The 526,702-nt window shown below is 36.6% G+C and overlaps 9 protein-coding genes across 16 annotated transcripts; 4 read left to right on the plus strand and 5 right to left on the minus strand.

The window, feature by feature from the left end:
• The first annotated feature begins 3,544 nt into the window (after positions 1-3,544).
• On the plus strand, positions 3,545-299,072 carry LOC102228210 (protocadherin-15-like). Of its 3 annotated transcripts, none has more exons than XM_023340889.1 (45): positions 3,545-3,606; positions 10,590-10,715; positions 10,865-16,310; positions 16,513-16,575; positions 16,670-16,769; positions 18,429-18,583; positions 100,784-100,934; positions 122,465-122,479; positions 123,010-123,075; positions 141,221-141,381; positions 143,418-143,573; positions 150,867-150,986; positions 153,093-153,203; positions 156,202-156,372; positions 170,116-170,224; positions 173,724-173,836; positions 178,136-178,342; positions 181,810-181,944; positions 186,862-187,011; positions 187,103-187,194; positions 188,454-188,555; positions 199,543-199,675; positions 201,469-201,548; positions 203,469-203,562; positions 207,985-208,113; positions 218,932-219,051; positions 219,181-219,366; positions 221,155-221,391; positions 225,354-225,470; positions 227,772-227,912; positions 228,887-228,999; positions 248,093-248,202; positions 249,083-249,223; positions 253,449-253,576; positions 259,620-259,850; positions 260,114-260,202; positions 262,452-262,628; positions 263,578-263,796; positions 264,692-264,700; positions 266,786-266,896; positions 281,619-281,640; positions 283,592-283,633; positions 283,764-283,837; positions 290,878-291,007; positions 297,721-299,072. In XM_023340889.1, exons 7-45 carry the CDS (start codon positions 100,802-100,804, stop codon positions 298,477-298,479), a joined length of 5,433 nt encoding a protein of 1,810 aa, XP_023196657.1. In that variant the 5' UTR covers positions 3,545-3,606; positions 10,590-10,715; positions 10,865-16,310; positions 16,513-16,575; positions 16,670-16,769; positions 18,429-18,583; positions 100,784-100,801; the 3' UTR covers positions 298,480-299,072. The 3 variants fall into 3 exon arrangements, with proteins under 3 accessions (XP_023196657.1, XP_023196658.1, XP_023196659.1); XM_023340890.1 differs by having other exon boundaries at positions 283,592-283,630; XM_023340891.1 differs by lacking the exons at positions 248,093-248,202; positions 249,083-249,223; positions 253,449-253,576; ... (9 more) ...; positions 290,878-291,007; positions 297,721-299,072 and adding an exon at positions 229,700-230,121.
• Positions 52,334-55,681, plus strand: LOC102223561 (leucine-rich repeat-containing protein 51-like). The gene is made up of 4 exons (XM_005804383.2): positions 52,334-52,487; positions 53,226-53,431; positions 53,670-53,818; positions 55,522-55,681. Exons 1-4 carry the CDS (start codon positions 52,436-52,438, stop codon positions 55,664-55,666), a joined length of 552 nt encoding a protein of 183 aa, XP_005804440.1. The 5' UTR covers positions 52,334-52,435; the 3' UTR covers positions 55,667-55,681.
• Positions 299,073-303,534: 4,462 nt separating the features above from the next.
• plce1 (phospholipase C epsilon 1) lies at positions 303,535-387,575 on the minus strand. Of its 5 annotated transcripts, none has more exons than XM_023340965.1 (45): positions 387,457-387,575; positions 377,284-377,416; positions 375,256-375,859; positions 374,776-375,147; positions 373,703-373,906; positions 351,648-351,835; positions 350,271-350,413; positions 337,560-337,714; positions 335,946-336,113; positions 328,893-329,038; positions 328,645-328,792; positions 328,443-328,553; positions 328,241-328,350; positions 328,043-328,159; positions 325,525-325,653; positions 325,310-325,446; positions 324,918-325,024; positions 324,693-324,817; positions 324,445-324,589; positions 323,811-323,975; positions 323,475-323,589; positions 323,199-323,358; positions 322,973-323,095; positions 321,763-321,899; positions 321,445-321,683; positions 321,287-321,348; positions 320,734-320,899; positions 320,542-320,649; positions 320,058-320,174; positions 318,738-318,896; positions 318,308-318,443; positions 318,007-318,048; positions 314,858-314,976; positions 314,522-314,639; positions 312,785-312,922; positions 312,247-312,537; positions 311,142-311,305; positions 310,392-310,653; positions 310,024-310,142; positions 309,600-309,728; positions 309,324-309,512; positions 308,168-308,365; positions 307,846-308,058; positions 307,062-307,173; positions 303,535-305,017 (listed from the first exon to the last, which is right to left on the minus strand). In XM_023340965.1, exons 3-45 carry the CDS (start codon positions 375,823-375,825, stop codon positions 304,818-304,820), a joined length of 7,056 nt encoding a protein of 2,351 aa, XP_023196733.1. In that variant the 5' UTR covers positions 375,826-375,859; positions 377,284-377,416; positions 387,457-387,575; the 3' UTR covers positions 303,535-304,817. The 5 variants fall into 5 exon arrangements, with proteins under 5 accessions (XP_023196733.1, XP_023196734.1, XP_023196736.1 ...); XM_023340967.1 differs by having other exon boundaries at positions 304,930-305,017; positions 306,965-307,173; XM_023340966.1 differs by lacking the exon at positions 318,007-318,048.
• Positions 387,576-393,326: 5,751 nt separating this feature from the next.
• On the minus strand, positions 393,327-402,573 carry slc35g1 (solute carrier family 35 member G1). Its single transcript, XM_005804384.2, has 5 exons — positions 402,093-402,573; positions 399,577-399,751; positions 398,066-398,200; positions 397,739-397,935; positions 393,327-396,941 (listed from the first exon to the last, which is right to left on the minus strand). The coding sequence occupies exons 1-5, from the start codon at positions 402,424-402,426 to the stop codon at positions 396,529-396,531; spliced, it is 1,254 nt and encodes a 417-aa protein (XP_005804441.1). The 5' UTR covers positions 402,427-402,573; the 3' UTR covers positions 393,327-396,528.
• A 1,104-nt stretch (positions 402,574-403,677) lies between these two features.
• Positions 403,678-416,492, minus strand: lgi1 (leucine rich glioma inactivated 1). Its single transcript, XM_005804386.2, has 10 exons — positions 415,902-416,492; positions 414,814-414,885; positions 413,812-413,883; positions 412,927-412,998; positions 410,770-410,841; positions 409,052-409,221; positions 408,711-408,875; positions 407,516-407,736; positions 406,896-407,142; positions 403,678-405,993 (listed from the first exon to the last, which is right to left on the minus strand). Exons 1-10 carry the CDS (start codon positions 416,222-416,224, stop codon positions 405,644-405,646), a joined length of 1,764 nt encoding a protein of 587 aa, XP_005804443.1. The 5' UTR covers positions 416,225-416,492; the 3' UTR covers positions 403,678-405,643.
• Positions 416,493-417,850: 1,358 nt separating this feature from the next.
• Positions 417,851-445,980, plus strand: LOC102224074 (protein FRA10AC1). 2 transcript variants are annotated; one of them, XR_002753381.1, is made up of 15 exons: positions 417,851-417,941; positions 420,967-421,046; positions 421,237-421,329; positions 421,798-421,843; positions 423,177-423,253; positions 423,455-423,538; positions 423,710-423,794; positions 424,601-424,646; positions 434,154-434,267; positions 437,033-437,075; positions 437,412-437,542; positions 437,679-437,732; positions 438,743-438,827; positions 439,217-439,323; positions 445,895-445,980. XR_002753381.1 is itself a non-coding variant. In XM_005804385.3 (14 exons), the coding sequence occupies exons 1-14, from the start codon at positions 417,924-417,926 to the stop codon at positions 439,257-439,259; spliced, it is 999 nt and encodes a 332-aa protein (XP_005804442.1). In that variant the 5' UTR covers positions 417,851-417,923; the 3' UTR covers positions 439,260-439,377. The 2 variants fall into 2 exon arrangements, 1 of the variants encoding a protein (XP_005804442.1); XM_005804385.3 differs by lacking the exon at positions 445,895-445,980 and having other exon boundaries at positions 439,217-439,377.
• pde6c (phosphodiesterase 6C) lies at positions 443,038-457,708 on the minus strand. Its single transcript, XM_023340758.1, has 22 exons — positions 457,074-457,708; positions 454,827-454,979; positions 454,006-454,095; positions 453,726-453,866; positions 453,564-453,638; positions 453,378-453,442; positions 452,827-452,893; positions 452,063-452,110; positions 451,790-451,939; positions 451,566-451,709; positions 451,147-451,212; positions 450,530-450,685; positions 448,942-449,049; positions 448,744-448,853; positions 448,573-448,660; positions 448,383-448,483; positions 447,792-447,899; positions 447,572-447,635; positions 447,258-447,332; positions 447,047-447,130; positions 445,870-446,023; positions 443,038-445,776 (listed from the first exon to the last, which is right to left on the minus strand). The coding sequence occupies exons 1-22, from the start codon at positions 457,539-457,541 to the stop codon at positions 445,730-445,732; spliced, it is 2,562 nt and encodes an 853-aa protein (XP_023196526.1). The 5' UTR covers positions 457,542-457,708; the 3' UTR covers positions 443,038-445,729.
• A 6,761-nt stretch (positions 457,709-464,469) lies between these two features.
• Positions 464,470-466,607, plus strand: rbp4 (retinol binding protein 4). Its single transcript, XM_005804388.2, has 6 exons — positions 464,470-464,576; positions 464,786-464,888; positions 464,973-465,109; positions 465,204-465,310; positions 465,546-465,758; positions 466,080-466,607. Exons 1-6 carry the CDS (start codon positions 464,527-464,529, stop codon positions 466,118-466,120), a joined length of 651 nt encoding a protein of 216 aa, XP_005804445.2. The 5' UTR covers positions 464,470-464,526; the 3' UTR covers positions 466,121-466,607.
• A 1,773-nt stretch (positions 466,608-468,380) lies between these two features.
• On the minus strand, positions 468,381-481,279 carry cep55 (centrosomal protein 55). The gene is made up of 12 exons (XM_023340568.1): positions 481,211-481,279; positions 479,391-479,619; positions 479,205-479,312; positions 478,212-478,367; positions 474,528-474,581; positions 473,654-473,801; positions 473,192-473,337; positions 472,562-472,755; positions 472,271-472,394; positions 470,759-470,830; positions 470,475-470,600; positions 468,381-470,302 (listed from the first exon to the last, which is right to left on the minus strand). Exons 2-12 carry the CDS (start codon positions 479,577-479,579, stop codon positions 470,093-470,095), a joined length of 1,527 nt encoding a protein of 508 aa, XP_023196336.1. The 5' UTR covers positions 479,580-479,619; positions 481,211-481,279; the 3' UTR covers positions 468,381-470,092.
• Positions 481,280-526,702: the final 45,423 nt, after the last annotated feature.

Consider the following 526,702-nt stretch of genomic DNA (forward strand, 5'->3'; position numbering starts at 1 on the left):
GCTTCCTTTCGCTTTAAGCCATATTCATGCAAATGAACACAAACACTTGAAATATATCACTGTGTGTATTTCAGCTACATAAAACATAATTTTTTTAAATGAACTGACTTACTGACGAACATCAACTTTTCAACGACGTTATTAGTTACCGATAGGCACCTGTGGAGTGGGCCGGCTTTTTCCTCAAGCTCGCTTAGGTTTTTAGCACAATCTCTGGACAACAAATACTGCATGTGTCTGCATATTATCGTTGTATATGGGATAATATACCCTTGTGCATATACAACTGTCCTTAGAATCTTTTAGTTTTTATCATTAGATAGTTTTAACTCAAGCTTTTTTTGTTGTTGTTTCTTACTATTAGCTACAGGCACCTAAACTAATCTATTATAAAATTATCTGTGTTTGTTGTGATACATTTTATTAAAATCTAAAACCTTTTTCATAACATCTGAGATGGTAAATACTCATAGAGCATGACTAACACTAAACTCTGGCTCAGTCCCCTGTATGTATGGAACTAAACTTGGGTTTCTTTTAGCAGCCTAATAAAAACATGTCTTCCAGTCAAACACAGGTTGCAGGAGCCATGAAGTCATGTGCTGCACACGAGCGTTGCCTGAAGTAAGTTCTGTTTCCATTACAAAGCAGATGGGAAGACCTTGACTGGACTCACCTACCATATTATCACAAGTATAACTCTTTGACTATGAACATTCACACAATTTCAAGACGCTAAAATAAGTATAAAACATTTGGAATTAAGCCTTAAATATTAGAGTAACATAGGATGTTCTTGTTGCACATCTACTGTATGTTTGCTGTTTTTTGGGGGATGATACTCCTTCGTAAACTCCTTCAGTTTGAATGAGGATTCTACCTGCAGAACAAAACTGCAAAAATCCAGAGTCATGAGAAAAATAAATTCCAATTTTTCAAACTGGAGGGAATTTCTGTGAGCTGTTTGGAGCTGATGCTAATTCAGCCTCCTAATTGGTTGCATAGGCTGTTTCCTGAAATCTGAATTGTAGATTGTACAGTCGGAGCCACAAGTGTTTTCAAAAGGGGCTGCACAAAAGCTCTTATGAACAAACAGGGTCGCTTTTAGGTTCGTCGTCCTGCTGGAACGTGAACCTCTACCCCCCCACTTCCAACTGTTTTTTTGGCGTCCAGGTTTGCCTTTTGGTTTTCTCCCTGGATCTCCATGCATTTGTCTTCCCACTCTTCCTAGAAGCAGATTTTCTAGAGTCCACAATTAATTGTTTCCCTGTCAACAGATTCTTCAACTTGAGCTGTGGATCTCTGAAGTACATCCAGTGTTATTTATTGGCCTCTTGGCTGCTTTTCTGATTAATGCTCTTTTTATTCTGTCAGTTTGGTGGAAAGCAAGGTCTTGGTAGGTTTGTAGACGTGATATACTCTCTCAGTTTTCAGATGATGGATTGAACAGTGGTCTGTAATAAATAGCACATGTTGTGTAACCTAACTGTGCTTCAATGTTTTCTGCAACCTTACCTGTACTTTGTTTCTTAGCCTTCCTGATGCTCTTTTTTCCATTGACGTTCTGTAGCAAACCTTTAGAAACAGCTGTGCTGATATTAGATTATACATTAGAGAGTCTTTTATATTTATGTGACTTTTGAAAGATTGATTCCACTAGATTTTATTTCAAGGCATCAGAGTAAAGAGGAGCTAGCTTAGTGTTTTTTTTACAACTTTTGAAAGCTATATTATATTTTATGTTTGCAGCTTTAACACAGACAAACATAGAGAAGATACAAAATAAATGACCCACTGAAAAACACATTGAGCATTAGATTGTATCTCACTAAAAAAATATGGGACAATTCATGTCCATCCTCATGGATAAAGAGCGGACCCTTTTAATCATTGAGCATGAGAGCCGGCTGACGGCTTTCAGCATCAAGTCAAACACTCAACATTATCTCTGAAAAGCCCCTCGGCTCCATTAGCAGCAACACCCCTCTGTGCATCTCTGAATTGCTTCAAAAGCTGTTGCTCACAAACAGAACTGTCACAGAAAATTACAGCTCCTATTGTGAAAGTATGGAAATACTTTGACAAGACCAATATTATATTGACAAATAAATGCCAGATGTAGATGCAGAATCAGACACTTATTGCACCTGAATGTACAGGCCTCTTCTGTTAAAATAGTCTGTAAAACAGCTGACGTACTTATAAGAATCAGCTACTGAGGACATTGGGGATTTAGCTGTGGCATGTAGAGTGGCGTGAAAACATATTTGCCGCCTTCCTGGTTTCCTTTTTTTAAAATGTTTATCACACTTCCGTGTTAAAGAATATAAAACTAATTTAAATATTAGTCAAAGATGACACAAGTAAACAATAAAATAAAGTTTTAAACGAAGGTGTTTACTATCAAGGGAGAAAGAAATGCAAGCCTACATAGCTCTGTGTGAAAAAGTGACTGCCCTCTAAACCTAGTAAATGCTTGGGCCGCCCTTAGCAGCAACAACTGCAATCAAGTGTTTGCAATAACTTTCAATGATCTTCTACACTGCTGTGGAGAAATTTTGACCAACTCGTCTTTGCAGAATTGTTGGAGCGTTTTCAAGCAAATATTGATTTTTTAAGGTCATAATAGACCTTCAATAAACAACAGTATTTTGTGTTTGCATGTATTGTTTTCCACTAATATTTAAATTGTTTGATGTTCTCAAATACTTAGGTGTGACAAACATCCAAAAATAAGGGAAATCAGGAAGGGGGAAAACACTTTTTCACACCTCTGTTAGTCTGTAAGTGTGCTTGCTTATTTTTCTTTCTGTTGGCATGTACTTCCTTTGTCATTCTGGTTAGTGGGTGAAAAACTCTTTAATTTATGTCATTATGCTGCTTTTGCCTCCAAATTTCTCCGAAGGCAAAGCTACCGAAAATGCAGGCAGACACACATTCTCTGCTGTGATCATTTCTTATATTCAAACAAACTCTCTCTCCTAGTTTCTCTCTTCCTCAAGTAAACAAACTCCCTCTAACTTACGAATTCACATCAAGAGGAAAGCATAATTTCGGATTTGCCAAACATCATTTACTTCCATTTGCCTTGGGGATAACTTTTTCTTGCATCATGCGCCGTACTGATGGTTGATAAACACACAAGCCTGCATGGATTGAGTTCATATATACCCGGCACTCAGGAATATTTAGCATATTGGTAAAAGTCAGACGTTATTTTTTAATTTTTAATTTTGATGATGTCCTATTACTGATGCTTTGGTATCATTCATGCTTCTGTGGTGTTAAAGATTTTGACAGTATTATAGCCAGAACATTCATTAGTTTCTTTCTGTATATTCATGCCCTTTAAGCTTTTCACATTTTGTTATGTGACACACTAATATATATAATCACATAAATATTCGTATTGGTAAATTAGAGAAAACGTCACTTTGGGGATGACTATATTTTAGTTGTAGTTACACCTCCATGCCAGAAGAGGCGGCGCATTGTTCTGTGAGACAGAAAAACGAGGTCATATAGGCCTCCCTCTCCAATATGGCAGAAATCAGCATTGAAAAACTGCGCCAGTTGTCTTCCTCATCATTTCCTTGTGTTTTACAGGTTAGTTTCGGATAAAAACATAATGAAAGGGATTGTAGAGCTCTTATAAGAAACACAGCTAAATGTGGATGCATAACTCTGCTGGTAAACAATATGTTTTGTTAGGTTTTGAACTATGTGAAAAAACTGAAAATGCTGAAGTGAAGGGTGATGCCGCGGGCGCCATTTTGATTTTGTTTTATACTGTTATCAAGTTACTTTTTAGTTAAACAAGCTTCATTTGTATCCTGACATTGAGTAATTGTGTTATTGTGCTGTTGGCAATGAGCAACATGTGCTAACTGGTTCTAAAGATGTATGTTGCAAATGTTAAAAGCTAAGGCTAAGCCCCTTAGCATATTAGTCCCATTAAATTTGTGAGTTGTTAAACAGGTGTATGTTAAAAACGGCACAGCTGTGAGTATTATAAGGATATCTTGGCTAAAAGTGGAATGAAAATGTGTCTTGGTTAAAAGCAAAATAAATAGATTAAAGGTATTATTTTTTTCATGTAAAATTACAATTTTACATGAAAATTATCATTGGTTTATAGATCATTGCACAGTTCCAATGTGTTTGTTGGTAGTGGCATCCGTTGTTAGTTTTACACTGAATATTTCATGTAGATCAGAAGAATAGGTTTTACTCTCTTCTGAGCAGAGCACGTTCTTCCATTTGTTTGCCATCTCTCCCACATAGCAAACTCCAAATTAAACTTCTAATTGTTTTTCTTCTTCAAAGGCCAGCATTCTACCACCTGAGTTGTGGATCTTTACAATCCTTTCAGAGCTACCATAGGGAACATATCTGAGTAATCCTCTTCTTTCTTGGTCTATCAATTTAGATGGACAGCCATGTCTTTGTAGATTTGCATTTCTGCCATATGTTTATCATTTTCAGATGATGAGATACTCTAGACTTTGGATAGAAAACATCTGAGCCCTTCACAGAACATCTGTATTTGTACTGAGATTAAATTATGCACAAGTAGACACTACTTGCTAAGTTGTTTTCTTCTGCAGGCAGAAGTCACCTGATTAGTAGTTTTGTTTCAGTTCACAACTATTGTGGACACTTTGTTCATATATCACATAAAGAACCCCCCAAAATACATTACAGTTTGTGGTTGCAACATGAAAAATTATAAGTGTTTCAGTGGTATAAATGCATTTGCAAACCTCAGTAAAATATCCAAATCTCACTTCTGCAATATCCCTATCTGTAAGAATTTTGCAAACTTTATTCATGTGGTCCTCCCATGTCAGTGAAAACAGTTTGTGATTTTGCTGTCTGATTAAAGTTCTGTTGGACTAGCTCATTTAAACTCATCTGCCTGCAAGCCACTTTAATTATCTTTCTGCAGAACAGTAATTGTAGCACTGCTGCAGTGACAGGCCTGTCAAGCTATGACTATTTCCACAGGCTTAAGTGGGGGTTTGTAGTTTTGACCATCAATACAACAAAATGAAAGAACAGCCTCAGATGTCACACAATCATGTACACCTAAGCTTGACAGAAAATATTCCTTTAGATTTTTTTCTTAGTTTGTATACTGCATAATGGGATGTTAAATTTAAACTGCTGTTTTGGGGCGGGGGTTTCTTTTCACAATTTAGGAACGCTACACAGTTGCAACTGTTTGATAGATGATATTTAAATCAGATCTTCACTTAATGTGTGTTCATATGCAATTTTAAAAAATTTCAGAAATATTTAAGCGGGCATACCCAAACTGTCCCAGAGAGTCAGGAGTATGCTAAAGGTATTAGCATGCTGATGTATTCGGAGATCATTTAACTAGAACTAAAGGGCAGAGTACAACTCTTGGAAAAATAGTCCCACACCATAATCCTCCCTACGCTCCAACATCTTCGCTTGACATAATACCAGGAAGCAAAGGTCGCTTTCCTGGCAAATATATACCAAACTGACTTATCCAGTGGGTTGCCATACAGTGAGAAATAATGCGTCACTCTTGAGCACTGCTCTAGATACAGGCGGTGGCTTTATCTACTACACTGCTTCCAACTCTGCGTTACACTTGGTGATTTAAGACTGGAAATCCATTACACAAAGCTCGTTATGCACTGCTCTTGAGCCAAGCTGAAGGCCACATGCAGACTCTGGTGAAAGTTGGTGACCTCTTTGCACTCTCTCCGAGTTGCTGTTGTTTTTAATCGCATCCACGTATTGTAATAATGGTTGACTGTGAAATATTTAAAAGCAAGAAAATTTCCACAGGTGACATCTGACTTTGCTTGAATTCACTGAACTCCTGAGACTGACTCATTCTTTCACAAATGTTACTGAATCAGTCTTCATGTGTGGGTACTGGATTTTATACACTTGTGGCTATGGCAGCGATTGGTATATGTAATTTTTTTTCTTGCTGTATAGTGTGTATACACCATGCCGTTAAGAATACAAAATAAGAAAATGGAAGACCTAAAAAAAACCTCATTTTGTTTCTATTCATTTAGTTCAAAGATCATGCACAAAGCAGTTAGTAGTTAAAGTGGCTTTTTGGAGCTTCATAAGCAAAAGTTGATATTGGACACTGTCATTATTAATACACTTGCCTTCCTATTTATCGTTGGTCTCTTTTTAGCTTTTTTTTATTCCCCGTTTTCCTATCCTTTCTGTTTGACTAACTCTGCACTTGTGAAAGTGTGTTTTGGCAAGGTGCTCCTGCTCCCTTGGCACTGGAGATTGCATCAGGCTGCTCACTTGCCACGCTTGAGCTAATCATGACACTTCTGCTAGTCCCAGGGAGTCCTTCTTGTACAGTTGACATTTGTTTATACCCTTTTTTCCTCCTACTTCCATCGAAGCAAACTTCTTCTGCTTCACCTCACTTCTAATGTGGCATCTCCTCCATTGACTCGCATGCTCAGTGCAGGAGAAATAATACGAACAGCAGCAGCATTTTTTCCAGAGTACATAAACTTCATAAATACTTTTTAAATTAAGGTTGTACCTATACAGTTTGATGCTTTGGGAACTCATTATCTGCTTAATTTTTAAAGGTTAATTGATATTTTACAATCAACAACTGCATCTCAGTGAGTTTAAAGGATGTGGAAGGTCATCTCAGAAGTCTTTTGGAACTGGCTTGAAATTAAAGTTGGGATGGGGCTGCATCTCAGGTAAATGACCTAACAAATCCCCCCACTCCTAACAGTTGGCACCTTGGGCAAAAGTTAAGTAAATGGTAGGAATGGTTGTAATGAAGACTGGTAGAAGGTAGGAGGATCCAAAATCCTAGATGAGGTTCAAGGCACAAAAGTAGATCTGCTTTTCTACTTAGGTTCTACAAACCTAAGTAAAAGCAGATTTACTTAGGTTTAAAATAAACCTAATTCAGAATTGGGTTTATTTTAAATTAAATAAACCGAAAGAAGTAGAATACACGTGACTTCATATTAATGTGAATGTAATATACATAATTACTGGATTTCTTAAGGAGTTGACCTAAGAATTTCACCTGCCGATTTCTGTTGGAGGCAAAACCAAAAGAGTTTCACCCACTTTATCTTGTCACATTTTTTTGAACATTGTTTTCTGACCTCAGCTACACTATTGAAAATTTTTGAAAAGGAGATTTTTTCCTTAATTGAAAATATGCCCAGATGCCAGCAGAAAAACTAACACAAACTGAGCAAGCATGAATGCCTGTCAGTTGTTGAAAAGTCAAAAAACCAAGGACCATTCAGAGCATTTTGCGCATCATGTGAAAAGAAAGGTGACAGACCAAGACAACATTGTAATGGACTTGGAATGCCAGGTTTTAAACATTTTAAAGTATTTTTTTTTACATTTAATAGAATTTATATTCTGTAGAATTACATTGAACATCAAACAAATCTGCTAGTGTGGAATTTAAAAAAATAAAAAGTGATTGCAACCTGATTGCATATGCTTGCATTCAATTTGAGCTCCTTTAGTTGTAATCCATCAGCATCCCACATCTTGACTTGGAAATATCTCTCAGCCTTGCTCTCAGCTCTATTGATGAGACGATGGATTTTCTGTCAAATTTGGATGTTCTAAGATCTAGACTTGGATGTAGCTCGGTCATGTTGCTTTTACAGTTGCTGCTCTTACTCATCACCTCCGCATATTAGATCTGCACAAAGTTTGGAGAACTTTGAAGACTAACTTCAACTCAATCATACAAGAGTATGAACTAGAGTCTGACAGTGGAGTTTATGCATACCACTATTGGGTTTCATGGGATGATTTTTTCTTTTTTCTTACTATTATCATCATTAAAGGATGGAATTTAGCTATTGTGCTACTTCCTGAATATTTACACTGCCATGTTGATTAATTTGCAGTGTCATTATCAAATGAATATATCACTTGATTTGTCTATTTTGTTGTATAGTACATCAGTGTACCTCCTGTTGTTTTTAAAGCATTTTATCATAACTCTTCAATTGGTGCTCTCCCTAATGTCACTGCTTCAGTCTTGTGTTTTTGCTACTTTGTGTGCATTCTCTGCTACTTTTAGTTGAATTATGTACTCACCACCAACTTTATACGATTCACCCTGCTAGTACTGACTCTGACATCTTTTTGCCTTTAGAACTACCTACAAAGTTGGTGGCATATACTCAAGAAGGTTTCAAAGCATTCTGCAGAGATTTTGAGCTATATTGACGTGACGGAATAGCGTAGTTGCTCCAGAATAAGGAATGCCACATCTATGATGTGAATGTCCTGTTCCACCAAATTTCACAGGTGCTCTCTGAAATTTTGATCTAACTCTGGTGTGTCACTGGTGACTGTGTAGACCGCTGTTTGTGTGACAACGGCCTGGCTCATTGTCATCATTTGGTTGAGCTGGTGCAAAATGTAGCCAGGCGTCACTGTTTCAGACAAGAGAGACACCAGCGACAGTTGTTGTGGTCTTATGCTGGCGTACATGCTGTGCGTTCAAAGGCATTATTTCGCTTATCTTGGTTAATCACAAGTCGTCATCATCAACGAAAAGCAGAGAGTTTCTGTCATTTGATTGGCTGGTGCCTTGTTTGTTCTTTTGAACACAACAAAGCTAGTGTGCATAATTTCTCCCTTTTGTGATTGTTTATGAATTCCTCATCAGTGACAATTTGGATGTAGCAGAAAGGAGAAATTTTGGATTATAGTGTGCATGATGCTTTCATCTTGTATTTTTGTTGTCCAATGATGACAGTCTAATCAATGATTCTTAATGTCAAAAGAATGTGCAACTAAAATTGTTTGAAACTTAATTTCTTATTAATAATCATAGCAGTTATCTTATAAGCACAAGCCACTTTCTATTTGTTTATCTATATTCAGATGTCAAATTACTCCTTCTGGTTTGAAAAGGTTGTAGAAGATGTTCCAGCCTTCTGCATCAACATCCTCCTAATGACCTCAACTGTTGATTTGTTTGTTTGATGAGTTCTAATTTCTATTCCAAGTCAGACATATTATCCACGCACTGATTAGATGATTACTAAATCTAATGAGCTCATTAATTGCTCTGGTGCATCTTAATGAAGGACCCGAGAGAACTCAAGCACTTGATAGAGACAATCCAGACACGCGAAATATTTCATTATTTTCATCATATCCGGTAATTAGTTTTCAATTGGTGGTTGGCGAGTGAAGTTGATCGGAAACAACTAATCAGAGACTTATATTAATATTTTATCATAATCATTCTCCTTAATACAGGCACTTCCATGTACATGAAAATAACCCCAGTTGTTGCTCAATTATATGTTTATATAATAAACATATTATTTTCATGAGTTTTCATTTGCAATCTAATTTAAAATGACTCCTCTTCATTATTTTAACTTGTGAAATTAAAATCTGTCCGATGTTTTAAAAGTAATGAATTCATTTAATAGTTTAGTTTTGCACTTAAGTCTTAATTTTGATTGCACCTCACTTTAATGCTTTGTTTTAATTTAATTTTTTTCCCCCCTGCACTTCACGATGCTGCTTGAATTATCCATTTATGATCAAGATTATCATCACAGCTGCCACGCTGGTAATGACCTCAACAACTGATGAATGGCAAAATCAATAAATACGTACCTTCCCTCATAATTGGACAGTGCCTCTCATTTACAACAATAAGTTCATTAGAGGAAGACAACTCATGTAATTATAACAGTAATGTATATTTATAAGGTGTGATTTTGTATGTTAGTGGGCATATAGTTGTGGAAGGGAGAAAAGGTTGGACTTCATTGAAGACAAAATAGAGGTTAAATTAAAACATATTTCTTCAAACTGGGTAAGCTCAAGCTGTGGTCTCCAGGTGGTGTTGTTAAAGTTTTTAAAGGCGCTGCTCACTATAATCGGTGGTCTCTGCTTCCCTTCCAAGCAGTGTTTCCCAATTTCCCCCCTCTTGTCACTAATTCTCCACTTAAAATTAATTATTCATCTGAATAAGAGTGGGATCAAGATGATTTTTTAAATTATGTTTTTTATTTGCTTATAGTAGATGAAAATACAGATGTGAATGGAGCCAGCAACAACAACAAAAAAAAGGACAAAGGATTATTTGCTACCTTGGGGCAATTTTTGATCTTTAAACATTTCAAAATATAATAACTTTGTGATGCTAAAATTAATATTGTAATATTGTTGTTTACTATTGCCCTACCTTTAAGTTATTACACCAAATTGTGATCCTATCATCTGAGTCTTGCAGTGAAAATCGAGGCTCATCGTTCTTCCAATCTGTGCACATTTTTCAGTTTCTTGCTTCCAGCTAGCGGCATACTGTATGGTCTTTTGCTGTTGTTTATCTGCTACAAGGTGTGACTTATGTGTTTAAATATGGTGTTCCATATGTCTTTGCTGTAATTTGCAGTTATTTGAGCTACTGTTACTGCAATTTTGCACCAGTCTACTTTTTCGTTTGACCTCTAATACTAAGCAAGACATTTCATCTTGAGTAGTATGAGAAGAGCCTCAAGTTTCACTGACCTGTGACATGTCCTCTTCCCTTTCTTTAGCGTGTGAGAAGACATCAAAGCACACAAAGAAAGAAGAAAGAAGCAGATAAAACACCAGAAGAGGCATCCAGTGCACCCCGGAATTATGTAACCATGCCATTAGAGGAGCGGATCCAAGATAATAAAGTGAACTAACAGAGATAATTGAATTTTGTATTGTCCCCAATTACAATTTCACCTTGACTTGCGTAATTTGGAATTGCCCCCAGGCCTAGGTATGAATTTAATGATTTGTCATTCTTTGTAAGATGCTCAATCTCCTTTTCTCCCTGCAGTGATCCGGTCTCCTCCATTTGTCCTCTCTGTCTCGGTTAAGGTAAATGGTTCTTCACCACACTTCTTGTCTGCACACCTTAATAGCAAAGTGAATACAATCATTCTCTTTGCTAAACATCAAGATACAAAAGGACACATTCATAAATATGTTTCATACACTAAAAAAGATTTAGGTTTACCTTTCACTTAATATTGTACTAATTTATCTTTACAAACTGAACAGCCTTAGTTTATAAAGAGAAACTTTTGACGCAGAGCCAGAAATACCAGCAATATTACAGAAGACACAGCAGTTTATAGTATCAAAAGTTGTCCTGATATACAGTAGCATCAGCAGAAGACAAATGTCTCCAATTGTTGATATGGACCAACCAGAGATCTATGTACAAGACATACATACAGCATGATTAACCATTGATTAAAAGCTGCAGTATATCAATCTTATTGACATACTGCACTAAAATATGTAGTGTTTTAACATATTTGTTGAAACACTACGTTGTGGCAGTAGTAGATGGATAGTCTGTGAAAAAAATTGAGCTCCTTTGCCATCTTAATTATCCTGCTGAAATTTGCAGAAATACATCATCCCATCAGAAAGAACCAATTTGAGCCAGGAGGACGGTTTTAGTGCTGTGCTGTCAATCACTCATGTACATGCTGCTCAAACAATCTACCTATCTCTCTGCTACACTGTTGCTGGTTCACCATAACATAGCCTGCCATGAATAAATAAGGCTAGTTAGTTGTTTCTCTGCCATTACCACAATGAGCAGAGTGTACATTAGGTTGATTGACAGCACTAAGACCCTCCTCCTGGCTCCTGATTGGTTGTCTTCCGGAGAGTGGCGCATTTCTTAAGACACCAATAATATCACTGGAAGGAGATAGAGGAGCTTGTACATTATCTGCCTCATACGATTTTGTCACAATATGGTGACAATTTAAATAAATATAGCATGTTTTTGTAAAAGTTACACATTGTAGCTTTAATAGAACTCAGTGGAACATTTCATGCCTCTTCTTGGCACTAGTGGTGTTTATTCATTAGTGGCTCGACAGGAAGAAGGGCAGAGAAAGGGGAGGACATGCAGTAAATGGCTTGGGGTCAGGACGCTAACCTAGGACAGCTGGATCAAGGACTGTGTATGGTACGCTTGCAGCACCACATGGTTCCCTGTCTGAGCTGTAATTTTAAGAAAAATCTTTCCAATTTTACTATTTGCTGCAATACACTAAAACTATTTACCATGTTGTTTTTTGAAATCTTATGAAGAGCTGCACTTGTATTAGACTGTGGTTTGAAAATGGAATATTGAAAGATGAAAGCCAAGCTACTGAAAAGAAGTATGCATGCAAACATTTCAAAGCAACACCATTAGCTGTTTGACTGTAAAAGAGCTGGCAGCTTTCAGACCGGTTTCCAGGAAGAACATTGATTGTTATAGTTATAGATTTTTGCTACTAATTAAACTCTCAATTCCATCAACTATCCAAAGTAACTGATTTCTATGGTTTCAATCCATGCTTTAGTAAATGATGAATAATATTAATATATATGTAATTTTTTTGCAGAAATAATTAGCTGGAACCACATCTACTAATTCATTTTTCAAAGTCGCTCTCTGTTGAGGCTATTATCTCATCAGAGTCTTCAACCTTTTTTAATAATCCGGTATTTCAAATGTTTCTTTCAGCAGTTTGTGTCAATTATCGACATTAGAAAAAACAGAAAATTTTATATTATAGAACATTTCAAAGCTGCCTTCACATTATTGTTTCTAAACATAAAGTCTCCTTATGTGGAACTAAACATGAATTTATACAGTTCATAATATCATATCTGAAGTGAGTCTGAGTGTGTCTGTTTTTTTTATTAAGTATAGTCTTAAAACAATAATCTGTTTGCAGCATAGATGGTGTCTCAGCAAAACATGTTTAGATTGGTAATCAGTTCATACTACCCAATGACATCCAAATTCAGTTTTAAAAATCCAAACATCTTTGACTGCTACAAAGGTCAGGCAAGTCTGTTTTCTCTCACACCCTTGCAAACTTCCATCTTTACCTACACCCACACTAACACGTTTCTGTACCAAATCTTCATGCTGACTGTCCTCCTAACTACTGCAGCCTGATGCAAACCTTTCCCAACTGGGAATCATCAAAGGAGTCGGGCAAAACAACGTGCAGCATGTCCCAGGGTAGTGGGTGTTTTCTACAGCTTTTGTTTAGAATTTATTTATGTTTTATAGCTGCACTGCATTTGTGCGATATATGTGCAAAGTTGCAAAACTTATGCCACTTCAGAAATAATAAATAAATAAAATAGTGGCATACCGACTCAGCTGAAGATTAGTTTGTGTTTGCTACTGTATCAGATACATAGTAAGAAAAGTTCTCCACTTAAAGGCATTCCATGATGTAGAAATGCTAGTTCAACTATGCTACTGAACTTTGATAGTGGCATAATGCTCTCTTAGCTTGTGTTTTAAAGCTCAAATACAAACAGGTGCACCCAAAAACCCCTGTTAACAAATCCTCTTTAGATTTACTCTTCTGCACTATTGCTTTGCCCCATCTGTCACAGTAACCATAAAAGGTTTCCTTTTTTTCATAAATCACTGGACCACTTTGCCTAATCTTTGCAGGTCATTAGACTGCAGTGGAAATCACAAACAACCATCACCTGAAGAAGCATTTTCATTCAGACTAAAGTGCCAGCTATTTTGGTTCAGGTCCAGCTTTGATTTCTTCCATTCCACTTTAAGACATTTAGACCTGTGTGACCTCTTGCTGCCGCTGTGATTGCAAAATGTTCTGAACTAATCCCAGGCACTTCAGGTGTTCTTGGGTTTTGCCTCATTCTGCTTGTGACCTTTAATTATCATCATTTCTGCCCTTTTTGTTGTTCCTACCCAGTCATATCATTTTTTTATTTCTTCAACAGATGACCCTCTCTTCTGCCCAATTGCCTGTTTTGAAAATCCTTCTACCCTGCATTTATCACCAGAATTTCTCAAAATATCATTTTCTTTGTTGTTTATTTCAACACTCAGCCAGTTGACATTTACCAACTGAGTCAGTGAAAGATGCAAAGAAATATTGAGATGGCGGATGTTTGAGCAGAACTAAAGTGCAGACAAAACATCCGGAACAATATGGTGAGATTAATATTAAGTGATAACAAAACTTGCAGCTGCACATGAGGTGAGCAAGACATGAAACCATGTGAGGATGCAATCAAACAAACCTGCTAGAAAAATTGAAAACCAGGCACAGGTTGATATGGATACTCCTAGTAAATTCATGCAACTACTCTTTTCACATATTAAAAAATATACCAGTTAAAGCAATGAAATCATTTTGAAAAGCATCTTTAATGCTTTTAAAAAGGATGTGTTGTGTTCACATACAGCACTGTAGGTGCAGATAATTTCATACCAAAAAACTTACAAAAAATTGTCTTGACTTCTGACATTATCAACTATTCTACAAGCATTTTTTCCTGTTTCCTCTTTGCTTTATATATTGTACATTTTTGTGGGCTTTCCCGTCATCCTGTTTTTCTGCTTTAATTGACACTTGGTAAGCTGTTTTTTTTTTCCGGTCCTTTCCAAAAAGGCCCCATGAGTTCCCTATTAAGTACCACATAGATCCCATCAAGATTTAGGGGCACCCAGGAGATGGTGCTTAATTACTGAAATGGCAAACAATGATGTAAATTTGCTATCCTAAAAGGCTAGCGCTTTACACTGAGCCATGTACCTCATACTAGAACCCATTTAAATCTTAAGATATTTAATTTATGTACTCCCAATGCAAAGATTAGTTTCATGTTTCTTTTTTTAAGCTATGTAATATTGTCAAAAAGCATTCATGTGGTACTTATTAAATGTACACCAGGCAGGAAAGTTATTTATTTTCAAACACTATGATGTTATTGCACATTGTCATATATTGCATGTAAGTTTAAATTAAAAAACAAAACAAAAAAATACATGCTACATTTGCTTGTTCTTAGTTAAGCCTATTGTGTATCTAAAATGATGTGTCAGTGTTTGGACATTGGAAAACACCCCATCACTTAAATTAAAATACTGAACTGGGAAGTACAACATGGAGTGGTGGCGATTGAGACAAGAGATGGGGAAGAAAGAATGATGTTTGAGAGAGAAATGAAAAAAGGAGTGGAAGACAATGAGAGAACCAAGAGGATAAAGGGAGGCGGCAGCAATGAAATAGTGGATTAACAAGAACAGAGGTGGGCAAAAAGGTGTAAGAACAAGAAAAGCTTAGAGAAACATTACAAGATAGAAAGGGGAAAATTAAGTTTCCACAAGCCAGTTAGACCTTTTCATTACAGCCTTTTGTTGAAGTCTATTGGATGAAACTTCCCAATGAGATCAATGAATTCTTGCAGAATTACTGTATCAGTAATCTGTCGAAGAAAGGCTGTTTCCTCTTTAAAAACCCCTCAATAAATGTTCATTGCATCACTCTTATCAGGACATTGTTTAGCGGAGGCGATCAAATATGTTCTATCACTTCTGACCGTCTTTGTGAAAAGAAATTAAAAAGTGATCCCTGATGTCCATTACTTACTGTCTGCTCACATAATAAACATGTGACCTTTACTGTAAGCAATATAGTAGCGCCCACCTGTGCCCTTTTCCACTGAAAGGTTTCTACGTCAGAGGTGAACTCTTTTTGTTCTGAGTTAAGCTATTCCAACAACAATAAATAATTCTAAAGGGATTGTTTACTTGGTAGAGCTTCTAAGGTTAAATGCATAATTAGTATATTAAAGGGTATCTTTTTGGAGCTTGTGTTTTCTCAATAGCAGTGTAATTTTACATTTACACTGGCAATAAGTGAATCTGGATTTGGATGTGTTGAATCCATCCAACCTACCCTTTCTTAAGGAATTTTTTTGGCACTACTGGCCTTTATTTGAAAGTGAAATGACAGGAAAGTAGGTTGTGAGAGAGGAGGAAGACATGCAACAAAGGTCAATGGGCCGGTACTCGAAAACGTGACAGCTGCGTTGAGGACTGAGGCCTCTTTACATGGGTTGCGTGCCTTACTTCTGAGCTACTGCCACACCCATCCATCCTTCCCTTCCTTTGCAATTTTAGGTCAAGGAAGCCATTGGGCCTAGGAGGGACACCTGGGTATTCTATTCCCTGTGATACTATCCGGCCTGTCACCAAGTGAAGATCCCGTGACCAGAGGCATACCCTTCAGGTGTCACACCCTGTGCCTCTGGTCGCAGGATGTGACATCTGGTCACACCTAAAGGGAGGTGACCAGAGGCATCTTGACTAGAGCCTGATTGAAGAAGCAGATTTTTGATGATACTTTTCAATTATCTTTTTCCTTTTCATGTTTCACATTTCATGGAGATGGTGGGAAAGCAAACACTGTACTTGAGAGCAAGTCCAAGTAGGTTTTAGTGTTTGTTTTTTTTAAAGTATCTATTCATTTCCGTCTATTCCTGTTTATCATTTATTCTGCTTTTAGTCAGTTTGTATTGATATCTTTGTGTGAACCTACTGGCTTTGATTGCTAGTCACTTTGCTGTTGTTGCACCAGAAATTCTCCTCTGTGGAACAATAAAAAGAATTTCTATTCTTTTCAACAACAGCAGAGTCTGAAATATGCTCCAGTCCCTGTGGTCCCTAATCTCTTCTAGTCACCAAGGCCACTGGTAAACAACACCACAAAGCCATGCCACTCTCCAATGATATATCTGATAATGATTTATAGTTCCCATTGATGAAGCACTACAAAAATGTTTGCAGACTGATGAAAGGGGATAGAAGGTTTTCCTGCTTATGGACCAAGTTGACAAAGGAAACAAAAATGGAGACTGCCTCCTCTGGAGTAAATTCAACCAGTTCAGTAAGTATGTACTTTACATCTATTTAATGCAATGGTATCATGTTTTGTCTTTTTGGAATTTGTCAAATCGTTAGTTTAAAAAGTAAAACTTTAAGGATCTGAAAAGTTGTGCTGGGTCTAATGGCAAAGTTAGCCAACTAGCTATCATTTATCATTTGGGTTCTAAAATACAATTTTATTAGTGTTGGGTTTTCTGTAATTGTCTCATTTGTCCAAAGTTTGTGGTAGAGTTAAAACTTAAATTATTTATGGTTGAAGTTTTACTATATCAATCATTACTTCAGACAATGTCTACCACACAGGCTTTGTTACTCAGTTCTGTGGAAACTGGAATACTTTTATTTTATCCTGACTTAAACCCCTTTTACTTTGTCTTGCAAGTATTTGTACAAGTTCAATCTATAAAAGTTGTCCAGGTTTTTGTTACTGAGATCAGGCTGAAGAAATCTATATTGGATTTTTGTGTAAGCCTTTTGAAAGACTGAAATACTAGTAAATGTACAACATAGAGCAACAAATAAGTTTCACCTAGCAGGAGTACCTTATTGAATATGATGCTCATTACTAAGTTTTAGAAGCACTCAGAGATTACTCAAGTAGAAGTCATTATGTTCCTAAATAATGACTTCTATTTGACTATTTTGACTTCCAAGTCAAATGACTTCTAATAATGACTTCTAAGTGTGCACTCCCGTTTTGCTGTTTGAGTAGCTTTTTGCAAGTGTTTTGTGGACTTCAGATCCTGCTGGCATGCAATATACAGCAGGTATTATACAAAGGCAGGCACTTCACACTTTCAACTTTTCATGCTACAAAACAATGGCACAATGTTTTCTACACCCAAGACAAAAGGCTGTGAGATTTACTAGCCTCTCAGGCTTACATCCCATTACTCAAAAACCAAAAAGGTCATTTTGTGGTGATAGTACAAATGGGCATCCTGATGAATCATAATCAAAGAAGAGTATGAAGGGGAAAAAAATCTGTATAATGTTATCCAAATTTAGTTTGTCTTGTATACAATTTATTTTTCATAATGGTGTTGAAATAAAAAGTCAACAAAAGTGAATATTAAGGATGTTTTTTTCTATTGTCTACATGAAAATGTTCTAATTGTATTATTTTGTGTATCCTCTCATTTCTCATTTGATGACCCAAAGTCTGTCCAAGTCCTTGTAAAAAAAAACAAAAAACAAAACAAAGCACTAAACAAATCATTCCTGATTCAGGTACTAATAATCTGATTGAAAATTCAGCAATCTGGTTGGGTTCTGGACAGGATATTAATCGATATTTCTGACTTTATGGAATATATTGATGTTAAGACCAATCTGCAAATTAAGGACGTTGACAGATTCCATGTTATTTCTGCCAACTGGATGGCCCTTGTTGAAGCTTCTCATGAGAAGATAAATCAAAACCAGATGTCTGTTGAGTTGGACAAGATTTGTTTTGTATTGTTCTCATGTTCATTTCAAATCTGAGTTGAATGTTTAATAAGTAACCAGTTTACAAAGGGAATCATTCTCATCACTATTTAAAGTTTATTAACTTAACCACCAACTTCATTCACTTTTTCTTAATAATTTGTAGATTGCTTCAGATTATTGTGCTGACATTGAACATACTGCAGCAATAACTATGATGTATCTTCCACAGGCCCATTTTATTAGGGAAGAGGACAATTGGCCAGTACTCATGAAGAAAATACCACAGATTCTTGAAGAATATGAAACCACAAGTGTCCTGTCAATGCAGTCAAGAGAACTTCTTGTGAAAACATGCATAGAAGACCTTGTTCTCAGATGTGGCTTGTAAGTATTGTTGTTTGTTAAATCTTAATATAAGTAAACTAGTTTATACTTCTCTCTACCTCCTTTTCAAATAATTATCCAAATATGTATCGTGGCACCCCAGACCCCAACTTTATATTACAAAAGAATAGTTTTACTTCAAATTGGTGTGTACAGAATAGTACAATACTTTGCATCTGGTTCTCACTTTTATGGCTGTGCACCTCCTTGACAAGACTCACCCCTCATTTATCCACTCTCATCCACCCATCTATCAAGAACTACCATCTGCAATTGAAGTTAAGAAAAAAATATGAAAAACTTAATTCAAATCTTTTATTTTCTTTGTTTTGTTGTGTCAAAAACTATGGCATGGTTTTAAACGTCTGGATTTTTTCTCTTCACATAAAGAAGCAGACAAAAAAATTCGTTTTTTAAAATTTATTTACACTGCTAAATCAGCCATGTAAAATGGAGTTAAAACATCTTGTGTGTTTCAGGGACCATAACATTAAAACAAATAAATCAAAACTTGTAAAACCTATTTTCCTTGAAAAATGACTACATATGATACATTTTCATTATATATTTTAAAATCTTACTATTACAAGGTTACAATGTTCAGTGTTGTTTTCCAGTATAAGGGGCTTCTTTCATTGAACTTCCTCATGGTTAGGTCCACACCCTCCAAAACTTATGAACAGCCACTCATTCCTCTTAGCAACACCTTTTAGCACTGTCCATTTTGTTTTTGCCCATTTCTCATATTGAGAGGAAATGACTGGCAGTGACACATTTTTGGCTGCTTCCAGATGACAAGAGGCTCAAAATAACAGTACATCTCTGCTTCAAACTCACAAGGTTGCAGTGGGTTGTCTTGTGTTGCCTGTTAAGCAAACATGGAGATCGGACAGAGCGCATCATCAAAATGATGTCCAGACATGAGAAAGAAGTGCATTTGCTTGTCCATTGCTCTCATGGGCCAAACAGTGAACCTAGGTTTTATGCAGAATTCTTGTTTCTGCACAGAGAACAAACAGGCCATGTTTTGGGTTGTTATTTTTTTTCAGCAATAGCAAAAGTTTTCTTGCTCAAAAGTCATGTAAATCCTCCAACTCTTCGTTGTGTGGGTTTGTCTTTGAGTTAGGTAGTTTTGGTATCATTTTCTTACTTTATATTTGTAGTATTGTGTGGAACTTTCCTGTTTAGTTCATACACATTTGAAAGTATACTGCAAAGACCAGAGTACGTCTTTTAAACTGATGACACATTTTTTCTATCACAGTTGCTCACACTCCAATACTCAGTTGTGTTCTTGCTATGCTAAAAGTGTGTATTCATACCAGGAATACACACTTGGTCTGGCCCAAAAGCGGAATTCTTTCGTTCTGTTCCGTTGGCTTGTGAAGTCCAAACAGTGATACCTTTCCAGTAGTTGGTTTGGATTGTTGGTAGCGAGTTTGTTTGGAAGCTGACTGGGAACAGCTCACAAAGTGGGCCTTGGTTATTTGAGTAAGTTAATGAACATTTAATTGCAGCGCTAATGACCATATAATACTGATGAGTTTAATCCGGTATTGTACTTTATATACATGACATTGATTTCACTATCAGGTATCAGACTGGCACTTGATGTGTGCAAATGGACGTTAAGTGACTCAGATGAGTATTGAGACATCAATTCCAGTATTCTTTTATTTGATGCGTTGCTGTCACCAGCATGATGCCACCAGGAGCCAATGAATCTGTTTTCCCTGAGCCAAGCAAAGAACTTAGGTTTAAAAGTAACAAAAACATGGCTAAAAGTTGTACATTCTCTCATCAACAGTGGTAGTCAGATCCGTTGTCTAAAAACAAACTTTACACCACATTAACAAATTACATTTACTTCTTTAGTCTAGCCACCTTGCCTCAATTTTCTTGTATTGCAAAATATTGCTTGTATTTTGCTCTCTGGTCCGTCATGAAATGCAAAACCATTCTGTTTGAACACAGGGGAAAGGATCCTGCCTGACTCTTTCTTGTCCTTGCTATCTGATGTGTTTCCACATTTCCACCATCTGACGGACAGCCCCGTGTCTCTATGGAGGTTGCTGAGCCTCCAACAGGATTGGCAGCTGCTAACTGTTCCACTTTCTGTTGTGCTGTGCAATAATCTTCGCAGCATCAGACAGCCAGGAAAGCTTTTGCTGCTGAAATGTTTTCTGAGGACAGCATGTCAGTTTGAGAAAGGGTGTTACTTTATCTAATCTTTATTACAGCATGAAGAGTTAGAGGGTCAAACGTGTAGGCGTGAGCGGGACATATACAGAGTTTGAGGACAGTGAGACAAGGTGAGGTGTGTGATAGGAGTGACTGCAGTGGTGATGGACAGGCTGCTGAATTAGATCAGGCAAGAATCTAAGAGGACCTTAGTTTCCTCAGATGACATTGTGAGCTGTGAGCAAGGAGAGAGTTTGGAGCATGGAGAGGTGAACGCATGCAATGACAGAAAATGCAAGAAAGTGACGACAACATGTACATGGAGTCCTAAAGGTGGTTGAGTTTAAATACTTGACGTCAACTTTTGAAAACGACAGTGCTTGCGGGTGGAAGGTAAAGAAAAGAGTTCAGTCAATGTGGAGTGGGTGGAGAAAAATGTCAAGACTGATTTGCAGTAGAAAGATATCAGCAAGAGTGAAAGGGAAGGCTTTAAAAACAATAGGGAGATATGCAATGGCACTGATGAAAGGACAAGAGGCATCAAAATTAAAGATGCCCAGATTTGGTATGGGAGTGATAAGATGGGTTTGGAATATGTACATGGGAGACATGATTTATTTCATACAGTTTGAGGTCAAAGTTAAATAAAGTTACTGAGTTGGTCTGGACATCTGTGGAGGCTGGACAAGCTGGAAGAAAAGTTATAAAGATGCATCTGCCAGGCACAAGCAAAAGAAACCCAAAGGGCAGAAGTTTGGTTGGTGTCAGAAAAAGACCATACTAAGAAAAAGCAGCCATCAAATAATAAACAGTAAATAAACTCAGTAAAATTAATACATGTTCCACAATTTATGATAATAGGTAATGTGTTTATATTTGAAGGACATCTGTGGGGAGAAATTGTGTCATAACCTTTTGACATCTTTTAGGAGGAATTTTAAACCTTGTTTTTAAATTGAAGGTTGCATAAACATCAACATTTGAAAATGTTAGAATTTGTAATGTTTCAAAAATCAGGTGGAGGAAAAATAAATCTTAGAACATTTTGCAGCAAGTCATATTTATGCATATTACAAAGGAAGAAACATTTATGTTGGAGAACTTGGCTCTTCTCAGAATTACAGCAAGTCTAAGATGCTAAATCTTAAAATTTGATCACTACACAGAAGAGAGTAAAAAGTTAGTTTTTAATCAAAAAAGTGTTATATAAAAAAATAAAATAAAAAAATAAAATAAAAATACATTACATAATTCTCTTTCACTTCAGATTTTTGTATGTGTAAGCATAAAAGTGTTACATGGTGGGAAAAAAAAGTTGGGGAAAATCCCCACAATAACAAAAATTGTTGTAATATGATCAAGTATGGAAAAGTTCAGGGAATACGAATACAGTTGTAAGTTACTGCATTATTTGACAATTTAAATTATGTTTTTGCCACTAACTGTATTACACAAATATGTTTGAGCTTTACAAAATAGACTTGGCCCACTTTTCTCCTAATTACCCGAAAGAACACTATGCACTTAAGCCGATGCCACTTTTGGGTCTACTTTGTATGGTTGGCTGTGCTCAACCACTTTACCAAGTTTCCCCTTGTTTTTCTTTTTTTTCTCCCATTCATCTTTCATTTTAAAAACACAGTCTTTCCGTCTCCTCTGCAGGCGTGTAACCCTCAACAAACTGCAAAAACATAGCTTCGTGCTTAAACTGTTGTTCTTGTGAATGTTGTGCACACTGTGACAGCCACACTAAACTGCTGAAAAGCCTTTATGTAATAGTACTCTGGACAATCCACATACACAGCACAGAAGAGAAGATTCCTCTGGAGGAAAACAGTGTGAGAAAACACAGGTGTGTGCAGGAGTTGTTCCTTGATCAATGTGCAAATTCAACAAATTCAATCAGGGCACAAACAAAAAAGAATAGCGGAAGCTGGCCTCCTGCTGAAATGATCCTCAATCAGCCTGGTTATAATTATGCTCTTAAATAAACAATCAGCTCTTCTGCTGTGACAGAGTAGATCCATGTAAGAGCCTGTGAGTACTGTGTAATTATGTACTTCTTTCAAATACATCAAAGCTTAATGTTTCAATATTTAGATTGCAAATAGGTCTTATGTGATTTTTTTTTTCCAAACGTCTAGATATTTAATCACAAGCACAACTGCTGTGATAGTGATTGTCTCGTTTTAGATGACCACATAAAATCATCACTTTAACTAAACCAAATCTTGGCTTATTAAAAAAAGGGATTGCATTGTGGTACAGTTGACACCACTTCTATAGTTCAGTAAGAAGGTTTGTTATTAGTGAATGTTTTTGTCGTCTGTGGTGCCCAGCTTACACTGGCAAACTGTCCAATGTGTGTCTTGCCGCTCGCTCAATGACTGCTGGAGAAAGTTACCAACCCTCCCTTGAACCTGAAAAGGCATATATGGACAAAAAATGGGTGTTGTAAAAAGAAATAACTAGCAGTGTTTGTGAACTCTGAAAAAATGAAGCTTAACACCGTGTTTGCTACATGACTTATTAATACCCCCTGGAGATATTAAAGGGCCAGCTATGTTTAAAAACTAAGACTCTCCTTCATAAGCTGGCCAGTCTGGCAAAGCTTGAAGTTGGTGTTTAGAAAAAATCTGCCTATTAGTACCAGTCAGACGAAGCAGAAAGAACATTGCTAAGCAAGAACTTGCAAAAGATCTTGCAATTGAAGATGATTTGTGAACAGTTTAACAGCACTGGCAATGTTAATGATAAGTCTGGTTGTCTTACTGCATCAGAGTATATTTCTTCAACAAGTTGAAAAATGGATATTTCCCTGGTTGAAAACTAGATTTTAGTCATTTAAGGACACATTAAACCACACCTGCTTTGGGCAGCAGCAATGTCAGTTGAGGAAAAATAACTTGTTAAATTTTCAAGCCTACTTAGCAGAATATGTTGACCAAAAATGAATTAAAAATAAACAAGATAGTGTAGCAATTCTGTCTTTGCTCCTGCGGAGCCCACATCTCTTATTATAATTTATTTTACTTTACTCTGTAGCCTTAAGGTGTTTCCAGTAAGCGTTTAACTTTTTCAGTCATCGATAGTTTGTCATCGATTGTTTGTGTACAAACATAACAGTTTTTATTCTTTTCTCAGTTTTATGCTCTCAATAATACAAATTTCAGCATTCTTGTGTACACTTTTATTTATCCCAGCCAGGAGCCATTTACAGTTGATAACGTAATAATGGCAATAAAAACATCTGACAGTTGCAAAAACACTGCAAGGTTGTGCGTAAATAAGATGCATGCATGATTTGTGGTGTTGTTTTTTTCAGTGCAACTTTATAATAAGGCTCCCCTTAGACATGCTAAACTTTTCTATAACATGTAGGTTATGCATTAATTAAGGCTTAGAGTAAAAACCATTTTCTTGACAAATAATGAGCCAAATCTGTTCAACTATATATTTTACCTAGAATTGAAATGTTAAACATGTCAGACTAAGGTACTACCTTGAAAGCATAATGAGAATATGTAAACATATTTTTTTAGCAGACAATATTGTACTTTTTCACTGCATTATAAATACCCATAACTATGAAAGGGAGCCTTATTGTAAAATATAAAACATGTCACTACTTTATTGCCAAGACATACAGTACAGACCAAAAGTTTGGACACACCTTCTAATTCAATGGGTTTTCTTTATTTTCATGACTATTTATAAGGCAAGAAATCCCACTTATTAACCTGACAGGGCACACCTATGAAGTGAAAACCATTTCAGGTGACGACCTCTTGAAGCTCATCAAGAAAATGCAGAGTGTGTGCAAAGCAGTAATCACAGCAAAAGGTTGCTACTTTGAAGAAACTAGAATATAAGGAGTATTTTCAGTTGTTTTACACTTTTTTGTTTAGTGCATCTTTCCACATGTGTTATTCATAGTTTTGATGCCTTCAGTGTGAATCTACAATGTCAGTAGTAAATAAAAAAATAAAGGAAACTCATTGAATTAAAAGGTGTGTCCAAACTTTTGGTCTGTACCGTATGCATAAATAAAAAAAGGGAGCCTCAGTTTACAGTAAATGCTTGAAATTTTTACAAAAATGTAACTACTCTCAAAAATGGTAGTGTAAAACTAACACATATCATTAAATGTTTTTAATAAAAGTACCAAAAGGCTCTAGCCCAGTAAAAACCAGCAACTTTCTTCACTTCACACAAAGAGTCTAGACTCTCGTCTGCTGAGAAACGATTGCTTGCTGGAAGTGTGGGCTTTGTTTGAAACTTTACCCAATCGCTAAGGTTTGCGTGTGACTTATGCGCCAGTTCAATGCTATGAAACTTAAAGAAAATTGCCGTAGACAACATTCTCCACTTCAAAGACACTAGTGCCGAGCCGAAGGGCTTCGTTCACTTCCACCGCTGCTACATGCGGTAGTACATGCTACTACTAGAATCAGAAAAACAGAGGAGGAAAATTAATGTCATCGATCGCAAGTTCTCCTTGTGTTTGACTGACTCTGTTGAAATTCTACTGGAGAAATCCATTTCAGTGGGAGAAAACCCAGACAGAGCGATGAAAGGAGATAAGAATCAAGCAGAATTTGGTAAAAAGGCAATGTCCAGGCCAAAAGCATCCATGTGCAAACTGAAAATAAATAATAAAATACACAGAATACTTGCAAGGTAATGTATTACAAAAAGCTGGTTGATTTGTTTTATTAAAGTAAATTGGATTTTAGCTTCAATGCATAACAACATGGCCATGATGTTGGTTGAATGTCAGTTTTTTTGAAACCTAATTTCCTTCGTGATTTAAAAGTGTGCTTTCCTGGAATTTGAATTAAATTTAATTCTGATTCAGATGGCAAAACCAATGAAACAGGACAAAGTTATGTTTTAGAAAATCTGTAATTAGTGCAGAATATTTCAGTCCAGTTTGAATAGTCAGTGTATTTCATTTTACTTGCTTGCATCAGTTGGAGGTGCTTATTATTCTAAATTAGCCTTTTTATGTTTTGTGTGTCCATGATTTTATTCATGATAATGTAAATTATGTATAGCCAAACCACACAATAGTTTTATTATTATTATTCAAGCAATAGGAAACCTGAACACAGCAACATGAATATTTTCTCTGTGTTATTGCTCATGTATGGGGTCTCAGTCATTGACAGGCCATCCCTCTGGTGATGACTGACTATTTTGGGAACTTCAAAAAGATGTTTGCTGGGTCTTTGCTTTCAGATCAGCTTAGTTTAGGAAACTCACCCACAGAACGTAGGACAGCAATAAAGTTTGTGACTTGCAACCAAACACTTAGTCTCAGATATAAGCCCTGCCCCGACATTGAACAAGACACATCCTAAAACGTGTGCAAATAATATGCAAATGTCCAGATCCTACACACATTATTGACACATCTTTCATGCAAATCTTTTTCATTCGTAGATTGCACATAATCCCACATTCTTTCTCACACACACACTCTACTACTCTACTGCTCTATTTCTGTTTCCCTTCAAAATATTACACAGCCGCACTGACAAACACACATCGGAGCTGCCACACTGACTAATGAGATTTTCTGACAGCGCTGGCAGTAAGTGAGACAGAGAGGAAGTGAAATCGAAGGACATCTGAATTTGTTATTGAGATACCGAAGGGCTTCAGGGTTCGTTTCTTTGGAGCTCCTCCTTCCTGACCAGTGGCTGACATACATTTGGAAGTTATAGATGTGACCTCTCTCTATTTTATATTCTTTTCAGCTCATCCAGTTCCCATTTTTTCACATCTGTCTGTGTCTTAATTTGACTCTTCCTCTCTTGTTGCCTGTTTCACTAGCTTGCCTTCTGTAATCTCAATCACTCTCCGCCCCCCTCTCCCCATTTGGTATTCATTTAGTTTCTCTTCACCATCACTCACACTTTGTTTGCCTCAATGCCGCCTCTGTGTCCCTACTCTATTATTATCTATTCGGCCATTTTTATTCCTATTTCCCCTACTCATCTCTCCCTTTCTTTTTAACCATGCTCTCATATTTCTTGTCTATCTCTTTCTCTGTGTATATTTCTTTCTTCTTCTCTCATAGGTGGCTGACAGATTAGTGGTTAGTGAGACCATCCCATTATTGTAAGGTTACAAATTCAATCTCAGAGCATAAACAGCAATGTGTCCTGTTGGGATTTGTCCTTGAGTAAGATGCTGTGTGCATACCACTATTGTCATTTTAGGTCATTTTTGATAAAAGCTGACGGGGAAAAAATGCCAAACTTTGCTTTTATTGCTCTGATCCTATCAGAAAAATATTTATTCACTTTCTGCACCACAATACCGTAAGCAAATATGTCCTACACTGGATACAGGTGCAGATAGATTAAGATAAAGTCTCTAAAAGCTGATTGAAATGTTTTGTTTGTGCTTTTTTCTAAAAAAAAAAAAAAGCAGATTATGCTTTTAATTTATGATGTATTAAAAGCATAAAAATATCTGCTTACTGCTCCAGGCTTAATAGAGTACTTTCATCCAAACTAGCAACCTAAACCATAAAGCCCCCTGTTCAGACTTTCATTAAGCACAATTTGACATTTGTTGAATAAATGCACATTATGTACATATATACAAAAAGTGATTTACTCTGCTTGTTAGAGACATACTTCCTGTTATTATGCATACAATTGTGCGTGGGTGTGTGTGTGTTTGTTTTGCTCTCCCAAGTCGATACTTCAAGCTATTCTGGGCTTATGTCAAATTCTTACTGGTCAATATCAACCATTACCAGAACAGTATAAAATGTCAATATGTGACATTTTCAGAGGTCAAACAAAAATTTTGTTTCTGCAGGAACAAGATCAATGCGAGCTTCCTGAGGATGTTGCATACTAAAAGCAAATTGATGAGTTATGATTTAAAAATGAATGATTTTAAAATTCAATCATATCTAAAGACTCACCTGGTCAATCATGTTGTTACTATAGGTAATGGGATCCTGGATGACGTACACTTTCAGTAAAACTAAGATTCCTTTTGTCTGAAAAATCAGTTTTACTGTCACGCTTCATGTTTTAAACTAAATGAGGCAAAATTAGAAGCTATATTTTGCATTGAAACGGAACCTTAGCAACATTTAAATAAAAAAACTGATGACAACATGGAGGTTTTCAAGAAAACCTCACACCAGAAGATTACTGAATATTTATGTTCGAGTGAGTTCATGCTAAATGTCACTGGGCTTTCTCATGTTAAGGCCAATTGAGTATGTTCTTTGAAAATGTCACATTATGTTTTCTTATGTTCGCTATTTTCCATCTTTTTTTTGTTTTAAGGACAAATACCCATTTACTGTAAAGTTGCACTGTTTAACAGAAAATATGGGGATTTTGTAACTTAAGGCAAATAGCCTACGACAGTACAGCTCCTGTTTCCATTTTTGGGATGCTCTGTATTTACCACAATGTATAATACTTTTACAGTGGCATACATCAACCTAAGAATGGCCAGCTTCCTTTTGCTCTTTGCTGCTTTTGATCCTCAGTTTACCAATCAGAGCAGACAGACCCTTTCAGAAAGGGCTTCGAGAGAGCCAGGAAATCAAATGGAGCGTGTCTGCCAAATGTAGATAGAAGGTGCTGTACAAATATGTGAGCACGCTTCAAAATTAAATAATGAGCCACAAATTAGATTATATTCTTTTAATATACCACTCCATTTGTGGTAAGGGCTACAACCTCTGCCTTTCGTCCTGTTCACTCATCTTCTATCTCCCCTTGAAATTGCTTTGTATTTTGTATAATGAATTATATATATGCTAAGTTATAGCCTCATACTGGAACGTGCTCTGAATACAGTGAGTTTTTCTTAAAATAAAATAGACTTTTCATATTTTTTTGTTAAAATATACTTTCAGAGTAATAAAAAATAAATCCCAAAACACATTTGATGTTTTATTATTATTATTGTAGTATGCTGTGAGGCTACCACTGTTTCTTCTAATCTGTGTATGTGAACAGTAGATGTGTGAGTTTCTGGGCCCCTGACAAACCCTTGCATCTTTCATGCAGTGCTGCACTGACATCTTTGGCTTCTGAGTCAAAGCAAAAGAATTGTCAAAGTATTTGGGTGAAAAAGTAATTGAACTGTACAAAACAGGAAACGGATATAAAATGATATCCAAGGAACTGAGAAATCCAATCAGCAGTGTTGAAATTCTAACTTAAAAGTGGACAATGAAGGATTTGAAACCAAACTGCAGTCAGGTAGACTAACATTCATCTCTGCAACAACTGGCAGGAAAATTGCTGGCAATGCAAAGAAAAAAATCCACAAATAACTTCAGCTGAAATACAAAAGTCAAAAAGAAATTGCTATTTCAAGAGGCAACATAAAGGAGGCACTTTCAGGAAAATGGGTTGTATGGTTGAGTTGCCAGAAGAAAGTCATTGCTACACTAATGCCACAAAGTAGCCTGCTTACAATATGCCAAACAGCACAGAGTTTCAAAATTTTGGGAAAAAAAAGTCTTTTGCAGTGGTGAGACCAAAATGTAACTGTTTGGCCTCAACCACAAATGTCACATTTGGAGAAGAGTCAACAAGAACTAAGATGAAAGTTACATCATTCCTACTGTGAAACACAGTTGTGGATCACTGATGTTTTGGGGATGTGTGACTACAAAGGTACAGGAAACTGATGGCAGGATCAATGCAGCATGTTTTCAGAAAATACTGGAGGAAAATTTGCTTTCATCAGCCCAGAAACTGTACAGTGGATGTACTTGGACGCTCCAACATGACAATGATCCAAAACACAAGACCAAGTCAACCTGTCATTGGCTACAGCAGAACAAAGTGAAGGTTATGGAGTGGCCACCGAAGCCTCCTGACCTCACTATCATTGATCAGGAAAATTCAAACATGCAGTTCATGCAGACAGCCCAGAATCGTACAGGAACTGGAATATTTTTGTCAAGAAGAATGTGCAGCTTTACCATCAGAGAAAATCAAGAGCCTCATGTAAAATTTTCACAAAAGACTCTGAGCTGTGATGGATGTTAAGGGGAGCAATATACAGAATTAAGAACTGGGGTATATAAACTTTTGATCAAGTCGTTCCTGTGAATATGATTTCAAAATAGCAAATACAGTTGTTTGACCAAAAATGGCTTCATGCAACCACTAACCATGAGTGAGAATTTTTTAAATCATTTATATTGTTTGTCAATTAACAAAAGATAAAATATGCCAGTGTATGTAAACTTGTGAGCACAACTGTATCATGAATTGCTGCCACCAAACGATGAACAGCATTATTCCCATTGATACACAGCTTTCTGCCACTAGCTGGTAAAATGCAATTTTTTTTCACCTTTATATTATTTCACCTATTTCATATGCTCTATCTCCCCTGTCTCTTCTAAGTGTGTTTTTTACTAGCCATATATTTTAACATTTATACCACCGATAGAACCCAAAGAAACACTGCTTTGTTTTGTTGTCTGCTCACCGGTGAACCATGAGATTGATTTGATTTCCATTATTGATTTGTTTTTGCTCATACTTGTACCTGGACATATAACTGTTTACACATGATCGGGAGTGGAAGGTTGGTAATGCTGATTTTAACTTTAATTGTTCTTTTCAGTTTTATTTTCGCACTTAGATGGTGACTCCACTTTTACATTTTTGATGTCTGATCAGAACCAGTTAAATGGAAAAGAAAAAAAAACACATCTAAGTGTATTTTAGATGAAAACTGTGACAGTACTGTGAAAGTAGAATATTATTAAATTGAAGTTACCCTTGCGACAGAGAGTTGCAACTCTCATAAATAAAAACCTACAACCTCTACTGCAGTGGCAGTGTGTAGGATTAAGTGGCAGACTTCCATGACGCACATTTATAGTACATGCAGTGTTTATTGATATTCTTGTAAGTCTTTCTCTATTTTCTTATTAATGTATTTGTATTGTAACTTTCCTTTCTGGCCATTGCCCTCTCATCTCCTGCACTTCCAGGTTTACAATGGCTTATTCTCCAGTTGCTTACCTTCGTCCACTATCCAATTACCTTCCTAGGTATACATGCAGCCCTCTGGGCTCCTCTGCCTGCTTTCTCAGATCCTCTTGTTGCTGCCAGTTCTCGTCTTGCTGTCAAGTCACACTTTGACTTCCTTTGAATACCTGTTTAAAGAGGTTTTGAAGTTCTTTGTGGAAAACTCATCCTGCCCGCTGTGTCCCTTGTATTTGGGCCTTTCTACCAGTTGCCCATGACAAAACCCTGCTTAACTGTGGCAAAAATATAAAAGTGGTGCGTAATAAAGTCGTAGTGCCTGTGACAGAGTCAGATGCTGTAGCAGAGCCACGCAATAGCTCTGCATAGCTCAAAATTGCTGGAATTTCAGTCATGAAAATTAAGAGGGATTTGATGAACTGCTTTGGTCAGAGCTGCAATGAGCTGTTGAATCCCTGAGTTATAAATTGTAAAGTTTTTAAACATCATCCTATTTGTAACTCACCTTTAGTACATATGGTGTCCTACCTGTAATGCTTTGCAGAAATATTCATGTCCACATTTGGCATGATGCAGCTGCAAATGCCAATGTTTCTTTTTAAGATTTCAGATGATATGCAAAATTTTTGCAAATGATCATTTTGAAAAGGTAGTACACATTTGTGTCCATCTTAACTCAGGCAACTTTTTTGTTGCAATTATTGTTGCAAGTCATTTTTGGCATAATATCTTCACCATTTTTTTTATTCTGAGACTAACACTGTGTAGACATGATGGACAGTGTCTGCCCAAATAAATTAATATTTCTCAGATTCCCAATTCTATTAAGGGATGGACTTTGTGCTATTTTAACACATGTAATGTCTTTTGATCTAAACAATCCCCTTTTTGTTTTGGATGTGTTTAGGCTTGTTGTTCTGCCAAAAGTTATGGATTTCTTCCAAAAATGCTACACTTCCATTAACCAAGACTTGTGTATTGCACAATGAATTATCCTGTCAATCAATCAATCAATCAATCAATCAAATTTTATTTGTATAGCACATTTCAGCAGCAAGACATTTCAAAGTGCTTTACATCATTACAAACACAGAATTACAATGCAATATAGAATCAATCATTAAGTCAAGTTACATCAATAAATTTGTAATTGATTACATTTCAAATGCAATTCTAAACAGGTGGGTTTTCAGTTGAGATTTAAAAGAAGTCAGTGTTTCAGCTGTTTTACAGTTTTTTGGAGGTTTGTTCCAAATTTGTGGTGCATAGATGCTGAAAGCTGCCTCTCCTCGTTTGGTTCTGGTTCTGGGGATGCAGAGCAGAACCAGAACCAGAAGACCTGAGAGGTTCTGGAAGGTTGATACAATAAAAGCAGATCTTTAATGTATTGTGGTGCTAAGCCGTTCAGTGATTTATAAACTAACAACAGTATTTTAAAGTCTATTCTTTGAGCTACAGGGATCCAGTGGAGGGACTTTAAAACTGGTGTTATGTGCTCTATCTTCCTGGTTTTAGTGAGAACGCGAGCAGCAGCATTCTGGATCAGCTGCAGCTGTTTGATTGATTTGTTGGACAGACCTGTGTTGAGGAAAAATGATTATTTTTAGTGTTTAATACAGTTAATCTTACGGCATGTGTAAACGGTATATTGAACATTCTTATTTTGAAGAAATTTGTTAATTTTGAACAGGTTTGTGTTAAGGATTTAAAACTAAACTATTGATGGGCAAGTATTCAAACTACAGAAACCAAATGCAGATCAAAAGGGGATCTCTAAATGGAGCTCCTGCTGTGTTGTCAGAGCACAGGAGGCTGTAAAATTAGCATCTCCTCCAGGGCATTATCATTTGAACCTGGAGGAGAGAAGTCTGCTTGGGTCACAGAAGATCAAAAGTCTTCCAGAACTAACATCTGGGATGGTGTAAAACTGAATACAACATAGAATATTGAAACCACTAACATTTAATTTCTAAGACATTTTTCTAAGTATTAATAGCATGTTTTAATAAATATTGTATTATCCAATTGTAGGACTACTAATCTAGTAAATGATGAATGTATTTGAAAATTGTACTATCTGTGACAATATCAGAATCAAATGGAAATTGTTTAAATGAAAATGTTTTGTTTAGTATTAGAAAATGGATCAGGATTTATGCTAAATGGGGTATACTTAGGATTGAATATTATGTTTCACAGGTTAGAAAAGGAATTATACCTCATTTTGTTCTGTTGATTTTATGTGTTATTTTTGGCAAGACTTAGTCTTTTGAGGTGCTGGTTGCAGAGGAGCAAAACTGGGTTTTTGTGAAGATAACCTTTCCTTGAACCAAAATTACTGGATTTAAGTTTCTCCTGAGAATTTATGTAAGGAGAGATAATGGGAGAGACTCCGGATTCCACAGGTATCTGTGAAATCTTATCTCATGTTTTTCTTTACCCAAAATGACCATAGAACCCAGGAGGCCAGGACGCAGCTGTTGGCTCTTTTGTTTTACCAGAGAGCAAATGGCCTTTGATCTTTGGCGTAAATTAGGGGGAGTTCTAAGTTTCTCTGAGTGTCCAAGGTAGCTTCCAGTTGGTCAACCAGAGGTACGCCTTAATTGAATATATTAAAAAGGAAAGACACACCTTGAGTATAAGACTTCGTGCACAGGAGTAATAATTCAGAAAGCTGCCACTATTTTGCTTTTTTTGCATCAGCTCTCTCCAAAGACGCGTCTTTGTTTGTCTGTCTTGTCTGTCTTTGTCTGTATAAGGTAATGAATATATATCTCTGTTCCTCTGCAGTTTTGTTGTTAATTCATACGTTGCTTTGTATGGGATTAAACTCTGTAACTCTGTGACGTTAACACGCATTGTTGTTTTTCCTTGTGGCCGCACGTCGCCCGCTGAGAGGACCTGGAGTTTGAGGAAGAGAGAGAGCCAAACTTTTTTCCAAAGTTAATTTATAAATTATTCTTCCTTAACACCTGTGAAGACGCTGTTGCAATAATCAATACGACTGAAGATGAACGCATGGATGAGTTTCTCTAGATTTTGCTGAGACATTAGTCCTTTAATCCTGGAAATGTTCTTCAGGTGATAGAAGGCCGACTTTGTAACTGTCTTTATGTGGCTCTGGAGGTTCAGGTCAGAGTCCATCACTACTCCCAGGTTTCGGGCCTGATCGCTGGTTTTCAGTTGTAATAACTGAAGCTGTGCATTGACTCTAGATCGTTCCTCTTTAGGTCCAAAAATAATAACTTCAGTTTTGTTTCTGTTCAGCTGGAGAAAGTTTTGGCACATCCACACATTTATCTGTTCTAAGCATCTGTTCAGTGATTGGATGGGCTCTGAGTCACCTGGTGACATCGTAATGTAGAGATGTCCTGTAAACATATTCTGCCATCTAAACTCTGGATCTCTTCTGTTCATCTAGTACTACCATGAACCTCTAGAGCATTTCTTCCAATGATGTTGTTCTTGCACATTTTAAGTGGACACCCAGGCCTTTTTTGATTTTCAGTGGTGCTTTTCCATTTTGAGGTTGATTGGTAAAACACTGTGCAAGTTATTCAGCAGTTTGTTGCTAGGTAACCAAAGAGCGAGCGAGTTAGTTGATGCCACCCACCTTGTTTTTCTGAGATTAAGTTACAGATGGCCACACTCTGTTCACTAATTGCAGAACTTCTGAAAGCAGTTCTTTGATCACAAAATTTGAATAAAATACCTTAAAGTTTGTGCCTGTAATATGACAAAGTGTAGAAAAGTTCAAGGAGTATGACTATTTTGTTTTGCAAATGTACACCATCAAATCGTGAGAATGGAGGAAATGCTGGAAATCTGCCAAGAAAATTCCAAAAATATGCATTCATGCATGTCTCTTCTCTCTGAAGGATTGTGCTGTAGTTCTTTGTGGTGGTAATCTTCCTTTAATGTTTTCCTCTCTAAAACCAGATCAAATTCTGCTCATCGGGTGGTCCAGCGTAATTTCAGTTGTTTACAGAGACGCTGAGTGAACAGTGGTTTAAATCTCAGTGTGTTGGCATTATCTCATTATCTATTTTACATCCTCCAGGCAAACCAGTAAAGTAAAAAGGGATCGTAGTTATTGTACACGAAGCCCTTTTAGTCAATCCTTTGAGACAAGTGTAAATGATGTGTGGAGTGAAATTACTACTCTGGTATGAAGGTCACCATTTAGCATATTTTATTGTGCTGTCTGAAACTGTCGCAGAATTCAGATGAATGAATAATACATTCAGATATAAACTTGTCATGTTTGATGCTGTTTAGCTGGAGTGCATCTTTTTTTTTCCCGTGGATGTGATTGACAGATGATAATGACAAGTGGTATCATGGATTGACTGTTTGATGTCACAAATGCCTTTGATGTGCAGCTAAAATAAGAAAGCTCCTCCAAACAAGCACTGATGGAACCAAACTGCGTGATCGCACCCAAGGTTTTATTTTTTTACTTTCTTTTTTTTTTCAACAGTTGAGTTTTTGAAGTCTGTTTAAAGGGAAGCATTACTGCCGCTGGTGTTATGTTTGGTCAGACAGACATGTATATTGATTTAAACAAGCAAAGGCATTTCTCCCCCTGATAGAACTGAGTTCCATCTTTCCATCTGGTGTGTTTTCCTTCTCAATGACAGAAAACAAGCACCTCACCTGAGGCAGCTGTTTAGCAGCTTTAAAGTAACTGGTCCACTTGTAAGAAGTGTTTTTGCTTACCAGACAAGTGTGTGAGCAAAAAGCATGCTCAACAGACTATCTGGATGAGTTCAAAATCATCTCAAGCATTTCAGTTTAGCCACAATTTAATTCAGACGTGGATAACAGTTTCTGCATGTGCATGTTCACTCTTCAAAGTTCCAATTTAAAAAAAAAAACTCAAGTTTTTTGTGTGAGGGTTTTTTTGGCTTTATCGAAGTAGATGTATTTCATCAAACTGCAATGGAAATATTTTTTCCGCATCACACAAGTAACATGATCAACAGCAGGATGTCGCTACTGATGAAAACGATGAAGACAACAGGAAGTAGTAGGAGAATGATGGGTTTTTTTTTTGCCACAGCTCACAGTAAATGCAGTTCATAAAAACTTGTCATTCGAATGTCTTGAATTCTTAGCTCTTCTGTAAAATCACTGACAATTTCCTCAAAATGCCGCATACATAGTTACTCCCAAATATAAGGGACTTGTCACTCCAATGACTGAATAAGATCCTGAAGTCTCCTGATTTAATTTCGTATTCAGTGGAAACACCACAATCGTGAAATTGTTTTTTCTACATTAGCAGACCAGTGACAAAAATTTGCACACATTTGCAATGAAACCGCAGCTAGTTATGCGTACAAAGTCAAAGGCTCTTCTAAATGCGTTCAAAAATTGTTTTCTCCGTTTCCCTGTGTTTGGAGGGGAACAAATCCCAAGTCACATGAATCAACTTCAAAATAATGCTGCATTTACTATGTGGGAAATAGAGTAAACAGATTATTGCTGGAATTTTGTTACCAACAAAATATCCTGAGGTTTGTTTACATAACATTTTCTTTTTTATCTGGGAAGTCTGGAATGTTGTACAAACATGCAGAGGGAAATAGTTGCTCAGTGTTGAAAATATTACAATCGTACTTTAGAAGAAGTAGATAAAACATTTAATTTCACCAATAACTTTACTTACGAATACATTTTTTGTGTAAAAAGTACATTTCATCAAAAGGATAGCATCTAAAAATGGCCCTGGAGTAAAATATTCTGGCTACTTTTAAAGTGTAACTTTTTAATAGCTTGGTCCAACCACAGCAGGGATGCAAAGCAATTTCTCTGTTTTCGCTCTTTTTGTCACTCATTTTGTCTCGGCATCTCTTTATCAACTACCCCACTTGCTGTTTGACGCCCCACCGTTGCCCTATTGTGAGTTCCATGAATTTTTCCCTTGCCCTCCCCCACAAGGAGAGATGTATTGTGGAGTTGTCAACATGACTTCTTATTATGGGGCTAAGTAAGTGTAAAATTGACTTTCGGCCAGAATGTGACAACTCACTGAAACCAATTGAGGTTCGAGTCTGCAGGGTTTTCGTTTCATTGCATGGGTGCATGTGTGTGTGTGAGAGGGAGTCATAGAGAGCACAAATCTTGTATAAATTTTCAACATGCCTGCTTTGAACGACATGAGATTGAGGCTGGAAATCAGTAACAGATTTCAAGCTGAAGATCCAAAGGGCAGAGGAGAATACAATTACCTGTCATGACCAGACCTTATTAGAAAAAGCTGCATTTTTTGTGCCTATTTTTACAAACTTAATTGTTATATATATATACATGAACACAATTGTTTGTATCTTGCTGTTTATAGCCAATGTCTGCTTTTCAATTGAAAGGTGAAACTATTAGGTAAAAATAATGATAATCATATGTGCTAATGTAACAAAAGTTGTTGACATTAATGAAAACATGATTTTAAATGATGACTGTGTTGAGTCCAATCCAAAAGATTCAATACCAGCTTGCTCCTGCCTGAGCGAGACACTTAACCTACCCTGCCCTTTATTTTTATATGAATGTGTGTGGGGGTGTGTTGGCGTGTGCATTTTGTAGCTCAAGTGTAAACCACAGTGACTGCTCAGTATGAACGACATAAATTCAGTCCATTTATATTCTTTTTTGATGTTCCTTTGTGTGTATTCAAAATAGCTGAATATATCTCCTGAACAAAGAACATGAAATGCAGTTCATCAACTGATTGCATCTGTTATGCACAACAATTCCCTTCCATTATTTACCAGTAGACTATCTAAAAAATGTCAGATCATGTAAACTTTTTAAAATGTTCTGCTCAGCCAAAAATACAGCTTGGTGTAGATTATTTTCTTTTTTTTTATTTTTCCATACGAGAACCACAACCCAAGTATCTGAGAATCCGTTTTTAGTCTTAAAGGAAAGCTCGTACTGGGCTCAAAGGAATAAATAAGTATAGAGAGCAGGGATAACTGATGAAATGGGAAAATGGAAATGCAAAAGATGGAGCAGTCTCACCAAAAAAATATATAAAGTATAACATGGGTAGACTGAAATGTTCCATTTTTAATAGTATAACTAAGTGAATGAAAAGGAGAGACAGAGAAGAGCCAAGATTGCAGATGTCATCTTGATTGATGAGCTGACATTTCCACCAGGCCCAGCTAATGCCGTCTCACTGCTGACACTGCTGCTGCTCATGCAAAAATGCACATAAATTCACCGACTGTCTTTACTGGTTTATTTTTTGCCCTCTGTACATTTACACACCTGCGATCTTCTCTCCTCAGCTGTTCACTCATACTTATGCTTAAGCTGTTTTTTGATCACCGTTTTGGTTTTTCACACTGTGTAAACAGGTCAGCACTCTTAATGGTAATTTCTTAGTGACAGCAACATTCAGGATTTATCCAAGAGGATGGTTCTGCATAAATCACACTGGATTTCTTGTTTTTCTTTTTTAGTTAAATGTTTCAGATTGTCAAACAAATTTCAGCAAAAAAACTGATATATGATCTTATACTTATAAAATACTTATATATGATCTCCGTTATGCCCTTCCCCCTCTCCTGTTGCCATTTGGGTCCTTATCAACAACCTCCAAATATGGCATTTATGGCTGGTAAGGTCAGTGTTCCTAATACAACAATAAAATATAGACTGGGCAAAAATGGCAGCCATCGCTGCTAAAGGAGGAAAAAACAGCCCTGATTGAGATTCAACAAAAACTGATATTTATGATTCTTCAATCTCATAGCAAAATATTTTGTGCACTGACTAAATAAAAATGTAAATTTATATAATTTGACTGTCTCTTCTAATGTAAAATTAGAATCATTTTAAAACAAAAATCATGAAACACGAATTAAATGCTTGTTTCCCACAAAGGAAATGATCATGCAGGAAGAAACTGGATGTCCTTGACAGAGGTGACGTCTTTTCCTGCATGTCAGTGTACTTTCTCTGTCCTTATTTATATTCCCAAATAATTTGGTAAATTAAAGCCACTGCAGCCCATTAAAAACCTTTATTGTTCAACATATGCTCACTGTCCTAGGTGGCACCTTCAGTGGAACCTGGACTCCAGCCAACTAAAATGTTTAATGTGAACAATCTGGTTTAACAAAACAGCTTTTTTAAAATTTATTTTATTTTTGTGTGTTTTTCAAAATAAAATCATTCTTAATCCCACTTGCACAGTTCTAATTTAAATTGGGTGAATCCGAAAACACACATCAAACACACCGAAATGGTGAAAAGTCATGTCGAACTCAGCATAGAGGCAACTTAATGAAGCATTAATCATGAGGTCCTAACAGTTCAGAGTGATTTAGTACTATCTTACGATCAAGAACCCAAAACATCCTTCACTGGATTAGTTTTCGCAGAAAGGTAATGCAGGTAGGATTTATATACTTCTGAAAATGTTCCATTAAGTGCAAAATGAAGTTCTCTTTTTGTGTCTTTGAAGTTTTGTGGGCTATGATCAAAGGCAGGGCTCTGAGCCTTTTTGCTGCCATCATGGAGAATCCTCTCGACTCCAAACATTTGTATGTGTGTGCGCGTGTTGGGGTGTGTGTGTGTATGCTTCAGCTGCATCAATAGCAGAAAAACTTTCTGCTCTTCTGAAAATGTTATGGCCTTGGAGCATGCAAAAGTTATTTTAACATAATTTTAAACACATACACACACAGCTGTCAGTCTAAGAATATAATTATGTTTACGCTGTAGTGTTACAAGGTTTTCACCTGACCCTGCAGTTGATTTTATTGCATTCCAATAAAAACTGACATGTGCTTAATAATCCACCATGCTCAAACTGCAAAGTGCTAAAACCAATTCATTTAAAACCCCGCACTGAATAGTATTGAATGTTATATTTTTATTATTTTGTTTGAGAGCATCAAGGCAAACAAATGAGGCAGAATCTTTCCCGAGGGCCATACCATTGGAGGACGCTAAATCCTTGTTGTCTTAATTAAAACTCGGTGAACAGACGCAAATCATCATGGCCCCCAAAGCCCGGGAACGAAACAGCACTGGGGAAAATAGTTTTCAAGCTAATAATTAGGTTGATTGTGCTTTTCAAAGTCTACAAACCTTTCTGGGAGCGCAAAGCAAAACGGATGATTACAGCTCCATTCAGGAAAAAAAACCCAACCCTTGATGGATACATCAGTTACTCATGAATTAGAGATCACGGAAATAAAAGAGTAATTTATCTAAAGAAAGATAAGAGATGAGGGCAAATGGATCTGGATGGTTAAACCCTCCTCTTCCGTATCCAAACCTGGATTGGAAGGATATTTGAGGGATTTTGTTTGATTAAATCACAAAGGAACATTTATTGAATCTTTGACAAGAAGAACTAAGACGACTTTTAAGGGAAAAGCTCTTCTAACACTGGAATACCTATTAAAGTGAATGGTGAGTCTAAGCTGTCATTTTTGTAGTAAATACTGTCTGCCTATAAGATTTTGCCACTGAAAGTAAAGAAATTGAAAGATGGCAAGAAGATTTTCCCTCCTCCCACATTCTTCCCAATCATGGTGTCTTTCCAAAAATATCTATTTCTGGAACTGACTTTTTTATGTATGAAATCTAATTTGTTGTGAGATTTTTGCCAGACTGAACTGCCTAAATCAGTTTGCATGCCTCCGTACTTAAACCTTGCCCAGATAAGGTCGGAACACAGAACAAATTACTCCAATTTCAGCTCAACTTCAGTGGCCCTGTGCGGCAGTTTCAGATTCATTTTAAAACGTCATTGATCATTTTTAAGTGAGTTTGGACAACTGCCCAGCCAAAGCTCTCAGTGCAAAACTCATTCAGTCATTTTGCATTTAAAGCTCAAGAATGACCCCTACACTACAGCTGCTGATAGCCAAAACAGTTTTACTATAGTTGGGGATCATTGAGTTCCTTATTTTGAAGCAAAAAGCCCAAAAAGTCTCATACTTTTGGTCGCTGCTCAGAACTTGTGGCCATAGATGAAAGTAGGAAGATAGATGCACCAACTCAGCTCTTACTTCACCATGGCAGACCACTACCACTTTTGCATCACTACAGATGAGGCATCAGATTCTTAAACTCCTCCAACCTCACTCAAAGATGGCATTCTACCATTTTTCAGTTCAAGACAAAAAGCAAACTTAATAGCCTAAAAACAGTTCAGTTCTTACATGGCATTGCTCCCATGATGTTTTATGAGAAGCCCAAATTGCAAAAGCTACCCACCAGACAAAACGTAATCAAATCCTATTGGTTAGAATTGTCCAATGTCATTGATACCAAATAAAGACTGAATGCTAGGCCATAAATAAGATGCTCTCAGATGCTATTATACACAATGTCACAGTGACATGCATGTAGACAGACAAGGCAATTAACTTCCAAATACATAAAATACTAACACACTTTACTGTGATATAATTTCCACACATTTGCCTATTAAATCTTGAAAAAGAGACGGGGGAGATCAAATCTTATGCCAAGGATTTTTTTTCCCCTGCTGCACTTAAGCTTGAATGTTGTTCCATTGTGGCTAACTTTGAAGTAAAGCATCTGCTAAATAAGTGAATGCAAATTTAACCTTTTGGTACATGCGAATGTCGCACTGGGTTTTAAAACATACATGAGGATTTTATATTCCTCTGAGACATTCAGAAACATTTCAACGCTGGCTGAATTATGTATTCTTTTTTTTTCCTTTAGCTGTTGGGTGACAAGTAATTATACTCTTCGGAAACATCCTCAGCTCCTGCTCTTCAGAAAGACATTAGTCACTCTTATCTTCACAGAAAGCAAACTAAATACATGCACTTAGATACACATACACACGTGCACATTTACTGTATGCACTCACAAACACATACTAAGCTTTTCTATATTTTCAAGGACTTCTGTTCATTTTCCATTCCTTTCTAAAGCCTAACCCTGACCCGCACCATAAACTGTAATCACGCGTTAGTCCTACGTTTAATCCCTAACCTGACAATAGCACTTCTTCTTCTTGGGGTTAGGCTTTGGGCCCCATAAGGACCAGTCCATCTTCACAAATTAGTAGGGAATATCAATAAGGACAGAGAAAGTGGACGTTACAATGTGAGAAATGGTAAAACACACTCAGACACTAAATGATGTTTCCAAAGCTAGAAAAGATACTACTCTTCACTTAACCTTAATTGCTGCTTTCCTAAACTTTAATTAAAACATTCTCCCTCTGTTCTGCATTCTTTCAACAACAAATTTAATTTACATTCCAATGTCATGCTTTGTTTTTTCAGTTACTGTATGCTGTCACAAGTGTTGGCATGAAGAAAGTTGTATATCAAGCCAACATCTCCAAAACAAATAAACAGACCAACATATTCACATGGATCCTTCGAAGGAGACAGATAATGCCATCCACACTTTTTTATCAGTTCTGATAAAGAGGACTCAAAAGCCTTGAAACAAATTCATTTTTTGTTGCAGTAGTGTAATCTGACACTGTAAAACTTTTAGGAGTCCGATCATTTATTGTAGAATATTTATTCACTGTGAAAAAACAATCTACATTGAATCATATATATTAATTATAAAAATCCAACTTATTGGCACTACTAACAAGTTGTTTTTTTTTTATCTTTGTTTTCATTCAAATTGTTGAGGAACATATAATTGGTAATCTATGCAAATCAATGTTCCTCAAATGTGACAGAAAAATATTCTAGTTCATTAACAGGAGCTAATTCCCAATGCTCATTGTTAGAGATGAAGGACTACACCATGGTAGTCACAAAGTCTCTGCGACATTTCAGCATGTAGGTGCCATCTAGATGCTGATATGTCTTGAGGAGTTCCTGGAAAAACGACCTCTGTTCTACACACATCTAAAAATGTGTTTTGTGAGTTCATGAAAAGCTATTTAAATTTTGTATGAAATGGTCAGGTGAAATTTATCTTTTCGACAACAAACACCATATGTCCTGCATGAAACAAAGAAGGTACATTTGCAAAAGCACCATATGCCACCATCTGAGTAAAAGAGTGTATAATGCTAAGGTCCTTTTCCCTTCCAAAGGCTTTGAGTGTTTTGTTAAAGCGATACGCAGGGACCACTGGCAGAAAAATGAAAATATAAAGTTAACAGAAATGGTTAACTACACAGAAAAATTTGTCTTTTCCCATAGACCACAGGTGTCAAACTCCAGTCCTCAAGGGCCCGTGTCCTGCAGTTTTTAGATATGCCACAGGTGCAAAACGCTGGAATGAAATGGCTTAATTACCTCCTCCTTGTGTAGATCAGTTCTCCAGAGCCTTGCTAATGACCTAATTATTCTATTCAGGTGTGGTGCAGCAGAGGCACATCTAAAAGTTGCAGGACAGCGGCCCTTGAGGACTGGAGTTTGACACCCCTGTTAATGGGTCCAACTTTTAATGAAGTTAAAAGCCCAAAGACCTTTTAACTTCATAAAATCTTTAAAGTGAGCTGAAGAGAAGAGGGAGCCGAAAACTCTTCACATTCTGGAGAGATGTCCAAAAGAAATGGTCTCTGTTTTGTGCTCCAATGCTGTTGGCAAAATTGGGCTTTACAAGGTAACAAGAAAAGCCCCAATATAAGTGAAAACAAGTGTCGCTTCGTATGTGTCCAAAGATTGGACTTTTATGCAATTTCCAAAGGGAGATTATGCAACTGCAATAAAAGATTAATTTATTCTAAGGTTTTACCACGGGTGCCAATAAAACGGGATAAGGCTTTCAAATGTCTTTTTTTCTCTCTTCTTTGGTATCAATAAGCTTCTCTTTGTCCTCAGAAAACATTTAACCTCATTCCAGTTACGACTAATAAAACACTCATGCACACAGTCGTTAATCATCTCCTTCTCCACACATGTAGGCATGCGCATTTTCTCTCAATCACCTATTTTTCTGAAGCTAAGAGGTCACAGTCTGTGTGTGGTAGATAACAATGAATTATGGTTTTACACACATAGACAGTCACTTTTTGAAGCCCATTTCAATGACTTTGTCTTTGATTGTCGGGGTGTGTGTGTGTGTGTGTAATCTGCTGATGTCAAGTGTTCATTTGAAAGGCCATAAAGATAGATATCTTCCCATTGCCGCCTTAATCACATGACCTTTAAAAAGTCAGTCAAATGGGATTTTATTTTCCAAGGCCTTTGATATGGTGACGGTCTCGTAAGTTTAGAGGCAATTTTAATATTGAATATGCATTTCAAATATTTGTTGTGTAAAAAAAAAAAAAGTTATTCCATCTAAAGTTTTAACAGCCATCCTGTTCCCTCATGGTTTTCTTTTGAACATTGCATGCATTTGGAGTCTTTTACAGCAGCTTGAAATATGGTAATTTGAAAGAATGTAAGTTTTTCAAGTTTAGGCCTAATTATCTCATGTTTTTGTCACTTGGAGGTAAAAATGGTGGAAATTGTAGCTCTCTTGAAGACATAACCTTGGTTCTTTTGGTACACTTAATGTATTGATTTGAACCGACACAAGATATTATCTCAACCCTTTAGTTTTGTGAACTAAAGTTGTTTGAACAATTTTTCCATTCCCTCCAATTATGTCAGGCCCTTGAATTTGTTCTAATTTCCTAAAAGGACCTTATTATTGCAAAGCTGAAGTATTAGACGACTGTTCAAAAGCTTTTCGAAAGACATCATCTTTCTATCCTTCTATTTTCAATACCCGCTTAAGCCTTGGGGGACTGGTACCCCTCTTCAGTGGTAAATGGACTGAACTCGTATAGCAATTTTCTAGTCATGCCAAACAATCAAAGCGCCTCTTCACTCAAGCCACGTTTAACCACCCACACTCAAAGGCGCACACACATTTATATACCAGTACACATATCAGCAGACAACTTCAAGTTAAGTGCAATGTAGTTCTACACTTTATCTCTCTGTCCGTCTGTCTGTCCTTGTCTGACTTCTGACATATCAAACTAAACAAAAAGACAAGCCGTGGGTGGAGCTTCAAGACATGCAGCCAATTATACATTGAAAAATTGGGTTATTTAAGGAAGAGCTGAAGTCTTAAACAAGACTACTACATTTGTTCTAGTGGCTCTGAGGGACTTGATGAATTTCGGCGGGTTGTGGAAGGTTAAGGCTTGGGTCTGAATGGTAATCTGCTCAGTGCTACAGCAACATTTATTGTATTTCAAGTGTTTTCACAGTTCTCTATATCTGGTGGTAATGATTTTGTTTTTACTGAAATTATATTTAAATTGTCATCATCTCTGGCCTAAAAGTGTGGCTCACAAAATTTCAATTTGGTGAAAAGATTTAATCCTTTGTATACTAATTTTTCCCATTGACTGCCGTTTCCCTTTGGATGAGCCAAAGGTGCTGTCTGTAAAAATTTCTCTCTCCATCCACAAACCTTTTCACTGTTTCCTCTGACAGATGCACCTAGCCCTGTTTTTTTCTAGCAAGAGCTACACTGGACCTCTCCCTGAATCACTTTTGTGTAATTGAATAAAATTTGTGGTGATGATATTGAATAAAGTGTCTCCAGGGAACTTTGGCTAACGATGGTTTTTTTGTTAGCAGTAATATGTCACAGAGTAGTAGAGCCATTGCAGATAGAAAAAAAAAAGAGTAAATTGGCAAGAAAAAAAGAAATTTTTAGATTAATCTCATAAATTTTCTAGGAAAATCTTGAAAATTCTCTGAGTTTCAGAAGTCAATTCTTCTGCTTTTGGAGCTCCAAGATTAATCTCAAAATTTATGAAATTTTTGGCAGATATTTGTAAGCAGTGGTAGTAATCAATCTCAACTAAGTGATACAATACACAATTTTAAGTGGTCAACGTATATAGATTCTTAACAGCACTGAACAATGGCCGCTCTAATCATAGAATACTGCCCTTCAAAAAGAGCGGAAGCCAGTGAGAAAGGCAAGGAAAGTTTATATGTGTGACACGATTCATGAACCAGAAAACCCAAAGTTCTTTACATTACACCAAAGGAAAGAATAAAGAAATACAAAAATAGTTTCTGGAGAATACTGCACCCAGGTACACATCAAATGAAAAACTCTGCTAGCTTGTCTCAAAATAAACCTCTGAAACTGTGACAATAACTCAGCCTTACCGAATGCTGTCTCTGTCAGTCCTCTTGATATCAGTCATAATGAACAGGATGTTTAAACCAGTACACAAACTATACGTTCAGAATCCAAATACATACAACAACGTGCACATAGCATTGAGCCACATATTTAGTCTTTGTGAGGGAGCCATGATATAAACTGAACTTTTCTTACTTTGAAAATGAAGTCCAATCATTACGCCCCGTTGCGAGTTGATGCCTCATTTTCTGATTAAGCTCTTTGATCATTGGTTTTCTTAAGGCTACACAACCATCGAAATCCCTTGAATTTCCTTCACATTGGACATGTGAAAAGACTTTTAACCTTCATTCAAACATAGCTGCGTGTTCTGCTGTTTTTATTCCCATTTTTATTTCCCTGAAGTGATTTTTGATAAGCATTAGAGATTTTATTTCCAACCAAATCTATTCCACAAAGCCCGTGTTTCCACACTAAATGCAGCTTCAGACATGTTGACATTACCCTGAAATGTTTTCTTCACTTGATGCATCGTAGCAATTTAATAAATATAGTGATTTACGTGCTGTCATATTCACTGACAGTAAATATGGTGAAAGGCGGCTGACCATCAGACAAAGCAGCTGAATGAGCCACTGACTCCCTGTTGAGGCTATGTAACTGAGGCTAAAATTGGCTGACTGAATGTAAAGACAGGGGGCAGACTGCTAATTGTTCATAAATCAAAATAGAAAGCTCTGTATGTATGTCGAGGAATCTTTTGTAACAATCAACTTTCTTGAATGTTGGGCTGAACTGAAATAAGCGATTGCAGTCATGTTCTGACTCCTGTTGGGATGAGCCGTTCTTGAGAAGAATTGAAAACAGAAACAGCTGGTGCCACGCTCACCCTTTTCAAGAAAACTTTGATCTTTTTCTGACCAAGTAAAAAAAAAAATGCTTACAACAGTGCCTTATCTGGCTTCTGAAAATACCTTAAGGCTTGCAGTAATTGACTACACAACCTCTGAGAGACTTTTTAAAAAATATATATCTGAAGTGTCTGAGTGAAGCATTCATTCCATTAATATTTTCTTCAGTGTCAATTTCAGCTAAGCAGAAAGCAGCAACAAAAACTACACTCCTGCACACGTTCATCATCTTGTTCGCCTTGTTTTAGCTCATTAGTTCACAAAACATGTCGGTGAAAAGGTGTCGCAGAAGATTCTACTCTTAATTCCAATTCTGTACTTTGCAGCAGGTTTTTAGGATATTCTGAAGAAATGGCATACAAATAATTGAGATGAACTTTACTTGGCCTGACATATGAATATACATGAAAATAACAATGCAATGACTACCTGTTTAATATTAGTGACAGAGTTGTTTCCTTTCAGTGATGCAGTCTGACTGAAAAATACTTAACATTTTAATCTATTTTCATTTATCTATCATTAACTCTTTTTTTTTTTACCTGGGACAATAATTTGATTGATTAGAAATGTAATAGATATCTGTACATTTAGGCAATATGTGTTTCTTGTCAAAGTTAATACCAAATACTCCTTTGAAATGTTAAAAACTGGGTAAGAGCTTAATTTAAGTGATGTTAGCAAGCTTCAGTGAAGAGGTTGTGTTGGTGCTTGACTGCAGGCACGTCTTAAAATGTTCACTTTTAGAGGTAAACATTTTAAGAGCTTATAACTGGCCTTTTAACAAGTAGTTGTTGCCTTTAAAACTAACGAGGAAAAAGCTATTAAACTCTGTTGTTACGTATTGTGGCCTGAGTTTCTCATGATACAATAAGCTTATATAAAAATACTTCAACTGTATTGTAGTTTGTCATTTAATAATTCAATTTAATCATTTTAAATTTCCTTTCATATTAAAAGAAGATTCTTATTTTTGCAAGTTTGTTCTAGGAAAAAAAAAAAGAGTAGAAAATATTTTTTAACAACTTGTAAAACTAATGTTCTGTTTAAAACCAGCCGTTTGTTTCTTTTGTGTATATAAGTATTTCTATTTACACTCGGTGGCTGATTTTACTGTTTTTTGTTGGCCAAAACTAGTTTGCATTTATATTTTATACAAGCAAATTAAAACTAAACAGGAAATCACGAGTCATAAATTTATTATAGCCAGTCTTTTCATAAACATTTCCCCATCCCCAACCCAAAAAGGTTTCCCCTGAAAAACACAATATATTGTATAATACATATATAATATTATCATCCTAAAATTGAATCCTATTTTATTTACAGCAGTGGTTACATAAGTTCAGGTGCAGAAATTGCTTTAATAAAGGTGGCTTCTTCTGATGCTACCATCAGAACAAGAATCAATAAAGTGCCAGATGGCTCTGGAAGAGTACTCTGAGGACCTGTTCTCACTGGCGTCAGGTGTGCCATAGACAGGCATTAAAACAGAGGTTTGAGCTGACTTTTTTATGTGTAGCTGGCACTAAGGAATGTGATAGGACTCCAGAGTCATTTCATCAGAAAACCTTAAAAGAAAAGCTCTCCCGGAAGGTACGGAAGCAGCGTGCATAGCCCTGCCTGGACTGCACAATTTAAGAGAAACACTTCTTTTCTCTTCTGTATAAGTTGATTTTCTTCACTGTGATTTAAAACAGCAGTAGAAGCCTGTGAGATGATTTGGAGAAGCATTTTTTTAAGAATGTAAAATCACAGTCACAAGAAACACCACAGCAACTATATCAAATTCAATCAAAAAGCTAATAGTAATCTCCATTTAAATTATTTCTTTGCTCGACTATAATGTGCCAATGATTTAACCATGGAAATGAAACATTATAAATGATAACCTTGACGCCACGTCTTCTCAACCTCTCACCAATTTCTGAAGTGTTGCAGAACTGTTTGGGATACGCTTTTGTCAAAATAGATGAGGATCACGGTAACAAAGCCCTTCTATACAACCTTTCCTTTTAAAGATTCTTTCTTTGCAACTAATTCAAGAAAAGAGACACTTTGATCCCTGCCTTCACATTCTGCTGACACGTATATGGATGTACACATCCAGGATTTTTTTTTTCATCCTGAGCCCTTGAAGAAATGCTTATTTAACTTAAAAGTTTACAGCAGTGGAGTGCTGTGGTGGTTCAGAGGACAGCAGGGGGCGCTGGCGGAAATTTTTACAAAAGAGGGGCGCTGAAATTCCTTTGGGGGGCATTTGCTCGAAGGTAAACTTTTCACCTTAAATGGACAACAATACCAGTTTAGACTTTGAGCAACTTGTTAAAATTGTATTGTGTAACATTAAAACATGCCTGGCTGCAACTGTATCGACGGTAGCTCTCCTTCTCTTCCGTGTTTGTTAGCTTCTCCTGCTACTGGTATCTTCACCGCTTCAGTTCAGCGTCACACCGGCTGATGACGGTGCTGTTATTCACTTGTCTAGTGTCTCATTTTCAAATATTTTATGTTTTATTGAGGATTTTTGTACATATGTTTTGGCAGTGCTGTGATCATGTCAAAGCAGCAAAGATTACTGGTGGTGAGCGTCAATAAACGATGAAAGAAACTAAAGAGAACATAACAATAAACCAAGAGAGGATAATACTAATCAAAGAAAACTAAATGAAATGAAAGAAGAACAAAATGCAAGAATAAACTAAGAAACTAAAGTAAATGCAGAGGAGTTGGTAGGTAAGTTGGTATGGCAAGACCTTAAGAGCAATAAGTAATACAGATGACTGTATGGCAAGAATAAACAAACAAACATAAAAGATTTAATCCATGTTCCTGTCTCCTATTTGTATGGCATTAAAATGATCTGGAACTTTTGTTTTTCCACTGAAAGTTCTGTTACATAGTTATGCCATGTGGGTGACATTTTATGGATGATAAAAATGGATGTCCGTTCTCCTGAATGCAGCACAGAGCTCCTCCACCAGAAACTCACAGAAACACTGAAGAGAAGAAGAGTTATGATTAATATAGTTGCAGTTGTATCCATGTTTTCATGTTGCAGAGCACTGTCGTTTTGCAGATAGATCAAAGTTTAAACTTGTATTGTTCTTCTTTTATCTGGTCATTTTGTGCAAGATTTAGCAACTATCATCAGAAAGTGGCTCAGAATAAGGATATTTTTTCCACTCTGATTGGCTGCTGTTAGGCCTACCGATTTTATGAATATCCATTGCATTTTTCACAGATGCCTGTAAAAATAATTTTTATTCACATTGCTTTTTTGTTCTCTGGGAAATTACTTTTGATGATAAATACAAAAACAAGCATAAAAATCAAAACATCAACAATAGTGTTAGTAATATTAATAATAAAATAATATTCAATGCAAAGTAGCCTAGAATTTCTTTGGTGGGGGGCGGTGAAGTACCAGGATAATGGATGGGGGGGCCCAAAAAAGGTTGAGTAACACTGAGTTAGGCAATAGCATGGCCTCAAGACTGAATGCAATAAAAGGAAGAGGTCAGGATGAGGGAGATGGACAGAAGTAAAAACGCAATAGACTTGAAGTAAATATTAACAAAAATATGCTGTCATTTCTGATTCTTTTATGCATAACAGTTATTCATTAACAGCAGGACTATTCATTTGAGTTTTTCAGTTTGAATTATATAAAAAGAAGAAGTCATGATAGAAACAAATTCTCAAAACAGTAACTCTGAAAGTAGTTCCATTTATTCATACCTCAAGAATTATATAAATTATAATTTTATAAACTTAAATTTACATTCTTTGGGAGGCAGAACAGAAGGTTGTTTTTTTGGCCAGTTATCTTCACTGCCCAGTAATTTTAGGAATTTAAAAATTCCTAAAACTACTGTTTGGAAAGCGTCCCCTGAAACAGCGCCACTTTGGTGCCCGAGTATTAAACCAATCATTCAACCAGATGATGGTCACAAAGGGAGCACACACTGCCATTTATTTAGAAGCCCAGGTCCTCCCTTCTCCCCTCATGGTCTCCTGATTGCTGTTTTATTCAACAAAAGTGACCCTTTTTCTTGATCTGTGGTCTTAATAAATTCAAAGCGCCTTCTGCTCACCCCCCCCCCCCCCCCCCCCACACACACACACCATGCATGTCCCCAATGCCGTTTGCCACAATCTACTGACTGTCCAAATATTTTACACTTCTATTTAATTTGTTCACACCGATCCTGATTCCCGTCAGTGTCCTCATCTCATTCTGTCCTTGAGTCTGGCTCTTTTTTTCTTCATATGCCCTTGCTCCTTGAATGAGATGCTAATGTGCTGCCAGCAAAGCAAACACGCATACATATATTTCGAGTGTGCGAATAGCTGAAGTAAAAACTGAAGTTGCTGATTGACGTTTTTCACTGTTATCTTCTGACTTGTCCTGTGTCAGCTGTTCTACTCGTAATTGTCCAGCAGTTTGCCCTGTAAAGCATACATTATCTGCATTTATTTTCCATTCAGCCGACTTGTATTCAGTATTTTACCTACCTACTTGCATTTCATATTCATGGCTGCTTAATACTGTCACCTTGTTAAAGTCATTTCTTGCCAAAAGTGTTTTTGTTTTGTTTTTTTTGCCTAAATCATCTTTTGGCAGAAAAGAGGTGGTGATATTTTTTTCCAAAATCACTTTTGACAAAAAATGACTTGGGTCATTGTTTTAGGAAGGTGAAGTTATGTAGATTCAGCTTGAAGTTTATTTATTTTGATGTTATAATTGCATTAACAGCAAATAAGCTTGCTGGCCGTTCAAGCAAATTACTATGGTCATTAATCCATGTAATGCTACTAGTAGTGTTGGCAGGGGACAAGTCTTGCTAGTAAATGAAATCTAGATCTACATAAAGATTGTCGGAAGAAGAAAGCAAGACGTTCCAGGACAAATATGATGGACATTATGTGATTATATAGGAACAAAAATAAACAAATATGCTAAATGGCTAAACATGCGTCTAAAATAAAAAGAAAATATTAAAATAGATATAAACTAACTGACTAATGGACTTTGCACACCCTTTTATTTATATACAAAATTCCCAATACTTTTAATTTAGCAACAATTCAAAATGAAAGGAAATTTCATCAAGCATCACCTCTCAAGACAAACCTTTTAATATTTATATATTTCAAGAATCAATCAGAACTGCTCTCATCAAGAAGGATAATTATAACCACATGAAAATTTTAGTAGCAGTTTATAGTAGTTCATCTCTGGTAAGATGTCTCTGTTCTGGGACCTTCCTGCCCTTCCATCTGCAGCAGTGGAATGCCTGAGGCATCGGTGACCCCAGAGTACAGAACAGAGCCGTGTCATTGACAGCAGACATGACACTGATGAAGTCAGACACAGTTTATAAAGCAGGTGGAGGTGAGCTGCAACATGGTATCGGCAAAAAATAGACAGGCCATCCACTGCAAAAAAAAAAAAAAAAAATCCCTTCATCATTTAGTTCTTTGTAGATTTGATAGACCATAGCTAGGATATTGTCAATGTTGATGGGAGATCTTTTTTTCTCTCTCACTCTGTCTCTCTTGGAAACAGATTTTTAATTGATATATTTACTTTTGAATGTTGAGAATTCTTTGCCAGTTTGTTTATCTCAAACTTCATGCTAAGCACTTGAGAACATTCAGGACTTAACATGTATGGTCCTCCAATAGATCTGTCTTTCAAAGACCTCAACAATGTCACAGGTATATTTCTCTACTTTTTCTTTACCTTGAGAAACTTTAATGGTCTGTTTGCTTTAAAGGGGCAGTATCATGTGTTTTCCAGCCACTTAGTAGTGTGCTTAGGAGCACAATCACATAACTATGTCACATTCAGTTGTTATAAAAATGACGTATATATGTATCCGACTTAAAATAAATGTTATTTCGTAATTTTATAATTGGGCTTCTGTCTCTTTAAGAAAATGTTGTTCTTTCTGACACTGACACTCTGCCTGCAGGAAGTTTTCACAACAAAGCTCCTCTATTAACCTTAAACAGTATTTTTTTACCAGCGTTTCACTGAGAAGTAGCTCGTAAGCTTAGCTCAGCAAATGCTCAGTTTCACCAGATGTTTGCTAATTGCTGCTGGCTAGTCTGAAGGAGCTGAGTGGGGAAGTTGCGGGGGAGGGGTGCTCTGTAATGCAGAAGCTTAGAAACTGCAGCTCCATGAAGGAGCTTCGCTGCCAAAGGCTCTGTTCGATCCCCCAAAGCGTTTTACACAGCTGGATGGTTGCTATGGGAGATTCAAAGAGTTCTCAAAAACAAATCATGTTGTAAAGCTCAAAGAGGTTGACTATACATAATACTGCCCGTTTATTGATTTGAATGTATTAGTCATATTCTTGAAATCTCGTAAAGGAACTTACAAATACGTTTTAGAAGAATAAATATAATTAAAAAACTATTCCTGGATCGCTTAACTGACTGACTGTGGTTTAGATGCTCTGGCGGAGATTCCCCGCCGTCCCCTGCGACCTTTAAAGATCGACTTGAACAACAAGTACCTGAGCCAGTCGATGCGTCTGAACAACAACAACATCACAAATCTCGTTGGCCTTGAATTCATTTTGAATCATTTTCTGGCTCAGCCATCATCGCTTGGCTGGCTGGATCTCTCCTGCAACAAAATAACAAGCATTGAACATGTAAGGTGTAGTTGTAATACTTTTCATTATATACTTATTTGCTAGGCCAAATTGTCAGTTTTGCAGGTTAAATCATTGTACCTCGTTTGACTGAACCTATTCCTTGTCTGTCTTTATGCGTTATATTTTTTATACATAATTCAGTCTACACGCATTTAATAAAACAATTCTTTTTTGTGTTTCTTCATTTTAAATGTAATAATTCTCATTTTGAACAGTGTATCTTTGTGCATTCCAGGTTCTATGTGAGCTAAAGGAGCTGCGTGTTTTGTATCTGCATGGCAATGACATCTGGAGCCTGACTGAAATAAGCAAATTAGGAGAGTTGAATTATCTGCACACCATCACGCTTCATGGAAATGGGATCGAAAACGTAAAGGGCTACAGGTGATTTGCTTTAACTATCAACTAGTTTCTTAATAACTACCACAGCAATATAATTTGATCCGTTTTACCATGCAATTATAACTGTAACAGTGTAAATACCAACCCATTCCACAATGGTTACTTCAGCATCCAGAGGTTGATAAAGCTATGGTAGTTTCACCATACCGTCTCAATTGAGTTTTATGAATATGTAGTTCTTTCTTGTAGGTATATTTAGGTTTACAGTAATACTTTCATTTTACAAGCATATAACACCTGAAGATGAGGTAGATATTAAGACGACCTTCCAACCTCTGTAACGTGGAGCTCAACACTAAACATAAATGATCAAAATACCAGTAGAAACATGGAAAAAGCTAGTTGGCAATTATAAGAAGGGTTGAATTGCTGTGACACAATTTTTTCCATTGATTGCTGAGAATGGTAAAAAAAAATAAAAAATTCCAACCTGACATTTCTTTAATTAAAATGTAAATGAGAACAAAGATTGTTTTGGCCTTTTTTCCCAAAATTTCCGCTCCTTGCTTGCTTTAAGCTATTTTATTCTCTTTTGGGAAATGCCTGTCCAATTTCCCTTTGACAAAAGACTTCTTGGAGTAAATAAAATAATTTCAGTTAAATTAGTCCGGCTTTATTATTTAGCACAGTAAAATACATAAACACTAAGAGACAGAGGAATAACAATAAAACAAAAATTAGCAGAAAAATATACTGAGTTCCCAATATATACCGCACTTGTGGGGATTAAGGTCCACAACCACCTGCAAATAGCTAAAATCTGTGAATAGTTGAAGTTTACTCTCAACAGAAGAATTCATGACTGGGTGAATATGAAACTATAAATTGGCTGGGGTGCACTGTATACAACGAAATCATCCATCTATAGAAATTCACATTCGAAAATATATCTGCAGACATACATCAATTTTTATACAAAAAAGAAAAAAACGAGAACTGTAAGCAATTGTGTCATAAAAAGGTTACAGCAAAGCAATTATATACGCTTTCAAACATTTCTGTAACCCTTAGTGCAGGAACGTTTTTCAACTAAGAAAATATATGTGATAATTTATCATCCTTTTAGTATATCTGAAAGGATTGTGATTAATTATATATTTAACCAGATATAGTTTCTTCATTGAGCTGTTGGTCTCCTGTGTGGTGCCTGAACCACTTCAGCAGACTTTTATTTTTTCATATAAACAAATTAATGTGAGAAAAGAAGAATAAAATAAAGAATCTTATCTCAAAGTGCAGCTGCACAGTGGCACAGTTGGTAGCCTTGCAGAACCTGGGTTCGTTTCCCAGCCCGGGGTCTCTCTGCACGGAGTTTGCATATTCTCCCTGTGCATGTGTGGGTTCTCTCCGGGTACTCCGGCATCCTCCCACAGTCCAAAAAACATGACTGTTAGGTTAATTGGTCTCTCTAAAATTCTCCCTAGTGTGTGTGTGTGTGTGTGTGTGCGTGGTTGTTTGTCCTGGCTGTCTCTGTGTTGCCCTGCGACAGACTGGCGACCTGTCCAGAGTGTACCTCCGCTTCTTGCCCGAAACGTTCTCTGGACATAGTGAGCACCCCTCCCGACCCCACTAGGGACAAGGGTGTACAGAAAATGAATGGATGGATCTCAGTGCATTCATTGAGTTGAAATGACATATAAATTATTTCAAATAATCTAATGTATGTGCCTTCTACTGTGTTTGAGGAATTACGTTATTTCGATGTTGCCTCACCTGAAGAGGATGGACTTCAGTGCTGTGACTCGCCAGGAGAAGGTCTTGGCTTCTATTTGGCCTACGAACATCAAACGTCCCAGAACAAGACCCCAAGATGCGTCAGAAGATGATTAAACAGTCATTCAAGTAGTTCAGATTTTTTATATTTTTTTACCAGTAAAAATGATTTATAAATGCCTTTACAAATGACTGAATAATTGGTTTGTGTCTCTTAAAAATGTGAATTCAGGAAATTTGGACAAATAGAATGAATTAGTTTCACCACAATACATTCAGCATTTTCACTTGCAAGAATTTACAGTTAGTAGGTATGAATAATTTCTTTCCCTTTAACTTCTTAAACTGTTTTAGATTTATGTTCCTACTGACTGGGCTTGTTAAGCAGAAGATACTCAGATGAGCCTTGAAAGTGACAGCTTCACTCTTATGAGTTTCACCCTGAAAAATCCTTAATTGCGTTGATTTAAATGTCCCTGAATCAACATGTGGTAAGGGCTTATCTGGCCACTGAAGCCAAGACAAAAATAGAAATCTTTTGAAAGTTAATTTAGATTCTGTGGATCAGAATATTGACATTGATATCTGTGTGAGATGTAGCAATGACTCAGTCGTCTTTGGCAGCTTCCAGATTCCTGATAAAAACATTTAGCCCATGTCCCAAACTGCGCTGTAAAGAAAGTCTCGATGAATATCTTTTAGTCAGGATGGCAGTTGCTCTCAGCGGGATGGCAGACGGTGCTCCAGGAAATACTTTGCGCTTTGGAGAGTTTTGACTTAAGACTAGCTACTGTACATGAACATTACTTTTTTATCTTGATGCAAAAGGCTTGTCGTAAAATAAAATGCATGAATCAGGATCTTATGTGTCAGATTTATTCATGGTTCCGCTGGAACCGCTGGCACAAACTACCACTGGATTTCATCAAAAGGTTAAGAGAAATGTATGAAAATTTGAGAATTTTGAAACTGGTCTTGCTGCATTCAGGCATGATGAGAAAGATTGTATTAATCAGAATTTTTTCTTTTTTTTTTTTTAGAACTTTTTTGGTTTTCAATTTTTTTTATTTGATGGGTTCTTAATAGAATACTGTTCTTAATACACTGTGAAGTGAAAGCATGTTTGAAGTATTAACTTGACTCACACATTAATTATAAAACATTTTATGTTGTGACAGCTGACATACAACTATTGTCCCGTAACGGTTGGCTGCTGTTTAATCCACAAGCTCAACCTCTTTGGTTCTGATTCCTGCATTCTTTGATTTCTCCATAAAGTTCTGGAAAAGGACGTTGGATCCTTTTCCAAAACAATCCACCAAGTCATTTAGGATATTGGGGAAGCTTAAAAATACAATTGTACCTTCAAGAATTCTTTCCAAAAGTTGAATTGTTCTTCTCTGTTCCTCTGTTACGTGTGTATTTTTGTCTTCTGTTGTATTTAATGTTACAAAATGTGACTAGAGGGATATGAAAGCTTTAAAAAATGTTAAAAAGCAAACTGTGGTTTGAAAGTTTATTACAATAAAGAGGACATAAAACTACTTGCAAAGTTGTTGAAAACTAAAAAGGAGTTACAAGACTGAAACGCAGATTAAGTGTTCAAAAACTCTAGAAGTTCAACTCGGCTCCAGAGAGAGTTGTCCAAGCCATTTCGAAAGCCTCACACTCTGCCAGAAGGCAGATCATGGTTGGAATTTACTACAAAGCAGGGAACTAGTCATTCTCATGAATTATGTTCAGGAAATAAGCATACATACTCATTATACTTACTCTGAGGGCAGAGCCCTAGACTTTGCCCACTCCCTGATGTCCACTGCTCTGCTTCTGCTCCTTTCTCTGCAGCAGTTCCTCTGCCACCGGCCCTGCTCCCTTCTGTTCGGTGCCTTTTTTCTGCCTCTGCTGCTTGTCATTCAGCTCTGAGAAGGGGGTCTTTTTCCCCCTTACCTGTGTCTTTCCACCCACATCTGCCTCCTGATTGGTGGGTCAGCACACAGGTGTAGACACGCAGTCAGCAGGGTGGAACAACACTGCATAAAAGCATTTTTCTCCCATATTATAAGTTTTAATATGGAAAAAATGTCTTGTTCCACTAGCAGATTATTTCATTATTAGCTCGTACTTTTGCATCAATATTAAGGAATTATTGACATAAAACAAGGTCCTCTTTCTTGCTGAAAAGTTACTTGTAAGTTAGCTGTGTCTTATTTCAAGTGTGTGGGAATATTTGGACGAGAAACTAGACCAAAGACACTTGGGAAGATTTTGTATGTTTGCCCTGCAATCAATCAAACACTGAAAAGTTACATTAAAATCATGCTGAACACAATTAAAGCATGCTAAAAGTCCCTCCAAAGCATCATTAGAGTCCTTTACAGTCAGCTGCTTGGTTCTTGTTAAGGTTGTTAGAACCGGTAGGGTTGTCTATTTATTTGAATGTATGGCTTTGTGTTGATTTTGGCCCAAAATGATCACAAAAACAAGGTACAGACTGATGTATGCATCCATCCCTTTCAAATGCTGAACCCTTATCAGTTGCATCAAAAGCAAAGACCAAGGAAAGAAAAGACGGGAGGGTACGAGTTGACGCATGGCTGATAAGACTCTTCCTGCAAGAGTTGGACAAGGAGAAAAACCTCAATTTTAAAGTTCTGAAATGCTGAAGGTGCAAAACGACCAGCCACCATGTGTGGGAGGTAATGGAGAGTGTATAGGAAGAGTCTCATCCAGAGCAATATTTATGCAAGAATTGCTGGAGCGCACTAGTTCATCACTGACACACCCTTACAGAGGCTCTGCTTTCAGACATTCTGTTGTTTGATGTCCCTCAGGCAACATGACATCTCTTCAGGACACAGAGAGATGGTGTGTGTGTGTCTGTGAGGCATTCTGTTTTTGAAGACCTAAGATGGTTGTTTTTCTGGTTCTATGGAAAGAATCAAGATCCCAAGTCATAAAAGAAGGAATCCAGGGATGGGATATTTTATTGGCCCAGATGTGTTTAATAAATAATTTTCCCTCAGACCTAATTAAACACTTACTGCCTAGCACTACTAAGCTATTAACATCTGCTCCACTGAATGAACTAGAAGGAGCTCCAGCTCTGGATGGGTTTAACAGTGGCAGGCAGGATAAATATAATGTTCTCTTTCATGTTTTTTGCCATTCCTCATCTTCTCGTTCCTTTCTGTGTTTCTCTCTCTGTGTGTAATTATCTCAGCAGCTGCTGCTTTGCTTTACATTTTCTTTTTTGCTATACTTAGAAAAAAAAAAGAGGATCCTCCTATCGAAGATGATAAGCTATAAGAGCTATGAAGGATTTGACTTCTGCTGGGCATCTCACAGATTATGAACAAAGGTGACAGTGTGCATCCAGTCACCGATATTGAAATGCTGCAGAATCCCATAAATTGGTTCTGGAGAAGGTCTAATTACATCAAAAAAATAGAAAGAGAAAGGAGAGGAGTCTGACTGTGGATAACACTCACTTGGTTTTCACTGTATCCAGTGTGAAATAGGACAGAAAAGACATATTGTTTATTTTACCACATGAAAGAAAACAGAAATTAGTCGGATATTATCCAAGGTCTGTGTTTAAAATACCAATGTTTTGAACGTGCAACTCTCTGTCTGCTGTAAGTAGGAGCAGCTGTTCTGGGAAATTGTTTGAGATGATAATTGTTTCCTACTTGCTCGTCTCAAAAACAAAGTAGCACATTTTACATGCTGGTGAAATTCTCTGTGACATATGCCTTCAAATGTGAATCCACTTGGATAAAAAAAAAACACCTGGAACATTTTTGCTCCACATTTTTGGCCATACAAGCTTGTTAATAGTTTTTTTCACCTGCATCAGAAAGATGTCATCTCACAATGAGCTTATAAAAAAGTGAAGACGTTTTCAGCTGGGCATGATTGATTCCTTTAAAAATCTACTTTTAGATGAGATTTTTATGACTTTATGCATATTCTTTTCCTGCATGTGTTGTGTTCATTATTGATTACTGTAAAGGGGTTTATAGTTAATGTCTATGAAAGGTTTTACTGACAAACACTCCAGAATCAGAGGTCATCATACTGTGATTCTTTTTGACATATGACATTTGCAAAGTAGTTTATTCCTGGACTCCATGTCATTCAGGCTTTTAGCCTGGAGACAAAAGCCAGATTTTAGTGTAAGATTTTTTTCAGTTCTTTGTTCAGTATAAAACAAGTACTACTTTCAGAAATATCTCCTCATCAATAATCCTCAAGGGTTTACTAGTCAATGCAGCCCAAAGGCAAACCTGAATTATGAGCTAATTAACATGCTTTGCTTCCTAGTAGGTATAGCATAACAACAGTCAGAATATGAGACAGTGTGCATGCATCCCATGTTCACTAGAGAAAGAAGTTCAAATTTACACTCTTGTTCAGTCACTCCATGACATTTTTTAGCCTGAAGCCCTTTCTGTTTTCTCCTGCTGCAATGCTCCAGGTAGTTGTCTTGTTAAAATGTAAGCCTTTATCATTCAGTCTGAGATCCAGTTTTTATCGCTTTCTCTGTAATTTTCTGTGTGCTCTTTTTCTCTATAGATCATAACCTGGAAAACTTTCTCTATTGTATCTGCTATATGTTTACTTTTATTTTTCACATATTTATCATATTTTACAGTGCACCTGTGCTTGTAACCTGTATTCACACTGTACGAAAAGGCACATAATCTTATTTTATCTTTGAAAATGAATCAGAGTGCATTTTTCTGTTTTCTGATACATTTTCTTTGAATTTAGAGATTTGCAAACAGTTTCTTAGCATTTTTTTTATAATTGCATATAAACTTTATAACTTATTTTAAATATTTTGAATATCCTCCCACAAGTTTCTCGGAATAGTTTTCTAGAATTCTGGCTCATCCTGATAAAGGTGGGGGAACTGGTGGTGATATGCCTAGTAAATGAAAATTTGGAAAACAGATTTTTCCCTAATCTTTTTTTTTTCATTCCCTTGAAATGTTGCTTCAGTATTTCTACATACAGCAATGCTTTTTGCTCCTAATGAATTGATTTTATGAAGTGAATCAGTCTGTTCTGCTGCTGCCTACGTACAGTTGACATGCTGCTTTGAGGCTTGACATTTTCCACCTGGTCCATCCAAACATACCAGTTGTCGTACTGGCCAAACGTGCCAATATTGGTTTCTTCCAATCTCAGCATCTCTAGACAAATAAGTTCTTTGTCCCTGAGTGCTATTGTAAGTTGAAATTGAAATCGTTTGGATTAATAGCATCTTTTTATCTAAAATGTCCTTTCAGCCTCTGCTGGTTCAGGACTTGTTTCATTGTGGATGTCGACACTCCTTTAACGGTTGTCCCCAGCATCTTTCACATGCTGTTTATTTTTAATTGCTCTCACTGAAAAAGAGAAACATGCCACTTTTAGGAGTCAGAGTATTGTTTTCAAGGATGAACCAGATGTGGAGACAGAGTTCTCTTTTTGTGTCACAGTATGGCTGCCGTTATTCTCATTCCTCTTTTGTAGAATAGATAATTACTTCCTTAGTTGTTTTACATCCTAATTCTGCTTTAATCTGTCCTTCGATTATAACTTAACTGTGTTTATTGGCCTTCATGTTGCTGTTTGTTCCCTGATGTATTATTATTAAAACCTCTGAGACCGTCAGAGAATTGTTGTACTCATACTGAAATTAAATTACACGCGAGGAGGCCCTATTTACTAGTTATGTGACATTAAAAACAATTACAATTGGTGGTAATGTTCAAGGGATATTAAGGCACTGTAAGTGATCCAACTGTGCTGAGTTTCATGCTCTGCCATAAAAATATATCCACCAAATTATGCTTTTGTTATGTACAGTAGCTGTATACAAATATTAAGTTATATTTTAAAAGAAGTTTTAAATATAAAAGCTACATTTCACAGATCGGGTGGAAAATTTGTTTTCTCATGAAATCCTAATCTTTGCAGAAAAACATACAAGCTAAATTATTTTCTTATTTCGTAAAACATCTACAGTAACTAGACCTGTGTCTATGGGGTTTGTTATTGCACTTGCACAGGTAGTGCTGCTCTTACTTTCCGTTGCTTTAAGCTGATTGAAAGTTTGACGATAAATACATTTAGCACAAATTTGATCATCGTGTCAATACTGAGAGTTAAGAGGGAGCAGCACAAACAGTAGCTGATTATGCAACAGGGGAATGTTGTACATTTTGCTAAAGCAATAGAAATGGCAGAAGTTTTACCTCATTGAGAGGATTTAACTGAAATAGATTTTTTTGTCTCTTTTTTCCAATATAAGCTTCTTATCAGTAGTACATCAGATGAAACATATCCAAACGTAATTTATAGTCTTATTACTTTGATTCAGTTTAGTCATAAAATACCCAGAAGAAAACAGATGGAGGAACTGGATTATTAGCCGAAATAAAGAAATCTTTGTAAATATGCAGGTTGAGGAATAAAACTGCTTTTTGTTGAAAGCAAAATCCTTCTGAATGTTCATTAAATCCCATCTCTCTGTGAGCCTTTGTACTGGAGCTCTGCAGCAGCGTCTTCAGATATCTCCAAACGAAAAAGAGAATTTTCACTTTTATCGGATTGGCGCTGTCTCGTTAACATGATAGCATCTTTGAGCACCACATTCGCCTCACTTGCAGATGTAGCGGCTTGACGGGACACTTTTGACGTCTGATCATTACATAGCATCAAATGAGTGCGTTGTAATTTCAGAGCTATGATTCCTTTTCAACCACCTTGGACTTTGCTGGTGAAGACAAACTTAGCGTGCACTGATGGCTTGTCATGATTGGCTCAGACCTTCTGATCTTGGCTGTCGGCCACTGAGCTCAATAGGATTTCGTGTAATCCCACAGAGCAGTACAGAGCAGATGGACACGCAGGTAAGATCACAGTGGTAGAGCAGCTATAATTGGCCTGGCTCTCTGCCTGCAAACCCTTTTGACTTGTAGTAGTTTGAGTTTTTGATGATCTAATCAGATATCAAGAATATCAGGGAGTCCATTTCTGTGTCCATTAAACTTTTATTCCATATCAAACAGATAGTCGTTGAAGTTTTGCTTGTTTGCAGGCCCTATCATACATGAAGTTGCGTTGCTGCAGTCCTGCAGAGCAGATGGAGCCACACTGCAAGCTACTGAGCTCCATTTATCCAACGTTTATGAAACTATGTCTACAATTAAAAATAAAGTAATAAATACACAGTAACACAACCAAGCAGATGGTGGGCTTCCAGCTATCACTCTTGCTATCACACGTTTTATTAGCAAATTATAAAAAACATGAATCACAACAGTAATGATTGAGCTAAACTGTAATAGCAACAGTAGCCCGCTCTGTGCCTGCTGCAAAATGGCCTGAGTTTGTGTTATCATTCTGAAAATTTTGTGATGGAATTTTTTTATTATTTCACATTTTTTCCTCTTTTTAATAAAACAGAGACACAAAAATGGATGATTCCTCATAAGACATGTTCAAAGAACTTGGTTTAAGATTAAAAACAACAATAAAAAAATCCATGCATTATATAAGATAAGTCATGACGCTTTCGAGATTGCCAATAAAGCAAATTTTAAGTATAGAAGTTTAATAATAAATATTATTTGTTAGCACATTTCAAAGACGCTGTCACTGGAATGGTACTTCTATAGCAGAATCCTAAAACAACTAAATAAATACCGGTCTTGTTTTTATTTATTTTATTTAGCCTTTCTATTTAAGCAGATTTTAGTTTTTGTGTTCAACAGATGCCCTCGCATTTGATTCTAGAATCATTTGGATCATTTCAACTGACAAACAAAAATCAAAGTGATTGTTTTTCTATTTGTTTTTGAATTGGATCCAAAACTGAAAAATGTTTTGTTTTTCATATTTTCAATTTCAGTTTTGGATCCAAAAATGCCAAGTGGAAAAACGGGCCGTAGGCTTGAATTTGAATTGAATATTTCATTGCTTTGGTTTGCTTGACCTGGGAATTGTTCTGCATGCAATCATGGCAGCACTGGAACTACACACAAATTTGATTTAGGATTCATTCAACACTGGCATAACCCACACACACACACCCCCACACACACACGCAAATGTTGTGCACGATTCAGCAGATGAACATCCTACCGTGCTTGGAAATGAGCATCGAAATATTCCATGCTCGACATGATCTGAAGAGGAAAGGCAAGGCAATTTTATTTGCGTAGCACATTTTCAGCAACAAAGCAATTCAATGTGCTTTACATGGTTAGGAAGAAAATAACACAACAAACAAGAAAAATACATTACACTGCACTGGCAAAGTAAGGCGAAACGATGACAGGTTGAAAAACACTTTGACGTTCCCATTGTTACAAATCAAAAACAACTGTAAACAACTGGAGTTTTTAGCCTTGATTTAAAGCTGCAGAAAAAAACCTTTTATAAAAAAGTTGTTGTTTTTTTTACATGTTTTAAGTATAACATGAGACAGATAATCTGTTAGAAATATTTCTGCAGATGACTGTAGGACCACAGGGAAGAGACAGAGGAGCTCATGTTTTTCACAGACTGTCTCATGTTATATTTAGTAATTAGTTTTAATATATGTATAAAAATATATTGTTTGTAAAAGTTCCATCTTGGAGCTGCAAAGGAACACTGTGTTTCAGCAGTTCTGAAATTTTCTGGAAGTTTGTTCCTGATTAGAGGAGCATAAAAACTGAACGCTGCTTCTCCATGGTTGGTTCTGGTTCTGGTTCTGGAGCTGCAAAGTAAACTTGAACCAGAAGACCCAAGTGGTCTGGAAGGTTGATGCGACAACAGATCTTTAATGTATTTGGTGCTAAGCCATTCATTAACTTATGAACCAAGAAAATTATTCGAAAGTGTATTTTATGAGCTATATGCCAGTGTAAGGTAGTTTGTAACTGTGGTGATGCCCTAGCTTTGGTGAAGACACAACATTGAAGAGTGGGTTTTGGCTGTATCGACATGCATAGTAAGTTTATATTCAGATTTCAACAATGCCATTAAATGTGTGATTTTTGTCAGACGGGATCATTGTGGCCCAAAGTTCATGACTGGAAATCTGAGTTTGCTGTGAAAACACAAAGACCCCGGACTCTCTGATGTACTGACCACACACACTCTGGCAATAAAACTGCTTAAGATACCATTATGCTTAATAAATATAATTTAAATTGCTCCTTAATTGTTTTTAATCTGAGCTGTGCTCTAAGTTATTTAAAGCAATTTTGCCTATTAAAATTATTATGCAAAAGTTGTGGTGGTTGCTTTAATTTTTAACTAGTGTATCAATGCTGTAAGAGTCAAAGTAACTTATATTTCCACAGTTACACGTTGAATGTGTTCAACATAAAAACTAGTGTCTCTAAATTCCAGCAATAAAATATTAAAATCAGATCCGGTCCTGTGACCCATTTGTTCATTCGAAAAATTTTATTTGAGACTAAAATTCAAAATTTGGAAAAGAAAAAAAAAATCACATTATGTTTTTTTGTAATACAATTTAAAAAATTAAATGAAACCAATTACTTTTTCACATTTTGATCTTTGGTTGTCAATAGAAAATAGAAAGGATGAATGATACACAGATTCACTTTGGTATTCAGAAGAGTTTATGACCGACTCCATCGATACCGGGTCTCCAAGTCCTGGAGCTGCACAAGCCCAAATAATCTCAACACAATCATTGTTATTGACTTAGCATGCTTGTGCACATTTGCTGTTTGATTTTTGTAAAACATTGCGCTTTGTATTACAAAAAAAAAAACATTTTTGCTTTGGCATAACCTGGTAGCGGACTCTGCTCCAGACGTGCCTTATTATTCTCCAGTCAACACCTTTAAACAAAGCAATCATTTTCAGATGATACTGCCCTGAACTTATCATAACTGTAAAGTCAGACGGTGACCTCTTGGTTTTTAAAATTTCATTGAGCATACTACAGGTTTACATTGGGGTGAATTTACTGGGGCATCCACAGTGATAGCTATCAAACCATTAGATAGATTCTAATTGGTTAGAAATTTCTCAAAAACCCAGAGACTTCTCTCATGTCATCACTTATGTTTTTTTTCTCTCTCTCTGACTTTGTGTTAAGCTGAAGGTTGTTTTTCTGGACTATGTACAAGTTAAAAAGAAGAGATGCATTTCACCAGATTTAATCCATGGATAGTTTTCATCTATGTGTTTTAAGGCAGGTAAAACATTCAATTTTTCTCAACATCCAAGTAAGAAATTACTGAATCATTTAATAAAACATCCAGAATATGTGTTATCTGCACACATATGATCATAAATGGAACATCAACGGATGAGTATATATTTTCAGAACCATTGTAACTTTATACAAATTTTATCTCATGTTCAAATTCAACTGATCAATATTATTGGTGAAGTTGTGGTTTAGCACAGAACAAAAATGCGAAACGAAAATGCCTGAGCAGCTGCACTGCTGCACAGCCCAAATGCACATTGGAGGGCTGCTGTGAAGACATCATCCCTAACAGCCAGTGGTTAAACCGGCTGCACCTGTTTTTCTTTGTTTGTTTTTTTTGCTAGTTTAACTCTGATTTCAGATAGATCCATCAACCCCAGATGAGCCTTTCAGTCCTCTGTAAACAGAATGCCTCTGTTTAAACATGCATAAAGTTTGGAAAACCCTAGGCTTATCATTTCCCCATGGAAACGTTGGCAGTTATTTACAATAAGAGCAATCAGTATAAATAGTGGGCAACGTTAAAAGGTGTCGCATTAAAGATAATCTGTTAGAACATACTGAATCTTTTTTTTTTTTACAATGTTTTCAATTCACATTAATTAAAGCTCCGGTTTGAACAAAGAATTGCATGTGGAGGACTTGGAATTGAACAATTCTTTTCACAGGGACTCTAAAGCTCATTCCTTAGAGTCCCTGATGATTAATCTCATCTAATACACTAGTGCAGTGGTTCTCAAACTTTTTTCAGTGATGTACCCCCTTAAAAATATAATTTTAGTCAAGTACCCCCTGACACGGGCAAAACATTTTTGGAATAAAAAAGAGATACAGTGCTGTAAATACCCTGTAAATACTGAATATAAAATTCAGTGTATGAACACACATTTATATTTTATCGAACTTTTTACAAAATAATTTTTCCCAAGACTTATTATGAGGAGCCTACTGATTTTTTTAAAGATATTTTGAAAAGCTTCACGTACCCCCTGCTGTACCTCCACGTACCCCCAGGGGTACGCATACCCCCATTTGAGAACCACTGCACTAGTGTATAACCAAAGTGTCTGAATCTGCTAAGCATCAAGCCCCGAGTTTGTACCTCTAGCATTCTGATGTCAAGAAAAATTGCTTTGGCACTCAAAGGCACGTACAGTTAATAACGTGTTGGATGACAAACTCTACAGCTTTCTCTGTAAGTACGTCATGAATAGAATATCATGTATAGACTATGCAAAGATAGTATAGTATATTTGCACAAGACTAGACTAAATACATATTTTACTTAACATTTTGAGAGCATTCTTTGATGAAACTGGCTATAAAGCTAAACCTCAAACTTTGAAAAGGTGATAGTTATTCTAAAAATGAGTATATCTTACTGTAACTGTGTCCATCTGATATTCACACCTGGAATAGGCAACAATCCAAAACCTGTTTAGAAAAAAAATTGTGATAGAATACCTGAATATAATAAAGGTTCCATGAACTCATATCTAATATAACTCTTGACAAAAATGTTGCATCTTATACCAAAACAAGCTAAGTAAAAACTGACTTCTAAGCTTTCTCAACAACAGGATTACAACCTACATAAAAGGATTGCTATAGCTGTCAAGGGTAAGTGGATCAAAGAAGCCAAATACAGTGAGGAAGAAAGATAGATTTGGGGTTCTAGTACCTTTTAATAATTAAGCTGATATTCAATAATTCCACAACAAGGTATAAACAGTGAGCCTGGGAAGGTAAACAGAGAATCAGACAATTAGATTTGGAAAATGAGGAATATAAGACCTGGAGAGGATGAATGAGAAAAGGTGTAAAACAGAAAGACTAATTACTGATTAAGAAAATTACCAAAGAGTAGCTTTCTCAAAATATTATAACCAACACAAAATTTCCAAAACCATAAGACTTATGGATCCTTTCAGTGAGATTAACCAAATAAGAACATGAAAATGTAGTAACTTTACAGGCAGCCCAATAAAAGGCCAGTCTTACTGCTGGGTTCTTTGAGCTGGAAAAGTTACGTCTCAAAGTTGTGGAAGTTTAAAATCCCACGTTGTGGAGGTTTAATAATTGTGCTTATGGCTATTTGTCAATTAATCTCAACAGAAACCAAGCTGGCCAAAACAGCTCGAAACTATTTAGGTAGTATAAGTTGAAAATAATTACACTACCTCATTAAATTTAAGTTAAATTCAACTATTTTGTAGGAAATGTTCACAGACTGACCTTCAATCTTCCTGTTTAGTTAAAAAAAAAAACTTGTTTTACTCCTTCAGCAAAAGATAAATCATATCATATCTGAGGAAAAACTTAGGATGCTGTACTCTCCAAAGGCTAGTGTCATCCGCTTTGGTTGAAAGAACTATGACACTTTCTGTGGTTAATGAATCTCTTACATCATTCTAAAGAAAGTTTGCTCCATTGACACATTCAGCTGTAAGATGTTAGAGGGGTTTCTTGGTTGGACAGTCTGCTTTATGTCATCCCACAGCATTAACACAGGAGCCACATCTCAGCCCAGGGCTTATGCTTTAATTCTCAACCAGTCCTTAATGGACTTGCAGGTATGTTTTAAGACATTGTCATGTTGCAGGATTCAGTTTTGATTTTTTTTTCCCCTCACGTGTTTCTCAAGCACCCTGTGCTACATGGCGGAATTCACAGCTGATCATTCTAAACATCCCTTTGGTTCTAGACTTCAAATAACTAAAATTCAGAGTCCAAACTGGATGTACAATACAGTTTTGTTGAATTGTATTGTACATGCAGTGTTTATTCATATGATACCTTGGTTCTTTTTTTAGATAAAGTTGAAATTAAACATTAAAGTTTATTGAAAACGGATGAAATCCTGAAATAAATCATTGTCGCAATTTAATCCAAATATTAATCATGCGTTTGCATTGTGCGTCTTTCTGCTCCTGAATGGAACACCGTGCACTGTACAGCAAATGTCTTGGCAACACAATAAAGACTAATAATAATAATAATAATAATAATAATAATAATAATAATAAACTAAACATCATTTCCACAATGTATATTTATCCATCACTGTTAGTCATTAATTTTTTTGCTCAGACAAGATGCATTTAAATCCAGGGCAGTTGCGTGAGGAGCAGGAATTCGGTAACACAGCGAACGCACACGCACACACACACGCGCGCGCACACACACACACACACGCACACGCACACACACACACACACACACTTCCTTCTCTGCGCAAAGAAGCGAAGCGGTGAAGAGAGAAGCGGACACCGGCTAATCCGTTCGCCTTTTGCTGTTGGACGTTATTAGATTACGGCGCAACGTTCGTCATCTGTGCAGCTGGCTGCTCCTGAGATGAACGCATGACGGCTTTTACACGTATATATACTGTATATATATATATTTAAATACACATTCTCTCTCTTCATTCAGCTGATGTCGCCGCTGTTCGCCAACTCTTTGCGCCTCCCCCCGCCCCTTCCCTCTCTGTCTCACTCCGCGGTTGGGAAAGCGGAGGGGGAACACTAGAGACTGTTGCTCTGTCTCCCTCCCACAGCGCTCTAAGTCCCGCAGCGGAGACTTAAACTAAAGAACACTTGAAGAGAGACGGACTTTATTAGAGCACCAAACGTTGCTGCCATCTATTTTTATTTTATTTTTTACTTCTATGTAAGACACCGGTTTCTTCGTCTTGAACGCACCGTCATCGGAATATTTACCCGCTTCCCAAGAAAAAAAATTTAAAATTAAAAAAATATATATATATAGATAAAGTAAGTAGGGTGAGCGTTCAACCAAGCGAGCAGGTTGGTTGGATTAGTTGTGCTGGATGTTATTTCCTGGATTTCCTCTTTCCTGCGGCCGACGGGGAAAACAGCAACAGTGTGTGGAAAAGTAGATTTGAATGTTAAACATATGGCTTCGACGAGGATAACGCGGTAAGTCCTGCGCTGTATCCCTCTTAAACCCATATTCCCTAATGGGAAAGCTCTCTGTTTGCTCAGTATTGACTTTAGAAAGCGCGAGCTGCAATTTCTAAGTAATGGGCAGGTTATCTCGCTGCTGCTTTCATTGTTTTTAGCTGATCAAAAGCCTGGATATCTAACGCTGCTCTGTGTTAGATCTATGCTTGTTTTGTTGTTGTTTTTTTTGAAGAATTTGCACTTGTGTGTGAGAGAAGGGAGCTGCTCATGAGACTCATACTGTCATACTGAGGAAAAGACGCATTATTGTGAGACTAGGCGTAGAAAAGTGTGGCGGCTGAAAGCATGTTTTTAGGTAAATGTGAGGATTCGCTGTCCGTGGTGCTGAAGCCTTCTGACCGCATTTCTCTCTCCTGCTTTGGACGCTTCAAATGACATCCACTAGAGTCAATTCAACGCGAGTATGCAATGCTCGTCTTAAATGTCACCTCTTAACCTATCAATTAACACTGACTTCCATGAGCTCATGGCGCACCGGACGTAGCCTGGTTGTATGTCCTGTTTTTTCTCAAATAGAACGAGCTTCTGTGCAGAATTTGACATTTTCTTTTCTTTTACCCTAAAAAAAAATTCCCGATTGCCTCCCCAACATGTGCAGCATCATTTTGCCAGTGCGTCTTCAACTCCCGCAGCAGTCCCGTCAAAATCAGCCTACGCCAGCCTTTGGGTCTTGGATTATGAAGAGTGAGAGAATCATCCGATTAGTTTAAATTACGACAAGCTGTCGCCTGCTCGGTGCAGGTCAGATAAAGAGGGCAGAAAGTTAAAGTTGACTCCAGGTTGGTGGTTACTTCAGGTGTAGGCTCTCCTTCACAGATGCTGCCTTTTTGCTCTTATGCTCCTGCCCTCACTCTGAACCTTTAATAATGTGTAATTATGTGGTTTGTGTAAACAGGATTAGCCATATATTGATCAGTAATGACAAACCCATGAGTCCACAATGCTTCTGTTTGTGTCCCAGTGAAGCAGAGTCAGTGTGTCTTGGTGAGTTTACCCTGTGGATTATGTGACACTGCCGTCTACCTGTGCGTGAGAGTGTGATGCCAAACAGGATTGTGTGTGCGGGCTCAGTGTGTGTGTGTGTGTGTGTGTGTGCGTAGGGGGGTGTTTGTAAATGCGCGTGGAGAAGGGGGGTCAGGCAGACAGAATGTGCTTTGTGAACTTGGGAGCCGTCAACTCCTCACTGTGTCAAATCCAGTTAGTCACGCTGGATGAGAGAGGAACCAGCACTTCGATCCAAATAACTGGCTATCTACACTTCTGTGACTCAATGTGATGTGATATTTCACTTTGGTTGAATGTTTTTAATTTGGGAGTGCAGAAGAATTTCTCTTTCCCAATTTTTCCATGAAACAACCCTTTCCTTCACTTGTGCATTACAAACATTTGAACAGCTAGAGAACTCCTGCTGTAAATGTATTTCGTTGAGATTTTGTGTGGTAGATAACACAAAGTAGCACTTAAATGTAGAGTGGATGAAAAAGGGAACAAGTAAAAGTCTGAAAAATGTGCCAAGCATTTCCATTAACAAACCTATCAGTAGTTTGTAGAATCTCCTTTCACTTCACGTACAGCCACAAGTGTCTTTGGTTGTATCTCTACCAGCTTTGCATATCCAAAGATTCAATTATTTCTCCTTTTTGGAAAATAACTCATAGTGTGTTTGTGAACGTACTTTTTCTAGTCTGCTATTCATATTCAAATACATTTAGATCTGGACTTTGACTGGGCCATTCTAACATCTGAATCTGCTTCTGTAGACTAATCCAACATAGATCTGGTTGCATAGTTAGAATTATTGTCCTGCCTTTAATTTTAAGTATTTCTAGAATAAAAAAAATCAACTGAATAGTTCTTGTTTAAAGGAATAAATATGACTGGGGGGAGAGTTTGAACACTGGTGTATTAGTTTCAAATCAACATAAAAGTTCATATCCAAGTTTTACAGTATTTTAAAAAAGAACTATTTTTACTGTGGGTTCAGGAATGTTTTAACAATTTTTCTTTTGAAAATGACAACTTCTAATTATGAGCAGAGTGTTGGTTTAGTTCTATTTTAGCTCATGTCAGTGCAGCAGATCTTAATCATGATCCCTGAGCCTGAGAAATGTTCCGCTGTGAAGGGCAGCCTTGGCTTTTCTGGGTCCCAAGGTTCACAATTAGGGAGCGGTGCTTCATAACGTGATCCCTGAAGATTAACTTCTGCATTAATGGGAGGGTTTTTTGATTTGATCAATGGGATTGAGATGTATTTAATTCCTTTCTACTGGGTTAAGTTTTTCACTGTTTTTTTTTTGTTTTTAAAGATGAGTAGTGATCATAGTTGTTAGCATAAGCGAGAGTTTGTCTCACTGTTTTTTTTCTAATAATCACATTCTTACTGTCATTGATTGAACGATAGATAAAGAAAATGAGTCTTGTTTTGTAGCAAAACAACATTTAAGTATTCTCCAGAAAAAAACAAAACAATGAAAGTATTGGGTGATGCATTTATTATTAGTGAAGGATTTTTGATTCTGTAAATGCTGTTTGGTTGTAACATCTCCCTTTTATATGGGTGGCAGAGACATTCTTCCAAAAAGTTTTGTCAAATTATTGGACTTTATTGTACTAAGCTACAGCCTATATCGTATCAATCGGATGTTACATTCTGGCAAAGACTCAACAATTAAAGAAAAGTCAGCAAAGTATTTGGAATTAGGGATTAGTTTTGTACCGTAAAGCCTTACTCAGGTTTCTTTACCGTCACCTTGATCTGAGCCTTACTGACAGAGCGGATAACCTGATACACTGAGGACAGACACACACACAAACGCCACGCAGTCTGGATTGCCTGAAATTCACACCTGCGCTGTAGCTGAGGGCAAAAGTTCCCAATGAGTCAATAAAAGCTTCACCACAGAAACACCGTGATCCCACAGCACCCAGTGACATGCACATAGTAATTACACGGGATATGAGCTGTCACATTCTGCTGGGAAAGGGGATCTGAGGGCAACACTCTCCTTCACCTTGCCAATTAGATAAGATTTCTGTCGGCAGTAAGGTTCTTTAAACTCTGTCTCAAGTTGGATTTGCTTTAAAGATGAGATGATGTAACAAATACATAACACATCTCAATGTTGTAGTCAAGACCACCTAACCTCAAGACCGAGACTTTGAGTCAGGCAAGACGGAAGCCAATGAGAGACCAGCTGCAGCCGGATATACTTCAATGTTTCTGTGTTTGCTTTAGATTCTTTTGTTTTGGCTTTATTACAAAACTAAGCATCACAAAATCATCATTTCTTGTAGATGCAAACTAAAGAATAAAATATTGTTTAATTTCTCTGGATCATATTAAATTGAGTTTTTCTTTACATGTGTCCTCCGTTATGCATTTAGTCTCCATGTTACTTTCTCTTACTTTTGATACATCGGGTCTTAACCCACCACTTTGTTAAATGAACAAAAGAACACTAGCTTCCCACCCACTAATGCTTCCAGTTGGATTGAGACATCCTGCTATAGAGACAATCAAGAAATAAAAACACAGCAGTTTCTGTGAACCGTTCTGTCATTCAATGAACCCAAAAATAGTCTGGTTGTTTGCTTCAGCCTCCATCTCTCACCACACCGCAGTCTGTGCTTTCAGCTTGACCAAAACTGCCAGCTGGGCAGTCCTCTTAGCAGCTGGACATGCAGCTACTCCTTTATAACAAATCTTCCACCATCCTTCATACGTCGTTGGAGGATATTGATAGAAAGAAAAAGAAAAGAAACTCGATTGCAGTGCATGAAGCCAAAAATAAATCTAGTTTTCCTGGAGCAAAAGAGGCAGCAGTGAGCCTTTATCTAACTGCATACCTGGTATGGATGCCATCTGACTGTCCTGGAGTTTTGTGGTTGGGCACAAAGTTTTGCTATTGCTGTTGGGAATTAGCGTTGTAGGTATGGTGTGTTCACTGACCACACAAATCTCAGATTTGTCAGGGGCTAATCAGCTGCTTTCCAGTCCAGTCAAGCGGCCAATGAGGAGACCAGCTGGTTCTGGTCTGCAGCCAGTGGATTGCTGCATTGTTACTTTGTACTTATTGCAGGAATTAGGCCTTTTAAGTAAGAAAGCTGCTTTCTGTATCTCTCTGATCAAAAATGCCAATTACTGCTGGGACTTAATAAATTGGCACAGGTGTAGTAGTTTTTTTTGTTGTTTTTTTTTCTATCCCTAAGCAGATTATTTTAGGTCACTCCTGTTTGTTTGATGCTAATTTGCAGTGTTTGTGTAAAAGTCTGCTGGGGTTCTTTTTTTAAACAAATAATTTTAATGACAAAAACAAGCTACACCTGCTCACTGAAAATAAATGCCCTTTTTAAAGCTTTTTTTTTTATTTTTTTTTTACATTTATTGTGTTGCACCTGTGATATCTCCTTTTGGTCTCATCCCCCTCCAGACAACCTATTAGAAAGGTGTCAGAGTGAGTTAGGCTCACTTGTAGAATCAGGCTGAGATCTTTAGTTTTAGGCTAAGCATAAAGGAATCTGCTGTCCTCAGAGGGAGAAGGCAATTCCCTCTGCACACCAAAAGCATATGTTCTCTATCTGTTCATTTTATGCTGTTGGAGATTTATTCTGCTTACCCTAACACCTCTCTCTTTACCCAATGGTAGCAGTTTCTTTTTAATGTATGTGAAGTGTTGAGTTTTTTTATGCCCTTGCATAAATACACCCCCTGATGAGAAGAGCTTTTTACTCAAGTGCTTCTTTTAAGCTTCACCAGACAGTTGTTGTTGTTGCAGCTCTGCTGGGATATATATTTGTCCTAATGCTCACAACAAGCTTGTACAGATGCGTCTTATTGAGTTAGTCAGGCTTCTGTGAACACCAGCTGCATCTTAACTAAAGGCATATTCTTTGGATTTATGAACTTTTAAGTGTTCCCGTCAGATGAAAGAGCATGTGGTGAAAGCCAAACATCATTTCCCAGCTTGTGTCAGCCAACCTTTCACCGCACATACAATGGGATCTTTATGGGAAATATCTATCTAAGATCGCTTTTCAGCCTTTTTTAGAAATTCAGTCAGATCCGAGGGGCGTATTAGACGCCTTTCTTTGCTGTGATTGTTTTATTTTCTTGCAAATAAAAGTCAAGATGGAAGTGAGGGAGAACTTTAATATTTGCTTCATTTTTAAGTACACAGTTCAAACCGGCTCAGGTTTCTTTAACTGTATTCCTTGAACCTCTGCATTTGGATCCTAATGACATTTTGTCAACAGACTCTTGAGCGAGGCGCTGGTCTGAATTTATATCAGGAAGGGAAATGAATACAAATTCAGCAAAACATTCAAGGCATTTGTGGTTTTTACAAGATTATATTCCTGCTGGCCAAAATACAGACTGCAATCTGCATATCTGGCAACCCAGGCAGGGAAATTCAAAGGAGACAAAATAGCAAAAGCTGCCTTGCTCGTTTTTCTTTGTGACCAATTATTTATTGTGTTTATTCCTCATGAAGGGCACTATAAATTGTCATACAATTTCCAGTAATGAGTAAATAAGAAAGAAAAATGGATTGTAAAACCAAACCAAAGACCAAAAGGATGAAGGAACTGGCAACAAGATGCTAATTTACTGCCCTATCCAAGATTTTATTAGAGCACCAGTTTCCATACTGGACGTAAATGGGATTATTATTTTTTTCTCTGGTTTTTAATTGTAAGTGGTGGGATATGTGGGATATGCTATATAAGAACATCCTTACTGGTGAGACAGAGTCCCGTGGTAAGATTAATTTAAGTCAGTTTTAATCCTGTGTGGTAAAAGTTCTGACAGCTCTCTGCCCCAACTTAATACCCAAAGAAGCTTTCTATCTGATCAGAGGCTCCTAAACCTCCTCAGTGCCAGACTCAAATGAAAAGTAGTCTGTGAGTGATAACTATACACTAATTTAACACAGTTCTGTGTTTTCTGCAGATAGTCACTGATTTCCTCTTCTGAAACTCAATAATTACACTCTGTTATTGACCAACACAAAGAAGCAAAAGCTGTGAGGTAGAAGAGCAGCTTTTACTTTTATTCACACAATAAAACTGAAGCCTCCATTCCCCCAGAGTCAGTACTTTGTAAAATCACCCTTCTCTACAATTATAACAGCAAGTCTTTTGGGTTGTATCTTTTCCAGCTTTCCACGGCCAAACGCTAACATTTTTTTTTTTTTTTGCACAGTCTTCCTTTGCAACAGCTGAAGCACAGTAAAACAAAAAAGAAAGCATGTGCTTAAGGACCCCTGAATTCAAATTCAAATTTAAATTCAAAAATACTTTATTGATCCCAAAGGGAAATTAAATATGTCTGCCAGCAAAGATTCAAGGATTCCTCAAACAGGCATTAAAGAATCAAAGCAACACTCCAGATATATTTTGGTGAGGACATAACATTAAACATTGCATAAAGCTCAAAAAAGTTGATTTTTACATAAAACCTCCCTTTTAACCTGAAGTTATTTTTCAGGCTTTAATGGGTTTCCCTCACTTACTGTTCTGCTTACAGCTCCATTTATCTTTACCATCAACTCTGCTCATCTTTGTGGTCCCTTCTGAAGAAAAGCATCTGAACCAGAACTTGATGCTGCCGCTACCAGGTTTGTCGGTACACGGCGTGTTCAGGGGATATGCAGTGTTTCACCCCACCTAGTATTCAACATATGAGCCTGAAAGTTATACTTTGGTTTCATATTACCACTACAGATTTTTTCACTAGATTCCTTTGCCCCTGTCAAGTACAAATGGTGTTTCTTCTGGCTTTGTTTCAACAGCTAATTTTTTCTTACTTATCGTCCATTTAATTATGGAGCGCACAATTAATTGACAGCGATCTTACTATTCGAGTGTTCTACCTGAGACGCAAATCTTTGCAGCTTCCCCAGAGTTAATATGAGCTTTTCAGCTTAGGAGGCTTGCCACGTATTGATGATTTTGTATAATGGTATTGAAGTAAACGTTTTTGCACAGTGCTCCTGCAATTTTTAACAACTGGGAGAAGTATGCTTATAAAATTGCTTCCTTTTACCTCACAGTACTTCTAGGTTAAAAGAATGTAAATTGTTCATTTGTTTAATAAATAGCTTAAAGGATGAAGGGAGACTGCTGTCCTCTGCCAAAGCTGTTATCTATTATCTGTTATCCATCACAATACCAAGCTGCACAAGCCTTTTATGCCCTCATATTTTTGCTGAACTCTCCACCTATTCTCATCATTTGATGAAATGTGTGCCAGCATATCTCTGTAGCATTTCTAACAGAGAACAGCGGAATCAAAAAGTACCTTTAGAGAAAATGCAAGGAAATTATGTGGCTGAACATCGGGAAAAAACGCATTCACAAAAGTAAACATATGTTGTATAGGGAAGAATCAAAGCTATCGACATCCGTTAAGCTCAGTAGCTTTCATATCACCACACTAAGCAGGGGACATAACAACTGGATATAAAGCCTATGTGTAAATTAGGAGCAGTGGTGGAAGGAAAATCATTAGAGAGGCTTAGGATACTGTGTTTTTACTGATAATGCATATGTGGAACAGACATGTGCACAACTTTGATCAAAACTGGTGCAAAACGCCTTCATTATGTTTTTTTCCCCACAGATTTTGCCAAAGTTGGTCACGTTATGTGTGACAACTGTTGAAGATGAAGTTTTAAGTTATGAGCTGATTCATAATTTATTGTTTAAAGGTACATAGCAGTTTTTACATTTTCTCCTATAGCAATCTATTGAAAAGGTGGCAGAGAAAGTTCCAGAGTGACTCGAGTCACTGTTCCTTTTGCTGTTTTGACACACTACTACTGCCCCTCGAAACCCTACTACAAGACAAACCCTCGTTTCTCTTGCAGTTGTAACTGCACTGCAATTGCAGTGCCCTGCAATCCCCTACCTTGACTTTTTATTTCCAAAGGTGTGAACATTATTTTTCATGAAATGTTTCAGGTTTTTGGAAAGCTTCCCTTACTCAGATTACCTCTGAATCTAACTGCTAATTTAAAAACGTTTAGAGACCTTTGGTGTGTAGGAGTTAATTTAGCTGGACGTGAGAAACAAGATCATGTTTAGGCTTTTGTATTTAACTTCATCACCTGCCATCTGTTAAATCATAGATATGTTTGACAAACATTTCCTTATCTACCTTTAGGTTGTTTAGTCAAATGACCCTCTTTACCACTATGTTGTGATTACTATATAGGAAAATGTTGTGGAGCAGGTGTTTTTGCATTTTAAGCACTGCTTGTGTAATTCAATTGTGCAGTTAATTTGTGAATGTTTATTTTTCCGCTGGAGTACATAGTGTAGTCCATACTTTCAGTATAAGACTGTAAATCTTTTACAGACTTTTGTAGAAGATTGTAAATTGATAATTAGTTGAAATTAAATTACTTTATCATAGTTTCTAACAAAAAAGACTTGATTTTGGTGTTCAGAGGAATGAGGAAATCATTTTCTGTTAGGTATTGCTATGGTATGTCATTGCCTGCTGTGGTATACAGTCTCTGCACAGTATTACAAGTAACCACCACTAGTATCTGATGTACTTGTACCGCTCGTCTCACCTTTTAGCCGCTGTAGACAGGCACCACTGAGCCCGTGGTCCAGAACAAGATTAGGGGGCAGCTCCGATAGAGAGTGATATGCACTGTGCTCTCTGCTGGAATAACATACGGAGGTGGGAAGAAGAACCCCCGACTCAAAATAAAGTCCCAGCTTGGCTGTGCTATGTCAGAGCTACAAACTGATCACAGCGTGTATCTGTCAGGCTGTCATGCAGAAACTCTGGTGCCTAAATTAACCGATTGATTCAATTTTTGCTGTTTGATATAAATTTATTGAACACATAGCGCTTGTTAGTATTTTTGTGCTCCATTGTACAAAACACTCATCCCGGTCACAAAAATAGCATTTGTCCCAAACTAAAGTAAAAAAATAAATAAATAATCCAAAGGTTTTTTTCTTCAATAATATTAAAGATGATTGGTTTTGTTTGAACACTTTGGTTCTTCATGGTTTAATTTTGGACCTTACACAGAAATAACAAACAGACATTTTTTGTCACAGTTATGTGTAATACATCCTGTATCACCTCCTCCTGACAACAAACCCCAGTATATTCTTTCACCACCAGTTCATGAAAATCTGCCTCATTTACATTTTCTTTTCAGCAACATTTCAAGTTTCATGACAGTTTCATGGAAATAAGCTAATATCTCTTCTGCCTACCTATCTAAAATATAACAAAAAGAGTAGTTGGTTGTGACTCTCTTTCAAACCTGATCTAGATGCTCTCTGTTGCTGCTGGGGAGGAAAAAAAAAACCCATAAATCCTTCAAAAAATGAGCCCAAGTGTTTTTGGAAGTGTCTTAAAATAAGGCTACCAAAAATGAGTGAGAGAACTGGACAGAATCATTGCATAAAAAGAAATAATCTTTACTGAATGTACAACTAGGTTGTGTTTTTTGTTTTGTTTTAGATTCTGTTAAATTTGCAGTTTTATTATGAGGCCACATGGATTTCTACATTCAGTTCTGAGAGGAAAGAGAGAAATTACGTGAAGACCTTCCAGATAGCTGAAATGATGTCATTTATCTGTAAATTGCAAATCAGCATTTAAATAAGACATATTTTATAGATGTCATTCAGCTATGAATTGTCTTTATTGCCCTTGTTGCCCAAGGGACATTTCCCATGGTAGCATATGCTGTCACATATGATCAGATTTTACAAAACCAGGAAAAACAGAAAAACAAAACAAAATCGGCAAGAAAATTCCATTGAATGTTGAACAGATAAAACCAGAACCAGAGGAGGATTTTTTAGGATTTGTGTTTGAGGTTTTGGTTTGTCTTTGTATGTCTCAGACAAAGGCTTTCATATATAGATAATGAGTATGTTGGCATGTGTGGGTGCCTGTCTGTATTAGCAGCCACATGCTTAGCCAGAAGAAGGTTACGAATGTTAAGTCTTGCTTCTAGCTTAGCGGTGTGTGTGTATGTGTGCGAGAGTCTGTGAGAGATATAGGGAGTGAGATTACTGTGGCTATTGCCAACTTCAAAGTCTCTTCAGGTGTTGTGCCAGGTCAGCATGTTTACACAGGAGAATTGGTGTTGGGACACACACACATTGAATCACACACCGTCCAGGTCCTACATGTGCGTAGACACAACCATTGCTTTCTGGGTAGGGAACACATGCTGATCCACACACCGCCCAGAGTGCATTGGTCTTATCAGTGGTCCCTGTGAGTTAGGGGAGGCATTTAATCAGGGTTTCTGTGCAGCTCTTGGCATCAAACTGATTCCACCATCTCCCCTCTCCCCATGTCTCTCATTCACTCTCCCTTCACACTGACAAGTCGAGTTGGCTAAATATTGCCCAGCCATAAAATGTAGTCCCAAAAAAGTTAAAACTGGATCACTGGAGGCTTAAAATAGTTCCACAGTCATTTACTAACTTTTCCAAGTGCTTTTGGGAAAGATCCGACAAGTGAAGGCCCTCCCGCAACGAGCTGAAGTCACCGATTTGAGCCCTTATATGTTAAATGATAAGTGGTTTCAGCAACACTTTAATCAGAAGTTTGACATTTTGGGAAATTGGGAACTCCTGAAATCCTCCGTCATCTCATTTTTCATGCTCACGTTTAAGATGAGGTTCTTTTTCCTACTCAGTGTCAGAGAGTATTTTAAATGTTAAAATCCAGTAACTGTTGAGACATTTATCTTAAGTTTTTCTGTCTCCTGAGACCAACAGGGAATAAGTGAGGATAGATTTGTCCCTTGTTTTCAGAAAATAATTAATCTTGGCATGTGGTCTAGCTGTGTTTCCTGGAGAGTTTTACATAGTTAAGTTGGCTAAAATAAATTAAAATGATAGAAATCAAGGAGCTAGCTGATGATATCTCTGTTGTGTTTTTCATATGCAAAACAGTAACAATCTGTCATGTGTGTTCATAATTTGGACATTAGAGCAACTTGTTTACAATTTCTAAGACCTGATAGATGAGACATTTAATTAAAAAAAATACACATGGGGCGTGCCGTGGTGGCGTAGGGGATAGCGCGACCCATATTTGGAGGCCTTCAGTCCTCGACGCGGCCGTCGCGGGTTCGACTCCCGGACCCGACGACATTTGGCGCATGTCTTCCCCCCTCTCCTTCCCTGTTTCCTGTCAGCCCACTGTCATATAAGGGACACTAGAGCCCACAAAAGACCCCCTGGAGGGGTTAAAAAAAAACAAAAACACATACAGCTTATGTCTTTGGAACGTTCTACTGATTTAGTCTAATGCTGAAGATGTGTTCATGAATACATGTGCACAGGTATTTGAGCCCTTATTGTGCTTAGCAAAAGTATTGGTATGGATATACTTTTGGTATGTATATGGTTTCCTGTCAACAGTAACTCCTGGCTCTTCTCAGTGACCAGATTTGTGGAGTTCTTTGCTGATATTCAGTTGCACATAACTTATAGACACTTTTTTTTAGAACTGCACAGTATTTATGTCAAATTTTTGCCCTTACCATACAGCATTTTGTATTCTGTTTTTATATAGTGTATATTTCTGTCTTTGTGAGAATCTACTTGCTTTGATTGTCTGTCACTTTGCTGCTGTTGCACAGAAATGTCCCCATTGTGGGATAAAAAGGATATTTATTTCTACTCTAATTACCCATTCTTTTTGGAAAACAAGTAAATGCAATGGGCAAACACACGCCTGCACATCAAAACGATTTCTTAGAATCAATATGCATATTTAGTATCTAATTAAATACACATTTGCAGTCGTATCAATACCAATAGTGCTGCCTTCGTGTCCTGCAGTTGATGCCCTGCTTCACAAAGTAGCTCTAAAACATTTCTCTGTTTTTACTGCCAGCGCTGAACTCATGATCACTTTTTGAACATGGATCTGGTTCTGTTGAAAGCATAAAAGTAACTCATTGTTATTAACTTATTCATTGTTTTAATCTACATCAAGACACCAGGCTGTATCCAATTAGTTGCATTTTGTTACTATTTTAGAGAAAATTTTTACAATGCACAGCAGTGCGACTTGGAAATATACTGATGCTTTTTTGTCCTCCCCCTTTTTTTGTTTTGTCCCAATTTCCTTTGCTTAATGCCAAGAGGGAGCACAAATATGTTTGTTCATTTGTTTTGTGTAAAATATAATGACACGAAAAACTTTATAAGAGCTGTGAAAGTAGAGTGCTCAAAACCACAGCATGTGTCCGGGTGTTTGAGTGTCTCAGCAGCTTACTGCTGCTATTGTTTTTCAAAAGAAATGAACAAACATGTAACTGTTGGCACAGACTCTAACAGTTGAATGCTTTTTAAATAGTTCACAAACTCACAAAAATGTCTTTCCTTGTACTTTTGCTGTCATTTTTGGTTAATACATTTATTTTTCTTCCTGCAATAGTGGACAAAAACAGTTATCTCAGAGAATATTAAAGAACCACATTGTGCCTGTTAATTTATTAAGTTCCATCCAATTATAGCCGGCTAAAATTGCTGTTTTAACTTTAAGGGCATGAATTATTGATTTTACATATTTTTCTTCAATTGTGCTCAGGCTAATTGCTCGTATTGGTTATGTTTACTTCCATGTCTGAAATTAAAATGGGAAAAAGTATGAGAGACAAAAAATTCAGAACAGTGATAAACTTTGCATAAAAGTTATTGCCTCAACTTTAGAATGAATAATTGACATATTAATGCAGACGACAATAAACACCCCAGGCAAAAATCATGAGACAAGCCTTCAGTTGGAATTTTAGTTAACTAAATGAATATTTCTATGAAGATTTCTCTACTTGGCAGTCACAAGATCTCATGTTGTGTAGCAGTTTAGAAACTAAACGAACCAGCACTTATCCAGGGATTTAAAAGTTCTTTTGGTTGAGATTACCCATTCTGCCTTTTGTAACCAGGATGATAATTTTTCTATATCTGATTTAGTTTATTTTATTTTCCATTTTGTTAGATTTAATTTTATTTATTTTTATTTAAAGGTTTAATTAAAATCCTCCTTTCCATAATCTATTCAACACCAACCAGGCGAGAACAACATTGTTCTCGCGCGGGTTTGACCTCATGTGACAGCTGCACGTCAGCGTCCTAAATTGACAGCTACGGCTTAAATGGCTGCTAATTGCACGCTGTAGGAAACGCTGTGGGACCCTGACGTACAGGTAGGCTTCTGGTCTGTTCCCCAAAGCGGTTTTCAGATATCTATTGTATATCCTTCAATCGTGTACCTCTGTTAACTTGCAGACGGGCGATTAATCAACCGAACGTTGTAAAGATCACGGTTGGTCAAGAGGGAACTGGTGAGTGTTTGCTCGGGAGCTAGCATGCTAGCACTAGTCTCCCCAGCCTGTTGTAATTATACATCGATCTAAAGCACATTCAAATTGAAATGCTTACCGAAACTATTGTTGCGTAAAAATACTGTTTTGCATAAGTTGCATTTAATTATTATGTAAACTCCTGCAATTCTCCTGCAACTCCTGCAATTATAAGAAAATACATGTACATGTAAATTGATTATTTAGGCCTGTTTACACAGGCCAGGTGTATTGCAGATCCCCCGCTCAAGGAGTGGCTGAAGGGTCTGGAATACAGCAAGGATTGTCTGGCTTCATGCTGACCAGACTGGCGAGCTAACCGTTTAAGCGGATCCGGAAATACCACACCTATTATCTGAGGAAACTCTTCCGAACTGGTTGGAGATTCAGCCCAACAAGTCTTCACTGAAGGAACTGGATTATTATTATTATTTTGTTTTTTCCCTTTCATCATCAACAAAGACTGGTTGACTTCCTTGGTATAAGGAACTCTTTTGGACTTTAAATTGTGGACTAACTTGTATATATTGTAAATATTAATACAACTCACCAATTTTTGCACCACCTAGCCGTCTCTGTGTTTTTACAAATTGCCACCTCCTCCAGCAGACGAACCTAGTTTGTAAGGGATCACTTGGATTGATTTTAATTTGGATTATTTCAAATCCTACCAATCCTAGAATGCAACACGGGTTACACTTTAATACCACATTGGTGAAAGAACATCCATTCACCCATTTTCTAACACCTTTGTCCCTGAGTGGTTAGGAGGGCTGCTGGTTCCTATCACCATCTAACATTCCGGGCAAGAGGCGGGGTCACTCTGGACAGGTCGCCAGTCTGTGACAGGAAAACACAGAGACAGACAAGACAAACAACCATGCAGACACACACTCCCACCTAGGGAGAATTTAGAGAGACCAATTAACCTAATAGTCATGTTTTTGGACTGTGGGAGGAAGCCGGAGTACCCGGAGAGAACCCACACATGCACAGGGAGAACATGCAAACTCCATGCAGAAAGACCCTGGGCCGGGAATCAAACCCAGGACCTTCTTGCTACAAGACAGCAGTTGGTGAAAGAACAGTTGTGACAAAAACTCTAATTCCAAACACTAACATTCTGGCATCACACTGATAAATGTAATTTCTGCTCCAGTTCTGACCAGCATCATTACTCTGTCCAAAATATCATACTTTATTTTAGCAAAGGCTGCGGTTTGTGCAAATCTGACCTTTCTCCACATTATCAGTTCATGCCTTAGTTGTGAATGTTTAACTGCACTAGAGTAATATAGCTGTCAAAACATTATTCTGAGAACACAGTCTGTCATGGTTATACTGACAGGTTATACAAAAAAGAAGCAATTTATTACCTGATAGCTTTACGCCTCTGGGTCTGGTTTCTGTTTCTTTGCTTGAGCTAGCTGATGAATTAATTGCCTGAACTCTGACCTAACCGCTAAGATTTGAGTTGTTCCCTGCCTTAATATGACTTGAAATTCAGCGGAAAGATTAATTATGATTTGATTCATACATTCAAGTTTTGTAGATTTTCTAGTTCTAAAATTTGGTGAAATTTGATCTGTAATTCTTTCATTGTATACATTTTCCATAACTTTTACTCATAGCCTAAAGTTAAACCCCCATCTTTCAAGCATGCTATTTTTTTTCTACCCAATTATATGATTTTTATGCAAACCACCTTTCATGATAATACATTGTACTTCAGCGCTATATTTTGTAAAGTGACCAAAACAACATGACCTAAACTCTCCTGAGCATAAGTCTGCATGAAACGGCGGTACACTGAAAAGTAAGAGGAGCCTGTCAGTCTGCGGAGGAGCTCAGTTGGTAATGGTGTAGATTTCCATGCATGTATTGAGGTTGAGGATTTTTGAGGCGCAGTGAGCAACCTTGAGGGAAAAAGATTAAGCTTAGAGTGCCCTGATGAGATTTATTCTATTCTTACTAGAAATGTCCACATTAAAAAACAGCTTTGGTGGCTTTAGAATTTACCTTTCCCTTTAAAAAAACATTTTCTCCATTCAAATGATTTTACTAAAGAATTTACTCAGCTTCAGTCTCTTCTCTTTCTGTGTTAGATGTTATAGTTATTAATGTCTGAATGCTCTGAACAGAAAGCATGTCAAAGAAAGATCCTCCAGTTGTTTTGTATGTTTTTGCAGATATATATATATATAAAAAATCAGCTTGAACACACACTCTGGGATTCTAATTAAAAATGCTATAATGGCATCGACATAAAGTTAAATGTGATTAAGTGCTATTTAAGAAAAAAGTTATATTTTTGTTTATATCTGCAACTTTTATTCAAGCTGCAATATGAGAGCAACACTTTAGGAAGACTGTCATGAAGTTTGCTGGATGTGGAAAAGTTGACAAGATTTTAGGAATCCCAAAGTTAAGATGATGAAAGAGATTTTCTTTGAAATACACTCAAAGACAGCCCTAGTAATTCTAGCTATGGCAACATTGCTGATTGTGGGTAAAAGATGCTAAATTCCATAATTATTTTATTTTAGATTCCAAATGTTTCTAAAATATGCTTGCGCAGGAGCTGCTCTCCCACTTAGACAGTGTAAGTCACTCTGGAGTCGCATCAGTCAAAAAATGCTTCATGAAGAAAAGGAAAACATATTGATTGTAGCTGTCAAACAATGCAGTCAAGGTCAGTTTATTATTCAAATTGGTTTAAAAAAATCATTCTGTCTATGGAGATTCAGTCAGTCACTGACTTGCAGCATTTACATTATCTGGATTAACTTGTAGCGACAGTTGACAATCTATGTCATTGACTTTGCAGCAATCCCTCATAATAAGCCTGCATGTAGCGACAGTGGAGAGGAAAACTCCCCTTTAACAGAAAAGAACTTGGCTCACTGTGAACAGCCATCTGCCCCAACCAACTGATTTTTAGAACACAGAGCATACATAGAAAAACAAAAAACGGCACTGATCCAGGAGTATTTTCTATGTTAAAGAAAAGTAACACGTTAATGGCAGTAGTAGCTCCTTTAGTGGGTTCAAATAGGCGAGAAACACAGCAAAGCAGACAAGCTCTGGATTGGTCAAAACTTTAAAGACAAAAGGTTGAAAGTGTGCAAGCACAGTTAGCTGCAACAAAAGCTCAGCCCAAAGCTTTGTAGGGGGGAGAGACAAGGTTAAACAATGAAAGACCAGGCCAAGTGCATCATCTATAGAAGGAGAACGTTAAATTGTTGGCAGCAGCAGCAGGAGCTTAGTTGATGCCTCCCTCCGGGGAAGGAGTCACATCTGAACAGAATGCCAGACCAGGTGTAGCTTCTGTAAGGAGAAAAATGGAGAGAACATGCAGCTAAAAGCTGACAAAATAGCAAATAATGAAAACTGGAGAGAAGGAGGAGAATGTAGCAGAGTGATTAGAAGTGGTCAGTTTGTGCTCCAGAGATCAGCGATCGCTCAGCACAACCTAAACTGGTGTAACTATGAGCTTTATGAAAAATGAACATTTTAAGCCTTAAAAGTAGACAGGGTGTCTGTCTCATGGACTAAGACTTACAACAGGTTCGACGGGAGAGGATCTCTAAATGATCGACCTTCAGTACTTTTAGAAATTCTAGGATCCACTAGTAAACCTGCAGTGAGAGCAATGTACTCTGTTATGAACAAATGGAACAATTGTCGGGACTTTACACAATGAATCAGAGTACGTCTCATAGCAACAATTTGCCTTGAGAAAAATACACAATAAAAATGAACTGGTTGACTGATGTACTTTTCTGTATTCTTGTTCTTTGGCCATTTGATTATGACATCAGTCTTTATGCATTGTGTGCTGGTACAGATTTCCATTTGGTTGATCATTGTCTCAGCCTCATCACCTCTTCAACAGAGTCAAAGGAGACCAAGTCGCTTTTGTTAGTGTCTCTTTTGCATGATTTCTTTTCATTTGAGTGGCTCCTCAAATTAGATTCACTTTGGTAGTAAAGTCTCTCCGAGTGTTCAAAATGAGCTATTCTACTAATTTGTATTGAACACCAAACAATGGTGTTCAATACAAATTAAGGCAAATTTAACTAATTAAATAAAAAAAGGAAAAGTTATTAGCTCATGAGATGTTTTATTCATAAAAGACCAATGGAATAATCTTATATTTAGAAGTTATTAGTTAGCCCTATGATTTTTTTGTCTCCCCATCACCACCTCCTCAATATTTTTTGTGTAGTTCGCCTCATATTTTTCCATGTTCTTAATTTACGGCACAAAACTGAAAACTTTTCTGCCAGTTATTTCTACTGCTTCACCCTCGTGTTTTCTCTCTCTTCATTCTTTTTCGACCCAGTGTCGTTAATCTTTGAGAAAGATCAGTTTTGATGGATTTTCTCTTTAATCACATTAAGTAAAGCTCTGTGATCAAGTCTTGTAATGCTAATCAATTCAAAAATGGGGGTAGCACTTTGCATAAATTGAATCGACGAACGTTTTTGGAGACAATAATTATTCAGCAATTGTTTAAATGCTTGTCTACGCAGCTGATTTAAATCCTTACCTAATGGATAAATGAAATACATTTTAATTTGTTTTAAAGTGTAACATTTTTATCCTGCTTATGAAATGTTTAATTAATTATTCAGTAGTTTGGAAACGGAAAAAATGAATGAATCCTTTAAGAGGCACTCTAGTTACAGCTCCTCTGTGTGTGGAGTTAGTGCACTACGGATCTCTGGATCAGCAGCTTTGCAGCCACAATAACGTGACAGCATTTAATTTGGCAGCTGAGAGCAGTGTGCAAGCCCGACTGCCTGTTCCAGGGCAGTATGTCAGGCCTGCATACTGTGCCGTGGAATTAGTTCACTGTGCTGGCAAAGGCAGGTGTTAGCACGGTGACATTTTAAGGAGAGAACTACCTGGAAACCAGGCTAGTGGTTGAAATCAGTGGCGGTAACACATCCCCGAGAGTGTTTGACAGATATCTAGAAAAGAAAAAAGAAGTTTTTATAAATGTGTCAATCTTTAAACACCTGCATTCACCTTATTTGAAAAAAAAAAAAAAATCTCAGAGTGACTGTTTAGAAATTGCAGAGAATGTGACAGAAAGGAATTGCTCTTCATATTTCTGGTTGGACAAGCGCACACGCTGCAGGATTTATTTTGGTTTCTTGACAGTTTTCAAGTTTAAAAAAAAAAAGTTTTGTGGGCTCTTTGGGGATGTCAATTTTCACATTTGCTTTTTTTTTGTTGTTGCTAAAATTGGTGTGTGAATATTTTCCAGGCACACAGGTGCAAACTTTTGCTTATTAAATATATGTACAACCTAGTCTCCAGTTTACTGACTAATTAGGCTAAAAATGTTTTTGTTCAAAACAAAGTTTTTACTCCTGAATATTTTTGCTAAATCTGCTGAGATGCAGTCTAGGAGGATAAATCTTCATTTAAAACACTAAGAATTGAAGATAAATTTCTAGATATTTTGATTACTAATACCTTAGGTAAACAATCCTGCAGATTCTACTGCAAAAGACTCTTAAATGTTTTAAATTTCTTGTTGGCTCTACTTTCTCCAATGTGACTGCAGATGAACATGCTAGAGCAAACAACTGGACAAAACAAGTACAGTATTTCAACCACAGACTCATTGTTGTCTGGAGAAGAAAAACATGCATTTGATGCATTCAAATTGTAGCATCCATGATATTAGCAGAGAAATCAGCCGCCTGAAATAAGACGTGAGATTTATTGCCGCCTGTAGGCTCATGTGGCTGTGAAATAATTGAGGAGCGGAGAGGTGAAGGCTATCTGACTGATCAGCCGTGGTCACTGGTGGCAGCACAATCTGTCATGGTTAACATCTACTAACACCATGTTAAGTGCCAGAAATGCCTCATTATTCATCTCTTTGCATGTGAAAAGGTACATGTGGGTAAATCAACTCAACTGCTCTTCAGCAACACAGACACTGAGACAAAAACTGTGGATTTCAGGGAAATGGAGAGTGCCCCACTGTTTAGTTTTTTTTTTAATTAACTAAAAGGTCAAAGCCTGTATTGGTTTTGATCCTGGTGTGTTTGTGTCTTGATTTCATTTATACTAATTAAGTCTTGCCATATTTTGTTCATTCCTTTCCATTTATGAGTTTATTTATTATTACGTTATGTTCTTTCTCCATATTGGGTTTTGTTCTGTTAGATCAGCATTGTTCTTTTCCGCCCTTGTTTTGTACTTGTGCTAATTATTCACCAGGCCTGGCAGCTTGGTCCCTCTCACAGCTGTTCCCGATCACCTGATCTCCTCACCTGCATCTAATGTTGTTCTCCATTTCTCCATCAGCATTTAATCTCACTGGTTTTTATTGTCCATTTCTGTTTTTTCCCATTATTGTCTCAGTTTCTCTAATGTTTCATGTCCTGATCGCCCTGTTGTTTACTAATATGTTCTCAGTTTACCAGCACTTTGGTCTGTTTCTAACTGCAACATGATGGTATTGGATCGGTTTGTTAACTACAAAGTAAGGTAAATCAAAACTAATTGCATATTTGTATTTAGGTTGGTGTTTTTGAACACATGAGCTCCCAGTGAATTTCAGCAAGTAGGAAGAGTACTAAAGCTAATGATTATGTTCAATGATAATGATATGGAGTGAATGGGGAAAATATGTTTTTAGGTACATTTGCTGCACTTTTGCTCCAATATTTATGAAAAATTATGTCACCTTACACCAGGAATGGTCACAGATGAAGACCTTTAGATGTTAAGTTTAAGCTGAAAAAGTTAAAGACTGAGAGGAACTGGTAAGCAGTGACAATTAGAAGAGACTGTAATTATTTAGATTTATTTGTATTTTTATTCTTATTTTTTTAGAATTTGTCAGCCTAGCAGTCTTCTTTTGAATTTTGATTCTGTTTATGTCAACATGATCACCTCCCACTGGCAAGGAATACATTGATTATTTTTGGAAAAAAACAACAGGGAGGAAAAAATCAGTTGTGTAACCAATGTCTAAAAGGTAGTTTATTTTTACTCAATTTAGAACTTGGCTGTATAAATAAAGCACAACTACCATCAATGCGGAAATTAGGCTATATGTGAAATTAGGCTGAGCAGCAGCTTGCCTCCCAATTATATTTTCTTCTCCTGGAGCCTGAAACCTGATGTACTCAAACCCTTTCAACCTGCACCGGTTGGTGAGGTTCAGTGTGGCACCTGCTGAGCAGCAGAAACAAAGAAAACACACAACCACAATAGGATAACAGCATAGAGCACAGTGTTTCATAAAACTCAGCACCCATGATGCACTTGCCTGATTTTTAATTGCTTGCTATAAGAAAGGGTTAAAAAAAAATGCCTGGCAAAAAGAGCGTGACCTAAACCTGCAACTGAGGATCAACTCATCACCCATCCAGAAGCTAGGGATGTTTGTAGAGAGTGTAGGCCTGCCGGAAGAGTTTACAACAAAATGAAGGCATATTGCAACCTTGTTTTTTACTGAGCCCAGATGGTGAGCCCTGCTGAAATGAGGTTAATTACAGCAGGGAGCACAGAAAAACAGCAAAGGCTTAAACTCCAAACTTTGCAGTGTACTTTTTGCCTCTGTTCACATTTTCTCATATTTATATCGGACTAGAGAGGGACACCGTGCCTTCTCTCTCTCCCCCCCTTTCTCTTCTCACTCAAATTTCAGTCCTTGTCAGCTGTCATGTTTCTGCTTGTTAATTTCGCTGCTCACCGCTCAGACTCTGGTCGAGTAGTCAGCTGGAGCATCTACTTGGTCAAATTAGCTGCTGCTAAAGTTGGAACACGTTCAGATTGTGATCATTAGTGCAGTGCTCTGGTATGAAGTCTTCTCCAGTGGACTTAAATAGGAGAGAGAGTGTTACAGAGTTGCTTTGAAAGTTTTTACTTGGGGAAAATATGGAAGTGGGGAAAAGTACAGGAAAAAGGACTCCACAAATCACGAGCACTGCATCTTTTAACAATTGTATGGTCTAAAAAGAACATTTCTTCATATTATCTTGCATTAGTGTGTCTGTGTATTAAGAACTGGAGTGTGTGTTTCAAAGAGAAAAGTAGATTGCTGCATTTACTAAGGTAGAATCCAGGAGGCATTGAAAGGCCACCATTATGCCTCCTAAATCCTGAATATCATTTCTTTTCTTCACATTTTTCCACATCAGCCTTTATAAACAGCCTACAGGAGAAGAGAAAAACAAAAAATAGAGATAGAAAAACTTAACATTTTTTGACAAGAAAATGACTTTCTGGGGATATTAAGATTAAACCTTTTTCTTTAAATAAAAAACACAAAGCAAAACTAAACAAAAGCATTCTGAACAGGAGACCTGGTCCAGATGCAAAGTATAAAAATTGATTAGGTGTTAGTTTCATCGCCACTTAATTTGGTCCTTTCATTTAAATTTCTTTTCATAGTTTGTCAAGCTTCTCTGGTCACATAGAAAATACTGTAACATTCACCCTCCCACACCTGTTGCTGCAAGCATTCTCTAAGATGTTAGATGGCAAAACGAATAAAATTCTCCGACATCTTCCACTTTGAAATGATCTTGTTTGGTATTGTTGCCACTAAACTAGCAAATTGCATGAACCTTTTTTAAGATGACCCTTAAAAGACCTAAGAGACTTGTGTACAATCTGCATCTTCTTGCTGTAAAGACCGAAAGACGCAGGAGCTTCAGGAAAATGTCTAGATTCTGATGAGGGTCTGATTCTGGTACCTGGATTTCTGAGTGCATCTCTAATCTCTATTGCCCTTCTGGTTATGTGTTTAGTTGTTCTACAGTATTATTTAAGAGCCAATGCGTTGGAAAAAAAGAACTTAGGTAAAGTTTGTGGAGCATAAATTCAAAAGGTTTTGCACAAACGTTTTGGGTTCCCCTGATTGTCATTAGAACACATGACATGCCTCTGCAACAAAAAGGCATCATATATATATATATATTTTTAAGATTTACTACTCGGATCGTGTAAAAGAACAACTTTTGTTGTTAAAAAGTGGCAGGCTGGCAAACTTGTAATTAGGCTTGAAACTTTGACATTTCCAATGTGTGTAAAACAAAACAAACCTTCACATATGTAAAACTCCCACACAATTTTTCAAATTCCATAACTTTTGTTCAACCAAAAATAAAAATTGCAAGCACAGCAGTAATGGGTGCACTGCAAGGTTTTTACACCCCACAAAGGAAAATAATAAATACCGTGTTTGGTTTGTGGCGATACCTGTAAACAGAGCGATGATTTAATAGGAGTCATTTCTCCTGAGCTGCAGCATTGAGAGATAGCTGCCAAGGCCACTTATTATAACGTGGAAGGCTGCATTTTCTCAAATGTGCTTTACAGTTTTCATGGCGAGAAAATGAGAGGCTAAAGCTCACTCTGCAACCCTTCACAGCTTGTCGACAAAAAACATTCATAAATATTACAACACTCAGAGTCAGAGAGGACCCAAGGACAGAGCAAAGCCCAAATATAATTTTAAACCTTCTCAATCCAGGCGTGCCAACATGACCGACTTATCAAAAGAATCTTGCTGAAAGATATGGTGACCTGATTTCTTATACCTGCACTTCCTCGATCGGCCCTGCTTTTCCTGTCTCCCATGGTGATGAGAGTAAAGCATATAGAAATTTAGTTCCAGTGCAAACTTTCATTTATTTTGTCTACCTGCAAACTGATCCTTCTACAGAATAATGAAACAATAAGGGTTCATTTAATAACTAAATAAGAACCTTTGTAAAACCATGAGAGGGGAAAAAAGAGATTATATAAGAATCAATCGCTTCATTTTTGTCATCTTTATTTTTTTCTTTGGTAGTTTCACTAGTTTATGTTCCACTGCTTTCCTTCTATATCATTCATTTTGCTCCTGCAATGGCCCAGCGAATCAATACATATGTTTCTGAAGCTGAAGTTTTATCTTATTGTGCCCTCAGTAAGCTCAGCTGCACCGGAGTGATTACTTTCAGAAAGCGAACGTCCTTGGAGGCAGTTGGGAACAAATTTCACAAATTGCTTCATTCATTTTGGTGGCACTTCAGGTCATGCAACAATGCCAGTTCTGTTGACATCAATGCACTAATTTTTTTCCGCTGTGGTACTGAGTTCAAGTGCAGATGAAAATACCAACATTTCAACTTGAGTGAAATCAAATGACCCCGCAGAGAAGACACCGACATCACTGAGATATGGCAGGCAGAAGTGAGATGTCTTTATGTAACTTTGTAAAAAGTTGTAGATCTAAACGTAAGACACAATGACTATCTTACACTTACACTGTCTTCAATCCTTCATTTACTTCACTTTTAATGCAGTAGTTTGCCCTTTGTCCACCTTGAAGTGACTTAGAAAATAAATAAAACAGCCTTTGGCCACTATAATGTAATAAAAACATCAAAGTTTATGATCCAAAGCAGTTTAAACACACCTTTATGGACTAATCAATAAATTATCTTTTGGTTTTCTGCCACACTATTTCCCTTGAGTACACAGCAACATTTTACAGGAATGCTGAAGTATTAAGGAAGAAAATGCTGAACTACAAGCAAGGCTTTTATTTGTCATTCAGGAGACAAACTTTAGATATACATTTTGAAATGTTATGTTTTTCTTTTTCTTTTCATAGGAACACTTGAATTAAATCTACTTAGGAGGTATATACTTTTCTTCCTTGTATTGTGTGTGTGGGCGTGGAGGGGTGTGCAGGTGTGTGTGTGTGTATGTTTTTTTTTTACGTGGTTCTCTCTCTGTAGCACTTGGGGACAATCAGGAAAATTGTGGTGTTTTGGATGCTGGTTCTTCAGACTCACAGGTGCTGACTGTCACTTTGACACTCAGTGAGATTGGCGGGACAAGATGGGCAAAGTGCCCGGCCATTAGCTTATTGGACAGCCTGGTCAACACAACTGCATGTGTCAAGAATGTGAATCCCTCTACTTTGCTCCCACTGATGCTGCAAAGTGGTGGGGATTTGGTGAGAATTGCTTTTGATACAAAACATGCAAATTCCACTGTATGTTTATTTGCAAACATTGTTTGCGCCATACAAATGAGTTAATTCATGTTGACAGCACAGCACTGCAAGCGGTTTTACACACAAACTCAATTCAGAATGTGTAACTAAGCATTTGCTGAGCTGTGCTGGAACAAATACCTTATGTTGTCTACTTACCTTTGGCCATCATTTCCATGAAATAAAAGTTCCCGAATATAAATGCCCGGATTTTATTTCTCAAAATATTTGATCGAACATATGTTGCAAAATAGAAGAGATTATTGTAAAGCTTCAAGAGAACTCTGCTTCCTAATTTAGAAGGAGTGAATGACTAAGATTGATAATAAATGTCAATATTAGTAATGTAACTCCCAGATGCATAGTTTACAGAATACTGAATCATAAATTTCCATAAGCTTTCTGCTGTAGAAAGGAGGTCTGAAGTGGAAAGTACCAGTACACCATGCTAAAAAATAGATTTTTGTGCAGATATTAAACGTTTGAGCTGTATTTAAAATTCTGTTTGTCCAGAGAGTGCTTTGACGTTGGGCCTGTTATTTGTGTTGGAGTAGAGGCTGTGATCTCAGTTTTTTTTTTCCCCCATAATGCTTTACTTTCTAAATTTTCATTTCCTGCAAGAGTTGTAAAGAACTTTGAAGAAGCCAAAGATTCTCAGACATCCAACAATAAGGAAATTGTCCTTCTATGTTGGGAAAGAATGTTTGTGCAAGTCAATTAACCTCTCATAGTAAGCCGTATCAGATAAAGCTTTTGGCGAAAAAAGGAATGTCGGAAATAAAAGAATGGAAAAGAGAAATTTTGACATCAGAGAACCTGACAAACCTGACAGACATTGGTGAACAGTACTGGCAAACATGTAGACGGACTGACAGATGGGGAAATTTCAGCTCTGGGACTTCAAGGAAAATATTGCAATTTGTCTTTTTCAGCAAAAGCACTCAGAATTTCAGTACCAAGGTCTTATCTGTCATTTGGATTGACAGAAATTTGATCACAAAGTTTATGACCTTACACAAGATACAAAAATCTACTCCTTTCCCTCAAGGCTGCTGAGTCTGTATTACCATTTTTAGCTCTCACAAAGTTTATCTTTGTCTTTTCTAGTATTTTTTTCTCTGTTTCTTCTGGATTTCCATCTATCTTGTTGCTTCTGTTTCAGTACCGACATTCTATTTCACACATACCTCACATTATCTGTGCTCTCTTATAATTTGTGCATCTTCGCTGTGATCACTCCTGATTCAAAGGTTGTTCATGTTTAGTAAAACCAGTGCAGGTCACAAACTCTGCCTTGGTGATTCTTTTTTCGTCTCACTGCTTAGTTTGGATTCCTTTTTTGTATCGCAGTCTCTTGTTGTTGCTTGTCACTCCTTTTGTTTAAACCTTCCCTGCCGTCTCTTTTCTCGTTGTCTGATCGGCCCCCATCTCTCCGGTTCCATCGAATTTCCATGTTTCGTTTTCTTTGAGTATGCCTGCCTCTCTGTGGGGTGTATTTCCGCTCCTCTCTGGAGGAATCAAACTTTTTGAAGTTCTAGCAGTAGAGAAGTGCCTTCAGCCCTAATACACTTTATCCTGGTTTCTGACGCTTACAGCATGGTCTGCAATTGTTTGCAACAGAGCTGTCAATAGAAGACAAGAGAATTAAACATGAGCCAGCTATTCTTCCTGGCTCTGACATTGTCTGAGTGTTGTTATCCTGAACTGATCCTGACTGGGACTGTTCTGCAGTGATAACAATTGGTGAGTCATGAAGAAAGATAATTTATTCATTATCCTCAGTTTTCTTAGAAGCTGTGCAGGTGCTTGCCAGCATTAAACAGGATTAGAATCAAACGCTTAACTGTTTGATCTTTATTATGCTTTTTAGAAGCAATGATACGGTGGTTTGGCTTCTTGCTGCTGGTATTAATTGTAGAGATTTGTTTATAAAAGTGTTGATTGATTCACTAGTACTGATTTAATCTACTTCGGCTGTCTTCCACTACGTCAGTGCGCGTATTACTGCAAGCACTAACAAGGACCACAGATGAATGTTGATTTGAGTGTATTTGAGCAACAATTATTCAATAAACAAGCAATTACATTTTAAAAACATTGGGCTTTCTACAACTGGGTAGAAATCGTCTTCAATAAATATCGTTTTTTGAACTGTGATCCTGGAGTCTAGTGAATAGTTTTATAACTTTTCAAATAAGATTTTAAAATGTTGTATTCTATGAGGGTTGACTTTTATGTATCTTTGCCTAGTTGTTGCAACAAAAGACATTTTCTTTTTTTTTTAAAAATTGTAAATTAAAATCAACTTCAAGCTTTTAAAAAAGTGATTCATTTATTTTATTTTATTTTTTTATTTGGATGTATGCAGCGGCCTAAGGATGTATTAATACCAGCCCTGTTTAGTCTCTTCAGTCAAAATCTAGTTTGTTAGCCTAGAAGGTTTAATTTGTTTGGGGATGTGTGATTGTGTAATTGAACTCTGTTGCAGACCCTAAAAGTAAACTCTGGTCTGCATAAAAACCTCGATTTTGGTTTGCTCTGACACGGTTCAAATGTATATGTGAACGCCAATAGGACAGGAGACCGCTCCAAAAGCTGAAGCAGACTGTAGATCAGGGCATTCTGGGTAAATCCAACCAAAACAAACACACAAATCTAGCACTGCAGGGAGAAATGGCCGGTGGCCTAAGAAAAAGGAGAAACCCTACACCTGCTAAAATCTGACAATACTCCATCTCTGTTTACATTTTGGGAAGGAAGTTGCACTCAGGATCTTCTGAGTGCAACCCAACTGAGTGCCTTTTTATTACACACATAAAACTGGAAAAAAAAACTGAAGAATGAGCGACGTCATTGCTGTCAGTGATGGATAATAATGTCACAGTGAACAAATATAGATGTCTGTTTTGTCTTGTTTTTGTTAACTATCTTTTGACTAATTGTGAGATGATGTTCCTTTTATTACACTTCTCTCCAGTTGTTTTTGCATTCCGTGTAGTGGAACAGTATTTTTTCAATTTGGGTCAAAGGATTGCAAGTTAAGTTTTAATAGGTCGCTGTGCACCTATTAAAACCATTATAAATGGTTATAATGGTAATAATAATAGATTATTAAAACCATTACAAATGGTTTTAATAATCTATTATAATGGATATAACTGTAAATCCTTTGTAGGGTGTAACTCTGAAGTGAAAGTGTCTGACCAAGAGATGTGCACGTTTTCACAGAAGGCAGGGAGTTATGGATAAACTTACTTCACATACAATAATAAACAAATGAACTGAACTTCACCTTCACCAAAATACAGCAACATAAATCAACTGAGGTGCGACGGTACGCTTTGGATAGTTCTATCAAACGCAAAAATGACAAAATTCTATAATATTTCACATTTTTAGATGTCAGATTTGCCTTTTCTCCACTGGTCCAGATTGATGTGCTGTTCAGACCTCACCCGGATCAGAGTTCAAGTTTCAAGAGACCTGAGCTGGGTGGCCTGCCTGTAATGAGACAATGTTTATTTATCTTACTGCTATACTTGAGTTGAACTTAGCATAGTACATAGAGTAGCCTTTTCCCATTTGATGTCATGGCATCATTCATGGAAACACATTGTCAGGCTGTAATAAGGACCATTAAATGTAAAATTACCATAAAGCAACTAAACCTGCTGCAGTAAGACACTTTTTCAACTATATTTATCATCATTGTAACAAATGGGGAGCACTCTCCAAAATATAATACTGAAATCATTTAGAAATACCATTTAGGGAAATATAGTTCATCATATGAAACTGTTTTGGTTGTTCTGTTTGATATAAATTAGCTGATAAAAGATGAGTTCCTCAGTGAGAAGGACTTAGGCCAATCCAAACATGAGGGGGAAAAGAGATAATATATCAACACAGCTTACACTGCTTTTCTTCTTATCTTACAATTGATTAATATTGGCCAAAGAAGGAAAAACTGTTTGATTTTTTTCTCTCCCTCAAACAAATGTCTGATATTCATCTTTAGAAAGTCCTTGTGGTGCAGGATCATTGCATTATCACTTAATCTTGGTGCAGATTGAAATGATTTCACAATTTTCTGTACCTGCTGAGATCTGTTCAGGTCGTGGAGTTCGTCTTTCTTTCTTGTAGGACATAACCGTTTAATCAGTGAGGAAACTTCATGCTAACCCAGTTAACATATTAAACGGCATGAACAAATGGAATAATTAAACTTCAGCGCTTTTTAGACAACATAGGACATTGAACTGAAAGAAATCTGAAGTAGCCATAAAAAAAATCTCAGAGAAAACAAGCAGCAAACTCCACACTGACCTTCCCTCTCTGAGGCAATTGCATATTGTGATTTCTCTGACTTTTAGACTTTAATTGAGCTGGCTGACAATAAGACTGCATGATCGTTAAAGAAGCACACACCACATTTGGATACATTTTGTGGCATCATGTTGAGTAGATAGTTGGGGAAAAAATGGATTGAAAGATTGTAAAATGGACAAATTAAATTTTGAAAACATGATATCAAACAAGAACAGGATATTTTGACATTGATCTGTTGCAGAACTGTTTCTAACCACTACCTCACTTTGCAGCCCAGTAGTGAATCACTTCTCATATATTTATGAAGTCAAAAGACATTTAAAGATTAGATTGTGCACAATGACTGGAAGTATCTAGTTGGATTTTATCTTTTGTCACAGTTAACTAAGAGAAATAAAATATGACAGCAATGCAGATGAAATGTTTTGTTCAAATGCATTCTTGCCATTGTTTTTCTCGTTTGACAGATTGCAACATATTTTTTTATATCTGATATGATTTTAAATCTTCTGAAAGCATCGCAAATGGAAGGGGTGCAAACGGAGTCTCGTGTGTCATGTCTTCTTCAATTGCCCTGTGGCTCAGTCTTTTGAAAATAACTGAGTTATTTATAAAACTCCTATGCAGGTCTGACATTACATTAGGGATGCATAAACATCTCACATACTGGGATCTATAAAAAACAGCTACTGAGGGGATTTTCTGTTCAAGACTGAATATCTTCACAATGTCAGATGTCATCCGTTCCCTCCACAGACGTTCTCCGGCACTTTATCCAGCACATCCGCTTACACTCCCAAATGGATAGATGAAAACGGCAGAACTGAGAGCATGCCCACATTATGTGTCTGAAGTGTCATCCTCGAACAAAGTTAGCGGTTTAAGTCAGCTAGATTTCACCTCTGGGGCTTCGTAGAATATCCCAATTACATTTTCATTGTCAACCAACTCAATCTCCATTGAGAGAATAGGGGCAACAGTAATCTGACTCTGCCACAGTAATGTCTGCCATGGGAGCTTCATGAATCACTTCTAATTAAACCGGTAACTCTTTTTGTTCCTCAAAGGGAAGAACTTAATAGCTCTTTCTGAAAGGACATTGTTTAGCATGTTTTGGGTAAAGGTGTTACTCATGCAAGTCCTGTGTGTAAAATAAAAAGTTTTTAGTTGCATATTTTTGTCATTGGTTCTCTTGTCGGTGTCTGCTCAACGTGCAGTGAGGTGATAATGCAAGTGTTTCAGTTTTTTTGTTTGTGTTACACATTTTTTCTCTATTCATTTACTCGAACACTCAAAATGAAATTAAACCATCTGGACTGTTTGTGCTGAGAACCCAAGGATGCTTTCTGTTCCACTCAAATATATTTATGCAAATGAATAAACATTCAGTCAAGATGCTTGATGACTTTGAGTTGAAACCAATCCATTATAAATCTGTAGGGAAGCCCAGTAAAGTACATTTAGAACATAAACATTTGTTGAACTCCTCTGGACTTTTTTCCTCTTTCTGTAATGCATAATTATTCTAATCCTAACCTGCTTGAACAACAACAAAAAAAGCTGCACTTGCATAAATACATAAGCATATGTCAAACCAATGTATTTTTTCCTGCTTGCTTCTCCATGTAGCGTTTCAAATGTGGCCGATTTCCCACAGCAAGATTTGAAATGTATCTGACACCTCTGGCATTTTCTCCAACACTAAATTGCCTTCCTCACCATCATTTCCCTTTCTCTGTCTCCTTTTCTTTAATGCTTGCCATCCTAAAAAAAATCTGCAATTTACTTTCATGTGTTAACACAAAGACCAATTAAAGATTTTCGATTGTAGTGTGCTTCTCGTTCTTCAAAATAAATATTAAATGGTATCTTGGCTTTAGATTTTTTAGATCTTTATCTTAGGGATGCAACACAGGAAACTGTCAACGTGAAAACCTTTAAAGAAAACATTTTCTTTAAAGCCTATGTCTGTAGGGAAAAGAGTGCATACAGTTAAGATACGTCAAATCTTTTATTTTTTTCCTTAGTGCAAGTAGTTTCTGTAGAAGACAAAGGATGATTCCCATTAGCTTAATCTGAACCCACCCTGATCGGACCTCCCCACCTCCCCACTGCAACCCACTGAAATGGAAACAGCCCAAACAACCCAAAGTTTGACATGCGTTTCCTTTCATTTTTGAGCAAGAAAGCCACAGGTCACTGGATGTTCTTTTTCTCTCCCACAGCTGGAGATGTGGCTAATGATTGGAGCCAACCTACATTAATGTCTTCCTGTCTCCTCCCCTTTCTACGCAGCTGGATGCTTGTTGAAGCATGGTGGTGAGGATGGTTAGAACACGATTAATGGGGCCGCCGTCACGAGGCCGGGTCAGATGGATGAATGTAATGAGAACTGGAGTCCTTCATCTCCTGCTGCTATCAGCCTGCCTCGGCCAAGACACAGAAGGTAAAGAGTGTCTTTCTTTGCAAGTCCTCCTCCCTGTCCCATTCGTCTCATTGTCTTGTCTTTTTATCTTTCGAATCAATTCTGTCTGACTGTTCTTACCGGTAACAAGTCATGCATAGCATTAACGTATGATATATTTACTATAATTCCGTTGTTGTCTTTAGTACTTTCCTGTTTTTTCTGTTTACAAGTCTTCATTTGCCTTTCAAAATTAAAATCATTAGCTTATTCATACTTTCACAAAAGGAGCATTCAACAGTTTTTAGTTCATCTGTACGGTGAGACTGGTGGTCTGTCCCACCAAATGGGTTACAGATTGTGCTTAACCCTCCTGTTATGTTCGTTTCTGAGGTACAGCAATAATATCCGTGGGTCAATTTGACCCCATTGAGTGTTTAATCATGCAATAGTGTCAGAAACCAAAAAATTCCTCCAAAACATTTTTGTATCTGATTATTAACTCCAATACTAACCATTTCAATCAATATTTGTGCAATGATGTTTTTTTATTTCTCACAAAATAAAGGATCAGTGACAACAACTTACTCATTTACTCATTTGGACATAAAAAATGGAATTTACATTTTTTTATGTCCACTAAAAAACAACCTACACACAAAAAAACTATAATTTCCTTGAAATTGATCTTTGGTAAAAAAAAATTATATTACACTTTTTTTTTTTCAATGGGTGATCTTTATAACTGAACTTGAGACATGTATACTGTTCAGGGTCAAATTGACCCGCTGATTAAAATCAAGACAAATGAGTCATGCAGAGAGTATTTATGTTTCCCTCCACTTCTGCTGAGTGTCCACTCAGCATGGGTGGAGTTTGTCCACAGGAACAGAAAAGGTTCCCATCAAAAGTTGTATGAACACCTGCTTTCTTGCTGTTTCCTAGTGAAGTAAAGAGAGTAGTGAGAAAGTGGGCTTGCGTGTGTCGGCGTGTGCACCCCTGTGTGTGGTGGGGTGTGTTTGTGTGTATGTGATGAAATACGGTTCATAGCTGCAAGGAAACATAGAGAAATGGACATTTTTGTATCTTTTTTGCCTTTCAACTTCACTGCCGGGTCAAATTGACCCGAACAATATCTATGTAAAAAGTAGAAGCAGGGGGGGTTGCAAATGTGTAAAATGAATACATTTTCAATTTATAAGTAGAGTGCACCTATTAAGACAAATAGAACAAGTTTCATGCAAAAAAAAATACTTTCAATTTGTCCCACAACATAACAGGAGGGTTAATTGCATCAAGTTATTTCAATTTTTTGGTTTTACCACACATGTGACGCTCTGTGACAACGCAGCCAAAAAAATGTTTTTATCATTTCATTAATTTTTTGCTGAGTCAGAGGAAAGACCCACTTTGATTAGTGTTCAGAGACAGTTTTATGTGGCACTGGCAAGAACCATAGATAGAACATCTGCCGCTTGATTTTTACATCGCCTAGAAAAACCATAACTCTTTTCAAATTAGATTAAACCAAATTCACATGTTTCTGAAAATCAAAGAATACAGGAAATTATAAATGGCTTACACAAAATGATGAGCTGTTTGTAGTCAGTATAGAACAGGGGTCTCAAACTCCAGTCCTCGAGGGCCGCAGTCCTGCAACTTTTAGATGTGCCTCTGCTGCACCACACCTGAATAGAATAATTAAGTCATTAAGGCTCTGGAAAACTTATCTACACAAGGAGGAGGTCATTAAGACATTTCATTCCAGTGTTTTGTACATCAGCCTGACACCTGACGAGATGTGGCACATCTAAAAACTGTAGGTCTGCGGCCCTCGAGGACTGGAGTTTGAGACCCCTGGTATAGAAATATCCTGGATTCTTCTAAGACACAGGTGTCAAACTCCAGTCCTCAAGCGCTACTGTCCTGCAGGTTTTAGATGTGCCACAGGTACAAAACAATGGAATGAAATGGCTTAATTACCTCCTCCTTGGGTAGATCAGTTCTCCAGAGCCTTGCTAATGACCTAATTATTCCATTAAGGTGTGGTGCAGCAGAGGCACATCTAAAAGTTGTAGAACACCGGCCCTTGAGGACTGGAGTTTGAGACCCCTGTTCTAAGAAGAAAAACGTTTTTTTTTTTTTAAATGTCACATTTAGTACCGTACAAAAATCCTTGGTTTTTAAATTGATTTTCTGCTTCACAAACAAATGTTCCAGTTTTTCTTCTTTAAAGATGTTTGGCTCTCTATTGTGCAGATTCAAGATTTTATTTTATTTTTTTTACATAATTCCAGTTTTATACTCATAATTGCATCGTGTATGAAAATGCCGGCCGGTCTTCTTTGAGCAGTGATAGGTTGGAACATCGGTACATTTGTTCCTATGGGGCCATGTTAGGTGACTACTCTTATTTATGTTTTCTCCCATTCATAAAGTCATCAGGAGCTATAACTTTCAATCAGACAAGTTATGAGTTTCATATATCAAAAGTTCTTTGGTGAAGTGTCCTTATTAAACTAGGATGTCTGAATTTTTTTCATCAGCAGTCATTCAGTGCCTCAGTGGCCCGGTAATGAGCCATTCATTTGATTCATGTTATGTAGAAGAAGAGATGCATCTGGAGGACTGGACTTTATCATCTCTACTTGAGGCTTCAGATTAATTTGAAATTTAAGAAATAATATTTGTTGTCATGAATGTGCATCTATTTATATTATTTTAATGAAATTGCTATTTTTTATTAATCTACTTTATGTTGTGTCTTGGCCAGGTCTCCCTCACAGAAAAGATTTTTGATCTTAAGGGGGTTTAAAATAAAGGGTAAATACTCCACTGTTCACTTGCCTTTACATGTTCTTATAGGGTGAAGTGTCTTTTTCAAAACATTTTATTCAAATCTATTCAGCAAAACCAATGCAGGTTTTTTTTTTCCAATTAGTTAAGATCTGCCAATTAAATTCACATATGGCTGCAACATAAAAGCTGTTGTTCACTGAGTTCTACTACAGGCATTTTTTTGTGCTCCCGTACATCAGCCTGACACCTGACGAGATAAAACCAGTAAAAGGTGTCAGACCATACAAACTTTTCATGGCTGCTGCTCCGTTTGCCGAGCCAGCAGTGAGGGAACATCAATGAAACAGTCAAAAGAGATGAGAGCAACAGAGTGACAGCCAGCAGAAAGACATGGCACTCGTAGCCGCAGTGGCATAATAGGGCTAATCATAATGACAGGCCTTGTATAGTTTCTTCACTTTGGCCAAAGTTTGAGGGAATATTTTTATTGTCTTCTTGGTTTAATGGGCTGATTGCAATCATTTTTTAGTCTTAAATGTAATACAAATGGTGCATTTGCAAGCTTCTATGAAGCAGGTTTGGGCAAAGCGTTTCCTCCTCCGTTAACTGTGTGTTCGAGTTGATCCTATTTTTTATGTATCCCCTTACAAACCTGATGAAGTTTAGATCACTACTCTGCAGGGGCCTCACCATCTGGTGCAGGACTCCTCCTCGTCTCCGTAGATGGTTCTCTATGGCTCTGGCTGCATTTTTGGAACAAAATAACGAATGTGCGACTGAACAGACCCATCCCTTATGGTTGTTAGTGATGGATACGATTGTAAAACTTCCTAACGTATTACAGCACTGTGCCCAAGGGCAGTATCACAAACCTGGCTGAAATGCTACAGGCCCGACTTGTTACCCAGTCGTGGCGGTCTGGAGGGATGGAAACGTAGCCATTTGTTATCACTGTCCTGCTGCGACCCATTAAAAGAAAAAAGTTTGGAGTTTGTGAAGTTGTGAAAGTCATCAAGTTTAACATCTGCTGCCTGCACATCAGGTTTAACGTCAGAAAGAAGTTTGGATTGGATTGGTTTTGAAGTGATATTTCTTCGGTGTAAAGATATTACAATGCTTCTACATTGGACTTAGATTCAAATGACAAAAACACTAAAACTTTGGCATCTGCTGACAATCTTGCACTAGGAGGTGTAAACGCAGGAGGAAATTTAAATTGACCAAAATCTCTACATTGGTGCAAGTAGGCCTGCCATAATCAACAAAAAATCAATTAATCACATAATAAATTAAAATTAATTAATAAATTAGTTTTTCTCACTTCTTTTCTTTTTTCTCTTTCTCTCTTTCTACCAAAAACCAGATGATTAAAGTCTTAGTCTGGTGCTTTGGCTTTATTTGAATTAAGTTTGTTTTGTTTAGACAGACTTCATAATTCATTTATTGTTGTTTCTTTTGTTTTTGTTTATTTAAAAAATTAAATGTCTTGCAGTCTCATGGTTAAATATTTATTTGATTTTAAAGTTTATTGATATTTTAGAATCTGTTTTTGCTTTGTTATGCCATTACTTTTGTATTACTTGAAAATGGTCTCAGAAACAAAAGATTTAATCATTTATCGCAGTAACTTCTGGGATAATTTACCCTCTGGCTAAATTTGTTATTGTGACAGGTTTAGTTGCAAGATTGCTTTGTTTATATGTTTACCCCAATTTTCAAAATAAAAAAAAAGTTAAATCATAATGAGAGACACAGCAATTACAAGTGAATTTAGTTCAAAAATTCAATTAAAAGTGAAACTCACACAGTTTAGTTCTGAATTTGTTGTGCACCTTTTTCAACCACAATTGTTTTTCCTTCCACTTAACTTTCTAATAATATACTTGGACATGGCACTCTGTAAACAGCCAGCTTCTATCTACTGACCTTTTGTGACGCATTCTCCCTGTGGAGGATGTCGGCACCTGTCTGCTGAACACCTGCCAAGTTAGCTGTCTTCCTGATGATTATTACGTCATAACATTACACTCCCTTTTCATTGGTTTCATATGAAACTCTATTTTGTGTTTTCAGCTCAAACCCCCAATGTATCCAGAGTGTTTATATAAAATTTGACTTTCTCTTTTTGCATTGAGTTACAGAAATAGATTTAGTTTTTGATTATATTCTAATTTATTGAGATGCACCTCTGGTATTTCTCTTCTCTGCTATAAGGTATATGTCATTTTCCTGCCAGTGGGAATGACTAATAGGAAGAAAATAGGAGCGAATATTATGAGGTTGAAAAACCAGCCACGTTTCGTTTCCCTTGAACTAAGGGCAAAGCGGAGCAGCTTAAAACCTAAATTAAGTCATCACTGATGGGATAGATCAGCATAATGCACTCTTGACTTTCTGCTCAATTTATCAGAATATTAATTTTCCATTCCACCCTGGGGTTTTGAGATTTATCTGCTTGGCATTTAGCTGAGGGGGCTGTAGCCAAAGGTGAACATCTGCAACTTTTCTTTGGCGGGATAGAAGCGGATTATATTTGCATCAAGAGTGTTTGGAGAAATTGTACATGTGTTTGAAACCAAAGAATTCTGACACTAAACTCCCAATAGAGCACATACTGTGCAACTGGTTTATTTACTGACAGCTGTAAACCCAATCACAGGTCTCAGAAACAGAGTGGCGGTCAAAATGGTGGCATTTCTGCTCATGACATTAGTATTTATCCTAATGAAGATTAAACATTTACTTCTAGAGAAGTAAATGTTGTTTTAGTCAGTTTTGGTCTCATGATATGGATCATTGAAAATGTGTTTTTAATGAGCATGAGTCCAAAGACAAACAATGGTCTTAGCTGGTTGAATGCCATGCTATAAGTCCACTGTATTTTAATTGGCTGAAGCATCGAGATACAAGCCATATGTTTGGTTTCCAAGGTGAGAAGAGCACCATTAGATTTTTAATGAATCTTAATCCCACAAAAGGAGACCACATAATGTTTAAAGCTGGGCAGTTTGAGAGCTCTAGACCTTTTTTATTTATTTCCGGGAACCTATTTTTAAACGTCTGATTACATTATCAGGTTTTACTTGTCCTTACTTAAGGCAGTTTGACAAAAACATTTCTCATTCAAGACAGAAATGCAAGCCAACATCCTTTTATAACTGCTGTACCTGAGCTGATTATGAGTTAATTTAGAACAATTCAAGTGTGTGAATTGTTCTTTACCTTTACCTAATTAAATATGACTTCTCACATATTTCATGACAAAAACCGGCTCTAACAATATTTTATTAACTTGTCTTGTGTTGTGAGAAATATGCTTGCATTTGTATTGAGTTTTTCTTTCATACCAAAAACTCTTTATGTAATATTCTGAAGTTAGTCAAAATGAAAGCCCCACCACCACAAACTTTATCATCCTAATAGACTGACAAATTTGTTTGACTCCATTTTTGCCAATGAACAGCTTTTAGTTTTTCCTTTCATTTAACGGCAGGAGAATGCTACAAAAGTAGCAAAAAGTGAGAGGAATTTGCTATTGCAGATCATCCTCAGTCCTGGGTCGCCTCTTTTGCTCACCACAGGTTTTTTTTTAAACAAAATTTATTTCTGAGCGCTGAAATGTAAATTGGTTTATTTTGAGTCTGGTGAACCATTTTTATGTTTAATTGGCTCAATATTTTATCATTGTCTAACCTATACAGCCAGTGGTGACCCATTTTCCCTTCAGTATCAGAGTTTCATTTGGAATGTCCAGGTACATTAAATAAAAGTATTTAAGTGTAATATTTAGAACATTATGAACTTATACTTAGTCAGTTTTACAAACAAGGAAATACTAAATCTTTTTCAAAATATTATCAGTTCCGGATACTAAAATGATTGTGCAAACTACTGTGTGTATTTCGAAGAAAGAACAACACAGATCTGACGAGCTGGTCATGTCAGATCTTGATAATGCTAACAAAGCTTTGATCTCATTCATACTTTTTTCTCATAATTTTATGACTTTTTTCTGATAATATAGTATCTTTTTTCCCCGTTATGGTTACAACTCTGATGTAACCATGACGTGGTCAGATGTCCACGGAAGACAGACACGAGCCCCTGGTTGTAAACCTGCAAGGATAAGAATGTTTAGATAATGGATGGATTCTGACTTTATTTTCATATAATTATCACTTTATTATTCTAATTTTTAAAAAAGTCTTAGTTTAACCCTAATACTCCATCGTAGACAATTGAATGTTTGCTTTTTGCTTGCATAGTGTTGTTTCTGTTTAAAGATTCATGACTAAAAATGGGCAGTTTGTGTAAAGGCAAAAAGAGGAAAGAAAATCTAAAATATTTAAATAGAGCAATTTAAAATTATATAAAATTGATCAACTTTTCTTTAAAGGGGCATACATTCTGTTTGTTGCACTTCTTCTGCTCTTTGAAAAAGTAGAAACCTTAACAAGTATTCTCTTATAAATGCCTTTATGGATGAGATCTGACTGCAGATGAAAGGTGTGTTTTTTTGAAGAAACCAGCAAAAAAATACTATGCATCTTCTATTTAAGTCCTTTTGATCTCACAGATGGGACAATCATTTGGTGTTGCTTATTAAGGCTTGTAAACCCAGCCAAACCGCAACACTTCAAAGAATAATAATTCACCACTGGAGATTAGGAGATGTTTGAAAAATATTTACTTTTTGTAATGCTGCTTCAGAAGAGTAAGCGCCACTTTTCTTACCAGAAACATCTCTCATTAAACCTCTTAAAAGTCAAAATAGCAAAACAATATATATGTTGAACCCTGTTTGAATAGCTTAAGATAATACTACACTGAATCAAGAGGAGGTCATGGTCGTCACAAATTATTATGATGATGTTGGAACAGTTTGGATGCACTGTGACCAATGCATTCTGGTGTGACAGCATCACTCTGAATAAAATCAATGATACTGCTTTGGATTCACGGTTTATATTAGGAATAGCAATATCTACAGGATAAATACACGCAGGAGAAAATGAAAAATGATCCAAAGCTGTTGACTCTGTTTTTAAAACCAACAAAAAAGAAACAATTTTAAAACCCATTTGAATAAACATATTAACTTGACAGCTCTTATTCTATATTCATGTTGATTTATTTTTTTTCTCCGTTAAACATGTCAGAGGTTCATTGTTTTTCCCACAAAGATATCAAAAGGCTGGGTTCTGGAATCAAACCACTCCTTTTATTGAAAGCTTTACAGCTAAAAAAATATCACATTTAAGATGTTATTTGGCAGAAAGCACTTTTTTAAAACTCACCATCCACTTTATTAGGTGCTGCTGCTCAATGGCTTGTTAACACAGGTATCAAATCAAACAGATACGTTGCAGAAACTCTGTGTATTTAGACATCCTGTCATGGTGAAGATGACTTACTGAAGTTAAAATCCAACATCTGAGTGGGAAATAAATGGGATATAAATGACTTTGCAGTGTGCTACTTTTCACTCACAACCCTTTATAAGGTTAACAGAGAATAGCAAGAAAGAGAGAACATGTCTAGTGTGCAGCGAATGTGTGGACAGAAATAGCATTTTGATGTTGGAGGTCAGAGTAGAATGGGCACATCAATCCAACATAACACAAAGGCAAAAGTAGCTCAAAGAGTTACTTGTTACATCCAAGATTTGCAGATTATAGTCTGACTCTATGTCAGACTATAACGCACAATGCACAACATTCATGTTGTGTGAATGCTCAACATGTTGAATCACAAAACAGATGGACGTCAGCAGTGGAGAACCTCAACAGATGCATTTGTTGTTTGGCATGAACAACAAAGGGTGAATCCATTCTGCTTTGTGTCAATGACTCAGGCCGGTGGTGGCAGTATCATGGAGTGGGAATGTTTTCTTGGCACACTGTGAGCCACTAGGTATGAGGTGAGAATATCATGTTCATTACTTTGTGAACAAAGCATACCTATCTGTTAATAGGAGCAGGGCAACATGACGCCAAACTCAAACTGGTTGTTTGAACAAGAAAATTATTTTGCTGTGACTTGGTGACCTCCACATTCACAAATTTGCAGTGACTATGTGATCCTATCATTTCTATATGGACTTATAAATGAAATGTTGACATCTTCTTGATTCCAAGTCAAACTTAACTCAGTCCTCAAGGTAACGGGATGTCCAACACAGCACTAGCCATTGTGCATTTTAAATGTATCCAGTGACCAAAACTTGTGTGTGATTTGATGGACAGTGTTGTCATTGGAAAACTGTACTTTGAATTTGATTAAGTTATCGTTGTCTGATATTACAATTTGTTTGATCTGAAAAGCAAGAGACATAGAAGCAAAAACAGGAGATGTCACCGCAGCAAATACTTTTAAAACAGTAAGGTAATAAGCCCATTTTAATATCAGATTTGTTTTTGTTTTCTTTTATAGTTTGATGTCTCTTTCATCTGTCATCACATCAGGAAGCTGCCTCTTTCTCCTGCATTTCCCTTTATCTAAATCTTTCTTCTGTCAAGCATTTCTTCCCATAAGCACTCGTGATTTCCCTCCTGTGCATGTACCTCCTCTCTAACGTTGACTGCTACTTCTTTAGATTGGCTTCCCACAACCTCTTCCCTCTGCTCTCAGTTTTCCCTCAGTTTGTATCGCCCTTTTCCTCTACTTTCATCACTGTCAAACTTTTGTTCATCCAATAATAAATTCTATTTGCTAAAAGAGGCAAAATTCCAAAAAGTCCAAAGTTTGTGTCCTTGCACGATAGTTCCACTTCTCGCACATCCACTCTTTGTAATTTATCACCATGGATAACATGTTGGGGGAGGTTTTAACAAAGGTGTTCCATTGTTTGCGCATTTATATTCATAATTAAGTTCTATAATTACGAAAACACACAAATGGCGTTGCCTTTTTACACATTTTCTTATCCCACCATGAATAACAATCTGCTCTGTTCATTTTTTGAAGTTGACTTTACTTATAGGTGCTTAGTTGCAGTTTGCTGCTGTTACAGATGGGCTTCTCTTCCTAATGTGTCAGAAATCCACCTTAACAGGTACCTGATTTTTTTAAAAATCAGGTAGATAATCTAACTGATTATGACAGTGTCATAATCAATCTGCTCTTTAAGAAGCCTGTGTTTTGAAGCAGGCTGGATATTGAAAATTGGCCTGTGGTAGGAATAACAACTCAAAATACAAATTACTTTTACTATTAGTAATATAGCCCTTGGAAAGATGGGATAAAAATGTTTGACATAACCTGACATAACAGAAAAAGTGCATCACATATTTTTTTAGTGCTCTGTATAAGTAGATACATTATGCTGTATCCTGTGCTACAGCTAGCTATTGACACTGAAAATTTAATTGCAGCTTTAAATTAAAGGACTAAGTCAATGTTTTTAATGAATATGGACTGCACTATACCTCAAAGTCTAGGAAATTTGTGACAATTAAAAATTATGTTCTTGAATTAAATTTCAAATTTGTAATTCTGGCACTCAGTTTAATTAGTCAATTTAGTTAGTTTATTAAGTTAGTAAAAAGTTATTGTTTGTCAAAGAATATGCTCTGTGTTTACCTTCATTTGATTCCCTGCACATATTTTCCATCAAGTTAAAGACATTTTTTAACTTAACATCGTACCGCTTACCTTCCACCACGTCTTACATTCTTATGAGACTGTTGCCTTTTTAGATGACCAGAAGCTCATTGTAGGTTATTGGCGTCTGGGTGCTAAGCCCAGCTTCGTCTGATTAGTGCCGTCACAGTCGTCAGCTGTGTTCAGTCATGTTCTCACTCAGAATTGATCTGATACCCTGAGAAAGAGACAGAAAGTGAAGGCGAGAGAGAGCAGGAGTTGGACTAATGAATGAGCTGGTGCGATGACAGACTGGTGATTCCCTTCAGCAGGGAACTTGTGTGTGGGTGTGGGGTGTGTGTGTGCGTGTGTTTTTATGTGTAAGCACTTTAGCAATTCATTTTCTCTTGAGAGACATCAATCTAAAACAAGGTCACTCTGCATTTCTTCCACAATCCTTTCCTTTTATTGGCCTACTGTTGTTCTACCACCCTCCCATCACAAATCTCCACACTGGCCCCTTTTTAGTCTGTTGTTTCAGTCTTTCTCTACAAATTCTCCTCAGTCTTCCTGTTAAACAGTGGCTCGACAAAAAATCATTTTCCCTTTCCTCTCCTCTGTACCCTCTCTGTCCTCCATGGATGAATGGAGAGATGAACAGGTGATGGATGAATGGCCGGCTGGTCGGATAGAGCAGAAAAGACAGAGAGGAATCTGACTCCAGGGAGGTTTGTAGATTGGTATACCTGCTGATGGAAGCTTAAAAAGGACATGACATGAGAATTTTTGGAGGAAATAACACCCCTTTTCTAGTCTGTCTGCGTTGGTATTTTTAGCTTTTACGAATTTAGCTTTTTAGTTCTGTTGGATCTGCATTTTTTGGACTGCAAAGTGAAAGACACACTGGAGCATTAAATAAAATACAGAAAATATGGAAAACCTACAAAATTCTTTAACATTTTTGTTTACTCGGTTTAAAAAGTATGCTTTTCATAAACAATTTATCTTTAAAGTGCACCTTGCATATTTATCAAGACCAAAAAGGCTAACATGTGAACACCCAAATATAATGCTGTGCTAAGTATGCATTCTTTATTTTATAAGGTAACTTATTCCTATTATATAAACTTGCAACCACCATCAAAAAACAACATATCTTGTATTGATTAGGGAATTTAAAAAAAAAAACAAAGATTCCATTGATGATCACTTTATAATTTAGTTTTGTTCAAATACATAGAACAAATGTTATGTGTTGACTCCTAGCCCCATTTACAGTCCAGGGTCTTGATATCCTTTTAACTTTTTCAAATGTTGTCACAATGCAACTAGAAACTTCAGTATGTTACATTTGAGTTCTTTGCAACAGAGCAAAACAAAGTAGTGCATAATTGTGATCTGGAGGAAAAAAGATATCTGTTTTTCCACTTCCAGCTGTGAAAAATGTGCCATATATTGTAATCTGTCTCCCTGAATCAAGACTTTATCAAACCCACTGAATCTCCTTTTTCCCTCTACTTCCCAATTACATTTCCAATTAAGGCCCAGTAAAACGCACTGAAGATGGTTGTTTACTGATGTGACAAAATATGAAACATCTTGGAATTAAAGATTTCCTTTTTAGTTTTTCTTCTTTAGGGATATTTTCAGTAATCCATCAACATCCGCACAAACATCTCTGGGAATAACTCCTCATAACTGCCGGTATTAATGTCTTTTTTCACGGTGTGTTCATAATATCATATCTCCATTTTTTTCAACCATCCTGAGATGTTTTTATTCTTGGTCTCCATTCAAAGTAAGCCAAGCAAACACATAACAGATGGTAACAAGTAGAATTCAGTCAAGTAAAACTTACTCAAATTAGCACAATTTTTTTCACAATATGGTATGATTTAGGAAACTGATTAAAAAAGACTTTGGAAAGCATTTCAAATGAACAAAGAAAGTGCTAAATCAGAAAGTTAACTTTTCTCTGTAATTAATTTCTCCATTCATCAAATGGAGGATTTACATCTGGTGAGTAAATCAGATGTAGCTACTCATCAGATGCAACTAAAGCTGAACTTAGAGCTTGTAGGAAGAGTCTTAACATTTGTGCTATATTTAGTAAAAAAATTGAATGTGGGTTTGCTGATTGATGAACATAACTGAAATTGAGTTTTTATTTTTTTTGTTTCAGGAAAGATCACTTAAAGAATCAGAATCATAGTGATTACAAACGAGTATTTCAATATTTTCAATGGAACTGCAAAGTTTTTAACCCTATAGTAATATCATCACTAAAGTCCCAGAATCAGCAGAAAGCAGGTTTTCTTGTTGCTGATATTACATTTGCATTAGGCCCAACAACAATTTATATCTGTTTAACAAAGTTACGAATGCAGGAAAGAAACATTGCTACTGAGAACATTTTTAGCACTTCAATTAGTGTTGTAGTACTCGAGACCACTTTTTGATGGTCTCGTTTCAGACTTGACCGCATTTTGTCTCGGTCTTGTCTCGGTTTCGGGCGTTGAGGACTCGGGATTTTATTTCAAGGCACAATTGTAAAGTTATCACTAAATTGCCAGCATATTGTCCAGTTAATCTTGCAGATCAATTTAAGAAGCAATTTTGATCATATTTCACATTTTCTTGTGTCATGTAGCGCAGGGCGCCGTTCTCGGTCTTGACTCGGTCACAACTTCGCTCGATCTTGGTCTCGACTTGTTCTCGGACTCTAAAAGTCTTGGTCTTGTCTTAGTCTTGATGCACTCTGGTCTTGATCTTGATTTGGTCTTGGGTTAGGTGTGGGGCAACAACCATCTTTAGACCCTTCTTTGACACTAAGTAGAATTGAAAATAACATTTAGAGATGGCTACCTAATACATTAAACTGGGATCAACCTCTATTGCACAGATCCAGTGTGAGAGATGTGATAAAGTGAGTATTGTTGCAATTCAAGTATATCATGGTGATGTCTAAAATGATCCTAAATCCTTGGGGTTTTATTTACTGTCAGGTGACAAGAAGCCTTCTTTGGCTTTTCAAGTATTTGTCGTTCATGTTATCTCACATCGCCCTATGCAGATATCCTGTAGATTCACATTCCTATATTTATGTAGCTTTTCTACACTTTTCTTTGTTTTCTCTACATTGTACTGTTTTCTGTTTATTTTTGCTACTCTTGTTTCTGCCACGATAGCTTAAATTCCCCACTTGTGGGACTAAAAAAGAATTACCTTATCTTATTTTATAACTCTACGCTGTTATAGTGTTAATTCTTCCTCAGATTATACTAATGTACAGTTTGTTATACATAGTAAGGCAAAAATTAGATGACGGCGACGCATACATACACAAAACAGTTTTACAAATATTTGGAAAACAAAGACAAACTAATTCGCCAGTTGACATTTTAAGCTATCATTAGGATCTTACGTTAGCATTTATCAGCTCAGCAGCAACTGCAAACAGCCATGTCCATGTGTAGTCTCTGCAGAATGTGGACCCTTAACTCGGATTTTGAAAGGCTGCCAACATTTCCAAATCCAGCATAATCCTTGACAGACAAAGGTTGAAAGCTTAAAAGGATAAAACAAAGCAGCTTTCCTGTAATACAGTATGTTCAGCCTTCCTGTTAGCTGCCAAAATCTCTCTCCCTGTTTCAAAGCATCAACCTGAGTAAATGTTCATGGAAATAATTTCTTTGACCTTTTTAGATTATTGTATTTCTTCAGATTTATCTTTAAATACCAAACTGAGACTTTACTTCTTCCTTCAGTAAGAACCGTCCCATCTGGTTTCCAGTCAGTTTGGTTATGCCTGAAGTCTGCTAATTACCATTATACCAGTTAATCAGAGCAAGGCTAATTCTTTATACTGTCATATAAAGTCATATTGTATTACTGGTCATACTTGGCATAACAAACTTATGAAGAAATGTTTCTACAGTATGTAACAGGTATACAGGTTTAGTTTCCTTCAACAAAAGGGTAACAACAATGAACCAAATCTAAATATTTGTAACAATTTTTTATTAGATTCTTGCAGATCAGCTTAACCTTCCCTCCTTGGTGTTTTTCTCCTCTGAAGAATATATTAAATATCATTTAACAAACATTGATACTTCTTCTATCTAGTGAACGTTTGATCAGCACACAGCCACACGTGAACACGCCGACACACACAGTTAGCACTGTCCAGGTGCGACGCTGAGTCACAACCTCAGCATGTATATTTAATGGTAACCCTAGCATGTGTGAGCAATGCTGAAAGGCATATGGGCTCATTCGTGTGAACTGTATAGTGATGTGAATAGACTGTGTGTTTTGTATGTGTGTGTATCTTGGATACAGTTGCTAAGCTGTATGTTTGTGAGGGCTGAGACAACATGGCTTGTACTCAGCTAGCCACAGAATGATCGGACTCTAGTGACTGCTTGTAGTCAAGTTACTTGTCTTCTTTCCCAGACAGACTTTGTTTGCTGTGGCCTTTGGTGCCCCTCTAACCTGCTTCTTGTGTCTGCAAAACAATATGGGCCTTATTTGAATTGTAAATATTAATAAACACAACGTTTTTTAAAAAATGGGTTTGATGGAATGTGAATTTGGTTTTTTTTCATTGACAGGAGTATTGTCTGAATGCAGAGGTGGTTGTCAAAAGTTTTAGGTTAATTTTCATGAACTTGGTACCTTGAATAATTCGCCCTACAAAAATTGCCTCTCATTGAGCTTTTTATCAGCTCAGCAGAAAACAGGCTCAGTCACTTTGACCTTTTTCTTTTTGACAGAAACATTACAGTTAAAAAAACGAGGGAAAAGCATAATAATCGCAAAAGAAAAGGTACAGGCACATTTTCATACACTTAAAGGGCATTAGTGCCTGCATGCAGGAGTACTAACTATGACAGCACATTGAATTTGAAGGTATGCCTGCCACAGTGTCAAAGAGAAGAAAATTTGCATTTCATTGCCGTTAACCCTTAATCTTGAATTGCTTGCTGACACAGCTGAGAGAAGCAGAAGCACTGTAGCAACCAATTTAAGTGCTAATTGTACTCAGGCAAAATATATTGAAATTTTAAATTTAAAAAGCTGTCTGTTAAAATGTATAGAGAGCTAGATTTCAAATTGCTTCAGCGTGTCTTCACCATATGAAACATTTATCTCCCTTTGTGATCTATTCGTCTTCATATGCTGCTTAGTTACAAACCAGTTTCCTGTTATCATTTCTTGTATTTTTTTATGGAAAATGGGCAGACAAGTAGAAATACGATGGGGGCTGTAAAGATATGGTATAGGAAAGGAGATTAAGCTAGCATGAGAAACTGAGAGAGGCAGGGAGCGCTGCCCCATAGAGAATAAATGGCTGGTTAGTAAAATATGAGGGGCATCAGCTTACACTGAAGGATAAAAAGGCAGTCAAGCACAGGATACACATCTGTCATCTGTGCCTACACACACTGGCCAGCTGGTGGAGTGTGATATAACTAGTGACTGTTGTTCGATGGCTTATATAGCTTTCCTGGTTGCTGACCTGAAATGAACCTTTAGGAAAGCCTCAAAAGACCGATGGCAAAATCCTGATCCATAACCAGTTCTGCAATGTAGGCAAGAATTTTCTCAAAGTTCAACTCGGGGCAGAGTTCTTGTCTTGTCTTCTTTTACTACACTGTATATTGCACACTGTGAATCACCCCTCATTACTCTGCTTTCTTCTAAAGTCACTTTCACACCAGGATAGTCAGGGGTGACTTGGTCTGATTCAATGGAGAATGCCAAAAATTATGTCTTCATTTGATTTGGTTGTATCCCAACATTGATTTTTGAATGCACACTAAACTGTCTGGACAACGCAGTGAAATTACTACAAGTGCTTCTTCAAGATGATGCTGCCTGAAACAAAGATTGATCAGGTAGAAGAGCAGCATACAGAAGAAAGAAACACCTAATCAATGGTCAATAATCCTTCCCCTTAGCATGGCTTGTTCGCAATGAAAACAGTGGAGTAGCACTAAATTAGTCCAGACTTTGAGTATCTGTTTTTTCTTTGGATTTTTAACCTAAATGCTTTTTTGCAAGAAGAATGGCTAGTAAGATCAATTGCTGAGATAGCAGCCTATGCAGCATATTTCTCTTTGATGTTTTGAATGCTGCAGGTTTATCATCTTCTTGATGATAAAGTGAACTAACATTTTCAGATAGACTGGTTTCACACAAACCAGTTTCACACCAACCCCAAACAAAACAGACAGAGGGGAATTACCTGGTCCATATAAAATATATTAAGGTAACATCTGTTATGGTTACACCCCAAGAAATAAAAAACCTTCTTGGAGTCTTTTAAGGCCGATCATGTTCACCTGGTTCCCTGCTGCTTTTTTACTTTTTTCCTGTCTAATTCTGTTTCCAGTGAAATGTTTTTTTCTTCTAGTGTAGCTACTCAAATGTGTCCCTTGATACATTCAGGAACTGACATTTAGTCTTCTGAATTTCTAAATTCAGCTAATGATCCTTTATTTTGTAAATTCCTAACAGAAAATTATTTTAAGCTGAAGGGAACTTTTGTAAGAACATCTTATCACACTGTAAGTGACTACCTATTTATTTAACTTCATTTATTAATTCTGCTAAAGAGTTTTATGGACTTAAAATAAAATATATAACATAGCAGCCCCAATACGGTGTTTGGAAAAAAAAATAAGCTCAAGCGTGGTATTTTGTAGATACGAGGTGACCATATCTGGCTTTTCAGAGCTGCCATCCTGCAGCGTTTAGATGCATCCTTTCCCCAACACACCTGAATCAAGCGGCTCATTACCTGGTCTGTACCGAGCCGAATGGCATGCTGATGGTGGAACGCAGCCATTTGATTCAGGTGTGTTAGAGCTGGGATGCAGCAATTGATGATCAATATGCAGCATCCACCTACGGTGTATGGGTATGAACATGGTGCGGGATTTCCTTAGGGAACTGTGCTGCAGATTTTATGCTGACTGAGGAAATGCATTTTACCTCTTTCAGTATAATCAGAATTGTTGTGAACAATTCTCAACATATCACCTGCATTTGATATGGGTGTCTTAGTGTCACTCAGGGTGAATTAGTGGCATATTATTGGTGGGTCGACTTTAATCTGCCTATTTCATCAATAGATTTTTGAGGCAAACAAAATATTTGTTGATCTCAGAAGAGGGAGTGATCATCTGTCGCTATCCTATGTCTCAGCCTTTGAGCGGCCAGGTATGCTTCTTCCACTTCGTGTACCTGGATATCGATCATAAACTCACAGATTTTGGATTTGTTCTGAATCATTGCCCCTCTTTGTTGCTGACCTGAACTCAGAACTGTCTCAGCAGGTCTGAGTCTTCAAAGAAGGGAGCCTGAGAAAACACCTCTTAAACAATTACTTGTTGTTTGAACTTTCCTCCCTGGTTGTGTCGCCAGTCACTCATCATCATGACTCTTTGGCAGCGTCTGACCTGAAAGCCGCTCCCAAGAAGCAGCTAGCTCTGTTCTCTGCACATTTAAACTTTTGTTTGTAAAATCTGCTTTACCAAACATCTTGGGTCGAAAATATATAAAGAAATTTACAGAAACAGACTTTTTTTTGTAGCAACAAAATTCCCTATCATTTGTGTAACCTGAACTTTAAAAAGGTTTTATTAGATATTTGTGTAGGCAAGGCAACTTCCTATATACAAAAAGAAAATATGAAATCTTCCTGCCCAAAACATTGCATCCTTCACATTGCAGTCACATGTTAAAGTAATTTTTCTAAATGTACATGATTGTTTTAAATTTGATTGTTGTTCATTTTGAAACATACAGTTTTAGAAAATGTATACAAACTTTTGAGGTTCCACTTGGATTATTTTATCTGGTAAACAATATTTAAAGCAGCAATCACTCTGAAGTACATTTAGAGCTTTGTGGACCACAGAAAACTGTATTAACCATCTTGCAAACATGAATAAGATCGCAAGTGGCGTGGTTGAAATTAAGTTTCACAATCACGAAAACCCAGATGCTTCTCATACATCATTAACCACCATATCAAATATTCTGACCACTCTTACTTAAAAAGATTTGGAAGTTGTTTACTATCCACCAAAATTTCACTTCAAAGTGACTGCATTACCTCTGATCCATGCTCTCAACCTCAGCTTTCCGACAGGTCTATTAGAAATTGATACAACCAGGTCCTATCACTACTGGCTTCATTCCACTTCAAACAGTAAACTAATTTTCCAAGCTTATCACCAGCTATTCAATAATTTCTGCTACTTTCAACAAAACTAAGATGTGAATTTCAACAAACTCACATCCAGGTTTGCAAAAATCATCAAAGGCTAGTTTACGTAATGCAAGAACTCTTTCAGTAACACTAGAAGCAGTCGTTTTAATCGCCAGATCTTCAGAATGTACTTTTATAGCTTGACTCTATATGACTGCATAATTTTTAAACTGTAACATATGCTCATGATGATAAGAAATGCAGAAAAAGTTAAGAGCACCTCATTATTAAATAACTAGAGGTAGCTTTACAAGCAACAAAAATGATTTTAATGTGATCTTGTGGTGAAGAGACATATAATCTAAAAAATACATATACTTTGGTCCAGTTTATTTAGGTGATTATTTGTTTAATATTCTTTTATATTTTCCTTTTTCATTTGTATTGTGGATTTGTCAATGACCTTTTAAAATAATTTTCTTTTCTCTTACACAGACGTTTTCATGTCATAGTTACTGGCACTTCTAGTAAAGATGTGCGAGGCATGCAATTAATTTATTTCTATAGAATGACAGTCTTCCTTTGAATGAAAAAAAGTCTGTTTTTAATTTGAGTACAGTTATATATCGGGAGCGAAGGAATCTGCTGACAAAACAGATATTCTTTTATCTGGAATTTTGTTTTCCATAATTGACACCCCATGCTGTGAAAACTTTGGACAGTGATGGCACTGCAGCATCGCTTTGTCTTTCCCTATAATATTTCACAATACAATGCAATCATCTCTTTTTGATTTTGCATTTTCTTGGCAACAATTTATTCTTGGCAGACATTTAAATGATTTACATTTAGCGTCAGGGCATTGTAGGTAGATGCAGTGATGTGAAAAAATTACACCCCAATTAATATTCAGCTCACTAATAGGAAATGCTCACATATTGACGTCCAGTTTCATTTGTTTTATTCTAAACCACTCACAAAATTTGTGATGCTTCTTGATATTTGTGTCATAGTTGGTAAAACATTATTTTCCTAAAATGCTGAATTTGGTTTTTGATTAAAATGTTCTCCCTCTGTGGGGAAAACATGGAAGCTGGTGGTGAATTTACCCAGAGGCAGACCCACCACATTGACACCGGTGTAGTGGGTCAACTATGTCAGTTCCTCCGAGGAACTGATATTTAGATAGTGGACACTTAAAATCACCTGGGATTTCACCTGGAGATTAAACTGAACTGAAGTCACAACACTCATGGTTTTTACAAGAAGGGTTAAATTGGACTCTCCCTGATAATTCCCCTTTTCCACTGGCTCGAGTGGCTTGGCACGGCTCTAATCCGCTCATCCTCGTTCTTCTCTGCACAGAGCCTGTTGTGTTTGCATTGAGAAACAGCTGAATTTCAGGCTTGACCTTAAAGTCCACGCAGTTTTTCATTTACGTTTAACTTGCTGCTGGTACACCTGAATTTATCCACTGTGCGGAAAATAAGATATATTTCTATTCTATCCTTTCTACTATTCTCAATTAAAATTTTGGACTCTTATGACAATCCAACATGTTCCGGGCGACGCTGGGAGTTCTTTTGAATGTCCTTCGCTTGTGGACTTTTTAAATACTCACTCAAATACATAAACTGCTCTGATCTGCTTTCTGAAGACCTGATTTTAGTTTTTCCGGAAACTTTTTCTACTTTTCTCAAATGACTGTTAACTCATGCTTGTTTTGACGTACAGGACGTTGTACTGTAATTCGCTCTGATTTGTTATAAGAACACTTTTCAGTTCTAACTTTTTCAAAACTTAGCAGTGTGAAAGTTGACAAAGATCTATAAGAGTGTGAATTCCCTGTTAACCATTCTGCTTTGAATTTTGATATGTTATCTAACCCACTGAGGATCACCTCATCTTATAGAGAAGATCAATCGAAGAGCCTATCTGGAGTCCATTGCACAGAGCAGAAAGACTCTGTATTTTTTAAACAAGTTACAGGTTGATGTTTTTAACTTTTTAAATGAAAATAAACTTGTATCTTGTTTCCATGCTATATTACTCAGTTTTAGTTACTAATTTGGGTTTGAAATGTGTTTTTAATCACAAAATATTTTGCATTTTAGTTTTCTTCCTCTTAAAATACAAATTTATGCTATTTATATTATTGAAGGCTGTGAGTATTTTATTTCTTGTGGTGTTTTTACTCATGTTTTCAGCTGAGATATGGAGATATTTTCCCCACTTCCCTGCAAAATTTTCTATGAAATGAAGGGTGTAAGTAATTTCAATACTCTTGCTGGGTAATCCTAAGCTTTTTGAAACATCTTTGTTTTCTAATGCTCATAGGTGTCTATTATAGGTTCTTTTTTTTTTAAACCATAATCTTTACTCATTTTTTCTCTGCTGCTCTTAAAAACAATAAACTGTACAGATGATTGTTGAAATCATCTGTGTCACACGGTAATGTGTTATAATGTAGGAAACGAGGTAGAGCGGCCCAGTGAGAGGAAGAGAGAGTGTGATCATTGTTCCATGAAGTCTATTTTCTCGGTGAGCAGATATCCATCTTCCAGGTTTCCTCTGGGATTTTCCCGACCATCCTGTGTAGCTGTAGTGTGACGTTGGGATGTCGCTTAATGCAGGTGGCTTATTTTCATGTATCCTGGCAAGGACAGAATGTGTGGAGGAACAACTGAGTGTTGGCAGCCATTTTACTGCAAATGTGACAATTTTTTGCCTCCAGCTGAGGTTAATGATGTTTTCCCCTTGTATTAATAGGTCGTAATAAGTGAGGGAAGTCTGATACATTGACTTGTGTCCACACATCTGTATTTGACTTTTTCTTAAAATCTTTACACCTCTTTTTACCCTGCTTTTGTTTTCTAATATTTATCTTCTGATCTTTCCTTCTTCCAATACCTCCCTGACTTCTGTCCTTCTTCCCTCCTTCCTGGTGTGGTGTGGCTGTAACTATCTACAGACTGGCAATATGAGGGTAAGACTGATCTCCCTTTTTCATCCTCCGTTAAACATGTTCTGCTGCTTAATTTATCCTGCTGACCCAGCGGAGATGGTTATAGTGGATTAGGCCCGTCTCTTAAAAAAACGCTACTTTAATCTGTTTTTATTGTCAGTTCCTGCTTCTCTTAGCTCACCTTGTTTTACACTACATTACATCTAAGTTATAAAATTCTTGTGTGTTTTTTTTTCTTACGGTCTATGCTTTCTCACTGAACAGAGAACAATGAGGTTAATAAACTATAGACTATATGTGCACAGCTCATGCTTTATTTATCTTTGAGTTTATTGCTGTTGTTCTTGCAGCATTTTGTACACACTTCAGGGCCTTTTTCAAATCATTTTTCTCAGAAATACTAAGTGTTTATCAAATAAACCCACCCACAGGATTCCCAATAAAGTTTTATATTGCCTTTTTTTTAACATAGTAGATGTGAAGAAGAATAAAAAGAAACACCCATGGAGGTATTGGTGTAATGATATCTTGACTGTTTTTTATCCTTTCAGAATGTAAACTCTCCCGTTCTGGTCCTCCTGCTACCATCGTGGCCATTGATGAAGAAAGCCCCAATGGTAAAGTCTTCTGTGTTCTATCATTTCATACTTTAGATTAAAAAAAAAACAACTTGTGGAGATTGTTATGAATTCAATGAACAATTAGGAAATATTTTTTTGATTTTATTATCCTTTTCTCCATAATGCACAGCTTTCAAAAGTGAAAAATGCAGGATCGCATATGTAAATACACCTGTGTCTGCTGTAACATGTCACAGGAATTTGCATCTTGATCACATGTTTTTGTCTGAATCAAAAAGCTTGTGGTATTTCAGGTCTGGATATTTGACTATTGTCTTTTAGAATTGGAAAATCCTTAGAAGTCTGTTGGTTTCCTAGCATGGATGTTTTTCAGCATTACTGATGAAGCATTAATATTTGATTGCAAATTCTAGATTCCTCTATTCCGGAATCAATTTTGTTATGTTAAAGATCATTGTCTAGTTGGAACTCCCAATTAACTCCATCCCCTTACTTTTAGTCTACTCATCAATAACTTTTCTCTAATTTTATAGGAGTGATTTTTTTCCCCCTTAATACTGTAATGGTAGCCAGAAATATTGGATACCAGTGAATGGACCTTCCAAACACAGGGGTCAATCACTTGAAACACAGTTACTGCAGTCAGGTGATCTCCATTTCACTCACTATGAGAGTACTATCACCATTTGGCTGGACCTCTGATGCATTTGGTCAGTCATTTTAAAAGGGCTTAATATTTATGAAATCACTTGTTTTATGTTAAATATTTTTATCTAATTTTGTTTATTTGTAGAAATCAATTTTCACTTTGATGTTGAAAAAAAAAAAAAAAAATATATATATATATATATATGCATAATATCAAATATTATATCAAATTCATCAAATGAAGTCAAATTTTGTTTATTATAACTGATTTATAAATAGTAATGAAGTGGAATTAAAAGGGCAAAACATCCAAGGGGTGAGTATGTCTTACAGGGATTGTATAGTATAAACTCATTATCTGTTAGGACTTTTTAAACTCATTTTAACCTACAGTCCTTATGTTAAATTTAAGATTTTTCATAACAATCCTAATTTATACATACTATACAATATACAAGAACTTGACTGTTAATAAAATTTGTCTTTCATATTGTTTTTTGCTCAAATTAAATAATTTTTTTTTTAAAATATATAAATATAATTTGTAATTCTAAGAGAGAAATTTGTAATACTTTAAAATCCAAGGAAGGTATGTTAGCACTCCTTAAAATGTAATAAAACTAATTTCAGCCCGGGAGACTGAAGTCTATTCATGTCTGTTCTTTACCTATTCAAACACACGTCTTTATTCGACCGTTTAACAAAGATCTCAGTCTGCGTATCACATCCTTGCCTTGTCTGCAGGTTGTGTGAAGCACCAGATGATGCTTGGCATGCAGCCTGAACTCATTAATTCATTAGGCATGTACCAACAGTATCACTTAAATCCAATCTGTGTTGCAGAGGAAATGACCTAAATCATTGTGTGACCAGTGCACCCAAAAGATATAATTAACTCTTTATTACCGAGCCTCTGACTTGCTGATGGTTAAATTTTATTACCTTTAATGGCTTCTTCACTGTTTTTGGATGCAGCTGTTGCCGACTGTTGCACCACACCAAACAGGTACACTGTAAGGCAGAATATACGTATGTTCTTGTCTCAGTCAAACTATTTCCTAAAATATCAGACTTTAAATATGAACTTTGAGGAGTTGAGATGAATTTGACAGTAAAATTATAACTTTATAATTATAAAGAGGAAGGATTGTGTTTATTCTGCAATATCCTTTCCCCCTGGAATATGGGTAAATTAAAAGTTTGTTTTCCACATGGTCAGATTTACTTGCCGTTCATCTTGTTTGTTCTTTTTAATTAAAAATTTTCTCTTCTTTTTTTTTTTTTTTTGCATTTTCTGGAACTCCTTCCTTTCTGGTCAAAAAAAATGTATGTCAAGTAAAGTTGTGCTGAGGCATTTTACCTTCCCAAGCTGCATTTTCTTCTACCATTTTAGATATGCTTTATGAAAAAATCTGCAAATAGGTGGATTTTCTTTGAATTATTTTGAGTCCCATTCCGCAAATAAAAAAATCACAACAAGGACAGTGGTCCACTGTAAGCCCTTGCTTGGTAATGTTATTATTTTACATTGCCTAAGGACATGTTGAATCCTTCTAAATAACGCCCATAGTAAATGATGCGTGTGTTTCTGTGTAATGCATTTCAATTATGTCATAATGGTGACTATTTTTTGACAATATTAAATATTTTACTTTATTCAACAACCAGTAAATACATGACCTCATTGCCTTTATGTAACATAGCTGTTCAGCCAGCTAGCAGCTTGCCAAATGCAGTTTTAAAACTGTTAACAGTGTTTATGTTTATTGAGCTCCCCGTTAGCATCAGCAGCATGCTGCATCAGCTGCTCTTCCTGGGGCCAGTTTACTGGATTTCAAACCTTTATTCTCTAAGTTTTATGTGACCTGAAAAACATTTCCACACAGGCAAATTGGTCTTCAGTATCGTTCTTTAAACCATCTTACTGTCAGTGCAGAGCAACACGCTGGGCAGGGAAGGTGCTGCAAAACTTAATGTTTTAAACAACCAGAGAAAACTTAATCTGGCACCATGGCATAGGGAACAGTACAGGGGAGAATTCTTGTTGTTTATCGCTAAATCATTTAATACAAGAAAAGTTTCATTACGAGAAAAAGAGGTGGGGAATAATTTTTTAAAATAATGTATGTAAACATCTGGTATCAGATGCTAGAAGCCAAACTTTAACACCTACTGCTTATTCTCTGTTTGATTACACTTACCAATGACAAGTCTTATAAAACTATTGGAATATGTGTCTTCTCAAATCTAGACTTTACCATGCACATGAAGCAGTATTAAATGACTGCAGAATATTTTGGTCTAAATTGCCTCATCATATCAAAAATCATTCTCTTAATTGCGCGGGAGTATAATTCTTTTGCAGATTTGAGGAGAAAGCTGAATAATTAAAATTCCTTTCAACCGGGCTTATTGCTTTGCATCACCGAGCGTGTAGTTTTGTCGGAACATAAAAACCATCTCATCACTTTGTTAGACAAGACTAAAAATCATAGGACGAATGAAGGCCACAAGAGCCTTTCTCCAAAAATAAATAACAGAGAAAAAGCAATTAATGAACAAACATACAGTACAAGTGTTATACTACACTACATGTCTGACTCAACTACACACTACATTTTTTATTACTATATTAATTGTTTCTAGAAACCTTGTTTTGTCTCAGGAAATGACAAACAAGAGCTGATCACAACAATCCACACCGACATTACCGGAGATTAGCATGGAAACATCAGACATACGTTTCCTTTTATCCCCACAGCTTGCTGGTATCTGTTGATTGCTTAGTGCTGTTGATTGCTCATTACTGTGGAGAAATTCATGCAATTTCTATCCACCCTTTTTATTATTTTCAACAGTTCTTCTATATACAGTATATGTTACTGGAAGGGAAGGCTGCATGCAGGGATTAGCTTTTTTTCTACCCTACCATTCTGATATTCAATGGTGAGAACAAAAACATCTAATAGGTCTTTGTAGTGTTTTTCAGTATAAAGCAAAAGTGAACTAAAATAAGCGATAACATTGATATTCTGGGACTTCTCACATAAATAACGTGGAAAACCTAAGTGAAGATACAAACACAATTTTATATAGACTGGTTATTGTTTTGTTTTGGCAGTATGAATGCAGCACATATGTGGTTTATATATAATAAAAGCCCATTTATTTTTATTGTAGAAATATTACCTAGTAAATTGTTCTACTAAAATAATTATTCTTGTAATGTCGTATAACAGATGCAGTACAGTTCAGAATATCCTGCAGTATGGAGATCCGGTCTGGTTTCGGAGCTGCTGTTTAACCAAAGACCAGAATAATGAGGCTATTTACAATTTGTTCTACAGTAGTGAGCCAACCTCTGCAGATATTCTTCCTTAACAACTCTTCTAAAGACACCCTGAGGCTGAGAATCCCCATCATGGAATATCAGCTTTTACTCTATACAGGAGGAACACATACACATTCACTTCTTTTTTACTTATCTAGCTACTCAGCTGACACTGCAAGGCAATTTTCTGTACAACGTGACAATAAAGGCATGTCTTCTAGTGCTTTGGAAAAGTATTGGTACCCCTTAATCTTTTCTTCATTTTGTCGTGCAAAACGATAATGTAGGAGTTTTCTGTAATAGACCTAGATTAATGCATAAACGTGAGAGTAATGGAAAAGAATACCTGGTTTTTAACATGATATACGTTTATTTCTTCTGCCTTTCCATCAACACATTAGTAAATGATCCAACCCTTGCATATTTTACTCCAAGTACAAGTATGAGTGCTTTGTGAGGGCCTCAAAAGTTTTTGAGAACATTATTAAACCAAACTCTTGATGAAGTCCAAAGAAGACACCTGACAGTTTGCATATAAGGGGAGAATTTTAAAATGGACTTGGGTAACAAAACTGTATTCCATGTTTTGAACACCTCTTAAACCACTGCCTGACCAGTTAACCTTGAATGCAAACACAATAAAACAGTTTTTTTTTTAACCCCTCCAGGGGGTCTTTTGTGGGCTCTCATGTCCCTTATATGAAAGTAGGCTGACAGGAAAGGGGGAAGGCGAGGGGGGAAGACATGCGACAAATATCATTGGATCCGGAAGTCGAACCCACAACGGCCTCGTCGAGGACTTAAGGCCTCCAAACATGGGTTGCGCTATCCCCTACGCCACCACGACACGCCCGAAACAGCTTTAAAGAAATGTTTTAGAAGTTACTCTGGTGGGATTAGACCAAAATCAAACTTTTGGGGAAGCTGGATTGAGCTAAATACAGGGCAATCCTGGAAGAAAACTTGTTAGTCTGCAATAGACTTGAGGCAGGTTCATCTTACAGCACCTCTAAACAAAAAGTGACAGCTTGGGCTGGAATATATTGAATCATATTCATTTATTGGAATGGCCAGGATCTACATCTAATTGATACCGTTTGGCAACACTTGAAAATCGATGTTCCTATACTTTTGCAAAGTCTGCATATCTGTAAAACTACTAAACATCCCCTAAAAAGATTACCAGCTGCATCTTCAGCAAAATCTGGTTCTGTACAATATTAAACCAGGAGGCTAAATGCCTATCCTTTCTATAACTGTTCAGATGTTTTTAAATCTTTGAAAAATAGGGATCCTTTTCTTCCAATTTCACAGTTATGCACCACTTTGCATATGTCTACCACGTAATAGTCCGATAATGTACATTAAAAGTAGTGCCTATAAGGTGTCAGAGTATAAAGAAATGGAGGGGATATATATATATATATATATATATATATATATATATACAAGTGCTTCATCTCATCTCTTCTTATGTCAGTTCATCTTCCTTAAGGAATACTGGAAACTGGTCAGTAACTAAATCTGGCTCCACATCTTTTCTCTTGTGAGAATAATGATTCTGTACATGGTCCTGAATAAGTAAACCCAACACAGCCTTGTTTTAGGTGCAATAGGATCAGTATGTGAATTTATTTCTCTGCAGAGACAAATCTCTTACTTCATGTTGGCTTTGTTCATTCTTACAGTGCTGTTTTCAGTCTGGACATGCTCCAGGTGTTACAGACCTCAAAAGGCAGTTCCTTTGATGGAAATTAGAGAATAAGGTCCAATAGTAATTTCTGCGATAATAAAAACATGTTTAATCATTTATTGATTACATTTACTTTCCATCCGTTACTATATATGTCCTTATGTCTGTCAAAGCTATTTTAAGAGAAAGTTTGATCAAACTCTTTTGCTGAAAATGAAAATGTTAAGTTCTAGGGTCTCCTGAGCAAACTGCTGATAAACAGATGGTTCGTTTCATAATCTGCCAAAAACTTTTTTAAAAACTCTGCTATTTTCTTATCAGCTACAGTAGGTCTGCATATCAAACCATCTGGTGTGTCAAGTTATCTCTGGTTATGGAAAAAAAAAATATTCTAAGGCTAATGCATGAGAAAATTGTTTATAAAAAAAACACAATCTGCATCTTAAGAGTTCTTGAAATTAGGTAAAAATAACTTGAGATGAACAACACATGGACGATCGAAATGCATCACCTCATTTAAGTCTATTTTTACTACGTCAGGAATTCAAGCCCAGTCTGACATGGACATTTTGCAAAAAATAATTTTTTTCTTCTCGATTTCCATCTCTACTCCACATTTAAATTTAGTTTTTTATGAGAAACTTGGGCAGTGACTCCCGAAGTAATCCCTGTCTATTCCACATTTTGTACATGTATTACAGGGCTGTCTTCTGTATTCCAACACTGTATTTACATTGCAGATTTCACTAATTACACTTAGATGCAAACAAAATTCAACAGATTTGAGCAATTTAAACATATTTCTTGCTTTATTGTTGCACCAGGTTTTTCTTTCTGTAGTTTAATAATCGTCAGGACACACAAAATGGGGAAAAATTTCAGCTCAAATGAATAATATAAATGTCTCAAAACTGCATTTTGTATTCTGTTTGATGTTGAAATTTGTTTTGTCTGAACACATAATGGTGTCATAAAATCAAGAACAGATACATTTTACAAAACTCTACATACATTAATTTATTAATTGGTTAACTAACCAATTAATAATTTGGTTAATGTTTTAATAGAATTTGCAGAGAAACCAGACCCTTCTGTAGTAATCACAATGCTTCTAGCATCATTTTGGCAGGATATACTTCCTAACAGAATTGGAGGGCCATGTTTAAATTACGGTAGTTGTACTCGTAGCACTGACTCAGTATAGAAATAAAATCTGCATTTTTTTTATGGCATTGAAGTAAAAGGCAATTTCAGCTTAATGTTAGCAATGTTCATCTATTATAAAATCAGTTCTGACCTGTGTAAGGGATTGTTGTCTTTCAGTCAAGCCTAAATTATCGATTTTTGGAACAGGAGCCTGTTTTTTGCACTGTAAGCTTTTTTTATATACTGTGGAATGATATTGTGTAATTTTTCATCGGGACCTTTGAAAATGCTATCAGTTTCAGTGCTGTAGTTCATCAGCATAGTGCATAAGGTATGGGGGTTGTGACAGATTTATGTTTAAAGTTTGTAGCCAGCAAACTTTTTTGTAAGCAAATTTAAATGGAGAGCAGTTTTCTCCCAAAAGGAGAGCATCTTCACCAAATAAAGTTCTTAGAGACAAACATTAAGTAGTGTCAGAAATGTAAACTGAAACATGTGAAGAAGCAGCTTTCCAGAACTCAAGATGTAGAATGGTGAATGATGATATGGACGAGCTCTTTGGTCAGTCTGCTGCCTTCAGAATGTTCTATCTCGGCAATTACTGCAGATTAAACCCTCATTTATGGAGCTAATTAAAATGAGCTATGTATCATAACACTGTTATATTCAGACTGTCTGTCAGTTTAACAACCAACTTACAGCACACTCTGTTCTGAGTTACTGGTGCAGTGAAATATATATTTTTTCCAACAAAGTATTTCCAAAGAATTGCATGATGTATTTATTAAAATGTGTTCTTATTTATTTTATCTGATAGATGTTAAAGTACATTTTTCCCTCTTGGAAAAATGTTATGTAACAGCCTAATTTAAAGCAACATGCTTTTTAAACACTTCCCTTTAGCTCTCAATTGATACCTGGAACCCTAAGAAAGTTGGTCTGCTGCTCCAACATAGGAGGCTTTCTACTTATTATCCTGAAGGACATTTCACACCCTTTTCCACATGTTTGCTTTCTCTCCCATATTTATTGTGATAAAACCAGAAAAAAAGTTGAAGGTGCATGAATACTTTTACAAGTTTTTTTGTTTTTTTTACCCTACCCTTTAAATTCCTAGATTTGAAGAAAAATGTTAATGGAAGAAGGATGCAAAATGGATAATCACATTAACAGCCATGAAGCCCAGTATCGATATGGACACAGACACTGAGCAGCCTCTAGGTCAGTTGTGTCCCTGAACACTAATTTCCTCCTAATTGATTAATCCTGGAAAAGCTTGGAAGAGAATACAGAAATTATACCGTTTTCAATTACGACTGACAGTTTAACAAAATGCAAAATGTAGAGGGGCTTAACCACTGCCAGATACTTGACCACAAGTATCCATCAGATCTTTCCCCATTATCGTACTTGTTTGAAAAAATGATAATTAGACAGAGCTAATGAAATATTGAGGGGAATTTAATTAGTGATTTGAGTTGCCCTCTATATGTATCTATTGAGAGTTGCATAAGAATTGTGGCTGATGAGGACAATTAACTATGCTAATTTTCTAATTAGAATGCCTCTGTAATTGGTGACGTGAAACAAAATGAAATGTATGAGAGGCCCACACATTTAGTATTTACTATCTTTTTATTAATTTATTAATTATTGCACTGCATGAACTGATGTTTTTACATTTTAATCACACTCTGGTCAGTTTTAAGACATTTTTATTTTACATTCCAGCATGTGCTATTTTGGAGAAAGTACTATTTATTGGTTGTGCAACTGTGGGTTTTGGTCAAAACACTGCTTGTAATACCATAGCTCGACAGTGATCTTTTTACTATAAAGATTTTGTGGATTGCAATTAAAAAAGACCTCTCTGGATAGAATATATTATGATGAAATGATAAAATAATCTTATCGTAAAACTAAAGCACCCAGAGAAAACCCAGCTATGCCTGGGGACAACTTAAAAGCTCTGTGTAAAATGGCCCCCTCTCTGGTAAATTCTTAATTGTGATTAATTAATAGTGGTTCTGGTTCAGGATCGCCACCCAAACTCAATTCTGATTACAGCAAGACATGTAAAAGAAAGAATTAACTTGAATAAAATCTGTGTAACATGAAGTAGGTTAAACAATCTTAAAAATAACATGCCCCCAATTTAAAAACTATACCAGATAAGAAACAGTCATTTACATCTATCTGTCAGGCGGCAGCCCCAAAGCCATAGAAATGCATTTGTACGTCTCTCCAACCACAATCAGAGCCATTATCCACAAAAGGAAAAGTCATGGAACAGTGGTAAATCTTGCCAGCAATGGCCAGCCTACCAAATCATCTTCATCTAAGAGTTTTCTGACAAAATAAGGACAGAACATGACCCAGAACAATATCTAAATCACAGTAAGTCTGACCAGTCTTGATAAAGGTCAGTGCTCACGATTCAACAGTAAGACACATAATGGGCAAAAATGGAATCCATTGGAGAATTTCATGGCAAAAATCAAAAAATGGCAAACCGCAAAAGTCTATCTCAAATTTCCAGCTGATGATCCATCTAGTGAAGATGTACTATGGACTGTGAAGTGTAATTTTCTGTAAGATGAGCATTCCATTACATCTGTAATGTACAATGTTACATATTGTAACATTACATTTATTTCAAAGTCTTTGAAAGTATTCAAATACTTTGAATACTTATTTAAGGGAGGTAGATCACATTTTCTATCTGGGCTAAGCTAGAATGGGGTAGAGGAACTAATGTAAACAATTATGCTAAGTCTATCCAACAACTACACATTTTTAAAATTCACTTTCTCTATAAAATATGAGGGATTTAATTTGTTTGTACATATGGCTGGATTTTTATGAATATCCAAAAATCACACATCTTTATCCCACCGCTTGTTTGTCTCATAATAAATTCTGGATTATATGAGGGCCACTCCAACAATCACATTTTATTACTCTTTTTATTTGTTTGTTTTTCAGCTCATCTTGGCTTAGGCACATGGACAATAAGAGTTTTCAGTATATATTTTCTCTTAAGTATATTTTATTTTTAAGAATAAAAATACACAAGATTTCAAATAAATTCCACTCTACTCCCACTTTCTTTGGGAATTACATCCATGTTTTGATATATTGGGCTTTCATCTGCAAATAAGTCATTCATTAAGTATTGAAAGGTTTAGAATGCTAAATACTGGATAGGATATCTGGAATGCTAAAGACATACTTTGTGTTGTTCAGTGTTTTACAGCAGAGCAATATTACACTAAGATAATGTCAGTGTGTGGGCATACATGACAAATATGAGCATAGACATACATAGGATAGTATTTCCCTTTTGTTGTTCAACAAGACTCATTTGGGTATAAATAGAGACATTTTCAATATTTTCATATACTGTGTATTTGTGTGTATTCATCTAGTAATCTTGTTAAAAGGGTTGCTAAAGTATAATTCATTGCAAGATTTGTCTATATGAATGAATCCATATGTTACTGGCTATAAAACAATGTCCCGGACTCAATAGAGATTTAAGCTTCAGGGTGGTTATATCAAAAAAGTGTCAGGAATTACAGTCACAATGGTAAACATAAATTGAAAAGCCAGAAGACAGAGGATTAAGAATTAAGGGTTTCTGCATATTTGTCTGTGGGGGGGGAAGCTGGAGTACCTGGAGGGAATCTACACTTGCATGGGGAGAACATTCATGAAAAGCAATTTTCCACTAATTATAATAACTTGTTGGGGTACTCTTGACAGGAAGTGTTTGTCAGAAATGCCAACTGGTTTCTACCTTGCTGTGGAGGAATTTCTAGTCGCTATTTTTCTGCAATTATTTTAATTCAGTCACCCGGAGACGTTCTTAAATATGAACAGTCTGTTTAATAAGGTCAAGCCACACCAACTCAATTTCTATACGTTTGTTTCTAAGCCATCTTGAGGTGGTGGTTTCAGATCATTGTCCTGCTTCCTCATATTAGTGTTCTTGAGCTTAAGATCATTAATGGATGAATATTTTTATTCAGGACTTTTGGTAAAAAGCTGAATTGAGGGTTCTGTTGATTACAGGGTTCCACTGATTAGAGCAAGACACTCGGATAGCTCAAATCATTGTCTCCTTTCACTTTTAAAATCTCAGTACCTGACCCAAGGCATCTACATTGGAATATTTCAAACCTCTTCCAGATAATCAGTTGTTACTTCAACAACTGGTTATCTCAAGCCATTTCTACAACTTACTCATAGTAAAATTGAAGCAAATCAGATTGTGGTCAACTCCAATAAATAATTTCAACCAGCAGGATAATCCTCAAAGCTATTTTGCTTAGTCTCTGGCTCCCATTTTGTCACACTTAATTAGATACACGTGGCCAAGAATAACAACTGATATACGAGCATAAATAATATTATGATCACCCACAGGAGAAGTAACACCAACTGTCTGTCTCCTCATTGGTGTTTGAGTGTGGTATACATTGGGCAGTAAATTTAAATTGTACTTATTGTGGGATGTTCCCAGTCTACAGGAGTTGATTTCCATAAAAGTGTTCCAAGGAGGAAACAATGGTGGACTAGAGACAAAGTCATTTATACATGTGAAAAACAAAGACTGGTTTATGTGAATTCATCCAACAGTGATGAGTTTAAATTACTTTGATGTGCACCCATCTCCAGGGTTAAACAAAAATGACATTGACTGGTGCTTTTGGCTCAGTTCAGCAGGATAAAGTGCCCTGTGTCAAAGCAAAAGGGTTCAGCAATAGATTGAAAAGCACAACAGTGAGCTTTCGATGTTAACTTGGCCTCCAAATTCCCAATATTTCAATCCAGTCGAGCATCTGTGGGATGTGCTGGATATTGAGGTTCCAATACTTACAGGTCCTGATAGTAAGATCTTGGTGACAGATAACACAGATCAGCTTCAGGGGTTTAGTAGAGTCCATGTCTTGAGGGGTCAGGGCTCCACCATATTATTAGGCAGGATGTGAATGCTAAATAGTTTGTTTAAAGGTATGAAATGGAAAATGGTTAATGCAATGGGGCAAAGAGGTGAATTGACCCTGATCCATTTCAGCTCAAAAAATGTGACGGAGCCACAAGGCCCACTGTTAGTTCGTATGTACAATCTAAATCAAAATAGAGGACAAAGTTTCAAGATTTTTTGTATTTCAATTAAAGCTGTTATTTGTAATCATCCTATGGCATATCTTTAATAAGAGAATCTGCTCTCACCTGCTTTGTTTTTTATTTTTCTTGACTTCCTCCACCCCTCCTACATTACTTTTCAGGCAGTGGCTTATATCTGCATGACAAACCTGCCCCGTGTCAATGTTCAGTTTAGCTAATGTTCTGTAAAATAACTATTAATCCACAAAAGCAAAGTTCATTCTCTCTTTCTTTCGCATTATGTTGTCATTTAATCGCTCTTTGTGCTCATTCTAACACATTGCTTTTATTCTTCTCTCTATATTGTTACTCCCACATTCTCTATTCAGCCTCTGTGCTTTAACTTATATGCCAATTTATACAAAACTGCTCAGAATTCAGTCTCGTTCTTTGCAGCAAGATTTCTGCTTAGAAAGCCTATTTATATTTTATCCTGTACACTGTTCAATTAGACACAGTAACACACATTGTTGGTTTCTTATTTTCCTGTTCAATGTGTGTATCTGGGTGATTTTTCTTCCGTTTAAAATCCCCAAAGGGACCTAGACTTAGGGGAGCAGCTAGACGGTAAAAATCAAATCTCTTTAATGAGTTGATTTTATATCCCATCTCCTATGTACAGAAACCAATTTAATAAAATTTCCCTATTTATTTAAAATCAACAAATCACAGCAGAGTATTTGAAGTGGTTTCCATGGCAGCACAGAAGGCCATGACCCAATTTTATATCTGCCAGATCAGATATGAAATTGTTCAGTGCATGTGTGTATGTGTTGTGCGCAGATGGTTTTATGTACATGGACCAAAAATATTATGTTTTTTGTTTTTTCCCCCTTGTCGACTCATACACAGAAGCAAACAATCCTGCTTGGCATTCAACTTTTTCTTGCCAATGTAAATCTCTGTTCTTGTCTTTGATATTGTCTTTCATCTCCAACCTAAAATAGCCTACAAACACTGGTCTTTATTGTTCTTCATTGGTGACACTACAGAGGACAAGTTACAAATTGTTTTTTAGGGTTCCTTTACCAATATTTCTGTCTGTGTCTAATAATATCCTGATTTATTTATTTTTTTATCTTTTTTGCTTGCATCAGTAAAAATTAAAATACCAAGTTCTTTTTTTATCCTTCCCTCTGTTTGTTGTGCACAACAACCAGAAAAAAAATCATGGACACACTGAGAGAAAATTAAGTTTGTAGTCTAAAAACTTCCACTCTGTGATAATGCGCTGAAGGATAGGATGCAGTGGGATGACTGATTAATAATGCATGGTGTAAGGCCTGGTAATTGGTCTCCTGTGTGTTAAGTGATACAGAGTCAAACACATAAAGTTTTTACAAATTAACATACTTTTTTATGTACCTCTTTATTATACTTTAAGTATTCGACAATGCCTTTTATGTATAATGGCTCTTTTTTAAACCAACATTAGCATGCAACCTTCAAGATATAAGCATACAGTTTACGTTACTTGATTTGCTTGTCAAGGCCACATTGCCCAAGGATTGTGGTAATTTAGTTTTCAATGTCATCTGTCTTGGAATTCCAGGCAAGACAGGACACCGACTGTTCTATGGAGACAAAAAAGTTGGTTGTTAACATGTGTAAAAGCAAAAAACATACTGCTGTAAAATATACCACTGGAAATTTTTAAAGTTGCATTTCTAAACTTATGGGTTCTTAGCTAGTATCAAAGGAATCTGGACATACAAAGAACAACATTTCATCATAAAACAGCAATAGCCCGGTGGCCCAACAACATTTCAACAAGGGAACAATCAGACGGAGTCAACAAGGACTTGCAGAAAATAGCAGGTGCAGTTTTTTCAATGAAAACAATCAGTAATGACATTTTCATTGTTTCCTCTGTGTACACTTATCGTGCAAGAGTCCACAGCTAAGGAAATAGTTTAAATTTTGATGCAGATTTGGAGTACTCCTAAAACACAACACCTTACAAAGTAATTTGGGTCTAGCTTTTAGTGTAAATATCTTGGTATATTTTGAATGAAACAAAACTAACTTGCAAGTAAATTTTCAGCAAGCATTGGGAATCTGTTTTAAGTAAATCATTCCTTAATATTGATTAAAAAGTACTCGATCCATTGGAAGATTATTTCACTTATAACAAAACATTTTTCCCAAGCTATTTATGAAATAATCCACTAGTGGAACTAGTACTTTTTCATCAATATTAAGGAATTATTGACTCAAAACAAGGTCTTTTGCTGAAAAGGTGCTTATAAGTTAGTTTTGTCTTGTTTTAAGTGTACTAAGATATTTTCACAAGGAACTAGACAAAAATGTTTTTTCAGTGAGACTTCAGTGTATTTCAGGCCAAACCTGACATTTTTGAGTGACACTGCATATACTATAATTGGAGGCAAAATGATCCTGCCAAACTCCACAAATTCATCCTGTCAAAACTTAAGTTTGCAGGTTTAAATAGCATGAATGAAGGATGCATTGAGAAAAGAAAGAAACAAGTGTAGATTCTCAAGCAAGATAATAGTGCCGGACACTATTATCTTAAGAAACTCCTAATTGATGTCGGCGAAAGAAAGTAAAGCTAGTAGAATGGCCCAGTCTATTGCCTGACTCATATGCAGCTAAAAATATATGTAAAAGCTAAAAATCAGACTGCATCAAAGGACTCTGAGAACACTCGAGAACACACAGCATGAAAGAATCGGTGAAAATCACACCTCAACAATGATGTGAAATGTTTCTTTAGACAAGAGATGTCTTTGAACCAGCATTGAACAAATTACTTAATTACTTAAATTTGTGTCATTCTCATTTGTTTAGCTGTGACTTCATTTTTTATCTACTTTAAGAAAAATACATATAAATCATGTATGTTGTTACCAGCTTCTGCTGTAAATGTTTTCAATGCCCACGTCACAATGTACAGTGAGGTAAACAGTTCAAGTGGATACTTATTTTACCTAGAAGAGTAATTGTGTCATCTTTCAAATAACATTTCAGTATAGCTTCCAAATAAATTCACATAATGATCACATCCATCATAGTCAAGTACTTGTGTTTTATCTCATTCAGCTCTCCTGTTCCATTGGATTAAACATTTTCTGGTGATTATGTTAATTATGGTGTATTTTTAGGAATGCATACAAGTCTAAGTTAGCTTAGACGAAGAAATGTGTAAGAAACGGCGTGTGTTTATTTCATCATTGAAGGTTCAGTTATGCTTTTCCTTATCATGCCACATTTGCTGGAGTATCTAAAATATACCTTAATGGGTCGAAAAGAGAAAAAAACTGGATACGTTTTGTGAAGCATCAAGTCTTGTTACATCTTATGTGAGTATGTGTGTATTGGGATGAAAGAACAAGTCTGCTACTACATCAGGAAGTTTCTTTTTGCAGTAACATCACCAGATACGTAATGTTCAGATGATGATTTGATGATGACATTTCCATCCGCCCATCCATCTGCTTATTCAAAAGGGGTTGTGTGGATAACAAGTCCCAGAGGGAACACCCTCTAGCTCATTCTGAGGGACCCTGAAGCATTCGCAAGCCATGAAAAATCACCAAAAGTAGGCACCTAGAAAACATCCCGATCAGAAACCCAAACTGCTTAAACCAAATGCTTTTGACACAGAGAAGCAGCAGCTCCACTTTGAGCTCCCCATAGATGAAAGGCTTCTGCTGAATCTGACCACCCTATGGAGGAAGCTAATTTTGGCTGCTTGTATCCCAGATACAAGTGGCTTTTATCTGGGATACAGACGGCCAAATGCTCTACAATATGTATAAGTGCCTCCAAAGTGTTGAAATAATTATTAGCAGAATTAATCATAAAGTAGGTCAGTCTGCAATCATGTTTTGGACCACTTCAAGCCTTTGGCATGCGGAGTATCTGCAGAGTAGCATGGCATCAAGTAATGCTATTATCAAATCATTGCTGAAGTTTTTGATTTGCACTTGAATAAATTTAGCTGCATTGTTGCATGTCTGCAGTTAGTTTGATGCCTCAAGTTGAGTTGTAATTTTTAGACATGTCTAGAAATGGTCTTGAATCTCGTATTTTAGTGTCAGATGCTTAAAAACTGTGATGCTGAGATATTTAGCAACATGTTTTCCTATGCCATAGATTCAAAGAGGGGTACCATAATGCTTTTTAATGCAATTTAAGTTGTAATGGAGAATTTAAAGCTGAATGTTTAGTATAAATCAATAATGTAATTAAAGAAAATTACAAATTATAAATAAGGTGTCTATGTAATTTACCATTTACTAATTTGGAAAAATCAATTTAAAGATGTCAATTCATAAAAATTGTGTTATGGTAAAATAGATGGGTTAATCAAGCCTGAGTTTCAATGTCTTTAATGCCAAATATAGAAAAAAGTAAAAATAAATATATATATTCCACAGTTGAGAAAGTTGTGTTTTTCAATGTATGATTAAGATCATAACTGGCTCACCTAAAACAACTATGAAAAATTATTCATAGATGCCAACTATTTTCAGGGTGTTCTGTTATTATGGTGTGTCCTGATTTCCAGTCTTATAAAAATTTAGGCCATCATAATTTAACAAACCCAAACACTAACTAATGAAACTAACTCTGTTTTATCCCTTGCGGCATCACATGATTTGCTCAGAGTGAAGTAAAGCAGGCCTTATATTGTATACTGTCATTGTAGTGGTTACTGATATTTAAAATTCTTTCTTTTGGCTGTGATATGTTTATCCTCAATAAGATAAACTATCTCTGAGATACTCAAGAATAACAAGCAATGTGTGATTCTGTTGATGCAAGAAGAGGAATAGGCTGGCAAATGGGATAATGGATTCATCCCTCGACCTGACCAAGGATGGAGAAGGTTAAATAGAAAACCTATAGAGTTACAAATGGTTGTAAACTAACCAGTCGGCCTTGTTAAAGTAGATTCATCAATCTTACAGTCAGTCAAATGAACTCTAGCAGTACATTTAGTCACATCCCTGGCCTGGGCTGGAGTTCTACTAATGCCAAATTCCAATAAGGATGTTCAGTTATTATTGACAGCATCATTTTCAGCTCCATCGAGGTATGCTCAGATGTCCTGTTTTTGCTTGTATTAAACTAACTCTGTTTTATCCCTTGTTTTCTATTTCTTATCTAATTGTTTTTCCTATTTCTCTGGATGAAAGATGAAAATGAATATAGAATTCATAAGACTTGTCTCCCAGCTTCTATTTTTCTCAAAGCATCTTGCAAGATTTAATTATACTCCATAACTGACTGTGTGCAGTCAAAAGTTCTTTCATCTGTGCCATCTGCTTTATTAAAAAAAGATTTAGCTTCCAATTATGTTAAGTGGTTTTTTTTTCTAAATTGGTCTATCTTCTAGTCTAGACCTTTTTCTAATATACGTATGTTTTCTTCTGCTGTTCTAAAATGGTTTCCAAAGTGTTTTAGAGAAAACAAAACAGAAAATCATCACATATATAAATGAAATAAACATCACAGAAAATGTGAATATCTAAAAAGTTTGAAAGTGATATTTTCTGTTACTCACCTCAAAGGTGAAACACAGATATTATATAGATTCAATACACTAACTCAGAAAGGTGGCCAAGAGGGAGAAAATAAACTTCCACATTCAAGCCAGGCATGAATTAGTGAAATTGCAAAACTTTGCTTCTTCTGACGTATGAGAAGACTGGAAAAGTACTATATAAGTTCAGTCCATTTATTTTACTTTAATCTGAAAAAAAGCGAGGCATCATAGCGAGGATCATAGCTTTTCTCACAGTTCCAATTCAGTTGCACAGGAAAGATTGAATCTAAAGCATGTTTCATGTTTTGTCACTAATTCTCAATTACATTTAGGTCTTCACTATGACTGGGCCATTTTAACTCATGAATATGCTTTGATACAAACCAGTCAATTGTAGTTCTGGCTATATGTTTAGTTTCATGCTGGAAAGTGAACCTCTAACCTTCTCTCAAACAGATTTTCTACCAACATTGTGTATAGCTCTATCCAACTTCCCACGAGCTAAGAAGAAATAATACATGTGAGATAATTCAAGAAGAAAACGAGCTGAAGATGTTTAAGTTTTGTTTTCTCAAATCTATGATCTTTTTTGCCATTTAAAAAATCATCTAGATTTCTTCAAATTCTAAGCTTGTGTGAGGACTAAAAACATTTATATATGTTTTTTGTGTTTCAGGAACATTATTGGTGGAGAACATGCAGATCAATGGTGTGGCAGAGGGTCCACTTCGTACAATCTCTTTGTCTCTAAGAGACAACCACGACTACTGGGTGATTCTTGATCCTGCCAGGCAGTCTCTTTACCTGAACAGCACTGGACGAGTTCTTGATAGAGATGTAAGAAAGTTCAAGATTTCTATGTTTAATGTGCCTATGTGGCTGCTGTTTTCTTATTTTATTCAGTTTAACCAATTTTTTTCACAGGTTTTTGTCGACAGAATGTTTTCAAACCAGTGTTTTCTGGGGTTCAAATATTGGAGATTTTGCATGCTCTGAACCCTCAATTTTCTTCTGCAGATTGGATGCACCTGGTAAAAAATGGCTTCTGCTCTTTTTAAAAAAATCTTTTTTTGAGGGGGTAGAGCATATTTATAATCAGACAAAACTTTTTGAGTGCAAGAGCAGAGTTTGAAGCAAGAGCAGTAACACATCCAATACAAGAGGGGAATTCTAATCTTAGGCTGTCGAAGAAAATAACACCATAGCTTCTGCGGCTTTGTTTTGGAGCTGCTTTACTTCATCTGACACAGGGCACCGATAATCTGTGTATTGCTTAGTGAAGTTTCAAGACCACCAATGCACCCATGAGTGAATATACAGGCAAAACTCTAAATCTCAGATGGCTTTCAAAAAACACCACCCAAAACATATAGCAAAAAGCATTTGGAAATAATTTAAAAAAGCATGATAAAATTTTGAAAATTACTTTTTTTAATTGCTCCTTCAAGAGCCAAGATTCTAATCCCACTGTATAACAAAGAAAAGATAAAAAAAATTGCAGAGTGGAATTGCTGCCTAAGCAGTTTTTTTTTTTCAGAAATATGGGATCATAGTATCCATTGTCAAAAGCAGATGTGTCGTTGTGAAGGACAGAGATTACTTGGAGGCGGTAATATCTGCACAACATGCTGCCACCAGATATGAACTATCTGGTAGCAACATGTTTAAAGGCAAAATCTTGGTAAACATGTTTAGTTATATTCTACATTCAACGGAATATATGCATAGTAGCAAAGTCAGAATTTTTACCAACATTGAAGAAACCTTAAGGGAAGAAATTAGTGCTTGGTCAGTTATGTTTTTGGTCATGTTATTTCAAAGAGATATTTCACATATGTGTCTAATTCTGTAACAACCACAGCAGCAAGAAGTTAACTAGTGCTTCACTTATATAAGTAGACATTTCCTAGTTATTAATAAGTAGTTTTAGTCATTTCTAACTATGTGATTGTTCTCATGCCCATACAATTTCCACTTTGTCACCTACTTGATTAAGCATCAAAATGAAGTTAAGCAATTTATTGTCAGTTTGTAACTGGAAAGATTTCCACCCACTGTAGCTGCAAAGCTAACATAACTTTAAAAATATGCAGCTTTGCACACTGTTTTGTAGTTTTGACTCATCTCACAAGGAAATCAGTCCAGAACCTTTTTAGTTTGTTAGCCTCATCTCCTTAAACCTCCAATTTGCCGACATGTTCTCTTTAAGTTCTGAAAGGTTTAAAATCCTGTGAAACAAGTGATAGTTTTACTTTATTTTTGGCCTGTTCTTCTGTTAGAGAAATGACATAAATATGCTGCTTTTCATATAACTTGAGACTAATTCAGAAAAAAACACTTTTCAAATGAAACCTTGCTATTGAAAAAGAACTTTAACTCTTTTTTTTTACTTTTTTGTAAAATTTACAAACAATAGATTGTTGTTGGTTGACCGAAGGAGAAGTGAACATACAGTAGCTCAAATGTCTCTGAATGGAAGGTATAGAGAAAAAACTTAAAGGGTCTGAAAACTTTTTGTCTACAGTTGATCTTTGTGGCAGTGACACAAATTGAAATCATTCCAACTATTCAGCCTCTAACAATTTCACAGTAAATTGGCACCAGTACATTTATTGTATATCCTATAAAGAGAAATTTTGAAATGCATTTTTATGGCTGTCTTACTAACAACCAGTTTCCAATCTGACAAACTCAAACCTTTAGCTCCATCTTCTCTGAGAAGACATCCAATCTTCTGCCGCTTCTCCCTTATATTTATCAGCTGTATGAAAGTGCGACTGTGACTTGGCACAAATGAGAAACTTCTTGGCAAATAATTTTGATTCTCCACTTTGCAATAGTGTGTTATCTATATTTCTCCTTCTCCCTTTCAGCCACCGTCGTTTATTCACTCCATCGTGGTTCAGGTTCAGTGCACCAACGAGCTGATTGGAACAGTGATTTTACACGAGGTCCGCATTGTTGTCCGAGACCGCAATGACAACGCTCCACATTTCCAGCAGCCTCGATACTATGTCGCCATCAGTGAGGTAAAACTCGTTTGCAGGTTTTGCACACACAGATGACTTTTATATTTCTCAGATGTAGATTGTTTAAATTTAGCTTGGAGAAAACGCAGAAGGCTCTTCAAAACAAGGGACCTCAAAGTGTATTTTCCTTTACCTTTTCAACATTCATCTGTCAAGTCAGCAGTTTTCCAAATAAATGTGTAAATCACAACAAATATAAAGTTTTTTGTCCCAAGAAACTTTTTCAGAGATACTCAATTTTAGGTTTTTCTTTTCAATAAGAAAATACTCATTAAAATTACAATAAATGAAGGGTGGAAATACTTCACTCTATGTAATGAATCTATATAATACACAAGGTCACTTTCTGAAAAGTGGGCTTGCAGATGTGTTGTCCTCTTTTCATGTTTTTTTCAATTCAAATTTATTTCACACAATAAAGAATAAACAACAGCACAATAAACAATGTTACATGTTGCAAACAAAGCAACCATTGTTTTGTATGTAGGTTTTTTAGCTAAAAGTAATTGTTCATAATAGATGTCACATAAAGACATTAAAGAGACCTGGATAAATGAGTAATTTCCTACTTTTACAAGGAAAAAAAAGTATAATTTCTTTACTTATTACCATTATACACTACTCGTTGACTTATAATGTAAAATCCACCTATAACACAAAATTAGACAAAATGTTTAATTCCTTCTAATTCCTAATTCCATCTTCCTTTAAGACCAATATTTATAACATTTTGAAATGAAAGAAATCAGTGGTAGGAAATGCTGGCTTTTGGTTTGGTCTTTGACTTTCTATACCAAACTTTTTTTGTCAATTTCCTCCAAAGTTTTTGAGTCAATATTAAAGAAATTACATGATTTCGCTGCAACACATTTTAAGCACAAAAAGCTTTAAGCTTTTCTTTCCTCTTTTTTCTTTGTTTGCACTACTTGACGGAGAATAGAAACGTTTTAGACAGATGGAAAGAAATTGGTTTTTTTTGTGGCTTTCAGAATAATCTTCAACATGACAGTTTGTCCTCTAGCGTCATGGGAAGAGGAATTCAGCAAGAGGAAGTGTAAAGTTAAACTGGACGTGGATGCATGTAGGTTGCTGCCAGCACGATCCTAGGCGAACTAAGGCAAATATATCGTTATAAAGTCTTCCTCCGCCTGTCAAACTCAGTCTGTTCCCTCCACTTTTTTTCCCACATTCTCTGCTCCTTTTGCAGCATTCCTCTCCCTGCTATGCATCCTCCCTCATCACTCCTGCCTTCTCAGTGTTGCCCTTTTACTAACCTCTCCACCTTTTTTGAAAATGATTTTGAGGGCTATTATTTCTTCTCTCCGCCCACACCCCATCATACGCTTCCGAAAATTCCTATTACTGTTTTTAAAATTATTTCCTCCAATTTAGGAGCTGCATGGTCAGAATAATTGTTCCTGTGTTTAGCCCAGGTCATTTCAGACATTTTGATAGCAATAATTTTCCAAAAGTGGCTACTTTGATTTAAATATTAGCAGTAATGTAATAACCGGAGCACTTACTTATTTTTGACTCAGTGAGTGGTTGAATTAGTCCGACAGTCATAGCTTTGTTTGTTTCACTTTCACTACTGCCAGAACTAAAACTGCATAATAAAATTAAATCTAAGCTTATTTTTATCCAGCTAGTTTCTTTGCTCGGGTGTAGTAGAATTGAATGTAAATGTAACAATCATTTTGTCATATTTTATCACAAACGTTTCTTTTATTTTTATTCTTGATAAGGCAATCTAATTTTAGACAAGTTGAAGCTGGTAAGAAATCTGGTAATATAGTGAAACAAACACATACCATATCAATAACATGGATATAATGTTATAAAACTATAATACGAGTGAAAGGGTTAACTTAGATAACCAATAAAAGTGGGCTGAGATTTTTATTTTTTAGTTAGTCATTTACTGTTTATTTACTCAGACTTATGATTGCCAAATGTCACTAAGTGGTTCTATTCTGCCAATTAAATTTTGTACCAGTTTAGCACTGTACCAGACAGTTGCACCCAGTTTCCAATTTAATTATTCATACTGATTAATAGCTTGAGTTCAGTGGGGCTGTTGTGGATGATCAATCTGGACTCAAGCCTGGCCTGGAAACCCGTTAGGAGGTTAAACCAGCAAGGCGAAGAGAAGGAAAAACGGGTCTCAAAGGAAGGTAAATGGATAAATCTGTTCCTGATGAGCGAAAAACAGACTGAAGCTTGATTCTTGCCAGAAACGACTGATGATCGGAACCCCAGCAGGTGATTATATAATTGGAGTCAGGTGTAACGGCCCCAACAGGTTTGCCACGCCCTGCAGCAGAGACCTCCTGGTCAGGAGGGAAGTCTCACAAACACGCACACAACCTCCACAAGCCAGAATCCTGACAATATCATCTAAATCTAAGAAGAAAACTAAACACACCTGGACTCCATTTACCTTTAAATCACAATTAATTGCAATGTATGTTCTTTATTGTTATTCCCCTGGGCTCGGTACTTAACCCCAAGTTATCTACCAATCTGTGAACTTGTATACATGTGTGCGAATGGGTCAAAGTGGCCTCAGCGTAAAGTACTTTGAGTAATTCCTATGATTAGGAAAGCGCAAAATAAATTCAGTTCATTTTGCAACAATCTCGAGGACACAGTTTAAGTTTAATCTGAAAGGCTTCCTTCTTATCTTATCCTGGTGGTTAATGTCATAAGAAGGCAGTGGAACCAGGATTTAAAGTTGCTTCATTATTTAAAGGCTGCAAAGTGACGCTACGAGAACCACTGTTAAATCAGGGAGAAGAGATAACTTAACAATCTAGAGCCTTTTTTTTTCCTGGTTAACATGTTCTGTAAAAGTAAAATATATGAATACACATAAATGTTCAGTAGAAATGTTCCAAATCATTCTTTTATTTCAATATGATGAACCCCTACTACCTACTAATATTAAGCAATATTTGCTTTTCCTAAAAAGATAGCTAGTTTTCTAAACATTTTTTTTTTTTACTAAGATCACTCAATAACTGTTAATTAATTAATTAATTTATTTTTTTTACCCCTCCAGTGGGTCTTTTTGTGGGCTCTAGTGTCCCTTAAATGATAGTGGGCTAACAGGAAACGGGGAAGACATGCGGCAAATGTCGTTGGGTCCAGGAGTCGAACCCGCGACGGCCGCGTCGAGGACTCAAGGCCTCCGAATACGGGTCGCGCTAACCGCTACGCCACCACGGCACGCCCCAATAACTGTTAATTTAATAAGGATTTCTTACATTAACTAATTAAAAGTAAAGTACTTTTGGTGGGAAAGCTCCTCTGAGTCCTGAGAGGAGCTTTCCCACCATACCATCTCTTTGTGAAACAGCCAAGAATATATGATGGTATCATTTTTAAACAGTTTGGCATCTTTAGATTAGCACTACTATGGTTAATACTATTGATTTAACAGTAACTGTAGTAGTTACTTTTATTGTAAGATGTCTACCAATCATCAAAATCGTCCAGCTGGTTGAAAATATTTCAAAAACGTACATCTTGTTTTGAAGATAGAAGTAAAAAGCAGAACCAAGTTAGCCTTCTGGTGGTCGTCTAAAGCTCTAAATTGTTTTAATCCTTTAATATAGGAAAAGAATAAATCTGTACATCTGTTTTGAACATCAAAGCAGATGTTCAGCTTAATCTGTTTGGTTGTAATTTGAACACTGAATATAGCATTCTTGATTCCAAGAAACACAAAAAGCATGGGGACATCAAAAGTGACAGACATACTACAAACAGCTTATTGAACAATATATTTAATGAAATCTGCTTCATTTTCTCATACTGAAATCTGTGTAACCCACGACTACCAGTACCAGGCAGAATAAGAAACATGTGAAACCTGCTTTAGTTACTATTAAATGTTGCCACAACTGATGTCTATTTAGATAATCTGGATACCTTGATAGATTTGTCTGTGACAATTGAACCTAGTGAAATATTTTTTTACATAAATGCCGTCTACATGCCCAAAATCTCTTATGTGAGTTGATGACGTACAAATTGTCCTACCAAATCATTTCCAGATAGTCTATGTTTCTCTCAAGCATTCATTTTGGAAGTAAAGTTTGTTCTGCAATCGATAGAGACATGCATGCTAACTAGAATTAAATAATTCAAGCATTTAGCTGGTGGTTTTACTAGTGATAAAGCTGAATGTCAGTAGTTATAAAGCTGAATGTCAGTCATTGATTCGACTGAAAGAAAGAAGATGAATGTAATTTCATTTGAAATAAATCTCTTTTAAATTTATGACCTGAGATCAACTTTGTTGTGATTAGGCTCTACAAATCTGAATCTGATAGAAATATGTTGTCACAAATGTTTGCACATACAGAAATCTGTTTTGGCATCTGGTGTCAACACAGAAATACACTAGACAAAATATGAATTTACAACAGACATTTTGGAGACTGTATCTTTATGTCCAACCAGAGGCCAAACAAATCCCTGTATGCAAAAGCATATGTAGCAGTAAATTTCCTCCTGATCTGAGAATACAAGAAGAAACATTTCCAGGTCTTTATGCAGATATAGGCCATGGGAATGAAAGGATAACTAAGGTAATCTTCCCCACTCTTCCCACCAAAAAAGTAGAAAAGACCCTCGCAATACATATATCAGTTCACCTCAATACCATCTGCACTACTGGAATATTGTTTTTAATTGCAGAACATATTTAAGGGTGCATATCTGTACAGCCAAGTGTTCTCTGAGTTTAAATGTCTTTAAGTAGTGCTGAACTGGAAAAAATAAAAATAAAGTGAATGGATGTCCTAAATGTTGATGAGTTTGGACAAAGGTTCCTAGCACAGTAAAAAGTATTGAGGGGTTGGCATTTTTTGCACTACCATTCTCAAAAATACATGTGTTTCTTTGTATAATGATTTATTTTTGCTGAAAATATGCCCAAAAAGCTGTCTAGCTGTGTTTTGTGGGAACATAAAAAGAATAATGTTAATATGCACAAAACAATCTGGTTCTGTAACAATTTCTGATGCCGAAGCAGCACAGCTCTGCTTCTAATGTTGATTTCTGCTTTAGCTCAGAGATGTGCCTCACTTGCACGTTAAGCAGTCGAGCTGTGAGCATACTTGCAGGCATGAACAATCCATCCTGTTATCCTTTAAAACAAACATTAAGTAGAAAGGACAAAGACTTGAGTTGACTCAGAGCTGCTCTGACAGGAAAAGGCAGTGTTGTGTGCCTAACTGACTGGCTAATGGCTAATTTCCAGTAATTGTGCTTAAAATCACTTCATTAAATCCTTTTTTATGAACAATAAAGGACAATGATGATTTTTAACCCTTTGCTGTTAGATTTCTAGCTATAGTTTTGGAGCATGATTTACGTACTACCATGGCAGACAGCGATGCAGTCTAGTTACAATAGCATGTGTCAATAAAACATAATGAATTAAAAATACAAAAATATACCACAAAACATTATTTTTTCTTATTAAAAGCTGACAATTTTTAACCTTATCTCACATATTAACCCAAATTAACACTAATTACAAAATACAGTTTGAGTCGCCTGGAGTTTGCTGCTCACTTTGCTCAGTAAGTTCAGTTTCGCTGTTTGGTGTTTCATGCACCCTATCACGTGTCCCGAGGAGAGCAAAAACATCATGTTAATTACTCGTGGTCTGTTTCCAAAAATGTAAAAAAATAATTTCCAGTATCCTTGGTGTCATTCTCTTCTTTACTTTCTATTTAGCCAAACTCTATTCGGTGCCGTGTGTGAAGCTGAGTTATCTTCCTCTTACGAATCCCCCATTGTTGGCCGTAGGCATGTGTTCAGCTATTTTGTGTTCCCAGTCATATGTTTATTTATTTTTCTTTAATAAATAAAGAAAAATAATGCACTAGCTATTTAGCTACTGTCTAAGTCTTTTTATGTCCAACATATACAAGCTATAGTGGGTTAGGTAAGGACATTAAGAAGTTTCAGCATTCCACTCAACACGTTACCATTAAGACATTTAAAAATTCATTTTACAATACAAAACTTCAAAATTTGACAAACAATACTAATAGATCAAACTATTCGTACTGTTTGAAGATGCTTAAAATCAGCTGTCAGTGTAAACTAAATGGACCATTGAATATGTACACTCATAGGTTTGCATTTGGGAAGGCTGCAAAAAGCAGAATTTCACTCTCAGTACTCTCTCCTGTTGTGACTAAATTATTTAACAGAACAAACAAACTGCTTATGATAGTCAACACTTCAAGGTGAAGAAAAGTATAGATTGAAATTTACAATGAGAGCCTGAATAAACCTGCCTTTTTGTTTACGGTCATCGATACTTGTGTTTAGCGAGTGCTGGTTGTGCAAACATTATTTTTACTGTGGCTGTTCATTGATCATGCTACATGCTTAGGTCATCCTAAATCAATGGATGATAGTTTGCAGATGAGCTATGAACAACAAAAAATTATTTTTAAATATATCAGTCAATGCATTATTATTTTTTTAAAATGTGTCCTGAAGTTGATATTTATTATTAGTAACTCTCAGTTATAAGTCTCTCCTGAGAGTTTTCACTGTGTACCAAAGTGGATTTCTGTGTTCATGGATGCACTCCTGTTTCTCAATTATTTTGGTGTTAATGTGTTTACACATTTAAAAGTCTTAAAAGCTTCACCCACAACAAGGTTGACTGTATTTACAGCAAACCAGCATCATATTTTTCTCTAAATTGTGCTGAATTATTTGTTCATTAATTTTTCAAAATTCTACTCCATGAAAAGGCTCAATTTAATAAGCTGTGACCTCTGTCAGCACTTCATTTATCTTAGCAGTAATTAGTTTTAACAGTGACACAGTAAAACATTTGGATCTCAAATGTTCTCTTTTATCAGAGGGGGGCAGTGAAACCTTTCATTTGTTCACATTAGTGAGAGACTGCTGATGCTATGCATAGAAGGAACATTTTGAACACTTCCTGTGTTTCACTTATTTCAAGTGCAACTGAAAGAGACACAAATGACTCCCAACTGATCCTCCTTTTCAAGTCCGATTTATGCGTAATGAAAATAAAAATGCAAAGCACTTTCTCTTTGTTCTGTAGAAAACAGTGGGGGATTAACATCCCTTGTGGCCAAATGCTGGTGAATCTTATTTTGCTCTTCTTTCATCTGTGCCACATGAAAACAATAGATGTTTGTATGACACTGTCAGAAATGATTTAATCACTGTGATTTGAAAGTTTTGACATCATATGGAAACACTGCTGCTGCTGTTTTTTTTTTTCAGCTAACCCCTGTAGGAACAACAATCTTCTCTGGTTTCTCTGGGAATAATGGTGCAACAGACATTGACGACGGACCCAACGGGCAGATAGAGTACACCATCCAGTACAACCCAAAAGATCCGGTGAGTTCTGATCTTTTGCTGTCAACATCTATGCAATCAAATTCTAAACATGTTTTGTTGGCTGGTTTAAGAATATTTGATTTTCATACAAATGTAATCATGTTAGCAAAGACTGGAAAACAGTTTCACTAAAAGGGTCAAAAGTTCACGTAGTCTTACAAGCTGTAATGTTTCAGTTTTTATGTTTGTAATTTGCGTTCATTGAAATGGAAATTTTGCTGAATGAAAATTCAAAAAGAATATTTTATTCACAAAAGCCTCAGTGGCATTATGTGTTAGCCCTGCCTCAAAATGTTAATGACTCTATTTCAGCGGATATAAATAACGCTGTCATTCTTATTGATTTAGACGTGAAAATGTTTGTCGTACCTGAGAACAAAATCATTGCTTTTGTTGTTTTTTTAAACTATGTGTAACGCCAAATAAATACTTTCAGAACAATTTCACAGTCAATGATATTGCTTCTAGTAACACTGCAGCTAAATTGGGTATCAAGTGTCTCAGAGAGCACAAAACATCCCAGAAGTACTTGTAGAATCCCCTAAACAGGCTCCAACCAAAGGATCAAGTTGCCATCAGTGCAAAACTTGTTCAGGTATGACAGCGCAGGGAGGTCTTGACTTTAAAACAGTGGCTTAGGTCTAAGAAGTCACTTCTTATGAGGAAAATTCTCCAGAGAATACAAGGACTACCAGCAAACTGGTCTAGAGAGAACTGGGGGGTATTCCCTGAAGTTCTCTTTGGGTTGCTTGGAACATCTAAAAAAAGAACTGTCTTTGTAAGAAGAAATGGATGCTGGCATGAGTCCTGAGACATGCTGAGAGTGAAACATCTTGACTCCATTCATGTTTGGGGTTCTTTCTCAACCTTAAGAGCGGGCTCATTCAAGTTTTACCTGAAAACACTGGAATGTATAAAAAGGAAATCCAAACATACCCCAGGAACAACAATCCAAGAGTAATCCTGTGTGGAACAAAGTCTTTTCCAGTAAGACAGGGCAGCGTGTCAAAGGGTTAGAGTGATGACAGAATGACTCGGTGAACAAAATATTTGAATTTCACGTCATGGCCAACTTCTCAGATCTTGTTCCCTTTGATAGATTATTCTATTGACTCTTTATGCACTCTTAATGTATTTTCCATTAATATCACTAGAAACATATAAAATATTTGTAGAACAATTGAGCTTAAGTAAATTATAAAATAACAAGAGATATGTGTTTCTCAGAACTTATCTATTTAACTGTACTTTGTTTAAAATGCAATGTTTTTGATAGTTCATCCAAGTCCTTCATGTCTGTAATGTCCTCCTGGATACTATAAATCTCTCAAGATGTGTTTACATCATTGTTGCTTTTGTTTTTTTGTTTTAATGTTGCTATTTACTCTGCCATGGACCAGTGAACTGCCCATAGTGTGCTGCTCAGTGTTTAAATACAATCCAGTGTACCTGTAAGCCCTTACAGGTGTGGATTATGGAAAACTGAGTTTAGTGGTCTGTTTTACCAAAAACCATAAACAATGTTCTGAATGAGTTTGATGTGGTTCTGTGCATTAATGTGTTTTAGGTTTCTTAATGTGTTCTGATTTAAAAAGTTGATATTACTGCAGTTTATCTGGTGTGTTGTTATGAAATACTAAATAATTGCATTTGAAGTAGTTGTTCACCCAGGAAAGCAAAACTTTTACTTGAATTCAGAATACAATTGAAGCTGCATTTATTGTTTTAATTCCCCCCCCCCTCGTATTAATGACCATATTCACGAAATTAGATTTTAAGCCCATTCTCTCTTTTTATTCTACATCAGATTTGTGCTTCTCTATGCAATCGAAACAGCTTTAACTGAAGATTCCATTTGATTTATTGTTGTTATATTTCTCTTTTTGCTCTGCTGGTTCTGAACCCACATAAATTATTCCTTCTTCCGCTGAACAACTCATTTGCATTGTATTGAAATCATAAAATACGCCTTGCTGTTACACTTGTGTAACTATCTTCCACGTGTATTACATGTCTTAGCTTGTCTTTATTTTGTTAAATCTTAAGAGTAGACTTTGTGTGTGACTCATTGAGTTTGCTTTTGCCTCATGTCTGTATGTTCTCCAGACTGCCAACAGAACCTTTGACATCCCCCTGACTTTGTTTGGCTCCGTAGTTCTAAGGGAACGGCTCAACTACGAGGAGATAACACGATACTTGGTCATTATACAGGCAAATGTAAGTGGTTGTTTCTTTATTTGAATTTGTTGTTAATTTCATGAGTTTTCATGCTGAAATATTTTTAGACGTCTTTTAATGAAACAAAAAGATTATTTAAAAAAAAGCTGTTACTCAGTATTTCCTTTATAGAAAATATCTGGAGAAAAAAAACATTGTATATGAGAAAAAAAACATGTTTTTTTTCTCATATACAATGTATATGACTTTGCAAACTATTATATTTCTGATATTAATGTTCCACAGCCTTTGTAGTGGTTAGTCAGCCTAAGGGAATCTGCAAGAGCATCCCTAATTATCACTAATGTATTTGCCAATCTAATTGTTCGCCTTTTATTTCCCTGCACTCTTATGTTTTATTAATTAGCTCACTATAATATATTTATTTTGTCAGACCAGTAAGCACATTGTCTATAGAAGTTAAAGTGATCTAAGCTGAACCATGGCTGAAATGATTCTCATCAGCTGCAGTCAGGGTTTTGTTGTAATGTGAGAACCATGCTCATAAAAGACTTCTCAGAGTTACTTCATGTATTCATGTCCCAGATCCCAGTTACCACAAAAGCATTATTAAAAGTCAACAGTACACTGAAATATTAATGTGTTTCTGACTTCTGGAAAGGCTGACACATTCAGTGTTTATCTGAAGAGGATATTAGGAGGTCTAGAGAAGCTGAAAATTGGTGGATTATACATTCTTAGCAGGCCATGGAGACTGCATGAAGCTAGGCAAAACCTATTAAACAAGGCTGACCTTTTCAGCTGAACACTGATAGAACCAGTCTATAATTAGACTTACTGTGTTGATGACTGGCAATCTTATCTTTCCATATTACTTCGACATTATACTGAAGACATTGTGATTTTATCCACCTAATGTTATACAGCACTTTGCAGAGTTAATGAGAGCCCTGAACCTTCTTGATGTTTTGTCACAGTACAATGATAAGTTTCTCTGTATTTTATTGGGATTTTAGACTGACTTGAAGATGATCAATCACCACAAAGGGGCACCTAGATGTGAAGAAATAAAGACAATTTAAATAGTCCACTTATACGTACAATCGTATCTCAGTATAAATCCAGATCTTTTATGAAGGTGTCAAAGGTTTTCTAGAGAAAATTGGAGAACAAAAAACCTCAGGAAGGTCAAGGAGTACAGCAAAACAAGGAAGCTCGAAGAAAATATCCCAATCTCTAAACATTTCAATGAGTTCTGTATGACACAGAATCAGCGAGTAGGGCCAACCTGGGCCATACTGCATTAAACAGTCACCATTTTACTCAATAAAATAAATAAACCATAAACATCTTCAAAGTTTGAGACAATATTGACTATTTTAAAGGTAGCACTAATCATGGATTAATTTGAAGCTTTCTGAACTGTTGGCAAAATGAGATAATTTATATTCTTATATGCAATTACAGAAAGATCTTGTGTCGGCCTCTTAAGAGTACACTTGTAAAGGTCATGTTAAGGATTTCAGTACTCCACCTACGTAGAAGTGGTAGTTGTTAATTGATCCAAAAGCTCTATCAAGGGAATTTTAGGAAGCTCTGATAACAGGAACTTGTTTCTAAAGGTCAATTTGTATGTGTTGATGTGCAATACACAAAGCATGTTTTACCTCCAAACAGTGACCAAGTTGCCAAGATTCAAGTTAAATCTTTGTCTTATTCGAGATGCTGTGGTGTAGTACAAGTTTCGCATACGTTTCCTCATTATTACTATAAAAGCACATTGCAAGTTGTTGTGGAACATGGATTCAGTAGAAAGACGATGAGATCTGTGTTTCTTGACAACGACCTTGTATTCCTTCCAAACTGGCTGCATATTTCATGAGGACCTCACAAAAATCCTCCTATTTTAGCCTAAAGTCTCCTTAAGGTCACCTCTGAGGAAAAACTAATACAGTGAGAGAAGATTCATTCTTTATTTTTGGTGTAGCAGTTGCACATTTTTCACACCTTTGTACAATCCTATTTTTATTGAATATGTGATGTACTGCCATGTTCGCTTGTTTTTCTTTCAGTTCCTTGACAAACCAAACCTTTAGAGTAAGATGGTTTTTCTGGATCAAGACAAGCATATTGGAAATATAAATAATTAATCAACTGAAAACTGTTTTCAGTTCTGTTCTTGGTGTAGGAAACATGATAGTTGCAAGCAGGAAAAAGCTCCTCAGGGGTTTGGTATGTCTGAAAAAAAATTAAGCTGTGTTTGAAAATCATTAAAGTATTAAACTGATTTAATATTTTTAGATCCCTGAAAATTGGATTTAAATTTCGGTCTTTTCCAGCAAATATGTTATAATAAAAAAAATAACATCAGGGTGTGCAACTTACAATTTTATCAGAAGAAATGTGAGATTTTGTTGAATTTTAGCTGTGTCGTTGTTGTTGTTGTTTTCACAGTGGCTGGTTGTAATAAACATTTTACACGGTGCATGAAATAAAAATTGGGATTTAGGCAAAATCTGGTCCTTTATTTATAAACAAAATATTTCTGATTTCCTATTCAATGGGATGTGACTATTAAAAGGGTGGTAACATTAGTATACAGTACTAGGGCAAAATAAATTTGAATTCCACATTGCTTATCTTTTGAAGAGGAATGCTTTTTCCACTTAATGCACGTCAGCTTATGCATTTAATGCACAGAGACACGTCAGAGAGATCGAATAGATTTCTGGATGCTGGCCTTGGATGTTTTTGTTAGAAGTGTTGAACCTCCTGAGTAGAATAAGTTTGATAGATAGTTTGTCTTGGAGCGTAAGCCGCTGATCAGACTCTGCCAGTTCTTGTTGTTTGATATATTATTAATAGGGTGCTGCTCTCTGACCCCAGTTTAATGCAGCTGATGTGCTTTGCCCTTAATTTGATTGGGTTATTCTTTATCTAAATCATTTAACCTGCTGCTTGAGTGTTTCTTAGTCCTGGTTGCTACTATTCCATAACATTTGCTTCAGATTTCATAAACTGTCTCATTTCTATGCAGGACCGGGCACCTTCACCAAGTGACCGTCGAACTGCCACCACCACACTGACCGTGGATGTGCTGGATGGAGATGACTTGGGTCCCATGTTCCTACCTTGTACACTTGTGGGAAACACTCGTGACTGTAGTCCCATCACGTATTTGGCCAGTGTTCTGGAGCTGACAGAGCCTGTAAGTGTTATGCACATACATTATTCACTGAATTTTGCTGTTGTTGTTGCGCAACACCCCCCCCCTCCTTTCTGTCTCTACTCTCACACTCTCTGCTTCCTCTTCTGAGAGGGGAGATGTGCTACCAGCTCTCCTTCTAACGGGTTAATTGAGTTTCCTAAATCTGCTGGGATTTACCCTGTCCAGAACTGAAGTAAACTCTGTTTAAGCTGGTTTCGAGAAACGATTCGCCTGGTTTCTGACGGCCAACATCCAGGTGTCCCACCCTTCTTCCCCCTGTGAATTAGCCAGACTGAGCTGCCTACAGCCAACTAGTTTCACAGAGCACACCTGTTAACGGTCGCTCGTTCTCTATTTTACAACTTGCATTTGTTATTGAACCAGGTAGGTTTTAGTGACTCGGGCGAGTCCCAAGGATGACGTTTTAAATTTGGGCTACCAGCAACCTAAAAACATTTTAAACTTTTTCCTCTCCAGAATCAAACATCAGAGCTATTTTACAACCATCAAAGAACTTTAAGGTGACTCATTAACTGAATGTCCACAACATCTTTTAGATTTTCTTTATGCTAAATATTTTATTAGTAAGGCAGTTTTGCAAGGGTCAGTACAGCTTAATTCAGTAGCAGAAATAATCAAATAAGTAAAATCAATCATCTAGTCTATCTTTCCCTACTGCTGACACTGAGAACTAAAAAAGGAACCTTTGAGAGAGACGGACGGAGCCTGGCGCCTCGAACCCCAGACCTGGCACGACGACGAAGAAGGTGCTGCAGCAGGAGGAAGACGCCGATCGATGAAGGCCAGGATCTCCGCAGGTCTGATGATGAAGAAGGTGTTGCAGCAGGAGGAAGACGCCGATCGATGAAGGCCAGGATCTCCGCAGGTCTGATGATGAAGAAGGTGTTGCAGCAGGAGGAAGATGTTGATCGGCGAAGGCAGGAATCTCTGTAGGTCTGATGAGCTTCTTCTCCGCATGGATGGTGAGGTCACACAGGACTTGGTGCTGGCAGGAAGAAAGGCACCAGTTCTTCTTCTTTGTCTTTGTCTTTGCCTTTGTCTTCATCTTTGTCTTTGGGGTCTGAACCCAGCCGATGAGAGAAGTGCGATTTGAAGCCACAGGTTGTGGGGCTGACGGGTTGGTCCCCATGGCCGGACAGTCTTCGCCTCCGTGGCCCCGGCTCTTCTTCAGCTGCAGAGTTCTTTGTCCATCTCTTGGCTCGAAGCTGCCCGGAGGATCCAACGAACGGTTCCTCTTTTGCACTCACCTTTTATAGGGTTTCTTTGGCTAGCACTGTTGCTGGGCTTGTTTCATTGGCTGACTGCTCAGACAGATGATCTCATATCCATCACTGTCTTACAGACATTATGTCCTGATGTCTGTGCTAATGTCTCAGAGTTGCTCAACCTCCTGTCCATTGCCTGCACAACCTTTCACCTACTCTCTAAATAAGGCGTTGATCATCTCTGCTCTCCTGTTAGTTCCTTGCCTTTCACCTTTCACCTACTCTCTACCTCCAACATATCAGTGATGTTTAATTGCAGTTACACCTTCTACACCATTTCAAGTTCAATGTCAAAATCACATTTATATCACATTTATTTTCTTTAGCTTCTCTGATTTAGCATTCATTTATAATTTTATAACCATAACTTATATCACATTTATTTTCTTCAGCTTCTCTGATTTATCATTCATTTATGATTTTATAACCATAACTTATTAATTATACTTATTATAATCCTAATGTGAGTTATTACAGATGTTTTTCTGAAAAGAAACCAAGAATAATACATGATTCTAATTATTTGATGCCAAAGTTACAGTTACTTGTTTTTCTTGTAAGTGTTCCCACAAATGTTCGTGTAAATATTATTACAAGTAAACCAATATTAATATAAGTATTTTACTTTGAATCTTATCAAATTACTCAAAATGTTTTAGATTTCATTCTTTAAAACTTTCATGCTTTAAAATAAGGAATAGTCTCAGCTATTTTTATAAATCTGCAGGCTGGAACTTACTTCCTCTTTTTCCAGGAAACCTGCTTTTCTTGCTTCATGACTCTCTCTGACTGACTATGATTTCTTATGATTAAATAGAGAAAAGTAGAATTAAAGCAAAGTTTGCATGAGACAAAAACAACACACACAACCAGATTTATTTTATTGACACTTAAGTCTACGGTTGGGCCTAGATATCACTTGAGTGATTCATTTTAAAGATAACTTTATTTATTATTACTGTTAAACTAACTTTATTGACACTTAAGTCTACTGTTGGGCCTTGATGTCACTTGAGTGATTCATTTTAAAGATAACTTTATTTATTATTACTGTTAAACTAAAATCTCCAGCATGGGGAAGTGGGATGAGCTCGGATTTTCTTGACAGTGTGGACAGCGTGTAACCAGGGTCACTGCTGCCGTGCCCACTGCATTCACTGGACAATATTTTTGAGTTGCATTTAACAGGCTTGTTTGCACTTCTTCTAGTTATTGAATATTAATAGGCAACTTTTGAAGTCATGCCTATTGATTTTATTCACAGTATCTCTGGGCCTCTCTATAATAATAATATGGTGCACACATTTACTGAGCATGTGACTGGAGTTGCCTGATTATCAGCTTAAATTAAATGTCTTTAAAATGTGCTCATCCTGTTAAAAAAAAGACAAAAATTGAGTAAAAGTCTTTTTTTTTCATTTAAATCTTACATTACATTTGTCAAGTTACCTGAAGGATTATCTTTCAGATTTACAGGGGTACGATGCTAGATTTAAATGTTATATCATCGTATTATGCAATTTGTCTTTTAAAATGATTTTAGAATAACATTTTTTAGGGCGTCATGGTGTTGGGGGCCAATAAGACAGAAACATTTCATTTTCTACTATCCCCAGATCGAGGTAATTAACTACAAATTGAGTGTAAAGTTATCCAGCTCTATTTCTATAATCCAGACACTATCACCTCTGATATCTGCTTTTGAAATCTCTGTGGGCTTAATCCAGCTCAAACATTTGCTTTAAGTCTGTCAGGAAGAGTAAAGTGTAAAACCTTTGTTTACTCACTTTGACATTTAAGTGAAGTATAATACCACTATTGGCAGCAGCATAATGAGAAAATGTGTTTTCCATTTAGACTTGAATTAAACGGACCTCTTTTCCAGCAAAATGTAACAGTTTTATTTTTTTTTAGTTGAAAGTAGCAGTATGTGAGGCCCTCTTTTGTAGCCACATAAAAAATTATAATAATTATTATTCATAAAAACAGAATTTGTTAGTGCATTTGGGTGAAGTCTCCTTTCAGTATGAAACCTCCGGCTTACAATTATTCCAGATATTGCAGCTTTATACTTGACAGGTGTGGAGTAATGCATCCCTTTTTCTGATGAGGCAAGTTTTTAAAAAATTCTTTAAGAAATATTAAGAATTGTCTTGTTTTTTTTTTTTTGACAAATAGACTTAAGGCTCACAGCTCATACACTAACACCTTAGCTACATTATTTCTCCAGACATGTAGTATTATTAATTTTTACTTTTGCTTAAATTAAAAAATCAACATGGCCTGGGATTCCGAGCAAAAACATTGTAGCAGCTGTTGTCACTTAGCATAAATTGATTTCACAATCAAATATTTTTACTGTCTAATTATCAGTTTGGCAATTCATTCATCAATCTGCAATAAATCATTTATCTTTGCATGGAACAATCAATTGTACATGTGTAACAGACCAGAGGTTCATGTTGCTTCTCAGTGCTGTGATGTTTTGTATTTTCCATCATCCATAGCCATTATTTATCAATAACCTCACTAATGCATGTACTTGTTTACTTGAACAATGAGGAATAAACAACAGAAATAAACATAAAGTTAATGATGGAGAAGGATCCACTGCTGATGAAACAATAAAGGAAAGTTCATCAATCTGAATGTTCAATGGATGTTTTATCAGCCTTCATTAGACTTTTGCGAACATTTTTATCAGCAGAGTTGCACCTATTATTTAGGTTTTTGTGTTAACAAAGACAGGTTGGAAGTTTTTTCTTTGACATTCATGCTCGTTCAAATCCAGATCAGGAAAGTAACCCAGAATCCTCCTTCCTCATGTACATGGAAAGGTCACTTGCTTTCTGGGTCCCAGCAACAAACAGGACAGCAGTCCAGCTTTTTATCCTTTTCTCTCTGTCAAAGGAGTTTTGACCTGCAGTTCTTATGACATGCCTGATTTGTTCTGAGCAATGAGAGGAGGCAACAGTTGTTTCTCCAGCAGACCAGGATATTAGGTTGGAAATTAATCTTTTGGATTACGGTCAGGATACTGCCTCAATATGACGTCTACTGGATTAATATGTTACTTTCATGAACACAGTTTCTTTGTAGATTCTAAGATGGTGGGTGTTCTGCAGACAAGAAACCAGAAGCCTCATGTATAAAAGAGTGCGCAGTTTTTACACTAGAACATGGCGTATGGACAAATTTAGAAAAGTTCGGCGCACAAAAAAATTTGGATGTATAAAGCCATACGTATGTACATACCTGCACATCTTTCTTTTATACATTCCAATTTGCGGAAAATAGAGTGCAGCTGGCATACATTTTCACGGAAGTTAAAAGTTTGCACAACTTTCATGCCACGTTCATTTTTGTACATGTCGACTTGTGCGTAAAATATGGCGCCTCACATTTTTTGTGTTTATGCACGTTTTATAAATAAGGCCCCAGATATTATTAAAAAAGTTAAAAAAAAAATCATTTACATGAACAGCTGATCAGAGAAGGGATTTAACGTGTTAATTAAAGCACTGCTTCACACATAAAACATGTCCTGTGTTCTAATTGTTCAGATGTGGCATTAAAGTATCTGGCTTTTAAAGCCTAGAACTTCCTGCCACATTTGAGGTTTTGTATGAATTAAGAATGGGCAGAAGTTGTAGCGTCGAACCAGGAGGCCTTGAAGATGGTTCTGGGAAAGTATGTTCAATCCTTGAATGACCAGAAAGGGATATGTTCTCAAAAAATCCTCCAAGGTTATTGAACTAATCAAAACAAAACCTCACAATACCAAGAACTGAACTAAATACCATTTGAAAGGCAAAAATGGGATGCCTACTTCAGCGTCCTTAGCCACCTGCTCTGAAAGGTTCAACATTATTTCATCTTTCACTCCACACCTTCAAGGCTAATTTATTGAAAGTAATGCACACTGGAACATGATAGTGCTTCTTGAGTCTCACTTCCACTACACCACCAATCTTGTAAAAATTTAATATCATGATATTTTGTGGCACGAAATCTTGTTACACCCCTACATAGGAGAAAAGATTTCGAGAAACATTTTTTTGGACAAACTGCCAAAATGTATCTCTGTGATTTCTAACAGATGGCAGCGTAAGTCCCTTGTGTAATAACAAGTGTTACAAGACTGAGTCTGGCACTCTGTGTTTTTTATTTATGCTTACACAGCTATGTGTGCAGTGCTTTTGTATCTCTGTCTCTGACATTTAGCTGATGCTGTTATCCAGAGCAACTAGCAGTACCACTTTATAAATGAAACAAAGTTGCTGCAGGGAAAAATCCTCAACTCTGACAAGTCAGCAGAGCATTCATCCCTTACTACACACACTCACCCACGCCTACACAAGCATGATTGTGGTGAGCCAGCAGTGCATTCATGCCTTAACACCCCATTCCACCTACACAGAGGGACAAAATTGTGTCGAGCCACTAAGAAGGGAGGCCTAACTGAAGGTTGTCCACATCATCTCTTTATTTTTGGCAAGATCTTTGCCACACATCCACACACACACATATGCGTAATATCGCTCCAAGACATACTGGAGAACTACTTCCATGCTTTTTTTTTTGTGGTGTTGTTGTTGATCAGTATATTAACTCAGCCAGTCATATTCCTACATCAAGTCATTTAACACTTGCGATCAAGAAGTAAACATGCACAAACATAGACCAATTTGAAGATGTTAGAGGTCAAAAAGGGATAAAATCAAAGTTGTAAGCCATCACATAAAAACTAAGCAGCAAATATGTCTCTCTATCTAAGACTGTGGTGGGTTACAGTTTAAATAACCCCAAATACAGTAGTGACCCAAAATGTTTTATATACATAAAGATGTGCAAACGTATGCAGCCAGGATATTTTCTCCAACAAACATGATTGCTCTTCTGTTGAATTGTTTAGAATATACTTTACTTTTGGTGGAAAAAGTCTGAATAATTTATCAGGTTCTTTATGTGTCTCATATGTACACAGCACAGTTGTGTACACTTTTGAGATCCAATAATACCCACCAATAAAGAGGCTGCAACCATATTACTTTTGCTTGATAGCAACACTAAGAAAAGTCAATGTCTTACTTTACCACTGAATGAGTTATGGGTCAGCAAACTCTACTTTTATTTTTTCTGCTAACAGCTAAAATCTTTACTTAACCCTCATGTGTGTTTTATAGTTGCCAAAGAGACTGAAAGTAAAACAAGAAAGTTCTTATTTTGCTCTAGTCGGTTCTTTTATACTTTAAATTATCTATCAGAAAATATCTATATCATATTGGCCCCTTATGATTAAATTATCCTTTCGTGTCTGCTGTAGAAAATCATCATTTTCTTTTGGCTTGTTAATAAAATTAAACACTCTTCACTCTGTCAAACATTTACATGGCCAGACATTAAGTTTCTGCAAAATGTAAATTTAATGATGATTTGAAACTTTGATGTATCTCAGAAATTAATTTAACTAGCTTTAAATGTCTAAAAGCAGAAAAATACTTTTGTGTGTGTTCATGGTCTCAAAACTAGCAATGTGCTTTATCATTATCAACTGCTTACAAAAAACAAACGACTTTAGTTTCTACTTAGTTTTTGTTTGAACAAATTGACATTTCCTAGATATGGACATAGTTTTATTCAAGAAGAACCAATGACTAAAATTAACATATTTTCCATTGCTTGCCTGGTAAAAACTGTAGAGTTTAAATATTTTTCTTGTTCTAAAATATAATTCTGATATATTCAGTCTCTATGTCATCCAACAGCATGCGCTTTAACACACTTTTCTTAATTTATTCTAAAAAGAATCTTAGAAATGTGTTTCAAAGTATAAATGGCAGTAACATCATATTTCTTAGTTTTTCTGTTGGATTCAAAACTGCTACTACATAGTCAAGAAACCTGTGTCATTTCTGTTATGTTTTTAGTCTGTAAGGTAAAGAAAAATCTACAACTGAATTGACAGGTCAGACCTAAGGATAGGCAAAGTCTGGACAAAGTCAAAGTCTGGACAAAGTCTCTTTGATTCATCTCTAATTTTAAATGTTTCAAATGTTCATTGAAACTTGATCAGATTTAGAAAACTCCCCAGTCCTGTGCAGAAGTTTGTAATATAAATGTAAAATTTGTATTTTTTATCTTTCAAAAAGAAACAAGCATGTTTCATAAGATTCACAAAAACATTCAAACTCTCCAATACTTTTTTCCCCAAGTCATTGTGATATGACAAACATTACATTTGTACCTGAATCCTGAATTTGCTTAAAGGCTGAAAAGTTATATCCACCTCAACATTTGCTTCTACATCTTTGCTTTGTCTCTTAAAAGGCTTGTGGAAGTTTTCAGCCAGACTCCCACAATCCTTTTCTTCTGGGCACTTTTCCATAATAGCCATTTTTAAGATACACAACTAATAGTTGTTAAACCAGCACCAAAGTTGGGAATATTTGCAGCTCACTCAGAATGCTCATCTTGCATTTTTGGCTAGAACCTAAATGTTCTAAACCATGTTTTCCAGTCCAAGCCTTGCCTTTTTTGTGTCTTTTGTTGCTATTAGAACTGTTTCTCTTCAAAGTCATTTAGCTGGCACCTTTTACTGAGCAAACGGAGAGTCCAATGAATCAGAAAAGTATATTATTTAGGTCACAGGAACACAGAGACAGGGTGCCCACTATTTCCCATAGTAAAAGAAAGATAGGAGCGGTGAAGTGAGGAAAGTAATGAGAGGAGGGAGAGTCAAGGAACTGTGAAACTTTGAGTACCAATCAGGCTGATAAGAAGTGACAACCTCAGAGCCTCTGAGCTAAGATAACTGCAGTATGCTCTCTGTGTCTTTCCCTATCACAGCCATACACGCGCACTCATATACACAACAAGATGTTGGCCCTTTGTGTCAAAGAGCCCACTGTCAGTGGGTGTTGCGCATGCGCTTCCAAAACACTGCTGCCTTTGCAGCTCAGAAAAGTGCAATCTGTCAGGAAAGTAAAAAAAAAAACAACAAACATTTGTTTGATCGGTACTGTAAACAGCTAATCCAAGACCAATTATTTAATTTGTCATGACATCATCCCAGCAATTGATTGGTTTGAAATTGAACAAAGCAGAGCAATGACTTCAGCACTGCATTTTAACTTCAGTTTGAAGCTATTTCTTATACACTGCTGCACTACTGCAGTGTACGGCCTCATGTAAATGCCCATCTGTTATTCTATTATGTGGATTGGAAGATGGTTCATCTTTGTCCCACTACTCATGCTGCGAGGTATTACTTGGTTCCTGACAGAAGACCTTATCTGACCACTAAAAGCCAGAAAGGTTTGTTCCCTCCTTCTATTGATCTCCTGACTTTTCGCAGGTTCAGCCACCCTTGTCCCCCAGGCATCACTGTTTATGAAAAAATAAAAATAAATAAAAAAAAGCAGTCCTGCTTAGTGGTAATGTCATTCATGCCGGCCTAATACTTGTTGCTGTTAGTCTTCCTGCTGATTCCGAGTGTTTGCTTACTTGATTCTGTCAGCATGTCTCTGGCAGAAAGCTTTGGAATCGCAGCGTGTTTGGAGCTTTACAGCATTACCCTCCCAGCTTGCTGTTTCTACCTGCTTTGGATCTACATTTTCATCTCTTTGTCCTGTGATTTCAGATATATCGGGCTGTGATTGAATGGTATTGTGCTGCAGCATGATGCCACAACCGCCTGCTGCTCTCTGTCTCCCTGTCTCTGGCAGAAAAGCCCCATGACTGTATCGTAATAGCATGAAAGTTGTAAAAATAGCCTTATCTCAAACATCTCGAACGTAAGCAATCAAAATCTTGACATGTTATTGTAGCCTCACAGAATGATTAATATGTCAAGTGTTCTTTTAAATATTTTTGTAAAATATGCAAAAACACACATGCACTCAGTGCATGTTGTTGATCACTGTAGCGCTAATCTTTTTGGACTCTATGTGCAGAGCTGAAAATGATTTGTCTTTGATTTGCGCTCAAAACTGTGAAAACCTTCAAATCACAATTGCACCTCATTTTGTTGCAAGTCAACACAATGTAGAGCATGAACAACATTTTTACTGCACTACATGTTGGTGACAGCATCACTTTGTACAAGATCTTTTCTTCAGTATAAACAGGGAAGCTGGTTGAAGCTGATTGGAAAATAAATTGGGTTAAATACATGACAATCCTGGGAGAGTTTCAACAGAAGCCCCAGTCAAAGTCCAGACCTAAATCCAACCGAGACTGACTTAATTTCTAAAGAACAGTGGGCAACATGTTAGGCTCAAGATAGATATTGCAGAAGGTGCCACAGTAACAGCAAATACAAGGTCAAATACAAACACAGAACACTGTTATATTTGTTTATACTTTAGTACATTTTGAAAATCATGTTTGTTTTATTTCTATTCACAATTATGCAACACTTTGTGTTGGTCTGTCACTTTAAAATCTCAATACACAAAACATGAAAAAGATCTGTGGATGTGAACATTTTTGCAAGGTTGTGAGCTTCTCCCACAAACTACTTCCTCATATACCTATAACATTTAAGATATTGAAAAATGCATAGCTGCACCTTTTTAATGTTTCACACTAACACCTAAATCTCTGGTTGTCTTAAAATGCAGAAACAGCAAAAACTTTGATCAACAAATAACTTTGTAATCTAACTTACTCAGCAATACAGCTGCATTGACTACTGATAACAAAGCTGCACTTTTTCTCCAGGAACATCCACAGTTTAATGAGTCTTCTCACACCTCCTAAAGTAGCAGCTTCTGTATATCTAGGCTCAACATAACAACTGCCTAAATGCGTGCATGGGAATGGAGTCTTTTGTAAACTTGTTGGATGAGGGCCCTATTTAGTCAACCCTGACTCACATAGTTCAGTCCTTTTTTATTGTGGAACCGATATGTTAATCATCTACAAAAAAACAACATATTTTTTTCCAGTTGGAGACTTGATAGTTCCTTATGAGGTTAACTAACCCGCAGCCTCCCAAAACACATTGGTAACACATTATTCTACTGTTTTTCCTCCAAACAGTGTATAGTACATGCACCAATTTTTGTAATCAAAACAATGTGTCATGGGTACAACCAGTTTGCCTGCTAGCTATGTTAATTTTCACACTGTCCAACATGATGTATTTTGAAAACAAAATGTTAGCATGCAATTTTGCAAATAGTGTTCTGACAAAATTTAAGTAATTGCTTGAATAAAGCTCTTCAAATATATGTATTAGCAGTGATTCCGTTTTGAATTTTTTAATTTTGCATATCTCTTTGAATCTGAGGCTCATTCTGCAATGCAAATCTGATAAAAAGGCTTTGAAACAGCTTTAAGGGTGTAAAGGTCTACTGTTTTATGCTGCACACCCACATGCAAAATGAGACATTATGATAAAGTGATGAAAACTACTGTTACTGTGCATTTTGTGTTCAGCGTAAAGATTCCCTGACAGAACAACACTATTTTTTTCCTAGAAGTAAAGTGCTGTCAAAAGCAGTCAAAAGCCCTATTTTTAACACAGTCCTACTCAAAGTAAAGTGTTTTGCTTTTAGTGGCACCTGACAAAGAAAGGTTCAGCTTTCAGTGGAGATGCAAAGTGTAAAACAGATTCGTTTCTGTTGTTTTTTCAGCTTTTTGAAGGAGAGGACAAATTTACAGTGTGCTTAGTAATCAAGACATTTCATGATTAAATTAAATTTCTGATTTCTGCGTTTGTGAAAAAGATGCCATGTTAGATAAATCATGTCTAAAAGAGTCTTTAACGTGTTACGAATTCTAAAAAGACCAGTAATGTTTATTTTAAACTCATAATGGTGTCAATAAGCAGTCACAAGCAGCTTTGGGATGACTGACGTTTTTGCCTTTGTAGCTCTACGTTTGTTGACTGTCAGTTTCTTTCTTTATGCATTGTGAGGAGGAGTGTAAAATGCTGTCAGAAATATAAATTGTAATGATAGCACCTGTGTTGTCAGTGATCTATCTTTGCCAGATTCCCTCTTTCTTCTTCCCCACATTTACATGCCTCTCTGCACCCTGTTTACCCTCAACTCCTGGCGGATTATACTCCCTTCAATATATTTACATACATTTTATTTTTTCTTTCGAGTTCATTACTCATCATGAGTTCATCTTTGCTGGATCCTCTCGCCTGTTTTTGCTCGCTGACTGGCAGCAGCAGAAGATGCTCAGTAATGGCTGTTAGATTTTAAGTGCTGCATGACAGGCGCATTGCATTGTGTGATAGGAAGTGTAGAATCGAGCTGTTGTGCACAGTGTACATTGCTGAAAAAAAGTGTATCCCCCATTACAGATTTCTGCAGTTTTTTTAATTGTAAAACTTGAATATTTCATATTATCCAGCATTTTTAAATATTGTATAAATCATTAGCAAATAAAGAAAACAATTTTCCATCCGTGGAAGCAACCAGGCAAGATTTTAAAATCACTGTGGAGAAAGTTTTATTTAGCTCAATTAAAGGCATTTTAAGCATTATTTGGTTGTTTAGGATCATAAAATAGGTCACTGCATTTCAATTGAATTTAATTTGGGCTTTGACTAGGCTACATTAAAGCGCTTTTGAAGTAATTCTGGTAGAGTGGCAACTTTTAGGAAGATTAACCACTGTGCCATGCTTTTGCCATTTATGGATAATCACAGTGTTTACAGAAAACCCAAAGCCTTAGAAGTAACTTTGTCAATCCTTTCCAGACATGAGAATCATTCTTCTCATCTGTTGATTAATTTCTTTAGATACAATATTGTTTAATCTAATTTTTAGGCTGCTTTATGTAAGCAGAGAGCTTCTATTTAAGCTTTTAGAGATCAGGTAATAATCTGGCTATGGCATGGTCAGTGGAATTGATCTAAATTCTCTAAAGAATGTGGTTTATATTGTTTAGTTAAATATTTTTATTTAACTGGTGATGGTCAATGGTTGAGAACTTTTCACACAGAGCCAGTATGATTTCAGAAGAAAAATGGCTTTTGCTTTTACTGTCATTTTTTTTTCTCCTTTGGTTTTAAACGTTTTTTGATCTGAAACGTTTGAGTGTGACAAAACAGAAGGAATGTGTAAGGGAAAAAACACTTTTTCACAGAACTGTATATGCACTTGTATTTGAAGAGCCTTGGTGGGAATTTCTTTATATTGGATCTCTTTAGGGATTGTTGTTCTTACCTAGTAAAAAATGTATTTCTTTTATCGAGTCGTCCCCATTACCTACCGTATCATATTGCACCAGTGTAAATCAGAATTATAGCCTGACCACAAACAGACACCGATGGAGCTTGTGGGCAGATCAAGAAAACATACATACAGAGAAGTAGAAAAAGTGGCAAATATTGATTTTTAAAGTGTGCAATGATTTTTTGACTTTGTTATGATTCCTTTTTATCTGTGAGAAATGAAGAGCTATTACGCTGTACGTTGCTGCAGGGCAGAAATTTCCCAGGTACTTTTGAACAAATTAGATGGCCATAGCTCCAGAAATATTACACATCCTTCTTTATTTTTTCTCATTTTGTCCCTTTACAACCAAAAACTTGCATGTACTTTATTGGTAGTACATGTGGTAACTCAACGCAGGTACCGTAATTGTGAGGTGAAAGGAAAATGTCGGTTATTATTTTTCAATACTTTCAGTAAATCTCTTAAAAAATAAATATTTTACAATCAGTTTGCAGTAATCAGTAAAAAACGAATTTGATTATTTTCATGTGTATAATTCTAACCTGCAAGGAGTGCATGGATAAAATCATTGCGCAAAATATACTGCTCAAAAAAATAAAGGGAACACTTTAAGTGTTAAACATCTGTTTAAGTGTTCCCTTTATTTTTTTGAGCAGTGTAGTTCAATTGTCATTGCACAAAGCTCTGCAGTGAAAACCTTTTCCCTTACTACTGCTCCCAAGCTGACTAAATTACTGAAAGTAAGACTTTGAGTGACGGCAGAGCTGTAGAAACGCCCCTTAATTATACATGTTATTTGTATAGGGAAAATTTTGTGGAGAGTTTGTGGAAATTGTGCAAATTTGGTGAGACCTTTGTGACAAGATTAGTCATGAAAGCAGCATGTGTCCTGCACTAAGATCTTACTGAAGAAACAAAATGATAAAATGAAAACAGGAGAATATGTGCATGAGCATTCACAATGTTTTAGAAGAATTGTGTGCAAACAGTGGTTTTTTTGGTGCTCGCTACTTCAACCCATCTTGTGGGCATGTATGCCAACCAAAGTACTGTAGAGGTCGATTTTCTTCCATTTTCAATGTTACATTACATTACTTGAACCTGCACCTGTATCACCTAAATAAGTTATGCTCTATATAAATACGCAGACACATTTTTTTCTAAATTTCAAATTACCTTCTCTGTAGTAGCTGATGTATTGATGTAGTAAACACTAGATCTGTAAACCTTAATGTTCTGCTTTGTTTCATTACCAGAATAAGACAAATCCCCTCAATGTGACCCCACCTATCCAAGCTGTGGACCAGGACAGAAACATTCAACCTCCATCGGACAGACCTGGGATCCTGTACTCCGTCCTTATTGGTAGGTTGAACCTTTGTGAGCTCAGATTTGTTCCACGAGGGGTTTCTCTTTTTTGTTTACAGTACTTTCAACAGGCAAGTCTAATAACATAATAGAATTGTTGGCTTAATGAAAAGTAGGTTTAATACCTGCTTTCAAGTTATTTCCAAAATGCACTGTTAGCTTCATTTGAACACACATTCTAAAATGTAGAATATAAATGTATTTCATATAAAACAAATGTTGCACAAGAACATTTGTTGATTAAGAAATCAATTCTTTTGAATTTTATCTTTGTGTTTTGTCCATATTCCCTGGAGAATAACAGGGAATGATCAGATCTTTGACTCCATTGTCTCTCTTCCTGGGTTTCTTGATTTCAAGAGGTGTGGCAAAGCAAAGGAGGTGGATTAGCAGTGCTTACAAACTGGCCACCAGAGATCCTTCCTGCCCACAGCATCATCATCCACAACTCTTTGAAATACTTGAATGATATGAGTAACAACAATATTTAATATTCCTTTGGAATTGATGTGATATATATTTTTAATCAATTTAAATAGAGTCTTTGGCGCAGTCATTTAACTGTTACAGTCAATGCGTATCTATAATGGAAATAAATTGCAAGTTTCTTGAGATGGTAAACAGTAGTTCACGTTAAGGCTAGAGAGAGAATGTTTTGGTTAATGTGTTAGGATTAGAAAATAAATGTAACTGCAATATGAAGAATCTCAGACTTTCTAACAGACTTTGAAAAAAGTCAAAATAAATCAGCTTCTACTTTGTAATGCCTACAATTTATAATTCAAAAGATCATTTATTTTTCTGGTCAATTGCAAAACCTCTAATATTTAAATTAAAAGTTGCTTTAGTTCCATCACAACACACTCAAGCGTGAGAATAAAATGCTCTTTGGACTGAAAAACTAACACTTGAGATACTATATAAACCTGATGGTAATATTACATAACATTTAGATCCCATTAAACCCATTTTGTGTGTTGACTGTACATATTGATTTTTGCTGCATGTCTCACTTCTTCCTTTGCTGAATTTAAGAGAAAACGTAAAGTATGTATGATTTTTTATCATTATGAAAACAAGGAGTCAGTCATAGTGAAATATGTAAGTATGATAACCTTAAATAATTTCTAAATACTGTCCATATCACTGTTACTGTTATGACTGTAGACTTATTGTAAATATAAAAATGGTTTTGCACTACACCCTCCACAATACCTACCCACACAAACTGCCTCCAGCTCCATAATAAAGCTGTGAACAACAACCTTAAAATTACCTTAAAAATGGTTATACAGTGAGCTTTGGGTTTTGCTGTTGTTGTTTTTACCTTACCCAGCCTCCTCCTCACTCGTCATGGTGACAGGATGATCTTTGATTCTTTCATTGGCTGCTGATGTTTTCATGTTAAGAGAAGTTTTTTCAGTTGCCATTTTTTGACCTTTCAAGATCATCACGCAACTGCATTGCTTGAAAGGCAAGTTGTCTTTTCATTCCCATTTTGAAAACTGGATGGGTTAGATGGGCCTCTGTGCCAGGTCATATTTAAATCTCAAGGAAAACAGTGAGGTCTGCAATACAAATGGAAAGTTTAAAGGTATTCTCATAACCTAAATGTACTGAAATATTAATGTAAAAACAACAACAAAAAATCACTTTCTAAAGAAGAGGCTCAATTCAGTTCAATTGAAGAATACTTTATTAATCCTAAAGGGAAATTAAATGTTGTATCCCATGTCATCCAAGTTTCATCTTCTGAAGCGGTCGGCTTTACTGTAGATCTGAAAGCACACAGTTGCTTGAAGAGGATGCTCAGGGTTTTCCATAATGTTCTTTATTTTATGAAAAATCTTTTTTCACACAATCATCTCCAGAGGTTGCATTTTTCACCTTAATCCTGATCCCACATAAGAAGGCAACAGCTCAGACATCAATATCTGTCTGGGCAATATCAGCCCAGATCTGCAACATTCAGAATTAATTCAATAATTCTGTAGGAGTCATTTGAAGAGATATTGAAGTGATATAAAATCTGGCAGATTTGGAGAAATATGATATGGCATAGAGGGGAAATACTGCTAAGTTAAGATGTGTCATACTGCTGACCTTCTACAATAAAAAAACGGATGCCTAAATTAAATCATGGGGTGTTTTAACAAAGTATTGGTTTAACAATGTACACATTTTTGCAACTCTTAATGTCCTGCATTTATCTCCTAAGAAATTAGCTCTTTTTTTTCTATTTTACCATATGGTGAAAATGTCACTTAAAAAGTGGAAAAGGTTTTGCAATAAATTCTCATCAACTATTTTTTTAGATCACACAAGGCTGGTTTATTTAACAGGCTGTTTACACTTTTGAGATCTGCTTTTATTACAATTTATCTGCTGCTTAGTTTGCGAACAAACACTTGGAGGCTGATAAGTTTTGTTAGATAATCCGCCTTATCTGCTCTGGAAGACCTTGCAATGGAATCTTCTCAGGATATTTGTTGTAAATATATAATTAATTGATTTAAGACAAAAAAAATACAAGAATTAAAACACTTACTGTAGAGAATGTACTTACTCAGGCTGAAGTACAAAAGCTCCAAGCCAACATAATTTTAATATTTTTAATTAGTGCAATACATTACTTTTACCAAAAGCCTCAAACTGTCAAGAAGTGCGGGTGTTGATGGTGAGGCAGACGCTTGACACCCAGGTACGATGATAGGAGGTGGTTTAATGATAAATAATAATCCAAAAATAGTCCACAAAACACAGGCAGCACGGCTGAGCGGACGCCAGGGCTCAACGCCGGTAGCAACTGGTTAACGAATGGACTCGGAAACATCAGACGCGTAGACAGCTAAGACAAGGACCCGACGAGGAACAAAGGACACAGGTGGGGTTAAATACACAGAGGGTAATCACGGATACGAGAAACACCTGGGAACAATCAAGGGGAGACAGGACAACACGGAGACTCAGACACAGAAACTCGAAATAAATACACAGAAAAACACGGGACATGACACAATCGATAAATCTTTGACTTCACCTGAAATGGTTAGGATTAGATTTGTGTTCTACATTTCTTTTACCAAAACAGTAACTAAGGCAAGGAAAACAGCATTCATCTTAGAACCCCCGCCGCCCAAATCAATGTGTGCTAAAAAAAGAAGTAACACACATTCATAGAGATGCACAGGAGGCATATAATTGTGCACATGTGGCTGTGTTGGTTCTCTTCTTATGTGAACTTGATTTCCCCACAGAACAATGCCGCATTCAAAGCGTCATATATGAATGTGAGCTATGCGGGCTCATCCCCTCCCATCGAAGGCCGAGATGAGAGAACGGGGAGGATTAGTCATGCCACTCTCCCTCCCTCACTCACTCCTTCCTTCACTTTCCCCATGACACTCCAAACATACATATATTTTCTCCACCTCTCCCTTTCTCGCTCACTGATGTTTTCCTACGTTCTAATTTTTGTTTGCTCTTTTTTTCCCAGGCAAACCAGCATCCTATACAGAATATTTCAGCTTAAACAGAACCACAGCAGAACTCATGCTGCTTAAACCCATTGACAGGGAGCTCTACCGCAGATTTGATCTGGTTATCAAGGTAAGAAAAACACCAATGCCATAGATTGCCTTTCTAAAGTTTTCCTTTTCCTTCCAGAAACACCAAACATCCTTGGCCTCAGCATTCATATTCTAATACTTTTCAGTCCCAAAATATGCTCAACCTTTTAAGAAACAACTATTACTCAGCTTATATTAATACTATAATTTTCTCATTAGATTATTTGTCTGACAAGAAGTAGACTAGCATGAACATTTTAATTTGCAGAATGTTTATCATCAAATTTATTCCGATTTGACAAGTTTGATTATAATTTTTTTGTTTGCTGAGCCTGTGATGGAAATACACCACAAAATATTTATGGATTTCTCATCTGTTAAAGCTTCAAATAAAGTTTGTATTCAGTAATATTCTTTTGCTGGAATAAAATTTCAAACAAAGTCTGTTGGGATAACACCCTAACTAATGTCTGAAAGGAACAGAAAAAATAAGTGGTTCCAGAAGGAATTCAAACATCCCTACTTTTTACCCTCTTTATAGTCTTACTAAATGATTTCAAGCTGAGGAAATAAAAAAAATTTCAATATGCGCTTAGCAGAGGGCATTTAAAATTGTATTACATTTTGTATTTCTTAATTGACTTCTGCAGTCTCAGTATGTCTTACTAAACTCAGGATGAAGATACGTAATTTTTCTCTGTAAGCATTAATTGTACAGTAATAAATGACTTCCTTTACTGGTTGAAGTTATCAGTGAATACAGAGCACAAGATGTGATGAAAAATATAAAATATCCTTATAACTAATTTCTCATTAATCAGTTTAGTTCTTTACAGGCTGGAAGACCATGTGTTACATGGGTTCCAATATATTATTTGTGAATTACTGGTTCTTTTAAGTTAGTTTTTCTGTATCTTAATTAATGTATTTCTTGTCTTTGTGGCGTTATGAAAGAGTACAAAGTGTCTGTGCAGTGTAATATCTCTGTACTAGACAGATTTCTTCCAAGTGAGACAAATAGAGAGTTTGAATTTGAAACTCAACAAGTGTGTCAAATGCATCCTGTTCACTTTATGGATGACTGAATTGTTTTTCAGTGTTCTTAAATTAAATTACACGTTGTTTTGTAATACTCAGTGATATGCTTAAAAATCTTAGAATTAATGAAATAGATCAAAGTAAGCTGGAATGCTAATAATTTGATACGAAACCTTCTATATCCTGTCTTCCTATAACAGAGATGCTCCAAATTTTGTACTGCCTTGACCTGTCAGTAACCCTTTAGAAGTTAATTAAAATGTTTTAATATTCGGATTAGACACAATGTTAACTTGTCTAATTAAGAGTATTCATCAGTATTAAAATTGGTTTCACATTTTAACACAAGAAAATGAGAACCAAGTCTGTTCTGTCTGGAAAACAAATCCACATGAACTGCAGTTTCCATATGTATCGCTGAAAGAAAATTTATCCTTAACTTTAAAATTTCCAGGAGTCTTCCAGCATGTTAGAGCTCAAACATAATTGCAGTCTTAATATTTTCCATACACGTCTCAATCTGTTCTGGGTTTTTCAAACAGCTTTTAACATTACTGTGTCACTGATTTTGAAAATGATGTTCTTCCTTCATTCACGACTTCCACTCTAAAGAGTATTGTTCTTAGACGTGTAAGTAGTTGACTGAGGAGTATATATTTTCACAACTAGCTGATAGTTCACCAATCCATCACAGAGTTATGTTTGATATAAAAAGCAATTTTTATAACAACAAAGGTAACAAAATTACCTTATTATGTTATGAAATGGCACTATGTACTTGGAAAATATACAATACCGTCCCTTTAGCAAAAGTTGTCTTGTTTAATGGCGACCTTAAAATAAAAAGGGAAATGACAGTCCTGCTGGGATTTGCATTAGGATTCCAATTTTACATGGAAAATGTTTGTTTTTGCCTCCTAGAGTCCACATACATCGCTCTATAAATATGACTCCCACAAAACACAAATCTTAAAATGGTTATTGCATTTACTATTAGTAAATGTTAGTTGGTACCAAGGGCAAAGGATACACTTGGAAAGGATTAACAGCTTAATTCATAAATTGATCCAATTTACTAAATTGCAGAATACAAACAAAAAGGGGGCTATAAATATTCTATCTGCTAAAGGCAACTTAATAGTGTCTTTAATCCAGACACTGCATATAGTATTTGTAAAAATATATATTTGTTATGTCTTTCTGAAGTTCTAGAGGAGCTTTGCACAGCCACAAGACTCTGTGCAGAAGTTCAAGCACTGGAAAATAGTCTAGCTGTGCCAATTATTAGAGCTGTAGAGCAAAAATCAGCCAGGCTTGTTTAAATGTCTTTAATCAAATAACAGTTATCTGGTGGCCATTGAACCCAGGGTGGCGTGAAAGTGCTTCTGTTGAATAAAGTCAGGATGGGAATCTTGTGTAGGCTGAACAGCACAGGATGCTTACCAATTTGTTCTAAATCACTCCATCTGTTCCTAGTTACAAATAAAATGGGCTAAACTAGTTTAATAATAAAAAGAAATTCTTGAAAGTTGCCAATTGCAGTAAATAGGTAGCTAAGTTCTGAGGGTGTTTTTATTTTTGTTCTGGCAGAAACAAAGAATTATAGAAACTTTTACTCTGACAGTAGAAGGGGAGTCTGCTAAGAAAAGTGTGCTGCTAGCTAACAGTATGACATAAAACCTAGCTTTCCAGCTATGTTTAGTCATGGAAATATCTATATTTTTACATTAAGAATCATCAAAGTAATTATGATTGATTAAAACTGTTGTTGTTGTCATTACAAAGGATATAACATTGTGTTATATTGTAACTATGAACAGTTTGTGGTATTTGCAGGATTAAAAATCACACTGAATAACTGTAAACAGAAAACATAAAAGCAGTTTTCTGCTCGGGGGTGAGATCAGAGTATATTATGTTATTTTCACATCTGCTAAAATGCCAATTTTTGTGATGTAAAAAAGAGATAAAGATACATAAGTTGTGGAATGTCAAGCTTGATGAATAAGTTCCTTTTTATCTTCAGCTTTCTAGCAAAAGTCTCATTTCATAGTTTTCTGCCAGTGTTTGCTGGTGTTTGGGATATTTCATAATTTCCTCCACTTTGACTGAAATCCCAGTTTCCTAATGCTCCCACCAACATCATTTCATGCATGTGTGTTTTTTACATTAAGGCTTTTGAGTATCTCCTTGACCAGTTAATGCACATTTGTTTTTCAAATTTAGAGCGACGAACATTTCTCGAAAATGTCACAGTTGAAACTTTTTTTTTTTACTTTATAAGGTGTCATTGTGTTACATTATCTTTTTAGTTTGTTTTTCATTTGTGTTGCATAGGTAATATGCCACTTAAAGCAGCAACAAGTTCTGAAATAATGAACTGTTTACATCACAAAGCCATTTATTTGAACCAGTCTGTGAACAATATTTATATCCACTCTGTCACACAAATTTATGACTCCTTAACATTACCTTGCTTTGCATTTTTGCTTCAGTTATAATTGCTGTACCAGTAAAAGCACTGCAACTTCCTTCACCAACACATCAGATTGATATAAAAAAACAACATTGGCCCTGAAAATATAATTTCCATCTGAACATCAGAGAAAACATTTCAAGTTTGAAATGCTTTCTAATATCACAGAGAGTACCCATAGTACTCATCTTATAAATATTTCAGCTTTGACTGAAAGGATTCAAACAGATACCAATTCAGACAGAAGGTTTGATGATCTCCTGTTTTCCTGCTGTGTTGATGTTAGCCTTTTTAGATTGGCTTTAATCTATCTAGGGGATGCAAATTGCATCAGGAGACCAAAGAACTCAAAAAAGACAGCATTTTCAGATTTGTTTTTGCAGTAATAGGGTCGGATATTCATGGGCAGACTGAGGAAAAAGTTCAGTTTTAATGAGACTAACAGCTCCAAAGTAAAAAAGTAAGTTTTACCTTTAATACATTCTGTTCAAACTTCTCTCTTTGTATTAGCTTTAAAAGAAAACTCCAAACCAATTAATTTGCATACTCTCTTACCACTGATCATCTACAGGAATGTGGACATGTTTTTGCTTATAAAATGACAATGACACGAGTATCTACTCAACTTTAAAAAAAGTTGTGATTTTATATGACTTCCTCCTTCTTACTTCCTTATTAAAGGACATCCCAGGTTAATGTATTCTTACCACTAAGATATTAAAATTGTGCAGTCGTGATGGGTTGGACTGCATTTGGGTTCCCTAGTTGGTCGGTGACAGGAAGTCTGCACCAAAACAAAACCGTTCCATTCTGCCCTGTCTCTAGGCGGAGCAGGACAATGGTCACCCCCTGCCAGCGTTCGCCAACCTTCAAATCGAAGTTCTGGATGAAAACAACCAAGCACCATACTTTTTGGAGTCTGGTTACCATGGATACATCAGTGAGGCTTCACCAGTCGGAACCACCGTCGCTACCAACGCAACTCTATCGACTCCCCTCACTATAATAGCTTTGGATAATGATGTGGAGGAGGTAAGCATATTCTTTAGTTTTGCGAACCTTTAACACATTCAGTATTATAACAATACATTATTTATGGTTATGGAGCAGTCTTCACAGCTGTTGAATTTTCATACATTTTGGTATAACAATAAACATTTTTCATTTTGAAGTTTATGATCATGCCCTTCGATGTACAGCTGTTTTTATATTGAGATTAAAGTGTGCACAGGGGATCTCTCTCTGTTGATAAGTGACTTCAGAAGACAATTGCTTGTACTGCATTTTATTTAGGGGAGTCAGTAAAGGAGGCTCAATGGATGCTACACTGAAGATTTTGTTTTTAATATGATTAAATGTTAAAAAGCTGCAGTTTACAATACATTGCACTATATATTTTTCTGGAGAGTTAATTGTACAGTTTGTTTTGTATGCTTTTGTTGTAGCTGAAACCCAATCAGAAGCCTGTAGGTATCACCTGAGTTGTGTGTTGACTCTATTTCATTTCTCTTAATTTTCAACTAGAAATGCAGACAAGGAGAGCAAACATTTATGTAAAATGTTAATATTTATTAAACCATGTTTATGGTGTTTTACTGTACATATGGTGTGATTCTGGAGATCATTTTCTATTGGTCACCTGACTGAAACCTGTGCAGTGAGATCTATCAGATCCTTTGTAACTTCTCTGCAAGCTAAAAAGAATCCTAATTTGAAATAGTGAGAAAATTATAAGTAGGATAATAAAACTGTTTCTTGTTAGTTCAATACAGTCTAAGTCAGAATATGTATGCATTAAATTACGGCATGAGTTACTAAATGGACGAATCAACCATTAATCAGTTTTAACAAGACAGATAAGGACAAGTAAAGACATTTCTTCATGTTATAGAACAATAAAGGAAGTGTATAACTTTCTGCCGTTGAGGTTTACTCTACAGTCAGAATTAGAATTTCGCTGTTCTGGTTTTAAAAGGCCCTTTGGCTCTTTGCTTCCTTTATGGCTCAAAACTAAATTACTCCCTTGGGCAATGATATATAATAACATAAGCATATATAATAACATGTTGAAAGCATTCCCATGCAGGCATGAGAATGACTCTAACATATTTAAGTGCCCACCTCTTTCCTGCTTTTCTCCCCACTGAATATCAGCTTTGTGCTTTGCTTGCAGTGTTTGAAGTGCCCTATCTAAAGTGCCAGTGAATCTGACAGTAAAACCGTTTGGCGCTTTAAATTACCTCCCAGTAATAATTGAGATTTTACAGTGCCGCAATATTGTTATCGCCGACGCATCCCCGACAGCTGAGTTTGTTTAAGGTGTAGTGAAGACATTTTGACAAAAACAAGCTGTGGTTCATTGCTATCTAAAGGTCTCCCCCCAACAGGGATTGGTGTTTAGGAAGGATAATGTGTCGGGGTGGGATTTTTAGTTTGAGGCAATTGATAAACAACTGGTTATTTTTAGTATTCCCAACTCTGGTCTTTCCCTCTGCAACAGGCACCAACAATGATGATTCGTCCTAATAGCTTTTATGCACTGTCTATCACTTTTATTTATGTTCTTGCATGCTAATGTAAGTACGTTCCTGTGTGTTACTGTTTAAATGTGTGTAGGCGTGTGTGTGTTCATGCTTATTTATGGCTCAATATCCACAACTTCAACATCAACAAGATTATCAGGCCCCCTACCCTGCTGAGCCAGCCTTATCTGGAATGAGAAGAGCTCTCTATCTCTCTCTCTGTCTCTCTTGCTTGCTCTCACCCTCTCTCTCTCTCTAACACAGAAACACACACACACTCTTAAATAAACACACAAACAAGAGATGGTTGTTTGGAAATGCCAGAGCAGGCCATAGATGAGAATTGCCTCTTCATCATTGAGTGTGGTGTGCATTTGCAGACATTTACAATTTGCTGTTAGGAAAGTTTTAATGTCTGAAAATCAATTGAGATTTTTTTCTATTCAGAATTTTCTGTCAAAGCCAAACACCTTTTTTTGTTTTACTCTTAGTTATTCCTCCTGCAGATGTTCTTGTGCTTAGGTAGGGCATAGGTAGGACATTGACCTTTGTTCTGAAAGACTTTCATTAGCACGATATGGAACACCTGGTGGTTCTTTAAGTTATTGAAAGCTTGACTTCCAGCAAACTTGCCTCTGCTCCCTCCGCAGGTATGCTGTTATGTTTCGTTTCATAATTAGATTTAGAAGAAGCCACTGTGTGCATCAAAAGCACATACTGTAAAGGCTTTAGAAAAGTCTCACCTATTATCAGCTTGCCAATTTCACACAGCAGGACACCTAAACAACCTAAACAAATATTGTGGGTGTTCTCCTAGAAATTTAGGCAGTAACCTTAAATTAAGGCATTATTTATTAAAGACCCATAGTTGTTATGAATTTGCTCAAAGGCTCCAACATAAAGTACCATATCACATGTAAAAGTTCTAAATGAATCATTCATTAGAGTTTCAAACTGTGAGACCTGGAAAACATAACACAACTAAACATTTGACACAAAATTCAGAAATTTAACCCATCTACAGTATTACTATACATATGAGTTTTGTTACATTCCTATGTTCTGGACAGGTCACAAGTCTGTTACAAGGGAATATAGAAACAGAGAAGGGCAAGCTACTGTGCTTACATAAACTTCTACAAGAGCAATTTGTAATAGTCATACTTTTGGACTGTGGGAGGAAACCAGAGTACCTGGAGAGAACTCTTGTTTGTACAGAGAGAGTACAGACTGGGATTTAAACCCGTGACTGTCTTTTTGCAAGGCTAGTGCAACTAACTGCACCACTGTGCAGCTTATGAAAAGGTTCCAATGCCAAAAGCACTGAAAATACCATAGTTTGCAGGATTTCATGTCCAGAGTGACCAGATTAGATTTAACCAGTCCGAGGTTTTCAGATTTTTAACCAGGGGTGATCAGTTACATTTCAGACTATGAAAAAACATGAAATAACCCTTTAGTTTAGGGCCATTCTAAAAATTTGAAGTAAATGACTTTAGCAATGGTAAACCATCAAAATTATTTACACATTGTCAGGCTGGTTTTTTTTTTCTACAGAGTAGCAAATATTCTGCCAGATAAATTATTTAAAAGAAACAGCTTCCTCAGTGTCAACCTGTTAAGCAGTTTTTATTACCTAATTATACCAACCCAACATAACTCAAGAACTACTTCTTCCTTCAAAATTAGTTATAGACATAGATACAGAAAAGTGTTTAGCCTTAAACACTCACCCTCTTCTCAAGGACACATTATTTTAGTTTAAATTTGCTTTACCAGGCAGTGAAACACTCCCAGCCACTTGATATCTACAGACCTCACTTTAACAAGATCTTGTGGTAAAATCTCATACATCAAAATTTTGCATGTTTTTCTAAACTTCTGTCAAGGATCTATCAAGTTTAAATAAGTCTCTACGAGTTCCTTGTTGTGTGATAAACCTTCATTGTGTAAAATACTTCTTTTTGTCTTTTACAGGCCCGGGATCCACAGCTGCACTTTTCTCTGGACAGTTATTCTCATGTTTTTTCTATATCAACTACTGGGATAAGAAGATATCTCATGCTGTTGCAGCCTGTAGACAGAGAAGCACAAGACTCCTATACATTCACGGTAATACACAGGCTCAATATCTGTGTGTGTGTTATTGTAAACAGGAAAACTACTTGCATCAGGGGAAAGAAGGGAGAGAAAACTTGCAGTGTTGAAAAGGCAGTTTTATCTGAAAGAATATTAGAACTGGAAGCGAAATTAGGAGGGAGTTGTGCAAGATTGCAGAGCAATGGCAAAAAAAAGAATGTGGGTAGACAAAGAGGATAAGCATTTTACAAACCATTAAAGACAGAGTTGCAGAAAAGCATGATGTGGAAAAAAATTATTAAGATTCAAGTGTTGTGAAGGAGGAGGTTGCACAGAACACAAGCAATACATTTAACATAAAAGGAGGAGTGAGAGAAGAACAAGAAGGACAAAAAGAAAAATGAAAAATTCCCCGCCTATGCTTTTTGTGTCCATCTTAGCAAATAAGTTGACATTAATATGTTTTAGTTTGTTTATCACTTGCTTATGAATTCAACAGCAAAAACAAAAACTTCTGCAGCTGGATCGACCTTAACAATGAGTTTGAATTACAACTACATTCTCTTTGTGACTGGATGGCAGTCGAAAACAAACCTAAAAAAACAAAAAACATACTTTGTAGCATACATTTTTTTTTTAAGCTTTGGATGGGTCCAGATATGACCCAGATTTCACACAGATAAACCAAGTCCAGGTCTAAAATTTTAGAATTTTTTGTAAAGACCCAAAACATGAGGTTGGACAAATTTATCTAAATACACTATAAAATACATCTGGTTTAAGGAATCGGTAAGTTTTTACCATCGGCTGTCCAATTTAGACAAAAGTAATTGGGTATGTCTCAAATCAAATGTGAAATAATTTGAGGGTTATCTCACGGGATTTATTTTGTGGAGTCCAACGACAAGTTCAGAGTTTTTTGAGATAATATTCTGTTGAAAGGTTTTAACCTCAATATCTTATCTCTCATGAGTAATGTCTTCAGTTTGATGACATGGAGTGTACTTTACCAGCAAAGAACTTATCAGCATGGAATGAGCAGTCCATTTCCAACGGTAGAGATGGTAATTAAAGAATTTGTTTTTTATTTACCCAAAAATCTAAAAGATTTGAATTTAGGCTGACCACTTTGAAAAGAGGTCAGCCAAAAATAACTAGACTCAAAGTAAGTAAAGAAATCTCCTTTAACTCAAAGTGGTGTTTGGGTTTAGGCTCAAGTTGGTGAGGACTACAGTCAACCACCAACCAGGTGGTTACCATGGAGACTTTGGATGCTTGCATTGTGGTGGAGTTATCCATGTTCCCCTGTGGCTGAGGCATCAAGAGATTGCATTGCTGCTCTACTCCAGTACTGTTTCATCTCTCAGACTCTAAAGGAAGATGTCATCCACATGATTTCATTATAGAGGCCTTTAGTCATTTACAGCGATATCCAATGTAGTCTGCAACATACAATAAGGAGAGAATACATTCATCCCATTTCCATTTGAAGTATATTTTTCATGTTGGAAGATCATTGCACTATACTATGACCATATTGCTGGTCAAGAAAATATGGGTCTTTAATAGAAGGGAAATTGCTGCAAGATCTGCTGTGGGACCAATATTGAGGGGTCATAAACCATCAACAGAACTCAATTTCAAATAATCAACACTCTCTCCCTTTAAGCATAGAATACAATGATTATACTCTTGTTGAAACAGCATTGCAGCACCTTCTTGCTGGGTTGTATGCCTGTAAGTTAACTCTTCTATTACTCTATGACAAGACAGACCCTGCATAATACTTTTTTATTGTGTATACTTATCTTCATTAGTTTCTCACTGCCTTCCCCTCCTATTGTCTTTTGTTTTCCTCCATTCATTGTATCTGTTAAGTGCATTCAACTTCAATGTGATTTTATTGGCCTAGCACCAAGAGGCTGCCTTTTGCCAAGCAAAACATCTTAATATGAGGGCATCATCTTATGCAGTAAAACGCTGATTCTTCATCTAGCTGTAATCTGCTAATTCCACTCTGACAACAGAGACAGTGTGTGTTTTTGTGTGAAGTTGTGAAACTAAATACATGACTTTTATGTGCCCTTGAGTGTGCATACAGCAATTTGGAAGTTAAAGATGGAAAAGCAGAAGGTCTGGAGTATTGATTGAAAGTCAGAGGTATACTGTAATCATTATGAAAGCCTTGGAGAAGAAATTAAACTCTGACTGGAAGAAAGAGAGTGCCATGAGACACGGAGAGCCATATTCATCAGAAAGGAGTCAATCAGCTTCTTGGCAGATGAGTCTGTGAAGAAGATTGGTATCAGTAAAGACCATTATTTTTTTGTTGATACTTGCAGATAGAGATTCATAAAACATAGGGAAAATAATATATATGGCAATTAGGATGAGACAGTAAATACAATGGATTAGGGGTTCTAAACATTGTGATAGAGATGTTAACTTACCTCATCAGCAAAATGTGCAGCATGAATCCTTTACAAGAATTAAGCCACTAGTTGATTTTACAGATAAGCAATTTTTGGCACATTGTTTCTTGTTTATTTTTGAGTGCTTCAGTTTTGACAAAATATTAAGGTTTACAGGTGTCAAAAACTTGTTTGAATTCAGTAAATTGAATTGATAAATGGTTTTGTTTGGCAAGATGAAAAAACACAAAATACAGTTTAAGGAGGATAGAGATTTATGTATTCAAAGAAACAGAATGGGGGAATCTGATTAAATGAAGATCAAATATACATTCATCTATCGCTTTCAGTCAAATGAGGCAGGTTTTTCAGACAGGTGTCGTTGCACAAGGAAAAACAAAACGTATCTGAATGACTCAATAAATCCAATTTAGAGCTGCTAGTTTAGCAAAAGCAAGCAAGTCTAAACAACTTCTGAAATAATCTAAGTGGTGTTAGCATTAGCACACTACAATACAAGAGATATAGTACATATTTTAGTGACTTAATAAATAAACTTAGCAGTTGATTGTGTACATTGCTTCTTTTTTCTGCTCTTCAAGAAAAAAAACTAGTTTACAGGCCTAAATCATGAAATATTTTAACTCAAAGAATATGAGTTTAAGCAAAGATTATTTTTCCTAAGTCTATTCTCTAGAAGCAAAACATGAATAGAGCCACTTCTCTCAGTGAAGGCATATATATATATATATATAGTCTGCAAGAACCAAAAAAATGTTTTCAGTTACAGTGGCAACAGCAAAAACAAAATCTTTTTTCGCTGTGGACAAGACATTTCATATTTCACAAGAACTCAAGTGCACGCAAGTCCTGGGAAATCCTCAACTGCATCATTTGTCAGTGTCATAAATTTCTCCCCTTAGAAGTATTGGACCAATCAACACTGCACATAAAAACTTCTTCTTTGTTTATGTGCCAATAACAAGTGGCCATAACTATTGGGAGAACAAGGCTAAGAAACCAGAATCTTGTCATTTTATAAACAAGAACAAATTTCCTTTTTCCTGCAGAGTATGTGTAGCTGGAGTATGCAAATGTATAGGCAGAATGATGCCTGCTTGGTCTTTTTAAAATCTCATCTGGGGAAATAAAATCATTTCTGGTACTCTCTTTTGATGTCAGATGAAACAAAATTGAATTGTTAGTCTAAAACGATGCAGCCTTCATCCACCGTAACAAAACAATCAATCAACCCCAAGAAAACAGCCTATCGGTCAATTATAGGTTTGGGAACCTAATGCTTTATGGTTGGTTTACTGCCAATGGAACAGACACCTTAATCATGGTAAATGGCATCATAAAAAATAACTTAGTATGTCAAGATACTCAACAGCAATATTAGGCAGTCTGCAGAGAAACAAAGTATTTGGCTATGTTGGAAGATTCAATATAACATTGAAACCTAAAGAGTAGAAGTTTTTAGCCAATGAAAAACATAAATGCTTTCTAGCAGTCCAGCCAACTTGAATGTTCCAACTTTAATGTAATAGAAAATCTGCGAAGTGAGCTAGGCTATAACTTTGAAATGCTCTCAGAGAACTGGAGAATATTTCATTAAAAAAATGTTAAAAGTTAACATGCAGACATGCTAAATGTGTATTTATGTATCATTGTAGCATGTATTTGATATACCTATTTAGAAGTATCTATAATTGTTTGGTTGCTTTAATAAGCTTTTTCATTTATTGAGAAGGAGATGTACTGAACAGTAACGTTTTTTGGGAAAAACATTACTTTTGTTCTAATGTAAATAAAAAAACCCAGGAGTTATGTATTCCCAAAACCATATAACTTGTACTTTCGTATTAGCTTTTGTGAGATGCCTGTTCTTTAACCAAAGAGAAAAAAAAATCTAATTCTGCCAGGGCTTTACTGTGTGGTTTACATAAATCAATGACTAAGAGAACACAATACAACTGTCACCACTTTAGTATAAATAGCCATTTTTACTGTAGCCAAGCAACAGGAAATATATTTTTCCTGCTTTTGACTTCAGGCATAAGTTTGTGAAACAGAAGTGGGCCATTCTGGCAACCATCTAGTGTGTGAGAGTCCAAAAAAACACGGTGAATGACCATCCTCTTCATGCGTAAAATGACCCAGGGAGACAAACACATACATCAAATAGCTGCGTAAATAATGGAAGCCCAACGCGGCTTCACCAGATAAACTCCTTCCTCACTTGCCTCGCTGCACCACACACTTGCAGACCTATAATGAGCAGACCTTGACCCTAATATTCAGTTAAACATGCAGAGAGAATTCATGGTCCATGTTTTTGTAAGCTGGTTTCTAAGTAAAACAAAAACTTCTCGAAGGAAACTACACACAATACAATTTCAAGAACATGTTCAGAGCACAAGCCCGCTACATTCCCAACAGCCCAAATTCTGAATATCATAGGTTTTTTTCCTATCAGGAACCTTGTGTTTGTTTTTGCATTGATCTGTTGCTTTTTCTTGTGTTTTTGCCTCCACAGCTGTTGGCATCAGATGGTGTTCAGCAAAGTGCTCCTGTTATTGTGACCATAACAGTGCTGGATGCCAATGACAATACTCCAACTTTTTCCAATGTCTCCTATAGCGTAAACCTGTTCACAGATATGTTGCCTGGAGAAACTGTCATACAGGTATGTGTGAGTTATTAATGCAGCTGTTAAAACGTGAACATTTTGATCCATGGGGACCATATATGAATTTGTGATTCTGTTGTCTTTGTAGATGTCAGCAGTTGATTCTGATGCAGGTGAAAATGGCCAAATCAGTTATCGCATCTTGGCTGGTGGCCAGGGAAAGTTTCTAATAAACAGCAGGTAAACCGATCAGAGATAATTCAATAATGTTGGTATGTTCTATATTTTACTGTTAGATCATATGTTTTAACATTTTATGTGACTTTTACTGACGTTACTTTTACTGTTTATTTGGTCATCAGACATCAGGCTTATATATGAAAACAAAAGAATAAATTATCTGATCTGAATCCAAAATAAAATAGCAATACATGACTTGCATGTCAATATTTGTACTTGCACTAAACCCGAATCAAGTTTTTTTTTTGATGAAGAAAACTTATTTTATTCAATCATACGGTTTAAAACAATTTCAAGAAGTTAAGATATCAAGGAGGTAAAACAATGATTTGTGCTAACCAGCATCTTGTGAAGTGTCCTAAGGACTTTTTTAAACATTTTTTTCCAGCAGGTTTAATCACCAGTGATAATCATTTTAGACAACAGACATTTTGTCATATGCCAGTGGGTTTTCATTGTTGTTAGATCTCGCCATGCTCACACAAAAGGCAAAACCAAACGACAAAATCCTTAATAAGGCAACTGAGAATCTATTGTCTTCAGTTTTCATCCCAAAAAACAATTGATGGGATGCTGGAAAAGGTTATTGGTGAAAAACTCTGGTAACAGCATGATTTAAGATCGCTTTAGTTAGATCTAAGTAAAGAATGAGTCTTAAAAGAAAGATATACCAAAGCTAATAGTGGTTTGATGAGAATAAATTACAATTTTTGCTTCAATAAGGTGATTGTCAACATTTTTACAACAACTGAAGGTAACACAATTATGTGATTGTGCTATAAAATGGGATATGTGCCTGGGAAATGCATAATACTGTCTCTCAAATATTCATGAAGAGCCACAGGCTGAAGGCTTAAGGAACCTACAAAAGTACTGAGTACATATATTGCACCGTATATAGAATAGACATACTTTTTAATAGAGCAAGAAATCTGTAAACAGTGTAGATAAAGACATGAAATAAATCCCTCTTTGTGTAATGAATCTATTGAAAATACATGCTTTGCTTTTTTAAACAAGTCACTGAAATAAATTAACTTTTCAATGACATTCTTATTAATTGAGAAACAAAAGTATATCACTGTGAACTTAATAAAACTCCACTTATGAGAACTGATTTCCACAGGCTAAACGACTGCTAATGGGAAAGCAGGTGGTAAATGGTAAACTATAGGAGAAGTCACTGAATGCATGTATAAAGTAATGTGAAAGCATGCGGCGTGTTAATAATCGCATACATTTAATCATTGTTTTCACAGCACTGGGGTAATTACAGTGGCACCAGGTGCTGAGCTGACTGTTGGCCGAAGCTACGCTCTGACTGTGGAAGCTGCAGACAATGGGCCTGCGCCTCACAGACGGTAGGGGGTTTCTCTCGTTCTGCTTCGTTGCTCTTTTCCTGCCTGTGTGAAACTATGCCATGAAAGGTCAGGTCTTTACAGCTTTCAAATTTATTTTCTGACCCTTTTCAACACCACCTACGGCTCCTTATTATTACTTTATCATCGTCTGTCTTCTCATGTAATCCCAATTATTAGCTGGAAAATTACAGGAGTAATTTATAATATTAGATTTTTTTTAAATTTGAAAATTGAGTAAAAGTGCAATATTTCTTGTCATTCATCTCAGAAAGTGGACCTCATATTACCTAGAATCCTCACAAATATATTCCAAGTGTTTGATTCTAGTAATTTTGATAATTATGACTTGCAGGTAAAGAAAGCCCAAAATTCAGTGTCTCGGAAGATTAGAATTGTCATAAGGTCATTGTTGGAAACTCATAGTGTCACACCCTAACCGGCTAATTAATTCAAAACATAGGTATGCATAGGTTTCCTGAGCCTTTAAATGTTCTCACGCTGATTCAGCAGACTACACAATCATAGGGACTTGACAGGTGTTCAGACGACAGTCATCCACACCCTAAGTCACAGAGTAAGTAACAATATGTCATTGCTGAAGAAGCTGATTGTTCAGAGTTCTGTATCCAAGCATATTAACGGAACATTGAGTGGAAGGAAGAAGCATGGTTGAAAAAGGTTCACCAGCAAAAGCAAGAACTACAGCCTTCAGAGGATTGCTAAGCGAAATCCATTCCAGACACATAGACGAATACTAGAGATGCATACAAATGTTGCATTCCCCATGTAAAGCCAGTTTTGAACCGCAGATAACATCAGTCATTCACTGATGTTGAGCCACTGGGTTTACTGAAGTCCATAGTCAAGCAGCCACCTAAAAGGAATTACTAGAGCACCTCCTGCTTCTCTGCTGACAAGCCGTATGGAGATGCTAAATTTATATTTCTGCAGGACCTGGAACCTGCCCACACTGACTGCCAAACATACCAAAAGTTGGTTCAAGGTATTCCTATTCTTAACCGACCAGCTAACTCTTCCGATCTGAACCCTATAGAAAATCTTCTGCTTGTTGTCAAGAGGAAGATGAGAGACAAGCCAACAAGGTAGATGACCTGAAGGCAGCTATCAAATCAGTCTCTACTCAGCGCCACAGGCTGATCACCTTGATGCCACGGTGCCTCGATGCTTTATTTCATATGAGTGGAGACTCAACCAAGTACTGAGTGAATAGAAATGTACATATTTTTAAGAAGGCTGACATTTATGCTTGAAACATCCGTTTTTCATTTTTCCAATGTGGCATTCTAATTTTTTGAGACGGACTAATGGGGTTTTCATACCTGTAAGCCATAACCATTAAAACTGCAAAAAATAAAAGTTTGAAATATTTTACTCTGTGTCATGGATCTCTATAAACTCACCATTTCATTTTTTGAGATAACTGGCAAGGAATATTGCATTTTTAAACAATATTCATTTCTTTTAGGTCAAGTAGTATTTCTACAGAATAAAATGCTCTGGGAGTGAAATGATATTGTAAGTTTTAGAATTAAAAAAAGAATTAGGGCCTGGGAAGGTGTGACTCAAATACCAGCGTACTCTCTTCTTTTTATTTCCCAAAAGGGAAAATGTCAACTAATGCAGAAAATGCATTCAAAAAAATTTCATTCCTTTCTTCAAGGGCTAAATCAATAAATAATAGTGGCTTTCACAAAGTTCCTAATGGAAGACTTTCCACAAACTTTTTCCAATCGTCCAGGAAAAAGCGTCAACTTCAAATCTTCTGTAAAGTGGAGCTGTATTGATTTGATTGCAAAAAGTCTGGCAGAGAACAGTTCAATTGTGATTTTCTTAGTTTTAGCAATTACTAAGCAATATTTCTGAACTGGAGTAAATCACAACATTGAACAGTTCATCCAATAGAATCCAGTCAAGCTGCACAGAACCACAAAATGATGCAGCTGTTGTTTTGGCAGAGACTTTGATTACCAGAGTGTTTTATGCAGCACAGGAAATATTACAGAACAGAGACTCTCAATGAAGCATATGCTGGGCATTCTCTCTCCCTCTCTCTCTGCCAATTGAAAAAGTAAAACACTTTATAGAGATTAATGGCACAACGACTGATGTTTCCAAGCCTGTATTTCTTTTGATTATGAATTTTGTTTTTCAAAATATGGGCTTAATGGAAAGTATGTTTAATATATGCTTAGTGATGGTTATTTTTAAGAAATACCTTTTAATCTGATAAACTGTCCTCATTTTATATAACCATTTGAAGCATATAAATTACAGCATACATCAGTTAATAAAACTGTCAGCAATGTTGGCTTTTGATGCCTGAAGCATGGATTAAATTATAGTGTTTTTCTTGGGGAATAGCTGAACAAAAGGGTAAATTATTACCACACTGTCCTTGAGATGGGACAAACAAGCGAAGTCCTTCCAGTGGAAAAAAGCACAGAACAAAAGCAGTAATCAGTTAAAACACAGGGGAAAAGTTAATCAAGATTGTATTTCTTTCTTTAGTGAAATTGTTTGAAGAAAACTTTTTATTGAACCTTTGTGTCACACAAACATCATTGAAGAGCCCACAGACTGCTGATTAGAAGTGTCTATTTTGAATTTGACTTCGGTGATTTATCACACATTTAGGGTGCTAAATGATGATTCGCACCGTTTTATTTTTAGCATTCACACCAAGGAGTACGAGCATTTGAATTGCTTTAGGGACATATGGGTGAGGTCAAAATGCTGGGGCTTTATTGGCTTCCTGAATATGTGTCCCATTCCATGTTGGAATATGTTTAACGCTGTCGTTTCTGACTTTGATGCATCACTTTACGTGTAATTCTAAGGCCTTTGTTGTTTTGATAAATTTGCTACTTTTTGGAGTATAGGACATTTTTTGGAATGGCTACAGGTAGGAATAGGGATGTTTCAGATTCTCACAACATATACTAAAAACAGCAATACTTCACTGTATTGATGTATTAACACAGAATTTTAAAGTTTTAAAGTTAAACAAATTGCATTAATTTAATAAATAGCTAATTTATTAATTTGAGAAAACAGCACTTATTTCATTACTTCTCCTGTAATAATATATTTATTATTACAGTTATAATTTTGGTGATAATATGTAGTTATTGATAGTTTGATACATAGTGAAGGTTATCCTGCAATAGTCAGCCCCGCCCACTCCTCACTATGTCCCAGGGCTGCCTACTGACCAGTTCTCTGTCTAACAGGTCCGGAAAATCTCTGAGACCTGGGTATTACCCTAAAAGTACTCTATAAGATATAATCTATTTAAACTGGTGGCGAAAGTGATTCGTCTAGCTCTAACTACCTCCAATCCAGAAGTTATGACCCTTTACAGTTAAGAAACAATCAGCTGAGTAGCCCTCACAGCTGCATAATTCCAATAACCACTTCTGTTAACGGTAGCCCACTTTCTAAATCATAACTTGCACTTGGAACCGGCTAGATTATGTTTAGTGACTTAGATGTAAGTCCCAGGGTCATTATTTATTCTCACCAAAGGAAATTATGAAGCCTCCTATTTACTGGAATCATGTACATTAGTTTTACCTTAATTAAAAGAACTGAACAAAGACTAAATGACTCTATTAATTCCAATGTCCACCAACCTCATTAGAATTTTATGGTATAAATTTATTAAGCAAGCTTAAGCAAGGATATGCGACATACAAATCAATAATCAATCGTATATAATTCGAAAACAGTGTAATAAAATTTACATGTACAATCCCACTACCCTGTCTCCTTTCCCTAACTTTAAGTCGCACGTTCTGTAATGGAATTTCAATGAGCAAATTCAACTCATACCCAGACGATGGTGGATCTTTTGGCAACAGGAATTTCTAGCATCCTTGGTTGAGGTCTTTGCCTTGTGTGGAAAAATCCTCCTTAGAAAGGAAACAAAGCAGAACGGGTCCGAATCCTTTTGCAAAACCCAGTTCCTCATCCCTGAGGGACCTTTGTCCTTCCTCCAAGTCTTGTTGCAGAATTGAAATTGCTGGGTTGAGATGAGACCGACGGTCGAATGAAGAACTAGAGATGGGGCGATGGGACCCAGTCCTTTCTTGGCGGTGTGAAGTCCGAGCTCCCCCGTAGTTCTGAAGTGCGGTCCGTAGCTCAATCTGCTCCTGCAGGTTGTCTCTTCTTCTGCGCCGCCGGACTGGGAACAGTCGGTTCCTCTTTGCAGCCCCTTTTTATACATTTCTCCACCATGTATGTGTATGGGGAGGTTTGGTCTACGTGACTTTCTCCACATCTGCTGTGTCTCATGAAAAAGTCCCCACATTTCCCAACCTGTTTTTGCTGACCGTAGTGGAAAGTTCCGTACTTCCCCTTTCTTCGTTGCCCCAGCTAAACTCACCGCACCACCCATCCTGTGCGTCCTGGCCATCTGTTCAGAACTGCTTGCGACATTTCCTGTTATCAGGGCTGTACTGCATTCCTCTCTTTTCTATAACTCACTATCATTTATTATAACTCATTAAACACATTCAACCTGTTAAACCTGTTTGAATTAATTTCAAATGATTTCAACTTCATATTCATTGACAATAAATCATTAAACATAATCATTACATAGTTAAATCATTACAGATCCTTAATCAGAGATTCTTTGCAGAAAGTTATTGAGTGATTACTTATACTCATATTATTCAGACATATTCAACTTAATTAACTTTTAATCAAACCACAAGATTACTTTATTTCTTCCAAGCCATTATGCACCTTTTTCTGCGTGTGCCTGGAAAGATCTCATACCCTTATGCCAGTTTTCTTGACAATAGACACACATATGAAGACTGAGAGCAGAGTGACTGTGTTTTCAACCATTGTTTTGTATCCCCATAGCAATTATTTCCCAAAATTTGATATTTTTGTGTATTGTAAAATGTCAAAAAATTATGTGATAATCTAACAATATTGATATTTAGATATTTTTTCAAAAAGTATTAAATAAATACATATGTTATACTATTTTCTATGTGCCATTCCTTCTAGCAGCCTTTATCTGGTTGCTAGAAGGAATGCAACCTTCTAGCATTCTAGCAAATTAATAAGGATTAATTCATCCTTACTAATCCTAGAGTTAGGATTTCCTATCCTAACTCTAGGAAATTAAAGTCTTGCTTGATTTACACATTTTATACTGTTATTTAATTTTTTATTTGATATCTAGTGTCTTTTTATCTTTTAAAGACTTGTTTTCTTAAGAACCTACTTTTTAAGAAGTGACTTTGAAGCACTATTGACATGTCATTTATGATAATATTAAGCCTAAAAAACAAACAAATTCGGTACCAGTGGAGCATTTCAGACAGCTAATAAGCAGTGTCTTTTGCAAACAAGAATAAATCAGTTTCCCTTTTGCAATCATCTGTATGGATATAAAGCTATTTAAGCATTTGGGAGAAGGTAAAACCCCCAAAGCTGCGTCCTACTCATTTCCCAGAGGAAATAACAATACACAGATGAAACTGAATGTTAGCATATTCACTGATGGAATCTCAGTTACGGTAAAAAATGCAACATTGTCAAGTCTTTAAACTGTAAAACTTTCAAATTATGGGATAAAATGAGCTCTTCTGCTCTTACACCTGTGTACTAAGTAGTCAGCTGATTATTAGGTTCTTATAACCCTGGTAGTGGTTCTGAATTCAACAACACTGAATCCACCTGATTCACCATATAAAATCCCTTAGTTTAGCTGAACTCATGTCTGGAGTGTTAAGGGATTAAATTAATTAACATCTGTTAATTATCTTTTAACATCTCTGCATTTTTCATCTGAATGTGCAAGACAACATAAAAATTAATATCCTGTGGTATTTGCAGAAGATAAACAGATGCCTCTCTTCTTTGGGACTTGGTATGACAAATATAGCTATCAAATCAATAAAATGTGAAGCACTGCAGATTGAGGTGGTTCCAGTGATTGGCTCAGAGATTGTCACCAGATTTCCCCAGACCCACTGTTTATCTCAGCAGAAAACATAACCAGAAATCAATCTCTCTCTCTCCCTTGGCAATGTTATTGAAACTATGGGTCAAGATCCAAATGAGCTATGTCCTCTTCTTGTTAGGCATCGTCAAGACAAGAGTCACTGCATTTCTTTAGGTCTGAAACTCACTTTCCCAGAAGTATAAGAGATTTTGTGTCTGGTCTCACACATTGCTAACAGTAAATTATTCGGAAGGGCTTTCATACTTTCATCATAAAAGTAAAAAACAGCAGCAACATGCAGAATAGATAAAGTTGTTAGATTAAAAAGGCAGACTGGCAAAAAGAGGTCATGCTGCAACATTGTCCTACATTGCTGGAAATGGCTGTAAAATTGCAACAGTAATAACAAAGCAGTAACAAGATATGTTTTAAAAAGTAAAACTAAAGAAGTTCTAAAAACAGTCATTGGGTCTGTGACATAATGGTACCTTGATATTCATTTAATTATTAAACACCAGCAAACAGAAATGAAAAGTTGACCAAGCACAAGTGGTGACATTGCACATCCCTAATTGTGTTTTGTTATGTTAGCTTTCCTGAATATAGGAGTATTTCTCTTTTAGAGTGATACATGTATTGGCATGTTTTAATTCTACAATTAAGAATTGAGTTAAAATTGATTTGTTCACCTCATTCACATATACACTTTTAAATGTCGGATAGAATTTAATGCAAAGGTGTTGCTAGCTTGTTCCAGCAGTGGCCATGACTTGCATGGTGTGCTGCATTTCATACATTAATCCATCTTTACAAAAGTTTTGGAAGCCACGAAGTTCTAAATTGTACATTCATTCACCCCTCCCTTAAGAGCAAAGTCATGATATAGTTTGGGAGTATGATCAGCATGCATTAAAAATTCATCAAGGTCACTCTCCCCTACAAGTTCAAAATAATCCTGGACAAAGTTTACAGCCCTCAAAGTAAGTACGGACAACTTGTCATGTCAACATCTTTCTCAGTTTAATCATTTCTAATGATTAAACTGAGACCCCCATTGACCTAATGACCCCCATGACCTAATGGGGGTCATTGAAAGAAAATTCACACCTGAAGTCGACAACAGCTTAAGTAATGCACGCATACAAACTAAATTACTCCACAAATAAAGTTCCATGTAACAAAGTGAACTAGTACTGTCATGGGTTTTGGTATATTTCTGACTCACATGCACAAACACTCTCAGGAGACTGAATAGAAATTTTAAAAGGTTATGATAACAATGAGTAATGACCTGGGCAATGGGATCACTCTGAGGAGATGGAGAAGTAAGTAACAGAATGTAAAAGTTGAAATGCAATGATGGTGAGCAACTGAGGATTTATTGATGAAGAGGATGATGTACCCCAGGGAGAAATGAGTAGAATTGCGGTTGTTGGCTGAGTGGTGAATGTCAGACAGGAAGGAGAGTTTTGGAGCTGTGAGTCTTGAAACTGTGAGAACCAAGAGGGCCAAGGACGCTGGAGACTTGGAATGAGGAATGGAGAGGAAAGCTAGAGACGTGAGCAGGAGCAGAAATACAAAATGTAACACTGGAGGGTGGACAGGTGATTTGCAGGATGATGAAGATGATGAGGAGAAGGGTAGAGAATGCTAGAGGTGAGATGAGTCCAATTGATATTACAGGTGTGAATCTTTGACCGAGAAAGTCCAGATGATCTTGCATAGAGGATACAGATTCACAGGAGGAATTAAGGGGAAGCAAACAAAGAAGAAGTCGGAACTAGTAATCAGGCACAGGGACAAAATAAACATGGAGGGCTAGGGTTACCTTGTAGGTAACGAACGGTGTCTTCATCTAGCTCTTTCTATCCTTTTGAACGGTCTTAACGAGAAAGGACCGTTCTTATGTGTGGTACCAGCAGATCTAGGTCTCCTGAGCCCTCTGGGAAAACTACAACTCCAGAAGGAGAAAACAAAACACCACATTAGGTAAACTATGTTCTAAAAGACATGAAAACGCAAGAAACCAGCTGGAATCTGTCAGTATTTAAAAGGAATCCTGCTGCTATGTACTAAACAAACTCAGCAGGGTTGCTGTTAACTTATTATCAGTGAAAGGTGTCTGACTAAAGTATGACATGTTTTTTAAACAACAAATAATGCACTAGATGCAATGGCCTCTATACATGCTCATTCTGCAAATCAACAGCTGTAGCATTTGCTGCAGAAGATTTGGACAACCAGTTGGGCAATATAGTCTGGCCAGACGAGGCCAAAGCTGAAATCACTGGATATTGATGCACACACCATGTTTGGAGGAAAAGTGGCTCTGCACATCATCCCAGAAATACCATGCCAAAAAATGAGAAATGCAGGTGTGCACATTATGATGGAGTCTATCCTACAGAATACAATATACATGCAGACCCCATGTGCTTGTAGAAAGGATCAAAGGAGAAATGTAACATATTTTTGATTTGAGTCTGAAGATGAAAGGAATGTTTATTTCCAAACAACCCCCAAACACACAGTCAAGGAAACGCTAGACTGACACAGTCAAAGACCTGACTTGTATCTAACTGCATATCTACAGAATTGATGATCAGTGTGCATAGAGCGTCCCCCCTTACCCTGCCAGAACCATTGAGATCTATTGCCAGCTTGTGTGAAGGAATTGGTCAAACTTGCACCTTAGTAACATATGAAACTAGTCTCCCAATACACAAAGTAGCTTGAAAATGTTATTACTAAGATATGTTATATATTTCTCTGTATGTATTCAGTGCTTATTACCCGTGTCACTGCAGTTTTCTCTCTAAGTTTCATTTGTGAAGAATCTGATTTTATTTCTTTGTGGACCAATTAGAATGTATCAGTTCTTTACAAAAGAAAACCATTAGGCACAAAATAAGACATTATGTTTTGGGGAAAAAGTAGTGAAGGAAAATGTTTGTGAATGGAGCATATTGAACTGTTCGAGTTGTTTCTCAGAGGGGAAAGTAAATATTATGCAATTAAGTCTTTATTTACCAAAGTGAAATGATCATCTGTCAAGTTCTCAACCAATTGCTTTTTCTCCCGATGCTTTTTGAAATAGAAAATCAATATGATTTCCTTTTTCCCTTCCACTAATTTTCTTTTGCAAATCCAATAACACTAAAACACATTATTAACACCTTATTAAGACACTGTCTGTATACTACTTTATCAAATTGAACAGCATGAAGTGTTAATGAATACTCCTATTTCTTCCAATCCTGTTGAGGCTAGCAATAAGTTGAAACATAAACTTTTAACATTACATAAGGAAAATAAGTATTCAACACATCAATGTCTTTCTCAGTGAATAAATTTTTAATGAAGCTGTTGAGCTCTCTTTGCGTAATCATGGTTCTTAGGCAACCTTGCTGATTATAGGTTTTACTCCTCTGTTAGAAATCACCAGGTCATGGCTGGTTCATTTTCTTTCTACTCTAGCGGAGGAAAAATGCGATTCTATTTCAATATGGCTAAAGCTAAAAGTGCAACACCTTAATTTTTAATGAATTGTTCAAATAAATGTGTGAAGGTAAAAAAGTGAAAGGGACCAATTAGTTACAGTTTTTGTAGCACCGGGACCAGTTCAACAGGGGCACTGGTCAGTCACATAGTCATTGAGTCACAACACACAAATCTTCACCTTCTGTAACATTCTTCGTATGTGATACGTTGGCCATGAGACACTGTCTATAGTCCATATAATAGTAATAAATCCTTTTATAATAACTTGGACTGACATGGAAGGATTTCCTTTTAAATACTAAAACTTTTAAACTAGGTTTTTGACCTAAAATTACTTTTTGGGGCTTCGTTTCTGTGTGATACCCATTCTACCTGTCATTCCACTTTGATAGCCATAAGTTGATTTCAGGACTAATTTGTTCTATTTCTTCGTGCGGAGTATTTGGATTGTAACTGACATGTGGTGTGAATTTCCTGTTAATATTTATTTTAAAAATAAACGTGGCACACAATTATTGATTGTACTTCTATTCATTTCATTTATATAGTGCCACTTGACAACAAATGTCATCTCAAAGCACTTTACAAAATGTTTTTTTTAATTCAATCACACATGCATTCCAATTAAAGTTATCAAACAGTACAGTATGCTGAGTTCATTATTCAAAGTAGATTCAACAGTTTCTATCTAAGTAATCCAAGCTGATCTCATTGAGTTTATGACTTGCAGCATTCACTTCTCCTGGACAGCAGAAAATTGCTGACATTGTTGCTGACTTTTCAGCAATCCCTCTGTTACTAAGGTTACTACGAATGAATCGCAATATTTTGACAAAAAAAAAGAGGTTCACATATGTGTCTCTGATTCCATATCTACAAAACTTTGTTGTGATGTAAGTGTAAAGTTTTTGTGTGCATCTGCAAAATTTTAAGAAGCTAAAACAAAAGTGTTAGCTGAATTAACGAAGCGGCCCCAAAGGGCAAACAATTTCCACCTACATTCACTCAGCAGGATTACATCAAAATGTTCTTTCACTAAAAGGTCACCACCCTTTGGGAAACTGAGTTACTGTAACACCAGAGGAAGTTTGCAAGACTGCTCAATAGATGGCTCAAGATCCACAGAAAAAATACTTTTGTAAAGCCCAGCAGCAATACTTCTTTTTAAACTCTTTGTCACTTACACTGTTGTTGACATAAGGTTTTTATTGATTAGACACAGTAACAGCCAGAAAACAAATTGTGCAACCATTTTTATCTTAAATCATGGGTCGTTCAGTCTCCCCTTGCCTGTTTCACTGTCCCTTATATGCTTTGTTACATTTCTATTTTGCTTTTTCTTTTCCACCTTTTCCCCTCTAGTATTCCTCTAGGGCTGTTGTTAATTTAGCAGACACTCTGTAGCTGGCACTCTGTCTATGTGTGTAAGTGTTCTCCTTATCTGTTCCATTTGCTATACCTCATAGTCTTTTGTCTTTCACCTTTTCTCACTCTGTTCAGGTCTTCCATTACAACAGTATATATTGAAGTTTTGCCCCCAAACAACCAGAGCCCTCCTCGCTTTCCTCGCCAACAATACAACCTTGAGATCAGTGAAGCTATGAGGACTGGTGCTACACTTCTTAATCTGCAGGTTGACACACACACACACACACACACACGCACACACACACACACACACACCCACACACACACACACACGCACACACACACACATACCCCCCCCACACACACCCCACACACAATGTGAAGAGCATCAAAAAGAGTTTGATCAAATCTTTGCTGCATTGGCTGAAACATTGCAGTACCTGCTTGTTTAGATTAATATACAGTACAGACCAAAAGTTTGGACACACCTTTCTAATTCAATGGGTTTTCTTTATTTTCATGACTATTTATAAGGCAAGAAATCCCACTTATTAACCTGACAGGGCACACCTATGAAGTGAAAACCATTTCAGGTGACGACCTCTTGAAGCTCATCAAGAAAATGCAGAGTGTGTGCAAAGCAGTAATCACAGCAAAAGGTTGCTACTTTGAAGAAACTAGAATATAAGGGGTATTTTCAGTTGTTTTGCACTTTTTTGTTTAGTGTATATTTCCACATGTGTTATTCATAGTTTTGATGCCTTCAGTGTGAGTCTACAATGTCAATAGTCATGAAAATAAATGAAACTCATTGAATTAAAAGGTGTGTCCAAACTTTTGGTCTGTACTGTATATATATATATATATATATATATATATATATATATATATATATATATAACTTTTTTTCATTTTTTTAGCCTTTTCAATCATTAATGCATTGCCTTAGGGATAACCACATGAAAGTTTTATTCATTAAGTATGTTAATCTTCTAAACTCTTACAATAATTAAATGTCATTTTTGTTTTCCCTTTTTAATTAACTTAGCTGCTCATTGCTTTTACCCCTTGGTAACCACATACGTGCTTGCCAAGGTAGGAGTAACACTGTCAGCAAACCAACACCAGCTGATGGAACGGTAGTAATTGCTGATTGTGTCCTCCAGCATCTTGGCTCAAATGAATAATAATCCCCAACTGTTCAAAGAACAAATTTTCAACATTATGTTACTGCTTAATTCAGGTGTCATGGCCATTGTTCATGGAAGTACAATGGCCATAACATAAAACCACATTTTACTTATGATAAAATCTAAATTAGCTGTAAAAATCTGATTAAAATGATTAAAACCACAATATGTCTTACGCTTAATTTAAAAATACAATTTACCTCAATCAAAAATCATAGTAAATTACAGAGAAATTGGATATAGTACGATATAGTATATATCCACTTATTGAACATTATTCATGATGCCAAGCTGACATTTTTCTTCGTATCTCTGTACTTCAAGGTTAAATAGACAATAAGAAACAATACAAGTTCAAATTATTATATTTATTAAAATTATTATTATAATATAAATTATTATAGTATTTTAAATACTATAGATATTACTTTGATATTAAGCATTCTCCAGATGAATTTACTCTTTAACTTTTTATCTAAAAATAACATGTTACATAGATAGATATAAACATTTAAGCAAATGATGCCTGTATTCTGTCTTTCACTGTCTGAATGTTTACAGAGTGGCAGCCAAGCCTTAATTACCTCAAGAAATGAATCTAAGACATACATTTTTGGGCAATAAATGATGCTGCAATCAGCACCAACTTGCACTGCACGCAGTTTACTATAAGTCTGCATGATTTATTTTATCATTTTGTTCTCCCCTACATTTTCTGCAACTTAAGGGGGAAAGTACCATAAAATGCACAGATTCTGCCCCAAAGACCTTCCTCTTGCACCACTCAGGTGTTACTATTCAAAATTACAAGTGCAAAAACATTGTAAGTCTGCCTTTATACGTGTTTAACTGTCTGCTTCTTTTGAAGGCGGTGGATCGAGAGAAGGATCCAATAACCTACAAAATCCACAGTGGAGATATTAATGGAAATTTTGCACTGCAGCAGAAGTAAGTCACGAAATGTGATCAAGATGTAGTTTTATTTAGGTGCTTATATCTGAAACATGGCTGTGTGCTTTCAGAAAAATATGGATATAGTGTATAAATGCTAAAAGAAAGGAGAGCAAATAGTAACAGGCTGTCAATTTTGTAGAAGGGAGGAGCGAGAAAATTATCCGTATCTAAGTAATGGAAAGAGAGAGGGTGGGACAGGTAAACAGCTGGGTACAAAATTACATTTTGAGAGTAAATGTAGGAAAGAGGCATGAATGAACATTTAATAAACATAAGAAGGGCAGAATCCCATAATCGTGGAGGGTAAATTTTACTCATCATCCTTCATTTTGTTTTTAGATTTTTAGAACATTTAGCTAGATGTCTGTGAAACTAGACAATATTCCAATACAAGCCCAAATGTTGCAGTATCTCAGCTGTGTTTTCTACACAGTGGCACAATGAGTACAAACTTGTATTATAAGATACAGTACATCCCTGTCTATTATAGAGACAGCACCCAGGAGGGTGTTTTTGTTGGAGAAAGGAAAGGCATGAGCTGCCATCTGGATTACTAAATTACCCATAATTAGAGTAAAAACACACCTCCTGCTGGAGAGGCTTTTGTCCAGTGCAGCCTCCCAATGCAGTTTCCATTTACATACAGTGCCTTCCAAAATAAAAGACTCGTACCCATTTCTTCTTCTTTTCCTTTTGTCACATTGCAACCATAATTTCAATGTATTGTATTGGAGTTTCTTAATGATACACCAACACAAAGCAGTTCATGACTGTAATGTTGAAGGAAGGATGCATAGTCTCCAGTATGTTTTTTTTTTATTAAAGTAAAACATGTGGCCTCCCCTGTTCATTTATATGCTCATTTATGAGATTTTTATATATATATATAATCTCTTCATTTGCTCTAAAAAGTTTAAATACTATAGATTCTTCCCATCTATTAATTTCAATACAAATGAAGTTGTTTCGGTTAAGGCCTCAAAGGCTTGTCAGCATCATGAAGAGTTTTGTTAGTTAAACTAGGGTTAGGTTTTAAAACAACATCCCAGATTATGGTCAACATGCAAAATTCTGTGTGGAGGAAAAGTAACACTACACATCAATCAGAATATCAGTGGGGAACTTGATAGAAACACTTTTCTTTAGCAGAGACTGTGAAGCTGCTCACAGACTACTGGAGGATGGATGTAGCTAAATACATTTCAGCCCCAGAGGAAACCGGTTTTATGATGCAGAAAAAACTGGGAATATAGGGAAAGTTGACATTCGAGCATGGCCGTAGCTGTATATCAGAATGGACCAGTCAAAGTCTACGACCAATTTCAAGTAAAAATCCATGGCAAGTTTTGAAAAGATGTCAACAGATGTCCTTGCAGCTGCGATTGGAGCAAAGATTTTGAGATTGCAGGGGCCAAATAAAATGTTTACTACATTCTTCAATTTTTTTCTCAGTGAAGAAGTTTGAAAACCATGTAGCATTTCATTCATTTTATAATTACGGGTTGCTTAGTGTTATTCAAAAACATAAAACTCCTCCTAAAATACATTAGAATTTGTGTTATCAAAGTTCAGTGTGTATGAATTACTTTGCAAGGCACTGGGAAAAAAAACTCTAAGCAGTTTTCAACTCATTTCGATCTTGTATTTGCATACAAACAAATCTGGCAAATGCATGAAATTAGAAGGAGTGCTGCACATGATTAGCAATCAGTGACTTTTGAACAGAAACTTCTTGTCAAATTAAACTCAGTATTTTACACCATGGTATCTTGATTTGCCCTGCTTTGTCTTTTGCCTGTTTTTTTTTTTTTACTGATGACTTCTATTGTTTAGTGTCTTTTATATTCATGCTCTGATCTCTTTCGAAACATTTACCTTCAACGTCAATCCGATCTGTTTGTCGTCTCTCTCCAGTTCAGGGTATTTAATTCTGGACAAGCCTTTGGACAGGGAGTCTCTGGATCATTATATCCTGATTGTCACCGCCTCAGACGGACGCCCAGATGGAGTAAGAAACTCGGCTATGCCGCACCAATATTAACTGTCTCTCCTTACTTGCGTTGTTTTACAGCCGTTGAGCAAAATCAAATCAAGCAACTGTTGGAAGCAAATTGCTGCGAACGACACCTTTTGTATTATGTAGAAAGAGGGTCATTAAAGGCAGTTTTGGAAATACTTGACATTTATGAAAATAGTAAATTATAGAAAAAAATGTTGAAAAGAACTTAGGAGAAAATATTTAGAATGACTTTTATTTCAGATACTGCTGGTTTTCATCGTACAGAGGAGTCTCAACCCTCCTCCTTTTGTCTGCTTTGTTCTGCCCCCTGACATCCCCCTGGAGGTTTTTTCCAAATACTTTAATTCAACAAGTCTCAGTTGTGAATCTTTCCTTTCTTTTTGCTTAAATCTTTCTCTCTCATCCACCTTTTTCTTATGTCACCTTTCTGCTGTAATCCCTGCAAAACTTATCCAAAGTTTTTTCCCCTAACCAGCTCATTCCTGTCTCACAAATACCTTCCCTTCCAGCCATCTGCTTCCACAATATCCTGTACAAACCGGTATGTCTACTGAGACCCTTGTCTTGACTCATTCATCGGCTTTTTCATCAACTCTACAAATGAGCGATGTCTCTGAGCAATCCTTTGGCCAAATCCTATCTTCCTCTAGACACCATGTGTTGCTACATCATACCTCACCACTGTGTGTGAGTACACTGCCTGTGTTTATCAGTGTTGCTCATTAGCTTCCTAATGTGACATCGTCATTGTCTCCCTAGAATTCTAACACACTAAACAGATTTGAAATTACAACTTCTGGCGAAGTGGAAAACAGACCATATTTCTCTCTTTGTTACATCTGTTAGTGAGTGATACTTATCAGGCAGGAAACAAAACTTTTCCTTAAGATTTATCTGCTTGTAGCAGCAGATAATCTGCTGCTACAAGCAGATACACCTACTAGATTTACAAGTTCACAATAAGTTTGACCCTACTTTGACCAGTCAAAGTACAAATGCTGTTAAAGAACCAACTGTGGGCATTTGATCAACAGAAACAGACCAGGTAGCAATGAAGGATGGTGGCGTGGTCTGATGAGTCAAGTTTGATTTAACATCTTGTGAATGGCCGAATGTGTGTCCATTGTTTACCTGGAAAAAATCACCAAGATTCACTATGGTAAAAAGGCGAGACAGCAGAGATAATATGATGGTTTATGTAATGTTCTGTTGGTCCACATTGGGATCTGCCATGCATGATGTCACCTTGACAAGTAAGATCTACTTTTGAGAGTTATAAACAGGGCATGTAATCTTTAAAAAGTTTCACCTCTAATCTAAAAGGATTTTTCAGTTTTGAAACTTAGGTTGGAAATATCAGACTTCTAATCGGTTAACGTCAACCAAAGAACTTTCTGAATATCATTATTCATAAATCTAAAAGCTATACTGATGATGTGCTGCATAAAACCTTCAGATCTTTTGTGTTGCAGAAGGTAACTGTTCCCTAAAATATGAATTATTCAAGCTACTTTCACAGAGCCTTGGTTTAGGCAGCACTAAGTATGTGCCAGTCTAGACTGCTGTGTATTTTAACCATCTTTTGCTTTACCTCAGTAAATTATGTTGATGCTGGTGTTTTGTTGTACCTTAAGGCATTTATTTAGTTTTTTCTTGTGTGTGAAGAAATTAAACCTATCCATCAAAGCATAAAAAGTTATTAGTTCATAAAGTTTAAGATCTTTTTTTAAACAAATTAAAGTCCTCATTATGCTTTGCTGCCAAGAACCATGATATCTTCAGGTCACAACAGCAATTGTAGACATATGTGACATGTAAGTTCTAAGCAAATTCATGAAGAGGATTTACTTGTTGCTTGTCATCTTGGACCTTTGACCTCATCTAGAAATGCTTTGACTCTGAACATAGTTTAAATATTCTGTTTTCTCTTTAAAGAGTTTTCACAGTTGTTGGGTATTTCATCATGCTGTGTATAATTTAAAATCTTAAGAAAAGTGTGTATTACTACAATTGTGTGTTTGTTGACTATAAAGTGTGGATATCAGTGGCAGTGAATTACTTTCCAATATTTTGTTATAATTCTCATTGCATCTCTGCCAACATATCTTTCAGATGTTTCTATGCCTCCTGTGGAAGGCAAACTGCAGGAAATACTTTTCTAGTTTGGTTCCAATTTCATACCCCCTGTGGTCACTGTGCACTGGCTGTTTTTTTGCATTTCCTTATTCACCATCTCTTTACCATCTAAACACTGCGTCTCATTTTCATCTCTCGTTTTCCTGCTAAAACCCCCTTTATATGTCTCAACTCTTTGGGGTACATGACTTCAAGGATCTCAGATCTCACTTTTTTCTCCCCTTTCTGATGGAGCAAACGCTTTTTTTGAACCGATATTACAATCCTGCCAAGATGCAAGTGGATGCTGGAGAGCAGGGCATCCATTTTATGCCACTTATAAATCACTTAAACTGTCAGTGACTTATCATATATTTTACTATTTTACTACTTTTCTTTTTTTTTTGCTTTTATCAAAGAGTACATTAAAGAGTCATAAATAATTTTCCATATTTTTAAAAAAATACATTTGTACCTTGCATTGATCCATGCAGATGTTGGGTGGTTACTGCGTTGCTTCTATTAATTATACTGCTTTTCTCCTCCTTTCTCCATCTACCTGTTAATCAGGCATCGAAATAATTAATTCACTGAAAGTCAAATGATGTATTCTTAAAAACAATGATGAGGACTGTTTTGTTTTTCATTGCAACTCTACAGTTATGAATTTTGGTTAGGGAAAAAGATGCTGAATTTTGAACTGTTCTTACCTTTTAAAACCAACTGCTTCTCTATACCACCATCTTTTTAAGATGATCATAGTGACTGATGCTCTTCACAGGTGGTGTGCGATTTTCTTTTATCCAGCTGATCACAGATCACCCGAGGCTTTTCCTCCATCTCACTCTGTGTTGTTAACTTAAGTGCAACCAATCTGCTGCTCTCTTTTTTTCCCTGCTTATTTTACTTTGTTAGTAAAATACCATTACCTTTTGGTTTCTCTTCCCTTCATAGTAAATCTGTTAGACAGGCATCAAAACGTTTATCTTCTTCATTAAATAAAATCTCCTCATATGTGTGTCAGTGAATACATGTGGTGATTTTAATGGGATAAAATTCATAATAATGTTCCTGACCTTGTATCATAGACATCCATGCAAAACTGAGTTAAATGGATGGGAGGAAAAGAGAGAAAGATTTCAGAGGTGTTCAAAAACCCCCTATGGTTTTCTGCTTTCCTATAAATAGGTCTTGAAACACATGCAATGTCTCAACCAGTCTCTAGAGCTTCATGATGAGTGCATTATCCTTGAGTCCCAAATGACTTGAAGTTTTAAAAAATGGGTGAAGGAAGTTTAAACATTTTTCTGCTGGGGACCGCATTATATATTGCGTATGAGACAGAGTAGAGTTTGGGAAAGAGAAGAATGGTTTGAACAGGGCAGAGACAGAAGACCATTCAGAGAAAAAAAAAACTAGAAAAAGAAGAGCAGAAGACTGGAGCGTAGATGCATTACACTAGTCCATTAATCAGTATCACCCAAAAGGCCTTGGGTTGTCTGTACTTGTTCACACACATACACACCTGTTTGTCTCTCATATTATTAAATGTCCTGTAGGGAGAGTGTCAGACTACAAAGTGCCTAATTGGCTGTTTGGCCTGTGAATCCATCATACTGCCACAGGATGAGAACTATACAAGTTGGTGCATTGAGCCTATTCTACTGTAAAGATGCTGTTTGCTAGATTCAATTTGAACTTTATTGTACAACAGCTTGATGTAGGTAAATGCTTCTCTTGTGAACTTTCCAGACTGTGAATCAATCAGCTTTAACCTTTTGCTATTCTAAGGACTCCAAAAATATTCCTAAAAATGATGCCAGTTTCACATTTAAAAACATTTGGGCATGATCAGCAAAAGCAATGTGACTTTTAGCAGAGATGCAAACAGCTACTGGCAGGTTTCAGAGCCTCCTTGGATAATTAAAAATACTTGTTTTACAGTATTTACACTAAAGTATATTAAAGGATATAATTACTTTGCAAACAAGTAGAAATTTTTTTCATGTAATCATTCCATGAAAATGATTTTTTATATCTACAGTATATACATAAAAAAATTAGTTGTTTTTTTTGTTATTTTCACCCAAAGTCATTAAGAGCCATTGTGGAAGATCCAAGGGGTCACTGAAGGTTCAGTCCTTGCAGTCCTTAGGAAGGATATAAAAGAGGATGCACTACGGTGTTTTATTATTAGGTTTAAAAATATTTTCTTTCATCTTCTGGAGTTGAAGAGCTCTTCAATGAATAAAACAGACAATATTTTTAAATGTGTGTGTTTGTGTCATTTTGTAGACCTCCACTGCTGTGGTGAACGTGGTGGTGACTGATGTGAATGACAACGATCCGGTGTTCAACTCTTCACTGCCAGTGAATCTCTCTGTCACCGAGGAGCAGAATAACGCCTTCGTTGGACAGATCATGGTAAGGAGATCCTCCATTGCATACTTTCACAAGATAAATCCTGGAAGCTAAAAACAACACAATTGCTTCTTTATTGAGGTCCCCGTGTGAAAACAAAGGACATCGATGTGTTGATTGTGTTTTCCCGCAAGGCTGTGTACTTGTTTAAGCTTTTTAATGAGCAATAATTTGTTCGTTTAATAATGACACTTGAACAAAAACATGATAATTAAGAAAAATTAATCTGACTGTTTCAACAAGTCCCTGATTGCACAATTTAAAAGCCTAGCAGGGGAGCGAGTCAATGACAGGTTACTTTTGTCTGTATCATTTCTCAAATGACACAGTCCAGCTCGTTTTACAGTGGAAATGGCACAAATCATGTTCTTGGAGTTTTAACCATCTGTTTGGTTTTGATACATTGCTATTAGGACTGATAGGCATAATGTTTGTAGAATGTTGCCTTCTACACGCACTCTCATTCTGAGCACATATTTACAAATCTGTGACCATCATTTCAAAGCATTACTCACATAGATTTACAAAGTATTTCAATCTTTAGTAGTGATGGAAGTAAATAAATGCTGTCAAAATAGAAAGTTTACTCAAAATAACTTATGCCAAAAATACTTTGTGCACAATTAGCTTACGAACAATATCTTACTGCTAAGCAACGTGGGAATTTTGAGCAACTATGGTTAAACACACACAGCTATTTAAAGTTTATGCATAGATTAGTAATTTCTCCTAATTTGTCTTCCTGATTTGTACAAGAAAAAGCGTTATATTTGTAGCTCCTGTAGGAATTAACATTTGTCTGTTTTTAACCTACATTAAAGCAAGGTTATGCTAATTTGTTGCATTAATTAGACTGCTAATTCTCCTCAGTGTATCTCCTTCATCATATCTAAAGGAATGAAATAAGCAGGTGCACACACTTCACACAAATAGTTACAGTGACTTTAATTAAACCCTCCTGTTACATTCATTTGCTGCGACGACCAAAGATCAATTTTACATAAGTTTGTTTGAGTGTTTGGGTGGAAAGTTTTGCAACTCCATGTATTTTGGAAATAAGCCCTGGTCGTCATTCGCAGGTTTTACACAAAGCTCTGATTGGTCTGCTTGTGACTCTATTGTTGGGGATGGAAAGCTGGGGGCAAGGCACACCACACCTTTCAGATTTTGATTTGTAAAAAAATTTGCAATGAATTCATCCGTTTCCTTTCACTGGACAATTATTTGCAACTTTTTGTTTATTCATGACATAAAACTGAAGTTGAGGTGACGAAGGTGTGGCAACATTTTAAATCTTTTTAAATATCAAGTGAATATATAAAATAAATTGCCATTATTCAAAATCATTGCATAAACTGTTTACAAAACATCACTTTCTAGACCTTAAGACTGACTGGCCTATTTTCCATAAGAGACTCCTGGGTGAACCGTACACTTTGATCAGCTCTGATCTTTTAAAGACACTTTATCAGATGTGTGCTTACTTGGATTTACTTCTAGCTTAATATATAGGCTTTGTACTTTGGTGTCAAGGGTTCTTTGATCCATCTGACTCTTTGCCCGTTTCTAAATGTTAATCAGCAGTTCAACACTTGGACTATTCCTGTTTTAAATGTTTGCCCCTTGTACACCCTTGTATAGGATTTTGAACAAGTTGAGTATTAAGTTCCAAATTTAAAAGTTAAATTTCTTTCCTTTATTTTTGAGCACAAGCTTTGTAAATTCAGAAAATGCTTAATATCTTCCAGGCACTGTAAATTTTTACTTTCACTCCACTTTTTGGTCTTGGGCCAAATGCAACATCCAAAAGCCACGCCTGATCTGAACAGAGGGCACTTGAAATCATTCCAGTTCTGAACTTCCTGCCTTTCAAGGAACCTTGGACTGATTCCAAAGCAAAACAGACGGCGTTATCCCTCAGCAGGCTGAGAAAGGCACGACTCTGGGCATCAGTCCAAACCAGGGCTCGTACCTGGAGGTATTAACTGTATTTCTGAATGAATTTACAGACGTTACTTTACTTTGGAGATCAACATATGGTAAAGCAGGACAGAATGATGTACAAGGCATTGGAAAGTCTTTGAGTGCCTGAGAAAAAAAATAAAACAAAATAGAGCAATCCAATGGAGATGAAATACACCTGCAGAAGGATGAGGATGATTCCTGACAATTCTTGGAGTAGCAATATGTGTTGCTGTAAAAATGAAAACGTATTCTACTACTACATGAAGTATCTAACCAATGGAATACTATGAAGAAAATGTAACAAGGCAATTTTTTATTAAATTCACCATAATTTGTAAACTAAAGCTGTGAATTTGCTTTCATAAATAAAGGTCTACAAACCGAACTGGTTAGGCTAGCAACAGCTGTGCTACAGTGTTCAATACTTTGGTAAACCCAAAGTTAAGTTCTGGATTCCCATGGTGTTAGCAAAAGAAAAAAAAATCTGCTGGTGGACTAGCAATAAAAGACAGAGCAAAGAAAAAAGGGAATACCTGACAGGAAATAACATACAGCAGATGTAGACAAGTTCCACGTAAGTGTGAGGAAGAGACAGCTTTCTCAAGTTCAAAAGAAGAGGAAAGCTTATCTCTGCTGCACAGACAGTTCCTCCGCTCTCTTCCAGAGATTTTCAAAAAATAACAAAGTACTTCTTTATAGTCTGAAAACTTGTCCGGCGATAAAAGCACCTTAAACCAAATTTTAATCATTAATCTATCCAAAGCCTTATTTTACAGGGGAATACATTACTTTAATTTCAATAATTGAATCCTTTTCATATAAAGGAAAAAAAGAGAAAATACCATTAATTTGAATATGCTGATGATTGCGCAAGGTTAGTCTGTCCTCCACTTTTATATGTATAGAGCGGAAAGGGTTTAGTCTTCTCAAACTAAGTGCGGTTATAAAAATTTTAAATGCTGTAGCCAAAATATCCATTTTGTTTTTCTTTAAAAAAATGTGCTATATACCATATTCATATTAATTCTTTAATGAGTTCACATGTACTTCAAAATGCTTTCATGTCCTTCGAACCAGTTTTTTTGTACATTCCAGTCTCAAACTTCATTGTATTTTTTTGGGACTTTATGTATTAGACACACAAAGTAGTGTGTAACTATGGGGAGAAAATAAAACCAGAAAATGTGGGGTGAATTTATGTTTAAGACCCTTTACGTTAAAAACATAAACAAAAACAGCATAGTCAATTACTTTCAGGAGTTACTTAATGGGTAAATAGTCCACATACAATGTTAGGTAACCAAGAACTGTAACTTTGACCTGAAAACATTTCCTGTGGTGGCTGCATCATGCTGTGGGGATGCTTTGCTGCAGGATGGACAGAGAAGCCTGCAAGAATGTAACTTGATCAATAGAATTAAAGGTTTGGATTATTAATCTTTTCATAAGGGCTGCTCACTTTATAAATATTTTTGGGCAGATCTGTTAAAAGCAATGAGCATGAAAAAATTAGTTCCTTATCGCTATTCTGATTATTTTCAAACAACTTTTATCTTAAACTAATTTAAATAAAAAGGCAAATCAAAGCTAATTTTTTGCCATCAATAATTGTTTGAATTCATGTAGAGAAACAATCACATGAACTAACTGCATATAAAATCGATTGCCATGTCTTCCTTGTGTGTGTAGTTAATGTCGACATGCAAACCTGTTGAAAATCTTTATAGTTCAATTGGTGGAACACATTTGTGTTTAATGACATCAGGGAAAACTTTGTAATTCAGAACTGTGTATAGGTCTTGCAGTTTTCTCTGTATATTAAATTAAAGTCACAGATGCCAACAAAATGTGAAAAAAAGAAATGAGGTTGAACTTAAAGAAAAAGTGCATTATCACTTGAATGCAGCAGGCATTGTAATTATTGTATAGATAGCAGAAACGTCAGACTTCTAGATTATTTTTTTTTGTCACTGTGTTGAAAAGCAACAGACATAAGGCCGATTAGACATTATTTTCATTATGTTCTAGGCTTTTAACTGTCTGGTGTTATAATTATACTTCTGAAACTGTGAAAAACATGGTGAAGGAGAGATGAAAGATGAAGGGTTTATTTAAAAGGAGCACACATCATTAGATGCACAGCCAAGAAACTCAAATCACACTGAAGTACTTGACAAGAGGTGAATAATCCAATCTTTGATTCATGTAACTTACTTTAGAAAATATAACGTTATAAAAATCTGGCACTGGAGAAAAGCCCTATGTTGCCTTTTCTGTAGTTTAATATCTGGTGTCATTTTATTTGTCTATTAGGAAAGCAGGAAAAATATTTTCCCTTTATTTTTAGAGATTCTAATTTGTCAAGTAGAGTTAAGCCAACATTCAGAAAAACATTTCTATGATAAAACATTGATAGCATGTTTTCCATGTGCCTTTAAAGCTATAGAAATGTATGTGAAATTTTAAAAGCAGTCAGTATTACATAAATTATAGATTGACTTGTTTTTCTGCGTGATGCAGGCAAACAGGAGTCACATTAATGATCAAAAATAAAATGGTTCAATAAACAGGCAAGAGTTGATCACAGGAGATGGGGTTTACAGTGGGGATGTTACAATCAGGATGTTTTATTCCCTTGTATCCTTTCTGAGTCATGTTGGAGTCAGCAATTGGAGATTAGTTCATTCATTCATTCATTCGTTCATTCATTCATTCATTCATTTTGTAAATTAATTCAGAGATCATACTGAAAATGTTGTACAGCAAATCCAAAAAACAAGTAATGACCTATTAAAAGCTAGACAATACTGTTTAAATAAACTTTTTTTTTCATTATTTTGTTCAATTGGCAGATCTCACAAATTGTGACTTTTTTAGAGTGTTGGTGCTGTAAATGACAATATATATTATTTTCATTTTCAGTCTGTATTTGGGGACTTATAAAAGTTGACTTAAAGATATGAAAGCTCAAAAAATCTAATTCAAAAAATGAATGTCACATAAATGCATGGGTAATGATTAAATGCAATAAAATAGTAAAATATTTTATGGAAATGCATACTTTTCCACCCTACCTATCTCAGTCAGTATTGACCCACTGGGTGTTGCATCACTTATCTTCCTTGATAATGACAGATATTTGATCTCCACTTGAGTTTTTGAGGAAAGGGATTTTATTTCTAAACGATTGACAGAGAAAGTTACAGTGTTCAGTAAACTCCGATTTTGCTTCTGCTAACTGGACAAAATGTACAGAAAAAAGTTATCCTGCTTTATAAACTTATTCATGAAGTCCTCTAAAAGAAAATCAAAGTTAAGCTGGAAGAAAGCACTTCAGAGAAAACAAAGACACAAAATATATCAAAAACACCATTGTAAACATCTACAAAATATGCATTATAAAACATCCTAAGTGCCAGCCTTCAAATTTCTTGCTGCTTTTTACCACATGGATATGTATAAAAATAAAATTGTATGTAGTGGCTGTCGCTCAAAAAAGAGTCGTCCTTTAATCAGACACTTCCAAATTCATCCTCAACACCTCAATTTTGGATTCCAAAACTCTTTGTGTTACCTGTTTTTAATGCAAATCTGCATGTGGTACTTTACACCAAGTAAAAACTGCAAGCGGCTTTTAAATCAGCCTCCAGCTTCTCTCCTGATTTACTTTCTGCCTCTATGACTGTCCGCATGTCAATTATCTCCCTTTTCCAAACAACCCATGATAATCACACAAAAGCTGGATGCCCCATTAAATTTCTAACACAGTTTCCCCCCCGGATGGCAATGAGTCACTGAATACAAATCAAATGGAGAGGACTCCTCATTCAGAGCACTGCCAAGACAGTGTCTAATTTCCACTAATTCAAATAATTGCTTCGTGAGATGGATTAAAAGTTTAATGAATGAAAATTGAGGAAATGTACAAAACGGGTCACCGCAAAAGCAAGTTGCTGCATTAAAGCAGAGTAAGTGGATTGTAAATATGAATGGATATGATGATGGGGTTGCTTTTTTCATGAATTTCTAACCATCAGGTAGATTTTCTTGGGCAGTTTTTGTGTTTGGTACCAAATCTGAATAAACATCTTCTACTGCAAACACCAGGAGTAAATGACTTTGTTTTCAATTAATCAAAAGTACAATTATGCAGTAGTTTGATTATCATTTTGCTTTGTATTCCCTCTTTTAAAAAAGTATTAAGCATTTCTGCCTACGCTTACGTTCAGTGGACCCCTGGTATTTGTGGGAATTTGGAACAGCAGGCTCACAAAAATAGGCAAAATCTGTGAATATTTGGGAGCTCTTTTTAAAATGCTTATACCTGCCAAATTTATTAGTTCAAAAACCAACCATATCCTACAGTATTATGCATAAATACATCTACAGTCTCCTGTACTCTTGGAGCTAACGCCAATCAGCATCAAGACCAATAAATGGCAACTCTGGATTGGCTGCTTTGCAAACGGCAGCCAATAGCGAGTCAAGTAGCATTCAGCTTAGGTATCTTAGCTTCTTCTTTGTATTATTCTAAATTTGTGCTACAAAAATAAATCTCTGGTTAGGTGGGCTTTCCAGATATATAAATAACGATGCAGTGATTTAGCTGATAACATTTCAACTACTTTTCTCACCTGCATGTTTATCCTTTTTTAGTTTATTTTTTAGTAAAAGTGTGCCCTTCCTGTTTGTCCCTGCTCCTTTGCCATAGGGTCCCCTATGAATCAGATGCAATGCAGAGCTTGCTTTGATTACTGTTTGATGATGAAATGTGGCCGTCTCCATTATATTTTTTTCTCGTTTGTCTTAAATTTCATAACCCTGCTCCACCAACTTTAAATACAGCTTGTCCTTATTTTCGTCATCGGTGGACACTATGTGCTTGTTAATTTCATTTTGCTTTCAACGTATTATGAACAATATTGGCCAGCATTTTTACTGACAATAGAATTACCAACCCCTAAAACCACATCTGAAGCATCAAAGAGCCTTTTCAATTAGTGTCAGACTGCAAGGATCAACAAGGGCTACAACTTGAATAGGTCCTCACAAAGATACACATTTATGTATTTAGTGTAGTACATAGTGTTTGTAACTTAAAAGCAAGTAAAGCAATTATTTTTTAACTCTTCTTGCTTTTGGTGTGAGCAATACCTGATTCAGCCCCGCACACAAGACCGCGCTAATGTGTCTTTTGCTCTGGTCTCATCCATTTTAATGTTGTCAGAGTGCTGATTGCACAGGATGAACATTCAGAGAGGTGGAGAGGAATACCAGCCAGCAATTTGTCACTTTCTTTCTACCTTATTTTACTAGTTGAAAAAGACTATGTGCAGAGGAAATCAGAGTGTGACTGCAGAACAGTTACAGAAGGATAGCCAGATTAAAAAAGTATAGCAAAACGGAGAGGAGGACATTGCACTACATTTTTTATCAAGTTAAAACTGAAAGTACTGCCTCATTAACTTTGTGGAAGTTTAGTTTTTGCTTCAAAATACCTCCAGAATCTCTGGGGGGAAAAGTACAAGGATGGAAGGATAGAGAGCACACATACCAATGTGCTGTCTGATTGAAGCTTGCAATTTGTGTTAGCAGGAAATTACATTAAGAAGATGCTACACAGATTGCACAGTATTGGTAATAAACTTATGTAGTGTGCAATCTGTATAAGTCCCGAATATATTTGGTCTCATTGCTGGCTGCAGATGTATGATGCTACGTCGAAACCTATAAAATGTTTTATTCATTCAAAAAGGGCGAGTGCCAATGCAGCTGTCATACAAAAATTTGATTAAAAAAATAGACTATCAATGAGTCAAATATAGTACAGTTTGCTTTATTGTTGGACAATATGGTATTTGCTGGTCATTATGTGTGTTAGTTTACAGGTGGTCTGAATTGGAGTTTGTAAAGTTAAAACTGTAACACAATTAGTCTTAAGAATAATTAGAGTAATCTTAAGGAACAGAAAATAAAAATGACAGCTTTTGCTGGTTGCATGACCTTGCCCTACTCCCCTCCAGGCTAGATCAGTGGAGCTTAGTGTGTTCTGCATGAGTAAACAGAAGCAGAAAGGTTGAGAATATGCACTTTGCACAATTATTAGGTAAGTGAGTATTCTGACCATATCGTCATTTTTAGGAATATTAGTTTATAGGAAAGTTTTAAATTGTTTGTTTATTATTCTCTCTTAAACAGATGAAAGTATAAAAAGTGAGATAGATTAGATATTTCTGCTCAATAAAAATTTCTCTCTTATTGTACCCATATAGATATTCTCCTAAGGAAGTCAAAACATCACTTTTAGTACCTTAGGTTAGGCTTTTATTAACATTTTGGATTAACAGAGCACTTTAGTGATTAGTAAAAAATAATCCTCAAAAATAAGACTTCCCTAATAATTGTGCACACAGTGTAATGATTGCACTCCTGCAGACACACCACAACCCGTGTAGGACCTCCACCAGCTGCATTCTGCACCCCTTCTTTTTCTGTGGTTGAATGATTTTAACCAACTTGACTCTCCAATTAAATCAAACTTTAATCACATATTTGTTTGTCTTTAAGAAGTTTCTGGCCTAAATTTATCTGGATACTTGACCACCCTTTCTGGCAGAAGTGGTGCAGTCCATTTAAATTATCAAGCTTCCTGGCACACACTCAGCTTTTAAACATTATCTATGAGTTTTCAATAGAGTCAAGGTCAGAGCCACTCCACAAGCTTCCTCTTGGCCTACTTGTCTAGTAAAACTCTAGTTTGATGTGTGTTTAGTATTATTAGATTGTCGGAACACTAAGTTTCAACCATCTGTTTGAAACTGTCATTGTCGGATGAATGGGAAATGGGTGGGATCTTTCTTATCATAAACTTGCAGATAAACTTGAACATCTTTGGCCACAGTTAAGCAAGTGAAACATTAACACAGACAGAGTAGTTCTCTACCAACACTTGTTCCTCCTTTAGCTTGACTGAAATTTGCCTGCTTGGATAAACCAAATGTGTCTTTGTGAAAGGTTTTTCACTAAGAAGGGACAAGATTGAGCTATTTGGCAATAATTACTTGAAAAGTGTTGAAGCTGGTAAAGGTGAGGCTTCTAAAACCTTGCAGGTCCAATGACCCAACAGTCAGGTACGGCAGTGGTCACATCATAGTGAGAAAGGATTTTGCCACTATTGCAACACCTAGTGCATCAGATAATAAAGGAAGAAATATGTCTCCAAATAATTTTATTTCATTCCTTTGTGGAGTATCTTTACAAAATCACCTTAACTTTGTCCTCTCATAATCCAGCCATGATACCTGTTGATTCAGGTCTATGTACAATAAGAATTGAATGGTGCTGCCATTAAGTGGTCTGAGCAAGTGACATTCCACTGTGATTATACAGTATAAAGCTGTATTTATAATTCTGTAATTTTAGTATATTTTACAGAAATATATGAAGTAATTACATTTCAAAGACCTGTAAAGCAATTGCAGCATTGGTAATATAATCTACTTACTTATTGTTTCCAATTATGCCTAATGTTCTGAATCTGCATCAACATTTGATCAATTATGTGTTGTATCCAAAAAAATCTCTTAACTTCGAATTTTCCAGACTGCAAAAAAAATACTTATTTCTTTTATACAATAAAACAAAATGAAACAATTTTAGTCGAGGATGTATTTTAGATTGCATGGACAGTCATGCCAAAAATCCCCAATAAATTCAAATTTGTGAACCCATTTTTTAAACTTGTTTGTTGCATAACTGTCCAAATTGTCCAAAGAAATCCAGAAAAGCTCAAAATAAATGACTCCACTGACTATATCATGGCCCATTATTACGCTTGAATGATTGGCCAAAAAAATGCATGAACACCTTTGACCAACACTGTGTTTATTTTTTTTGAGTATTTGAGTATAAACTGGAAAACATATGACGCAAAATCCAAAAACATTTTACCACCTTAGTTAGGTGATAGAATAATCTAATAATTGGTAAAAAAAAAAAAAAAAAAAGATCTTGCAAAACACATATGAGCTAGGGGATGACTTTTACCAAGATTTCAGATTGGCAGTACCAAGTTTGCAAATCCAAGTCTTACAAATTTGCAAAACTTTAAACCTTCTGACTTAAACTCATGCCAAGAATTAACAGGAATAGTCTCTTCTTGTCAGCTGTACAGCTCTCTAAAGACGTAAATAATTTATTCACTTTGAGCAAGAAGGCAATGTGAAAAGAAAGCAAAATATTTTTAGAAAGCTGTTTTCTTTTTTTGTAGAGTAATAAGGAAAAGGCGAGTTTAAGCCTGACAAAGCATTGAAGCTTTATTGTTAGAACTGCAGAACCTCCCCTGATGGCTGTAACTGACACTAAAGTGGAAGTATCATATTTTGAATGTTAAGCATTAAAAATATGATACATTAAGAATCGCAAAGAATCATAAAAATAGAACCTCTCATTTATAATTACCGTGAAGAAGCTATAGGTTTTTTGCTACAATGTTTGAAAAACATAGTTACAGAATTTCAATAAGAAAGCAGCTGGAACTTTTGGTTTGATCAATCATTCTTTGGGCTTGTTTTGCGGCCAGTGGCACAGAAAAGTGGTGAATAAAAGAATCTGGTAGAGGAATGACTTGATTTAATTAAATTCCTGGAAATTATTTTCCATTGGCTTTTTTTTATTTCAGTTACAATCTGTTTAATTTTTACTTTGTAGAATTAACTAAAGAAACATCACATTGTTGTATTAAAGGTTTAATTTTATGTCCTGACCAAGTAAAAGACTGAGTGCTTCAAAACTGCTGATTCACTTGTGTTTTTAGCAGTTTTTTTTTTTTTTTTTTCTGGCTGTGACTTGCATTAGGCAACAGATCTGGATCTGGGAGCAAACGGTCAGGTTCATTACAGGCTTGTCAACCACCAGACGCTGTTTTCCATCAATGCCTCTGGAGCCATCAGGACTGCAGTCCCACTGGACAGAGAGGTCAGAGAAAGTCACAGATTTAGTGAACTTTAATGACTATTGGATTCAAAACAACTGAAAGATGTCACCACTTATTTTTTTTTAGCTGCAGTCTTAATTTTTTTTTTCCATGACTCTGTAACCTCGAAGGTGAAAGGTCACTATTTCCTGGTTGTTGAAGCCTCGGATGGTGCAGTGGACCCTCGGCGATCCAGGCTCACCCTCTCTGTGACTGTTTTGGATGTGGACGACAACAGCCCGATATTCTCCCAACAGTCCTACAACGTCAATCTACCTGAGAACAGCCCAAAGGACACTGTCATTTTACAGTTAAAGGTGAGTCTCTGGCTTGGCTGGAAAAATAAATTATGTCTAAGTTCATCTGAATAAATTAGAATATGACTGAAATCTTTATATATTTCAGTATTTCAATTCAAAAGCGAAAGCTTTCATATAACGTATATATACTAAATGCAGTGTGATATACAGTACTTCATGTGTTTGTTACCTTTGGATATAATTACTGACAGTTAAGGAAATATAAATTTAAACTACTTTAAAAATGTTAATCTTATATAAAATCAGTAAAAGGTTTTTAATACAGAAATGTCAGCCTCTAAAGCAGGGGTGGGCACTCCTGGTCCTCGAGGGCCGGTGTCCTGCAACTCTTAGATGTCTCCCTGGTCCAACACACCTGAATCCAACAGCTGAATCTCCTCCTAAGTGCAGTCAAGTTCTCCAGAGTCCTGTTAACGACCTCATTATTTGACTCAGGTGTGTTGAAGTAGAGATGCATCTAAAAGTTGCAGGACACCGGCCCTCGAGGACCAGGAGTGCCCACCCCTGCTCTAAAGGTTTGTCCATTTATTGTCCTAATTACTGCATCAGTGCTGCGTGGCCGTTAGGCAATCAGTTTTTGGCACTGCTCAGTAAGCGCCGGTTGTTTTACTAATGGCTTTTAGCGCATCTGGATTCTTGGAGCCGTTTTTTTCTTCTCTTCTTCTTGGAAAAATTCCTTGGATTCTTTATGGGGTTTAGGCCAGGTAACTTGTGCAATCTATCTAGAGTAGTTCACAATTTTGGGAGATGAATGAGCCTCTTGACTACTACAACAGTAAAGAGTCCTTATGAAAAGTATTCACGCTCTCTATGTTTTACCCTTTGAATTATCAATCAATCAAATACATTTCTATCTTATAATATATATATATATATATATAATAACTTTAGATTTTGACATTCAAAGGATGCCTATTAGGTGATTTTTTTGGAGGAGGGGAATTTTTTTGGCAAAAATGCCAGAAGTTTTTGATCATAATTTATTTATAAAAGCAATAAAATGGCAAATGATGCAGGTGGGGGAAGATAACTTCCATAAAGGCTGTATTATTGAGAAAAACAACTTCTAAAAATTACTGGCCCCTGACAGATTTAAAAATCAGTTTTTCAACTAATCTGAAGGTGACATTAATGAATTCTTCTTTCTGTAAATTATTCTGTGATTCTTTGATATGGAATAGCATAAACATATATTTGATTTAGCTATAGTTTTTTTTAGAATCAAGTCGTTATCCTAGAAGTGTTGAAACGATTTGTGACCCGTTTAAATTTTAGTACTATTTTTACTTTGACTAAAAGCTGCTCTAAATAATCCAACAAACTTTTTCAGCTTCATGATATTCAAAGTAAACTGACTGAAGATTAATGCCTTCATAAATCTAGTTCATAGGACTCAAAATAATGTTGCTTCAAATCAGTCTCTTAAATTTTCTATGAAATCACCAAAGTACTTACATTTCATATGCCAGGCAGCACTGGATATGTCGTAAAAGTCAAAGTTTCTGTGAGAGTTGTTGAATGATGGAAAATTGAAAAGGGCAGGGTTCCCTAAAGCAGCCCAATTTAAATACCTGCAAAAAAAAAGAGAGAAATTCGACATGGACCACCAGTGGAACACAAGAACATTAAAGGTTACTGCCACAGGCTCTTTGAATACACCACTAAAATAAAGAGTTTAATGAAAGCACTGTTTTAAAAATTAACCTGCCAAAAAATAAAAAAATAAATAAAAAAAATACCGTCACATAGCAGTGATTCAACCTTCTTTATTTTGTTTTTCTGAAGGCAACAGATGCTGACCTCATCTCCAACCTCACATATCGAATCAGAGCTGAAGGCCTGGATCCTGAGATAACACGGCTTTTCCGCATTGACCCCGTGACAGGGGAGCTGTCAGTTCTTAAGGTTCTGGACTTTGAAGCTCTGGCTGCCTCTGAACCCATGTACACTTTCACCGTAGAGGCTGTCGACGTGGAGGGAACAATGCCTCCTGGGCTCGCCTCGGTTACTGTCAGAATACTGGTGAGTACAGGAGTGTGTTCTCATATTTTTTCTCTGTCCAAGCAAAGCCCAAGAAGCAAGTAAGATTGAAAGACAGGAAAATGTAAAGAAATCAAGAACATACAAGGCCTCAGACCCCTTGAACTATTAGATATTTTGTCATATTGCAACCAAAAACTTCTAAATATTTCAGCAGGATTTTGCTTTTCTATTCTTTTTTACATGGCATCTCAGTGTGTCGGTGTCAACAGGATAAATTATAAGCTGTGCAATCCAGAAATCTGAAATGAAAAAAAAAAAGAAAGGCCTTTTGCATAACAGTCATAAGAAGTTCAGTTTGCAGTTTTAGAGATATGTGGTGGGGATAGCAAACGTGTCTGAAGGTGCTCAGATCAAACTAAAGATTAACTTTTTATTCTAGATGCGAAACTCTTTTTGGCAAAAAGTAAACACTGGAGGTTCCTTGAACACACCGTCCTCATGATGAAATATGCTAAGGAGATGCTTTGATGAGAAGATTAATGGATCTTAGCAGAGGGCAATCCTGAAAGAAACCCTGATAGAGGGTGCACACGATTTGAGACTGGTGGAGTTTACCTTCCAGAAGGATAACAAACTGAAACCTGTAGACAGAGCAACAAAACTGGCTAGATCAAAGTCCAGACTTAAATTCAGCTGGGAATCTGAAGTCAGGCTTGAAAATATCTTAAAATAACTTCCTATCCGACTGAGCGTCAGCTATTTTGCTAAGATGAATTGGCCATCTTTTCTGTTTCTGGGTGTGCGAAGCATTCAGAGACGTAAATCATAACGCATCTGTAACTGATGATCCTACCATGTATTTAGGGGGGCTGAATACAACTGGATGTCAATATTTTTTATCTTAGGTAAAGGTTTTAAAAACAAGGTAAGTTTCTGTCGTCTTCGCAGTTAAACACTATTTTGTCTTCATCATATAAAATCTCTAATATATTAAAGTTGAGCCCTGTAATGTGACAAGTGAAGAATTTCAAAGTATACTTTAGCAAGACAGTTGAGTATAATCAGCAAATGGTAGTTCTGAGAAAATCTTTTATTCATAGATTATAGATTAAGTATTCTAAAAATGGTTATTTCATTTTATCAAACATATTTTCTGGGGATTTTACATAAAATTAACAGGGACACTTTCATTACAGACAAATTCAGTGTCATTTTCTGTCCAAAAAGTCCAAGAAGTGCCTATTTAAACTTGTTCCGAAAATATTTTAACTCTGGCAAAATTAATTAAAAAATTGATCTCAGAACTCTAGCAGATTGCATTTAATCTTGGCTTCACTGCTTTCCCACACGGGTTAAAGTAGACAGTGTATCTGTTTTGCTAATTAAAACCTGGAGGCTGGTTCTACAAGAGATGAGTTTGACAACTGAAAGCTCTGCTTCCACTTCTGTTTTTAAATACTCCTGAAATAAAAAATAACCCAGACATCTGAGAACAAAGTACATTAATGGGAAAATATAATACTGTGTTTTTTTCATAAAGCTGAGATTGGTTGACTTTAAATAAGCTAAAATGTGTATATTTGTTCTCACTGCTACATTTTAGCATTTAGGCTTTTCAAGGTAAGGGGCATCCTGATGATACAGAACTGTTTTGGGAGGGATTTCTTTGACAAGTTAAGCAACATATTTTGATTACATTAAAGCATTACTCTCACTGGTACTGAAAACCCCCAAAATTTCAAATGATTTCACATTAAATGAATAATGTGAAAAGCATGTCAATAGACATAATCAATAACAAAGTAACGTATTTGCTTGAGAAAGAGAATAATCTTGTGTGCGGCCATTGGTCCAGTCTCCTCAGTGGTGCCAATCTCCTCCCAGTGCTCTGTTTCATTATGCCTCAGTCTAAAGTTTGGCAGACACTTGCGTCTGCACCTTATAAGATGAAACGTCCAGAAGCACTAGAAGTGCTGGTAGCCAAATAGGCCAAACCACTTCTAATTTGAAGGGGAATCACTTCAGAGATCTAAAAATAGATAATTCCCAAAGGTCCACAAAGATATTCAGACAAGTTAGAATTACACATGACATAAAAATCATGAAAAACATCAATATTATAAAATCAAATTAAAATCGTAGCTACAAAGCTGGATCACTCACAGAAACTCATTCATGCCTGTGGAATATACAGTAGTTTCTTCAAATCAAATATCCAGAATGCCTCTTTCTTTCTCCTGATAAAATCAATATTTTGGACTGGACTTAATGGCCTCAATGCTTATAAAGAGTAAAGGTGAGCTGCAGTGCTTTTCATTAATGTGTCTTGCAAGAGAACTGGTTAAATCATCTTGATAGAACTTCCATGGCCATTAATGCGTTCTTGCAGAGGACGGGATGGTTCTCCTATATGTATTTTATTGCATGGTTCCATCTTTATTCCATATAGACACTGAAGCCATTAAGTCCAATCAAAGAGCATCTGAGAATTTCTTTTTCTTCTCAAATCCCCCAACTGTGTGAGCTTTTCACCTTGCGTACAGTCCAAGAGGGGGTTCAGCCCCCCCACCCCCACCACCACCTTCATGAGGTGTCCCCAAGAGAACTGATCCCACGTGTGTTTTGATGTTTTTGGGAGTTTTTTGTAGTGTCAGCAACTGATCAAAAACGCCCATTTTTTTCCCTGTCGTACGACTGTGGCTGACTTTTTACCAGGAGACAAATGGTGCATAGAACTCTGCTGCATCCTGAAACGAGATAGACTAAACTGTGGGTCAGAAGTGCCACCAGTATATTTGTTGCTAATGTGACAACCACAGCTGATCTATCTCAGACTACTGAGTGCTGATTTGAATTTGTTTAAAAGGTCTGACTGACAATGCCTCACATTTTCTGTCAAAAGAAGCACGTCCCCTCAGACGAAACAAGTGTCATACACTGATATCAATCCGCTCCAGCTTCAAGCTGTCCCTCTTTGTTTCCTTCCTTTGGATGTTGCAAGGCAGCAGAGGTAGTACTCTGTATTTCTGATTGTATCTTGTATTCTGTCAATCAATATGCCTACATTTTGTTATACAGTTTGTGATGTCAGTCCTGTTTGGGAGGTCACTGTTTAAGACTGCACAGTTATAGAGAAATAAGTAATCTTTTGCCAAGAATCAGTGCATATTTTTATTGCTGCCATTTTGGTTTGGACAATAAAAATGATTAAAACCACTTTTAAAGCCCAGATGCATAGAAAATTTAAAAATATTGCAAATATATTCATACCCCTCAAATGTTTTATGCACCAAAATGTCCAAAAAATTACATTTATTTTTCTGGGATTTTTATGTGACTGATCGATACTAAGTAGGACAAAGTTTTATAGTGGAAGTAAAATAATAATTTTTTAAGTGTTTTGCAAATCAATCTGAAAAACGGTATTGAGCCCTACTCCAACCCTCTGGGTCAATACCATTCAAGAACATTAAAATGACAGATGCCAGTCTTTTGGAATCTGTAGAACAAGGTCTTTCACATTACATATAAAGTGTCTGTGAACAAAAGAATGAGTGGATGAATGAATGAAAATCCCAAGACATGACAAACATAACTGTGTAGTTATCAGTCTTGTGAGGGGAATGACAAACAAATTCCAGTCCTTTGAATTTAAAAACAAGGATCCCCACAGCATGATGTGCCACAACCTTGTTTTATAGAGAGGGTGTTTTTTTGTCAGGGTGAAGTAGAGAGTTGTTAATTAATTAAATCTGACCAGAACATCTCCGTCCTCGTAATTGGTAATAATTGTAAGATTTTTTTCAACATTGTGTGATACTGCCTTGATTTGTTCAAGTCAATGAACGGTTCACCACAGAGAAGCACTTCGGAACATGTCGGACATTTGGTAACTCAGTTAACAAAAACTTACTAAAGTTCAAGTTCACATCGTTCCCTTGTAAAGTTTCATTCACAGTTTTCTCACAGATCTGTTTTGCTTTTCTTGAATCTCTTTCCAGGATATGAATGACTTTGCTCCCTCATTCAGACAACCCGTCTACAGAGGCATGGTTGCTCCTAATGCTGTCAAGGGAACCATTGTAACCACGGTGATGGCCAACGATTCTGACCCTGCGGTGAGTGTTTGCAGCTGCTCATATTTAATCAAACTATTTTCCTTCTCTTGCTCTTAAAATTGTGCATTGGAATGGAATGATACGGGATAATGATGCTCAGCTTCAGTCCATAAAAGTGTGTTTTGAATCTGTATCCTTTTCCCTTTTGGAGCCTTACTCTCTTTTCCCCCCCGTCTGCTCAGCAGTGGTTCTGTTAACCAAGTTTTTTTTGTTTGTTTGTTTATTTTGTTTTTTAATCCGAAGCATCCATTATAAAACTTATTTGGCTTGTAAAATAAAGAACCAGCTTACTTTAGAGTGTTTATTTAGAGTAATTTGAAATTTGGCGCAGATCGGACAAGCTGCAACAAGAGTTTGATCATTTGAAATTAGTTTTTCTGATGTACAGAATAATTAGTTAAAATGCAGATCTGTGTTATGCAATGCGCTGTGAAAAAAAACCAACCTAATTTTCATAGAATCCTGAAAGCAGCCGCTGGGTGAGTTTTAAAATCACCTATTGAATAAATGTTTATGAAAAAAGGCCAGACTCAAACACAAAGTTTCCTTACTTTGCATTTCTAAGTCTCTGAACTTATTTTTTTTATTTTCACATCTGTAAGCAAAATCTTCTCCCGCAATGTTTCGCCATGTGCCTCTTTAAAAGCTTCACTTCCTTTGAATTATATGCTTGCTGTCCTCTTTCATCAGCTGAATTGATTCAGAGTGCAGGTAGAAGCATCAAAGTAAATTCTCTTGAGCCAAAAAACATCATTATACTCTCCAGGTTTTACAGTTTAAAGTACTCCCTCAGGCCCAAACTAAGTTCTAATAGCATTTTTTTACTATATATATACTGTATGTCTTGATGCAAATGTCTTTTGTTCATTGCAGATTCAAAATTTACCTCAGAAGAATAAATGCTTTCAAGAAATTGTCTGTTGGGATCACAAAAATTGTACATTGTGTCACTTCAAGCGTTCATTAACTACATGAGTTTTTAGTGTATTTTATTAATAAAATTGCTACCCTGAATCATTTAATATGATTGAATGACATGTTGCGTGTAACCCCTAGTTACACGGGATAAAGATGTTTTAGTAGACACCACAGTGCTGCAGTTAATAGTTAAAAGTTTTACAAAACCAAGTTGAATCTTTGACTGGACGTTTTCCTTAATCATCTTGAACTTGGGGAAAAATGAGGAAATTAAAAAAACATATTCAATAGCACCACTAACATTCTTCAACATCGTTTTAAAGACACACACACACCCACACACATCATGCACATATCATGCAGACACCCACATAAACACACATAGTATGTCTTTCTATTTGCACAAGGACTTTCTATTGACTTTCATTCACTGTTCATTCATTTCTATAGACAGAATGTTTCAAATGTGTGCAGTTGCTAAAATGTGTCAAAAATATATTTTTTCAGCGTAGAGTTGTTTGTTTTGCACAGTCATTGAAATAAAGCTGTATGACATTATTATTCATTCCTGTGGACCTTTAATATGGAAGTGAACATTTTACACTTTATTTAAAGCTGACTCTATGATATAGCTGATATTTCTAAAACACCTTTCACATGCCTAAAAAGCTCCCCGATGTAGTTATTGGTAAAATGTGTAAGTCTTTGTGTAAATCTAGCTTTTATTGCTGTAGCAAATTCTCACACTGAATTATTTGCAGAAATAATTTTAGTTTACTGAATATTATTTAACTGAACATTGATGTTTTTTTTTTTTTTTATCATGTTCGTCTGAATTTTTGTCCAGAAGTGCCAATGAGAATTTTGCTATTCTCATCCGCAAAATAAGAGTAATACGCTCAATCAGTTTAGCGTGTCTGCTTTGATTTTGCCTTACTCGGTTTGCATTTTCAAACACTTTCAATTTTTTTTTTCCAACAATTTCTACACTCTTTTTTAATCTGCCTCACAAAATAAATATTAGCAGAACTGCGTGTGTTGAAACTTCGGCATAGAAATAGATGTAAAATGTTTTTCTATTTGCCACCATTCTGTGTAAAATTACTCATGCTGCTTATTATCTTTAACACTTTGGAGGTTAATTTATGACTATTAAATCTTGAACCCCAGGTGTCCAGAATGGTACTGGGTGTGTTTATTTTCAATCATTAGTATTTATATTTAGGGACAGCGTGACATTTAGCACCACTGCAAAAGCCATTTCTCTTCCAATGCTAAATTATGGTTCAAGAAATATTTGTCCGGCTAAGCATAAAAGAGGCAGTTAATCATCTACTGCAGAACCCATCGACATTACATGTGCTCTGATTTTCCTTTTTGCAGGGAACCCCTGCAGGTCTAATTCGCTACAAGGTGGACCAGGAGGCCTATCCTTACTCTGCCAGTATATTTGATGTAGATAAAGAGAAAGGTCATGTGGTTACCAGAGTAAATCTTAACGAGGAACCCAACTTAAAGTTCCGAGTGAGTACATACACCGTCTCTTTTGTAAAAAACAAAATGTTTAAAGTGATGTGCTTTTTAGAACTGAACTAAATTTGTCCATATGGTGTTTTTTTCTCATTACGCTTGTACAGGAAGGAACATTGAGGTTGTCAGTTGCAAATGGGAAACACTTAAATTCGCCCTTACTTTTCAATTAATTTCTTCGTGATTCAAATCTGTTTTAAAGTGCAGCAATAATATTTTGTAGCAAATAAAAATGACTTGCAAAAGTATTCACAAGCTTGAATTTTACATTTTGCCCCACTACAATCAGAAACTTCAGAGGTATTTTTCTTTATAAAATCTCATTGTCCATAAATAGTTAACTTGTATTTAATTAGTATTGCAATTGTAAACCTGCTAAGATGTGGTTATCCACCTGAATTTGGTTGGCCTTTGATTGAAGTAGAAATACGGTTTCCTCTGAAGACGTCCTTAAGACGAGTCATTTTACTTTGTTTGTACCTCTGTGTTTACATTCTGGATCGTGACTGAGGAAAAAGAAAATTGTTGCAGAGCTGTGACTAAATCTCATTTAACAGCATATAAACTAATTAGCTAATGGTGTCTCAGTTTTGGGTTTCTTTGAGCACTTCTGCACCGTGCAAGAGCAAACTGTGTAATATAATATACATATACAACTAACTTAAATCAGCTGAGACCTAGCAAAGCTTTTAACTGCCACATAAGCCAAGTGCATGTATCTTCAAAATGTTATGAGTTAGGAACGTTATATAGAAATGTAAAAACTTCAATAGGAAAGTAAGCCTTTTCTGAGTTGAGTACTGATTGAGTCAGGGCTTCTCCTTTGGGTCTTGTTAACATTAGTTACCACCAATTAAATGAAAACAAAGAAAGTCTATGCGAGCAGAAAAATGGTTATGCCAGAGGGAAACATATGGGATTATATAGTCATAACCCACTCTGTCTTCATCTGCATGCATCTCTGACAGCTGGTGGTGGTGGCCTATGATCATGGCGAGCCTGTGAAAGAGAACACGACTCTGGTGGAAATCACAGTGCTTCAGCCCTCTGTTATCCCCGTGTTCACTCGAGAAGAATACAGGTACGCTCTCACACACGCAAACACACATCGAGTGTTTTCTTGTCATCTGAATGTTTTATGCGGCAGCTGCTTGGTTGTTTTGCGAGAAGCACTTCAGTGGAAAGAGAAGAACATAAATCTCAATTACACAAAGTTAACACATTTGAGCAGTTTTGAATGGTGCACAGTTCACTTACAAAGAACGTGTTCTTCTCATTAAATATGGTTAAACTGAATTTATAAAGATGTGACTGACAATCACAGACATTCACTTGTTAGAAGCGACTTGAAAAACTTTATTTTTAACTTTCCTCTTAAGGATCAAAAGCAAACAGGATTGCCTCATCTAAATATCTTGCATTGCAATTTTCCACATTGTCACAACAATAAACTTCAATTTAAATGGGACAAAAGTTGAAAACTCTTGATGATATATATTTCTGACTTGATAAGCCAGACAACTCACTTTTGCCTGCACACCTTCCAAGTCATACCTGTTGGTGAGGGGATAATGCAATATAATGTAAATAAACTGCCTTTGTTAACACCTTAAGGTTTGGGGACAGCTTGTTTGTAGAGTGCCAACATTCAGATGACTATATCTTCCTCTTCATTTTGTTCTGTTTTGTTTACATCATTAGTAGGCTTGGAATCCATAATTTTAGAATCTGTAAATAACTGAAAACATAAAGTTAATGGAGATGTATGGAACTAAACACAGGAAAACCCTGAAAGAAAACCTGCTAGAGGCTGCGGAAGACTTGAGGATTAAGTGGAGGTTCACTTTCCAGCAGGACAGAAACTCCACACACACAACCAGCGCTAGAATGGACGGCCATAGATCAAATCATATCCATTATGTTTGAATGGCCCAGTCAACATCCAGTTCTACTGTGCTTGAGCAAAAAGAAGCATTCAGTTGCAGTTGCAGTGAAATTAGCCTACAATGAATTCGGTGGTTTAAATGCAAATGCACAGTGCAAGTTTCTGATTTTTATTTGTAAGCAAAAAAGTAACTTTTCCGGAGTTGAGGAAAGTTTGTAAGGAATGTCTTGTTAAAATAAAAAGCAGGAATAAACCTGGGATCATGCTTAACATTTAGTTAGTTTAGTTGTTTAATTCAGTTGTGATTTACTCATTGTATATCTGACACAAATGAGTTTCTTAAAAAATGAATACTTTGACTTTTTCATGTTTTGAAGCATGAACTAAGTTAACAAAAATGGTCAAAAATCATTTTGCACAGATGTAAAAAAAAAGATACGTTTTTGTTTGATCTAAGTGAAAACGCCTTAATCACTCTTCTGTCAACAATCCATTCAATCTTTGTTTTTGCACTGTCAACAGCCTCAGCAATTACATGTCACAGACACAGTAACTATTAATTTATGACACTCTAAGCCAATGTGGCAAAACAAACATAAGCTCCCTCCCTCCCAGTCTTAATTCACACTCTTTCAGTTAGCTATTGGATTCAGGAGGGATCAGCTCGGGTTTTCTTGTGTGTGTTTAGATGCAGATGTAAAAATGGGCTATAATCTCGTGCTATTATCTCCTTTTATCTGTCTATCTGTCTGCTTTCTTTAGTTTTCACAGAATGAAATTGGTCTGAGTTATTGTTCTTGTTATCAGTGTGTTAATTCTCTTTTGTAGTGCCTGTTTCAATTTACATTGCCCGTCAGACAGTACATACACTTTCACTTCTTATGTCTTTCTCCACCATGTCTCATATATGAATTTGTTGTGGCTTCTACTCACTTTAAGCAACATGTCGTCTGAATCAGATGAAAAGGGCTTCTCTGTTGTTTATCATAATAGTGTATCTAAAAATTGTTCAGCCATTCAAATTGCTAAGCAGGTGTTTATATAAATCTAATGAGCTTGTTTGTTAAATCCAAACGTCTTAAGAGCAATGTGTTTAGCACAAGGCAGCATTAAAATCTTCCTGGCTTCAAGAACAACAAAGAAGTGTCACAAAGATGCTGCATTTATTAATGTGAAACATAGCTTTAAGCCATGGAAAAGTGTGTGGGCATATTTGTGTGGAGTTCAGTATGTATTACCTTCATGTTTTATTTCTCTCCTTTTGATCATTTCTCATAACCCAATAAAGACACATTCTCAGTTCAAAAGCATAACAAATGTGTTTTTATATTATTATTTGATGCTTGTGAATTGCAAATATCTCTTTCTGGGGGTGGTGTTTCTTTTGTATGTTTTTTTGTATCTCTCATTGTGTATTTTTGGCCTTCTCCTGTGATATGTGTTTGGTTGCATTTTAATGTTCTTGCACTTCACTCTGCATTCATGCAGAATGTTTTGGCTTTGGTTTAATTTCTTTATGGTTTTCGAGTAATTATTAACACTTTTAAAACTAGAACCACTATTAGCACAGGAAGTTTGTTTCAGAAGCGTTACGAAAGCAACAGCAATGGAAATTACACTTTGTATGACTCCAAGAAAAGCTCATGCAGGCAAAAAAAAATAATAATAAAATGCTATTTGCTGTACCACTATCACAAGGGATAAAAATAAAAGTTAATACACCTTAGACTAAGTTTTAAATTGTTTTTCAAATAAACAAGACAACTTTAGTATTGCAGCATTGCTAGGCATTACAAGAAGTAACAGTTTAAACTTTTGAAGGCCTTTTCTTTAACAAAGCTTGGGATTGCTAATGATCCAGTTATTGCAAAAATCTTGCTACTGATAATCACTTTATTAATCAAAGTAATTCATGCTAGTATTCTGTAATAACACATTTTTGAAACAGCAGATTTTGATTAAGCAGCTGTTTAATTGAGCTCAGTTATCTTATATTTTTACCCCCCAAAATGGAAAATGTACAGCTTTACCAAGAGTGAATGTAAAAATGTTCACATCCAAGGTAAAGTTTTATGTGACATAAAAATCAATTTTCATGATTATTATGACTTGCATTGTATATAATTCAATAAAGAAACAAATCTGTTTTACTGAAAATCACACACACAAAAAAGAATATTGCATTAATCTGGTTGCTTATAGGTGTGCACCTTACACTTAACCAACCTTAAACTGGTTGTTACCAAGCAACAACATAGTTTAGAAATCAGGAGAAAGGTATAAAGATCAGAGTAAATATAGTTATCAACACGTTGGAGAAAATGGAGACACAGTGCTACAACTTTATGTTTCTCTGTTTTGGATCAAATGAAAAGGCAGAAAATTATATAGGGAGGTTCCTAATAATCCAAAAGAGTAACAAATAAAAGCAACACAGAAATCACCAAAAGTACACAATGCCCACAGTAAATTTAGCTGAAAACAGCACTGAACCACAACTTTTGGAAGTTAGATAGGAAATTACACCTTAAAGATTGTATTAATATTTCTCATATCACCCCATTCCTAAAAAAATGACCTAAACTGATTTTGGCAACAACAAAAGAATAAAATCACTGCCATCTTTTTCCCAAAAGATAATTTAGGCAAAAAAAAAAAAAAACTTTGGCAAATAATGACTTAGGCCATTATTTTAGGAAGATGACGATATGTAGTATATAGGGCAAGCCGTGCAGATGGAGAATATAAATATGTGCAGCTTCTCATAGATTTTATTTTATAACACCAGATAATAGTCAGCACTAATGGCCGGCGCAAAACAATGGGGAGAATATTTTGGCTATTATATTTTTTATGTGCAATTATACATATAAAAAATAAAATTTTAAAAGGAGAGTATTTTATTGCAATTTCTAGCTTTGCTGTTTATTCCATACCCAATACAGACTTCACTTCAAGCACTATCAACATATATGTTTCTACTACTGCCAAAGCGTTTTTCAGGATCAGACATGCTTTATGTGACTGGGATGGAGTTCAAAAGATTTGTGGATGCAGCTGCATTGATGCACCAGTGATACAGCCAATTCTCTCTGCTGAACACAGAGACTAAGCACCAGTCAGCCGTAGCTTTGGCTCTATTTGCTGTTTGTGCATTTTCAGTCTGTGGGTTGCTCATATAGTGAAAAAGCTAATAAGCCGTGAAAGATGTTGTGTTAAATCATTGCTGCAACTGTGTTTAGCCTGAGCTCCCTTTTCTCCTCTCACTGTAAAGGGCTTGTTGCACCTGCAGAATCAGTATGCAGGCAGCGTCGCAGATGCATGCATAATTATGAGCAACCATAGGAAATGATCAACAGGAGGTTAAGTGAACAGTAAGGAAATACTGAAATATCATTGAAAGCCCTTTTCTTTTTTTTTCCATGTATGCATACATTAAAAATGTGTGGATTTTTTTTTCCTTTATTCAAGTGTTTGCACACAGCCACAGGTCCTCCCTGTCATCAAACATCTTGTAACTGCACACTTTAATTAATCTAATTAGAAAGTGTGATGAGGGCCCAAAATGTTTCAGACATTCAACGCCTTGTTTTATTCTTTTTTAGCAAGAAGTAATATGATCAAACATGGAAATACATTGCTGTGGCTTACATCATTGCACAAAGAGATAACAAAGCAGATTATCACGAGAGATTAAGAAAAAATTGTTATTAATCCAGCTTCTGAGCATGGATACACTATATGCACCAAGTACATCGATAACAGTCATGTTTGGCTGCCATCAGAGTAAATAAAGTATTAGAAAATGTAGGATTGGAATGCATGCATGCATTACAGTAACTATTGGTTATTTGTTTCTTTGCTGGAGCACCAAAATTGAAATAAAGACTAAATCTTTAATCTTGGTCTGGGAACAGACAGAATAATTTTGTCAACTTCTGCTTTGCATTATTACAAAAGTAAATGAAGATGACTGAAATATTCAGATCCAGGCTCTTCATTGCTTTGCTTTGCACAGTTCATGATCAATTTTTTTATTTCAGGGTTTTAGGAAGCAAAAATGACTCAACGTTTGTTTTTGTTGCCAGTTTGATGCAACAAAAAATGCTTTTCTTGTGACTGAAACAGCAGATCCATCCTATGCAGTTACAGGTTGCTTTGAGGTATAATCTTTAATGATGTAGTTATCTTAAGATTTTTTTGTCCTTCCTATATGTACAGTCTTTAGAAAATGTGGAATCAAAGCACGAGGCAGACATGCAGCTATAATTACAAGGTCAAGTATACATTGGGACCAGATCCATTGCAACACCAGGAACATAATATACTCATTTTGTTGAATATGTTCACACACACACACACAAAATAGTTCAAAAAGCTGTAGAATTTTACTGTTTTCAAGTATTTGTTTTTTTTCTGCACTTTATTAACAAAGTAGATTGAACCAAACACATGCAGAAACAAACAAGCCTATCAACCCAGCAGGTGGAAGCAACTTGGAGCAGGTTTTTTTTTGCATCACATTAGTTAATATTTTACTATAGAAGTTAAAAGACTATATGGATAGCATTGAAGGTCTACATGTGATGCTGCAGATTGTGAAAGAGTAAAATAATCTCCCTGATTCATTCCGATAAAAGCATCTGTTAAAGTCAGATAATAAAATCATTACATGTAATCTACAGAAACATATTATGTCTATAAAAAGCATCAAATACAACTTAGTAAAGACTTTGAAGAGGTCATAAAGTTCTGCAGAATAGGTGTCACCAACTCAATGACTGTATTATCTCACAAGCGTCTACTGAAAAGGAATTTGCATGCTGTATTAATTAACCCATTGATAACGTTTTTAATTGCGTCCTTAATCATACAGATACCCTGTCTGCACTTATGAATATTCACATATTTTGTTATCTTCAATGCTTTCCATTGTTCCAGCTGACAATTGTCAATTTGTTTATTAATCAGGCTAATACTTATTTGATCACTTGTAGACACTCACAGACTAAGCTTTTCTTAAGATTAATATTAATTTAAATATTAATATTAATAAGATTAAGATTTACCCATCTTAAATTCATGGCGATTTAAGAAAGTGTTAAATGATGTAGCTTTAAGAGCTATTGATATAGCTGTCATACTTAGGATATCAAGCAAATAATTGTAAGCAAAGTCGTGCGTGAAGCAGGTGGTGTAACAGCTCCTTCACAGAGTGTACAACCTTAGAAATTAATGACAAAAAACAGCATCGTTTAGCAGCAATTTTATGTATTAAGTTTTATTATTTTTCAAGCTCTAGAGGAGCATCTTTGCCTGTTGTCATTTGACCATCTGTGACAAATACATTCAGGAATTTGAAGTTTCAGTGCCTTCAGCACATCAAGGATGGTCACCAGAGAAAGATCCACTAATAGAACCGGGAATCAGAGTTTCTTTAACATTAACGTTAGTCAGACACATGACAATATTTTTAAGTTATCTCTCATGTCAGATCTCCAGTTTCATCAACCGTTATGCTGCTGGGAAAAGAGAGACGTGGTCAAATGGAGAACTCCTGCTGGATGAAGAAAAACAAAAAAATTGGGGGCAGTAACAGATGTCCAGAAATCGGAAACATGCCAATTTTTTTTTTGCCCTCAGTTTCCTCTCACCATCTCCTAGCCGACATTTTACACTGATGTTACTCCCTCCAACCTGTTTCCTTTCATCATTCAACCTTCCCACACATCCCATTTCCACTTTATCCATGGAGAGCAATTCCTGTTTTCCACATCTGCCGTACCACAAGGTCTTTCTGAGTTTAATTTCATCATCTTCACCAGTTTTAGAGGATGTTCGAGATATTCTCTCTGTGGCTAATCGCTGAGTTTGTGACTGAGCAGACCACATACAATCGGTTTCCACATGCAGACGCAGCAGGTTTCAGCAGCTTTCTCACTTTTAACTAAAACTCCCCTTACACTCCTTCTGTTCCTGCAATCCTGTATTTATTTGCATATGCACAATACTCTCTAACACCCACTTTGATTGGAATCCAAGACACAGATGAATAAAAAGTTTTCAAATTATTTCTTTTTTTTGATGTGGCATAAACACATTTTCAGTGGAGGAAAAAAAAAATCTCGTTAATAAATAATAATTTTAACAAAATTACTGAAGTCTGCTATCAATTATTTTTTCCTAGATCTTTCTACCTTGACAGCCTTTTGTCTTTTCTAATAATGTTTAACAAGGTTGGAACGTACAGAGAACAGAACCTTTGACTATTCTCCTTTGAACAGTCTCTCTATGTCCTCCAGATGCCTTGATCCTCTCTGATGCTCTATTCTCATGAGTGACAATTGGTCATAATACTCTGATAATTATCCTGCTAAAAGATCAGTACTGTGTCAGTTCATCCTTGACAGGAACTTGTTCTAAATTAAGTTAATTCACATTAAAGCCATTTCATTTGTTACTGTTCCAACTAGAAATAGTTTTCTTTCGCCTGTCGCAAATTGTCTGAAATAAAATGATAGAAGTTAGAACCTTAACGCATTCATTTTGATTAATTGAGCACAGAAAAATAAGCCATCCAAGAAATTTATCCATCTAATCACACTGTGGAACATTAAACCCGTATGCCAACTGAATTAGCGTTTAAATTAGTACATATGAGATGTCCCACTTTACAGAAATTAAGCATACAATCTGCAAACTGTATAGGGCTTTTCTCTGTTATGCGTCTGACTGGTGGGTGGTGGGAGCACAGAATGCTGCGCTGTTTAAATGAGAGTGTAATGTAATGAAACAGTGCTGAATAACGAGTAAAAGAAGGTTAAACACTGCTTTTCAGAGTAAACGTCACAAATTTTTTGCCACAGAACCCCAACATTTAAAATCTAAAACCAGAGGATATCTGCATTGCATTGAGACCTACTGATGAGCTGCAGAAAAAAAGGTAAACATATGTCATTGTTGCTATGCCAGCAGGCTTTCAATCAAGCAAGGTTTGTGTTTTTACTGCATTGCCGTTGGGCTAATTATGCTGTGTTCAAACTGAGAGTTGAGGCATTTATCAAAATATATTAATTTTGAGGATTTAAGTCACAATTACAAGCAACTTATAAATGTTGTTTGTAAATGCAACATTTACAAGCAACAGTTATATGCAGTTAATATGAAAAAAAAACAACTTCAAGCTACGTAGCTCATAGGAAGCTCATATGTGGGGTTCTGTCAGATGAGCGGAGTGAGTTAAGAAATAGGATGCAGGCAAAGAGAGAAGTGCATTGGGGGCGCAGAGAAGTACAAAACAATCTTTTTCTTTCAAACACATAAGAAATGCATCATTCCTCATTTTAGATTATGATAGGCAGAGTAAAAAAGTGTGCACAAATTATTTTGAATTTGTTACAATAGCACAACACTTGGCAACAAACTGTTTACAAGATCAATCTCAGATCAGAAGCAAGTGAAGAAAGGATGAGGCACAAAGTTCTGCAATATCAGAGGTTGATGGAGGACGCTGGAAAGAATTGTTTGACATGTAGTGCTAGTAAAGGAGGGAAATAGGGGAAAGGAAAGAACTGCAATATAGAAGTTTGAAGGGGAAAAAAGAAGTGGCATCACTGTCAGCATAGAGCATTTCAAAAACACATTAAAGTTGACAGGCAGATAGGCAGACGCACACAGACAGATCAACATACTGCATGATAAGTCTTTAAAATGGCAGATGAGCTGACAGGCTGACAGATTGAAGTAGATTAAGCAAACAAGCAGACAAGTAGGTGAAATTTTGAATAGAGAACTGTGCTGATGCAGATGGACAGGAAGATTTACAAAAACTGAAATTGACAGGCAGAGGTAGACTGACACTCTAAACATGACAAGCACCGCCCGGAGTCAGTGCTGAGGCAGGCATCTGTGCAGTCACACATGAAGACATCTTTCACAAGTTTTGATTTCCTGTTTGTCAGCTTTCAGTTGGATGAGGACTTCCTGTTTTTCAAACAATGTGGAGCAACCTCAAGAATGTAATAAAAGTCCAGTGGAAATACAAAATGACATTGGGCAAAACTGCTGCAGGTGAACAACACTCTCGCTCTACCAGATCAAACAACTTGCATGCTTCTAAAATATATTAGGCCTCCAATGTGAATGCCTCAAAGCTTGCAAAATAGCAAGTGTGGCATGAATGCATAAATCTCCATTCCTGCAGCTTTTTGTGACCTTAAACCAAACTTGGTGAAAAGAAAGGCGTGAGAAGGGTGATTCATACTCCTCCATCTTTTTCGTTTGAATAGGTGGTTGTTGAGCGTGCTTCCGTTTTTTTCACTGGCCTGTGACCGACGCACTGGCATATTTCTTGCCTTTGATCCTAAAATTATCAAACTAACAGATCAAAGGAAAACTCTGAATGGGCTTCTTAAAAATGCGTAAGGTTCTTGTAATGACAGATTCCTTCATGACATGACTAGACTGCATATCTTCACTACATTAAATTGTCAGTGTCAAGTTTTGTGTTCTTGGACTTAACTTGTTGCAGTGACTGAAGTTTAGTTCCAGTAAAGAGCAAAGATTAGCATGTAAAATGTTTAGCAATATTTGAAGTTTGCACAGAAACAAAGCCTGGTAAGTAGAGCAATTATTCATTGGATTTAATAATAAAATGTGTTGTTTGCTTCATAAAAACGTGCATGTAATGTGACAACAATCATGTTTCTAAATACCCAAAAAACTAAATTTTAGGATTCCGGTAATTTAACCATCTTTTTCATACTTAATGGAAATATAACTGTTAAGACCCATTCTTAAAGTTGGGTAAACTCTCTCCCTTCTACTTATTTCCTGGAACATTGCATTAAAAATGCATGTATTGTAAATATAATGAATACTTCATTATGACGGTTGTGAATTTAAACCCAAAGGGTCTGGCATATGCACCAATATAAACATAGTGTTGCTTGATTATACCAATTACATTGAGTAGACTAAGTAGACTGCTAGACAGAATTTAGTGCTTGTGATCTGCAACATTTTTAAAAATTTAAACACTGGATTTGATGCTTTCAGGAAAGTGATCATTAAAAAAACAACAGCATACGATAAACAACAATGCAACCAATCCACACAGTCTACTGGAGCAATCTTCATTGTATGTATGTGGTTTATAGTGACCAAAATATGTTTTTACTTTGTGTTCATGAATCACATTTCAGAATACCTGTTAAATTTGTAACATTTAAAGGAATTGCACTTGTGTTGTTTGGAATTATACAACGTCTAATGTGAGGTTCTATTTCTCTTGAGTGAACTCTAAAAGAATATTTGTTACATACTCCTCTTGACCCACAAAAAGAAAAATATTTGACTAGAAAGAGAAAAAAAAATCAAGATGGAGGCATTCCACCAAACCTCTGTCCAGATCTTTTTCTTTAGCTTATGTACGAGATTCTAAAAATTGACCTTTGGTATGACTTCCCTGTCAACTGCAACAACTGTTTATACCATCCATTCAAAAGAGATTCAATACGGAAAGGCACGCAGACACGGCATGTGGCTTGTTAAGTTAGTTGCTGTTAAATTAGACGCCTTTTCCTTCTTGAAAGAATCAATGAGGAGCTGCTTGAAGAAAACTTAATTGACTACTGAGTCATGAGTTCACAGCTAATCCAACATTGTTGTTAAATTACTTCCAAATGAGCCCCACCTTCGACTCATTACCTGATTCAAAGGATTGTTACCAGGAGAAGATCCTCAATCTTTTTTGTCCAGTCGTACTTGTCATTGATGCTCTAAAATATTTCAAAACAAAGAAAAACGGAAGTCGGTAATGAGAAATTGTACCAAGACTGAGAGCAGACAAGAACAAAAGACTTAACAATAGCAAAACGATCATATTTTAATGCATTTTCAGATCTTTCGTCTCCTAAGCATGAAAGGAAAACAAATAAAGATACTCTGTAATAATTCATACAGAAAGATAAATAATTTAGTACACTTGGAACCAAAAAAAAAGAATAAAAAGGATGATTTATGTTCTAAAAACAACTCAGTCTTTAAATGCATAGTAGCAACAAAGAGAATAACAGTTGTGGATATGAGAGGTAGTCATTAATTTTCTTGTATGCCCAAATTTAAAGGAATGTCAAAGAAAAATTTTAATAACAAAATATATGCTGTTTCAACACCAAAATAAATATTTGTCCTGTTAAGTTCAGCCTATAATGCAACTATGATCTTTTCTTTTTTTCATCCCAAAATAAATGTCTTTCACTAAACTCATTAGTGTCACATAAATAAAGCATCAAGGGAAATATGAAAATGTTAGAAATATTATTATTGATACTAACGGAATCTCCAGGTACGTGTATACCTTCTGATTTCAGACCTTTGGTTAACAGTTACAGCAGTACTATGCTGAGAAGTTAGGAAGATAAGACATAAAAAACCTACATTAAAATTAAAATCAGGTTTGGGGATAAAAAAAAAATTAAGAAAGTAAATAAGTGCATTTTAATGAATTAGCATAAGATCAGAAGCTCTTTCTTTTGGATTTTGAGATGCTTCTGGCGATTTAGTGGCAGCGAAAGATGGTACACTTGCTCCTCTACAGAACTGCAGCACCTCAAAGAAAGGTAATTTATTTCACTAATTCAACTCCGAATGTAAAACTCGTTATATAAATTCATTACACACGGAGTGATATATTTCAAGTGGTGTTTCATTTTATTTTTTTGATGATACCGACATACTGCTAATGAAGGACACTCTCAAGCAGCTTGGATTCTGCGCCTCTCCACTCTTTCTACAGACTCTGGATTCTTAAGTATATAAATAAAAAGCTAACTTAGCTTTCATTGGAACAAGACTTTGTAGCTTTGAGCAAGAGAGCTGGAACGTTCTTTTTCTGCTTTGACCAGGTGAAATAATTTTGAAACATTGATTCTACATTCAGAACACACCTTCTGAATCTCCCACAAATACTTGAATGGACTTTGCTTCACAGTCAAATATCTCTGTTGTTTGTGTAACTCTTTCTTCCACATTTTTACATAACGTTCAAATTTTCAGTAATATGCTTTATGCATATTGATGAACAGCCAGCTTCTTTAGTGATAACCTTTTATGTCTTGCACTCCTTGTAGGAGGTTTCAGAGACCTTTCTGCTGGACAACAGTAATAGGAAGGAGGATTAACATAGAGAGGTCACAATGGGTTGTGTAAAAGAGACACGGTGCTGTGAAAGAAATATTTACTAAAAATAAATCTTTTAAGTCACTGTGGAGGAGCTGGATCTCAATCGGGCTTGAGTCCAAACTTTGACTACATCACACCAAAGCCTTTACTGTCTTTTTTTCTGAGCCATTAAGAAATGCAGTTGATGGTGTGTAAATGTTGTGCTGCATATCCCAAATGTGCTTGAATTTAAGGTCACAAGGACAAATTCCTTCAGGATTTTATGATAGAGAGCAGTATTTGGAGTTCCTTTAAAAACAGCAAGTTGTCCATGTTCTGAAATATCTGAATTTCCCCAGAACATCACACTACTTGTGTTTCATTTAATGAAACATTTAGGTTTGACATAAAAGATCTGAATTTATCATTGAGTAGCAAAAATGTTTTCATGTTCCCGTGTGCAATTTTTGGCGTGTGTAAGCACAAGTTGCTGCACCACAGTACTCTGAAGTACACAGTTTACACTCCAGCTTAACATGTAGCAATAACATGCAAATAAGTCAACTGCATAAAAAAGTTCAGGTGATTAAAAAAAAAAGATCATCTCATTTTGATGTCTAATTGATCCATATTTCCTCAAATATGGATCTTGCTATGGATTTAAGGTTGGTGGACTGTTGAATGGACAGAGTTTCATGGATTTGGCCTGTAAAGGATAAAAATTGTAAGTAGTGAAGAAGTTTTTCTGTGCTGTTTAGGTAATGATATGCAGAAGAACAAAAAATCTGAAAATCTCTTTGTAGTGACAAGAATTCTCCAGCTGCACTCGTGCTGTACCTACAGGTCTTAAATACAACTTTTCACTAAAGAAAACCATTATATCTCTCTAACCTCTCTTAAAATTGTTGTCGCATATGTATTGAACCATGAAACTTTAAATTACAGACAGAAAGGAAGCGGTTCAAACAGCCTGAGACAATCTTTAAAGGTTGTTATTGCAGAGAGCTGAGACTACTGGCTCAGCAGACTCCTAATGGAAATCCTGCGGTCAATTAGCAAACGTCTAGAAAAGAGAAGAGTCTACAGATAAACTGACAGATGAGGTAGCAGCGAGAGAGCGCACCAAATTGTTTCTGAAAGCTGTAGTTTGTATACCTGAATCTTCTGCTTTCCTCTGCTCACGAGACATATAACAACACTGTATGAACTGATTATATTTACTGTTTAACACATAGTATTATTGCCTAACTTTATGCTTTGATGTAAATAAATCTTTGGAGTAAATGTATTTACTAGAAAATACTTGAGCACGATTTTACACATGCTGTGGTGTGTAACGTTATACGGTACTTTGCGAAAGAATTCACACCCCTTGAAGTTCTAAATTTTATTTCATTGGCTTTTAATATGTCAGATCAACAAATCAATGCAAACAAATAATACATGGCTCTAATTTTTTATAGAAATATTACAAACAGTGAGGAATATATTTATTTTTATCCCCTTATAGTTAATATTTTGTAAAATGGCTTTGGCTTGGCTTTGTACTTTACTTTTTGCAAATATGTACTAAGTGTAATTTCTTCCTAAAGCTTCATTCATATCTCGGCGCTCATTAGACATAACATTATCAGAGAAAGTGCCTTCCTTCTTTGCATGTTATTTGCAAAAACGTTTCTATAATTTATAGGACATATATAGATTTATCTTATATGTACATCATATATAAAAGATTATTGGCAGAGGAAAAAATACAATGAAGTTGTAAGGTTTGCCTGAGCTCACAATAGGCAAAATAATGCCTCTTTACTGACTAAAGAAACTCCTGAGTAGGCTGTTTCTTGCACTCTTCTGTTTCTCTCATATACCTCAATTTGGAAGGTGATTTTGCAGGAGAGTACATCTACTTAGAAATGGCTTTAGTCTGAAGACAGTTTTTTGATTGTGAACAATCCTTTTTGGGACTTTTATGCAATGTGGCACAATCGATTCAATCTCTCCGAAGAATAGAGAAAAAGCCACTTTGCACCTTTGACACAGAGACCATCATTATTGCTCTTTTCCTCAGGAACAAGGCTGTTTCTAGGCTGAAAGGTAGAAATGTGGCTCTTTCTCCAGAGCCCAGCGAACCAAAGAGGTTTAAGGCTGCAGAGAAACATCCATCCATGGTAGCGATCTGTCTGTGTGAAAGCAGCCAGGACTTCAAGCAGGACCGATCAACAGTCTAAGTGTGAATTGGATAACTATTTTAGTGGGTTTTGCACCATTTATCACTCAGTTCACGATGTTTTAAAATTTTCAACCAATTTTTCTTGCTTCACACTGATTTCTTTGTTCACTTTCTAACCATTTTTGTATATTTTGTTTTCAGTCATCATTAGGCACTGAAATAGTTTTGCGTTTAAAAAAAATATAGATATTAAAATATGTAAACTATAAAACAGATTATTATATGTACTGAATGAAAACTATAACGTTCTAAATGTATATTGCCAGTAAAATAACAAGACAAAACCTTCTTACCTTTTTATAATATTGTTCATTGAAGTAGAAAAATGGACCACGACTCTATATGTTCCTATTCTGTTGATCCCTCAGTCATCTTTTTGTTTTCTACTCTAGACCCTTCCCATTGAACTTTGTCGCATTTTTACTATATTTGAACAAAACAAATACTGGGAATAAAACCTGTTATAGCATAAAAGGACAGGACATATATTGCCAAAGTGTTTGGATTTTCTGGTTGATTATCGGCCATGTCTTCAGCTGACAGTATATGGAGTGACACCCTGTTGTATGCACGCAAACAACTTTTGAATGGCTGTTCACTGTACAGACCAGTACTTATGATAGACTAACTTTTTCTAGTTTTACGTAAAATTGCCAATCATGACGCAGCGTTTTCTTCAACGCTGCGTCAACAAATAGAGAGATGCATATTGCCATCTCTCTATTGTGGAAAGTACAGCTCGCACTCCTGTTAGAGGTCATATTAAGGTGGCAACCAAGAAATAATCTATTCGAAATGATGGAAGCCGAATTCTCAGCAGAAAAAAAACAATGATTGAGACAAATAAATGCCAGTGGCAATGAGGGAAAGACCCTCAAACAGAGACTGCCACAACTGATCACTGTTCTCATTATTGTGTTCCCCTCTTCACTGCAGGAAGCGTATGAGAAGAGTTCTGTTAGGCTATCCATGACTTATATTTAGTCAGAATGTGTTCTTCAGGTATGTGAGTGCATTTATTTGACAGCTAACTCCCCCGTGAATGAATAAAAGGTACTGTAGTGCCTCTATAACCACAGCAGCACAAATTTGACCGTGTTTCATTATGGGTGTTCCAGGTGTATAATAAAATGCGATACGGTTATAACAATCATTCTCACAATTTGTCTGAAAGAATTTTATCTCGTGGTCAAAGAATACATTTGGAGCATGATTTATTTTTTAAGCTTTTTCTTTAGGGATCTCTATTGCAGACTAAACAGACTCCTGTTTGCTGAATTTCTCAATATCGCCAGGCAGGTATGATATACACTGACGGGGGTACACTTCAATTAAAATGGAAAGATTAAATATTTAAAAAAATGACATGAAGTGGAAATTAATGTCATTTTCTGTACAGACAAATCCAAACCTATATGCCTGGTAAAATATTTAGCAATTTGTAAGGTGATATCTGATGTGTTCATGTGCACTACATTAGCCCAACTCAGAATACTGATCAGAGTGAGGGAATGTGATTGCATAATCAGCTGTGTTCGACTTTTAACGTGTACTTTACTGTGTGATTTGTTGTGACTTTGTTGTAAATGGAATCCAGTGTGTTTTTGTGTTCTGTCAGTTTATGGATGTACAGGCTTTCTGTCAAGTTGCTCTTTCAGCCTTATCTGGTCACCTCTTTGGAGAGGATAGAACTAGAGGATATTAAAGGTAGCTGAGGTCTGCTAAGATGTCAATTGAAATATGGAGCTGAGGGAAATAAAAACAGGAAGGTGCAGAGAAGAAAATGCAGAGGGTGATGTGTATGAACAGGGTAGAAGTGGAAAATGTAGGTTTCTATGGAGAAGACATGACGAAAGTCAAGATGGTGTGTACTATGAAACAAGAAGTTCAACAGAGAACTATACCAGCAAAGGGAGGCTTTTACAACAGCACTAAAAAGCCTATATTACTTCATAATATAGGTTTTCATTTGTGCTGCTGCTGTACCAACTAAATTGAATAAACTGAGCTCTAAACTTTTTGGTTTTGAGTGAATTATGCAAATGTCTAAAATAACTCAGTCATTTTCATGTGGAATGAGTTTAGGCAGCTTTGCACCCATCTGTACTTCTATAAGTGTGACTGCAAATGAGAATATTTTTTATTTTTATGAGTAATAGCTTCTGCTTTACTGTCTAATATGGTACGTGTAATTGCATGTGGGAAAGGCTCAGTTTTGCACACCATGGCACAATGCTTACCCACTATTAAATCTCTGGTTAATAGATTTATTTTTTGGAAGCAATTTAGATGCATTCATTTTTTAATTATTTGCATCAGGGAAATCTGATCTATTCAGATGAAATATGATACTTTTGTTTAAGACGTTTTACGATGTTATTAATCTCAGCAGCCACTCCTACTGTTTCAGAAGAAAAACTGGAGCAATTATGTGAAAATATATACCGAACAGATTTTAGGACTGCAATAGGACTGTTTAGGACTCATCAGTCCATTCCTGTTACCTTCACCTTGATCACACAAATCACCTGATATTCTTTAGATAACATCTTTCAAGCCTTAGCACCTTAGCGACAAGAACCACACGTCAAATCAGGTACTTGAATTTACAGTCTACTGAGATGTTTACAAAAACCAGTAGAACATTTATTTATTTTTCTGTCAAACCTAAATTTAAAGTTCCTCCATAGAAACATAGCTAAGTAAAACTAGTAAAATGCTGGCTTTTGGTCTTGGTGTATTACCTCAAAATTTTTATCAGCCCATCTGGCAACCACTTGTAAACGTTTCTGGAGGCGAGCCTAAGGAGGCATTAACATCAGTCCTATTTGGTCCGCTTTCATCAAATTCATCCCTGGTGCAATTCGAGTGCATATGTGAATACCATGCAGACTGGAGATTGCTCCAAAAGCAGGAAACGAACGATGACACAGGGCATTCTGGGTAAATACAACCAAAACAATCAAAGGTTATCACTAAACAAGTCTGGCGCTAGCAGGAGGAATGGGTCATGGTCTTATACCAAAGACAAAAGAGAACTCCTAAATCTGTCGGATGATGAGGTGTGAAAACAAGTCAGTAGTACCAACGATTGTAAGAAACACACTGTTCTGCTGAGAAAATAGCAGCAAAGTTCATAATGGTGTGCTGTGAATTTTCTTATATGCTCTTGAGGTTTTGCTGAATAACTGAAGAGCAGCTCTTTGCAATGTGATTTAGTGGATTTTTTTTTTCAAAAGACATTTTGTCCTAGAACATTAATAAGAGCCCAAATATAAATAATTAAAATATTAAATGATGACATTCTAATTTGAATTTCATGCTACTCCTCAGAAAAAACTGACATCTACATGTATTTTGGTAAAAGTTCAAATAAACCAAGTGACCTTATGGTTCAATGGTTGTGTAGTCTGTAAGGTGTATGCTTGTGTGTCAGTAGCCGGCTGTCTGCAGTTTCCCTACACACCACATTTCTTCAATAGACTTCTGTTTTATATTTATTTACTCAAGTAGAGCAGGTGGTTCACTAAGCAATTGACTTGGCCAGAAGTGAACAAACACACTCAACACACATAATTTATCACTTCGTGATGACTTGATGACCTGGCCAGTTGGTTGCCCCTGCTGTAAAGCTTAGCCAGCTGTGACGCTTGGCCTAATGACTGGAGTGGGCTTTCTTAATGGAACAAAAACCTGCTGGAAATTTGAGGTTTGGCAGGTTCAAAAAGAAAATCAGTCAAAAATGCAAGCACAGAAAACTGCCCACCACCTGCACCGGGAGGCGGATTGATCCAATAAAGCTCATGTTTGTTGTTTAATTGAACAAAATGAGCATTGTTATAAAAATGAAGCATATGCTTAAATCCATAGTATAGGAAAAAATGATTGTCCTGGGGTTGTATATCTTAACCCAGGAAAGTCATGGAATGATACTACGGTTGGTATTGTTACTGCACAGTCATCTGGTGTAGTCTGCATGCTCTCTACCTGCCATTAGGATTTTTTCCCCCTCAGTTTCCACCTACGGTCCAAACGTATGAAAAGCCAGAAAACATGAAATACTGTAGGCATAAAATGAAAATTCTTGTATTTATGCAGTTCAGCAGCCAGCATGACTGGCTGATCTGTATATGTGTCTTTTGTTGATAGGTCTGCAACTCAACACATTTTACTGGCAAACATTATTTGACACTGTGGAAAGATAATGACTGTCTTCTCCATAAAGGCTAGATTTGTGGTGTTCAGAACTAATAGTTGTTTCATAAACGGATTTTCCCTCCTGATCTTTGGATCCCTGCTGCTCCTCCAGTTAGATTGGCCGTCTTGACTGCATCTCAGATTGATGATCTGTTCGCTTAGGTTACAGTTGTTCCAAGCTCATTCCATGTTAAGATGCGTAATTTATCAGATATTCTCTCGTAATCTGAACTTGCTTTAAACCTGGCAATGTTAATTGAGGTATAATATACTGTCGAACTGTGGCTCAGATAATAAGCCATAAATTGCTACTTCAAGATTTTTTGAAAACTAACTTATGGATGTTTTAACTTCTGTGCTTATTTTTTGAATGGCATCAAGGATGTATAGGTTTGTGTAATAGCTGTTTTTAAAAGGGTAATTACTGAGGACCAAGCTCTCCGTTTATCTCAGAATACTTTTAAAGATTGACATCCTGCCCTATTGCCATCCAGTTTTTAATCTGTGAACACAGCGTGTGATTTTCTCTCTGCCAAGAGAAAAAAAAAATATATATATATTGGATATTTCATATTTAATTCACAGCCTTTTCTACCTTGCCAGATCTCAGTTACGCCTTGAGGAAAAGTAGGCCAACAGTCGACACACGAATATTTAGTTTTCCAATCTATTAATATTGATTGACTGATCTTTTTCCAGATTTCCACCAGTGAGTGAGGAGGCTGCTGTTGGAACCCCAGTGGGAATCATCATGGCAGCAGCTGTCAATCAAACTATCGTGTATTCCATCGTCGAAGGCAATGAGGGAGGTGAGTGCATTCAGAGTTTTCCTATCAGAGCCTCATCGCTGCTCCAGCTTTTGGCATTAAAGCTTCTTCCTGGTCAAACATCTCTTACAGCTCAGACCGCCCTGCACAACTTCCTCTTCACTGTATGCTACAACAGTGGTCCCCGACCCCCGGTCCGCGGACCGGTACCGGTCCGCGGACCAATTGGTACCGGGCCGCGCAAGAAATAATTAAATATTTCCGTTTTATGTATTATTTGAGTCTGGAGGATCTTTTATTTTGCAAATCCTTTAACCGGATTCTCTTGGTTACTTCTTGCGCGCCGACATTGAGTCCACAAGCAGCAAAATGAGTAAGAAACAGATCAGATGTCTTTGGGAAGTTTCTTTGCGAAGGGGAAAAGGCCCAGAGAAGAGACAGGAGAATGGATTTATCCTGGTAGGTGATTCCCACATTCCAAGCCCGCTCTGCATGTTATAGTGACTGGCTGTCTAATGAGGCAATGAACACATCAACAGGCTGCGTTCTCGCTCCCAGTCAGGGAAAACCCCACAGCCTGTGATAATTGGGCCAAGACAATGTTGATATGCCCAATTTTAGATCGGGCATATGCAACACACCACCATGTAACACACCGCACACTGCAGGACGTTGTAAGATTGTCGTAAAGGGAAAATCGGGAAAAAAAAACAACAACCACAACAACAAAAGGCTTATCTGTCAGTTCCTCTTCCCCCTCCCCGGGCCGCAGCAAATTTGCCAAGTGCCAAGTCTTGACTGGTCCGCGGTAATAAAAAGGTTGGGAACCACTGCGCTACAAGACTCCTCACTCATTCCCTCTGTGCAATAGCACTTTTTTACTACCTTGTTTTAAAACGTTTTGTTGTTCTGTTCTCCCCAGGTGTGTTTTTGTTAAACAAAACAACTGGGGAGATTTCCACAGCCAAGCCCCTTGACTATGAAACCAATTCCAGCTATGTTCTGAAGGTGGAAGCAGACTCCATGAAGGTGGTCTCATCAAATCTCAGAGCTCCATCAAAGTGTAAGTGGAACTACAGGTGGAAATGCTGCACACTTGTAATCATGAATTAAAGTACAACATTTTTTTTTGTCTTTGTATTTCTGGTCAGAGATCTTAGCAAGCTATTATGACAAGCATATGGAAGGATTTCCAAGATATAAGACCCAAATCAGACAGATTAAAAAGCAACACTAATCCAAATACAAAGGAAATGTATTAAAAATTTGGAATTTGAACATTTTGAAAATAAAATGCAAAAAAAACTTAACCATTTTAGTATCTAATACACCAGAAAAAAAAAATATTAAGATTGAATGTGAAACATTAACAGATTAGATCTGTCACTCTGTCAATAAGGTTACTGACTAGTGAGTGTATGCTAGAGTACACAATGACTCTCAAAATGGTTTGTAAAATAATTTTCAAAAACGGTTCCCCTAATCCACAGTCTTATGTCTGGTAGTTTTTTTGTTTTTCTCTTTTCTGATGACAAGAAGTCTCATGTGTGACAGGTCGGACTTCTATCTAATTATTTAGAATCCATTCTGGTTCAGATTTAGTTCCAATAAATCAACCTGTATGCAATAGAGAATAATCATGGAGCCAGATTCACATCCATTTAAATACAGTCTGACTGAGACCTTATGTCAATATAGAACTGTTGATCATGTATTATCAGTTGGTATATTTCTGCCTAAGACAGGCCATTGACTTTTACAGCTTTCCTTTCTCAGCAAGTATTTGGCATCGTCTTTTATAGATGAGATGCTTGTTGGTTTTACTGGGGGGTTTTTTCTGTAAAGCTTGTCTTCTCCTCTTGCTGCGAACTTTGTGTCATGGCATTTGTACACCAGCATTTTATTTTTAACTTGTAAAGATGCTTGTAGCATCCTAAAGCTCCATGTACCTTGTTTTGGTGTTTGGACATCGATGATTGTATCTGCTAAGGCTTTGCTTTCTTCTGTTCGGCTCAACATCAAACTTGTTGTGGTCTCACATACCCCTTCATTTGCATTTAAAAGAAAAATAACAACAACTCGTCCTTTCATTTATAATTAGAGCTGAAGTAAAAATGGATCTAATTAGTCTCAAATTCTTTCTCCTCTTTTTTTTCCTACTGGTCTCCTCTTTTATGTCCTTTTTCTTTTTTTACTTCTTTTCACTTCATATCTGTGTTCTTCTTAATTGAAGCTCAGCTCCAGAGCCTTCGTTTATCTTCTTTAATTATGGTGTTTACCACATGCTGTTCTCATTTCATTAAAGCGATTTGAATTCAAGAATTCTGCTGGGATTAAAGCAGCAAATCACTGTGTCATTTGCAGATCTCCAGTTCTTTCCTGCACACATCAAACAAAAAAATCGATCGGACTCCAAGTTAATACAGCTTCTTCACATGAAGGTTTCAGCGTTGCATCTGGAGGATGTTGCAGATTTGTGTGCTTGTGTTCTCTTCATTTTAGTGTTTGTGTTGTGATTTTTTAAATTATTATTATTGTTGTATCAATATTCCTTTTCTGTAGCATCAGGATAACTGTCTCATTTCAAATTTAATGGATTTGTGATTTTATTCTTTCTTTTTTTTAAATTTGCTGTTGGGTGGATTATAAAGCAGATTTATACAGGTGTCATTCAGAATTTCCGAGTTCCAAAGCAAGTCATCTCAAGTTTCATCACTGATTCATTAGCTAATGTTTTTCTTGAAATGAATTTGGCAGAACCACAATTACATTTAATTGTGCTGATAAATAATGTTTTCCATGTATAAAAATCATCTAACATATTGATTGAGATAATAACTTACATTTACAGAGTTTGGTACAGAGAAATAATCAAATCTGCAGGATTGACAGAATTCAGTATGAGTAAAGCATTTTTCTCAGATGTCTATGGCATCACATACCTGCCAAAACCCTGAGGAGTGTATTAAACAATCACAGCAGCGCACATATCAATCAAGAGAGCACATAGCTCTAATTGAGGCTACACTTATTTAGAAGCCCATGAACCCAGAATGCCAAGTGGTAAAACAGGCTCCTGCCACCCAGCTGTACACTCTTGCCAGAAAATTGTGCTCGCTCTCTGTTTAGTGGGCATATTTGTCAGTTGGACGCGGTACCTCTTATAAGTAATCTGATTAGCTGGATTTTCCGCTGAAAGTCCAGTGACAGCCTGCACAGAACTTGGTCTAGGAGAAGCAGAAGAAAATGCGGAGGATGAATAAAAAGATAAGGAAAAGAAAAATATTTCCTTTTCCTTACCGTCTTCATCATCATTATCATCATCATCATCATCATCATCATCATCATCATTTTCCACCTCTTCTTCTTTTTCGGTTTGAATTTAGATTATGCCATCCACTCTTCTCCTGTTAGGTCCCTTACTGACAATAATAATGTGATTACTTAATTCTTAATTAGTTTTTGGCGGGAATGTGATGCCATATGTGACTCATCACCATGGCATTAACATGTTTACACTTCTTTGTGTTTCTTACAACAAGCTTTCAAATTGTGAAAATTCGTGGTAATCCTTGAAAGGCTTCTTCAGATTTGAACAAGTCTTTAAAGTTGAGTTTTGAACTGAAAAATGAATTGGAAAGTACTAGAGAATTAATGAGTTCATATTTCACCAACAGATCTTATATTATTGAATAACGTATTGACTCATTCATTCGAACATGTTTATAGTGTTGAGGAAGTGTGAAAAGCGTTAGACTTCTAATGGATCTTTTGCTACTAATTAATGAAATGTTAACCCTTTCATGTTCCTTGAACATTAAATCACAACGTTTAATGTGTTTTCTAGAAATTTTATGTGATAGACCTACACAGCAAAGTGTACAACTGTAAATTGAAATGAAATGTATTTGAAAAAAAAAAAAAATTTCTCTGAAATTGTAGCTACAAGTCTTTTGGGGTGTGTCATGTAGTGACTGGAGTTTTCGCTGATTCTATTGTACAAAATTACACAACCTCTTTCAGATTGGATGTAGAGTGTATGTAAACCTCAATGCTTAAATCCAGCAACAGATTTATAATCTACTTTGTATCTGTACTTTGGGAAATTCTAACACGTGACTGTGCTTTGACCTAAAACATTTGACTTTAGTATTGGTTTGTAGCTTTGACTATGTTCACTTTTACTGGGACTACTTGAGGAAAGCACATACATTCATGGTACTTTCAACACTGCTCCTCAAAATATAGATGGTGTGTTCAGGGTTATATGCAGTCAGTTTTTTTCACCACCCATTTACTTGCAGCCCAAAAAGTTTAATTGAAGTTTTGTGTTACTAGAGCAACTTCATCCCCACAATTTGTGAACTGCAAATGTAACATCTTAGGGATTCCTTTCAACAATGACTTTCTTCTTGCTACTCTTTCAGACTGCCCAGACTTTTAAAGTGCCTGACTAATAGCAGTCTTGTCGACAGATTGCCACACTTGAACTGTGAATCTGTACAGCTCCTTCAGAGTTACATTGGCCTCCTGTCTGCCTCTCTGATTTATGCTTACAGCAGTCAGTTAAGTTTTGCAGCAATGTCTTGGTGGGTGTGCAGTTGTACCATACTGCTTCTGTTTTCAGATTTTGGAGGAAAAGAGCTTCTACTTGATTAATTAGGTGGAAGCATTCAGTTTCATGGGATTTCTGTATGTGTCTACCGGAATAAAAGCAGTTTTGTGCCACACTTTTCAGAATTTTGCATCCCTTTTTCTTAGTTGAATGGGACTTTTTATTATTAGTTTTATATATTATTTTACAATTATTTTATTTATTTATATATTATTTTATACTATATTTTCACATTAGTTTTATAGATTCTTGAATATAAATGAAAAAAATGGCAGATCTTTTCACTTACAATGGGAAAAATGTCTTACAAATTAAAAAAAAACATTTGTAAATGGAACTTGTGCTTTATAAGAAATCTACATTCAATAATTACTAAGTTAAAATAAGCTACAATATGTTGCAGAGAAGTTACTTTTTTTACTTTTCAGTTAGTTTTGCCTTATTTCAAGATATTTACTCAAGAAACAAGACAAAAATGCTTGGTAAGATTTTATGTTTTTGCAGTGTGCTTGTGATATTTCCATTTCAAAGCTGCCATTGTTCTTGTTCAGATTTGGCCCAGTCTGAATTCGTGCAGGAACTGTACTTGTAGTCAGTCAACTAGGTTGACTTTTCCTTAGATCCGGAGAACATGTGTATCATATTGTGTTTTTGGTGTGTTTGTGTGTTTTAGCTAACACAGCCCGGGTGCTGATTGATGTCCAGGATGAGAACGACCACCCACCAGTTTTCACCAGATCTCTTTACATTGGAGGAGTTGGAGAGGATGCCAAAACTTTCACCTCGGTCTTGCAAGTACAGGTAAATAAAAAAGTCTAAAAGTGGTAATAATTTCTGTCTGCTTGCCGGGTCTTTTGCTTGTGTTTGAAGTTTTTAGAAGCACGGTATGTAACAAGATTGCCTGATAACATCAACATTTGTTTCTCTTTATCTACTGCTTGAAAAACCTCCCTTTTGCCTATCTGCAAGGTATTTCATATCGTAATGAACAGTTTGAGTGATCCAGTCTCATTAAAATATCTTTCAGCATCCAAAATAAATCACAAGGCTGTTCCTTTCAAGTTCTACCTTTAAAAAAATATGCAATATGTCTTAATGAAGCTGGATTCCACAAAAGACTCAAACAAGTTCACTTGCATAAAAGTCTGGCCTTTGGTGTTTAATTATCTTTAAGATCATCCCTGCTTTATTACATCTTACATGATGACTCTGACATAACAGACTGAACCCAGATTAAAGTGATAGTTTTGTGAGGAAGGGGAGTGTGCTAGCACTTGTTGCAAACACAAAAGATTATTTTCGTACAAAAGAGAAAAAAAAAAAGATTAAATAAATATTAGCCCTCTTCTGTTAAACATGTTTACTACAGAAAATTGGCTGTATATTCAATTTCATGCTTATTTACTGAAGCATAATTTTGGACATGAATGTAGGAAACACTCAAATGTCACAAAAGATCTCAGAGCAAGAATGCAAGTTTATGATGCAGCAGGGAAAATCGAGCTGTGTCGGAAACTACCAGTTCTCACCAGCCCAAAATGGTCCTAAGCGAGGGAAATTTTTACAGGATTTGTTTATTAGTTATATTTCATTCTCAAATTTTTCCTCTATCAACTTATTTTGATGATTAAATTGGCTGCTTTCATAAACCAGCCATTGGCTGCAGAAAAAAAAATTACATCAATGCAATAGACTAAATATTATGGAAGACTTGAGGGGAAAGGAACACAATTTTACGATTTGGATGGAAGTCGCTGAAAAAAATGGATTTCTCAGGAAGACTGATGTACTCAAAATAACATTACTGAATGAGGCTGGACTCCGTCCACCATGGATTATGACCATCATCCAAGAAGTTTTTAACAGTCTGCAAACTTGGATCTCTTGTGTCAAATTGTGCTTGTGAGGAAGAGATTTTTGCATCACAAAGTTGTTGTTTTTTTAAATACAGAGTTATGCCATGATCTAAAAATGCGATTAAAGGATGGAAAGCCATAACGGTGATTTTGGATTCTGGATTATTTTAGGAGGAGATTGAGAAATGACACATGGGCCACCATAGAAAACTACTTTAGGGGAAATTGAAAGCTGTACATGCTTGAGAAAGTGTGAGACATCATTTTTGGATGTCCAGTTCTGTACAGTGTTGCTCTGGACATTTGCATGAACAATTGATCAAAGTTTTACTTCCTTTAGTAGAGACACGACTTTAACCAGTTCTTCTTACACGTGAATGTTAAACGACGTTAGGATAACAAATATTACGCTACATGTGCAAACATTTTGTTTGTGTACTGAACAATGTTTAAAGTTTTGTTTGTGTTTATTAGCCTGTCTTTAATCATTTGCTGCGATGCCAACCTTTAAAACATTGTCAAACATGTCATTTTTACCTCCTTTAATTCGTCTATGTTGGAACTTCTGTTGCTGTGGTCAAAAACTGTCTGAAGCTGAGATAAGCCACCAGGTTCATGGTTTTCATAAATACCCATGAAAGTTGCAAGGAAGTTTTTTTTTCTTAATATAGAATGGTGGTGATCAAGGCTGACAATTTTGCAGTTAACCTTCTCTCTGTGGGGACAAGAAAACACTTCATAACAACTTTGGGCACATTATGCATACTCATGTCTTCTTGTGAGAAACATGGGGAAGGACGACTTGTCTGAGCAATAATCCCTTCAGTCATCACACATCTACTAATATCCTTCGTATGTAGTTTTCCAAATGCTGCTCCTGATGGCAGCCTTATCACACCTCACCATGCTCAGCCACAAAAAAACAGTCACTGCTCTGTTTTACATTACATTCCACAGCAATGCCTGACCTCCTCAGTTATTAAAACTGCAAAATCAATTTGAGTTTTCAATCTTTTTGTGAAGTTTTTCAGGTTTCCTTTTTTATTATCCGTGCAAATATCATCAGAGCAGACTGTCGTGCCTTTCTGCTGTTCATGTTTAAGTGTTCCTTCAGCTGCCTCTCTGTCCTCTCATAAATCCTTCCAAGATGCTTTTGGAGCTTATCCTATAAAACCAGTAAAAACATACAGCTCTGGAGTGGCACGTCTCTATGTCTTTTTTATCATTTTTCAATAATACAGTTTTACATAAATGTCTGAAACTTTGTTGCTTCAAAGCAGAGGAAAGTGTTAATAAGAGTGGTTTTATTGTTTAGATTCTAGTAGTAAATCACTAAGCTTCTGATTTCAACATTCCCACAAAGCTAATGTTGCTGTAGGTCTAAAACCATCACTGAAAACCAGTTGAAGCAGTCTTGTCAAAAATGCTTTTGGATAGCATTTAGATGCTCACAGAACATTGTTTTATTTCGATTCTTGCACTTCTGGTTTCTAGAGAAACAGGCCAAGATGGGATGGGTTTTCAGACTATTCTCAAGCCTTTATTTTGTGCCTCCTCTCTTTTGTCCTCCCTCCTGCTGTCAAGGAACAAGTAATCCATTTTAGCACACTGATAGCTTCATTTTTTAAGTACACCTAGACTAGAGGAAACTGGAGAGATATGGCTTGATGGAGGAGCTGTGATTGAGAAGACACATTTTAATCCTTTTGATTTATTGTATGTATCCCATTTTTTTTAATCTCTGCTGTTTGTTATGTTATGAAAGACACTTGGCAAACGTTTCGAAAGTAAAAATAGGAGTTTTAATCATAACTGCTCGTCTTGCAGTACTAAATGAAACAGAATAGCATATCTAAATAGGTTGATGATGCAGCTGCATGAGTTTAAAAAAGCATGTTTGGTGCTGAGATGATACATTTTTATTACCTTATTTTTGTTTTCTATCCCCTTTGTGTTTCATTATAGCCATCCACTTTTGAGGATTAAGACAGTGAGAGGAGGCAGGAGATGAACTACGGATTTAGAAACGAAGGAAAGAGAAAGGCTTAAAGCTTCCCCGGGTTCCAGACAGGTTTTAAAAATTTTTGTGGAGCAGACACAACTAAGACTGAATGTTGCCAAGTACAGCACTTTTAGGACTCCCTGTTCACACATTAGTGCTGTAATTAAAATTGATGTAGCAGCCACAGTGCTTACTGTTTCATCAAAACTTGTTTCCAGTTGAGGGCATTCGGTGCAGGTACATTAGTATCACTTGCACTTATATAAGCCTGTTATTTACTGTCTAATTCAAAGACTTGTAAAAGGTGGTAAATTGACACTCCTTTCTGGTGAATTGTCTAAAGTGTCAGCTTTAGAGTTGTAAAAGCGTAATGTTGGGGTGTTTTATTTGTCAGGTGGATTTTATACTACATAATCTATTGTTGGATGACTCAAAGTAGTTTGTTTTCTTTGATCTGTCAAAAGCTTAAAGTAAAGACCTTTTTCTTCGTATTCCTAAAAGATGAGCTAGTTTTCACAATCAGAGCAGAAACATACAGCAATTACATTGATGTCAATACTTGATGGGTGCAAAGAGGAACAAGTCAGAACAAGAGGAACACAAAACCAAAAACAATTTCCTCCCCATGTTACAAATGCACTATATGGCAACGCTACTGTGGCCAATAGCTACAGCTGGACAGCTGTGTTCCAGTTTGTTGGGATACATATCTAAAAAGTCATTAATGAATTCACATAAAAAGTTGACCAGAGGTTGAGCGAGGTCCGGCTGAGAGGCAATTAAGTTTTCATGTTGATCTGGATTTGAAGCTATGAAATTTTCATTCTGACCTGGCAGAGGGAACGTTGTGTCTGGCCGGCTCTTGTTTACCTTTTTGGGATAATTGGCACCAGCCAATTATCACAGCTTCCATGGTTGATTATTTTCCAAAGCTGGTAAACACATCGGCAGAGGAGCATTGTTTGTGAGGCTTGACTGTAAAAATAAGGCAATTTAACTTTACTTTACACGTTTTTAAGTGAAAGTCAGTATGTTTTGGATTGTAGAACATGAACAGATTAACTGGAAGGGTGATCATTATCATGCCATCATTTCCACATTTTGTCTTCTTCAACTGTGATCAGACATGTAAATAAAAACTGTTGTACTATGATCAGCATAAAGAAATATACAAAAAGTTTAAGAGAAATATATTAAAAAGTGTAAAGTGTATCAATATTTACCATCACACATTTGAGGGTTATGACTGTGTGATTACTTAAAAAATTCTAATTAGGCATTTTTTGGTATTATTATTGCTACTTAGAGGAGACACTTTTCAACTCTTTTCATTAAGCACACTTTAAAAATACTTCACAATTTTGCTTCTTGTTTTTCTATGTCAGTTCCTTCATAATTATTTTTACTCAGGGATTTTATAAAAGGAGTATGACAGCAAAAGTTGTATTAGCACAAAGATGTTAAACAGTATTTTCTTTAAAAGCAGGGATACATAAAATCCAGAGTTTTTTCTTTGGAAAATGAATGATTCTGGAACATAAATGGACCTATCTGGGAGCATCTCACAGGGAGCAAAAATAATCAACCCTCATGTCAATTATTTTGAATCTTATCAACCAGTTTTATTGCCATGAAACTGAATTGAGACCTCTTGGACTGAAACTCTCAGAGAAGAGACTATGAAGGTTGTGGGAGGGGAAAAAAAGAAACACCCTTAAGCCATTTTTAGCAAGATTTCTAAAATGTGCGTTTTACCTAATGTCAAAACGATTATTTCTAAGGCACAAGAGAGCTTCATAATACCACAGTGTGGTATTACGAAGAATAATTCAGTATGGCATACTGTAAAGCTACAGCATAGAATAGTGTATTATATTATAGTGTAGTATAGAGCAGTGGTTCTCAAACTTTTTTCAGTGATGTACCCCCTTAAAAATATATTTTTAGTCAAGTACCCCCTGACAAAACATTTTTGGAATAAAAAAGAGGTACAGTGCTGTAAAATCACTGTCTGATTTATTAAAGCCAAACAACTTATATCAGTGAACCTGACAAATACATCCATATTGCAAACATTGCTTGGTTAAACAAAAAAGAAAAACAGAAGACGGTGACCACCAGGAAGGTATAAAACCAGTCAAAACTGAAATATGCAAAACGCTGCTAATTTATATTGGTCTCTGTAATGGTACAAAATTAAATATATACATAAATAATAATTCAGTGCATGAACACACATTTATATTTTATCGAACTTTTTACAAACTAATTTTTCCCAAGACTTATTATGAGGAGCCTACTGATTTTTTAAAGATATTTCGAAAAGCTTCACGTACCCCCTGCAGTACCTCCACGTACCCCCAGGGGTACGCGTACCCCCATTTGAGAACCACTGGTATAGAGGATATTTCCTTAGCGCCAGTCTGTGTTGGACTGTTTTACATTGACTTTAAGTTTTCTAAATAGCTTAATTTCCCTTGTCCCATATATATATATATATATATATATATATATATATATATATATATATATATATATATATATATATATATATATATATATATATATATATATCATTACATTACCTCTGATGTACTGGGTGTGTGAGAGCTTTGTATGCAGTATGCATTTCTGTGTTGTAACATCTTGCTATAAGTCATTGTCTGTCTGGGCAGGAGCTGATAGCCACAATGACAGAATAGATTAATGGATTTGCACATGGCTAGACGAATCAGTTTACCCCCTACTGCTTATTCATAGTAAAACAAGTGTAAGAGCAAGCTTCATTACATCCTGAAAACTTTCAAGAGATTATATTATAAGAAATGTTTTTGTTCTGAATTAGTTCATAATAATACAATATTATGAGGATTGCAGATAATGGACTAGATAATATATAGAGAAACTACTTGACTGTATTGGTTATTGTATTTTGTAAATGATGACATTGTAAGTAATATTGCCAATATTTTTGCTCATTTTCCAGGCTGTGGACAAAGACACTGGGAACTACAGCTCCATGGTCTACAAGCTCATCATCCCCCCTCCCACAGGAAAAGAAACTAAAGACAGCAAAGATGGATTTGTCATTGAACCGTACACCGGTGTGGTGAAGACAGCAATCATGTATCGCAACATGAGGAGGTCATATTTCAAATTTGAGGTGGCTGCAACAGACAACTACGGTCAAGGACACAGCAGCAGAGCAGAGATAGTGGTGCGTGTGTGTTTTATTTTTCACTCTGATTCACGAGAACCTTTTCAGCTGAGTTGTATTTAAAGTTTTCTGCACAAAGTAATTAAACATAAATGGCAGAAATTAACTCAGATTATTGGGGACTTTCAACTATAAGTGAATGGGGGTTATCTCTTTATTTATTTATTTATTACGTATTTGTCATTATGTTGGTTAAGATCTCATTTATCCCAGGTTTCTATTAAAATGTATTTCATCTAAAGTGTTTTTTTTCTAACATCTAGGTGTCTGTTGTGAACCAGCTGGACATGCAAGTGGTCGTATTAAATGTCCCTCCAACGTATGTTGAAAAAAATAAAGATCAACTGCTCAGGTAACAATGATGTTTTTATCCTTAAATATCTTTTGCATATTTGTTTAGTATTCAAATTGTTTTTATCAGCTACAACGAGGTAGCTGATACAACGAGGTATACCAGCCAGCATACCTCAATGTAGAAAAGCAGACAAATTAGCTTTTCAAAATAAAACCAACAAGCATGTATAGTATCCTCACTGGCATGAAGACATTTTTCATTCTCAAAAATAGATGCAAAGTTAGGCAAATGTCAAATAGGTAAGCACAACAATTAATATTTGTTGTTTATTCACTGTATTCTACACTCCATCGTGATTTGCTTGACATTGATTTATGCATAATTACTGTTCAGTTTTTCCCAGGATAGGTCAGGTATGGATAGGGCTAAATGAAGACATCTAAATATCTCCAATTGAAGAAAGAAATCATACCATGATGAAGCATTCACTTGTTTTTTTCTGATTTAGAGCCATAAATCATCTTATCTTATCCACCTTACAGTCCATTTCACTTTCTTTTACTTTTGTTCAGCCCAATTAAATCTAATTTAGTTTCATGCAGTCATGTTCAATATGCTAGTAAGTATAAGATGTCAGTTTTCGAAAAGCTATCTGAATAATAGATTACACAAAGTCAGTAATATGACTCACGGTATAATGACCAAGAATGGAAAGAAGAACTATGATGAAGTCTGAAGGCAGCAAAAACAGTACAAAGACACACAAGTGGAATTGTAACTATGATTCATAATAAGACCAGATATCAGTATTTTTTCAAGGGCTCCCTTTTCTTTAAAATAAATTTACAATTTTTAACTGAGAGGCACTGGCCTAAAACAGATAATTTATTTTTTGAGGAAACGTTCAGCATGATGATTTTTGCTCAATTATCTGTTGTTGTGTATGCTGCCTGTTGTTTTAGCTTAATCCCTTCTCATGTGCTCTCTTGTGAAACTTTTCCTCATTATCTGAAATTTTCAGAAACATTTTCCACGCCGCAAAGCAGCTAAAATATTTGATACCTTATTTTGCTCCAGTGTGATTTGTATCTTCTCAGGCTCTGGCTTAATTCATGTAGAATTATCTCTGTCCACAGTCTGGAAAACACATTTTTACTCATATCTGGAAAGCAAAAACAGCATTTAGCACTAACCATCCCATGTATTATTCATAATGTGTCATGATGTGCATATGCATTCCTACGTTTGTGCTTTTTTTGTGACAATGCACCCCAGCTGCACGGTCAGCTCCTGCTTTGTTTTGGCTTCCATATATAATCTTAATTTATGTGCTATTACCTTTACAAGCTTTTCCCTTTCACACAGTCACAACACAGCAGGGGACCTCCTGCTGTGAGCAGATGTTTCTGAGGGAGGGGGAAAAAAAATCAACATTTAGCAGCACAAGCCTTCATAGCCAGCAGGAATAAATAAATGCGTTTGCAGTGGGGCTGGAGTCTGTCGGCTTTGTTTGCACTCAGAAGTTCACACTCATTATTGGCATTAACTTTGTTTTATATTTATGCTTTTTAATGATGCATTTGAACAGTTCCTTTTTTGGGAGGTGGAATTATACAAGCGCTTCAGTGAATGTTAAAACCAACAAGCCAATCATATTTATTGTGGATAATCAGGTTCAAACGTATACAGTACATACACTCCCACTAAAAAAAATGGTTAATTCTCCTTTAGCATGCAGCAGAGGTACAACATTTATGTTGTGTATCTTAAGCCAAGAGCATCAACAAACGTTTGGCTTAAGTTTTGTCTAGATATTTGACCACTGAGTCAGTTAGATGCCTGGCGTGAACAGAGCTTTTGAACAAAAGCCATTTTTTACTACATAGATGTATAGTAATAAGATTTGCTGAATCTTATTATATTTCATAACATGTTTGATATATAAGATTTTTGCCTTGTTCAAACACCGAGTTGTGCTGATTCTTCTTTTGTCCCAAAGAAGTTCACAAGACTAACAGATTTAATTTGTATAATGGTACAATTTTTTCTTCTTCATTAAATTACACCATAGCAATGAAACTGGCTCTCAGGATGATGCCGTCATCACCATGTGTGACAGTTTGTGTTACGAGATCTAAAGGTTCACCTACACCTCAAAGATTTTTCTTGTCATTCTGGGAAAAGAAATGCTTGACATTCTTCACTTATCACAAAACTTTCTACAAAACACATTTTGCTCGTCTAATCACAAAAAACGAGGTGTTTTCAAAAATCAAATATTTCAATCAAGTATTTTCCATTCTCAGCATTTTGGAACGCTACGTTCAGGAGCAGGTGGTCGGCGCAAAGGTTGTCGTGGAAACCATCGGGCCCCACCGGGATGGCGAAGCGATGGAGCTTGAAGATTACACTAAGTCAGATCTCATGATTTATGCCATCGATCCACTGACAAACAGAGCCATATCTAGACAGGAGCTCTTCAAGTAAGCACTTTACCTACTACTCAGTAATGAGCAAATGTACTTTATTTCCCCATTAAGTTATTGGCAAAGAACATTGAGCAAAGGTATTTGTTTTGTGCTATATTGCAAAAAAGAAGTACCTTCAAGTAAGCTGTTGGACCAGTTGTCTTTTAGGGATCTTAGACTGGAGTATTTTGGTGACTTTGAACAGCAAAATGACTAGAAATACTATTCTATTGACTTTGCCCCAATAGATGTAATTTGGGTTGGACCCTGAAGTCCTTTACTGTACATGTTAGTTATTCAAGATTTAGGTCTTGTGGAGGATTCATTTTGTAAGATAACTGTTCTAGATATAATTTACAATTCAGCTCAATTCCAGTGTTCATACTCCTGGTGTATTGAACTTTTCAGATCCAGACACTCTATTATTTTTTGTAAAATAGCTCAGTCTCAGTCTCATTGAATAGAAATTGTATGTGAATATCAATTACATTGATATACAAATTATAGGTGAAAGAAGCGTAAAGTAATAATGCATAGAAATACTTTTGCAAGACACTGTAATCAATACAGAAATACAATTTCACATAGTTACATGTTTTGTACTCTGTTGAAGTGAGTTTTTGTCAAATTTACAGGTCTATCAGTCCAAGCGAGGTATTATGTGATATATTTTGATTATTTTATAAGACAAATATTCAATGTAAAGTTTGCCTTCAGATTCAAATATACAATAGTTTTAATTTCAGACATATTTCTGGTATTAGTGTGGTCTATATTCACACTATTCATGAGGAGAGAAAAAAATAGGCCATGTTTTTTTAATAAAAAATAATTCAAGGAGGCTCACCCATCGAGCTTATGATCAGGCTGTAGTTAGCAGTACTAGTCTTGCCATCACTTTTGCTGTTAAATAACCAGATTTAAATGCAAACAGTGACAATCGCAACGTGTTTCTCGTTCCAAGGTTTCTTGATGGGAAACTATTGGATATCAATAAAGAGTTCCAGCCTTTTCTCCCTCCTGGTGGCCGGATTCTGGAAATCAGAACCCCCGAAGTGGTGGCCAGCGTAAAGAAAGCTGTGCACAGCGTTGGCTACACAGAGGGGGCACTCTTGGCTCTCGCCGTTATCATCATCATCTGCTGTGTTCCCGCTATTTTAATTGTCATTATCACATACAGGCAGTAAGTATCATTTATTTGTGCGTATTTGCAGTAAACTGACACTGTAATCTTAAACAATTTACACAGAAAGACACATCTGCAAATTCTAATTGGTTCATGTATTAGCAAATCCCCATGAATAAACCTGAACTAACAGTAATCTGATCCTAACGGTCAGTACCTGGGAGATTAGTGCTGTAAGATATAGCTAATGGTAATATGCAATTTGGCTTTGCTGTTGTATCTTCTGATAGGGTTCATTCATCATGGTGAACACAGACACTGCAGTTTATTTGGAATTAGTCCAAGAGTCACCATCCTCCTGAATGTATTGATCCACAGCTAAAAATACTCTTTTGAAATATGCCTCACTTTTTAGGTACAAACAACTTGACAGTGGTTTGAGGCCCAGACTGAGAATGTAATATTTGGAATTAAAATGAAGTTGCTGTAATTACTGAAGGCTGTGTTTGCTCTGAGTCTTTGGGCAGACACATCGTCAGTTGGGCAAGTCACTGCCCCAGATGATTCAGCATGGCAGCCTGCTCCATAAAGCCAGTTGTAATAGTTTGTTTAGCTAACCACCCTGAAAGCTATTAAATTCCCTAAAATGCATATAAACAGCTGTGCATACACAAATAAATTGGATATGGTCTTCTCCTGCTGAGAAACACACAAATAACCGGCAGAGGAGTGGAGATCTGTGGAGGGGAGGGAAAAAACAGCGATAATCATTATCATGATAATCGCTATTATCTGTTGCTAAATGACTTTAATGAAGAGCAATTGCACGACTTTGCTCATAAATTACGATAAGTAAATTTGGCTAACAAAAGATGCCGTGTGATTTATGCTCCAAATAATCCCGATCTTTCTCTCTCCGTCTCTCATCTGCTGCGTCATCTGCCGCTTCCAGATTCAAAGAGTGAGTACCCCCTTTTGTATTTCCCTGATAATATTAATGTCATAGCCGTCCCAGACACTTTTCACTGTGATTAATCAGCTGAGTTTCATTGGACTATGAAATGGATGAGTTTAGAAGTGGCTGTGAAACGAGGGGGACAGCAGGCAATCAAAGAAATGAACCCTGAAGAACACTGAGATTGATTCAGGGTTTCCGTCTGAGACAGTCTGGAAAAAGAATCGGACTTTGAAAAGAAAAAAAATAAAGAGTGAAAAAATTGTTGAATATGTATTTCCAGAATGTTCTTCCTTGTTCAGTTGTTGACTATTTGTTTCCATCTGTCAGTCCATCCAAACATTTGAATGAGATTTCACAGCTCTAGAATCCAGTGGCACTTTTTAAAATGGGCTTTGGCACCTCCTCCATATTGCTAACTTTAGGGAGACTATTTTACATATTCACTTTGTGTGGAACTGCACTGCATTTAATTCAGTTTGTAGATTTTGATGATATCCTCCATTTTAACTGGTTTGGGGGAGCAACAAAAATGATCAGCCAATGTATCATCAATGCCAGAGCTGCCATTGTATTCGGCTATATCTGGTATAATCAGTGTATTACAGTAGTTAATGCTACATTTTAAATCAACTATATTCTACAGATAATTACATTATGATCTCAGTCTGGTAAACTTGTTAGTAATTAACATTTCCGCTTTTATGTAAACTATTTCATCAATCTGCGACTGGATGTTTGTAATCCAACTCCTCGAGTGATGCCAGGCAATTCCCTCTGTGTCCAGATAGTCGCAATAAATCACAGTTTCTGTTTAGCACTTTAGATAGACAGATCTAATCATTCAAAATTTCACTGACAGACAAATTACTAAACAGACCTGCTGGGCACAAGAGCCCTGACACAGGGAGTCCTGGGGTCCTGGTTTTCAATTAGAAATATATCACAGCAACAGACATGGAACAACCAAAGTGAGACTCGGCTCAGGTCAGGGAAAACACAGGATGGATGCTAAAACAAATGCTAAAACCTGACTAAACAGCTGCATGTAAATGGAAGCAGACAGTAACATAAAACGATCTGAGATTCCAGAAGCAAATCAAAGAATAAAAATGATATGAAATATGAATAAAACATTTTTTTTCTAAATTTAGGAGTGATGGAAAGCTATAACCATTATAGCAGTAAAATGACTTGGATATACATTTTCTCAGATGGCTGGGCAAAACAAGGAACTGTAATATAACATAAAATGGATATGTAAGCATATCTTTGCTTTTAGAAAATAAGATGAGAAACCACCTGCAAGATGTTTGAAGAGCTAAAACTGATGCTTATGATGCTGACATGCTGGTCTTTTCGATTCTTAGCATTTAAGCAATAAAAGTCTGTCTGTGTGGTTTGTGGTTAGCTTTATAGATTGACTTTGAATAGACAGATAGCAGGGGGAGCATCAATGAAAATCAATTGTCATTGATGCTAATTGACTTAGGTCTGGACTTTGACTGGGTTATTCTTTCACCTAATATGATTTGCTCTGGAAATCATGACATTGTAGGCTGTGAGCTTAGGATCTGCTGGAAGAAAACCTCAAATAGTTTAAGTAGTAGCATCAGGTTTTGTTCCAGTATTTGGCACAGCGTGATGTCACCATCACCGTCACTGTCAGGATGGTGATGATATTCAAGGTGTTTTGCAGTTACTTTTCCACCGTGCATAACATTTTTCTTGGAGGTCAAAAAGTTTAGTGCTTGTCTCATTTGACCACAGAAGCCTCTTTTATATTTTTGCTGTGCCCTTATGTGGTTAGAGGTTTAAATGGAATTTCTTATGGCCGTACATCAACATTGTTATCCTTATCAATGATCCATGTATCAGTTTCATTCCAGGCTTTGTGTTGTAGCACAATAAACATTTGAAAATGTTAAACGTTATTACAATTAATGGAAGAAGTATTCTTTACTACCTGTGATGAGCTGAACGACCATGAACGATTGTTCCAACATTACTCCACTTTGTGGAGTCATGGTTTTCCTCTAGACTCTTAGTGTTTTTTCATAGTCGGTGTTTTGTATTTGCTTCTGTGACCAGGAGACAAGCAGAGTGTGCCAAAACAGCCCGCATCCAGATGGCACTGCCAACAGGCAAACCCGGGGGAGGCACTGCCAACAACCTGTACGAGGAGCTCGGTGACAACGCCATGTAAGTGAAGTGTGAAAGTGGCATTTACATTAATGAGTCAAAGCAGAGGCATTAGCTCACACTTTCAAGGCCATTACGCTTCAGAGGTTGGCAGTGTGACAGCTTCCATTGCTTTGTAGTGTCTCCATGCGCAGTTCCACATTTCCTGCATTTTTTTAAGTGACTAGGAAAGATGCTCCCACAGTCATAACTGCAGGCCTCATTTTTCTTATAAGCAAGTGATTCTTCACAAAACCAAAGTTGGAAGCAAGCCACATATTTGCGCAGAAGTTGTACATTTAGAGAGAGAGAGAGAAATGTGTCTTCTGTTAAATAGTGCCTTCCAAATGCTGACTGTTTAGCATTATGTTTCTCTATAATCAAAGTTCAAGATTTTTTATTGGAATTTTATGTGACAGACCAACAAAAAGCTGTGCATCATTGTAAAGTGAACGCATCAGTGATCTTGGTTTTCAAAAACTCCTTAAAAATGGAATGTTGAAAAACCAATCTGAGTCAATACTTTGTATCCACTCCTTTCTCTTTTTATCTTTGACAAAACTATATACCCTCTTTACGTTTTTATTCAACTTGCTACATGTGGAGAGCGTTTAATAATACTTATGGTCTGTTCTTCTGTAAAGATCTTTCAAAAAAAGATGTTTTTCTTGGCATAGGAACACCTTAGATCATGCTCAAGGCCCCCAAGCAAAATGCCTTTTTTTTAATTGTTGAAACTCAACTCATGTGGATAAAATGTTAACAAATTTTCCTAAACCTACTTTTCCCTTTTTTGCATTCTTATCCAGACCTGGAACATGATAAAACCAAATTCCATTGTTTTCAAGGCTGTGTAGGGACCGTGTGCATAGCCCCACAGAAACAGCAGGCAGTGCTGGGATAGTTTATTTATAATTCTTCTCAGATGCTGAGGAGAAGTTGAGAGGAATTCTTATCAGCATTACATGCATCGCTAGTTTCCTGTCTGTCCTTGATATGCCTCCACATTCCTATTAACATGAGAGCAATTCATATGCAAGATGGTGAAAACTATCTCCAAATGACAAGCGGGTGTGTGTTTGTGTCTGCTCATGTGAAATGACTAAAGCCTATGTGATCCTATAAAAAATGTGTGCGGAATGGAACTTGGATATAAGATAATTGATATAAATGCGGCTTGTAATTTATAAAGACCACCTTGGGCAAAAATTAATTTTGCTGATAAGCTGCACGGCGTATTTAATTGTGGTGGGATGCTGTTTTACTGCAAGCCGGTGTGTTTGCAGAGAAGGGAGTTTGGGGATTCTGTGAAATACTTGTGTGCTCTGTGGTATTGCCATCCGTTAGGGACTGAATTTCTAAAATGTATTAAAGCTGGCAAAATGCTAATTATAGCACATTTACAACTGAGTCTATAACAAAGATCTTGAATAGGTTAAAGCCTTTCTTTTAACTTCTTTTGGTTCTTCTCTTTGAAAGGTAATATTCCAGTGTCAGTATTTAAATTTACACAGAGGAAATAATGTATTCCATCAGCTTCTATTAGCTGCATTATAAATGAGTTATAGGTTTTTATGTAAAGTCCAAACATATACAAAAATTCATTAAAAGGGAGGATTATCAAAAAATTTAAAAATCATAGTTTGCAAACCATGACTGCTGAACAACTAAACGGAGCTCCACTGTACGTAAAAACTCAGAAGGGAGCAAATTTATATCCCTTCATATTGAGGTCACTGAGAAAAGTGTATTTTTTTGTTTTTTTTTTGTAGTTCTCGATATCTTCCCACATTTTTTGGGGAGTATCCAAAGCCATTTTTTTTCATAGGTTTCATTAAGAAAGTAAACACATTTTGTGAAACATTCACTTTGCCTCATCTGTTAAGTAAAAGTGCAGCTTATGATGCGTGCCTCTTACATCCTTTGCATGACTATTGGGAGGACAGGTGTAAAACTCACAGTGTGCTACCACAGATGAATGGAGTAAGGTACCTGTGACATGACACTGCTGTCTGGGTTTTTGTGGGGGCGGGGGGAGTTGTGTTCATGCTTAATTAGCACCTGACCATCTGGAGGTCAACCTTCAATGCATTATAAACAGCCTGGCTGCCCCAAGTGTTTAGATAATTATTAGCTGGACTTTGTGTACATTTTGTAGCAGAGGAACATATCTGCAATTACCTATAATCTCTCTCTGATGTTGCAAAATTCTGAGTTTTTCAACGTGTTCAATATATACATCACAGGCAGACTAAGGTGGAGATCAAATTGGGTTTGCTACTGGATCAGATGCATAAAATTGTGCTTCTAGAGTGTTATTTACTTAATGCTTCAACTCTGTGATGGAATATTGCATAGACATCCCTTTCAAAGTGATTTTAAGTAAACTGGATGTGTGTTTCCAGTTTAACATTACCTATCAATCTTCTACAGCAGCTACGACAGCAGCGATTCATAAAGTAAATTCCTACTTAGCATATCTATAAAGGTCTGCTTTGCTAAATCTATTTCCGAACACTGCAGCTATATTTTATAAGCAACTGACATTATGCAAAAAACTAATATTTGTCTCACGTAAATTAAACCGTTTGCCCTTTATTATCAACAGATAATAGAATTATCAGGTATTATGGGAAAAAAATTATATATATATAAATATATATATATATATATATATATATATATATATATATATATATATATATATATATATATATATATATATATATATATATAAATAATTAATTATCAACTACACCTCCCCAGTATAGAAACACAATAAGAGTCAAGTGAGACAGCAACAAAGCATATTGGTACTGGGTTTTTATTTTGTCTTGCTGTGAAATTAAATGATATGCCTAATGCTAACTGTAGAATAATCATGATTCATTATATATTTTTTTTTACCATGCTGTTCTTATGTCATCATTTGTTTTGCTCTGGTGCTCTAATTATGTGATAAAGCAAAGTCAGTTGTTTAAAGCTCTTTTACAACTTGCCATGTTGTAAACATTTCTCAGTTACATATATGTACGTAGATTTCAACCTATTCTCAGCTGCCATGTGTTTAAGAAAGGTGTCATCCAGGAGAAGTTTGGCTTTATTCTGAATTACTGTCTGTTTTCTGAAGTTTCTGAGAACTTTCTTTGTCTTTTCTTTTTCTTAACACTGTTCTTTATCAACTGCTCACTTTCTTTTTTCCTTTTCTCTTTTCTGTTTCCACTGTTATACATTTATTCATGGCTGAAAGACAAAAGTAAGATGTCAATGTTGTTTTGCTTCTGTGGCTAGTTTCAGAGTGTGAAATTCTTGCTGTAGCTAGTTTTGCGTCCATGCTCGTTAAGTGACTTTTGTTAGCAGAAAAGTAGAAAGATGTTAGATCATAGAGTAAAGTTTGCTTCTCTTTTACCAAGTTACCGATTGCAACCCCTTTTGAAGTGCTGTTCTGTTGCTTACATATAAGAGAAGCCAGTTATGTGTCATGACATATGCAGAATTCACCGCTGTAGGCAAATGTCTTATCTTAAATTAACAGGTCGCAGTGCCCAGTGGAGAACATGATCAGCTTTTGTTGTTGCAAAATTTGCATACAGTGCCTTGCAAAAGTATTCTTACTTTTTGAACAGTTCCATGATTCATAGCATCACAAAGACCAAGGAACACAGTAGGCAGTTATGCATAAACTTTAAACAAAAGGATTAGGTTATTAAAAAATGTCCCCAGACTTTGAATATCTCATGTGAGCAAGGGACAGTATTATGTATTTTCCAGGCACATAGGGCAATTTATAGCACAATCAAGCAACTACACTGGCTTCAGTTGTTATAAAACTGCTGTATATGTCAAACATGACTTAAAAGAAATTCGACTTTGTAATTTGACACCTTAAAATTTAAGTAAATATATGGGCGATGACATTTGGTCCGATGAGAAACAAAAAGCACTTACCACCCTATGCACACCCTTCCCTGTGGTACAACATGGTGGTAAGGACATTAAGCCGTGGGGATACTTTAATTTGTCAGGCACAAGTAAAGTGGTCAGACAATGTGGGAAAGTAAATGGCAATCCTAGATGGCAATCCTAGAAGAAAACCTATTAGAGGCTGCAGAAGACTTGAGATTGTCCTGGAGGTTCACTTTTAAACAGGACAAGGACCCTAAAGTTAAAGCCAGAGTTAACACAGAATGGTTTAAATCAAAGCATATTTATATGTATGTTAGAGTGGCCCAATCCAAGTTCAGATGTAAATGCAACTGAGAACTTCTGGCAAGATTCATGAAAATGGATCTTCCCTGTGTCCATCCTTGAGGGCTTTAATAAAACAATGAATGAAAACAAAAACATTTTCTTGAAAATGTCAGTTCACAATGTGTTCGTCTATTTAATAAAATCCAAATAAAATATCTAAATTCTTCTGAATTTAAAATCTAATGCATATTTGAGGGTTGAGGGTTATAGACCCTTTTACAAGGCACTGTACTTTTGCCCCTCACTAGTAGATGTGTCATTGTTCATAGTTGGTTCATAGTTGATGGTAGCACAGTAAGATATGCCTACTCTCCCTCATATTAAGTCCTTTGTGATTCAGATCTATTTTTTTGGTTTTCCACCTCTTGTCTTTTTGGTAATTAAAAGAGAGGGATGAAACTTGTCATTACTGATTTTTTAAATCTGTTGCCAGCACAAGCATATACTCACACATAAGCATACAGTCTCATGGTAGTCTGCTGATCAACAAATTTAATTTTGTGATTTGCATTACCGCTCCTTTTTCAGAAATGTCCTTGTCTTTTTCTGCTATATCCTTTGATTTTATTTGTATACTGTCATCATTCCTGTTCATTAAGTCCCGCCTACATTTTTTAAATTCTTTGTTCCTCTCTGCATTTCATCTTCTGTCTCATTTTTTCTCCTTGCATCCATCTATCAGCCTTTCAAACCACGGTGGTGGTCGCAGCAGCATTGGCAGCTTAGACGAAAGTGACCGCCAGCGCCTGATCTCGGACTTTGCCACACGAGCCATCGCTGCCCATCGCCAGTGTCTTGCAAATGGAGGGGTGCTCAACAAACTCCCCAAATCTGAGTCCAACATCACTTTTCTGTCAGATGAAAACCCCCTGACTACCAAGAATCCCATCTACCATGAGGATGGAACCTTAAGTAGCCCTGAAAACATTGGAAGCAACCAGAGAAGGAGAGACCTTCTTGGGAATTTTTCCCCTTCTAGGAGAGGGCTTCGCGAGGCCTGGTTGAGGCTCAGCTCACCCGCATGTGACTTGCGATTTGGGGGATACAATGGCACTGACAGTGGATGGGGATCAGGAAGTGGACACAGCTGGACTCTCCCATCAAGGTTACATCGAAAGGAGATGTATGATGCTTTGAGACGCCAGGTGGTGATGGATCCTGTGCAGTGGGAACACGAGCTTCTGAAGGCTGAATTCAAGGAGAGCAAAGACGCTGGTCTGGATTCAGGCTTTGAACATGGATTGGATTCAGATGTGATGGGAAGCCCTAGTCTTGAGCCAAAGCTGACAGTGAAGGAACAGGCCAGACAGTTTGAGCAACAAGCACTCCAAGAAATGAAACAACGGCAAAGCAGAGATTCCAGAGGCTCACTGTCTTCTGACATCCTGCTTTCTGCAATCACAGATACTCCCCAGCATCAGAAGTATAGCCCTTCCCACAATGCTCCAGCTCCTCAGATTATGGAAGGTCCTCCGAGTATCATTGTAACTCAAAGTGATGGAGGCACCCCTCCGCCGAGTCACAAGCCGACGCCTCCTGTACTAAGGCGCTTTGGTGCAAGTTTAACTGGAAATCACATTGCAGAGGAAAGACTTCAGGTACATTTGGAGGTGATACCAGATCCACCTTCAACCCCTCCACCACCACCTCCACCACCTCCATCACCACCACCACCACCTCCCAGCTCTGCTCCTCCTCCCCCTCCCTCATCTCCACCTCTAAGTAACACTTCCATTCCTCCTGCCTCTCCAGCTCCATCTAACTCCACCCCTAATGGTGCTTCTACTCCTCCGCCTCCTCCACCTCCTCCCCCACCACTTCCACCTCCACCTTTACCACCCCCTGTATCTCCCTCGCTTCTGCGTCCGTCCATGTTTGTCCTCCCCACTCTCTCAGAGGTGCCCGTGCTGCGGCCCGTGTCTCTTCGGGCGCCACCGCTGCCCGTTCACACGGAGCCCGATCCTCCCCGGAAAGAGCTGAAGGGAATCTTAAAGAACATCCAAAACATAGCAGACATTGAGAAGTCTGTGGCCAACATGTTCAGCCAGATAGACCAGAAACAGATGCCACTCAAAAAGGTAATGAAGAGCCGGGCTTCTGTGGACTCTCTGGATTCTCTTGACTCTTTGGACATGTTGGCGGTAGGGGGAGAGCCAGAACAGAAAGGAGGAAGAGGAGAAGGAGGAGAAGGAGGAGGAGGAGGTGAGGGAGAGAATAACTCCCCTATTCGACACATTCCAAACCCGAACATGAACTCTATTGTTGAGGAGCTTGAGAAGCGCTTTCCCTCTAAGTCTACTATGCTCTAGCCTTTACATTTTTGTGAAGGGAGTAGTTACATAAACTTTTAAGCAAACTAAAATAAAATTCCTCTCTTCCTATTTGACGCAAGACAATATAAACTGAAAATGAGGGGAGAAGAGTTTAGATGTCTTTTAGCTCAAGGTAACCTGTTCTCATCAACATTTTATATACTGTGTACATAAATTGCATCCCTGTTGATATAAATCCATGTTCTAGTCAATGTTTTTCTTATCAAAATCTGTAAGGGAGACATGGGATTCTGTGAAAAGTTGAACAGAGGTTTGAGTTGCTTTTAACACTGAATTAAGCTTATGAACAAGTCCAGTTATGGCGAAATGAATGTGAAGAAATCGGCCAGGAACATACCAAGACAGCTATGCTTTAATATTTTAGTCTGTTTTAATATAATCTTTACTTTAGTCCTTCTACAGGGCAGAGAAGGTGACACAAGTGTCAATTACTCTACTCTATTGGAACTTGCAAAAGAAAAACTTTAACAGTAAAGACTCAAGACTTAACTTGTACTCATGGTCTGAGACTTGAATTTCATGAACAGACATTTTTTCTCACGTAATCATGTGTGCAAGCAGGCTTGCTTTAAGCCACACCCTGCAGTTTTGACACTTTACATCCATATTCTGTGAAAAGAGCTAAAAGTTTGGTTCATTAGCCAGTAATGCTGTGAAATATTGGTTATTAATGGTTCACATTGCACTCTGTTGACGCTTGCTCTAGCTTTATAGTTGCAACCAAATAGATTTATGTCAACCAAAACAACATCATAATATTTTGATTTTAAAAAAACTAAAAAACTTAAACCCTCAGTAGGCAAAACAATTCGAGTTTTTCAAAATAAAATTGTCGACATTCTCTCTGACTCACTACATTGTGCCTCTGTTTATATTTTGTAAATTATAACATACTTTTGAACATCTTTATTGTTTATATGTAACAACAAACATTAAAGATGCAGATTTATGGCATGTTTCACATTATTTATCCTGCAAAAAGGAATAAAGATTGGTAAAGGAGAGGACATTTTGAGCACAGGGATACACTTATGTCATTTATGTCATTATAAATACTTCCAGTTCTTTAAAATGAAAAATAAAAAACACGTAGTATAGATTAATTCAGAAAACCAACAATAACTGGCGTTAATTTCTTTCAACATAAATGCCTTCTTTTGAATTTACTAAATAACATACTGTACCATACAATTTGCTATACATTCTAAAATTTTTAAACACTGTTAAATATGACATTTTCATAAAGATAATCATTAAAATGTCATGTTTTAAATAAGAGTGTATACATTTTACGTATATCACGATATTAAAGTTAACCCTAAAATGTTAATTTATGTATCTTCAGCCTGGTGATAAATATTTTATTTCATTACTCAAGAATTTGGCAAACTTCTGATTCAAAATGAAATAACGCAGAAAAACAAAAATGTATCTGTTTGGAACCCCAGATATCAGTAAACACTGTATGAGTCGATCTCTGCTTTCTTCTATTCAGATATTTTGATGTTGATATTTCTGCTTTCAGTCTTATTTCACTGTATATTTTTACATTTTCATTAACACTTGTCTTCTTTCATCTAGTACTCCTCATACCTTCCCATTTCTATTTTATTTATGTTTTTGTTATTGCCATTGCTACATAGTTATTGAGTGTCCACAGCAATCTTTTTGTTTCTGCTTTTTTAAGTTCTTATTTATTTTCTGTTCCTTGTATTTTTAGTTTTTTTGTTGCTGTTTAATTTGTATTTTAGTCACTTTTTGTTCTCAACAATTTGAGTTATTTATCCAGCATCTGTTGATCTGCATTGGTTAAAAATCTGTAGGTTTTTTTTTTGTTTGTTTGTTTTAAGAGTAAGAGCTGCTTATATGTCGCAGAAAAAACAAAGAATATTTGCAGACTGAGTTTTTTATTACTACTGGTTGCAATGCATTTTTACACAATGTTCTGTAGGGAGTTTTATTTAGTTTTGGTTTAAATAAAACCACCCTATTTTTGAGTACTTACTGTGATGATATGGAATTTTTTCAATGACATATGTTGAGCTGAACTACAACTAATGTATTTGCAAGAAAAACTAAGTGTATCTATATCTGGTACAAAGACAAAAGCTGAAATAGTGTTCTTTTGTGTTGTTGCATAAAACCATCGCTCTTCCCACTTTAGAAAACAGCCTCAGGGTGGAGCGGAGCAGCCATGGGCAAGGAAAAGAAATATGCTTAGATTAAATGAAAGCCCATGTGTTGTTTTAGGTTGATGGCAATTTGCAGAAACCTCTTCATGGGTAACAAGGTGCAAAATGTCCTTCATTCCTGCATGATAACATGGTAACAGGGTAATTCATAACCTTATAGTAATAAAACACATTTAAAATCAAAAGATGTTTCCTTTACATGTAAGGAATGTAGACCTTCATCATTTTTCTCAGAAAAAAGGTAAATATGCATAAGTTACAACATACTTCTTTACTTTTTGAAGTCTGACTAACTTTAGTTAAATAAAATGCCAGAGTTGGTTATTTTCATGCAGATACATTTGAAACATGGCTGTGTGTTTGTAATGCAAGTAAGCTGTTATGCTTCACTAATAAACCTATGTAATAATAACACATATTCCTAAATATAAACAGTTCTAAAAGGTAATTACAAAGTACAACCAGAATATTTTCAGGGACTGCTGGGATGTTCATCATCTAAAGGTGGTTGTAAATTCCCCTAGGTCCAATAGGTTGTATGGGAATCTGTAGCGTTTGCATAAAGTCTACATCATAGTCTATATTAAGCCTATGATGTAGCCGTGGGTTCGTTCTGCAGCAAGGTTTAAATGTGTAATCTTTACAGAAACGGCATCTAAAGAAATGTCAAGGCGGTTTTGTAGAACGTTTTCTACAGAGATGTCACTTGTGACTGCCTGCCTGAGAAACCTGATGACTGCTCACTTTACTTTCATGAGAATCAGACGTGGTAAATTTGCCTCTAATTGGAAGTTACAAAATGTGATGGTTGAAGTATTCTGTCTTGAAATGGACATCACTTCAAGAAACTGATGAAGCGCAAAGTATTCAGTGGTTAATCAGTATCCCTGGCTACCATTACAGAACGAAGACAAAAGAACTCCAAGCGAATCAGGAAAAAGGTTATTGAAAAGTTTGAGTCAGGGGATGAAAACTAAGAAATAACTAAGGTACAGAACACTCCCTAGAGTTCAGCTAAATTCATCTTCAAGAAATGGAAATAATATGTCAGGTGTAAATCTGTCTCCATTATCCCATTCTCACAGAGTGAGCGTGCTAAAAAATTGAGGATACCTGCTGACGATACCCTGCTGAAGGAGTTCTGCCTCAGCAGCAGAGAGGGGAGAGACTCTATTTTATAGGCTCATTTCAAAATATCTTATGAACCAGAAGACTTACTGTATTTATTAACTAAAATATGAAAGAATGTATAGAATCACTCACTAATTTACATCGCAGTGCCTGGCAGAGGGCATCATCCCATCTGCTCTCTTCAATCTCACTTTTTAAGCAATACCCTGATATGGAAATAAACTGCGTCATCTAAAAGTTCGTTTTTACTTCCTGATATTGATCCAAATGATGAGATGCTTGTTTTTTTGGGGGGGGGGGGGGTTGTAGCAAATTCAGTAGCAATTGACTTCCACGCGTTGCTGCATCTGTTTCACAAGACTAGCACTGTTGATCATGTCACTGTAATTGTATCCAATCATGGTGTGCAGCCAAATAAAACCCACTGTGATGCTGACACCCTTGGCATTATAAGACGATTTCTGCTGTCAGATATCCCACTGGACGGTTTCCTCGTGTAATTTTACAACGCAGTGAGCTGGGATGTTTTTCAAATGCTCAGCGGCGTGCTTCCATCAACGCAAAGTCATCATCCAACTATAGACTCTGTGTTGTCATGATGCGATTTCTATCAAGGGCTCTGCGTGCTCAAAACAATACCAGCATCACACATTCAGATGAGTGGCTCGGCATAAGCAGCAGCGTGAATATGCAAACACACAGTGGCACCGAACAGGTTGCACTGCGTCTGTTTCACATGACTGGGCTGAAAATGTTTTATGTCGAGATTAGCTTTCAACCTCAGTCTGCTGCATCTTATTACACAGCCGCACACTCGTACACGCACTGGATCTTCTTTGCCACGCTGAGAGATTGTTCTTTATACTATTTCAGTTGTTCTTGTAAAACAGAGCGTGGATACATAACCGCATCTTTGAAAATATGTTTGTTTTATCCATTGCATGGCACCTTGAACTGAGAAACACAAGAATAGGACAAAGCAAATATGTTTATGGGAGGCCACCGAAGCAGCAAGCATCTGCTGCATACAGCACATAACATAATACAGGGTCGGTGTTTATATGTAATGCTTGACTTAATATTAATGCTGTTTACAATAAATATTTTACCCAGCTTTTTTTGCATGTTGGCAAGGTTTAGACACCATTTCTTCTTCGCTAAGCCTAGCCAATGACTGTCTGATTAGTTTCAACTATAAAACGTATTTGTAAAATTTTTTGAAATTAAATTTTTTATCTATCTTATGTATAACTTCATCATATATATATATATATATATATATATAGCATAATAACATTTGATTTTAAAAGACATCTGTTGTAAAAGTGTGTCACAATATCCGGAATAAAATCTTATTTTTTTGATTGTGGTAGCACGTTCTCACACTTGAAAAACTTTAGGAAAATGCATATATTTAACGGAGGGAAGAAAAAGTTAAAAGAATGAAAGGATGGCAAAAAGTTGTGCAAACTACAGAGTATAAAGCGTGATACTCAGCACATTTTTAATCAGTTGTTGGGGGATTTGAGCTTTCATGCAGACCTTAACAAAACCAGATTTTTCCTCGAGGTCAACTAAGAGTGAGAAGAGAAAATATAACCAGTTTTTGGTACTTCAGATGATGCTTTGCCAGCAGAAAGAAAATAATTGATGCCCCAAAAAAAGTTAAGCCCAAAGCCCAGTCAAAGTTGTGACTTTGATCTGATAGAGAATCTGTGGAGGGAGCTTAACATTAGGGTGATGGCGAGGAGGCCTTCCAATATCAAAGAATTGACGCTCACCACCAAAAATAAATTCCAGTGAAAACACTCAAAAAGAAGCATTTGGTTGCTTAAACTTTCAGTAAGCCATTTTTTTTTTTCAAAAATGAGTCTTATTTTACATTTTGCTGTATTTTTTTGGATGAATGTCTCATTGACTCTCTGAAACAAAATTTGTGTTTGAATGAAAATATGAATTAAATCAAAATCTACAAGGGTTGTGAATAATTTCGGGAATAACTGCGAGCATTGGATCTGGTTTTTGGGGAGGGGGTCAACTCACACAGTCCCAGACTATATGACTGGGGAGTCTTTGTAAACATCTTACACATCCATGGGAAGAAGATGAAAGCAAAGAAGTTACTGAAAGACTCCTGGATTCAAACCAGAGACCTTCTAGTCATCATAAAACATAACATTCTACACTTTTCCCCCCAATTTGGAAATTAATTTGGTAGTGAATTGCTAATATAAGGAGATACATTTGTTTCCTTCAAAAATAGGCATATTTCAACATACTATTTAGTTTGTGATACAGAGTCTGTCACATAAGCAACATTGGAATTCCACCCACTGATATTAAGCCAGATTCCTTTTCAGTATGACAGCAAAATACCTTTACACAAGTATTTTCAGACAATGTACAAAATAGCTTTGAGGAATTCTTTTTTGTTACCTTTTTATGTTGGTTTGACACCCTTCAAAAGCAGTTCTAATTAATTTACAAATGGAAAAAAGTGGAACAAAGACAGAAAGAGATCTCATTGCAGAGGGAAGAGCTGAGGTAGGCACAGGCTGTGAAACAGATGGAGGAGAATGAAATGGGTAAATGTACACAAACACAGAGCTTCTCTGTAAGGGAACTAAGTGATAAAATGCGGACAAAAAGAAGTATGAGACCATTAGCCGGTTGTTATGGTCTGTTCCTAAGACCTAATAATATTTCCCCTCTCCTATTTCTGCAAAGCACTGCAGGACAAGGTGGAGAGGACAGAAAGAGTCGGTCATGTCGGATCTGCTCCTGTTTGTGCGCTCGGTGGAGATTAGATGGCTGTTTGTGTCTCGAAGGGACCTCATAATGCGTCTGCGGAGCAACAAGGGCACAAAGATAGAGACTTATCTTCACACACTGACTGCACTGCACACACTACCAGGCACTAAATGATAGCTGGAAACACAAATGCACACTTTGGTTTTGTTGTTTTATTTTAACTCATAAAGATCCTCTTGAACCACCCTGTTTGTCTCAGCCGTCGGTCTTTTCCTTTCCTCAACTATTTAGCCTGTCACTTAAGCCACTCATGTCCATCAGTGTAAAGTTGTTTACCTTTTTCATAGCCCTGTATCTGCTCTGTTTGGTCTGACTTTCACTTTAAGGTGAATTTTGATACGGAACAAAGACCTATAATTTCTCCCTGGTGTGTGAATTGTTTATGGAAGTGACAGAGTTGTGTCCTCATTTGAATTTCTGAAAGAAATCAATGAAATGCTCAAGTGCCTGAATAATTTGTATGGGCCTGAGAGAGTGAATCCGACGTGTCCTCTAAAAGTCTGCATTTGTTGTCCCGTGATACATCTTCATTTTACCAGCTCATTACTTCTGTTACACCCCACACTGCTTCCTGTATTCCCCGGGTTCTGACACACTGACAAAGAGGCTCGTGACTATTTCTTCTTTCTCTTGCAGTCTTATGTTGAGTTGTTCCACTTACATCGGCCCTTGTTATGTTTAATTTATGATTTTGCTGTTTCAGGCTTTTCTTTGGTCACATCAGAAATCATTCCACACGTTGGGAAACAGTGTCAAGCTTTCGTACAAATGCTGCGTCAGTTGTAGTCCGAACTGTGGTCAAATCAGCAAAAGGACTATGAAAAGGATACTTTTTCCCTTTCTATTAAAGCCGTAATGGCTGCCACACAATGTCAGTTAAATAAAATAAAATAAAAGTCAATATATGGAGGAAAAAGCTTGAGAACTGAGAAAATGGTCTAAATTTATGCATTAAAAAAGCCATTTTAAAATAATCTTTAAACTCAAGATAAAAGTTACAAACATTTTTCTTTATCTCTACAATTTTCACAACCTTTTCACTTCATTTTTAAAATTAGATTTTGACTTTAACATTAACTTCTCTAACTTTATTCTCAAATAGGAATATTACAATGAAAATATTATTTTTTTTCCTTCAAAGCAATCCTAACATTCTGTTTAATGTAGCAACTCCTGAGATTCTGACACTCTTTTTGTGGGAACTCAAACAAATGAATAACAATAAGTTGCTGGCAAAGACCAAAGTTGTTAAATGGCTTAATTATATAGAGCAACATTGCACTTTTATGCGCTTGATGTTGATATTGACTGAAATAAATCTTTTCTGGCCACATGTTACCATAAAAAAGCTTCTTTTTTTTAGAGCATTGTAAAAAATGTAGGTGCATTTTTCTGAAACATCAAATATGGAAAACTATTTAAAATATATGTTTTTCCAATTAATTTTAAAATTACATTTTTATGGACTGCAAACTAATATTGCAAACTGCAGATTCTTAGCCCTTCAGTATTCTTCTCCACAGCCAAATGTGAATGTCTTACCTACAATTTTAATAGACAGTGCACTAGTTAGGCCTCTGTCTTATTGTATTTTCCCTGTTTTCCCTTGACATACAATCATGATATAAAAAAAGGCAATGGCTCTTCTATCAATTTTAGGCTTTCAAAGCATGAATGACCAACTTTTGAAATGATGTGTCTCTCCTGAATTTTTGAAAGCACACAAAACACATTACACAATGTTCATGTCTTAAGAAAAGACAAATTGAAAGACTTGTGAAAAATTAAGCAAACTCCAAACTTTTCATTATAAAAGAGATGTGCTTTCAACTTATAATGGCTGTTTGTGTAAATCTTGTGTACCAAAGCACAATGCTGCAACCCATACAAACGATTCTCATCGTCTCTGCATTTAGAAACAGCATTGAAAAAAATCTGTATCATGTCAAAAGCTATATGTTTAAGGTTTAAGGTTTTCTGGTAATGTTTAGCTTATTTCTTCTACTTTTCTCTTTAATCTTCTAGGCGTGGATATGGGCAACATGAGGTAAGAGTCTTTCTTTTGTTGCTCGCGATAATTGGATATCTTCATGTATTATTTTCTTTTAGTATCATTCATTTGATGTTTAGTTATCACCCTCTTTGTTCTCTTCAGTTCTTTGTTCTTCTTTTTTGATGCAATAAAGATGAAGTTGCATGTATTTGTGACTCAATAACTGAGTTTTTCATACTTTCCTTTCAATCTGAGTTCAAACTGGCTTTGAAAGGGATATTTCTATTGTTTGAGGAAAAAAAAGGTAGTAAAGTTATGCCATCAACTACTGGCTTGAATGAAATGGCAAGCAGTCTTCTGAAAATGTTCTGACTTCCCTGATCAAACTGTTCATGTGATTTTAAAAAATAAATAGATGAGCAAAGGCAAAAAAATGTAATTTTATATTTTACATTCAAAGCATAATTTGTATCTGTAGATACGCAGTCTCATGGTGAGAAAGCAGTATAAAGATGTTTGATATCAGTGAGAATAGCGCTAAGATCTGAAAGAAAAAACTGATCTTAAGAAATGTTTAGCTGAATTGTTAGTCAGGAAACAAATACTCTGTTACGTTGCAAATTAAAATCTTTAGATTTGCCAGACAGGGTGTTTAAAATGTTTTACACAGGTTAAACAGCAACAAATATGCTATTGAAAGATATTTTAGAGACAGCTGCAAAGTGTTTGTTAATTCAACAAATACTCAGATTAACCGTCAGATTAACAATAAATGTATATTTTCATTAATGATGTTGTGGATGAAGCAGTCTCTCCTGTTTTGGCAGACATTTATCTGTCTCGATGCACAAAGCTTCAATCCTCAGTACACAGGCAACCTGCTCCTGCTGATGTTTTAATCCAAAGCAGTTTGCTGATGCACAAAGCTAAAGCTAGTGTGTTCACTCTGTATTCTTGACTCGTTCCTAATTCAACTTGAAACATAAATTCAGTGTGTGCAGGCAGCAGAAAGTGCTGTTTTCAATCAATCAATCAAATTTTATTTGTATAGCACATTTCAGCAGCAAGGCATTTCAAAGTGCTTTACATCATTACAAACACAGAAACACAATGCAGCATAGAATCAACAATCAAAACACAGCATTAAGTCAAGTTCCATCAATAAATGTGTGATTGATTACATTTCAAATACAATTCTAAACAGGTGGGTTTTTAGTCGAGATTTAAAAGAGGTCAGTGTTTCAGCTGTTTTACAGTTTTCTGGAAGTTTGTTCCAAATTTGTGGTGAATAGATGCTGAATGCTGCTTCTCGTCGTTTGGTTCTGGTTCAGGGGATGCAGAGCAGACCAGAACCGGAAAACTCTCTGTTTTCTTGCTTAATAAAATTTGATTTTCGCATAATAATTCTTAGTTTACTGCTAAGTTGTTTAGTTTCGCTCTAAGCAAATTTACTAACAAAGATGATGATCTGGGAAGTGTACAGAGCTGATGGCAGGGAGTTGCAGCAGTCAGTAAAGTCTCTCTTCCAGTGTGCCATCACTATAAAGGATACAGATCTATAAAGATTTGTAGGAATTACTGAGATTGGTACAATAAATGAAATATCAAAATGTCATCAAGGGACTAGTGTTACAAAATGAAAAACAAAGTGGTTTTAATATTTTCTTTGGAAAAAAAAAGTCTTCCAGTTAGATTTGAAAATTTTGTCACATGACTATATATGAAAACCTAAGCACTTCTGATAAATGTTAAAACTGATGGTTATCATAAAGTGTCATCCATTTTGCTCACTAATATTCTCGTGCCAGATAATATATTATTTATTTTGCACTTAGCTATTTTTTATAATATTATTCTAGAGCAGGAGTGCCAAAGCTCTTTTGGACCTGGAGCAATGTTCAGTGCAGATTCTTAACATTGCAAAACTGAAATCAGGCATAAAGTTATGAGCATTTCTGTCGTCTTTCTTATCATGCTCTACTCTTTCTTTCTTTCCTTCTGAAAGACACAGCAGCTACTACGACCTTCTCTGCTCAGGCCAGAGGTATTCTGTATTTTCTTCATTTTTCCTGCTTGATACTTTAAACTACTTGCTTGTGTTTTCCTCTTAGCGTGTTCTGTCTCTCAGGAGCATGTAAGTGTGATTTGTTGCTAATAACTGGCTTTACATTCAACAGGAGTTATCCATGGAGTCTGGCATCGACCCCGGCCAGGACTACTACACACAAGATTATTACAACTATGACCATGGGTTAGTATATTTTTATTTACTATGCTGTAAAAATGTTTTTGTAGATGGAAACTGCGTGTTCGAACATCTGTCCTTCTTTTTTGTAGTTTACTTCAAATTCAAAAAATGTGCTAGTAACTAACTCATGAGTTAATGTAGATGTGCATGTATATTCAGTACATTTGTAACTTTCATCTATATTTGAGCTCATAAACAATTGTAATGCCTTGATGTCACAAAAAGGACATCTACTAAGTAATGCTTAAGAGTAAGAAATATGGATAAGTAAGGGACCTTTTAATACAGCTGAATATGTTGAGGTATACCTGAAGGGAAGTATGTAAAAAGAAATCGGCTTTTATTTGTCATCCCATTAAATATATTACAAAATTATGTTCAAGACTCAGGCATAGTATAACTATTTAATTATATCCTTATCCTTATCATTATCACTTACCACACACTGGGGTTTCATAGTTTCTAGTTCAGTTTATAGAAAGAACAGCCATAAATTGATGGTGAACTTTTATATTTTCTACCTTAAAGTAACTGTGGAAATTGGAGTCTAGACAATAAAAAATTCTTAAACAAAAAATGTGTTTTGAACTCTCTGTTAATATTAAGACTTCTAGCACACGACCTTAGACTCTTTAAATCACACCTTTTATTACTGTTGCTGCTTTTGTCCCTTCCCATGCAAGCACATATTTCAGAAACAAAGTTACTTCTATTGCAAAGGAAAACTTTTTCCAACTTTAGGACTTTTTTTTTGGAAACTCTTTTTCAGTATGCCAGTTTGTACTTAAGCAGAGACTTTGTGAAACAATAACAGTGAAACTTACAAGGGTTTTTTTGTTGTTGTTGTTGACTGAGGCTTTGCTAAAAACCAGCACTTTGTTGCTGCCATACTGAAGTTGGGTACTAGAAAGTGTAACCTAAAAGAAACATAAACCATGGCTTAGCTCACAATAGTTGCATTATTTTCTATATCCAGAATTGTAACATGTTTAGCAACATGTTATGAGGAGTTATAAAGCCCTGAAAGAAAAAATGAGCACAAGAGTATCAACACTGTAGCTGAAAGTTTCTAAACAGTGATGATTTTTAGTTTGGAACACCATACTTATGTCTCAGTGTGTAACACAGTGTCCACCTAAAACAACAGTAGTGGGAAATTAATAAACTGATGTTGTATATAGCAATTCATCCAGTAAAGAGAAGCCAAGAGATTGGAGACCTAATAAACCAGCACCCCACCCAGATATTTCGAAAGTTGACTGTTGTGAGCTCAGTCTACCTATAATTCATCACAGTTGAGTATGACAATTTAAGATATTTTCTATGTGACATTCTGACAGAATTTATGTAAATGTTGTGATTTCTACTCCAGTTCTGACCAGCATTGTCATTCTAGGGTTCAAATGCGTCAGTACATAATTTTCCCAAAAGATGTCATCAGAATATTCAACTTTTCTTCTAGCAAGCCATGCAGCGGTTGTGAATTACCAACAGGTTTATCTACAATCATATTCAACAAATAAAATAATGCTGGTTTGTCATATTAAAATTACCTTAAAACAGACCTTAAAGCTCCTTTTAATCAAGACAGAATTGCTGTATACATTTTTATTGGTCTTTTGTAAAATTCTAATCTTAAATGTCATGTTTTCATTAGCTGTAATCTAACGATCAACAGAAATAAAGGCTCAAAAACATCTGTTCAGTGTTGACTCTTAGGCTATTGGTTTGTTTATATTTGGTAACTGTTTGAACAGATTCACATATCCCTATTAGATATAAAGAAATCGTACCCAAAGATGAACCAGACTTGTCAATAATTTTCTTCTTGATTTCTTCTCTATTTTTTTTCTGTTTTTTTGATCATTTCACACAATTTGTTGTAAGTTATTCTCTTGGAAGCTTACAAAGTTATGACATTATCATCTTTGATTTCCCAAACAGTTTTAAAATATCTTCTGTTGTTCTGGCATTGATTTAAAAAAAAATGGTGATCCTAATTGATCTATACTTCACTATACAAGAAATGTCTTGTCTGGTTTTCTTAGACAATAGCAAAAAAAGAAAAAAATGAACGTGGGAAGAAGACCATGCTGTTTTTCCATTCTTTTCAAGGTGACTGCAGAAGGTGATGAATGTAGATGTTTTTATTGGATGTTTGTCTTTATATTTGTCAGTATTTCTCATCAAAATTAAAAAGCAGAATTTATTGAAACTTGGTTGGATAGTCAGCAGGCAAGAAAGCTATACATCTTTTCTGTTTCTGTTGATTGTGATACCCTTTATTAAATCAGCCAAATTGGTCAGTTGCCATGCCAGAGGAAGATGCGCTCTGATTATCATAATACTGCCTTGCAAAAATATCCATAGACCTTGAACATTTCCACATTTTTGTCAGATTTCCTACAAACTCAGGTGCAGCCGCAGGGAAAGGTGCAGGTACTGACACAGAAGCCCTGATTACAAATGCACACCATATTTTTTCAAATTTTGTTTTTGCAAAATGTTGGCAGCGTTGTATCCTTTTTCTTCACAGTCAAGGAGAAAAATTGAATATCTCACTGTTTGCAGTGAGACTTTGAAAAAGTTCGTAAACTGTAATGGAGAATGGATAGTTTTTCTAGACGTGTACTTGTTTTGTTTTGATAAGGTCAAAAAAACATAGCAGTGTTCTATATAGTGTGTTCACCTGTGCTACACACTGGATAAGATTGTTATGAGAAAAGAATACATACCAACTCATCATTGATCCAAATCTGACCTTTGGCCAGGACCAGTGACAGCCGAGCATCAGGAGTTCAATGTCTAACCATTATGCAGCTGAGTTTCATGTCGGTCATGCAGACTCCATTTTGACATCAAGCTGATTGCATCAGCCATACACTGTTGGATACTGCCAGTCTTGACACCTGCAAACTGCCTCATGACAGGCTCATAGCATTGTGAGCCAAAGAAAGTCGATCAATATCATTGTGTGTGTGTGTGCGCGTGCGGGGTGTGCTTGCTTGTGTTTGTGTATATACAGGGTCTTTGATGTTAAAGGAAACAGGAAATACAGTACAGATGTTTCAGTACGATCTCCACGCCGATTTGATCAAAGTGTTTATGACCAAGTCCAAAGGAGTCTGGCTGCATCCCTCCAAAATGCGTGCTTGATTCTTCCGCCTGCCTGCCATCTGCGACGCATTCTATCTTTTTCAGCTTCAGACTCCCAGGAACTTGATTTCATGCACTCTAACACACACCTGTGACACACAAGCACTCAAAAATACACAACAGAAGACATTCACACACATAACTTCCCCTGTGGCAAACATGTTAATTCACTCATACAATCATTCAGAGGCACTTTCCTGCCTCAACTTTCACAAAAATGCTTGCTCTCTTGCTCTTGCTCTCTCTCTCTCACACACACACACACTTTCACGCACACAAAGAGCTAATTCTCTCCACCCAAATTTGCAGCACCGTAGCAGCTAATCAGGCAGCCAGCCGTGGAAGCAGACAATGGGCCAGATGCTGGTGGCTTAGAGCAACATCCACAAACTCATGTCTGACTCTACATGCATACAAGATCAGTACACAACATCAGACTGTGTAAAAATGACACCTAATTAGTTTATCTGTTTCTGTGAATAAACGGCTCAGGTAGAACATCCTGCCGAGTATTAAACTGGCTCTCTAGGTAAACAAAACTCTTCTCGTTCACATTACAAATATATTTACGGTTCCTCTGGAGGCAAGTGAATCTATTTGGAAACATGATCTTACATCCTGATTCAAAATCTTTTGTCCTCTATGTTCATCTGCTCCCAAAAAGATGCAACCTGAATGGGATTTTATACGAGTTATACCAGTAGCCCAATTCAGCTTGGATTCGAGGAGAAAATAGCATGAATCATTTATTGCAAATATCTCCAGTTTTAATAATATTTATTCAAAAAACGAAACAACTTCATCTTACTCTCCACATACAAATAAAATACTCCAAATTATTAGTCAGCAGACCAAACAATATTTTTTTAAGTTCTACAGATCTTAAAAAGATCTGTCTATAATTTTTTTTTTAATGTATGACACAGTACACTGACTGTTATTTTGCCATGACATCAGTTTTATTTTTTATCATCAATACTAATTGAATTCCCAACCATGAGTGAATTTCCATTAGTGGCGACAAAGCGTCTGCATAGAGTAGTATTAGATCATTGGTAATGGTTATGTCGGGTCATCACTGCAACATTTAAGCACCACTTACATAATTTCTGGAATTTGGCACCTACGCAGTATTTGCATCATCTTAATGTTGTAACACTTAAATCGATGAACGTTTCATTTTGACAAAAGTAGTTTGTGGAAAGATTATGTATTGTACACTTGCATAGATAGGAAGGCAATGCTGGAGTGTTTATCTACCTAAAGAAGCACATATTTTTTTAAAAATTGACAGAGTGCAGTATTGTGTCAATGCTGGATTACTGAGCTGCATGGTCCAACCTGATGGACAATATGTTCTAGAGATAATTGGTAAAAGGGTTAAAACAAACAAAAGAAAAAAAGCTTGCACTCAGTTATGTGCAATATACTGTATTGCAAGTTATATTGGACTTCTGTGGCTTGAACCATAAAAAACATTATCTCTCTTCTGGCTCCAGCTTCATATTAAATGAGAAATTATGAGGCTGGGGCATCATGTTTGTGTAGCTCAAGGGAAAACAGGAAATTTCTCTACTGCTTCTAGAGCTTCCATTTAGTTCTCCCATCTCTGCTTTAACAGTAAATCTAATTAACAGTGGTCAGAGCGATCTCAGTCAGTGTATGACTGAGTAGGTTCATGCACTGAATCTGCTCAGATGAGTAGGTTTGCCTTCCCTCTCAGTCAACTGATAAAGGTTGTTGAAGAAACTGATGGCCGATGCAAACTTACTGGTTTTAAAATCCAAAGCTTTGAACATCTAAAAGGGACTTCTCTAGTCCGGCCTTTGAGGATCTTTGACCTAAGGGCAATTTAGAGTAAGAGGCATGTTTTTAAACTGGTGCTTGAGTATCCAGAGAGAACATGAAGAAAGACTCACAGGACAAGTTTCAAACCATGAGTTATTTGATGCAAGACAAGAGGGCTAACAACTGTACCACTGCAGTCCATTCTCAAATCCAGCTGAACATTGAGCTGCTCAAATTATTCAACATTTACAGTTTGACTGTAGAAGAAGTAAGGTAAAGCTACAAACCTACCAAGAAGTTGTTTTTCATCTACATTTACGGGTGAGGCAAAGGAAAGCATTTATCGGTAGGAGTCGCCAGCAGGTGGAAGAAGCTTTTGCCCCAACAACTACAGTATGTGTTGTGCACTCCACAATGCTACACTCTGTGAACAAGTGCAAGAAAAAACTGTAAGAAATCCCCATTTTCAGTTTCCTACAAGCGACATAGGAGAAGTAGTAAAGTTGTGGTCGGACGACAGAAAACTTAAACTTTTTAGTCTAAATGTAAAACGATATGTGTGGAAGAAAATACATATCGTTCACATCATGAAACACAGTGATGGCCACATCATGTTGTGGTCATGCTTTTCTTCATCAGGGACCAGGAAACCCTCATTGTTCTGCTTCAGAAAAAAGAAATCGATCAATTTCGATTAAATTGATTTCAGTCAAATATAACAAAAAGCAAAGCACAGGTGATTCGTTTCAGGTCAACTCCATGAAATGACACGTGGATATGAAATTAACAAGGAAACTGCAAGCCCACTCCAACTTAGTGTATAGATTCCCTGTTCGTAAGATATAACACCAAAATTATGTTTTTTTGGGGAGAATTATAAACATTTTAAAATAATAAAAAAAAAACATAGTTTGAATAGCTTTTTTAAGAATTATCTCCTAAAAATTTTAAATGCTCTGGTCTAATTATTTAACATTCACAGGAATGTTATGTTAAGCAGGCTGGAAGTGTTTCACAAATGAAAAAATCACCAATAGTGATCCTCGTTCCTTTGACATAGCTGAATGTCATGGTAATGTTACTACTGCCCTCTAGTGGTGACATAGAGTGGAGAGGAGGAATAGAAACAGGTAAAATGTGAAATACAGCAGATCTCTACCAAAGCCTATCAATAATTTTGTTTTCGCTGCACTTTAGATTTAGTTTGCAAACTCGTAATCGGAGATTAGTGACCAACTAAGACTCACTACATTAGCCTGAAGAAGTACAACTGTCCGCTTTATGAATGTGACATTTATATATTACCTGGTCTTTCTGCTTAAACTCCTTCATTTTTCACTCTTTCCTTTGTTCCTCTCCTCTTTGTGTCTTTTTCCCCCTTGACCTTCCTTTCCTCTCACCTGCATCCACGTCCCCCTTCCATTTGTTTATTACTTGGCTGCCCAATGTAATACCAGGGCAACTTCTCCCACAGACTGACTGTAAGCTTAGTAATTACACAACACAACTTCTCCGTTCAACTCCAGTAATGGACTCACAGCAAATTTGTTCAGTTAATCACACTGCGACATATTGTTTTCAGGAAACCATTTAGTAGAATACTTTTTTCTTTGTTTTGACCCACCGGCTGTCTGAGTTGCTGGCTACAGGGCATGGAGCCCAAGTTGTGATACAGAACAGCTTTCTTGGCCGGGAACGTCGGGCAGTGCTCCCAGCAACAGGCAACAAAGAGAGGCACAAAGGGTGGGGGAGAATCGATTCCTGCGTTTTCCACAAACAGAATGGCCCCTGGCAACAAAATGCTCCTCCTGTGATTAAGGCAGCTTTGTTTAGGCAAGTCATTAGAGACTGCTTATCATTGTGCTGAGCCACATTGTTGCACTATGTGTCACTTCTTGGATAAGTGACTTCGGATAGAGAAGTGTGCGGTTTTCTTTCAAGCTTCTTTCACTCCTGTCTCAGCTTCTGATTGGCTGATGTGGCTCAACATAAAGACAGAGAAGTATAAAAATATAAGGGCTCTCTGGTTGTTTTGGGGTTTTTTTCTCTTCTTCTTCTTATCTGTAATACCTTGTTAAATTCCTGCTCTGTTTGTGCAGGTACGAGCTTCCTCAGTACGGCAGTCGCAGGAAGCTGATCTCACCCTCCGGTCTTTACGATGAGTATGGAGAGGTTGTGGTTGATGACGATGGCAGCTACTACTACAGCCCACAGGAGTCAGACGGAGAGGTAAGACTGAAGTGAAGTGGTGAAACTTTCTTGCTGCGAGATTTACTTTATTTTGAATAATTCGTTGTCAAATTAGGTGCAAATTAAAACATCATGAATAATAAAAATCCCGCAGCGAAAGAAACAATTTCATATCCACAAAAGTCAGGTAAGAAATGACAGAAATTTAGTTAAACAAAGGTGAGAGGGAAAAATGAAGAGCAGCCAAGATGTTAAAATGGCTCCAAAGATTTGAGTAATTTCAGCTTCTGTTTTTTTTTTAGACACCAGCAGGAGAGTTTCCCAGACGATATTAAATGTTTCCATTTGTAACATGTTTACCAAACCTTGTGATTTTCTTTTGCATTACCTCAAATTGCTTGCAACTTGCACTAAAAAGTATTCATTTGTCAGTAGCCTTATTGTGTATGAGACTATAGGTACTCTTGGTTGCCATCTACTGTCCTGGAGGGACAACAGCAGCTGATTAGTTTGCTAATGCTACAAGCCAGCTCTGTGAAACAATGCATGTAATTTATAACATATAGTTAAAACGTGTTGACAATACAAATTGATTTTCTTTTAAAGAGAGAGCCAATATAGAAAAAAAAGAACATTTATGCACATTTAGACATTTAGTCAGACCAGCTGATCCCACGTCAGTTCCAAACAAAATAAAATGAATCATTTCTGTAATGTAATGTTTTAAAAATTAGACTGGTGAAACTCTTTTTAGACCTCTCCTGTAAATGTATGAAAGAATGAAATAAAGCAAGCTAGAACTTTTCCAAAATATTTTTTTACAGAGGCATGGCAATAAAACTAGAGATTATATATGTATTTTTTTAATATGTATTCTTATGTTTTAATATGTATTGCTGGATCCATAAATGTTACCTCTGCCAAGATATCTACCAAAATATTTGAAAAAAAATCTAAGTGGTTTTATAATCAGAAATCAGTAAATTATAAAACCCAAACTGTGAAGAGCTGGAAGGGAAAGTTTTTTTTTTTTATCTCTGTGAATTTGAAAACACATAAGCTTCGGTAATAAAGTGTTTCATGGTTTTTTTTTTAACTGGCTGACAAGATAAGACGCCAAGACATTAGACTATATGGATATGTTACATAAACAGTAAAAATATAAATTAGAGACATACATTTAACAAATGCACACATATAATTTTAAAAATAGACATAAAACAGGTGTAATAGAATAATCTCATGACATTGGCTACCATTCTGCAAGTGTGTGTGTGGGTGTGGGTGTGTGCCTCAGTCGGTACCACACACAGTCAGCCTACAATTGTAAAGGTGTAATTTGGAACATATTGAAAGCAACAGTGTGAACATAAAGTCCAGGGCTTTTTGTTAAGTTGTCCCTTTTTAATATTCTTCACACGTTCTCTACTGAGGACAGGTCAGGACTCCAGGCAGACTCCGTCAAAGCACGCTGCCTCTGCAATCATGCATTCGTAATGTGTGCAGAATGTGGCTTTGCATTGTGTTGTTGACAAGGTTAGACGAGGTGCAGACAAAGCATCCTTTCTGCAACTTTTAATTGGAACTTGTGGATGTAGCTCAGTCTTGTTGTGCTTCACAAAGGATTCCCATAGTAATTCCTTGCCCACTAGGTTAAATCAGATATTGCCAAAAGGCTGCTGATGATGCATCAAAGGACTTGAGATACAATTTTGATGACGTTTTCATGCTTTTTGTTCACAAAGCCTAAATTATCTGCCTTCCTGGTGCCTATACTGGGGGTTGGGAGGGGGGGGGGCTGACGATTATCTATGTTTACCCTTGTGTACTTCTGCGGTTTTTGTTGCATCATGCCTGAATTTTTGACTACCTACATGGTTTGGGTTCTGATATCGGATGTTTTGTGCCACCCACTCGTGAGTCAGTTTATGGCTAAAACCTTTTGTACCCGCTTTGACAACCAACCAATTAAAGTAATTTTCTACGTAGCCTTTTGTGATGAAAATGGCATTTGTATGACCTCGATAAATTAACCTATCAGTAAGATGCCCAAAGATATATTTTGGTTTGATGAGAGGTCATAATCTGTCATATTTCACAAGAATCCACTGGCCCGAACGGGAACCTTTAACCATAATCTATGGTTAATTTAATTTAAACCTTTAACCATAATCTATGGTTAAAGGTTTAATTTGAATCTAATGAAAGGATTGTGTTTAAAATAATAGCAGCATGGAGTTTAATCAGTTAGGTCATTCATTCTGTGAAAAAAAAGATAGTGTCATAGCGATATAAAAGGATGAAGGCACCAAATGGTGTCCATGCTGGTTGTAATACATTTATATCCAAGAATCTGAGTTCAGTTACTGTTAACTTATGGATTAAATTGCTAACTGAAAAGGAATGAGAACATATAAGAAATACAGAATTTCATAGGTGCATCACTAAAGCGACCTAAAACTTTTTAAAATGTAAGTCAAACTACAATCATTCCAATGCATTTAAGGAATATCTAAAATGGCCGGGAGTCAGTCAACGAACAGCTCTGAGGGTATCAAAGAATTTCTACTGCTACCTGGAAGTTGTGACAACTTGCAGCAGAGCACAGTGACTGGTCTAAGGAAAATAGTGCGACATTTTAAGGGCTGATGAAATATAGATGGTTAATAGAGGTTGCAGTTTTTCAGAGAACCATCAAACACTGAATTAAAGACATAGTACACTGTGAAGCATGGTTAAAGCATCATGCTAGTGGGACGTTTCTTTTACTTGATGCTATTTACTATAACACAAATTTCAAAATACTTTTAAAAGTCATATGCTGGAGAGGTAATTTCCTTGAAATTGATGTTTCTGTGAGAAAACAACCTGTAATTGAGCAGCAGTTATGGAGCACATCAACCCAATCCACAGAAATGAGGTTCATAATTTTGAAATTTGATACATTTTTCCTCGTATTTTGTTCTGGAACTGATTGTGCAGAGCTTCTAATGTGCTTGCATTTTCAAAAATAGAAGCTTTTATTAGGATTCTAGGCTTTTGATTAAACATACTGCTATTATTTGAACAGAACCATTCCAAAATGGAAGTTTATAGTGATAAAATGACAACTGCTTGCTAGAAAATGGTGGTAAAATTTGCGAAAGGTTGAACTGATCTGGATTTATATTAGGCAGTGCTTTTGAAACAAACCAGGATTACGAACACCAGTTTAAAATACAATCATTGCAATGATTACTGAAGTTACTTACTTGCTCCATTTTGCTCACATCCCAATTCTACTGAAATGTTCTGCAAGCCTGAAGTGGAGGAGTGAATGCATACTATTAAAGTCCCACTAAAGCAGTCAGTGGAGGGACGTTTAAAAGGCTGAAATAAGACAGCAGAGAGGAGATATCATCATCAGGCTCATCATCCAGACAGGTTAAATTGTCTAGAAGAACCTTTTGAGTTCCTGGGATCAAAAGCAGAGGATTAAAGTTGACAGGATCTGAATCAGCAGAGCACTGCTATTTTGGGAGGAAACATCCATAGCAAAGCATTTTGGAAGAGCAAAAAGCCGATAGGAAAACTTTGCATTTAGACAAGTACGGTTGAAAGGTTGAGCACAAACTAAAAGTTTGTAAAAACTGTCATACTGAGGCGTTTCCACAGCATCCTGAGCAAAGAGATCAGTTTAAAATCCACTCGCTTTCTTGTTCTGGATGTAGCGGTGAACAATGTTATTTTATTCGTGTTTGCAGCACCAACAATGAACCTGGATTTTCTTCAAATATGTTAATATTTGAAGATTAAAGCCAAAAATGTGTCTATTAGATTGTGCTTGTTTTTGTCTCTGAAAAAAGTTTTGTCTTTGATCTTGCTTTTAATTAAATTAAGTTTTTTGTAAAAATAAAAAGCTTTAATCCACATATGTATCATCACAATGACAGGTGAGGAGACAGTTTCAAGGCAACAGATTAGACACTCAGACTGGCCACCAAAATCCCCATCCTCCACCTGTTCAACCTCTGACAAAGACCCCAGGAGCCCCAGAGGCTGAGGGTGACAAAAAACAACAAGACGGTGGTAAGCTGAAAGGCTCAAGCACAGCTGCCAGGTTGAAGGCCGTGATGGGAATGAACACATCTGCTGAACCTCCGGCCATCCACTTACCATGGAACAAAGCCAGAGTGGGGCCCATGGAAGACGGAAAGGATGGAGAAGATGTCCGCCTCGGGAATCGGGAGGCAGGGAAGTCGGAAAATAAAAAAGGAAGAAAGAATGAGGCGGTGGAAAGCAGTTTGAAAAAAGAGCAGAGAGGAGAGCTGGGAATTTGGGGAAGAGACAGCAGACACAGCATGACTAACGGTCGGATGAAAAATTCAGCAGTGCAAGGAGGAGGCAACCGGCCAGAGCATGGGAGAGAGCTCCCTGGCTTGGTAGGGCTGGACGGAAGCTTGGTCATCGATGGGAGTTACTTCCAGATGTTCACCGGAGCAAGTATGCCTGCACCAGCAAAACAAAAGCTGAACGAGGCCTTTGGTCTTATCTCCTTAGCCAGAAGGATGCAAGAGCCCACCAGGGTTGGTGATGAACACTGGAGCGACAGGAAAAGCAGGGAGAGAGGAGGCGACAGCAGGGAGATGTACGGCTCTATAGGAGATATGAGCGTTTCAGCAGCTGTGTCTGCCAGAAGACGCACGGCGAGGCGGTGGGAGGGAGAGACGGGGAGCAGGGACAGCATGACCGAGCAAAGTGACTCGGAAACAGGCAGCGGCAGCCGAGAGTCTCCATCTGAATTCAGCCTGTCTGACAGGAGCAGCCCAACCTCATCGGCAACAACGGAGACCGAAATCAACGAGTCGGACTTGGAAATGGAGAGCGACGATGAAGGTCGGGGCGAGGACGAGGAGATATCCGATTCTTACGAGGAGTCAGGAACTGAAAGTGAAGACGAGGAGGAAGAATCAAGCAGGGAAAGGTCAAAAGGTCAAAGATATGCTTCAAAAAGTAGCAAACACAGAAACAGCAGCACTGACTCTAAAAGGTATTCAAGTTCCACAGCGCCAAGCCCCAACATGTTGAGGGACTCTGGTTCTTATAAAAGGTCTGGGAAAGAGAGCGAAGACAACAGTGAGGAAGGGAGGGGAGGGAATGTCAGACTGAGAAAGTCCGCAGCCAGCAGGCGAAGTTCAATCCACGTCGGCTCAGGTGTGATGGACACCTCGGACGATTTGTCGCCCATTATGGAAGACACAGAAGACGAAGAGAAAAGCAGCAGCCAAAGTGGAGGAAGACACAAAGAGGAGGATGAAGTTTGGGGAAATGAATCAGCTGCTTGAAATGCCAATCAGGCCTGAGCCCCCCTCCTGAGATGAAAAGCTCCGCCACTAAGTAAGGACCCAGTGAGAAGGCCTGCTGTGGGTGTGCAGTTATTACCTGAGTGGAATCTGCTGCTGTAATCTGTCCTCCACGCCTGCTGTGATTTATGCTCACAGTAGCTTTAATTTCTAGCATGTCCTCTGCTGCACTGCCGACTGCCTCTTATCTGCTGTTCTCTATCTTTTATTTCCTCTTAACTTTAAACCCCCTTTCTCCAATCACCATTTTTTTCTTTATACAAAAAAAATCTGTGTCAGGTTAACATCCGTATTTGACAACCTGTCGTTCTGGTACAAAAAGCTCTGCTGCTATCCGAACGAGCCTCGGCGGTAGCTGCTGCAGCTCATACATTGTTATTCACTGATCTCTCTTTGTAGCAGAGTTTTTCTCATTCGTCATCTCTCCTTCTGCGTGCGTCATTCTCCCGGGATCAGTCCGCTCTCCCCACATCTGTTATCTGCAGGGCGAAAAGATGCTGCCACTGTAGAGAGAAACAGAACATATTCCTTCTCGCATGCTATCAAGGTTAAGTGGAAAAACTGTGAGGGGTTACACACTGTGAAAGCAGATTGGATTTATTTTTCACAAGTCTTTTTCATCCTGCACAGTGTTTGGCGTCATGTGTGTGTGTGTGTGCAAAGAGCAGCAGTGCTGACTCTAAGCTTCAACAGCAAGGAGGATAAAATGTAAAATCTTTTATGTGCCATATTCTCAAAATGATTATGTCTGTGCTTTATTATAATTAAAACTTAAGCAGCAGATTAATGAAAGGCTGCTTTAAAATGCTCAAAATCACTTTATGATCCGCAGTGAAAGAAATTCTGCTTTTGGAGAATGGAAATACTTCAATTACCAGATATTGACATATCCATTCAGCCACTTGTTGCAGCAAGTCCCTTAGTGGGAGATTTAATTTAAAAATGAAAGAAAAATAAAACTCACTATCTGGTGTCGGCTAATCAACCTGTTATTGCTTGCACTGTTTATACAAAATACTTCTAGTGCTGCAGTTATAACTAGCTCTCCTTTTAGGTGCAATCTATCAGTTTGACTGTTCTGCTTGTATATGTTCCAAAAGAAAAACATAATTTTGTTGTAAAATGTCACAAAAAGTAATCAAATTAAAAGCAGAAAGAGTTACACTGTACATCAGTGTAACAAACAGAACATTAACCATTTGAAGTTACAATTTCAATGGACTTATTTCCTGGCTATAATAACACAAAGGAGCCCATATCAAGACGGATGCACCAAGTAGATTGTTTCTTTGCCCAAACACCATTCCTCAAAGAAGCAAACAAAAAAAATCATGCCATCTTCATCAATGAGCCATTTGACTCAACATATTTTTGATTTTTATTTAAAAGTTATTTGTGTATTCTCTTCAGCCTGGCGGTAGAAAGCGGCGGATCAAGTTGATGGTTGACCGAGAGTACGAGACCAGCTCCACCGGTGAGGAGAGCATGCCAGAGACCCAACGCAGCCGTTTATCCACCACGCACAACAGCCACGTTAACGTCAACGGCGGGATCTATGTGGCTCAGAACGGCTCCATCGTGCGCACCCGACGATCAGTCAACGCTTCAGGTCCTTCCCAGAGCGCCAGCTCCACAAAGAACAATCTAAAACCAAGCTCTCCCATCTTCAGCTCACGGCTGGCCAAGCACTTTAAAAAACTGGACAAAATGGCTGCCACGTTGGAGGAGAGAGTGCCCCTGAACACCACCAAGACGCAAGCAGGAGAGGGGCGCAACACACTGAGCACTTTTCAGAGCTGCAGACGGGCCGCCTCAGCAACGGCCACCTCCTCTTCCTCCAACACTAACAAAATGCTGAATGTGTTAAACACTCGACAATCCAGCGTGTCCTTGGGGTCAACCAGCACCAGCAACACAGGCCCTGAAAGCGTAATGTCCAAACCCGACGTGCTCCCGGCAGCACTGGCTGTCACAGAGCAGCCCGAGAGCGCGTCAGAGCAAGACGGGCCAGCAGAGGGTGAGCTCGAGTCAAAGGTGGACGGAAACGGCGGCGTTGAGGCCGTTTCCAGGGAACCTCTGGAGTGCCCGAGTGACAGAACACAATCGGATGAGGAAGAGTTGTGGATGGGCCCCTGGAACAACCTTCACATACCCATGACCAAACTCTGACTGAGTCCAGCGCCACTGTGCTCGTTCTTTATTGCCAAGTTCATTTAATGTTTTCAGTATATTTTCTTTTCGTTCTCTGTGAAACTAATGGAGATGCTCCAGTACAGCAAAGATATATATCAATTGATTTATACTAGCTAAAAGTGACTTGGCATTCAAATCACTGGTATCACATAAAACAAATAATTTTTCTTTTAATTTATGTTCAGTGAGATGGGGTTTAATTTGCCATCTGCAATTTCAGCAGCAAATTCTCTGTTTTGTAATTTCTGTGTTTCAATCTGTGCATCTCCTCAGCCTTGCTGACCTGAGAGCTGCAGCACCTTCAGAAAACTGGACCTACAGTGGTAACACGTATTACTTTAAGAGTGAGGGGATGAAAACTTGACTCTTTTTAATGGCCCTTTAAGCGACTGGTGTCTGTATGGAACTGTGCTTGTTTCATTCAGGTTTATGGCCAATGGTGCAACTCGACGTAAATTTGCCTGATGCATTTCATTGACACATGCAGTCTTGTATTGTTCACACTTGCCTTTTTATTCTTGTCAAGCTGCTTGGCAGACTCGATCCAAATAAAGTTTCAATCTGTTGAAAAATGAATTTGTTGGCTGCTGCGGTGCTGCACAAATGTGTGTTCTGCAGAAGACATAACAGCTAATGCCCACCACTAAAAGAACTTTAACTGCCTGAAGAAAAATAAAACAGATACTATTTTTAATAAGTAAAAAAAATTAATGATGTCTTCTACATGATGTTGATTATGTACAATTAAAGTGGAAATTATTTTGAGATCAATGAGATGCTGGCAGTTCAACCTCTCATGCAGTAAAGCAAACAAACACATACAAATTGCAGTAAGTTATAACTTTAATGTGGATATATCATGTTTTTAAATTCTTTTCACATTTACATAATTCAACTGTGGTCTATATAAAGTGGAACTACAGTGCCTTGGTCTTAAATCCTTGACATTGTAGCTCCACAGGTTCTACTGTGGACCTATAATATCTAAGAGCAACTAATTTTGGTGCTGTCTCTTTAAATGCAAATGAAGCGCGTTACTACCTGCAGGTCGCAAAGTGTTCCACTTCGCCTATTCAGCCATTTTTGTAATTTGATTGCACAGATATGATTATCTCTAAATGCTCCCTCCCAAATTGATTAAAAATGTTAATTAAAAAACAAAAATCTGTCAGATACATTTAGAAATATATATGCTACTAAAATATGAGTGAACATGGCTTGTAAACGAGGCCTCAGCTAGCACTACTGCCAAATGTCACTGAATGCATTTGGGTCGTTGTTATCCCAAAAACCTGTAGCTTCAGCATCCCTGCAATTGTAAGAAATTTAAATGACCGATTCCATGACCTTGTTTGACGGTCTTCTGGCAAATACTGTGACAAAATACAGAATCTGAAGAAGATTGAAGAATACACACTCCGAGAAACTTCAAGTACTCAGCAAGACTTATTTAAAAGTTAATTTTGCTTTATCTATTTCCTTTAATGTGCTAAACTTTCGGTACATTGCAAATAAAAATCAGCTAATGTTTTCTATATATTTTTCACAGCTGACTGTTTTTAGTGAGATCTAAGCCCATCCTGAGTGCAGGAAGGGGTTCGGTTTAATTTCCTGTGGGATCCACTTAACAGAACACATCTCCCTTGTCAAGGCTCCTTATGATATAGGTGGCCTAACTTTTTAATTGCGAAGCACATTAAAGTGAATTGTTTCATCTGAAGTCTCAAAGAGGAAGGATCATTAACCTGCAGAATTACCAGGTTTTAAAACTGGTAATTTAATTTGATGACTGCATAATTTTGCATTAAGGGACTCGAAAGACTGAGCTGTACTGGTGCTGGTATTTGACACAGAGCGCTCCTTATTAAATGGAAATAGCTGACTGAGCCACAGAGTTATATTTCAAACATTTTCTGGAAGGCTGGGCACGTCTGAGCAACTGTTATGGATTCAACCAAATGACCTGATTATGTCACTGAAAGCCGTGTCCACTGTGGCACACTGAAGAAGATGGCAAACTAAGCTTGGCTCATTAGGCTACAAGCTGGGATAATAGTAAAATGATGTTTAACTCAAAACTAAAGTTGAACAATAATATTTGTTTTTCTAAATGGAACATTTTGTTCAAAACAACATGGGAGTAAGGCATACAGGCACAAACAAATTGACAAGTATGTCCAAACTGTGACCTGTGCTGAATTTACGTCTTTTTGAATGCTTTTGTGTGAACCAACCTAAGATTGGTACAAATTTGCCAGCATCTTGTTTTTAAAGTAGCATTTTGTCAGACAAGTAAAATCCTTAAAATGGAAAATGTTAGGTACAATAAAAGGTGCGTAGGCTAGGATGCTATTATCCATATAATTTCTTTGATTTTCTTTTCAAGTGGAAAAGAAATATCCTGTGCTACTCCACAACAGACTTTGGAGCTTCCACTCCTAAAGTTTAGCTAAGTACAGCTCGTTTGTTTTCAAAGATTGATCGCTGTCCCTTTGCTGTAGCTTGTCCTTTCAATATTTCAAACAAACAGATCGATTTTGTGAAATAGTCTTATTGCATGTTCAGTCGGGGTTAAAAAAAAACCACTCTTGTTGCATTTAAAGTATATATATATATATATATATATATATATATATATATATATATATATATATATATATATATATATATATATATGTCATATGCATATATACATATGCATACCTGCATATGTATATTCAGTATTGCCTGAGTTTGGAACAGGAGAACACAGAGCCACTGGTAAGTATAGTTTTACATAGTTTCCATGTTACACTGAGTACATATAGATTAGTGTAAATAGTAGCAATTCTATATTAAAATAATATTTAAAAATCTGTCATGAAAACTTTTCTAATTCTCCAAACCAAAATGGCTCAGAAGGCTGTCAATTGCAGGTGAGATAAAAATCCATAACTTCTCCAACCAACCCCAATTCAAAAATCCAGGAATATCTTTAAATAGGCATACTTCTGTAGTTATCATTCTAAAGTGAAACTGATTTGTTATTCACCGACGTTGTGCTTACATAAAACACCCTAACATGCAACATCATTAAATATTTGAATTTTATTCAGATTTTGCTATGTGACAAAGCCATCAATAACTATCCATTCAGGAATTCAAGTAAATAGATATGTGCTTATGACAGGTTTTAACGCAGATCGTGGGTGGTAGATGATATACTGAATGTTATATGGAGATAGTGCTAAAGATGCAACACAGCCGACAACAAGCAAAGACATGTCAAGTTCAGTGGATATAAAGAATACATCAAAATGTAAATAATCTTTTCTTTCCACATTAAAGAAAAATATGACAATAACATACACTACTGCGTAACTGCAGGATAATATGCCACGAGGATGACTACTGCACAAAACTTTACATAAAAATATTTACATGGCTAAATAAGTTTGAGTCAAGTTAAAGGAGAAGGATGTACCTCTTCTTTAACAAAAATAAATAAAAAATAAAAACTACTTACAGGGACTTGTACAGAAACAACATAACTGCCAACCAGGGCTTCACATTAAAATAAATAACAAACAGTTCTCTCAGGTTGTAAAAAAAACAACAACATCACATTCAGAAATGAGGTCTACAGGTTAGGAAGAAGGAAAGCAAGATGTGAATGTGTGAAAACCCAGATTGCTCACAGAGTTTTACAGCCTAACAGAAACACTTCCTACCTGCACTGACATCACTTTCATCCAGGCCAGGGAGGCTGCAGGTAATGGTCGCTTGATAAAATATTATCTTTTGCCTGCCATAATGGCTTTTCTTTGTGTTTAATTTCAAATCTGTAGCTGTCTGATTGGATACAAGGATTAAAGCTTCATTATCACTGACATGAAGTTGAGGTTTCTGGGCTCAGTGTTTCATCTACCTTAATTACCAGAAGCCTCTGGGACCAGACCTCCCCACTGTCAGATGATAATCATTGTGTGTAAATGAAATCAATTCTGACCAATTACAATAATTCAAGGCCAACAGTTAAATATATAAAATTAGAGAGAGAGAGTGAAGAAACTGTTTCAATATTGCACTAAAATTCTAACTAATTTACTTGGCACTCTGCTAGCTCCAGATAACATGAAGACTAAAGGAGAAAGAGGTTTTTTGAAATTTAAACGCTAATAAGTCAGTACACGATCGGTCAGTAAAACGTTGGAATGCGAGTTAAAAATCTTAGTAAGGGACTTACCAAAACTATTACCAGGAATTTAACCAAAAAACTTATGAGAGGAGATAACGAATGATTTGTCCCACGAAAGCTTTGACGATTTAGTGGTTTGTAAATTCAACTCCATATCTACTTGTGGCCATTTAGGGTTGGTATGCATGTTTTGGTAAATCGGTGTTCCTCTCACCAGAAATCACCACCCAGACAAAACAACTAAAGATTTTTTGCTTTTGAAGAACAAAATATTCAACTGAAACGCAAGCAATTTTTGTTGGTTAAAAAAAAAAAAATACAATGAAAGCAAATCTCAGTTTGTCGATCAAATTAAATAACAGCTTTTTAACCACATTAGTAGAAATTGTCATGTGTATGTTTTTTGTATTTTTACTTTTTATCCATATTTACATCTTCTTTTTTCAACTTTTCCAACAATGTTTTGCTCGGGGAAAATGATGGAGTAAATATTGTTTCCATCTCCAGACTTAATTTTACCAACAAAAGAAAAAAAAGTTACATCATGAGGCACTCTTTAGGTTGGATCAGAAATATGTGAGGGAGACCTGACATATCTACAAATCAGATGTCAAACATACATTTACATTTACAGTTCTAAGTAAAATAAATAGTAATAAAAGCTTACTGATGAAAATGGGAAAAATTGGCCAAAGGGGATTGTAGTTATCAGTTATTTGTTTACAAAAATATGTCCAACAACTTTAAAATTTAAGCTCAGATGATACATTGATATGAACAACTCAAATAAAATTAATCTCACATTTTCTTCTGTTTTAAATAAAAAAAAAACTTAGTTCACAATAAAAGCAACACAAAATGGTCAAAATAAAGAAAACAAAACACAATATGATCATCTAACACAAATAAAAGAAATAAAATGTGCAAAATGCTGTTAGGAGAATAATCACAAAAAATTATGAGCTGAACTCATAATTCAGCTGCATGAACTTAACATGAACTTATAGGAACCATTTGACTGCGGCTCCACTTAAAATCTTGTTACACATTAGATTGAGAAACTGGGAAATGAAAATTTGCACAGATTTTAGATGTACAGTGGCCTCTCAATAGTACTGCAAAATATATATTTTCCTAAAGGTATTGCGTTAGTTGCCAAAATGGTAAGTAGCAAGAGATGTGAGCTCTTAAATTTTCTGTGCCACAGCTTCAAATCCTCCTTAAAAACATCTTCAAACAGAAGTTTGAGGCAGTTTTGCAGCATTCTTCAGCCATATTAAAGTTAAGCAACAAAAGGTCCCACAATTGCTCCTAAACAGAAACCAATATTGCACAGTGCACACCTACGCTGTTCTAGGATGCTGCCATGTGTACTGTTGCTTTTAGTGCAGGTATTTTAGTGTTCGACAAATTGCCTGGAGCCTCGCAGCTTCTATTAGTGAATGACTAAGTAAAGTGGAAAAGTTTACTTCACTGCCTCAAACTGTGCTCTTACAGCACAACAGAATTGAAAAAGTGAGAAGAAGAACCAAACAAGCCCGCTTGTCTGCCTCTGTTGTAATGTCTTTACCCAAGAGAGGAAGAATAAAATCTCCTTACTTACAATATCCTTCATTTTAATTAAGATCTTCCTCCATCTGTCACTACTTGAGTATCAGTTTACATCAAATCAGTTGCCTCCTTTGAACCATCTTAACCACAAAATAATTTGTGTCTAATAAGAAACATTTATCCATTGAGCAGCTCATTTAGCAGTTTAAACTCACACTTATTTGTCAATTAACTGTCCCTCTGGGATTTTTTCCTCCTGCTCATCAGAAACAGGAGGAATATTTTAGTGCTATTTACAGTCCCTGAAGACTGCAATTAAAAACAGCTGCCCATGATACTCTGGACCATCTCTGGAGTCGAAACAATCACTATAAACAAAGAGGAATGGGAACAGACACTTGGGAGAATCCCAAACTCCTGTCCATCATTCCACCAACTGAGGAAACAAGCTTATTATGCATTCTTCACCTTAAGAAGAATATACCTCAAAATCTACAATTCCTCATGGAAACACTTCAGAAATTGTGGGAAAACAGAAAATTCCTCCAAGTTTATGAGTAGTCAGTGCAAGTTTTCCTCCTGGATCTCATTTGTGGATCTTCCAGTTCCTAAGGAGGTGAAGCTTCAAAACTCGGAGGGTCAGCGAGCAGCTGGGAGGGTGGAAGAGTTGGAGTTCTCTATTAAAGGAGGAGGAAGAGGAGAAAGAGGAACCCTGGATGAACCTTCCAGCCGCCACCCTACCCTCAGTCACCCACGCCTTCAGACCTGCAGCTGCAGACAGATACCCTGCAGAGAACATAGTTTGCCTTTTATTTTTATATTTAGAATGGAAAATCTATGTATTTATTCGATACAACCACAGAGGTCTAACACGGATATGCACTGTAATCAAAACCACACAGCAAATAAAAACAATCATGAGAAATGGATTATCGCTAGAAAGTGAAACTGAAATACTGTTGGTGATTAGTGTACTACTGTTAGAAAAATTATCCTCCTGTTCATTTACTTATGAGTTTATTTTACAAGTTATGTTTTCATATTATTCTTTTCATATTATTTTTTCATATTATTCTTTTTATATTATTACTCTCATAGTATTCTTCTTTTTATATTTACTTAACTTCTCTTTCTTTTGTAGTACTTTATTAATCTTTTGTAGTATATTATTAACTTTGTTAAGGATGTTTGCCTGGAAGCTAAAAACATTAAAACATTCATGTGTTATTAGTTCCATATGTAACTGATTAGTTGTGGTCAGTCACATGCCCTTGTAAGGGCACGTCCATAGGAGGTTCCAGAATGTAAAGACGGTTGGTCAATTCTCTGTGTGACTGTGTGAAGAAGCCCAACCTCCTTTTTCTATACAATAAAGAGAAATGCAAAGAAAGATCTGGCAGAATTGAGTCCAGACAGTGTTTGACAGCGATTCGTCGCGTCTGTTCTCAATTCTCCTATTCTGCAGAAAAGAAATGAAAAGAAACCTAATCTCTGTCTCTGGGTGATTCTTTGCAGGTTAGGACAAAATAAACGTATCAACTACATTTGATTTTCAGTTGGTGGAATGAAGTTTTGTTTCATTCAACATGTCTGACTCAGAACAAAACACTCAAACAATCTGAAGAGTGAGTCCAGAAATAAACCTCTTTCAGACCAAAAATCACAACATGATTTACACGTTTCATGCTCTTTTGGTAATTCAGTAACAAAGTAACAGAACATATGGAACACTTTGCACCTATTGCCACTCCTTGCAAAAATGTGTGAAAAGCAGTAGAATAAACTAACTTAGAGCTGCAGGTAATGGTTATTTTGGTAGAGTATTGATTATTCTGACAATTAATGGAGATTTTTAATTTAACCATTTAAGACTTCTTCTCATCAGGTCAACCCACAAGTTTTCCACAAGATGCATGTGTGAAGACTGAGATGGTTATGGAAAGAAGATGATTCTGTCTGGTGAACTATTTCTATGTTGATTTAGCCATATCTCAATGATAATGAAAGACTCAATAAGAACTCTTGAATTTTTCTGGAAAAAATGTAACCAGAATTTATACCATAACAAGGCTCCTCCTAAAGCCTAAAAAAAGACTCTCCACCTTGTAGAGTAGACACTATTGCCAGACAGTGAGGAAATTCAACCTTCACTTCATACCAAACATACATAAAGGCTGCTTTAGGTATGTTTGGGAGGACACTCAGTGACCCTTACATGCAAAGGTTTACTACATTTCTCTAACAGTGAGCGTTGGAGAACATTTTGCCCCATTTACTGTCATGATCACTGAAAAATCTTGGCTTCTTATTGACTGGAAAAACTTGTGTCCTCATCAAGCCAGAGGCTGAGAAAAAAATAACCTGTGTTGCATGCTATTTATACCCCAGGGAAATGGGATGTAATTGATTGCTCAATACAACTTTGAAACTCTGCTCAAATTATAAATAAAACATTTTTTTCAATTGCTTTTAATTTGAAAGAGCTTTTAGAGAGGGCAATAAGTAAGGAAATTGTGTTTTGAATAATAAAAATAGAGGTATACTTAAATTTATGTACCGATTTAAAATATTTTTTGGTTTCAAATTTGTGATTTATTAATTCTTAAGGCTTTTTGCACATCGTTCTCACTGGTGTCAGTACCTATGAAAGCTGCAAGTATAAGAACCCCTCGAAATGTCTCTGCCAGCACTCAGTTCTATGTAATGTTAGAGGTTATAGACAGCATACAGTACCTCTGTTGCCTCTCCATGCACAGACACCAGGCAAATTGTGAGCCTCACTCCTGGAGCTCTGTCAGAGCCACACAGCATGCAGCTCGCTCATCCTTACTCTGCGTGGGGCCGTCCGCTGCCATGCCTGTCGTCATGCTGCGGCTGCGACTGGTTAACTTTTTCAGCTCACTGGCAAAGGAAATCACTTTCTTTTTGTCCTCCCGCACCAACTGGAAGAAGAAGGGGTTTGGTGTTAAAGGAACAAAATAAGAAATGTCCCAAATGGTTATTTCAATCTCCTCGATATAAAGGCAGAATCCAGGTTTCCTCTCATTTTCCCCTCTTTTTGGTAACCTGATTTATTTGCTGTTTTACATATGTATTATTTGTGAATGAAAGCACACTAAACGGAACTTAAAAATGTACTTTAAGCTTTATTTAGCGAGCTTTATTTCCAGTTTCACAGCAAAATGTGTCAGATGCAAAAATAATGATAAATAAATAAATTGCAGAGAGAAAAAGCTGTTTACAAGCTCATTAAAAATGCATAATAAATCACAAAAAACATGGAAAGGAAGCCGAACACAAACACAAAACCAAACGCAGCAGCAGCAGGTACACTAAAGCAATTATGATTGTTAAAAAAGTAACACACAGCTTGAACAGCACGTTAGAACATGAGAAACAGTTTGCTTTATGTGTAATGCTGCAAGAACAAGTAGAAGCACAAGGATGAAGAACACATGTAGCAGCCACACATTGTTTCTGCCCATAAAACAATAATACCGGGAAAACACAATTGAGACAAAAACATCACCTGAAAACAAAGCATGAAACACTGAAAGCTAAAAAACTAAAAAAAGCGTCTTGTTCTGGAAATATCTTTCTGTGTTTCGAGCTACCTGCTCTTTGAGTTTAAGAATGAATTTTCCAGCGCCTCGCCAGCGGTTCTGAGCTTGGTAGACGCACTCGTGATCCAGCAGCACCCGCTGAAGGGGCTTGGCGGCAGAGGACTTCTTAGAAACGGCCTCCTTGCCGACCTCCTCCACCAACACATAGTCACAGGGATTGGGATTGCACAGAATACTGTAGGAATACTTTGCCTTTGACAGTGTCTACTCAAAAAAAAACAAAAAAAAACAGACAACAGAGAAAAAAAATATGATATAGAAATCATAAAGCTGGAATTGTGTGATGTGCTTTAATAATTTCTTAGGGACCCACCTGCTGGATGATGTCCTGAGCCGTGCTGTACCGCGGGGCTTTGATCACAGTGTGAGGCTGTTCTGGTGAAACTTCATGGACCTGAACCAAGAACATCTCATCCTCTCCTCCACTGCCGCCACCACCTCCTGCTGCGTCTTTCCCTGCCACTGTCGGCTCCTCCTCTCTCTCAAGGACAGTGATTTTGTCAGTAAGGTTCTGAATTAATGAAACCAACAAGAAACAAACTTCAAGAAAAGTACAAAGTACAGGTGCATTTTAATTAAATTACAATATGATCAAAACGTTTATTTATTTTGGAAATCGAAAGGAAGAAAAGACATTATATATTTTTATTACACACAGAGTGACACATCTGAAGTGTTTATTTCTGTTAATTTTGATCATTATGGCTTACAGCTATAAAACACACCAAAACTTAGTTTTTTTTTGAAAACTTGAATATAAAAATAAAAACAAAAAAAAGTATTTCCAATAAAGAAATGTCAGCCGACTGAAAACGACATTCATGTATTGCACTGTTTATGCAGACAATACCGCCTGGGGCTGTTTGGGGCTCTTTAGGTTACTTTATTTATACATGTAGATAGATTTCTTTCAACACACACACACACGCGCACACACAGAATAAAAAAAGAAAGAAGTCATAACCAGAATCATTCGGATATAACGGTGCTGAAAGTGCTTGAGGCTCCACAAATGTGATCGCAGCAGGACACAGAAGTGAAGAGTAAGACTCAAAAATAGAAAAAAAAAAGAAATCTATAGATACTATCAGTGTCATTTCAGCTGCATCAATACAGAATGGTATAAAGCGCATGTAGCTCTAATAGCTGCCTTCAGCTTGTCTGCGATGTTTGATCTGCTGTACCAACTTGACAATATTCCGTAGATTCTCCATATGTTTTAGATCAGGCATACCATGATCAATAAACCAGATATTGGTTTATTGATCACAAATCCATCTGTGCACAATGATTTTACATAATTTATTTTGTTCTTGAACAGAATCATTGAAATACATAAAATTTTTGAACATTAGAATCTCAATCTCTCTGAAATGCATTTTCAAGAGATAACCAGAAGAGGGCACTAGAGTCTACATTACACCATGTAGATGAAGTAAAGCACAGGATGCTGCTCAGTTTGTTTGTACCTCCTCTCTTGTTTTGATGCAGATCCTCCCCACATATCCATCGTCTGTGTCCCAGCTGCTGACGAGCCTGACCACCTCCTCCTCGGGGGCCAGGGGCCGATACTGAGCGCAGCGCTTCACCTCGCTGCGCTCCTTCAGCAGGGGCACTTTCTCCTCACACAAGAAAGGGTTTTCTCCAGATGTCACAACCTGAACACATATAAATGACAAACGTGTGTTTATTTCTTTCACTCCTGCCTCAGTCGCTTTTTTATTTTTAATTTCTGTCGCACATACCATGTCCAGCAGCTGTTTAGCCGTGGTCTGCACCGTTACAGAGAAGACTTTGAAGGGTTCTGGACCAGGAGCCCCATGTACTGTCACCCTGTGCTGCTCTGAAACACGCTTCTCCTCTGAACTAAACAGCTGTAGAGAGAGCAGGCCACGCACAGCACGGCAGGTTATGAAACTTCCTGACATGACATTTCTGCTTTAGTCGACACTCTCCTCAGAGCGAGAAAGTCAAACCGAAGCGAGTTTTGATGTTGCTGACTGGGCCAGCAGGAGTTGCTTTGAACATTCCTGGGTTGCAGTCTATCACTTGTTAAACTTTAATGAGGATGTGTCATTATGAAGGCTTTGAAGTTTTACAAGTGCACTTAAGCGATCAAATCTTGTTTGAACCGCTGCAATCTCAGCACCAGACCTGAGCAAGTCTTACCAAAGATGAGGGAGTGGCGCCCCCTTTGGGACCTTCCTCTGTTCTGTGGCTGTAGATGAATAAGCTGGAGACTTCGAGATGTTCATTATGCTGCGTTCTCAACTGAACATGCCTGTAACCTAAAACACAAAAAAAACAATAACTATACTCTGACTGGATATATATGCTTTTTTAAAATTATGTCTTGAAAATGACAGTGAAAGACTGGATCTAACATTTTCTATATGTATAATGGCTTACAAAAATGTTAAGGCCCCTAAAAAATTTTCACATGCGATGAGGATTAACACAAATATATAATATTTATTATTTTATTTATTTATTTTTATTTACTATGACTTATTTGTTCTCAGCTGTGTGACTCCAACCTGGTTTGAGGGCTTTCAGAGGCAGAGTTCTCTGAGCCGTGATCTGGGAGCTGTTGTTCTCCACCACCGCAAATCGCAGGAAACACATCTCCTCGAAATGCACCGTGAACTGAAAGCGCTCGCTCCACATCGGGTTGAGAGTGTTGCGGTGGATGGGTTTGGTGCGGAAATGGTAGGTGTCGACCGACATTCCCAGGACGTCTACCTCGATGCAGGGGCTGCCGGAGCTGTTACCCGGACAGACGTTCTGTCCAGAAACAAGCTGAGAGGAAAGCATGATGTGAGATGCTGTCATTTCTTTCTAAATATATCATTCGGCACTAAAGAACAGGTGGGTCTGAGAGCACTGCATTCACAGTCACCCTGACCTGCAAAATAGGGATTTACTTTCTTTTAGACCTCCACACAGGAACACAGTGTGATTTTTGTGTTGAGTCACTCCAGTTTATACTCTTTGTTCTGGTACATCAGTTTACGACTAGATTAAAAGCGTTCCGGCGAATAATACTTTATTAACATCAACAACAACTTTAAAAAAGGTCAACCCGATCAACTTCCATCCAAAAAAGGCAATACAGCCATGGGTTTTGTGTGTATTTTATTTTTAAGATCCTAAACTAACATTTGATGTACATATGGGAAGTTCTTTTTTACATTTATGTAAATAACAAGAAAATGTGTCATCTTAAAATTTAAACATGTAGGAACAATTGTAAAAGTTTAGTCATTCTGAGTGATGTTTAAACTCACAGTGAGGGAATAGACTGCTGGGCTCATTTTCTCCAGATCTCTTTCCATCGGACAGAACTGCTGGTAAAGTGGACAGCTACGGTCCCAGAGCACAGCAGGCTTCAGAACATAGCCACAGCCACCATTAGCCTCAAACAACGCTGTGTTTAACTGCATCGGCAGATCTGAGGAGGAAAAAAAAAATCTAAACTTTTAACACAACAGAACAAGCAGGACTTTTGCACAAAATAGAACAGTGTAGAAGGAACTGACTTCTGTTGTAACAGTTTGTGGGAAAAGGCAGCAGTGTGGGCTCACATTGGCGAGTTGAGGGATTTTCTCACAAAAACCGAATGTGGTCGGCATGTAAACTGCTCTTAAGAGACAATAAAATTGCCTCCCCATGTTTAACACTGCCATTCTTTCAAACTGCATCCGAGAGAGCCTTTCTAAAAAGCAAATACTTAATGTGATTGTGAGCATCCTCGTCACATTTTTCACTTTTATGCGTGAGTTTATGTTTTAAAGATGATGTAGTCATGATTGAGTAGGAAATATTTAAAAGATAGGAACAGACACTGCAATCCTCTAAAAAAACAACACTTCTGCCTTACAGATCTCCTCTGCTTTTGCTTTCTTTGACACACCTAAATTAAAGGGTAATTTCCTTGTTGCTAAATTATGACTTCATTATTAAATTATTTTTGAGGAAGCTAAATTCAGTATGTCTTGCCACACCCAGGCCTGACTACTCTGTTGAGCAAGATTTACTTAAAAAGAATCTGTCTGACAACAGGCTAAATGATCTCAAAAAAGCAACACATTGTGACTCGAAAAACTAATTTATTATAACCTATTGGTCTGAAAAGGCCTACAACTACTTATTAGGTTTGTCGAGAAAGCCTTTTTCCATTAACAAATGAAATAATTTAAATGCATCTTTTATATTTACTTCCTGCACTGGCAGATCTGCACCTAAAGGCTCCAAGGCAATTCAAAGATGCTATAGACTTATGTAGAAACTCGAAACACATGTTGCATTTTATCAAGTAGACATAATCTGCCTTTTATCCCGCTTCATACCTTGACTGACATGTACCTAAGCAGGTCAGCACATTGTTCTCACCGTCTGTCTGATAGTTGAGGGCCACCAGCTGAATTCCATGCAGCCAGAAGAGCAGAGGGTTGGGATTCGTGGAGTCGATCCTGGTAGCTGCTGGATATGTCCGGAGCAGCTGGCACTCCGTGTGTTGGATCAGCTTCTGAGAGTACCGCCGACACAGTCGCTTGGCTGCGTTCTCGTTGACGGATGAGATGTGGTAACATTTGGGTGTGCGGATGATTGCGCTGAGCGAAGTGGAAGGGTTGAGGACAGGGGATGTCTGCTGTTCCTCCCAGCTGAGCCGTTCAGAGCCACCTGCAGAAACAGCAAGGAAAACTTTTGAAATCAGTATTTTTAGTCTTCTAAAATGTGGCAAAATAATAGAAATTATCAAGAAAAAAAATCTGAATTAGCTTTCTGTTAGTTTATAAAGACTAATAGTTAATTATTAATACCCTTAACTATACTAATCCAATCCATCTTAAATGTTTTTTAATTAACAAATGATAGGTTGGTCTGTTTATTTTCTGTTAAATCAGGAGCAGCTCTAGGCCCTACATACCTTTTCCAGGGGCGCGGCTTTGGGTCGTGACCTCCCCTGTTGCGCCACAGCGAGAAGGAGCTGTTCCAAATATGGACTTCCTGCTTTTTCCTCTGTCCTTTCCTCTACCAGAGCCAGATGGAGACAAGGTAGACAGACCTGCAGGGAGATAGAAGGCACATTTTTAAAGATTACAGTGAACTATATGTTGCCATTCATAGTCCCTTTTAACTCTGGTTAATATCAACCAATAGAGTCCAAGATGCAATTAAACCTAATTTAATTAGATAAATAAAATAAGTGTGGGAGATTTCTACAACTTCACTATCAGTTTCAGTCTTACTGTAGAGGACAAAATATCAAAAATGTAATCAGAATGAGGCATTTTATAAATTTTGTAAAGAAGTGAAGAAAACCGTCACCCATTTTGATCAATAATTTTAATCTCATGCTGTACTCTGTGCGGCATATGACAAATCACTAAGAACAGTCATAAGGCATAAAACCAAAAACACTTTTCAACCAAAGATTAATCTGAGTTGATGACACAGAGGCTCTGGAGCCTGAAGTAGCTGTAAAAACTCCCAACTCTGTTGCCAAGCAATCTGCCTATATGTGTATCTTGGAAGAGCATGCACTCCTCAGTTTGGAGAAAGCACAGAAAGCATGTTTTTTTTAACAATATTAAGCAGGGTGCCATAATTTCTTTTTCTTCTCTTTAAGAATGTCAATTGCTCATTTTATCTGCTTGGCAAGGTCCATTATTGGTCTTACTTTGACGTGAAGAAAGCTTTAGTCAATGTTTATTTAGGAAAATTATATTTTTTATAAGCTCATCCTTTCCCCACACAGAATTTTCTCAAAGTGGATTTATTTATGCAAAATAAAGCCTATATGCATTTACTTGAAATATGAGGAAAAGCAAAAAATGAAGGATAAAAATAAGCGTGTTACTAAAACCAATCGCATCAAACATTTTTGCTTTTAATAAAAATTGAAAATGTAAATATTTGCACACAGCTTTTTATGGGGTATTGTGGCCAGTCAGGAGAGCACATTTATAGTTCCAGGCCTCCTGCCTTTGTGAAATGAGCCAATCCTCCCTCTTCCTTTCTCACATCCTTGTCTCTGGAAACTGTAAACAAATAAAATACTAGTGGAAACACTGGCGGGTTTATAAGGGCATATGTCATTTAACGAGAAGACGATATTTTAGACATGGAAGAGATGATGAGGTTTTGTATTTAAAGCGCAAAGAGAAGTATTTGAGATAAATCGCAGTGAGGAATGAAGACAGAGTCCTCTGAAGACGATACAGGCAACATCATGAGTGCATAAAGAAAACGAAGTCAAGTGTTCTGATCTGAAGAACTGAGGATGTACTCAAGTTAAACTCTGAAGTCTAAAAGGCAGAGCAAGTGAAGAGTCTTAGATTCCAGTTTACTCCAGGAGATAAGGATATTCCCAAAACATTTTCTTACAACACGGTAAAACTAACTATGGTTTTATCAACTTCTGCAGAAAACTGAAGCATAATAAAGTGGCCACAATTTCCCAAAGGGGTAGGAGGAGTCATGAGCTTAGTGGGTGTTCTGTATGGGATAGCAAAAGAGTTGCAAAAATGACTGCCATTTATTTCTTGAAAAGACAGCATTAAAAGCAAAAACAAAAATGAAATCATCTTAAGTATCTAGATAAATACAGTGAGCGTTTAATGTCCATCAGTGGGAAAATGCAACACTAAAAGTAAAACCATACCAGGGAATTTTACAGCCTGGCAGTAGATGATGAGGTCAGAGAGCTCCTGTGCGATCTGACGGCTCTCCTTCTTGTTCTGAGGAAGGTAAAACTCCTCACCCAGTTCCATGTCGAACACCTGCAGGTCCGGACATTAGGAATCAACAGAAACTGGATTTCACATAAGCAGCAGATAAAAACAGGTTAATACTGAAATGCAATTAGCTCATATTGACTTATTTTTTTATGTCACACTGTGTCCCAAAATAATGAAGAAAAATAAACATGAAAAAAGAATAAATTTGTAAAAGTATAAATCAAAGGAATGAAGTTGGTTTATGACTTTAGGTTCCTAACCTTTCCTTTGCTCTGCATCATGTTGTCGGCCTTCTTCATCCTCTTTGGTATTTCGTCAACAGTTTGCTCCTCCTTGTCAGCCGGGCTCTTAGCATCGGGCTTGTCATCCAGGATGTTGTCTGTACAATAAAACGGGATAGTAGAGAAAGGAAACCTAATCAAAAACTGCATTTTTAAAAATTTGGCAACTCTTCTGTAAAATCCTGAACCCTGTTTGTCATCAGAAAATCCAGAAAATGTATCAATTCAAGATCGTCTTGGCTTGTATAGAGAACACCACCAAAAGATTCACCTTAGAATGATTCAAAAACTAAATAAAAGTTTTGGAATGGCCTAGTCAAATCCTAGACTGCTGTGGCATAAGATATTTTATTCTTAACTGATATTTTCTCCGCAGCAAAGTTAAGGCAAATAGCTAGTTATCCACCTTTTGTGATGGCATTTATCAGATTTAGGGGACAATTATTATTACTCTTTGTTATCTATATTTTAGTATGAAATTCTAAAATGTGTTTAGTGATCTGAAACATTTAAGTATGAGGAAAAAAGTCTAAGCATTGCAACAATGCTTTGCTACAGAGATACTGGATGTGTTGATACTAAAGTAAAAACAGTAATTCCAAATTTTGTTCAGCTCTAATGTTCATCAACGAGAAATAATTTGAAATATATTAAGCAGCTAACAAGCATATTCTTTCCCATTGGGGGAACTTATAAGCCTTTCTGAAGCAAAAGCTCACAAAGATTCCAGCTTGAAAAGAAATATTCAAAGCACTATCTCTCAACTGTAAACAGAAGCAACTGCAGGAGTTTGTTTGTATGCTCCCTTTTCCTCCTACACAGAAATAAAAGCCAAAAACAGTAAGAAAAAAAACATACATCATTTTAAAAGCTTGGAGACTTTTTGTTTGGAAAATCTTAATTCCTAACATTTGGAATGTTTTTAAAAAGCGGTTTCACAATCAAGCTGAGGTTTAACGTTGGGCTAAAGACAGCAGCTGAAGAGGTGGGCCAAAGTGTGACAGGAGGGAGCTACTGTTTAACCAGAAAGGGTTGGGACTTGCCAAATTAGAACTGAAGTGTTTGTATTTGAAGGGCAAGCTGAAGTTAGTGCTAAAGCTCATAACATAAAACAAACAAGGTGGAGGCTTACTTGATTACGTTGCATTTGATATGTTTATTGGTTAATATTTCTGAGCAAGTATTGGGGGAAAAAAGAGATAAACTGGCCTTCTAAAGGTCTATTAACAGTGAATTTGTCAAACAGGGACAAACAGGGAATAGCAAATTTAAGGGCAGGGCTGTGGCTGAGACCATGGCAGGGTAGTTTCCCCTGGTTTGTTGTGCAGCACAGGGGCAATGTAGGGCCTGAGAAACCAGATGGCTTTGTTTTGCTTCCCTGATGAGTCTGCCCAGCCGCTGGCGAGGTCACAGACAAATACAGTATGGAGGAAAAGAGGAAGGGGGATCTTATCTCTGTGAGACAAAGAGCAACTCTACAGACAGCATTATACTTTGACAATACGTGTTAAGTTTTATCAATAGGAATCCAATTTTAATAGCAAGGCTTCAAGGCTAACGAGTACAAATGTGCACAAGTTCCCTGACGGCATTGCGTTTATACAGCTGTTATTATGCAGGAAGATGAGCCCATTTCACGTTAGCAGTCCAAACAAAAAAAAAAAAAAACAACAAAAAGACTTCAACATGAAGAAAGCTCAGGTCAAAGTTTGGTGAACGTGTTGAGACAGAAAACAGTCTCAGATTTCTCTAAACTAAACGTTCACAAATTTTTGATCTGAGAGAGCAGCGGCCTGTAATCATAAACACTGCTGATGTCACTGAATGAACTACAAAAACAAACAGTTGTCCCTAAGCTGAGGTGTAAAATTTGAAAATACTGTGTTGCAAATGTGCTGCAGGAGAGGCTGACAGTTCAACCTGTTTGCGTCACTTTTATTTTATTTTCTTACTGTCAAGCATCAAAGATTATAAATAAATATTTCACTGCGAAACAGATTGAAATGCTAGTTCTCATGCCAGAAAGCAACACAGAGCAGAGCAGGACCTTTGATCCACACAAGCAGCACACAGACAGCAGCAACAGCAGTGATCACTAACGCACTTCTTGATCCCGGTGTTTCATCTGTAAAGATTATGCAGTGGTATAAAAGCACCAAATAATCACAGTATCCTGTGAAAAGACACTAGAGTTTTAGCATCAATATCTAAACAACGTATTGTATGCAGTTATTGTTCTTTTAAGTATTCACACCCCTTTGACCTTTTCCAAATTTGCCACATAACAACCACAAATCTCAATGTATTTTATGTGACAGACCAACACAAAGTGGCGCAAGTGTGACTTGCTTTTGTATTCAGCCTCTGCTACTCTTTATTATTATCCGACGCTACCAGTTGCCTTTTGAAGTCACTTAATTAGTAAACAGAGTCTTCCTTGGCGTAATTTATTACAAGTATAAGTATGGTGCTTTTAAAGCCCTCAGAGGTTTACAGGCTCTTTTGCACCCAAGTCAATACTGTCTACTACCACTTTTTATTGCAATAACACCTGAAAGTCTAGTGGGGTATGTCTCCATCAGCAGCGATGTTCTAACACATAAATATGCTTTAATATAAACTATTATAGCTCTTACTGTATGTTTAGAGTTGTTAACCTGCTGGAAGGTGAACCTCACAGCCCTCTGAAGCTAATCCAGAATTACAATTGAACTCTTGGCCCTCTACAAAAGCTTGTTAGTTTAGCTGGATTATACATTTACATTTTCAGATGATGGATTTAACAGTGCCCAAATATGCTCAAAACTACATTGTATTATTTGTCTTATTGGTGTTGTTTGTTTACTGATGTTCTCTAATAAACCTCTGAGGTTCTCACAGACAACTTAACAATTACAGACTGCCTTGTTTTGTTGTATAATATACAATACTGACAAACTTCATATTTGCGATTGTACTGTGACAAAATATGACAGCGTTCAAGGGATATAAATAATTTAGCAAGCATCTTCATTTCACAAAGATTAAAGTTTTTTTTTTCACAAACCTCCTGAAAGAACACCAGCTTCCACTGCACAACAATTACAGAGAAAACACGGAAGCTTAAAGAGACACATCAGGGGATTTACCTTCTAGGCCATATGAGGCAGTAGAGGCTGTGAGGACATCAGCTAAGTGGAAAACAGGCATGAAAAGGGGAAAATGAAAGGAAAAAGAATAAAGTGTCAACAAAACACAATCAGCTGTTAAAAATAGGAAAGACAGAATAGAGTAGTGAACAGGAAGTGAACGAAAGGAGACAACATAAAAACTTTAAGTGGGGGCATATTCAAGTTTGTTTTGAGTTCACTGAAATCCCATTGGGTCTCTTTAATTGAGTGCAGCTTTGGAGTTACTTTTCCCCCCATTTCAAAGCATAGTTATCCTCACCATCTGACAGAGACTCATAATCATAGTCATATTCATCTTCTTCTTCTTCTTCGTCTTCATTAGCGTGGTTGTTAGGGGAAGATACTCCTGATGATCCGTTGCTCGCCTGGGCTTGCATGTGTGCCAGCTGGTGAGCCTGTGAATGAGTGTACGTAGATATTATCAGAAGGACGATCTATATCGCTCGTAATTTTAAACATAAAAGCTGTTCTCCATAGAGAATGCACAATCGAAATCCTTGTTTTCGCTAAATAGTATAGTGCATACATTTCAGCACATTTACATCTATTATTTATGTCTCAGGGTACTCTAAATGAGCACCGGTGCTTAATATATAATAAACTGAAGCAACCTGGAGGTTCCTTAACAGAATCACTTTGAGGAAATATAAATTATGCAAACATGTGGATGGGAGCCGTTTTATCCCAACCTTCTGTTTGAGGATGTCCACCGGTGCCTGATGGGCTTTCAGCTTCTTGTTCTTGAGGAGGATCTTCCCACGCAGCTGCAGTGGGGATGGCAGGTGAGGGTCATCGCTGAAGTCACTCTCAAAAAGGAAACGAGTCACAAGACGTTCCCCACACACAGTCTAACGGAAAAAACATTTAAATATGATGGATGACATCAGCACGACTTTTTTATGTGAGAAGATGTGTCATGTCGAAAGGATGAAAGAGGAAAAAAAAAAAAGGATATCTGAGGCTCAAGTAAAAAATTGAAGTGTCTTTATCAACTCAAGACACTGCAAAAGACAACAAAAAACAAACATGACCAGGGTGATGTAAACTGTCAAGGGGCACAGAGCTGTTTGAACTTTAAAGACTTTAATTTATCAAGATGGCCAGAAGTGGGTCTCCAAGGAAGAGGAAATGATGTGAAGTTTTCTTGGATGAAAGCATGATGACATTGCATGATTTAGCCGTCTTTCCCTGAACCTGACCTGGCATGACCTCGAGTTTACGATATAACTTAAAAAAGCAAAAAGAAACAAACAGTTATCTGAAGATTGTCTGTTTAAATCGTCAAAGCAGCTGAAAAAAAAATGCAGTGATTGAAAACATATGTGAAGTCTTGGAACCTGTGAATGCATATTTCGTTAAGGGTTATAACTGTGGCTATATAGTGTTTTGGGCAGAAATGTGGATACACAATTCAGTTCAATTTAGTTTATGTATATAACACTGATGGTTTTAATTTTGCATTTGATCCATTCTTTTTTCAGGATAGTTGGGTGATTCGAAAGGACAATGATGCCAAACATACATTTAGATTGTTTGGAATAGATAAAGCAGGATAACAATAAGTTTAAAATAGCCCTAAATTGTATTGCTAAAAAACTGGCTCCATGCAATAAAGCTAACAAATTAAATCAGATCTACTAATGCTTATTGACATCTAACTACATATCAATACGGGTGTTTGGATTTGAGCTAGTATGAATAATCTGGTCTAGTGTGTAAGAGAAAAATTCCAACAAAAAATCTTCAGAAAATAACTCTTTCATAATTCTTTGAGCGTATTTATTGCATAATCACCCCAGTCCTGTCTAAAAAATGGCTAAAAAGCATTGTTAAAGCCCAATATTAATATAAATTTCATGCCAATGATGACCGTATTTCAACTTCTGACTGGCACTGTATTCCATTAATGGAAAAAAAAAACATTTATGTTTTTATATTTGGCTGCTACTCAGGCATCAACAAAACCCAAAACAAATTATTCACAAATGTCTCAAAGCGTCCCATCATACCTTGAATATTTCAGCCATCTTACGCTGCTGCAGAAGTGAGCAGTGGTTCTCTATGGACAATATGACTGGCATGTCAGAGTTGACAAATGCGGACCGATTTACGGCTTCCACCACATCCTGGGGGATCAGGGGAACAAGGAGAACGTCTTACCAGCAGTCCAAACAAAACTAAATCAGAATTTATTAAAACATTCCTCTGAGTTACAGTTCAACAAAAATGTCTGTAAAGCATGTTACACAAGATAGATAATAAATGATGCTCAGTGCAGACCAGTTGGTAAACGTTCATGTTTTAAAATTTTTTATTTATCAACAGGAACTCAATATTCATAAAATAGTTCAATCTGATTTAAAGTCAAACTTTTATCACATGATGTGATAAAATCAAAGACTAATTTGTATGTATATTTATAATATAAATAATTATAAAAATTATAAAAATATAATTATATATATTACAAAAATATAAATGGTCATATCTGACCTTAAAGGGGATTTTGGTGGTTAGTGTGTGTCCGTGGTAAATGACTGGCATGCCGTCATCTCCATCCCAGCAGTCCAACTCCACGCTCCTACAGCCTTGAAGCAGAACCTGAAAATCAGAGAATTTACAGAAAAAAAATTGAAAATCTTGACATTCTGGTTGAAAATTATACCATTTAACAGTGTAACTTACATGGCTATAAAGCTCAACAGAGGACTCTCCTTTGAGCTGATGACCAGTCAGGTAGGTGTTGTGAGAAGACTCAACATAGTAATATGACAGAGGGTACTGCAGCTCCTCTGGATTCATCTGAGATTCCTCATTGTTAGAAGCAAAGTTGTCTTTGTCCATCAGAAACCTAATCCAGACATAGAGAAACTATTCAAAGAGATTTAACAAAGTTTTTGCTGTGTCTTCCACATACAGTTTGGAATTTGCCACTTTGCATTGGCAAACTGCAGAAATTGGGTTTTTTAAAAACTTAGAGTGCATTGGGATTTATTTATGAGTTTCAGAGTAAGGTGGATCAATTTATACATACACTAATTGTTTTAGATATTTATAAAAAAAAGTTTTACAAACTGTTTAGGGATGACTATGTGTTTGTCTGTCACATATAAGGGTAATAAAAACATGAATCTTTGCAGCTGTACCAAGATAAAATGTAGAAAAGTTAAAGAGGAAATTTCTTAAAGGACTACATTTTTTCACCAGGTTGAAGTTTAATGAGTACTTTGTGATCTACCTTGCAAAACCTTCAAAGGACATAAAACCCATTTGTCTCATGGTTGATGAAGGCTCAAACCTCTGCAAGAGAAATAAATAGAAGACACACAGTGTTCCATTTCTTTTCATTACTGAGGTATAATCTGTGTTGTTGTCCACCTTGCTCCAGATGTGTACCTGTATGATGCTGAGGATCTCATCATAGCTCAGGTGCTCTCTCTGACAGTTCACTAAAAAGTCATTGAGTTGTGGTATAGCCAATCCCAAAACGCCCAGCGATGCGTTCTCCACCCCTGTGCCATTTGTCACGATGCTGGCTGCCGCGATCGCATCTGAGATCTGCTTCTGGTTGTCTGACATTAGCTGCCTCGTCCGGATAAAAAGGCCAAGATCAGATCCATTCCGGGTGAGTAGGTCTAAACAGTCGACAAACCAATTAGAAGCTGGGATAGAAAGAGGGTAATTGAGCATGAATTTGAATTTTTGTGTTGTTACCCAGGTCTGGCTGTAGTCCTGTATCTTTGTCGTCTATCCTGAGGTTGGTGTAGAGAGGGGAGGATTCTGGACATGAGCGACTGCAGGGCACAGCAAAGGTGTCAAACAGTTCTTTCAGGTCCTTCCTGCTTCGGATGCTGTGGAGAAAACAAATAGATGAACTTAGTCCAATTCATGCAAACAGTCAATTCATGCAATTAGTAAAACTAACTAATCTGACTGTGAAAACATTTCGAGTTTCCATTAGGATAAATAAAAAAGTCAAAGCAATGTGTAGGTTTTAGCAAGTCAAATTTATGACTTTTAAGACCCTTTTAACAAAATTTAAAACCATAAAAACTATAAATATTGGGGATGGTTTGGCCATCCTGCTGTACTACAATCAAGCGTAGCAAAAACTGTGAAATTTCTAGGGTCTATTTGTGAGGCTTGGCAGAAGCTTTGTGCTTCTCACACTGCATATGACTAACCCTTGTAGTGCCAAAATTTCTTCTTTTTTCTTTTTACATTGGTTTAAGCTGGACTATCAACAAATTCAGACAAAAGACATTGAAGTTTGTGGCTGCAATGTGGATAAAATGGGTGAAAGTTTAAGGTGTATAAACACTGACCAATTTACTGTATATCAACAGACCTTCCAAGAAAGCCCTAGATGTCAAAAGATGTTTTACTTAAACTCTTTCTACATCCCGTCTGTTTGTTTCTTTTTTATGACCCTGATCCATGAAAGCAATAAAATTGTTCTATGTGGTTATTATTATAGAAAGCACAATTTAAAAGGCTAGCCAGAAGATGGAAGAATCTAAGAAATGTAGGAGGATCGTTACAAGAAATGCTTATCAAGGCACAGCTTTTCTTTCTATTCATCGGACAAGGAAAAATGTAGACAAGCCAAATAAATCGAAGAGCAGAATCCTTTCAAAACTCCCTAAACATGATAACTATGAGTGGCATTTATTGTAGCATTTTGCCTTTATGAAAATTTGTTAAGAACGTAAGAGCATGGAGTTGGGCACTTCTGTCTATATTCAGACAGTGTATAAATTCAGAAATAGAACAGAACAACATTTAAAGCTGGTTTATGCTTTATACCATGTTTAAACCACTGAAGAGGCAAAAAAAAAAACAGACTTTAGGCCAGAATTAAAAGTCCTAATTGAGGCGACAAATGTAATTTATTTCTCTTAGTAGTAATCCATATCAGAAATACCTGAATGACTTGAAGAGTTCAACAAATTCAATGAAGCTCATGGTGCTGTCAGAAATCATGAGATTCTGGAAGCCCCTGAAGCAGGCTTTACCTCGGCCGTGCCACGATCTGCTGCTCCACGCCCTGCAGAGAAACAAAAAAGGGAAAGAAAATATCATGACCAAAATCAAAAGAATAAGGTCTACATCCAAGCGAGGCTGTAAGTGTTTTTTTTTTTTTTATTTACCCTGGCTGTGACTTGGACGTCCCTGACAGGATTGGAGATGACTGTGGACGGGAGTGGTTGGACCCGGCCATGCTGGAGGAAGAAGACGATGACGAGGAAGAGGCTAGCAACCCAGAGCTCTTATTGGATGATATGGAGAATGGTCCTGGGAAGCTGTCATCTGCAGAGGTGATGAATACATCTTATACCGAGTTTTTGCAATATTCATATTTTCTTATTAACGATTCCCAGAATCTACTTTAGCTTCACTGAATTTATGAGTCCTAAAGATCTCACCTAGATCTTCTTGGTCGATGCTGTCAGATTCAGGACCATTTCGATATAAACCTTCCTTACAGCTCCGCGTCTTCCTGGAAACCATCTCATCATCGGTGGCATCCCCACTGTCTCCCTGAAATACATGAAGGCAATATTATGCTTCTGTAGGCCTTTAACTTCCTTTGTCTCTAATTTTTCAAACCATTTATATGACATAATATTTAGTATTATTAGAATCAGACATTTAAATGTGTTTTGGGCCTTCAAAGCTTAAATTACTATGAATCTGAGTTATACGAGTTGTTAAAGATACACTGGAAAAAGGCAAAACCCAGAAATCATACATGTACTGACCCTTACAAGAACCTTCTTTTTCTTCTTGGACTTGTCATTGATGCTCAGCGGGCTGTTTTTCTGGTTACTTTGTTTCTCTACAGCACCTGTGCCCATGTTCCACCTCCTCCCACCAAACAGCTCAATGGCCTGAGCTAATGTGGGACCCTCGTACCTGCCTTCCTCCTAAATATGCAGTAACACAGAATTAGACCAAAAGATTTATATGTTAAAATAGCACTGATAATAGTACCAACACTCCTTGAACTTCTTCACATTTCATCAAAGTTCAGTCTTTTTATTCCGATTTTATGCCATTGATTGATGCAAAGTAGTGCAAAATTATGACGTTGAATGAAAATGTCAATTTTGAAACTACAAAATAAATGGTTTAGATCAAAGCAAATGCATGTGTTAGAATGGCCCTGTCAAAGTCCCAAGCTACTGTCTATTTACTAAGTAGGTGTCTTCTGAAGGTGAATGCTTGAACCGGATTTTATCCAAATAAATAACAAGGTTGTTTGTGGTTGCAACACGATAAAATGTGGAAAAGCTTAAGACGAATTCTTCTGTAAGGTATTGTATTATATGTCATCCACATCACGTAGCTGGGTTAGTAAAATTATTAGTGATACAATTCCAGTTCATAATTTACCTGATATAAGCTAACATACTGCCTCCTCAGCCACTGAAGTCTTTGGTCTGGGAACTTCTTTAGTTTCCTGGTTGCATTCACCAGCTCTGTCAGGCCCTTGTGGAGCATTTGTGCGGTGTGATTGGGTGCCACAAAGTGTAGAAGTCTGACAGCACAAGTTAGCAAATTGGTTCAAGTTTCAAAATCACAGCAAAGTGTTTTGGCAGCAAATCAGTGTTGCAGCCTGCTGATAGTAAACACACACCAACCTGTTGTCAGTGGTACTGAGACCGTAGAGCAGAGTCAGACCGTTCTCCTCCACCGTCATTTGGCTCAGCTTGTTTTGCAAACACACAACGTGAACATCAACCCCCTGGTGGCCCAAAAACACTGCCTGCAGATTCACATAAACACCATGAGTCTAAATCACCACCGTGATATGTAATTTAAGCACAAAGCACGTTCCTAAGAGACTTTGAATTTTTTCAACAAACCTTCACCACTCCAATGTCCAAGAGGCCTTCGGCTAACCCAGGCACCACGCTCTGTCCTAACCCGGGTGGCTGTTCCATGGGGGAAGCTCCTCCGCTTTGAGGCTTACCTGCCAAATATTTACAAAATGTTGGAGATGTAGTCAAGGACATGGATTTAACGATGCTCTGCATGGATGAGATCATTTACAAACAAGTTAAATGGCTTATGTGGCAAATAAAAAGACACTTGGCAAACAAAATGTAAGTAAATGTAAGTACAGGGTTGGTTTACAACATTACCGTAAATTACAGGAAATTATATTTTTTAAGGTATAAGGCTCTGTTTTAAATTTGTTTAAAGAACAATAAGGTGAGAGGAAATGGAGAGACATAAATGTTTTGAGGATATCTACCCCAGATGAGCGTCGTGTTGTCAGGCTGAAGCCGCAGCAGACAGCGAGCTGTGAGGTGGCTGTCCTGGTCGTAATGAATGACTGTAGCTCCCTGCAGCAAAAACTGGTGAACATCTGGCTGTAGTGACAATACATACCTAGAAAAAGAAAAAAAACAAATAAATTAACATCTGTTCATGCCAAACAAGGGCCATATTTGTGTATTTATTTCTTACCAGGGAATGAGCTCCGTGCCGTGACTGAAAGCTCTGTGCGTCTCCTCGGTACCCTGAAACTCCACCTCTTTCAGTTTTGGTTCAACGGACAGGTCACCGTCCGAGTCCGACAAGTCTCCAACTGTGAATCTGTAGATACAATTCATTTGTATTATGGTTGGTGCGTATATTTAACCTCATTGTTTTAAATTTGTTGAAGTTATTCAGGTGCAATCACGTAAGACATTAAAAGCATTAAAAACCCAATAAATACACACTTGATTTAGTAGGTGGTGATTATACATCAGCATGCAACTATCCACGAAGGGCAAATATAATCATATTCTAGCATTAAAACATCACAATTTTGCAAGTACAACATAAAAATAAATCACAGTTTGATATTACACTGTTTTTCAAAGCAAATCTGATACAAAGACAGGCTGCAGCGCAAGATGTCTTTAAAACAAAATGTGCACTTCCATACATGGAGGATGAGATATTGTGTGAAACACTAGAACATGACAGCCTCATGTTGTAAATAGAAAAGAGGTTGTTTCTTGATCTGGCTTTTAGGTGAAGTTTATTGGTAACTTTTGGTAATTTGTCATTAACCATTTTAGAAAGTTACCCATTTACATTTTTATCATACTAATGTCTATATCTTGACAGTTTTGGCAAGTGTTAAATAGTTCTAAAATATTATTAGCAATATTTAAAATTTCATTGCAAATCCACTTGACGTTTGTAGATTTTTATAATGTTTTTAGCATTTGTGAAGCACTTTGTGACACTTGCCTCTATAAATAAAGTTTAACCCTCCAGTATTTGGTGTTTCATACATCACATCATCTCACTTTGGCAACTTCAAGCTGCGTTCTGCTTTTTCCTGGCTTTCTTTCTTTTGAACCTTTTTACATATTTCCCAAATTCAAATATAGAAATAAGTATGAACATAGTGAGCACAACTGAAAAAAATGATGGTACATGCCCTTTAAGTACCTGGCTTGAAGCTCAAACTGCAACTTAACTTGTGTAAATGTGAACACACACTGTTCAAACTCCTGCAGTTGGTATTCAACAACAATAGCAACAACTTAAAACACTGGCTTTGTTTCTGGCATTGTCCTAAATCAGCGTTTCCCAACCCTGGTCCTCAAGGCACACTGCATGTTTTAGATATTTCCTTGCTTCAGTCCAGCTGATTTCAATTGATGACTGATTAACAGGTGTTTGTTGAACCGCAATCAGTTGAATCAGGTGCATTAAAGCAGGGAAACCTCTAAAACATGTAGGACTGTGTGCCTTGAGGAGGGTTGGGAAACACTGTCCTAAATGAATGGCAACTAAAGAAGGGGGGGAAAGTAGGAGAGGAAGAGTGAGAAGGAAAAATGGGGACAGAGGAAGTTTCTGTCAGTTGCCTCAGGTAAAAGAGTGAAAGAGATCCAGACCACAGGAAAAGAAGCAATAAACCGCTGTCATATTGTAGTCCAAACAGAGGAAAACCATAAGGCTAACCAAAAAAAGTGGTGTTCTTATCTTTACCTGCAAGATATAGTCAAAGACAGAGAAAACAACTAAATGAAAATTAATAATTTATGTCAAAACTTTGATTAAATCTGCTTCTTTCACTTTCTAAATTCCAGTTTGAGTTATAAGCTACCTGCCACCAGTGGCCTGAGAACTACCAGAGCCCTGTTCCTTCCTGTCCTGACAGGAAGCAAGCCTGTTATCTTTTTTCTTTGTGACACAGTGTTTTATGTGAGCTCGGTTTCATCTCAATAACAATCTGCAAATGTGTTCCTTTGCAAACCCATTATCTTGTACCGCTATTTATGTTCAAAAAATGAAAAAAATCAACCAGAATCAGAGGCTGGAGAACATTTAGTTCAATCCAGTCTTGAAGGATGTCAACAAAAGGCTGAACTGTTTAGCATAGAAACATTTTTTTAGTCTTTATATTTTACTTTAAATCTAAACTTTCAAAAAATGTTAATGACTCACAAAAATGTTGCAACTGCGCATGCAGGGATTCCACAGTGTTTTTACTGCCAAGCCAATCATTCTCTGTATTCATAGCTTTGATGTAAATCTGAATGCAATATTTTTTCACCTTGCCTATGAGTCATTGTCTGTGAATGAATAGGAAAGGAGAAAACTAAATTTTGGAAACAGAACTTTGGCACAAAGGATTAACATTTCCAAGCAACACAATCGACAGCCACTTAAAGCTGAAAAAGAAAAAACTATTCCCTTCTGCCTTTGCAAGTGCATCAGAAAGAATTTTTGCAAGTACATCAAAACTTTACTAAAAATTAATTTAATACCAGTAAATAAACAAGTTTCACTTTTGAATTGATTTAAAGAAATAAAATAACTTTTAAAAGGAAGTTCATGGAGACCCGTCTTTATGCTTTGGAAGAACGTGTTTGCAGAAACATTCAATATTCTAATAAATTCTTAAGCAAAATAATAATATGCATTTTATTTAATAACTTAAAAAATAGCTTTATAAAAAAATTGGAAGAAAACAACTAACTGATTGCGGCAGCGGTCCCGTAAAGAGTTGCATCTGTATGTGAGGGATGGACCAGTTGACAAGGGACTGGTAGATGTTTCATCGGATTCTTCAGACTCCAAACTACGATTGCACGATCTGAGGATCAGGGAGAGGAAAGTAAGACAAAAAGACAATGGTTCTTCTTTCTGGAAGCATAGTGGACCATTTCCAGCTCACCTAATAATCTGCAGGATGTTGCTGACGGTGGCTTCTTTGTCTGGGATGTGCAGCCCATCAGACCCGGACCGAGACATAAAATTGTGCTGCCCGCTGTAGTCGGACACAAACTGGAGACAAACAGAGCAACAGCTGTGATATTTTCTGCAGCTACATGTTGAAATTACTGGAATATATCCACACATGAGACAGTTGGTTGTACCTCTATTGAGTCATCTGTGTTATCTGGAGATTGTTTGAGGCTGATGATGCTTGCTGTGCTGTTCAGTGCATCACTCAGCTCTTTTAGGAAAACCCCACAGAATGGCACCACCTGCAGAAGAAATGTGAAGGAAAATAAATTACAGAACATTCAAAAATAAATAACTTGTTATTTAATAAACATCATCTGCACAGACACAGACCTTGCAGCCTGGGATATTGAGCGCTCGGGTCACAACTTTCTTGTAATCAGAAGAAGATTCATGCTGAGCCATGGCATCCTTCAAACTTCTCATGGTCTCGATGTCCGTCTGGTCCATAAACTGCCACATCTTCAACACTTTACGGGATCTGTGGGGAGGGACGGTGGGAAATCCTAATTAAATACTAGCACAACAAAACAGTGATAAATATGTGAGGGCATTAAAATAGCTTGTATGTCTCACTGCACCTTAGTCCAGCCAGGAACTCCATGACACCATTGTAGTTTCCCATATTCCAACAGCATCTGGCGACGTGGACAAGATAGGAAAAAACTTCTCTCTTCTCCTCCATGGACCCAGCCGTCAGAACCAGCCACGTCACCCATGAACTCACCTGCATGTTCAAAACAAACACACTTAAAACATAATAACATTTACATAATAACAAGTTACATAAACAGTAACTTGCAATAGTAATAATTTATCTTCCACCTTTTCAAACCTTGAAAAGGTGGAAGTTACAACCACAAACATCAATTTATTGAGACTTTCTGTGATTCACCAACATTCTTTAACATAAATATCTGAAGAAAGGAGGAATCATTTGTATTCAATCATTTAATCAATTCCCTGAAGAAAAAACAAAAATCTCAGAGGCTCTGTAAAGGTCTCAGAAAAACTAAGACTCCTTAAACCACAGTTGAAGTCAATTCAATTCAATTCAGTAATCCTTTATTCTTCCCAAAGGTAAGTTAAATGTTTTTTTTGTTATTATTATTCATATTATCTTGGATTTTCTTCAGAGTTGTTATATACGCTGGCTACGGACAGCATCTATAGCTGTAGATACAGCAGCAGCCTGTATAACAGCATATCGGAAGAAGCCTCTGACTGAAGGCACTTTGCATAATAATCTCCAGAGGTTCCACAATACAGAACAGAATTGGCATTCTATATTAGCTTCTTCAGGGGTTCTTTGTCAGTAACTGACGCTCATACTACATGATGGCAGAAGAGATTGCACTTCCTAACAGATTTATAGAAGTTATGCAGCCTCTTACTCCAAGCACTGAAGGACCCAAGCTTCCACACAAAGTACAGTCTGTTCTATCCATTCTTGTAAACTGATTCACTGTTGCGTCTGTTGTCCAAGTGAACAGTGAGGTATTTAAACTCTTCCATCAACTTCACTTTTTCTCCCATGATGGAAATAATGTTCTGCACCACCAAGTTTTCCACAACGAAACATGGCGGCAGCAGCTTTATCCTCCAGAAAAGGACAGATGAGATTATCAGAGTGGATAAAAAGGTAGGTGGAGTTAAATATAAGACAATCCTTTAAAAATAAACATGTTAGAGGCTACAATAGACTTCAAAATGGGATGGAGGTTCACCTTTGAGCTTTTGAACATCTTTTTGTAAAGAAGATAAGCTAAATTTTTACTTTTTACATATATTGAGCTAACAGAGACATACACCCAAAAGCCTCGCAACCATAATTGCAGCGACAGGCAGTCCAACAAAGTATTGATTAAGTGGAGACTAAACACAAATGAGCGCCACACCAGCTAATCGGGAGATTTGATTTATAGAAGTATTGAAATACTGAAAGCTGAGTACAAGTGGATCCTGCAGTTTTGAGATTTTTATTTGTAAAATATTTTGAAATTATGTATCATTTACTTATTGCTAACTAATTATGCAATACTTAATGATTGCATTTTCCATAAAATCCCATTAAAATACATTGAACTTAGAGGCTAAGAAGGTAAGGCATTGTAAATTGCAACAAAATGAGTGAATAAGTTTGAAAGGCCTTTATTATCAAAATGACCATTAAATCAAATATATTTATGCAATACTTTAACATGAAACAACAGCTTTAACAATGGTGTGAAGTGCTGCTCATCTGGAATTTATAATGTTTCATTTGCAAATACTCCTCATTTAGATAAGTTCATGACATAATGCGCCATATCTCTGGTTGCCTTGTTTTTGTTGTGACTATATTGTTACTAGGTCCATTGCAACTCGGTGACATAAAACAAATCCTGACACTTTTTATTGTGTGTGGTCTCGATGATGCTCATGAATTCTTGTTTGGAGATCTGTGACTAAACTGGCAGTATATGTACAAGATCATGTCCCTCCCATACACACCCACACACACACACACACACACACACAGAAAAGACATGGGGAGATCGGATGACCATCAGCTGTGCATGTGCAAACACATGATGGTCGAACCAGATACGGATCAGGGTCACATTCTTTGGGCTGGACACACAGCCTCATCCGTAAAGCTTCCTGCTCTCTTGTGTCATTGTCTCCAAGCATTAGAGCCTCATTAATGTAGTTGCACACACACATGAAACACACACAGTGAAACTCACTAACCCTATTGCGGGTGGTAAAAACATCCCCTGGCCTAAAGATCTATTACTGGCTTATGTAAGGATGTGTACAGCTAACCACAGTCAAACTTCACAAGGACTAAATAAAGCCACCAAATATATATACACATGCAAACACACACACACAAAAAGGCCTACAAAATACTGTAAAATCCATAGTTTTAAATACACAACAATTTTGACATATTTCTTTGTCCTGTAAGAAAATAATCAAATAGGTTTTTATCAATATGCAAGATATAAATGTGGTTCCCTGCTTATTTTGTTCAGTTGTAAATAACTGGTTTCTTATATTAGTTTAGTTTTATTTAATGCAGACACAAAATATCAACCAAAAGTACAAAAAATGCATTAAATAAAAGTTATTGATAGGTATGAATGTCATTGATGCCTTATCAGTAGCTTGGAAGGAACATTAGAGGAACTACAATAAATAAATAAGAAACTCAAGGATTTTCAGAATAAAAATGCCTGTGTTTTCAGAACCACTTTAATTTGCATTGTGTTCACCGCACAGCAATGATTTTGTACAGTGTTGAACAAAGCACAATAACCAGCTCGGCATTTCTCCACCAAGCTTGCTCCAGTCAATTTTTAAATTTTTTTTTTTTTTCCATTTTTTTCTCCGAAGAGTTTTTGCGGCGCTAGTGGCTCGTATTTTTTCTACAGTAGGCAGACAGGAAGGAGGGTGAGGAGAGGGGGGAAGACATGCGGCAAAGGTCGTCGGAACCGGGAGTCGAACCCGCGACGTCCGCGTCGAGGACTAAGGCCTCGAGGTAGGGTTAGCACGTGGGGCGTGCTAACCCCCTGCGCCACCACAGCACGCCTCTCAATTTTTAATTTTTATTTAATGTTTAATTTTGAATGCTGAGCCACTAGCTGTTGGATTTCCATGAATTGCTTCTGAGTGAGCAGAAGGTAACCAGTAAATGTAGAACCAGAACTCCAATGCAATCCCTACACTGCTCTTTTTCTCATAAGGTCTCATCAAGATATTATCTATCTCATTGTTCTTATACTTCTGTTTCACAACAACTGGATTAAGTGTTTTGTGTTGGTTTTTCCACAAACATTATTACATGTTCAGCAATAGCACTACAGCTTTGGATGTAAAACATACCCTTTATCTGTTTATTATTTTCAAAACTTTTCTGGGGATTAATTAAAAGGCTAAGAAACTCAATCCTATTGCTTACAATTTGTGATATAATATTAAACAACAGAGCATCATGGTTTTACTTGTGGTTCCAACTCATTATTATAATGCCATGCATATTTTGTCTTCATTTCTGCCATCTCTACCTTCTAGAGCAGTGGTTCTCAAATGGGGGTACGCGTACCCCTGGGGGTACGTGGAAGTACTGTAGGGGGTACGTGAAGCTTTTCAAAATATTTTTAAAAAATCAGTAGGCTCCTCATAATAAGTCTTGGGAAAAATTATTTTGTAAAAAGTTCGATAAAATATAAATGTGTGTTCATGCACTGAATTTTATATTCAGTATTTAGTTTCAATATCCTTTAAAATAAATAAAATAAATAAAAATGTTACATACTGTTCAAATCAAATGTACAATGCAAAGTGATTAAAGTGCAATCTTCTTTTTTTTGATCCTAAAAGAGGTAACATTTTTTTTTTGTGAGCAAATCTTTATTTATTAAGTTAATTTATTTTGTAAACAAAATATAATTTATTTATAATTAAGTTATAGATTTATTTCTGTGAACACATTTTAGTTATTTATGTATATATTTAATTTTGTACCATTACAGAGACCAATATAAATTAGCAACGTTTTGCATATTTCAGGTTTGACTGGTTTTATACCTTCCTGGTGGTCATCGTCTTCTGTTTTTCTTTTTTGCTTAACCATGCAATGTTTGCAATATGGATGTATTTGTCAGGTTCACTGATATAAGTTGTTTGGCTTTAATAAATCAGACAGTGATTTTACAGCACTGTACCTCTTTTTTATTCCAAAAATGTTTTGCCCGTGTCAGGGGGTACTTGACTAAAAATATATTTTTAAGGGGGTACATCACTGAAAAAAGTTTGAGAACCACTGTTCTAGAGGATTTTATTTTTCTGCAGTCAGAATATTTTCTAGCCTTACCGGTGTGAAACTGATCACACCAGTGATAAAGTTCACATAGATACAAGACCTGAGATGCAGGCAATCTATCCTGGAGCTTTCTAAAGCTGCAGGGCTGTAGCAATATCAGTGGTTTAGAGGCTTGTTCTAGATTCTACTATACATGGCTTACTGACAAACTACTGTCCTACACTCTTATCTGTTACACCTCTGTGTTCTAGGTGAGGCAGAAACTGCGTGCCATACATGAAAATCTTTTATCAGTCACTTTCAGCAGCATGACATAGTGTATCACCATGTCAGCAAAGAGGTTTAAATTACAGTCGCCATCCTAACCATCCTGACCATCTGCAAAGTGGCGTTCTGAGCCGCCACAGATCAAGGGAGCGCATGGACCTGGCAACTCTTCTGATATTCCAGATAGCAAAAGTGTTGCACAGGACAAATAGCAGACAGGAAATGAGAAGATATTAGATACAGTAAGATTGGTAAAAGCCGATATAAGATTATGCAAGAGACTGTCTTAAAACAATAACCATCTTGTACACACACCAGAGCGAGCAATTTTTTTTTGTTTTCTTTTCTTTCTTTATTTTAAATTGGCAGCACGACACACACATACACACCCCTAGACACACATGCCAAACTGGAGTCGGGTACAATTCGATCCTTTGATGTTTGTATGTGTCCATCTGCCTGTCTGTCCTTCAGCCTGCCTGTCTCCATCTGTTATTAGCTGAACTTTGAGAGTCGTTCTCTCCTTGATACAAGACTTATGTAACGGAGGTTGACAGAGAGCTATTACAGACTTAACACAGCACATACTGGTTCTGTCAAAGCTCCCGAGACAGACACGCAAAGAGGCCCGAAATTCTCACCATTCCCTGTCTAGCTGATTTTGCCTTGGAAAGTAATTTCATATCCATACATGGCCTGAAAATGAACTGGATCACAATCAATACAAAACTAGAGAAAGCAGGTTAAAACTTTCTGACTGGGAAAAACAATCCTACAACCCCATAATTATCTAGACTCCAACTAAAAAGTTCTTGTGCAGGATTAGATTTACTATCATGCACATCCGAACAGTTTTTCACTCAACTTAATAAAACAGAGCCTAAACTTTTCAGCTTACAGACCTTTAAAATATGAAATTTAATAGAAAAGCAAAATATTTTTCACCCATATTTTTAAAAAACTAACAAGTACAACTTTTAAGTTTGATACATTCAAAATGCAACCAAGCTTGACCAGCCCAGGCTGATGATTGGTGAGACAAAAACTCTAAAGTTTGATCTTCTCTATAGTCTGAGAACAATTTCAGACTATATTTCTTTAAATGTTGAGACATGTCAGCGGGAAAATGTGAAAGAACGAGACTTCCAGCTGATAACAGGAAGAGTAAGTGGAACATGCTGGAATTTGAAATCTCATAACTGAATTCTTTGGGGAATGTTTGGAGAAGCTGTTTCAGAAATGTTGGCCTCAGAATTTTCCTAATCGTTACATTAATACGATAAGAGTTCAAATTGTCCCATCTGTGTTCATTTTGTGTTTGTTTTAAATGACTGTTTCACAGCAATTGCTTTCTAGCACATGTGAGGCAATATAAAAAAGATAGTTCATCTTTCACCCCTAATGGCAGAAATATTAGATTTTAACATTTAATGTCTTACATAATCTTGTATGGGTTTGCAAAAACCAGAAATTGTAAGACTCTGATCAGTGGATCCCCCCATTATTACATACATTACAGTTGAAAATGTCTTGCTTATTTTTACCCATTTCTGTATTGCTGCTCAATTCAAAATCCAAACGCAACACCTCTGGTTTTTAAGACAGAAATAAGACAAATACATCTAAAAAGGAATTCCAATAATGGCAAAATACAACCCTAAACCCCGAAATGAATATAGATGTATGATTTGTAAAATTATAAATCTACGACAGTAGATGATTACAATCCAAAATACTGTACACTTCCACTCAGAAAATATGTCTTACTAAATCCAAGTCAAAAGTTCAGAGTCACTTCAGGGATTCATCACTGTCTTGAAGGGAGAATCACTGCTGTCATTTGACTCTCATTCCACTCTGCCCATACATGGTCACGCTGCACATTTGGAGAACTATTTTATGTCTCCCCTCTTGCAGACTTAAATGAAAACCAGCTGATAGAGCAGGCATGCAACCTACAGATGACTTCATCATTCCCTATCAATCTCAGCTCTTCGAACACTTGTTCTTTCTCAGCATTTTTATAACAGTTTACAGTTGAATTCACCAAAAGAAACAAGGCACGACAGTAGAAGTTTAGCCAACTTAAAAAATGTGCTTATAAACACACATCCTGTGTTACAATGATAGACTTACATGGTTATCCACTAGGGAGGATCCAGCTTGAGGAAATTGTACATCAATATCAAATACGAGATGCATAGTGTCACCATGTTTACAAGGTTCTTAGCAAATCTTTTTTTTAATAAAAAGCAACCTATTTAGTTGATTCTGTTATTAATATTTTTCCTGTGTAACAACATAAAAAAATGTTTAGAGGTTTCGATAATCTAATCCACACTGACATCATGTTGTAGAGTCTTAAAGATAAACACCAGCGCTGCCAAGTTGTTTTAGTGACTTCATGTGGCTATTAAAACCGAAACACAGAACACGCACAGTTCAGATATGTGCATCATAAAGGAAATACTTCTTGTAAATCTACATCAATGCAAGCAATGAGCCAAAATAAAAAACTCTCAACCAGATATCTGGTTTTCTCAAGTGGTCGCCTCACCTCATTGAACCGCGCCACTAGGTCCTCCACAGCATTGCTGCGCTGAGCATTCTGCGTGGGCATGGCCGGCACCGACAGCGAGGCCTTGAGGTTTGGGTGGCGTCTGGTCTGACACTCGGGACTGCCAAGATCTCGTGTGAGGAAGCAGAGGTAATCTAAAGGAAAGACCTGCAGAAAGACAGACAGTTGGTGAAGTACATTTTCTCACATTTTAACTTCAATGTATTTTTAAGACTCAACGCAAAGTAGAGATTACTTGGGATGGAAGGGAACTGATGCATGATTTAAAAGTGTTTTCCAATTAAAAATCAGACATGTCATGCCGTTACATTTAGGCCTAAATAAAAATAAAAATAAAGCTCAACTGACTGTCAGCAGAGGTAGATTAAAAACCATATTTCAGACTTTGAACATGTCATGAAGCATAAATGAATCCATCTTCTGAGCATGGTACAATAGCAAATGTGCCAAAGACGGGGCCGTGCAGCTAAACTCAAAAGGTGGGTCAAGGAGAGAACAAATGGAGTTGAGAAGCCCTTGGTATCTCTGGAGGAGCTGCAGAGATCCACGGTTCAAGTGGGAGAATTAGGTGAACTATTTATCATGGACTGTACTAATGTGGCTTTTATGGATGAGGAGGAAGAAACAAATAAAAGTTGAAAAATATCATACAAAATCTTACATGAAGTTTACCGCAAGCCATGTAAAGCAAACAGCAGACCTGTGGATGAAGGTGATCTGATCAGATAAGACCAATATTGTCCCCTTAAGATGACTGAAAAATGGTGAGTGGTCAAAAATTATCACTGCACATCCACCCATGCTCAACATAAACCATGGTAGTGGCAGAACCATGCTTTGGGGATGCTCTTTCTTCACCAGAAACATCAAAGCTGGTCATAGTTGATAGGAGGCGGCATCAGTACTGTAAGAGATTTTTGGTTTAGATTTGTAGATTTGTGGTACCTTTTTTAAATTTCTACATACAGTACATTAAGTATTTAATTACAGTGTTTTGTTTCTTCATTTCTCTCTTTTCCTTATCCTTTAAGATTCTTATGCATTTCTCCTTTTTGTTTACTTTGAGGAGTATTTTTATGTCTGTTTTAGCTACTATGTAGGATTTTGTGTAACATTTATCTGTTTGGAAAGTGAACTACAAATCAAGACTGCAAAAGACTTGAGGCAGGAGTGGAGGCTCACCTTCCTACATGACAAAGACTAAACACAGAGACAGAACTATGATGAAGTGGTTAGATCAAAGATAAATAATGATAGAATGGCCAAATCAAAGTGCAGACAGAGACCCAATTAAGAATGTGTGGCAAGCCTTGAAAATTAAAGCTCCATCCAAAGCTCCATCCAAAATAAATGTTTAAAATCATGAATCATTTCACTTTGACTTCACAATTTTGCACTGAAACACACAAACACAATTTGTGGTTGTATTGGGACCAAATGGAAATAATTTCAAAGTGGTATAGATTCTATTGAAGTGTGTTGTGTTTAAACAAAAGAAACTTATTTGTTCTTTTTGAAATTATTTTTATTTATTTATGAATTTAAAAAATCATAGTTTGCATCAGAATCCTCACCCCTATCTGCATATTTTACCTGTTGATAAAGCTGCTGCTCCTGCTCTGTGAGGATGCAGGCGATCTCCTCTGGGAACTGAACGAGGTGGCGCAGCTCTGCCAGCTCCTTGCTGATCCCGCTCACACTGGGAGGAAGAGAGCTGCTGCTGGTCATACTGTTGGCCAGCTGACGCTCTGAATGAGGAGACAGAGAGGATTGGAGACATGTAAAGACAAAGCATAAGTTTTGCATTATGTGCTTAGGTCATATCAACATCTATAACTTCTTAAGGAAGAGTAAGTAGAAAGGATACAGAGGGGTGAAGAGGACAAGGTGGGAATGGAAAGCAGAAACTACTCATGGACATGGCAGTACATTAAAAAGGACATAAAGCAGGAACAAGCAAAAGCTGATGTTTCCCATTCAACCTTATAAGTTTAAAGCTTCACTGAAATGTGTTTTTTCATTTTATCCTGAATATTTAAAGTTTGCAGACACATAAAGTCCCTGTGTACCATGTAGTCGTCATCAGTCAACAACAGCAAGCCCACTTTTTCCTTTAGAAGTAAAGAGCATAGATCACCTGCAAGTTCCTGTGTTTGGATTTCAGTCAGGCCCATTAGTCTGTCTGTTTACACATACACACGCACATTCGCACAAATGCAAACCTGTCCCGATCTCTGCTAACAAAGGACTAATGAACAGTTTCTACACTGGTTCAGGGGCTGCCAGGTGGACATTCTGTACATTGTTGGGATGAATGCCGCATAAACAAACTTTTCCAGGAATCATTTAAAGGGGACTCTTTCAAAAGTTTTATATTGCAACCATCAGGACATGATGCCTATTTTAAAAAAGCTTGAACTTCTACAACAATCCATTAGGATGAGGTCTGTATGGGTTGGTGATTAGTCAGACCAAAGCTATGACAACACATCTAATCAGAAAAAAAGAAGATGTCCTTTGGATCAGCAATACCACTACATAAACATAATCTGTTATTATCTGTTACAAAGATGTTTGAGTTAAGTGTCTTGCAAGACACTTAACTTAAACAGTTAAGTTTAAGTTGCTGAAAGTGGCTTTACATAGACCCCTTTCAGCTTATTGCTGTGTTGAGATTATGAGTTGCATAATGTTGATAGTAAAAGCAAGACGATGTACATCCACAAACACCAACATCAGGACCTAGAGTCTCTCTGGTCATTGTCAACTGTCATATGAAGAAGCCTATTTACTCTTTCTGCAACCACGCAGACACAAAACTCTGTGCGCAAACGTATCCAGACACTTACTCAAAAGGCCGACCATGGTAACCCATAAGATTGGCAACAGGTAGGCATGGATACAGCAGTGAGTGCTCTGCGGGAGCAAAACTTGCTTATTTACACAGTTTGATTTGTGGATCCGGCCTCACAGCTTCTATAATGGACTCTCAGCATGAGTGCACACGAGCGTGCAGGATAAAAGCGAGGACAGAGTATGTGTAAGAATTACACTGAGTGGATTTTACAATCGGCTTTGGATAATAACAGTTTATATAAGCTTTTTATACGCCTTGTAAAAAGGAGTAATATCCTTTAAAATACATGTTGAAAACTTCTTAAAAATGAATTATGAGTAACATTTTTAAATGCTGTAAATGGAAGTAAGTGTTGCTTTTTGTTTTAACTATAAGAAATTAACTATTTTTATTTTGTGTAAATATTATGATATATGTTTTTTTTTTTAACTGAAATATAACATTAAAAACATCTCAGTTCTATAAAAGAAGCAGGTTAAAAATGTTCTGAATCAATTGTAATGGACAAATAGGTAGAAAAGAAAATCTTACTTCTTACATATTTTTAAAAAGTAGGCTTTAATGTTAATGAAAATATATTTTTAATATGTATTGCTTGATGTGAACCCTATTTCTTACAAGAATTATTTGCTACATTGCCACTCCTGTGAAGTGGAAATTAAGACAAGCTCAAATTATTCATCTCCATTTGATGACTGTGCAGCAGCCCTTCATGCTCATTCATTTATTCATCCTCTGAACAAATGCAGTCAAGCACAGTTGTTAGCCAAGACAGTGACAAAGAGGTCTTAAAGATATTGAAAGAAAAAATGTAAATGCTAATGTAAACCAACACTATGAGGGAGAACATAGCCAGTAAACAGAAAGTAATCAGTGCATATTGTCAAGTTTTTCAAATTCTTTCACTTACTTTACTTATGAAGCTTAAACTGCCTTTCTTTATGGAAAAAAAAGTCAAATAATCACAAATCGCAGTGAGAAGTGGACAGTATTTCTAACCTATAAGTTTACCTGATGCACTAGATACACACGATGATAAATATTTTTAAGAATTCGGCCCTCTTCCTTTAAGACTGATAAAATATGAGCCAGGAGTAATTGAAAATGATGTCGTTGTGATTATGCATGGATTTACTCATCTATAATGCATGATGAATACAAAAGGCCTACGTGCATGTTTTTGTTTTGCGTGTGTGCTTTAATACAAGCACTTCTGAATGCAGTAGCGGATGATGCAGATTAGCTGAACATCCTTTTTAACAATTGTACATTGACTATTTGTGTTCTGACAACAGAAAACAGCTGTTTTGATTACGTTTATATGTCAGAGGTGAATCATTTGAGGACTGCAGCGTTTAATATGGTTTACCATACACCCATTTTAACTTATTCTTTTAAAATGATGGACCTTATCTATGGCTATTCAACATGGGTAAACGCCATGCTACAGAATAATTATTGTTGATTATAAGGTCTACACACCTCTGCTGAAATGCAGGGCTGATGTGATGTAAAATAAACCACGAGAAAGACACTTTTATGGTGTAAAGTTCTCCAAAGGTTCGTCAAGTTACATTCATCCTGTAAAATTCAACTTTAAACACTATAAGACCGGGAACAAATCTATTAAAGCACAGATGATGCCACAAAGTGGTTGGATAAGCATGCACAGCTCACTTCAGCACTTTTTGATTTAGTACTGGCATTCAGTAAAGCTGCGCAATATATTGCCTCAAAATTGTCATGACAGTTTTGATGAAAACTTAGGTGTATTAATATTTCAAGGGCAAAACATTCACACATTTGGGCAACTCGAATTGTACTCTCTTTAATCTTCAAGCCTGATATAGATTTTAGTGACAGATTTACTGGAGCTCAAATAAAAAATGAGAACATCTTGATAATGACAAAAAATGCAAGAGGAAATGATAATGTGGATTAAACGCAATATCGACATTCAACAAAAATATCGTAAATGCATGTTTTCATAAAACTCTGAAGTTCCATTAACTCAGATTGAGAAGACATGTTGTCTTCCTGACCTTCTTCAGACAACAGCCAAAGTTGTTTTTTAAGATTTTGATTTGGAATTTCGCTAGATCATTTCAAAAGGCTATTTCTCGTCTGCTGAAGCAATTCTTTTATTGACTTTGATGCAGCGTTGGACTTTCAGTAATGCTTAAAAGAAAATCACCAGTCATTTCTACCTAGAACAAGATTTACAAGACTGTTTTAGCTATATTTAACCAGAATGCCCTGTTCTAGCCAGCTTCGTGCTTTCGGAGTGGTCTCTGGTCTGCTTTGAATTCACATGCAGACTTGAACAAGAACAAGATTTCAACTGAACAGAGACCTAGGTTTTTAGATGGACCAGAGAAAGCTGCATGTAAATAAACACAATTACTAATTAGAATGAAATAAATGAGAGAAAGAGAGACATATTGAGCTTATGAATCAATAAAACAAATGATCTAACAAAAAAAACTCCTGGGCAATTTGAAATACCATTAATCATCCAAATACTACCAAATAAAACAATGATCTTAAGGGATTACCCAGGATCAATTGAGACTCGTATACATTTTTAACTTGTTTCTTTGGTAAATCAAAGGGATTTAAACCAACCATAGAAAAGAAACCTTGAACGTAGATCTTTTTAATCTCTCTGGCAGACAGTGGCACACATTTGAACACTGTTTTCATGAGCATGTCAAGAACTGATAACTTCCTCTCTGGAGAATATAGAATACTTTAACAGGTGCAGCACAAACAGCTCCAGTGAAATGACTCCAAACAAATCACTGCTTTGAATTTATAAATGTTTGTGATTTTATTTTTTTGTCTTTTCAGGATGGCACCCAATAGAGATCTTCAATAAAATATAAGATTTGATAAAAACCAAGCCCTAATAAACATAACAGATGTGTAAATAATAGTTTGAACACTTAAGGTTCTTGTTCAAAGTGAATACACCTCAGGATAAACATCACTTAGACACTTAAACACAGCAAGCACAAATGATCAAAAACTGTGTAATGATTCATAATACATAAATACACTCAGGCAGATATTATACTGCTGTAGAAGCAATAAACAATATGTGAAACTGCTAACATGTCTTGCATATCAGAGAGTTTCCTTTCTGATCAGATAAACTAACTCTTTCAAAGAAAAGGACTAGCTGCAGGCATCTAACGTTGAATTTGCTTCTGATTTTTTTTTTTTTTTTTGGTGGAGATGAAGCCAGTGACAGAAACCAGAGAAAAGACGTTTGGACAAATCCAATAAACAGTTCTGTGTTATGAAACCAAGGACGATCAAAAACATCTGTACAAGTACTGAAGGATTTATAATGTTTGAGGAAAATGGAGTTTAAACTCTCATCCCATGGAAAGTCATTTATACTTCACAGTAACTTAAACTAATCAGACTGAAGTATAACAGAGGATTCTGGACTCTTAGACAGTTCTAATGATGATTTTGTGTAAAGGAATCACAGTGTGCAATTTTTTTCATTTATCCTGTATTCAATTACAGCAACCTCCACAATTTTAAATAGGTGGAATAATGAGTGTTCAATAAAACGGGGACTTGGTGACAGGGATTCTGAACTCCTGGATATTTCTAATGATGGCTTTATCTAACGGAATCACAATGTGAAGATGTTTTCATTTACCCTCCACAGTTTTAGTGACACAAAGTCATATTCAATAAACTAGAAAATGTGTTCTGATGAGGAATGTTTGTTAGATTAAAAGTACCTTTTGAAAATAACCTTGAGGAAGGTATTGAACATACTTTTCTATAGTTAGACTTCTCTATAGCATATAAATGTATTAAAATTGTTTTTATTGGTGTGATGTTTTTATGATTTTTATCTGTGTAATTAATCTGCGTGTTTCACTCATTGAACTGAGGTACTGAAATGACACGTTTAAATCATATTCTAAAATTACTTTTCAAAATTACTATATAAATGTATGAGAAAAATTAATCCACTCATGACTAAACTTTTCCAGATACAGTGACTTACCTCAAATTGAGTTCTACTTTTATATTTGTTTGGGTTCCACTTAATTATGTATTGAAAATATGTATAACGTTTTTTTTCCCCAGCCAATGAAATTAAGTTACTGATTACTAAATAAACAATTATATAATTCTTTACATCAAAACAAAAATTAATTTTAAGGCTTTTACCACATCTTTGGCAGGAGAGTCAAATTTATAAAGAAGCTTGCTTTTTCTAACTACAGCAAATTAGTGCTAAAGCACTGTAAAATGAGACTCTAATTCATGAATCAAAATAAAGACAGTCATTTGAAATTATTGATGGTTTGTGAAGTACAGTATGAGTCAATTTAAATAAATAAATGATGATCGTTCATCATTTATCACTCTGCAGAAACACATAGAAACATGCATAAACCACTCCCTTAAAGTTGTGGTTTGTGTATTCTCTCAAATGCTCAATTTGAGCAAAGACACATCATTGTCTAATCTAAAATTTTAAACAATTGAAATTAAATTTAACCTTTCCTAAACAATATCCATTGTAAAATGCCCTTCACTTTAATCGGATTTACTAATTAACATGTACTCCAACACATCAATAGACGTCTGGATATCTCATCTGCATAACAACTGAAAGGTGACCACAACAGACTAGGGCAGCTGCAGCTAAGGTCCTAGAACAATTTCTTCACTAATGAAAGCAGAGTTTAGAATGTGCCCACATGCCTTTTTGTCCTTATAGCAAACGTATTCACCCCACACTAAATACAAGCAAACTTATATGCAGATCAATTCTCCATATTTTCACCATTAGATCACTGGCAAGCTTTTTAAAGTTACAATTTCCCTGCACTGCAGAGCGAGGAAACCTGCAGTCTCGCTGTACTTCATTTTTCCCCTACTCACTGATCAGCTTGAAGTCCGTTTGGTGAGAGTGCTTCATGGCTGTTGGACACAGCTGACTGCTCAGCCTCCGTTCTGACAGCTCAGCGCCAGGGTGACCACGATACACTTGTCCACATTTGAGTTGACAGTCCCGTCTCTCCCACAGCTGTTCCCTCTCTCTCTTTGCTCTACTTCTCCCTCCCTAAGTCCATTTCCAACTTGTACTCTGTAACTTGTACTATCTGCTCTGTCACTCACCTGCTCGGTGTTCTTGTAAGTAACAGCAAAGGTTTCTCTATCTCTTCACCACATTCATTACTTCTCTGTCTCTCTCTCTAATACGCTCTCTCTCGCTCGCTTTCTGACACAACCTCATAAGTCTCCCGCCCACTCCCTACTGACACTACACATAGTTCACAGCCCTGTGCTACTCCACATAAAAACACTGTGTCAGAATTCATACAACCACACCAAAATTCAGGAAGCAATGAGTTACAACTAGCAATCAAAATAAACTAATCTTTTCAGCCTCTTTTCCTCCCTGATGTTGTCCCAGTTTTACCAACAGTGAATGAAAACAGGTAGATATATTTTGTTTACTCATGTATCTTTGCAAGCAGAGTTCCAGTCCTTTCTGCATTTTAATATCGCTGCAGTATAAGCAATCATTTAAAGACATGTTATTTTATCTGTTCACTTTGAACCTCTACTGCAGTTATGTCCAGAGTGTGGCCTTCAGGATGATTTTGCATGGTTCAATCACAGTTCAAGAATGATACAAATTTGGCCTGCCATTACAGGTGGTGAAGCAGGTGGATAGTTTTTAAAGTTTTTAAATCTTTCATCCATTCACAGTCTATACACACACTTGTAAAATCATTTCCTGTGAACACCAGGGTTAAGTTACAAATACAGTGAATTAGGTTTGGGAAAATGGTAATGAATGGGCATGGAGAGGTGTTAAGAGTTACAACAGGTGCTGGTAATTTTGCTCCCTTGCTGTTTCATACCTTTAAAATTTTTGTTTATTAGTACTATTAGCCGCTGAAGCAAATTATATCACTGCAACATTTGATGAACCGAGAAGTAAATGCTATGTTCTGCAGTCTGCGTGTCTCCTAGCTTAAAAGCACCTTTCTGCCACCCCTATCTGACTTTGTGGCATCGGATGCTGCGTCACTGTTTGCTCTATATCCTGGCAATTTCTGTTCATTGTTTGGAAAGGGAGTTAAGCTCAAAGACCTAAACACACACAGGTTTTCCATCAATGTCAGGTTATCTAGAAGTAAGCATAGTTATAAATCATGTATTAAGTAACTTAGCAGTCCATTTTATCTACCCCCAATTTATCTACCGTCAGGTTGGCTGAAAATATAAACAGAAAAACTAACAGATTTTACACTTTGTCTCTGCGTGCTTTAGAGTTATAAATTTGACAGTTTTGTTATTTGGTTACATAAGCTTTTTGAAAAGGAGATAGTTTGTCATGTGGAGTCACGTGCTAGGTGCTAGAGAATTTCCAAGCAGAGACTTTAAAACTAAAGAAAGAGCCTAAGTGCAGCAAAGTGTGTTTATTTTTACTTTTTTTTTGCGGCACTGTATCAGATAAAAAAACATTAACTTTTACATAAACTCTGATGCAATCTCGTGTTTTTAGGCAACAAACAGAGTCAGTCCAGAAACAAATGGAAAGCTGTCCTTTCCCTCTGAGATACAGGCTATGCCATGTCAAAATGATGACAACGGTTTGATGGAGCCAATAAGCTGTGAAATAAAATTAACGTTGACCTTAATGCATGGATGCACTGATAAATTGGCAACAGTTTCTTTAATTCTGGGTGGTCGGCCAACACTCATGTGAAACCGATCTTATTTACCGCCACAAAGGTCTGAAAATCAGCCACTGCCACTTTTTGCACTGCTGAGAGAGAGGGACTCGCCCACTAAATTATATCTGCATATGCACAGTTAACAATAGTCAAACAAATGATGCCAACTCACCAACTTTGTAGCTATATCTAGCCACTTTTCAGACTAAAAAGACCCCCAGCATCGACCAAAATCAGAATCGGCAGGGCAGGCTTTCTAAAGAACGGTGATTGGCCAGAAAATTGCAAACGATGCACCTATAAAGACGCCTGAAGACTGTACTTTACAGATGAAAGTTTTTGTCTTCAAGCTTTTGAAAACTGTCCCAAGTGATACAATGACTTCAGGCTACCTAACAATTTTTCCCTTTTGCACCCCTACGTCCCGCCCGCTATGCTTCAGCTTGTTTAATGACATAAATATCAAAATATAATTAGCTCTCTCACTCATATTTTTTAAATCAAAATACAATCTATTTTTCTATGTACTCCACATTTTCATGCAAGAATACTAACTAACTAACTTATGTTTAACTAACAGAAAATTCTCAGTCATCTTAGTGTATTTTTTCAGTAAAAAGTTAAAAGTTCATGATGAATTAAGGTCCACTTTTGCGTGGTCACGTTTGACTGAACAACCAACACAGCATGAACACTAATATTGACAAACAGAAGGATGAAAAGATGAACAGACTGAAAGATGAATGGATGTACGAACAGATGGAATATAATTTGTAAATACAAATTTTTCCATGCCTTTAAATTATTGAAATCAAATTATCCTTTTTCTCCAGTTTTGTGTACTGTAAAAAACTTAAAAAAAAGAAACGAGGAAAAAAAAAAGATCCCAAAGGTGTGTGCAGATTAATAATAAGAGATTTAGTTGGGTTTTTTGTAATTAATTACTGCTTGTTATTTAAAATTTACAACTCTGAGACATGGTTAGTTTGGCATGGGGTAATTGAAATATATATCCATTAGTTATGAGCATTTAAATGCTGGACATGAAAACTGTAACCAATGAATGACAGTTATGAAGCGTATTATGAGATTATAAAACAAATCTCATAATTTAAATCCTTTGACCAAAGGAAAACCCACCAATGTCTACAATCTCTCCATAAAGAATGTTTGTTTTATTGAGTATATTTAGAAATATTAACCGTTTAAACAATATGTAATCTTAAATCTTTGAGACTTCCCTTTGCTTTTACTCCCCACAATATTTGCTGTCAGTGAGTCCTAAATACTGGAATGCCACACAATGTAATGTGATGACTGAGCAAAAGAGAAACAAAAAAAAAGACGGAAACAAAAAGAAACACCAAACACCAGCTTGCAAGGATTGTAGCTTGAAACTAAGTCATGCACTTCCTTTTCAGCAGTACGACACAATAAAATATGTTATACAGGAAATGATCTCAAGACATGTCTGAAATAGCCTTTTGCAGATGATATTATTATTACCAAATCCCAAAAGTCCTTTCTTAGATTGTATGTAACATGCATGAGAAAACATGCAGTAAAAACACTTGCATGAATAATAAGCAAGGTTAAAACAAACTAACTTCTTTTCCTGTGACAGTCAAATAAATTTGGAATCTTAACACATGGCAAAGAAAGAGAAACACTAAAAATGTTTTTCATTAGAAATGACTCAGAAAATCTGACATTATTCAACAGACAGCGTCTCCCCGACAGAGACATTTCATCATTATGTTTGTGTACGAAACTCTTCAACAACTTGTTCAGAAACCCAACTACGAATAAGTGCATAATACATCTTCATCCAAATGGACAGAAAATGTTCTGGATGCCAACAACAGTTCTTACAATAAATACTTAAACTAGTCTCTTCGGAGGAAATAAAAATCTTCAGTTTTTCCTTTCTCCCCTAGAAAGCATGTTTATTATCTGCTGAATTGCATAAAAAAGATCAAGGGTGAAAGAAGCAGCATTTTTCTGTAGGCCTTAAAGATTAGAACCAGGTTATTGTGCTGATACACTGACAAGAAAACCGATACCAAAAATGGAAAGCAAACCACACCAGCACTGTCCAAGAATTAAACTCTATCAGAATGCCAAGTTTTAAAATAATTAAAACTTCATAAATGGAAGCAGATAACTTCCTCGACCTTATACACAATAAATCAACTTTCCAATGCCACTGAACAATTCAGTACTTCACTTAAGCAAGAAAGTGCATCTGAATATACAAAACTATGCCTAAAATATTTGAATATATAAAACATCTGAATGTGATAAAGTACAAAAAAACCAAATATTTTTAAGGGGGTAAAGACTTTTTTACTACCTTATGAACAAAAAAAACATTAGTAGACTGAACTGACGTATGTCAGGTGGTTTCCCTGAATCTGTCACATTAAAAATGTGACTTTGCATTGAGTCTCTGATTCTTGATGTGTCTCAAATCATTTCCCTTCTACATGTGCACCACACCAGTTCTGTTTTGTTTGCTCCAACATCCACTCGATCAGAACACAATGTTATGCTGAAGATATTCACTCTGTATGTGTCCAACTGCCTGCCTCTAAATGTGCTAATAAAAAGTTAGCACAACATGAAAAAAAAAGTTATTAACATGACTGATAACACTGCCTGTCAGATAAAAACAAATACAGAGATTAATCATTTTCGGTGCTTACGCGAGCACCACAGTGCATGTCTCCATGATCTTGCCAGAGACAGCCAGTCCCCTGGCTCTGTGCCAGTGGAAATTAATGTTAGGATCAGCTTACATTTAAGTCATACGTAATGTCATTGTTGAGAAGGTGGACAACCCAGCAACAACCCGACTGCCTTGATAGTGAAGTCATGTCGAGTGAAAAAGAGACAGTAAGAAAACGAGTATGATGGTGGTGAGGAAAAAAAAGACATTTGGATGACTTTCTTGAAGTTTTTCCATTTTGTGTGACAGTCTAACACGTATACAACATAATAGTGTGGTGAAAAAATGGTAAAAACAAATTGTTTTGCAAATAAAACTCTGAAAAAGTCTGTCATTAATACATATAAAGTTACACTTTAGTTAAACTAACATCCTGAACAGATCCATCAAACTGTAAAATAGGGCTGTAAAAACAAAAGCACAGCACACTTTTCAAACTTTTATACTTTAAACAAAGATAAAATGACATCACAAACAGCATCAACAGATTACCAATCTATTTGTAAGCACTATTTTTTCTGGAGTACCATTTCTGGCTTAAATGGGTTACTGTGATCAGTTTTATTTAGCTTGTTTTCTAAAGAAGAACTCAAGAACCCAGTTATTGATTTGTGACCCCAAAAGGTGTCACAATCCTAAATTTGAGAACCATTAGTCTAACACAGCATAAAAAAATATCAATAGAAATGATGTGATTTTTGTTTCGCAACTGCGGTGATTTAATATGGCGATAATACATCTAGAACAAAGGGAATGAAGTATGGGTATCACTAAAGAGCAAATAAGCTCTTTCCACTTTCGTCCATATCCCACCACAAAATCTTTAAGAATAAAAAAAGAGAGAGGATGTCATGGAAAGTGAAAAGAGGGTATAATGAGGAAAAAGGACAACAAGGGAATTACGTGAAAGGAAAGAAAGGAAAAGGGCAAGCAAAGGAATCAGCTGCAGATTCCAAACAAACCAGATCCTCCTGTGGATGTATCATGTGGGAAAAGGGCAGAAAGTAGAGCAGGAGACCACAAGGGAATACTGAGAACCAAAGACATCCCTCAGTCACTTCTGGTCCAATGTAACCTCTTCTTTTCAACAAATGCAACAGCTGATTATTATTAACCCTGTTAAATGTGAGTTACTATAGCACACCTGACAACAATTATGGCATTATAAGGAATAAAGCTATAATAAAGAACTTTTTGCATTCAATTTATCTATCTGGTACCAGATAAATCCAAATGTTATCTCAAAAGATTTTCCAAAACAAACGACAAGCCCAAGTCATATCCAATAATATGGAATCTGGTGTGGTCCAAATTTCATTTAAATTAATCTGACTGATTACAATAAAATCCAATCAAAAACTCAGTATCGGGTTCAATTACATACAATCAAAATACATTGCCCCACCGGTTAAGGATCATAGTTCTCTGCAAAAAGTTATTATGTTTGAGTCTCCATCTAACGCAAACTTCCTATTTTAATAGCATCAAACACCAAGTACACCTTAATATGCAGTAATTTGCACAGTGGAAACTGTCTTAACACTACTACAGTCTGCAGTCTCACTTATCTCTGCTCTCAGAAGTACAACCAATTAACACCAAAAAGAAAAAAGAAGGCAATTCTGGATTTGCTGCTTTGCAAGCACCAGCCCATAGCATGTCAAGTAATATCGCGCCAAGGTATTTCAGCTTCCCAAATGTACTTTCTCTTTGCAATGTATTAGATATGCGCTACAAAAAAATTGGTAACAGCAGTAATAACACATAAAAATTCTGTTATTAAACTTCCAATTAGTAAAAGTGTTTGCAAGGACTTGCGCAAGTTTCTACATTCGTCAAAAATATACACCTTGACTAATTGGGAGAACTATTTATATTGAAAATTTGTATGCTTATCTGACGTTATCTCCAAATAATGCTTACACAGGTTTCGCTCCTTTTTCACAGCAATGTGAATGTTTGTACCCATATGATACCATATAAAGACTCACCTTTTAGCACAGCGTGGCCGTTAGAGCACTGGGGTAATGAGAAGGGAAGAGATGCCCGTGCCCCAAGAGAAACCGTGGCCTCGAGGAATGCTCCAGTGAGCAGGGAACACAGCAACGTCTTCTGGTCACAAGCACGATACAATCTGGAAATAAGAAGGTGGTATTTTGTATTTTAGTATAAACAGTGAAATTAATATCTACAAGAAATTATGTTATCCTCATTACAGCATCCATATGATCATACAACTTTATCAGCACTAAACTTTGTGAGATATGGATGTACACTAATGCGACATGACAAAGGGAAAAGTTATATTTGAAGCAAATTTTAGAGATACAATCACAAGCACAGCTAGAATATGTCTTTAGTGGTAAAATATATCAGACTTCTACCATATTACAAATTTGCTACAACACATCACATGGTTTTGTGTGTGACAATACTACAGGTGATTGCAGCATTGGGAATAATTCAAGTTTAGGTTTGCTCACATCCAAAAAACAGATCATCATCTTCCTGATCAAAATAGAAAGTAATCTATGTAAATTAATGTTATACTCAACAGAATGTAAGCTGTTAACTGAAAACAGTTGCAGTGTGATGATGTCTGAGTTGCTGAAAACCATGTTAGAGGTTATAATCAAATAGTTTGTATTGGGCAGTGAATGTAATGATTCATTTGAAGCCAGAAGATGAAAAAGTAAACTAATTAATGATTTAATGCAACAACACGAGCGTGCCAGCTGCAAACTGAATCACACATAATTTAATGTGCATAATCTATCCAGTTATTACACTGAAGTTTTGCATAGTGTTTCTTAAGGTGTTCATACAATGCTAATGATTTTATGCTAACCAATACGAATACAACTGGAGCAAGATGATCCAAGAGGGAAAAACCTTTAACCATTATTTAAACATTGGATTCTTCTGAGGAGCTTTTAACTGGGATACAAATGCTGAAGTTCAAAGCAAGCTTTTTCTTGCTTCTTCTCTGTTTTGATATGACTTGTTGATAATTTGGCTCATAATATGTCTTAATTGAAGTTTCAACAGGTCATGTTTATGCAAAACTTACAGAAAGAATTGTTCCATTGCTTCTTAAATCAACTACTTTGGTTTTCACTTTGCAATGATTAATAAATATGTTTGGTTTGGGTCCAGCTGACTGGGTCATATCAAACAGAGAGGGTGCAACAGTGACCTCTAGCGGCTGTCTTTTACCACCATTTTACAGTGATCATAAGTGACTTGACCTTTCAAATCTGTTATTTGAAAGGTCACTATTATTTCATACTTTTACATGTCTTTGAGAAATGCTGCTTTAGAAATTGAACAGGCTGATGATTAAAGCAGAAATGAAAATGTTAACAAACCTATGCGTATGAAAAGGTTGGTAACACCAGGGATTAAAGCAGGTTTTCAAGTCCGGTCCCACTGGTGTGGTAAGGTGGAGTGGGCTTAGAGGCTCCCTGAGACAGGCACATCCAGGCTGAGACAACAGAAGCTTTCTGGAAGGATGAATTAGATTGATTTCTTCTCTGTCCTGCAAACAGCTGGTGACCTGTCAAGGAAATAATTGAAAGATGGATAACTTACTGGTAACTCACAGATAAATGTCACCCATTCATTCTGTAAAAGTTGCTTCTCTAAACTGCAACAAGATCCAATACACAAAAAGCAGCACACAATTATAGTTTTCAACATCAAATTCCTATAAATAAAACAGAACTATGGCATGAATCAAAAAGGAATCAAAGGAAGGGAGAAGTTCAAATCATCTCTTCCATTGATCAAAATGGGAAAGAATCATATCCCTAACTCAAATGTCTCTCTGCCAAGCTTTCTAACCATATGGCCAGATAGAGATTCACAGACAAACAGCAAAATCAAATGAGGTGGATTAGCAGTACTTGCCAATAGCTGAAGATATGGTCCAGGACATATTTAATGTGGAATATCATCTTTGATGCCTAGAAATTGAGCTGTTAGCATCTAATGACAGTTATGAGACTATACTACAGCAACAGTCTTCCATCAGAGGTCTCTTCAGATTAGTTGCAAGACAGGCTGCTACCAGAGATTCCTTCCTGCCTACAGTATCACCATCCACAATGACTATCTGAAGATACTTGGATGGCATAGTAACAACAACATTAAAATTTCCTTATGGAATAAAAAAGTATTTTTGAATAAATTGAAATTGATTTTTTAAAGGATTATGGTGAACTTTTATAATCAAAAATAAAGAAACCACAGACGATTAATGGGTTAATTGTTCCTTTTTTTTAACATGACCATGCATGTAACTTAATGTGCTTTCACTGCCACTTCCAGAACTTTCAACTAACAGGAAAACCTTTAAATCAGAAGGCATTGTTAGGTGGGCTCATGTGGTAATCCTCAGAAGCAATTTCCTTTAGGAAGAACGAAAGTCAATGTGTGAAGAGAAAAAATTAACAGAGAAACATAACTGTGGCACAAAACAGATGGAAGGTGGGGTGTAAAAAGCATCCACACAGAGAGGCAGACAGATATGTACAGTGAAAACAGATTGAAACAGGCCTGAGATAAAAGAAAAATCCCCATAGACCTTTGACAGAATTAAGATTTTGACAGAATTGATCTCCAGGATAACATCTCCTACAGTTCACCTTTTGATCATTCACTTCTTGGAACAACATCCATGTAACAAAAGGAAACAGTTATTGAAAACGATTGTCTTGTTCTTTGTCCTTGAGTAAAGCTGCAGACGGTCTCTCCTGGTACAAATTTCAGAGAAATGCCATTAAGACAACACTTTGTGGCACGCTAAATGGGCATTTATGCCTCCGGTGGGAACTGATATTTCAAAAATTGGACCAAATCAATGTTGGTGAGCAAAAGGGAGATGAGAGCAATAAAAGTTTAATGAGAAGATACAGTTCCAATGTTACCACCAGTGAAAGTGTGCCTCTGTGCTGCTCTTCATATTAGTGCTGACAAAAAAAGGAGTGAGGATAATAAATTTAACTTCACATTTTATCCTCAATACAATCACTGACTCAGAATGAAGAAATGTCAGATAGACATTAACACACATGGTGCAGATGTGGGACCTTGCAAAATATTCAAACTTATTGAACTTTTTTTTTTATTTACTTTTTTTTTTACAGCTCACCGGATTAACAAAACCAAAATCAAACATTTCAGCCTGCAAGCAAAACGTTATGTGTGGCTTAAAACAAATACTGCATATAACTCTGAAAACACCAATTCTACCGTGAAGCATAGTGGCGGCATAACGATGTAAGAAGGTTCTTCTTCAGGAACAGGGACGCCGGTCTAAGCTAAAAGGAAAATGGCTAAAAACAGGGCAATTCTGGAAGAAAAGCTGTTAAAGGCTTCAAATGACTTGGGGCCAGGGTGGAGGTTCCATAAATACAGACCCATTCAGTGAATTAGAAAATTACTGAAATTATTATCACCATTATAATTCTTGTTCTATAGCATAAAAATCACTAAAACCATAGAAGTTTCTGGTTGAAATGTGAGAAAATGTGAAAAGGTTCAATAGGTATGAATACTTTTCCAAGCCACTGTAGTTTTTGGCTAACTTGCTGTCTCAGCGGGATGGGTTTCCTGCATGGGTGTAGGCCTAGCTGTTGTCAGATCTGAGCCATCCCTGGAGAAAAGAGACATACCAGCCTGCCAGCACGTTTATGAAGGGAGAAGGAAGGAGGGGCTGAATATGAGAAACAAACACCTACATACATGAATCACTTCTACAAAAAGTTCTGCTTCAAATATATGTTGGGTAACATGTATGGCTATTTTCCCATATTCAGCATTGTTTAGTTCATATCTCTACCAAAAGCATTTTTTAATCTGATAAATTAAAGACTTAACAAGTTAATATTAAAGTGACAAACAACTGAGGAATGTTCTTTTACTGCACAGTGAAAATTGGCTAAAACTATATGGGGATTAATTATTTTTATTTTATTTCTTCACTTCAATCCACTTAAAGTTTTTTCTCCTATTATCATTTCTCTGTCTCAACCAAAACAAGCAGTAACACAGAAGCCTCCAGTTTGACTGAGATGAGTAATGAACCAAGAAAAACTGCAGGTCAAAGTGTTTATGTAAAAATGAGCCTGACTCCAAAGGACATGGTTGGGAATGCGGTGCTGCTTTTGATCGACGCAGAGCAGCTGGCTTCACAACAAACAAACAAAACACTTACAAGTAAGTCGGTGTGATCACAGACTAGAAATGTAAATAAGTAAGTCGATTTGATTTTTTGTAATTGCTTTTGACTTTCTGTGGACACATTTTGATAATGCAGCAATAAATAAAAAAAACTGGAATGTGTTTATTTTTAGTACAGTAAATATAAACGTAAATGAAAAACAAAATACACCCATTCTCTAAGGTTCCCTAAGGTTTTTAGCTGAGGTCATAATAGAAGTCACTTTTTTAACACTTTCTAAGATTATTTAGATCCAACCAGAGGTGCAAAACAGTTGCTATGAGATCTTTATGCTGATTCGGTGTGGTTGGAGGACTTGTGGTTTATCCAGATGTTGTTATGGTCTTTTAAAAGAGAAAACGTTTTATTCTGGCACCCTTTCCAAACAAACCCCACTAACCTTCCCAGGAGTGGATGTCTGAAAAGTGCTTGGAGAAATTGCAAAATAAAATATAATTTAAACAAATGAGCTCAATCTCCAGCTCTACAGGCCTCAGTTAGCATGGTAAATGGCAATATTCATGACTGCACAATCAGAAAAACGCTAAACAAACTAAATGTCCGTCATGAACTTTGACATTTTTGATGAAAAGGTTTTTGGGTTTTTCTCAAAATTTCTTTTACCACAAATGTGGGAAGATTGGCTACTGCGCTAACTGTTTCCCTTTTTGGGATAATTGTTCTGTAGAATGAGAGTTCGAATTGTTTGGAAATTAACTTAAAGCAGTCATGATCTGCAACAATTGCTTCTCTCTGGTCATTGCTAATGTCGTTCCTGCTTGGCATTGGTCTAATATACTTGTCCTCCCCAGATGCCTGCTCTTACAAAGCTCAATTATGGCCAGGTAATCAAATGCAGATTATTTAATTTCATAACCTATTAAAGCTTAAACCATCATGAAGCATAAAAGCCTAGAATTAAAAGAGGGAATGTTTTCTTCTTCTCCTGACTGCATAAGCAGCCAGGAAGCACCCTGATTTTCTATGTAGCCACAGTCACAAGAGACACTAGGACAATAATTGTGTTTAAGCTCTATTACATAAGTGGTGTGCAGGTCATCCAACATCAATACATCCGGCATGTCCTTTTTCATCTTAGATTACATTACCAGTGATCTTGCATTTCAGCTAGTTAATAGAACTCAAGTTGTATTAAGACAGTTGCTGCCAATAGAGGATTGTAGTTCATATTGCAGTGTGTGTACAGAAAACACTAATGGCTTAAGCTCTGTATAGGAACATTAAAACTGTGAGGGGCAGCTGTACAAATTTAGTTCAATCCTCTTTTTGTGCTGAAACTAAATTGAACACCTGACAGTGTGTATATACTGTATATATATAATAGCAACTGGTGCATGCAACAGTAGCAAAATTTCAGTTTCTTTCCTTTTCTTTGGAAGAGTTTGTTTGAATACCGGGAGAAAACTGTCACTCACTCCACAGTCACCACTGAGTCCCATTAGGCAATTTCTCTGCCTGGCAACAGCCGTTCTGGGAGAGGATTAGCATGGGGAGACTGAGAACCACGACACAGACTCCTGAACTTTGAGCTGGAATGCACAGGCACAGACACACTCATAGATCTACAGTATGCACATGCTAGAAAGCAGATATGCAAACACTTTGTGACTTATGCTGTTATGCATATCATAGCAGATGGGTTCAGCATGTATGAATACACAGGACACATGAGAAGCTGAAGCCATCCGCCTGAAATCCAATCACTCACATCTTAAATGTATTTAGTTTTAGCTCTGTAAATAGTTGTAGACAAATTCACTTAACAACCCTCTCTGTGTCAAATATGTGTGTTTTTTTTATCAAACACACATCAATTTACAGTCTTCTAGTCTTTATTATTTAATAGTTATCTATTGGTATAGAAGCTATAATACAATACACCTGAGCTACAACAGTGAAGCTTTCCTTCCATTTCTTTTTTTAGCTGTACATGAAAGAAGTTGCAGAAGGCCACAACATTTTATCTGGTAATTATATCATTAAATTAAACAGAAGTGCTTACATGGGATTAGACAAATCACATTAGCACAAATCTGCCCTCAGACACTCTCTCCCACAGGGCTATTACTCAAAGGATAGAAGTAAATTGTTTTGTTAGAAAACCGCTTTTGGAAGTGCCCCACAGAGCAGAAGTTGGCACAAGTTGCCCAGAATAATTAGGTGACTAAAGCAAAGAAAACACAGCTTATTTTCTTGCTTTGAGTTGGATTTTGGCAAAGTATTAGAAGGTTTTTGGTTTGATAATAAAGCTTGTAGAGATGCACCCAGAAATCCTCTAGTGACCAGAGTCGACCAGAATCAACTTGAACGTTGGAAAGTGAAAACCGAAACACTTATTTTTTTCTGGTCTGTGAACACAGATAGATGAGTGGCCAGTTCATGGAAGTCAAAACACTTTGAAAACATAAAAAAATTATATATATATATATATATATATATATATATATATATATATATATATATATATATATATATATATATATATATATATATATATATATATATGTTTACCAGAGATAGTTCTTTCTCTGCATAAGGTGGGATAGCAGGAAGTCTAAATGCAGTAAAGCAAAGTTCCTTAGATTTGTCTTTTGAAGCTTTTAACCTTTGCTAAAGGTCTACATTTTCTTGGGAAGATGGATCTTTAGAGTTAGCAATAATAATAATGCCAATAGTTCTAAATGCTAACATGAGATGCAAAGCCCAATTTGAAATGTCACCTATTAAATCATGTCCTTTATGACTTATATTAGTAATGCATTGTTTAGCTGCAGAGCTGTGTAACCATGACTGCTCTCTCACACTGACAGTGTAATATTGTCCCTACACCCAATTTATATAAATAACTGTTGACTGCAGGAATAATTCTCTGTAGTTACAATAAATTAACAATTTGATCAAACACAGTCATACTGTTTCTTTTGCAAACATTAAATTAAAATTTGGAGTTAATCCTTTTGTATGATCTTGGAAAAAAATGCATGCCTATATACCATGTCACATTTTTTATTTTATATAAATACAAATGTTACAGATTTACAATCGGTCCTTTAAAGGAAAATTTTTTGTAACTCTTATTAATTTGTTCAGCTATCTCCAACTCATTACCTGGAAAATTTTACTGTAGTAAGTTTAATTCATAGCAAAACTACTCCTTTGGCTTTAATGGAGAAAATTATATCTTTTTATTTTATTTTATTTATAAAGATGTTATTCCTAACATAGTTCAACTTTCAATTTAACCAGAAAATGCCTAAATAAGTTCAACAGTATATTTTAAAAGGAAAAATATAAATATTGAAAATGGTATTGAAGGTAAAATTTTGATCAGTGCATTTAATAAGTAATTATTAAAATATGGCTGCTTTTACTATAGACTTACTAACAGGAGTAGTGGAAAAAAGAACAGCTTTTAATTAACTAACCTTTTGAGTTCAACCTCAAGAGACAAGACAATGAAGCCCCTGGTCCATGTCAGCTATACTAGATAGTCCTTAGGACAAAACAGTTTTTAAAAATGTCATGCTCCTTCAGTGCTTCACAGCTTTTTAGTGTCTCTGCTTAGCCCCTAAAGCTATGCTCACAAATCATTTTGAACTAATTATGAGGTTCAGCTGAATAAATCAAGCACCTTTTTCCAGGAAAAAAAAAATCTCTAAATCACTTTAAGATTTAGGTCTGAGGCAGACCTTATTCCAAAACCTTCAAACCTTAGCTCCATGTGCTGTATTTCTCTTCAGTGAAGTGCAAGCAGAGCACAAAAATCTGTCTTATAGAATGAAGAAAATATGTAATCTGCCAGCCCAACGGGACAAGGATGTTTAAAACAGCTGGACCTAGTGCCGGAGCCAGGTATGTTCGGCAGCTCTGGTATCCAAGCAACCTAACACTGTAACCAAACCCATACTAAAGAGAGTCAACCAAATCAAAAGACAAGACAAGCACACCCAAACATGCCAAGCAGACATCCTCACTTGGGTTAAACTGGGACTGGGTGCTTAGGATGTGCTTCAGAGTTTTGCAATCACCGCTTCTGATTTATAAGCATGTGCCGAGAACATAACTTCCCCTCAAATAGAAACTATTAATCCTGCTTTCCGTGACCAAAGAGGAGACAAAGAGGAGACAACCTCTCTCCTGTATCCTGTTCTGATCTAACCTATTCTTCCATTCCTGCCTTCACAAGGTAATGTTTTCTCTCCAGCACCCTCTACCTGTGCAGTCTCACGACTGCTTGAGATATTTTCTCTTTTGAGTCTATCCAAGTTGTGCATAGTTACTATGAGAAGTATTTAGTTGCTTATTTTTCATTTACAACAAATTGCTCTAATGCAAGAGCAATTTGCAAGCATTCCAAAGCATTTACTTAGTGGGCACAGTTTTAGAGTCTGCTTCTTCTCACTGTCTTGGTTTAGAGGACAAACTGGACTGTGTTTTTATCTACAGAGTATTATTCAATGTCCATGTTACTTCCTCCTTACCACCAACAGTAGGGCTGTAAAACTAATCAAATCTGCCCTTCAATTTCAATTTATGCTCCACAATGACTAAGGGATTAAAACAAAAACTAGACTGATATTGCATAATTAATATATGTATGCAGAGGTAATCAGGGTATTTCCTAACAAAGAAAGTTTTTCATCTAATCCAATGCTGCAAAAAGTGTTCAATCACTTATAGATTACTTCTATTTTTGCTTTGTGTATCTCATGTAATTGTTTCAGTAGTTAATTATACATACAAATAAATAAATATAACCAACCTGGCCAAAGTCCATAGCCAGTTATCACCCTGCCTGGGTAAATAATGATTAAAAAAATAATGACCAAAATGTAACTCTAATTATGGTATTGTAAATTTTCAAGCAACTCGGACAGTAAAAAAAAAAGCTAAAGCACACTAATCTTTTTCTAAAAACAAGCCTCTGCAATCATTAAATCCAAGTTATTGTTTTATTTTTATGCACTCTATGTTTCTTTTTTAACAAAGTGAACATTAAATTCAAACAATTGAAAATGAGTCGTTTCTGGTATTTCTAAAGGATACAACCAAATCCAGCTGTACATCAAAATGTGCAATATCAATCTGGAATAGCAACAACATCCGCTGACGACTTAAAGTTTTAAAGGACTGGATATAAAAATGACAGCAAAGCAGGAAACACAGAAAAGACATGCAGAGAGAAAAACACAGGGAGCATAATAAAGGAAATGGAGAGAGAAGCCAGGGGTGACTTGAATTACAATCCCCTGTTGAATTTCACAAGAAACCAGTTCACTACATATCAAGGAACTGATCCCACCTCCCAAGCACTGGCTCACACCTTTAACAAGCTTAGGGTATTATAACATTGCACCCAGTTGTGAGCTGCAAAATTTCTGGGTCAGTGGCGATTACTACAGAGAGGTTCATTCTGCTAATTAGGAACTCAAACTGAACCAGAGTGAACTTGAGCTGGAAAGGCCATCAAACACTCAATAAAACATTGAAAACACACAAAGCAGTAAACATGTGTCAATATGAGACTATTGTTATAACATTCTTAAATAAAAACACCAAGTTTTCACAGTATTGCATACAGTCAGAGAAAACTACACTCTGACATGCATCTACTTAGAAAGACTTGAAACCATGGAAACGTAATGAGAAAATCTGACCCTTTCTAAGAAGGTAATATTTTTGCAACCTTGGCAGAACTTAAAAACCAGTAGCTGCCCCAGCTTAACATACACTTCTCCAATTTATGAGTTAATGTCTTTTTTGCTTAACTTAACTGTTTTGTAAAAGCAAATACAGCCAAAGAAACATCAACCTGAGCAACAAACAAAAATGTAGCACTGAAGATATTGTTATGCTAGTGAAGTACCTTGTGGAAATGTAGGAAAAAATAACATTTCAAATGAGTTGTGTTTAGTTAAACTTGGAGAACCACCGATTTCCAACCACTGCTTTGACCTGTAAATGTCAATGTTAACTGACTCTAAATTGATTCTTAAGAACTATAAGACGCAGACAACATTTTAAAATATTCCTTTAGTCTTCCCGCTGTGAGTGGTCCATTATTTATGCTTAGAGCAAGAGCAACACCACACAGTACGTGATCAGTCAATGTAATACACAACCTCATGATTTTAAAGAACGTTTAAAAGAGCTAGTTAGAATTTAAACAGCAGCCATGTAGTGTACATTAACACACGAATACAAGTTATTAACTCTGAGGTCAGCTCTGCTCAAATTACTCTAAAAGATATTTTAAAACAATTCTATTTTTATAAAAAATAATTATAGAAGCATATTTAAGTTTAAATATGCTGTTAAAAGGAACTTTGTTTTTAGGTTCAGATCAGCTGTAATAATAGAACCTTTACAGGAGGCCCAAAATGGCAAACATTTAGGGTGATACAGTTCACTACAAGAAAAAGAAGTCAGAAATGACAGAGTGGTTGAATGACGTGTACAAATAAAAGAAGCGGGGTATCCAGTAACCCATTAGCCCAAACCCGCATAGGGACCCCTGAACTCCCCCAGTTACAGTTCTCATGATGTCATACTACTGCGAGCCACAACGCTCTCCTACATAACGTCGGACAGCTCTGCTCAGACAGCTGGAGATAAGCCTAATGATGAATGTTTTTCTCTTTCGAAAGTTTGGGGCATAAATTATTCCAGTCTTAGTACTAAAAGCACAGATGTGGCTTTTTTGTGTGTGTGGTTTTTTTTTTTTTACTTTCTTTAGATTACGTTTGAACCAGGATTCTGGAACTCAGACACAAAACTTAACTGATTCATTCTAACGTTTTATCAAGAAAAAAAAGTGTTTTTTGTGGCATGACTTGGTTTGTCTCTATTTTGTTATGTCAGCAACCACTGAAAAGCAGATAAGTTTTTTAATAAAGAAGATAAGTTCAACCGTACGTGACATTTCCACCCTAAAAACTTTCCTCGTGTTAAACGCAGGAGAACAAACTCATCTTAACCAGCCAGAAAACATGTATTTACAGCAAAAACTTAAGTCACACAACATGACGGAAAGTTATTATCCAAGTATAAAAAAAACTGTTTACTTACTGAAGCAAAACAGGAGCTGATAAGCTGAAGAAAAAGGAAGAAAACCCATCAAGCTCCAGTCCCTCTCAGACTGTGTGTACACTTAGAGAAGTATATAAAGGCTTGAGTGTATGAGAGCACAAGAGCCGGAGGAAGAGAGGGAGTGTAAGAGGTCTGTGCACGGCTCAAACGAGTAGAGAAAGAATAATCAGAGGCAGGGAATAAAAATGGGAGGAAGAAAAAAAAGAAAAGGCGGAAAGAAGACAGGGATTCAATGATGGCTCCATGACACAGAAGGGACCCCCATATTAGGTTATGAGGCAACAAGCCCATCACCACCCAGCGACATGAGGGGAGATCTTATCAGAGAGAACACTCTAAACACAGAAAGACGGAGGAGACGGTGTTCTACGAGGTTTCAATCGATCCTTCTCTTGGACCTGCTTCGATGTGTAAGCATTGTCAGACAAAGCTCAAATAAGACCACCGTGCATTTATCTGGGGACAACGCAACAGAAGCTAAAAAATGGCTTTTTACAAACACACAGATAAGACACAAAGACTGAACATATTATGAAACATTTCAACTGCAGGTGACACATTTTATTAAAAAAGGATAGGAAGACATTATTTATCTTCCTAAATAAAGATAAATAATATCTAATATTATTTATAATATAATAAAATAAATAATATCTATTATCTTTATTATTTAGCAGGAATACTCCTTCCTGCTGGTCAACAAATAGTTGTGCTGCAGAACAATTTATTTTCAGGGCTTTGCAAAAATAATCACATCTTGAACTTTTAATATTTTGTCACATTACAGATATCTGTGTATTTTATTAGGCTTGTTAGATTTTTGATATACAAAACTCATATTTAAGCTACTGATCTCTGGAGCTTCCTGAGCCTTACTATGGGCATTTTGGCGGCTTCTTGCAGTGGTGGTCTTTTTGCATGCTCTGCCAAATTAGGTAGATTGCTAACTCTGCTTTAAACCTTTATTCATAAGCTCTTCTGATGCTGTTTTGTTCACCAAAGTACCAGAACAAACCACCGAGGGCTCACAGAACAGTTGTATTTATATCCAAGATGAAATGTCACATAGTTTGGTCTCTGCTGACTAATTAGGTAATTAGATTGTATTGCATTTTATTTAGGGGAGTTATGGTAAAAGGGGCAAAGCACAGATGAACATCACACATCTTCATCTGTGTTTTTCAAACATATGTAGTTAACTTCTTCGTCACAATTATGCAGCTCTAAACATGTTAGTTTATTAGATAAAATCCCAGTAAAATATATTGAAGTTTGTGACTGTGATGTGACAAGTCTGGAGAGGTTCCAGAGGCAGGAATACTTTTTCCACACACTGTAGGTGCTTCTGTGCAAACGATAAGACAATGATGCTCCATTTAAGTGCACTTTTGAATAAAACATGGTTTTACTGTGCCCAAATCACTTACAGAGCATCAAGGTTGCTGAAACATTTTTTGGATGCTAGCTTAGCACTTCAGGTAACATTAAACTGTCAAATCAATCGTGATTAAGATGCAGCCTCTTAGGCCTGGCAACTCAATCCACAACCGTTTCTGAGGCAACCTAAGACCAATGTCAAAACTTTTCTGTTAAAGACTGTTCTTCTGTATTAGCTCTCTGGCCTTTGTTGGTATATTAGAAATAAAGTGGAGACAGATCATCCATACGGTTGTGACCACCCACCTGTCACAGCAAGGACTTCCCTAGAGCTATGAAGCTTATACTGGGTTCAGTGGCAAAAAGACAGGAATACACCCTTCTATCCAGAGAGGACTTGAATGTAGACAGCACCTGACAAAAAGTCTTTCCATATACGGTTGTTTTTGGTCATCAACAATGTTTATTTAGTTAGGTGATCTCAAGGTAACATCAATGCGAATGTTAGGGCCCACGGTCTCCCAGCAGAACATTGCCTCAAGCATAACTCCACCTTGGACGTTTAACTGCCTTATCTTTATAAATTACAAACTGTAATTCAGTTTGTTGTGACATTTTCTATCAAAGCAAACATTCTTTTTAGCACTTCTTTCTTTATCGGATCAGGCAACACAGGCCAGCTTTTACTCCCCAAGTGCATTGATAGGGCTTGACGGCCAAAAACTTTGACTTATCACCACTTTTATTTCCCTGGAGCCATTTCTGTAGGTTCTGACCATAGCAGCCCAAAACAAATTCAAAGAAAACACATTTAACTAACGTATAACTCAAGAGAGAATTACATTTTTAAGGCAAAGAGATAAAAAAGTAAGACATGTCATTTAAGTGCTTTCTTTAGAAATGGAAACCCACTACAATCACAGCAGACAGTCACTGGGTTACTAAATAGGAACAGCTTGTCTTATTGGCTCTGCCAGCTTAAGTGGAAAAATTAAGCGTTTGCCCAGTTGACATCAAAGTGGTCACAGAACAAAGCAAGCAGCTGGCCTGTCCCCACTTTGCATTTCTTTGATCGATACTTAGCTAATTAGACTGCTCAGTTGAGCCTATAATAAGGGATTAGATTCATGTATATTAGTGTATTTGTTACATTTAGGGTCTTGGAGGACCCAAGACTCTAATCAATACTAATGAATGAATAAAGAAATGTAGTTTAGCACAGATTAGTTAAACTCTAATAAAGATAATAGCCAACTTTCTCTTTCTTTCTGTTAACATATAAAAGTTGTTTTTTTTAAAACAGCTGATATGAGAACCCAGTTTGTGCTAATAATTTTTTAAAACAATTCAGTTAATAAAAAAAAATCATGCTGCCCTCTAGTGGAGATCAGCAAAATTAACTAACAAAAAGAAAAGAAAAACTGAAGCACTGAGAATCAATGAGGTGTTGTGTTACGACACTAGACTAATGACACACTCCATATCTTATGGAATTTTCATTTATCCATTATTTAATATAAATATTTGTATGCAAATTCTGGACTATTCTTTAATAGCTCCCAGGTTGTGTGACAACAAGATTTAAAATCAATGCTGGATTGTGTTGCTGAACTGGTCTGATGAAATTTCTATTCATATTAACCATTCCTTCTTTATGTTACATTTCTAAGAAGAAATAATTTATCATATGTTTCCAATAGCATCAATGTGGTCAAATTACAATGCTGTCAAATATCCAACTTAACTGCAAGAGCAAAGCCACTATGGGAGTAAAACCAGACATTTTGAGTGAAGCAGAAGGATTATCCAATCAAAACGGTTTGAGAATTGCATTGGATCGCCAACCTCACCCCGTTCTGCTGCCAGCAGCTGGGAGTACTTGAAAAATTGGATCTCTTGCAAGGTAGAAAAATAAAGAATAACCTCAGTAATCTGCTACTCATCTAATTGTCTTTAAATTGTTAACACAAGCAGTATGTAAACACAGATTTTGAGCTAGAGTAAATTGTGTATGACATTTCTAATAAATTCCAGACAAAGTAAGGACTTGATCCCAGTTGTAAATAGATTTATAAATGGTTTAAGATACATAAGATAAGATAAGATAAGATAAATCTTTATTGTCATTGTCACAAGAACAACGAAATTCAAAAGGTGCCATCAGTCAGTGCACATGCCCAAAAACAAAAAATAACTGTCTCACAATTCACACACAACGCAAGAATCAACAAACTGGCAAAAAAAAAAAAAAAAAAAAAGTATTTAATATGCAAGTCCTATAAGTTTGTGTAGGCTGATTCAAGAAGAGACCGTAATTTTCAGCAGCATACACTGGTTACCAGCCACTGTAAACACAAAATGCAGGTCTCTTACAACACTAATGGAAGGAAACATTTTGAAAAATGTAAAATTTTGCTTCCTTACTACATTTTAAACGCAATCTAAGTGCTCATTATATTTTACTTATGCAATTCCTTAATAATCTTTGCATAAACACAACTTTTAATCCCTATTTTTTGATGTATATTGTTTTTGTCTATAGAGCATTTTTAATTGCTTTATTGAAAAGTGCCGAATAATTAAACTGATTCACTTAAAATAAAATAAAATACTGTTAAAAATATATAACAGTTTCAAGAGTTTGATGTCTGTAAGGTGATTTGAATGTCAAGAATTTCCACTCCAGAATTTCTTTCATTGTTTCTGCAGTCAGATTTGAGTGCATATTCATTTTGTTATGCAGAGTATTTTTCTTACACCACTAGATGGCAGCAAAGACTAACTTACATGCCAACGATGACAATTCCAATCAAAATGGAATTGCATTTTTTTCTGTAATAATAATCCATAAATTTAAAACTAGATCTTAACCCCCTCAAAAAATAAAAGCTACAATACAAAACTTTGATTAAAGTTAAAAAATTAGATATGCATGGATTCCATGTGTACAGCAGTCCGAAAGTGTACAGCAGGAAAAACCAAATATACTTTCATAATAGATTATAAGACTTAGGGCTCACTGTGCTTTCATTTACAATTAGTAGACGAGTGAAAGCCTAATTAAATCCATTCGCCTCCATCTACCTGCAAGCCTAATTTTAGCCAAATCATTTCTGGTGCTCTAAATCTGAACTCTCAAATTATGAGCCAAACAAAAGAGTTAGAAAAGAAATCCAGTGGGTTATTTTTATATCAACTGTGCAATTATTTGAGTGCATTAACAAAAGCAAGCTCTGAATTATCCTCCCACTTGAAATATTTTCATATATTTACGTAACATATTGCTGGTTCACATCAATGCAAATGCTCTTGTGGCGAAGACCATTTGTTCCAATAAATGTTTCCAGTGAAATGTTCCATATCATGGGATTACATCACTTGAAGGATATGAAAATTGTATGACACATACAGTATATCTGTAATGAGGGCAGATTACAGAGAATTTTCATACCATAAAGCTGAAAGTTAATCGTGACAGGTTTTCCATTTATCAGACTTCATTTATCACTCCCATGTGCATTTAGGTAACACTACATATTAAAAAAACATGTACATAAAGGTTTTTCTAACAATCAGAAAACATTACTTAGAAAGAAACTACTTGCTTTGTCCACTGTTTTTGTTTTGGACTGTTTGGTCTCAAAATCAAATTAACAAAAAGTAAAAAATGTTTTCACAACCTCCAGTGTTCAGCACAGACACACTGCTAGATGTCAATGAGCACAATTTTCCACAGTGTCACCTAGATGTAGCTTGCGCTAACAACTAACACATCCACTTGATTTAACCCACTAAACACATCCACAAGTGCAGGTTTGACACCCCCCTACCGCCCTGTAATTCCACAAAAACAAGAGGATGAAATCTGTTTCAATAAAAACAAATGCCACACAAATATATTTGCTCCAGCAGAGTCAAAACAAACCAAAAGCTGACGATGAACTCTGAACAAGTTTTTAGAGCAGAGGAGCCACATTGTTGGAGATGCTGTTGTCACTTTCAAAAACAGTACTCCTCACAAAGGTATGCAAGTTATTTACCATCCTGTCCGTTTTCCCTAAAGGCAATTATCCAAATACACAAGACACACATGCACACGCACACACAAGTACATACACTGTAATCTCTAGCTAAGCCGTAATACCCAGCTGGGCATGAAAGTGGCCTGCTCAACACATTCCGCTGTAGAGGTACAAACACACACGGCGAGACATAACAGCATCAGAAAAAAAGACTAAATGAGTTTGACATATGAGAAGGTTAGGGATGTGTGTGTTCCTGTGGGCAGCACAATCAAAGCCGCTCATTAGATTGTCTTTACAGAACATTTAAGGATATTAAATTTGACTTAGAAGAAATTATAAACCAAGACATGCAAGATTAAAACCATATTGAGTATTTTGCTTCTTTTTTAAACCAACTTCAAGCTTTTTTTTTTCTTAATTCATGTTGCCATCTCATTGTTTGTCTGCCTGACATCTGCTCACAGCAGTCTAAGCTATTTCTTTGGGCTTTGGGTATAAAGGTGTCCTTTAAGCTCAACACTTTGTTGTTTCTGTTTAAAACACTTTATTTACAGTAGGACAGGAAGGAACTCTAGAGTAGTCCTTGTTTTACAGACGAAGCCTCTCATACAACTGCTTAGCAAGGATAATACCACAGCTCACTAACCACAGGTTGCTAACAAGGCTAAAGTTAGCGTGTTGAATTCAATTCAAAAGTACTTTTTTATCCCAAGGGGAAAAGAAATTTTCTTGCTAATCCACCTCACTTACGTTTGGTTCTTCTTTTTAAATTTCTGTCTGGCAGAAGACGTTCAAGTGAGGGATAAAGTCTCCTTTAAACGATGATGGTATTTTAAGTATTTTATGAGCTTTTGAGATGGCTTAATAGAGAAAAAGATTTACGGTAGTTGTGCTGACTAAAAAAAAAAATTTTTTGTCAAGCTCACTGACAAAGCATGGACGTTAGCTTCTTCTTACCATAACAATCAAAGACTGAACTATTTGTACTCTGACACTGTGATTGTTCTCATTTCTTAACCAAGTAAAAATTGGTTAAGAAAATGACTGCTGTAACTAAAATAAAAATCACAGGTGTCAACTGATACTTGGGTATATTTGACACAATTATCTTGCATTGTGAAATCCTTTGAGTATACATTTTGTTCAGAAGTGGGAAATTTACAGTAAGTGTTTTGTAATAGCTACAATGGTTACTCATACACATCCACCTTTCAAAATTGTTCTGGTCATGCTCAGACAAGTTTAACTTTTTTTTTTTTTAACTAATGTCACGATCGGTTTTCGGTTGGTACACCCAAACAGAAGCACAGGGTGTGACTGGATGAAAGATCAAACAAAAAATCTAAGAGGAATTTAATGACAAAAATAGAGATTTCATGAGGAGAAGATGTAAATATAATTACAGTGTTCATATCAGCATGTCTAACTGGTCCATTCAATATGTCTGGATGAAAATGTAGTTGTCTAGAACTTGAATGAAGGTTGTTGTTCATATCTAAATGTCACATAATGCAAATATACAATTAAAGTAAAACCATCCAAGTGACAACTGACTGCCTGTTGACCTAAGAAATTAAATTAAGTCCATTTAATGTAGCAAGCACCTGGAAAACCAATCAGTAAACATCATTGTATGCCAATATGTGGTATCATTATAGCATTTTAAAACCGGACATTTACTTGACGGCTTATCTTGCAACACCAACTACCAATAAACATTTAGTTATGTTTACATGATGTATAATTTGAGCTCATAAACTGTATTTAATATAAATACCCTTTATATGAAGTAAATGTTAAACTAGCAAACAGTTCAGGGGAACATAGCATTCACGAGAGCAAACAGAAGGTTTAACAGCACTTGGCATTCAGGAAAGATGGCATTAATATTATTATTAATAAAAACAACAACATTTAGTGACTACTAACTTGAAACCAAGTTAGTAATTTTCATACAAATATTTAGTAAAAATGGTACAGGAAACAGCAGAACCCATACAAGAGATTCCTCAGAATTTGCATGAGTAAAAAAACTTTTAAGGTTGTTAGAAACACAGACAGCCTTGGGGGCAAAAAGCAATACCTAATTCCTTAATTAAAAAGAAAATCTGACAGCTATGAAACAACTTAAAGAAAGCAAAACCAAAATTCAAAACTTCCAAAGAACAGTTCAGTAACCAGGCTTTATGTTTGTTGTGTGCAAAAACAACCACAGCTCTGTCTTAGCGCTTAAATTCCCATAGGATTTAAGATGTTTTATAAATAAAGGGAGGTAGTGCGTGACCGACAGCACGAGACATTTTTATATGTTTTCCATCGTAGATAATCTTAGACCTGAACTGCAAACATTCTGGCAGTTAAATGACTTATGACATGAAATTCTGAGAGAAACAGGAAAGCGAAACTCATCACTTGAGAGAAGAATGCATCATTGATTCTAGAAACTGCTTGTGAACTCTCTAAGAGAGCATGCAACAACTTAAAACCTACCAATACATGCATGTTTATCTAAGCTGACAAGCTGGGAAAGAATAGTATTTATCTGTTGGAGCTGATTCTTCCAGCTCAGGTGGAAGAATCTGTTGACGAAACAACTACTAGTTGATCATTCAGCAAATCTGGTCTTTTCTGAAAGAGTGACAGAAGAAGTCACAAGCTATGTCTCCATCCAACCATCATGTGAAATTTAAGATAACTTTGGAAATGTTGCAAAAAAAGAAAAGTTAAATGCTAATCAGATGTGATTCCATCTACTGGATTGGAGCAAATCAACCAGGCTGCGCAGAGTGAAATTCAGTCAGATGTTGATGCTATGCTGGCTGTAATAAACAAGATATAAAGGTTTCAAACTAGTACGAACCACACATCTCAAAATAAAGAGTCCCAGCACTCCCATCCTATCCTGGAGGGCTCTCGTCAGCCACTCTAGGCTACAATCCTCCTCTCCATGATGGAAGTTTGGACCTTGGAATTTTTCAGAGTTTTGTGCCTCTACTAGGGAAAAGACCCAACAGTGGATGGTTAAGTTTGCTACATCAGAACTTATTTGGCAAATGTGTTTCCATCCCCCATTTTGTGAATTAGGTATTTTTTGGGACAGAACAAAAACTACTTCATGCGAGCATAAAAACGTTTTTTGGAGAAATTGAGGAATTCATTTTGAATTTTGTCATTTTCTTCAACCACTCAAAAGGTGACTAAATAACAATGATAGAAACATGGTTACTGTTGAAAGAACAAACCTAAGAAGCCCTACAGAGAAACTTAGTGGTGGCAGAATCATGCCACCATACAGGGGCAAGGAAGTTGATTAGAGTTGGTAGTTACAACTTCCTCCTACATTACAGAGCTAATTAAAAGAACTCAGCATGATTGCAATTGGCAGTTTCCACATGGTCAAACAAAAAACTCCTTACACTACAAACTGTTTGAGCTCTTCACTAGGTGTGTATATGTGAATGTTTCACTGTTAAACCAGTGTAGAGTAATAAAACCCTTCTCTATTCTGTGTTAAATGTCTCTTCCACATAGTTATGCCTCATTTCAAACAGAATGTAGATGTACGATTACATTGTGCCGGTGCACAAAAAGAACACCGGCAATTTATTCTGGAATTGTACTGTTAAATGCAGATTATATGCTTTGGGATAAATTATACTGTTAAAGGACAAATGATGGCATAAAGAGAATTTTGGGAGAGTTCCTAAAGCAACTGATGAAAGGTCCCACAAGATTAAGCGGAATGAGTTAAGTATTATTGCATCTGTTCTAGAGTTAAAAGCGTAGCATTTAACCAACAAGCCTAAAAGTCATTTGCAACCCAGAGAAATAATTATGTCACATTTTTACCACTTTGCAATACGTGTGGAGATAATACAATGGATTATATGATGGATTTGAGCCACCGTTTGCAAGGAGCGCAGAAGCAAAAACACTCTGTATTTAGGGTAGTGTTGACTGTTATCAGGCATTTTTAATTCATCATCAATGTTCTTTTTTTTTGTTTCTTCTCTTTAGAAGCTCCAGCCACCCTCCCCCAATACATCTCTCTCCAAATGTTTTTTTTTCTTTTTTCACTTTTTCCTCTCTTAAAATCCCATTCCCCCTCTGTGGCGCTAACACCCTGCTTCAAATTATCGTGAGTTATTTGACTTATTTTACTACCTCGAGCAATAAACAAGATGTCTCCCAAAAACTCAAGGTGAATCTAGACATAAATACCGTAAACAGGCTCCAATGTAAAAAATGCATCCTGCTTCAACTCTCTTTTAGATTTGCATGTCATTACATGCATTCTCTGGTTGTTATGGCACCATCTGTTACCAATAGTCAAAATAAAGAGCAAGCATTGTGTTTCTTCCAGCTGTGTATCCACCAATGCTACTTTTAATTGTCTGAACATGGATAGCTTCTCTTTTCTTTCCAAAATATTTTCACAGTCTTGTTAAATATTCTTCAAGATCTAGTTCAGCGAATGTTCAGCTGTACCTCGGAGTTGTTTCTCTGGTGACCCCTTTATCGAAGCAGCTTCGGGTTTGTTTTGACAAGAGAAAAACAGGCAACTCCACCACTTTCAATAGGCTCATTATTAGAGCAACGTTCCCTGAACTTTCCTCAGCCTGCATTTCTACGACCACAACGGGGTTCATAAAAACAGCATGGCAAAGTCAGAAAACCGCAGCGTGGCATGCACGAGTGTTAACCTTCTGTTTTTATAGTGAGTGTGCAAGCCCCCTCCACACACCGGAGGCTTTACACAGTGCTATGCTGTGTTGTGGCCTATGCAAGGCTTAAACCCATAGAGTCCCATGCAATAGTTTCCTACCCCTTTTTTATTGTCTCATACTGTCTCAACAGGTTTTATTGGGATTTTAAGTGATAGACCGGGGCTTATCAAAGTGTGGGGTGTGCAATCCCTGGGGAGAGCCAGAGGTTATCGTGACATGAGAAAAAAAAATCCACCCAAAAAAGTCACTGCAAACACTTAGCAAACTTTACCAAACCTATTTCCAAAGATAAAATGGAAATAGGCTTGGCAGTTCCTAAAACTCTGTTAAGGAGACAGAGTCTTGGCCAAGCAAAGCAATAAAAAAGAAGAAAGTATGACCATGATTATTTAATATTTGGAGTTTAATGGGCTGGATCAGAAGATTTAAATCAGCGCTAGTTCAAGTACTATCTTGAGGATAGTCACATTACAAAAATGAATGTGGTTTTTGATGGCAGCAACACCCTGTCAAGACTGTTTTTTTACACTACCTAAAATACCCAAATCTATTGTCAGCTGTGAATTTAAAGAGAGCTGTGCAGATTGGCTGTATGCCCAACAGTGGAAGTAAGGAACACTGTCAATGTTAGCTTCTGCGGTAATGCTAAGACACTTTCCACTGTGTATATTAATGCATAATGTATGTTGTGGTGGTGTTGTGGTGAACTATGAAAATCGGCAGTTATTGGAATTTTTAGAGGGGGAATTTTAGTTATTTATGGGGGAGCTTTGATCCCTAATCCCTGTGAATACCACATATCCATTTTATATAAATATAAATACTTGTGCAAAACATTGTACATGCGCTTAACTAATTCCAAATAAAAATAGTTGTTTAGTTTACCGGCTTATTACATAATATTAGCTTCTTACTGTTTTTCCAAATTTTCTCTCAGGCTGCATTACAACAAAAAACAGACAAAGTGTAATTATTACCTCAGCACAACCTTGAATAATTCAGAGTTTTAATTTATTCTTGAGCTTTAGTTCTCCTTGTGCTCTGAGTTTTTACAGGAAGAGGCGGAATAAGATAACATAAAACAACATGAGAGCATCCTGTGTGATGCTGCTGATCGGCAACCCATGAATAATGTTTCCTCCTCAAGGACCGAACAGCATGGCTTATCATTTATTGTGTTCTGCTGAAAGGTGGGGAAAAGCAGTCTGGCCTCCAAATGCTTGTTGCCAAAGTGAAACAGCTCCAGTGAGAGGTTTTCATGTTGACGAAACACTTTTCGTTTCGAAACTTGATAATAGCCCGCTAGCGTCCTGAGTCTCCATCTTCCATCTCTGTACAATGTCTGTGGCTGTAAATCTAACACAGATGCCAACTCAGCTCAGTCCATTTACACATACACACAAACAGAGAGAGAGGGCTCAGTCATTCAGACTGTCAGTAATACGGGTAGCAGAACTAACAGAATAAATCATTTTCCACAGCAGGGGCCTCGCTTGAACAAAGAGCCTGTGTGTTGGGATGTGTGTATGTGTGTGAGTGCATGCTCTATTAATGTATTCCTTGTGCAAATTATTCATCTTCCATGCATTAGAGGCACAACATTTCAACAAAAACAGAGGCGAGCGATAGCAGGGAACCATTTTTCTCCCCTGAATCAGGAATTTTCTGCAGATTTATCTTGCTTTATGAGAGCATAGAAAAGAGTGGGGAAAAACTTTTTCACCAAGAGATGAGAAGGACTGCACATCCATTCAATTCCCTAAAACCTTCCCTCTATGAGCTTCGATAATTTATCAGAGACCAGTAGGTTTCGAAATAGAAACAAGTGCTAAAATAAAACAAAATAATAACACTGAGTATAAAACAATTTTGGGAAAGTTTCACTATTAGATGAATCAATACCCAATACTGTTATCATGACATGTTTCCAGCTTAGACTCTATGCCATCTGCTGCTCTTACCAGGTGTGGGCTCACTCTGACAGAACGAAGCATCTCCCTGCAGACTCTGAAATGTTCTTCACGTGTCAAGATTGGCCTCAAATCTTCTTTGCGAGGACGCCAGAGTTTGTAGTCAATAACAATTCCACAGGCATCCTCTGAGATGCAACCTGATGGCAGTTCTTTGACAATTGCGCTGGTTCCTGCACACACTGACTTGATCACCTAATGGAAAGAAATGAGGAAACATTTGAAAATAATTGTTAAAAATCTATTAATTAAAGACACACAAACAGATAATTAGAGACATAATCAAACTTGCTTTATCTTGAGCGCTTTTGTTAGTACACAAACAAAAATATCAATGTATTTTATTGAGATGTTATGTGGTACACCAACACAAAGTAACAGGGAGTTTTTAGTCGGAAGGAAATGATTGCGTTGTTTTTAATTTTCTACCACTAAAATCATTTAAGTGTGATATGTATGCTTGATTCAAGACCTAAAATAATCACCTTTCAAGGTAATTAATACTGCAAGTCTTTTGACTTATTCCTTAACCAGCCTTACACATGTACAAAGTTAAACTTTTGCTTATTGTTCAAATTTTTTGCAAACTAAGATTCCATGGGATTTTCTATTGGATTCAGTTCTGAGAATTTTAACACATTTTTATCTATATTTTATGTACACAAGTGGACGAATGAACCCAACGCTGCTTTAAACTTCACAGCTTTTTAGTGTGCCTCATGGTCTTCATTATGCTGTTTTCTCACTGATGTTCTCCAACAAACTTTCACAGAACTGTTTGATTTATGCCACAAGAACAACATGCATAGTTGGGAGTCTTTCTACTAACTGGTTGACTTCTAAAGACAATGTACTGTACTGAATTTTCCTTAGGGATATCAGAGAAAAAAGGGACTGCATGCAACATTTTTTTATTTGAAGAAAAGAACGATGTCTCATAATTATGAACTACTTTTTGGAAAGAATCCAAAAAGATACACTAAAGTTTGTAATAATGTAAGAAAAGTTTAAGGGGTATGAATTATTTTTCAAGGGGTTATCCGTAAAAAAAAGACTGTAAATACCTTCTCATTATTTCTGCAGTACCGCCTCACCAGCGCAGTGGAACGTTTTTTACTGTCAAACTCTCTGCTATCTGACAGGATGTCTCCCTCTTCCTCACCACTGCTGTTGCTCCCACTGTTGCAGATTGTGGCCCCTCCTGCGGATGCTTCCAGTGTTGTTGGTATCATTTCCAGAGACGGACCTCGAGCGAATGCTTTCTCCAAGGAACATTTTTTAATCTTGGGCCTTCTATTTAGTCTCTCTAAACTTGAATATCCATCTTTGAGGTGGGACAGAGAAATGTGACCATTCTTGTGATGCTTGCGGAGGCAGAGTTGGGGAGAACCGCAGGGAGAGGAAGCCAAAGAGCTCGGCTCACTGGATGGACCACCCTAATATGAAAAGGATGCACAACAGAATATAACACACTAATGCAGTTCTCTGAAATGCTAAATGAGTCACAAATTAAGATTAAATTGAATTAAAAACATTTGGACTACCTTACGAAAAGCCAGCAATGACACAGGCACACTGCCACGGCGGAGGTGACAATGTTGAACAGGACTGGAGCCGGGGCTTGGACTGTGCTGAAGGCTGTGACATAAGCAACAATTCATACTTCTTTCTAAGCTAGACATGCCACAGGAGCATGGTCTACTGGTAGATTTGTTTCCACCTTCATTCATATTATCTTCTGCATTGTCCAGGAACACAGATCCTTCTGAATTATTCCTACATATCGTAGTTTTTCTTTCAACATGTATAGCAGTTGAAACTTCCTTGAACAGTTTTTCTTTGGGACTGATGACTTTTGAGTTGTACTTATACTCTTCACAATGTTTGTCCAAAAATGTCCCTTTGACATCATCACATGGCGGCTTCCTGTTGAGGAGGAGTGAAGGACAGCTCCGCTGCTTTGGGAGCCACCGCTGGTCAGTGCTCCGCCTTGCTTCCGGCAGATTAGTTGCATATTTTTCCTCTTTGCTGGGTCTGCTCCCAGTGGATAGAGGTGAAACATGGTGGAATGCTGCCGCAGAGCCAACTTTAGTTTGGTTTTCCTCAGTGGCCATCTCCCTGTAGACTTCTGATTTGTTGTTAATCTGTCTGCAGTTTTAACACAAACGTAAAGCATTATGTTGATGACACTTCACTAGGAAAGAATAAATAAGATGGCCTGGTTTACATCAATTAGCAAATATTCAAATAAAGACATGAATCTCATCTTTATTGAAAGAAAGGACAGACTTTGTCATCAAAATATTCAATATTCAGGTTAAATTTAGCAATTTCTGCTCCAATTCTGACCAGTATTGTTACTCTGATCCCAACAGATGTATGCTCTCAATTTCTACAAAAAAATATTGCCAAAATATTTTGTGAAAGGGAATCATCCAGTGATGGTAAATCTGCTTCTATTCTCCATATAAATCGATTTATGTTTGACTGCATGTAGATGTCACAGAATTAGTCCAAGGACAACACTTGCCACACCATTCAAACACTTTATGGCTGTCAATAATTACTTTTCTCACAACAAAATGTTATTTGACAATTCAACATAAAAAGCAAATTTTAAAAGTCAGTTGTGTGGATTTGTTATATATTTGACTTGGAAACAAATTTTACAAAAAGGATTTTGTTATCTGATAAACTTCATGCTCACAAACAACATCTATATTCACCTCAGTTTGGTTTGTCAATCCGTGATCAAGCTTTAGCCACGTTATGAACTTTGTACTTTATTGTCTCTTATTGTCTCAGCTCCGGCTTGTTCCTTCTTTAAATTCACAAATCTAAATGTTTTAGGCATAAAATGTTTCCAACAAAAACAATGTTTCCAACAAAAAAAGTTTCTAACAAAGACAATGTTTCCAACAAAAACAATGTTTTTGACGGTTGAGGATAGATCCGTCCTCCCAGCTTGTTTACACTTTCTGTTTAGATGACCTTTGTAGCAAAAGTTCCTGCTACTCCCTTTTTCATTCTTTCCAGTAAACAAGCACATATACATTCTTTATATTTCCAGTGATTACTTTTCTCCCAACAAAATTATAAAGCTGGTGTCATTACAGACACATCAAAATCATCCACATATGAGAAACTTCTACTTTAGAGGGTGTGACAAAAAACTCATTTTCTTGTTTTAGAAATTGTCTTCCCCTTTGAAAACCAATAAATTTACTTGTTTCATACATTATTTTGTTTCCTGATTCTAAAATATACTATATGCCTTTAAAGATGTGACATTTCAAACATTGATCAAGCATAAATGTTTTTCATAAATAAAAGCTATGGGTTTTAATCCAACACAGGGAAAACACATTTTTCTGCATTTTACATAAAATGTAATTACTTATTTTAGATAAATATATTGGCCTGCATGGGAATAAATAGTAACGTCAGTTGCCAGTGACCTTCGAAGGTCCTGAGACAGCATGTCTATAAACAGTGTACTCTGTGCATGTGTTGTGGAAACAGAAGCTATTGCAGCTGCACAAACCAGCTGATAAAAAATAAAAAAAACTTACCGAGGTGACCCTGGAGAATGGAGGAATTTCCTTGATAGTATGGTCACAGTCACAGCTTACAGAGCCACATGTGTGCATCAACTCTGGCTAAATCAAGATGCAAATCAGATGCATGGTTATCCTGCTGCAGATTCTGATGGGAAAGCAGAATAAAGAAATTCAACTGTTATTACGGCCTTATGTTTAATTAGAAAACAAAACACAACCTAGTCCTATTTAGCTCTTCCACTCTCGCAACTTTAAAAACAAACAAGGTAAGGACAAAAAATTGGGAAAAATATTACAAACATTTGAATTCACTAGAAACGTCTCAATCACCAAATCTATAGAAGCACAGACTGGAAAGCAAAACCAGCTTGCTTCAGCCTACAAGTGCACACATTTTATGACTAAAAAATGGCCAAACTCTAATGCTAAGGAAATAAAGCATGGATGTAAAAAAAAAAAAGCATACTGGTCAAGTAAAATAATTGGCATTGAATATCACTATTAGCTATCCCAATTTCTAAATATTAGTCTTAGCAACAGCCACAGACAAACCCACATTGGTCAATTTTAACTCAAGAACAAATGAAGCAAGTGAAAAATGCTTCTTCTTTGTCCAGGGCACTGACAGGCACTGTTTTTGGAGACATCACATCAAAACCCAGCATTTCTAACACAAAGTGCTAAAACAAATAAGAACTACATTGGCACTGTTTGCACGAAAAGCTTTTTCTTCACTTATTCTGTTTGTAAATTAAGTGACCCAGAGCTGTCTCAAAGTATTTTACCTGTAAGAATTAAACACATTTTAAAACACCCATATTAACCTACAGCATGCACAAATACCAATTGTGTGGTTCTGGGGCCGCTACGGTGGCCAACAATAATTTAGTGAAAAAAAGAAAAAAAAAAACTGAAAGTTTATAATTACAATGACCAGTTCACAGTTTCCTGCCAAAATCTGTCTGCCACAGCTGGAATGTGGGCCTGACCAAAAGAAGAAGGGCTCTCCAGACATGAGGCAGGATAGAAAGAAGGAGACAAACAAACACACACATCAACGTGAGGATGTGTACTGACTTTTTTCAAGGCTCCGTGCTACATTCATACAGTCGGAGAGTCTGTCAAAGAATTGAACCAGACAAGTACTCCATTCAGAAAAAAATAAATGTGACACCTAACCTTCAAAATAAATCTCTACTTCCAGTTAAATAGAGGCTTTTCAATTAAATGGATTGCTCATAAAGAGATAACCTTTGGCCAAAAGATAGAACCGCTTAAGCAATCAGTGACAAAACAATAATCCTAGCATACTGCATAATGAAACAACAGAGATGAGCGCCAAACAATAGATACATTACAGTACAGGTTTTTTATTTCTTTGTCAGTGAGGAAAGCTTTAAAAAGTTACATTCTGCCTTTCTTGAATAGTGGGATTTAAAAAAAAAAGCTGACAAAAAATCATTCCTAATTCCTAATAAAAAAAATGTCATAAAATTAATGATCTTTTAAACAATTTAGAGATACAAAAAATTGCCTGTGGAGAGTAAAAGTTCATTGGAGTAAAGATGTATTGTATCATAACTGTTTTTCTTTTCTTTTCTTTTCATATCTTTAAAAACACAAGAAAATTTCTCAAAGATTTCAAATGTAGGACTACAGAAAAATTGGCAGAATTTCACTTCGACATTATGTCAAAACGTCAAAAACAAGATATTTTTTAAAGTCAGTGAACGCACCAGTGACAGTAACAGGTTGAGATAAAAGCAACACTCTTTGATGAAAAGGTGTTACTGAAGGAAGAAAATTTTTAATTAGCTAATTTCAGTGTCACTAGATTGAAATTAAAAACACAATCAAATTTGCTCTTTGAAAAAAAATGAATGATTGTATATTCTTCATTCCCCAATAGGGACGGAACTGCATATTTATGCATAAATAAGTAAAGTCAAGCAACCCTAGTGTATGTAAACTTCTGAATTTTAACAAACTATTCTCACACATTATTCTGGCTGTGTCAATGAAAATCATTTCAATTCCTGGAGACCCAAAAGAGGAAAGTTTTACTTTGATTAAACATCTCTTTACTCAGTGTAAGACACACATGGTTTCAACTGAATAAGACGGTAATCGGAAAAACTGAATTCTTTTTTGGTAGGTCAAAAAAAAAAACAACAACCAGAAATCAGCCACAAATTCCCAAATGACACATTTCTGCAGTAAAGTTCTCAGAATTTTATCTGATTTCATGGAATATGCAAGTAAACAGTTGCACAATGTCCTGTTTGAGACTCATTTCAATTAAGCTGTCAAAACATGAAACATGTTTAACAAGAGTAACATCTGTGACATTTGACCTAGTGACATATCGACCCAATAAGAACTAGTCTAACTATTACCTTTTATTGTAACTGAAAAAAGATTGAAAACAAACTTTTTTGATTCATATCACAGAAGAGTAATTAGTGAGTTACCTTTTGGAAAGGTTGACCAGAGAAAGCAGTGAAAACTACGGGAGCATAAACTAAAAGTGTTTCAGAGAACCAACAGGTACAACCTGATTCATTAAATGCGCGCAAACACAACATGCCTGATAGTCAGGTAGTCATAACTACCTGAAACATAAAGACTCATGTTTTGTACCGTAAATCATTCTTTTTAATCTGTCTTTCTGGAAACCTGTATGGACATGTCATTAATCCAAGTTACCTGGAATCATGTTTGGTACAAATAATTTTGCTGACACCTACCTTAGGCGTATAATGAAAACGATGTTTAAAACCACTGAGCACGTAACGCACAGCAAACAACACACTGCAAAAAATACTGATTATGTTGTCACTGCCCTGATGTTGTTTAAGATGGAAGGTGACACATGCTATGACATGAACCCGCTCGATTATGGGTCAAGAGGACAAACCTATGGAAGTATTTATTATTTATTATTATTTTGAAGCAAGAAGTTGTACACTGCAGCTTTCACTCCTGCAGAGACAAGCTGAGCAAATATTTAAATTTCCGAAATTAAAACGTGATAGAATTTCATCATGGAAACATCTCTCTTGATGTTTGGCATAGGTACAATTTGTGTACCTATGCCAAACATCAAGTGATTGGTGTTATTGCTTAAAATTATTTCCAAATCCAAGAAGGTAATGACCATCTTTATTTATGATACCATGAAAAAAAAAACATGATCAGTAATGCAGATTACTGATCATGTGAATGCACTCAACTTTCCAGATAGTGAACCTAAAATAAACATCTAGCACATGTTTAAATGTGGCTTCTGCTATCAGCTGAACTCTGACCCCGCCTGGGAAATCAGACGGCTCTTCCAGGCTAAATCTCAGCCCAAGGCTAGAACGGTAGACAGACACATGCAAACACACCCAATGATTGAAAACCAGGTCACACAGAGTAAAGTGCACTGACCAAGAAAATGTTCAATCACTTCTACTTCACTCCCCACATTATATACAGGAACGTCAAGCAGATGCAAGAACTAGTACTGGGGCAAATTTCAATTTCACAATCTCTTAAATCTTCTGATATAGCTTTTGGGCAAAAAATAAATACTATTTACATGGCATTACGCTTGCTCTGTCTGGCTCCAAACCTGATTTTAAAATCAAAGTCAAACACCTTGACCTCTAGTCAAGGTGTTTGTAAAAAGTCAAGGTTTCTGATTATGGTGTTCTTGATAATCTACGACAACAGTGTGTGAGTGTGTTAGAGACAGACTGAGATTTAAAAAAATACAAGGAATGGGCCTTCTAAGGCAAGTTCAGCGACCAATCACCATGAGATTATTTTTAAGTTTCCACAGCAGTCACTGATATGATTAAAGTACGCCCCAGAAATCAAGTTTAGTATCTTAAAGAGGATCCTGAAGTCAAAACCGCCTTTGATTGCCTGACTGCCTGTGCCAGAACACATCACAGAGGTGATGGATAAAAAGAAGTCAAATATCAAACAATAAAGCCTTGAATCAAATCCGACAGCAAGACAAAAGCCAGTTTATTTTTCAACCCAAGACAGTCAAGTACTGTCCATTTACAATGGGGAGCCTTCTGGTATTCTAATGAGTAATTTGTTTTAATGAGTTTGTATTTTAGAAGGTGAAACCCTGGCCTAAATCACTGTTTATCCCCTCAACAGGGGGACTACTCTCTCACATGAAAGGCTTTTTTCTAATGCTCATTCAGCAGGGATTATTCCCCTCCAACTCATCCAAACGATGACTCAAAGCCTGGTATGTGATTAGACCCACCCTCACACACAGCACAGGAAAGTAAAGCATTATCAACAAGCGGTTGTGGATGAAAACTTCACACTTCACAGTCGTGAATAGTTAGTTCCAGACTATTGTCAACATACAATCAGCATTCAAACAGGGTAAATGCAGGGAGAGTTGCATTAAAGCTTGACTGAAATGCCTTTTATCCTCCAAATTACTCCACTAAATACTTCATGCAAAGATTTAGTTTAGGATCAGGAACATTCCTGGAATGTAATAGGCAGGTCAGGGGAGGAAGGAATTCCCTTTTTCTGTTCTGCAGAACTCGGAGCAAGGAAGAAAATATACAGCTTATGGTGAGTGGAATTGGAAGAGACTCCTTGAACTCAACTGCAAGCAAATGAGATGCAGATTTCACAGCCATAAATTCTTTGACACAAATAAAATGAGTGACTCACAGCTCTGTAAAGCCACATATTAATATCCCTCTTAATCTGACCAAACCATTAAATTGGTAACTATGTGCCCTTTAATGTAAAAGGTACTGCAAACTATTTCTTTAAACAATACAAAACTATAATCTTAAAAGAAAAGTTATTGACCTTAAAGACACATTTTTCTGAATTATTTTCTTAGTATGACTTGAGCAGTTTATGTATAATAAACTAAATGCTACTCAGCATAATGAAAACTTAAAAATGCAGTTAGGGTTTTTTCTATGAAGCTGATCCACATTATGCATAAATATCTCAAGATCCCCGCTTTGACCCAGTATTACCAAAGCGGGGATAAGTGAAGAAAATATGTCATGTGACTGTAAATGAGTCATATTTCTTAAAGGAATGTGACTTACTTTGAAAATACACAGTGAGGTGAATATAGCAACATCTACATCTAAAATAGCATATTTTAATTGCTTTTGTTCAAGAAACAAATTTGTCAACTACTTAATTGCGATTCTTAATTTAAAAAAAAATCTAATCATGCATGTTTTGACTAGGTAGCAAAACATAATTAACAAACTAATTCCTTGTTTACAAACATTTGCATAAATCCCTTTGTTATGTTATGCTTAAATAAGAAATTCATATTTGGTAGCCTTTAGAACTGGAGAAAAAAATACACAATGTCCCATCAAACTGCTCTTAAGGTTTAAAGACGTTTCCCTGAAGTGCCACATATCTGGTGATTTCTTTTTCCTCACAGAGCTGCAAAATAAAGATTGGTGGAATATTTTCATAAAATAACTCAATCACATAAGGTCATGGATATTTCACTGAGGTCAAGGTTGTGCTTTTTGTTGTGCATTGTACCTGTTCTCCATGGTTACCTTCATGTGGTTGGATTGTTTGGTCTAATCCAACAGCTATAAACATTTCATAAAGGTTGTTACTCAAACCAGGCACAAAAACAGCTCATAAAACATCATGAAGCAGCAACATAGAGCAAATCATTGACCAGTTTATAGGAGCCCAAATTTGCCAACACGATGAAGGCATATTTAATCGAAGATGATGAAACATCAGAATTCCATCTTTTTGAAGTTAACTTTCATTCTAAATATCCATTAGTATGAAGAGTGTGTGTGTTTATTATGGTATTATCTTCACTGGCCCTAGAAGCTGCATATTGTGAGACAGACACTCTAGTAAAAGGGATTCTAGGAGGTTTTCTACTTGCTGGTTAAATGGAGGTTAAATAATTAAACAAACATATTTCATTACAAACAAGGACTTTCTCTGTCAGTCAAAAAGTAACAGGCTGATTTCATGGGGAGCGCTGCTGCAAACAGAACAGAGTGTTCATGCAAGGGATCTGTAGGACATATGGATTTGATTAGAGGGCAGGGCTGAAAGAGAGGTGGCAATGGAAACTACACAGAAAAGAGAGAAGTTCCCAGTCTGTAACAAGAGACTGAAAGCAAACTGGATTTTTCAGTGAATGAAGCCTTGAATTGGATGTTTGTGTGAACTTTGTGCATGGAAGATAACTCACACTTAGGAGAAAGCTAAACAAGGCTTCCCCTTTGTCTCAATGTGAATGTTTGTCTTGAGCAGCCAGAAAAGGGAGGCAACATCACACGTGCACCATGAATAACACTGGAGTCCATATTATGCATTGCATATGGTGAAAAACTTACTGTGAACATATGATCATGCTCCTTTCTGTCCAAGTATCTGTTTCCTTTCAAATTTTGGGGGGGGGGGGGGTTCTATTACAATATGGATTCCTTGCTGTCAGAGACAAAAATGAGACAGAAAGTCTGTCTTTCATTTTATTTCATGTTTTTTTTTTTGTTTTTTTGCCTTTTTTCTCTTAGTATTAAGTGACGCAATAACTCCCAGCAAAGTGTTTTTAGGTAATTCTTATTATGATGTCCTATAGCCAAAATATATATATTTTGTGATATTTTCAGTCAATAAGTGATTGATTGTTTATGAGAAATTCTGACCTTAGTGAAAGACACTGTTGCATTCCTTGGCAAAGCTTTTGACAACCTTATTCTACTTTATCAACTCAGAAAATCAAAACCTCTATGAAAAGATTAAATAGCAGCCCATCAATCTAAAGGTTTGCACACTAAAAACATGAGGATTTCAGTTCTGGTGCATTTTAAGGGATCCAGACTAAAGTAGCCTAACAATTTTTCTTAGGTGCACCAGCACAACAGTTAGGTGCACCCAAGTTTTCAACCACATCACATTTAACGTTGAAGTCTAACAGCTTTTTTTTTTTTTTTAATCATTAGTTTCCATATAGGCAGTATTTACTTGTAAGTAATTTATACTCTAATATACATAAATTCTTTATTTGACGCATAATTTGATCCATAGTTGAAAATAACTTACTGAAAAACTGTTCAAAGTGCTTCAACTAGATGCAATTTAAACTTAAAAACATTTCAAGATAAAACAAATTTTGAAATAGAAGGAAATCAAAATTATAATAACAAACAAACCTGCAACATGAAATATTGATCAAAACAGATGAAAAGAATTACTCAACATAAAATCAGCTCAAGAAACAGCACACAAATTCAAAGGAGTGCAGCTTTCACCAAAAGAAAGCGGTTTTCTATTCATCACAACTCACGCTGGGATAATTTGTCACAGTTTAAGTGCAGTGATTTTTGTGGGGTTAACATGGTTTTACTTTAATCCTAATGCTGTTAAATTTGAAAAAATACCCAAAGCATTTAATCTCAACAAGGTTAGTGACTAATCTGCATGTGGCAGCAAAACAGGTTTCCAACAGAATATACAGCCCCCTGTAAAAGTATTCAGATTCCTTAAACTTTTAAATGAAACTACAAATTTTGATCTATTAATACACAATTGTGAAATAAGAAAATAATAATACATGGTTGTAACTTTTTTTTATTTAAAAACTGAAATGTGTTGAATATTTTTGTATTCTCCCCCATTAAACCAGTACTGCAAGCTGCTATTAACGCAGCAAGTCTTCCATGGAAGGTTTCTGACAGCTTTGCTCATTTTGAGACTGAAACTTTTGCCTATCCATTTTTGCAAAGTAGCACAAGTTCAGTCAGATCGGATTCAGAGAGTCTGTTAGAACTTTCACAAAGATTCTCAGCCTCTAACAGAGTTTCCATCTGGGATTGCCCTGAATTTAACTCCATTTATCATCTCATTGCCTCAGGCCTGCTTGCCTGTAAGTCCACAAAAAGTTACTGACAAATTTGACAGTTCGTAAACACCGCATGACTGTGTTGTCATCCATTCAGTATCTGGAGTCCCAGTACAGCTGAACAAACGGAAATCATCTCCTGTACATAAAGCAACTTCGGAAACAAGTCCAACCAGTCATCCCTGTCTGCTGCAGGTTCATCATCCCAAGAAACCTTTGCCCTCAATCATTTCAATGCAACATATCTAAAGATTAACTGTGTCAACGGATGTTATTGTTTGTTTTATATGTCAGCAATTTTTTTAAACATTTTACAATCAGATATAATCTTTCCTAAACACCTTCTTAAGTTATAAGTTCAGTTATATCATGCTGTATGGGAGGAGATGTTGGTTCAATTTTAGAGCCCAAGCGTGTCATGCTGATTTATGCTTCAATTACTTTAGGCATTAATCTGTTTCTAACAAGGTAAGATATGTAATGGAAACATCTGACTCTGTAATCCACCACAAACTAATGTCAGTCTGTAAAATATCGGTCTCAACACAGCCATTGCAACAGTGTATACCTCATTATGTGTTTACTGGAAACATAGACCTCTCTTTGCCGTGTAAATACAGGCCTGAAACCTGGACTGTTTTGTTTTTCTATGTTAGCCAAGCATTACTTCAATTAACTCAACTTGCAACATTCCTGGCGCGTCGTAAGGAACACAGGCGTTGCTAGGCCTCGTCATCTAGGGAGACTTCCCAGTGTTTTCTGAACAACAATAATAACTGTTAGAGACTTCACAGGGGGTCTAATTCCTTTCTGGCAACCTCCCCCAAATTCATAAACAAAAATATGATATATTTTATGCAAGCAGCATCTATTTCACAATGTGTTCATGGTTTATGACTGGAATTATTTAGGACACAGTGAGCACAGACTGGTAATCGCTGTTGTCAAGGGGCTGCATTACAGAAATTAGAAGGGTTTTTTTCTAAGTTAAATGTTTTGCATGAGACTCAAAAAAATGTAAGTAGTTGCTTTCTGTCTGACCTGTGCCAAGTTCATAATAGTAAAGCAAAGGGAGGTTTTTGTTGGTAGATAAATTACATGTGGGTTTAGAGTAAGTAACTCTGATTAAGTACTGAATCAACATTTAGATATGCAGTTACTGAAAATAAAATTAGGAACACAAAAATTCAATGACTAACAGAAATATATATATCATAAATAGCTATTTAAACATTCTAATATTAACAGATAGTGACATTTTATATATGCTGAAACAATTTGGTCAAATTTGAAACAAATATTTAAAAATATAATAATTTCAATATTTCTTTAAGCATTTCATAATTCTATGTAGCAACACCTCATGAATTTATTTAATCTGTCAGTCTTTACTAGCTAGCACAGTCAGTGGAGGGGCTAACAGTGCCATGGACAAGACACATATATTGAAGATACGTTTTTTGACTTACTTATTTGGCTGTGCATCTCAAGTTAATTGTATACATTTTCATTTATTTACTAACATGTTTTTTATATACACATCTTTTAGTTTGTTGGGGTTTTTTTTGTGTGTGTGTGTTAACGTTTTGTTTGTTGTTTGTTTTCACAATTTATATTGTCAGACTGTGGCACTTCTGTCCCACCATAGGGCTAAACCTCCAATGTTAAGCTAGAAACGCTCATGATCTGAGCCCTACGTTTCTTTATCTTAAATTTAAAAGTGATACATCTCTTGCTTTTAATACAGAAACATCACACACACAAAGGAAAGGAACAAAAAAAGATACTTGTTTCCCCGGTCCTCCAAGGCAACCCCCAGTGTAAACACCGACATCACCTGTCAACGTTTAAAACTGACACCACCTGCTGTTAGGATGAGAGAGGTAGATGTCCCCAGACTTAGAAAACATCTAAGAAAACATCTAAGTCTGGGCAAAATTAAAAGGCACATAATCTGGCAAGGACATCAATATAACCGTAGCTCTTCTCAGCACGTGCTTTTCTGTCATTCTTCTCACGCGGGGAATCTCGAAAACCCACATACCACATAAACTACCGTCATCATCCTCTTCATGAAACTTTCTGTTTCTAGTAGTCTAAAGCCCAGTCAAACAGGGAGGCATGAAAGTTGATTTTAACGTACGAACAAAGGTTGTTTGAAAGCCACAACTTCACTGTCCAGCAGCTCTGAGAGGACTTTACTGCCAAACAACTTTTCAAAGCGACCGCTCTCGGAACCCAAACGACTCGTGCAAAGAAACGTAATAAAAGTTGTCCGAGTTGGCAGTTCACACACTTACCCAGCAGTCTTTTTGAAAAAAAAAATATAAAAAATACGCTCAGCATCAACCAAATCGCCACAGGAATTCAGCTCGCCGCTTGCTTGTCTTTGACTGGGACTCTGCTTCACAACTCCAGCAGAGACAGTTGACGCTGCAGCTTGTGCTGCTGTCCTCTGTGGTGCATTCAAGTGCTCACCGAAGTATTGGAAAATTCTGAATTTTCTTTGAAAAACTAATCACGACCTGGCTGGTACACACAAAAAGGGCTGTCTGGACGTTTTAAGGTTTAAAGGAGTATTCAGTCAGCTGGTGTAAAAGATGAGACGGTGATTCTTCGCAGAGCCAGCCCAGGTCATAAACGGCTGCCAGGGCCCCCCTGCTGTCATTTAAGCCCCCAAAACATTGATGTGTCACAGGATGAGTTAGAGATTTAACATTTAAAAATACAATGTTAATATGACATCGTTTTAAAATTCATAAAATTTACTCATTATATTTATTTTTTTTAGACTGGAGTTTCTGTTTACAGCAGAAGTCAATTTTTTTCAGCCTTCAGTAAAGTTTTATCAATATAACATTCTATAAAGTGCTAAAGTTATGCACTGCTGCTAACATACATTTGTTGCTAATGAATTTTTAATAGAATTCTACTGTAAAAATTTCAACTATCCCTTTAAGGAATTGTCTGTGCACACTCCAGTTGCTATAATAAATAAATTATTGATACTGAAGTATTAGTAAAAGTAAGACTTGTCCTGCTTTTCATCTGTCTTAAAACCAGGAGACTGGGTTTCTGGGTTTAATACAAAAGAGATAAAGGGAATAATGCCATTCATACCATTTAAACAACAACAAAAACAACAATAATAATAATAATAAGAAGAAGAATAATAATAAAGCACCTTAAAATTGATGTAGAAATTAATTTTAAAATCCATTTATTTTCCAACTCATTTTGCGCTCATAATATGTTATAGGAGTAATTGAAATGTTTCCCACAGCACTTCAAAACAGTTTTGTCTTGCCTCTGTTTAGCAGCATGAACCAGCAGACGGAAGGACAATGGCCGTGGTTCTGCAGAAGCCCGCCGTGTGTGAGTGTGTGTCACTGCATTGGAATGTCTGACAACCATCCTCATCGTATGCAGTCGTTCACTTCATATCCATCATGCCCTATACATTGTTCCCTCTGTCATCAATAATTTTTTCTTTTTTTTTTTTTTTACTGCAGAGCTCATTTGCAGTAATGCAAATAAAAGCTTAAGGGTTAGCCACAGCTGTCCTGTGTCATCCACTGTCTAGAACACTGAGTGTAACTCATAACCACCAAATTGGCCATATTTCCTCTAAACTGACAGATGAACCTGAACTCCAAATAATTTGTCTGAAAATGGCAAATGACCAATAAGAATATTAGTACTTTTATTGCTCTATTTCAGCTCTATTTCTTATATTTCAGCTTTGGAAAATGGGGGCCTGTTTTCCAAATTGCTCCCACTCCTCTGATGGGAAGTCTGATGCCATCCAACAGGAATGTGAAGCCCATCCAGTCCCCCAAACTCTCCTCCACCCAGACACATGCAAACCTTCGGGAATCCCCCTTTCCTGATTAAAAAATGAAAGGGGGTTGGGGGGACTTCTCACACTATCTAGGATGTTTTTTTTTTCACACAGCCTACCACAACTTACTTACACTTATTTACTGATACTCACCAGATGTTTTTCACATCTCTTTCTTTTGACATAACAGTTTATATGCATGTTCCTGAAACTAGATAAGGTGCATCTAAAGTTCTAGGACATTTTTATGGGACTCCATTAAAGTCTAATAAAACTGCTAACTTACACTGGGATGTTGCAAAGGATAAGTTGCTGTGTATCTTGGCAAGATGATTGATGGTTAAGGTGTGCAAACAGAAAGTGAAGTTATCAGATTTAAAGCTAACAAAAAGCTCTGCTTTCACTCTGAGGGTTTGATGCGTCTCAGAAAATATAAGATAACACAAAAATGATTGGAATCAGATAATTTCAGTTTGGCCTGTGGGCTCAAGGAGACAAATTCAGACTTGTTTCAAAAGAAAAACACAGATTGCATGTGTCTGAGTAAAATCAATACGAAAAAGCATATAAAAACAAGTTTGGTTTGTTTTTGTATTCTTAAAATATAGGTTTTGTTGTAAAACATGCATTTGAACAATCAGATAAGACCATTTTAATTTATCTCTGTAATTAGAAAAGTATTTTGAATAACCTAACAATGATACACTTCTTTACAGTTTAATAACTGTTAGAAATGTAATGCACTGGGTGATGAGTTATTGGAAGCATGGGGTCATTGTGGATGACTCCTACAAAACGATAACAATAAAATTTTCAGTGATGACATTAAACACAACAGCTGAGTCTCATTCCTGCCCTTTTCTCTGTGTAACCGTGGGGACAGACACTTACAAAGGAGTCTGTTTGGACATGCTCCACACAGAAATTAAGCTATATTTTCCAGTGTACAGTTTACTGCTTTGACAGAACTAATCTAATTGCAAGAAAAATAGCTCAAAGCGTTTTAAAATGTTGGCCATAAAAATTAGTCAAACGTTAAGAAAAGGCTATTCCTGAAGCCTCTGGGTTTAGGTAGGTGTTAATAATTGCCTGACTCATTATTTTATAGATATTCAGATTAAGCTGTAAACAGAAACAGATGCATTAACAAGTGTATTATTGTTTGCCTTTTGTCTCAAAGCATGAAAAAGAAAGAGTTGAAAAGAGAAACAGAATCTTAATTATTACAATCTTTAATATCTAGTGTTTTATTGAAAAACTTTGACTGAGATATCATAATTACTTTTCATGGGATGTTATGGACCAACAGAAAGAACAATAATAATAAAGTGGAAAACTTTTTCTAAAATAGAATAAAAATCTGAAAAGTGTGGTATGTCTTTGTATTCATTGCATGTGAGTGAATACTTTACACACCTTTCATTGCTTTATAGTCGTAAGTCTTTGCTGGAAGATTGGATCGAGAGCAGATTGAACACCAGCTTCCAAGTCTTATCACATTAAATCAATTATGTATGTCTGGACATTGACTGCGCCATTCTAACACACAAACATGCTTTAATCCGTGCCATTTCATTGTACTTCTGGCTCCATATTCAGGGCTGTTGTCCTGCTGAAAGGTAACCCTCTGATTTGGTTAGTATGCAGTCATGCCGTACTCTTCCTACTGTTGGATAAAGGACTGAACCATGCTTTCAACTGTTCCATAACTTTATCCCCATCTTAGTGTTGTTGTGTTGTTTGGCTTTTATAATGCTGTTGCCTTATAGTAAGAAAGTCCTGGGTTTGAATCACAGCCTGTTTTTTTTTCATGAAGCTTGTTCTCTCAGTTCATGCGTGGGTTCTCACTGGGTAATCTGGCTTCCTCCCACAGTACTAAAACATAACTCTTGATTGATTTCTCTAAATTGCCTTTTTGGATGTGTTTTGTCGTTAGTCCTGTGTGTCTCTGAGTTGCCCTTTGTCAGCCTGGTGACCCATCCAGGGTGTGCCCCATCTCTTACCCAATGACTGCTGCCTTTCACCCTGAAAGGACAAGCAGGTGTTGATGAAGGATGGATGCTTTGTGTCAATTTATTACACACTATTTTAAAAACACATTTTGGTTTGTAATGTATTTGTGCTGTTCTAATGTGACAAAATGTGGAAAGGTTGAAAAGATGAATATGTTTACAAGTAAAAAAGTAATTTTCTGAATGGTTATGTTTCCATAAAGACTATAAATGAAAAGACTGGAGAAAATATGATTCACTTGTTTAAGAGTTTGTTTTTTTCCTCACCTAATTGCTCTGGTGCACAGAGAGGAGCAATGGCCTAAAACCACAATATTGCAAATACATTTTTTGTGAATATTAAGATGAAGTAGAACATTGTTTGTTTTTGGCTCAAAAATTAAATCTACTTTTTACTCATTTATTCACATCTGAATTTATTTCCTCATATGTAGAATATACTTGTATGACCTCACCTTTCAATCACCTACATAATTTAATCAAAAAGGCCCGCTTTTCAAATATTGCATCTGTAGCCAGAACGCTCTTACGTTAGAAAACCATGTGTCTACTTTAGTGGCAGTTAACCATTTGAGACATCAGTGTTTGAATTGTGACCATAACAGTCACAATTCAAAGCAGAGACAGGTCTTTGCTTTTATCGTTCCTGCCCCCTGCTGTCTGAAAACTCTCATCACATATTCATAAAGAAAACACTGATCTTACGGTCAAACTAACTGCAGCTTCTTATTGTAAGTGAAGAAATCCAGAATGTACTATAAATTGTAATCAACATTTTTTTTGTGTGAAATTTTTTCTCAAAGAAAGTTGGCCTTTGAATACACCAGTCAAGAGGTGATCTTTTGCTTTGATATAACAAATCATCACCCATATTAAAATATTTTCCATATTTTCTTGTGATTGCAAATTCCACTCACAATAACAAGAACAATTTAGGAGACCCTACAACAGCCTGCATACTTTCTTTAAACATATTTTGAAAAATTATGTTTATGGTATGGAAGACTGTGAAAACGTGCACATGACCAGTAATGCAACCTACATTACTACATTCAGAACAATGTCATCCATTTCTGCCTGTTTTGTCTCTGGAAATAGCCTGTTTAGCCCAGTTTTTGTCCAGCTGTCATTTACTGACTCAGTTGTTAGGGCCAGGCTGCTCTGAGTGCAGACAAGACCTCCATGGAGTTCAAATGTTTTCCACAACTTTCACTGATGTTGAAAAGGTTTACTGCAGTGAAGCACAACTTTTCAAATTCCTTTCAGAGAATTTGTTGGGAAATAATAAATAGCATTTCTTAAAGAGATTGTGAAAACCTTGCCCAGGAGGTTTTTTTCCCCACGCCAAGTCTTTTCAATCATCTTCAGTAATCTGAAAAATGCTCTTTGTGACATCCCAATTGCGAGAGTTTTTGCTTCAATGTGTCCTTGATTCTATCCATCTAGGTGATAAATCTTCAACTCTTCTGACTGCTACATTTAGTTCATCCCAATCTTTCAAAGCCAGAGCCACTAGCATCATAATAATTTTACTCATACAGTAACATTTGTTCCACCAGCCCCACCTGTTGCCACCTCTTTCTGGCATGTATTAAACTTCAGCCGCCAAACAAAATAAAAAGGCTCACGCAACTGAACAAATATGGAAAGTACACAATTTGGTTTTAAAAAATTGTAATGAAAATAAGAGCTTTTGAGTGCAAAAGCTTTTATTGCTGCTGATGTCTTTAGGAACAATATAATATTAATACAGGTACAAATTTCATGGGTGTTGTGGTGGCACAGGGGCAAAGCACAACCCACGTATTGAGGTCTTAGTCCTCGTGCCGGTGGTCGCAGGTTGGACTCCCGGCCTGGCGACATTTGCCGCATGTCTTCCCCCTCTCTCATTACCCTGTTCCCTGTCGAACTACTTTCAAATAAAGGCCACTAGAGCCAACAAAACCTTTTAAAAAAATACTGGTACAAATTTCAGTCAGTGATACATGTAGCAAAGATGCAAAAAATGCCAAAGTATTAATTGAAACACATTAATTAGTCTTACAAATACAACTGGTATTTGTAAGAATACCCATAGTGGTTTTTAATACAGGCCGTTTGGGCAATTGTCCAGGGTGGTTTTAAGTAAGAATCTTTCTGCTGGAAATGCATAGTACTATTCTTTAGAAGGGTAAAGTACAGTAGATTGTGTTATTATTGTTTTTGTCATTTGTTGCTTATGTAACAGATCTATCTTGTAAATGAGACAATGAGTTTCAATAGATTTTTCTGTATTAAAATATTGCAAATGAAATCCCCACACAGTGTGACTTCGGAATTTAAAAAGTTTATTATGAAATATGATATACTAAAAGTAATCTACCACTAGGAAGAAATGTATACATCTCAAACAAATGTTGGTTTACATACAGAAACAGTAAAAGGTTTTAAAGTTGTGTATAAAATACCCTAAGTACTGCATTACTGGGTTTACAAGTCCAGTGAATTTTCTAACATTTTACTAAAACTTTTCGCTTTTCTAAAATTGTATATACCAGTTGTAGTTTAGGCAGCAATTTAAAGAGGGTCATAATTAACTAAAATGTTCCAATTTAATATTACATGTAATTATAGAAAACCACAGCAAATTAAACAACAGTCAGATAACTCTTGAGTCACTCTAATACAGGCTTTTCAACTTGCATAGAGTGAGGTGAATTGCTTGTTATAGTGACCACATGCAACACGCATCTTACATAGACATTTTTTCAGTTTTCCTTCTTTGAAAAGGCACATGGGAAATAAAGACTTTAATAAAGCTGAACTGTGTAAACTCTGATTTCAAAGACTTGTGATAGGATTTACTGTATAAAGAGACCAATTTAACCTGTACATACTGTATGTGCTGACCCATTGCCTAACAGGTCTAACATGTACATAAGGTTTGTAAAAAAAACAGCAAAAACAAATGTTGACAAAGAAATTTCAGGATATTAATTAGCAGCGAGGTATCACTAATCTCATCATCTCACTTTTACACTATTCCAGATTAAACTCTGTCAAATAAAAGATTAAAGCTGTGCTGAGACACTTATACCTATAGTACTGCATAACAAACTGTGCGTTAAGAATAAGGCTTATGGATAAGAACGGACATTTCTCCACAGATACACAAGGCAACCTTTTACAATCCATTTAAGTAAACATATTGGCTTTTAGCGCTGCTCTGTTTAGATACACTTAAAAGAAAACTGTGTATCAAGTATTTTTAACCATCTAAATAGACCGATGGCAAATGAACTAACTTAAGTGTTCGAGGTCAGTCAAATGTCATGTACATTTCAGACCCTGAGTTTAAAATGAACTGATTTTGTTATTTTTATTTTAAGTAAAGACAAAACCAAGAAAGTTTTGTTTTACTAATTAAATAATTTCCTTTTCCGCAGCATTACATCATTAGAAGCATCATTGCTTCTAATGGAGCTCTTTAAACAAAACTCCATTGAGTTCCATTGAGTTGCAAAAGTTGCAAAGCTGAAGATGTAGTGCCATGTTTAGAGTAGATTATTTTATCTGAGAAGAAAAATCTAAACAAAGCATCTGAGCTACTTCAGTTTTGCATAGATTATTAGATGATCTTAAAGTGCTAGCTGAGAGACCTGAGATATATGCTGATGATTAAAAATCAGTATGACCTGAAAAGTATCTCCCTTAAAAATATATTCTACAGGCAGATTACAGGGTAATTTCATCATAGTGCCACTGCTGGTAAAGATGTAAAAAAGCCTTTAAATAAATTAATGTTTTATTGTTAAATAGCAAAATCTCCCCCTGAAAATGGTAGAAAAACTAATTTTACCTCAGTTCATTTTATTACATAGGGAACAAAATCCAACCTTAAATAGATGTTTCTAAAAAATATATATAATTCAAGTAAAGCAAATGTAGTCCATGCTGTATGATGTTTTTCTCAGAAAGAAATTGAATACATTCATTCAAATGAAAGATTTGATACTAAGTGTAAAATGACCAACATTAATGAATGATGGATTTATTTTAAGGTATTTTAGACACCTTTAATAGAGGTGCCAATAGATCTAAAATGTTGCTCTCTTATGATTACTCGTACGACTATATATTTATTTGCACAATTTCCCTACATAATGGCACTTTACATACACTACGGTAATGGAAAAAATAACTGGGTATTATTAATATTTAATTATAATCTGTGCATACTTAAGAAAATATTTTAAACCCCTCAGGGAGAGCAACCCTGTTTTCAGGATATAGTTTTTAGCCAATGCTCATAAATAACCCAGTTTCACAGAGAAAATTTTTTAATATATATATATATATATATATATAGTATTTGATTAACTATTCAGTAGCACCTAGTGCAAATCGCTTTAAAATGAAAGTTAGTATTTTTCTAAGTAATGTGATTCAACAAAAATGGTCCCAGTCTATATTTGGAGCATCTGTACAAGTTAGAGAAAAATACGACAGAGGGCATTTTTTTAAACGGTTTCACTCAACCAGACGTTTAGAACTTCTCAGTTCATTCAGGAAGGCTTCAAGGAAGCAGGATACAGCTTTTAAAGACTTTTCTTATTCTCATTCCCTGCCGATATTATTTTAAGCAAAATAAAAGCACACAATACTGTGCTTTTAAAGTCTACACAGGTTGACTTTTGAAATCAACATGCATAAATATATTCAAATTGCTTCTGAATTTAAATTTATCATACGCGACCCTGTTAATGTGGTCTGCATCTCTTCATGTTTGCATTCAAAGTACAAAGTAAATAAAAAAAATACATGAAAGTTAAAAAAGGAAAACTATAAAGTAAAATAGCAAAATGTTGGTCAGAAGTTTGCATACACACAACATAAGCATGAACGTCAATTTTGGACTTTTAGTTACAATTTCTGAACGTTTCCTTTTCTAAGCATAACTGTACAGTATATAAAACTACGGTAGTCATTTTCAAATGAAGTTTTGAGCCCAATTTCTGCCTGGTTCTATGGCTTGTAAGTATTGTCAATTCATTTTTGCACACCGTGACCAGGTTATTTCAGAAACTGAATGCAAGCCACCTTTATTTATTTCTGATGTTCTGATGTTTGTTGAGCATTATTGTCTCGTTGTAACATCCAATACTACCAAAGTTTCAACCACCTAACCCAAACTTTAAACCTCTGATAGATAAAAAAAAAACTATAAGCTTGTAAAAAAGAACAAACCAGAAATTAAGGCCCATGGTAAGATCTTCAATAATAATATACCAACTGTCAAGTGTGGTGGGGGGTAACCAAATTAATCAAAGTCAACAACTACACATATTGACACTTTTAATATATGTTCCAAAAAGTTCAAACATTGAACTAACATTAAGCTTCTGGAATGGTCTTCCCCCTTCCACAAAAAATAAAATAATAATAATAATAATAATACAGACCACCCAAAAGACAAAGAAACATAGCAATTCTCATAAAGGGGAGGTGATGAGTATAAGCAAACTTCTGCATTCCTTCTCTCAGCTCTTGCGGGAGCTGTTATACCACTTCCTAAGTGCAACTCCGCTGGTGCTCAACACGACACACAGCGCCCCCCCAAGGCTCCACCAGGTCGGCGCACGATGAAAGAAAACAAACTGGAAGAAAAAGGCCAGCACCACATCCACCGTCCTCATCAGGGACACGGGTCCGGCCTTCTCATTCTGCAGCGCCTTAGTGAGGAAGGTCTGGCCAGCGATGCCCAGAACAGCAATAAGCATCAACATCCAGCGATCTCGACCACAGAACGGGAGATTCCACTCGCCCAGGACGGATGTGGTGATAATGCACTCGAGAAGGCCGATGACGGCATAGTACCACACGGAGAGGTAGTAATGGACGCTCTTCCCCATTTTTCGCAGAATGACAAAAGTGAAAGCAGCTGCAATTGCACCTATAAAAAAAAAGGTTTTGAGTACACGTCTGAGAGAAAATAATCCTTATGCTGTAAAATACACCAGTTTAAAATAAAGAATTAGTAATACAAGTATGTTTTGTTATGGCCTAAACAATCACAAACGTATTAATGGAAAGTTGATTGGAAGGAAAAAACTACGATAGAAATGGGTGCATAAGCAACAGGTATAACTGCAGCTTGGATATGAATCAAGCGTCCATCCGCTTGTCAGTCCTACAAAAGGCAATACTTCCACTTCCAGAAAACCCCAAAAACACAGGTGCACTAACAGTACTGAGGCTCCCATTGAGGCCAACGTGAGCCCAGAAGCCTATTTTAGTTAGCATAATGGGTCTTTGTCTCTACAATGCTACACTTGTGTTTTTTCGGTTTGAATGCAGGGTTTGCTCTCTAAAGGGGAAAAGAGAAGGAAAGAAACTGAAAACAGATCCCGGATTGAACTGCTCTAGAGTTACTTGTGGTACAAAGTAACACATTTCTGTGACTCAAGAAGATAATCAACCAAGACCTGATGAGATAATTTCACTGGAACATTTGTCAAAGTGTGAATCAAATACCAAAAGTCTCTTTTTATCCTATGCTGCTGCTTGTGCTGATGGTTAAAAATGTAACTGACAGAAAGTATTAGATCATCTAAAAGGGAAGAAAGTCACTATGGAGAATAGAAGTGGTAAACAGGTTGGATGTTACCCTAAGTGTGACTTATGTGACCATAAGTGTGAGCAAAAATCCACCAAATATAAATGAGTCAACCAAAGTATTAATTTCATCACCTCCGAAGGCAGCCAAAGTTCCCTTGACATGCTTAGTGTAGTTGCCTTCGATGCCGCCGAGATGCTCGCCGAAGAGGAACGGCGGGCGAGCGATGAGGATGACTCCGGTGAGGGTGAACACAGTGAACACACAATCCCAGATTGTACATCTCTCTTTGAGGAATAACCAAGCCAGGAGCGAGGTAAAGACTGGATTGCTGATGGAATTAGTTGCAAGTATTTCATGGATAAATAAGAAACACAACAGCAGAACTTTGATTTTTAAGTGAAACTTTATATATACATTTTTTTTTTATTTAATGCAGTTAGGATTTTAACAGCACTCACCTGAACATGATGACAGTGGCGTCTGCCAGCGGCATCTGCTGAACTGCATAGTAGAGAAGGATCATTGCATTGGAGCCGAGGAAACCCCGAAGCACCAAATAAATACGTTTATCTCGGGGACCAAGGAAACCTGTCCTGAAGGAGGAGATAGACCAGGATGATGGATGAATGCATGACTGAAAGAATGGCTGAGTAGATTTAGTGATACAAGAAGTAGAAAAAACACCTGGAAAAGATGGATGGATTCAAGCATGGTGGCTGGAGAAAGTGATAACACTAGGAATGGCAGAATTGACAGAGATGCATGGATGTTTAGCTGATGAGATGGAAGATGATTATGAATGAAAAACCAATGTAGGGAATGAAAGGATGGACTGATTAAAAAATATATGAGGAAAAAGGGAATAGTACTTGCAGACTTCAGATTTAAGTTGTTTTGTTTAATTTAAAAAGGTAGTTTAGGGCATGCCGTGGTGGCGTAGTGGTTAGCGCGACCCGTATTTGGAGGTCTTGAGTCCTCGACGCGGCCGTCGCGGGTTCGACTTCCGGACCCGACGACATTTGCCGCATGTCTTCCCCCCTCTCATTCCCCATTTCCTGTCAGCCTACTATCATATAAGGGACATTAGAGCCCACAAAAGACCCCCTGGAGGGGTAAAAAAAAAAAAGTAGTTTAATTTTATGCCATCTGTCGCTTTTTTAATCACTTTCCTATGACGGAGATTCACTGCCTGGCAGAAGTATTTATACCACATACACGTTTATACGTTTTGTCACATTAAAACAACAAACTTTATAGTATTTCACCGGGATTTAATGTGATAACCCAATAGAAAAAAGAGCACAACTGCAAAATATATGGAAAATTATACATGGTCTCCACAATATTGTACAGTTAAAAATTTTAAATGTATGCCGTGCATTGTAAGTCAGCTTTACTGGATCAACACTTAGTGCTGCCATTCCAACTCCAAGTCTTTTGTGGTATGCAGTATAATTTGAGACCAATAATGAGTGAGAAAAAAAAAGAAAGAAAAACCAAGCTTTTCTGCCGTCTCCCTGTGGTCCTACAGCCAACTGCAGAAATGAACTGCGACCAGTCAGGAACAACCAATCAGAGATAGGAGGAAGTTTTTAGCACTACCAATCAAGCTCATGTACGTGCTGCTCAATGTCCTAATGGCAGAGAAACAATTTACCACTATAGAAAAGCTAACTAGCCTGAACATTCTAAACAGGTTCCAGTGAGGGGAACAAAATGTGGTTCCAATCTATGAACAAGTTATGAAGTAAGAATAATTTTTCAAGGCATTGTAATTTGCTAAACAAATGTAGGCCTTGTTTTAAAAACTAAATCAACAATGGCTTTTAAAAGTGATCATTCTTAAGCTTTTAAAAACTTAGATTTCCCCACATTACTTCCCATTAACAATGCAATGATATTTGTCTCACAATGTTTTTCTGAGGCTATTTTTCTAAAAACACGGAGTAAAAGTTGATCTTCTGCTTACTTGTGGTAGATGAGTAACGGTATGACAAAGAGCATCTGGAAGAAGCACCGAATGGCGCTGATCTCAATGGCATGGACTCCCTCAATGGTTTTCACCAGCAGGGCGATGATGGAGAAGAAAACTGTAGCCAGGAAAGCATAGAACAGACCCAGACCAGGACATTTCTTTGGTTGCTCTGGGTGTAGGGAAAAGAAAGCATTGCAAAAACAAATTAGTCAAATATTAATACAAAGAGCGGAAATATAAATAATTAGCCAAAGAGGATGCAAAGAGTTAAAAAATAATTACATATTGTATTCATAATATAACATCTAACCGAGGCAGAGGAGCTCTGTCTGTTTTTCTGAATTCTTTGGGGCACCATAGATCCACCAAACAAACACTGTGGTGGAATGTTTGTACAAGCTGCCTGGAGAGCAACAAACTGATATTTTTGCAGAGATTAGATTTCAGTCTGGGAATATACAGACATCTTTCTTTGCTCTAGCCATTTTACTTAGGTGTGCTTGCTTTTCTAACTCTCTATGCTGGACATTTCCAATGTTTGAAACTCTGTTTTGAAAAAAAACGTGACATGGAGAAAATTACAAAAGAATGCCATGCTGTGCAAAATCTGCAAAACTGTGGTTTTGGTGTCGTCTTGCAACTCCTTATTTGAAAGGGGAAACAAAAAACACATCCTCTTAATGCCTTTTTATATGTGCAAATATGGGTTTATAAACTGGAGAAAGGTTTTTATTGCTTGAAAGGTTTATTTCAAATAAACTGAAAATGGTTTTTTATGTTGTAACGCTTGGGAGCAAAAAAAAAAAAAAAAAAATTAGGCACATGTAGAAATTTTATCTAATTTCTGTTCAAAAATGATCTAATTTTATTCTTAAGCTGTTAAAACTAGAGCGATTTTTTTAAAGTAAATGTTTCTTGCAGTGTAGCAAACCTATTTCTGTCATTATCTATCTATTATATTGTGAACAGTGGGTTGTGAGACAGTCCCAATGGGTTTTTTCCACATCACACAACTTCTACAGTTTTTCATCATCACTCTTTACAATTATTTTTCCAACCTAAAAAATATGTATACCTGCCTCTTCAATATACCACAGATTCTCTTTATAATATTTCCAATATTCTTACACAGGTTTTGGAGCTCATCCATTTTTACAGTACTAATTTTTTATGTATAAATTTCTTTTTTTAATTGGTGAGATTTATGGTATAAAAACTTAATTTTGATTACACAATGTTGACTTTAAACACTCAGCAAGACCAGCACTCTAAACTTAGTGCAACGTTTGCTACCTAAGGGATAGAACAAATAGAGTACAGTATCACTCTAAAGAACTTAGTCACTCCAAAAAAATCAAGGAAACACAAATGGGGAAAACCCTTTCATAGCTCTAATAAATGGGCTCTTTCTTATAGAAGCTGAATAAACAAAACACAGTCAGTTTGGCACTGTTGCTTAAGTATGATCTCTTCATCAACATTCGTAATGTGTTTTTTACAAGAGTAATAAAAGTTGTAGGATGGGTATACAGAGGTAATCTTGTTTCTGTAAAAGTGCACAGTCATTTATGGAAGCCCATTTCTGCCAATATAATTACAAACATATAACACAATGATTATTTAGCTAGCTAAAATAGTACCACATAATTGAAGACGGAACACATAATATAGTTACAGTTCATTTATGCTGCACTGTCACTTACATAAATGAAATAAAAAATAAATTATTAAAAAATACACTTATTATACTAATGATACAAGTACCATAATTTCACAATTATGACTTATAACGTTGACTTAGTATCTCATATTTGCAAAACAGCAATAACATAAATACGATACTATGATAATATCTCATTTTCATGAAATAGTAAAGTCAAAGTTATGAGAAAATTAACTCAGTATTGAGTTAGTTCTAATAATTATAAGATAGCATTCTTGATACTATATCATATAGCGTAGTCAAACCTATCAGCTAACTCTGTGATGGGATAGCTAGCTCGTAGCTACGATATATCTCATAACTATGACATAGCTATGTTCATTTATACCATGTTGTGATTATGACTGCAAGTCGATTCAAATCTTGTTTTTCCGTTTTGCCTTTTATTGTTGTTTTTACAGTGGCAGTAATGGACTTCCATACATCCAGCCTATTTAGGAATGATGTAAAATTAAGAAGGCTTACAGCAGCTCCGTTGCTAAGCGAGGGACCTTTCTGCCTGCTAGGCTGCTGTAAGCCTTCTTAATTTTACATCATTCCTTTTTTTGGGGACAAAAAAAAAATCTTTTAGGCACATGTAGAGATTTTATCTCAGCAATAATGCTCCTATTCATTGCTAATAGAATGTGACGCTGTCAGCACTAACAAATGACGCAACCCGGTTGTATAACGTAAAACTACGAAGGAAGTCATTGATTGGTGGTTTTTCTTTTCAACTCTGCCTCTTCTTTTCGTCATAAACTTATCACAGCAACGGCGAAGTTTAGGACTTTAGGAGTTAACTTACCCTCAGGTGGTTTTCCTTCTTCGGAAGATGCGGTCTCCTTGCCTCCCGTGCAAAACGCCGGTAGCACACACAACAGCGACTCCTTCTCGCCGCCTTCCAGCACATTTTCGCTTCCTCTCGCCCGGTGCTTCTCTTCAACATCTTCATCCTTAAGATAGTTAATTCGTAGATGAACTGTTTCATCTGTCTGCTCGTCATCGCCATGCTCGTCTTCTTCTTGGCGGTTGTAGAACTGGCTCTGGTTGTCATGGCTAACAACTTTGTGAAACGCCACAGTCACGTCGTCCTCCCCGGTTAAAGCCCGTTCCCGCGTACAGTTATTGCACTCGCCCATGGTGGTGGTGGTAGTAGGATGTGACGGCCGAGCGGCAGCATACCTCAGTGACAACGCTGTCCGACGTCTCTGCGTGTATGTCCTGAGAGACTGGGAAGGCAAGGTTAATCACTAACCTTGGTGTCACTATACAAGCTCTCATGCGGTGTTTGCTTTACCCACAGGGGGGCAGAAGTGAACCCGAGACAACCCTGCTGGGAACCTGGAACATTACCTAACTCTTCACGCCCGTTTTCACTGGTTGCCATGGAGATGTGAGACCACTACATCTCAATACTCGTACATTTTAGGACACAAAAATTCATCTGGAGCATATTTATGTAAGATTCATGAATTTAACAGGCACCACATCCAAATATGCAAATCAGTTTTTGACCTAAATTCTAGCCCTACTTATTCTTTTTTTAAATAAAACGTTTAAACAATGTAGCTGAAACTAACTTTATGTATCAATCTATATCAAAATCACTGGGTTGTCAATACCGAAAAAAAATATATTCTTATTTATATGCCCATCTCGAAAAGCTGAAAATGTTATTTTCTATCATGCAACTCAGCTGTTTTTTTTATTTCACGTGTCCCTAAAAACAGAAATGTACTTTAAAATTACATGACATTCAAGATGTACAATTCCCATATTAAAAAGAAAGCTGACTACCAGTTAGAAAATCAGATATCAAAATTTGCCAAAATTAGATAGAAGATATGCATGGATACTTATATTATCTTGTAATTCATTAATTTTTTGTTTGTAAGTTTATAATGTAAAATTTAGACTTTTATAGGACCAGTATGATTTAAGTTGAATTAATTAGAATGTAAATATATCTGATTGAATTAATTAGTCAGCAACATACTCAATTTACTAAGTAAGCTATATCAAATACAATTTTGTCAATTTTTGTTGGTGATTCAGGCTCTGGGATGTGAGCCATTTGGTTTTACATTTAAGTAAACAATAATCATCATAGTTGTTTTTGATGACAGGTTTAACCAAACTAATTGAAATCTGTATTTCTCAAGCCAGATCTCATTAAAAACTCTGCAGGAGCTTGCAGTGGAAGGTGTTTTGATTTCTAATCCCTACACACAGCGCACTGAGCCAATTTTATGGTAGTAATTACAGCCTAATTCTTTAGCCGCATCCGCAACATACAGAAGGAATGGTTGCTCTCAGAGCGTTTATCAAAAACAAATACAACATTTAAAAGAATCGATGGAGAAGGAAAAGGATGTGCACAATTTAAGATGTGACTAGGAAACAATTAAGAACTTTTATTGAAACAAAATAATATCTTGTGTTAAAATAATTAAATACACAACACAATACTGTTCAGCTTAGTTTTAAGTCATAAGCTGTCACAATCATATTTGAATTAATACTGTAGAAGTGTTGTTAAAATTCTACATGTATTAATACCACACAGATACATGTTGCAAAGGATTTATTAATTTATTTCTCAGCACGAGGAAAATATTATGGAAAAACAAAATTTGCCACACAAGAATTGATGTGAATCTTTTCCACAATATTTGATTAATGACATTGACAATCAAGCAAATAAACATAATTTCTCATTTAGCAATTTAGTACTACAAGATATAGATTACAGTGAGCAAAAGGAGAAGGAAGCGATACACGAACACAATCTCTACTGTTATGCAGAAACACATGATAATAAGGTGACCTTTTTCTATGCAACACCTAATTCTACTGGCTATCAAAAATAACACTGTTTCTGGACCTCTCTACTTACAAAAGTATTATAAATTACACACACATTGTAAACACATAATGCTATATTTGGCAAGTTGATGTCTGGGATGTTATTTGTTATTTCCTTTTAATGTCAGAGTAAGAGGAGAGTGTGAAAGCACAGGTAGCATGAACATCACAGTGGTTAGGATTTAGCTGTAGAGTAAAGACAACAATGGTTTTTGTTGCTGGTGGGAAAAAGGGCTAAGAGTTCAGTGAAAGAGAGAGGGCTTGGTTGCACATTGGGATGCTTCTAGTGCATTATTCATTGGGAAACCAAAACCACGAGTTTATGTATCAGACATGCAGGAAATAGTTTTGTTTTTCTCAGCTTCTCACAAGCGGATGTGTCATCACAGTTTCTAAGCATAAATGGGAGGACTAAGGAGTGCAAGTTGATCAACTGCCAAAGAACTATCACAGAATGGGAATAAGTCCTATTTTCCCTTGAAATGCAAGGGTGTGTTATTAACCTATGGCATTATGTTTAAAAAAAACCTGTCATAATACTGGAAACTACATAACTGAAACTGTAGCAAAACTGTAAATAATATGTTTAAGATTATTGGATTGTTCATGATCTCCATTTGGACTATTATGAGTAAGCCTGTTGGGCTCTTGGTTCACAGTGTGGGTTTCAAATGGCTTTGATTCAAAATCAGAGGAAGCCTTTAATATAAATATAGGCTCAGTATACATACTTCAGGTGACACAAAGAAAAAAACATGACATTTTGACCCTAAATAAAATCTCAGCTCTCCTGATGAATATTTGATTTGTGCTACTGCATTCCGTTATGACATAAAAACTAAGTTTTGAACTTATTTTGAACTAAGTTCAAAATATTTGAACTGTTTTGATAGTTCAAATATTTTTGAACTATCAAAATAGTACTTGATGGATTATCATACAGTCAAATTAAAGTTCCACATTTAGAGGTCTACATCTTTAAATAACTAATAAGTTCAGAACAGATAAGGATGAACAATTGTGTCTTACAAAGACACTTTAAACTGAAGTGTTTAATTTCATTTTGTTGCATGTCAATAGCAAGCAGTAGCATTTATACTGGTAAATATATATTTCCCTGAACTGGCTTGATAAACTGGAGAGGTAAGCCAAAATTACAAAACCTTTCACAACATTTGTTGAAGAAAAAAAAGTCAACATTAGAAAGATATTGTGATTTTGTAAAACACATAATTACAATAGAGCAATGACTGAAAATGAATAAAAGTGGTAAATTTATGGCTTGATTTTTTTATTTTTATTTTTTTTAATAAAGGAAGTAATTCCCAATTAGGTAACAGTCTAATTTTTTTTTAAATATGCTGCTTCTAGGACCTGATAGGTATACCCAATGGCAGGACATGGTTAATGAATGTAAATTTGGACTCATGATTCTACATCATCACAGAAAATTTTATTTGAGCAGGAAGATTTCCCAAAGAACTGATTATCTTAATCACTCAAATCAATCATTAGGTGCTCGTAAATCTGAGTTTTTCCCTTGAAGCTGGATGCAAGCAAAAACACCCGGTTGTCAACAGAGACCACAGAAAACCCCCGGGGTGCCTGAATACTGAGCTCCTGAGATGGGACAAACTGCCCCCTCTTAGCATCCCATTGGTAGACCTGTGTCAGTGAATAATCGCTGCCCAGGATGGCATACTGCCACTTGCCCACGGAGACAGGCTGGAACACCATGGAGCCACGGGAGGGGAATGTCTGGACTTCTTTGAACATGGCGCCATCCCAGCGCATCACCCTGGAGTCCCCGATGTATCTTGTCAAGCATATGAACAGTTCACCTTTAAAAAGGACAAAGATGCGAGGGGCTGTTCAATTTAGACTTTAGGGAGTTTGACGCGGGTGGGGAACAGAAAAGCACACAAAAAGAGTTTACGTAATTCCAAATCCCAAATAATTCACTGCTTGTGGCAACAGCAGTTCAGCAAAAAACCACAAATAGTTTAGCTGCCTCACAGGCAAGGGCAAAATGAAAGTGTTTCATAGAAGTGATGTATGAGCTGTTTTATTGTGATGGCACAAAACCACCTTGAAAATAAAAACCTTTCCTCTGCTGTAAGATGAAGAACAAAGATATAAATTACATCATACATGTAGTGCTATAAAAACATATGGATTTCTTGTATTTTAACTCTCTGTTTCAGATCACCAAAGAAATTTTAAGAAAGGCTATATGAGTAAATACAAGCAGAAGTTTTCAAATGATGATTTCTAAAGGGAATTAAGCTATCTTCATGAACCTAGCCATTTGTAAAAAAAAAAAAAAACCTATATATATATATAGCAATCGTCCTTCAACCCTAATCACCGATTATGTCTTATTGTTGTTTTCTGGGGTCCCAAATCTTTAAATATCTCTCTTTGTCAGACAAGAGTTATTTAATGATTCTGCACATCACAGTGATCAGGTGATTATGACTAAAACTGAATAAAAAGCTAATGATAATTACAGTTTATTTGTGATTTAACAAGGAGGCAGTTATACTTTACATTGACCAAGATGGTTTGGATGACCATTTATCAAAAGCTTCTCTTTATGTACTCAGCTTATCTTTCTATCATTTTAAATGTAGTTTTTTAATTTAAATTTTTAATACTTCAATAATGCTAGAAATGTATGTTTGTACAAAAAATCTGGATAAGAAGGAAAAAAAGCTTGAGATATAGAAGCTTTAGTTCTCACCTTTTACCCGAAAGTGTTTGATGGAGAACACATCCTCCATGTCTGGTATATCTGTCCTGCGGTCAAACTTCTTCTGGCTCCTGTTCCACTGGTACACAACCGGCCTCTGGGAGCTACTCGACAAAATCAAGTGGGGCTTGTTGGAGATTTCCAGATATTCAACATCAGTGTCCCTGTACCAGGGGTGGAGTGACTGGTGGGAATAGAAACCAATGCCATTCCATTTGTACACAGTTGTAGACCCAGCCTGCAAAAAAGGGGGAGAATTAAAATAGTTTAACAATTTACAATTTGAGTGTGAAAATATACATTTTGGAGACTTCAAATGGAAATATGAGGTACTGTGTGTAGGTGTCCCTGAGCATATGTGAGAACATATGCAAACATTTGGCAATGCAAGAATAATCAGCAGGAGCAGACACAAGCCAACACATTGCAGACAAGAACACCAGGGGAGGAGCTGGCAGACGCATTGGCATTATTCATTCACAGTGCTGAACAACACCTGTACAACGGCTGTGAATCAAATACAATATCTCTGATGTTTTGCCATTAAATAAAAATATTTGTGTAGTGGTAAGCAAAAAGCAGCAAAACGTAAAAAAAAAATCCATCCCAACCTTAGAGCTGTCAGCAATGACAAAGAAAGATTCTCCATCAATCACAAATGTCTCGATGTCATTTGGTTTGCGAATCCTCAGGATGTCGATGTCCTGGATCTTGATGAACTTGTTGGCAGAGGAGTCACGTTTGTAAATGTGGGAGCCTCCAAACAGCTGGGCCACGATGATGAAAAGCTGGTTGTCAATCACCATTGGCTTGCAGACAACAGTTGAAGTGCCTCAATAAAAAGAAACACATGCTACATAATTAACATTAGTTAGATTGTTTGCTTTCATGCATCTTTAGAGGGAGAAATTCAGTTATTCCACTTGTTGAAGAAAGACCTTGCTTTGAAATTAAACTTGCAAATTAGTGTAACTGATAGCAATGTTTTTGTGATACTGAAGAACTAAGATGAACAAATCTAAACTTATTAAAGCTCCTCTAAACAAAGCCTAGCTAAGCTAAACAATAAATAAATAAAGATAAATTAAACTAAACTGCTATATTTAGAATAAAAAACTGAGACCATTCAATCTATGACAAGCTACAGTGAATTAAAGTCAAGTACTGATATTTTGAAAATAAAATGTTTTTAATGAGATCACTCATCAGTTACCCTATAAGCTAGCTAACCTAGAGATTGTCATCTTTTTACTTCTATTTAGATGTCTTTTGTTCTGTTTACTCATATAAATTATATTTTACTCCGATTGCATCCAAAAAAAGTTTCTCTAATCCACCTACTTTAACAGTTTTGCTCTCTGAAAAGCAGTCCAAAAACACTTTGACTGTAATTATGGGCAGTTTTAAGGCGATAGCCTGGAATTTCTCTATAATAAAATCCTGATTTTGTCCAAAGAACATCACATGTCAAAGTATTTAATAATCAAATTAAAAATGTATGTCTTGTTAGTTTGATCTGCTTACCTATACAGTAGTCAAAGATAATATTTTGAAGTGACAGACTGCATTAAATTCCTGTGGCCATCCCCACTGTAGCTGTGTATTCAATAGTAACATTTTAAAAAGTAACCTGAACTTAAATTAAAATAAGTAGTACTGTCTAAACCGCATTCTGAACTGACCTGGCTGCTAACGGCAATGAGACAATACAGTCACTTTACAGTTTGTAAACCTCTGTCTTGATGTGACTCTTGTTCACATAAAACTTTCAAAGTTTTGCAATGTTTAATTGCTTTTCACACTCACTTTGAATTGTGTCATACGTTCTAAAGGTCATCTCCACATGATCCCATTCCAGGAAGTTGCATGTGCCAGCAAACGGCTGAGCAAACACGACGTACTGCTCATTACCAAAGGTGAACGTTTCCACTGAAATCGACTCAAACCTCAGCAGCTGATAGGAGGCAAACTCTGAAAGGCAAGGCACAGCAGTCAACTGTCAACTTTGTCCTTGATCTCAAATCAATACGTCATATCAATAACACACAGATACTGACAGACATCTTTCTTTGGACGGTTAAAAGAAGAGGGTTGCCCTGTAGAGCTGCTGTTTTTGTGACACACGGACAGACATTAGAAGGTGATACCTGTGGTGATGCAGTCAAATGAATGTGGCAGCAGGTCATTGATCTTCTTCCCCTGGTGAATGGGCGGCCCGCTGCAGTAGATCTGGTCCAGAGTGGCATTGGTGTGATGTATCCACTCCACCAGCCACTTGAGCTTGCAGTCACAAATCAGATTGTTCCCTCGCAGATCCCTGCATGCAGAAATGGATATCATCTAGGGATATTATTACTAATATGAAACTTTAAAACATTTATTATCAGTGCTGCTTTTCCCTGTTTGTGCCCGTTCATTCTTTACTGCTAAGTCCCATACCGCTGTATTAAACTGAATTATATCCCTCTCTGCTTTCTTGGGTTGTATGCTGGGTTGGAGCCAGATAGTGTCCCATCCCCTGAGTGCTCTCTCTCCTCCTCACACACTCCGTCTGAACAGCCATTAACCTTGGATGCTCAAACTGAGTCCATGCATATTAACATCACTCTAGTTGATTTTGACAGGGTAACCAAAACAAGATCCAAGGTTGTTTTCTTGGGTTTTTTTCCTGACTTGATAGCAGCTTGCTGAAACATTTTGGCATCCTAACCCATTATTTTCTCTTCTGTCCTCTAGACTTCTGAGATTTTATTCTTCCCTTTAGCAGTAGAAAAGCCTGTTTTTATAACAGCTTTATCCATCAGCTTCCCTTTTTCCACCAGTTTGACCTCAAGAGAAACAAAGAGGGAGATGGATTTCACTGACTTATTACAATAGATGAGTCATGAGTCAAATTGTTTTTCTTTTTCTGGGCCACATATTTATTCTTCTACTTGTCATGATTTTCAAAACACATGCAAAATGAAACTCCTTCATTTCATTTTGAAGGTTTATAGCCTTCAATTTTCTTTAACCATGCAGGGTCAAGGAAGGGCTGGTGCTTGTCTCCAACAGGCATTAAGTGAGGCAATTGACGGGTCACCAGTCTACTCCAGAGCAACACATACAGCGTAGACTATTCCAAAATACAAATCAAGACAATACATAAAATAATTTAGAGTGCCCAATTAAGCTAACGTGCAGGTTTTTGAGGTGTGGAAAGAATCCAGAGTTTGGAGCTTAAATACTCTTGAGAGACCTCATGCATGCAAAGGAAAAATTATGCAAAGTCTATGCAAGAATAGTTTTAATTGGGTTTGAACCCAGGACCTTCCCAGGTGCACAAAGGAATGTTATAGGAGATCCTTCCTATAAGCAGCTGTTAAAGTCTATTACCATCACTTCTGCCATTTACAGCATTTTTGTTGTTATTTGCACAGTCTTTAGTTTCCATGTATTATAGTCTGATGTCTTATGTAAAAAAAAAATTATGTTTAAGTTATAGTCTTCTTCTTAATGTACCATACGTTACTCTAAGTGTTGTTTGTTTATTGCTTACTTTTTTAAATTTCTGTGTGCCTCAATGCTGCTGTTACACCTGAAAATCCCTCTGTGGGATTTTTATTTTTGTTACAAGGCAGAAGGGTTAAAAATTCTGCCATGTTGCAATCAGAAGATAGGACACATGTGTCAAGATTTTTGTAAAATAAACGTAAAAATCAATAAAATTCTAATCATGTTTGTGTTAAAATGCACTAATACAGCCTGTATTTATGATGACGCATAAATATATTATGCGTGTGTTATATGCTTGTTTATGAGGTTCATAAAATTCTACTAAAAAAGCAATAATAAATGAAGAATAAAATAAAAAAAATTAACTCACACTTTAGTCAAAGCCTCCATGCCCCGAAAGACATCTTTGGGCAGCGTCTCCAGGTTGTTGTAAGCCAGACTCCTAATTAACAGAGGCACAGAGACATTTATGTCTATAGACACTAGACAAATAGATGTTTCAATTTATGTTTTTTATTACTTGTAAGCAACAGAGTAAAACTACAAGCTGTGAATTTCTGCACTTCAAATAGGTTTTTGAATCTTATATGCCAAATAATATATATTTACAGTAATAACTTACAGAGCATCCGGCCAGAGGTCAGAAAGATATAAATAGACCACGTTCTGCACGTGTTATTATATAAGTATTTTAATGAATCTAGAGCAAACCCTGCTTATCTGCAGTCTAGACATGGGACCCAATAAGAGTCAAAGATACCACAAATCAAATTGTTTGCTATCTATGCAGAACCTCTCAGCTGAGACCTGAGCTGAACTCCAAATTGGCAAAACAGAAAACAGAAAGAGATGAAAGCTGCATTATTCATGCGAGATTTAGTCGTTCACACGAGAGAGACCATTTTACTTTGTGTTTTATATTTGAACAAGAATGCACTTTCAAAACGGATGGGTTTAAAGCAGAGTGGTTGAGATTCCAATACTGCCTGGGCCCTTCAATAATGTATAGTGTGTGGGATGAAGTTTAAATTCCCACACATGATGCAGAATTTATTCATGGCTCTATTTAAAAAAAACATCCATAAACAGTTGTGATAAAAATGAGATACACTCTTGTTAAGTTCCTCAAGTTTCTCTATAAATGAGGACACAATAAAACAGCAAATCCTGTTAAATTTGATTCATCTAGCAGGTCTTAAACTAGAATAATACAATCTTTAATAAACAATACACATGCTTTTGTACATTGTGCTAATATTAACCTAAAAACATGTATGTGATGAACTAAGAACACTTATATTATCTTTGTATGACCAAATAGGGAAGGTATTGTGGTTTGTCATGACTGATGAAATGTGTTTTATTTACTGAGGGTTGATAATGTCAGTTATTGGTCAGAATTGTATGAAAAAAAGTAGCATGGCAACCTATGCTATGTGAGGGTGCTGTGATGTTAAAGTATTCTTCTTCTCATTTGATTAAATTTTAATTACAGTGAACATCCGTCTCCTTACTGAAATAACTATTAAAGACTGAAGTGTAAAACTGCAGGCTGAAGAGAGTTTTATGTTTTGTACTTGAAAGCATTAATTTTTTAAACATAAACAACTTTTTAAATGCTAATAATTAAACTATTTTTCAAATGTCACAGACATTACTAATAACTGCAACCCACACATATTTCTTGCCTCTTTATCTTAAATTAACTTTTAGGAGAGGCAACCAATAGCCACCTATGAATCTAACCTAATGATGTTGTGTCTGCATTTTTCACTGTTGCTGCATAATCTCCAAATGTGAACAGAGCAATCTGGCAGAGAGTCAGGGACAGATTATAGGTCATAGGGTTAGGGTTACAGTACAGTTATATTTAGTTTTGACCTGCAGGTGATTGCAGGTCAAAACTTGTCTTCTCAGTCTGTGTAATCTGAAAGAAAAAAAGGCACATAGCTAATAATTTTATCTTACTTAATCCTTTCTGATTGCTGGTAGGAACAATGTTGTAATGGTTATGATACATGGTAATGGTGGTTATGATACATAAACATATAGAACCTTCAAAAACAAACTTTAAGAAGACAAATACAGTGTAATTATAAGTTTTAGAGCAAAGTCATAGAAATTAAAACATCCGACTCTGGTCTTGTGCTACCTGATACTGCTGACATGTTCTGGCAGTCACCTTGTGAGCCACCCACAGACAGCAGCAGTTCTTCCTACCTTTGCATTCGAGACAAACTGATGCAGTGGCAGAAAATAGAAACTGATGCTCTGTGTGTTTCAGAATATGTGAAATTCATCCCTGTTCTATTTCTCTTATAAAACTGCTTTTGAGCAATTCATTGAACAGAGAATCCATGGAAACTGGCAGTAAAGACAACTAATTTCTAGGAAAAAGGAAATTAATCAGAACAGCTGGTGAGAAGGGAGAAGACTCTAGCAATATGAACAGAAGTTAAAAGAAAAGTTTGGGATTATGGAAAAACATGGTGAAAACACCAAGATATAGTAATAGTAAAATACTTACAAATGTAGCAGTGCCTTGAGACCCCGGAAAGCAAATGGAGAAATTGATGCAATTCTGTTGTTTTCAATGAATCTGTGAAAAACAGGCAGGATTTAAGGAGACCAATCAGGACCTTCTTCTACATGTTTGCTTTTTTTGCCCACATCACCTATGCCAACATTTATTTGTGCCACACTTCCATGAAGGCCAGATTTGGATGGCATATTGCATTTTCTGCCAATAGATTCCTCACCTGAGCAATGGATTTCTGTAGCTCCTCAAGAATTGCCATCTGCCTCATGGCTGTTTCTCGGATTAATTGTCTCCTTGCAGGAGATGATGAACTAAACAGCGCTCTGAGAGCTGCAAAGGTTTAAATATTGCTTTATAGTCCAACGCTTTTTAAAAATTCTGACCTGCTTGATGTGTTTCTTGGTTTTCATGATGATTTTTGTCCATTAATGTTCTCTAAATAATCCCTGCAGCCCTCAGAACAGCTTGATTTCTACAAAACTTGAATTACACAAAGGTGGACTCTATTTCCTAATTTAAAGAATAGGCAAAAAAGCACTGGATTTTATTTCCAGTGTCAGAGTAAAGTGGGTAGCAGTATTAAATGAAAGTGTGTTGCCACACAATATAAGCCACACTTGTCAGATTTGTTTTTAAGTTAAAGTGTAAACATTATGTATCGTGTTACCTCCATTTCACAATTATGCACTACTTTGCCTATCACTTAAAATCTCATTAAAATGCACAGAAGCTTCAAAGCAAATAGTTTTAAAAGGTAAGGGATGTGAATAATTTTGTAAAATGCTGTACAAAAAAGTACAGCATTTTATCAATAGTATATCAATAGTAGATGACTAAGTTTCAACCTCACAAGAAATAATTAAAAATACTTACAGGTATTCAAGATGTGGCAAACCCACAAAAGCATCTTCGTCAATCAGGTCAAAGGAATTTGCGGTGAAGAGTCTGGGAAGGAAAACAGCAACAATGATGCAACTCAATCCATCCATTTTGTCATTAAAAAAACAATGACTTTGTATTGCCTTGTTGCTGAAAATGTGCTATATAAATAAAATTACCTTTTACCTTCTAATCTTCTACAAAGCTCACTTGACCAAATTATTTTCTCAATTGGCTACAAATGTAACTCCACAAAACGTTACTTATATCATGGTAAAGGTTAATCATACTAACAGGAACATTAAAAGACAAGGCAGCAAACCACATAACTATAAAGAAATATTATTACCATAACCAGTGAAGACTAATTCCCGTTACTCATTTTTGATTTGCCCTCTTTTGCTTTTGATTTCCCACACGCTCATTCAGACCACTTCAGTGTCATCTGAGAATATGAGGGAACTGATGCCAACAAGGATGCATTGCAGAGACAATGGCTGGTGCCCGTGTACTATTATCTTCTGCATGAAGCGTGATTAGAGCACAATTAAAGCCGACATAGGAGCTAATTTGTTAAAAGAGATTGCTTATTAAACTCTTTGTTTGCCATTATGCCTTGTGCAGTTATGCAGCAGTTATTAAACATTCTGCGCTCTTTTTAAAGAAAAATACCCCACTCCTAGCATAACACTCGATCTATTCTTTTCTACCATTTCCCTGCTTTTTGATGCTATAACCATGTGGTATACTGTATAAGCCTGACACCATTAAATATACATGTCAGCCTCCCTATACAAGTCCTCTTGTGGAAGAAAATAGCTATTATGGATGGATGGATGGATGGATGGATGGATGGATGGATGGATGGATGGATGGATGGATGGATGGATGGATGGATGGATGGATGGATGGATGGATGGATGGATGGATGGATGGATGGATGGATGGATGGATGGATGGATGGATGGATGGACGGGCGGACGGACGGATACTCACAGGAGTTGCAGATTAGGTGTGTGAACAAAACTTGCTCCTGCGATCTCATTAAATCCAGATTTTACAAAAGACCTAAAAATAAAAATGAGTACTTGTTAGATTAAAATATATATAACAACTAAGAGCTGTTAAAGATCTGCCATAAGATTGCTACAACTCAGAGCTGGCCCGAAGTTGTGTAAACAGCATTTGTTTTGGGGGCCACTTCGTGTTAAACTCATCAACCAGCCAGCCATAACTAGTCTTCTCCAAAAACAAATCTCACTCTAGCTGGTTAATGTGCGGTTTGGTTCTAACCAAGTTGGTTGTGTCCTTTAGCAGTGTGTTCCTCACTATGTGGGTGTGAATATGGGCGGGAATATTTGGCCTATTACAGTCTCATCAAGGATTGAAAATGGTTGTTGAGATATTGTTGTTAACGTAAATCCACGAGACAATCCATGAATACAGTCTGCTGCCAATCAATTAAATAGGCCTGGTTGGTACAATCCTTGAGTTGGTTCCTTAAAAATTGGAAAGAACTACACAATATTTGTAATTGCAAATTAATTTGGCAGGGGCTAAGTGAGGAAGAGCCAGTTGAATCACATGGGAAGAAATGTTTGTTGAACAGATGAGTCTAAAAACTGAATTATTTGGAAGTCAGAAGCAGAGACCAAATATATTATTCCAGAGAAAGAATATCTTACTGGGCCAGTCAATCATCACAGAATATATCTTACGTCAGGCTATGTTTAGCTCACAGTTGTCTGCACCTCTGCCAATACTGTGATGCCAATGTAGTTTGATCCATTTGAACAGCCACTATAGAATGGAAATAAATACATTAAGATCTGGTATCAATGATAGTAGCTAGTAGGCATCATAATTTTAAAAATATCTGTTTTCTAAGTTTGATACTAGAATATGCTCAACTTGGGTGTGCAGTCAAGCTGTGTTGGTGAAGTCATTTACATATCAAACGCATCATTAGCTCGCTTATGCCACGGGCCGACACTGTAAGCTCACAAACCAGTATCAATATTATGCAGTTTTGCACAGTCTGTGAGTCATAAAGTGCTTCCAGGCTCAGTTGGAGCAGGACTTACAGCGAAACGACGTCGGACGGGAAAGTGTGAGGCACGCTTCGGACGTTCTCACACAGGGCATTGTCTTTAGTGCAGGTGCATCCAACGGGGCATCTAGGCTGCCTGGACCTGCGTCCGTCAGTCAACACCAAGCAGACAACGGCGACCCACATCAGGACCGTCCATCCTCCCGTCCATCCTCTGCCCGGGCGTCCCATCACGGCGCTCCTGTCCTGGACCAGTCCTGCCGCTGCTGCGCGTTTAACTTCCACACGAAAACAAAAATCTGTAAACGGCCAATGAGGTTGTCTCGATGTTCCTGCTAAGTATTTATTTTTTGTCATACAAGCCGGAGCTTTGATGCATTATGCCTCATCCAGATAAGCGGATTTGTTCTAAAAAGCGACTAAGAAAAATATCTATCTACGTTTCTTCTCTGCTTGATGCCTTCAAATAAGTACTTTTAAATGATGTTCGGAGGGGAAAGCCCATTAGACAGCGAGAAAGGAAGAAAGAAAGAGAGAGAGTGAGGAGGAGGGGTTAGAAGCCCCAAGGTGCGCGTTTTTATCATCGCTGCCAGCTAGTATTTATGCGCGCCACAGAGCCGTGCGTGGCTAATGGGAAGCGGCTATTCATGAGGCTCTGAGCAAATGCACCTGCCCCACACTCATTCAAATGCCGCCCCCTTTCCCCTCGCTTCAGCAGAACAATGACATGAAGGATGTAAAAAAAAAAAAAGCTATGTTTTTAGTTCATTTATTTTAGTCAGCGCATATAAGTTGCATAAAACATGGAAAACGCATACAGATCTGTTTCTGTTTCCTGCAGACAACAACCGATGTTTTATCGCTTCTGTCATCCTGTCTGCCCCTTTGAGCCCACATGAGGTCCTTTGTTGATTTCAGCGGAAAAGTGGTGAAACACTGGATGTCTGTTCCCAGCCTTTGCTGAACCTTCACCCCCCCCCCCCCCCCAAAATCTGTTTTAATTCTGAATTATACGCAAAAATTCTAAATGAATAATACATTCCTTATTTTCTGTCCACAGTACAAAGGGTCGACCTTTGTTCCTCTTTGGAGATGAACGTTATGAACCTCAAAACAGCCAAATTTCCAGTGCAGCTGAGGCATAATTTCCAAGATAAAAGTAATTTTGCATTGATGTTCTCTGGCTGCATTCCCCAGTGTGCCTCTTATTTCTCACTCTGTTCTCTTATTTTCCATGTATGTTTTGAAAATTACACAACACATGACCATACACTTAATTACACCATGAGAGAACAGTGGCACAGAAGCAACAAACAAATAGGCCCAAAATGCCACAAAGCAAAAAAAAGGCATACATTTTCATCGAAACAGGAAAGTCTATAGTGAAAAATACAGAAAATATAACAATGTAATAATTCTTATTTATTTATTTATTTATTTATTAGCTTACTGTAAATTATATATTTATTTACCTTAGTATTAAGTCGCTTAGCTAAATCTTTTTTTTTTTTTTACAATTCTTTAGCTTACAATTGATACATTTTATATGCTTACCAATGTATTCCTTTTTGAGCTAGCCATCTCACTTAAATGTTTGACATTATTTTTTGCATGACAGCTGCATTTATATAACCAACTCTGTTTATATTAAGTTAAATGTTTTTAAATTTATTACATAGCTTAATACAATTGTATTTATTTATTTTACTAACTAGATATTTATTAAGAAGGAAACTATACAAATAATAAAATAATCTGCATAAATAAATAAATTTGCTTTATTTATTTATTCATTTTAAAGAAAATAAATATTTTTTTATTTAAATAAATAAAATAATGTTTATTTTTGTTTATTTTTAACTAACTAACTAAAATAATAATAATATGTTGTTCATCTTTATTTCTCGTTTTCTTTTCTAATTAATTACCTTTTTTTTGTGTTGGAACTAGATATGACGTCATAATCGCGCGATTTCTCTGAAACGTCATCCTCCATCGACGGTCTTTTCACATTGTAAACATTTGCACAGGGATCAGAAACTGAGCAAAGAAACTCATGGAGAATCTTGTGAAGGTAAAGTATAAAAATACAAATCGAAAGCCTTCGTTTTTAAAACAAGTCTGAAACTGTTTTACTGCTCTGCGCCTGTGTTGTTTGTGTGTTAGCATGGAGCATTAGCTTCTTACTGTGTGTTACCTATCTCTGTAAGAGTTTAGTCTTTCATTTGAGTCAAACTGTCACAAAATAACACATTTCGGGAGCTATTTTGCTTGCATCCAATTCAAACAAATACACTCAGACATCGTCATTGTAAATTCAGGATAACGTGACGCCACAACGTAATAGCAATATTTCGGTTGTAGCTGTTTTCGTGGTCATAAGGATTCTGAATAGTGTGATACAATGCCAAAATCTCTCTCTTCCTGTCAGAGAGAGACCTACTAAAAACACCTTTAAGTGGAACATCACTAGATTTCCAGTGATGTGAGCAAAAAACTTAACAAGTTTTTTAGAAACATAAACTTGTTAAGTTTTTTGCTCACATTAAATTATAAACAAGTTGAATAACATTGATTTACTTCTTACCAATTTGCAACTAAATATATTTTGGTTCTCAGTAAGAGTAAGCCAATAAGTAAACAGTAATAATTGTTAAGCAATTGCTATTTCAAATAAAATAATAGCAATTGGGAAAGGTTGCCACGTTATCAAAAACACACACTCGCACACACTAATACCAAAGGAAACTTTAGAGAGACCATTTAATTTAGCCCTACATATAAGCATGTTTAGATAATGTCAAATACCTGTGAAGGGAACTTAGAAATGTATTTATTTCGCTATTTGATTTCAGGATTTTGTGGAAAAAAAATAAAAAATTCTCCCTCATTTAGTTTTGCTAATTTAGACAAATAGTTTCATATTACTTGAAGTTAGACAAATATATAAAGTAATACATAAAGTAAAACACATGCACTTTTTATCAATTCATAACCACATCCTGATGCCATCAATTCATGTCCACACTTTGCTTTCCCTTCCTACTTTATTTTGTACCCATGTACTTACTTTTTGTGTATCAGTTTTACATGGTAAGTATTTTGAAAACAGAGATCTACAATGCAGAGACCCCATATTATATGGAGAGCCATTTCAGCCCAAATTAAAAAAATAAATATATAGGGAAAATAAATTAGAAAAATAAATAAATATATGGGTATAGCTGGGTATATGAGTAATTGGCATCTTTATTCCCATTTATATTTATTCATTTATACAATTATTTATTCCCAGATTATTTTTGCCTTTGCTTTTTTCATTTCCCTATTTTTCTTTTTCATTTATCCTTTTCCATTTTCCTTTTTTCATGTATCAGTTTTTCTCCAGAACTGGGAAAAAAGGTAAATAAATATATGCTCCACACGAAAAATAAAGTCATGAATCATAACACTATTTTCTAATGAAGTTGCTGAGCTTCAGCTCCCTGATAAGCCGGTGGTAGGTCACCATTTTTCTTGAAGCAAAGTATGGTGTGATGCTAACTAACCAATTGGAGAAGTTGTTAGTTAGTTAGTTAGTTAGTTAGTTAGTTAGTTAGTTAGTTAGTTAGTTAAATTGATGATGCTGCCCCTCCTCATTAGCATATATTTATTTACCTTTTTTCCCAATTCTGGGGAAAAACTAAATGAAAAAAGGAACATTTAAAAAGAATAAATGAAAAAGAATTAATGAAAATGGAAAATTTCAAAAGGATAAATGGAAAATTGGAAAGGGACACATGGAAAAAGGATAAATGAAAAAAAGGGATAAATTGATAAATGAAAAAGGGATACATGAAAAATAGTTAAATAAAAAATTGATAAATTAATAAATGAAAAGGGGATAAATTGATCAATGAAAGACATAAATGAAAAATAGATAAATGAAAAGGGATAAATGATAAAGAGATCAATGAAAAATAGATAAATGGAAAAGCAATAAATGAAAAATAGAGAAATGAAAATGGGAAAATGAAAACAGATAAATGAAAATAAAAAGATGGAAAAGGATAAATGAAAGAGAAAAATAGGGAAATTAAAAAAGCCCAGGCAGAAATAATCTGGGAATAAATAAATGTATAAATTAATAAATATAAATGGGAATAAAGATGCCAATTACTCATTTATTTATTTATTTTACCCATTTATTTATCAATGTTTCTCATTTATTGATTTATTTTCCCTATATATTTATTTATTTAATTTAGGATGAAATGGCTCTCCATAATATCATGCCTATTAAAGTAATGCTGCTTTAAAACTGTAATGGGCACGCAATGAGCAACAAGTCTGTAAGGTAGCTGGTTGCAGGCTGGCTACAGGAGCAGCTAGCCCAGCTAGCCTACCACGTAATATCAGTTTGCTGTATTTACATTGCTCTGTAAAGAGCAGAACAGCAACATGGACTAAAACTTAATAAAGCACAGGTTCTCTATTTTTCCTAAATTGTTTATCAAATTAAGATAATAAATAACTGTTACGCAAAACATAATTATAACTGTGATAATCAGTATGCCATTATTTTTGCAGTTTTCTAGCGATCTTTAAGCATGTTGGTTAGTTGTTGTAAATGAAAGCAATTAGATCAAATTATACAATTTGATTTTCACATTTTCAGTCTGAGACCCCACTTCACATAATACAGAAGCTAAGGAGGATATTAGTACCGAAACAAAGGTACAGAAATCTGGAATAATCTTTGACAAAACAGCTGACGCAGCAATTATAGCAAATAATTGTTTTTTGTATTGACAGCAGAATTAAAAATTCTTTGAGGAATCATACCCAGAAAGGAAAAGAGTCTCCAAGCATTCTGTAAATCATTGTGAATGTTCTTCATGCTGCAGCTCAGATCATTGAATGCACCATAGCTTTACATGACCGTATTTTGAACAAGACAATCAACAGCACAACCAGCTGGTTTGGAAGGGAAAGACAACTACTTCACCTCCTGATCGGATCAAGATGCAAATAATTCTGAACAGGATTGCTGGTTGTCTATTTGAAATATTCACAACTCTTAAAATTGTATTTTTGTGTATTATGTGTGATATCAACAGATTCATGGAGCTGGTGGCTATGACTCCGACTTCAGTGATGATGATGGAGAGGGAGACTCCTCGGAGAATGCGAGAGAGAGGTAAAATGAAACCCTGAAGAGTTGAGTTGTGTGCTCATTGTGCTCAGTGAAGCATAGAAATGGTTTCTCTATTCAAATTTCAGAGGTTAACCATGCATCTGTTATATTCCTATAGTGTTCTGAACAGATACATGTTTTATTTACCATCTTTCTGTTTATCCGCCTTACATTCGGTGTTCATGTTTCACAGGAAACGTGAGGCGGAAATCTTACAGAAGCCATTCGAAAAAGGTCAGCACTCCAAGGTGGCTCACCGTAGTTTACACTCCTGTGAAGTGGACAGGTACTGTACTGCTGCTGGGGAGCAATAAAACTTCTTCTGATGTGTGTTAGATTTTTTTATTTCCAAAAATTTTTTCTCAAGTTCCTGCATTTCATAGAATGAAAATCCAGGTATAGAGTAGAGTTTTACAGATTTTTGCCTTTTCATGATGAATGAGGTAATAAACATGAGCGAAATTCAATTTTATACTTCCATATAGAGATATATTCCTTGTAGAAGTCCCCATTCCCATCTTATTGACTTGAAAAAATCCCCCCAAAACCCCAGAAAAATTACAAATATAATCTTTGAATTTGGTGCTCATCTTTCAAGCCAGGTCTGTGGAAAATGATCCATGTAATACTGCATTTAAAGAGTCATTATTATAATTTATTCTTCTGAAAGTACAGCCTTTCCCGTTAATCCACCATGCCATAGAAATGTTGCTCAGAGTAAATTTATTTTAATCTTGAAATCTCTGTTTTTTAGAGAGGAAGCCAGAAACAGAAGAGCCCATCTGATTTCAATGAATGCTGTATCCTTTTCTGAATTACATGGCCTTGAACCTTTTTCACATTATACCTTAGAACATCTACAAACTTCAGGGGATTTTGGTTGATTTTTCAGTGGTAGAACAACAGAAAGTAACTAAGAATGAACTGATAATGAATGTGTTTTTGAGCATGTGTTTTTCTTATTTAACTGATAACAGAGGTCTCAAAGGAGATGGTTTTCTTCTCCTTTCCACCGAAATTCCTCTGAACTGGGTTGGATTTAGAGACATATGTATCAATTAAACAGAAATGGGAGGAACTGAAAGAAACTCCCTACATGGGAGAAAACTGGGTGGAAGGCACTATGTTTGTGACTGAAAATATATAAAAAGAGAACTGTTTGTTTTACTTCTTCTTCCTTCTTTCTTCCTTTTCTTGTCTCACAAGCTGATTAGCGTATGAGAGAAGAAAATGTTTTATTTAGAAAATCTGTCTTTAGATTTTCTGAGTAAATTATATCTAAAGACAGATGCACATTTCTCTGATTGATTCAGTGTATATCCCTTTATCAAAACGGAAAAGAATTTTCCTAAACAATACTTTACTTTTGAGTAACTATCTGAAAAGATTAATCATGAATTTGTACTTAGCCTCGATGTATGTCACTATCAGCTTTGCACGTCTTGAAGTTTCAAAAGTTTTGCCCGTTTTTCTTAGCAAAATTGCTAAAGCTCAGTCAGGTTGGATGGAGAGCTTTTGTGATCATCAGTTTTCAAGTCTTGCCACAGTCCATCAACAGGGAATGGCCATGAAGGTCACACTGCAGTGCATTCTGAGTACCTGGCAATGGAAACGCAGAGAATATTGGCACAGATAAAATAGAGAAAGAGCATTCAAGAGACACAGAGGGACAGGAAATGGTGAGAATTTGTGAAAAGGACAGCTTTTTTCATGACAGGGTTTAGAAAGAGCTTTAAACTTCCCAATGTTTTTGCACGTGACATATCTGCTGTGTTCCTTTGTCTTCATGATGTTTGTTCACCAATGTTCTCTCTTAAACATTTGTGGCTTTCAAAGTCTAGCTGTATTTATAATAAAATTGCATTAAACACATCCATTTATGAATTAGGTGGCTTCTGAAGAAAACTGGTTGCTCTGAATTTTAATTAGAGCTTACACAGGGCTTAATAGAGATATATTTTTTCACTTTTAATATAATTTGGAAGGGAAGAGCTAATATTTTCCTTCTTTTGCTTGTAAAATGTGACTTATTTCATGTATTTGACTACATTAAAAGCCATGAAAGGAAGTTTGAAAATTGACAGTTTTTGCCAAGAAATGTCTGAACAATTGATCCTAAATAAACACTTCCAGTTTGAGCGGCACAAGAAGTTTGTCGGTGACTACATTTTGTATTACGGTGGACAGATGGCCGACTTCAGACGCTCTGTGTGAGTATTCTGCCTTTCTCCTCGAAAATCTGTTGTCTGCTGACCCTCATTGCTGAATTTGTTTTCTGTATAACGCCATTGGAGATAGAGATGCGTTGTCATGATCCAGCTAAATACTTTGTTACAGTCGGTGACGGAGATCATTTCTCCCCAGTTATCGGCACTTAAAATCTTCCTCATTTGGCCTGCTGTTTATTTCAGAGCTAAAGACAAGACCGATCTGGACGTGCTGCGTGAAAATCACCGCTTCCTCTGGAGGGATGAGGATGAGGATGACATGACATGGTGATTCATCAACGTCAGCTGCTCATATTTGAAACTTTATTGCTTCAGACGCTCACCTCACATTTGAAAAATGCATTCAGGGTCTCAAATGTCTTCACTTGCATGTGTATGAGATGAGCCTGTTTATCAGCCTGTTTATCACTTTTAGTCAACTTCTGACTTCTTTTAAAGGGAAAAAGAAATTGCCAAGAAGTATTACGACAAGCTGTTTAAGGAGTACTGCATTGCGGATCTCAGCAGGTACAAGGAGAACAAGGTGAGCTAAATACATTTTTATGATAGTTGGTCCCTCTTTAAAATTTTCTGAATAAAAAAACTCTCCATACACTAGATGTCTCACTTCTGTGAGACATGGCAGAGTAATCAATTGTTTGACTCTGCCCTAGTTTCTTGAAGGATTCCATTAGATAATTGTCCCAGTAGTGATATAAAGTGTGAAGGTTAATATTTGCTTACTGACACTAATCTCCATCATAACTGGCCCACTGTTGAAAGAGGTTGGTGGCATGATGGGATTTTTGGGACTGTGTGGTGTCTATTTAAAAAACTGACGGTTCAGTTTGTATAACATGTCACTTTGTTAATAATAGATATACTATTGCCCTGCTTAAAGATTTTTTTTCCAGATTTTTGCTTTGTTTCAAGCAGTGATAACCTGAGTAAAACATTTTTAAAATATACTTTTATTTATTAAGTAGGGAAAAAAGCTATCCGAATCAACCTGCCAATGTGTAAAATGTCAAATTGTTGTCAAAATAAATTAACTGCGATTAGTCAGATTTTCTAGAGAGCTGCGTTTGATTCCATTAAAAACACCCAGTCCTGATTACTTCCAGAGTTGTAAAATCAACAAATTAATTGATTAGGGTCCATCTGAGAACATGAAGTAGACAATCATATGTGATAGACCAGACAGTGTGGTCTATCACACAGGATGTGATAGTCTGGTCCAGAGAAATTCCAGAAGAGATGAAAAACAACATCAATGATGTTGGTGTGTCTGAAAAACGGTTAGAAGAATAACATGAATAACGCTGATAACTTTTTATCTCCGTCCAACAGTTCGGATTTCGCTGGCGAACAGAAAATGAAGTTGTTTCTGGAAAAGGTATGTGTCACTCTCTAATTACCCTACTGTAAAGTTGCTGTGTTTTTTCTTAAGCTTTTCTCCCCCCTTATGGATAGCTAAGCCCATAATCCTTGTCTTTATTAGCAGAAAATCCCTGATGTAAACACAGTCTTCTTCACTTTTAGTTGCCCTTTTGCAAGCTGCACATTTCAAGTCAGTAGGATAGTTCTGGAACTTGGCTTTCACTCATATAGTAAAATTAAATGTTTTATTCTTAATATTTTAACATATTCTACATTTACCATTTTGAGAAAGGGTTCACTTTATTTAATACTAACTGGTTTTAAATATGCTAAACAGTAACATTTAGTACTTTTTTGACCATAATACATGACAGGAAGTTTACAAATGTATCCACTAGATGGGGACAGAGATAAAGACTCTTTGCTCATTACTTAATACAATAATATTTCTTAAGAAGTTTCCCTTCTCTAGAGACTTAGACTAGAGACTTTATTTAGTTTTACACTTACATGAATATACTATAGAATATTCATTGTTTTTCTCTGTTTTGTTTCTTTTACTCTTTCCTTACCTCACCTTCAGAGGATGCTCGAATCCCCTTGATATTTTGACTCATTCAAAACACTTTACTGCTCTGTTTATGCCTCTCATCTTCATCCTCCCTCTGTTCTGTTGAGACAGTTTTGGAAGAGCTTTGATGATTGCTCTCTATTATTTGTTGAGGATTAGTGCCACACCTCCTCTCCTCCGTGTGGCAGTGACTGATATTTATAGATTTTACCGGGAAGGACAGTATCTGCAGCTTAGTGAGGGTACACCTGCTTCGACAGCTCATTGATGTGCTTGGAGACATATTCATTTCATATTTTAATAATATCTCTGCCAAGACGGGAGGTACGTTCTCTGTATTTGCCAGCATGTTTATGCAGAAACTGCCTTGTACTGTGGAGCATTTTCAAATAAAGAAGGGAGTTTACTTTAGTGGGGATCCAATGCAATATATTTCCAGCAGCTAAAAAAGGACACCGACTTTATCTTAGGGGTTTCTAGTTCTCTTATGTTTACACCCCCGCAGCACCACAAACATAAAGTGTGTCTGAGAAGGCTGACTAAGCCAATATATTGTTCCAGATTAAGACTGTGTAATCCTGGTCTCTGACAGTTCATCCCCTGTTGCAGCACTCTACAGGAAGCGGGATTAGATGGGTCAGATGCGCTTCACTTCAAGTGTCACCCTTTGATTTGTGTGCTAATAATTCCCGGTGGGTCAAACTGAACCGCTGCTGGAAACACGGCACTCTCGCCTGTGAAATCAATACCAAACTTGACTCTGTAGAGCAGATATAGAATTCCCGTTTAGTTTTGTTATATCCAATTATTTACATGATGTTTAAATAAGTAATAGTAAGTAATAAGTAATCGAATTGGTGCAAAAACTAATCAGCAAGAAGATGTGTTTGTTTTTCAGCAATTCTACGTGGACTACGTGTTGTTAGTCCCAGCTCACGTGTAATAGAAGTGACATAACCAAACTAGATCTCTGTTTACAGATAGGTTTTAAAGGGCTGAACTGTTCCCCTGTTAAACTGACCTTTCATATACTCATAAGGTCCACGCACTTTGGCTCTGCTGCAAACGTTTTTGTTCAAATAAAGGGGTTATGTTCCTGTTAGGTCATGTCCACCACACTCCATCCAATAAGGTGATTTGCCAGAACACTTAGCCTTCCTTTCATGGCTGCGGTGTGATGTAAGGTCGAGGAGTCAGACGTCCTTTCTGGCTTTCTTTATATGTCTTGTTTAAGACTGCAGAAAATTATTCAATTATGTCACACTCTATTTGAACGAGTTTGAAATTCCTCTTTCTTTTCAAGAGATGTTCTGTAAATATTTTACCATTACAGAATGACTTAACTTAGACTGTGGGGGGTTTTAGGTTGTTCCATATCAATTCAATCTGGAGAGACTCAGACGGAGATAAGAAGACAATTAGAAGAGTTTATTGACAAACAGAATTTAAAGTCTTTGGCGCTCGGGCCCCGGCTGGGGATAACGGTTATCGCAGCGTTAGCGATAGGCTTCTGATGAGCATTCCCGATGCTGTTAGGAACGTCATCCCCCCGGGCCCGGCACTGGTGGTGGAGGTTGAAGAAGGGTGCGGGCCTCAGGACCGGGCGAATGGAGGAGAAGGGGTGGTGGTGGGTTGAGCTCGGCTGGAGAGCGGAGGACGCCATGAATGAAGGTCCTTATCAGCTGGGACTTTGTCGATGATTGGTCGTGACGTGGCTTGGTCCAGCGTTGATAGGTCGACGATTGTGGGCAGGTCGCTTCAATTAACGGGTCCCGGTGGGGATACAAGAGTCTTCCAGTTTGAATTTGTGCCTAGGCTTCATTACAGTTAATTCAACTTATTTGTTTATTTCCTTGTTGTCTTGATAAGTTGTTTTGGGGGGTTATTTCGAATAGTTTTAAGGAATTGCAAAAAATGTATCTTTTGCCTCCCCCTCTCCTATTTCGAACAGAAACTTCCACTTACAAAAACATACGACCCTCGCTGGTGAGCGTGGTTTAGAAAATATAAAAAGTATATTGTCCAGTTTGAATTATGGCCTGCCTGACAGATTATATGTTAAAAAAAGCAATGTCTGAATAAATCTAAAGGTGAAACTTTGATATTATTATTTAAAGAAAAAAAGTATTTTGTTTTAATTAATTTTGGATTTATGACAAATTAAGTGCAATAAAGTACCTTGTTAACTTTCCCTATATTAAAAAAATCTAAATAAATATATTAATTAAATGCTAAGCTCTCCTGTTATGACACTATTAGAACACTAGGTGGCACTTAATAAGTGCAGTGTGTAATTTATCATTTAGTGGTGCCCCTGGTGCAATCAATTTAACAGCTTTTCTTTTAAACTACCAGGTGCAGCAAGGAATTGTGATTTAATGACCTTAGGGTTTGCCATATTTTATCTCATTAGTGCTGTATTTTCACTGTTCACTCTTCACTGTTGCTCCATATCAGGAAACCCAAACCCACTCTGTATTGTTGACTTAAAACAATCTGGCAAGCCTTCAATATTCATCACATCATTAATGGCAAATATTCTTTGCATTTCTTTGGCGTGGAGAGTTTTAAGTTATGTTCTCTACTTCAGAACGCAATGAAAACACATCTATTCATCCCCTCTGGAGTATTGGTCATGTTTTTCTTAAAGTATGTAAAGTCACACGACAAACTGTAATCTTGTTGATTTGATATTTTCATTTGTGCTTACTGGAACAACCTTTGCTTTTAACAAGTCCTTCATATCTTACTTCTTTAGTTTTTTTGCTTGGCTAAGAGCGGTGCTAAATTAAATTACCCTCAAGATTGATGAAAACGTAATGGATTTGTTTTGGCTCTCCATTTACAAAAAGTATTGGTGCTCTCATTACGTTCATTTTCACTTATCAGTGTCTGATTGCTAAATAAGTCCATGACAAAATAATTTTGTTAAACATCACTTTTCCTTCCAATAAAACATGTTGATTAAACTTTAACACATTGAATGAGGATGTTAAATATTATAGCAGAGGTGCAAGATGCTTTGTCTCCCTCTTTTAAGCTGCGAGAACAAACACTCTTTGTATTTGTTTTTATCTCAGAGGAGTCGCTGTACTGTAATAGCTACACGGCCTTTTAGAGCTATTTTACAAATATCACCATGTCCAAGGGCAGCGAGGCAACATCACTGTCTTCTCTTCTTCCTGCAAAGAAGAAATTCACAGAGGGTGCGATGTTTGTTTGCCCTCGAAATCAGCTCCTTTTTTTTTCTATACTCTAATCCTTTATTTTTTTCTTTTCAACTTTATCTGTGATTTTTGACATCAAACACCTTTCTTAGCAGTTTGCTGACACGGTAGTGTCGCCACTCTGGTGGAGATATTTGCCTGCAGCAGATAGGCCCCACTGGCATTTAGCTGACTTGTTTGTGAAAAGCTTGTGTGCAACTGACACTGGCTTTTGTGTTTTTGCTCAGATTTCCAGTTTGTCTTGAAATTCAGTTATGCTGGAGCAGATGTTCAGCTGCAGCGCTGCATTCCCGGTCCTGTTTTTCAGTTGTTTTTTTTTCCTCTGGTATAAATTACACTTCAGTGTAGCTGTCAGCAGGAGGTCAGAGGGCAGCAGTAGATGATGTTAAGCTGCTTGTACGTGGGTAACCCCAGATGAAATGGGGAATGGTCTCTGCTTGTGTAACATCTTGGAAGAAAAATGGTCTCTACATTCTTAAAGAGCAGGAATGAGACTTGACACACCTCTGTATCTTCTGGGGGAATAACATTTTTAACTGGAGCATGCCAACTTTAGCTTTTTCACATTTTGTCACGTTGCAGCCACTGACTTCAATGGATTTTATTTGGACTGACTACAAATGCTTATCACATCAGATTTGCCTTTGTGGAAAACAGGAGAAAACATGTGTCATTTCCCTTCTCCAAAATTATGTACTGCTTTGTTTTGGTCCGCCACATGAAATCACTACTTCAAAAAAAAAGGAGTTTCTGATTGCAACTTGAGAAAATGTCAAAGAATTTCAGGAATAGTGTTATTTCTGAAGGTTATTTTTACCTTTTTACTGTGGCATGTCTTGAATTTTCTTAAATTGTTCTAATACATGAGGTTGATAGAGGACATTTAGAACTTTCTCAGTAGTTTATCTCTTCTGACTTCATTTTGCCAGAAAACTCATAAAAGGGGGAGTTTTCTGGCAGTTTCCTTTAAGTTCCTGTTGAAGTAAAATGAAAGTGGCAAACCAATTTATAGGTGAAATAATCAGTTCCTCTGCTTTAAATAATGTGTTTAGCCAGGTCTTTGTTCCATGGAGTGTTTGTACTTCATAATTAGTGATACCCTGCTGGGCTCTGTGTTGCCAGACTGAATAGATCAGTTGTAATGTATCTATTAAATGTGATTTATAAATGACAGCTCCCAGCTCCCGGGCTTTAATCTCAGGGACAAACCGTCTAGTATTTTCTGTTTATCTGTGATTGTTTGCTGTCAGATCTTTATTTCTTAATGGAAAAGCGATCAGACAAAAGAAATGGATGCAATACAGGTAATCTCAGTGGTGTCTGATGCTGTTTGCTCAGCAAAACAGAGTGAATTTTTGACACTTTCAAACCATAAAGTGCACAGAGAACGCATCTGGGTCAAGTGGGTTAGCAGTTCCTTGTGTTGTTGTTGGGTTTTAGAAGCTTATGTGTGCACATCGAGGAAAATCAGCTCCTCACAGGCCAGCAGCAGGAGCTGAGAAGAGTGTCGGGTAGCGTTGTGATGACCAGCCATTTGAAGAGCAGCTCCGCATTTTAGAAAATTTGCCTACGTCTACATTTCGCAGAAAGTTTGTTGATGACATATTTACATCTATCATGTCTCGGTTAAAATCCCTGGGGTATTTCTGACTACTATAATAAACATTTCCCCCCCCCGAACATGCTCTGGATCTGTTCCGGAGTTTTTCCCAGCAGAACATCCCTGAAAAATCTCTGAAGGGAGGAACTCAGGGAGCATCCTGATCAGATGTTGGAACTAGATCAACTGAGCAGCCTCGAGAAGTCCTGTTGGCAGTTTGTCACAAGCCATGTAGAGACTCACAGCTAGCATGTGGAAGAAGGTGCACTTGTTGGATGAGACCAAAGTTAAAATTCTTTGGATAATAGGCAAATCCCTATGTCTGGAAGGATAAGGTTGCAAATTATACTGAACAAAGGATCTTGGTTGTGTCACTTGGTGGTGGCAGCATCATGCAGTGGTGGATAGTTTTCTACAGCAGAGACAGGAGGGTTGATCAGAATTGATGGGAAATGGATGAAAGAAGATTCAAAACTTGGGGTGGGAGGTTCACTTTTCCTGCAGGACAACGACCCTAAACATAGAGCCAGAGCTTCAGTGGAAGAGAGGGCGTTACAGTGAGCACTATTCACTGTTTGATATTCACAAATTCATCTATTTGAAAATGCAGCTTGGGAAACTGAAATACTAAGGCGCAATACTATTTGACATAGCATTAGCTGTCATTTGCAAGGTAGCCAATCGAGGAGATTCCCTTGGCTCTGATTGAGAACTGTACATGTTAGCTTCTGTCTTAGAGCTAAGGCAGTTTCCACTCTGGGCATTAATGCATATTAAGATACATTTGATGTTTGAACTGTTATTATAGGCAGTCATAAGTGTTTTTAGAGAGGTCGCAAGTATTTGTGGATTTTAGCTCTATATACCCCAAAAGACTTGCAGCTGCAATTTCAGTAGATAGTATTTACTGATGCTGCTTGAACGTACGCAATACATCCCATGGTTCTTTGGTTAAAGAAAACATAAAAGCCTGAATCATTTCCCTTCCTCTTTACAAATATGCTCTACTTTGTGTTGGTCCTTCACATAAATCTGTGAACAAGGTCGTAAGAAGGATCTGACTGAGATCAACTTCAGATGGATTCTGAAAATCCCAGAGTCTAGTTTCAGCTTAGATGTTTAAAGAAAAAAATTTTCCTGTCTATGTAGTGCATATTTACAAGATGCTTGCAGAGGTTCAATGTAAGACTATTCAAACTGTGTGATGTGTAAGAAATCTCCTGCTGGAACATCTCTCTGCTGATGAGGTTAATTGGCAGCAGGTCAGTAACATAATTAAAGATAAAAGGAGCATCCCACAGAGGCTTTTAGACATAAAGATGGGTAGACCTCACCTCTGTTGGAGAGTGTATGTGAGAAGGTGTTTAATCAGTTTAAAAGATAAAATAAACAAAATATACAACAAAACTTTTTAGATTTCCCAGTTTGTTTGGATGGTAAACCAGAAAAAAATCTCTATTTCTGGTCATCTGATGAGCAGAACTGAAACCCAACACTGTTTGCCTGTAATGTTCAGGGCTTTTAGCCAGCGTCAGATTAAGAGTCTGCTTAAAATCCACTGTGAGTTTGCCAAATGATCTTAATACGTAGATCTAATAAAACCAAAGCTTCTTCTGGAAGTGCCTCTGGCTGTCTTAAAAGTTATCAATGATGAAATTGAAGCAGAGCGTAAAAACTCTCCAAATGTCCACTGGGTCAAAATCCAAACGCGTTGAAAATGAAATGCTTTCCTTTTTTACCTTCTTATTTATTGCAGATAATATTTTTGTTTATCTGAACTATATAGATGCTCTTTTTTCTCAGAAAGCAAAAGTAATTAAATAAACAAATTGTTCTGTGTCAGTTGTTATCATGTAAGATACAAAAATGATTTCACATGAGTCATGAGTATCTGAGAGTGATTTTAAAAATGAATACCCACTGACTCAGGCCTCAACTCTTTGACTTTATCCAGTGACCGTTAATCATGCAGCCATCTGTCCTGCAGTAAATGTCTGTCTTGATCTCAAGCCGCTGGCTGGTGGCATAATTAGTCATTGACGTAAGAGGGAAGGAGTTTCCCCTCTTAACGGGCTTTACTTAGCCAACCTGTTGTCAGTTTCAGTTTTTTTTTTCGTAGACCCATGTGAGGCTTACCTGACCTTAAGTGTGGGAATAGTTGAGGCACGTCAACAAACCACAGTAGACGTTGTTTATCTTATCTTTCTATTATTTCAGTGGGCATTTAAAAAGAAGTTAAAGCAGAAATGCCCCTTTGTGCCATTTAAAAAGAAACCCTCAAAACACATAAAAGCGACTAAATTGGTACATTTTATTTTTCACATGAGACATTGTAGCGCCCAGGGCCTGGAGGCTGACAGAACTAAGCGAACAATTCTGGCCTTGATTATATTTTAGTTTTTGGCATTTATGCTGTAAAAGAAATTGCCTGGACACAGATTTAATATGAATTTTACTCTGCCAGAGTTGAGGTTGTGTGTACCTCGGGTGGGGGTCAAACTTGCACTGGTGTGCCCTTTGAATATATGATATTCTTTTATATTCAACACTGAGCTAATGCTGCAGGGAGTTGGAACTTATTCAACGGCAGTTTGTCGCACAAGAAATGCTTTTGTGATCTTTTCTTTAGCTATAAACATCACTGTTTATGTACATACATTAGATATTTATTAGGATTTTATATGTATAATAAAGATTTGAAGACACCACGGAAAATTCCCAGTTTATTGCAAATGTTAGAGTTAATGGGCAGGACAGCATACTAATGTCTCTAGGTGGAAGTTGTTATTGACACTAATTTGACAGTGTGATGGGATGAGTGCTTTAATTTGAATTGATGATGCAAAACCAGAAAGTTCTTTTTAAATTGCTTTAGGGAGTTATTTGTCATAAGGAAGGTTCTGGTAAAAAGTTTAACAATAAAGTTTATCTCGGGGAAAAACAGTGGCTCTGGGTAATGATGTGAGGACAAATCTTACAGAAAAAGTTGTTTGCCTGATTCATAAACTTTACTTGAACGTCATTAATTTCAGCTTCTATGCATGCAGCTCCAAGGCAACTGGAGCCCAACACACGGAGCATTAAGCACTGAAAACACCAGCACAGTCTCCATCTCAATGTGAAACTCAGTGGAAGGGGTGGAGACACTCAGATTGGTCAAAGTTAAAAAAAAACAGATATTGGACAAAATAATGATCTTTTATGCAATTTTATCCAGTGTGCAAACAAAAATAGACTCTTATTGGATTTTTGTGTCTGACATTATTAACTTTCATGATGCTTTTCCAGTCATTCTGACCACTCAAATTGAGATTCCCACTTTTAGACTCGCAAACATTTATACACCAATACACAGATCGGTTTAGAGTAGACATGTGCCAAGTATAGCGTTTGTGTTCTCTCCCCCGATGGCAAATCCTGTAATTGTTGTTACAACCTCGGACCAGAGCCAGACGTCTCTGTTTTCTTTTTTTTTGTTTGTTGTCTGTTTTTTTTTAGCTGACGTCACTGCTTCTTAATCTCACACGTGAGTCTGTCTTTTGGCTGCAGCGGCCCGAAGTGGCAGTAGCCAGCGTCACCTCAGCCGATTGTTGAAAGCATCTTGAGCTGCTGCAGGTGAGGGCGAACATCGCTTTTCCCACAGTGGATCCCTTCTTGTCCCCGAGCCAAGAGCGGAGCTCTATGACGCACTCGCTCCTTCTGGTACAATCTGGAGGAACCCCGGAGACCAGATCAGTGCACCTTAAGCTTCTCTAGGGATAATAGGCGGGCTGTGCAGTGGCTAGAGGGTGGCCTTGGGCCATGAAGAGAGATGAAATAAGGGAGCTGAGAAGGAGCTTTGTTGATAAGGTGGAAGGAGTGCAGAGATAGGTGAAGAGGGGTGAAAGAATGGTTGACACTTCTGGAGGTTTTGTGTAATCCCCACTTTTCAAATAAAACTTTTATGTCTTTCCTCTGTGAGGTTTTGCTTATTTATTTCCAATTTTTTCCCTGTTGTCCTCTGACTCAATTGATTTTTATGTCTCACTTTGTGCATATTGAAATAAAAAGTCAGCTAATAAGTAGGGGGGGGAAAAATGTGCTTGTAAACTTTTGCAAAGTGCTGTATGTACTTTGATCTTTCAGGTCAGTTCCAGTGTGGGAATAAACACTGTGGAAAAGAGGAAGGCCTGAAAAGCTGGGAGGTGAATTTTGCCTACGTGGAACACGGGGAGAAGAGGAACGCTTTGGTCAAACTCAGTGAGTTTGAAAATCTGTTTTAAATACGTAATTGGGTATGTGTTAACTCAACTCCGTGGCTGATAATGCACCTGTCTATCACCCCCAACCCATAATAACACTCTTCCAGGTGTCACACTGCAGAGAATCGCATTCAAATTACTGTAATTTGTGGATCTGCTAAGTCAGTCAAGCTGAGAATGACAGGCTCTTTTAACGAGCTGAAGTGGCAGGTCACCGCCAAACATAAAATACAAATCTAGTTTTTGCTACATATGAGTCCAATTTGTGACCGTTTAGAAAAGAAAAAGATTATGCTTCACTGAGAAGACATCAGAAAAACAGAATGATTGGAGCAAAGCAGCCAAATGGCTTTTTTGAGCAAAATATCCACAGTGACAGTAATGTTCAAAAGTTTTAAACCTCTTATATTCTTTATGCTTTCCTTCTAAGCAGCCAGACTTTGCAGTAACCTTTAAAGGTGCTTTGATCATTCCACTCCTTTGAAAGCTTTTTAAAGTTTTACCTTGGATTTTTTCTGCTTTTTGTCCTGTTTATTCTGTCAAGTCCTTGTACCCAATCATGTTAGGATATATTACAGTGGAGATGATGATGTATTCACAGAGAAGAGGTCTAGGGTCAGGGAAAGGGACGCTAACATCTGTGCAGACCTCATACATCCTGGACTCAAATTCCTCATTTGTGTGCACAGATTTAATGAGTAAAGCTGATTCTGATATTGTCCAGTGCTTGATAGCAAATGACAAAACTCAATAGGTGAGGGAGAAAAGAAGTATCAAGTTAGAACAAAAACCCTAAGATGAACAGTATCTGAAAGTTGTTTTTAAGTAAAACATACTTAACAGGAACCGGCCCTAAGAGAGGTTTGACTTCTAAGCGGATCATTATACAGATTCTTGGGGTCAAAGGTATTTATACCCCTTGGCCTTTTTTTAAATGTTGTCAAGTTATAACCACAAACTTCATTGTATTTTATTGGGACCTTATGTGATGAACCAACACAAATATTGTTGCAAACAAAATTGATGTCCGTTTTTATTCACCCACCTTAACTCTGATAATCTCGAATAGTACAAGCTGGGAACAGTTACCTGCAGAAGTCACCTAATTCATAGTATATATGTGACTTGAAGTGAAACCCCGGGCTGCACTCAATAGCAATCAATAAAGTTTTTCCCTTTGAAAGTGCCAATGCTGCCACCTTTGTCCATATGTGTCTAGAAAGATGAGAAATGGAAAAAAAACAAAAGGGAGAAACATTTTCCAGTTCTGTACAACACACAGAAAGAAAGACCGCTAAGTGGGTTAAGTCCTCCACCTTCACCTGTCACCTCCACTCACTCTGCCTGCAGCTAACACTAAGTCAGATAACATTTAGCTTTTCAGACTTGTCTTGTTTGTCTGTTGAACTTGTTATCAGCTTGTATTATTTGTTGGACATGAAGTAGTTTGTAGTTCAGGGTTTACATGTAAGTTTTATTAAAATGCTATGATGGTGCATCAGTTATAGGTTCACTTGCTAATGAGTTGACACAGGCAATTTTTTTCAGCATTAACATATGAATATGATATCAGTGGTTGTGAAAATGGTCTGAGTTTTACCTCCCTCAAAGTCATGGTCCAGTCTGGTCTTGGGTTAGGTTGTCTTTGACTACGACACTATGGTTAAATTAGGTTATAAAACAACATCCTCAAAGCATGTTCAAGCTATCATCTAAAAAAATCTGAACATTTCGAGGAATTAGAAGGACTTAATCAAAGTTCAGACCTGAACCCAGTTGAGAATCTGTGACAAGACCTAAAAATTGCAGCTAAAAGATGCCATTTTTTTAAAGAACATTGGGCAAAAACTTTAAGGCCGTAGAAGTTGAAGGCTGATGGAGGCATACTTGCAGCTGTAATTGAAGCCAAAACTGTCCTCTGAAAGAATTGATTTGTGGGGACTTAATACAAATGCACACTTCTCCGAATTTTTGGTGCAAAACATTTCGAAAACCAGTTATCGTTTTTCTTCTGCTTCACAATTATACAACACTTTGTCCTTTTCTGTCACATAAAACCTCAATAAAATACATCAAAGTTTGAGGGTGTGGTGTGACAGAACCTTGAAAATTTCTAGGGCCATGCATAAATTTACGAGGTACTGAACTGAATGCAAATTTTTTGGTCAATATAACTATAGTTTATTCCACAGGTTAAGGAGCCTTTTATGCCAGAATGATTCATGTTGACTTAAGTGGATTAATAATTGACCAAAACCAGTCCTTGAAAATGATCAGATACTTCATCAAAAATAAGACAAATAGCAGCCATGATTCAAAAAACCTTAGAAGTCCAACAGATGTTGATCAAGTACAAATCAATCCATCCATTCATCCATTCATCCATCCATCCATCCATCCATCCATCCATCCATCCATCCATCCATCCATCCATCCATCCATCCATCCATCCATCCATCCATCCCTTTATCCGTTTTCTTACACCTTTATCCCATTGGAGTCAGAAGGGGTGCTGGTGCCTATCTCCAGCTGTCAACAGGCAAGCAGTCGCCAGTCCTAAAGTATAAATATTAATTATAATAATTCAGACCACTTTAAATATAACAGGTGGTTTAGGGAGGAGAGAAATTCACTTCTGATAATAAAACAAAGACAATTATCTGTAAATAAATTCCAGATCAAAATGCCAGACATCATCCTTCTACTTAATTTGCATTATAACTACAAAGAGGTCAGCAGTACTGACATTGTTTCTTTTTTTAGGACTGTGTCCTGAATGCTCGTTCAAACTCAACTACCATCACAAGTAAGCCCCCTTACATTTGATCTTTAATATTTTTTAAAAATCTAGGTTATTTGGCTCTCTGAGACACATTTCTGAGAGTGTGGAGAGTGTGCACTTGTCTGCTCAAAGTAGGGCAGACCACCATAGACAGCGAGCACACACAGTGATGCGGTGCTCTGGGGCTTATAAATCGAGCCTCGGCTCATAACTGCTGCCTGAAATTACCAGCGATGTTATGATGACTATCAAAAATAATTAAAAACCAATATCCTTTTGCTTTGATTCATTCTGTGTTGCTTTTAGTGCAACGGTATAGTTTACCATGTTCTATTTTGGTCAATTTGTGCTTCTTTTCAGGAGAAAGGAGGTGAAAGTGAAGAGAAAAAGAAAGATCTCAGAGGAGAATGAAGAACCAACAAAGAAGAAGAAAAAGAGGAGGAGGAAATCCTCCTCTCATTCTAAAAAACACAGACACAAGAAGCAGAAAGGTAACGCTTCTCCACAATCTTCTATAAGATTACTTTTCTGGCTGCTATTTAATGAGTCTACCACTCAGAAGCAGCTTTGTTTACATTTTATTTTATTTTATTGAAATTTTATTACTCTTTTTGGCATTTCCCACAGACCGCTCTACCTCCTCCAGCAGTTCGGAGTCAGAGGCACAAAACTCTGATAAAGGTGGTGCACACAACTCCAAATCACACCCACACATCACTTTCACACTGAAAAAAATAAATCCAATTTTTATCCCCTTCCTTGGACATTTAGATCGCTTTACTTCCAACTTTTTGACTGAAAACATGCTGACAGCTCCTGGAGGCACATAGGTTAACCCTGCTGTTAATGCTAATCGGCTGACAGAGGTTCTGTCTTCTTTTGACTTTTACTCATTTTTTAAAATGTTTTTATCTCCACTTTTATTTAGTCGTTCGCTGTGAACAGCGTGACATAAGGTGCGCCTCTGCCCCCGTGTGTCTTTGTTTTGTTCCTTGACGGATCACAGGGCAGGGAAGGTGAAAATGTACGCGAGAAGCAAACTTCCTTGTTATATAATTTAGCTCAGCATGCTGTGAGAACCATAAACACACACATGCTCCCTGTTTGTATTTGTATTTGAAACTGGTGGTCTTTAGAAATGAGCACCAGACCTTTTTAAGAATATAAGTTGTTCACAGATGCAATTAAGGAGCTAAAGAGGCTGAAGTAGGAAACGCACAACAATAATTAACCTGTTTCAACTCATAGCAAGTTATTTTACCCCAACAGATTCAAGAACCAACTTTTTATTTATTAAACAGCCTTCCTGGAAGATTGCTTAAAGAATCCTCTCACATAGGAAATGACCGTCTTTTGTTCTTAGTGACCTTTGTTCTGGTTTTCTGTTCTTCATTTTTTACTTTGTGACCTTTCACCTTTTCTTCTCTAGTTTTCTACCTACTTTCTTTTTTTTATCCTACCTCTTTTCTTTCCTCTTTACCTTCTTTTTTCAATGTTTCCCCCTGTCTTTTACCTTCCTTTATTCCTTCTACGTTCCTTCCTTTCTTCTTTCTTTAATTCTTTAATTCTTTACTTTCTTACTTCCTCTTTTCTTTCCTTTATTCCTTCCTTCGATCTTTCTTTCTTTTATATTTTTGCAAAAAAAACACTGTTCACTTTTGATCTTGTTTTCTATTAAACTATCCTAACAGACAGTGAAGCTGGGAATGAACCAGACAGCCAATCAGAAGCTGACCACTGGCGAGGCCCCGCCCCTGCTGTGGAGGAAAAATCAAGGTGAGGTTAACGGACTAATCTTCATATATTATCTGCCTCTCTAAGCTCTCGAATGTGTGTTTTGGGAATAACACAGCATGTACCTTATTTAGATGTTTGTCACCGCGCTTTTTTTTAAGCTGTCAGGACAGGTGGGAGGCCAAACCTTTAACCTTCAAGAGCCCTTTTGGAAAAGTTTTCTGCATGTCAACCATTCTACAGTTTCCTGCTCCCTGTCACTCATCATTTGTGCTCTGAATCATTGTTGGAAGCCAACAATCATCTCACCTCATGTAGAGTACAGATGCTCTGCCAGGGTTAATCACAGCCCCCCTATTTGACTGTTTTACGTCAGCACTGAGCATGACAGGAATTGACATGTCTGTGTTTTGGTTGTTTCATCTGTTTAGGGAGGAAGAGTTTGATGACTACTTTGAAGACATGTTTCTTTGAATCTGCTGGTATCAGCGGCAACCCTGCTGTGACTACACTTCCTTTTGTATCCCACTGATATTAAGTATGTTCTATTTGGGTCTTGCGTGCATGAAATAAACATAATGTTTATCCTGCCTCTCCATGTCAGTTTTCTGTTTACATATCTCGGCTTCCTTTGTGCTTCACTCTCTGCACCATCATGATGAGAATAATTGGAAGTGGTTTGAGGCTGTGTGGCTCATAGGACGGTGATGGCTGGATAGCATACTGCTTAGAGGCATGATAAAAGTAGCTGTTTTGTAAAAGTATCCACACCCCTTTATTTTTGATAGCTTTCACTCATATTTGTCAACATTTTGTCACGTTATAACCACAGTATTCAATTCACTTTAAAACGCACGTATGTATGTAGATTTATATGAGCTAAAGCTTACACACAAAAAAACTTGAAAACCTGACAGAGCAGCAGTGTGAGGGAAATTGCCGTGAAATATTTAGTCTTCTGAAGCTGGTGATAAAACCCAGGAAATTTTAGTCGTCGTTTACAATTTAGCGCCTCTTCAACGCCTGGCACTAACACCAGTTTTGCCTGATCTGATCATGCTGAATACAGATGTGAAACCAAACAAAACAAACTCAATTCAAAAACACTTAATTGATCCCAAAGGGAAATTAAATATCTACATAAATAATAAATAATGTAACTCATTTAATTAAAACATTGTTGAAATTAAAAAGCTTGAATGGATTAAGACTATAATCAGACTTCAGGCCACTTTGGTCTGTGGGCTTATGGTGACATAAAAGGCCTTGTTTTAGACTCTGAACTTTCCAGTGGCGTAGCACATGTTTGATACGTGACCTTAAATGACTCTCCTCTAGCTGTTACTACCTGGATGCCCTCTAGTTCATAAAAAATATAAACTGCACTTTAAAATGAGGCATCGCTGCCAGATGATTTAAAACAATTTGACAGCTATTTTCAGGTGTGTTATGAAGTATTTTATTGGACTTCCTGTTGAGATAAAAAAATAAATAAAAAATGGGATTATACAACTATTACTTGACTGCCAGCTCACTGTGTGATGTACCTACGCTATTAGAGAATGTGTTGCTAAAATCTGAATGTATTGTAATGACACTCGGTTTTGAAGCTGTTCACTTGTATCTGCAGTTATAAACAAATCCTTGAAATCAGAAATGATGGGCTCATTTAAGCAGCTTACTAACACAGTATAGATTAAAATACTTGACATGCATAACACATGGGAACAGCAATATGATAATGGCACAGGTTTTTATGTAGCTGTTTCCTCCATATGTAGGAGATGACATTTAAACGAACATCAAGAGAAAGTTGAGGTTTTTAAAAACCAAGAAAAGTTTCAAAAAGGACAACGCACGGGATTGCTAAAAAGGCAAATCAAAACTTGTTTGACTTCAAAAGAACTTTAGGAGGATGTAGTCTCTTGACTCAATGTTTTTCTGTGCAGCAGGAACTTCATAAAATAATGAGACAATTTTTTTTAATTCTGCTCCCTCAAAATTCACTGTCAGATGTTTGCAAACATAAAGAAAAAAGATCAAATTCGTTTGTGACTTTGCAAGCAAGTCAGGAGAGCTAAGATACTTAATATGGAGCACATGACAACCAAAAGCAGAGATTTTCTTAATGACCAGAAATGAGAAAATCATTGAAAGCTAGTTGTCTTTTAACTGTTCACCAGGAAGAAAAATGCTTACGAATGGAACATTTTGTAAAGAACTATAAACATGAGAGAAATAAGCACATAGAAAATCCCAGAAAAAGTTAAGCTTTCTATTTACTTCAGTCAACAAGTAGGCTGCGGATTAGCTTCAAACATCCCTCAGTCCAAGGGCATGCAGAAGTGGTCGGCTCACAAAAAAGGAAACTGCATGGAGCTGTTAGAAGATTATGTGCCATATCTTAAATAAATACAATTACTTTACCTCTTTGATGCTGCCTATCTTTTCCTTTTCTACCTTGCTTTTTCAAACAGGGACTCGTGTTGGTTTAAAGTATAGAGAATGATACGGTGCATGCCCTTCCCCAACTCGTTGCTTTGCACTGTCAATCACAGGGCTAGAAGAAGGCTACTCTTATACTTAGAAAAAACACCAGTAAAGGAGCAAAAATTAAAGGAGCGTATTCCATCATTCTTTTTAAATTGTGTATATAAGCTTATTGTAGAGCCAGAATATTTAAATATCTTGAGGTTATGAAACATTAATAAATCAAAAGCATATGAAAATGAATTTTTAAAACACCCATTTGTGTCAAGCCCACTAAAACGGGAAGGTACGACTATATATGACTGAAACTATTGGGTATGTACTGGTGCTGTCTGTAAATCACTCGCAAAAATCATAGAATGAACTGACAAAAAATGTCAGCTGATTGACAGTAGAAATAAAATGTGAAAATTGTTGCCACTTGGCTTGAAATCACTTTCTAGGGTCAAACAAGAAACTAACTAACTGCCACATCGCTTGGAATCTAATTTTGATAAGTACAGAACTATAGAGTCATTAAACCAAAACATGAGTTAAAATTGTTGAGAAAAGTGACAAAGAAAAATATAAAATATTTCCGGTAAGTGGCTGGCACATACTAGTAAACATAAGGGAAACAATGCTGGTCAGAAGGGGAGCAAAAATGGCAACATCTGCTTAAATTCTGACAGAATTTGAATGTTCTCAAATATATTTTTTGTCCCAGTTGTCATCTGCCTTTCAGGTAAATTACAGGCAGTTGTAGCTTATCAGGGCGCGGTTTTAAATCCCTCCATAGTGTGCAAGTTTGCAAGGTCACATTACAATTAGTCTAGCTAGAAAGCTAAACATTTTTCCTAGCTTCTTTCACCTCACCAAATAAGCTGCCACATAACTTTACCTCATGAACTTAAAATCAAGCTGGAGACTTTGCCATCATTATTTTTGTCTTGAGTGAACATTGTGTTATTCACTGACTCCCAAATTTGGTGTTCTAAAGTACTGTCATCCCTACTGTATTTCTCTATTTTTGTTAGTGGATATAAGTGTAAGCTAAAAGCCCTGACACATTCAAAAGGCGAAGTTTTTAAAATGACGATAAAAGCCCTTTAAGGTAACCCTGTTAAAACTATTGCTAGCATGCAACAACAATACTTTGGCTTAAAATCATTTTGGAAATACTATAATTTGTGGTATTTTTGCTGAAAACAATCAAACTGTGTCTCATTCCTGTGTCTAGGTCCTACATCTTAATTTAAGTAGAGAAAAATTTTGTTCTTTTGACAGAGTAGTGTAAATACTACTCTGTATTTACTTAGTAAAAGGAAATCTCACTCTTGCCTAAATTGGGGAGAAAACTGTGATATTGATTAAACAGTCAGACGAAGATCCTGTAAAATGAAACCTTTTAAGCTTCTTCCATCTTGTGAGATTATGTCTAAGAGGCATCCTTCATTTTAAAGGCTAAATATTTTTGCAGTTCATAAACCTTGTTAAAAGATGACAAAGCAGCACAAAATTTCGAGCTTCCTGCATGCAGAATATGCTGAAAACAGACCCAAGCAGCAGCAGCAGCAGTGAATCAGACAGGGATCAGAATCAATCCACTGATCCTCTTTCCCCCCCATAGGCTCATCCTCCTTTGGAGACTTTAAGATCCTGCACGATATATGACTAAGAAGGAGCGCCATCCCAGCCCCTGCTGAACCCGGAGGGGGAGGGAGAATGCTCAAGTTGGTGCCTGCACGACTCCAGATAACGCTTCACCTTTGTGCCAGAGCCATTTTTCATAATGAGAAATGAGTTACTCTTTATTTTTTAAACCTCCTTCCTACATTTGCTTACAGATATTACATTTCATGACTTGTACATACATTTGATGTCATTTTATACATTCAAAGACAGAACTCTAGCGTCGTAATGACAATTCTTAGGATAAGTACAAAGTAGCATACAGTGCATTTTTTTTCACATCTCTCAAAAACATTCAAAGAAAAAGCAGGGAAGACTTTTATCCCTTTTAGACGGAACTGGAGCATTCTTATAAAAGGTTTGCACCAAAGTCAGCGCTGTAAATTCATAGTGGAATCATCAAAGCTCTCGGGCTCGAGTAATTATAACAGCTCTTCACTTCACCTCAGGCAGCAAACGAGGAGTTTCCAAGTAGACGCAAAGCTGTGCTGATGGGATTAAATGCCCCTGATTGATGCCTCTTTGATTAGAGGAGATGATGTTGCGTAACAGGACGCTAAGAGCCACTGCTCACTTTTTACCTCGTGGAACAGGAGGTATGCTGACGTTGCACTGTGACCTCAGGCGCATGACCAGGTCGGCTAGTTTACAAAGAAACATATTGATTTACACAAAGTTGGTCAGGGAGGGAAGTGGAAAACTTTGCCCTCAACAGTCACACAATCAATGAACCAATAGTTTGGATCTTTACAAGCGTAGGCCGTTTTCACTTGGATACGATAAAGCTCCTGTATAAGACGGGTATTTAAAGTCCAAAGCTGTGTGGATCTCAAACACTGGCTGGCAATCAAATCCTGTTAAAGCTTCTTAAAGGAGAAGCAGAACTGTTGATCTGTTTGACTCGTGAAGGAGGGGTTGCTCTTGCAGCTTTTTATGCTTCTCTCATAAACAGGTTCATACAATTCAAAAGTTATATCTATGTAGCAAAGTGTATACAGATGATAGCATGAGAATAGATGAGCTTCAGCATGGAATAAGTCTGAAATAAAACAATTAGTTTACAAGTGATCTTAAATTTCACAAAGACATACAGGAACATGGAGAAGAATTCCCACCTATTGAGTTTCATCACATTTTGTCACAATACAGCCAAAAACTTACTTTCATACCCCTAAATAAAATCCAGTTTGATCAACTGCCTTCAGAAGTCACTTAAGTAGTAAAAATGATCCATACACAAGTTATTTATAGGCCTTCTGTAACTCTGGAGGAGTTATGAGCTGAAGTTTATGTGAGAGATTCCGTTGAAAGGCCAACACCACAACATCCTGAACACCACATCCCCACTGTGATACACGGTGGTGGGAGCAGCATGCTGTGGGGTTTTCTTTAGCAGGGACAGGAAAGCTGGTTGGAGCTGACTGGAAGATGGCTGAAGCTAAATACATGGCTATCCGGAAAGAAAACTGGCTAACGGCTGCAAAATACGAGACTTTTGAAAGGGTTCACCTTCCAGTAGATAGATTAATGTTTGCAGATTTTCTCCGTCCAGTCGTACTGACATTGAGCTGTTTTGCAAATAAGACTGGACAAAGTTTCCAGAAGCCTAAAGGTAGTAGAGGCAAACCCCAAAATACCTGCATTCTGCATACTCTGAATTTTACTCATATTGTAGTTCTTCCTTTTTACAATCAAGCACTGTTTTGTGTTGGTTTCTGTCTTAAAATCCCCATTAAACACATTTGTGTTCTTGGCTATAAAGTGACAAAAAGCTAAAAATGAACCAGAGGTGTGAATATTTTTGCAAGACAAACTGTACACTTTGCATCATAACACAGCTCTGCATCATTTCAGAACAGCCTCTATCAAAGCTCATCTCAAGTTGAAGACAGTTGATGTACAAAATACCCATAATCTAGAAAAAAAAATAAATGTATAGATGAATAGCATATTAAAATGAGCATACGTTCAGACGACTCATTAGTCCCTTTGCAGGAAAGACATTGTCTTTCCTAATTGTTTTGGCGCCATTGCTCCCTGTGCCTATCGCCTTTACAGCATGAACAGAGCCATCAGATGCTCTTTATGTGCTGAAGGGAATAAATTCATATTTCTTTATAAGCGCCTTTAACGGGTCCCCATCACTACATTTGAAAAGTCTTTATCCTCCCAGTTGGCCCTCACTCTCTCTGTGGTTTGGCTGCTAAAACAGCAGCAGCCATGTGCATTGTGCAGCTTAAAGTATGATTATACATTGTGCTTATGATTGCCAAAGGGACACTGAATGCTATTGCTTTGGCATAGCTCAACAATGACCTATTTAACTGTCTACATTAAAAGATTTGAATCTCAGCGCGGGGAGCAGCTAAATTTATCGCAACATGATTTCAAGCATGCCAAAAAAAAAAAGTCTTACATAAAATTATATAGTGAGTTTGCATGTTTTCAGTCACTGTTCAAAACAAAGGGAGGAAGAAGTTTCACACATTCCTTCTCGATAAGATCTTCTCTGTGCAGAGTCCCACTGTTACTTCCGGCTCCAATTCTTCCTCCCTGCTTGGAGATCAGTTCATGCAATCCAGATCGGCGCTAACTACTCTGGACTAGCTGGAAACAACTGGACCAAACCGGGGTGCCGCATCCGCAGAGGGACCAGAGAGAACTAGCTTAGTTCAGAGGACAAACTCCAAAAACTGATGGCTTTGAGGATGACTTTAAGACTAGAGATGTGTATATCAGTCCTAGTCAGTCCATTTGAGTCCAGATCCATGAAACAGAGAAGCCTAACAGATGGTGCAGGTCTTCGACTTCCCTCCCTCACCACCACCAGCTAAACGAAAAAAGAAAAAGAAAAAACATATTAAAAATGTTGTACTTCTTGGTCTCAAATTACTACAATGCAATCCTTGTTTAACTTTTATACCTTTCTTGGCTTCCTCCTCTTCCAGCTTCTTCTTTTCATCTTCAATGGCCTTCATCTTTGCATTGTACACCTCAGCCAGCTCGTTCCAGTGTGCCCTGTTGTTGTTCAGACCGTCGAACATGGGTGTGATCTCTTTGTGGAACCTGGAGAACTCCTGGGCAAACACAAAGAACAACAGATGAGGGTTATTCTTGTCTTGGGCCCTCTTTAGAGAGCATCTTCAAAGGCCGAATGCTTCACGCACGGCAGCGATCAGGTGTAAGTGTTGCGGCGCCGGTCCACGGGGACAGCAGGCCCCACGCTGTGTGAGCGCTCATCAAAATATCAGCATGGGCTGAGAAGGAGCTTGCTATTGTTGTTCTACAAGTTCACAGCCTGCATCTTTTCATGCCATCTCGGATAGATGAAAGCTTAAAAACATCTCTCTGAAGCTAATAATAGGCCTGCATGAGAAATTATTGAACTCACTGGCTACCTTCAGTCATATAGACAATTTTTATTGATAGATGGTTTACAGCGTCTTAAAAAAGTAGCACGAATTATTTCACAGCCACTGACCTTATTGTATTTTATCGGGATTGTAAGTAAAAGCATAAGTTTCAAAAGTTTGTAACTAGACACCTGATTTAATACCTGAAATAGTAGCTTTGATACTAGAAATGTTATGTTATGTTTCTCAGGTTTATATTTGTACACATTTTAAATACTATAGTTTTCATTCTACTTTACAGTTATCACCTTATGTCTGGTTGCAATTTGAAAAATGTCAGAAAATATTAAAATGTAAAAAGATATAAAAAGGGTTACCAGTATGTTTACAAGCCAATAAACTGAGAAATTATTGAACTTGATGCCAATTGTTTTTATCATGTAGAAACGTTTTGTAAGACTGCTTGAGCTACAAATATGCTTTGCAAGTACTTACTATGCTTATTAGAGAATGTTTAAACTCAAAAATCACACACTAACATTCAAAAACTGCTGACATAAATTGCAAAATAGCTGCAGAGTACATCTTAAAGCCTTATCACGCGGAGTGGATTTAGATTCAAGCAAACACACTCTCTGCCGCAAATCAATTTTCTTTTGAGTCCTAACATCTATCTTTATCGTTTCATCTTTTTACAGTCTTTCTTAAGAGAAGCGGAGAAGCAGTGGAGTATGAGAAACAGCTTACCTTGTACACAAATGAGCACACAAAGTCGATGAAACCACATTGCATCTTGGGTAGCTGTTCTGCACAGTTTCTGTCCATCATGGGCTAAGAGAAGAAGGGAGAAAGAAAGAGAGAGACAAAGAAGTTTTCATGTGAAAAAACCCCCCAAATGAGCACTATAAAAGAAATGGAAAGGGAAGCATGGATGACACCGGAGGGAGGCTGAACTTACAATTGGCTGCTGGTCCAAAACGTTTCTTTCCAAATCGCCCTGTTCCCAGAATTCAGCTGCAACCATCAGAGCCACCTGCAGAAACAGCGACACTCAGAAGGAACAAAGCTTGACGGAGCGAAATGAAAACGATATGAAATGAACACATCTGACTCTAAATGCAGCCTTTTCAGGGCCATTTTCAGCCTTCCCCCATCAATTAAATAAGCAGTTTATTCCTGACCTTCCAACTCAAATAGCCTGAAAAAAATAAGCATGATAGAAGAAAAAAAAGCTAATTATTATTTGCTAGCAAACTTCACTTCAAGGCTCACCTTGCTCTGCACCTCCCAGGGTTTGGTGATGGCTGACAAGTCGCAGCCTGTCATCATCATGGCCCTGGAGGAGAGAAACAGACAGTCAGTCAAAGCAAGGCGACATCCTGGCTGTGATGAATATGATGTTTTAGCGGCCCGCTGTGTCAGAAGGTTTTTCACGGTTGGAACAGGCAGAAACTTTTTTTGTCTGTTTGCTGCCATAAAAAAAGTTGCGTACATGATAATTTCCTTCCTGATGGGGTTGTTAGAAATGTGGGCGATGGCCTCTTTTTCATCTGCCATTGGTTCTGTGGCATTCACAATGTTTTGGAACATGGTTCTCTTCCTGCACGCAGACAAATAGATGAGATAAAAAAAACATTATTATTATGAATATACAGTATGAGGCATCCTTCCCTATACAATGCTGAAGGGTGATTATGTATCTTAATTCTAGCAAAAACATAAATAGAAAAACAACTGATAATAAAATGCATATGGAAACAATAAAAGAAGATGAAGGAGATAAAGTAATAGAAAGAAAGAAAGAAAGAAAGAAAGAAAGATAGAAAGAAAGAAAGAAAGAAAGAAAGAAAGAAAGAAAGAAAGAAAGAAAGAAAGAAAGAAAGAAAGAAAGAAAGAAAGAAAGAAAGAAAGAAAGAAAGAAAGAAAGAAAGAAAGAAAGAAAGAAAGAAAGAAAGAAAGAAAGAAAGAAGTTGCCATAAACACCATAACATTGCATTAATAAAAACAACTCTGATATTAAAAAAAATGCAATTTCAGTCTTGGAAGTAGTGTACTTTTGTGAATAAAAGTGTGTAGAACCTACTTGAAGTAAAGGGCCAGATCAGTGGCAATAATGCAAACATCGAACAAGTGCTGCACAGTCTCAAACTGACGCTTCTGCAGATTGCAGAAGATGTTCAAAGTCTTCAATGGATGAAAGACAAAATACGGTAATCAGTACGACACCAAGAACAATATTAGTCAGTATTTTTAATTTTAATCCATCTATTCACCTCCTCTCCCATGAGTGTCTTGCTGTATTCCAAATGGTGTCTCTCCATAATGGAGGAGCCATGAAGTTTGGCCAGAGGAGATGCACTCCTAAGGATTAGAAAAAAAAAACAGCTGTCATGAGAAAACTGTTCAACTTTGGTCATAATAACAAAAGGGTTTTTTTAACTTGCTTTGTCTGGTAGAGGTTATTTGTTCCTCTGTGGTCGATATCGTGGCAGAAAGCCGCAGCCACCATGGCGAAGGCATCTAGATCTGAGTAGTACTTCCTCAGTCTCCCTGTCTGCAAATCAAGAATATGTATGTGTGTGGATCAGAAATAGAGCTTCAGGAATGTGAAGAGATTTATAGCAAAATACAAATGGCATCACCTGCAGTAGACAGAACATGGTGTGGCCTACATTGAAGCCATGCCTCCAGTTGTGGTATGTAATGGCACGGTAACCCTTTCTCACAGTATACATCCACCTAGTCAGAGTCTGAGAAAACAAAAGAGGTTTATTACTGCATATTCAGTCAAGATCTATTGAGCACCATCCAAGGTTCAAATTTACTTTAGAGTAAAACAAAGAAAGTAAAAATTCTCCTAGAAGGTAGATTTTCTCCCGCTTTAGTTTCTTTCTTTTTTTTTTTAAAGGTTTACAGTACAGTAGGCATGGGTCAAACTTTTAAAGTTATGGCTTAGATACCGCTAATGTTTTTCATCATACTGTTCTATAGCTCAAAGTAGAGTAGCACCATAAAATCAGTTTTTGGACGATATCAAACAATTTATATTAATATGAAAACATAATATGGTGACAACCACCCTCTTCAGATTAGGAGTTATTACTGAGGGAAGAAACCTCAAATTTGCCAAATATCATTATCAGTGGGGTGTTTAAAAGGAAAATCAGAGACACTGAAATCTGAGAATCTATTTAGGGAATAAACTACTTTCTGCAGCATTTCGTGACATTTCTGTGGTTCATTCCGGCTGCCAAAGAGCAAGAGAGAGCAAGCAGATGATGGGAAGGCTGTGTGGAGTACAGCAAAGTAGCTTTGTTTAATCCTTTTGAGATTTCTACCTCTGTCTGGTATAGATTATCCTGGATTCTGAAATGTTGGCAGCCTTTTAGAAATCTCAGAGTTGAGGTAAGGATTTACGTTCTTGAGGAAACACAAACAGAGGCTGCAGATTTAGTGCTGACCCCGCAACGCACACTAAAGTTTAATAAAAGGGCCTGAAAACAGATAAAGTAAACTTAGCAATCATTCTGTCACATGTCTTATTTGTGTTTTTATGTCTTCTGTTTTTATATTTTTTAAAGTTTATTTTCAGCACTACTGGTCTTCATTTGATAGTAATCTGACAGGAAGGTGGCAGAGAGAAGAAAAGTCATGCAGCAAAGGAACTGAGGACGGGAGGACGGGAGTTAAGGAAGTGAAACCCATCACTCTCATTAAAGTAACACTTTAAAATTATAGCTGCTGAGGTATTAGCAACATCTCTCTTAAACATTTAAGTGAAGGGTGGTTACCACAGCAGATAGCCCAACTAACAAGCCAGCTCATATACTTGATAAACCACCAATGAACTTAGTTATGTACATCTCTACTGTAACAATTGCCTTGTTGTTTTGTTTTGGCTTGGGATTGTTTTCTAAAAGATTTTGAGAAGCCTAAACCAGCCCATCCCTACTATAGTTGTTTAATATAATAAAGTAAGTATACAAGGAAACATCAACAATGATTTATCTTGTAGAGATCTCAACAAATAAAGACATAGTCAAAATTCAGACGTGTTGGGAATAGTAACGAGGCCTTTTCACACAGCTATAGTTCAGAACTTCCCTTCAGAAAATGCATTTCAGAATCAAACATTCCTTTTCTGAAAAGCATCTCTAAGCACCTTGTTAGAGCTGCTTCGTTGTGAAAAAAAAGAAAAGAAAAAAAAAAGTGTCAGACTGGGTGACTCACTTCTGGGGGAACTTTAAACTTTTCGACCACCCCAAGCTCAAAGAATATGCGGATGCCAGCTTTAATGAGGCCATGCTCTGTGACGGGGAAGTCGCTGAAGCCGAAGTTGTACAGATTTTCTCCGTCCACGTTGTCGGCAGGTGGGCAGTTTGCCCTCTGAACAGAAACACACAACGCAGCTCACACAACGAATACTTCATTAGAGAAAGTCGGATTTGATTTTGATGGAAATACAAAAGACTTCTTTGATATTAATTAAAGAAGTAATATTTCATACACTGTATAAAGCACACAGTTAGTTTTTACATTTCTCTTCTTTTTATTTTTCTTTCTTCTTTTATTGTTGATGATTTAATGCGTTAAATCATCAATGCAATAATTTCTTGGCTTAAAAAGCCAAGAGATTACCAAATTGTTTAAAGGCATTGAATCTCAGTGAATTTAACCTTCTGACACTAAAGAAAATAATAATAATAATAACAATAAAAATCTCATTATTATAAGATTTAACAAATAGAAAACAGCAAATATTTAATCTGATTAATGAGGAAAAAAAGGTAATTTGTCTATAAACATCTGGTTTCCACTGTAATATCTTGTGATAAAATGACACATACCAGTAATTTGTACATCTCCTTCTGGTCACAGTCTTCAGGTTCAGCATCAAACTTCTCCTTGGTGTTCTGGTTATAAAAAACATTTCACATGACATTTATGTTCTTTTTATCAACATGCCGTGTCGATTAAGAGACCTTTAAAGCACGGTTCTCTCCTTATTCACTTGATGAAAATGCTTAAAGCCATGTATAAGCCCTTGTGTCATTTTTTTTTAATGTTAGTTGCTAGGCGGACGTGTAATAATCCTGACCTTTTTATAGTCCTTTAAAGCTTCTGATGTGAAATTGTTTTTTCAAAAAGCTAGTCTTGGAGCTTTCCTATAAATTACTGCGGCAATTGCTTCTCGAGTAAATGCGAGGACAGACAGAAACGGTTGCTTATGGAGGTAAATGTCAAAGAAAACCACGTTGATACAGACCAGAATGGACTGCATCTCGTCCGAGGTGCATTTGGTTTGGTACATGAGCATCTCCTGGGCAATGTCTTTCCTCCATTCCATACGGTTCAGCTTGTCGTAGGTGTCACAGTTCAACACCGACCACCCCAGGAACTGTGTCAGGGCCTAGTTCAAACAAAGAGAAAAGGATAAGGACCCCATCCAAACAAGAGAAAACTGAAGGTGAACACTAACAGAATCCTTACCTCGGTGATCTGCTCGTCATACTCGTCAAACGGTTTGCCATCCTTTCTGTTGAAGAAGGTGGCGACGCCCACAATTTCTTCCTTCTTGTTGACGATGGGCAGCGACAGGACGTTCTTGATGATGAAACCCGACTCATCCACTGCCTCTTTCTGTAAAGCGCAGAGATTACAGTAAAACCAAGACTTTTGTCCTCTTTACCAGAAATCTGTGACAGACTTCTGCGAAATAGACAAAAGAGCTGAGCATTTGTTGTTCAGTTTGGCCTTGCGTACCTGGAAAGTGAAGTAGTCATCTGCAGCAACGTTCATCATGTTGCAAATCTGTGGGCAACAAGATGAAAACACTTATTATGGCTGGTTCTTGTATGTATGTATATACAGTATGTATGTAGTGAAAAAGTTAGTGTCTAAGTTTGTCATCAAACACATCGAATTGCCTTCCTGATGAAATGTGCTATACAAATTCATTTACTTGACTTGAAATAGCTTTTATGCAATCATTTGAAAATTCAAAGACCTACATAGATATTCAGTTCTTTCAAAAGAAATCTTCAGCTATCCTTTTTTTTTTCTTAATCAGAAAAAGATATCAACAGAAATGTGATTCCAAACTGATGAAAAAGTCAAGGCATCCTATTATTTAATATTACTAATCATAACTTGTGAACATGTTCCTGTCACTGAAATCAGTGTTTCAATATTTCTTCCACTCCGCAATTTCAGCTGTGGGATGTTTGAGCAATCAGCCCATTTCAAACACAATACAAATTTTCAAAGGATGTCTTACTTTGTCACACTTTTTCACACAAATTTATGTTTGCTTATTAGGAATGTTCACAGTATTGGAAGGGAAAATATTGCTATACAATTATGAATATATTTCAAAAACTAAGAGAACAAAAACAATGCCAAAAACAATATTTTAATAGGTTTTTTTTACAGCTAAATGTAGACAGCTGGGACCACAAGTTTTTGATTCTCTTTAACAGAAAATGAACAATCAGGTTTTTTTGTTTGCTTTGATTAAACTGACTTACAAAGCCGTTTTCTGCCACATAAGACGGCAGTCCGCTGACCAGAGCCCAGTGATCTGCAGGTGGACCTCTGGGGAAAAAAGAAACCTGTTAAACCACCAAACTTTCATATTTCAAGCTTAGAAACTGGAAGTGTGACAAACAAGGCGAAACAAGGATCCACCACAATTTAGCAAAAACAGATAACAGAGAAGAGGGGAAGGAATTATGTCATGTTAGAAAATAAAATATTCAAAGCATTATGGGAATTTTTTATTATGGAAAGGGCTATGTGTATATATATATATATATATATGATAGATAGATAGACAGACAGACAGACAGACAGACAGACAGACAGACAGACAGACAGACAGACAGACAGACAGACAGACAGACAGACAGACAGACAGACAGACAGACAGACAGACAGACAGACAGACAGACAGACAGACAGACAGACAGACAGACAGATAGATAGATAGATAGATAGATAGATAGATAGATAGATAGATAGATAGATAGATAGATAGATAGATAGATAGATAGATATTGGATTGGATGTGGCTGCTCACGGTATGACTTTAATTTCTTCTTTGGCTTCAAGGAGGTAGTCAATGATCTTATAAAAGTTGATTTCCTGCAAGAAAGGAGAAAAAACTTTTAGAAATTAGCCATCATTTTTAAGCAAAAACAATTACATGGTTTAAAGGTTTCATAAGAAAAATAGGAGTTTATGCAGGGAAAAGGGAATTTGTCACCCTGCCATCCGGTGTTTTTGGTCCTTTATAGGGTTCCACATCTCCTAGTTTCACAGGCCACTCGTCATAAAATTCCTGCAGAAGGAAACACAGAAAAAGACTGTAGGTGATCCAGCAAATCAATCAAATAAATTATAAATAAGCGGTGTTCTCTATACCAACCTTTTCTTTAGTCATGTCCAACAGCCCCACTGAGTAACGCTCAGATTGCAGGTAGGTCCTCACGGTGTAGAGAGCTTTGTGGAATTGCCTCTCAATGTCTGTCAACTCTTCAAAAACTTTGCTGGCAGACCAGAGCAGCACCTGGAGCCAAACATATCCCCCAAAATATGCTGTTTATGTGATTTTTAACACCATAGAAGCTGCATTCTGGACAGAACTTGCGATCTAGTAAACTTATTCAAGTTTCCATGAAGTACTGTATTTTGCAGGAGTTGTTTACCTGACTCCTCCTGGACTCCACATTGAACATGTAGGCTGTGTGATACTGCAGAGAAATGACTTGAGCAAAAGTCATGTACTTATGGAAAAGCTGTGGACCAAAACAGATGGCAGATATTTAAACACAGATAAAGATTTAGGACACTTGGAATAATAATAATAAAAAAAGATACCTCAGCCAAGCAAATACTGATCTGTATGGATAGTTAAAACACTTTGTAATTCTTGGCAGGGTGATAAAATCTGATACTGATGAATAATGCAAGGTCAAGTGGTGCAGCATGTTTTTCTAAAATGCTACCAATCTATATTTTAAACAAATCAACGTATTCGAAAGGAAATAACTTATCAATAATTCAACTGAGAATTCACCAGAACTGTTCAAACAACATTGTTCCCATCTGAGCCATTTATTCTGGCTGAGATGGGTTTTATTTTGTGGCTTTAGACATAAAGGTGAAATATTCTAATCCAGCCTGCAGAAAAAAAGCTTTTTTTTTCTCCGACTGAATGCTTAAAAGCATGCACACCAAACCTGTCTGGTCTGATCGGCTCCTTCCAGCATAATGAGAGGGATTTTTGTGCCTCATAATCACACAAGTAATTTTTATCCACTTTAACATTTTACTGAACTGAATACAGTTTTTAACTCTCAGCCAGACGACAATAATGAGAATGAAATGCATGTTACAGAACGAGAAGGATGTATTATACGGTTTAAAATTCATGAGCATCTTGAATTCAAAGCACTCAGGGTCAGAAGGATCTGTAGCAACATTCCACCTTTCTCAGCCAGGATAAGCATGGATGTAATGGTCTTACCTTCTCATCCTCTGGCGTGAATGCATCAGCTCCTATTTTGTTAAGCACCATGATGACTCCAAGGCAGTCTTTGTCAGCAACCATGGGGTAGGACATTATGCATTTGGTCTTGTATCCAGTTTGTTTATCCACAAAGTCGCAGAACTTTGTATTCTGGATTGAGGGGGCAGAGGGTAAGAGAAAAGCTTGAATTATATTCAGACACATCAAAAATTAAAAAGCTATTTCCAAGCAGCACCAACAGTCACACTTTCAGTTTTTTTGGGGGGCGGGGGGTTGTGCAGTTCAAAACCTACGAAATTTACGATAATAATCTAAATGGAAGAATAATACTATCTGTAACTGAAACATAGAATGAAGAAATCTGGTGAATAAAACATTTTTAACCACAGAAATCTGACAATTAATTTGCTGCTTTTAGCAATAAAAATCTTGTAGGAAAATATCATGGCATTAATTATGATGCTTTAAAATGTATGACAAAATTGATTTCTAAGATGAAATTGCCTACTAAGCTCATTTATGTATATTTTTTCCAAACTGCAAAATTCTAACCTTTGGCTTGTGGCCTGTCTAATCCTATATACTCTATTAAAACAATAAAATAAACACAATTTATTAAAGATTAAAGTAATTTGTATTTATAAGTCCAGATTAAGAATTTCAGACTAACAAATAAGTTCTTGTCCTAAACAGGGCAATAGAAATGATTTGAATAAATAAATGGATAAATCACTAAATAAATAAGTCAATTAACATAGAAAATAAAAATAGTAGATAAAGTAATTATAAAATAAAACTAACAGAAAGAATAATAAAGGAAAACTTTTGCAACAATTTAAACAATACAAAGTTTATTTGCAGCTCAAGGATTTTGCCAGATTGCTTGAGTTTTCATGCTTAAGTGATAGTTCAACATTTAACATTACATTTATTATGAAACAGAATACTTGTAAATTTTGGTCAATGTATTGTTTTCAAAGTATGTTTATAAGCCCAACCGCATAAATTGTCCCCTTTTTCTAGTTATTATTATTTATTACATTTTTTAGCTTTTGTTGAAATGCTGCACTGTAAATACAAGTACCAGACCAAATGGGAAATTAGAGAAATAACCTAGATTTTATGATTTATTTTCTGCTACTTGCTTAATAATTAACATGAAATATATATTTTAAGGCATAAACGAGGCACATTCTGTATTTAGGTCCGTTATTAAATTTTGGCTAACTATTATGCCCCAAAATCTTGGGACTGGGAATTCAAAATTCTGGATATTTAAAAGCAGGTGCTGTGTGGTCGGTCGGTGACGGGCCCAACTGGTGGTGGGGGCCCAGATCAGGTTTGATTTAGTTTGATTTAGGCCATGTACAATCTTGGACCAGATCTGGACTTGGCTTCAGTTTACTGCATAATTCTTTAACTGACTTTCAAAGCGAGATCCCAGGAATCTTCTTATGTAAGTGAGGCTAAAATTATCTATAGACAGGCTGGAAAAAACATACAGAGAATGTAAACAAATGTGACTCAGGCTTAGTTACTGAGAGTACATGCAGTTTTCGGAAAGATTAAAATATAATAGCAATTACTTTTTTCTCAAATCAACATTTGTAAATGTGTGGGAGTCTGTTTAAGTACTCCCACGCATATAGTATCTGTATCTGGTGATTTCCTATGCAAGTACAAATCGTTCTTCTTATTAAGGGATAGATTAGGTCATCACCTGAACAACCAGCTCCTTTTTTAACAGAGGTGCTGACCCCTTACTCCTGTAGAAACATTTCTGGCTTCATAAAAGTTCAAAATGCATGTCTCTGCTGCGTTTATGATAAATACATGACTGCAAAAGCATAATGCATTAGTTATATAATTATTATGCAATCATTATAAATGTGGTTTTATGAACACAGGGTTTAAGAAAAGAAAGGCTGAAAATAATTTCTGTATAAAACATTTTTTTAAAGTTTGTGTTATTATTCTTTTGTCATTTTTTATTGTGCAAAAGTTGCACTATAATTTTTGAGGTCTCTCATAAATTAGATATCTTCTTTGGTATTATTTACAATTTGTTTTATGCCATGAAACAGTTACATTATTGTAACTGTGAAGATTTTGTCTAAATCCTCATGCATTTTGAGAACTTTCCAAAGTCACTGATTGATTTATGAAACGTTGACCTTGCATGAGCAATAAGCATTAAAAAAGAAATTAAAAAAAAAGATTTTTAGTCTCCTCGCACCGTCTCACCTTAGTAATGTCCGGAACGTTTTGGGGCTTCTTGGAAGTGGCTGTGTAGCCCACTATTCCCATGTCAGTGGGGATCACGATCTCACTCTGCGGGTTCACCAGGTTGGCCTCGTATTTGGAGGTCGGGGTCACGTCGAAGAGGCAGGTTGCGAGCTCGGGGATTCCGTTTCTGGAGCGGCAGATGTAGTAGCTGACCCTGTCGGCCTGCAAGATGAGAGCGGTTCTCTGCAGCACCTTGTGGAGGTTCTTCTCGATGGTCGTCTGCTTCTGGAGCTCCTGGAGCAGCTCGAAGATGATGGCGGCCTCCTGCACCGAGTTAACATCCTTAAACGAGGCTGTGTCCTTGATGTTGAGGGGCTCGGAGAAAGCGGCGCTCAGGGCCTCGGCACGCAACTTCTTATCGAAGTACTCTTTGGCGAACTGCGGGTTGTTCTCCAAGTATTTCTCCACGCTGTCCTTATCTGCCATTTTGTTTTTGGTGCTTTTACTTGTGTCCTCTTCGTGTGATTCCTCTTTTTTTACCAAAGCATCACTTGAAAAGAAACGGTGGAAGCTGAGACGCAAGCCGCGTTCTTGCTGTTTGAATGGGTCTAACAGCGTCCCTTTGAACGGACGTGCATCCTCCTCCGTGGACGCCTCCCGTATCCACCGGCAGACAGTACAGGGGAGAGTGCAGCTTAGAGGCTGAAAGGATCAAATTGGTCACTAATTAACGTGACGTCAGGACATTAAAACCCCGGCTTTAAGCATCCTTAACCTGCAAATCCCAACGCTGATCATTTCACATGGGCCAATCCTACCAAGCCCATGAGGGAGAGTGAGATGTTGGCAGGTAAGATGCCTGGCTGAACACCTGAGCTATAACCGGACAGATCGTTATCAACACCCCTCTGACATGTTGAGAAAAGATAGACGGAGTGAACAGAGAAAACATGCTGCAGACATGGGTTTAGGTTAGAATTCAAGTCCATGTTAAGGGTAGAATGTTATTAGACTGATATTGTCCAACAAATAGCTTTCTCTTCGAGGAAGCTTAGGCATCCAGTTATAGCAGAGGGGATTACAGGCCAGGAAGTCCCCACACCTTTTTACCTTTTACTATGGAGGAGACACCAATCCATAAAACCTTTTCATGGTTTGCCATGTTGCAACTACACATTATGATTGATTTTATGGGGATTTAATGAAAGACCAAACAGAAAGCAGTGCTTAAATATGAAATGGGAGGGAAGCAAAAAAGGATTATGCTATTTTATTTTTCTTCTCGCAAATAATGGGGAAAAAAACTGTTAATTCTTCAGAGGCTTCTTAAAGAATGTTAGAAAAACAAATAGGCCAAGGAACACAAAAATCAAGTTTGGTTACAAAGCTAAATTCTAGGCTTTGAAAAACTCATGAAGCACTGTTCAAACCTTCACCTGAAAATGGAAAGAGTTTAACACCACTGCGAATACATCAATAACTGACCAGTCAATAAACCTGACAGGCTGGGCAAATAGAGCATTAAACACAAAAATCCAATGTTCATCTTTTTTAAAGGAAAACTATTAGTTGTACACTCCAACAATCTATACTTAACGGAAAAGTGACAAGAAGAGCAACAGTAAAAATAGTTTTGACCAAAGAACATATGCTATAATGTCCCAGTCAAAGTCCAGACATAAATTGATTTTAGAGTCTCTGGCAAAACGTAAATATTGATGTATCAAATCTGAGCTTGACCTATTCAGAAAGTACTCACTTAGAGGATTCAAACAGATGTAAAAAATATATATATATATCTAAAAGTCATGTGTGGGTCTTTTACATAAAACCTAACCAAAAATCATTCATCTAAAATGATAATGTGATGAAATTTAAAAACCATCGACGACATCAGAATGACTAGAAAGTGTGCAAAATGTCGTTTTTGCCCAAGAAAACTTCTGTGGCCACAAAATAAACTGTTGATTTAATGTTTTTCAGTGAAGAACACAAATCCTGTCTACTGGAAATCTTACCATTTCCAGTAGACATACCAACTTCAGCCATGCCATGTTTTCTCCATGTGTTTCCACCAACTGCTTAGAAGAGGAACTGGAGAGAATACAGGGTTTTATGAAATAGAATAAATCACAAATGCCCCTGCTTGGATAAAATGCTCGAGGAACTATTTCCTATTGTATGAATACATCCAGAAATTAATAAAATATAGTACAATAAATACAACTGTTTTAGTCTCCATATTGTTCAATGTTTATTTATTTAAATAATTTTAAAATCACTTTGTCCTGTGTTAAAGATATAATTTTGAAGCTAAAAAGATAATCAGTATCCCTTAAAATATAAAATGAAATCTCACAACATAACATGTCAAATAGTACTAGCATGCAGCCTTACTTATTAAGTTATAACCATTCAATTTCCTGACTTAATATGAGTCAGAGCAGACTGTTTAAACAACCTGAGCAATCAAGAGCCAGGAGCTTTGCCAGCCTCACATAACCCCTCCTGGAAGCCAATCCTCCATTAGCTCCTGTTAATGTTCTGTCCTTGTTTTGCTACAGTGGAGCAAGTGTCTAAATAGGGTCCTGTCAGCAGCACCAATCGCATGCACGGCCACAACGGCAGGGCAGATAATGCTCTCAATGTGAAAGCAGTCCACTCTAGTGCTAATGAAATCATCATGGAGGTATCAGTCCTGGGATTGCAAACCAGCCAATTTGCAGAGATGTGGGAGTCTGAGAGCGAGGCCGTAAACGAAGATGGCTGATCACTATTAACTGAGCTCACTGTTGGGTTGGCTGCTGGAATCGTCCGAGAAAAGAAGTTCTTTAATCGATGTTGCTGTGAGGATTAAGACAATCTTATCAAGGGAGAAATGTGAAAGGTGTTGCTGTGTGGGCATTGTGGAAACAAGTTAAGGGAGTCTCACAATGAGGAAACCGGTTGGTGCTTAAGTGTGGGAAAAACAGGGAAACAGCCCTGTGATATATATATATATATATATATATATATATATATATATATATATATATATTTGAAATAGCAAGTTTTAGAAATGATGTCTGCTTTTTTCATCTTACTTAAAGACAAAGACCGATTTTGTGCAGTATTAAGATCATTTTAGTGATCTGATCATTTATCTATAATTAAATGATAAAATATCTTCATTCAGCTTCACTTTTTAAGCTAAAATCTAAAATTGAATTGCACTACTGCTGTATTGCAATCATCAGTTTGTACTGTTGACCTTAGTGGGTTTTTTTTCCCAAATCTCTTTTTAAACAAATATATAACTCAACTTTTATGTGATACATTTAAATTTTGAGGTTTTTATGATATTAAAGTAATCTTTGACTGTTTTTGACTTTTTAACATTTGGCGAAAAACATTTTGATGATCCCCATGACTGTGGGGAAATTAATCTTTGGACTCAGGAGAAAAAAGTGGAACTTTATGAAAGGTGTATGCTTTCCTCCTTCAGGAGCTGGATAACCTCCCACAGCAGATGGAATCATAAATTCTGCTCTCCGACAGAAAATCCTGAAGGAGGATGTCGAAATGTCATTTTGAGACCTTTGACTTTAGCGCATTTAGTTATGCAGCAAGCAAATGATTCAAAACACATTCATATTCTATAAACCTCACTAGTGTTACTTAATTAAAATAATTCTGCAAAAAAAAAAATCATGCAGAGAAAACCTTCACAGCAAAATAAAGACTTATCTTTAGTTCTTGCAAACACTGGATGGCATGTGTTGTTTATAAGGGAAGTACAATCTGTTATTAGGCTTAAGGGAAATTACTTTCTTCACATAGGGCCCAATCTGTTTGACTGTCATATAAAAAATAAAGTAAAACCTAAAGTAATCGATTTATGGGGATAATATTTTTTTCCACAGTACAGTTTATTGTAGTTTTACTGTAATCTTTAAATCTATCTGTAACAGGTAGACTTTTATGTTTTAGATGGTTTCAAACTATTCTAGTCATCTAAAAAGATGGCTACTAAAAGTCTAGTTTATTTATTTATCTATTAGCTTTTTTTCCATGTATTTGTTTTCCTTTATTCCTGGCTTTAACAATGTTTTTATTTTTTTTTACTGAGCCTGTATCTTTGGCCTAGTTTCAAGTATTTGTTTGTATCTCTCTTTTCTCCCCCTCAATAGCTGAAGCAGATGGTCACCCTTCCTGGTTCTTTTTTATTTTTCCAAAATACTGCCCTATGACCTCTCAGAGTAACTCTGTGTTTTTCTGAACAAGTGTATCTTTTGTGGAACTGTTTTTTCCTTTGTAAATAAAGTCATACTGAACGTGAATGAACCGTATTAAACTGGATTAAGTTGAGTTGCATAAAATTTGACTTGATCTGATGTTGACTGAGTTCTATAGGTTTGAAAAAGACACAGAGTTGTATTTTCTTTAAAAAAAAATCATTATATGGATGAAACTGAACTGAATAGAAGAAATCAATCTTGAAATTATACTTTAATTACGCTCCTTCTTCTTCTTTTCCTTTCGGCTTTTTCCCTTTAGGGGTTGCCACAGTGAGTCATCCATCTCCATGTAACCCTATCTTCCGCATCTTCTTCTCTCACACCAACTATCTTCATGTCCTCTTTCACTCCATCCATAAATCTCCTCTTTGGTCTACTTCAAGGTCTCTTTCCTGGCAGGTCCATCCTCAGAATCCTTTTGCTGATGTATTCAGTGTCTCTCCTCTGTACATGTCCAAACCATCTCAGTTTGGCTTCTCGGACTTTATCTCTGACATCTGACATGAGCTGTTCCTCTGATGTATTCATTTCTGATTTTATCCATCCTTGTCACTCCCAAAGAGAACCTAGCTGTACGTTTTGAAATCATTTTAGCGATCAAATTTAGGTAATGGTGCTCTGTTAGGTAACTTCCTTGTCAACACAAATATATGGCTTATATCTTGACAGGTCAGTGCATTAAGACATAAAAGCAGGGTTAAGATGACTTGCTGATATTCAAACCCAGCATCAGAACGGAACAGGAAATATGGAGACTTTAAACAAAGCTATTTCAGAAGCTATGGAGCTTCTAAGATTTTCATGCACAACCATCTCCCAGGTTTACAAAAGCTGGTTTGAAAGCAACATTTCTGTGGGCAGAAATTGCCTTTCTAATGTCACACATCAGAAAATAATGTGCACACTGGTTCAAGATGGTGGAAAGGGAACACTTGATCCAATAGTGCAGGTCCAAAGAATGCTATCTCTGAATGCACAAGTTGTTGAACCTTGAAGCAGATGGGCTACAGTCATTCCTGTTAGCTAAGAAAAGAAAACCAAGGTTAGAATTCATACTCTCACCAAAATTAGCCAACTGATGGGATAAACTTTGCCTGATCAGATTTGTATTTATTTCAGCTGAAACATTTAGAAGGTATGTTGAGAATTTTGATCTGTTCTGGCTTGAATCAACAGCACAGGCTGCTGGCAGGGATATTCTTTCCCCCTTAGTACCAACTAGGTATTTAAATGCCACAGCATCCTCAATGGCTACTTCCAGTAGGATAATGGAAAATGTTTATCAAAGCTAGTACCCAAACCATTGGCATTTGAGCATGTTAAATTTTTACATGACCAGTACAATAATCTCTTGGAGAAATGGCTAACATGCTAAAATAGACTTTAGTTATGCAGCACAAGGGCCGTTTACCAACTGCTAAGTTTTCACTTTAGCAGATAACTGCTCTTGCTCTTGCCAGAGCTTTAAAGTTCAGCTGGAAATGGTTCAATAAGCCATGAGGTGTTTTATTGAATCCAAAACTTTATAGGGGTCTTGAGTTACTCATATCTTACACCCCATTAAAAACAAGAACTTGTCTCTTGTTGCCAAAAAAAAAAAAAACTCCTCAAAATGTGAAATGTAAACACATAAGCTTGGCAGGGGAAATGCATCTCAGTCCTTTGCCAATTTTCAGGATTGTGAAATGCTGCGCCTGCCCCTGGTCAGATTCCAGCTGCTAATATTTATGTGTAGGAGAGCTAGTGTTGTTTTCCCTTCTTTTGTTCTGGCCTGAGCTTTGGTTATGTAAGCTACAGATGTTTGGCTCCACTGTGCCTCTTTTAGGCCTCAGAGATGTGGTTATGTGAACGCTGCAAAATAACAGCCTCAGTTTATAACAGGTCTGCCAACGAGGACGCGCTGAAAAACCAATGTGGATCGGAGAGAGGAGACTTTATTCCCCTTGCGTTGCTTGTATTGTGCTTTGAAAAAGTATTCGCACCCCTCGTCTGTTTTTCTTTTCCAGATTTTGTTATGTAGAATACTTTTGATATTGTGATAGACCCACACAACATACAGTAACTTGGGAAGTGGAATAAAAGCATGATTTAATTTTTTTTTTTTGAACAAGTGAAGCTTGGAAGCTACATTTGACCCTCTGATTCGATAATTTGTAAAATCACCTCTTTCTATAATTTAATCTATGGGTTTCTTGCTTTGTTCATTTCATGGTTCATTATACCTGTGCTTTTTTCCCTTTAATTTAACAATCTTGTGACTCCTGTATGCAGGGCAAATTTGTGTATTGAAAGGCTGATTGTTGTGTTGTCAACAGGTTCCCAATACCTGAGTTGTGGATCTCTGCAGCTCCTCCAGAGTTACAGTAGGAATGTATGAGACCTTTCTAATTAATCTTCTCTTACGTGTCTTAGGCGTGTTGCCATTTTTCATAGTGTTTCTTCTCGTGTCATACTCTGTCTATTTTCATTTTGGGATGACAGATTTTATACTTTGCGATATTGTTTAATAACTTGACTGTTAAACGTCCTAGATAATGTGACAATTACTAGTTACACTGGATTTTATTTTGGGTTGTTATCTATTTTGACCCTAACATGCATTTGTAGAGGGGAAATTAGGACGATCCTGAGCATATGAGATGACATCAAAGGAGAGAGGACTTTGGCCTTGTTTCATACAAACAGAGTACCTGGAGATAAAGCAGCAGCTGATGTAATTATGCTGATGAGGCACTCAAGAAACTTAGGAAAGTTTCTTTGACAAATATAAACAAAATGCTTATTCTATACAAGTGTGTGTTTCACTCAGATTTCTGGATTTTCTGAGAATTTACTTGCTCAGTTAGCGACAGTGGATAAACATCACTAACTTGCTCCGTGGCAATACTCTATGTACAAGCCCTACCAAATGTTTATAAACTTAATAAATGTTTCAAATGTGCACTTCCATTTTGTTCTATAGACTAAGACAAAAAAAATTCTCAGAAGATAAAGGAGAAAATTGTTCATAAACAGGGACTCAGGAGCGGTCAACCAAATGTGCAGAACACGCAAATCAATTGGACCAGAACAAGGAGTTATGCAAATGTTTGTCCAATGTAGCGCTGCTGACTGACTGTGGGGAGAGCAGGGGTGGTTCAGGACCCCGGGATGTTATTATGCAATAGAACACAGCTGTATATAAAGTCAGGAGGATGTTGAAGAGTGGACTTTATGCGAGACAGTCACTTCTTTATGCACCAAGGTACGCACTGAGCAAAGGACCATCTATTTCTTCTTACAAATTTTTATTTTCACAAACTGGTTTTTGGAGATATTTTTGAAGAATTTCATCAGACTATGTAGAACTTAATCTGAGAACTTTAAGGAAAAATAACTAATATTTCTCCTTTTCTTTTCCAAACTTTCTGCGTCTAACTTCTGACCATTTTCCCCCCCCTTCCTCTGAGGTAGCATGCTGAGGTTCGTCGTGGCTCTTTGCCTCCTGGCGCTGTCCTGGGCGCAGGATTGCCAGGTGGAGAATTTCCAGGTCAAGCAGGACTTTGACAAAACCAGGGTGAGTTGTGAGTAACATAAGAATTAGCATTCATAAAGTAAAATTTGTCCAATAAGGTTTAACTAAAACTATTTTTCCCAATAGTATGCAGGGACCTGGTATGCTGTAGGAAAAAAGGACCCTGAGGGTTTGTTCTTACTCGACAACGTTGTAGCCCAGTTTAACATTGAGGAAGATGGCTCAATGACCGCTACTGCGAAGGGCAGAGTCATCATCCTGAAGTAGGTTTATCCTCTTCCCCCCTGGAGGCCTTGCTGTTCTCGATGCATAGATTACTGAGGATTTTAATTTTCTTTGTCTCTCTTTGACCTGTAGCAACTGGGAAATGTGTGCCCACATGTTTGCTACCTTCGAGGAATCCCCGAACCCTGCCAAGTTCAGAATGAGATACTGGGGAGCCGCTTCGTACCTGCAGACAGGAAGTAAGCATGACTTGACTCACAAAAGGAAAGACAGAGAGCAAAAATTCCCAAAATTCAACCCCGGCGCCGCAGCTGTCTGCTGAAATTCAGCGGTAGCGTGGAGATTGTTGACCTCAGGCCCACTGCTTTATGGAATGTTCCAAGTTTTAGTGGAAATCTAATGAGACAGATAAATCTTCATTTTACCAAGTGGAAGCAAATATTCTAATCATCACATAACCCGTCCTGCTTTCAGATGACGAACACTGGGTTATCGACACCGACTACGACAACTACGCCCTCCACTACTCCTGCAGACTGCTCAACGAGGACGGCACATGCTTGGATAGCTACTCTTTCGTCTTCTCACGCCACCCAGCCGGCCTGAGGCCAGAGGACCAGGCCATCATCACGCAGAAAAAGACGGACCTGTGTCTTTTGGGCAAATACCGACGCGTAACACACAACGGTGAGTCGATTAACAGCCATTATTGATCCGATAGGAGGAGGAGATGTAAGGAGGGATCTGAGGGAGGTTGCAATTTGAGCTATTCAATAAGGTTAAAGACCAAATTAATGATTAACCGAGGGATGTTGCTTCAAACCTTTTGACCAGTGTTTATCTTCATTGACTGATTAGATGAATGCGCACTCAGTGTAATTCTGAGTAACGCATTTCCAACTGGATAGTCTGTCATGGACAAAAATAAATAAAATAAAATAAAAAATACAGTGCAGGTTGTTTGATGAATATCTTTAATATGCGTAATGTTTTTATCTTCTCTCTCAGGTTTCTGCGAGAACAGCGGAAATGCAGAGCCACCTCAGTGACCCTTCTCTTGATGCTCCTTTCTTCCTTTCTGCTGGTTTCAGATTGAATCCCATCTCCTCCTCACCCCTACCGCCTCAGTTTCTCTCACACGAGAGGAAGTAGTTTCCTTATTTTTTTAAAGAAATAAATTAAAAATCACAAACTCCAAACTTTCACACTTGTTGTTGTTCATAGTCAGCTTTAGTCTCATTAAATTTCAGTGTTATCTTCAATGTCTGTTGCTTATTTTGTTTCTTTTCAGTACATTGCCTCATGAAGAAGCAGTGTTATAAATTATCACATGCGGAAATCTTGTATGATCCAAATATCTCAGAATGTTAACTTCATAAAAGGGGCTTTGCTTTTACATATTCCTACAATGCACAAGTACTTTTTATTTTATTAAACTGTAATATCCAGCAAACATGTTCAGTAGTAGATCTGTTTGTTAATCTTGACTGATGTTTCCTTCTTGATCCAGTTTTTAATATAAAACATTCAAACATCTTTTGACTGTTTAATTTTTTTAATGATCCAATCTGAATTCTAGAAGATAGTCAATAAATCTGTAGTTATGGAAGCTGCAAGGTTGTGGAAAATTGCTGCATTTGGTTTCTGCCAAACATTCCCTGTCCTTTAACTTTAGACTTGTTTGTCCAACATTATTCCAGATTTCATGATTTTTGCCAAACCTTAATATGACTTTATGTTTATCTTAAAAAGAGAAGATATCCTTCTTGTCTACCTGTCACAAAAATTAAACTTGTGCCATTGGTTTATGATTGGACAGCCATATGCTTTGCAATAAGCAATAGCAAAAGGCTGCAGTAGGTCCTTTCATGGCATTTTAGAGTTGTGATGTCTTGCAGCATTTTACTGTTATGATGAACCTGTTAGGACAGTAAAAGCTCAGGAGGTTGGCAGCTGATTTTAAACCTTATTTTATGCAGTGGATTGACAGACTCCAAATTGTTTTAAGATCAGCACTGTAGATTGATTTATAGGAAACACACCTAACATGTCAACTTTACAGATTAGCTTTAAATGGGTTTTTCTTTTCTCTTTCTTCAGTTTAAACTCTAAGTTTAATATATTTATGTCCATTAAAAACAGTATTTAGTCCTTGGCCTTTGCTCCATCTTTGCAATGAGCTTGGACTCTGGATTTTTAAATGGTCATTTTCCCCCCCTAATGGCACATAATAAGCTGGTCAGCTAATAAAACTATGCATAATTCTAATAAAAGAATAAAATAAATTGAACAATAAAGTTACAAGATATTTTTCATGAAAATTGTTTTTAGAGGAAATACTAACAGTTACAGTCATCCCTTTAATTCTAATTTCACTACTTCTCAGTAGTAAATTATCCAATCTATATTAGAAAGGAAACATTGCAGGCCTCCATACTTCTCAGCAGCATTTTAAAGGCATGGCTGCTTATAAAGGTGCTACAAGGATTTCTTGTGACGGATGTCTCAGTAACATTTGTTGCACGGCCTAAAATGACCAGCATGCATCATACTCAATGCACTGCAATCAGATTAAAACTTAAATTAGTGCATTAGTCTGCTGCATTACTTAGCATAAATCAAGCTTTATCTAGAGTCTGTGCTGCAAACCATTTCAACAAGTAGGCAATGGAATATAGCAGTGAGCAAGGCTTCATCGCCATGAAACAGCAGGTTAACTTTCAATCATATATTTCCTCTACTTTTTTTTTTTAACAAAATCAATGTAATATACTGTAGTTGTCATCCATCGTATACAAAATACACACTGAGTAACTGGGGCTCTTAAAAAGAAAAATACCTTGTCTAAGGAAATCTTGAGTCCACAATAAAGTCTCAGTGGAGAGAAATATTTTGTAATGTCACAGTCAGATTTAAAAAGAAAAGACAGCCACTCCCCTAAACTTATCCATATCTACTATTATTAGGGTTAAGAAGGTTAAAATAATTTGAGACAAACAAAAATAGTTTCTTTGTAAGGAAGGATGGAAAACTGCAGAAAAGTGGCACCTTGGAGTCAACAAATCTCCATAAAAGTTTAAATTAAAGCTTCTGCAAACATCTTTACCAGGAGTGCAACTGTTTTGTGAATCTCAACCCAGACTGCCATTTATGTAAAATAAGACAGCCAAATTAAACTAATTTAACTGTTTCTCTTAATTATAGCTAAAATAAATAAATAAATAAATAGCAAAGTTCAACATTTTCAATTTATTTCTCATCAGGAAAGAGAACTGCTGTTGCGTTTAACAAAAAATTACAGCACTAAGACAAAATTACACTGAAGGATTGTTCTGGATGGAGTTTTAAGTCTTTATTGCACATTTGTAGACAGTACTGAGCACAGCAAAACCATTCAGGAGCACATGATCAGGATACATTAAAGAACACATAAAAACATAACCTGGTAAAAAAGAAAAAAAAAAAAAAAATTCCCAGATGGCACCCTACTAAAATATAAACAGTGGAAGTAAAATCGAAGCGACCCAAAAGTCACAGCAACGTCTGTCTGCCTTAAATCTATGTGGCCACATCGCCAAGACTGCAGGAATAAACACCTTTCTCCCAACAAGGAGACCTTTAGTAATCCCCGCTGTAAATAGTTTAGCACAAGGAATTAAGTCATGCAATCTCTTTCCAGCCTGACGGAGCTGCAGGTTTGAAAAGTCAAGGTGGTGATTGTAGAGAGGAACGCACAGACAACCCGACAAACGTGACCGGTTAAGCCCTGCGCGGCTACATGCATCTGGTCTGGTTGAGTTTAAGCAACTAAAAACTAGGAGGTGAGGAAGAAAAATCACCGTCACGGTTCAGCAATGTTTATCCAAGTGTGTGAAACGAGCTCGACAGGTTTGCTGCTGCAGCACTAGGGCAGTCCTAATGTAAGAGACATATGGTTAATTAGATGGACATTTGCTGATAATTGTAATAGCCAGTTAATGAAGTTGAAAATAGCAAACAGCTGGAGTGTAGAAATTTAACACATTTTGTCCTTCACATAAATACTACAAAAGGGTAAACCAGCTGCACTGTCTCTTCTTAACAAGATATTCCATCATCAACAACACAATGCAACCAAGAGATAAAAGTATTTAAACTGGGAGTTCAAAATGACCCATTTATATGGGTTTGATTCACATGATACAACAGAGATCCTTAAACTGTCATGTGTAAATAGAAGGAGGATGCCTCATGATTAGGCAATCTTAAACACACATAATTCACTGGAAAATATATAGAAGCTTTCCATATCTCTTAAGAAACCCAAGAATAAATACCAAGATAAAACACAAAAATAAAAATCTGAACAAAAAATGAAAACATCAGCTAAAACATACATATAGAGAAGCCCTCCACCAATTTTGTGTCAATAATCAGTGCTATGACTTAAAAAAAAAAAAAAAAAAAAACTGGAGCAAGATTTTTCAGAATAAATACATAAAAGGTGATCAAGTCTAAATGTGTCAAACAATGTTGAAATTGTTTGCTTTAAAGTCTCTTCTTTTTCTAAAAATAAAACTGATGGAATGAATAGTTTTATCTTGCCTTGATTTTGTCTGAAATATGACATACTATTAAAATAAAAAGGGTCATAATTTTACCCCCACCCCCATTTTAGGGGAAATGGACGGGTCAGTGTAGTATGACTGGAGTTATTACGGTACATGGATTTATGACAGTGAAACAAAACAAAACAAAATATAGCTGCTGATCATTAAACCCTCTTGGTGAGTGAAAATAATATTCCTATAAGTTTTGCATAGAAAAAGCACTAAATTTTGGAAAAAGTACATTATAAAAAGGCATATTTGGAGCCGCATTTTCTGCATAATTCAACAGATCTGTATTTTGGGCATTCCTAACCTTTTTAACTTAGATTTGGTTCAGAATTTAATCTTAATTCTGGTTAAAACCAATCTCACTGTCTAGCTACCCCCTTCGGTCAATGTCTGAGTTGGGAATTACTCATCTGGTCTGCTCATTCAAGCAAAGCAGTAGTCAATGTGGGCCAGGAGTTCTCTGTGGCGACTGGTTGCATAAGGAGCCTGACACTTTGGACACTCCAGGAAACTCTCATCCAGGAGGCCGATGACTTTAGATGGAGATGTGGAGCCATGAGAGTTAATAGTAAGGCGCTCAAACTCCAGATTATTATAGGAGCTGGGCTCTGAAAAGCGGGCACTCAGCTGCTTCTGAAATTGAAAACAAGACATGGCATTTTTACTTTTTTTAAGAGTGCCATTAACTTTTATTGCAAAGAATAAAGCAACTGCTTATTTTTGGACAATAAACTTGGTTTGAAAACAGCACTAAATGAAAAGTTGCTGCATGATTTAAATACACAGATACACTCCAGACACTTACAGCAGACTCCAGCTTGGCAATCTGATCACGAGCTTTGCGAAGCTCTTTCAGCACTTTCTGTAATTGCTCCTGCATGCTCTGACGATCAAGTTTTTCATTCTCAGAGTCCTTGGCAGAGAGCTGGATCTTAGGAGGAAATGAAAAGAAAGTTTTTAAAGTAGTGGAACTGTTCCAGAATTCTGGTCTTTATAAAGAAAAAAAAAGTAAAAAAAAAAAAAAAAAAGGATGGCTGTTTGTCATGTAATTTATGCATTTTAACAGTTTTCTAAACAATTAATCACTACCTGTTGTTCCAGAGCAGCAATTCTCCTTCGTTCTTCATTTTGGTTGATGAGAGACTTCTGCAGCATATTTACCTATCAAAAGCAAATTATCAAGGTAGAACAATTTTGTGTTTGCAGAGCATTTAATCATTTTCAACCACACTGAAGGAAAATTGTAAAACAGTTTGAGAGCCTGAGCAGGAGCCCAACTGTAAAATGTGAAATTAAATACATATTGGATAAATTAACACAAAAATATATCCAAACATAGTGAACAGTGCACAGTTGTAAAATTATTTAACTAATATTGTTTATATCTTCACTTTTCCCAACACTTGGTAGACTCTTATTTTGAAAAGTACTTCAGTACAATAAATAAGTATTTGATCCCATGAAGATGTTTTGAACAGTGCAAATGTTGTGGCATCAAAAGTGGAGAGATTTAAATATATATATATATATATATATATATGAAAAAATTAAAGTGAACCAAAAATGTTAAAATGGTCTGCATGCCACTGAATGAAATAAGTATTTCATCTCCAGGCAAATCACAGCTTCAAACTTGGTGAGCAAGCTCAGCACTAAGACATTTTCTGCAGCTGGTCATGAGGTTTTCACACAGCTCTGAAGACATTTTGACCCAGTCTTCCTCCCAGAAACTCCTTCAGGTTTCCTGGTTGCTGCTTGCCACTGTAAAGCTCCAGCTCCCTCTGCAGGACTCAGATCTGGAGAGTGACCAGCCACTCCATGACATGACATGCTTCTTTGGCCACTCCATTCTTATCTTAGTTATGCATCTTGAAGAATTATGCTGGAAGACTCTGTGCCATCTTTAGCTTCGTGATACATGATTCTGCTGTAAATTACTCTATTTATTGGCCTCTTAATGCAGTGAAGTTCCCTCCTAATAGTCTGTACCACCAGAAGAAAAACTGAAAATTGTGTTCTTCACTACTCTGCATTTCTCCTTCAAAGATGATTGATTGAACTGATGGAAAATGTAAATACTACATCACAGTGTTGAAGTAATGGTCTTGTCCATTTCCTATAATGCATACGGATTTTGTGTGGAATAGACTAGTTTCTTACAGGAACTAGTCAAAGAGCCAAAGAGCTAGCCTCAGTCTGTCTTTTACATATTTTCCCCCATTTTTCTGCCCTTGGGTATAAAACACATGTTGTCTGTTAAAGCTTTTTACTTTAAATTGGACGCCCTTGTTACAGTTCTCTGCTCTCATCTTGTAAAAGATTCCTAATAAGCTTGACTGATTTTCACCTTTAACAATGCTTGAATAAATTCGTTTTTCCACATCAGAACTTTCAGCCAAGCCTTCAATGAGTCATTTAGAATCTTCACATTCTACTAATAATCCAGTCTTATACAGTAGTTTACATAAATGAACAACCTACTTGAATCTTTTGTATTCACATTTTGGTGCATGTTCAGCTCATTTACATGTAAAATCAGTAATTGTCCAAACGGTTTTAATTGATTCCTCTATGCATCTTCTTTAGCTAAAGGAGTCTGACCTGCTGCAGAAGGTCAGCAGATCTCTTCTTCTCCTCATCCAGTCGTTTCTCCACCTTCTCCAGGTCGGCTCTCACCCTGTCTGTCCTTTCGGATGATACCTTTCTTTCCTCGTGCACCACTTGTCTAGATGTAAAAGTTATGATATTAGACCTAAGCAGTAAAAGAAAACACTAATTTAAGAGGGAACACTACTTAATAACTTAACTGAATCAAGTTTAAAGTGATTTTCATCCTTTTCGTTTGGGTTGTTTCAGAGCACATGAACATCCACAGCATGCTGCAGGTTTTACCTGTTGCCGAGGCGTTCCGCCTGCAGCTGTATCTTGGCTTCGTCCAGCTCCTTGCCCCTCTCTTCGTATTTCCTCAGAAAGGCTGACAACTCGCTGCACTTGTCCTCGTACTTCCTCTGGAGCACGCAGCGCTCCTCCTGGACCCGACTGACCTGCTCCCTCTGCTGCTGCAGGTCGGCCTGAGCTTTCAAGGTCTGCAGAGGCCATGAAAGAAATTTCAAAAACGCTGTTTGTTTTCCGTCTTACTCAGTTCTTTAATCCAGCTCTGCAGATCAATTATAAAGATGTCTGAATCCAAGGACTCTGGATATTCAGCTGCATACTGATTCGGTGCTGAAGCTGCCTTTTTCAAAGGACGGAATGTCAATGAATTTGTTCACACTTCAGCAGGAAAAAAAATGGTGACAAGAGCATAGTGGATAGCTTTCTTCTGCTAACATGTAGTATTATATCAACAATAAAAAAAAATTGTGATGTGCGTTTACTCAGATTATCTTTGATACAAAAAATTATTTCGACAATGAGAAATTTAAGTTTGAAGAAAAGTAAATTCCCTCTAAATTGTGTAGTGTGGGTAAACATGTCACCGAGGTTCTCTAGGTAGAAAGTTTGCAGCATTAGTATTGTTACCTGTTCCTTCTGAGCACGTAACTCCTGCAGAGCTTTGGCAGTCTGATCTTTCTGGCTCTCCAGGTCTTTCTGCACACCTAAAAGCATCGTCTCGTAGTGCTTTTTCAGGTCAGACTCCTTCTCTTTACCTTGAGTGTTGTTTGAAGCTGACACAAGGGGGGAAAGAAGGAGTGAGATAAAAATCAGGCCTCCAGTTCAAGAGGAAAAAGCTTCCACTAAAATTTTAAAGACAAATTCTGTTGTAAATTTTTCAGATTCCGTCAATTATTAAGAGCAAACTATTGCATTACATTGCTGATACAACAGCAGAGCACCGATTTCTGACCAGAAATGAAAACAAAAAAATTCAACTGAAAAGAATGTGCACTGAGGATACATTTACATCATCTTTCTGTATCTGAACATACTATTTATCCTGATGTTTCCATATTCTATATATATGAGGATGTAAGGTATATTTACCCTCAGAGCTGGGTTCTGCTTTGCTTTCCTGTTGCTGCTTGGCCTGCTCCAGTTGCTGCTCCAACTCCATTGTTCTGGCAACGACCGACTGCACAAAGACTTCTCGCTGCTGATCATAGACCAACCACTGCTGGTTCTTTTCCAGAGCCTGATGGGAAGATTTTGCAACCGTTTTAGACAAGCACTCTGGATTCTGGGTAATGATAACAACCTGAGCTTGAGGTCATGAATTAATGAGAAACGAAACACCAGTGATTAAATGAAAAAGTTCATGAAGTTTAAAGGTCAATATTTTTTGACATTGATGGGAAGAAACAAATATGTTCCTTTTTTTTAATGACTTCACATTTTAAAACAATGCTCAATTTTTCCAAAATTATTAAGATCCACTGTGTTGGGTCTAAAGAGTTACATCAGACACCAGAGCTGCAGGATACAGATGCCTGGTCTAGTCAAAGCCTGGATGTAAATCAAGTTGAGAATTAGTGGCAGGTTTTAAAAACATCCTTGAGCCAATCTGACTAAGTATATACTACTTTGCTAACAACAACAAAATAGTTCTAATTGTATCTAAAAGACATTCTACACACTAAAGGCACACCACACTTTTCAGGATCGTTTTTGTAATACATTTTGAAAACAATTTCCTTCCACTTTAAATTTTTTCTGATACTTTGTGCTTCTCTCAAATAAAATCCCAATAAAATGTGTTGAAGTTTGTTGTTTTTATGCAGCAAAACTCAAAGGACTTGTGTACTTTTTGAGAAAATTTACAAGCTTCCCAATATACCTTCATTGTACCTATGGTATGCAATGACAAAGAATATGAAGTTTAACATGTCAAATTTATGAAGATGTGACAAAAAGGACTCACATCTTTGAGTTGATCTTGCATCTGTACCAGTTCTGCAGCAGGAACATGCCCATTCTGAAAAGAGAAGGAGGGAGATGTTGCAAAGGTTAAATGAGAAAGTACTAGTAAATATGCAGTAGTTGCATCTGATCCAGCTGTCACAACCAACTTTCAGTTGAGGCTGTCTTTAAAATAAAGAAAAAAGATGTTTTATTCATAAAAAAAGCTTGTAGCTTCTGTGTGTGTTTTTAAGGCTGGCCAGGTTCTGATAACTGTCAAGTGACAGGCACTGTTAATTTAAAATAAGATTCTCCTTTTTCAGAGAAAAAATAAAGTAGATACAAAACTGCCACAGGCTCAGAAATTACACACAGGCCTGCTGATTTAAATTATGTAGCCCAACTTTTAATAATGCAAGAAAAACAGAGTAGCAAGAGATAAATCTATGCTCTTCTGCGCTACCAAGTCTTGGCTACATGACCAGGTCACCAACCCTGCAGTGTACAGGCTCCATTCCCAGAGGCTTGTTGGTCATGTCACATGCCTGTCGCTGTAAGCCTTCGAGTCTGATCTCCATCTCTATACATTCGTTATCTTAAAATTTCATACCCTTCTGGACTCAAACTGCAAATTCTGTCAGTTCATTTTAGCCCAAATGTAAATACCAAAGACTTTGTAGGCAGACTTATCTACCAAGGGCAAGATTTAAATGTGGTACCTGGAAAAAAAACCATGACTGAATGACAGGAAGAATGACAAATGGACCAAAAAAGGATGGTAGATGGAAAACAGACATAAAACAAAACAAAAAAAACAAACATAATGGATAATTAATAGACAAACAGTTGGAAGGTGGGTGAATGAACCTATGGACAGACAGACGTATGAACAAACTGATGGACACGCCAATAGATAGGGCTGCATATTATCAGATAAAAACAGCTTTTGATGGATGAGCGAAAGGACAAAGTGATCAATGGATAAAGGGATTGACAAACCAATGCATGGTCTTTATCCAGACCTCAGAAAGATTTAAATGACTGATTTTCCATATTGCATAGGACTCCAGATTGTATGTCTGGCAAGCCTTTTGGCTCCTATAACTCCAGGTAAACCTCATTAGCTTGTTTGTTTATCTTGCTAAGACTAAATGTACAACCATAAGCCGAGTCCTCTGTGAACAGCAGAGAGATTGCTTGGTTTGTTGATCTGAATATTTTCCAAGGGGATAGAATAAGGAATTGTGACATGCCGCTAGAAAGTTACATTAATGAAATTACATAAAGAAAGGATATAGGAATCTCCTTGTAGCAGGAGAAGTAGTTGTTTAGATTGTTTTCATATTAGCAGCATTGTCTATATCAAAGAAACATGTAGTAAGATTTAAACACATTAGATTCAAATAAGTTACATTTTAAACAAGAGTCCGAAGATCCATACCTAAATATAAAAACATTTAGCAGTATCTTATTAAACATGTTTTCCAGATCATCATAAATGTATGCTATTGTGATGGGATCTACACCCGGTAGAAGCTGAGTGGTACAGTTCTGAGCAATTTTTTTCCAACATTGTTTCCATTAATCTGGTAAACTCTGAATAAAAATACTAGTCTGTTCTTGCAAAAATAAGATTTTTATTCATCAACCACAAATGCTAGAAGTCATGTCTAACATTAAACAAAGAGACGGTTCCGTAAGTCAGCTTTTCGCTGTCAAATGTTTTTAAAGCTTTCAATTAGTTTGTGTGCTCTGGTGATGGCCTGAAGCAGCTTCCTGTCTCACACAGAGCAGCCATTTCTGATGCCTTATAACAGAACAACGAAGCAAACTATGCAACGCATCTTAAAAATGGGCCACTCATACTTCTGCTCATTCGTATCCATACTTTGCATTCTAATGCTTTGGCCTAATAGATGGGAAACAAACATCTTCCATCAAAGATATAAAGAGCCCTGCTGACCTTTAAGCAGCAAAAAAGAGGAAAAAAATATGCAAGCTTTCTGTTTATTATAGCTATAGATATAGAACAGCAGCATTTTAAAAACTATGTTTCTTCCAGCTCTAGCTCCAGTGGTACAGCAAATAGTCTAAACCGTGAGCAAGAAAATTACTTAAACATATACAAAGGATCCACATAATCATGCAACATAACGGATAAAAAATGCAACATTTGAGATGAAATCCTCTTTAAATAAGCTTATTAGTTGGGATTTTTCTTTGTATGATATAGCTAAATCTTTTTATATTCTTTAAAGCCCTGCATGTAATTTTGCTTCCTTATGGGCAGGGAAGAATCCTGATGACAGCTTTAGAGTCAATGCAGCAGCACTGGATCTACAGTTAAGAAGTGGCTACTACAGATTTCCTTTTATCTCCTCCATAAGCAGAGTTGCACTGCTGACGGCAGATAAAAATAAAGGGGCTACTGAAAAATCTGATTTTCACCGTTACAATGCTTATTACAGCTGATGTATTTCAGAGCAATAAACCCTTCATGATAAAGTGGTGAGGAGGCTCCAGGGAGAAGGTGATGTCAGCAGGAAAACTGAGATTAAACACTGCCACCTGATGGACAAAAACAGAGCCACAGTCCCTTAACAAGCCCTTTAATCCATCAATCACTGATCACTTTTCATGTCAAAATCTTTGAACTTTCTGCAGAGTTCTCAGTCCTTTTTAGCATGCATAGACCTAAAAGTTTTCCACAGATTTAAAGCAAACGTTTCTACTATGCTCATGTTTTAAACATGAAAACCAGAACTACAGACTTTAGATGAATGGATGAAAGAAATAGTGGGGAAAACTTTATGAATAGACAGATTTAAGGATCAAAGTACCACTTACTTTCCTAGCCAAAGACAATTTTACTATCCCTGTTCTAGGTTAGCTTTTTTTCTACTCAATAATGCTTTTCAGTCATAATCATAAATCACCGTCATTATTAATTAGCTTGGATGGATGGATATAACTTTAAGACAACATGGGGAATTAAGTCTGGAAATGCAATTTCTCCCTCCATTTGTCAAATGGAGAGATGGACACAGACTGACATGAAGATGGTGGAAAGGAGGAAGAGTTGGATGAAGAGGAGGACAGCTAGATAGAGGAATAGAGTGATGGATGAGGGGCTGAAGGATGACAAAAGATAAATGGTTGGAGGTACAGAGGGATTTCCAGAGGAATAGATGGGCAAACTGACCAACGGAAGGATGGATGATAAAAAAAAAAGGATGGGAAGAAGATAAATAAAACAATGGAGGGATAGATGGGTTGGCAGAGAGAGGGATGAAAGGATTCAACATTTGACTTTTCTTTTTTTGACAAACATTAAAGTTTGAAAATACAAATTATTCCACTCATTTCAATTTTTATACTCCTACACACCTGGAAAATCTCAAAGTCTACATTTTATTCCTATGCTCCAAGGATCATCAATTGTTGACTTCTCAACTGAAACTGAAAGAGATCAGCGTTACCACTAATCATTTCATCTTTTCCATTCTTGCTATAATAAATGTCAAATATATGAGCGATATTCCACAGGCAGACTAGCCATGATGCAATATAAAAAGTCACAAATCTAAAGATCAGCTAGATCATTTCAATTGCACAGAAAAAGCAACCAGATCATGTCAAGAAGAGATATCTCTTCTTGACTAATTAGAACATCTTGACAGGTAGCAGCGTATTAGGGTCAGCCTACCGTGGCCTGCTTTTCCAGGGACTGACAACGAGCGGAAACTGTGGCCAGCTTGTTTTTCAGATTCTCCGTTTCCTGTGACAAGCTCTGGAACATCCCATCTCTCTGCTCTGCCTCTCTCCTGCGCTGCTCCAGTTGGGCCTGCAGCGACGCGACCACCTATATATAAAAAAAGAAGCCTGTATGTCACCAAAGTCTTTTTAACCTTATTGTTGAAGGATAATTCGATGGAAGGTGGTAAGAGGGAAAAAGATTTGTTTTTCTGTCTTCTGTGCAATTATCCATCTCTCGTAATCGACGTAGCGCAGCTGGGAGTCTGGTGGCATTAGCCACTTGCGTGTCTGCTGATGAAACTTAATGAGGAAGATGCAAGCATGATTAATGTCTGGGCAAAGCAAAACGCTTACATTCCATTTACCAGCATGTCATCTGTGAGCTTAGCCTGCTGCCACTCTGACCACTCTAAATTAGAGTCATTTCTGCCACAATAAAAGACATATTACACAAGGATAAGCAACAGCAGAATGAGATTTTACACTAGTGTCAAACACCAACATGACATGAATGCTAATACATACTGACAGCAGTCACAGACAAACAGTTTATAAATGTCAAGCGAACAGAATCTAACGATGTACGTTGGTATGCACCTTCTGCCGGTTGTCTAAACTTCACTTTGCAGAGCTGCTGTCAAAGTGGGATAGAAGCGATTTCCCCCTCTGTTTGTGGCACCTCATTGGAATTCCAGTATTTTTTTTCCTCCCTTCCCTCTCGCTGACAGTTTCCCACATGCCACCAATGCAATATCAGAGGGTGGGAAAAAAATAAATAAATAAGTCACAAGCTGGAGAGTGCTCCTGCTGTGGGTTTATTCTCATTTAGGCAGGACTTTAAGCCTGAGCTAATCGTGTGTTTCCGTGTACAGGTGTGTAGAGGCCTCTTCATGACGGATGATGGGACAAATGCGATTCTGAAAACAGTTGTCAGTGTATGTACCTCTCCTCCTTTAGCCGACAGCTGTTGTCTTAGACTTTCCAGTTCTTGTTCTTTAACCAGCAGCTGCTGATTGTTCCTCTCGCGGAGCGTCTCGAGGGAAAGAATCCTCTGGAGAATCAAGTGCACATATTTAAAAACAAATGAATACAACAGGACTTGAAAATCAGTAACAGTGAACCCCTTTACCTCCAGCAGCTTGCCCTTGTCCGAGTCAGGGGACTTGATGTGCCGTTTGGCCTGTTCGTCAATCTTTTTCCTCAAGTGGGCGTTCTCCTTCCTGACCTTCTCCAGCTCTGCCTCTGCCTTTGAGCCAGAATTGTTGGATCTGAATCCCAACTTGGAGACAAGGGTTTCTTTGGCACCTTTAGATGCCATGGCTTCCTTTGTTGATAGCACAGGTGTAAGATGGAGTGTTCTACAAAAAACAGACAAATCACTTCAAGACACTATTATGCTTTGATTTCAATCTAATCATTTGTAAAAAATGAGAACAGCCATTATAATTTAACTGGTAGTGAACATCGATGCCTTCTGCAGCTGCTACAGATTATTGGATCTATTCTGACTATAGTTGACATCTTTTTGGGTGTGGGTGAATATTCACCCTGTTTCCATTTTGTACCTTTGCAGTTTTGTGCCCAACATTTTTTGCAGTATGAAATGGAGTTGTTTGCTATAAGATGTTTCAGAAAATTTCAAAGTTGTACCGTTTCATTTAAAAGTCTTGTTAAAAGATTTTAATTAACTTAAAGAATAAGTTGGGCAATGCATATTTTTGCAATACTTGACTGCAGATTTCAAGCAAATAAAAAAATAATAAACTCTTTAGGACTGGAATTAAGAATAAGAATAATAAAAATAAAATCAAATGGTAGTGATTAGAGCCACAAAATAATTCATTTTACATCATCATTGCAATATTAATGTGTTTCATATCATAAAAAGACAGACTGTTGGATCAAATATATATAGTAGGTTACAACAGGTCAGGTGCAATACATTAAACTATCTGGGCAGTCGGAAGGACTTTAACGGTAATTTATGGCCGCAACTGAGTTTGAAAGCTGAGTTTGTTATTATGAAACAGAAAGTAATTAGTGAGGAAAATAATATGTGATGATATCTGTTGTGTATTCCGTGACAATATTTCAAATTGTTCTGTCCATCACATAGTCTATGCATTCTACCCATAGGCAGTTTAAGGAGTTTATCTATGTTTTGTAACTGTAGAAAGAATTCAGAGTAACATCGACGCAAACACAGGGAGGAAAAAGCAAGATTCATGCAGAAATACCTCAGAGCAAAATTCAAAAAGTAATTTGAACACCATGACCCCAGCTAAATGTATTGATAAAGAATACAACACACAATCATAACTGAATTTCAAAATAATGCATATTTAGTGTTGATATCCTAGCACAGATATGACAAGTTATCACATGCTTTGTTTTTAAAGTGAACCTCGTCAAAGGCAACCTAAACTCTGTTTCTGGCCTGAAAAATAGCAGTAAAATTGACTTTTTGAGGGCTTTCAGAATAACTTCTCAGATTTTAAGCAATGTTTTTTTTTCAGCCTGTTTTTTAAAGCAGGACATTCCTGAACGTGTTTGACGAGTTTAAGTATTGTTGCTTTTGAACTAAACCGGAGTTTATCTGCAGTAGAGACAGGAAAAAAGAAGCACCGACATATCAGGAAAACGTTTAAAACCCAAAGTTGTAGCAACAAATAGGAAACGTCATCATCCCAATCCTGACAAGTATTACACATTTTGTAAAACCAGACAATTTAAAAGAGAATTTACCTTGGAGTAAAAAGCCTTTTGAAATATTGCTGAATTTCAAGCTTCGTTACAAATGTTTTCAAAATGACAATGTAGAAAACAAAAATAACTTGACATTTCGTTTTTCTTCCTTTAACCGAGACCTTATAATTTCTAACTTTGATATTCAGATAAAAGTACAGGATACATGTTAATTGGTCTACATAACAGAAATGTAGAACTTACTTTATAAAAGGAGCAAAAGAAGCGTTTGTAATCCACACCGCCTGTAACGAGACCGTTGCTAAAACAGCACTTTCATTTCTTGAAATTTGAATTGCAGCGCGTTGACGTCATATCCGGGATGAAGTTTCCAGGTGCGAATGTTCGTGTAGTTCTTGGTGTTCCGATGTGTGCAGGTTTGGACGGCGTGAAAGATATTATATAGAAAATATAACTAATTCTAAAAAAAATATTTCTCATACTTTTTTAAAACACATTTTTGTCGTGTTTGTGACCACAAAATATAACATTATGTGTCTTTTAAATACCCATAACAAATATGTCATAGTGTTTCTGTTCCAGTGAATAAGAACCAAAACATTTATTTAAAAAAAAGAAAAAGAATTTCATCTCTTTCAAATAAATGGAAAACACAGAGCTCTACAAGTTCCTCGGTTCAATATAAAATAATAATAACTTACTCCATGGATATTTTGCAGTCATTTGAATATCATAAATAAATCAAAACTCAATTAAAAATAGACAGTAAGTCACATATGTAATTAGACTTTTACTTACCTAAACAATTATAACAATTTTATATTTAGAGTAAAAATATTTTACATTTGGCTGCTGCTCTTCAACATATTTAGGTCATTCGTCTACTTTAATCGACAAGTTAAGTGGGCGGGGCTAGCAGCAGTCAATATAACTAGTCCAAAGGCGACTTCTGCCGATGTCCACGTCCACTGTAGATGTGTTGCTAAAGGCAGTGCCTTTAGCAGGCTAGGGTTAATCAGTAAGTTAATTGTTGACCATAAAACCATCGATGTGTTCAATATTTATTTATTTACTAGGACTGAGTTATTGTCTTTGCAATATTTTCAGTTGTAGGACTGTTATTGTAGGACGTAACCATATAATTCAAATAATAGACATTTTCATTCTGTTTTATTGATTTTCTTCTTTTAGCAAATAAAGTAAAACAAGAAAATGTAAAAAAGCAACTGGATTTCAAGTATTTGGCATGGATCACTCTGTTTTGTGCAAATAAGAATCTGAGTCTCAGCAAATACATTGAGGGTCCATTCTTAATTGAAAGTCTTTGTTTTGTCAAGGTTCTATAATTAAAGTGTTTTTACTTGGTCAGGAGCTCGTGGTATGTTTCATCCTGTAATAGCATGCCGCCACTGTGTATATTTAATAACCTCAGCTGTGTTATAGAAGCTGATTAAAGCAGGAATGCTGGTGAAATAGCACTAAGAGTTTCAGCCCATCCCTTTGTCAGAGTAAACAGAAATAATGAGTTAAAGTCAATAAACAGTAGCTCCAAGATGAAATAAGCAGGACTGTCACTCACATTCAGCACCAGCTCTTGGAGCCTGTTTAATTCACATGCTGACTGACTCATGATGGATTCCATACTGAAGCCAAGAGAAAACACTCAAAAAATACTTCTATGCTAATTAATTATCTTTGCATTAAATTGAATGGAGAAAGCCATTCTGGGAACAGTCATAGAAAGTAAACCAAGGTTCAGTTATGAAGTCATCCAGCAGTGAACTCAGATTTAGAGTGACACATGGCTCAGCTTTGCTGCACAATTTGTTCCGGGATCTCCATTTTTCACAAAATCAGCAATGTTTTTCCATAAATACACCATTCAAAAGCTGAACCATTCAAGCATATAAATATCACTATTAAGGGTACAAATGACATATTTCCGACCCAGCAAAACCGGTGACTATATTCTGCTGCTCCTTAGAGCTTAAAATGTTATTTTTCTGAGCGGTTAATGTCTGTGGAGAGTTTTATAAATATGATCAAATTCAAAGGGCCCTTCAAGGTTTTCATTTCAAGCAGATACAAAATTATGGTTTTCAAAATTGCAATTGACCCCTGTTTTATTTGTACTCATAGTAATCCAGATTTTATCATCATGGATTTCAGTTTGACAAAAATGAAAGTTAAAAAGTCAAGAATTGTTCTCATTTGTTAGATTAAAAGCACCTTTTAGAAATGCAACCTGTAAGCAGGTATTGGACATACTTTTCAGTAAACCCACAAATCTGTATGAAAATGTTTTTTAATGTTCTTCAGTAAGCAGAAAAACATTGTTATTAACACAAATAAATGGTTGAAAACATCAGTCTGTGTGTTTTTATTATGTAGATTCGTATGATAAAGGTAAAAAAAACAACAACCACCTATAACAAGTGATTCACACCTTAAATAATAATGACAATAGACTTCAGACTTTATTGTCCCAAAGGAGAAATTATTTTCCTCAGACCAGCCTTTGCTCTCCAATCATCAAGTACACAATAACAACCAGGTAGACAATAACATGCATCACGGGACAAAACATAGCGCCATCACGCAAGACACATCATAAAAAAACCTGCACAGGGCACAACTGTGGGTTGTAATAACACAAACACTGAAAAAATTATTCATTCTCACTTTAAAGATGGTGAACAAGTGCATGAGAAAGCAATAAGGTTTTCATGGGAAAGCTTTGCAGTGAACAGCTCTGAAAAGAGCACTCCTGGTGCGTCTGCTCGTACTGCTGCTCCTAACTAGATAGAGAGATGGAGTGTACTATTCTTCTCATTACAGTTCACGAGAGCTACAGCCTGATCTGACACACGGCAGCTGGACAACACTTCCTCCTCGAGTGTTCCCAGAACCTAATTGACCACTGCAGAGAGACAATGGCATGACAAGAAACATGCCTCCAATTGAGAGGACTGCGCAAAATCCCTGCAAAGCACTGTAATTTTTCTGGACAGTGCGATGTTTTAAAATGTTGCTTTTTTTTTCTCCCCCCCCCTTTTCTACCACCATCTGTCTCTTCTGAGATTCACAGACCTGTCAGCCTCTCGGCTTGCCGCTGGGATCTCTCATCAACGCCAGGGAGGCGTGGGGCTCATGGCTCAGCCTCCTGGTGAGCCCTGCCTGCATCATCGGCCGAGTGCAGAGCAGCTCCACCATTTCTGCAGCACACCTCCCGCTGCTCTGCATCATCGACTGGCCTGGCTCCTGTTGTTTGGTGCAGGGTCACCGACCTGTGAGGGTCACGGCGCACACTAGCTCTGCAATGTTCTGGCAAAGCACACAGTCCTCTTGTGCCCTCCCATAAACCAAATTACCTTGATTAGATCAAAGGGGAGAATTCAAGCTGCATTTTATTTAAAAACTAGAGATTTATTTGTGAGAAAAAGAAAAATAATACACAGTTACAGAAGCATATCTTACACCTTTGGATGTGTTATAAACTTCTTATTAAAAAAATATGAGAAAAACAGGAACTTGTTTACTTCAAATCCAGGAGGTCCCTCCACAGTTGCTTGGACAAAAAGAATCCTGTTACAAGGTAGACAAAAGATTAAAGAGACTATTGAAGACTCTGCCAGGAACTGGTTACACTCTGCATGTGACATGAATCTCCCATGCTCTTTGTGTCTTTGCCCTTTCAAGTAAGTAGAAGAAAAAAAAACATGTTTCTCAAGAGGTGAAACACCCATGCTGGCCTAAATTATTTAGAAATATACACCCAGTTTCCTAAAACCATGTAGAAAGTCTCCTCATATATATTGAATGGAAGAACTGTTTGTTTTGTTGGTTATGTCTTTGCAGAGTACTAAAAAAGCAAAGAGATGTGATGGCAACAGCATCAGGAGTCCGTGTTAATTGCGTTTGCTGAACTACAAAAGGTTTTGCATATGATGGGATTGTTGATGTTTAAATGATTTAGAACCAAGGTTTCCAACTGTGGTATAAATACCAATAGTGGTACTTGGGCTGCATGCTAACTGTTATAGAACGTCTTACAGTGAACCAGGGACAAGCGCTGGCTGGTGTCTCCTAATGTTCCATTTATCTCCAAGTTGTACAAGTACATCTAAAAAATAGAATACTGTGTACAAGTCTAATATTTCCTGCAATTTCTTGTCATCTCACAAAGTGAAATTGTATTTCTATAGAGATTCATTACACATAAAGCACTGTTTCAAGCACAAATATCAGATTTCTGAAAATCAGTGGATGATTTTTCACTGACTCAAGAAACTTTACATTGGACACAATGGGGATTAAAAATGTTTACTAGAATTTAATATATCTCTATTCAACATAGAGATATGTTAAACATCTCTATTCAACACAGAAAAAGCCCAAGCAATAAAAATAAAGCTGGGCTGATTGATATAAAAGCAGGACTTGTGAGTAAATTAAGGGTAAACAGAATGTGATGGAACAATTTGGCTGCAAATGGACTTTAAGGCTTTTCCCCCTGCACACTGACATTTTATGCACTGATAAAGCCTAATTAAATAAAACTCTTTTCATGGTTGCCCTAATAAAAAATTGTGAGACACAATAAAACATTGCAGGGCAATATTTAATTATTTGAAGACACTCCAGTTTGCAGTACCTCCCTGGTATGCATTTCATCCAACCACTTATAAAAACAGGCTTTATCCTCAAAATAATCACAAAACAAATGTTTTGCCAAAAGGTGTTATATTCCAGATACCTTTATGAATTATAACAGTCTTTTTGTCTCTTTTCTTTTGGAAGATTCTAGAAAACTGTTTGTGCAGCTGCTTGCTCAGTGAGTTTCAGACTGTAATCTTTTTTGCCTTTTGGTGGGCATAACCTCCAGCCAAGGTGATCACCAGTGAGGTCCAACATGTTCTTTTATGTCATCAGTTAAAGCTCAATTCAGGCAGGAGAAAGGCAGAGTCATGTGAAAAGTAAATAGTGCACTTTAATGAAAAGAAGAGATTTTAAAAACGTACATAAACTAAATCAAGGATCTTGGTAACAGAGGAACACAAGAGAGGAGCTGAGAGCATAGGGACATGACTGAAGTGACAAATAAAATCAAGATAAAATGTTTGAATAACATAAGCATGGAAAGAAACTGGAATAAGTCAAATATTCACTAACCAGAACTTGAAGTATATAATTTACTAGAATGTAAAATGACACATTGTTCAAAGTTATAGTGACAAAAGGAAGCCCTTCCAGTCAAGACACTTTTGACACTATCGCTCTGTAAATGTATTCCCATTGAGAGATTTAAATCAAAATCATCCACACATGAATACCTTCATATATAGAAATATAAAGAATTATACAATAAAACAGTGTATGGAGAACGTTTAGCATTCTAACAATAATATTTACAAAACCCAGCCTGTTTATATAGCAATAAAATGTTATAAGTCACGGAGAGATTCATAATTCATTGGTATTTTCTTATGATTTATTCAAATTCCCAGACTTAACTGGACCCTCTGGCCTGAATGCAAAACACTGCAGCTTGTATGGCCGTAACGCTATACAAACAACAAGACAGCACAGTCTGTGTAGTGGAGATGAAGACTAAAGTGTTGTCACTGGTATCTGTGAGATTAAGAATGGGAAATGCTGTGACAAATTCCAAGCTCATGCGGAAATAAACAAATATTGCAGCAGTCGGACTTCCCATGCTGAAAATAAAAACCACGAATCATTTTGCTGCAACAACATATTACTGAATCGCATATTTTATGTCTTCAAGACTGTTTGGTCTGAATATTTGTCAGTTTGTTTGCTAATGGTTTAAAATACATGACTTTTTTTCAGTTTGACCTTTATGCTTCTGGCACACTGGTTGATTACTCCTGCATAAACCGGAATGAATAGGCCAGTAATATTTTCTTTAAGATAGTCACTGTTAGACTGTGCTTCTTTTTCTAAACATTTGTTTAGCAAAAGATCATGCTACAAACGGATATAAAAATTATAATAAAAATCAATTTATTATGACTTTAGTTTTACATGGGCTTTATTTTTATATATAAACAATCAAATGCTGTTAAGGGCTGCACAGTGGAGCTTTAGTCAACATTTTGACTTCTTTCTTTCTGAATGGATGTGAGGGACCAGACTCAAACGAGGACAAAAAAATGTTCAAAGTAGCAAAAATTCAATTTAATTATTCCAAAATAGCAAACAAAACATAAAGATTTAATGCAAAAATAAATCAAAGAATAAATAACAATTTTGGGCCCAATTTAACTGAGGTCAACTGAATTCTAACTGAACACAAACAAAACTGACCTGCCAACAAAGAACAAAAGGCTGCTTAAATAGGGGTGGAGTAACCTAAATCTACCACATGAGGGAGGCACGACATAACAAAAGAACAAATAAATACAAAATTAACTAAAGCATTCTATGAAATAAATAAAGCAAAACTAACTCTTACTTAGCAGAAACAATAAGTGAATATTTAAGTGACAAAAATTAACTAATTAAAAACAACTTGAAACAAGTCTTCCCCCTTCAGTCTTTCAAAACAAATGGTATGCTCCAGGTTTCCTCCTCCAGCTGGTTTGTCTCAGCAGCACCTCAAACAAAGAACAAGTATAAATAAACCATTCAGACAAACATTAAATCAGTGTGCACCCATTAGAAAATATATGTCTAAATGAAATAACTAACTTAAAAGTATAAACTGTAATATAATATAAAGAAAAATACTAACACAATGTGGTGGTGGGCGGAGCATCCACCACAATGGAGTTTGCATGCACACCTTGTGCATGTATGGTTCTCACAAGGTTCTCCACCTTCCTTCTGGTCTAAAAACGTGACTTTTAAATGGTTACTCTAAACTTGCTCAGGTATGTACTACCTCTGATGGAATGACGACTTGTCCAGGGTGTATCCCTCTTCTAGCCCAATAGCAATTTGTTATAGCCACCTGTCCCTCCAGCGACCCTGCAGGTATACGCATATATACATGATAGATGCATTGACGTCCTGTTCATATGTTAGAGAGTTGTAAGGGAGAATGTAAAAATCACAATTTCTGAAATGACAAAAACATTGTTGGAAAATTGAGCAAACCTAAATGAAGAGCAAAAACTAATACCGGTTGCTAGGCAACTGTGAAGAAAAGAAGTGAATTCAAGAAAGATTGCTCTTGTGTACATGAGTCGCTCATAGCCTATGAGAAAGGGATGGAAATGCAGACTGAAAAAAGTTATGCAGGCATAAAGAAGGTAACCACAACCACATAAGGAGGATTTAAGAGAAGAGTTTTGGCGAGCAAAACAGAGGGATCACTTTATCCAGAAGCGTCCTTTCCCCAACTGTTCAACTTGGTAAAGAAAAACACAAAATACTTCATAAACAGATGTCTATTGCAGACTATCCGCACTTTATTTTTATGGAGCCCGTTTCTCCTTCAAAAACTAGTAGCATACATCTTAGTACTAGAGAAACTTACATATTAAACCAATGTTACTTCACATTAAGGACACCATATTCAATAATTATATTCCCAAACAAGAAGATTATCCTATTGGCATAATCTTCTTGCAGCCATATTCTAAACAAAAGTTTCAAATAAGCACAACCTCTTTACATTGTCTGTATAGGGTTACCGAAAATGTTATTTTCCATTTCAAATAAATAGGAAAAATAGATAAGTAAATACATAGTCATCCTGAATTTAAGACTATTTAGATCAGCATTGTGTTAGGAAACTTAAACCCCCTAATGACATATTTTCTATTTTATCAAACCGTGAAGTGTTGGTGACCTGACACAATGGCCAGTGTCACCATAAGGTGACAGGAGAAATGTTGCTGGAACTTTTATAAAATCTATTATGAAAAATGCATTTTGAGTTAGTTTTTAGTGTTTTCCTTTTTTGGGAGGGAAGTGTTCAGGTTAATAAATTATTGCAGCCAGTCTTAGGTCGGAAAGACAAAGATGTTCGGCTATACTTAGACAAATTCCTAGAAAGGTCTCAGATAGGAAGGATCCAAGTAGATTTCTTTGTTTTGTGAACTGGAAACTTGGGAGAAGCATGATAAATAATTAGTTCTGTTCTTGTCAAGCTTTCACAATTTCATTCTTTCGTTCCCCCTTCTAGCATGTTCCTAAGTCCTTTGCTTTTTTCTTCCATTCATTTTCCACTTACTGTATCTCACTCTCATTTTGCGAGAAAGAGGGACACTCGCTGACTGCATGAAGGCCAAAAGTGTAAATATGAATCTTTGCCTTTTTCACTGTTCGAGAATGTGGTAGTTTAATATTTATGTTTTAAAAAAAACATTTGAACCCATGCTACCTCATTTTATGCAACCTTGTGTAGTCATGGCTCAGCCTTATTATTCCTCTTCACCCTTTATAAAACAAGCCGCAGCCATGCATGTTCTGACCCATTGACTGCACACCAAAAAGCCAAAGGGGAAAAAAGCACTGAGAGAAAATAAGTTGAAGGACTGAGTTGTGACACAGACTGAGTTTGTAATCAATTAAGGACCTAATAGATATTCCCAGTGCTTCTACGTTTCAAGGAGAAAGAAAAAAAGAAGCATTTTTAAAACCTTGACAGCTTGATTAAACGTTCCATCCAGTGACATTTGGAAAAGACTGGATCTGACATTTCTGTGTTGCCACGTAACAAGCAGCCATCCTTTCACCAGTGTAATAATACTGTTCATCAGGAATACTCATTACAAAGCATAATTAATGAGCAGCCAGATCCTGCCAAGCCAAACTCCAATGGATTCAAGGCTTGATTTTCCTGCGGTGGGCAAATTTTGCTGAGATAAAGCTAATGAACTGAACTGCTCACCACCACAGAACAACAACAAAGCAAACACTGCTGGAGACTTTATTACACTTTCGGCAGCCAGAGGATTAATTTCGGTAAGTTCTGTTGTGTCTCAGTGTGTGGTTTTGAGCTGTGCAGCCTACTGTAAAAGAAAAAGATAAAGAATTGGCTTTACAAAAAAACAAAGAAATCTGTTGAATCTCATGCATTCATGTAACGTTTTGAGCTTACGTGCAGCAGCGGCTGCAGTAATCTGTACTGCCTGATCAACTTAAAAGCTGCATCAAATGAATTTCTTTGTGTTGTTTCCATGATGAGGGGTTATAAGTTCGAAAACTTGTGGTGCGAGAGGCTAGCTAGCATGTGCTTGTTCTAAATGAAAATCAGCACTTTCTTCTTTGATTTTCAATTTTGACTTCCACTTATTCACTTCCTGCTAAAGAGCCCCCTGGTGGTTGCAGAAAAATCTACAGAAAAGCCGCACCGGCTATAAGCCCCATGGTTCAAAGCGTTGGAAAAAAGTGGCGGCTCATAGTCCGAAAAATACGGTAATAGTTTGAGTTATTACTTTGTGATGGAGCAATTTTGTGACTGATTGATTTATGTACATTGACATAGTTTATTGTGACTGAATATCCCCCCACAAGCACCCTATTTCTTTTCCTGTTGCATTGATACATATACTGAATGAGTTTGAACCTACTCATGGTATATCTTTTATGAGAGAAAACAAGACTGCTTGCTTTTTCATTCTACAAATTCCAGTTTGCTTCAAGCAATGCAGGAAATGTCTGTGACAGCCAGCACTGCTTTCTTTTTTGTTTCTGGTCTGTATAAAGTTCTGTAAAAACCTTAAAAGGCTTTAGGGATCATTATCCTATTGAAGTCTGAATCTTTTTCCCAAAAGGATCCAAATCAAAGGCCGCAACATATCTCTGAAGACTAAACTGCCTCTTTGCTTTGGCTGGTGCAACTGCACGCTTGAATATTTGTTTTGATACATTGCAGCATCCACTGCACTCTTACTTGTTTCTATTCCTAGTTAGATTAACTCTTCTGTGCTGTTGGGAGATGGCCCTCAAGAAGGCCTGAATTTAGAAGGGTCCCACATATACTGTCTGAACAGGACTAAGATTTATGTGCACCGACACTGTCTGGAGGCCAATGATGTAAAAAATTCTGTAAATCTTATTCACTTATGATAACACCTTGAGTCTGAGAACCTTACAGCACAACAATGTTTTTGGATGGATATGAATTAAATCGCATGAATATAGACTGAAAACTGAGGAGGCGTGGTTCTTTATATTCAAAGGAGCTTCATACATAAGGTCGCTGACAGCAAGACAGTCAAAAAATAATAACAGAAGCAGAGTGACAAGCTACCCATCTTTATAATATTTGAATAATATTAAGGAAGAAGACACCATAAGGAGGTGTAGTACAGGATTGGATGGATGGATTATAGTCTACCTGCTATAGACTTACTAGGGTTGTAGACTATTTGCTCCAACCCTATGGCAGATCGACTATAGGGTTATAGTGTATCTGCACATTGGTTAGGGCTACTAAGTAACTGGCTACTAAGTAACCAACATTTATGTTTAATTCATCATTAAAACCAGGTAGGTTCCCAGATAAAATGAAAACAGACAAAGGGATCCCATTACATAAAGCTGGTCACAAACATAATTTTACCAATTACAGACTTTACTTTTACAGTTCATAGGAAATTGCAGATATTCAGTTCATACAAGAGATAAAAAATAAATGATTCTTTAAACTTCCACAGATTTTTTTCTCATTAATAATGTTATTTAATTTATATGAAAAAAAGTATCATCTCAAGTTCAGCTTTTGACACCAGCAGTCTAAGTTTTGAGCAGAAAACAACTCTGGTGAACAGTTGGACACTGTTGCCAGTATCACATAGTTGATTCTGTATTACTAGATTTAACTCATTTGATTGTTCTGTGTAGATGATGCATATGATGCTAAAAAAAGCCATCTTCTTCAGTCTTTGCCACTGGTTGAAAATGTACTTATTTATGGTACATTTTCATTCATTTGTTATTTTTCTTCTCTCTTAATCTGTGTCGTACGCCTTTGATCTTCTCACTTACAATTAACAGAATAACTAATTTCTGCCTAATTAGCTACAAGACTTGTTATGAAAAATACATTAGTCCTACTTTGAAACACAGATGTACATTGTTAGATATGCATGAGCTATGGGGTAAAAGGAAGTTGGTCAAAGTTGATGGCAAGATGAATGTAGCATTTTATCAGAAAGTACTAGAAGGAATTTTACACTTATCAGCTCAGAAGCAGTGCATGGAAAGTACTGTCATGATGACAGTACAAGGTCATTTTGACCCTTTAGAGCCTACAGCAAATAAAACTGAAGTTTCTGACCTCACTATCATTGAGTCACGATTGGGAGATCTCAGAAATTCAGTTCATACAAGAGCGTCCAAGAATTTTCTGGAGCATAAAGTTTTTTTCACCATTAAAAATGGCATCGTTATAATCTAAGAAAGCTGCACAAGTGGCGCAGTTGGTAGCACTGTTGCCTTGCAGCAAGAAGGTCCTGGGTTCGATTCCTGGCCCGGGGTCTTTCTGCATGGAGTTGTGCATGCGTGGGTTTTCTCCGGGTACTTTCTCCCACAGTACAAAAACATGACTTCCAAAAACATGACTGTTAGGTAAATTGATCTCTAAATTCTCCCTAGGTGTGTGTGTGCATGGTTGTTTGTCCTGTCTGTCTCTGTGTTGTCCTGCAACAGACTGGCGACCTGTCCAGGGTGTATCCCAAATCTCGCCCGGAACGTTAGCTGGAGGTAGGCACCAGCACCTCCCAACCCCACTAGGGGCAAGGGTGTTAGAAAATGGATGGATGGATAATCTAAGAAAATGAAGGGTCAAAACTACCGCTGATGACTTAATGCTGCCATGGATGTTAATTGGAGTAATAAATGGAAATAAAAACTAGGTTATGTAAGTTTTTTTTATCAGGGTCATCTGGGTAGTTTCTGTTATTAGGATTTGAAAGGGCAAAAAAAAAAAAATCATAATTAAAGACTTCACCCAAACAGTAATTATGAGTGACAAAAAAAAAAAAAAAAAAAATTCAGCCGTGCATTTATTAAGACATAGAGGCCCGGAACAGCTTTTATTTGATTCAGGCTGGATAAATATTCTGAGCTTAGATCCATGTATGCATTTTTGTTTCATCCACCACAAAGGCCCCTGGTGAATATGCCTTTCTTGAGCCTATGGTAGATCCAGGCTGGACCACAACAAGTGCTGCATATAAACGCAACGTTATTCCCAAGCCGTTCACTGGTTCCGAAACTGGAATATATTTTTTCTGCCTTTATTTTTAGGTCACCACTGGCATTTGAAGGCCGTATGCTGCGTTGCTCGGTTGCTTTGTAGAGTGAAATACATCACTACCACTTTTCAGAAATGATACGCATTTATTCTTGCTGGTCGCTTCTGACCTTATATTCCTGGTGTCCTCAAATGAACTAGACTGCATGAATACATCCAGTCCTTGCAATTGAAAAAGTGAATTTTATGAAAAAGGTGTAAAAAGGAAAAGTGAGCAAGTCACTTTTCAATTAACTGGCTCAAAGTTTCCTTTGATGGCAGCTCATTGTTTGAACATCTGGCATCCTGGAAATGCAGACTAATTTAAGTAAGAATAATTAAGTTTGCAGTGTATTGAGCTATATGTTTTGCACTGCTGTTTTAATTTCATTATCAGTTCTCATCTGTGTGAAGTTGTAAAGCTCACATTCATTTTTGTCCTTCAGTAAAATCTTTTCCTTGATATGTACGGTGGGGAGAACAAGTATTTGATACAATGCCGATTTAGCGGTTTTACCACCATGTAGAAATCCTTGATTTTTATCATAGGTACTTTTCAACTGTGAATGACAGAATCTAAAACAAAAAAAAAACAAAAGAGAAAATTACATTGTATGAATTCTAAGTAATTAATTTGTAATTTGACAATTCTTGCACAGGGAGAACATTATACATCAGATTTACAGATAAATTACCTAATAAACCCAGTCTAATCTACAAATATCTTTTAAAGTACATTGGGATTGCTGTCTTTTCTTATGTTAAGGGGAGGCTGTGTTGATGAATTTATAATAGCCTTACTTAAAAGTTATTGATCCTAAAAGGAAGAATTAAGAATTAACTTTAGGAATTCACTGAACCCAAACACTGTGCTTACCCTCAAACAGAATGTTGCTTGTTAGCACATTAATTACACATCATGTACCTTGAAATAGCAAATAAGGATTTAGAAATCATAGTAGTGCATTTTTGAGAGCCTGCTTTCTGAAGTATTAACAAGCCTAAGAGAACAATGTGCTTCTTTTAAGAAATGTGTTTATGTAACTTTGCTCAGATAGTCAGGCTTGGTTTCACAAACTAAAAAATCCCCCTTGAACTATAACAAAACATCAGAATTACATGTATAAAGGGGCGGCTTCTCCAACAAAAACTTTACTTGTAAAACTTCAACCATATGCCTACCATCTTAGTCATCTGATGTGACTTAACTTTTATTTCAGATGAAGAGAGGTGCCTTATTCAAAGCCTTTTGTATTTTGTTTTTATCATATTGCCTTGAACCTATTCTCGGTTTTGCTTCTCTATAAAGTCATCAAAACCTAATAACGTCAGACTGAAGAACTATGGAAACTCTGAGGCTGGTGCTCACACAGATGAAACACTATTGCAGGGTCTTAGATGGAGATGACAAAGCCCAGTCATCTGACATCTTTAGTGAGGTAAAGAGTGTCTCTTCCCCAGAAGGAGCCTGGCTCAGGGGACCACGGGACTGTGGGGACACCAACAAATGGGGGCATAAAATCATTTCACTTGTAAAAAATCATTGTAGTTGTACTAACTGTTATAACAAAATACAAAAGTAAAAATGTATTAAGCCTGTTAATAGATTTAAGCAATACAAAAGTAACAAATGTGCTTCAGAAAAAGGTGAATCTCTTCCACTCTCCCACATGGTGTCTCATTCTCCCACCTTCCAGCTGTCTGTTTGATTTGGACTTAATCTCAAGTTAGCCAGAAAAAAAAGAAGAGAAGACGGGATGCTGCTCACATCATGCTCACACTTTTTTTTTCTCCCTCCTGTTCATCTTTCCTCCTACTCTGTGCTGTTTGTGCGCTGTTTAGAAGTACTCAAAGGAGCTGGTGCATCACACAGTAGCTAAGAGGGACAGAAACAGGAAGAAACTCAGAAATTATTTTACTGTTGTAGACAGAAAAAAACATAGCAAAGCATCACTTGCACTCACATTTAAAGCAACGCTAAACGGCTTTGATCAAATAAATGAAGTTATATCAGACTTATACGGTGCTTTTTTGGATGCTCAAAGATTCCTTACAGTAAAATCAGTTAATCCTGTTCACCCACACACTGATAATGGCAAGCTACTGGTTTGTATCTACTGACCACCACCAGAAGGCAAGGTGGGAGAAGTCTCTTGCCCAAGGACACAATGACTGAAATGGACAGAAATGGATGGGGAAGGGACTCAAACTGATTACCCACAATGAGATGAACTCCTACCTCCATCGATTACAAATTACAAAAGCAACAACATGTTGTATCCACAAGATTGTGCGCTAGATTGTGAGTATGTGCGTTTGTGTTTTTTCTGCCTTCCTCCTCCATAAGGTGTGACCGGCTGGAGAAGCCTCCAGCTAGCGGTCATCACAATCAAGGAGCAGAATTTAGAGGAGCAAGTTTCCTGGGGCAGACACCAGATGGTCAGCTTGCTGCTTGTGTTAAACTGGCTTCCTCATTAATTGTCACTAAAAAAGAAAACTATTTACTCTGCAGTTACCTCCTGTGCCCTTTGTGCCTCCTTGTGTCATCCTGCATGAAAGATTTACTTCTGCTTCCCAGGATCCTACTTCCATGTTGCCTCTTCTGTCCTTTGGTGAACTGCTCCTATAAAGCCTTGGGTCCTTCACCAAACGCTCACCTGCCTGTCCCTCTCCCAGCCAAACCCATCCTCAACCTCTATGCAGAAATACTTATCTTCCCTCCTGGTTATTGTACCTAGCTAAAAAAGTAAGGACTTTACATCTCCTCCCTCCATACAAGATATTGTTAATTCTCTGCCTGCACTCAGTAATCACTCACCTGTCTTCCTTTCCACTAATCTCCGGACTTCATCTTTATCCTGTTTTAAATAAACCATATACTTACTATTTCAGTGTCTGTAATTGTTCCTCACACCAGAGTTTATTTTCCACAAAAAGACACAAAGACATGAGAAATGCTCTAATGTCCAGCCTATTTACATCGGTCTTGCTTGTGTGTTTTTTGGGGTTGCATCAAACAAATACATGAGAAAACAGCACAAAAATAATTCTTAATCTAGTTTTACTTTATAGGGGACTTCTGTATTACACTCCCCATTGTTATATTTATTTGTACTTCAGTTGTTTCCTTAATTTTTATCCCACTTAAAATAGCTTGTTTTGTAAGTCTTAATTAAGAAAAATGCACAGAAAAATCGTGTGTTATTGGTCATTCCCCTTCCAGGGGGCTCCACAAAGCATTTTGCGCTTAGAGCAAACAAATAACTAACAACTGTCCTGTCTAGAGTCTTTGTGATATTTGTCTCCCTTCATTATATTTTGCATCCCAAAAATTATTTGTTGGTTTGGACATAATCAAGAAAACAGTGAAAGAAACTCCAAGTTCTGCCTATACAGACAAATAAATCCCTGTGATGGGATAACTGAGCCAACTCTGGCTCAGTTATCTACACATGTCATGCAAATGTGCTTGGTGCAATTTTCATGCCCTCGGAGGCAAGATTGTGCCCAAAACACCTAATTAAATAGTGGAAAACAAAAAGAACCTCATGGAAGTGAGAAAATATATCAAGACATGTTTAGTTCATGAAGGTTGGGGTTTAAAGGATCACAAGAGTGCAATTTTTCCATTTTGGTTTATACTGACTACCGCCCTAGACTTTCAACATTTTACTCTGTTTAATTCTGTTTTAATGCTACATACCAGCACATCTGCATATGTGTAATGATGGGGTGTTTTATGTTTACAATTTATTTTTTTATTAAAGGTGAAGAATAAATTTGTGTCTTCAGCTCTGTTGCACTGCAAATCTTGTCAGCGTTCTTCCTCCTGTCAAAGCAATTCTTCTCTCAGTTAGGAAGTTAAAAGCTTCTATAGGCAGATTATTAATGCATAACATCTGAAATGGATTATACGACTAAGTATTCCATCCAACCAACCCTTTGCAATTGCAAGACTTCCCACGCCGTTATTGGGATATGCTTGACCACAGTGTTAGGAACAAAGTTTTGAAACTTAATGCAAAAAACCTATTCTTGAGCCTGAAAATTAAAACTTCTAAAACAAACCTTATAGTACATTAGAAGATGCTGCATTTATAAAAGACATTTTTTTTAGCCAAACCTTTGACTACTTTTGCTTTCTGAATACAAAACCTTATTTTCACTGGAAATACTTGTCCTAGTTTTGTGAATTACAAAAATACTTTTGGGAAACAGGCAATCAGGGCTTAAGATTTACAAAAAACAAAACACAATCATGATTGTTTTATTTCTCTATTAATATTTTATCGATCAAGTAAATGATAAAGTGCTTTACTGAAATACATATTTAATAGTGGTATTTGTCCATCTATGTTGTTATGCGTTATACCTGTCCTTTTTACCTCAGCTGGTTTGTTTGTGTGTGTTAGATTTTTTTTAACCCTGACAGGTTGAAAAAAAAAGTGATATTGTCACCACTAACTTCTTGAAAACCTTTAACCTAGAAAAACCTACAATCCCGATCTGAACCTTTGAACAAAAAGTTTCTGACAGGAGATATCAGCATCTTCGTGATGATATTCATATACACATTACTGCTCCCAAGTTCCCATCTGGCTAGAGTAGAAAGTTGTAGAGGCTTTTGACTTGTAAATCAACAGTCTGATTTAATTAAACAGCACATACTCATCAATAAATAAATGTCTTAGATTGTGGTGACCCGATTGGTAATGCTGCAACCTCCTTACGACTGAGACTGAGTTGAACTTTGAGGATTGCTCCTTAATGTTTCATTTGTGCAGCCAGTGTACAGCTAACATCATCCCAAGTGACCTTTTTAGAGTTCAAAGTGCTTTCGTCTAGACAGACATCTTCACAGATTATGCATAAAAGCAAACTCTTCAGTTCTTCAGCATCATCCTAATATGAGGCTACCCTTTTAGAGAGCTCAGCTTGTTTCAAACATCAAACTTCTCGGACATTATGAAACGAAAATTTTCCATTTGGGATTAAATGTTTATAGGTTTGAATTTTTCATGTATTCATTTATGTACTTTACCTTCTACATCTGTGAAATAGAGGCTTAGAATATTTCACTGTGTAAAGAACAATGTAGCAGTTTCATTTTTAAAATTGAGCAGCAAAATATTTTGAACTTTTTTGTGACATTTAATTTTTTTTATTTTTTTATACCTGTACATTGTACTCATGCAGAAATCATGTTGTACAGACACTCATGTCATGTTATGAGCAACAGATTGACAAAACCCCCCCAAGGCTTATGGAACATGTTTGTAACTTACAACATTACTTTAGGTGTTATGCTCACTTCATTATTGTTACTTCCAGATAGGCTCAATGTGTGACACCAAAGAAGATTTTCCCCTGTCAGAGGGATCATCGAATATTAAACACTGTTTATGACTAAAATGTAATTTAGAGAAATATAAGTGTGCAGAACATAAATTGCCAGTTAAATATTTTGCATGTGGTAATACCTGAGATTAGGAAGCATAAATGGCGTTTGATTTTGAGTGTATCTTGAAGTTGTAGCTCTGTAGGAGATGTACATAGAAATAAAAAATGTGCAGTGGCTCACAGCAGGTAAAACTGGTAGGAATAAAAATAAATGTTTTTGGTTTACTGCGTCTGAGGCTTTGACCAAATCATTTCACCTAGATTTTAAAGCATATTGTTGAAACACCATATTTTGACCCTCTTTGGATGTTCACATAATAGTTGCTCTTTTTCATGGAGCATGTAAACTTAGGGAAATTATTTGTATTTTAATACTCAGACTGTACTCAATGTTGTCAGTTTTATTATGTAGTAAATGAATGCTATGCATTAGGGGAAAATATTTGGGGTGTTCATCAGTTAACACAATTGGTAAAACAGAAGCACATCAGGGTTTCCATGCTGTGAGGAAAAGCATTGGAATTTTAGTCTGACAAAAAGTATATTTATTGAAAAAATTTAGACTTTGTTTAAAAATTGCTTGCCCATCCAATCATGCATCCATTCATCATGAATTCTTAATAACTGTAACCTTGAATAAAGAAATGATGGGATTTTGTTATGAAAAACATTCAGGAAACCTTGCTTATACACATAATGTTAATCACGATCCTACTTTAAACAACACATTTTTAATCAGCTATTCACAAACCCCAAAAATGATCTAAATATTTTATCTCTAAATAACTTAATGCAATCTGACACCCACATTATGTGAATCATTATCATTTATCTCATTCAGTTTGATTGAACATTACCATAGCAATCAGTTAGCAGCTGCAGTCTAAACACCTGCATCTGTTAACAAACTCAGCATCTATTGTCCAAATACGACACAACCAACCATAAAACAGAAGAAATGGGGAAGATTTGAGAAACAAGTCTGGAAGTCTGAATGTTACGTTACTTATCCGATATTTGATTTGGAATAAAACAGCAGTAATAAAAAGCATTCATGTATAACTGTTTTTGTCAACCATTAAACCACAAAACTATAAAACTATCTAAATTCATTCACAAACTGTGTCCCAAATGCAAACTTTTATCCTGTTTTCACCTCTGAAAACAATCTTTTGCTCTCAACTGAGCTTATCTGATACAAAAAGGAATTGTAAAAACAAGAATGTGAAATAAAAATAGAAACAAAAAATCTTTCCATCCATTGTTTAATGTCTTACATTTCCCTTTATGGAAATTTTGCTTCAAAAATTTGGATGCAAGATGAGTCAAATATCCTTGATGTCTTTGATGACTAAATGAGGTGCGATACATTTATCCCTTAATAAAAAAGGTAAATATATGCAATAACATTTCTGACAGAAATGAACAATGCTCTACTGCACGCGTCAGCAGTAAAACAATTGACATATTGATGATGTTGGTTTAAAACAAAGACTTTATGATGAGTATATGTTAATTTGTTGCTCAAACCTCTTTTCCCTTTATTTGCCCTTGGCAAATGTTGCACCAAAGCCAAATTATAATTAACTTTCTTGTAGCCTGATTACCTAAAAATTAGAAGATATCTGGGGAATAGTTAATATAATTTTTAATTAAGGAGAATTAATACTGAGCTGATTAATATATAAATAAAGCTAAGGATTGGACTTCAGTTTTGCCTGAGGATTTTGACTTCATACACCGAATAAAACACCAAGACACAGAACCCTTAAGTGTACATGTGGGAAGATAATGGAGGATTATAAACCGGAGAATTTTAATTTCCATTGATTAAATTTTCGTTTGTAAAGTCTTTGCAAATTATTTTCTGCTGGAGGTCATTTGTATTGCTGGATGGAAAAAAGCATCTTGACGCACTTTTGGGTATCAAATGATTTAAACATTAGAGATAATTCTCTGTTTTAAAACAGCATGTTCTTGTTCATTCCATGCTTGACTTGAGTATTTTAGATATAGACAAATTTTCTGGTAATGCTATGCAGCGTTCTTCCACAGAAAAATCCACAAATGAGCGAACCATGAGTACTAAACCACGAATACTGTTTGCTTTTCCACCCACTGAAGAGCCCAGTGAGTGCCGTCAATATAAGCGTCTCATTTGTTAATCATTTCATTAACTGTACTGAGTTATGAATGATTGTAGTTTATGGAGGCAATTTAACCATATCAATATTATTTATACCTGCATCCCTGCAATACAGTTAGTCTAAAATCACCGCCTTAGACTATCAAGTAATCAGTTGATCTCCCATCTACAAATGCAGCTGGAAACGGGATTAATATGCAGCTTTCAGAACAAAAGATTTATTAATACCACCTAGAGATATTAAGGGAATAACTGAGCTAAAGAACTGAGTCAGAAATGCTATTTATGTATTCAGGGGATGTTCATAAGTGGTGCATTGACCTATTTTAACGGTGTGGCGTGTGATTTTAAAATAAACAGCGGGAAGATAAATCAGCCTCTGTTTTCCTGTTTTTATTGTTTGTTTTGCTTTGTTCCCCAAGTGTTCTGCTTTGGCATTTCAGCTATGACATATGGAGAAGTTGGTTGCCTACATGTGCCAGGGCAATTTTTCTCAAGCTGGTCTTTTTTTATTGTGTGACCGACTTAATAAATCAAGATTGTATTTGGCAACAAAGTCGACAGGCCACACTGACAGAATAAGATCCCATATTTTCTTGACTTTAAACCATCTGGTTTAATTATGCATGGATGCCTTGGTTAATCTGATACTTCTTCAACATTCTATTGTAGAATTGCTGTGTTTTTAATGTTTCTTTTATTTAGAGAGAAGATGACTTTGTTAGAAACTGTTATATCTTCAGAAAGTGAGAGGAACCAAAAAAAGGGTAAAACATAACCAAATGATCAAAAATGACATGTTAATTGGACTTTCCCACATGCAGTCATTTTAAATCACACATTTACATATAGATTAGTTTTGAACCCAACATTTCGTTAGATTGCATTGATTACACACATTATTAGCCACTAGGACATGGTTTTTCAAGCACCGACAGAGCCCTACAGTAGTAATGTCTGTTCACAGTGGTTTTAGTGCAGTTCTGATGCTTTCTAATTGCTTTCCACAATCTTTCAGTTAAATTGTGCAATCCCCCTTCAGAGTTTCTATAATAAGGTAATATAGAATATGATTCAGAAGGCATAAAAATTCTCCATTTTGGTTAAATGGCTAATTTTACAGGAAACAAGAAACTCAGACTGCACAGCTGTGCAATCTGTGTTGAGAAAATTTGTCTGTGTTTTGTTCCTTACACCCATTTAGTAAATTGCTGTTCAGATAATGCCAATGCCGGACTTATGCATTCATCTATTATTTTAAAACCTAAGATTTGCCAGGCATGTATTTATAAACAATTACTTAGGCTGAACTATTTGGCTATTTTCTTGACATTTCAGTGATGCCCCAACTTAGTAATTTTGTTCTAAATTATTAGTTTTATTAATAATTACCCTAAGCAATTATTACAGCTATGAATAGCCAGTAGCTCTGAGAAGTAAAAATTGAATTCACAATATGTGAGTTAAGAAGCTAAAAAACTAAGTGCCACCCTTAGCAGTTTTACTCTCTGCGTTTTATAGATTGTATTGTGTTGTAAAATACAGCACAATCCAAAGGAAAACTACCGTGAAACAAGCCAAAGTTTGTTGTTGATGTTAAATTAAAAATGATTTTAAAGAACAGTAAAAATCAAACACGCATTACAGCTTTACAACTGTGGAGCCACTACTACTTTAGCACAGCTATTATCAGTCGCAGCCTTGGAGGGAAAATACATTCACCTTGCAAAGAACTCTAAATACAGTCAGATGTGTCAGCTCTTTTATATAAGACATTCTTAATACCCGGCCCCCTCTCTCTCACATCTTGTAGTCTACCCGAAACACTCTCCAGTCCATGCCACTCAGATTTCTGCTGTACCTTGGCAAGCTTTTTCCAAGCCTGTAGAAAATTCTCTGTGAAAAGTGACCAGCAAGAGGAAATTAAAGAGAAAAAGAAATCATAGAGAAAGGGAAGACAACTGCCTGAGGGGAGCACATCTATTAGAATTGAGGATTAAGCCGGCTGGAATTTAAGCAAGCACAGCACAGCTAAACTGTGAAGTACAAACATAAGCATGCATCTTTCACCACACACGTGTATCCTCCTATTTTGTTTTTCTTGTCAAATGTTAAGCCTAAATAAACTTCAGTTTGAATGTTTTCCTCTCTTACACCAAAGAAAAAGGAATAATTGTGTTTAGTGAATACCATGTTCAGAAACCCAAGTCTTTCAATGAAAAGTCAACTGGGCCCATTTTAAAGGACACAGTGAATGCTCAACCTTCTACATGGATGAGTTTAAACATCACAGTGTGTTTCAGCACCGATTCTCCCGCACAAGAGTGACACGCTCATGAAAGACAAAAAAAAAAAAATCCAACAGAGCCCCTTTAGTGCCCTTTGTGACATTTTACTGTCCACCATCCTTCCACAGGTGACTTTCTTCACATCAGCCTCCAGCTGACTTGACAGGAAGCAGACAATGTCATTAAAAAACACCAAACACCTGCCAGGAGACTGGGTAGGAATGCTAAGTGTCCTGAGATCTGCCACTTAATGTGACAAGGGCATTTCATCACCTGACAAGCCAGGCTTAGCCATGCTGCACTGCAGGCCGTGCAGTGAGCTTTGCCTCAAAATGTTCTTCAGTTGTCTTTTATTATCGTACAAAGTCAAAATTTAAACACCTCAACCCCGTAGCCTACAGGCCCATGTGACATACAAAGAAAGTTCGAAAATCATTGTGAAGGTTTTCAAAAAATTGTTCCCAATATACAGGGGCTCTCAAAAATGTACACGTCACTGTTAAAATGGTTTTACTTGTACAATTTGAGTGGACAATAAACAAGCATCAGAAAACCTAATTACATAATTGCCTAAATTGTTTGCAAAAGCACATTTTAAACTAATTTCAGCATTAAGTCTTCATTATCAGCATCCTATAATCTTAACTTTGCAACATTTACCCACTCTGCCTTGCAAAAGTTCTCCAAATCAATCAAATTGCGAGGACATCTGCTGTTCGTAGCTCTCTTCAGGTGACACCAAAAATGTGCCAAATTTTGATCTGGACAATAAGACAAAAGTGAACAATTAAAACTATTTTTAAAAAGTAAACTCTTATTTTACCAGGTGGCATTAAATTGAGATCACCTTTTACAAACGTGGCCTGGCCACAAAAACAACAACATACAACCTTTACTTTATTACTTTTTAAATGAAAGTAAAGTAAAATGGTATATTAAAAACAATAAAAAAATCATTCTATAAATAGTCAATCTCAATCACTAATTTGTGACCACAGAGCAATCTTTATCACACATAAAATAAAGGATATCACTTTAGACCTCTGATGATGTAGAATTGCATTAATAATCTAAATAAAGTAAAGATAAATAAAGTAAAAATTTCCAAATAATGTTTTTTAATAAAAAATCCCCCCAAAACAAACAAAAAATAGATTTATTTGCAATATTCACAAGGAATGTGCTAGATGGAGATTTCTCAAGGTCTGAGTTACTGCAATGTCTAGAAGAGGACATGGCATTAAACTGGGCGAGAGGTAATGTGGGAAAGTTGTCATGACTGATGAGATAAGTGGCAGATCGAAACGCAGGCAGGAGAATGAAAGTCGCATAACAACGATTTATTGATGGCCCTAAAGACACTTGCAGGTTAATGCAGGAGAATATGGAGCACAGGAGTTCATCAAGGGTTAGTACCGGGGAAGGTGTGAGTAGATGAAAGGCTCCAGCAGCAAATTATGGCATGGATAAGAGTATATACAGACACATGGAGGAGGGATAGGAAGGACGCCAAGCATAAAATGTCATTTTTGAAAAACATGTTTCAGATGAAAAACATTTTTCATGTCATTCACCTGAATGTTCAGGTGGATGACATGAGGTCATCTCAAGAAGGCACCAAGGTTCCAAGGCTTGGCCAAATGGCTTGTGGAAACCATGAAAGGGCTTGAGCAGCTGGAGGAAGTTGGTGACCCAGAGACCAATGGGGTAGGTAGTTAGTAGACTTGGTACAGCGACAATGATGGTATGGAGAGCCGCCATGCAGGAGCGGGGAGAGTAAGGGTAGGCAGTGATGAAGAGGACCTGGGAGATTGTGGTGCTGGAAATTATGGGAAAGTAGGTCAGACTGTGCATAGTGTTAGCAGAGAAGCTTAGAGACCAAGGGTCTTTGATGAAGCAAAGTGTGAGCTTGCAGCAATGCCAGGGATCAGGAAGCCATTGGAAAAAGATTGGAAGCAGATGGTGATGACTAAAGAACCCAGGAGGTGATCCAGAAGATCTTGAAGCCTGTAGTTCAGGAGTTTGGAATCAGGTAGCGGTTGACAAATGAGCAGGAGCTTGGGGTCTGGGGACTGCATTAATGATCTAGTGGCCAGCTGCAGGCTCTTTTTTCAGAAGAGTTAGTTCTGTGGTGTAGAATGTCTGAAAATCTGTGGCACATGAGCTTGAAGTCAGGTGGTTGGAGGCAAAGAAGAAGGCACTCTGAAGGCTGATGACACAGGAGTCTGGAAGCAACAGAACTGTGATCTGGTAGGTTAGGGTGTCTACACTTGTGGCTGAGGTAGCTTCCAGATGACCAGAAACCTGGATGATGACAGAGACACCTAGGGGGGCGACATCGAAGGATGACAACTAGTAATGGAGGCTTAAGAACCCTGATGTTTGCAGAAGATGACAAAGGAGGAAGTGCAGGGATTGCTTGGCTTGATTGGTCAGGAAGTCCCAGGGTGGCTGACAGTGGATTCTTTAGAGAGAATTACCCGTAGGTTGCTGGCCTGTCAATGTAGACCAGTAGCTAGGTGCTACTTGGTAGTTAGATTGATGGTATGAAGGTTGGAGCACATAGGTATCATTAAGTGTTAGTTTGTGTTGTCCCTTGATTGATAGCAACTCCTCAAGGTGGATCACTAAACAGATCAGGTAGATTCTGCTTGTATGTAGGCTCAGCATCTCATTCCATGTAGGTAGGTATTCCAAGGGAGCACAAAAGCATTAAAGGACTTTTGGACTTTACCAAAATGTTGTAGTATTGCAGACAATTGGAAAAATGCTCCAGGTTTTCACACAGTTAAGACATACTGAAAGACAGCTTAATTACTTCAACCAAAAGGACAATCAGGGAACTGGCGGAGAGGAGCACTGATTCCAACTATCCATGATTTGATTGCAGATGTCTTAGAAGTTGGGCCTGCCCTAAGAGGAAAGCTGTTCCACAAGAAGAGAAAAGGAAGGAGCAAAGAAAACACAATCTTTGCTCTAGCAAGTTCTGTTAAGTGTGACTTTGTATAACATTATTCATAAATCTTTGCTTCCTGTTTTCCTTCAGCAATACCACACTGATACAATTTCCTCACCTTGTCTCTTAAAAGTTAGATTTCTTATCAATTCATAAAATATTTTTTTTGTTGCATTGTAGAAAACATCCCTGGTTTCTTTGTGGGAAATGGGTTTTAAACTATGATGCATTTTTCATGTGTATAGCAGAAGAGAAATTTTCAAGTGACAGTCTCGTTTTATACCATCTCACCTAACGGTCACAGTTCATTGGATATGGCTCTATTATATCTAGAAGGATGATGGCTGAGAACAGACCTGTCTGCGATGATTTGTCTCAAACTCATCTTATGATCCAGTGAAAAGTTTGCTATCATAGCTTTGGTCTTGCGGATAAAATATACTTTTATTAAGAAAACTGCCAATGTTTTTTAATTAGATAAAATTGGCCCATTATTTAAAATCACTATTTAGTTTCGGAGACTTGGAAACTGCTTTGATTGGTGTATTTAACAACACTTGATAAAAGCAAAAGATCCTGCAAATTTATTTGTTGTAAATTATGAAAACAATTGGCAAAAATAAAAGTTTTACCAATTTCCATCTTTTAATTTCAGCCAGGAGTAGCCCTCATATTTACAGAGATCCTGACATAATCTCTCTTATCCCAACAAAACAGAGTCTTATTTAATCTTATTTTTGGAACAGCAGTAATTCTTCTACATCCCGGGTAAGCTTAAAAGATATCTGTATTAAAACGGAAAGCTCTTTCAACATCTAGAATAGGTTCTAGATTTGTTTAAGAAGCGCAAATGTAGACCTGGTTTAGCTGCAACCAACTAGTGAGCTGGTAAACACCTGCTTCTTCAGTTACAGGCTGTATTGTTCATACTAAGCTATCTAGTGGGATACTTATTACTGTACACTTTGGTCCAAAGTCTTTCTGTACAAGTTCTTTTATTAGTTTTGATCACATTTTTTTAATACTAAATAAACTCATCTTGCATTATGCGTTTTCTTTTCTGCTTGGAAATTACAATCCTCACTGGACAACTGACTTTTTTGTTATGGCAGCAAACCAGAACTTAATCTTTGATGACATGCAAGTGTCAAGGGATTCCCCGTTTAATGACACATCAGATTTAAATGCATGTTTCTTGTACAGTGTATGTTAAGTAGGACAACCAACCAATCAAGGTTGATCAATGTTAAAAATGGTAAAAAAAAAAAAAAAGAAAAAAAAAAGCAGGGCCAGGCCCATGACCTCTTGATTACTGAACCAGTTCTTAACTGTGCAAAATAATCAGAAGTGTGGGACTTTTCACAAGTATTGGTCCTCCTGTTCTGTGATGACATTATGTTTTTAAAATGTAAAAATGAAGCATAGTTCTTCATCTGCCCCACTGATCTTCTGTCAGCTCAACATATGTATGAGTGTGTGATATTGTTCTGCTTGGAAATTACAAATCAGGCTGAAATAAATTTTTGTTTTATGAAAATGAACTGAAGTTTCCACCTTGTACCGGCCAAAAGATTCACACTTTAGCTAAAAATGGGTGTTGTCATCTATCAGTATGGTAAAAAAAACAAACAAAAAAAACATAAATATCTAAAGCAAATAATTAAGATAACATTATGTTATATTTCCAAGTTAAATAAAAATCTCCTTGAGTGGATTTGCTTTATGGCTTTTTTGTTGGTATTATTTATAAATTGTTTTATGAGCCTTACAATTTTTTTTATTTTACCTCTAATCTTAAACCACTTTTAGACCACGCAGGTCTATCTTAAAAAAAAATACAGGTCTAAATCACGACTACAAATAAACAGCTCTCTGACTCATATCTAAAAAAGGTCCAAGTGTTGTTTCAGTGTTGAAATCAAGTCTGTGACTCAGTAGTCAGGGTGCATGCTTGCTGTGGTGGAAAGCAGGGCTTTTAATGAGTGTGAGAATGAAAAAAAAAAAAGTCTGCATGAGTCAATTGACAAAGCATTCCGCTGAATTACAGATAGTAACCTTACTTCCATAACCCATGAACCTATAAACCATCTCTGACGGAGCACGTATGGATAACGTTGAAAAAAAAAAAAATAAAAATAAATAAAATCAACTTTCACTCTAAATAAGCTACTACAATTATAGCTATATCCTTAAATTATCTGATTACCTACATATACATCAGTATATTAGCTGCTTTGTCAGCTAAACAACTATTGACAACATGGATCAGAGAAAACAGAATTTGCTGCTCACGTTCTTTCTTCAAAACAGAGTGAAACGCATTTTTTAACAGTTGGAAAGGTTCTATTATAAGTTATTTAAAAGAAAATAAACAAACATTTGAATACATCATTACTAAGTATTAGCAACCAAATGGAGAAAAGGAATATAAAAAGCTAAGAATACAGGTGTTTTTAATGCTGGGATGCAGGTCCTATAAAGGATTAAGGTCTTTTGTCTGCTTACAACCACCTTCAACAAACTGACAAGGAAATTCAGTGAGTCAAACTTCAGACTACAGTCCCTTTGGGCAGCTTCCCAGTAAATTGCCTAAGTGACACTGTAAGTGTGCTTTGGTGTAGCATTTCTGTATTATTTGTTTCCGAAGTCCTCAGGAAATGCTGTCAGCTTGTGTTAAAACTTAAAACCTCTCCTTGGAGAAGTTTTAAATAAAACCCTCCAAACAAAATGGTATTTTAATGTCAAAAGTTATGCAGCTCATTCATAGAAATGGTTGATATTGCTTCCAATTCCGATGCTGAACAAGATCAATTGCAAAGAGTGAAGACACACAAACTGAATTCTGTTATGGGAAATTGAAAAGAAATAACTTAAAAATCCTAAAGTGAAGAACATGTGTTCAGGCAGCAACTCATTTAATGTTATTTGTTGTATTTCATTTTAAGACTCCAGCAGATTTTTGAGGAGTTTCATCATAAGGGGCTGTAAAAACCTTAAAAGTTAAATGTTTAAAAATACATAATATAGAGGCAAAGGGGGATTTGCAATAAATGAAAGAAGCAAAGTTCAGAAGATGTTGAGCTTCTCAGTTTTGTAGAAAGATTAAAAATATGTTTTAAAGAAAATGCATGTTTTGAACTTAAAGTTTAAGGCGGCTATTTGAATTCTGTTTCCCCTTTGCATACTTTTTATGTAGGAATTGCTCAGGCCTCACAGCTCTTCTGCAAACAATAACTGAAATGATTTTTTGTGGTGTTTAGAAAACAGAAATCATTTTGTGAATCCTCACTGTGTATGTAAACACTTGGTTTCCATAGACAGTTAGCAGTAAAGCATGAAAGGTTGATTCTCATTATGTTGATTTATTTCTGTTCTTCTGTTTAACTTGGTAAAACAATATTTTTATGAGCATCCCTTCATCTGTGTTGCTGCTCATATGAAATTATTGTTGAGTTAAATTGGTTTGTCCTTTAGTCGCCACATGAAGCTGAGGTGGAGGTTGCAAACCTGGCTGAACTGCCTTCCATTTCAAAAGTCTCCTTGCAGCAATCTTTTTAGTGTGTGTATTTGTCAGAGACTGATACTTTGGCAGCAATAATTTTATTTTAACACTCGGCCCTGTTGTATTTTTCCTAACAGTTGCAAAAAAATCAAACAAAAACACATCTAGTTTGTTTCTAAGTGTATGGCCTAAATAATCATTCTCTGCAGCTCCTCTTTGACTCCATATTTTTATTCAATCCACTAGTTGCCGTGGTGATCTGTGAGGCAGTAAAACATCCAAAGACCCCGAAGTCCAACTTCTTATATAATGATTCACTAAGAATGATTACCGTGTGTAGGAAGTTGACATTTGGTCTTGAAAATCCCTATGCAATTCACTTTTTCAAACAGAGAATCTAAAGCTGAGTTCTCAGGGAATACCAGTACCATTTTCTTTTCAGCTCTGATCCAAGAACCAAATATTTTCTTATTGGGTATCACTTAGAAATGCACCTGTTGCACTAGGCCCGCAGCCATCAAGTGTCATCGCGGAGTCAGAAACAGTGAATGTCAGTGTACCAGTGGGTTTACAAATAATAAGCATGCAGGCTCTGCTGGGTTTTCTTTTAACTGCAGAATACTAGGAAAGGGTATTTTTACCTACGACGTCTGCTGCTATCAAACTAAGCTCAGTTAGACTGATTTAATATCTGAACATATGTGATTTGGCACTATTGCTGCTCTGTGTATGAGCCTCCACCATGTTGTCATACAGATCTGCAACTCCTACATAGAGGATGAAACAAGGTCAGAGCGGTAAAACATGGAATGCTCTCTTTGTGGGCTCTACTCAATCTGCTGTGTCCATTAAGTGCGACCTACTATCAGTAGTAGTCACAGTTTGTGACTGTTCCGCTGATGCAAAATGTCCAGATGGGTACAATTAGCAGTACATATACACAGGAAAAATAATTCATCACAAAGGTGACAACAACACAAGTAGAGCAGATTACCTTTCAAAACCAGAACATACTGTAAGTGGGTCGATTGCTAAATCAGCTGAGTGAAACGTGATGGATTAGGTCTTCAAATATTGCAACTGTTTGGTCTATAGAGTAATTTAAAGGTTTAAAACTACAGGTACAAATACATATTTAAAACCACAGCTAACAATAAAAGCAGAAAAAACTCTATACACTGAAAAGATCAAAATTGCTTAGAGGTGCAAACTCTAAAAGGGTTGGTTTGGATCTTAAATATTTGTCTCTGTTTAAGCCACAATACTTAACATTCTCCAAAGTTTATCCATTCGCTTTAGCCTGCCCTGATTGCTCTCCAAGTCACAATTAACCATTTTACCTCAGTGCAATGCAACATTATAACCAATTTCCCTTTGCCCACATACTTTGATGCTCTTCTCAGCTCTTCACTGTGGGACAGGAATGGAGTTCCCTGAGGAAAATAAATACATGCGGCTCCCTTTCATGTTTGTCAACAACCCCTATGGATATTGCAAGAGCAAGATTTGGAATTATTCTGCACCTGAATATTGAAGACTTCTTTCAATGTATGAACGGTAACTGAGTGTGTCCAAGAAGGTATGAAATTCAAAATACAACAAAGATTATACTCGGCGGGGGGCGTTTGATGCATTTACAACATTAAATCTGGTTCTAAAGGTTTAACAGCTAGCTGTGAACGTGTGCATAAGCAGAAACTCAAACAGCAGGGGGAAATTTGATTATGAAAACATGATGTTCATATTATCTCACTCCAACCTGGATTTGGGGTTATTTCTTCAAAAAGCTTTTATGTTTTTTTTCCCCCTCCAATTTTAATATATTCAAACTTACTGAGATTAGAATATTTCTGCAGTGCAAAAGAAGAAAAACTTTCTGTCAAATGAAATTTATTTTAAATGAAAGTAGAGTTGTACACATTGGACCTTACATTCACATTCCATTTTTGTCTTTTCTTCCAAAAGAAAAAGTTATTTTCACGTTGAGCTGTTTCATTTCACATGGCCAAACTGACTGACTAAAACTGAACTCGGTGACTTGTGCTATGTCAACTACCAATTAATTGTGAGGGAATATCTTTTAAATTATAGCCACAATATGTATTCATTTTAACTTTAAAAGCAGCAGAAGGTCTTTTTTTTTTTATTTATCCAAATACATAACCAAAGGGGACATTTATCCACCATGAGTAAAAAATGAAAACAGTCATGGGCAGCCTCAGGGTAGTGGCCTTGCTAATCACTTGGTTAAGTATGCATGTGGTGACAGTGGAGAACAACCATTCCAATTTTACAGGAGGAAACCTGCAGAGGAACCTGACTCAGTATCGGCTGTCTACCTTGACTAACTAGGAGCTGAAAGAACAAGAAACACTGAAGCTGCTGTCACAAAATACAAATAAGTTAACGGTGCAGGTGAGTCAAACCACAAAGTGATGGATGAGCACAGGACAGACTGCAGCAGAAAAGTACTTCATACCTTAATACAGTGTGAATTAAAAGTACATCAGCATTTTATGAGGTTAAAATGCTTTCCTAAGATGTATTGCATTTACCATTTTTAGACACTTTATGGGTAAATAGCATGTTAAATCCAGTGACATGATTTTGCACTCAGTTGTGCTTAATTGCTTTTACTGTTACTTTGGCTGTTGATGTTATTTTTCATCTATGTGGAGCAACTGAAAATTCATGCAGTTAATGGAGCAGAGACATCTACTGACCCATCAAGCTTTTGTTCACTGTAGCATTGCATCGTTTGAATATCCTGCAGACCTGCTGGCACAGCATTGCTGACAAACCTGGATTCCTAAGGCTTCAGCGGAATAACTGGATCGTGTCAGTAAAGGCTGACGAGGATGTGACTGACAAGCTGGAGGAGTTATGCAGAAATTTTCTGAAAGTGCAACTCTAGAGGTTTAAACTTTCAGAGGAGTGATGAGGCTGTTTCTTAAAGCCATCCTTTTCTTTTAAAGCAGATAAGCACCAACATTAGGATCAGACATACTTGGTTTGAAGCTAAAAGCTTAACCAACTCACCAGAGGCCAAGTTGTGTATATTTTAGCATTCAAAGTTCAGTAATGGAGCGCAAAAGTGTATCAGAAGTCTGACAAAGCAGTAGTGTAACATGTCCAGCTAAAAGCTGCGGGGCTCCTGGGAAATAGTGATGGAGGTGGTTCCCCTCATCTTCCATCAAGTCTCCTTAAAGCAACTTCCATTTGCCCCCTGAATGTCTGCTGAGGTAAACAGGACATCCCACTGGCTGTCCAACATGTTCAAGATCAGCTTCTCCAGCTTGGTCAGGGGACAACAAGTGACCTGTTCAAATAGCAATCTGGACACGATGAAGATTTAATAAAAATCTGTCAAGTGAAAGGTCTAATATGGTGATAAGCTGATGATGTAATTACAAAAATTGATTGCAGGATAGCACAAGCAGATGAAATCAGATGAATAACCAAATAAGAAGACATCAGTTACAAAAAAATAAAAAACACAATCCATATTTTTGGCCAACCAAAAGCCTTCCTCTTAGTTCCGTCTTTGTGGGCAGACCTGAGGTCAATTGCTATGCCAGTTCTGTCAGTAGAAATGGGCCAAAATTGCTAAACTAAATTGCAAAATTGTAAGACCAAAGGTTAAAAAATAAAGAAAGAAAATACCATTTGTAAATTCTGTTCTACCATAATTAAAAATTCTCTCCAAAAAGACATTCTTCAGAAAACTCTGCTATTAAAACACATTAAAACACAGAATGCTGTGGTTGTAACATGACAGAACTTGTCACTCTCCTAAACATGCACGTTACAAGTTAGATGCAAAATGTAATTTGAACAAGCAAATACAAATCCAACTCAACTTATGTTTGTAGTGTTGCAATGAACTGGGTAATGTCCCCAGAAACAACAGGTTGTTTGAGTGTAGTGCGTGTCAGATTCAAAATCAACCTTCCAAGCAGGTGTGACTTGTGCTGCTGTGCCGAGGGAAGCAAAAGACGACACTTCACGCTCCACAATGATCTGGGATTTACTCCATTGTGCCGTCGAGGTTATGTTTTGTTACACTCAGTTCTCGCTTGGCTGCGTCCACTGTTCCCTCTCCTGGACTGACTGATTTGCCATGATAGTGGCTTTCACCTGGTCGTCTCACCACTGGGTGTTGGTGTGGAGCTTGCTTTAAATAGCATGACAACATGTTTCACTGATATATGTCAATCCTTGCAACATATCTTCCTCCTGTTGTGGAAAGGATTTGCAAATTGAGTTGGTGTGGTAAAAACCTTGGTAAAGTTTGCATTGTGTTTATTCAGGAAACAATGCTCCTGATAATGCAGGCGTGAGACAGAGGCTGTAATTTTCCTTGACGGCAGACTGCAATTTGTTCCCTGTTGTTAATAGAGACATAGCTCACAGAACCTCTGCTTTATCATGCTATTTTGATGTGTGGAGTACTTTTCCATCCATCCATGTGACTAGCATTTAAGCACTTGGGTGCGATTACTGTCCTCTTACTTTGTCACTTGTGCTTTTTCTTTCCCATGAACGTGATCCCACCGTACTATTTACCTGCACAATTCAATATCCCCTGCTCTGACAGAGACACATCTGTCATATTGATCCTCCTTAAAGGGATTGAGGGAGCTCATCTGATGACATTCAGTCAAAACTTGACACAAGAGGGGGTTTGTAATGTTGACATTCTAAGAACACAGAAAAACAAGGAGCTGTCCATCCTGCTTGCTTAGCACTGATAGAAGGTTTCAAAACAGACTACATACATTTTTTTTGCAGCTGTCATGTGGTTGATGTACGATGCCAAAAGGTGGCATATCCATGTTTTCACACAAATTCAATTTATATTTTCCACAATTCACACAGAGGAATGAGATGATCCCTCTTAAGACCACTCCAGACCACAGGCTGACCTCTGTTAAGCTTGCTGTGTGTAACTGACCACAGAGTCGCATAAAACCATTTTTCAGCTGAGTCCATATTTGTTCTGAAAGTGCCTGAAAACTTGAATGTCGCAAATGTTTCTAAATCCAATAAAGTAGGAATCCCCCCCTCCCCCTTCACAGAAAAAAAACGTTGTACCACATGCGAATTGATGTTCGTCACATAAAAGATCCACATGTAAAACAAGTGGATTTGGAATGTTTCATGGTATAAAAATGTGATTTCCTCATGTACACGTTGCATGTACATGAGGAAATCACAAAGGAAGGTGCAGCCTTCCTTTTACGCTGCACCTCCTTCCTCACAGCAGAGCCTCTCATAAATGCAGAGGCTAGTGAACATGAGGGCAGATTATCTGTTTTCCTGTAAGTGGTTCTGCCGCCATTAGCAGAGCTGCAGCACCTACACAAGCATGATTTACAGTGCTAATCCTTTCCTCCTATCTCTGACTGGTTGTGTCTGACCGGGAGTGATGCATTTCTGTGGAAGGAGGCACAGAAGCTCAATTTTTTTTTTTTTTTATAGATTATCTGTCTCATTGTACGACATTGTCATGTCATAATAATGACATGACAATGAGACTGTCCTTGTCCAATCTCATTAACTGACAGTACAGTGAGTACTGTCTCATTGAATATGTAAAACTACTATAATGCAGCTTTACATATTTGTAAAACTACATATTAGATTTACAAAACATTTTTTTATAAAGTTACATTTCTAAAGATGTTAGCGATAGAGATGGGGATTATAAGAGGCAAAGATAATTTGGATAAAAAAGAAAAACTGCACAATAACAGGAGATCGTGTATACTGGTTTGTAGGGCTGGCTCTAAAAGTAATATAAATTAATAAAAGAAAACCAAAATATAAAATAATAAAAAAAATACATAGAAAATATTTTTTGAAGATATATACTGTAGCTGAGGTTAGATTGAAACACTGTATTTGTTTGTCACATTGGATTAAAACATTTTTATGTCACTTTCCTAAATCATTTAAATCACCGCTAAAACATAAACACTGCCAAATTTCCAGCTTTAATATTGCAGTAAAGATTTGCAAAAATAACAAGCAAAGAGGGTATTGGATAATATGTTTTTACCTGAAATCAATAAACTAAACTAAATGACAAATAACTCTACTTGGTGTACAAAATAAACTGTTTTTGCAGTTTTTTTAGTAGCAGTAACCATTTTGTGGAGCAACGTAAAGGTCTCCCGAGCAAATAAAAAACATATTTAAGCTATAAAGACAAAAAAATAAAAGAAAATTATACTGAGCTTTAGGCATTAAATCTGCTGGCCTTTGTCCACTTATTCTCATGGTTCCTGTCTGAAATTAAAAAGGGGGAACAGACAGCCTGCCTCCATGTTTATGGAAGCCTTTTTAATATTACCACTGAGGCTCATTAAATTCAGGAATGTTCCTTCTAATACTAATACAACATTGATAAGGGGACAGAAAATTGAAGATCAGCAGGAAGCACAGGGGGTGGACTGAGGGGGATGGAGGTGGCCAGCAGCAGATGAGAAGTGGGAGAAACAGATTGCTTTTGACTCCAGGTCTACTGGGAAAACCTGCTAAGTCTGAGCAGCAACGGGAGCAGACAGGCAGTAGGTGGAATGTCAAAGACTGCTTATCAGAAATGAAGAATAGTGCTTAATAGCCCACAGTTAAAACTACAGACTTGCCCTGACATGAAGTGGCAGAGGGATTGGGCTCTAAAAAGGGTAATTAGAACAGCTGGTGAGTAATCAGCACAATAAAGGGTAGGTGGCGATGGGGTAATCCAGGAAGATGAGGCGCAATATGGTTACAGCCAAAGATCTTAATGCAGTTGTATTAACAATTGTAACTGGTGTCCTTATTCACATTTAGTGAAAGAAAAGCACATTTGTAAGACCAGAGGACTGACACAAGGTGAAGATAGAAAATAAAAACAAAAAAATCCATAACCGCTGTACTTGAGTATTATGGAGTTTGATAGGTGACTGATGCCTATCTCCAGCGGTCAGTGGGTGATAGACGGGTCTCACCCTGAAAAGGTCACCAGTCCATCACGGTACATTGCAAAGAAACAAAGGTTATTTAAGATGGCTCTCTATGTGTTCATCATAGCTACAACCCCAGCGTATCTGAAGCCTGGCTTTCATTTTTTTATTTTACAAAAAAAGAAAATGCATACATATATACAGTACGTATACTGTATATGCTGCACACAATGTAATGAGTTTAGTTCAGGCAAAAAAAAGATGGAGATCAAATCATTGCAGATATTGTTACAACTCCACCTTCTACTAAGTAATAATAGTGATGATAAAAACTGCAGAGCAAATATAATTCAGCCCCTTTTGAATATTTCCAGCTTTAATCCTGATTCATTCATCATTTCATTTTAAGGTTTTGTTCCACATTTCTTATTGTGTCACATTCTAAACATTATGAAGCCCAATTGAATTACATTTTCTAAATTTTAACCAAAGCAATAAGATAAATAATGAATAAAATAACTTTTTAGAAAGCAAGAATGTGATAAAAAAAATGTTCATTGAGAATATGTTTTTAATTGGAGTTCTATATGAAAAGCATCTGAGCAGTTTCGGCTGTAAAACGGTCAGATAAAAAAGTGAGAAATTAAAAAATGTTTTAGGCTCAGCTTTACTTTTCTCCTCATCACTACTGAACTTTTGGACCCACTTTCTGCCTGAAGACACAGACCATGTGACTTTTGAGGCATAAAGTTGATTCTACATATTTCTCAGATTAGATTGTTCTCTTCCAAATAAAGCACATCTTAATAACTCCAGCAAGAGTTGTGCTCAGGTCAACTTTATCATGTTAAAACCAGCACTGAGTTCAGTTTTCTCCTGAAATAAACACCACTAATCAATATGCTTATTTGAATGGGTTTGTACTCCACATTGGTTATACAACAATCTTACCACAAAAGTTTTCACATATTTTCATTTCAATAATTACAGATTTTGATAAATTACGCTCTCTCTACAATGCAGACATAACTTTTGCCAAAAATCAAACTTAGTAAAGTTGATCCTGCACTTATTTTTTTGCAACAAGTGTTAACTTGTGATAACAAGTGTTAAACAGTAAACTTAACCTGCATTAAGTTAACTTTTCAAGAGTAAACTTAATAAGCCATCCATTTCCATTTGACTTAATAATGCAAAAAAAAAAAAATTAACCCACTAGACACACTAAAAAAAAAACTGAGAATACATAACATATGTCAAATACTTATGGCCAAAATATGTATTTTGTTTTTTAAAAAGCAGCCCCTACCCCCAGATCTAAAATGGCTTCTTAATAAAACCTTAAAGAAAATATCACTGCGTTTTCCCACTGAATCACCATATCGACTTTTTCCCACTTTGAGCTTAGCAGAATATTGAAGTGTGCAGTTTGACAGCGTGTGCATAGGGAACATCCTGATTACAGCTGAGACCAAAACAGAGTCTGAGGTCAGGACCACAATCTGTTTTGCAGACTGACTCAGGGGTCCCATGCCGGGCGGGTGGCTGCAGTCTGAAGCTGTGGCCTGTTTGCCCCTGCAATCATACTCACCCCAGGGGTTATACATGTTGTAGGGAATATATAAAATCCTGCGGTGTCCCTATTTTATTTTATTTTTATAAATATCAGTAGGACAACAGTATTTATCGCCATATTGTGTAGGGTGATAGGATTTCTATGAGTTTTTTAAAGATTTTACTTTGCTACTTCAGTTTATCCAAGTTCTATTATTCTGCAGAGGCAGCTATGTATTATATTACCAACAAAAGTTGGGTATTTAAATGTTCAAGAACTTGGGGGAACAAAAACTAGAAAAAATACTTGGTAAGATTTTATGCTTTTGCAGTGTTCATAAAAACTTTATTTCTACAATAAGTAGATTTTACCTTTTCCCAAAAATTATTCACCTCACATGTCATCTCATCTTGTTCATGTGAACCTAGCAATGTGTCTTGTCTTATGAACTAAATGCATTTTTATGCCTCCACCAGTATAAAATAAAATGTGTTTGGTTGAAGTCAGGATATTCTTGTGAATGTTGATGTTGACAAAATTGATACCTACTGGAATGGCATGGATCTGTTGTATTTGATTGGAATCCTACATTATATTTAAAAAAAAAACCTGTGGAAAAATGACAACTTAAAAATACATATCAGCAGTTGTGTAGAAGCTATCGGAGATAACATTTACCAAGGTGTCAGGTGTTAATTAGTCAGGAAAGGCCAGGTGATGCAAATTTCAAACCTTTGTTAATCCTGAATCCTCAGACCTCATCCAGACAATCAGCAATCACTGGCTCCTCTAAGCAGCTGCCTGACATTTTGAAAATTAAAATAGTTAACAACCACAAAGCAAGAAAAAAAGGATGAAGTAGCAAAGCCTTCTCAGGTTAAGGTTTACCTTAGCATGTAGTCTGAAATTACAGTCATCACAGCGAGGTTAAAACAGTATTCGCAGAAAACTACAAAAACCTCTACAGATAAGTACTTATAGCAGAGGTCTGCAACTCCAGTCCGCAACTCCAGTCCTCAAGATTTTCTGTTAAACCACTTTCAGACACATCCCACCTCTAACACACCAGAATCAATTGAATGCTTGATAGACAGACCTCTGCAAAACTTGCTGAGATGCCAGCGAGGTAATTCAGCCTTTTGATTCAGGTGTGTTGAAACAAATGTTGAGAGACAGTGACATTCAAGTGCTGGAGTCGCAGAACCCTGGCTTATAGACTTTCCAGAAAGACAAAATAAATCTACAAAATGCCTCCAGGAGGATAATCTCTGAAAAATAATCTTCTACACCAGAGCTCCATGACAAAAATAACTCAAAAAGGTTTTTGGGACAACTTCCCATAAAAATGTCAGAAGGATTTTAATGATCATTTAGCATACTTGTAGTATTTTAAAAAAATTTGCAGTGATCCAAAAAAAATAAAAAAAAATAAAAGGTGGTTGTTTGAACAAAAAAGTGGAGTTTCTTGAAAAGAACATTTCACTAATATTTGGCACAGAGTTATGATTTTGTTTCACAGCCTTTAACATAGGGAATATTCCACAGATGAGAAAATCAATACAATATCAGCCTGTTCTGAAAGAAAATGTGTATAAGACTGACGATGAAAACAAATCAAGACAGTCCTAACTTACAGCAAATAACCTGAGACGAACACATCTGGAGGTACAATCAAAGATTTATCACAGTAGAGCAACACCTTTTTGCTATGAAATAAACACAAAAATCATTTTACAGCTTAGAAGTGAATTGCAAATGGGCTACCACTGGGCCTTTGAAGAGGATAATGACCCAAAACACACAGGAAAATCAACATAGGAATGGTTTTGGCACAAAAAAACCACTGCCCAGTCCTAAATCCCATAGAAAACCTGTGGAGAAGAGAGCTTGATGAATGGATAATGGAGAGATATTGTATAAAGAGAAACATACGCTTCAACCTTATTAAAGTTACAAATGTGGCGGCCTGTGGGCGATTAGGGGTTTCTAAAAAGTAGCAACAGCAGGGGTTCAGTGATTCTGTTAACAGTTCTTTCTTCCCATGTGATCGTTGTCTGCCCACTGAAAAAAAATTTACTCAAATTAAAAGCTTTACTTTCCCCCCCAAAAAATAAATCAGTGTGTAATTATGCTATTGTGATTATTGTAATATGAATGAATTTTAACACATAAAATCGTTTTTGTATGTCTGAGGTCTGCCAATATTTCTGTCCTCCTCAGTGGAATCGTTACATATCCTCAGGAAATGCGTTGAGTTTTTTTCTCACTTGCTCTGTGCTGAATGCAACTTAACAGATGATGCTTTTTTTTTTTCTCTTTAAACCTGGCACACTGATGTCATTTCTGTAACTATCCAAGAAAATGTTTATTTCTGTTTTGGTTAAGTTTTCTGCAGTGCATTTTTTTTCATCGCAGCCTCTTTGAATATGTTTCTCAGTATGTTTGAATGACCGTTCTAGTATAAGTGGCGTAAATATTACTAAATAAAAAATTCTGGTAGAGATACATGATGAAGTCTCCATACTTATAGGATAATATTAGGGTACCATTCAAGAAGCTTCGATTAGGGGTTTCTAAAAACATTTTTGTGAGATGTTTTTGTTTTTCAAATTTTATCTAGAATAAATCAAGTTGTTTTATTTCATTTTTATTTAAAAAAAAACATTCATGGTTAATAAAATACACAGCTAATACATGATTGGGACTCAATACGATTGTCAGGATTTAAAAAGACTCAAACACCCGGCCCATAATTTACTACTTTGTAAATAGGAAATCTAAAACTGTCTTCCTTGAGGATGTAGCACTGACCGACCAAATCATTTTACAGCGCCCCTTTGGATGTTTCAATTAGTTCTCCCTCATCAATATGTCTAGGTCCGGCCATTAAGCAGGCACATCATCAAACTTTGTTAGAAAAATATGTGATGTGGTTCCTAATAGTGTGTTTAATGACAAGAGCGTGCTTCAAAATGCGCAAACTGTCATTTTCAAGGCCTCATAAAAACAAGCCTGCTGGTTTTACTGACACTTGAGCCTCCCTGTTTATCAACAAAGGAGGTATGATGCTTAAGTTCATGCATTTCCTACTGTGTGCTGCATGCATTTTGTTTTCCGTCATCGTGTGTGTGGAAGCAGGAACAAAGAACGCTTTCTTGACATTTATTTGGGAATAAGAATAGGAATATATCAAATATATTTATTTATCTATCTATCTGATTTGCTGTTTTATACCAGACAAGCCGTTCTTGCAAGCACTGTGAACAATTCAAGGGCTTTGTTGTGTTGCTGTAAATATTTGTGTATTGATTCTAGCTCACAATGTCTGTGCAGCCTCGTGGCAAGGAGAAGCAGATTGACTATTGTTATAATTCTCCTCTGCTGATAAAGTCGCTGTGTGCTAAACACTGTATTTTATTCCTGTTCCAACCAAGCATGGATAGAATAATCTATGAAATGAAGCTTTGCAATATGTTGAAGAAAGAAATGTGCATAAGGAATAAATTAAAACACAGTCGCTTACAAATCACGTAAGAGCTGTTCGCATCTTGAACAGTAGGAGTCGCTGCATTAAAAAAAATTATAACATGACACCATATATTCTTGATTGGAATTTCCTTTTTGTATTCCCGTTTACAAACGAACTAGCACTGGCACCGCTGCACAGCTACCTGCAACAGATAGCTAGAAAAGTAGCAATTTCAAAATCCAGTAAAACATTTCTTAAGAAACCGGCAACAAGCCACCTTAATTTTGTCTGTAGAGATAATATTTCCTCACATGGAGGTTGATACTCAGTGGATTATAATAACAAATGTGATGTTACTCATAAGTAAGATCAAATGCAGCACCTGAGAGTAAACAACTAATTGCCCGCTAGCATTTAGTAATCAAAAGGCTAAATGGCAGCCAGGTGTTGCAAATCAAGTGCACTTGATTAACTGATTATCAGCTGGCGTGAACACCTCTGTACCAACAAAATTACCATCAGACAGGTTGCTGGTCTGCAGCGCTCAAGAGTGAATTAACATAACAGCAATAAAGACATTTTAGAAAATCACACTTTATTGATTAAAACCGACTTAGTTAGGTGTTATGAATAAATCATCTTTCTTCCTGCAGCTGCTTAATATTTTGCCCAACATTGTTCATAATGCTCATTTTACATTTACAAGAACATTTTAAAGTCCAATTGCTTCTTCCCAATTGACAGAGAAACCACTCTTGCGTTAAAGTTACTATTTTACAAACAGAAAAAGGATTGTCCATTCTTCTATGCGAGACAATTCGACAAAAAAATTTAAAGATAAAAATCTAAACTACTCACTAATCAATATGTAAAGTAATATTAAGGGAGAACAGAAAACCATTACCAATTCTGTCTGTGTGTGACAGTAGGGACAGCTGTCACAGACATCATTCAGATTGGTTGTGTAGCATCTATGAACATTAATTTTCAATACCACAAATTCTTGATTCTATTTTGTTCTGGAGGCCTTCTGCGTCGTTCTAATATGTGAATTTAAACCATTTCAATGTAGACATGTGTTTATATTTAGAGTCATTGTCCTGCTGAAAGCTGAACCCAATCTCCAATCTTTTCCAGCCACATTTTCCCCATCAACTACAACCAACTTCCCTGTCCCTGTTCAAGAAAAACATCCTTTCCTCATGTTGCTGCCACCACCATGTTTCAGGTGGGGAAGGTACATTGTACTGTTAATGTTCCACCAAAAACGTTTCATGTGTTTGCCAAAAAGTTATGTTTTGCTTCCATCAGGGGTAACTGCTTGCTCTGAACTTTCTTAAGAGGTAAATATTTTTCAAAACCTGGCCTATCTTTCCTTCCGCTTTACAATTATGCATTACTTTGTGTTAGTCTATCCCATAAAACACTGATATTTTCAGTTGCATCATGACAAAATGACACAACAAGGGGTATGAATACTTTTTCAAGGCATTATGAAAACAAGGTCTCAGGTTTTGTGATGATTCTTTACTAGACAGGCAAGTTTCTGCAGACCCTTACTGAGAATTAGTTTTACCCAGAACATCAGCTGCTGCTACTTGCAAAGAAAATGAAACATGTTTCATCTGCAGACAGAAGGAATGGCCTCTAACATTGTTAAATATTACATGATGTGAGGGAGCTGTTAGCAGTTATCCACTCTGGTACTGCGGGCCCACATGCAGGCCTGCTCTCCTCATATCACCATGCCATCTGGAGGGAAACTTCACTGTCTCCCTGCCACCCTGCCTCATTAGTATTCCTCTTATACAGACTGGAAAGGAGCAGTGTGTGTGTGTGTGTGTGTGACATTTCTCCAAAACATAAAAGAGTCAACACTACTGAGGATTAATTGAGCAGTTAGGGAGCCCACCTCGGACAAACCTGGCTCATTTCAGGTAATGAGAACGCTCTCCTTTTCCTAATCCTCATTGTTATCCTCAGCTGAGTGCAAAGCAGCCCTTTCAACATGTCTGCATCCTCCAACGTTGTCCACAAATGGACCCAGGAGTCGATACTTAATGTTTTTGCTGAGCATAGGCTTAAATGTCTCTCTGATATTGACAAAAAAATGATTCCCTCAGGCGGGCTTTCCCCTCAGTCGTTGTCTATCTCTTTTTTTCTTAATTCTTTATTTTCTTGAGAACTCTGTCAGCAAATAGTGAGCTTAAGATCCTCTCAAAAGATGCTTTGAGCGGTGTTTCCAGTATTCAGAGTGAGCTGTGATCAAAGACTGATCCTTTAGTGTCAACTCCACATGGCCTCTCATTAGTGCCTCAGTGTGAAGGAACTTCCCTGTCAGGATTCTATTACAATATCACCATTTTTAGTTTCATGAATTTAATTACTATGCTGCACTTAAACAGTGAATGTGTTGACAGTTTACTTATTGAATATAATGTACATTTTCCTCTAGTAAAACCAAACTGAACTTTTTTTTTACAGTAAATATTTCAGTGAAACCAATGACGCAACTAGTAAATTTCCATAAAGACTGGAGGGGATTTGGAGTTATGGATTTCAGTTTTGAGACAGTCTGAGTCAAAACAGCAGTCAAGGAAATAACTTTGCAGCCAGCTTAAGTATGTCCTCAACCTGTTATACTGCTAAGCTAATTGCTGTGCTTATGGTGAACCAAGTGCAAAAAGTTCATAACAATGGAAATCTGCACATTTGCACTGAAACACAGTACAGAAGCTTTAAATGTCTCTGATATTTAAAGCTTTTTTGTATTTATTTGCTTAAGATCCAGCCATGTTGGGTCTTAAGTTGTCAAAATTCTGATGTTGATAGATATTTCTGTTGATTTTTTTGGGAGTGAAATTCAAAAAATGTGTTATTGCTAATACAAATGATTCAGCATCAATTTAGTATTGCTCAATGGATATGCAATTATTTAATAGTAAGAACATTGTTTGTCAGATTGTAAGATGACTTCAGTGTCAAAAACCAGAAAGAACTTGAAAACTACTGAGATCTGAAATGCCCATGTGAAACTTTTTATGGTTTTAGCAGTCTGAAATACATTTGCATTAGTATTTGCTTATTATAACTATCTTGCCCTTATATGTGTTATTATTGGCAATAAAGTTGACTTTATGAATGAATGCAATGTGTTAATATTAAGAATTACTACAGTGAAGATCAAAATAATAAAACATATTTATTTTCAAAAACATTTCTAAAACTGTTACAAAAATATGCTGTATTATTTATCTAATGTTCCTCAAAGCAGATCTACTCACAGGGTATGCGTTACCTTGTCACATCTGTAAGCCTACTTCATGCTGTCAGACAGGTGCTATGTATCCGTTTCTTGATTGTATGGATTATATTAAGCAGGTCTGGGCTGGTGAACTTGAAAGTAGGTTTCCACACAATGTGATAAATCAAAGTTACTTTGTGACTTAACAAGAAGAGATTTGAGTTTGACTTTGAACCTGTCTGGCAAGGACAGCTTTTAATGAATTAAATCATCACCAATTTCTTTTGTATTTATTTGCCTTTTTGTATAATGTTGTCTGATCTGCCTAATCTGCAATACATGAGTGTAAAACACAAGCAAAAACAAAATAAACCTCTCAAGGTCTTATTACTGTTTTAATAACTTGCATATGATTTTAAGACTGGCAATAGTGATACTGTCAATTCCACATGTTTGTGTCACTCAGTGGATTTAGCAAACCTACTTTTTGTGAGCACTTGTGAATACAGTATTCAAATTGGTAAAAATAAAAAACAAACTAAAATATTAGGAATTCTAACCTGCAGTCAATATTGTTGTGTTCAACATACAAAAATATTTTATATTTATGGAAATTTTATCTGTGCTTCGCAGCTGCCTTGGCTGCATTTCCCCTCAGGGATCAATGAAGTTCATTTTAATCTCCACAAAAACCTTCTTACAAACTCAAGACAGTTTTCTTTAGCAGAGAAGTTATGAAGAAATCACAGTAAAACCCATTTGTAAATCCTCTAAGACCCACCTTGCCAGCAGTCACCACAAACCTGAAAGTGAGGGACGTGAGATACATTGAATATGGCATCAATGAGGCATGAATAAAGAATTGTATCCAGCTTGTTTGCAGCTATGCTTCATTCCCATCCACAAACTTCCTGGCTTTTGTCGGGTTCCGGCACAGGGAACAAGGACTTCTTTTCCCTTTGCAGCTTAGGGATATCCTGAAAGCTTTATGTATTACAAAAATGAACAAAATTAATTCTTCAATTGGTGGAAACTTGCAGCAACACAATAGTTCAGTTACTGAGCCTCTAATCGTTATCCTGCTCAGTTTATGTCAAGTATATGAATAGTGTCAAGTTATGTTATGGTTGTGAAAACTGTCAGCTTCTGCAAAAATAAAAGGATAACTTTGAATAAATGCTTTCTTCTCTGCCAGCTGCATCAGTAGGAAGAATTCTGCAAAACTCCTGCATTAACCTTTGTTATTAAGGCAATTTGCTCTCAGAGTTTCAAGACTTGTAATTTTGAAGAGATCTTAATCAACACTTTTCTTTCGGACAGTCTCTCAAAATATATGGCTACTTTTATTTTGTACAGCACATACACATTCTCTTATTGTTTGGTTTAATATATTTAAATTGAACATTTTGAGGGTAAAGAGAATCCTATTGCAAGGGAAGACAGTGTTGGGGAAAAAATTCATAACAGAAATCTTTGGAAATTTAGTATGCTTGTTACATCCGCCTGTTAAATCTATTCCAGATATGACTACTTTTCAGAAAACAAGATTTACATACCAACATACTTCAATGGATGAATAAATTAAGGACAGTGTTTCTCAGCTCTTCTCTAAAATATTTGCTAGTCTTTTTTCTATCTCTTCAAGAAAGAAAGAAGATGTCACAGACTGTACATCTGCTGCGGATAGTGATAGTGTTTAAAGACCTTTTGGGAGATTGGAGAACCTTATTGATCCAGGTCAGCTTAGAAGTGTGATGCCTGTTGTCATTGTATCAACCTTCCAGGCTAGTCAGGTCTTCTGGTTCAAGTCTGCTCTGCATCCCCATAATCAGAACCAAACATGGAGAATCAGCATTCAGTTTTTATCCTCCACTAATCTGAAACAAATTTCCAGAAAACAGTATTGAGGCTGGAGCACAGAATCCCTTTAAATCAAAGCTAAAAGCCCACATGAGTAATAATAACTGGAACACTAATTTATTGTAATCTTCATTAAAATATTTGATGATTG

Source organism: Xiphophorus maculatus, chromosome 10 (assembly GCF_002775205.1).
Source record: "Xiphophorus maculatus strain JP 163 A chromosome 10, X_maculatus-5.0-male, whole genome shotgun sequence".
Classification (NCBI taxonomy): Eukaryota; Metazoa; Chordata; class Actinopteri; order Cyprinodontiformes; family Poeciliidae; genus Xiphophorus; species Xiphophorus maculatus.

What these genes read in the sequence shown, in the direction of transcription:
- LOC102223561 (XM_005804383.2), top strand. Translation starts at nt 52,436, where the DNA reads ATGTATGGTCCTCCAATAGATCTGTCTTTCAAAGACCTCAACAATGTC. An exon ending in AAATAACAAGCATTGAACAT is followed by an intron (nt 53,432 to 53,669) that starts GTAAGGTGTAGT and finishes TGTGCATTCCAG; the next exon opens with GTTCTATGTGAGCTAAAGGA. An exon ending in GAAAACGTAAAGGGCTACAG is followed by an intron (nt 53,819 to 55,521) that starts GTGATTTGCTTT and finishes ACTGTGTTTGAG; the next exon opens with GAATTACGTTATTTCGATGT.
- LOC102228210 (XM_023340889.1), top strand. Translation starts at nt 100,802, where the DNA reads ATGGTGGTGAGGATGGTTAGAACACGATTAATGGGGCCGCCGTCACGA. An exon ending in GACGAGTTCTTGATAGAGAT is followed by an intron (nt 141,382 to 143,417) that starts GTAAGAAAGTTC and finishes TCTCCCTTTCAG; the next exon opens with CCACCGTCGTTTATTCACTC. An exon ending in CCTGTACTCCGTCCTTATTG is followed by an intron (nt 170,225 to 173,723) that starts GTAGGTTGAACC and finishes TTTTTTTCCCAG; the next exon opens with GCAAACCAGCATCCTATACA.
- plce1 (XM_023340965.1), bottom strand. Translation starts at nt 375,825, where the DNA reads ATGGCCACTGAGGAAAACCAAACTAAAGTTGGCTCTGCGGCAGCATTC. An exon ending in CTAAACAGCTGCTGGACATG is followed by an intron (nt 309,513 to 309,599) that starts GTATGTGCGACA and finishes ATATGTGTTCAG; the next exon opens with GTTGTGACATCTGGAGAAAA. An exon ending in GCATCAAAACAAGAGAGGAG is followed by an intron (nt 308,366 to 309,323) that starts GTACAAACAAAC and finishes TCATTAATTCAG; the next exon opens with AACCTTACTGACAAAATCAC.
- slc35g1 (XM_005804384.2), bottom strand. Translation starts at nt 402,426, where the DNA reads ATGGGCGAGTGCAATAACTGTACGCGGGAACGGGCTTTAACCGGGGAG. An exon ending in GCCACTGTCATCATGTTCAG is followed by an intron (nt 397,936 to 398,065) that starts GTGAGTGCTGTT and finishes TAATTCCATCAG; the next exon opens with CAATCCAGTCTTTACCTCGC. An exon ending in AACTTTGGCTGCCTTCGGAG is followed by an intron (nt 396,942 to 397,738) that starts GTGATGAAATTA and finishes TTTTTTTTATAG; the next exon opens with GTGCAATTGCAGCTGCTTTC.
- lgi1 (XM_005804386.2), bottom strand. Translation starts at nt 416,224, where the DNA reads ATGACAAAAAATAAATACTTAGCAGGAACATCGAGACAACCTCATTGG. An exon ending in TTGCCACATCTTGAATACCT is followed by an intron (nt 412,999 to 413,811) that starts GTAAGTATTTTT and finishes TGTTTTTCACAG; the next exon opens with ATTCATTGAAAACAACAGAA. An exon ending in AACGTATGACACAATTCAAA is followed by an intron (nt 407,737 to 408,710) that starts GTGAGTGTGAAA and finishes CTTTTTATTGAG; the next exon opens with GCACTTCAACTGTTGTCTGC.
- LOC102224074 (XM_005804385.3), top strand. An exon ending in TCGGAGAATGCGAGAGAGAG is followed by an intron (nt 421,047 to 421,236) that starts GTAAAATGAAAC and finishes CATGTTTCACAG; the next exon opens with GAAACGTGAGGCGGAAATCT. An exon ending in GCCGACTTCAGACGCTCTGT is followed by an intron (nt 423,254 to 423,454) that starts GTGAGTATTCTG and finishes TGTTTATTTCAG; the next exon opens with AGCTAAAGACAAGACCGATC.
- pde6c (XM_023340758.1), bottom strand. Translation starts at nt 457,541, where the DNA reads ATGGCAGATAAGGACAGCGTGGAGAAATACTTGGAGAACAACCCGCAG. An exon ending in ATGTGGCAGAAAACGGCTTT is followed by an intron (nt 452,111 to 452,826) that starts GTAAGTCAGTTT and finishes TGTTGCCCACAG; the next exon opens with ATTTGCAACATGATGAACGT. An exon ending in AGACACTCATGGGAGAGGAG is followed by an intron (nt 448,484 to 448,572) that starts GTGAATAGATGG and finishes CATCCATTGAAG; the next exon opens with ACTTTGAACATCTTCTGCAA.
- rbp4 (XM_005804388.2), top strand. Translation starts at nt 464,527, where the DNA reads ATGTTGAAGAGTGGACTTTATGCGAGACAGTCACTTCTTTATGCACCA. An exon ending in TCACTTCTTTATGCACCAAG is followed by an intron (nt 464,577 to 464,785) that starts GTACGCACTGAG and finishes CCTCTGAGGTAG; the next exon opens with CATGCTGAGGTTCGTCGTGG. An exon ending in CCGACGCGTAACACACAACG is followed by an intron (nt 465,759 to 466,079) that starts GTGAGTCGATTA and finishes CTTCTCTCTCAG; the next exon opens with GTTTCTGCGAGAACAGCGGA.
- cep55 (XM_023340568.1), bottom strand. Translation starts at nt 479,579, where the DNA reads ATGGCATCTAAAGGTGCCAAAGAAACCCTTGTCTCCAAGTTGGGATTC. An exon ending in ACAAGGGCAAGCTGCTGGAG is followed by an intron (nt 479,313 to 479,390) that starts GTAAAGGGGTTC and finishes TTGATTCTCCAG; the next exon opens with AGGATTCTTTCCCTCGAGAC. An exon ending in TACGTGCTCAGAAGGAACAG is followed by an intron (nt 472,756 to 473,191) that starts GTAACAATACTA and finishes TGGCCTCTGCAG; the next exon opens with ACCTTGAAAGCTCAGGCCGA.